The sequence below is a fragment of the Pithys albifrons genome, chromosome Z (genome assembly GCF_047495875.1).
Source record: "Pithys albifrons albifrons isolate INPA30051 chromosome Z, PitAlb_v1, whole genome shotgun sequence".
Taxonomy (NCBI): domain Eukaryota; kingdom Metazoa; phylum Chordata; class Aves; order Passeriformes; family Thamnophilidae; genus Pithys; species Pithys albifrons.
In genome coordinates this window covers 8,505,315-9,073,789 of record NC_092497.1, presented here as the reverse complement: position 1 = coordinate 9,073,789, position 568,475 = coordinate 8,505,315, and the positions used below count along the sequence as shown (strand labels likewise).

Here is a 568,475-nt window from a genome sequence, read left to right as displayed (position 1 = left end):
TGCAAGCTGTAAAGACTTGTTTTCTTTTGGCAATGTGCTATTGTCCCAAGGGGGATTTGCTGCTTGAGAGAGTTAGAAATTAGTGGAAAAGATGGTAAGGGAGAGAAGATGGGATAAATACAGGTGCCTCCCTGTAAAATTAGTGACTTCTCCTTGGAGATACTGTTTCCAAGCTGCCAATGGAAAGAGGAGTGATTTGAGAGGGGAGGAGAAGAGCAGTGACACCTATTGACCAAAGATTTCAAACAGCCAGCCAGATTTTACTGCACTTGTGAACATTTGAGCACCTCAGAATGGGTCAGTCTGTTGTGCCATGGACAGGGCAGCATAAGGAAGGCAGAAATTCCACAAGATTATTTAAACAGCTTTTCACTGTACAACGGTGGAGGTGTAATTAGAGACATTCCAGCAGGATACACTGCAAAACTTCCAGGTTTTCAGGTATGCTGTTGGCTTCCTCTGGTCTCTGCAGGAGAATAAGCTGACTGCATTTCCCCCTTTTTAGCAGTCCTGCTGTTCTCATCAAATATGTTTTCCTTCATTCAGGCAAACCACACTCCCTCTCTTAGTCTTCCACCTCCTCTTCCTTCCCCAGGCCCTCTGTTATTCTGTGTTACTCCTATGGATTTCTGACTTCCAGCCTCTCATACAAGGTTGCCTTCACCATTTGGTTCTCCTGGGACATGGCCAGATCAGCTTTAGGGATGAAAGTCACTGGATCTATAACACACCCAGTCTCCCTCAGCAAATAAAATGAGAACAAGGTTGGGGTGATGCTGCACACTTCCTGTGAAGCACAGACAGAGCCCACAACACCATTCAAACCCTTGGGCACAGCTGGATGCTACAGTGCACTCAGGATAACCTAAACTCGGATTTGTGTCATAAAATTTTTCATGTTAAGTGAGCAAAACCACCAAGACAAGAAGCTCCTGCTGGGACAGCTGCAGACAAAAGCAGCTGCCACTGCTACCTGACTTTATTTCAAGGACAGTGGGAAGTAAAAATAGTGGGAAGGGAAAATAATGGCAATCTGGATGTGAGGGAAAGACTTAAATACAGGCAGAGATATTATAACAGTTTTTGTCTGTTGCAGTAAAATGGAAATTCTTTGTTATTAAGGAAAAAGGCATTTCTCAAGAAAAGGATGTAGTGATCTTTTTTTCATCAAATAAATATCACCACAAAGGGCTCTTCTGCTAGATCCCCTGAGAGTGCTTTGTTCACTGATGATATAATAGCAACTGTCAGTGAATATATATGGAGCAGGGACTGGAAAACTGGAGAGCAAAAATGGCACTCAGTACTTCTGATACCTGTATGAGCAAGCTGCAGTTGCCAGATCTCAGGTTCAGCTCCAGACATCTTTGCTTCCTGACTTCCTGCCTACCTCCTTCAGGAGCAGAAGGACTGTCCTAGTGCCATGAGAAGGGCTGTTGAATATTGCAAGAATATCCCATTTTCTCCAGTCCCTTGGTGCAGCAGGCTGGAAATTCTGCATCAGTTTTAAAATCAATTTGTTTTAATTTACGTTTCAATGAACTCAGTAAGAAAACACAACTAATTGTGAACTCATATGTTTGCTCTGTTATTTGATATATTTTACTCCCTCTGAGCCTGCCCATCGTCAGTGCCTGCCAGGCCTTTGCATTCCTAAAACTCCTAATGGCTTGCTGCAATTTTCTGAGCAGAAGCAGAAAAGCACTTCAAGAAGTTTGATAGCAGTTGGAGCATAGATCTTTAGATTTATATTTCTCAGACTCTCAGTGAAGCATCACTGTGCATCATGGCATGTTGTTAAAGACCATTCGGGAGAAAACCTGAGTTATCACGTTGAATGAGGAGATTTTGTTCACTCTTCTGGTTCCTACCTGCTGAACAAAGACTCTTATTCCACTTCTTTGGTTTGGTTAATCTTATTTTAAATATGAACCAAAGCATTTGTGCTTTTCTTTTTTATGAAAGGACTGTTGTAAACTAGATACCATTGTATTAATGTATATTCCTTATTCTAGAAGCTCTGAAGCCTGTATCCCATTTCACAAACTCCTCTCTCAGGCAATTAAAGGTGCAAAGTCATCCTTGACCTTTGTAACACTTCTGATGGAATGAAATTCATTACAAAATAATGGAATTTGAAAAGTGCTGGTCTGACTCGTGTCTGACACTGGACCCACCAGCTCATATTTCTAGTATTACTAAACATGGGACTTGAGACCTCAGAAGCGTTGTGTTGCTGTGGGCCTGGAGAGGGACTCAGGCAGAAAGACCACATCACATCCCTGATTTCCAGGAGCAGAATAGTAGGATCACTGACCTAGGGAGACACTTATTGCCAGTGTCAGGTACTCATTGCCAGGGAAAAAAAGCGACACAGAAAGGAACACTCTGGTAAAACAAGCAGTGCTACGCAAACAGGTTCACCAGAATGAAGTGCAGTGTCTCAGTGGGGTTTTTTATTTCAGGGAGAAGCATGTTCCCAATGCACATGCAGAGTTTATCCCTGTGAAACTACTCCAAGCTACCCAGAGATACAACTTGCTCCCTCTGACTTGCATACATCTGAACATCTTCACCAGTAAGGGAGGGCTTGCAGGGAACTAAGACATGGAAAGCCAGCTATCATGTAGCTTTATCCCTGGCAATGTTTGCCACTGAGCTTTACTGTGTGGTTAATGGACAACATGTAATTAATTCTTCCAGGCTCGTTGTCCCCAACAAGGGCTACTCGTCGCTAGACCAGAGTCCGGATGAGAAGCCGCTGGTAGCCCTGGATACGGACAGGTATGCAAAGGGTTAACAAGGGGTTTACATGAGGGTGTATCGAGTCTTCATGCCAGAGAGCAGCACTGGAGCCAACTCCTGCTGAAACTGCTCTTGCTCACACTCTTCCTTCCACTGTTGCCTTTGACCTGTGTGTGTGAACAAGTCAGAAGAGCTGTGAGTACAAGAGCACTGTGATGGAAAGATCTGAGGGTCATAGGTGACCTCTAAAGGCTTCCTTGATGTAACTCCTCTGTGCCTCAAGAACAGTTTCATAGCACAAGAAAGACAGGGCTAAGTGGGGAGTACAGGACTCAGCTAACCATTTTCTTCTTTGCTGTATCTTGTTCTTCCCTGCAGTGATGATGACTTCGATATGTCCAGATATTCCTCCTCGGGATATTCATCAGCTGAGGTGAGTTATACTCTCTCGGGCCATCCTTGCCATGAATGCAAATGGAAGCAGCCAGAAATGGCTTGTAATGGCCTTGCACTGTCAGAAATGGCTACACAACAGATTTACTGGTGGTATGGAGTCTGTGAGCCTGGAGGGGGCCATGGCAAAAACTGTGTCATGTTGCTTTCTTCCCCATTGATCCAGCTGGCTCCATACACACACTGCCATGGCACAGGGATCTGCTTATCAGCTGTTTTCACAGCGAGCTTTGGCTTCACTCAAGCTTTTCCCAGTTCTGCCTGGTTCTCAAGCTTTGGCCCATGTGGTACAAAAGCATCACCTTGTCTGTCATGGCAGCTCAGTAGCTGTGTGCTTGCCAAGGACACAAATAAAGGACCTGAAGGTGTGCTGTGATTTCCACTTACTAAAGTGGTCAAGGTCACCCAGTGTGTGTTTACTTGAAGTAGGCAGAAATTCCAGGGAGGCCTTGCAGATATGAACTCTCGCCCTTTCAAAGAGAAAAGGCAGGAAGCCCAAGTTTGTTAATGCTTTGCATTGTTTCTGATTATATTCCCAAATTCTCTTATGAGTTAGTCACTCAGCCTCTGGCTACTGCTTGTGCAGGGTCTGATTTTGTATCCAAGGTGCTGAGCAGCCATTCTGCACACAAGCTGCTGGGAACTTTTTCCCCTTGTATTGTTTCCTTGGGCAAAATATTTCCAAAAAACAGGGAAACAGGCAAGAGCAGGGACCAAATCAGGTGATCTGACCCATCTCTGTGTCCTGACAAAGTGTTGTTCATCCAGCACTTGGCTCTGAGATCACAGAGAGCCAAACTTTACCATCTTTTAACTGTCCCCAGACTGAGAGGGGAAACTGCCCAGCTGCCAGTAAATATTATTTTTACATTACATTAAATGAGGGCTTGTCATAAGGGAAAAAATATTCCAGAATAAAATAGCATATCTTACTCTAAATATTCCTATTCTGGAAGAAGATAGGACAGAAGGAGACCCTTCCCTCACCTGTGGCCAAAAGCTAGGACTATTTCATTAGTGGAGCAGCTGCTAATGAAGGGGAAATATATTCAGAATAGGAGACCTCCTCGACCTTCTGACCACCACGAGTAAAAAGTCTCAAGTGTTTGACTGTTTGTCTCTTTGTCTGTAGCAGATCAACCAAGACTTGAACATCCAGCTGCTAAAGGATGGGTACCGGTTAGATGAGATCCCTGATGACGAGGACCTCGACCTAATCCCCCCTAAGTCGGTGAACCCCACCTGCATGTGTTGCCAAGCCACCTCCTCCACCGCCTGTCACATCCAGTAGTGAGGCCGGCAGGCTGTGATCAGTGCTTTCCACTATAACTGTAAAACTTAACAGCCATTGCTTCCTCCTATGGTAGGACGTGCACCTCTTTGTGTTCATGGAGCCAGGAGAAACCAAAAAATTCATTTTATGATTGGTTGATAAGTTATTTTAAACTATGGTTAAACAAAAGAGAAGTTGCTTGAAGTGCCGGGCAGTGCCTGGCAGAACTGACTGGTCTGGAGAGCGAATGCAGAGGGGTCCAGAGATACCTCCTAGGTTTGATTAGGCACTGGGGATATTTTGTAAAGTGTCTTTTCCAGAGTGGGAATGGTCAGATGGGACTTCAGGTAATCCTGCCCACTGAAACCAATCCATCTGCAAGATTAGTGTAAGTTGGAGGTATCAAAATGTTTTACCAATGAGAGGAAGTCAGTTCTTATTTCATTCACTAAACCTGTTTCATTTACATAACCAAAATGACACTATAACTGGGGCAGAGGAGTGGGAACGGACCAGGGCATCCTTTCTTATGGCAAGGCTAGCCAGGACTAGCATGACACAATTCATTCACTTGCAAAAGGGACAAACACGTGACATCTCACTGTGAGCCAGTGCTAGCTAGAGCTGTTGTGTCACAAAGCCAGTGCAATCTACCCTTAGCACCGCAGTAAATTACTCCCAAACACATCAGATTTGACCTGCAATCCATCTGTGCACTTCAGGGATTCACTCCTTGCCCAGGAATAACAATCATACTTGTGAGCTCAGTCCAGTCACGTATTCTGACTTCAGCCTATACTTATTTCCTGTGTGACCCATCTCTTTCCAAAAGTCTTAAACTTTATTCAACTAAGAAATGAGTTTTGCACAAGACAGGACTAGAACTGTACAGTCTGAACATGGGTGCTGGAAAAACTAGTTGAAGAAAGCATTTTAACAGTCCTTGACTCTTGATATTCTCTTGACACTGTGTCTCTTGGTGCCTGTGGGAGAGATTCATTAATGCTGAAGTCATCTGTGTGGTGCTGTTGGACTTCAGGGGAGTTGTCAGCAACAGCAGGGTTATGAACAGCTTCAACTGAAAAATACCCATGAGAGGAAACTACTATTTATCCCATCTCTGCCCACCTCTGAACCAGACATGGTCTGTGTTAGGGCTGTCCCATGTCAGAGCAGATGTGTTTATTTGGTGCTGGAGTAGTCAGGAAGCCTGGTGCTAGGTTAGGTTCCTGGCCTGAGCTGCCAGTTCACCACCAGACTGTTCTGAATGCAAAGTCACTTTGTAATTAGGAAACATGTCCTCTCCCTGGCCAGTGTTACACTGATGGCTTCAGCATCTGTGAACGATGGGCTGGTGTTTTTCCCAGTGTTGAACTCTTTTGCCATAGGCATGACTGTGTGTTTTCCTGCTCTGACAGGAGGAAGGACCACCTGCCTTGGGTCATCACTTGCTCTGCAGCCTGGGGAAGGGAAAAGTTGGGGCAGTTCTGAGCTTCCCATCACAATTCCTAAATCACAAGGCAGAGTCTGGGCTCCACCACAAGAGACAGATCCCACCTCTGAAATCTGAATGAAATGAGCTGAATCTTTAAGTCTATTCATGACAGATTTATTTAACATCCTGGGGACTCACTCTGTGCAATGAGCTTGATACCACCCACAGCATGAGTGAAAGAGCAGGTACACAGGATTCCTGGGCTTTACTATTCACTAGCAGGTATGGGCAACTTTTAAAGCTGTGCTTATCTCCCCTCCTTAAAACAGCAACAGCACGCTGCCACCCTGGCTCCAGGCCACAGAAAGACAACTTGAGTGGTGCTGTTTACTGAGCATCCCTGCCTCTTCAGGCAGAAGTTCTGGTTGACTTGCCAGCTCCTGTGAGGATAGCGTTCCAGAAGTGGATTCCGCCTTTTCTCACCACCTGGTAGTGCTGAGTGGGAATATTTCCAAAATACAGCTCAGGCTGAGATTAGCAAGGTGTCTGGAGGTGGGGGATGCACTCTACCAATGCTGTGTAGAGAGAAGGATAAAGGGGAAAAATATTCCTTAAGGAGTCTTTTTTTTTAATGAGGAATGTAGTCAAAACCTAATAGAAACACCATAGTCAAACCAAATCCTATAGGACATGACCAAGGCTCTTCAAACCTTCAGTCTTCTAAAGGGGAACTTTGCAGTTCAACATTGGTGCCATGGAATGTCTTCATCACATTTATCTTTCAGTTTAGCTTTCATACCATGGAATGTCTTCACCACATTTACCTTCCTGGGTCAGTCTCTGTGCCTTCCAGCCAGGCTGCACACCCTCAGCCTTTCCCATAGCCCTTGCTCAGGAGCTGGGAGCATTTTGGTGTGCCTGCTAGAGGAACAGGACACCTGTTCACCTGGGTCAGCCATGGGGGACTGCAGGTCCCACAGGTCTCCACCATGCTGCTGTCATAGAATCATGCAGCCATCTGGGTTGCAAAAAACCTTTAAAATCATTGAGTCCAGCCATACCCTAGCACTTGTCCTGTTCAGTCTAGGACAGAATGAGGCTTGCTAACACTGTTACTCCCGGTGTTAATGCCTCTCCTCTGAGGGACAGACCTTCATTTGGTGGTGGACTTGCCTGGTTAACAGTTGGACACGACGATCTTAAGGTCTTTTCCAGCCTTAATGATTCTGTGATAACCACTGTCCCATGGCACCACAACCAAGTTCTTTTATTGTCCCTGGTGCTGTTTCTTTGCCTGCCATGTGCCCCAAGGCATTCCTCAACCCCACATCTACCCTCAGCCCTTTGCATTGTGTGATGTGCATCTGCTTCCAGCACAACCCTTTAGGGAGGGAGGGAGATGAACTGAAATGCTACACCCAGTGCTTCCTCCACATACAGACCGAAGCACAAGCCACGTGGTTTTGCCTGTGCACAGGAGTTGGTTGCACAAATCGCTGGTTTGGCATCGCAGTACAGGACCATAAAATGGCGATTTTTTGGCTTCTCCTCTCTATGCTTTGTGTTCATATATTTTATTAGGGGAATAAAGTAGAAAGGGTGGGGAAAAGTAGTTACCTGTGTAGGGTCATTATCAGAAAGGCTGAGTGGATTAAGGCAATGCACATCTGGCTATCACAGAAAATTTAACACTAACTCTTCTGAACTGCAGCCCCTCAAGCAGGTTATGACCATGCAGTGTGTTTGTTGGCTCCTTATGGAATATGGTGGACTGCCCATTGGTATGTATTAACTACAGTTTAGGCTGGTTCCCCCTGCCTGGTCTCATGTGCAGACATTTGATTTACCCAGCAGGTTTTCCCTCTGCCTTTAGAATCCAAGAGTCACAGAATCAGTAAGGTTGGAAGGCACCACAGTGGGGTCATCTGGTCCCACCTCTCTACTCAAGCAACCCTTGCTGGAGGTTATCCCATGGTGACTTCTTGGTAAGGTGTATGTCATGGCTATTCGGGCACTGCTCTCCTTAGACCAGTCTCTGTCACCATGGCCAGGAGAAGGCAGAAGGAAAGAGCATGGATCCTGACTCTCTGTTCCAGCATTTTAAAACCCTAAAAGCAGAGCTGCTTGGCATTCTCCTAAATGCAGATTGCAGGCAAGAAAGAAAATTGTTCCTTGTTCCAGTCTGCACCAAATGAGATGGTCTTCTCAGACCCTGTTTTGGTCCAAAGTAGTTCAGAAAACCAAGAGGAGGAACACCATGGAGTATGAAATGCTTCATTGCTGTCCATTTAAATTACCATGCAAATAGGATTTAAGGATATTGATGCTGATATTACCTGAGTTTAAGCAAATCCTTTCCTTTTATCAGATGTTAATCTGATAAAATATCAGATAATATCCTTTAATGTGAGCTGGATTTGAACTCCAGGGTCTCAACACAGTCTGCACATTTCCAGATGTCTTTGTGAGGAGGAACATCCTCCCAGTCTTCAGAAAGGTCTTTAGGTAGCGTGGTCACATCTGCTTTTCTGGTGTTTATAAATAAGCTTTAGCTGAAAGGAGGCTGATGTCCAGGCAACCATCCTGAAGGCTCATTTGATGTCTTATCAGACACATCTTGAAGTCAACCCTCGGAAGAGTCACTGGATCATACCTGACATTGCTGCATGTCTGCCCCTCACATGTGGCTTGGCCACTGGGTCTGCTGTGCTCTCCGGGCTGTCCTGCCTGCAGATGCGCTGGGACTGCCAAAGCAAGTTGGCCCAGCCTGCTGCATGGGCTTTGGAAGGGACATCAGACAGCTCCCCCATGGGCAGGAGCTCCTGGTTTGTCCCAAAAGGAGGCACCCATTGTGTTCAGTTGTGTGCTGGCTGGTGCACAGGTTGCATCCTGAGCAGGATCCTTCCCTTTCCAGGCACAGTCTGTGCTTGGGCTGGCCAAGCATGCAGGAGGCTTGAAAAGGGCAGTGCTCTCTGTGTGACTCAACAGAAACATGAAGATGCTTTTGAAGAAAGGAAGGGCCCAGCTGGGCAACAGTTAGAACAGCAGGAAAAGGAAAACAAGTAACTACAAAAATTGCCAGGTGCTGTCTTGGCCTGGGGCAGATCCTGGTTGTCTGAGTTAATCTGTGTCAGTGCAGTGTTGACGCCAGCAGGGAGCAAAGCTCATTTTCAGATGTAAACACAGAAACACCATGTCCCTGAGCTGGCACCACAGCCAAATACAACCCTGGAGGGTCTGCTGGGCTGTTAGAGCACAGAAATGAGCTGTGGGGTCCCTTGCTGCTGTTGGCACTCAATGTTTCCTCTAATCTCAGGCGAGTCACATCCCCTCTTGGTGTCCATTTCGTTCCACAGCACAGGGGACAAACCTGCCTTCCCAGGATGGTCCCACCACCCTGCATGGACACTGCTGAGTGTGTGACGGGCACCAGTGACAGGATAGCTCTGCAAGCAGGATCTAAATACCACACTGAAGAAATTTAATTCCTGTTTTCAAAGTAGTACTATGCTTTCCCTGTTTACCAGTTGTGATGTCGCTCACATGTGCCAGAAGGCAGCGGGGTGGAGGTTAGTGAAGGGAGTAAACATCTGTGAAGGAAGATGTTTGGCAAGGATATACTCTGCAGTTTTTTGGCAGCTGACTCTTGCACAACTAGCTTCTGTTGCCTGCTCTGCCAGAGGGAACATGTAAGAAGATTTGTTGGCCCAACAGCACCATCCACTGATAGCAGAATTAAGGAATTTAGGAGTGAAACTTGGGATGGCAAGTACCGATGAGGAGGAACAGAGCATTGAAAGGCTCATTTTTGGAATATTCTGATGGCAGTTTCATGCACTTGCTTTTAGCAACCAAGTGATAATCTCAGCAATTAAACTGGCAGTTTTGCCTGGGCTCCTCCTTTACTTTTCCATTCTCACTTCAGACCCACGTGGGATTTGGCCACTCTCATCTACAATGCAGTAGGCTTTGTGACCTGGCAGCTGCTCAGCTCAGCAACTTTAGGCTACATGTTCAAAAGAAACATCGGCATAGAGGGGCAGTGCCACATGGCGAGCTGGGATAGCTGGAAAGGCATGGGAAGGTCTTCATATGAAGGTGATTTTCACCTCTAGGCATACTTGTCACTTTCTTTCAAGACTCAGCTGTGAGGGGGATTGCTCCAAACCTCGAATGGCATATCATACAAACCCACCTCTGCTATAGAACCACACAAGCCCTGAAGCAGAAGGGCCAGCAATGTAGCATAGAGGGAGACGTTGTGACCTGGAATTACCTACAGAAGATGGACAGAGGTTTCTCACAGGGGCTGTATTTTAATTCCCTGTATTATGCTGCTGAGCTGCTCTGTCCCCACCCAAAAAATTACAGCTACATCCCTTCCTTTGCCCCACTTGACACTGCTGGCAGTCCCAGGATGAGAGCAGCTAAATGCTGCTTGACTGAGCACTGCCTTGACAGCTTGCTGGGGAAGCAAAGGCTGGGACCAACTGGAATTTCATGGAGCAGAGCACCATGGCTCACACAGCCATGCAGCAAGACATGTCACAGAGCAGCATGGACACTGCCAGGACAGCCTGCAGCTTTCCCTGGTGCCTGGGGAGAGCAGCTTCTCCCATTGCTTCCCAGACCCATTTCCCACTTGTGATGACTTCTAGCCTTTTGCTTTCTCTAAAAAGCTGCTCCAGCAAAAGATGGATTTGCTCCCAGAAGGTGTCCACCTCACTGATGGTGCCTGGTCTGTTGAGCCATTTCCATAGTAATATGTGATACAGGCACTGGGATTGGATCAGGGAATGAAAAGTACAAAATAAACCTCATTAAAGTGTGACTGTTTCAGACATGTCACTGAAAAGCAGCACAGTAGGCACCAGGAAAAGGAAAGGCCACCAAAAGCCCATGCTGAGATAAGTCCTGTTACCTGCTGAGATTTTTATCTTCCCAGAGCAGCATTTGTCTCCTAGTTGCCCATCCAGCTATCCCAGGTGAGCTCACTGGGAAGCACTGCTCTTCACCTAGGCAATGCTTCTTGCTTCTGCACCCCAAATAAGCTGCAGCTCCATTTGTTACCCACCTTCCTGAAGCCTCTGTGACTTGGGAGACACAGTTTGTTGAGAGATGTAATACAGACACATGATAGAGCTGAAAAAGTTGGGCAAGCACTCTTCATGATAGATTTTCTGTTTTTTATCACCTTCCTATCCATCCCCAGTTCACAGATTTCTTTCCTCAGTTTCTTTGCATGGAAAAGCTCTCCTAGCAGCTGTGTTTGGCTTGTGGCTGTCTCTGTCCTGTGACAAACCCCAAGCAAATGTCAGACCAGCAGGAAATCCAGTGAACACAGTGGGGTGTGAGCCAGACAGCAGGCTGGGATTTCTCTTCATCCACCTGAAGGCTTGTGAGGGTGAGGGTTCACCAGGCAAGTGGTGAGATCCAACCAGCCAAGCTGGCCTCACGCTCCTGCTCACAGTGCTGTGGGAGGTGTGGAGCCCAAGCATCAGGGCCCAGACCTGCCAGCCCAGGGGCTCCTGATGCAGGCTGGAGACCTGCTTGGCTCTGCTCTTGCTGCACTGGGACAGGGGCTGTAAGACATGCTGGTGGGGCTGTAGTTCTGCTGGGAGAAAGAGTCATGTGGAGGATGAAGTCTTTGCGAGGGAGACAGTTCAGAATTTCCTGCCCACCCGGAGCTTTTTGCACTTTTTAAACCATTTGCACTCGTTCCACAGAGGTCATTGAACCTTCAGTTTAATAAAGGAAATGAGCTGCTATTCAATAGCTTTCTGAAGGGTCTGAAAGCAGGTGTTACCTGGCGTGCAGAGCTGGTCTGTGCCTGACATGATTTACAGACCCATATCAGAATCCCCCTGCAGCTGGGTGAGGATTGGTATGGGGGAGTCAGCACAGGACATCACACCAAACAGCCTCCCCAACTGAAGCAGAATCAGACCACGAAGGGGGGGAAGGAGCAGTAGCAGTAGAAGGATAGCTAGTTGTCACAGGTAATCTTCGGTATCCGTGTCCAGTGGTTAGTGCTAGAATTGCAAGCCTTGTTATATTGCACACACGTCCTCCTTCCGCTCCCTTTGCTCAAAGCAGCTGTCACCTTTCCTCCATCCCTGTGCACCACTGATGAGCATCAGAGGCAGTCGCACCACAGTGATCCTCAGCCCAGTTCTGCATCCCCCTTTCCCACCCAAACTCAAGGCAGCCTGGACAGTTGTTGACCTTCACAAGTCTAGTGATTCCAGTTGGGTTTCTTTCTTTGTGTACCATGGCTTCCTTCCCACACACTCTAGCAGGGCAGTACAGGAGGCTCTGACCGAGTCCCAGGAAGCTTCTTTGCCCCCAGCAGCACCTTGCAGACATGCACCTTACTGGGAATGTACTGGGTCAATGCTGGTGACATCTGGCACTGCCGATCTTGCATGGGTGGCAACTGATGGGGATCCACCCGGGGAAGTTGGCAGAAAGTGGCTACTGTCCCTTTTCATTTCTGAGGGAGAAGGGGATATTTTGGCATTATTATTGTCCACCTTCCAGTGGCCAAGTTCTGGGCTGCATTAATAATTGGGATTCATTGGCTGTCCAGGCAGATGTGGAGCTTTGCACCAACCTTAACAGCAAATGGTGTGCCTGTATCCAGAGCCTGGATGCAGGATGGGTTTGTCCCATGCTGGCAGAGTACATTCAGCAGGCTCCAGATGGACATTTCTGGCAGACAGAATAACAGCACTCCTCCAAGTCCAGATCAAATCTGCACTTCCATTTTGTGTCCTCAGCATGACAATTTTAACACTCAACCTAAGGAAATGCTTTCCAGGTCTCCATTCCCCCCATGTGGTGCCTGGCACCCCGGGGGAGGGGATGGCCAGAAGCATTTCAGGGTCACCAAAATCAAGATCCTTTTTGGATTTATGTAATGGAAATACATTTCAGGAGGAGAGACCTCCCAACCTTTGTGTTAATCTCAAGAGCAGATGAATTTCTGGCTGTCCTTGCATATAGTGAAACATAGCTGAAACAGCCAAATGCAAATAGAGTTAAATGTAGGGTTTGACCTGAATAACCTTTTAATTAGGAAAATGAATTTGTTGTAGCTTGACCTTAGTCCTTGTTAGGAACCTGCTAATCATTTGACATGCAGAGTGTATTAATGCTGCACTTAACTTGGCCATTGGTTTTATTATCTGGTTTGGGGAGTTTTTTCACTCCTGAAGCATCAATCTGCATCTTGTATGGGTTTTCCTTTCTTTTTTTTTCCTGTTCAGATCATGTAGCACACTGTTGTACTTTTGTTCCCGTCTGTGTAGAGTATTGCCTTAAACAGATCAGTTGTGTTGTGGTTTGTTTTGGGTTTTCTCTTTTCTACCATCAGATTTATGCATTAATTTATTTTAAGATGTGGGGGTTTTTTTCAAAAACACGAAATGTGTATAATATTTTTTTTAACATTTCCATTGCAGTATTTATCATTGTTACTGGTTGTGTGTAGTGTAACAGAATTAATGATATTAAAAAGCATACATATGAAAACCAGCCTGCCAGCCTTTGTTCACGGGAGAGAACTGAGGTGAGAGGGTGTGAGCTGCACCACCTCCTCTGAGCCTCCAGCAGCCACAGACACTGAAATCAGGGGTACAGCCTCCATCCCATGGCTGGTACCATCCTGTCTGGGCCAGAAACAGCAGCTGGTGGGGAGCTGGCTGTGTGGCAGAAGTAAATACTCAGGCACTGACCAACATTTGTTTCCAAGGCAATGGGAAAGCACACGAGGCTGGAAGCAGCCCCTGCATCTGGTCTGTGACAAGCAGAGAGAAATTCTGCATCTGTACGACACTGATGGGTGAAATAACCATTTCTCCAGCACTGCAGCTGTTCTGCCCCTTCAAGCTGTTGGCACGGGAGCCAAGCGCTGGTTTTAAAGTCCAGCACCAGCAGCTGAAAACCTCATGGACCACCATGGGCAGGGAACAGCCACAGGGGGCCAGTGGCTTATGCTGGCATCGAGTCTGGTGTGGGATTAGTACCCCCACAACCGAGAGGCTTGGACTCCGGATGTGTGCCCTGGGGTGGTTTACCCTTCCCTCACAGCCTTCCTCTGAGTCCCAGAAGGGGATGGGGCTGATGAAGAGCCTAAACCTGCCCCAACAAGAGGCCAGTGGGATGTGAAAATCAAGGGCCACTTGTTTTCTTCATCTCTAACAGCACAATAATCATGTTTGCCTGGAACCACTCGAGTGCTGTGGGCTGTGCGACTCCACCATCGCCAGCAGCAAACCAGGCAGGGCTCTGCAGCCCCTCAAGGGCACAGGTTGGCATCCACCCTGCCAAGACAGGCTTGGGTCTGCACCAGTAATCTCCAAAAAGGTGGCAGCAGAGGGGCCAGAACCGGGAGCAGAGCAGGGCTCTGAGTCAGCACTGCGTGACAAGCCAGGCCAGAGCAGGACTTGGCTTGTCCCTATCCCTGCAAGGGCAGGGATTTCTGCTCAACGACCCAGCTCTGGGAAAAGCAAACCCAGTTCATGCAAATCCCTCCCTGGCATGACCAGCTGCCTCTCTGCACTGAGACAGATGAGGATCTCTGACTGCAGAGTCCATTACTCAGCATGAAAGAGCAAACAAGCCACATAGAATCACCTAAATCCAGTTTTTAATTAAAAAGGGGAGACAGAGCAGGCAATAATTCTGTGGCTAATACAGAGGCTGGGGCAGCTGTGCGTGGTGCTGTGCCAATGGCATTGGCTGCTCTGGTGTGATGCTCTTTGCCTGCAGCTGGACTGCTGCAGGATTTCCAAGGAAATACAGTAGAAAGGGGTTGGAAAATCCATAATCACTGCTCCTACACTTCCTAAATAAAACTGAAACTGTTTCCTATCATTCTTAAGGCAGTTGCTTGCAGGAGGGGAGGAAGCTGGGAGAGGACCAGGAGGGAAGCAGGCAGAAATTCCTGTGCCCTGGGCTAGAACTGGAGCATTGCTATGGGACTGACAGAAAGCCACCAATCCCACTGCTCCAATTCTGTGACATCTCTGATCACATAAGCATCACCCTGGGCTGGCAGAGCAGTGGCACTTCCCCCCTTCCCCTTCCTGTGTGGGCTGAAGGTCCCCAGGCCACCCCTGTCCCAGCACACTGAAGCAACACGTTCCTCCTCTCCAAAAAGCAGAAGACCAGCAGTTACATCAGCTCCTACTGCCTGCTGTGCTCTGTCAGAAGGACCATCCAAGAGCAGACTCCACAGCAGCCCTGGAAAGAGAGCAAGTTTGTAGCACAGGTAAATGCTGCCGGAGGAGAAAACTTCAGGGTTTCACGTCTCAGCACAGGCACTCACAGGGCACCTTGCTGCATGTTTGTGTTGGGAAAGGGAGGGTGTTGTGCTCCCTGGTTAGGAAAGTGTCTGACAGCCCATGGCCTGTGCTCACTGACCCCTTTTCCCTTGGAACTGCACCCTGCGGGGGCTGTGGGCTCTCCGGGCTGGCAGTCACCAGCACAAGCTCTCACACGTCAGCCCTGTCCATCAGTGGGTTTCAGAGTGTGCAGGAGGCAGGATCTGCCGAGGAAAGGGAAACTGAGGCAGTGACAGGGCTCAGACCAGGGCTGCTGTGTGACATGGTGATGATGGAGGGGACAGAGAGGGGGGCTCTGAGAGCTGCTCACACACAACTCTCGGGCTCAGATCAGTTCTGATAAACAGCCCTCCATGACAAGGGGGCCGCGTGAAGGGCTTGGGAGGGATCTGAGCACCCTCTCAGCCCTGGTCCTGGAGGAGAAGGTCTCACTGTGTGTCTGCAGGACACAGCTGTCCCCACAGGGGCTGAGAAGGTCACAGGTGCTGAGGAAAAGTTCACTGCAAAACCAGCTCATCTCCCGCAGCCTCGTTAACATGCACATTATAATGAGGGAGTGAGCAGAGGGTAGAGACAGGGATGTCACTGCTGTGCAGGAACAGAAAGGGAGCACACTACCAACCAGGGCACCCCTCTGCCCCACAAGCCCCAATCCTCACTGGCCTTGCTGGCTGTAGGACATTGATTCAGTCCTGTAACTCCCCACCCTCTGCTGGCTCCATTCCCAGTGCACGCCCCCCAGCTCCCACTAAGGCAAGGTGCCTGGATGCCCATGGGCACCCTGGCTGCAGGGGAGAGGAGCCAGTGATGCCCAGCCCTCTGTCATCCCCTGCTTTTGGGCAAGTTGGGAGCTTGGGGAGAGGATCAGGGTGCTCTGTGACCCCCATGCCGACCCACTGTGAAGGGAGGCTTTGTGCTGGGATCTCCAGCTGCACTTCCAGCATGAGATCCTGCCTGGTAATTGGCTTCACCGTGTGTCCCGACGGCCGGGAAGACAGATGCTGCCACATGGCATGGGTGCCCCTTCTCATTCTCTGCTGTCTGTAGGGATTAGCAATGTCCCCATTACAAAATCCATTGAGCCAAGGTCAGACCAAGCAGCTCATAGAAATGGCAATGCAGGGATGCTACAGCATCACTCCACTGCCTACTGGCCTGAGAAAGACTGGTTGGCCAGGTCCAAAGGTACTGCTGAGATACCAGCTGTCCCCCTATGTCACACAGGGCACATCTCCATGGGGGCAGGAGGCTGGACATGCTGGCAGTGGCTCTGTTCATCCTCTCTTTGCCTCTGTATCCCCTGCTGAGCAGCAAAGGGATGCTCCCTAAGTATCTTTGCTTGTGGCTGTGCCATGGCCACCCATCTGCTTCCCTGGACTGAGACTGTCCCTGTGCCAGGGATGTCTGTTGTTCCCACCGTTTTGTCCCCTGGTATCCCATAAATACCTCCTGGCAGTAGGTGCTGCCTGGAGACCCATAATCCCCAGGGACCAATGCTGCACAGGCAGAGACAAGTGGCCAATAAGCTGCAAGTGTTGGTTGTCACCTCCATGACAAATCCTTAACAAGGACCTCGGGATCAGCACCCCTGACATGCCACCCTGTGGCATTGTGTTTCGGGGAATGGGGAAACAGTTGGGACTCCCTGGACATCTCCACATCCACAGCACCACAGGATACCCATGCCTGTCACTTTTGGATTGCACAGTACAATGTAATTTTGTCAAGAACGGCAAATACATCACCTGGAGAACAAGTCCCTCCAAAAGCATAGCCTAGAATAAGCACTTCCCTTACCTCCCCCTCATACCCAAGGTGGGGTCCAGCCCCACTAGACCCCCCACACTGGAGCTGCCTCAGGTGCTTCCAGCACCTCAAGCTCTGCAGCAAAATGCTGGCAGAAGACAAGGATGGAGACCTTTCTGCACAGCACACCCAAGTTCTATCCCCCAAAACTCACCTGCCTAGAATCAGTCAGACTGCAGACCCTGAGGGGTAGCAGGTCCCATCACAGGGCTGGTGCAGGCAGCAATGTACCCACCAACCTCTATCTCACAGCCTGTGTGACCCTGACCAGGGAAGGACACCACTGCAGTGCTGGGCTGTGGAGAATGTTGCTGCCACCCATGAAGAACCAGTTGCCAGATTTAATCCCAGGTGTTTGATCTCATCCAGCCATCTTTGGGACTGCACAACACCTGAAATCCTGCTGACATCCCTGAGCCTGGCTGCATGTAGCTTAGCATCCTCCCAGATTTTGTGTCCACATCAGTGTTTCTTTTGCTGCTCTTGTATTTTCCGTTGTCATTATGTGCTTCCCTTAGCAAGAACCTGGGCATGCTGTTCATTATGCAGTAATCATCCCTGTCCTTCACCCACTGCAGGTGCTGCAGCACCTTTTAATCCGTACATGTTTACCTTTAGGATGTGTCCGTTGCTGAGGCAGCTTTTTCAGTCCTGGGGGCAGAAGGGAGGCTGTTCAGACAGCACAGTCATCACTCTGATACTATGTTAACCTCCCATGGGCCAAAATTAGGTGTCAGACTTTGCAGAAAACATGTGACTGGCTTTAAATTCCACAGATTTGAGACTAAAACCAAACAACGAGAATAAACAGGGAGCACTGGGTTCTCTATAGATTTCCCTATGCCTGAGCCTCACTGAGAAGTTTCTCAAGATCTTCTTCACCAAGAAACAGGAATATTTTCTGGGTTGGCATGGTTCTGGAAATGAAGATTTTAGGAAAAAAAAAACATACAAAAGAGAGTGGATGTTTGCAGGGAGAGATACTTGCTGGAAATGGTCTCCTGGAAATGCCAGGGAGCATTATTTGTTTCAGAGGGTTACTCTGCTCTGTAGCACTGCTGAAGGGCAAATATGGACTTTCATTATAACTGGTTTGGGGAACTGTTCCCCTCAGATTTTTTCCCACAGGCTGGGGAAGTTCCTGGTGGGGGGAAAGAAACTTCATCAGCCTCTGGCTTGGTGGGCACTTAAAGAACCCTTAGGGTCTGGTACCTTCCCACCACTCACAAGCTGGAGACCAAGAAAGCACACAAGGGAAAGCTCTCAGAGCATAGTAACACAGCCAAAAATAGAAGCAGTCATTGACACCCATGCCTGTCGACGTCGTGCTGGGCTGCTGAGGACGTGCTTGCTTTTGGCAAGTTATCCAGGAAGAGCTGCCATCCATCTGGGATACTGAGCATAGACACAGGCTAAATAAGGAGGGGGACTTGAGAGTAGCATATAATTAATGAAGGCATGAAATGCCCTTCTCTGACTATGATCTGAGTGTGCAGTGCCAGGGAGCAGCATCACCTGGGCCCCTCCATGTGTGCTGCTGGTTACAGACCCACGGCACTGCAGCCCTCACGGCTGGGGGGATGCTCCAGCACAGACTCATCTGGGAACTCAATTTCCAGTGGGGCAGCGTGGCTGCCATGCAGTGCCAACACCAAGCAGCACCCCAGTCTGTCTGGGGGCAGGGAAAACCCCATGAAAACCTCATCCTGCCCTAAAATCATCCCATGAAAACACGACCTCGCCCGAAAGCATCCCATGAAAATGCTGTCCCAGCCCAAAAACATTCCATGAAAACCCCGTCCCAGCCCCAAAGTATTACATGAAGAGCTCGGCAAAACTCCGTTAAAACTCCGTCTCAGCCCCAAGGCATCCCATGAAAGCCCTGTCCTGGCCCCAAACGTTTCGTGAAAACCCCATCCCGACCCAAAAGCACCCGGTACAGCCCCGCCAGCGCCAAACCCCGACTTCCCCCATCGCAGCCCCAGGAGTTTCCGCATCCCCACACGCCCCGGGCATCCCCAGCCACTCCACGCCCCCGTGCCCCCGGAGCAGCCTCGCCGCGGCCGAACTACATCTCCCATCCGGGAGCGCCGGGGCGGGGGCCGTGCGGGGCGGGCGGCGGGGCGGGGCGGCAGCGCCCAACCCCGGAACCGCGCTCAGCCCCGCGCCCGGAGCCCCCGGCCCAGCAGCCCCGGCCATGGCCCCGTATGCCCAGTGAGTCCGCGGGTACTGGGGCTGCCCCTGGGGCAGGTGTGGGAGGAGCATCCCCGGCACGGGGAGCACGGGGTGGAGGCGGGCAACGGGTCCCTGTTCCGCAGCCCCCAGGCTGCCCCTGGCAGCGGGGATGGCTCGGGAGGGCCCCCCGGGAGAGGGTGCAGAGCTTCGTCCTGACCTTGGGGTGCGAGCCGTTGGCATGCGCCGTGCAGGGACCGCGCGAGTTCTGTGATGGGTGGGAGTCCGGCAGGACATGAACGGAGCCGGGAGACACGTCCCCGGCTCCAGTCGCAAGGTGCAGCCTCAACTTTTGCCGCTGGGTAGATGCTTGTTAGTGAAAACTTTGCGGATGGGTATACGCAGCACACTATGCCATGTGCTGGGTTGCGTTTGGAGCGACTTTGGGGACAGCTCCGCCATCAGGGGCCGTGGCAAGGAGCAGCCAAAGCTGTGTTAGAAGAAAAGCACAAATGCTTCTCCCTCGTCCCCGCCTCCCTTCCCGCCTTGGGATACTCATGATGCACAGCATGCCACAGCCCACTGGAGAATGAGGTCTGGGAGGTTGTGTCTGCATGGCTGCACCTGCACATGGAGCGTGCAAGGGAGCACTTAAAGGGATTGGTGACTGCGTTTGGCCCAAGGTTGTCCAGTCTCACTTACTGTTGGATACTGATGGGGATTCAGAGACCTGAGTTGCCAGCCCAGCTCCATTAGCCATCCGCATTTCTCTGGAGCTGCCAGTGCCTGGAGTGTCGTGGTGACTCAATGGCTGGAAAATCGCCGAGGCCGTGCCAGAGGGATGTGCTTATGTTTCCATTTCTCTCCCATATCGAGTTATAGCGCTTGGGAATTGGGGTGGGCTCAGGTTTCAGCCTCCATCAGCATCCGAAATGCCGAGCACTCCCCAAGCGCTGAATCATCTCTTTTCAGAAAGAATCTGGGGGTCAGAACAGGGCACTGGGTCCTGCTGTGGGGTGGTTTGTCTTGGAGGATGGACATGAGTATGGAATAAGATTAACACATGCTTTGGGGAGAGGCTGTTGGAGTGTTATGGTGGTAGATGACACATGCTTTGTGCCACCTGGAATTGGGCCGAGGGAGCAACAGACAGTGGCAAAGACACCAAAATCTTGATGGCTGTGTATCTGATACAGCACACACAGCAAATGAAATAAGCTAATAGCAAACTGATGCCTCATGTGGGGGCTTCAATGCCTACCTGCTGGGCCAGTACCCCTGGGCACCTTGCCTGGTGCTGGCTCCTTTGGTGGGAGCCGTGAAATTATTGCAGTTACCGCTCTCGTTTATTTTTGGGGAGTGATGTGTATCATCCTGCTGACAGGTGGAACTCCTTGTGTTTGGTGTTTTGCTTTTACTGCTGTTGTGCATGAGCACTGATGGCCCATAGGTGCCGAGGAACTGGCTGCCTTGTTACCCCACAGACCATGATTTTTGAGGCCAGGCTGCCTCCAGCTCCCCCAGGGGCTGTAGGACTTCTCCAAGGTGTACAGAGACATCCTCAAAGGAGGATGTCATAAGGGAGCTTTCTCTCCCTTATGTCCAATGCACTTTGATACAAGTGGACCAGAAGAACTCAGTTTTAAAGCCTCCACAGATCACTGAGGCTCAGATAAATTCAGGCACCTCCAGGCAGAGAAAAGCAAGAGCCTCCCTAGTCATGGTTTAGTCATGAGACGTCAGCACAGGTGTTCAGGGTTAAAGTGAAAAGCAAGCTTATTAGACTTCATCTGGCTAATTAGCACAGAGTGAAGAACAAAGGAAGACAATGTTTTAAAGGGAGAATTGTCAGGGGTGTTAAATATTAAGTCATCTGCTGCCAGAATTGGTTGCAGTGGCTATTTTGTATTCATGGTCAGGCACTGGATGAGATGTCTAAATGGGTTTGGAGCATCACTTGACACTGGAAGCCTTAAAGGGCAAAACTGGGTTGTAAAGTCACGATTCCTACAGTATAGATGAAAGTATTTAAGGCTGAGCAGAGCTAATGCCACAGCTTCAAATCTCCTGCCTGCTCTTGCAGACCGAGCGAGGTCCTGGCAGTCTGTCTGCACTTTGCAGATGAGCTCTGTATTCACGTGTCCCCCTTGGATTTGGGGTTTATCCTCTGGGTGCCTAGTGCTGTTTAATCCTGGCTTACAAACCAGCCAGCAGCAGTGGGGCTGTTTGTTTTCTTTTCGCTCAAGGCAGCCCCATCACTCTGCAGGATCACGGCTTCGCTTAAAATCACAAGATTTGGGGGTGAAAAGAAAAACCAACCCAAACGTTGTGTTGTGGGGGGTTTTTTATTTTGCCTTCTGGTTCTGGAGCTCCTGTGAGCGCAGGAGGGGATGAGCTGTGCCCGGCCCTTCCCGCTCACCTGGCAGGGAGGCGGGATGCTATCCCGGATCCCGTGTGGTGCCGCAGGCACCTTGGCCGGGCTCCGCCGCCTTGGCACTCCCCGGACTGAGGGTTGGCTGCTCCCGCATCCGTCACAGTGCCTGAGAACACACGCCGGTGACGTGCCGGTCCCCTCCTCCTGCCCGCGGACACAGAGCAGCCAGCTCGGAGCACCGAAACGCGATGGAGAGGGCGAAGCTGTCGGGGGCGCGGGGATGTGTCAGCGCTCGGGGTTTATGTGCTTAGAAAGGCATCTGTGTTGGAGCTGGGCGGCAGGCGGGGATGCCCGGGAAGCAGTGGGCAGGTAAGTAGCCGGGGCAAGGTGCCCCCCGCGGGATGGGCTGCCTCCTGACTGGGCCTGTCCGTATCCAGCAGCACCAACAGCGAGGGTCTGTCACTTTGCAGGAGGGGCAGAGAGCCCCCCACTGCCCGCAGGCTCTCCCTGCCCCTTAGACCAAGCAGCCTGTCGATCGATCCCTGCTGTGGCCACAGCACGGACGGGGAAGGTGAGGGTCCCCCTCTCTGTCCCTGCTAAGGCAGAGTTGCTGCCCTGCCTCAGGGGCCAGGGGTCTGTGCCACCCATGTTCACCCCAAGGTGGCTTAAACATTACAGGGATAAACAGGCTGTGTTCAGTTCTGGGCCACTCAGTTCAGGAAAGAGATTGAGGGGCTGGAGCGGGTCCAGAGAAGAGCAACGAGGCTGGTGAAAGGACTGGAGTACAAGTGCTGTGGGGAGAGGCTGAAGGAGCTGGGGGTGTTTAGCCTGGAGAAGAGGAGGCTCAGAGGTGACCTCAGCACTGTCTGGAACTACCTGAAGGGAAGTTCTGGCCAAGTGGGGGTTGGTCTCTTCTCCCAGGCACTCAGCAATAGGACAAGGGGGCACGGGCTCAAGCTCTGCCAGGGAAAATTTAAGTTGGATATCAGAAAACAATTCTTTCCTGAGAGAGTAATCAGGGATTGGAATGGCCTGCCCAGAGAGCTGGTGGATTCCCTATCCCTTGAGGATTTTAAACACAGATTGGGCGTGGCACTGAGTGCCATGATCTGGTAAAGGAACTGGAGTTGGACCAAGGGTTGGACTTGATGATCTTGGAGGTCTTTTCCAACCCTATCGATTCTATGATTCTAAACCCAAAGCCCTGGAGGATCTAGTGTGGGATCAGGGATGATGCACAGGAGTCAGGAGGGAATCAGTGCCTCTGATCCATGTGGAGTCAGGGTGTGTGGGGAGCAGTTCTGTGCTCTGTGGCAATGTTTTTGCCAGGTGCAGCACCAAGCAGGTAGAACAGTAATTTCACCCTTTATTACCCCAAAAAGCCTTCCAAAGAACTCCAGTGCTCTGCTGCAGACCCTTCTAAGGGAACGTAAACTCTCAGGAAGAGTTTGCTTGCCCCCCATCTCAGGTGTGCAAAGTCCCTTGGTCAGGGCTGGTTTCCCGCAGGGGATTCCAGGCTGGGCACGAGCAGGTCCTTTTGCCCCATGGAGTTTTTTTGCACAGAAGAAATTTCTCTCTTAATTTGCTCTCCTGATTCCCTACTTGTGTGTAGGGTTGGAGGTGCATCCTGGTAAAATCTGCAGTGTGTCTGTGCTGTTTCCTTAGCTTGACTCCTGCCAACATGTTTGGGGAGGAGGCGGCAGCACCTTGCTGCGGAGGCGAGGGTTTCCTGGCATCCTGGCATGGGAAGTGGGTGTGTGTCCCCAGCATGGCTCAGACCTGACTCTGCCAGGGCAATAGAGACCAGTTACATGTTATTGACCCTCTTTAAACGAATGCCCTACTTGCAGAGTGGCTGGGGTTAGTGGTGCTGTGGGTCTCGCAGCCCGTGGTTAGCAGCGGTGTTGGTAAAAATAGAAGCGGTCAAAAAATGGATTTTTATTTTTACTCCATTAAGTGTGTCCTGCTCAGATGTTTTGCTTTCATCTTGAGTTGAGGCAGGACTTGCTGCTTCCACAGAACACAAAAAAAAAGCTTTGTTTTGGGTCAGCTGGGTAGCTCCAGCACAGCAAGCAGCAAACATGCTGTTTTACACTCTGCCTTCCCGTTTTCTTTTTTTTCTTTTTTTTTTTTTTTTGAGGAGTTAAAGGTCACCACAATGTCATCTTGGAGCAAAATAACTAGTTAGCATTCAAGGAAAAAAAGTGTTGAAATAGGCTGTGCATGATCAGGCACCTCTGCAGGCTGCAGCTTGCGAGTGAGTGAGAAGAGTCTGGGAAACTTAGCTCTCACCTGGGATGGAGCCAAATCTCCCACTGGAGAACATGCATTTTGTTAACAAGGCAAAAAGAAAAATAGAGGGGCCACATGGGCATAGAGCAGGATTGGTTTTGGAGACCTCCCTGGCCCATCAGTGCTCTTGGTGATGCCTGCAAACGTCCTTCCCAGCATCTTTGTTGGAGCAGTATCCAAGCAGGCAATGTCCATCAGCCCAGGGCAGCCACAGGGTTTGATCCTGACCCAGCCACAGCAACCAGAGCAGCATTAAATCCACCAGCTCACTCACCCAGCTGTCACATCCCTCTGAGGCAGATCAGTGTCCAAGGGACATAAAAGACAGCAAAACCTTTCTTAAGATAACACATTTATTTCCCTGCTGAGAGCAGCAGTAATGGCTCCCTCATGTATGCCATGAGCTCCAGCCCATGGGGGGTAAAGAAGGAAATAGCCTAAAAATAGAGCAGCTTCGAAGGAGTTCATAAATAATAAACCAGCCTCCTGAAAGGGAGATAAAAATCCAGAAACTCCCCAAAGCCCTGGGTGCTGCTGTCAGTTTTACATGGAATGAGGAGGTGGCTGTCACCACAGTAGCAGAATCAGACATTTGTTGGGCTTAAAACCCTAAATGAGAGATGGAAAGAGCACCATTTTCACCTCCTTTTTCACAGAAAATGTGAAAACCTAAAAAAATTCTTTTCCCAAATAATTTGCAAGTGCTGCTTGGTGTAGGCTGCATTTCATTTTTTCCCCTCTTGAGCTTTGCAGTTCCCAGATAAGGCAGGACTGAGACACAGGCGTGACAGATATTTGCATCTCTCTTTCCCTGGCATCCCACAAATTTCCAGAGGGAGCTTGTTTGGGCTCAGCATACAGGTCTGTATTTCCAGAAGCATCCTGCCACTTAGAGTTTTGCTCTGCTGTGCTGGTTTTGGCCAAGATGCTTCTGCAAGCCTTCCTCCCCACCATCACCAGTGTATAGCCCTGTGCTGCTTCTGTTTCCCCCTAAAGCCAAGGAAGAGTTGAGAGAGGGGATGAAGGTTTATCCCAAACACAGCCTCTTCCCACCACTGCCTTTATTGCCCAATTTTTGTTGGGCTCAGCTGTTCTGGCATCACGTGTCCCGGTGGGTGAGGGTTCCATTGCCCTCCTGGGGGAAGGATCCGGTGCTGAGTGACACAGTTGGAGTGGTTGGACCAGTCCCCATCCCGTGCCGAGGGAGGGCTCCGTGGGAGTTGGCCGTGGGACAAGTCGTTTAACTAAACCTATCGCCTGTTCAGGCTAATCGCTTCCTAATGCCTCGGTAATCCCATTTAAAGCAACTGGCAGCCTAGAAAGTTACTGGCTCTCAGGGGAAGGTTAAAATGACCCGTCTGACTACACAAAAGGTTCCCCCAACTGCAGGGTCGGGTCCAATACGCGCTTCCAGATAAATGTAAAACACGGTATGTTTTGTTGAGCCTGTGCACAGATGCTTCAGGGGGTTTACACATGGGCATGCCTGTAGCAGAGCAACAGGGTGTAGGTGATGTTCAGGACCCCTTTCTGCTTTGCCTTTTCTCAGCAGAAAGATCTGCTTAAAGGACAGAGGACTATGTGTTCTGGCTTGTCATGCCTGTGACAGGAAGAAGGTTCTGTATTCCATTTTGGATCTTATTCTTCCTTTTTGTTAAAAAGGAAAACAACCCCTTTAGAGGGAGCCTCTGCAACCAGTTTGATTTGTGCCCCAGGACAGGGTTTTTTCCCGTTAATTTGCCTGCAGCTGGTAGATCTACAGCCCAAAGCTTGGGGAGGAGGCAGCGTGCCGTGTGTGCTGGCACCAGGCAGGTACCGGCCAGCTGGTCTGCAGCTCTGCAGCTCCTCTCCTTCCCCTGCTCCCCCTGCAGCTGTGTTTGTTTCTCACTCTTCTGTGTCCTTATTTTGCTTTTTCCCTCTGGATCCCTGGCGTTATGCTTGGCAGAGCCCAACCAGACCATGGCCAAGGAAAAGCCATTAGGCTCTTGGCAGCGTCCTCTTCCCTGGGGCCACACAAGGGGGGAGCAGATAGGGGCTGAAACACAGCCTGGAGCCTTTCTGTATGGAGGGAGAGCTTGCTGGAGGTCCTGTACTGCTCACTCCCAACAGAGTTTGCTTTTCTCCCACCCAGAGCAGTTGCAAAGGTCTGGGCACCTGCCTGAGCCAGCTGCTCTCCTCTGGCTGGGGGCTGCTGGTGTGGTACCTCCCACAGCCCTGCTTTGCCACTTTCTGCACCCTCTACATGCCCCCTCAAAACCAGCCATGAGCCACCGGTACCCTGCCCTGTTTGGCTATCCAGGAGCTGTGGAAAACCAGGGATCTACCCACCCTCACTGCAGCTGGAGCATCTGGGACATTCTGGGCACAAGAGGGGATGGTGCTGCAGATGTGTTCAGTCAAATCTGCCAGTGAGGCAGTTTGATTAAAATTAGGAGTGGCTGCCTGGAATTCATTACGTGGTGTCTTTTATGGCTCTCAGTTATCTCTGTCCCTTTTATCTCTGTCCCTTAAAGACACTGTGAGTAGGCTGATCTGGCTCCCCTTCAAATTCCTTCTACTCCCTCCCAGTCTCCAATCCTGCCTCACTAAAACTCTCCCAACAGCACAAAACATTAATTATGGCAACAGTTTGGTCCTTGTTGCCCTGGGGTTGTTCTCGGCGTGAGGCCCAGGCTGTTTTCTGCATGTGTTCTCTTGCCTGGGGTAATTGGAGACGGTGTGTCTGGTACTCGGCGTACAGCACCCGGCACATCACAGTTGGGCAACGGGGGGCTGGGGAGAGCAGACTGAGGCAGCAAATGGATGACATGCTGTCCCTTGATTCAGAGGTTCTTCTGAGACTATTTATATCCTCTTTTTTTCCAGAGACAAGTGGTCTGTGAGTTGGTGGAGGTGGGAACTCTCCTAACAGTCCCATTTTCTTCTCCTGAGAGCCCCAGACTTGTTTCCTTCCCACTCCTCTGCAAAAAGCTCTAGAGAAAACAGAGCACCATGTACACCTTCCTGCCCGAGAACTTCACACCGGTGAAGCAGAAGCCGTCCAAGGAGCTGCGGCCCATGCTGGGGGCCATCCTGCTGGGCCTCATCCTGTTCATCGCCGCGGTGGTGGCCTGGTGCTACTACACGGTGTCCCTGCGCAAGGCGGAGCGGCTCAAGACGGAGCTGATGGACCTGCGTGCGGACGGCTTTGTCATCAGGAACCAGCACGGGGAGGTGGTGTTCCGGCTGGCCTTCCGCTCAGGCAGCCTGGACCTGGAGTCGTGCTCCAAGGAGGGTGAGATCCTGAGCTGTACGCGCTCCAGCCGGGGGCCACTCAACTTCTTCATCCAGACGGTGAAGCCCAAGGACACGGTGATGTGCTACCGCGTGCGCTGGGAGGAGCTGGCGGCTGGCCCGGCGGTGCAGCACACCATGTTCTGGGAGGACGCCCACTGGTACGGGGGCTCGGAGATGAGCACCCAGCACTGGCCCATCCGCCTGGCCGGCTACCAGGAGCCCGTGCCCTATGTCACCAGCGACGTCTACTCCTTCCGTGACAGCTTTGGCGGCATCCTGGAGCGCTACTGGCTCTCCTCCAAGGCGGCGGCCATCAAGATCAACGACTCCGTGCCCTTCCACCTGGGCTTCAACGCCACCGAGCGCGCCCTCTTCTTCCAGGCCCGCTACAAGGACTCTCCCTACAAGCCCCCGCCGGGGCAGCCGCCCTTCCCCGAGCTCAGCTACCGCGTCTGCGTGGGCTCCGACGTCACCTCCATCCACAAGTACATGGTGCGCAGGTACTTCAACAAGCCCTCCAAGATCCCTGCCGAGAACGCCTTCCGCTACCCCATCTGGTCCACGTGGGCCCTCTACAAGAATGACATTGACCAGGATAAGCTCTTGAGATTTGCTGAAAAGATCAAGAAGTACCGTTTTAACTGCAGCCACATTGAGATTGATGACATGTACACCCAGGCCTATGGGGACTTTGATTTTGACCCTGTCAAGTTCCCCAACGTGACAGAGATGTTTGCAAAACTCAGGGAAGATGGCTTTAAGGTCACCCTGTGGACTCACCCGTTCATAAACTATAATTCCTCCAATTTTGGTGTGGGGATTGAGCGTCAGCTGTTCATCAAGGAGCCTTCGGGGCGGCTGCCGGCCATGGTGGAGTGGTGGAACGGCATCGGCGCCATCCTGGACTTCACCAATCCGGCAGCCCGGGACTGGTTCCAGAGCCACCTGCGCCAGCTCAGACACAAATACGGCATCTCGTCCTTCAAGTTTGATGCGGGCGAGACCAGCTACCTGCCCAAGCAGTTCAGCACCTTCCGCCCGCTCTCGGACCCCAGCATCTGGTCCCGGCGCTACACGGAGATGGCCATCCCCTTCTACGAGCTGGCCGAGGTGCGCGTGGGCTACCAGTCCCAGAACATCTCCTGCTTCTTCCGCATCATCGACCGCGACTCCGTCTGGGGATACGAGCTCGGCCTCAAGTCCCTCATCCCCACCGTGCTCACCATCAGCATGCTGGGGTACCCCTTCATATCTGCTGACATGATTGGAGGGAATTTTTTCCCCAACAAGACGAATGGGGCAGTGGAGATCCCTGACCGGGAGCTGTACGTGCGGTGGCTGGAGCTGTCGGCCTTCATGCCCTCCATGCAGTTCTCCATCCCGCCCTGGCTCTACGACAAGGAGGTGGTGGAGATTGCCCAGAAGTTCACGGAGCTGCACGAGTCGCTGGTGGCGCCGCTGCTGCTGGAGCTGGCTGGGGAGGTCACTGACACGGGCGACCCCATCATCCGCCCCATCTGGTGGATCTCGCCCCGTGACGAGGCCACGCACAGGATCGACTCCCAGTTCCTCATTGGGGACACACTCATGGTGGCACCTGTGCTGGAGATGGGCAAGCAGGAGCGGGACGTCTACTTGCCAGCGGGCAAGTGGCGCAGCTACAAGGGGGAGCTGTTTGAGAAGACCCCAGTGCTGCTCACGGACTATCCCGTTGACCTGGACGAAGTTGCCTATTTCCTCTGGGTGTCCTAACAGGTTTCTTCCTCAGCTTTGGAATTACCATGCCTTACCTAGGACTTTCTAACTAATAATAATTCTAATTGCACATTTCATTTGAGCCTGGGGTGGAGGAAGGGAATTAAATAGACTTCACTGTTCTTGGGGATAATTTTTTTTATTTGGGGATTGATCTTGGGTTTTTTTAATTTGGGTAAGGTGGGAGACTCCAGTTGAACTAAGGTAGGCAGCAATTTCTGTGAATAGGTCGGTAAGGAGTTGTCAGTCTGCCTGCAGACACTTACTAAACCCAATACATTTTCTGTTCCTGAGTATTTCAAGATGTGGAGGTTGGTGTGTGCCAGTGGGAGTGTTCCTAGTTCTGCCCAGTACTGGGCATGGAAGTGTGTGATGTGGGAGGGTTGCTACAGCACAGCCTGCCGTAAGTTTTATAATATGGCAAATATATTCAAAAGGATATTTTTAAATGCAGAAAGCAAAATAGAGACACATATATATATAAACATATATATATACACACACATATTTTTTTTACCCCTTTTTTCTAGCATGGCACTGGACTAACAATGCCCTGTGCTGCTGCTTCCCTGGGTGCCAGGCGGGCCAGGTTACTCAAGTGATGTCCATCTGTTTTAATTTTATGGGCTGCTTGTTGCCGGCTGGGACAGCCACATTCCACCTCCTCATCTCCTCACCCATTTGCCACCCTGCACCAGGCTCTTGCCTGTGTATTTGGCCTTGGGCATCAACATTGCCTTCCCTAGAGCAGCGCCCCTACCAGCACGTCTCATTAGTCTTTTTTAAACATTGATGGCCCCACTTTGCTACATGATTATCCTGCTGATACCATCCTTTTTGGTTTTGAGGACAGATGAGGTTTGTTGACGACAGAAGGACTTTGCCTGGAGCAAAGCAGTTTCTCCTACACTAAGTGTGGCGCTTTCCCGGGAACAGCGGGTTCCCAGCAGCGGCACGTGTTGGGATTGGCGGTGAGGTTTGCTGCTTGCCAGCTTTTCTGTGGGTGGAAAACACCGGCTGCTGGACTGATGGGTCTGTGCCAGCGGGAGTTCTCACTGCACCCACGGAAACATTCTCGTCTGAGGTGAAATTAAGCTAATACCCATCTCAGGTCATGGTTGGAGGTGGTGATTTTGGTGAGGGTTTTTCTGAGTCAGCCCTTCTCTCTCCTTGAGAGAGTCCTGTCAGGCAGCTGGAGGTGGGATTGCTGGCAGAGGCTTCTGGAGGGGACACAGGGTGATGTGATGCTGCACCTCAAGTCCCCCACAGCTGCAGAGATGCCTCTTTCGCAGATTTTCCGTTTAGTTTTGTACAGAAAGATGCATTTACAGAAAAACAAGACAGAGCAAGCAGGATTGAAGTCTGGCAGTCTTCCTAAGGCAGGACATTCCTGGCTGTGCCCTGGTTTGGGAACACGTGTCAGGCCTGAATTTTTAATGAGCTTCTGCAGAACTGAACTGCAGTGGTTGGGAAGGGGTGGGACATAGGCCAAGGACAGCTCAGCATCCTTGGGGTTTCTCCTGGAATTCTCTCTGGGCTCGGTGTGGGGCTGGCAAGAGTCTGCCACCCAGGGAGGTGGTTTGTGTTTTGGTTAAGCCACTGGTCTTTGCAGGAGGCAGAAAAGGAGATGCACTAAACTTGGGGATTGTGATGGGGTCCAGGAGAAAAGATTTAGGTGTTAGGGGCAAAATCTGAAGTACTTTTATAGGTAGGAAGGAAGTCTGGTTTGAGGGGCTCTTTGGAACATCCCTTAAGATCTGAATCTGCCCTGTGTAATTTCATGTTTCAGTCTCAAGATAAGGTGTAAGAGCAGCCTTATAGGTCCTTTCTCACCTGGAGTATGTTTCAAAGCTCATTTCTCAGGCTTTTAATTCTGAACGACTCAAGTTTGTTTCTGGCCAGTGCAAATAGTGATTATGTTACCGGTTACAAATTCCCTCTGTCCAGGAGTTAATACTGGAATCTTGGTATCAGTCATCAGGGCACTGGCAGGATTTACCCTCGCTTGGAGGGTGGAGTTTAAGGTGGGGATGAGTCTGGCCAAAGCCTGCAAAGAGGACAAGGTGTGGAGAGGGCTTCTTCAGCCCAGAAATGCATAAAAGCTGTGCTTCGAGAGGCTTCAGCTCTTCCCTTTCGACTTTTGCTGATGGAATACTTGTCATCTTTTGGCATGGGAGTCATTAGGTGGAGGAGATGTTGGTACATGGCTCAGCAGCCAGTGCAGGAGTGGGATCCTCACCACTGGACTTCAAGAGAAGGATCCCAGCATGATCAGGAGATATTTTGTGTCTTCTCTTCCCGTTTCTGTGCCACTCACCACATTCCTCACTAGAAAGGGATGAGGCTGTGTAAGAGAAACACAGCATTCCTCTTAGTATCCCTCCACTATTAAAATGATGGGAGCAGCCAGATGAGTGCCTTCAAAGTCCTCCCAGTGGTGTCAGGAAGGTCATGGAGGAAATCTCCATTAGACACACTGTCTTTTTTCCCCTCCCCTCAAAACAAAGGAGTTTATTAACAAAGTTTTAATATTCCTTTTATTTAACTATATCATAAATGGATGATGTTACAGAGTACCCTTATTTTTCTATATGCTGTATGGCTATTCAGGACTCGATCAAGGAGAAGGGTAAAGCTGCTGAGAGGACATGTTGGGGGACAGGCTCAGCAGTGCTGCCTTAAAGTGTCTCACAGGCTTCTAGGTGCCCTTTCCATCCAGCTTTTTACCAAAAACACTATTTCTAACACTATTTCTAACACTAAGCTGTAGCACTGCAGGACTTGAGGATCCTTTGGACCTCACAGACCTCAAGCTCTGCCACAGACACCTTGGGAATTGCTGCTAGGGGCATTTCTCTGATTTACACCATGAGTCACTGGCCAAAGCAGGGTTTAGCTTGTCTCAGCCAAGGAAAAGCCCCAAAACAAGTTTGGGAGTTGGATTCAGCCTTTTCCCACGCACTGCTCATGTGATGGAATTTTGAAGCTTGCACTGTTGTGTATCAGGTTTTCTGGGTGCTTGTGTTTGCACATGCTGTCCTACGTCAGACTGTAATGCTGGGGGGGGTCTGTTTTTAACCACTTTTCTAATTCCTAGTTGGTTTGAACTGTAACATGAATCGCCTTGATTGACATAAAATTTTGGAAAACGAAAATAAGTTTAAGTATTTTCTTCCATACCAAGTTGATTCGGTTGTGGTTCAGGGGATTTTTTACCCTGGTCCTCACAGAAGTCAGGGCTGAGATTGTTGTTTTCTTTAGAGCTTGCAGCCTGCAGCTTTGGTGTGTGTTTTAAAAGGAGGAGCTGGCAGTCACCCCACTGTTGTGTTTGCAGTGGTGGCAGACAATCCCACTGGATGGAGGGTTGCCCTCCCTTGGGTCCTGACAGCAAAGGGAATAGCTGTGCCTTAGGCTGGCCTGGAGAAGACTGTCCAGGCAAACCCTGATGTTGTGTCAACCCCCAGGGGTGGGACCCAGACTGTCATGTGCCTGTTTTTACTGACATCCACCCAGAAAGAGCTCATCAGCACTGACTCTGGGGGAGTTTGCTAGTGCACATCGGTCTCAGAGGACACACACTTTGGGACTGGTTGCAGGAAATGAGGAAGAGGAGCCTACTCTCAGCTCCCCATGGACACTCCAGAAGGTCCCATTGCCTCCAGGATCCCCTTTTCCAGATGGCACTAACAGCATGGACAAGGATGGAGTAGGTATTTGTGACTAGGAGTGCCAGGAATGGAGCATGTGAAGCTCATTTAGGAGCCTGCCTTGTCCCATAGCACCCACTTTGCCCCACATGTGTTTCCTTCCCTTTCCATTCTTGCTGCACAAACCACAGCTGCCTTGTGCCATCAGGCATCACCAGCCTTGGCCAACACGTTCAGCATGGCTTGAGGAACAAGAGGGACTTCAGTTCACTCCTTTTGCAATAAAAGACATTTACCCAATGCTGTTCCGTTGACTTCTTCCTTGGGTGCAAGTGCATTCCACACACTTGGCTGATGATGCACGGTGGGTGAGGGTGGTGCTGCTGAAGACCTGGGGACAGGTTGGCAACTTGCAGCACTCACAGCCTTGCAGCAGATCCTTAAAAATGCACAGATCCTCCTTGGAATCAGTGCTGTAGGTTTGGCTTTGGTGTACATCCTCCCAGACGTTGTAGAGAGGGTGTGTGAGGTTTGTCGGGGACATGGGGACAGCAAGTGGGGACAGCTGTGTGCAGGATCCCAGCCAAGTGGCAGTACTTCAGAAAGCATCCACAGCTGTGTGTTGCAACAACGAAGTCCCAGCCCCACTGGGGCTACAGCAAAACCCCACTTCGTAACTGGATCTCAGGGAGGTTTCTGAGGGTGACGGCAGAGCAGCGGGTGCTGACCCATGAGATCCCAGCTGTGATAATGTCCATGCTGCTCACATAATAAAAGAACAGCTTTTATTAAAAGTAAGAAGAAAAGCAACAGGCAGGCAGACCTGAAGGCTGAGGAGGATCATGGGGAAAGGACAAACTGACAGCAGCAGAGCCCCTTTGGGCACATGGCCAGGCTGGCACAGCCTCAGGACAAAAACAACCTCCTCAATCTCAGCTTCTCCGGGGCCCAGCAGGAGCTGCCAGCCTGCAGATCCCTCGTGCCAGGAGAGCTATAAAAGGTGGTCTGGCCTGATGCAAAATCCCAGAGGATAAGTAGACAAAAACCAAGATTTTTATTTATGTTATTATTTTCCCGGAAGCACGGGGTGTTTTTTAGCTCAATGATCATCAAATATTAAGAACAATGAACTCTCCCTGCCAAAAATAGGCAGCCTGGGGCAAGCAATGTGCTGGGGCAGAGTCCCATGTCACCCACCTCCGGCAAAGAACTCTTGCTCAGCATTGGGAGTGCAAAATATCAACCTGGCCTGAAGCTTAGCAAGGCAAACAAGGTGTCCCTTTGTCAACACAGAGCCCTGGTGCTGCAGGAGGGTGGGGAGAGGTGGCTGTGGTGCCACCTGCTCACAGGATGCCTCCAGCACCCAACCTCCATGGCTCCCTGTGGTGTGGCTGGGCAGCAGGAAAAGGCACTGGGGTCAGATTGGAAAGGGGTAGGGGAGGCATTTTTGCAAGCATGGGACCAGGCATCTCATGTCATCCCCAGGGCCGGCAGGAAGTCTGGGTGATGCCTGTTTTTTCCCACCCAGTGTGTGCTGCAGGTGGGTGGCAGAGCTGTGTGTGCACACAGAACACACTGGTTACACAGACAGAGCTGCCATGTGAGGTGGCTGAAGTCTGGCTCTCACACCTCTCCTCAGCACCGAGGGCATCAGCATTGCAGAAAGCTTTATTTTGTGCAGCAGCAACAGCCAGAGGAATTTTGCTGTGCCACTCTAGGACTCTGATTACCCCAAGCTCATATGTCAGGGACCTCTTGGGGCTTCAAAGCAGCAACTGAAAAAACGTTCATGAGCACCTCGGGGGAGATGCACCCTTGAAAACTACTATCCTAGAGCAGAAGAAAGCCCACGGTAAGGATTCAGGGATATCCTGCTAACCCTAAATACCATTGCCAGTCTGAGCATTGCCTTCCCTTTCACACCCCTGAATGAAAGCAGGGTTTTCCCTCACCATAGCCACACCAACAACAGCATTACTGCAGCTCAACCTGCCTCCAGGGGCATCTAGAAGATGTTCTGGCTCATCCAGCTCGGCACTGCTCTTGTGCCACTGTGCCCATGCAGAGCTCTATTGATACAATGGACCCACTCACAGTGACAGGAGTCTTGAGGTGGTTTTGGGGGTGCTTCACCTGGCATCAAACCAGCTCTGGAGTGAGAGCAGTGCTCTCCAGCCCCAGTTTACTTGTTTATGGATCAGCTCTGGGGCAAACCCCTAAAGAAAGGAGCTTTCCCCTGCCTTGGGGCCACACACAGCTTTGCTGCCCAGTTACTGTCAAGCAGCGTGCTGAGGTCAGCAAGTGGGATTTGTCTCTCACTTTGGCAAAGCTCATTGCAGCCCAGAGACCCCTGGACTCGCTTAAACTCCTCAGACATGTCACCTTTAAACTTCTGTTTGCTTAAAAAGAGCAGAGAAGGTTGGACCAAGAGTGGAGAGCATTTCACTGCCAGCCTGCCCACCACCAGCCTTCAGGAGCTGCTGAGACACCTTCACTCAGGAGAAGTCACCTCTGTGGGCGGGATACCAGCTCATGGATAGGGATCTCCATTAACACTGGATGGGACAACATTTTCCATGGCGAAATTGAGGCAGCAGGGCACTCGGGCTGGTGTGTCCACTGTCTAAACTCTTTGAGGAGGCCAAGTTCTCTCCTGAGACCTGGCACGTCACAACCTTTGGCTCTAAACGTAGTCTCAAAATACACGTGGGTCTAAACCCATATATGACTTGGTACTGTGCTTTCATCTGGACTACTGTGAGATTTCACCACAATCCACACACTTACCTGAAGCCATACCAAGCACGTGGTTCTCAGTAATTTATAAAAGGGGGAAAACAGTTGCCACAGCATTAGCAAGTGCTGTAGCTTTCTTCTGCTTGCTCAGATAGCTCAGGCCACGGGATGTATAAACGCCTCTTCACTCCTGCATCACCTCCTATCTGCTCTGCAGGCTGCAGATTTGAGTGTCTTCCTCTTCAGGATCACCACGGACTGACTTTTTAAAAAAACCACGTACTTTGCTGCAGCTGCCTCCTTCACAAGCACATGAAATTTTAAATACCTCAGGGGATCAGCTGTGGAACAGGCTAACAAAGAAGCCCATGTAATTTCCTTTATAAACAAGAAGAGTGCATGGCATTTCTTTGTGGGAAACGATTATGAGCAGAGACTGTGTTTCTATACATTGCAGTTGTCACACTGCAATAACAAAAACACCCATCCAACACATTTTAATAAGTTACTGTACACCACTTGCCAAAACACAAAACAGACGTCTCACTGTTTTCATCAAATTTCATGACAAAGTATTTCTAGTTTAAAAAACTGTAAAAATTAAAGGTCATTAAAGCTGTTGGTTAATTAATCACTGAGTCTTCTATTGCAGCACTGATGAGGACCATGTTAAGACACCCAGAGGAAATAGGCAACTTCATCCAGGTCAACAGGATAGTCCGTGAGCAGCACTGGGGTCTTCTCAAACAGCTCCCCCTTGTAGCTGCGCCACTTGCCCGCTGGCAAGTAGACGTCCCGCTCCTGCTTGCCCATCTCCAGCACAGGTGCCACCATGAGTGTGTCGCCAATGAGGAACTGGGAGTCGATCCTGTGCGTGGCCTCATCGCGGGGTGAGATCCACCAGATGGGGCGGATGATGGGGTCGCCCGTGTCAGTGACCTCCCCAGCCAGCTCCAGCAGCAGCGGCGCCACCAGCGACTCGTGCAGCTCCGTGAACTTCTGGGCAATCTCCACCACCTCCTTGTCGTAGAGCCAGGGCGGGATGGAGAACTGCATGGAGGGCATGAAGGCCGACAGCTCCAGCCACCGCACGTACAGCTCCCGGTCGGGGATCTCCACTGCCCCACTTGTCTTGTTGGGGAGAAAGTTTCCTCCAATCATATCTGGCAGCACAAATGGGTACCCCAACATGCTGATGGTGAGCACAGTGGGGATGAGGGACTTGAGGCCGAGCTCGTATCCCCAGACGGAGTCGCGGTCGATGATGCGGAAGAAGCAGGAGATGTTCTGGGACTGGTAGCCCACGCGCACCTCGGCCAGCTCGTAGAAGGGGATGGCCATCTCCGTGTAGCGCCGGGACCAGATGCTGGGGTCCGAGAGCGGGCGGAAGGTGCTGAACTGCTTGGGCAGGTAGCTGGTCTCGCCCGCATCAAACTTGAAGGACGAGATGCCGTATTTGTGTCTGAGCTGGCGCAGGTGGCTCTGGAACCAGTCCCGGGCTGCCGGATTGGTGAAGTCCAGGATGGCGCCGATGCCGTTCCACCACTCCACCATGGCCGGCAGCCGCCCCGAAGGCTCCTTGATGAACAGCTGACGCTCAACCCCTACACCAAAATTGAAGGAATCTCTGTGTACAAATGGATGGATCCATAGGGTGACCTTAAAGCCATCTTCCCTGAGTTTTGCAAACATCTCTGTCACGTTGGGGAACTTGACAGGGTCAAAATCAAAGTCCCCATAGGCCTGGGTGTACATGTCATCAATCTCAATGTGGCTGCAGTTAAAACGGTACTTCTTGATGTTTCTTGCAAAATGCAGGACTTTGTCCTGGTTTATCTCTTTCTTGTAGAGGGCCCACGTGGACCAGATGGGGTAGCGGAAGGCGTTTTCAGCAGGGATCTTGGAGGGCTTGTTGAAGTACCTGCGCACCATGTACTTGTGGATGGAGGTGACGTTGGAGCCCACGCAGACGCGGTAGCTGAGCTCGGGGAAGGGCGGCTGCCCCGGCGGGGGCTTGTAGGGAGAGTCCTTGTAGCGGGCCTGGAAGAAGAGGGCGCGCTCGGTGGCGTTGAAGCCCAGGTAGAAGGGCACGGAGTCGTTGATCTTGATGGCCGCCGCCTTGGAGGAGAGCCAGTAGCGCTCCAGGATGCCGCCAAAGCTGTCACGGAAGGAGTAGACGTCGCTGGTGACATAGGGCACGGGCTCCTGGTAGCCGGCCAGGCGGATGGGCCAGTGCTGGGTGCTCATCTCCGAGCCCCCGTACCAGTGGGCGTCCTCCCAGAACATGGTGTGCTGCACCGCCGGGCCAGCCGCCAGCTCCTCCCAGCGCACGCGGTAGCACATCACCGTGTCCTTGGGCTTCACCGTCTGGATGAAGAAGTTGAGCGGCCCCCGGCTGGAGCGCGTGCAGCTCAGGATCTCACCCTCCTTGGAGCACGACTCCAGGTCCAGGCTGCCCGAGCGGAAGGCCAGCCGGAACACCACCTCCCCGTGCTGGTTCCTGATGACAAAGCCGTCCGCACGCAGGTCCATCAGCTCCGTCTTGAGCCGCTCCGCCTTGCGCAGGGACACCGTGTAGTAGCACCAGGCCACCACCGCGGCGATGAGCAGGATGAGGCCCAGCAGGATGGCCCCCAGCATGGGCCGCAGCTCCTTGGACGGCTTCTGCTTCACCTGTTTCACATTTTCAGGCCATTGCCTTTCTTTGGCATCCCCTTTTGGAGCACTTCCATGTTTTCCCTGGCGGTGGGTAATCCGACTGTCCATGATTGCTTTGCAGAAACTTTGCTTCTGAATTTTTTCACTCAAACTGGTGGACAGAAAATCTCGGTTGCTGAAGGCAGGTGTTCACAGTCTACTTTCCAAAGCTTGGCCGCTCACATCTGCAGTGTTATTTCATTAAACAGAGGGTTATTAACACCAAAAAAGCCAATTAAATCTTGCCACAGGCTGCAGCTTCTCTGTTCGGTCTGCAGCCCAACCTCCCTCTCCTGTAGCTCTGGCTCACTTTCCTCTCCAGTGGCAGCCTGTTTGCTGGCAGCTGGACTGAGCTTTTTTTGGAGCGGGTCTGTGCCAGGATTCCCATGACCTTCTCTTGGCTGCTGCATCCCACAGAGCCAGGATGAAGGGATGACAGTCAGAGCAGAGCCTGGAGGAGAATGGGCCCAGGGGAAGAGGCTGGTACCTGGACTTCACAAGCTGATCTGGTTTTACATTAATTATAAGCCCATCTGGATTTCCCTTCCTGTCCACAATTTCTCTGCATCAAACAGAGGCAGAGAATTGCTGTGCTGAGCTCTCCAGCCCCCACCTGCTCTTCCCCACCTCCACCCAGGGATGCAGCTGGTGAGTGATGTTTTATCTCCCTGCACTTTGCTCCTTCCCTGAGCTGCACAGAAACATGGGGACATGAGGATGTGTTTCTCTGGGGCAGCTGGGCAGAGCCCTTCTGCTGCCTGCCCTGCTGTCTGTCCTAGTGCCATCACCCCAGGACTGCCCCTCTTGCCCTGGCAGTGGCAAAAGGGAATGTTTCCCTGCATCTGTGTCTCTGTTTTTTATTGTAATTCAGTTGTCCTAATTTATTATAATTCTGTAGCTCCTGGGCTTATGCCAGGCAAGACACTACAGTGCAGTGAGGATGGAAGATATTTTGGTACAGAGCTTGAGGATAGGTTAAATTGATGTTGTTACAAGACCAATTAAAACCGTGTTTTGCTGAGAATTGCACAGAAGGTGACACATGTTCCAACTGTATCAAGCACCAGCAAGCCAGCCAGTGCTGCACAGCTGAGCATCCCCTCCCAACAAAAGCACAGGCAGGGGAAACTGAGGCCAGTGTCTCGTGGAAAGACCCTCTGTGCAACTGGGCTCACAGCTCCCCTGGCCCCATCCTGGGGTCGGTGTGTTCCGACTGGATGCAAATTTGCAGGATCAGCCTGTATGGAAAGGGGGGAAAAGAGAGCCAGCTTGCTTATCTAAGCTGTGCCCAGCAATGTGTGCTGGGTATATTTACCCAAGCCACCATGACATCAGTATCTAAGTATACATGGATGATAAGCCACCCAGGGAGCCATGAAAAATGCCAGAGGTCACCGCATTTGGGATCAATCACAGCAGATCTCCAGCCACCCAGATTAACTGCCTGGGTAGTTTTTGTAATGCCTTCTTGGGGTGAGTGAGGAAAAGTGAGGAATAAAAGTGTTATCAGGCAAGCCCTGGCTGGGGGAGAGAGTGAGAGAAGGAAGGTTACTACAGTCCCAAAGAGATGGTGGTCCAGGACAGGGATGGGTTTGGGAACAGGCTGGGTTACATTTGGGTGGGGCACTCTGACAGTCAAAGGACTCAGACCTGGCAGCTCCCCTGTGCTGGCCTGGCTCCTGACATGGCTTTGAATCCAGCTCAGGTGGTCTCCAGTGAAACCCTCATGTTTTGGCAGAACAACCGTTTCACTTTGAAGATGTTTTTATGTGCTGGGTCAGTCTTCCCTTGCCGACCTTGGAGCTTTCCTCCTCTTCTTCCTCCTCCTTTCTCCCTCCCAACCAGCCAGGAGACAGGAGTCTCCTCTATAATGAGCTCCATTATGTTCCAAAGGTAAAAAAAAAAGGAATGGAAAGATAACTTATCCCCTTTTCCCCCCCTTTTTATTTTTTGTATATTAAACAACACATAAACTCCCCCAAAGAACAGGGACATCATAACTCAAAAATCCTTACAAGATTAAAGGATGTCAGGAAAGTATCTAAGCTTTCTGTGTAGTGATTTCATGCCCCAACAGTTCCTTTAATTCTCTTGGTTTCCCCAGGAGCAGATCAGTGGCAGAAAAATGGTACACGAGGGACCCAGTACTCCTGAGCCAAGCTGTCCTGTCCCTGGGATCTCTTGGGTTTTCCTCGCTCCTATAATGTGGTGGGACACCAAACTGATATCCCAGCCACTCTCAGAGAAGAAGTGAGATGTTGGGAATGCAGGCACTGGCACATCTGGAGGCAGCATGGGATGAAACTGGGATTCCCACAATAGATTCCAACACTCTAAAGGGATTTCTGAAGCTGCACTTCCATCCTTCAGGACTTAAGTCGCATGAAGGCATTAAACATCTGCTGGCCTAGCTGACAGCCTGATTGCTGCCCAGGGAGGGTGAGAAGGACTCCTGACAGGGGGGTGCACAGAGGTGACCCAGAGCCCAGACCCAGCCCTATCCTTGCTCCATCCATGGGGTTATGGCATCACAGCCTCCCTTAGTTGTGAATATTTAACTGGTCCTTGCAGAGCCTCTCTGTTGCAGTGAGTGCTTTATTAACCCACAGAAAGCACAAGTGCTTCCAAGCAAGCATGGCGCAAATGCTCCCACAGTGCCCTCAAACCCAGATGTCCCAGGGATACAGGCACTGCTGTATCTGGGCTGTTTTATCAAAAGCTAATCTGGCTAATCTGAAAGAAGATGAGATTCCTCACCCCAAGAACCTGAACATGCACAGATTAAACATTGACACATCCAGTACCTTGACAAGCACAAACCAAGCCAGGACTTTAGACCCTCTTATAGTTAAACAGGAGCTCCGAGGGTTTCAAGAGATGAAACGCAGGTCAGCCAGCTCGAAGGGCAGCTACACACCTAAATCCCTCAGTGCACCTTCCCTCAGAGTCTTCTTGCCCAGGTCCAGATCTATCCCCAGCAACCCCCAGATCTCCTGGCATATATAGCACAAGTTTATCAGGCCTCAGTTCAGGTTCCAGCAATGTGGTTCTTGAATCCTCAGATTTTCACCTACTCAAGGTGTTTACCTGCCTGCTGATCCAGGGAGAGCATCACTCATCAAAGAGCCTATCAGCAGACAATTCTTTCCTTAAATAAAGGGATGGTTTTCTATATTGAAATTCTCTTTATTACAGGTTATCAAACACTTAGTAGTCACTATGAAGTGCTCATAGGGAGTGCATACAACATGTCCTAGCAGAAAGCACCATAGAGAGCTAAACATAATAAGTCATAAACAAACTATAACCTTGTCAAACTCTGCAAGGACTGATTAATCATTTACCAAGCCCTTTAACAGTGTTTAAAATGAACCTTTTTAACAGAAAATACACACAAAACAGTTCCCCTCCACTCTCATTTCTCACACCAGCCTGGCAAACATAGATGTCATATGGGGGATTTATTGCTGAAAGCGGCACTGGGGAGGTTTGCTCACCATTTTTTCTGTGCAAAGAGATGACGTGAGAAAAGAAGTATCTACTGTTGCTGCAGCCAAGGAGGGAAAGCCAAGGTTATCTCATGAGCTGCCACAGATTAGCTACAAAGCCAACAAGGCTTAACACGAGGTGGAAATGGCTGGGGGATGGATGCAAAGGGTGAGGTGACACTACCAAGGACACTCTGCAGTCCATGTGGTGCAGGTAAAGGTACCAGCATCCCTGCCAGCAGCATCCAGCACTTATGGAGCAACATGAGGAGGTGGAAGGGCTGGACACAGTCAGAGTCCCTCTCTTGGAGTAGTGCAGGACCCTTCTCCACCTGGAAACACAGCTCACTTGTGTCCTCAAGGGACAATATCAGCCACAGTGCTGAGTGCACCTCTCATGCGGCTCTGAGCGTTTAAGCAATTCCTGACAGCTCCAGCGAGGACAAGGGTGATTTCTGACCTCACTGCCTCCTGCCCATGGGGATCTCATCCAGATTCTTGGGTTGAAACAGCAGTTTGAGTCATATTAACCCTGAATCATCAGCAGAGTCTGACCTGCTGAGGGTCTTGTGGTTGTATCCTGTAGGGATGCACCAGTGACATGGAGAGACCTGCACCAGCTCACACCCACCAGACCACTGTGAGCAGGATGATTTCTGGGAGCCATCCTAACCTGGGCAACTCTGCCCTATTCCCCATGGCTCGTGATGCCTGGAGGGGTTTTAGCTCATCTCAGCATGAAGGTGGCTGCACAGACTCTGCTGGCTTCTGCCTGTGCAGAGTGCTGCTGTAAAGCTGATTACCCTGTGCAAGCCTGACAGTGCCATAAGCCCACTGGAGCCTTGCAAATCCAGCTCAGGTCTAAAGCAGAAATATTACCTGGGGGTTTTCCGTATCCAGAGAATTCCAGTCTCTCAATACTAGGAAAAAAAGAGAGTTTACTTCATGGATGTTTCATTCCTAATTGCTATAGGAGCAGGCAGTGGAAGACCCACTCCTGTCCTCTTGTACAAACAAATTCCTCTTTCCAAAGACAGCAGAAAAAACATTGCAAAATCAACTTTTCCCCTGTTTCAGAACTCACTCTCTCTCCTGAGCCTGCACACAGTGTCCCTGTGCTGCTCTAAGCTGCTGGTGGCCACAGCATCCTGCTGCAGGCTGAGTGCTGCTCTGCCCACATCCTTGGGAAGGAGCTCCATCTGCTGAGCCAGTGGCTCAGGCTGAGCCCCAGGGACCACTGCCAGATTTGCCCCGGGGCTGTGGTGACTGGTCATCGAGCATCCCCTGGGTAGCACTGAGCTCATCAGACCCTGGTTTATCAGGATCAGTGCTCGTGAGGAGCCCCAGGGAGTTTTTGATGTAGCTTCCCCTGATGAACAAACAGCAGAGACCAAAAAGTGCAGGTGAGGGGAGAAAAGGTCCCTGTGTGCAATCGTGTGAGCAGGCTGGGGCACAGTGGAAATACAGGAAAATGGGGAATAAAAGGGTGCTGTCATCTTAGTCTGCTTTAAGTCAGTGAGCTGAGCTCCTGTCAGGTGAAGGTAAAAGCCAGGAAGTGTATGGGTCTCAGTTGGGCTTTCTCCACTTAGACCCAGGCTCAGCTGGAGTCTCTGCTTGGAGAGGGAGCCCCTGGGAGCTGCCTGCCACTGGACTGCTGCCTCTGGGTCCTCTTGTGGCACTGGTGCACCCAAAGTGGGAGGTGAGGCTCTCAGGAAGACTGAGCACATCTGCTCTGGTCTACCTGTGCTCTCAGCCTGCTGCTCACACAGGACCAGGATCACGTCTGCAAGGACAAGTCTAACCTTGGCATCTCTGGAGCTGTTGCTTTATCCCAGACCAGCTTCACAGCCAGATTCTGCACCAGATTCCCAGCCATGGGAGAATCTTGGGATGTAAAAACATCTTTTTCCTTCTGCATCCCTTTTTGGAGGTACAGAATCTTTACTGTGGTTATTTTCCTGAACATGTGATCCCAAGTTTCCATCAGAGAGCTGAAAAGAAACCTAATGAGCATTTGCACCTTGCCTGAAGGACCTTACCCGGGGAGAGAGGAAGATTTCCCTCCTAAAATGCCAACCAAACAGGGAGGCCCTCAGAACCCCAGTTCCTTCTCATGCTGCAGACTTGATGAGAGTTCTGCCACTCTGTTCTGGGATGACACTAAGGGTGCAGGATTGAGCTCAGATTTTAACTGCTTGCTGCTGTCCCCAGTGTCATAAAGCACCTTGCTGGCTTCCAAGGCTGGGACAAAAGCCTAACAGAGACTGTGCTGTTCCTGAGTAGCTCACAGGTTTTAGGCTGGCAAAATGTTTGTCTCTGCTTTCTCCCCAGGCTGCTGTGTGCCGAAGAGCAGTGCCTGTCTCACATCAGACAGGGCTGCATTTGGGTGTCCGGTGAGTGGCCCCTGTGTTTGAAGATGTGGTGGTTAGTACCAGCCCTCCACCATAGGAGATGAAGTTTCACATGGTCATCACTTTACCCTGATTAAATTCACCACAAGCTGTGAAATTATGAGAAAAAGCAATGCACCCATCAAACTGATGATGGAGACAAGAACAAAGCTGTTCCAGGGGACTTGGGTTGGCAAGGACTAACTGACACAGAGATTAGGTGACCGAGAGCCAGCAATTACAGGACTATCTTGCTCCACGTGGGAGAGACCACAGCTGGGAAATAGTTTGCTCTCTCCTAGGGACAGCCCAGGAAAGGCTGTGGAAACCATTTGAAGAAACATCCCTACACATAAGGCTGTGCTGTGCCACAACTGAGGCAATGCACTGGGGGAGAATGGGCTCTAAGGGTACAGAGTGACTGTGTATGCAAAAACTTTCTTGCATATACAAGAAATAAAGTCAAAGTGGTGTTCTGAAACCCTAAAAATCTCAGTGACTGATGTTCAACTGATTCCTCTTGGTCTGTTCTGACTGGTTGCTTTTAGAGTGACCCCTTTTCTCCAGGGCTTAAATATGGCATTGTTTGCTGGTTTGGGCTCCCCTCAACCTGGTGCCAGCAGGGTATTCAGTGGCAGCCTGAACATCTTGTAGGTCTCATTAAGGAATTGCCAAAGCCCTTAAAAAGGGTCTGCCATTGGATCCCTCAGGGTTCCATGGTGGGACCAGTGGTATTTAATACCTTCATTAACAACACAGAAGAGAAGTTGGGAACTTTTCCTTTCATTCCTTCCTTCCCTTGGGGTAAGGAAGTGAGTATGTCTCACCAGCAGGTGGGAGAGGTTATGTGAATCAAGAGGATACCCTTCAAAAAGCTCCAATCACACTCTGGAGAAGAAAGCACCTGGATTTCCTAAAGGCTTTGCACAGAGCTTAGAAGACCCCAGAAGATCTGGTTTGAAGTCAGATCCCAGTTCTGACACTGGGAAAGCTGGGAGCCACCATCCCAGGGCTGAGCAAAGAGAGAGTTGCACCATTGCAAGCCTCTGGCCCAAGTCCATGCCCTTGCATGGATGCCAGTACTGTGCTGTTTTAATTTGACATATTGACCACTGAAAGAAACAGTTCCCAACCCTCCAAGTGACTCCAGGCCTCATGGGCAGAGCTGGGAGACTAGACATTGGTGCCATCTAGGACTGAACACCAAAGAAAAAGTGAAACAACAATTTTTAAGTGGTTTTATGCAAAAGACTTCATGGTATATCCAGGATGACCCCAAAGAACATATGCACAGACAAGTGCAGAAAGGAAAGGATGTGGCTGAATGGGAATATCTCATGAGCAAAATGACCACTCTTGCTTACTTCACTGCTGTTTCACCTGTCAGCCTTTGCTGCTTTTCCTCTGGGAGGGATGTGTGGTTTCCCCACTGTGCAGAGCCCAAACTGATGCATGAAAAGCCAAACTCGACCTGAGTAACCCTCAGAGTGACCACCACAGCAGGACTCTGCTCCCCATCCAGGAGCTCAACTCTCTCTTCCATCACCCTCTGGCTCCAGGACACCCATGGTTGGTATGTGAAGTTTTACCTCTGCCATGAACTATAACAGTCCCTAAAATCACCTCGGCAGGGATAATTCTCTCTGAAGAGAAACCGACCCCCTGGCAGCATGGCCATGTGCAGGGTTTCAGCAGACACATCCCATGCCCCTCCAGGCATTCCTGCCGAACTTTCTTTGCTCTTGCCAGGCCAGCCCTGCATCCTCCTCTGCTCCCAGCCCTGCAAAGGCAGCCTGCCAGCCTGCTTAGCATGCTTCTGTCATTGCTGGGAGCAACTGCTGCTGCTGAGGAGCCGAGCTCAGTGGCCACGAGCATCTCTGTCCACTGTCCCCCCCATCCTGGCTTGTCATATGATTGCTCCTAAGGGATAACTGCTGAGCGGGACCGTGTCTCCGAGCTGATCCTTGGCTGATAAGCCAGCTGCCAAGCCTCCAGTGCTGAGACAAAGCTCTTCTCTGCCCAGCAGGTTTTTCTGCTGTGAATGACAGAGAAAGGGGGAAAAGTGAGCTGCCTGGCACTGCTCGTGGGCAAGAGGCTTTGGGGGCTCCTTCTCCCCCACTGTGCTGGCAGACCATGGAGCTTTTCAGGCTGAGCCTGGGCTGTATTTGCCTTCTTCCTTGGCTGGAGGGTAAGTTTCTCCTCATTTGGGGTAGCTGTACAGTAGGAAGAGAACTGCCTCCCAGGTTTTAACCTGTTTTTCTCCTGAAATGTTACTTGGGCTGCAAAGATCTGAACCCACCAGTTGTAAAACAAGTGCCTACAGGCACATTTCAGGGCAGCATTTAAAGTGGGATTAAACAGAGGGGTACAGAAGAGTGAAGGATAGGCTGGCAGGATGGTGGGATGGCTGGGCCAGGGACACTGTGGCATCATGCCGTGCACTTTTGTAAAGTGATTTTAAACTGCTGAGAGTAGTGGATGAATAAACCTGCCCTGGGAGGGAAGCAGGCACTGAGTAACTTCCTAAGCACTGCGGTGCTCTCTGTCCCAGCTGCTGCTTCCCAGCAGAACTGAGTGGGTTCAGAACATGTTGGCAGCACTGGAAAGGTTGGTGGGAAGGGCAGCAGGACCTCAGTGTAATTGTCCTGTTCCTGTGGTGGTCGTCTGGGAGCGGGATGTACTGGGAAGCTGCAGGGTCTGCAGCTCTCAGAATGGAACAGATTTGGGCGCGGCTCATGGTGATATTGGATGCTTTCTGAAGCTGCCTGAACACCGTATCCTGCCCATACCAAGGAGTGCTCTGCAGCCTTGTTTTTACATGGTCAGTGAGGAAAGCAGAAGTCCTATCGAGCTGCAGAGCCAGACTGGTGCTACCCAGGAACAGCTACCCAGGAGCGGTCCCACCTATGGTCTCACCAATCCCTTGGGCAGAAACCATTTTCTTTAAAAATGGGCAAATCCCTGAGCTAATAACCACTTCCCTTTTTATTTATTTTGCTGTTATGCCTGAGATGTCAGGTTGAAAGGGATTCATTGAAATAAATCCCTGAAGTGCTTCAAGACTCATACAGCACCTGAATCTGCAAGGAGAACAGCCCTGCAGTTTTACAGGTTACTGCTCAGAGCTGTTCAAAATCCATTGACCAGACAACTACAACTATTTGGGCTGTAAAAATTGGGATGTTTATTCCTTAAAGACAAAGCTCAGACTGCCAGCTCAGGCCAGCTACTTTCCATTCCCTGCTCCACAGTCTCTAAGTGTGTGTTCCCTGGGATGCTTTGAGCAGCCAGACCTCAGTTTGCTCTGCAGCGAGGGCAAAGGACAGGTTTGTGCTCAAATTTTGATTTCTGCTGGTTTGATTTGACTTCTGGTGGTTTTTGCACACCAAAACTTGCCAATTACAGTAAATCCAGTGAACTGAATCTTTCATTTTGTAAAGCCCTAGCCTGAGGACATGTCACTGCACTATTAAGGGGTGATAATACATGTACATCTTTTAAATGTTAGAGGAGATCTGGTTGGGACCTGAAGATAACACTACAGTGGGATAACAGGAGAGCAGAATAGCCCTCAGGGTCTTGCTCTTTCTCTCCTTGTAATGCAGATCTTGTTCAGTCTTAGAAGAAAGTGAGTTTTTACTGTTGCAACACAACAGGAGCCTCATGGCTGTGTTTTATTAGTAACGTATGAAGGGCTCACAGGACATCTCTTTTCCTTTCCAGTGAAACACGTGATCAACTGCTGTGTTTCAGCCAGACCACTAATAAAACCACAACTGTTTTGCCAGAAAGGAATTTATCTTCCCAACGCCTGGCAGTGCCCAGAACAGCTCAAAGAGAAGAGCACAAACATGTTCTTGCTTAGGGCTTATCTCTCGCTGCAGCAACCTCTCCCCATGCTCTCCCACCTGGGGCTGCTCAGTTTAAGGCTGCTGGCAGGATGGAGGTGCTTGTTGCTCTCAACAAACCTTTGAGAGTTTGGTTTCCTGCTGGAAACTGGAAATCCTGGAATTGCTTAAGCGAGTCCTAACAGTTGTTTCTTTGGAAAGTACCTGCAAGTAGAGAGGGAGCTCTGGAGTTTTCTTATAGAGTCAAACCTAATGGTGACCCTGTGAGGTACAATGGGCAGAGGGCAGTAGGGCACCAGCAGGGTCTGTGCCTACACAGCCAGAACGAACACTGCTGGAGTAAAACTGAATTTAGTAGTGACTCTGGATCCTCATGCAGAGTGTGAGGCTGGTGGTGGCTCTGCTTGGCACTTTGGCTTGATCCCGTATTTTAGGATCCACTCTCCTCTCCCTCAAGCCCATGCAAGCGCTGGCTGTTTCCTAATCCCTCGTGTCCCAGCCTTCAAAGACAGCCCTAAGCAATTCTGCAGTGAAGAGCTAGAAAAGTCCAGCTTACATGATACCTCTCCTCCCCGCTTTACTTTTCCAGTCTCCAGCTATTTTCAGCTTGGGGGATTTCCTGACTCTGTTGTATTTAACTGTTCAGTAGCTATCAGATCTTCTCCTTGGCTTGTGCAGGCTCTCCCTGGAAAAATCCTGGGTGCAGAACCACCTCCTGCACTCAGTGAGCCTCCCCTGAGCACACCTTATCCTATCTGGGACCAGTCCCTGACCAGTCAGCCCCCGTCTATCCTTGCCAGACCTCTCTGGATTTTGTAGACAACCACCATATCCTCCCAGGGACTGGTTTACCCCACTTGCACCAGCCTTGAGGTGACTTCTCCAACCTATCCAGCTCCCATCATTTGTAGATTTTTTTTTCCAAAACCTCTGTTATTTTCCTATGGCTGCTGTGCTCCCCTGGAGGCCTTTCCTGAGATACTTGGTCAAAAGTGGATCTTGCAGTATTGTAGGAAGAGATGAAGCCTTGTTGGTCAACCAAAAGCAAAATATTCTTAAGAAAGCAGCCATGGCTGGGAAAAATTACAGCCCTGCAGGGTTGCCAGAAGTAAGAGTTGGGAACTACACTTGGAGACAGATGTTACTGGAAAATAATCTGAGTGCAAACCCAGAAGTCTTTCTCTGACAAATGCTGGCTAATTACTGGTAGTTACTTGTCAACTTTGTTGACTTCTCCATAGAAATAACATAGTTTGATAAGAGCTGATCTGCTGCCCAGAGTGGCGGAAATTGTGCTCCCTTAAACCCAGAGCTCCCAGTTGTCAGGCATCAGGCCCAGCGCCAGTTCTGCGTGTTCTGCTGGGCCTGATGGGCAGAAGCCTATTTGCTCTCTAGCAAAGACTCACCAGGCTCCATCGAGCACCATCCTCTCCACAGGGAGACTGGCCACATCCACTGAACAGCCACGGGCATTTGTGTCTCTAAACTTTACATCCAAGCAAGCACAGCTGGAGGCTGAGGGAGCACCAGGGCAAGATAAAGTAAATTTCAGTTCCAGTCAACAGCCAGTTTTGCAAAAAATATCTAATCTCACCTCCTGCCATGCTGCTCTTGATTATAAAATTAGAAATCAGAATGCCAATTTTGCCACTTCCTTGTGCACATCTGGATTTTCTGTCTTTGACCAAACACATTCACCACATTTCTCTTAGGACAGCAAGTTTGTACCAGCTGTTTATAGTTCTTCATCTCATAGCTCTGGCTGGAGTCCTGCACAGGCAGCAGACAGGGGTTTGCTCCCTTGGATGGAAGGAGATGTTTCCCTGTGAAGGATTTCCTGATGGGCTGCAATCAGCTCTGCGCTGCTGACTGGCCCTGTTTGCCCACACCTGGCAGCAGCTCAAGCTGCTTAACTTTTGATTCAATGTAATGTTCCTGCAAGTGATCAAACACAGCAATGCCTGCACTGAACAACATCTGCACAGGGAACCTGCCTGCCTTTCCTGGGAGCTTCCCTCTCCTCCTACTGCATCATCTCACTTGTATCTTTGACTGAAGGGAGTAATACCAGTAGTACCATAATTACTACCAGTGTAGGCAGTGGTGTTGTCCCCACTCCCCACTGTGCAGCTAAAGGTGGCTTTCCCCACATTCTCTGGTTAACCTTTTGTTCTTCTGTGCTGGAGCTGTTTCTGGTAGGAGCTGGAGTCCCTCGCAGCTGTTTTTAGAGCTACAGCAGGGACCAGCACTGCTGTCAGGGCAGCTTGGGAGGATGTGAGTCTTCCAAAGCCTCTTCCCATCTGATGCTCTTTGAACTGCCGCAATAGTGCAAGAAGGCAAGGGGACACTAAATCCTGGGGGAGCTGATGTTCAGGGGAGTCATGCAAGGAGACAAACACATGTGGTGTGTACGAGAACTGTGTGGGTCAGTCTCCACTGGTGTGTGTTCTGTAGAGAAGGAACAACCTGCTGCAGTGGGAAGAGTGGAGGCAGATTAACACGAGCAGGAAACATTCTGGCTTATCTTGCCAGTAAGTCAGGCTGTGGTCCTGCTGGATCCAAGGGTTCTCAGCCATGGTGTTGGTGCCCCTAGGGCTGTGCTCATTTTGGGTGGAGACTTTTCTCCCAGCCAGCCACTGTAGCCACTGCCTGGGTGACTCGGGATGAGCTGCTGTCATATGGTGGTACTCAAGAAGAGACAAGTCACAGAATCACAGACTATTCTGAGTTGGAAGGGACCCACAAGGATCATCAAGTCCAACTCTTAAATCAGTGGTCCACACAGGGAATTGAACCCATAACATCATAGCTAAAAAGCTTGTTTAAGTTGTTCAAGTGATGCTTGTACCCTATTCTAGCCAAATTAAGTGAGTTTCAGTCATATCCTGAAAACTTTTTCATGCTCTTATGTCTCTTGGATTTCTTTCAGCAAAATGATCTTTTAGAAACCCATACTATGGCTCACAATATGTGAAGATGCCATTGTTATTTAACATGCTAACGTAAGCATGTACAATTTGGCAGTGAAAATGCTTTTATACACGGAGGCAAGAGACTCCTGTGCGGTCACTCCGTGAGGTGGAGAGGACTGACTGTGGTCAAGGCAAGCTATGGCAGGATGGCTTGTCCTCGATGGGGCCTGAAATATATTCAGAGAATGCAAGCACTCTGTGAAGAGCAATTAGTCGTGCCAAGATGTTGTTTGGTGTTGCAAAAAGGTGTCATCATGTATTCCTAAAAGCCCTAAGCCTGGACATTAAAGAATGTACCTTTTTATCTTATCCCACATTAACCTGGCTCGGAGTCCTGTTTTTGGGGGCACTCACAGCATCAGTTTGGATTCTTGAGAGGCATATCCTTCAGGTCTGGTGGTGACTTCTTTGGTTGTCTGCAAATAATCAGGTGACAACTATTGATTGCTTTTTGCACCAGTATGACACTGGTCTTGGTTCTCAGCACCCCAGAGCTAAGCTGAGACAGACATGTTATGAGTTGGAGCAGCTTAGAGCAAACTCAGAACACAGAGACTACCACAGAAAGTCTTTGCTTTGCCATTCTGCCTCAGTGTGTCAGATGTTGAGCCTTCTCTAAAACTGAAAATAAGAAAATTGCAAACACAGACAGAATCTATACCTTAGTGAATTACACTTAAGTTAGTGTTTTAACATTCATGGAATGAACTGCCTCTGTTCAGGCAGCTTGTAACATAGCAATTGTTTGACCCTTCTTGCCTACCCCTCTGCTTACTGATCTTCGTGGCAGAGGTAAGGGGCAAAAGCCAGAAATGCCCTCAGAGGGGGTGGAGGAACTCACCCCCCTTTTTGCAGTTAGTAATTTTGCACATCCAGGCAAGGCAGTCAAGATGACTAGATTGCCTGCCTGATCATGGTGTCCTGCATATCAGGATTAGATGTCCACATCCCGTGCTTGCCAGGCAAGGGAGGTGTGGACTATTAGCAACAGGGTTAGAGGGGAAAAGGTTGCCCATGATTCCCCCACTGTCGGTCAGGACACGGTCTCTGTTGCAGTTGCTGTTCCTGCTCTCAGCTGTACCAGGGTTTTCCCATCAAAGCCATGGTGGCTCTGAAGTGGACAGTCCCACCCCTGATGGCTCTCGGGGTGGCCTCTGTTGGTTTGGAAACTGTGGTGTCCAGAGCTGCTGCTGCTTCCAGCCCGGGCTCTGGCCCTGCCCTGCCGTGCTGTGCTGTTTGTTGGCTCCCGCTCTCACTCTGTCTGCCTGTCTGGCTGCCAGAGCAGCTCCAGGGGAGCTCTCGCCCCCTTTTTGGTAGTACTCTTGAAGACCTCTTGCTAGACTGGCCCATGCCACTGCTTTTTCTGCCTGCTACACAAGTCACCAGTCTCAGGGACCTGTCCAACCCCCTTTTTCTTCCTGCCTGTATTATGCAATTGTCGAGCAGTAGCTTTGCCCGCAGGGGAAGGGGGAACCAAGGCAACTGTGCTAGGGAAGTGGCTTGCCCCGTTGCTGGCTCCATCGGCTTTCCCGGCAAACTCTGCCGCACCTGGCTCTCTTCTGCCGGCTCTGCTCACTGCTCCAAGGGGAGCAGCGCTGACAGGAATTAATTCTGCGGTCCTGAGAGGACCTGCCCCTGGATGTCCTTGCACGACCGCCATGCCAAGCCTGGCCGCTCTAGGAGGGACTCCTGGTGCTACACATGCACTTGTCCCAAGTGCCCTGAAGGAACCTAAAGCTGTCACTGGGCACTTTGCCACCCCTACGAGGGTGGACCTGCCCGGGATCGGGGAGGCGGGGGGGGGAGGTCTGGGACAGTGTTCTAGTTCTCGCCAAAAGCTGGTCACCCCAGTCACCCAGGAACCTCTTTTGTCCTTCCTGTTGGAGTTCCTAACACTTTGAAAAGTCCTTTAATCAGTTCTAATTCTTCTTGCCCATTGGCTGTTTTCTGTAGAGAGAAGATAAGTGCTGACTCACAGTCAGGAATTTACCTTCCTCTGCCTCTCCCTGTCCTCAAAGACAGGTATCCATCTGCATCAGCCACGACACAGGGATTGCTTTGTGGGAACATCTCACAGCCCAGAATTGCTCCCAGACTCTGGTATTAGCTCAGTTGGTTAAAACTTGGTTGTAATAATGCCAAGGTCCTGGGTGACAGGTTTTGGGAACCTGTGCTTGCTCAGCTCTGACTTACTTCCCTCTGCAGAGCCTTTGGAGGGGACAACCCACCCCAAACAATTTGCAAACACAGAAACTGCAGAAAAGCCCAGCAGAAACTTTCCCATCCATACTGGGATTACTGGCAACCAAGGCTTTCCTGGTGGCATTACCTTAATTAGGAACATTGCATGGCTTTTGCTCCTAATCCTGCACAGAACAGCTTGTCCCAGGGGTGGCCATGCTGCAGGGAAGCAGGGGGTTATATTTGCTTGCTTTTCTGCCCTGTAACCAGACAGAGCAGCAGTATCACAGCACAAATGAGCTGGCATCTAGAGCCTTGCTGGATATTGTTTATTTTGTACCTAAAAATACGAAAAGGCCAAAGTATTCAAGTATGAGCAGCTCAAAGCAGGCATCTACTTGGGCTCTGTGGGTGAGGTTGGCATTTTCCAGAGACACCGAGTCCCATCCTCAGGGAGTACATTGGATGCTCTGGTTGCTCCAGGTTAACATTCCTAAAATGTTAGGGCTGATGGCCTTATTTGCTGGACCACTGGACAGTGGGACTTGGCAATTTTGGGACAAAGAATGCCTTTTTTTTTTCCTGAGCAAAGATTCTTAGAGCCTGAGGTGTATCTCAAAGTAAACATACTACAGCTTTAATTGTGGGTCTACTCCTTGTGGCTTTGTGGGGCAAATGAGCAATTCTTTAGAGGGGAACATGAAACATCAGGGACAGAACACAGAGAGCAAAACATATATCTGCTGGTTCTGACACTGTGTTAAACAGCAACACTCTTTAAATTATAATGAAAACAGACAAAATTTTCAAATGGACAGTCGCTGCCAAGCAAGGAAAAGAAGAAGCAGCAAAGATTTTGGCACGTTTAATAATAAAACCTGTAATAAAACACATGAGAAAAAGACTTAGATGAGCAACCTAGAGAGAGCACACACAAAAAGTGCCAAGAGAAATTTTCTGAAGCATAACTGAAGTAGGAACTTGGTGGGGGGAAGGATGTTAATAAATAGCTGACATAAGAAGAGCAACTGAAAGTAGGACAGTGTAGAAAGGCTGAATGGATTATTGGCTTTAGTGCTCTCTTCAGAAATGGTCAGGCAGTCACTCTCTGGACTTTGAAGAGTGTTATCAAACAAAATTGGCAACAGAGGAAGTTTTAGGTAGAAAAAAATAAAATCATAGTTAATTCTGTGGCAAATGATCAGCCCAGATGGCATTCACACTGAGTTACAGGAAACTAAAGATGACATTTTTTTAACTTCTAAGGAGTATGTGAATTTTTATTTAAAGCAATAAATATGAGCAAATCAATGCAGCTTTTGTAATGGGGGTGTCTCATACCCATGGGCATCAATGAGTGCTGACCAAGACTTCGTGCTTGTGTTTGCAAAAAGCTTTTTGATAAGATTCTGCCACCAAGGCCCTTAAGAAACTCCATTCTCATGGAGTAAGGGAGGCTTAGCCCACAGGCTGAAACAAAGAGGTGGAATAAGTTGACAGTGGTGACAGCAGAGTGAAGGTTATCAGCAAGTACTGACAAAGACAAAAAGGAGTGAACAATGAAGTAATTAGGTTTGCTGATACCACAAAATTACTGAGAATAATAAAAACTGAGGTGGACTGTGTGGAGCTGCAGGAGGAGCTCATAATACTGATTGAGTAACAAAATGCTGGGGTTTTTTAACTTCTGAGTTGAAATGCAATGCAGTGTTCATGGTAAAAAGCATTTTAAGCATAAATACCCAGCAATGCTCTCTGAATTAGTTCATACAGACCACTGGAACAGGCTGTCCAGGGAGGTCATGGAATCTCCCCCTCTGGAGACATTCAAACCCCATCTAGACAGGTTTCTGTGCCCACTACTCTAGGTTGCCCTGCCCTGTCAGGGGTTGGACTGGATGATCTCCAGAGGTCCCTTCCAACCCTGACAATTCTGTGATTTTTGGAAGGAGGCACTGGCATCCTTGGTGTCTTGAGTGAGATCTTCACTTATCTGATTCCTACTCTCTTCCTCTATTAGCAGATGCCAGTGCTGGATACAGGATCCTGAGCTCAATAGGTGTTTCATTTGATCCAGAACAGCTGTCATATTCCCCTCTTAACATTTTTATGCAGCTCTCAAATCACTGTTTTGGAAATGGGTTTCTCACATTTAAGCTGAAGCTAAGGGGTGAGAATGCTGTATTCCAGATCCTAGAGGGGAAAGGCAGGAATAGGGTAGTGGTGGGATTGTATTCATCCATTTCAATTTTCTAAAGATTATGTAAGATTGTACATGAGATATTTCTGCTGCCTTTCGAAACAGGCAGAAACTCAAGTCCAAAGTGTGTTGTTTTACCTCTCCCCAGCCCTCAGCAGGGTTAAAGAGGACAGAGTTCATGAGCTGTACATGGAGAGCCCAGAAATTTAATTTCCATTTAGGTACTTGGGCTCAACAGGCGTTGTCTGATTGGTGACTATCAGAGTTCCATGAAGCTCAGCATCCCAGTGCAGACACGTCCATCCTCACTCAGAGCTGGTGCAGCAGGACTTGGTTTCTGGCTGCCTCTCCCCAAGCATTTAGGGTGAGCAGAAAGCCCTGATCTGTTTCTGATTTAACAGCCCCCAGGCACTACTAATCTAGCAGAGCCCCAGAACTTCCTGAGAGAAAAACATGAGGTCTTTTAAGCGGTTGTTTATACCCTTGGTATTGTGTACCGGCTTCTGTTGATACAGGCGCTTATTTTTTCAGGTACTGAGCCAAATTCTTGCTATCAGGGAAAAGTATTGTTCTTTGCTTTGGGAGGGGAAACTCTGTAGAAACAGTTTAGATAAACATCAGGTTCTTGTTTAACATCTCTTTTCAGTGCCCTCATACTCTTTATGGTCAGTACTGTTTGCTGATGGGGCTTTTGTAACTCTGACTGCTGGGGAAAACAGGGGAGAAAAGTCACTGCAAAAGCCGGGAGTCACCACGTGTTAATTGTAATGGAAAGGTTTCCAGAATGTTCAGAAAACTCGAAACATCTATTTCTATCCCTCTGTCCCAGGCATAAAATGCACAGCAGAAGGTACACCCACACCAGTCAGGAATGGTTTAGCTTTTAACATTTTGCGCAGGATGTTCACAGGCCCCACCTAATGATTTTATACTGAAAACGGGCAATGGTCCAGCTGAGGTGATGGTATCCATCCTAAGTCATATGAGATGTCGGGACCTGTTGCTCTTAAAAGCAACAAGCAATTGCAGAAATTGCTTCACATCATGTGTTTGTTGTGGGATGATTGTAATGTCTCTTACAACAGCATTGTTAAAAGTGGTACCTTCATGCCTGGAGTGCAGGGACCAAAGTCAGGTGTTCTAAATACAAGGTAATTTCAATACTTATCTGAGCTGAGTCAGCCAAGTACTTACACATCTTTGATGGGATACAGTTTTATCCCAGCACTGCTTTTATATCACCAGAAGCCACTTAATGGAAAGTGTAGCCCAAGGTGGTGTAGCTGGCCCGAGATGAACAGCATGGGGGAATTTCAGTTACTTTTTTATAAGAAAGATTTGACCCAGATAGAGGCAAAAGACCCCCAAACCATCTAATTATTTTTGAGGAAGAGTAGGATGAGTACCTAATTAAAGCAATTGAAATACTGAATTAAATATATGTAGGCAGGTATTTATTGGAATCCCAGAATTGTTCAGGTTGGAAGGACAGTAAGTTTTTCCCCACTATCGTTACACAGGCTGTTATTTTTCTCTAGCATTGCTCAGAGCTACTTGCACGCTCTGTATTTTCAAGAAATGTGATTCCAGGGAATAGGAAGCTATGGGAACTGTTTACCTGGGCATGTCCCCTCAGGAAAGGACTGGTGGGTTACATCTCCCCTTCCTCAGGGCACTTAGACTGGTGCTCAGAGGAGGCGTTTGCCTCGGACATGCAGAGTTCTAAGCCGTGCTCTGGTTGTGCAGCAGCAGCAGAGGGACGAGGCTTCCTCATACGGAACACCCGCCTGGAAAAGTGCATTCGTGTCTCCCACCGCCACAGCAACAGCGTCAGCCTGACCAGCTGCCAGGCACACTCCCAGCAGCAGCAGTGGGGCTGGGACCCTGGCACCGGAAGCGTTGTCAGCCTCCACACGCAGCAGTGCCTGTCGGCCCACGGGATGCGGGAGAACGCTCCGGTCCGGATGGAGCCCTGCGGGGACTGGGAGCGCCAGGCATGGTCCTGCAGTAAGAAGGGACACTTGACTCTGCACGGCTTGGGCCTCTACCTCAGCACCCAGGAAGGAAGCCACAAGGTCTTTGTCTCCAGGGAGAAGGACAAACTCAGCAGGTGGAAGACTTTAGCGGACGAGACGATCTGCACTGCCGCCCGGAGAGCAGCTTGGGGGCAGAGCAAGGAGGCACAGCAGGCTGCAGACACACCTGTGTGGATCCATGAAAGTAAGATGAGGTAGATTTAGCATCAGATAACATCTAACTTACATGTCACCCAAGCCACCTAACACTGGGCTTGCATCCATCATCCTAACTCATGTTCACCTTGGCCCCACATGGACAGATTCCAAATGGCTCCGGCTCAGCCCCACCTGGGACCATTTTCTTCCCTAGAGCTGCTGTTCAGTGTTTTCCAGAAGGCACACAACACCTTTCTGCATCAGGTCTCTAAACCCCAGCTGCATTTCTCATGACAGGCAAATATTTCAAAATGCTCATATATTTCAGGTGCCCACAGCTAGTACAGTTGAAATTGCTTGAGCCTCCCAAGCCCAAAACAACCAAGGCAGTCCCACAAAGTCAGGTGCTTTAGACTTTCAAAGGGCTTTTGGTACTTTGGCATATCACTTTTGGTAACAAGGCAACAAAAGGCAGCTGAAAACCTCTTTTAAACTCCTATGAATTATGAGAAGCAGCTATTTGAAATCGGAAATTGTTTCTCCAGTTTCTGAAGGTACAGTTATGTCCTACGAACAATGCATCTTTCACTAATGAAGCCACAGTTCATAGAATCATAGAATCAGTTGGGTTGGAAGAGACCTCTGAGATCATCAAGTCCAACCCTTAATCTAACCCCACTTTGATTACCAGATCATGGCACTCAGTGCCACGTCAAGTCTCACCTTAAAAACGTCCAGGGTCAGAGAATCCACCACCTCCCTGGGCAGGGCATTCCAATGCCTGACCACTCTCTCTGTAAAGAACTTCTTCCTGATATCCAACCTAAACCTCCCCTGGCAGAGCTTAACCTTAGTTCTAACCTTCATTCCATGTTCTCATCATCCTAGGAGGAAATCCTTGCTCCTGGTGCCTGATGTAACCATAAAGAGACCAGTGAACACAGCAAGTAGTGAGAGGTAGTGTGCTGCTCTCCCTTTGCATTAAGAAATCCTAGAAGATGGCATCAAAAATTATAAAAAATCTGGTTTATATTATCAGTTTCATGGCTTTGATCTTTGCTAAGAAAATCTAATCTCTCCCTTCATGAGTGTTCAGTAGCCTCTGCCTAGACTGGACATAAAAAGGGCAGAAACCCTGGTCCTGTCATGTTTTCAGGTGTTGGACATGAGGCTAAAAGACACCAGGCATGGTCATTTCACTGCGATGTGACTGTCATCACTTGTCACATGCCCAGGGAAGCCCACTGCTGACCACAGATAATCCATGGTCTAGTCTGTTTCCCCCTTTCATTCACTCTCTTCTGCAAAGAAAGGTGGTTTTCTTGTAAAGTTGTGTGCAGAACTGAGACCTGAAATCACACTCAGTTCCTCCCCTCATCTTCTCCTCTCCCTTCTCCCACTCCAGATACCAGAAAAGAGCTGTTGTTTGTAGTGGCTTTTCTGTTTGTCCTCTCTCTAGGTGACGAGATTCCCAACCTTCCTGAGGGGAAATTATTTCCCTTTCAGGACGCTATTCCTTACCTTAAGGCTGATGGCCCCAAAGAGATTTTGAGCTTTGCACAAATGAGCAAAGGGTAAAAGTGATGAATCTGGTTGGCACAAGCAGATGGGATTACGAGTATAACCTTTTGACACAAACTGTAATTCGAATAAAAAGAGATACATTAGCTGTTTAGGCTGTCCTGTGCAGATAAGGGAGCCTTTTCCTGCCACCCACCCTCAACCCCCAAGGTTTTTAATTAGCCAGCTAGAAGGTTAGCACTTAATTATCACAGTAGTCACAAGCAGTGTTTGTTTAACGTGAAGTTAAATATGGACCATACAAATTAGAGACCATAATAGGCTAGCTAAATATAGGCTAGGAAATGCGTGGAACATTTAAGATATGGGAAAAAGGCATGTGAAAAGGGAGTTTGCATTCCCCAAGGCACTGTTCCTGCCAGCCCAGGGCTGTCTCTGAGCCAGGATCCCCAAATAAGGCTGTGAGGGTAAACACAGAGCAGGCTTTGAAGCAGGTTATGCAAGTTAGTGTGTCTCGTGCAAAGTAGTAATTATCCTATCAGCCTCATGGTTCAGTCTATTGGAGGTAACCTCTGACCACCCAGTAACAGCATCAAAGCCCTGTGTGTTTGTTTAGGCATTTCTGATCCAAGTTTCGGCTGATCATCGACAGAGAACTTCTGCTTGGGTGGGTAATTTGCTTCATAAATCACACCTGTGTAACTGTGGATGTGAGGGCCACAGGGTGGGATGGGGTCAGAGAGGCAGCAGAGAGCCCTGAAGACACGGTTTTCTTGATCAGGAGAGGGAATTGCTGCCCCAGGAATTCACACAGCCCCCCTCTAGCAGCAGTTGCTTCCCCCATACGTATATCTGCAGTAGAGACTGGAAGGCAAAGGAAGTCACTGAGCTTTGCAAAGGGGGATGGACTACTCAGCACCCTGTTGATCCCATTTTTTCACCTGCAGTGTTGGTAATAGTTGCGATTCTTCCACTTACCTCTTCCTCACACATCATGCTTTAACAGCTGGTGTTGCACTCATGTTTTTTAGACAATGATCACATTTTACCATCAGAAAACAAGCTCTGCTTTGGTTGTTCACTCAGTCTCTAGATGTTCATTTCACCTTTAAAATCTGTGAGAACTGAAGGCCTCTGGTGCACAGGAGGAGGTGATTGCCACTGCACCACGTCCTATTTGCCCTTTCCTTGCTGGGCACTGAGTATATCCAAGTTCCTGTATAAAAAACATAAATGAGAATCACACAGGTCTTTGCTTTATTTTCTTCCAAGCTAAAACCATCGATCCATCAAAGACTGATGTCATGGACAGAGAGTCTTCTGTGAGCCTGACTGACCCACATCTGTCTAACAAACTGAACAGCACAGCGTCTCCGGTGAGGACCAAACAGGCACAGCTCCCGGCAAAGGAGGGTGAGCACAGTTCTGAGTGTGACAACAGCAGGAAGGAAAGTGAGGACACTCACTTTCAGAGGGTTTTTAGACTGTTTTCAGTGGTGCTGAGTACCTGGGGACTTCTGAAGAACTTCCCCGTGTACCACTGAGTGCTTTCCTGCCACACGCTGAGGTGTTCCCCTTGGAAGCATTTCAGTGATACGGCCACAGCCTTAACCCGGAGGCACAGCCGTCAGATGTTTTAGGAGCAACAAATACCTATGGCTGGGGAACAATGAGGAAGTTTCCTTTTCCCTCTGGGTTCATACAAAGAGGATTTGTGGTTACAGTGCAGCCCTAGGAGGAATCTGGAGTTTGCTCTGGTCCAACTGGAAGATGCTAATCTGAGTTTCTCTGCTTTTTCTCCTAGATACATCCCACAATCATTCTAAGAAGCACGGAAATCGAGGGAAAAATAGTGGGGCCAGGCTTGCAGGTAGGTCTGGGGATTGGCTAGAGGAGGAAGGGACCAGGTAGATGAAGGTTCATCAGTGTCCCTTTCCTTCCCATCACAACAGAGCGACATTCCCCTGGGTACTGCTGAGGATGCTCATTAGGGAAGGAGGGCAGCAAATTATCTGTCAGAAAGACTCTTCTTAAAGATTAAACTAATCTCCACAGGCCTGAAGTAAAAAAAAAAACCGAAAACCACCGATGTGTAAAACCATGCAAATGCTTTGTTCCAGCTCATCAGGAGAATCAGATGCCTACTAGCACTGCTGCCTTCCCCCAGCCCTTCCTATTTTGTATCAGAAAGCTACAGAGAGGAGAAACATGAATAGTTATTGTCTTTGCAATAAAAAATAAAACATTTTGTGCACATTTCCAGTAGAGAGATGCTGGGCACTGTAAAGCAGCTGTAAGAGGTTGGTCTAATAGACAAAGTACTTCTCCTGATATCTACTAGTCTTCAAGGACATTACAGGTGATTTTTTGTGTCAATTGTGGCTATTGCATAGTAAGAACAGGGATAGGTACATCAAACTCATGATGCTTTCTGTGATATCCTTTCAGGCACCAATTGGAAGACAGCCATGCTGGTACTCAGCCCCTTGGCATTCATACTGGGATTAATAATACTGACACTCAATGTTCACTACAACAAGTAAGTGAAATTCAGCTCCATTCAGTCCATCATGAATAGCATTTTAAAACAAAACTCCAGCATTTCAAAACAAAAAGTCTTGCTTTTGGCACTGCCCTTCTCCATCTCACACTTGAAGTCTGTTGCTCTCAGCAGGTGGGTCTCCTCACCAGTGATGTCACCCTTGGTGATATCTCTTCTCTGCCACCCCGTTTATCCATCCCACACCCTAACCCATCCAAATGCAGCTGCAAATGTTGCTCCTCCTCTCCTACACAGCTCACACCACCCTGAAGGATGTGGCATCACAGCTCCTGCAGTAGTGAAGCCACCAAGGGACAGGCAGGTGCAGTTCATAGAATCATAGAATGGATTGGGTTGGAAAAGCCCTCAGATATCATCAAGTCCAACCCTTGGTCCAACTCCAGTCCCTTTACCACATCATGGCACTCAGTGCCACAGCCAATCTCAGTTTAAAAACCTCCAGGGGATGGGGAATCCACCCCCTCTCTGGGCAGCCCATTCCAATGCCTGATTACTCTCTCAGGAAAGAATTGTTTTCTGATCTCCAACTTAAATTTCCCCTGGCAGAGCTTGAGCCCATGACCCCTTGTCCTATTGCTGAGTGCCTGGGAGAAGAGACCAACCCCCACCTGGCCAGAACTTCCCTGCAGGTAGTTCTAGACAGTGCTGAGGTCACCTCTGAGCCTCCTCTTCTCCAGGCTAAACACCCCCAGCTCCCTCAGCCTCTCCCCACAGCACTTGTGCTCCAGTCCCTTCTCCAGCCTTGTTGCTCTTCTCTGGACCCACTCCAGCCCCTCAATCTCTTTCCTGAACTGAGGAAACACAACACTCAAGGTGTGGCCTCACCAACGCAGAGTACAGGGGAAGGGTCACTGCCCTGGGCCTGCTGGCCATGCTATTTTTGATCCAGGCCAGGATCCCATTGGCCTTCTTGGCCACCTGGGCACTCTGTTGGCTCATGTTGTCTCTCCTCTCTCCTGCCAGGAAGAAGAAGATCCTCTCTGCCCTGAAGAGCTCCCCAGCCACCAGCAGCAGGGCTGAGCTCCAGGATGCTCCCCTACGAAGGGCTCCGCAGCCACACCTGCCTCCCTCCCGGCCCCCGTCCCTGCGGCGTGGGGAGATCCTCATCGAGTGGAAGGACGGGACTGTCACTCCCCTCTTTGACAGTGTCAGTTACCAAATGGACTAACTTAGAGCAGCAGAGCTGTTTTCCATCCCGTGTCACTCTTCCCACTGGGAAGAATGCCACCCCAGCCGACTCTTCCCTGCCCTTGCTGTTTTGACAGTAAGCACCGTTTGGGGTTTTCTTTGAACACTTGAGTACAATCTCCTTGCACAGCACAAGGGTGAAGCAAGCAGAGTAGATTGTTTGGTTTGTACAGGCACATGCTGCTTAGCAATTCCAGGGAGGCCTTAACTGATAACAAACCCCATGTTTACCTAAGTGAAGCTGAGACTCACCAGCTGCAAACTGCCCAACGAACCAAAATTCAAGATTACTGAGCATATGAGAGGGAAATCTTTGAAGACAAGGTGTGTAAAGTAAAAAACAGAAGTCCTGATGATACTTAAATTCTTTTAAAGATAAAACTAGCTGCCAGCAGGCACAGGAGAATGTCAGTTAGGTTGTCAGTGTGAGAACATGTCTTATTTTGAGGAAAAACCAAAATGTTTACCAAAGACCAGAGGGAAGGATTCCTCCTCAATAATCATGTCACTCCTTATTAAATTTAAGAAAAAGGAACTTTAATTGTAAAATGGATATAAGAAGGACAACTGTTCTTAACTACTATATATATACATATATATGTAGATACAGATATAACTGTAAACAGACCAGAGCAAACTACTCCCCCAGCACCAAAGGTAAAACAAAAGAGAACCCCCAAACGGCAGGTTCCTCCTGGAGCAGTTCTATTTATGGACAGTGTCACACCTTGGCTGGCTGCGAGGAGAATTCTCAGCCTTTTCCCAGTGAGGCAGAAACAAGGAGTGGACACTCACATGGATTCCCTCTCTCTCTCTCCTTGTCCTTTGTCCCAAACGAAGAAGGAAAAGCTGAGAGTGGGGGAATGGTGATAATTCTGAGGAATCTCCCTGCAGTCTAAGTCAGTCCCCAGGAAGAAAAAAAAGTCTGCAGCATGTCCCGAAGCAGCCGTGACTCTTCTCTCTCTCTCTCTGAAGCTCAGGGTGCCTGGAGATGGAGGGGGAAAAGCAAAGAGCAGAGCCAGAAAAAGAGCTCTCACCAGCAAGCACTGGCTCTTTTTCTGCAGCAGCCCAAAGAAATATCTGAAAGTCCAGCCAGCACACAGGGAAAAAACCTTCTCCCCACTCCCAGGTGCTGGGGTTCTGTTTTCATATCTCCATCCCACCATTCAGTTGGAATCTGAAGTCATCAGCCATCTTCTGTCCTCAGTCCTGGCACTCGAAGCCCAAATCTTTGTGTTTGTAAGGTGAGAAAAATTCTCTGAGGGACTCCTCCCAATACCACCTTCCTGTGATTGAACCTTTAACAGAATATAAAGAGTACTACCTTCAGGACTCAAAAAATTATAGTCTCTTCCAGATACCTGCCAAAATACTCACCCCCAGTAAGTTGGCAATTAAATAACAGCAAGCCATTTTTCTAACTTGAAAGGCAGCACTCCACTGTCCTCTCTGCATCTCTACAAGAGCCCTGCAGAGAGAGCATGTGCCTCTCCAAATATTTCCATATTTAGGATGTACTAAACCTTATTAAAACACACACATCCTGTTTTATTGTATAGACTGGCAAGTAACACTGGTTATGCTTGTTGGGGATACTGCATATAGAGCCACTTTATACCAGCTTCAGTCTCTGATTTCCTATAATCACATGGAAGACTCAGAAGAACAGATATTTGCTTCCACCAGAGCAGGAATATAGTTCTTTTTCTAGACAGGAGTAAGACACTGTTTTCAGCCTTTACACTTCTTGTTTGAGCTTAATTACCTGTGACTGTCACACTCAGTTCTGGTCTTCTGTCAGGGAAACTTGCAATGTCTCAGTGCTTTCCTAATACTCACAAATTTATGCTCTTCTCTCTGATTTTTGAACAGATGTAATCATGGCTCTAAGTCAGGAGTTATTTGGATAAAGAAATACTAACACCAGGAAATTATGAGTTGTGTCAGTGTATTTGTTGGGTAGAGCAAAGGAAACCACATCCTCCTGTCTCTTACTAGAATAATGCTTTTCACTTTATCTAAATTAGGTTGTTCCCCTATTTCAGTATAGCTCAGACTTCTCCAGAGTTTGATTTTATTTAACCTATGGCAGAAATAAGGTTCCTCTAGGGAATTTAGCCTGGGTTTGGGTGGGGTTAATTTTTCTTCTTAAACAGCCTGGTAGAAAATTTAGTGCTGTGAGATACTATAACCAAAAACTTAACTGGTCTCAAGAAAGAAAACACATATATTGATTCAGGGCATAAAATCAGAGGTCAGAAATAAATGTCTTCCCAAGGTATATGATTCTGTAATTTACTGGAGGGTTTCTCAGACACTCCTTGGGAAAATATTTTACTACTAGACATGGGCAGAGGAAGAACTCTTTCTTCACAGGGAGCAGTGAACACAAGCAAGAATCAGAGTTAAATTCTGACTTGCCAATGTTTCCACTTAAAAAAAAAACAAACAAAAACTCTGGGGCCAAGGTTCTGAATGTGCAAGCATCATTTTACTCACAAAATCCGTGGGGATGCATTTTGTACATAAGTATCTCAAAATGAACACAAAGTGCCTCATCAGTTATCACTGTTATATCCCTTGTACTTTCTTCTGACACAGTTAAGATGCTGCCTTTGAACTTTTGTCCAAGGAGCACATCACTTTGGGGTGCAAACCACTGGCCATCCTCCAAAACCTTGACACACTTTGGGAACAGTCAGAGCAGCGCCATTAAAAGGGAAATACTGACCTGGAGTTCAGCTCATGTTGTGCTTTCCAAAGCAAAAAGCGCACATGTTCATTACAGCTGAATGGGCAGAACCGATGACTTGTTAATGACTCTCTGTAACTCCTACTTAATATGCCAATCTTGTCCATAAACATGAAGGCAGAAACTGTTTACACAGCACTGATTAAATCGTAGCTCAAACAATAATGAAAAAACAAGACTGAAGCAGCACAGGCTTTTAACTTTTTTCTCTCACCCTGTGTTTTACTGGTTGTTTTTATTTATTTCTCACTGGTTTGCCTACATTACATGCTAGAGACCAAATGTTGCAAGATATGGACAGAGGAACTGAAGGTGTGAGTCTTCATCAGGAGAGGTCGTATAAAGCCTGTTAACCAAACATACATCAGGGAAGACTCCAAAATAGCTGATTCTGCTTTGGGGCTGGACCTGGTGGCAGTGGGAGACACCTTCCACCCTCTGTTGTTCTGAAGTTAGGAGAGAAACACTCAGAGCAATTGCACAACCTGTGTCCTTCCTCTCTGCCACCACCTGAATGTATTGCTTCTAAACAGTGTTCATAATCAAAATAAAACTTGACTGTAAAGCAGAGGAGCACTGAAGTTGTTTATGTGTGTGTGTATATATATATATATGTGTGTGTGTCTATGTGTGAGTGTGTGTGTGTGTGTGTGTGTGTGTGTAACAGCATCCTTTTTTGTATGTGTGTGCTTGTATATATATATATATATATATAAATAAAAATGTACTATAAAAATTTTAAATCACTCCACAGAAAGATAACATAGTGATGAGCAAGACACTCCTGCCTCACACTGGCAGGAACATTATTAATGGATACTGCACCAAAAGATGAGTGGCTGGAGCCACAGATACAGGGATATTATTAAACAGATAAAAGACTGCACATAAGCTTAAATATCCTGTGCTGAAAATGCATTAACCACACAGATTTCCCTTTATCAACCCCCTGAAAAATGCATGGCTGAGATGTCTTTTAAAGATCAAAAAACGGAAAGAAAGAGGCCAAAGAACATCAGGTTTAAATACTGTACCTCAGCTGTTTACTAGGACTCTTTGGATGGAAAATGCTCTCATAACAGTACATTGGGGATGTACATAAAGTCACAATACAAACAAACAAGACCTGAAATGATTTGACAAGTGATCACAGAGTATCAGTGGAGGAGCTGGGAACAGAACTACTGCTTCCTCATTTGAAATGCAAGTTGAGGCTTCTGCAGTAAGATTTTGGTATTAAAAATCTCCATATGCTCATTTTCTCAGCTCTGTAGCAATACATCAGCAAGTCAAGAGATATCAAGTGTTTGATTTTTCAAGAAGACCTGTGGTTGTTCATCACTTCAAGGGAGGGGAAAAATAAAAGGAAAAAAGGGAAGAAAATGAGACAGGGACAGAGAAAGTCTTTGTCAGCTCTGGGTTTCAATTCAGATATCTCTGACTCATGTTTCAATCAGTTCACACCTTTGTGTGTTAGCTAGGGGAGACAAAAGCAAGGGCTCTTTAAAAGCTCCATCTACCTTCACTGAATTTCAACAGATTTTAAAAAGAAATCTACAGCCATGTAATTCTTCCTCTAATTGAAAAAAAAATAAACAAAAACTCCAAAAGAAACCCAGGCCATTTTTCTTCAAAACTTCCCCCTATCCCTCACAAAAGCACTCATTCTTTGGAGCAGAGGAACTGATGCACTTCTTTCAGCGTTGCCTGCATGTCCTCATACTCTGCAAACTTGCAAGCATCCTCCAGCTTCAGCCACTGGAAGGCTTGGTGTTCCTCTGACAGCTTGATTTCTGTGTCACAGTCCTTCACTTCTGCCAGCCAGTAAACGACAGTCTTGGGTTTGCCTCGCACAGGGTAGTGCAGCTCCTTCCTGTATCCCTCCACGAGGGTGAGCTGGCTGGCCTGCAGACCTGCCTCCTCCTGTGTCTCCCGGAATGCCGTCTGCAGGTCATCCTCCCCAGGGTCCACGTGGCCTGCAAAGAGTGTGAAAGAGTCATTCCCTGAGAAGGAAACTCAGATTTCGCTCAGTTAGTGTCCTGGTTCAGCAACCAAGACCACTGTGTGGGTGTGACCAAAGTTCTGTATTCTAAACCCCTCTGTGTCATTTCTCACTAACTGTTAACAATGGACCATTTGCAGCAGCTGCCCAGGGCACACCTGACCCCTCAGGCTGGGAGCTGGGTGTGAAAGACACCTGAGAGATAAGAGCTGTGATAACTCCCCTCCAGGGAGTCATTGGCACCTCCACACCCAGCCTGAGGTGTCATGTCTGCTAATGGGCCAGCAATGATTTCAAACACCCCACGACTCTCAGAGTCAGATCACCCATCGTGTGACTCACCGCCCTGGGGGGAGGGACTGGGTGCTCCCACCTGGACATGGGGGTACATATCTGGGGTAAGAAGACCTCAGGGGTCACTCGTCAGATGGAGAGGAGGACCAAAACCTTGATAGGAGACCACCACCCTCCACCAGTCTGCAACTGTCAGCTGCACCAGCAGGTTTTCCACTTTGGACTTTTACTTTGGACTTGGGGGAACCACATAGGGTTCAGCACAGGGGCTAACAAACCCCTTTGTGCTTGTGCCCCAGGGTGCTGGGTTATATTTCTGGGGTTTTGTGGGTTAAAACCAATTTTTTCTCTTTGTGCCATTGCATTCATTGTAATATTGTTATTAAATTGTAACTCTAACTTATAATCTCTTTTGTGTTGTGTTCATTTCTCCTGCCGGTTCACCTTTTAACCAGCACAAACTCAGAGTCAGATCACCCATTGTGGAATTCCCCGTCCTGGGGGAGGTATGGGGTGCTCCCACCTGAACCTGAGCATATGTAATCTTGGGGGGTTTGGAGACTTCTGGTGCCACTCATCAAACCCAGAGGAGCACCAGAACCCGGACAGGAGGAGACCACCACTCTTGACCAGACTCTGACATCCTCTGCGCCAACAGATTATTCACTTCCTTTTACTCTGGACTCGGAGGAACCACATGGGGCTCAGCACAGGGGCCAATGAACACCATTCTGTTTGTGCCCCAGGGTGCTGGGTTATACTTCTGGGTTTTGTGGGTTAAAACCAATTCCTCTGTGCCATTGCATTTATTGTAATATTGCCATTAAATTGTAACTCTGACTTAAAATCTCTTTTGTGTTGGGTTTGTTTGTCCTGCTGGTTTACCTTTAATCCAGCACAATTGGCAACTGGGAAACGCTGGGAGACAGAGGTGGGAGAACACTGTGGCTGATGTGGGGTGAAAGGAAAACTGGAGAATAGATACTGATTTTCCAGCCCTTATGCCTTGATTTGTCTTTGCCTTGTGGCTTTTAGGATCATCACTTATCCCACATCTTCTAAACTCCCAGTGGCCTGTCAGCACCAGTCATCCTTTCCTCCCAGTCCTCCTCTCCTCTTCTGGAGCACTTTACACCCATGATGTTCCACCTTACATTATACCAAGGACTGAGTCCCTTGGGAATATTTTTCCTTCTACAGAGAGGAGACTGCTCATGTGCAAGAGTCCCAAACCTCTCTCAACCCTTCCTTCCCACATAAGGCTCAATTCTGCAAAACTCTTGCTTATGCCAACAGCCCAGAAATAACAGGAGCAGGAACCAACCAATGCCATTTAAAAGCTGAGTTTCATTTAGGCACTCGGGGTTTATTTCTCTCATATTCCCCCACAGTAAACGCAGCAATCCTCAGATCCAGTCCCTTCCCAAGCTGTGTAGTTCTCCTAAGACACATCATTTATTTTATGTTGCTCAGATCGAGAGGTGCCACTAAAAACAAGAGATAAATATAACACATCCCCAACCGTTTGTACTTTCGTTGAGAAATGTCAGATTTGGTTTTCTCATGAAAGCTCCAGACCAGAACATAAATAGAACAAGACAAGCAAGACCTCAAAACAGCAACATAGCAGGAGCGGGGAGGTTTCAAGAGGAGAAAAAATTTGTCTTATTTGGTCCTGGTGTCACTCTATTTTTCTGTAGCTGGCAGCAAATAGCCATAATTTAATTACAGAAATGAATCTTTCCTCAGGTCCCAAGTACCCACAGCCACCCTTTAGTACAATGGGGGTACGTGGGAAGTTTTGTTTTGCTTTTGCAACATGTCTCACTCACTCTTTGTCTCTGTACCAGAAGTTTAAACACCTCTTACAACGAAACATCATCTCAGATGTAAAATAAGCTTCTCTTTCAAGCAGTAAGTGTGCAGCAAACAGCATCTGATGTTGGTATCTGTTGATAACCTCAAGTCTAAGCTCCAAGCTTCCAAGCTGAACAGTGCAGTTTACCTGCTGGGCAGAAAAAGGGCTGCTGGCAGCATCTCACACCACAGCTCTCAGATCCTCTCAGCTGTTTCCACTAATGCAGTTCCAATATATTGAGGAAAACAAACCCCACATCCCTTTTCCCTCCCACCAACCTTGGCTAGAGAAGTCACAGTTCTGGGAGCAGAGATGAGGTTGATGAGGTTTAAGTGGATCCAGGCAAGTCCAGTTTAATCCCACAGGGTTGCAACTTAACAGCTCTTCTTCATTTATTGCCCCCCAAACCACAGCAAGCTACTGTTACAGGCTGCCATTGGATTGTGGCTTTTGTGTGTAGCTTGGGATCTCCAAAACCTTGAGCAGTGTGTTGAGGGAGGGGATTCTGCCCCTCTGCTCTGGTGAGACCCCATCTGGAGTGCTGCATCCAGCTCTGGGATCCTCAGCACGGGAAGAGCACTGACCTGTTGGAGCAAGTACAGAGGAGGCCAAGATTGTTGGGGGCTGGAGCACCTCTGCTTTGGAGACAGGCTGAGAGAGCCAGGGCTGTTCAGCCTGGAGAAGAGAAGACTCTGGGCAGACCTAATGCCCTTTCCAGTGTCTAAAGGCTGCAGGTTTATAAGAAAGATGAGTACAGACTTTTGAACAGTGCCTGGAGTGACAGGACAAGTGCTCCTGCTTTTCAACTAAACGAGAGCAGATTCAGACTACAGACAAGAACTTCATTAACCATCAGAGCTGTGAAACTATGGCACAGGCTGCCCAGAGAGGTGGTGGAAGCCCCAGTCGTGACAACATTCAAGGCTAGGCTGGATGGGCCCTGAGCAACCTGCTTTAGTTGAAGATGTTTCTGCTCATTGCATGGTGGTTGGACCAGGTGACTTTCAAACACCCCTCCCAGCCCAAACCATTCAATGGTTCTGTGACTCTGAGTGTGTGGGATGGATGCCTACCAGACAATTAATTCCCTACCAAAATGCCTACAAGTAATTTCAATTGCTTGTCCAGAGTTTCTGTGTTCCCAGGGAGTCTTTCCATGTGGGTCTCTTCTCACAACAATCAATCACGTCCCAGCAGATGTTTTTTAGCTTTCCAGTAGGCTGCAAACTCAACTCCCTTAGGCTTTTGGTGAAGTGGACAAAGGGGGAGGTTTGGAAAGTTTTGTTCTTTCCCTTAATAGGAGAGCATAACTGATGCTGATACAAGATGTTTTTTTCCCAGCTTACAAAGTCCTGGTTACAAACTGCTGCACAAGGCTTTAAAAGCATTGCATTTTACAAAGTGAGAAGTAAAAACTACCAGGAATAAATCTCAGAGGGTAAAAAACAGCACATAAGAAGATCTGCAGGGAACCTGAAGTACTTCTGTGGTGCACTTTTCCTGGTACCAGGGCTGTGAGAATGTACTAGCAAATACTGATTCTGCCATGTGTCTTTACAGAGGAGGTGCTGCTCTTGTCTTTTGCTTTGGGGCCTCACCAAGGAGCACTGATGGCTTAGGTGAAGGTGGCTGACAGGAGATTTAACCTTATCTGTGCCTCTCTATTGCATTAGGCATGTGATTTTTATCAGTCTTATCCTGGACTTAAAGAAATTCCTGCATCTTAAGGTGCTGGAGTGGGTCCAGAGAAGAGCAACGAGGTTGGTGAAAGGACTTGAGCACAAGTGCTGTGGGGAGAGGCTGAGGGAGCTGGGGGTGTTTAGCCTGGAGAAGAGGAGGCTCAGAGGTGACCTCAGCACTGTCTAGAACTACCTGAAAAGATGTAGCCAGATGGGCATTGGTTTCTTCTCTCAGGCAACCAACAGCAGAAGAAGAGGGCAGGGGCTTAAGCTTTGCTAGGGGAGATTTAGGTTGGATATCAGGAAGAAGTTCTTTCCAGAGAGAGTAATCAGGCATTGGAATGGCCTGTCCAGGGAGGTGGTGGATTCTCCGACCCTGGAGGTTTTTAAGGTGAGACTTGACGTGGCACTGAGTGCCATGATCTAGTAATGAAAGTGGGGTTGGATTAAGGGTTGGACTTGATGATCTCAGAGGTCTCTTCCAACCCAACTGATTCTATGATTCTATGATCTTCTAAAGAAAGGTGTTTTAAAGTGCATCACTGCAGATTTTAGTTTGCCTTCTTGTAAACTGTGACCCTTCTGTTTATACAAGGGTCAAACAACCTGGTCAGTGGTACCTGACAGAGCAAGAGACATGAGCAAGAAGGTAAAAAAAAATTCACTTGGTGCCTCAGTCATGTGCCAGACACATCAGATACCTGAGGAGCACAGCTGCGTGTCACCCCCAGCCCCAACCCAACCCAGCCCTGCCCAACACTTGATACAGACACAACAAAGGCTCAAAACTCCCACGTTGGCTGCAGGGGCAGCACCATCAGACAAAGATCACAGTCAGCAGCTGCTCTGAATGGTAACTGTCCCCTTGAGCTGATCAAATCCTGCCCGCAGTGTCACACCCAGCGTGTCCCCAGAAGGAACGTCACCTTTGGGCGGGGTCCAGTGGTGGGTCCCGTAGGAAGTCTGCAGGAGCAGGTACTCGATGCTGTCAGAGGCCCTGGAGGATGGCGCTGGCTGCAGCCTCCTGTAGATGATCAAGCCACAGGCTCTCACCGCCATTCCCCTCTGCCAGCTGCACCGGGAGCTGTGGGACAGCACAGAACATGGAGCTCAGACAGACCGGGTGTGTTCAGCCAGATAAAGTATCTCAGCAGAGCAAAAAGTTCTCCATCCCTTTCTATTTACAATTAAACTGCATCTTAACTATCTTAATTATAAAAAGCAGAGTCACAGAGTGATACCATTGGTTGGGTTGGAAAAGCCCTCGGAGATCATCAAGTCCAACCCTTGGTCCAACTCCAGTCCCTTTACCAGATCATGGCACTCAGTGCCACGGCCAATCTCAGTTTAAAAACCTCCAGGGATGGGGAATCCACCCCCTCTCTGGGCAGCCCATTCCAATGCCTGAGCACTCCCTCTGGAAAGAATTTTTTTCTGATCTCCAACTTAAATTTCTCCTGGCAGAGCTTGAGCCCATCGTGCCCCCTTGTCCTATTGCTGAGTGCCTGGGAGTCCTCTCCTTTAAAACAAGGAAAGAGGAACCTACACAAAAGCGTCAATGGAAAGGTTATTAAGCAGCACAAAATATGACATTTCTCTGCTGCTGATATATTATGGTATATTACAAACCATATCATGGGGAGGAAAAAACACCATAAAGGAAAAGGAAAGCCCTTTCCACTGCCAAAATCTGAAGGCCCTGGGCAGAGGTAACACCTCCCAGCTACTGACACACATAAATAAATAACTGCCCTCGCAGCTGAGCAGTCCCCAGGACGTCAGTGAGAAAATGAATGCCAAAGGACAGGCTCTCTGCTGTCTGGGCTAGAGACAAGGCTATTACACATAAAATTTGAAGTCAGCAGCAAAGGAACACATCTCTCAAGTGATAAATACTGTCATCAAAAAGCTACCGCAGCCGGGATGTCTGGCCCTGTGCAGAAAAAGGGGGAAAGCTCAGGAGATGAGTAATCCACGTTAAGCACCTGGGCGACTCCCAGTTCCAGGCAAAGATGTGCATGTTGGCAGAGACACACAGTTCAGTAAGTGGTAACTTCACACAACGCTGTTTCCCGCTGGAACGCCAAGGGCGGCCTCGCGACACCTCCAGATTCCAATGCGGAAAACCAGAGCATGGAGCCCTCCACCACCAACCCCGCCACTGGACGGCGCTCAGCTCCCTCGGTCCACACCTTTAACCGACTCCCTTCGTTTCTAATCAGCCACGACAAGGACAAACCCTCCCTACGGCCCCCACAGCCCCGGGGCCAGCGCGGGGGACCAGCACCACCTCCCGTGCGCGCCTGGAAGGACAAGGGCAAACCTCCCCAAGCCCTCCCGCCGCTGCCCGGGGCCGCGCCCCCATTCCCGCCCGCAGAGGGTGAGCTCCCGTGCCCGGGGAGCGGGACACGGTGCGGTGGGACAGGGGGAACAGGGACACGTGTGACCCACTCAGGCCGCCATGGCCCTCCCCTCACCTGCGCTTCCGGGTCCGCACGGGATGGGCGGGACCAGCGCATGACTGACGGCAGCTTCAGCCAATCACAGCGCCGAAGGCGCAGGCGGGAGACACGCCCCTCTCGCTCCGCGCTCCCCGTCTCTGTCGTCGTTAGGCCACGCCCCCTCCTGGCAGCGAAAGTCTCGGATTGGTCTCTCTCCGCCGGGACACGCCCCTCCCTCCGCTCTCCGCTCTCTCTATTGGCTGGCTGGGAGCGCGAGGCTGCGCGCGGGCGTTTGAAGCGGGAAAAGCGTTGTTGCCATGGAGACCCGGCCCAATGGCGGCCCCCCGCGCCGCGGCCCGCGAGGGACTGAGGGGGATCCTGCCCTGAGGGGGTTCCTGCCCTGAGGGGTCCTGAGGCCGCGGCGGGGCCGCCACCGGGGAGGGCCCCGACCCCCGCCCCGCCCGGCCGTGGCGGCTCCGCACGGGGCGAACCGCGGTGGGACAGCGCGGGGAAGGATGAGAGCGGCGTTCCCCCTCAGGCAGCCACGCGGTGCAGCTCCGGACGCGCGGAGGTTTGTTTCGGTGCATTTTTATAGTATCAAACTTTAAAAATAGTATTTTCTAAATTTAGCGTTTTATATTCTTTATGTGTTCTATATTTTATATGTGGTATATAAAGTGTTTCAATATGCTTTTAAAATAGATATATGCAATGCGTAAAATATTTAAATACTTAAAAATGTATTTTAATGTATTTTTATGTAATGTATAAAATTTTTTAAACATATTTTTGTGCTACAAAAATTTAAAATGATGCAATAAAGACTGGGGAGCTCTTTGGTGAGTCCTGCTGGCAGGAGCAGCTTGGGTGAGGTTTTCAAATAATCAGCTTCCCGATATAGCCCCTGGGTTATTTTCTCAGCACGTGGCTGGAAATTGGACGCTTCCAATATCCAATATTCCGATATTGGACGCTTCCCCCTCCATGCAGCTGTTCTTGACAGCTGTTGGGACCAGCTGCAGGATGGAGCCTCTCCTGCTGAGATCACAGGCTATACTTAGTGTGGAGGGAGGATTAAAATAGCCCAAAATACTCGCTCAGGGAACAAAAAAATCCCACAATATTTAGTTAGTTTTAAGCCTGATTGAAAAAAATGACAAGAGTTGCAATTTTAGTAGCCTGCTCTGTGTTAGGTGTGACAGTGGGAATGGGAATGGGAATGTTGCTGGCCCTGTGTCAGGGTCCAGCTGTAGAATAGTTGTCATTTAGCATTAAAAGCACTCCCTGCTCTCCAATTACTTGTGCTGACTGAAGCTGTGAGTGGTTTCTGTCGCCAGAGTTCCCTTCACAGCAGGCTGCCCAACACTTGCTCCAAGGAGGAGCAGGACCTTTAATGCCAATGTGTTTACGTGCTCAGAGCAGAGTAATCCCATGATCTTCCAAAGGGATCTGCTGCAACGTCAAACGCGGCCTCACAGAGCCCTGCCCGCTGCACCGAACTGAAATGGTGGGCTTGTCTCACAACACGGATTATCTCTTGTTGTGGAGCTGGTCTGTGTAAAAGTGCAGCTCGCCCTGACCCCGTTCCTCACAGGAATGCCCTAATTCCCAAGCAGTAGGGTCAGAGTGATTAAAGGTAAAGCATTCCGTGTGGTGCTGTGGAAAAGGAAATTAGCCATTCACTTCTGGAGAGCTAAATCAGATTTGGCTTTGGATCCCAGTTAAAGAAAGAGCTTAATGCTCAGATGAGTAAGAAACAAGGATGGATGAGTGTTGATGTGCATCGAGGTGTTTCCCTTTTCCTTCTTGTGTGATTGCCAGATCGGCTTCATTCTGGTCTTTGCTCCTGTGTTTCAAAACCCAGCAAACACCTGACATGGACAGAGCCTGTGCTGAAGTCTTCGAGAATCACAGAATCATAGAATGGATTGGGTTGGAAAAGACCTCCGAGATCATCAAGTCCAACCCTTGGTCCAACTCCAGTCCCTTTACCAGATCATGGCACTCAGTGCCACAACCAATCTCAGTTTAAAAACCTCCAGGGATGGGGAATCCACCCCTTCTCTGGGCAGCCCATTCCAATGCCTGAGCTCTCTCTCTGGAAGTAAGTTTTTTCTGCTCTCCAACTTAAATTTCCCCTGGCAGAGCCTGAGCCCGTGCTCCCTTGTCTTCTTTGGGATAACACGGTTACAAGCAGTGATGCCATCAGGAGGGGAACACCCACCTGCTGCACACATTGTACAAACTTTGCAAATTCTTGACCTTTATCTGTGTGAGGGGCTTGTAAAGCAAAACAGTCTCCATGGAGAACAAGGTGGTGTTGATGTTTTGTTTGCTGATCAACAATTTCTGCATTTATCCAATACCCTTGAAAATTATGCCTAATGAAGCCATTTAATGATCAGGCCAGAGCTTATGATTCAGAATGATTACTGTGGGTTGTTTGAAGGATTAAATCTATGGTAATACTAGTCTGCATTTGCAGGAGTGTCACATAAGATTTCCTCACTTTTCCAAGACCTAATTTCCCTGGTTTAAAGTGTGAATGTGGTGACACTCAAGACTCTGAACAGAAACAATCCATAATTCCCAGCTCAGTGTGAGTGAACTACAGTGGGATAACAGGGCACGTGAGTGTAATTCAGGTGAACAGTGCACTGGCATCATTAATATATCAGAAGTTAATAAGAATTAAAATACGGTGGTCCGGGGCTGATTTATTCTTTAAATAGTCCATGTGAGGATTTTGTGTGATGCATTTTACATGCAGATTTTACACATAGATTGAGAGAGAGTGCTCAGGCATTGGAATGGGCTGCCCAGAGAGGGGGTGGATTCCCCATCCCTGGAGGTTTTTAAGGTGAGATTGGCCGTGGCACTGAGTGCCATGGTCTGGTAAAGGGACTGGAGTTGGACCAAGGTTCGGACTTGATGATCTCAGAGGCCTTTTCCAACCCAATCCATTCTGTGGTTCTCTGAGTACCTTTAAAGACCAGCCTTTTGTCCTCTTTGAAAAGTGCATTGAGAAGGAGAAGATTAGCTCTGTGAAAGTGCTTATTAATAATTGAAAGCCTTTTCAAACTGAGAACTAGCTCATAGAACATAATTTTGTGGTAAGGTAATTTCCCTTGGAACAGAAAAATGCAGCCACTCCTTTCGACTGTTTACACCTGACTTTTCCTTTTTACCCCCAGCTTCATGACCTTTAAAAACCCACTAATACTGAAATAGAGGATGAGCTTTCTGATGACAAGCTGTGATCGATTCCATGGTTAGAGCTGGTCCTTTTATATATAATTCTAATGTTTTCTTCCAAATACTTATTGATTACCAGCATCTGACAACCTTTTAAGACCTTTGCAAAACTTCTTGGCCCAATAAATACTTTGCAGAGCACTCGGGTTTGCCACATGGGCACGGCAGGCTGGGTGTGCATGGAGAATTGCACCTCCACAGAGACTCTTCTCTTTCTCAAGGTGTTTTATACCCAACTGTTTTAAGAAGTCTCAGGCTTTCCTCAGCCCTGTTTTCAGTGAAGCCACTCATAGCATTGCAGGGAACAAGACCTGGGTTTGGATATGAAACTGCCACACTGAAGAATGTTATATTTTTCTGCCCCAGGACACATTTTTCTCCCAGGGGATCAAACAAAAGTGTATCCTGACAATAACTGAGGGAATGCTGGCTGTTATTTATTAAGAGTAGAAGCCTTTCCTTTTTTTTTTTTTTTCCCAGAAGATGGCATTAACAATTTAGGGTTCTTGAAAACTCCTCTTAGTTTCCCCAAAGCCAATTTATTCTAAATAATCTGTTTGGAAAACTGTCTTCAGACACACAGCTCTCTGCAGGATTGGATGAATTAAAGTATTCTTTCAGTGAGAGAAAGGAGCTCTTTTTTTTTAGATCTTCACTAATTAAAGGACAGAAAGATTTCACTGCAGTTTTCCCTGAATTCTCTCATGTATGAACAAGACTAAATCTTGTAGAAATTGTCTCCTCAGGTTTTAAAGCAATCAGAAATGCTGGAACCCAAGTCATAATGACTGATTAATTTTTTCCCCACAGTTAATTAATTTATTACTCCTTTATTGGTGAATGTTCGGTTTTCCTGGGTTGTGAAATTCCTTTTCGTGGATGGGAAGTCACTGGAGTTATTCTCTGAAACCTCTCAGATCCAGTAAGATTTATTCTCTCTAGGAAGGCAGATCTCAGCTCTCATTAAGAGGCCATTTGGTTTCACATGGCACAGAGCTGAGCCCATTAGCTGTGCAGAGCTGCTTCCCTGGGCCAGGACTCCCCTTCTCGGGTGTTCTGCAGCACCTGCGTCACTTGGATTCTCCTCATTTTGAGGGGTCTTGTCAGTGGTTACTCTGAATAATGAAAACCTGTTGTTTCTAGCTATTTGAATCTATTTTGTTTAATTTCTTGTTAGAACCTCAGCCATCAAATTCAAGTTCTCTTGTCTACTGCTCCGTTTTAGGGAGTGTCTCTGTTTTTTCTCTTTCTATCCTTTCTACTCTCTGCTGTGTTCAGTACTGTAGTTCAAACTGAGTCTGACACTGAGTTAGTTCTTGCACTGGGCTTTGGCCACTCCGTATTTAACAAAAGGCTGTATAAAATGTGGGTGTAATTTGGGATACAGAGCAGACAAAGGGAATGTGTTGGAATGTTTTTGTCTCTAACGGATTCTCAGTACTTTTGAGACTGGTGTCTTGGCTTTCAGTTCTGGCTGCTCCCCTCATCCAGCAGGGGTTTCCCATGGCAGTGCACACAGGGAATTGCACAGGACCTGTAGTGGTTTCACATTTTAAGCTGTCTTCTGTAAGAGAGGGAATTTTTCCAAAACATAAGTCTTCTTTAAATGAAGTCTGAAGTTCCTGTGGAATTTAATCTGTTGGAGAAGATGGTGAGTTCCAAATGCCTGTGAAACCTTCCCTGTGCTGTGTTCAGCCTCCCTGGTCTCTGGGCCTGCTGCACTCTCTGTCAGTTTTGATATTCCCCTCAAGGATCTCACAACCTCAGTGTGACTCTGACTTTACCTCCAGATTCAGAATCACATCACATTAAATAAATCCACTTACACACCAGTGTTTTTTGTCTTGAACTCTCACAATTTTATCTACAGTGTAGACTAAGTCTTTTGATATGACCTTTAGATCTTTTAGTGTCTTATACAATCAGGACTTTATATGAATCTTCATGATTTTGTTGTTACTTTTACTTCCACATAATGCATAATTAATGGTAGGGACAACTCAGATTTGAGGGTGATATTTGGTGGCCTTATTTTCTTACATAATGTGTTGTAAAGAGGCTTGAAAATCCTCACAAAGAATCTACTCTGAGTTACAAGGAGGAAAACCTAAGTCTCAAATCACTTGGTTTTGTTGAATCTTATTGTAACTTCCAAAAATTCCTAAGCTCTGTGGTTGCTGAAGTCCTAGACTGAACAAATATATAAGAAGACAGTGGGCAACAGATACTTGAAGTGCTATCATTTTTCCATGTTATGGACCAAGTAAAAATATCTGCAGATACGAATCCATCTGGGTGCAGGCAGCTGCACAATGCACTGCCAGTGGGACATGAGTGAAGGAGCTGAGGGTTTTTTGGCATACCTTTCAGTGATCCAAGTTGCTTTTTTGGGTTTCCCAAGAACACAAGTGTGGTGTTCCAGTGGCACATATAGATTTGGAGAAATCCTGTGATTCAGGTCTCGGGGAATGTTTGGGTTATTCTGCCAAGGAAACGCAGAAATGCTTCTAAGATAAAAGAGAAACTTAAATAACAAAACCAGAGGTTTGCAATAGTTCATCTATAAGATAAATGGTCCTAATGAGGCAGCTTGAGGTGGGGAGCAATGCAATATTTTTCCTCCCTTGGTTAGTTAGGCAGGAGTAGCTGGACCACATTAGAACACATGCCTCAATATTAAATTGAGTGTCTAAAATTAGGCATTTTACATTCTGCAGCCTGAGGACAGGGTTTCAGTAGCTGTGGCATTCATCAAGTAGACACCAGACATGTAGGAGCTCTGCAGCAGTGAGTAACTTGTGCATTTCTCACACCTTGGGTATTGTAAATGATTTTAAAATACAGTTTGATAGATAAAATACTTTTGTTTCATGTTTTAGTTCGTTGTTTTGCTGTATTCTGTGATGTTTGGAAGTCTAGTGTATCATGAACTTGGAGTTTAACAAGCCTCTAGCCTAAGTGCACCTGGAAATGTGCAGTCTCTTCATCAGTAACATTGTCAGATGTGATGTTTCTTATGATTCTAATACTTACTTTGTTTGGTTTCTTTTAGACTTTATCTTGAAGATGGCATCATGCCTTTATGAATGCCTTTGTGAGGCAGACCTTGAGAAATACTATCCTCATTTTGCTGCCTTGGGTCTGCAGAAGATTGACGAGCTTGCCCAAATTTCTATGGAAGATTATACCAAGCTGGGGGTCCATGACGTGACTGACCGCAAGCGACTCTTCCAGCTCATTAGAATAATCAAAATTATGCGAGAGGAAGGCCTGGCAGACTCAGGCAAGCAGGACTGTCCACCACGTGGCCTTTTCCCCCAGCCCCAGGTGACCAGGCCAGGTCCCCGCAGGCAGCTGCGGTTTGAGTCTGTCTGTGAAGAAAATGATGGAGCCATCAAGGACCTGGAATCTGAGTTATATCGTTCATCTGATTTCAGTGCCAATGAAGAGAAGGACAGCACAGGCGAAATGGTGGGACACATCCAACCACTGGATTCAGAGCCAATCAGATTAACTAGAAGAGACCTGAATACCCCTGGAATGTGCATGAAAAAGGACTTGAGCTGTCCATCTGTGCCTGATGATATTGCCCCTCTCCTGGGGGATTCTGAAACTCCCATTGTACAAAGAGTAACTCATATTTCAGGGTATAATTATGGACTTCCTCATTCCTGTATAAGGTAATAATCAATCCCTTTTATTTTGCTACTATTAGTCTGAATTGATTCTTTCTTAATTGTGGAGAAGGATCTGGCTTTGTCATGCCCAAATAAGCAATCCTGGCATTACGGAGCAATGCAAAGTCTTGTAGACAAGGGAGAGATTAACAAGCACTTTCAACTCTCTGAGTCTTGTAGAAGGAATCATCTGAATTTGACCAGCTGCTGCTCACCAAGGCTGTCTAAGAATAGTATTTATTGTCTTTAAGGATACAAGGCTTTGTTTTCTTGGTGTTCTGGCCAGTCTCTGTCTTTCCATGGCATTATCTTTTAAAACATTACTTTTTCCAAAAGATGACATTTTCTGTTGACAGCTTTGCCAAGCTTTTCCCTTAGAAAGGATACAAGCTGTGGTGGCTGTACTTGTTCATAAAGAAGTCTCTGAACTGGAGCTTTAAAAGGAATCAGGATGAGAATTCCAGGGTGGGTTAGAGACACAGTGGTGAGAAGGATGCGTTGCAGCTGCTCCCCAAGCACATGATCTGTAAGTTCCATACTTTTCCAAGGGTTTGGGAGCAGAGGGGCTGTGATTATCATGAACCACTGGTAAACCTGCCCTGGCTACATTTTTAAAGCCCCAAATACTTTTTCCTGATCCAGCAGCAGAGCACCTGTGCACACACAGTACCAGTGTCTTGCTTGTGGCAGCTTTGTTTTAAAATGCAGTGAGGAGAGACAGCTGTGTGAGGTTGGAGCTGGTCTGTGTTGGCTGTGGGGAAACACTTGGTATGTGGGAGGATCCACACAGCTGAGACATCAACTGCAAACCCCACTGTGTGTAGCCTGGAGGGGGAGATGCTGCTGCCACAGTGCAAAAGTGCTAAGGTGACACAGTGATTAGAGCAAATTAACCTGCAAACTGCAAGACAAATGTTTGTAACTACCCTTTGCTGGAAAAAAAACCATTCCCACTTTCTGGAGAAGTGCACTAACCTCCTGTATATACTGACATCTCGATGCATCCTCTGTCTCTGCTGGAAGTTGAGCCAAGCCCAACTAAAATGACAGGATTTATAGTGCTGGCAAGTAAAGAATGGTAAAATATAAACCCTAATGGCTCAGCTAGAGGAGGTCAAGATTTTTAATCCTGCAACAGAGTCTTCATTGTTCTCACTTGCTTTCCTTGAGTTCTCTTTTTTCCTAAGCACATTTTTCTGTGCCTGGCATTATGGTTCATCCTGTGGGCTTTCTGCATGCTCCTTCCTACGTGCCTCAGTTTCCTTGTCTCCTGTTTGGAGAGTTGTGCATTTCAGGCTTGGGCCAGTCTGCCGGCACTTGGGTTTGTGATTCCTGTTTTGGAAGTGCCAGCTGCTTCCCTGAATCCATCCATTCCCATCTCACCTGGATCTGGCTGCTGTGAAGGCTGTCCAACCTCATTTGTGAGAAATATGGAAAATGTGGAAGACACTGACCTGATTTCAGATGGCAGAACGATAAAGGGCTCTTGTAATACATTTAAATTATTTTGCACCTGCCCACAGCAAATGGTTTGATTTTGACAGGTCATAGTGATTCTTCTGACCTATTACCAAGTCAGGTTTCTAATGATCTGTGTCAAGACTTCTGTTCAGGTGTTTTTTCTAGTAATACAAATCACATTGTATTATTAAATACAATTTCTATTTTAAAAAGGTTAGTAGGAAACGCAAACCTCAGGTTTGGCATATGTAATTAACATACATTCTGGTCCCATACAAAATAATTAAATGTGGGTCTGTACCAGACAGAATTTATGCCTTCTTTCTCATTGCCAGAGCCTCCAAGTCTTCAGTTTTTCCTTTCTCCAAATATTGCAATCAATCCTTCCTCTTTCAAGCTTTTAGAACACAATGGGCTCTTTTTGCAGGTCATCAAATCCAGCCTCTGACACAGGAATTAAACTTGAGAGCCTCTGGTTGTTGGTGGGACAACATTTGGTGCCAAGTGATACCCAGCTTGTGAAGCCTTTTATTTCAAGTATCATTGCATTTCTTTTCCAGGGAAGGAATTTTCCATCTAAATGCAGGCCTGACCCTGGTCTGCATGGGAAATCTGTACTAAAATTAAAGGGACTCCAGTTACAACTAAATATTACTGGTGTGTGGCTTTAAGGGCCATGTGTTGAGGTTTATGTGTGCCATGTGCTCTGGGGAATCGAGCAGCACAACAGCAATGATACCACAGGCTGGTGGGTTAATGAGATGTTGAGTAACGTCTGGGTTTGATTTCAATGTATTGGACAAGCAGTAGTGTTAGTTTTCAGTTGCTACATGAAGAGATTTTGGCACTTAACGTGGCAGAAACACAACTTTGGGCAAGTTGGGGCTTGATTAGTTGAAATTCAGATCCAGGCTGAAAGTTGTTATTCATTTGGCTGAGAGCAGCTTGGAAAAAAGGAATGGTGTAATGAATAAGTTTTTGTTAAATCCAAGCTTTTTCTTTATGCTGCATCACAAAAGATTAGCTCAGTTGGTTAAAACCTGGTTCTAATAAAGCCAAGGTCGTGGGTTCAATCCCCTGTGTGGGCCACTGACTTAAGAGTTGGACTCGATGATCCTTGTGGGTCCCTTCCAGCTCAGAATAGTCTGTGAGTCTGTGAAAACACTTTACACAGCAGGTTAATCCATGAAACATGGAATGACCTCTTTCTTCTGAGGTGTCTGGAAGGGAGCTGAAGCAGACTTGCCAAAATGAGGGCACAACTTTGTCAGTGGTCTGAAACCACATAACTTTTCATGAGAAAAGGCCAAAGGGGAGACAATGGTGAGATTAGTATTTCAATTGGTTTTGTGCTGAAAAGGAGCATGATGATGTTCTTATTTCTCAGTTTGGATCATTTACTTGTAACCCATTTGACGGTCTGTAATGGGAAGAATGAAAAGTCCAGCACAGGAGGAAAAGGAACTAAATATTATACTCTCTCCTTTTCAAGGTCTGTTTATACTTTGATCTGTACATTATGAAGTGACTAATTGTGAGTGCAAATAATTTAAGCAGGATTAAGTTTCGTTTCGTTAACTTACCTATTGTGCCATCTTTGATCACATCTTTGTGTGCAACTGAAAATATGAGAGTCCAGGAACAAGTTCAGGAATGTGGCTGTACAAACTCAACCGTTCTTTTAACAGGAATGCACAAAAAACATCAGTCTACTTAAGGAAAAACATCAGAAAATTCGCTGTGTAAGAGTGAGGCATATTACGGAGTTTTTTGTTAAGCATTAAAGACAGAAACATTACCTGATAAAGCTGAGAAATTCAGGCATAGCCTGGATTCTGTTGTAACCTGATTTTAAAATGTAAATCTACCCTGTTGTTGTAGATCCAGTACTTCTGAGAAAGAGACTCCATGGACAGAGAGTGAAAAAATCAGAGTGTGTGTCCGAAAACGTCCTCTAGGCCAGAGGGAGGAGCGACGTGGGGAGGTTAATATCATCACAGTGAAAGATAAAGAAACCCTGCTGCTTCATGAGAAGAAGGAGGCAGTTGATCTCACACAATATATTTTACAGGTAACATGTTCCACTGGAATGTTGTGTTTGTGGGCTGGTCACACGTGTGGAGGGTAAAGCATCTTGTGATTGGAGTTTCCATGGGGGAAACCTGAAAAGTGTTATCAGCATTTCTTACACTGACATAGGTGGTGAGCTTTTCCTCTGATTTATGCCAGCCTGAAAACTTGAGCCCAGAATTTTAAGCTCTGGAAGTGTCTCTCGCAGCTTTCTTTGTGGTAAAATCAACCCTTTGCTCCGTGCCATTGCTGCAGGAGAGCTGCCAGCTGCAGAGCCCCCTGATGGGTCCCCAGGGTACTTCAGTGAGACGTTCTTTTTCCACTCTTTCAGCACTGTAGGTCTGTTTCAATGAATCACATACACCCTTGACCCCTCCATTCCATTGTTCTCAAGTGCTTTTGAAAATTAAGTTCCCTTTTGGTCTTTGTTCCTTAATCCCAAATGCTTTGTGCTGTCATAGTTCAGATTCTCACTTCTGACTGACAGCACCAGGAACAGAACTGATTTCTAGACAGCAGCAAGCCATTCTCGCTCTGCTGGGTGTTATTTTGGCAGTCTGGGTCCTGGGAACAGCTGTTTGGGGTGGCCAGTGACAATCCAGTTTGCAGCTCTCTCAGGCCCCATTCAAGTGCCACATTTCATGGTGTGACACGTGCAGCAACTCCACCCCAGGCCCTCTGTCTGAGAGCCTTAAATTTGGCATGTGTGCAGTGCTTACCTCCTTCATACCTCAGTGCTGAAATAACTGTTCACTAATTTTGTTATGTCAGTACAGACAAATGAAATCTTGCTATCAGTCAGTCCAAACAGAAGAATGCCATGGCAAAGGCTGTCTCTAATCTTTCTGAACCAGAGAAATTCTCTGCTTCCCAGCCTGGCTACTCACCCTGGTTCCTACAGAAAGGACAGCAAAGGGTACAGAGCAGGTGGGAGGTGTTCCAGCTCCACGCCCAGGGCACCCAAACGTCAGGCCCATCCCAGAGCACACGTGCCCTGTGAGCTGGGATGCCTTGGTTTAATCTGCCTGTGCACTAGTGAGGCTTCTTTGTGCATCCTTGAAATGATGCTCAGTCCTAGGGATCTACCACCTTCGTTTGCCCTGCAGTGAATTAATTGGAGTGCAGGGTTGCACACCAGCTCACAGCACTCTTTGGGAAAGGTGGTGTGTGTGACCCTCCCTACAAACACTATTCTTGACCTGGAAGGAGCTCATGATGAACCTCTGCTACATCATTCCCCCAGACCCTGCTTCTCTGAGTCAGAGCTGGAGTGTGGGAGCTTTGGGGTTTTCTTTCCCCCTTCTGAGTTAGTACAATCTAGCTTTGCCTGAGAACAGCTTCTCTACCTGAAGGGAAGTTCTAGCCAGGTGGGAGATGGTCTCTTCTCCCAGGCACTCAGCAATAGGACAAGGGGGCACGGGCTCAAGCTCTTCCAGGGGAAATTTAAGTGGAGATCAGAAAACAATTCTTTCCAGAGAGAGTGCTCAGGCATTGGAATGGGCTGCCCAGAGAGGGGGCGGATTCCCCATCCCTGGAGGTTTTTAACCTGAGATTGGGCGTGGCACTGAGTGCCATGATCTGGTAAATGGACTGCAGTTGGACCAAGGGTTGGACTTGATGATCTCAGAGGTCTTTTCCAACCAAATCCATTCTATGATTCCATGATTCTCTCTTTGACACAAAACGTTTTTAAGAACAGAGACAATTAATCACAATTCAGTCACAACTGAGAACAAATTTTGAGAGAGTCAAGAGTTGACTCAGTTCTTTTTACTATTGAGGTCGCTCTGTGCATCTGTAGGGTGATTAATTTCAAAAATAGGCTTTCTTCAATTGAGATTTTGTTGTTAAAAGGCTGGGGCATGTTCTGGGAAATCAGTGCATTTTTATTTCCCTTTATGTTTTTTTCCTACCCTCAGTCTCTTGGTTGGTGTGTCCCTGCCTATGTCATGCTGCATGTTGCACGTGCCAGGTCACTTTGTACCTGATCCAAACCCATATGAAGCCACAGGAAAGACTTTGTTATTTAATTTTACCTCTGAGTGGGATTGAAGGGGAAGCAAAATGTATTCCTTTGCATGTAAAGATCATCTTTATTTTTCAGCATGTTTTTTATTTTGATGAAGTCTTTGGGGAGTCATGTACCAATCAGGATGTGTATATGAAGACAGCTCATCCTCTCATTCAGCACATTTTTAACGGGTAGGGCAGCACTGCTTACATTTGTTATTGTTTGCCTTGTTGTTTTCCAGTTTCATTTACTGCTTTAATTTTCATTTATGCTTTTCATTTTTTGAAAAATACATTCATTTCACCTGTGCTACATAACCTTCCACTTTCAGAATATATTTGATTGCAATTTTGACAAAATAAATTAGGGAAGAGTTTCTTCATTCTTGGTGACAAATCTGAATTACTGAGGAAGGTAAAATTGGACCTGAGGTGCAACCAAGAGACACCATGGCCTGCCTAAAACACAAAAATGTGTCCCAGGATTTCTGGAGTTCAATCTTCACTCTAACAATGGCTTTTCTGTGGTATAGCACAGTCACCCATAGAGGAACAATGTTACCTCTTTCCTGCAACTGCCAAGAGTTATTTTTACATATATTTGTACAGTTCACAGGGCAATAGAAATTATTAGTAACCTTGATTTATTTTTATTTTAATGATTGATATTTGCTCAGAGGCTTAATCATAATTACATACTTCCTGATTAATGGGAAATTGATGGTGGCTTTACATGAGAGATCTTATTTTCATGTAAAACAATGAGCTTGAATATAATTATGTTTTTGAGACTTAGAAGGAAAGGATTGCACATTGATGCTGACAATTAACAAAATGGAGTATTCAGTTACTGAAAACCTCTAAGTGTCATCAGCAGAGAGAGTATCACCCTCCTGAGAAAATGAAAGTGGAAAAAAGGAGGATGAGTCTTGTACCTTGCTGTGTAATAATCACTAAAGCCAGAACTCACATTATAGCTGATGCAGTAATGCCACCAGAAGAGATGACACTGTTTTTATTTCAGTTTCCCCTAATTTTTCTGTCCCTCCTGCTGCATCCCCTTCACTGGCACTGGTCTAATCTCACACCATGGTAAGCTAATTCTGCAGTCTGAGCTGTCAAAAAATTGTTCACTGTGCTTACTGCAGCTCTACATTTTTACCCACTATCTGCCAGGATGTTTCCCCAGGTCAAAAGCCTTTTTTAGGGGGGGCAGGGAAAGGAAAAGAAGGAGGAGAGCAAGCACTCTGTGACACATCAGATCTCCACAGGATGTGCTTGGGAGTGGCTGTCCAGTGTTGTGCAGTTTCCCAGGGAGGACAGCAAACCACACCTCACTGCTAAGTGGCCACTGCAGATGGATATCAGCACTGCAGAGTCTTATTTAGTGGTTCTGACTGAACCAGATGTGACCCTAAACCTGTGAGTTGTCTCCACAGGGGCAATGCCACCTGCTTTGCCTACGGGCAGACTGGCGCTGGCAAGACCTACACCATGATAGGAACTCACCGGAACCCGGGGCTCTACGCCCTGGCTGCCAAGGACATCTTCAGGCACCTGGAGGCATCACCATCAGGGAAAGAGCTTTTTGTTGTCATCAGTTTTTATGAGATTTACTGTGGACAGCTTTATGACCTGCTAAATGGAAGGAAGAGGTATTTAAATAAAAACATGCTTTATTACAAACCAATGCTTATGAATCAAATCAGTTGGTTACTGTTCAGAAGTTACTGGTTCTTGCAATTTCATTTAATGTATTAACATTTATAATAAGTGTTATGTCTTTAATTAGGGCTGTTCTGGGAGCTACTTAGGCAGGAAGGCAGGATCTGACATTGAATACTGTGACATTGATAGAGGCCCCTGGTTTTATTGTTTGGGGAAGAAATAAGGAAGAATAAGGACCTATGTCTGAGATATGAGCTCAGGGTGTTTTACTTGTACTGTAGAAATATAATAGCTGAACATCCAGGGGTAGAGAAACAAGCTTACTATGGCCAGAAGTTCCTGTCATAGAATTACAGACTGGTTTGGGTTGGATAGGACCTTAAAGATCATCTTGTTCCATGCCTCCTGTCAGGGGCAAGGACACCCTGCACTGGATCCAATTGGTGAGAGCCCCCTCCAACCTGGACTTGAACACTTCCAGAGATGGCACATCCACAGCTCCTATGGGCAACCTCTCTTGTGCCAACCATTGTGGAGTCCATGTCCTTCCCTGGTCAAACATAACCTCTGGCTGTGGGGGTTTGGCTCTTGCCCCTCCAGTCTCTGGAGATCCTGTTGATCTGCGCTTGTCATGCCTGACCCTGCAGAGCCTGCCCGCCTTCTCCTGGCCACCCTTACCTGAGCCCAGCGCCTCAGCCAGAGAACCCTCTGCAGGTGGGGCCACCTCAGAGCAGCACCTCAGCCCCAGGCTCAGCTGGATGGTCTTGTATTCCTACAGGAGCTCCATTTCGAATGGAAATCACGACACCTCAGCACATACTTGGTGTGAAAAAACCCCACTGTGGTCTAATTTCTAAATAAAATAAGTTGGTTAAGATATCAACAGCAAAATCTTTTCAAAGTGACCTTGCAGTAACATTACCTGTCAGCTGGGATGCTTCAGCAGCCTTGAAGCACTACCCTTCAAAACCACTGGAGGGCTCCAGGAGGAGGCTTTCTGCCTGAGAAGTGACCGTATGTTCACAAAGGAAGACCTATTCCTGTGCGTTTGTGATCCCTTTCTCCCAGTCTGTAAGGACCTGGTAATGTAAGGTGCTGTGTAAGGAGGAGATTAACTAAGGAAGAAGGAATGTGCTTACATTCTCTGCATTAGCTAACTTACATGTCACTGAAGGAGAAAATCAAACTTCCTGCCTTGAGAAACATGTCTGGATGTGGCACTTAGTGCCATGATCTGGTAAAGGGACTGGAGTTGGACCAAGGGTTGGACTTGATGATCTCGGAGGTCTTTTCCAACCCAATCGATTCTATGATTCTATGTCTGTGTTTTGCCTCTATACTGTAATGCTTACATGTGATTTATAGCAGAGGTTCACAGGAGTTGCTTCAACAGCCTGTGCAAAATTTTTGAGAACGTGAACAGAGCAAAATAGTCTGAACTTCCTAAGGGAACCTGAGATCCAGTTTAAAGAGAGACAGGAACTCTAAAATGTAGACATGATAATTTACTTCCCTGCTTTATTATATTCCCGAGCTAGAAGAAATGAATTGCTAATGTCTCTTTAGCAGTGAAATGTCAGTGGTATTGTTATAAATTAAATACCTCTTCAGCTCCAAAAATAAATCAGTGACAACAAGGCCTCTCCCCAGTCAGTAGCTTTGATTGCTTTTTCTCAGTGTCACAGCACTGATGTGTGTTTTCACTGGTGCTGCCTGAGATCTCAGAAATCTCCTTTGTGCTTTGCTTTGTTTTCAGACTGTTTGCCAGAGAAGACAGCAAGCACGTGGTTCAGATAGTTGGACTGCGGGAGGTTCAGGTGGAGTCTGTAGATCAGCTGTTGGAGGTACCCTCTGTGTTTGTGATTCATTCTGTGTCTTCCACAGCCTGGTTTGTGTCATTTACAGAGAATGTTACTTGGTGTGTAGCACAGTTGTGTGTTGTGTGTTTGCAGTTCCAGCAGAGCTCCAAGGGGCACAGTTGGAAGTGCCTTTATTCATGAAGCCTCTTAGGTCGCTGTGACTTGTGTTTGCCACATGCAAGCAGCTGAGTCACAGATGTCTCTTCTGCTGCTATTCCTTAGGGAAGATCCTTGCCAGGATACAGACTGCTGTCACTGTTTCAGGAATTAAGGAGTGTCCCAGCAAGGGACCTTGAAAGCTGGATACGTATTTTCTTGTAGTGTGATATTCTTGTAGTGTGATATTAGATTTTTGTATATAAAAGACATGAGGGACAAAAAATATAAATTTGAAATTAGAACCAGTAATTAGAAAATTCTTACGACTGAGATATTGTTGGAATTAGGATTAAAAATGGTGTGTGATAACTGCCAAGTAAAATCGAGGTCTTTAAACAGCAACTGGCATTCACTGCAAGCAAGGCTGCAGTTTTCCTACGTTACCTGTCTGAGCCTGAAAAGAACACTGGCAAATTTTCTGCATTGTCCTGCAAGAAGCAAGCTCATTAAATCTGCTTTCTATTTAGCCCGACTTGGATAGTTTAATTCCCTTCTTGATGAGGAAATAAAAATTACAAGTGCCTGATATTGTAATTGGCTCTTTAAAATTGTCATGGTGTTGTCCACTTACATTGCACTTAATTTTGTTCTTCATTGGCCCATTAACTCCAGACTTCAGGACAAGCTGGTGATGCTTCTGCAAATCAGAGTGCAAATTTGCTATATGGTTGATTTACAATTCTTCTGTGTTACCACATTGCACACACAGGAGAGCTGTTAAATTACTTCATTCTTACAGACATCTTGAGGGGAAAAAATGATATTGTTCACAGGCCCATTTGAACTCAGAAGAGTCACTGGCTTGACTCTGAGCTTCTGAGTATTCTGCAACAGATAAATGGAAAGAGCCCTGAATACATCCCTGGTTATTCACAATTCCCTGGTGTTGGCTTTGACTCACAAATCACCTGCACTGGGCACTAATCCAAAGCTTGGCACGAATAGTTCACGTCTGTCAACTGAGAGCATACTGGTTTTTCTAGGTAATATTTTAATTTGTTCTTACAACCAGAAGCAAAATTAATGACTATTTTATGAACACCCTGCTGCAGTCAATGCTAGACTTTCTGCAACAGTCCTTCAAAGTTTTCAAAAAAGTAATTCTCCAAATCTTTATCTTGAAGGAGTCCTTGTCCTTCTGCCTTGCTTCTCTTCCTTGTTTTCTTATTTTATTGTTGTATTGGGTGTAATTGCTCTTTTAACTTTGTTGCTTAATTTGTCATAATTACTTTTTGTTAGGGAACTTTAGAAAGGTTTTGGCACTTTATATGTTTTGTGTAACTTCCAGGATAATTGTACCCACCTTCTATCTGAGAATGTGAAATTTTAAAAGAGCACAAATAGTCTCAAGAGTCTCTTAGGTTGCATGTACAGTCTTACAAAAATATGCCAGCAATGAAAGACAGAATTTGATTTTATAGTTTGGGTATATTGCAGATCAGGGTGAGTGTGTGATGCAACACCTTCTTATTCAGTGTGCTCTCTAAGCCTTGTAGTGTCACTGCAAGCAAGTCCATGTACAAAGATCTGAAAGAAACATTGGGAGGGGCCCAGTCTAACTTCTGACTTGTACCAAATTTAGAGGCTGGAATGAACCATTCCTCCTTTTGGAAGGATAAGGTCTCTTCCTGAGAGACTGCATTTTTATTTACAATTTGCTTGGATTTTGTCCCCCTTGTTTTGCAGGTGATTTTGAAGGGGGGAAAAGAACGTAGCACAGGAGCTACTGGAGTCAACTCGGATTCCTCTCGATCTCATGCCATCATCCAAATTCAAATTAAAGACATGGCCAACAGGACATTTGGAAGGTAAGACAAGAAGTGCAAGTGCTCAGTGCTGATGTCAAGCCCAAGGATGTGGAAGAGACAAACAAAGAGGAGGTGTTGGTGGGCAAATGTGAGTTCTGAGGGACTTTGGGAAGTTTCACAGTCCTTTCTCTATTCCCAGGGAGAATGTTTTAGGCACATATGTGTGAGTTTTGTCAAAACTGTTTGCACAGGTTTCCAGAGAAGGAGTTTGGCAATCAGCTCCATCCTCTCATCTTCAGAGTTTAACCTGGCTAAAGGCAGATGTCTGCAATGGGCATATCCACATCAGAGCTCGACCTTTGACGTCAGCAGAAAGAAATAGTCATTTCTGGAAAGCAGTTCATGTCATTCTGCAGAGCCACCTAAATTAGGTCAGATGCATTTGCTCCTCAAAGCATTTCTGTCCTGTAATTGACTACAAAGGGAGTCTGGGGTGACTAACCCTGGTGGAGATGATTCCCTTACAGGTATTTGCCTTTAGCCAGAAGAATCATACCATGTACCTCATCTAAACCTCCCTGATAATTTGAGAGTGTGACTCTGATGCCATCTCAGCAGACAGAAAGAGCAGTTTGCTTCTTCTTGTAGCCTCCACTTTATGTATTCGAAAACTAATTGTGCCTCTTCTCAGTCATCTTTTCTCCAGACTAAGCAACCCTGAGAAACAGGTCTGAGGTGTCTGTATTACTGCCCAGTGTCACAAAACTGTGCTGGCACACCCTTCCAGAGCTACTACAGAGCCTTTCTTACCAGGATCCAGTTCTGAATACAAGGCGAAATGGTAGAGCCACAAGCAGTGGAGAGATGAAAAGACAGAACAGGCAGGCTTAGAAATAACAGTACAGGAGTTTTGTAGGTGTGGTATCAAGGCTATTTTTTGTGTGTCTCTAGAAGTGAGGTAGAGCTGGAGAGAGGAAAGAGTGCAAAGATATGCCTATAACTGAAGTCAGAGCTGTTAGAGAAAAACAGGAAGGGCAAAGACAAAGATGCAGTGCAACAGTCAGTTCAGCAGCTGGCACCCAGAGCTAGGGAATGTGACATGGAGTAATGGAGGTCTGTGGAAGAAAGGGACAAGGATCGCTGAAAGCTCAGTGTATTTACTATCCTGGAAATTTCTGTCCATGTTGTTCTGAGCTCCCATTTAACATGGCAGTCCTCTGTTATACCTGGAAGGAGAAATCCAGAAACTTACAATTTCTTTTAACTGTGATCTTAGGAAACTACAATCACTGATTATCTGGAGAGATGAGTGCGTTGCACTTTAAACAACTTGTCCATTAAACTGTGGAGCACTGTCATCACACGTAACTACACTTTGTGCTATGGCTGTGTTTGTGTTAAGATGCTCTGACAACGTTCCTCCTGCTGTGCTTTTTTTGGTGCCTCGGATATTTCCAGTGGATGTTTCTCATTGTTCAACAGTAATAATTTCTAATCATTCTCCTGGTGCCATGTGTTGCATTCCTCTGGTTTAATAAAGAAAAAAAAAAGAAAAAGGAAAAAGAGGGAGGAAAAAGCCTGTGAGATAAATGCAACTTTGTTTTTTTTCTAGGATATCATTCATTGACTTGGCTGGCAGTGAAAGGGCAGCTGATGCCAGAGACTCGGATCGACAAACAAAAATGGAAGGAGCAGAAATAAACCAAAGTCTTTTAGCAGTAAGCTCCTGTCATTCTGGGAAAGGCTTTTTATTTAATTACTAACATGTGTTTTAGGATAAAAATGAACCACAGAATAATATATATGGACGTATGTCATGGAGGGGGAAAAATACCCTGGTGTGTCCAGTTTAATTTGTCTCGTGGCTGAAAGACAATTTAGGAAGGAAGAGATTTTGTGATGAAAATAAGGTCTTTTTTATCCATTCTTACAGCCACCCAGGTAAACACAGCATGGAAAATGCTAGAGATAGCATAATAAGTGTCACATATTTTATATAGAATGTTTTGTCCTTTCTGCTTTCAAAGAATACTGGCTCAGAATTGCCATATTTGTTTCATAAAATCACATCTGTTCCTGCCAGTTATTTTCACCACTTGCACTGAGGCTTCTCTTTCAAATCAGGAATAAAGGACTGAAATGCTTAAGAGCACAGAAACTGTCAATTCATGTGTGGGGAGGAAGGAACAGGAAGAAATGCACACTTAATGCAAACTGTCTTTTATGAAGTGCCCACAGTTAGGGACAAAGGAGCAGAAAAATGCCATCCAAGAGAAAGCAGAGGTGGCTGTAAGTATGAACTGTGGAGAAAGCTTTGCACCTCCTTTCGTGCAAACAAGCAAAGCTCAGTGATGACTGTGGACTCCTCTAGGCAGGCTGAAGGTGATGCACAGCAATGCAGAAGTCAGTGCACAGAACTGACCTCTTAGTGTGCTGTAAATAGGCGGTTTGCTCTGTTTGGAGAAGGTAAATGTTCTTTTGCACAGAAGCCTTTCCTGTGGGGTAATACCAGCACTTGTACTGGGAGGCAGCCTGTGAGGTGAGTGGGTTCTGTACTTCAGCTTTCCTGAGTACTTGCTGGTGAATAACTGAGTGGCACAGGGACCTGCGACCTGAGTAGAAACAAGTCTGACGCTAAAGGTCTTCTCCAACCTAAACAACTCTGATTCCTGAGAAATGAGGCTTAGTGTAAGCTCATGAAACTCCTTTAAAAGAAACTTTAAAATCAGAGTGTGTACATTTTTGGTATTGTGTGAAACTGAGAAAATACCCAAGCTGTCTACAAGTAGTGACTGAATTAACCATAAAAAGGCCTACATGACCTGCAGCCTGTAAAACCTACTCTGCCCTCAATAATAACATTCTCTTCAGGCATTTAAGAACCTGAGGTTTGAAGTTTGCTGCTGGTCTGAATATTCACGTGAATTGCAAGTGGAAGACTTTCAGACACTGCAACTATGAGAGGCAGAATTAAAAAAAATTGTTTGATTGCCTACATGTTACAGGTGCAGTTTTTAATAAAATGCTGTAAAAGTGAGAATAAGTAATTCTAAGTGGGAGTCTGTAGAATGTAGTTAGGCTGTAAATCATTCATGCTAGCATCACCATGACAGTACTGTAATCTGCTTATTTTTCCTTCCCTATTTGCTCTAAAGCCCATGTCTCGTGGTTATACAGTCCATTTCTGCCAGTTTTGGAGAGCATCCAGGCTTGGTAGTGTGATGCTCTTGTGCCTATTCCAGGGAAGTACACATCTTTCAGTTTGAACATGACATCTTCTTACAAAGCTGATAATATATCACAGAACTGCAGAACTGTCAGGGTTGGAAGGGACCTCTGCAGATCATCCAGTCCCACCCCCTGCCAAGGCAGGGTCAACCAGAGCAGCTGACACAGAAGCACGCCCTGGTGGGCTTTGGATGTCTTCAGAGGAGCTCCCTCAGCAGTCTGTTCCTGTGCTCAGTCAAGGGATATTTCATCAAGACCATAGTCTACTTCTGTTGGTGGTTATTAAAAATAATAAGAGCTAATGAGCTCTGTGACAGGCATGAGTGTAGCTAGCTGCTCATTGCTGGCTATAGTGAGTGCGTGGTAGCTGTATCTCACCACCCCTGGAGATTTTAAACTGAGATTGGACATGGCACTGAGTGCCATGATCTGGTAAAGGGACTGGAGTTGCACCAAGGGTTGGACTTGATGATCTCGGAGGTCTTTTCCAACCCAAACAATTCTATGATTCTGTGATTCTATATCTGCAGAAGAAAGAATGTGTCAGAGATGTAGCTGGGAGAGCTTGGCTCTGGGCCCCCCAGCCTGGCTCAGACTGCCCAGTCACAGTGCAGGCCGTGTGGGGCTCTGTGTGTGCTCCCAGTTGCTGTGTGGGGCTCTGTGTTTGCTCCCAGTTACAGTTTGGGGCTCTGTGTGTGCTCCTAGTCACAGTGCAGGCAATGAGTGCGGGGCTCTGTCTGTGCTCCCAGTCACAGTGCAGGCCATGTGGGGCTCTGTGTGTGCTCCCAGTTACAGTTTGGGGCTCTGCGTGTGCTCCCAGTCACAGTTTGGGGCTCTGTGTGTGCTCCCAGTCACAGTTTGGGGCTCTGTGTGTGCTCCCTGTCATAGTGCAGGCCGTGTGGGGCTCTGTGTGTGCTCCCAGTTACTGTGTGGCGCTCTGTGTGTGCTCCCAGTTACTGTGTGGCGCTCTGTGTGTGCTCCCAGTTACAGCGTGGGGCTCTGTGTGTGCTCCCAGTTACTGTGTGGCGGTCTGTGTGTGCTCCCAGTTACAGCGTGGGGCTCTGTGTGTGCTCCCAGTTACTGTGTGGCGCTCTGTGTGTGCTCCCAGTTACAGTGTGGGGCTCTGTGTGTGCTCCCTGTCACAGTGCAGGCCGTGTGGGGCTCTGTGTGTGCTCCCAGTTACTGTGTGGGGCTCTGTGTGTGCTCCCAGTTACAGTGTGGGGCTCTGTGTGTGCTCCCTGTCACAGTGCAGGCCGTGTGGGGCTCTGTGTGTGCTCCCAGTTACTGTGTGGGGCTCTGTGTGTGCTCCCAGTTACAGTGTGGGGCTCTGTGTGTGCTCCCAGTCACAGTGCAGGCCGTGTGGGGCTCTGTGTGTGCTCCCAGTTACTGTGTGGCGCTCTGTGTGTGCTCCCAGTTACTGTGTGGCGCTCTGTGTGTGCTCCCAGTTACTGTGTGGCGCTCTGTGTGTGCTCCCAGTTACTGTGTGGCGCTCTGTGTGTGCTCCCAGTTACTGTGTGGCGCTCTGTGTGTGCTCCCAGTTACTGTGTGGCGCTCTGTGTGTGCTCCCAGTTGCAGTGTGGGGCTCTGTGTGTGCTCCCAGTTACTGTGTGGCGCTCTGTGTGTGCTACACGTGTGTATTTACCCACGTTGTTGGGTCTGGTGCAGCCCCCGGACCCCCAGGCAGGGCTGGCTGTGCCTGTTCCTGCTGCAAAATGACCTTGCGTGGGGCACAGGTATCAAAGGTGACACAGGGCATTGGTAGGTCATGTTTGATGCAGTTCAGTTCGTGACTGATTCATCTTTCCCTTCTGATCTGGTTTGTGTTTTGGCAGCTGAAGGAATGCATTCGGGCGCTGGATCAGGAACACGCACACACTCCCTTCCGGCAGAGCAAACTGACTCAGGTAAAACCAGCAGAAAGGCAAGAGGAGAGGCAAATAAATAAATAAGTGCTGCAATTCATTTACTGCTGTTAAACTCTTGAGGAAAAGAGGAAAAGCACAACTTTTGCAGACTTTAGTTTTAAAGGTAATCACAGAATTAAGGCCAACTGCCAGTTTCTGCCTGCCAGTGTTGGGGACTGGCATGTTTAAAATACATGTTTAAAGAAACAAACCAAAAAGCTAAAACCAAACAACCCAGACACTACTTTCCAGGCTAATTCAGAGTTACCATCCATTTCTACCCAGTCTGCCACCAATTCTGCATCCTCTGTGCAGTAGCAGTCCTGGGAGCTAGCACCAACATTTGTCCACTCTGGTTGCACCACCTGCTGTATTTCTCAAAACATACAGGCACCCTTGTGGCACCTGGTGCAAGGCCTTGTTCAGGGCCCTGCTTAACGCTCTGAATCATTTTAAACTGGAAACAAACAATGCCAAATGGATACAAAAGGACTACATTTAACAAAAAAGAAAAAAAAGAGATAGTAACTAATGTTAATTTTTTTCTGCACACATTGGTAATTTACAGGATGTACAAGGAACATGATCTGCTAAGAATCCATTTTTTTCCCTTCAAATCCTAGGTGCTAAAGGATTCCTTCATTGGCAATTCCAAGACATGTATGATAGCCAATGTGTCACCGAGCCATTTAGCTACAGAGCATACCCTGAACACGCTACGATACGCTGACAGGTAGGTGGTGAGAGTCAGGCTTGCCAGGTGAAAAACACCAAGGAAAAAATAATGTATGGTGTTTGTGGTTATATTTTACTTTGGTTGTACTGAAAATAGTGATTTAGGCAAGAAGTGCAATTTTCACAATGCAAATAAAATCCTTACCTATCCCAACCCCTGTATGGGATCTTAGAATTTTCTGTGTCTTGTAAGTCCTTTCTGATGGCTGCTTTCAGTGATGAAAATACCACTGTGTGCCCCTATGATCAGGATTACTGACCTCAGTAATCAAAATTTTGGTCTAGCTTTGCAGTGTAATTCTACTTAGACCGTGTGCAAGCCCCTCCCCTCCCCTCCTGCACAGGAGGAGATAAATGACAGGCTGTGCCAGACGGGTTTTAGAAGGACAAGAGAGGGCTGAAGGCCAAGAGGAGCAAAGGGAGCTGCAGAAGGGCAGGCTGACAGGGAGGAGGGTGATACCAGGGGATGAACTCCTCACAGCTTCGCTGGTGAGTCTGGTCCAGGAGCAGTGTAGCCCTGTGCACATCATCAGACCTGAGCCCCACTGCAACTACTCCAAAAGACCTACTCAGTGCCTTGTAGAACTCTGATCTGCTGTGGAGAGTACCAGCTCCTGCTGCTGCACAGTAACACATGGAAATGCCACCCCTTGCACTGAAACTGAGGCCATTTCCACTCACTTGACGTGTTCACTGTTCAAGGAAGCACTTAACAAAGCTGCTATTGACCTTTCCAGCAGTTCTGGCATTTTGGCAGAGGGGTTTTGAGATCACTATCCCAAAACAAACCATGATGTAGAATTCAGTATTTAGCTTTAGCATTAGTTTGTTCTGAAGACACTGTTACTTATCTGCACACGACATCTTCTAAATCCATCCTCTTTTACAGGGTCAAAGAGCTGAAGAAAGGGATTAAATGTTCTACCCCTGTTACAAACAGACGTCGCAGAGCTGGAAATGTATCTCCAAAACGTGTCCAGACCACTCTCTCTTTGCCACCTGGGGAAAAGAGCTCTCCAAAGAAAGTGAAGCTAGGCCTACAGCATCCCTCAAGTGCTACAAAAACAAAGGTATATCCTGCAGCACTGCAGTCACCTGGTGTCCCTCTTACCTCTACGCCCAGGGGAATCAGCAAGGGACTTGCCTACAAAGGAATCAGCAGCACTCTGTGCTTCCAGCACACCAGCCCAATTAAGGGAGTCCTACAGACAGCACCTTCCCTGAAGAAGAATGCTGATGATCTATACCCTGACTCTGAAAAGAGCCCCCCTGTGAAGGATTTCATCCTCAAAAGTGCTGCCATGGCAGAAACAAGAGAGAGTGACCAGAGAGACAAGTGTAAACAGGACCAATCACCTGTCCAGTGCCTGAAAGTCCAGACAGTGCAACCAGTTCAGAAACAGCTTGTTTCTAGAGATGATATTTCCTTTGGAGATGGAAATCTGCCCTCTGGCAGCAGACAGGAATGGGGAAATACTTTTGCTAAGCAATGTGTTGAGCCCTGGACATATCTGCCTCCATTTCAGAAGGAAAGGGAGGAGCATTTACGTCTTTATCACCAGCAGTTTCAGCAGCCACCTATTCTACAACAAAAATTGACCTATCAACCCCTGGAGAGGTTTTTAATGCAGTACAAGCCTGAGGAGATTCAAGTGAAGCGGGAGCTGAGCCTCACTCCCACAGAAATGCAGAGCAAAGAGGGGGTGCAGGGGGAGGATCTGGATGACAGTGATTTCAGTGAAGATTCTTTCTCACCTGTCTGTAGCCAAAAGAGCGTGAAAAGAGGAAACACCAACAAATGCAGTCAACATTCATTTTTCCTTCATGAAAGAGAACAAGGAACTGAAGAAGAGCAAAAAAGCCAAAAGCGACAGGATTTATTTTTTAAATACGTGATACCCATGCAAGAGCATGATCTGGATGACAGCTGGGATTGTACTGAGGGCAGCCCAAAGGCAGGGGAATCCATTAAAAATGCAGGCTGCAGCAAAACCCCAGCAGAATGGAACTATGACTTAGCTATTGAGTCTTCCTCAAGCAATACTGCAGAAAAACCGTACTGCCTGCAGGAAGATGCTGCTTGTAGCTGCAAACCTGTCAAGGATTTTGCAACTGATCACAAAGAGTACAAATCCCAACACGTTTACGGTCTCGTTTACTCCAGTGAAGCCACCTTGACTCCAGAGAAGGATACTTCAAACCAGTATGTATCCCCTGTACTGAAACCAGGAACTCCAGAGTGCAAAGAGATTGACCTGCAGCATGAGGAGAAAGAAGAGCCCACTCTGGACAAACAGGCTGCCCTTGCGGGAGGTGTAAAAGGGAAAGCTCGAAAAGATGGAGTTAACCAGTGTGTATCTTCCAGCTGTTCCTCAGAGTTCCCTTCCAAGTTAATGGCCCCTGGCCTGGCGTTCCCTCCTGACTGTGAGGACACGGCTGACACAGAGGAGGTGCCTGGCAACCCTGAGCAGCCCCTCTGTGCGCAGCAGGCGCGGGGCAGTGCCCAGGAGGAGGGCTGGCAGTGCACGAGGAGCAGAGCCCTGACGGACAGCATGCTGGAGCTGGGGGAGCAGCTCCGCCGCGAGGGGACGCATCGCGCCCTGCCGCACTCCCCGCGCTGCCGCTGCCGCCTGGGCTCGGGCTCAGCCGCGCAGGGAGTCAGACACGGCTCGTTTGCTGGGCCTGACCCCACAGAGACACCCACAGCTGCTCCCCTGGGCCCCAGCACAGACGGCGAGGGCAGCGTGTCCCGCAGTGACTCCGTGTACAGGGAACACGCCGGTAGCAGACAGTGTGGTGCTGACACTAGAGATGGTGCTGGTAATTCAGGAAAGTCTAACTCAAGTCAAGGACCCAGTGTTGAGCCAGTGGCTGAGGAAATAAATGCTGAAACGCCCAAAAAGAGCTGTTTTTTGGATGCAATGCGCTGTCTCAGCGTGGGACACACGGACTGTGCAGCCCAGCCCCCCTTTCAGGAGAGCAGCCTGCTGCTGCAGCCCCAGTCAGGACCGAGGAGTGAGGGCCTCACCCATTCTGAAGACCCTGCCAAGGCATCGTTCAGCAGTGAGGAGACAGCATTGCTAAAAACCAGCTTAATGCAGAAAATTTTTACACAAGAGACTTTTGTCGCAGATGCAGGACTTGCAACCAAAGATAACAAGCCAATAGCAAATGCAAACAGCCCCTCTGGCATGTCCAGCAGCAGCAGCTCTGAGAGTGCTACATCAGTGATGGAGAAGTGGCAGAGGGAAGTCCTAGAAAAGGCACAGTAAGTCTTGCTCATCACCGGAGTTTGTAATGAAGCTTACAAATGTGACACATTGCCTTTATTTGCATGCCGTGCTCATGTGTACTTTAAAAACCAAAGGGTAATCTTCTATTAAATAATTATTTAATAATATTAACAATTATTTTTAGTCCATATCTTCTAAATATATGATTGCTTGTTACTTAGTGATATTTTAAAGTCTCACAGGAAGCCAATTACTCTATTAGAGCTTCTAGGGTAGTGCTAGAGGAATAAATATTGTAATACAAACTCAGTTCTCAGTAATTACTTGGCTTCCTATAAGCTGTAAAGTACCTAAAATATATCAAAGCCTCCCATCGAGAATCAGGTCCTAGCTGTTCCATCCCTATGGAAAGAAAAGCAGCTAGAGCAGCTGGGCAGGCACTGAGGATGGAAATGTAAAGCTTCCAAGTACTCTGAGCTGCCCCTGTCAGCTCCCAGGGACTGACTGCATTCGTGTGACTGAACATACATTGTTTATCAGTGAAACTTGCTCAGAAGAACCAACAGCAGCACTGCCTTCCTGCTCTGCCAGTTTTTCACCAAAATTACTTACAGCCTCATGGTTGTAAACCATTTCACCAATTAATTAGTCAGTTGTTTTTCTTCTTGATTTCACTATGGTAAAAAGCAGTATGTGCCCCTGTGCTAATGAGGGGCTGTGGTCACTGCTCTGTGAGCAACCCTCAGTCACCCAGGTCACCCTTAACCCCAAGTTAAGTGCATCCCTTTGCACCTCAAGGAGCGCTGGTGCTTCCTGAGTGCCAGGGACACAGGATAGCCAGGCTTCCTCTGGGGTACTTCTCCTTCTTGAAGGTTTATTGAGGCCAGCAGTAATTACAAGAAGTGCAGCAGGCTGTGTAACCCGAGGTGTATGTTTTGTTAATCAGACAGGCTGTAATTCATGCCCATCAGGAGCAGCTGGATGAAATGGCATGCCTGTGCTTCAAGGAGGAGTGCTTGATAAATCAGATGTCAACAATGGTAAGTGTTTCAGATGCTGATTTGGGTCCCTGTTGAACCTGCATAAATTAATCTTAGAGACTGTTAATTTGGGTCAGTGTTGTGATGTTCCTCATCTGTTCTCCCTCTCGTTCCCCAATGCCTGTCTGTGTCCTTAGAGAGGCCTCTCCTGTTCAGTGCCTGTTGTGTCCATGCCAGAGTCCCTGACGGAGCAGGAGGCTCATGGGCCAGCCTGAACCCTTTGTCACTTACCAGAGAGCCTTCCTGTGTCACGGGTACCAGATTGTGTCAGACAGGGTGTCTGTCCCTGGGATGTTTTCCTCCCTGCAGGCTGGAGCAAGGACGTCAATGCCACAGAGCACAGCACACCCCCAAAGCGTGACACTGGTGGCATGTAGGTCTTCCTGCTGGGAGCCCCTTTGCCCACCACCCTGCAGATGCACCAATGACCCCAGCCCCACTCACTGCAGAGCTCTGAGCATTGTGGCCTGTGCCCTCACAGGCTCTTGGCTCTTGTCACTCGTGTGTTTCTTGGCTTGTCCTTGTCTCAGATGACACTGGTGTGTGCTGGCCCTAGAGACTGGCACTGTGTGGCCTCGCTGCAGTCCCAGTTCTGTGTTTCTCCTGATCCCCACAGATCCCTGGTACAGCTGTGGGACAAGTCTCAGATATCTCTCACTCAGACTGATCAGTTCCCAGTGAGAACTCCTGCCTCACCTTATCAGTAAATCCAGGCTCCATTGCTGCATTACACGACCACACCATTTCAATCCCTATCACAGGTCAGATCTGCAGTGCACAGACTCTTCCCTCAGGGATTTTGGAGTGGAGCCACCATGTGGCTTTTCACTGTGATTTCCAGCTGCATGTGCTGTGTTACAGATAACAGGCAGAAGTTCACAAAGCAGCACAGGAGCCATAAACTCTGTTAGTTTTGTGGCAGACAATGGAGTGATACAAAGCAATCTTTTACTTTTTTTTGTTTTTTAATCTTTTGAGATTGTTCTTCCTAAATCAGTTGGTCACTGGACACAGGTTCTCTGGCCCTTGCAGCAAGCAGTTATTTTCTGGCTAGCAGGATTATGACAAGCTTACCAAGTCTTCCATCAGTGTAGTGTTATTTCACAGCATGACCTTTTTATTTGGGTAATGAAATCAGCTTGGGCTTCCTGTATCAGCTTCTCTCATTCCATTTTCAGATGGTTTCAACTTCCCCAGCCATGAAACTTTGGAGAGACTCAGGCCAAGACCAGTCACACACTGAACAAAGCAGTATTTAAAGTGCTTAAAAAAATACTCCTCAGCATCTGGGCTGGTCTTCATGACTGTTCTGATGTCCCTGTGAGACAGAGATACAGTACAGGAAATAGCTGGAGTGCTGCCAGATCAGCTTTTAAGTGATTGATTTCCATGCACAGCAGCTGCATTTCCCAGCCCTGGGGATGCTGACACCTCCCAGCTTCTCAGGCACTGACCTGTGACCAGAGGGACCAAACCCTCACAGCTGGAGAGCAGAGCAAATCCGAGTGCTCCCTTATTCATACAAGCCCTACTTAAAAATAGCTGTCTCTGTTCCAGTGTTAATCACAGTTTCATGTTGCCTTTTATCCACGTGGCAGGTGAAGTTCCCCTTGGCCAGGACTGTGCTCAGTGCTGGTATTGCTCATGTCAGACATGCAGCCCTGCAGGAGCTGGACTGGCCCTGTGACCTGATGTGAAATAAACCCCTCACATCTCCCAGGACTGGGCTGTTACACCTGAGCCCATGAGTGGCCCAACTCACCACTTGTTTTCCTGATTGCCAAATCCAACATGAGAGGTGTCAGGAACAGTGTTCAGTGGATTGTAACACTGGGTGACCAGTCCCTGTACCAAACCTTTGAAAAGCCAACCAGTGAAGAGTGACAAGGTGTTTCATATGTTTTTATTTTTAAGCCGTTGAATGTATTAGCTGTAATTTCACCAACAGATAAAACCACCAGAGTCAGTGAACCTCAGCACTTAGAAACAATGACCTTTGTCTGTGAGGGCTGGGACTTTAATAAGGAAACGTTGATTTAATCTCCTAGACTGCATATTGGAAAACATACAAAATAACCAAACTGCTGCAGTGCAAAAAACATGCTGATTTTCTCCAGCCTGCTGCGGCTGTTCCCTAAACTGTCCTTTTGCCTCCTCACCAGGATTTTCAGAATTTCATGACCATGCTGGATGAAATCTTGGTACTAAAGTCAAAGTGCATCCAAACAATGCGAGACCAGCTCCAGCTCTGTTTGGCCCCTCCTGGCACTGACACGTCACCACAACCACCCCCACCAGTTTAGACCTTCTTTGCTTCCACATGCACTGGAGCTGCTTCAGGAAACACCAGCCAGCACTTTGCTGCACTTGGTGCTGCAGAGTGTGGGTGGTAGGGGATAGCTTTTGGTTTGATGTGTGTGATAAGTGTGTACTTCATATAAGGACAGAGAGAATTCTGAGTAAATGAGAGATGACTAATTGGCACCACAAGCTTTGTATTTCATTAATACCTGTGAGCCACGTTCTTAACAATTCAGCAGTCTTTAAATATCTCACCAAGCAGCAGGCAGTCCTGTTCATGTATCTCAGCAGCTTCTCATGTGTTAAAGGCACTTCAGCATTGCTGAGAAGAGGGGGGGTGGAAGGGAAAACAACCTGGACAGAAATGCTCAAAAGCTTCCCAGGAAAGTGTTTGCAAACAGGAGCCAGGGATTGTTATACCAACACTGCCAGACCTGCTTAGTAATCTGGAAGTCAAGGCAGGGCAAGAAGTGCTCAGTGTCTGAAGAAGGAAGCCTGTTGTTGCTCCTTGAAGATGTGGTTTAGGCCATGGGTAACGGGTGGTTTAGCAGGGACTTTGCACCAGAGATTCATCTGGTCTGTTAATAAGCGTGTGGGTCTCGTGCTGCTGCCCAGAGTGAGAGGCCAACAGCTCTACCTGCTGCACACACCTGGCCCCTGCACACCCTGCACTGCCCCTCGGGCACACAGGGCTGTTTGTCACAGGAACAGCAGGGCTGGCTCTGGGCCCCCACCAGCTGCTGATCACTGTGTTGTGAAATTGGTACTTGAGTCAGGAACTGCTGGGGCTGGGCAGCAGCTCTGGTGCTACACATGCAGCAGCACATCTGAACCACAGATCAAGTCCCTTGCTGAGGGCACAGGTGACCTTGAAACACTTGCTGACAACACTGTGTGACAACACTGGAGCCCAACTCCAGAGTTAGGGCTGTCACAACACATTCATCCATCTGTGTCTCCTCATAATGCCTGTGGTAGCTCATCCCAGGCCTGCTAAGCAGCCAGAAATGCCAGGGGTAACAGCACTGCTGCCTGACCAGCTGTGCACTGTCCTGGCTGCCTCCACAGCTTCCCCAGGAGCCCAGCCAGGCTGAGCAGCAGTGCAGGAATCACAGTGACACTCTGGGATCCACGTTCGGTGCAGGCACTCCCAGGAATGTCACACACTGTAGGCCTGGGGAGCAGAAGTGAATCCCACATCACTGTCCTGACTGTTGGGGTGTTCTTAGCACTGATTAGTCTCCATCTGGCAACTGTGACTGGATTTCTTTGTGGAGCAAAGAACAGTTTCTCAGGGATCTGAATTTCCGGCTCTCAAGGTGGTTCCTGTGTCCAGGGTACACACCACCAGCAGGTCACACTTGAGGCCAGGTCTCAGCCCACTGTTCAGAGGCCTTCCTTGCCCAGAGAAATGTGCAAGACTCCTGGTGCTTGTGCAGAGCAGAGAGCATTGGTGCCTGACCACCACCTAGAGCACCCAGCACCCTGCTGAGGCCATTCTGGAACAGCTCCCTCCACCTCCTGGGCCTGGCTGGGCTTTCCCAGGAGCAGGGTGAGGGGAACAGAGGCAGCTGGGTAGCCCTTGTCCTTGCTGAAAGCAAACAAGGGTGTGAACACTTGGTTTCCCCAGCACTTTCTCAGTGAGCTCATGGACAGCAAACAGGGCTGTCAGGGACCAGCTGAGGAGTTTTGCAAGTTTGTTTGGAACCAAGGAAAAGGTCAGGCTCTAGAATGTGTGCACAGGTCATGGGAAAAGCTGATGCTCAGCCAGAAACAGTGAGAGGGAGGAAAACTTTCCCTACACGTGCTCTGACATTTGGGAGGTATTGGTTAAATACATGTCCAGGTTTTAATGAGCCCCTCAGCAAAGTACATTCACAGGCACTTTCAGTGTCTTACAGATGAACATTTCTAAAGCAGGACATAAGAAGAGCCATTTGCACAACCAACAGTGCCATGTCCTGACCTCAGTGTTTCAGAGACAGTTGTGACAAGACAGAGGAGTGACCAAAAACTTCCATGGGCAGAGATATGAGTTAAGTCAGCTGCCAGATTTGAGTGACCTGTGAATTCCACCTGGTCTGCTGTGAGAAAGGCAAGTCTGTCTGGCACATGTGAGCCCCAGATCCAGTTCCCAGAGCAGGAACTATCTGGTCCCTGGAGGAATGGCCAGGGACCCTGAGAAACAACAAAAATCAGAACAGCAAACACAGTTTCCCAAGGTCTAATACAACCTTTTTTTAAAGTGGAGTCATACAGCCAATCCACAAGACTGTACCTTCCTAAACATAACCTTTTATCATCAGCCTATTCTCCAAATTTTATTTTCCCTACTGAATGCGAGACTTGACTAAAATAAAAAAAAAGCAGCCCTGGCTGTGGAGATCTGCCCATCCTTGGCCATAACATGGATGTGGCTGAAGTGCTGCACACCATGAGACACCAACACGAGACTCCTCATATGCAACAGAAACTACCAAAGCTGGTGTCAGAAATGGTAACGCTTTTCACTTTTAGGGTTATTACCAACTTGCTGCTTTACGTCTTGTATGAAAATCTGCTAAATGAGCATTTTAAGTGTCATGCCCTTCTTCCTGTTTGATATTCCACTGACAGGGAAGGTTTTCATTTCGGCTTGAGGAAATGCATGTGAAAGTGTCATTGCAGCTGTCTAAGACATGAAGAGAGCTTGGCCATGTACAGTCAAATAAATACAACTAAAATGGGTTCAGTTTGGGATTCAGGTGCAACAAAGACTATTGATGCTCATGGAAGAGGCCTGATATTTTATTTCAACAGCTGACATAATTTAAAATAAAATTCCATTTATACTACAGGACTCAGGTAAAAATCACTCTAAATGTGATCAAAATGCCCATTTGATTGCAAAAAGATTAACTGGGGCTGGCAGTTGGCCAGAGATCATCTCCCCTTCTTGGCCAGCCAGTGCAGGAAAGCTGCTGACACAGGCTCTGACTGCCCAGGGCTGCTCCAGCAGCTGTGCCAGGGGGAATCTGCTGCTCCCATGGCCCAGCTACAGGATCCCAGGAAGAAGTCACCCTCACACACAGCAGTGACCACGAGCAGCACCTCTGCTCCCACAGCTCCAGCCACTGATTTTGGCTCTGCCTCTACAGCCCTCCCTCCAAGGCACCCAGCCCTCAGTGCCAGGCAGAGCCTCTGGCAAAGGCACAGCAGTGCCAAGTGGCAGTACATAAATCCATCTGACCTGAGAACGCAAGGAAAAGGCCCAGGGTGCAGCCAGTCCCCTAAGCAGCCGGGAGCACGGGAGACCCTGCCACAGCCCCCACAAGCAGGGGGTACTCCAGGGGGGTTAAGAACCAGACCCCGCAGGGCAACTGAAAAAACAGCACACATTAAGAGAACCAGAGAAATTATTTTATTCAGAGGTTTGGTCTAAATAGTTGTTTTTCCACTGGCAAGGTTTCTTGCCCCCTCAGGACTATCTGGTACCAGATGGAGACCTGTTTGGGCATCAGTTCTGAGAAAACTGAAACAAGCACTACAACTGCTCTCAGCAGTGATGGTAAAGCAGGTTGAGTTTTGGTTTTCAGGTTTTCTCATAAATCATGAACCCCATTTTCTTGCTTCAAACTGTCACATTTCTCACCTGTGAAAAAAAGCCAGGCATTACCTGCACCCATAGAAGCAGCAGCTGCTGTCCCACCAGCTGCATGTCCTTCTTAGACAAGTTTTAATTTCAGCCTCACATGAAGTTCAACACCACAGGATATGTGCAGGGCAACCTGCCACAGTCCTCATCGTCCCTCTCCACATCTCCCAGACACTTGCCAGCTACATCCCTGCAATCCCCACATAATTTTAAGCAAAGGTATGTAATTAACATACTTGGGCACCTCACAGAGAATTCCAGAAGTTCACACTGGGCCCAGATTAGATGTTTTGGTCATAGAAAGTTAACAAAATGGAGATAAATGCCACCCCCTCACAGTCCTGATAAGCTAAAACCTCCTACCAAAAACCCTACACTGCAGCAAAGGGCTGAGCTGTTCTCCCTGTGTCAGCCCAACGCTCTGGCTCCGCCGTGAGTGTGGGTGCCCAGGCTTAGTTTTTGCCACAGGACAGAAAGAAGCCCCAGAGAAGCACAGCACACTCCACCACTGCACCACGGCCCAGACAGGTCTGGTTGTTCTGCCCAAGTCCACAGGAGCTGGCAGGACCCAGCGAGTTCTTCGTCTGCTGAAGCCAAAGAGTGTGAGAGATGGGAACCATGACACTGGGAGCTATATTGGAGGGTTTTATTAGTTGTTCTTCTGCAGAATCAAAATATGTTGCAAATTAGAGAATCCTCAAGACTGCTGGTATTTTATGTATTTAGAACTTGAACAATGTACAACATAATACTTTGATCTATCAAAAACAACCCCAAACCTGATTTGTAGTACTAGATGTTATCAGGTAATTCTATAGCAGTGTGAAAAATGGAACTAACGCAGTGAGTATATTTGTTTTAAAGAAAGTGCTTGAAAGAAACCTCCTGCATCACACTGAGTATTATTTAAAACAAAAAGATAACTGATCTCCTAGCAGGGCATTGTCTTAAAATATCCTACAAGCCTGGGGGACTAAGAATACTGAGCCCTAGCTCTCTGCCTTCAGGTTCAAGAACCAGCACAAGCTGCAGGTCCAGAGTTCACAGCTTACCTGCTCCAAGGGAACCTACACACCACTGAGCATTGGTCACTGAACTTATGTCTGGCAGAAGTGTTGGATGCATGGCTAAAAAACCAAAACCAAGAGGACTAAACAAGGCTCTCTCTTTATGCATAGTGACAGTTTCTGAACCAGTGTTTTACTAAGTTACAGACTAACTTTCAACCAAAAAAATAAAACTCCATTGCACTAAAGGTCAACTTCAACCAGTTAATCTGGGACTCTGACACAGTCAAGTAATTCAGTACAAGCAGACAAGACACCATGAAAGCAGCTTCAAAGAACCTAGTTTCAGAACCAACTTAATATTCTTCTCCAACTCCAGTGCAACAGTGAGGGGGAACCACTCCATCTCTACCTATATACAATTCCAGTAGAGGCTGGGCAGTCTGAACTGTCTGTGGCCGAGCTGGAAAAAGGAAACTTAGGAAAGGACACTTCAAAAATTTAATTTCAGAAAGAAAGTTGGCCCTCAGTGGAAAGAGAAACACTGGAGTGATGCACACGGGTGGGCTTGCTCAGTCACTCTCCCTTGTATGGAAAAAGCTGGACTCCTTTCCGCTGAGAGCAAGTCACTCTGGATGTGAAGGTGGCAGGGCTGGTCCTGCTCCACTGCACACCAAGAACCCAGGAATGTGTCTTCAGCTGGCTCCTGCACGGGCCATTAGATCTTCCAAAGCGTTGTGTCGGTCGTTGTTATGTAATAATAAGACCTCCTTAATGTCATTCAGTTCAAAGCCCATTTCTTTAAACTGACTCATTAGCTGGAGAAGTTCTGTGATCTGAAAGACACACAGCCCATTATTCACAAGGGACAAGTGGATCAGTGCCCGGTGGAGGTTGAGCACAGAGCCTGTCTGGGTTGCCACGGTTGTGGGTTCCTCCTGCCCAGGCACAGCCTGTTCTGGCTCTGTTTGGGGAAACTGCTCACACCAGAGCTGGCACAGCTCGGTGCAGCAGCCCAGAGGGCCTCACCTTCAGTACCCTCTGTCTGCTGTCCTGTATTTCCAAAATTCTCTTCAACAAGGGCACAAAAGCTCAGTCTGTGGGGGTATCTCCCTTCCAGAAGGAAATTGATCAGCCTGGCCCCATCTGAGCTCCCAAAAGTGCTGATTAATGGCCCCCACCTCCTCCTGCTGCATATGAATTCTTTTTTTCAAAGTTACTTTGACATTTGGAACAGCACAGCAGCCCTTGCTAATCAACTGGCTTCTCAGATCTAAGGCAAACGTGGGGGATTAGCACCAACCCCACTGTGCACATACAATACTACCAACACCAACTGCAAATCCTCCCTGAGCTTTCACAAAACAAAGTGGCAAGAAGCGAGTCAGCTGATCATTTTTGTGAACCCTCTGCCATTTATGATGCCTCTGCTCTACTGCAGGGGAAAGAAAAATCCCAAACACACAAGCAGGGTGAAATGGGGATTCAGGAGATAACCATTTCCAATTTTTGGGTTGAGCCAGTAGGAAATGCGTTTCCTCAACTCACTCCCTTCCTGTCCTCACACTGCTGTTCCTCTCTTTGCAAGCTGATCAACAGTTTGGGCAAGGCAGGAAGGCAAATGTATGTCTGGGGTGAGGGTTGGGCTGCACTTCCAAACACTTCATGTAATAACCTGGCACACAACAGGCCTAAAAAAAGATCCTGTAGCTGAAACCTATATTAGATAGCTTACTAATATAGAAATAATGCCTTTGTACCAGGGATGGCACCTCAGAGGCGTGTCAGAGGGGTGGAGAGGGCAGTGCTGTGGCAGGGATGGCACCTCGGTGGGGTGTCAGCATGGAGAGGGCAGTGCTGTGGCAGGGATGGCACCTCTGAGGGGTGTCAGAGGGGTGGAGAGGGCAGTGCTGTGGCAGGGATGGCTCCTCTGAGGGGTGTCAGAGGGGTGGAGAGGGCAGTGCTGTGGCAGGGATGGCTCCTCTGAGGGGTGTCAGAGGGGTGGAGAGGGCAGTGCTGTGGCAGGGATGGCTCCTCTGAGGGGTGTCAGAGGGGTGGAGAGGGCAGTGCTGTGGCAGGGATGGCTCCTCTGAGGGGTGTCAGAGGGGTGGAGAGGGCAGTGCTGTGGCAGGGATGGCTCCTCTGAGGGGTGCCAGCATGGAGAGGGCAGTGCTGTGGCAGGGATGGCACCTTGGTGGGGTGTCAGCATGGAGAGGGCAGTGCTATGGCAGGGATGGCTCCTCTGAGGGGTGCCAGCATGAAGAGGGCAGTGCTGTGGCAGGGATGGCACCTCGGTGGGGTGTCAGCATGGAGAGGGCAGTGCTATGGCAGGGATGGCACCTCTGAGGGGTGTCAGAGGGGTGGAGAGGGCAGTGCTGTGGCAGGGATGGCTCCTCTGAGGGGTGTCAGAGGGGTGGAGAGGGCAGTGCTGTGGCAGGGATGGCACCTCGGTGGGGTGTCAGCATGGAGAGGGCAGTGCTATGGCAGGGATGGCTCCTCTGAGGGGTGCCAGCATGAAGAGGGCAGTGCTGTGGCAGGGATGGCACCTCGGTGGGGTGTCAGCATGGAGAGGGCAGTGCTGTGGCAGGGATGGCACCTCGGTGGGGTGTCAGCATGGAGAGGGCAGTGCTATGGCAGGGATGGCACCTCTGAGGGGTGTCAGAGGGGTGGAGAGGGCAGTGCTGTGGCAGGGATGGCTCCTCTGAGGGGTGCCAGCATGGAGAGGGCAGTGCTGTGGCAGGGATGGCTCCTCTGAGGGGTGCCAGCATGGAGAGGGCAGTGCTATGGCAGGGATGGCACCTCTTTAACTTGGTGCACACTCTGAACGTGATTCCTACACACTCAGCATGCTGTAAATAAAGAATGCCTTGCTTTCTAATATTCAAAAAGGAGTGTTAGAGGGTTCTTTCTGGCCTTTGAAGGCATCAGCCCTGCTGCCCTGGCTACCTGCTCCTGCTGCACCTTTGGTGCTGATAAGGCAGCCAGACAGTGGAACAGACCCCAAAACACATTTTCTATCTTCTTCCAGAGCGAGCCCTAAACCAATTTGCTGAGCAGTCAGGCAGACACATTTGTACAAGGGAGAAAATTCATGGCCAGGGCAGGCTGGCAGGGTTTGAAAGACATTGCTGGTGCTGAAGTTACCTGTCCCTGTACCAAGCACCTTGCCCACAAGGGAACTCTGGGCATTCAAAACATTATGACCACAGTAAGCAGGGTTTTAAAAAAGTCCTGCCCCCATAAAAGTGCATGCAAATGAGTAGCAGAACAATGCAGAGAAATTCTAATGCTTTAACAAATCTTAGCTTTATCAACACAGAGATGCCCTTTGGCAGTCAGTTTTGGAAACAAGGCAGCATTGCCATGAAAGGCAGAGTTACATCAGCCAGAGGAACTGCTGCTGGAATTCCCTGTCATGGCACATTCCCTCTGTTCCTGCACACACTGCACCCTCACCTTCTCCTCTGAACACTGGTGCATTTCCAAAGCTGCTTCAACAAGAAGTGGGTCAAAGCCCTTCTCACAAAGCTGTCCATGTGCAAACAGGTAATCCAGCACCTGTGGGGAACGAAGAAACAAAAGTCAGTTTGTTGTGTGGCGTTTGCAGTGCTTGCACAGCACCTCTGTACGTGCAGAGGGTTGGGCACAGCCCCACCCTGCACTTCAGGGATGGAGATAAAAGCCCTTCTTGGTACAGCTGAGACACTCTTGGCACAAGAGCTTGTGCAGAGAAAGCAGACGAGCCCTTCTGTCCTCCTGTGCTCTGAACATCGTCTTGAAAGCACCTCCCGAGTGTATCTTTAGCCCTCTGTGCCTGACACCAGAGCAGAAGGCAGAAGTTTAAGTGTGCTTTTTATACTACAAGTTTTAAAAATGGAACTGTAGGTCCAGCAGCCAAGACATGCCAGCTTTCAGCTTCCTCTCAGACATGCACAAGAGCTGATGCAATCTGAAAGCAGCCAGCCTTGGAAGATCCACTCAGCACACTGGTGAGTGAGCTTCAAATCCCAGCTCACACACAGAAATGCTGCCAGATTTGCTACCTGTCCTCAGCTCTGAGCAGTATGGGGAAGGGCCAGGTGGGTAATGTGAGGTGTGTGAAAGAACACAGCCTGCAAGTACAGCAGGGTTTAAAACTACCCTCCCAGGGACATTGTTTCCCATGTGACAACACACTTCACTCCAGTGCAGATCTGAAGCTGCTCTCAATGTGCAGGGAGTGGGCCCCAGGAGCCCCTGTGACCGCCCTCCCCAGGCACAGCCCTGCACAGCACCCACAGCCTGCCGAGGGACCCCCCCTGCCCAGGCACACACAGCCTGCCCTGTGACCCTCCTGCCCAGGCACAGCCCTGTGCAGCACACACAGCCCCTGTGACCCTCCTGCCCAGGCACAGCCCCTGCGCAGCACACACAGCCCCCTGCCCAGCACACACAGCTTGCCCTGTGACCCTCCTGCCCAGGCACAGCCCTGTCCAGCACACACAGCTTGCCCTGTGACCCTCCTGCCCAGGCACAGCCCTGTGCAGCACACACAGCCCCTGTGACCCTCCTGCCCAGGCACAGCCCCTGTGCAGCACACACAGCCCCTGTGACCCTCCTGCCCAGCACACACAGCCTGCTCAGGGCCCCTCCTGCCCAGGCACAGCCCAGTGCAGCACCCAGAACCCGCCTAGGGCCAGCACACACAGTCTGGCCGTGCTCTCCCCGTTTAAAAGTGTTTGAAGTGGATCCAGGACCCAGAGCCACACTCCACCCCGCAGCGCTTTCAGCTCAGTGACCTGGTTTTAGCGGGCATTTGAGGCAACACATGAGGCAGGAGCATCAGGGTGCACACAGAAGTCGGTCAGTGGGGCCCTGCAGGAGCCTTTCAGGGCTGTCCCAGGCCTGCAGGGGCCAATCCCTCTACAAGGAGAGATTGTCAGCATTGGAAGCCCTTGTGCTCAGAACAGGGGAAGTTGGCTGTATTTCTGCCATATGGCACCAAGTGTGGTGCAGAGCCACGCTAAGCTTCCTTTGGATGGGTTTGCAGTTCCTGGGAAGATGCAGTTCCTCTCCAGCCTCACGCACAGCTGGGAGCCATCCCAAGCCCGGCATGGCTCCAACCCAGCACTCCCACATGTGGCCAACCTGAACAGTCTCTCATCAGGAACAAACACAAGCACTCTTCTCTTTGGTTTTGGGAGCCCTCACTGACAGGTGATAACTCCTCCAGCACTGCCATTGTATTTACTTACAGTCTGCAACCCCCTGTGAGGAGCACAGTGTTCCCCCATCCATTCTGCAAACCAGGATTGCTTCTCAGCAGAATCAGCATCCAACAAAGCCTCTCTCTGTACTGGACAGGCTCTTACCTGGTCTATGTTCTGTCCCTTCTTCTTCATGGCTCTGAGGACGCTCTCTGGCGAGTAGCCCATGTTGACCACGGTCTCCACGCAGTGCCTCTCGCTCGGGGACAGGCCCTGCTGCAGCTCAGGGCCAATGCTGCTGCTGCTGGGCACTTTAGTCACTGGGAAGTTTTGGTGTGTTACCTGAGGGGAAAGCAGAGGCTGAAGGGATGGTCACATCTGCTCCATCCCCACAGCCTGTTTGTGGCTAATGCAGACCCAGGATACCCCTTTTGTAACTAATTCAAAAGGCTTTCTATGCTACCTCTGGGAAGTTACACACTGTGAGGATGAAACAGAGCAGTGCACAAAGGCTGAGTAGAATCACAGACTATTCTGAGTTGGAAGGGACCCACAAGGATCATCGAGTCCAATTCAAGTCAATGGCCCACACAGGGGATTGAACCCACGACCTTGGCATTATTACAACCAAGTTTTAACCCACTGAGCTGATCTCAGGGTCAATCCTACCACACTCTTTTTAATTCTCAAAACAACCATCAACAACTCAGATTCTTCACAATAAAACCCCACTACTGGTGAGACAAAAATCTTTGAACACCCAAACACTGCAACAGTGAAGGTCATGATACAGCCAAACCCCACACCTCAGAGGAGAACAGAGACTGATTCCCTCACCACAGGTTTACTCGCCGGCCATGATTTTCTGTACTCACAGCAACACTACAGCTAGAGATTATCACAAACATGATCCTGTGCAAAGAATTTGGAAAACTTACCACAGGGATTTCTGTTTCCTTGTAGTCTGGGTGTACCTGCTGGACAACACACAAATAAAACAATTATAAACATTATACACCAGGGAGTAGAATTTGCCACTGCTGGGGGAGGAGGGTTTTATAGAACACTGCACTGCTCAATGCAGACTCAAGGTCTGATCAGGCTTCTGTGTGAGACATGGACATCACGTATCTCACATGCAGAAGGAGCTAAAGAACAGCCACCCATAGTGTGTAGCTCCAGAACAGCCATCATGAGGATTTCTTCTCTCAGCACTCTACAAATGGATTATACTCCAAGAAGGATGTGTGTAGTCTCATAATCATTGTAAGCTTGTTTGGTCTGTCACTGCAGTAGCTGAGTTCACACAGCTCAGGGTAACATGTTGGCTCCACTTCAGCTCCTGACCCAGTTCTACACAGCCTCAGTAATGGGGTAAGTTTGAAGTGTTGCCTGGAGACAACTTTTTGACCATGAGAAGGGGTAAGAGAAAAATACACCCCTTTTCTACTCCCAAAGCACTGAGTTCCATAAACCACACAGGCCCAACATGGTTCACTGGCCAAAGAGAGCCCATGACTTTTCTACCCAGCACACCAATGAGGGTGGGTCACGTTCCCCCTGCCCTGTGTCCCCAAAACCAGGTGTCAGAGGGTGCACCCAACCCACTGCTTTGTAGGACTTGGCCCAAGGTAAGAGCAGTGCAAAGTCAGGCCTTGGCCCCACCATATCTGACGTTTCACTTCATACATTTGGAACTCCTGCATTTTACACACAGTTGGAATAGATCACAAACAATCACTGTGGACCAAAAACTGCAGGTTTTTCAATTTCTTAATGCTTATTGTGCCAACATAAATGGCTTGAAATCTTGCCCACATCCTTCAGAAAGACCTTCCTCAGGTGCAAACTGAACAGGAAAAGACCCTTCACAGAAAACCAGTTCTGACAAAATCTATTAGGATTTTGAAAAATTCCATTTATTTGCAAAAAGATCCCAAACCACCATCTCCATGTCTGACCATTTTAACCTCCAGAGTAAGAATTTTTCTTCTAGAAGACAAAGCCAAAGACATGATATTCACTCTGATGGACTGGGGTACCTGAGAAGCTCCCCTCATGGTGGCAGGTGGTTCAGAGCTCTTCACACACACTTCCCTCTTCCATGCACTTTTTCCAGGGCAAAAAGCACTAGAGAGTACGGGATACACTGAGATGGGGGTCTGGAGTAGCCCTGAAATCAGTTGGTGATCAGACTGAAGGATGATGCTTTGTTATTGGTGCTGCAGGCAGGAAAACCAAAACTGCTTCTGGCACCAGAGACTGAAGAGTCTGGGAAAACCAACTGCTCCTCTACAATCTACTTGAGTTTAATTTCCCCCTGTTGTCTTCACTAGTTTTTTCTCTTTCTCCCAAACCTTTGAAAAATCAAATCACTGAGCTTCAAAAAAAGCAAAAACAAGCCAAAAAAGTGAGAAGAGGGGACCAGGACAGAACCTGTGTAGCCTCGGAGAAACAGAGAAACCACAGATTTATTTCCATCCAAAAATTCCTTGATCCTATTCACTGATAAAGCAAAACCTCTAGTGGTAACTGCTAATTCAAAGTTACAATTTATAGTCTAGGAAAAAAAATACAGAATCAGTGTGGGATACACTGGGACATACAATTGTCCTGAGGCAGAGAATGGACTGAGAGCAGCCCTGAGGGGAAGGACTTGGGGCTCTTGGTGGGTTGGTTGATGAAAACCTCACCATGACACAGAAGGTCAGTGTGACCCATTGATGTGCCCTCACAGCCCAGAAAGCCAAGCACATGCTGGGCTGTGCCCACAGCAGGGCCTGGGAAGGGATTCTGCACCCCCACCTGCAGTGGTGCCTCAGCACAAGAAAGATGTGGAGCTGTCTGAGTCCAGAGAAGGCCACAAAGATGCTCACAGGGCTGGAGCACCTCTGCTATGGAGACAGGCTGGGAGAGCTGGGGGTGTTCAGCCTGGAGGAAAGGAGGCTCTGGGGAAACCTTACAGCACCTTCAAGTACCTAAAGGGGCTCCAAGAGAGCTGGAGCGGGACCTTGGACAAGAGCAGTGACAGGACAAAGGGAATGGCTTTACACTGACTTAAGGCAGAGTTAGATTGGATATTAGGAAGAAATTCTTCCCTGTGAGGGTGGTAGGCACTGAACAGGGTGCCCAGGGAAGTTGTGGATGCCCCACCCCTGGGAGTGCTCAAGGCCAGGCTGGACAGGGCTTGGAGAAAAATGTTCCAGGGAAAGGTGTCCCTGCCCATGGCAGAGGACTGGAACAAGATGATCTTTAAGGTCCCTTCCAACCAAAACCACTAGAATGACTTTGTGAAAAAGGACAGGCTTATTCTACATTTGACTCTGACTGCTTTCTGTTATATTTATACTCAGGATTTTTGTTACATTTACTTAAATTCTTTTGTTCCATTTACTTCAATTTCTTGCATCTCAGCTGTCATTTTCCAGTCACTGGGACTACACTGTGGAAACACGAAACAAGTACAACCTGAAGTCTTGGAATTTAACCAGAAAGAACTAGTTCTGTCAGCATAGCTCTTTCCTGGTTTGCTGCTTCCAAAGGAGAAATAGTTTCAAATTAAGAACTTTATTACTTCTCTTAGTAAGTCTCCTTTTTCTTTTTTTTTGTCGCTTTGCATCTTCCCTGACAGCATTCTCAACATGCTCCCTCTTGGTCTTTAATAAATTTTGATCCAGCAGGGAGATTTTGAATAGTTAAGAGGGGAAATCTGGTCATCTTAATGCCCATCTGTCTAGTTGTAAGTGATCTTTCATCTTAGTCCCCAGAGCTGCTTCATGTTTTGTAACTGAGGTTGCACCTCTGAGCTACAACCCCACCATCACCTCTCACACCACTGACCTGTGGCAGGAGCTCAGCACTCTGCTGCTCCTGCCAAAACTTACAGTACTAAACTAGTTCTAGTCATCATTAACCAGCTCTTCTCCTGACAAATACACTATTTCCCAGAATACTGCATTTCACAATTATTAGTGCATTTATCTAAGCCTGAAAACAGGTGAGAGAACAACGACAGAGAAGGAGCATCACTTGTTTCAGAGCACACAGTCACACAGAGACCTACAGTAAAACCACGGCACCACTGAAACACTGCTGATATCGGACAGGAAAACACCCCAGATTTCAGAAACATCTCAAGGGTTTGACTACACAGCTTTCGCTCGCCTTCATGAGTATTGGTGACCAGAGCTGAGGTTCTTTATAAAAAAAGGCCACAACTTACTCTAATCTCTGCTCCTGTTCACAAAGAGACAAAAGCAACAGCTGGTGTGAAGTTGGTGTCCTCAAAGTAATTTTAGAACTTGCAACAAGAGTGAGGACATGCAGAGTCTGTCTCCCATCTCAGAGCTGAACAGCGACCAACTGTGACATTAAAAACACAAGATAATCTCTAAGACTGGTTTTGGTCTCCACCAAGCAATCCCTCCACCCTCCTTCACAATGAAGAGGATGGATACCAGATTTCAAACCACCAGAATTTTCTTCCTTTCAAATACAGCATTTTAAAAGAGCTCAGGAAGTGAATTAAAAATAAAAAACCCACTTATTTCACTGCAGGTCAGCCCCGCAAGCCCTTTTTGCTTCCCTAAATGACACGGCACATCTGTATTTTTCAATCTATTATTATTTCTATTCCTTGAGAAGTCAGCATGCCCATTTATCCAGCAAATAAATAAACAAACTGAGGAAGAAACTCAGATGAGATCTGAGTCAAAGCCTAACAGCACTTCAGAATCTGAAGTGGATAGCACAAAATGCAGGACTGTACACAGAAGATGACTTATATACTTAGTTCAACTTAGTGCAACTATCAACAACAAATAAGAGCTGAAAAGCTGAAAGAAAAATTACTAGAATTAGTCTAAAACCATCAAATTTGGGGAAAAACTACAGAATAATAATCTGAGATTCAGAACTGCCAGCATGAAGACCTGTTGGATTGATAAATTTGCCACGTAAAACAAGAGGATCTGCACATCATTCCTACTAAATGAAACTATAACCAAAGACACAGGAGGATTTAGAGGCAGGATCTGCCTCTTCAGCTCCACCTCTCCCCAGCAGCCCCAGCTCTGCTCCACTGCACCTTTTCCGGGGTCGATGTGCTTTGAGATGACTCCTCGTCTGTACAAACAGTCGGCGCAGCCAGGGAACAGAGTTTGGATGAGAAAGAGGATGCCGGTGTCTCCCTGGCACTGTCCTCACTTAGAGCAGAAAGACCAGCCAAGTGGTGTCCATTCAGTTCACTGGCTTTGCTCTGAGCACAGGCCTGCAGGGAGCTGAGCAAAGTGCCATTGCGGAGACAGGTAGTGCTGTGGAAAGTGCTGGCGAGCTTTGATGCCTTTTGATCGCTCTCATCGGAGTCAAGCTTAGGGAAGGACAGGGATTTGATATTGCTCACTGAAGTGATTGGGGAAAGGGACACTTTGGAAGACAAGGACATCTTTTCACAGTTTCCCAGCTGTGGTAAAGTGATAAAGCCATTGGGTTTGTGAAGGGGTTTGAAGTCCAACGTGGCCCTTTCTATGGATGCCAGAACTTCTTCCTCTTGCAACACAGACTCAGACCCTCCTTTCGGCAAAGTATTATCTAACAGCTGGGCAACAATTGGCCCAGTAGTACCAACATGAATTTCAAGGATATTTTTTAATTCCTCCTTATCATCGATAGTTTTTAATTCCAGTTTGTCAAACGGGTCTTCTTCACGTTCAAAATCAGCAGGGTTAAAATCTGCTTTGGGACGAGGTGGGCTGAGGACCTTTTGCTTGACAGAGCTGCTGTTGGCAGGCGTGGGAGTGAGAATGCTGTTGTGCTGCAGGCTGGCGAGGATGGGGTTGATGGGAGGAGGCATGGCTTCAGGGCAAGGTCCCTCTGAGAACCCCACCCTGCTGCTGTCCTCTGGAGCTGCTCTGGAGTTCCCTAGTGCTTCCTCTGCCTTGCGTTCAGCTTCTCTCTGGGCAGCCTGGATTCTTTTGATGTCTTCAGCCCACTCGATTGTTTTCTTTTCCAGTGCGAAGTCATACTGGGTGGAGGTGGAGGGGAAAGGAGAGAAGGGGAAAAAGTAATTTATAAGGATCATAGTTGGTACTTGTAACAGCAACATAAGTTAACACAGAGGTTAAGAGCTACATGAGTTACCACAGACAGTTATCACCTTTTCCCAGCCTGCAGATTAACAAAGCTGGCAACACCAGAAGTAGGTAATTTTGCCTGTGCAGGCAAACCCTGGCTGCAGTCTGGATTAGAACATCCTATTTTGTCTCCTTCCTACATTTAGTTTTGCCTTAGAAGTCCTGATCATCCCAAGTTAGCTCAGTTGGTTGGAGCATGGTGCTAACACTGAAGTCATGGGTTCGATCCCTGCATGGGTCATTCATCTAAGAGCTGGACCCGATGATCCTTGTGGGTCCCTTCCAACTCAGAAAACTCCCTGAAATCCCTGAAAGATCAGCGTCATAACCCTCTCACATGTTCTTCCCCCAGGACACAGATGTAGCAAGGGGAATGTCACTGGATACCCCCATGTGGCACCACTGGACTGCCTCCTGTCCACAGGGCACTCCAGATTACAGTAATTTTACATCCAAAGGCCAACACAGTATTACTCAGTTTCCCCTCAAAGATTCCTAAGGCACTCCATACTGCAGTTTTACACCCACTGGTTTAAGAGGTCTTTGTGCTCTCACTCCAGTGCCTCACCAGCCACAGGACACACTGGCTACAACATGGGCAACACGTTCCTGCAGCAGCAGGTTGTGCTGCAGCCCCTGACAGGATCTAACAAGGTGTTCCCATTTAACATCAAGTCATTCAGGGCCAGGTTAGCACAGAGGCATCTCTAAGTTATTACTACCAGTGTGCTGACCACATCATGGCTTGGGTGAAGGACAAAATTCTGAACAGCCCAAATACATCTTTAAATAGCCACCAAATGTTCAGAGAACACAGCCCATGAGCTAAACCCACAGGTAGGTTAGACCTGGGACTCACAAAAAGTGTTAAGACAGCCTTGCTAGACAATGGCACACACCTGAGCAGGAGCACTTTGCCATGGGGCTGCCAAGTCATACAAATTCCTAGTTCTAAAGGGGAGCCAGCAAGGATTCAGAGAATTCTCACGGTGTGATGTGCCACTTCCCGTCCTGTAGCAGCTCCAGCTTCTTCTCCCTGAGCCCTAAAGCTCCAAGAGGTGTGATATGCAACTGACCAACACAGAAAACACCACGGGCAGAAGCACTGACACCATCCCTCATCACACACTCCCTGGTGTGGAGCAGAGCTACCCCAGCTTTGTGTGTGTCTGCATCTGTATGCTCATAAACTGAAAACTGAACAAAGCCTTGTATTTTTTTACACTAAAAACAATAGAACAGGGTGAGAAGCTGTATGGCTGCATTATTTTTATTTTTCCTGAAATGGCTCTCAGTACAGCTGTAAGAAGAGTCAAACTGCACTGTGAGAAGAGCTGTCCTCACTGTGCAGGGTGTTGCAGTCTGAATGGGCACATTACACTGGCAGTAAAATGGAGACACTGCACAATGAAACCAGAAACTGGACATCAGAGTCTCCTTTGGCTTTCCCAAGCCAGCTTAACTGAGTGGAAATACATCTACCAGGGCAATCAGGTGATCACTTAATGCTTAGAAGGAAAAAGCCTATACCAATCAGCCACAGAAAGTGAAAGCAACAATCAGCTGGGACTGGTCAAGGAAAGTCATGGATCCAAATGAGAAAGCACAGCTCAGTGAGATTCCCTGTATCAAAACCTGCATTTGAAGATTAGATTTTCAACAGTTACACTCAAGCAATTGATTCTATGCTACTAACAGCTTATTTTAACAGAAATATGCTCCTCAAGACAGGAAACCCATCCATACCATACCTGTTTGCCCCACGGACTGAAAAGAATTTCCTCTCAGAACTACACAGAAAACAAGAACTGGAAATTATGCCATTGCACAGGGGTATCAGTTCTTAGCATTTTTGCTCTTAAAAACTATATTCAAATTTAGGCAGGGTAACATTTAAAACTGTAACTATTACATAAAACCACTGAGCTTCTTGGAAGCAGATACACTAAAATAAGTGCTGCAAAATAAAAGCCTCATGGTTTTTTAAGGCAGTAACAAGTAGATGGCTTTTGCACGACCCATCATACCTTTATCTTTCTATAGTGTCTAACAGATCTCCTGTAAATACTTGCCTGGCATGAAATGACACCACAGGACCGACATGACTCGTGTGCAAACTGTGACAAACTGCAATTCACAGCACCACATGCTGGGGCCAGGGGCGAGGGGAGAGAGATCAGAGAGGAAAACACACCACTCACCTGGGCTTCTCTGACAAGCTGAGAGGAATCAGGCAGGCAGAAACCAATGGGTAATCCAACCTTTGCAGGGGTTCTGAACTTGTCTCCTATCTTAAACGGGACATCATCAAGGTAACTGAAAGGCCCTAAAAGCAGAAGCAGAAATTGAAACGAGAACATCCCCACAACTCACAAGTTTAATGCTTTCAATCAAGGCTCATATTGCTGTATTTGGGAGCGCCAGGTGACAATACACGACATTTGAAGCTGTTTGGACTTTAATGCCTCAGTAGTTTTGTTTGTGGAGTTTGTTCAGTTTTTTTCTAAGTGTTCTAGTTCAGAGCTGTTAAAAAAACACGACAACTCTCACAACATAACAACCCATCAGACCCTGAAGTCTGCGCCCACTATGTCTTTCCTTTGAGACAAGACTATCCCTGCACAACTCGATCCTGAAGCTTCCCTGTATTCTATCTCTATAAAAAGATCCTTCACTTTTTGTCATATTTAAAACAGGTTTGGAAATGACCCAGTTTCAGAGCAGCTAAGGCAAACTAAAATCCAGGCTTTGACTTGCAAGTAGGAGGTAACACTTGGATAGAAGTGGTCACAAGGTCAAAGTGATGACTCAAAGCCCTTCCACTTTAACCAAAACACAGTGAAATATCAAGAGTATTTAGCACAGCAATTCTGATTTTTGAAACAAGGCAATCTGACTTTACCAGTGCTACCTTTTTCCTTTGTATCACACCTGATATTTAAAAAATGTTTTAGCATGACAGTTTTCAGGCATCCCACAGACTGGCAAGGTAAAACCACTTAAGCTCAACCACTTCCAACCAACCAGACTCTTGGTGTGTTTTCCTGGGGCTGCTGTGAAGGAGTCTGAGAAAACCCACAATATAAATTCAACTCAGTTTTTTGATTAAGTGAAAGTGATCTCTTGGATCACTGGTCTAAGCTTTGGGAATTACAGGCCAAGTTTCTGGCGTGTGTAACAATCTGAAAAGTGCCTCTAGGCCTCACTTGTAACTTCTCTTTGAGTGATGCAGATAAGAAAAGACATTAATGGCAACATCTACGAGTGTGTTCTGTGCCCAACCCCTCGCTCAGTGAACTGTGACTTGCCATTTTTATCTGACCCATTTTCATACTCGGATGGCAGTTTAAGTACTGTTTGTGTTCCCTCGCTGTTGACTCATCTGCAGGGCAGCCACAGAGGCAGAGCAGCTTTCAAAAACAGGAACATCCTGTCAGTGTGGAGTCACAGGTCCACGTGCTGTCACCACTGGAGCTCTCATTCCATGCACCGCTCCGGCTGGTCAGAGTTTTGTCAGGACACAGGTGGTGTTTCCTCCACTTGGAAACCACCAGGATCAACAACCTACATCCCACCTGGACCTCCAGGACAAAAAACCACTCCAGGTGGAAGGTAACAGCATTTTCACTGATCCTTACAGGGAATAACATGTTGAACATGCAACTGGGCATCTGAATTGTATCTGAGCTGGCAATTTGGGAACTCAACATGCCAAAGCATTTGCTTACACAGAAACAGCAACTGTGGCAGCCTCTGCACTGAAAGTGGCAAATCATGGCCAGGTCAGGGACAACCAGACCTGCTGACTGTTGATGCTGCATGTTCTGCACAGTCCCACTGGCCCAGGCCCTGCTCTAAGCCACATGATCCAGCAGCAGGACTGCCCCTCCACATGGATCCCACAGCCCACACTGCTCAGTGTGCAAATACCTGTTACGTCAGACCCGCTGACATGGTAAGTGTTGGGCACCTCCCGTGGCACAGCTGCACCTGAAACAGACACCAGCCACAGGGGGCACAAGCCCAGACCGTGGTATTTATACAGCAACTCTCACTTTGCTCAGCCAATTAAAAAAAACTAAACACACCTAGATGGGCTGCACTTAACAAATGCCAGCTTAACCTCAAAAGCTCGACTAAGGAGCAAAAGCCTTCTAGTTTCTCCCCAGTCTACTGATCTTCTAATAACAAGCACTGCTATGACCTCATCTTGAGTACAGCTCTGCTGCAAAACCCACAAACACATAGTAAGTGTTTGAGGACATTTGATGGTAAGAAGTCTCTGTGAGGCAAAACCCTGATGCACACTGTATTCAATTTGTTCCAGTCCAATCAGAGCAGTACTGGTTTGGGGGAAGCTGATTCAGAAAGCCAAGAACTCTTTTCTTTCTGCAAGTGCTTGAATCTCCTGCCTGAACACACTGAGTAGTGAGGGTGCAAATTGCTTCAAATGGCAGATTCTAAAGCAATAAGCTACCTCAAGAAAGTATTAAGGAAGACATTTTTTCAACAGCCACACGTTCAAGTGAAACAATTTAAGTTTTTTTCAAACTGTCATTTAATATGGCTTTTGGCCACTTCATTCTTTTATCAGTTTAATGGATACTGAGGAATTCCTGGGACTAACCCTGGCAAACATGTACCTGTCAGCCTGATCTCTGATGCTGTGCTTTATGTTACATCCCTGCCCTAACAAGCCACTACGAGAGTTAAGATTCCTCTCCACTTTATTGTCATGCAGAAGTCACTGGTTGACTCATAGAAGTGTCCTCCAGTTTGGCAGCAAAAAACCCAGTCATCAGTTATGAATGGGGAACAACTTTGCAGCCATGGGGAACTGAGTTTTTGTGGTCATATGAACCACACTTATCCAATTGTTGGAAATCAGAGTTAAAAGCTTTCAAACTGTACAGTGACAGTGACAACACAGCAATATAAACGTGCTGCACTTGGCATAACCCACACTTTGTTTGCAACAGATGAGAGCTGCATGTCTACATGCCACTTCCAAATAATGCCAAGGTCGTGGGTTCAATCCCCTATGTGGGCCCTTAAGAGTTGGACTCGATGATCCTTGTGGGTCCCTCCCAATTCAGAATAGTCTGTGAATACATAACTAGAACTTAAGTTTGCATTTCCAATCATTCAAATGACTGGAGAGCATCTCAAGTTACATGGTCAGGAATAGTTACAAGTGTATGCTAAGAACACTCAAACACAGGAGAAGGGCTCCCTTCACTCATACTTTGTGTTCCCATTTTCACTGAACATGGTCCTGAGCAACCTGCTCTGGATGACTCTGCTCAAGCAGGTGTTTGTACATCACGATCTATGGATGTCCCTGCCAGCCTCAGCCACTCTGGATTTAACACCAACCCTCTAACCTCTAATGAGCAGCTCAAGAAGAATCACAAGAGATACATCAGCTACACTGACCAATTCCATCCGCCTGCCAGAGACACTGAACTGCAGGCAGCTGTTGGAGTAGATGCTTTTCTGTAAGCCAAAACTCTGTGGGATTATTCTTAACAACCCTGGAGAAGACTGAAACAACAGTCCTGCTCAATCCTTGGGACAATTAAGCCGAGGAAGTTGCTCCACCACTCCCCAGAAACAGTTCTGTGCCAATGCCACTGGTCAGCAAGAACAGAGGATGCACAGGAGAGCAGACAAGGTAACCAGCCAGCTCACAGCACCGTTTGTTTGGAGCTTGTTATTTTGAAGCCAGGAGCATTTTCCACCACACCATTCTGTTTTGGGAAATATTTAATACATGCTGAACTCTAGCTGTGGGCAGTGCCTTTGAAAGCAGGAGAGAAATGAAAACAGATGTGGCAGACAATCATTTCAGTGTTTACAGAGACTTCACAGACACAGGAGCGGCTGCTGAAGAGCAGGCAGCGACCTAATGAGGAAATCAGTTCTCTTGCACCAGGGTCACTGGGCCTCAGCAAAGGAGACCATCTAAAAATTAAGTTTTGATAGGCTATTTTTATTAATCTGTAACCATGTATTTAAGTGAGGCGTTTCTTATTTTGTACTTTAACTTTACACTTGCAGGACTAAATAAAAAGCTGAAGGGCAAACAGATTCCCCAGGACATTCTTGTCTGGAAAAATAACCAGAAAGATGAAGGCTGAATTTCTGCAAGCAGAAGTTTTCACAGCATGAAGACATGATTACTGATTTAAAGAAGCCACATTATGTACAACAAACTGAACTTTAATGTTCCACAGAAATACTATTTAAACTCAAGTTACACCCCATTTTCTTAAAAATAAGTAGATATACAAATACCTTTCATTATACCAATCATCTGCTTGACTTTACATGTCTCCTATGTAGAAAATAAAAGAATACAGTCTCTTCTTCACCTGCTTTCTGAGCCAGATTAGTCCATTTTAAGAAAGATATTCATAGCTGAGCAAAAATGAAGCACAGCACAATGTTATATTCAAAATTTCACTTTCATTTCAGCTTCTCACACAACTTCCATAGGAAGATGCCACAGCTCTCACATCCACTCCAGCAATGTCAGAGCAGTCACACAACTGCAGTCCACCTTTGGTTTTGAAGGGGTAAGTGGGATAAGGGGCAGGTGTAATTCTGCCATGAAGGAGCAGGGAATAGTCCAGGGAGAATCTCAGTTCCATCAGAGCAGGCACACACAGCATCAGCAGGCAACTATGCAAGGAGGAAGCCAAGGCACTTCATTCCTAACAAAGACCTACTCAGTGCCTGAACAGATTAGTCTCTATGGACTGCCCAGGCTGGGACATCAGTCAGCAGCAGAGTAGGATTCACCCTGCTGAAAAGGCAAGGATGCCAAATTTCACTTACCATGAGAGTCGGATCCCAACTTCTTAGAAGCCATTTAGAACCTGAAAAAGATGTTAAAACAGCTTTAACAAACTGACAAATGTAGCACAGACCAAGTCTGTGCAGCTCCACAGTCTTATCTGTAGGTTATGAACACTTGCAAACAGCTGATGTGCCTGTTCCCAGGACAGACAAGCAACCTTATTTTATAGCCTTGAGAACCAATTAAGCAGACAAATAACTTAGCCCTGGGTCTGCCAATCTAAATGGCAAAAACCAAAACCAAACCCAACCAAAACCAAACCCACAAACCCTCAAACAAAACAGCAACCAACCAAGACACAACCTGGTTGGTCAGCAACACAGAGTTCCAGGTCACAGCACTCAGAAGCTGCTCTGTCTCAGCCCCATGGGGCACATTCTGCTTCCCTGGGCATTAAGAATAGCTTTTCCTACTGGAAATACCACATTGATCCTCTTCAGTTTAATCCCTGCTGCTCTAAAAAGGGATACTACCATCCTGGGCACACAGTCAGTGAGCCAGCATAGCACTTGTCCAGACACACTGGGGAATGTACAATACAGGTATACAACAAACGGTACCATTAGGAAGATGTTCTTGGATACACACGGAAAACAACGATAACAAGAGGCCTCATCCACTGCCCACAGAATTTACTAAAAAACTTACAATATTTGGACACAAATCCAAATGGCCAAGATGTTAAACATGAAGTGCCTAGACAGCTTTTAATACAGAGCAGGCCTGTCCCAGGAAAAGAGTTGTTCAAGATAGAATTATCTGTCTAATTAGCTGTCAGCTAAGCCCCTGCTCCAGGATGCTTATGGGATATCCAACAATGTACCTGGTTCTTTTGCTAGAATAGAAGGAAATCACAAGATCTACCTCAAGACACCACAGCATAATTCTTTGAATAACAATTTGTAAGTGATCTTTGTGACATTATGCATGGCAAAGAATCAGAGTTGCCCTTTGCTCCTGAAGCCCCCTGGCTCATGGACTGAAAGGCCCAAAGGCTGGTCTGCACAGACATGGGGCTCTCTGGTGCATCCCACAGGCAGCAGAGCACATGGGGCACACCTCATGTTCACATACATCACTCCCCAGCCAAGGACTCTTGGGCTCACTGTTTCATAGAATCATAGAATTGATTGGGTTGGAAAAGACCTCCGAGATCATCAAGTCCAACCCTTGGTCCAACTCCAGTCCCTTTACCAGATCATGGCACTCAGTGCCACGGCCAATCTCAGTTTACAAACCTCCACGGATGGGGAATCCACCCCCTCTCTGGGCAGCCCATTCCAATGCCTGATTACTCTCTCTGGAAAGAAATGTTTTCTGACATCCAACTTAAATTTCCCCTGGCAGAGCTTGAGCCCGTGCCCCCCTGTCCTATTGCTGAGTGCCTGGGAGAAGAGACCAACCCCCACCTGGCTAGAACTTCTATCCAGGTAGTTCTAGACAGTGCTGAGGTCACCTCTGAGCCTCCTCTTCTCCAGGCTAAACACCCCCAGCTCCCTCAGCTTCTCCCCACAGGACTTGTGCTCCAGCCCCTTCCCCTGCCTTGTTGCTCTTCTCTGAACCATCTGCAGACCCATCTGCAAACATTACCTTAAAGGAAGGGTATCAGCGTAAGGACCACACAGACAGCTCAGTTATTCCTCCTTGCTGCTGCCGACAGGATGGGGACAAGAAGGGCCATTTTCAAGCACTTGAGCACAGTCCCTTTTGCTGTGTAAAGGTCCCTTTCAAGGTTATGCTGAAACCAACAGGTGACCCAGACCTACTGGCTCAAGGGAATTCAGCACATGGCTGAAGACAAACCCGCACCAAGATCACCTGGGTGCAACCAGACTCCAGGAAACAGACTCTGGGCCATGGGGAAGTGAGTCATGCTGGGCAACTCCAGGTGCACCTTGCACATTCAAGCTGTGTGTCATCCTGCTCAGTGTTTACCAGGCTCTTCCCAGAACAACTCACCACCTCAGCATTGGTATTAAGTCCAAAACTGCTCCACTAAGCCAGAGAGCTGGTTTTGGCACCTCCTGGCAACTGCTTCTCAAAAGAAAACAAAGCATTAAAGATTCAAAAATGGAAGGAAAAGGGGATGAAACAGTGCCAAGCCTGTCATCTCAGGAAGGTTGTCAGGGGCAAAACCCCCAGACCACCCCGCAGAGTTGCATGTCAACCACTGGATCTGAACGAGCTGGGCTGTTCCCAGAGCCACAGAGGAGACTGCACTGCACCAACAGCACATGAAATAGCTGCATTTTCAGGCCCAGGGCACGCTGCCAGACAGGCTGCTGTGCCCCTAGTTCCTCTGTGTGAGACCAGCAATTAGGACATCAGCTGGGTTTGTTGTTACCCAAAAAGCCAGGTGAAATCATACTGTGTTCATGAACCTCACCAGACCTCTGTTTGTCACTGGAGATGTGGCACTGCCTTCAATCCACACCATGGCTGCCCACTGCCCACTGCACTGGGACAAAGCCACACACACTTCTTTTAATTTCTGCAAGTTCTTTCTTCACGTTACTATGTCAGACTGAAAGCAAGTGGTCGTTTTCCCATAAAATTAAAAAACTTCTGATGAGAGGAAATAACCTCCTCACTTTGCCAACTTAACTGACAAGGGAGTTTTCCCAAACAGCACCATTGTCCACAGGTTGCTGCCCCCCAGACATTGGTGGCAACCTGTACATATCTCACTGAGCCAAAACTGCACACCCAATTTCCAGGGAGTTCTGCAGCAGCGTATCAGTCTGGAACTGCAAAAAGTCTCAGTGTCAAAACACCCCACATAAGAACACACATCTTGCTTTTGTTGTCAATCCTGTAGTAAAACGCTGGTGCAGATGTGGTGCCTGCATTAACTTCAGGGTGCAGTGGGAGAAATGATTCCTCTGATTGGAGGACTTACGCTTATTTCACTTATGCTTATTTTGTTTATGCTTATTTTCTTATTTTACTTATGCTTATTAATTAATGTTATTAACTGATATACCTATCATAGAATTTTCTTAGTAGTATAAAATTCACTGTATAACATACAGCAAAACTCACAAGGTGTCCCTGAAGATGCCGAGGCCCCAGAGCCTCTCGGACCAATTAAAACAGCCAGGATACCCCATGAAACCAAGATAAATCAGAAAATATGTCAAAAGAACAAGGTAAGTCCAATTAGACCAGCTACAGATGCCAACAAGTCCGGTCTGAAGCAGTTTTGAGCAAAAGGTAAAAGGTTCACAAGAGGAAGATGTCTGACTTCATCCCCAGAGACCACAAGGGACCCAGAGACCCAAATTCTCAGGAGGAAAAGCACAGGCACAAAGACGGAGCGCCACAGGGTGGAGAAAATGGAAAGCAGTTCTTGAAACTCATGATAATAATCCTGCCTTCTCTAAGAAAACAATGTTTATGCATGAAGAAATAATAAATATGTATAACTTACTTGCATATAAACCAGCTGTTGATCAGGTGTGCATGTTTTGGAGGAGCTCTCCCCATGCACAAGGGCCCAGAATAAACGCACCTCTCTATAACCTTCTTGGACACAGGGGTTTCTTTCTGCAAACACCTCTGCCACACGCAACACCTTCCTTAACTACAGAACTAGTTAAGGCACATCAACACCCAGCTAGTCATGGAATGGGCCATTTCCAGAGGCAGAGTCACACTTCAGACTCAGGCAGCACTTGAGCTGATGTTGCACCAGCTCTTGCTGATGCACTGTGAGTGTGCACTTCCTGAGACACCATCACTGCAGAAGGCACTTGTCAGCAAACAGAACTGCCAAGCACCACACACAGCAACACAAAAAAATGCTGCCAGACACATTTCATCACCCCCTTTCCAAAGAATGTTTAATTAAAACAGCATCTTGCAACTAATCAGATTTGATAGGCTATTCAGGGACCACTGTCAAAAGCATCTTGCTGTTGCTCTGTCCTCCTGGCCAGGAAAAAAGGACTTGCAGCCAGTAAGAAGATTACTGGTGTTGTTACTACAATTCTGGGCATTGTCTAAACATCCATTACACTGTGCAGTAAAGATCTGCTTATTTTTGTTACCACTCATTTAGAAGTTTAAAGGACCTGCTTCCAAAGCCTTATTCCAAACCAGAGGACAGACAATTGCTGCCCTATCAGTGTTCCCTTGGATGTCCAATCTCCAGAACAAGATGCTCAAGATGCACCTGTGGTAACAGCACATGATGGCACAAATTTTGGCCGGATGTTTTACTGCACATTGTAAATTGATAAAGAACCTACTTTAGTGCATGTAAACTTTTTCAACAACTCTACTGGTCTAGGGAATACTGTAGAGTGTTCTCGCAGCCCACTCCAAGCTCTCTTCTGTAAATGCAGACCTCCTGAGCCTCAGTCTCTCATTCTTGGTTCTGACCAACCCCCCAAATAGAAGGTCAGGGTCATGTGCCTAAAAGTTGTACGCAATTGAAGCAACCTGACCGGGGGTTGTTTAGCCCGGAGAAGAGAAGGCTCAGAGGAGACCTTATCACTCTCTACATCTACCTGAAAGGATGTTGTAGCCAGGTGAGAATTGGTCTCTTCTCTCAGGCAACCAACAGGAGGACAAGAGGGCAGGGGCAAATTCTGCCAGGGGAGGTTTAGGTTGGATATGAGGAAGAAGTTCTTTCCAGAGAGAGTGGTCAGGCATTGGAATGGCCTGCCCAAGGAGGGGGTGGATTCTCCGACCCTGGAGGTTTTTAAGGTGAGACTGAACGTGGCACTGAGTGCCATGATCTGGTAATCAAAGTGGGGTTGGATTAAGGGTTGGACTTGATGATCTCAGAGGTCTCTTCCAACCCAACTGATTCTATGATTTTCCATTTGTGTCATTTTTCACTCAGTATAACACCAAGGCAACAAGTCCATGTTCTTACACCACCCAGTCCGAGTCACACAGTGTAGCAGAGCCAGGATGAGGACGGAGGACTCAGTGACCATGGCAGAGGCAGAGGGGGGAGAGGGAGACAACAACCAGAATAAAATGAAGAAGCAGAGACAAAGAAGTGACAGGACAAAACTGATGACAGTAATACCATAAAGACAGGTGACAAGCTGGAAAGGCTTGAAGGGACAGCACAGAGATGACCAGGGTAACTCACCAGACACATCATCACTTAAACCTGAATGGTATCTTGCTGTGCTGCCAGCAAGGAGAACAAAGAGAAGCAGGACTTGGTGCAGGGAAGCGGTGCCAAAGCCAGAGTCTCACCAACAGACCACAGCAAAGAAATTATTACAAAGAGTGACTCATGGGGAGCTGCTGGGAAGTTGGTGTCATTTTTAATTCTTATTTCAATGCTGCTTCTGCTGGTGTTTTCCCTGAAGTTTATATCCACGCTGCATTTCTTTGAAAGAGCTCTGACTGGACAAGCTGGAAACATCCTACCACTAATGATACCTGTAACTGCTTCATCTGTGATAACTCAAACCAGTTTCAGTACTTATCAAGAAGAACTGCACTCCTCTTGCTAGATTCCCAATTCTGGGGAGCAAATATGTCTGTATTTCAGACCATGTGAATTCCCTGAAGTAAATCCCACCTAGGACTAAGATAAAAGAAAAATACACTCCTTATGATTCAAAGGAAACCAAAATGCCTCAAGTTATCAACCATAATCTGTGATCTTCAGGGAAGAGAGACTTATCTTGAAATTTCCATTTTACCCACTAATACACACTGTATAGTCTATATACTACTACGGATGCACCATTCACTCTAAAAACAAAGTCTGAACAAGTAAAAAAGAAAAGACTTTTTTCTGCCTACATTACATTCATGAGCTACTACTAACTAAAGTGAAAGAAGTTTGATTCAAGTGATGGATTTCTAACGGTCACAGGTGTTCAGAATTCAGACAGTGGTCTCAGTTTTCCCCATATTACTTGTTTCAGTCAAGTGAGAGACCACAACCAACACCAGGATTCTGTGTATAGCCCCAAACAGCGAAAACAGAAGTCGACAGTGCCTGTTGCTAAGACAAAATACAAGTTAAGATTCTCATACCAAAGGTTCCCACCCACATAAATGTTCAGCCACTGCTGCACAACTGGGATCTCTCGTGCAGACTGACTGTAAAATGCTGCTCAGTTTAATTCAGTACAAACCAGATTCCATGTTAATTTACTGCAGTACCCCCAGAGACGACATCACCCCAAAATCTGCAGCAACTGCTTCTGCTTTGTGCCTGTAACACTGAGCACATGCAGGTACTGCCCTCACCTAGAGCACCATCGTGTTCACCCTTTGATAGAAGGAAAAAGGTTTTATAAGTATCTTTAAAGATATTGCACTTGTTAAATGCACACAGTGTTTGGGCTGGTTATGGATTGTTCCTGTTTTTAGTTAACTGGTAACAGACAGGTCTATTCCTCCTTAAGATCCCGACTGTGTATTTGGGACATAATGTAATTTGCCACACACTTCACTCAGAAATTGGGGATAGCCCTACAAAGGCTGTGGAAATGCAGTAAATGCACCAATTATTTTAGTCACTCAGTGCCTTCCCAGCCGTACAGGCCTCCAGCGCAGTTGAAGTTCATACCCCACACAAACCCACAGAAATACGAGTTTCACAAGCAGGAGCATAAGGGAACAGACAATCCCTTACAGGCAGCCCTGTGGCCACAGCAGGATGTTCCTCTGGCCAGACAGACACCACACCAAAGTACGGAAGATGCACTGACTTCAAACTTGCACTTAACTGTTGCAGCAAATGGGTGACCCTTTAATGAGGACTCTTACCAGAAAACTCAGTCCTGTCACAAGAGAAAACCGTCTACAACTGACATCTAAGGCTGGCCTGACTTACAAACTTGGCAAACACAGGGACAGCACAGGACCTGTCAACTCCAAGGGCAGACTTGGATTTAAGAATGTAATTATTAAAAGATCATCTAAATAGAAAACCTGAGGGGAAAAGTAGATGTCTTTACATCTTTTTTTGCTTCTTGAGTTCAGCTTCACAAATCTACAAGCTAAAACATAAAAAAAAAAGAATGACAAACTGAAAATAAAGGGACTGTTTTCCCTCCTTGAGACACAAAAGAAGCAAGACAGAAATGTGAGTGACAAACCACAGCATAAAATATAAATGTGCCACGCAATTCCTACATTCTCAGAAAAAAGTGAGCGAAGATGATCCAGCACTCCCACCACCAAAGAGTGCTGCAATAACCTCGCAATGCAGGAAGGAAACAAGTCCCAAACTTGATGAGCACAGCAACCACTTTGAACCATTTTCCTGTATCTAAAGTTTGGATGGCAAATACCCACCAATCCCAAGAGTTCAAAATAGTTCAGATGGGAAGCATCTATTAACAAATTTAGCTACTTCAGCTTAATTAGCATAAGATTTCATACCACCAGTGAAGAGCCAAATCTTAAATAGCAATCCTAAAGCAAGCCAGAGCCAATTAACTTCCATAGTTAGTCCCAGCACTTTAAAAGAAAACCAGTATTTCAACACAACCTTTCTCAAATGAGAGGGACTGCTAATTGCTCCCTTCAACAACAAAATACCCACTTATTCTGTACTTCTGGTAATGATGAGTGAAAAAACAGTGGAAAATCCTGCACACTTAAAATACATGTCTGGAACCCACACTAAAATGCTGCTCTGTTTGTTACAGTGATACTTCAATAAGTAACAAGATGCTTCTGAAGTACTTGGATATTGTTAATCCTTCAGACTTGCCCCAGTTGTGAATGAGGACAGACAGACAGTCCCAAAATGCTGCCAACACAACAGAGTAAAACAGCTTTTGCCATTAACCAGAACAAACCCTTCTTAATCCAAAAATAACAGCATCTGTGCAGATTCAAGCTGCTGCTTCTTATGCTCTTTAACCAAGGGGGTAACAGGTGGCTGATCTGATATTACTTGAACTCTTTTCACATCAGGACCTATTCCCAAAACTGACACAAGAAATCAAATTATTGTACTGCAGAAAGCAATTTGTATTAATTCATATTCTTCTCATATATATTTATTAACCAGAACTTAGTGCATTTAAAAGTCATTACAGCAACTAAATGACTAAAACAAAAGTCCATTCCAAAGAAAGCCATGACTGTCACTTTTCCCTGTTAAAGCTCAGAAGAGAAAGTACGTAATTTGTTGATAATTATGGTTTTGGTTAGAAATTTTATGAAATAGTAACACTTGTAGAATTACTTGTAACAAAGCAGATGGAAAGGAGCAGGAAATAAGTTGGACAAAAGTTTTAAAACGGAAAAATAAAATCTGCCAGCAGATCAAACATCACTTGCTGCTTCAATTACTTGATCTCAGCCAAAATATGTGCCTATTGCACTGTACAAGAATAATGGGATCAGTGTTGGACTACTATAGATGCATCAACTTCTCCTTTTATACTTGGGTCACATGCACTACCCACTCTCACCACACATTTAATATTTTCCCAGCAAGACTCAGTGTGGTACAGTGTGTTATAATTAACTATTCCACCTCCAAACCATCATGCTGCCCTGCAGCAAGGCTAAAATATTCATACTCAGCATGGGAGCCACTGCCTCGTGTGCTGATTCACCCTCAGTCCCAGCAGCAGGAACACAGAGTAGGCCAACAACACCTTCTCCCAGTTACAGGATCTCCTCCATGGTGTGGCTGAAACAGCTGAACTACCACAGCCACCTGAACTCCCTGTTTCCCACTAATACACCTCATTTCTCTCAGTTAAGAGAGACACATTCTGAGAATACAAGTTACTTGGAGATTCACTTCATTTAGAAGCCACCAATCATGGAACATTTGGGGTTGGAAGGCACCTTCAGAGATCACCTAAGCCCACCCACTCCATCACAGCAGTAGCATCTCAAGAGGATTGCTCAAAGCCCCATCCACCTTGGCCTTCAGCACTGCCAGGGATGGGGCAGCACAGCTTCCATGGACCACCTTTTCTAGTGCCTCACCACCCTCACGTCTCCCTGATGCCCAAACTCAATCTCCCTCCTTTTCAGTTTGTGGTAGTTTTGGCTTTAGTTTCAGTTTAGGCCTTATTTAGGCCTCAGTTTTAACAGGTCTCAAAGGATATGACACAGATTAGAGGGGACAAACATCACCTGACTTAAGCAACCAAAGAGGTATTTCATATCATCTGACATCATCAAGAAGTGTCAAGGGGTATACAAAGAGAGAGGGGAGGAGTTTCTGTCTCTTTGGGTCTCTGTCCCAGCCCCAGGAAGATGCACTGCTTTGACTCCTGAGATTAAGCCCTACTGCCGTCCACGCTGTTGTTTATCCAGGGAGGTGAACATTTTCTTCTTAAATTCTCTTTTCTCTTGCTGGGAGGTTTCTTGAGAAGAGTTTCTGGGAGGTTTTCTGGGGTTTGGGTGGTTGGAATCTGTGTTATTAACTCGGGTGACTCAGTGGAGGTGTTATTATTTCTTTCCACATTTATATATATATGTGTTTTATCATAATCTGTTTTCAATTTTCTTCTGTGCAAATATAAAACCTTACCATTTCAAAGCTCCATTTCTAAGGTTTTTTTCCCTCACTCCCTTTCCTTGGGAGGGGACTCCTTGACTCTGTTTTGGGCAGTTGGCATTTTGCCAGCTCAAACCACAACAAGTTTCATCTCTCAGTGTTGCCATTTTCCAGGAAACACCGAATAGAAGCAGAGGTCCCAAACACATCCTCCTTCTGCAGCAGCCAAGAGCTGATCACAGCAAACCTGGAAAAATGTGCTCTCCAAAACACCCTCAGTGACATGACAACATCAGCTCACACCATCTCAAACCTCCCTGATTTCCAAAACATACCTCATGAGCTTGGTTTGCCTTCGCCTTGACAGTACTAATGTGAGAGATGTGAATTACATCCCAGGTGCTACAGATGGGACATTCTTCACACACTTACTTGACCTTTTCTCACTTGACTTTTTTATGCATTTTCTACCACACATCAACATGTCACTGGCACAGTCACTCGTTTTGTCCTCATGTGTCACTCCTATAAAGCCAACAAGCTTTGTCTTCAGCCAACCCATCCTACCAAGACTGACAAAAGAAAAAAAAAGAACAGACAGAAGTACACATCTGAAAAAACAACCAAGTTTTGCTGCACTGAATGGTAAAACTAACAGACCACAAAAACAAAAAGTCCTCCCCACTGGGGAAGGTAAACACTCACTCCAGGTACTGTCAGGTGTTCACTGAGCTGAGACCTCAGCAGGGACACACTCCTTCCCAGAGTAACTCAATAGAACACAGCAATCAAACTGAAATATAAAAAAAGTGCATCAAGCAAATTAAAAGATGGTCCCACTGCAGTAATGCCCACATAAGAACCAACCTTGTTTCATCTCCAGGCACAGTTACCAGTCAAGTCTGCATCCATGTTTTTCCACTCAGTCCAAACAGGACTGAATAACTGGATTAAAAAGATGACACAAATGGGAAATACTACTGGTAGACAACACCAAATTAAATTCCATTACCAGAAGTCCTATTTTAAATGAGTAGCTTTCACTTGTTTTAATTAAACATGGAACTGGTGCCCAATGGAGCATTACGAGCAGGAAACTATTTTAAAGAGAATAGTAACTTCTTAATTATTTCTTGAAAAGTCTTGTTAACTTCAAAGAAGGTCAAGTTGGTAGTAAAGCTTGTGTTTGGCTCTTGGAAAACACACAGGAATAGAACAATGGAAAACACACAGGAATAGAACAATCATAGAATTGATTGGGTTGGAAAAGACCTCCTAGATCACCAAGTCCAACCCCTGGTCCAACTCCAGTCCCTTTACCAGATCATGGCACTCAGTGCCACGGCCAATCTCAGTTTAAAAACGTCCAGGGATGGGGAATCCACCCCCTCTCTGGGCAGCCCATTCCAATGCCTGAGCACTTTCTCTGCAAAGAATTTTTTCCTGATCTCCAACTTAAATTTCCCCTGGCAGAGCTTAAGCCCGTGCCCCCTTGTCCTATTGCTGAGTGCCTGGGAGAAGAGACCAGCCCCCACCTGGCCAGAACTTCCCTTCAGGTAGTTCTAGACAGTGCTGAGGTCACCTCTGAGCCTCCTCTTCTCCAGGCTAAACACCCCCAGCTCCCTCAGTCTCTCCCCACAGCACTTGTGCTCCAGTCCCTTCCCCAGCCTTGTTGCTCTTCTCTGGACCCGCTCCAGCCCCTCAATCTCTTTCCTGAACTGAGGGGCCCAGAACTGAACACAACACTCAAGGTGTGGCCTCACCAACGCAGAGTACAGGGGAGGGGTCACTGCCCTGGGCCTGCTGGCCACTCTATATTTGATCCAGGCCAGGATCCCATTGGCCTTCTTGGCCACCTGGGCACACTGTTGGCTCCTGTTGAGCTTCCTGTCACTCAGTCCCCCCAGGTCCCTTTCTGCCTGGTTGCTCTCCAGCCACTCATTACCAGCTATCACAAAATATATGCTCTGACTTATGAAACAGCAGCAGACCCTTGAACAGGCTCAGCAAAGTGGTGGTCCCCACACCAAGTGCACTTCTAGAACTGAATTCATTGGGAACACAGGAATGTATGTGGTCTGGAACAAGCATGCCTAGTGTAGAAAAGTAAAAATTTACCTTTGAGCAGCAAACTGAGGCTGCTCCCAGCTGTTGGGTATACTGCAAGAATATGGGAGGTGAATGACCTGCTTGCCATGAAAACCTGTGTCCTACACTACCTGAAGGCACCACAGTCAGTCCTGAGGACAAACATCTTCCTTGCAATCTCTTGCTTGTGGAGTTCTCAAACAGCAAAGATCCCTGTACTAAGGAGTGCTTAACTGGGAATATAGTTCAGCCTATAATCCAGTGGTAAGACTAAAAAGTTCAGGATGGAAGCCACAAGCAGGAGGGAAAAAACCAGAGTGTCAGTACATCTGTTAAACCAGGTTTGCTCTGTGTGTGCAGCTGCTGGAGCTGAGGTACCAGCAGGGAAGAGACACAAACATCCAGACAATCCTCACCCTCTGAGAAGGAAAGCAGAGCAACTACCCGATCCCTGGGATGTACCTTTCAAGGATGCTCCAGCTGCTTCACTCACCTGTACATACTGCTGCAGAAAACCTTTCCACACCTCAGGCATCCTATCTCCCCCTCACCCTGCCACATTCAGACAAGATACCCAGGAGATCCCTAAACGTTACAAAATAACCCCCTCACCCACCTACCCTAATGCCAACTGTTTCCATATAAAATGGGCTTTAAGATCTCACTTTCCTCATCAAAAAACCCAACCACAAACCCACAACTGAAGAGGTTTGCTTTCTGTGTAAGACAACAACTCAGTTTGCCAGGCCAGCACTCAATCCTACACTCCCAGTTAATGTTTGAGCAGGTAAGTTTAAGGACTGGTTTACACTACACATCTGCACTTCACTACAAACAGAATAAACTTTCTATCATATGCACAGAGCAAAATCCAGAGACTTGCAAGGAGCAACAGACACGCACACAATTACAACCCTCCCAACAATAACTGCACATGGAGACTGAACCCTCAGTGCTCAAGTGGAACAGAAAAGAGAAAAAACCCCTAAGGCACAGAAAGATTCTGCTTTCAGATGAAATCTAGAAAGCTATAGGGTATTTATAATGCCAGGAATTACACACACACACGCTTTTCATTCATTACCTTTCCCTTGAGTAGAAAGGTCTTTTGTCAAAATTCCCTTACACCCTCAGCTCTTCCTCGGTTCTTATATTCTTATTTTTTTCAAAATGCCTGTCCAGGCACTCAACCAGCAGTAAAACCATCCCTCTTTGGCAGGTATGAGGAATGAAGCACCAAGTTGAAGGAGTTCACCCACACTCATCCTGCTCAGCCAGCCAAGTCAGAACAAAACCCCATGTTTCCCAAATTCCAAACCCACATCTACCCCAGGAATCTCAGTACATTCTCTCCTTTGGACCAGTTATCTCTGTCACCCAAATCTTCTCTGTCAAATCACTCCTATTCAGTGTTTTTCATCTTACTATAAGTCTTAAGCATGGTCTTCTGGATCTGAACATGAAATCTGGTGCAGTCCAAATGTTATTTCTAAGTTACTACTTCAAGTTAAAGTTTATAATTTTGTTATTTATTATACATCCAGTCTCACTTTGTGGCATAAACTTTTCCCCTGCACATCAGAAATTTCTTCAGCAGATACAGTAATGAATGCAACCCCCAGAACACTTAAAGCAATGAATAACTAAATAGAAATGGCTCATTTCATGTGCAAAAGAAACCCTCAGAGACGCATTTCCTCAGGACATTTTGACAGATCTGACTCAGCTTCAGCAATCCAGTCCTACTTGTACTAAAGGAGAGGAGGCTGATGGGTGAGACTGCCCCATGACCACTCCGGAGTCACACCCACAGCTCCTCCTCTCTGATGCCTATGGAGGTTTTCATTTTTTAATTTTTAAAGATTTTAGAAGTACTTGTAACTGTAGTAAAAAAGTAAATGTAGTGTGTTAATATTTCTGGCAGCTCAAGTTCATTGTTTATGTACCCTAACCCCTAGCATGTATCAGTGGCTCAAATTCTTTTAGTGTTTAGACATCTTTTCAAGGTAGAAAGCTGAAAAACATCAAAGGCCTGCAGAACAAGACATAAAGCAACAACCTTTGGAAAGGAGCACTGGAAAACCTCCAAGAGCCCTCTGTGTGCTAAAAAAGACAAAAATAAGAACAGAGAGTCCCATTGACCCCAGACTCAAGTCCTAAGGAGGTGTAACCAGGGGCAGGATGGGGCTGGACTGAGAGATGTGTGAACGGGGGATTGGGTGGACATTACTATAAAAACCATGGAAATCAGTGTTCAGGGAGATGTCATCATGTATTCCTAAAAGCCCTAAGCCTGGACATTAAAGACTCTACCTTTTTATCTTATCCCACATTAACCTGGCTCAGAGTCCTGTTTCTGGGGTCTCTCACGGCAGCAGCAGCATCTCCAAACCTTTAACAGGCTGCCAACACCATGGGGCTGCTGCCAGCACAGAGATCTTTCCAGAGGACCATCATAACTGTGACAAGGCAGCAAGGTGATTTTTTTGATTTAAGAAGGAAAGTGGAAAGACCACGGGCTGATTATTCCTGAGCTGAGAACCCAGATTTTCTCCTGTAACCTGAGAATCAGCCCCAGCCTGTCTCTCTCATAACCTGCATGTTTGATTCAATGCAGCTTACTTTAATTAAGTAATCCAATACTGCCTAACAACAGAACACGAGCATCACATTCCTGCAGGGACACTGAATTACATGACAAATATGCCTTGAAGGAAGCTCATCATAAAACGGATACTCTTTTCCCCAAGTTGAAGGGAAAGCGAGAAGATGTTTACATTACTTGGTACTACAATCAAGCCAAATCCTTTCACCAACATGGTTATATTTCAAGGATTTAAGCACTATAGTAACACACACAGACCACCCCCACAGACAGGCAGCCCTTCAGAGCTGGGTACTGCTTGTGTATGCAACACAGGACACTTCAAGGATGGCATTTCCATGCCACAAAACCAGCCATGACAGCTGTTCTGCCAACCAAATGTCTGTTTCTGGAGTCCACCTCTGGCTCCAAAAGCAGCTTAGAGCAGCCTGGCCAGTCACATCACACTCAGCTTCTCCTTTGTCTGAAAGATTTTAGCTCAGTGGGTTAAAACTCTGTGCTCATAACACCAAGGTCATGGGTTCAATCCCCTGTATGGCCCATTTACTTAAAAGTTGGACTTGATGATCCTTGTGGGTCCCTTCCAACTCAGAACAGTCTGTGATTCTGTGATTCCTTCATCTAAGTTTTATCTTACAACATGACTGTGGATTCTGGGAGCTGCATTTATTCACTGCTTTGCCAGCTGAAGACCTTCACACAGGTGAGATTACAGACCAGAACAGTATTACTTCTATGTTCACACCTGAATTTGCCAGCTCTCCCTTTGCACACAAATTAAGAAATATTCAACAGTGTTACTTAAAAGCAATAACCTTTTTACCACCTTTCCCTGCACTTTCTTTGCAAAGGAGACACCACGTTACTAAGCACAGGCATTCAGTGATCTCGGAAGGCACATGATGTCCAATTAAGCAAACAGAAAACATGGATTAAACTCCCTCCTACAAACAAGAATGAACCCTGTAACTGCATGTGTGTTTTTAACTCATTCTCCTTTTCCCAATAAAGACTATAAAGGTATTTTCTAAAAAACCCTTTTTATATGCTACAAACACTGCAAGCAAAATGAAACTCAATAATCTCTCACCTATTTTCTACCAAGAAGCCAAACAGACTGGCAGCAAACTGGTTGGTGGTGACATAATACTTAATTAAAAGATTAAGAGCACATTCTTTTCTCAGAGGCCACACAGCATAAAGCTTTTCTGTCTTCTTCCACCAAACACAATTTTATTCCAGATGATTGAAACTGATTTTATTCATATAAAGTTCTTTCCCTGGTACATGAGCCTCCTATACTTCTACATCAGATCATTACACACTACTATGCAAGGACACCACATGATGGTATTAGTCATTAGGGTGGATCCCAGTGTGGCTTTGCTGTATCACAAAAGGAAATACTTAATGTTTTAACAATTACTTGACAGTGTTCATATAATAGGAATCTAGTTTTATTTTAGAGTTCAAAACTGATGAGGCAAGTTAAACAGAACACATAAGCACCTCTCTGTGTCCAGATGAAGCACAGGGCTGAACTGTGACACAGCACAGCTGGTCACAGGGACTGTCAGGAATCCACTCTCCCAAAGCCAGGGGATGAATCTCACCAGTCATTTCAGGCAAGGCTTCCTCTGCTGAAACACTGGAGATGTCAAATGGTGCAAGCACAAACATTCACAGTAAGAGGGGGCTTAAATAAACTCTTTCAGATCATCTAACAGATTAAATAAAGTCTTTCACATAATGTAGCAGATAGTTACCAAAAATGCCAGTCTCCAGCAATACAGACCAGACAGGAGCTCACCACACTTTATTACTGGTTTCCATTATACCATCAACCAATAGTTACATTCATTCACATTCAGACCATCTTCCAAAGGAAGAACTGACAATTCCCTGGACAGGACCCACGTTCTTCCACTTTACAATGTTACTCCTGTGTAAGAGTTTCTGACCCAAAACACAGCTTTAAAAATAAAACCTCCGTTAGCTAGAAACTGTACTATTACTAATGCAACGTGGGATTTTGAACCAATCTGCTTTCCTTCTAGAAATAAACACTTAAGCCTAAGTCAGAGCAATGATATTGTGTTCCCCTTTTGACATAATTCTGTGTCTCACATATATTAAAAGATTCTGCAAAGACCTTGTAGCTTTAAAAAAACCCAAACCAACAAACCAAAAGAACACACAACCAATTCTGGACACACAAGCTGTCCTCTAAAAGTTTCCCAAACACAGGAAAGACTTTCTTAGAATTTGAGAAAATGCCTTCCCAGCACAAGAAAGGATTTGGAATAAACAGAATGACAGTATCATAGAATGGATTGGGTTGGAAAAGACCTCCAAGATCATCGAGTCCAACCCTTGGTCCAACTCCAGTCCCTTTACCAGATCATGGCACTCAGTGCCACGGCCAATCTCAGTTTAAAAACCTCCAGGGATGGGGAATCCACCCCCTCTCTGGGCAGCCCATTCCAATGCCTGAGCACTCCCTCTGCAAAGAATTGTTTTCTGATCTCCAACTTAAATTTCCCCTGTCAGAGCTTGAGCCCGTGCCCCCTTGTCCTATTGCTGAGTGCCTGGGAGAAGAGACAAGCCCCCACCTGGCCAGAACTTCCCCTCAGGTAGTTACTCAGAAAGGGAAGGCCCCTGTGCTCAGTTTCTGGTGGAGACCTCAGCACTCAAGACTACACTGACTGCAGAAGGTCATTAGGGACACAGAACATGAGCTTATTCACAGCAAGTCAGAGGGTCAAAGCATTAAGCAATGCACTTGCATAGCAGAGAGGATTACCCACCTAAGCAGTTAACACACAACTGTGAGTTCAGGCTTGCATCGATCAACTGCAGCAATCCCAAGGATCGATTGCAGTGTGGTAAGTGCTGCACCAACAACAGCGTTGCCTTTCCAGCTATCAGTGCAAACATACACAGCGCAGGGAAGAGAAACCACCCTTTGATGCATCCTGCCAGACCTACTTTTTCAAACAAGAAAACTATTTATAATTTGTAAACAACCCCTCTTCTCCTTTTCTTCAAACAACTCTTTTTAAAAACATCTTCAGAGCTTTCCAATTACAGCTCCACTAGACCTTTACACTGACATTGATCTGCATTGCACTGATCAGTTTGACACAGTCACGTCTGTAGGTAGACATCCTTGCAAAATGACAGCTGAAGGTCTGGAATTCATGACTGAAAAGAGGAGCAGTGATTATGCTGAACCGAAGTTCTCACTAAGAAAACCAAATTTCTAATAGGCCAATTTTTTATCTAAAATATTCAATCCTGCACCTACTGTAAAATACAGGAGCAGGGAGTAGTAAAATCGTCTTATACAGAGAATGGACCTGGGCACCAATATTGCATGTCTGAATTATCAGTCGTAGATAACCACAATCTTTTACAATTGAAAAGGAGTAAGGTGATACCTTCTGTGTCACTGGAGCACTTCTGCCACCAGCACAGTCCAAAACCAGCTCCAGCTGCGGGTGTGACTGCTGGCTGAGGCTGGATTGGTCCAGAAACCTGACTCCCGTTCTGTGAGCTACAGGTTTTTGTCTCTAGGATTACAAGTACTGGGCACTGCAAAACATCGTGTGAGTAATGGAGATGGAGTTTTTCCATGTGTTTCTGATGATTTTTCACCATTATGATTTTTCTATCCATCCACACAGACTATACAGTAAGTCTCCCAGCTGATTATACTCTTTCAATATTCTGAAAATTTAAGTTCTACACATTAAAGAGAAACTAACACTTAGTGATTCACACATCTTCTACCTGCTATTTCCCAAGTTTTCCTTTTGAAGTTTCGGATCCCCTTGTTTCAGCTCACACCTGACTCATGCAGTGTCTGATCTCAACAGCAGCAGCTTCTCCCCTGACTCTTTTGTTCCACAGTGCACTCACAGGAGAACAAAAATAAAACCCAACAGGAGGTATCAAACAGTGCAGGCCAGACACGGTGAGGCAAGGAAAGGACAATCACTGTTTTGTTTCTAAACCCGCAAACTTGCAAAATCAGTTTAAAAATTACAAGCTTTCTGTCGCCCTGCCCTTGGAGTTCAGGTTGTTGCCTAAAGGTTTGAGTCACCCAGTTGCAGCTGTGCCCTAAAGCACTACTGCCCCTTCTGAATCGCAGCTCTGTGTGCACAGGAAACCGAGGTCATCAGGCAGCAGCTCCACGCAGAGCTGCAACCCAACACCACCCTCCACAGCCCTGAATCACAGAATCGATTGGGTGGGAAAAGAACTCTGAGATCATCAGGTCCAACCCTTGATCCAACTCCAGTCCCTTTACCACATCATGGCACTCAGTGCCACGGCCAAGCTCAGGTTAAAACCCTCCAGGGATGGGGAATCCACCCCCTCTCTGGGCAGCCCATTCCAATGCCTGAGCACTCTCCCTGTAAAGACAGTCCAGCTCGGCTGTGCCGCTGCCACGCGGGGACAGCTCAGCCCATCCCACTGCCCGGGGCTGCCAGAGCTCCACACACGTCGCTGTTCCCTACCGAGAAAAGGGCAGGAGGAGCCCAAACCAATTCACTCTCCCTCTAAAAATGCCAGGAAACCAGAAGCTGCAGGAGTGCCTGAGCAGGGGCAGAAATACTCCCTCCACGGCTGGTGAGGGGAGGCAGGTGAGGAAGAGGTCTGGCCAAAGCGAAGTTCTGGCCAGGTGGGGGTTGGTCTCTTCTCCCAGGCACTCAGCAATAGGACAAGGGGGCACGGGCTCAAGCTCTGACAGGGGAAATTTAAGTTGGAGATCAGAAAAAAAATTCTTTCCAATCAGGCATTGGAATGGGCTGCCCAGAGAGAGGGTGGATTCCCCATCCCTGGAGGTTTTTCAACTGAGATTGGCCGTGGCACTGAGTGCCATGATCTGGTAAAGGGACTGGAGTTGGACCAAGGGTTGGACTTGATGATCTCAGAGGTCTTTTCCAACCCAATCCATTCTACGATTCTACGACTTAAATGCAGCACTTCCTCCTTAACACCCTGGATCCCAGCTGGAGTAAGATTCTCCTCACCAATCTACCAGAATAGTCCCAGAACCCCCCCAAAGGCTGTGGGATGCAGCTCCATTCCCATCAGGAGCACAGCCACTGCAGGGAGTTTTTGCCAGTCACAACCCAGTTGCTCCTTAGTGGGGTAACACTCACTTGCCCTTTAGGAATATCCACTCCAAGCGCTCAAATCCAACACAAAACAATTTACTGAGTCCAGGATGGCAGCAATATGAGTTCCACAGCCAAGTGCCAGAGTTCACCTGGTTATCTCTATTCAGAGTCGACGTCATTAGACCTCTGTTTTTTCCCCTTGTTTGGAAATTTTAATGACGTGGGGAGTAAAAACAGTTGATAAGGTGATTACTTCTTTCCATCTACTGTCATTTCTTTAACTAACTAAAAAAACAGAACAGAAGCAAACCCAACTTTCCCTCTAAAAATTATAAACTTTGAGCTACAAAACACAGGAAGACAGCTCTGGAATTATACTGAAGAGTGTTTAACATCTTACTTCTACTAAGCACTGAGCGAAACAGAACATAAGGCACTATCAGAAAGTCAGAAATTATGAAACTGAAGTATTCTTACACCAGTGCACATAACCATGGATGTCTGCAGAGAGACACGTTCTAAAACAGAACAGCCAACTGGAAAAGACCCAGAAACAGGTGATGAGCATAAACAGGGAAGTGTGGGGCTACAATCCACGCAATAAAGACAGCTGGTTGCTCATCCTACAAGGAGACACAACCTGATTTAGCAGAGTTTTAGCGTAAGTCTGAAGTCACAAGGGGCACAGGGAGGACGAGCACTGTGGGTTTCCACAGCACGGGGGACAGACATTCACAAGTTACCTGGAGGCAGAATGGACACACACCGCACCCCCCAGAAATATCAGACGTTGCGGTTCCTCACGCGGTCAGTTACAGCGAGGAGGCAGCTCCGAACATCACGGGCTCTCCGCGCTCTCTGCGATCCGAGCAGCAATCCCGGGCACACTCCGCAAGGGCGAGCTCATCAGCGCCTGGGAAGCAGAAGGCATTCCCGTGACTCCGGCGGCGCCGGGAACTGCCGGGAAGTGGGAGCGTCCCCCCCGAGCCGGGCCTGCCGCTGCCCCGAGCGCCGGCCCCTCCCGGCGGGCCCTGAGCACGGCGCGGGGGGAGCAGGGGCGCGGTCCGGCCGCGGCCCCGCGCTCAGACCCCGCTGCGAGGGGACCGACACCGCCTGCCCCTCCCCGCTGCGCCGCAGCTGCCCCCGCCCCGTACCTGCGGTCCCGCTCGTACCGCCCCCGCCCCGTACCTGCGGCCCCGCTGTGCCACTCCCGCCCCGTACCTGCAGCCCCGCTTGTGCCGCCGCTGCCCCCGCCCCGTACCTGCAGTCCCGCGGCCCCGCTTGTGCCGCCGCTGCCCGCGGGCCCGGCCCGTCCCGTCCCTACGGACCCCGCTCGGCGCCGCCGGGCCCGGGCGACGCCATCTTGTCTGGCCCCCACCGCAGCGATGGCGTCACGCAGGGACGTCACCCGCCCCGCCGGGCCAATCGGGAGCGCCCGGCTGTGACGTCACCCCGGCGGGCGGGCGGGGCGAATTGAGAGACACGCCCCTTTCCGCGGGGGGCGGGGCCGGGGGGCTTTGTCTCTATCCCGTTCCCTGCCCCATGTCCCATTCCCTGTCCCTGCCTCTGTCCTTGTACCTGTCCCTGTCCCTGACTCATTTCCTGTCCCATTCCCTGTTCCTGTAGCTGCCCTGTCTCTATCTCATTCCCTGTCCCATTCCCTGTCCCATTCCCTGTCCCATTCCCTGTCCCGTTCTTTGCTCCATTCCCCGTCCTTGTCCCATTCCCTGACCCATTCCCTGTCCCTGCCCCATTCCTGTCTCAGTCCCTGTCCAATTCCCTGTCCTTGTCTCATTCCATGTCCTTGTCCCTGTCCCTGTACTGGTGTGTCCCCTGCTCCTGCCCTGCCCAGGGGCCCTTCCAGTGCCTCCTGCCCCTCTCCCAGCCGGGCTCCAGGAGGTCCTCCCAAAGCTCTGGATGAAGGTGTCAAGTGGGGCCCGGAGGGGCCATTCCAACCCTTCCCTCAGCATCCACCCCTACCTGCCCCAGGCCTTCCCATGGCCCTGAGGGGACATTCCCGATGGGTTTTCAGCCTTTTGCGTGGTCTTTGTTCTGAAATGGGAGGGATTTGTCCCAAATGTTGGTGACAGTTGGGCATGTGAGGGAGGATATGGAGAATGGAGTTAATTGTGGTAAGTCAAGACTGAAAATAGCCAAACTAGAATTATCCTTTTTATCCTCAGGGGGAGCCAGGAAGCCTGAGAGTTCATTTGGCTTCTCACAGCACCCTTGTCTTTGAGGTTGGTTAGATGAAAACACACAAAAAAGTAATAAAAACAATATTGTATCAGGAAAACCTTTACCAGTTCCATATGACTTGAGGCACCTTTAGGTTTTAGGTGGTCAGGAACTGGAATGTTGTTCAAGCCTGCCTGGATATAATATGTTTTTATCTTTCCTCCTCATCCAGTTTCTCTCCTCGGCAATGCCACTGGCACGTGGCAGTCGCTGCGTTTGGACCACCTGTAGTTTTCCCTCTGTAATCATAGAAGAAGTTGTGTATGAGCTGTGTGAACACCAGAAATGCCACTCATCCCCGCCATGGGCTTCAGTGGGTGTATGAAATACAAACATGCCATATCCCTTTTGCTTCATGGAAAAAAGGGATTTTCCATGCAGAATGGTGTGGGAGAATGACTGGAGGTAAAACCAGAGACAACTGGAAAGTTGTGTTCACATTGTAGTAGGAGTTAGTTACAACTGCATGGATATCACAGGGTGAAATGAGATGTGTATCAGGAATTAAAAGTGTTGACATTTTGGTCTGTGTTTTCGCTAATGCCACCTGTGAAAAAAGATTTGTTTTTTCCTGCCAAGTTCTAGGGAACAAAAGCTGATGGAGTGAAGGCTTTGTCCTTGAAGACAGGGTTTGCATAAACTAGAGCTGTTTGGGTCTCTCCTATTGGGTGACAGCTGAGGGAGAGAAAGCAATGAGGAAGAAAGAGGGCAGTGCCTGAGATCTCTACCTGGGCAGTGCTGGCCACACCTCCCATCACCAGCAGGCTCAGTAAAGGTGAGAGGACTCATGCTCTGGTGGTTGTTGGTTTTTCCCCAAAAACGACAGCAGGGACACTTGCTGTCTGCCACGGCCTCGAGGATGTAGCCCCTGCCTTTGGGGGAGTGTCCTGAGTTGGTAACACAACCCTACCTGAGTAACCCTTTGGTGACTGGGGTGCTTACAGGTTTGGGCTTAGTCTCCTTCCTTCTCCCTCTCCCTTCTCCTTGGGTTCCATCACTCCTGTTAATAAAGATACTGTTTTCTGAACTCTCAACAGTGCTCAGCTGCACTTTTCCAACTGTAGAACCCACCCTGCTACGAGCTGCTACTCCCTGGATGGAATGTGGTCAGCATGCCCAGCTTCCCACACACAATCCTCAGGGAGACTAAAGGGAGAAGGGAGCAGAGTGGAGACACTGGATGGGACTCCGTGGATGATAAGCCACACAGCTGCTGTCAACAAAGAGGAAAAAAGATGACTTGCTGTTGAAGCAGCGACTGTGGCCGGGTCACAGGTGTGACATCAATGCCCACCTTCATCCCAAAGGTTACCAGGGATGTAATTCTGAGACCACACACCTCCAAGGTGGCCAGCCCACACCAAACATGATGTATGACCACAGTCACTCAACTCCACCTAAGTGCAAAAATAGTATAAAAGTTAGTTAAAAATGGGGAGAAGTTAGGAAAGGCTCCATCCTAATTTCCGGGAGCAGCTGACAGGCTGAACCTATATTGTCCCCTGTAGGGCCTGTGGTGTGAGAAACAGACTTTGTGTGATGATTCATTTTCTCAAGCCAGCCTTTGTTGATGAACAGAGCTTATCTGTGGAGCACTCTTGTTTTTGCAGCCAAATACCATCACTGACGATCTTTGAACCTTAACCTGTCACTATTTTCTATCATATGAATAAGGAGTGTTATTCCATGAGCTGTTGGTGTAAGTCCTTCAAGGGTACTTTTGTGTCCGTGTGGCCCTGCACCCTCCCTGTGTGCCGACAGACCAGTTAAGGTGTGCAGAGCTGTTGGATTAATGATTTATGCATTCTAGGAGGCTTTTGCAGGCTTTTGACTTTTGCATTATACCTCTGATGGGCAGTTGGGGTCCATTCCTCCCCCTGGTGCTGAAAGTGTCAAGCCCTGAAGAGGCAAGAAGAGCCATGCTCCTGCCCTCCACATGAACCCTGTGACCATCATGAAAGGTGGGAGTTCATGGCCCGGCTGGTGACACTGCTTCATGGAGAAGAACCCCCTGCCTCGGGGGAGGCACAAAAGGCAGGCTGAGGGTACATATATGTGGGGGTTTGGGCTCTGTTCTTTGTCCCCACTGCCTGCAGATCAAGATGCAGCGCTGGATCTAGTCAGTGGTGATTATATAAGTTCTTTTTCATTCTCATCTTTTCTTTTTCCTTACTCTGCCTTACTCTTTCTCTCCCCTATGCATTTACTCCTCCCCCCCAAAAGATATTGTCAAAATAAACCCTACCTATATACATTCTCAAACACCAATTATTCAGTGTAGTTTCACTCTAATCCAACCCCAAGGGAATTATTGATAAGAACCTGGGTTACCCCCCTCCCCTTTTCCTGGGGGAAGTCGTAACAAGAGCCTCGAGGGAGTCTTTGAGTTTGCAGTGACTCTAAACAAGTCACTCAACCCTCCCTCCGCCCCAGTGGACTGTTCAGTGGAGGGATTGGACAGGAGGAGGAATTCCTTCACAGAAGGGCTGATTAGACAGTGGGATGGGCTGGCAGGGCACTGATGAAGTCATTATACCTGTGGATGTTTAAGGAAAGACTGGATGTGGCACTTGGTGCTCTGGTCTGGTTGAAAAGGTGGGATTGGCCACAGAATCATAGAATGGACTGGGTTGGAAAAGACCTCCGAGATCATCAAGTCCAACCCTTGGTCCAACTCCAGTCCCTTTACCACATCATGGTACTCAGTGCCACGGCCAATCTCAGTTTAAAAACCTCCAGGGATGGGGAATCCACCCCCTCTCTGGGCAGCCCATTCCAATGCCTGAGCACTTTCTCTGCAAAGAATTTTTTCCTGATCTCCAACTTAAATTTCCCCTGGCAGAGCTTGAGCCCGTGCCCCCTTATCCTATTGCTGAGTGCCTGGGAGAAGAGACCAACCCCCACCTGGCCAGAACTTCCCTTCAGGGAGTTCTAGACAGTGCTGAGGTCACCTCTGAGCCTCCTCTTCTCCAGGCTAAACACCCCCAGCTCCCTCAGTCTCTCCCCACAGCACTTGTGCTCCAGTCCCTTCACCAGCCTTGCTGCTGGTGGACTCAGGCTGCACTCGGTGACCTGAGAGGTCTTTTCCACCCTAAATAACGCTGTCTCCAGGCGGGAGGCTGACAGACTGGTCGGGCACGAGGGTCTCTGCTTCCCCGGGTCGCTGGCAGACCAATCAAACACAGAGTTTCGTGTTTTTTGGGAAAACCCTCCCAGCTCTGGAGGGAATTCCGAACCTCCGCCGCGCCGCCAGGGGGCGCCACCCTCCGCAAGCGCTGCCATGGCAACGCGAGGGGGCGTGGCCAGCGCCGCCGCCGAGTTGCCAGGCAACGGTGCTGCGGGCGTGGCGGGGCCGGCGCCGCAAAGCAGCGGCGCGGCTGTCGTAAAAAGGAGAGTTGAAAAAAGCGGCGTTGCCGTGCAGTGCCGTGAGGCGCGGCCGGCGGGGCTGAGGGACTGAGCCCGCTCCCTCCATATGCCCCGCACCGCCCCGAGCCGCTCCATGTGGGGCCGCCCCTCGCCCGCCGCCGCCACCCGACGCTATGTCCCGGAAAACAGTTAGCAGGAAGCGCAAAGCGGCGGCAGGCGCCGCCGCGGGACCCGGGGGGCTCCAGGAGGAGCAGGTGAGGGCGGGCGGGGACGGGGAGTTTGGGTGGGAGAAGCGCTTGTTCCCAGTGTTGGGAACGGGGAAAGCTTCGGTTCCCGGGGCGAGCGGTGCTCCGAGAGAGGAAGGGAAGGAGGGAGGGGTGACCCTGACGGGGAGTTGCGGTGTCCGGGGACGAACGGGGGGTTCCCGCTGTCGTCCGGGAAACGTGTTGCGGGGGGCCCGGCGGCACCGGGAAGGGGAAGCCTCGTTCCCGGGTAGCCCGGGAGGGTGTCCGGGAGGCTGGAAGTCCTGGAGAGGGATAGTCTCGGCCCCGGTGTGAGCCGGGAGGGTGTCAGGGGGTTCCCGGTGTGAGCCGGGAGGGTGTCAGGGGGTTCCCGGTGTGAGCCGGGAGGGTGTCAGGGGGTCCCAGCGGGCAGGGACAGCCCCGGTCCCGGTGTAACCCGGGAGGGTGTCAGGGGTGTTCCGGTGTAACCCGGGAGGGTGTCAGGGGGTCCCAGCGGGCAGGGGCAGCCCCGGTCCCGGTGTAACCCGGGAGGGTGTCAGGGGTGTTCCGGTGTAACCCGGGAGGGTGTCAGGGGGTCCCAGCGGGCAGGGGCAGCCCCGGTCCCGGTGTGAGCCGGGAGGGTGTCAGGGGGGCCCCGGTGTAACCCGGGAGGGTGTCAGGGGGTCCCAGCGGGCAGGGGCAGCCCCGGTCCCGGTGTGAGCCGGGAGGGTGTCAGGGGGGCCCCGGTGTGAGCCGGGAGGGTGTCAGGGGGTCCCAGCGGACAGGGGCAGCCCCGGTCCCGGTGTGAGCCGGGAGGGTGTCAGGGGGTCCCAGCGGGCAGGGGCAGCCCCGGGCCCGGTGTACACCTGTCTCCGGCGCTCGCGGTGCCCCGTTGGGCTCGGCCGTTCGCGGGGCCCGGGCCCGTCCCGGCGCAGCGATGGTGCCCGGGCAGCGCTGGCCCCGCCCGAGGAGGCGACTGAGCCCCGCGGTCGGTGTCGGGCGGCCCCCCGGGGTGTCCCCCCCAAACCTGCCCCGGTCCCGCTCCGCGCCCCGCCCGTTTCCACGAGCACCCGGCGCCGTTGGGGCGCCGAACGGCCGCGGGCTCGTCGTTAATGCCATGGCAGCGTTACTGCCCTCTTAGCCAATATTATGTTTAATTCCACGCAGCTAAAGGCTCTCCCTGCACTCCTGGGTTCATCTCCGAGCGCGGTGTTCCGTGGGTGGTTTGGAAGGCTTCAGGTTTTCGCCGGGAATGCCGCGGAATTTTGGAGGGTTGTACCTAAAGTTTGTTCTAGTTGCTTTATCTGACTTGCATCTTTATTTTCCGCAGTATGGGTGGGATCACTCGGTTTACAAAAGGAAAAGGCTGCCCCCGGTGAAAAGGTCGCTGGTGTACTACCTGAAGGGGAGGGAGGTCCGGATGCAGAATGAGTCCAGCTACCACCGCCTGTTGCACGGATACGCAGCCCAGAAGCTCCCCAGCCTCTTGAAGGAGAGAGAATTCCACCTCGGAACCCTAAATAAAGTGTTCGCCTCCCAGTGGCTGAACCACCGGCAAGTGGTGTGCGGGACAAAGTGCAACACCGTGAGTGCCACCTCTTGCGGTTTCCCTTCTCTCTGTTCATTACTCCGCCCCCCAATGGTGCTTTCCCCTATCGAAGTGTGTATACTGTCAAGGAAAACTTTAGGAATTAGTTCGGAGTGGAATCAGAATCGGGCATAATTAACTCTGAATGAAGGCAGTGCTCAAGGAGGAGCTGTTCTCATCTGAAATTGTGGTACTGAGCCCAAACTCGAGGCGTCTCACACAGCATCTGTCTCACCTCCAGAGACCAATTTACATCAGTTTGTAGGATGGAGAGCAGCAGTGAGGTCGGATCTTTCCTCTTGTCCTGCAGGCGGGAAGTTAATGGGGGTCATCAGTGTTTCTAAGTGGTGGCTGGCACTGCCAGGCAGAACTGGCTGCCAAGATTCCTTTATTCATTTTTGCTCAGTCTTACCTGGTTTGGTTTTACACACAGTTCTGTGCTCATGACTTTTAAAAGTTGTTTAAAATATAAAACTGTGCTTAAACTCCAGATATTTCTAAGAGTTGCCAGAAAAGCTCCAAACATAAAAAAACCCACTTTCAGATCTTCAGAATTATCCTTTGCTTGTTGACTCAGTGATTCTTCACTCTAAAACTGTTTCCAGTCTTCAAATAGCTTCTCTTGTTTATCTGTCCTTATGTACTTCTGCAGAAACTAAAAATTCCTCAGCGATGGTTTGAAACATTTTAGGGGAATGTTGGAGTGGTGTCCTGTGGGATTAGTATGGAGAGGAAATCAAACTTCTTAGGTAATACTCTCTCCACTGCAGTTGGTAGCCCCAGCAAATTCACATGTGAAGTTCCAGTTGAATTAGTGCAAAATCCCAAGTTTGTCCTTTGCATGTTGGTTAGTGCCACAAAAATGAACCAGCCTTTACAAGGAATGTGTAGATAAAGCAGCTCTTAAACGCCAAAGCTGCTGCAATTTCTTCTTTGCTTTGAGATCCCTTTTTTGTGCTGGAGCCACACTCGGTGCTCGGACCAGCAAGGGGCAGTGGGCTGTTTGTTCCCAGTTCAGATGGGCATAGTTATGCAGGGGGAGGCTCTCGTGCAGTATCTGTTAAGAAGTAAGCCCTAACTGTATAGCCAAACCAACCTTTTATCATCAATAAGCCTGAAACAGACTCTCTCTGCCTACTTTCTCCACGTGTGTTCATCTCCTCAGCCAGTCAGCAGCCGGTGCTGGTTGTGGAGCAGCTGAAACACAAGCTCCCAAAAATCTGGCTTACTGTAGCAAGATGACTGCCTGTTGTATAGAGCTGCAGTGATTTCACTGTGTTCTGTAACTTTTGTGGGGGCAGCAAAGATAAAAGGACAAGTGGGTTGTTAATGCAACCTTGCAGAAAACTGCTTGGGGCCAAACAATCGTGGAGCTGGAGAGGGATTCAGCAGGATTGTTGCTCCCTCTGCACATGCTGCAACCAAGGGTGGGTGCCACAGCCAGACCTAACACTGCAGTGGGACCTCCCCTGTCACTGAGCAAAGTGATTTCCAGAGAAGCTTTGTGGAAGGTTGTGTGTGAATTATGAGCACTGCAATGGCTGTAACTTGTTGGCTTTGTGCTCATATTTCATAGAATCATAGAATTGATTGGGTTGGAAAAGACCTCCGAGATCCTCAAGTCCAACCCTGGTCCAACTCCGGTCCCTTTACCAGATCATGGCACTCAGGGCCACGGCCAATCTCAGGTTAAAAACCTCCAGGGATGGGGAATCCACCCCCTCTCTGGGCAGCCCATTCCAATGCCTGAGCACTCTCTCTGGAAAGAAAAGTTGCCATTTGAGCAAGTAGAGCGTTAAACCCTAATTATGACACTCTTCTCTCTCCTCTCCTGAGTGATCAACCTAATAAAGAAAAATTCCTTTTCTGATTCTCACATGCTGACGTTGTGGTATTTAAAATCCAAAACACCTTGGTTGAGTTTAATACGCTTTGCTACATTGGAGTTGCACTTAATTAAAAGCAAAAGAAAAATATAAACCATAGCTGTTATTTTAATCAAGACTTGACTGTGGCACTGAGCTCTTTTACCATGTAATTTATAAATTACCCTTGGCTGTGCAGTGCCAGAAGGGGATTCACTACCTTAATAACAAAACAAAAATACACTCCCGTCCTAGAGGAGGAGGATTGGGTTAGTCATTTGGCAGCATTAATCACTATAAACACTAAAGAGAATATGCAGCTTTCTCTCAATTGCACACTTTTAATGAAGATTATAATTTGTTTAATGATGTGAAGTAACTTTTTATCCTTAAAGTCATCCTAGGGTATGATTGTGCATATGAAATAACTTTATTCTTCTCCACTGGATCCTGCTGCTCACAGCTGAGCAGCTGTCAATCAAATACTTGGTATTCTTAAAAGTGCATTAATTTTCTGATAGATTTAGAGTTACGGGACTATACAAGCACTGAAGTGCCTAAAATTTCCAGTACAATCATTTAGGCTTTGCTGAGGTAGGATTGCTGTTTGCCAGAATCTCCTGGACCTTGCATGTGTGGGCTTCTTGTTTTCCAGAGTCAAATGAGTGAGCAGGTGAACGTATGAGAGGTGCAGACTTTCAGGCTGTGTCCTGATCGGAGTCTGAATTAGCCAAGACTGGTACCGTGAAGTCTCAGAAAAAGACAGTCTGTAATATGCATGTTCTGCTCAAGCTTCTTAGAGAAATTCTGAGACTTTGGTGCAAGACAAGATTAGGGCAAGTGGAAACTGACCACAACATGTGGTTCTTTTTTCCTCTCTAGGACTTCACCGAATTACAAATGTTATAATTAAGGATTTCCGGAAGCTAAAAGAATTGTAACATAGTAGTTACGGGGTAATTAGTTGCTAACTGCTTTTCCTACCTTAGGAGTGATGGGGGGTCTTGGGCGGGCAGGCGAACCGTCCAGACTGTGAGTCCCCAGTTCCCAGCCAATAGGAAGAGGGGGCAGGGACTTTTCGGCCGGGGAAAAGGGTATAAAAGGTTCTGTTTCTGTTTGTTTTGGGACTGTCTGTTGGGCCAGAGAGAGACTCACACTGTTCAGCAGAATCTGTTAAGTAAAAGTTTAGTTTTACTTTGACCTCTTTGTCCTTTCTAAATTCTCTTGGAAAATGTGAGCATTTCTCACACAAAGAAGATAAACTCTTAAAAGAAGGTTCAATAATAATTTTGCACCTTCTTTTGTTCTATTAGTTATGTATATGTGTTCAGGATAGAATTCTTTTCCTAATCGTGAAGTTAAGGATGAAAAATTATAAAAGTTGTAAATTGTCCCCTGAATACCAGAAGCTTATTATTGCTTGGATTTTTTTTTTCCTTTTTCCAGGCAGGACTGGTAGGTGTGGTTGTGTTAACTTACTGAATGCCCAGGTGGCATTTCCAAGGCATAAATTGTTTGATTTCTGAATGCTGGCTGATACCTTTTTTCTCTTCAGTAGTTACCTGTATTGTCTTTGGTGCCCTGCTGTAAATCACCAGCTCTTTTTTCTTCGTAGAGACTTTCAGTTTGTTCAGGAGATTCTGTGTCTGTTCTGTGCATTTCATACAATTATGGCCCAGTCTCGTAGTCCTGGGGTTGTGGTGGGGAGAACAGCACAGTTACTTCTCCATCTGCGAGTGTGAGCTGGCCATGGGGACAGTGACTTTCCTGTGCTTTCCAAGTTCCTGTGTCTTCTGGCTTTGCATCAAGACGGCAGCTCACTCATGATCACAGGGAGGGAATGAGAAGTCCTGCTTCTGCAGTTTGTAGCTCCACCCCAAGTGCAATAAACAGTGACCAAAACTTGGTGTAAACAAACCTCTGGTGCCTGTGGGGGTCACCTTCATTCACCTTTCTTTCAGAGGTTTGTGAGTAAATGCTGGGTGTTGTTTCTTCCCTCAAAAGTATGTGGGTTTCTGTCAACTGCATGTGGTACTCCTGTCTGTCTTCAGAGGGTGGTGGTTTCTGTGCCAGGAATGGTGTGATGCCCTTTAGCAGACACAGTCTCTCACTTCTGCTTCCTCTGCCGCCTACCAGCCTGTGTTAACTGTGTGTCAGCCTTCCAAAATTACAAATGAAAACTGACAAATGTGAGTGTGGCCCTGCACAAACTCAGTAATACCAAAGTCCATGCTCATCAGCTGGTAGTGCTTGAGCGCTTCACAGCAAGGCCAAGGGCCTTATGGCATGGTCTTGTCTCTGGAAACGTGAGTTCAAAGTCAGCCAACTTGCTGGGTGCTTTTACCTCTCCTCACTTCTCAGGTGGTTTCTTTAGATTGTGGATTGTTTCACTTTGGACCCTTTCGAGGAGGATGTGCAGGACCATTACCCCCTTGAGTTGCCTCTGCTGCACCACCTGTGAGTAAGTTTTGTGCTAAGATTGGTGCGTGTTAATATGCTGATGTGGTTGTCAGGCCACTCTCTGATACTTGAAAAGTCATGGCAGTCAGGTGAAGTCCCTGGTGACTGAAAAAAGGGAGATACTGTACCTGCATTGAAAAAGGTATAAAAGAGGACTAGAGAAACTCCTGGCCTGGCAGCCTTGCCTCTGTGCCTGGTAAGATCAGGGAACAGCTCCACACAGAAGCTCTACTAAGGCACGTGGAGGACAGGGAAGTGATTTGAAACAACCAGCACAGCTTCAGTAGGGGGAGGGCCTGCCTGACCAGTGGGGCTGGCTGTGATGGGGTCACTGCATCAGTGGACAAGGGAAGGGCTACAGATGTCCTTTATCTGGACTTCTGTAAAGCCTTTGACGTGGGCCTCACAACATCCTTCCCTCCGAGTTGGGGAGTGAGGGATTCAACACATGGCTTAGGAATTGGCTGGAAGGTCGCACTCAGAGAGGGGCCATCAATTGTTCAACATCCCAGAGGACACGAGTGACAAGTGGTATCCCTCAGGGGTCTGTACTGGGACCAATGTTATTTAATGTCTTCATTAATGACATAAATGAAGGGATGGAGTGCACTCTCAGCAGGTTTGCAGGTGGCACCAAGCTGAGGGGTGTAGGGGGCACACTTGACGAATGGGATGCCATCCAGAGGGACCTGGACAAGCTCAGGAAGTGGGCCTGTGGGAATCTCATGAGGTTTAACCAGACCAAGTGCAGGGTGCTGCACCTGGGTCAGGGCAACCCTCAGTATCAATGCAGGACTGGAGCATGAGCAGACCGAGAGCAGCCCTGCTGAGAAGGACTTTGGGGTGCTGGTGGGCGAGAGGCTGGACGTGACCTGGCCATGGGCACTCACAGCCCAGAAGCCAAACATGTCCTGGGCTGCATCCAAAGCAGGGTGGGCAGCAGGTGAGAGAGGGGATTCTGCTTTGGTGAGACCCACCTGGAGAGCTCTGTCCAGTTGTGGGGTCAGTCAGTGCCACTCAGGTGTGACCAACCATGGCATCAATGCAATGACACAATAAACCTTGTCTTGCTTTTGTTGTTTTGTAAGCAGAAAATGTGTTTGAAGGAGAACAAGCACTGATTTTCCATCTTGGCTGAGGGTGAGATCTCTTTGTGACCAGCTTCACCTGGTCTGGAGTTGTGCTGTTGCAGCACTGGATGTTCCCACCTGCTTGTTCTGGCTGGCACTGATGTGCACGTGGTGGGGGAGCCAGCTGGGTCAGCTCACTGCTTTGTGAGCAGGTGGGATTTCTTGTAGGGTTGGTTTCACCGAGACAGAGATACCATCCAGCTGACCCTGCAGCCACCTGAGCACTAGTTGTAGTCACAAGAGTGATCAGACTGTTTGGATGGGTGAGGAGAAGGAGAAGGAGGAGGCACATGGATTCTCCAAGATTGGCTTAAGCCAGTTGTGAAACTTGACCATGACTGATTCTCTTAGTGACTGTTTTTTTATCTTGGTTTTTTCAAATGTGTGAATGACATTAGTGTGAATGACAAGAATGTGCCTGTGACTTCTGAAGGCAGTGTGTGGAGAGCACATCTTGGATGAAGGATGAGCAAGTCTCTTTCATGAATGTTCTCTGTGCCTCCATTCATCCTCCTTGTGTTCAACAAGGGAAAGTCCTGGATTCTGCATCTGAGAGAGGGCAGTCCTGGGTGTTTGTGCAGACTGGGGAAGGAGAGGTTGGAAAGCAGTGACATGAAAAGGGGTCTGGGGGTTCTTGCCAATGTAAAGTTGGACATGAGTCAGCAGTGCCCTGTCAACCAGCAGGGCCAGCCCTGCCCTGGGGGGCACCAGGCACAGCATCACCAGTTGGGCAAGGGAGGGGATTGTCCCACCCTGCTCTGCACTGGGGCAGCCTCACCTTGGGCACTGTGTGCAGTTTGGGATACTACAGTGTGGGAAATACATTAAACCATTAGAGACTGTTGAAAGGAGGGCAGCAAAGATGGTGAAGGGTGTTGATGGGAAGCCATTTGAGGAGTGGGTGAGGGCATCTTGGTCTGTTAAGCTGGAGGAGACTGAGGGGAGACTCTCTGAAGTTACAACTTCCTCATGAGGAGAAGAGAAGTGGCACAGACACTGATCTCTTCTCTGGGGTGTGACCAGTGACAGGACCTGGGGGAATGGCCTGAAGCTGTGTTGGGGGAGATGCTGGGAAAAGGTTCTTGACCCAGAGGGTGCTTGGGCAGTGGAACAGGCTCCCCAGGGAAGTGGTCACAGCCAAGCCTGGCAAGAGTTGGAGAAACGTTTGAGTGATAGTCTGGGGCACCTGGTGTGATTGTTGGGGTGTCCTGCACAGGGACAGGGGTTGGACTTCTCTAATCCTTGTGTGTCCCTTCCAATTCAGCATATTCTGTGTAATAAAAACAGGTTGGCACCCTTTATTTTTGTTCTGATTGGTTTGTGCTAATCAGAGAGATTCAAACTAAAAGACAGGATAGGGCTGCCTGTTGATCTGCTGCTCTTTGTGCAGGGGCAGCAGTAGAAGTGATGAGAGTCCATGTGCTGACTTGAAATGGCATCTCCCAGGCCTCTTTTTTGATCTTGTCATTTAAAGTCAGGGCTTGCAGCTGAAGATACAGGGGAAGGGAATTTATTTTTATTGAATTGTTAGCTTTCTGTGTGCTTTCCCCCCCCCTAAATTATTGTCCCCAAAAGGCAGATCAGAAAGGGGAAGTGTGGAAAAACCTGTTGGACCATTCTGCTCTCAGTATTGCTTGTGAGAGAAGGGTGAATTTTGCAGTTCAGAATCTGGTCCTGGGATACTCAGTTCCCTGCCACAGTCTTCACCTTTGGCAAGCTGATTAATGAAGTTCCTTGGTCTATGAAGTGGGGCAGTTTCTTGATTTAGTTGTTAATAAGCAGGTTGGGAAGAGGACAGCCATGTAGTAATTGTAGGGGAGCCATTTGCCAGAATGACTTCTTGCCACTTCTGCAAGCCAAAAGAAAAATAAGCATAGAGCTATTAATCTCAAAGGGTGTGCAAAGCTGGGCCAGATTGTGAAGATTCATGGCTCTGACAACTGTAGTACCTGGCCAGCCTGTCTGCCTTGATCCTCGAGTGACAGATAGCACTACTGCAAGCTGTAAGTCTAAACTGCTTTGAAAACTAGAGAGGGATTTCTCTCTGCTCCATCATCCATCCTGTTTTCTTTTTAGAACAAGGTTGTCCCACACAGAACACAATAACTCAGCGGACTGTGTTTCTCACAGGTGAAGAGTGTGGTCCTTGAACTTCTGGCAGACAGCAATCCAGATCTGGGGAAATCCTGAATATTCTTTGCCAAGCTAATGGAGACATGCGTCTGTTTTACTAGTGGGAAGAGATGAATTTTGTGCAAAGCTTAAAATTAAGAGACAAATATACACAGTCCAGTGTTTGGAGGTTGATGGGGGTTTATTACATCTAGAAAAGACTTTGGGAGCCGGTTTTTTGTTTCTGTATAATGAGTAGCTGGGGAAAAAGCTCTTATTCCTGCTTGAGAATGCAGAAAATCACTGCATTCAGTTATTGGACTTTGTCAACACTTAGTGTCCTATCTGTGTCAAGTTGTTTGCAGGTGTGCTTCTTTGAAGGGTAGCAAATATTTTATTTAGTTGCAATGGTATTCAAATGTTTTGCATTCTTAGCTGAGTGCCTCTCTTAGCATTTCTCCCTTCATGGCTTTAGAAGTGTCTTAACAACTGTTTGGCTTCTCTTGGTTTTTGTGTTCTGGCTTTACAGGGAAGATTCCTAGGCAGGCAGTGCTGTAGCTTTCAAGTGTGAGCTCCTGGCTGCCTGTGCTGCCCCAGGTGATGCAAGAGTCTCAGTGCTTGCTCCTTTTACTCCCGGGAGTTGGTGGTTGTTTTTAAATTACTTGCAGTGTGACAAGTTCCTTACCAAGCAGAGAAGAAGTTGCTGCTCGGATGTTTTACCAGCTGTCTCAGGCTGTGGACTGCATTGCAAGGTGTGGGAGAAGTGAGGAGTGCCTCCCTCTATCTAACTCAGCTGCTGCCCTACCCCACACTCAGGTGCAGGGTAGAGAAGTGAACATGAAGACACAGCAGGAGCAGCTGTCTGTCTGTCTGTCTGTCTGTGCAGGACTGCTGCTGACAGCGGAAGATGGCTGAGGGTTGAAGGGAATGCACAATTCTAGATACAGCACAGAAATAGCAGTGGACAGATTTCAGCCTTCCCAGTGGAACGTGTTTAACATACCATATCATAGAATCATAGAATTGATTGGGTTGGAAAAGACCTCCGAGATCATCAAGTCCAACCCTGGGTCCAACTGCAGTCCCTTTACCAGATCATGGCACTCAGTGCCACGGCCAATCTCAGTTTAAAAACCTCCAGGGATGGGGAATCCAGCCCCTCTCTGGGCAGCCCATTCCAATGCCTGATTACTCTCTCTGGAAAGAATTTTTTTCTGATATCCAACTTAAATTTCCCCTGGCAGAGCTTGAGCCCTTGCCCCCTTGTCCTATTGCTGACTGCTTATTGCTGACTGCCTTTATTAGATTTTGATTTGACACTAATATTCTGTTAGTTCAGTACATCAAGTAATAGATACGCTACTAAATTATCTTGGTGATTTTTCATGTTTCTGTTAAAGAACAGATTTTTAGTCTGTAGGAGTTCACCAAAAGCAGCTTGTTTGTATAACTTCTCTGAGAACCCCTAGATTTCCCTCTGTCCTTCTAGAAATATCTGACAATGGATTTCAGAACAATTTCCTGGAGATGTGTATCTTTTAAAGTGCATTGTGGGGGTTTTTTTGTTATTGATGTTATCTTCAGTTCACTTCCAGAGGCTTTGAGACAATGTTCTTTGGTTATAGAAGGAACAGACGCAAGGTGATGTGGAATTTAATTACAGTCCTGGGCTGTGATTCTACATCACTTTCCTTAGTGCCAGGTCAGATCCTCCATTTTGTTGCTTCACTTGTGGTCCCTCACAGGGCTTTTGTCCCCTGCTAGGCCTGTTCGACTGTCAGTGCAGCTGCCTCTGAACACCATCTGTGAAGTGGCCCAGCCCAGGAGCCTCCCAAATAAAAGTGCACTTTGGCAGGCAATGTGAACCTTTGTTCTGGCTTAAACTGTAACCCCGTGGCTGCAGATATTTGAACTGACATAACTCTGGGTATAATGTCTGTCTGAGGAGTTGTAAGGCTTTATAACTGAGTTTTCTGACAAGAGGCCTGTGACATACTACTCCAATTTGTAGTAGTTTTCCAGGGTGAGGTATGTACTAGATACCTTTTTCTAGATGGCAGTACCATGTTTAGTTACCATTCATGTGTATCACCAGAAAATAAATTCCAGTTATATAGATTTGCAAAGTGTTGGTCCGCCAAAGCCAAACCTTTGTGTTGTGTCTTCTCTGGAAGGCAAGAGACTTCTGCTGAGCTTTGTGGGGCTTACTGGCTCTTTTGAGGTGGGTCTCTTTCTCAGAACCTGAGAAACAGTATTTTGTCATACTGAACAGGGAGAAGAGTTTACGTTCAAGGCTTTTGTTAAATGGGAAGCCTCCCATGACATTTCTCTGCTCTCCCTTTCATTGCTGTGAAAACCAAATGGGTTGATTGAAAGAAAACCTGCTGTCACTGTTATTTTACTGGTTTTACCAAGGAATATATGCATTTTCCAGACATAATTGAAGTATTTGTTTATTTCAACTTGAAAATATTTAAGTTCAAAATAGGCAGGATATTTGACCATCTTGTTTTTCTTATCTGTTCATCTATGACTTACTTGTCTTTGTTTTCTGCCCAGCTATTTGTAGTAGATGTCCAGACTGGTCAGATTACCAAGATTCCCATTCTGAAGGACCGTGAGCCCGGCATGGTGAACCAGCAGGTCTGTGGCATCCACTCCATTGAGCTCAACCCCTCGAGGACCCTGCTGGCCACAGGTGGAGACAACCCCAACAGCCTCGCCATCTATCGCCTGCCTACGCTCGATCCTGTCTGCGTGGGAGATGTAAGTGGGAGTGCCTGGGGAAGTCTGTTCTGCCTCTTACAGAGTTACACTTGGAAGTGTGTAAGGTCAGAGCCAGGTTTGGATCTGGGAGTCTTGTGATGGAGTTGCTAAAAGCCTGAAACATTCCCAGCTGAGTTGTCGTTTTTGACATGGTATCTGAAATGTGAGTACATAAACATGGGAGTGGATTTTCAGGGTTCTGAGTCAGGTTTCTTCCTCACCCTCATTCAAATCTACTTCAGATTACTTTTAAGCACTGCAAAACAAAATCCTAAATGTTAAAGTCTAATTGTGGTGATGATCTTTGAAGCCAGTTAACAGTGAAAAAGCTCTTTGATAAATTTAAAAGGTGGTGCAAGTCATTCAAATGTTCCCCTTACCCAGTGCAGCTTATGCATTATTCCAGAGGTGGAACTTGGCTTTGAAGGTTAGTTTTAACCTAGTGGCTTATGGCAGTTTGATAGATGTCACACTGGTTTATTTCTGAAACATCCTGATGCCTTTTTTAAAAGTCTTTTTAAAAAAGCTGAGATGAGTCTGGTGGTGTCCTGTGAGTGCTCCTGTCCCATTTCTCCTTTGGAGTCAGGACTTGGTGCAGGCGTTCCCTGCAGCAGCAGAGGTGGGGTCAGAGTTCCTGCAGCAGCAGATAACAGCTGGAGCAGGGCCTGGCTCTGAAGATTGGCATGACTTGCTCTTCATTTGCCTGACTTTATCTTTTCAAACTATTAAAGCCTTTTGCTCTTCTTTCTCCCACATGCAGGTATTTCACCTGCTAAAGAAAAGATTCTTGAAATAATAGTCTCAAAATTATCTGTAGGTCATGTATCATAAACAAAGGACTTTGGTTACTCTTTATTTTAGGATGTGCATCTGAGGAAAGAAGAAGTATGTAGATACATTAGAGAAGTAAAGAATACTGGTTTCAAAATGGAAAATGCGAGTCCTTAGGACTGGGATCAATTTGGTCACAGAGGCCTGTTTTTCCAACACCCAGTCACTCTCTATTAATGATACACTTCAAAACCAAAAAAGTTAAAGTTGCTGCCAGGTACTGAAACTGCTCCAGCTTGATATTGCAGTCTTATCTTCATGTTTTTAATGTAGGTCTGTCCTTCTGGGTTTGTACTAACAATCCAAGTGAAGAACACTTGTCTGCTTTGAGATTGCTCTGGAGTGTAAGGGCATAGAAAAATCTGTTTTTCTTCTTTTAGGATGGACATAAGGACTGGATATTTTCAATTGCGTGGATCAGTGATACCATGGCTGTTTCTGGTAAAGTCAAATTTTCTCTCCTTTTTGTTTGGTTAGTGGGTTTTTTCACTTTTTTTTTTTTTTAACTTTCTTCCTCTCCAGAGTTTTGTACTGATGTACAACATGTTACAAATCTTCGGAAGGCCCCTCTGTCAGGGCTTTTGAAACCACTTAGGACTACCTACACTTCATCTAAATTTGATTTTTCCAGTAGCAGAGGGAATCTTACTGCATTTCTAGTAGGTGTTGCCATGAGGGGATCTTTAAATACGAGTTTAAGGAAAGCATTCTATGTAAGAGGAGTAATTTCAAGGGGGGTTTTGGTTATCAGTTAATAACTTTGAGATGGCTGCAGAGCAATATCAGTTTCCTGAAGGACTGTGAAAGACTAATTAAACCCAGTTTGTTTTGTCAAGCTGTCAGTAGTTGTGTGTGTGTCTATATGTGTATGTACATAGAATATGGCAATTATTGCAGAAGGCTGTAAGAGAAAAACTCAGTTAAAGACTTTTTAGTAACGAATGAGATAATCAGTGTAACTTCATAAAGTATTACTTGGGTAAAGGCAGCAACACCAACAGGCTGTTGCATTAATTTAATAGTTTACTGCCATTCTGTGCTGGCAGGGTGCAGTGCTCTGCACAGAGCTGCAAACTGCAGGGGAAAGGAAAACATAACAGTCTGATAGGAAGTACTTGAATTGTTAATATAGTTAAGTAGGATTCTTTTCCCCTCAAAACAAAAAAATTAATCCTAGAATTTGATTTTTGAATTTATAATAAAAGTTGATCCTTGCAAGTCTCTATCTACACAAATCCCCCCACACTGTCAGCTAGTGATCTTGAAGAGAACAGCAGAGGTAATTACAGATACCCAAGGGAAAGGAGGGCCCAGTGGAATGTGTAGCACCTGAGACTGAACTGTGTTGCTCCCAGTTTTCCAGACATCAGGGGTGGATGTGTGAGAGTTCTCTGCTGTGTGGTCCTTGTAGCAGGCAGGATGTGGGTTCCAGTCTCCACAGCTGAGACACCAGGGAAAACCTGTTGAAAGCAATTAGGGCTGGTTGGTAAACTGAGCTCTCCAGAGCTCACAGACAGTCTTAATTAAGAGATAAAAAGACAAGAAGGGATGACATGGTTTTAATCTTACAGGTTTCAATTACATATGTATCTGAAAGTGTGGGGCAGAAATACTTGAACTGCAGACATAGAGGATATAGTGAATACTTTCATCTGATTTTAAAAAAGCTAAATGCAAATTTTGTGTTACTTTTTTAAGGCAAGTTGAATGCCATGGGAATTAGAAAAGGTCATTTGGTCCCATGGCAGATCACACTGAGCTGGTTGGGAGGCTGAGCAACACTTTTCTTCACAAAGCTATTGAAAGAGGACTGTGGGCTTGTAATCCTTGTGCTTGTTTTCACTTCAACAAGAAGAAGGCAGGACTCTGTTTGCGAAACTTCAACAATCTGTTTCAGTTGTCCCAAAGTCAAGCTCCTGACTGAGCAGGCGTATCTGAGGAAGAATGTATCCGTCCACTCAGCTGTTCTGGCTGGACAAAAAGATTTCCATAGCAAAAGCTCTGGATGAGATGAATAACTCGCAGGATGGCATCAGCTTAGGGTAGCAAGTGATACTCTCTTTGGCTTCAGGGCTAACCAGTTGAACAAGATACCTGGAGTTTTTCCCCTGCCAGGGCTATTACAGGGGCAGCTTCCTCCTGCAGTACAGCAAGACCTTTAGAAATTCTGCTGCTGAGTATTCAGCCTCCACAACAAACAGGGTTAGGTGCCATTCAGACCAGTGGCTATAATGGGGTGGCAGGATGTTGTGTCACACCTGCCTGCTGCTGTGAAAGTGCCATTAGGATGCTCCTTTTGTGTTTGTCTGCAGTAGGTGATAGTGGGAAATGCCTGAATCCATCCATGTGAAGGCAAAGCCACTTCTCCTGTGCTGGATAATCTATATTGCAACAAGGTGTTTTAATGAAATGTCTTTGCAGCTTTTTCCCTATGTTGTATCAAAAATGATAAATTTAATAGTCTGATGTAGATTCTTAGTCTTTTCTGGCATCTTCACTATGAATTCCCTTTGACAGAAGGAGGCATATACTTTCCACATTATTAGAGGAGAGATTGAGGTACTTGTCAGATCTGTCAGGGCTGACTTAGATGGGAGTGAGTTGCCTCAGCACCAGAAGGGATGGGTTGATCTGTGAACCGAAGACATTCAGCATTCTTCATCCAGTATTGCTACTGTTAGTCACATTTTGGATAAATGTTTCTCAAATTCAGTAAAAAAATAAAATTGAATTCTTGCTTGTTTAACCTCAGTTCCTATGTTACATTTTTAAGACAAGAAGTGGCCCATGTTAGCAAAACAATTTTTAAAATAGATTTCATTCAAAGTGGTACAAATTGTGGTTTGAAATCGCTGGTTCTCTTCAGTTCACAAATGAGTGTGTGCTTATCCATAAGCACACTAATGGCCATCAAGTGTCCCCAAACAGGCAGAAACCCAACTGAGTTTCTTTGGAGGTTTGTGTACTGGTTTAACAGACTGTCAATCTCAGCCATGGTGAGGCAGACTCAGGCTGAACCCACGGGCTATCCAGTCACTTCTGAGCCAAATTATCCTGTGTGTGAATCTCTAATGGTGGTTGTTGTACAGGGTTGTGGGTTTTGATGCATCCGAACCAGTCTGAAAACATGAGGTGATCCTGCTGCTTGGAAACCCTGTCAAACAAACAGCTGGCAATGAGATTGAACATTATGAACTTGAGATCAGCAAAATCACATTGTTATTAATAATAATTAATATATAGACACCAACAGTGTGTTCAGTTAATTAAACAATAGGATATGTCCTTTCATTCAGACCCCACTGTTTCTTCCTTTTTAAAAAGGGGAGTTCTGTGTATGCAAAATAGACTGTTAATTTATGGACTATTTGATCAGGTTCCCGGGATGGTTCGATGGGTCTCTGGGAAGTCACAGAGGATGTGTTGTCCAAAAGTGATGCCAGGCATAACCTCTCTCAAGTTCCTGTCTATGCCCACATAACACACAGTGTTCTGAAGGATATTCCCAAGGAGAACACCAATCCTCACAACTGCAAAGTCCGAGCATTGGCTTTCAACAACAAAAACAAGGTCAGTAAGATAAGTAAGACAGTTGACAAGTACTAAAACTGTCCCTGAGTGTTAGAAAAACAAAAATGTTATCTAAATTAAATATACTGGAGAAGCAAGCTAATATTTTTTCTCTAATTCTTTTGCATCCTTGTCATGTGGGGCAGGACTCTTCACCTGCTGTATTTGCCTCCAGATGAATGGAGGAGTCCAGGAGGAAAAAAAACCCCTTTGTTTTGAGAATGCAGGGTTTTCTGTGGGTTTGATTTTAGACTTGCTACCTAAGCAGGGGAGACAAGGAGTATTTTCAAGAAGCAAATAAAGCACCAAAACATCTCTTGCAGATTGAATCCCATTCTTGAGTGCTCTTGTTGCTTTCCTTCCCCCTTTGCAAAGACAAGCTGACATTCAGCAGTTCCTGTTTTGATGGTTGAATCATTTCCGGGTTGCTCACCAAGTGAGGGGACTGACTCACAGGGCAGGCACCAGTGCTTGCTTTGGTGTTATTTTGTGGGTATTTGGCAAACAATAAAAGTTAACCTTGTCCATGCTGATCTCCTGTTATTACTAGTGGGAGTAGGTATTCATACTCCACCACTTTTGTTTTTCCTGCCCTCAGAACAGGGAAGGTCTGAAGCAAAGGTGGGTGTGCTCTCTGAAGCACTGTGCTTCTGTAGGCTGTTCTTCACAGGAGCTGTTACTGACTGCTCTGTGATGCAGATTTCCTGTAGCCTTTTCAGTTGAGTAGCTCCTGAATTTTGCTTCAGGATCAGAATCAGTGTGGGATCTGCTGAAGAGAATTGTCAACTCTAACTTGTACTGTCTAATAATTCATTATTTACTCTCTAACAAGTTATGGTTTAAAAAGTTATTTATTATTTATTCTGTTATTGATTGTTACTCTGCCTGGCATCTTTGTATTGTATTGCATTCTATAAAGAACTATAGAAAATTTATCTTGATAAAGTGTGCTGGTTTAAAGATAAACTGGCAGGAGAAACGGACCCACCACAAGAGAGATTATAAGTCAGCATCACAATTTAATGAAAGATGTTACCATAAATACACTGACACAAAGAGAAAAATTGCTTTCAACTCACAAAACCCAGCAGTATAACCCAGTGTCCTGGGGCCCAAAACCAAAGGGGTTTGTTAGCCTTTGTGCTGAGACCCGCGTGGTTGCCCCCAAGTCCAACGCAAAAAGAAGTGAGAAACCTGTTCGTGCAGATGATGGCTGTAGTCTGGTTGAGAGCGGTGGTCTCCTCCTGTCAAGGTCCTGCTGCTCCTCTGGATCCACCAACCCTTCCTGAGGTCTTACCCACCACTTATGTACCCTCAGGAAGCACCCAGTCCCTCCCCCTGAGTGGGGACTCACACAATGGGTGATTAATTCTGGGAGCCATGGGATATTGTTGAACCGTTGATGGCCCATTAGCAGCCACTCCCCCTCAGGCTGGGTGTGAAGGTGCTAATGGCTCTCTGGGCAGCTGCTGCTAATGGTCCATTGTCCTTGGGGAATGACTAGAGGGGGTAGAATACACAGCTTTGATCACCCCCACACAGTGACAGCTGGTCCCACCTGCTGAACTAGGACATTATCCACCCCTTATTCTACACCATCTAGTCATTCCCAAATTAATCCCCTTTTTAACTATATATGCATATATACATATATACAATGAAACATTACAAACTCTTCTCACCCCAAATTAGGTCCCCTTGTGGTACACAACGTGTTTCTCCATCTTTTTGCATTACCCACCATGTGCAACCAGGTCCTTGAGCAAAAACAATCCCTCGGTTGGGTTTGCCTTTGTTTGAGGTGGGACTCACCCAAACAGTCTTTCCTAACATACCTCTCATATGGACCACAGGGACTTTATCTCCATCTACAGTATTCAAGAGTTCTGATTGGGCAGGGCCAGCTCATTTGATGGAGCCTCGGGTGTTGACCAACCAGGTGGCCTTTGCCAAATGCAGCTCCCAGTGTTTGAAAGTTCCCTCACTCAATGCCTTCAAGGTTGTTTTCAGCAGTCAACTTTCCTGGCAGCTGGAGCATGGTAGGGGATATGATACACCCACTCAATGCCGTGCTCTCTGGCCCAGGTGTCTATGAGGCTGTTCTTGAAGTGGGTGCCATTGTCAGACTCTATTCTCTCTGGGGTGCCGTGTCTCCACAGGACTTGTTTCTCAAGGCCCAGGATGGTATTCCGGGCAGTGGCATGAGATACAGGGTATGTCTCCAGCCATCCAGTGGTTGCCTCTACCGTGGTCAGCACGTAGCGCTTGCCTTGGCATGTTTGGGGAAGTGTGATGTAGTCAGCTTGCCAGGCTTCCCCGTACCTGTATTTTGACCACCGTCCACCATACCATAGAGGCTTCACCCGCTTGGCCTGCTTGATGGCAGCACATGTGTCACAGTCATGGATAACCTGTGAGACACTGTCCATGGTTAGATCCACCCCTCAGTCACAAGCCCATCTGTATGTCGCATCTCTGCCCTGATGACCAGAGGCATCATGGGCCCATCGAGCTAGAAATAATTCTCCTTTATGCTGCCAATCCAGATCTACCTGAGAGACTTCAATCCTGGCAGCTCGATCCACCTGCTCGTTGTTACGATGCTCCTCATTAGCCCGGCTCTTGGGTACATGAGCATCTACGTGACGGACCTTCACACTCAGCTTCTCTACCCGGGCAGCGATGTCCTGCCACATCTCAGCCGCCCAGATGGGTTTCCCTTTGCGCTGCCAGCCGGCCTTTCTCCAACGCTCCAGCCATCCCCACAGAGCATTGGCCACCATCCACGAGTCAGTGTAAAGGTAGAGTCTTGGCCACTTCTCTCGTTCAGCGATATCCAAAGCCAACTGAACAGCTTTCAGCTCTACAACCTGACTTGATCCACCTTGTCCTTCAGTCGCTTCTGCAACTCGACGTGTAGGACTCCATACAGCTGCTTTCCATTTCCGGCTTGTCCCTACAATGCGGCAGGAGCCATCTGTGAAGCGAGCATATCGCTTCTCCTCTTCTGGTAGCTGGTTATATGGTGGGGCCTCCTCAGCTCGTGTCACCTGCTCCTCTTCTTCTTCAGAGGACAATCCGAAACTCTCACCTTCCGGCCAGTTGGTGATGATTTCCAAAATCCCAGGGCGATTAGGATTCCCTATCCTGGTTCGCTGCATGATCAGAGCGATCCACTTACTCCATGTGGCATCAGTGGCATGATGGGTAGAAGGAGCTTTTCCTTTGAACATCCATCCCAACACTGGTAGTCGGGGTGCCAGGATGAGCTGTGCCTCAGTGCCAATCACTTCTGAGGCAGCTCGAACTCCTTCATAAGCTGCCAGGATCTCTTTCTCAGTTGGGGTGTAGCTGGCTTCAGATCCTTTGTATCCCCAACTCCAGAATCCCAGCCGTCGTCCTCGAGTCTCCCCAGGTACTTTCTGCCAGAGGCTCCAGGATGGGCCATTCTCCCCAGCTGCAGTGTAGAGCATGTTTTTCACATCCTGTCCTGTCCTGACTGGCCCAAGGGCTACTGCATGGGTAATCTCCTGTTTAATCTGCTCAAAGGCTTGTTGTTGTTCAGGCCCCCACTGGAAATCATTTTTCTTCCATGTCACAAGGTAGAGAGGGCTTACAATCTGACTGTACTCAGGGATATGCATCCTCCAAAAGCCCACGGCACCTAGGAAAGCCTGAGTTTCCTTCTTGCTGGTCGGTGGGGACATAGCTGCTATTTTGTTGATCACCTCTGTTGGAATCTGACGACGCCCGTCTTGCCACTTCACTCCTAGGAACTGAATTTCCTGAGCAGGTCCCTTGACCTTACTTCGTTTAATGGCAAACCCAGCTCTTAGGAGAATCTGGATTATCTTCTTTCTCAAAAACCTCCCCTGCTGTGTTCCCCCATACAATGATGTCATCGATGTACTGCAGGTGTTCTGGAGCCTCACCCTCTTCCAGTGCAGTCTGGATCAGTCCATGGCAAATGGTGGGACTGTGTTTCCACCCCTGGGGCAGTCGATTCCAGGTGTACTGCACCCCCTTCCAGGTGAAAGCGAACTGCGGCCTGCACTCTGCTGCCAACGGAATGGAGAAAAAGGCATTGGCAATGTCGATGGTGGCATACCACTTGGCTGCCTTGGACTCCAGATCATACTGAAGCTCTGGCATGTCCGGCACAGCGGCACTCAGGGGGCGTGTGACCTCAGTGAGGCCACAGGAATCTACCATCAGCCTCCACTCTCCACTGGACTTCTGCACTGGCCTTATGGGGCTATTAAAGGGTGAGCGAGTCTTCCTGACCACCCCTTGACTCTCCAGCTCACGAATCATCTTGTGGATGGGGGTCACAGAGTCTCGGTCAGTGCGGTATTGCCGACGGTGCACTGTGGCTGTGGCCAGCGGTACCAATTGTTCTTCAACTTTCAGCAGTCCCACAGCAGAAGGGTCCTCCGAGAGGCCAGGGAAGGTGCTCAGCTGTCTGATTTCCTCTGTCTCCACAGCAGCTATGCCAAAGGCCCACCGCAGTCCCTTTGGGTCTTTGAAATATCCATTCCTCAGGTAGTCTATGCCAAGGATACATGGGGCTTCTGGACCAGTCACAATGGGGTGTCTATGCCATTCCTTCCCCATCAAGCTGACTTCAGCTTCCAGTACAGTCAGCTGTTGGGATCCTCCTGTCACCCCAGAAGTAGAGATGGATTCTGCCCTGACGTATCCTGATGGCATCAACATTCATTGCGCACCAGTGTCCACTAAAGCTTTGTATTTCTGTGGGTCTGATGTGCCAGACCACCGAATCCACACAGTCCAATAAACCCGATTGTCCCTCTCCTCTACCTGGCTAGAGGCAGGGCCCCCCTAGTCCTGGTCATGGTACTCACTGCGCTCTCCTTGTGAATATGACCGGGAGGTTCCTTCAGGAGGATTGGGCATAACATCATCATTCCTATACTGCCTGGAGCCTTGCCCACGAGAGACCAGAGCAGCCTTCAACCTTGAAGAATTCCCTGTGTTAGTTGTGCCTCTTTGCAACTCACGTACCCGAGCTGCTAAGGAAGAGGTGGGTTTCCCATCCCACTTCCTCATATCTTCTCCACGCTCATGGAGGTAAACCCACAGATTGCCGCATGGAGTGTACCCTTTCTCCTTAGCCAGAAGACGCCTGCTTCTGATGGCAGAGACTCTCGTTTGCTCTGGAAAGATATGGAAGAGTCCTTCCTTAATCTTCTCTTCCAGTTCAGCCAGTTTTGTTTCCACAGCTGAGACGTGGGCTCGTAATGGAGCAGTGACAGTGTCTTCATAAATCCTGAGTTTACTGACCAGTGCACCCACCTTGTCTTCTCCCTCTCTCCATTGCAATGTTGCAAGGTAGTGAGAATACATTTCTGGCCCAAGTCGTGCAAATTTTAACCACATCTGGGATGTGCACTGGACACCATCCGGACTTTTAGGGAATCTCTCATCCTCTGAAAAGATTATCTCTAGTATGGCTAATTCCCTTGAGCACTGGATACCTTGTTCCATCGTGTTCCACTGTCCTTGCTGTACGTGGAGGTCCTCCTTACAAAGATATCTCTCCCTCACGCTTGACAACAGTCGCTGCCAGAGGCTGAGGCTTTCCTGTCTCTTTCCAATGCCCTGATCAATGACAACATCTCGAGAAAGGGATCCCAGCTGCCTTGCCTCACTCCCATCTAGAATTGTATCATTGGCTGCAGCATCCCAGATTCAAAGTAGCCAGGTCAAGATGGACTCATTTGCCTGTCGTGTGAACTCTCTCCAGAGCTCACGCAGCTCTCCCAGGGATAGGGACCGGGTGATTATTTCTGGCTCCATTTCTTCTACTTGAGGTGAAGATCCTGCCTCTTCCTCGTCATTCACTATACGAACTGATTTGGTCTTTAATTTTCTTTTATGGACAGGGGCAACTGATAACTGGTTTCTGTCGTCCTTCTGGCTGCTCCACGGTTTGGGTGGACATGGTGCTCGTTGATTTATTTCCCTTTCTGTCTGGCTCAGATGTGGTTTGGAAGGACATGGTGCTGGCTGACGTATCTTTTCTTCCCTCTGGCTCAGCCACGGTCTGGGTGGACATGGTGCTGGTTGATTGATTTCTTTTCCTCTCTGGCTCAGCCACGGTCTGGGTGGACATGGTGCTGGTTGATTGATTTCTTTTCCTGTCTGGCTCAGCCACGGTCTGGGTGGACATGGTGCTGGTTGATGGATTTCTTTTCCTCTCTGGCTCAGCCACGGTCTGGGTGGACATGGTGCTGGTTGATGGATTTCTTTTCCTCTCTGGCTCAGCCACGGTCTGGGTGGACATGGTGCTGGTTGATGGATTTCTTTTCCTCTCTGGCTCAGCCACGGTCTGGGTGGACATGGTGCTGGTTGATGGATTTCTTTTCCTCTCTGGCTCAGCCACGGTCTGGGTGGACATGGTGCTGGTTGATGTATCTCTTTTCCTCTCCAGTACAGCCATGGTTTGGGTGGACATGGTGCCTGTGGATTTGCTCCTTTTCTCCTCCTCCTGATGATGCTGTACCACACCAAGCAGTGTCCGGTAGGCAGTGGCCAGGGCCCAGCAGGTTGCTGTGAGCTGCACATCTCTGGGACTGCCAAAGCATTTTCCTTTCACATAGCTTATTATTTTGTCAGGGTCCTGCAGCTGTTCGGAGGTGAACCTCCAGATTACTTGAGGAGAGAAACTCTCCAAATACTGGCCCATGTTCTCCCACTTTCCGTGCCACTCAGCATTATCAACTCCCAGAGCAGGCTTCCAGCAAACCTCCCTAGAAGGCCCTGTTCTGACCTCAAGCATGGTGTGTACAGTACAGAGGAGACAAAGCAATACTAATAACAACAATACACTGTCCTTAACTTCGAAAGGAAATTCAATATTCTCAAAGACTGTTGTAACAAGTCTGAAGGGTGAGGGAAAGGTGAAAGGGTCAGAATAACCCTTCCCTCCTGTTCCCCACACAGGCTGGGTGCGATTGGTATTGAGGCTCAAGAGGTAGCCAGGACAGGCAAACAAGACTGAATATACATTCATAATGAAACTCACTGCCTCTGATGTTATGATAACATAAACATAATATATAAATAAGAAAATTTTGATCCCTCCTCCTGGTCTTAACAGGAGCATCAAAATAGGCAAATAGTTCCTCATATGTGGGAATATGAACAGGCTCAGATACATCATCCGTGTGCACACATCAAGCTACATGGTGATCAGGAAGTTTCTATATCCAAATGCACAAAATGGAATTGTAATTCTGACTTCTCTCTCGTGCCCCACGTTGGGCGCCAAAAAATGTGCTGGTTTAAAGATAAACCAGCTGGAGAAATGGACCCACCACAAGAGAGATTATAAGTCAGCATCACAATTTAATGAAAAATGTTACCATAAATACACTGACACAAAGAGAAATTGCTTTCAACTCACAAAACCCAGCAGTATAATCCAGTGTCCTGGGGCCCAAACCCAAAGGGGTGTGTTAGCCCTTGTGCTGAGACCCGCGTGGTTCCCCCAAGTCCAACGCAAAAAGAAGTGAGAAACCTGTTGGGGCAGGTAATGGCTGTAGTCTGGTTGAGAGTGGTGGTTGTAGTCTAGTCAAGAGCGGTGGTCTCCTCCTGTCAAGGTCCTGCTGCTCCTCTGGATCCAACCAACCCTTCCTGAGGTCTTACCCACCACTTATGTATCCTCAGGGAGCACCCAGTCCCTCCCCCTGAGTGGGGACTCACACAATGGGTGATTAACTCTGGGAGCCATGGGGTATCCCTGAACTGTTGATGGCCCATTAGCAGCCACTCCCCCTCAGGCTGGGTGTGAAGGTGCTAATGGCTCCCTGGGCAGCTGCTGCAAATGGTCCATTGTCCTTGGGGAATGACTAGAGGGGGTAGAATACACAGCTTTGATCACCCCCACACAGTGATAGATGGTCCCACCTGCTGAACTAGGACATAAAGCCTGTGCAGATTTATGGATGAGTTCAATCCAGAGAGTGCAGCTTGGCTGGTTGAGAGTGTGAGTTTTTGAGGACATCTCTAATACTGAAACTTACTCTCTCCATTTTTTTTCCCTTTTAATAGGAGCTGGGAGCTGTGTCCCTGGATGGGTATTTCCATCTTTGGAAAGCAGAGCTGACACTGCTAAAGGTGCTTTTCTCTTAAACTTCAAAAACTGATGGGCAGTTCAGGTTGTTCACTATTCTTTATCTCCTTCAAATGCTTCAAGAAAGAGCAACAGTGTTTTTAAAACACTTTAATGTTATTTGTAAAATGAAATGTCCTAAAAATTGGAACTTGAGGAGAGAAACTCTCCATTCTCCTTAATTTAGAGGGTGGGAAGCAGTCCTGACTCTCTGCTGAGCTGGAGTGAACTGTTGCATGGTGGATACCTGATGGGTAGAGGTCATGAAGGACGTTGCACTTCCTATGTGCAATGGCACATCACACCCAGGCATGTCTGTGCTAGTGAACATGGTGAGCTTTTTCAGCTGAGAGCTGCTGTCTGTGTATGCTGCTAAAGAAATACAGCAGCTTAGAAGGACCTTAAACAATTTACCAGAATGTCCATTGCTTTGGCTTCAGCCTTTGAACAAAACTGAGATGATAAGGCCCCCCATTGCTTTCAGGCACTGTCCTGTGTGTCAGGTGGTATTTTTGTGGTGACCTTACTTTTCAGCTGCCTTTTGTTTTTTTCACTGCAGCTTCCCCAAACATAAGCTTACAGAATTGTTCAATTAACATCCTACTCTTTTCTTGTAATGGGTTGATTTTTATTTTTTCTGTTTCCAGTTACTTTCCACAAAGTTGCCCTACTGCAGGGAGAACGTGTGTTTGGCTTATGGCCAGGAGTGGTCTGTGTATGCAGTAGGATCACAGGCACACGTCTCCTTCCTGGATCCGAGGAAGCCTTCCCACAGTGTTAAATCCGTCTGTTCCAAAGAGCGAGGCAGTGGTAAGAAACCTGTCACAAGGTGCTTCAAACACTTTCCTTGCAGGAGTATTTGTTAAGTATTTGTTCAGTCTGTGGTAATTCAAGCTTTTAATAAACAGGAAGGGTCTTTCCTGTGATAGACTAACTACCTGAAGGGAAGTTCTAGCCAGGTGGGGGTTGGTCTCTTCTCCCAGGCACTCAGCAATAGGACAAGGGGGCACGGGCTCAAGCTCTGACAGGGGAAATTTAACTTGGAGATCAGAAAAAAATTATTTACAGAGAGAGTAATCAGGCTCTGTGGCAGCCCCGGGCAGTGGGATGGACTGAGCTGTCCCCACGTGGCAGCGGCACAGCCAAGACGGACTCCCCTTCCAGAGAGAGTGCTCAGGCATTGGAATGGGCTGCCCAGAGAGAGGGTGGATTCCCCATCCCTGGAGGTTTTAAACTGAGATTGGCTGTGGCACTGAGTGCCATGATCTGGTAAAGGGACTGGAGTTGGACCAAGGGTTGGTCTTGATGATCTCGGAGGTCTTTTCCAACCCAATCCATTCTATGATTAATAGTGTATATATAGAGTTTGCTTTTATGACAGTATTCCTTGAGCAACCAACACCAAATGTAACAGCAGCTCTGAAATGTAATGAAAGGCAACGTCAATGCCTTTATGATCGACTAAATTGTAACCCATCCAAATGTTACTGAACTTCTAAAAATGTGCATTTTACTTCAGCTTATGTTTTGCTGTCTTACTCTATTTTAATTCATCTCAAAGCAAATCGAGTCTCTTTACCGCTATTTAAACTGTACTTGCTTTTTTCCTCTGGGAATTATTTAAAAAGACATGTTGTCTGCTCTCTGCTATCGTGTTGGGAGTCTGTGTGAGGGAATGCTTGCTTTGTAATTGTAAAGCCACAAGTGGGACTCCTGATTTTCAGTGTGATTTGTGTGCTGTTTCCTTTTCTGATATGTGTGTTCAATTGAACCTTTCACCTGGGCCAGGCCTGAGGACTTGCAGGGCCCATGGTTCCATAAACTGCTTCCCACACCCTTCATTGTCAGGCATGAGAAGGCAATGTGCCATAATAATCCCAGACTAATAAATTGCAGTCCTTATTTAGCTTGGTGTTGGGTATCCATCCCTTCATAGAAGAGGATGTATATAGGCAATGATTAGGGAAATTTTGCCTCTGTGCTTACTGAACAGAGTTGTCTGGATCAGTGTCAGGGTCTGCTTCTTTCACATATGGGAGAAGTGTCTGTAGTGTCAGGAGGGGTCACCTGAACATCTTACTAGCAACACTTCTTGTCCTAACCTGCTGCCAGTGAGAACTCTGTGGAGGTCCTGGCACTGTCACCTTCCAGTGTCATAGGGAAGAAATACACAGACACTGCAGTGTGGTGCCCAGTGGTGGCTGAAAGCTTTTGCCTCGAGTCCATGACCGTCCCTGCTGGGGGGATAACCTGTGTTATCCCTGTCTGTAGGAAGTATCTCTGGCATCTCTAGCTCAAGGCTTTGTTTGGTGCTGCTTTCTGCTGTGCATGGTGGCTGGATCTTTTTCTTCGGCTTGGTGGCAGGGTCACATAAATAACAGTAATTCCCAAGATACTGAGTGTTTCAACATTTGATCTCCCTGGGACTTGGAGTGGTGCAGCATCTCTAGAAAGCAGGCTCTTCATTGATTTATGGACTAAAATCTGTCTTCATGTGGTTTTAAGTGGTACCTGAATGTGCATTAAGACTCCAAGTGCACCTGCTGGACGTGCTAAGTCCACGTTACCTTCAGTTCACTAGTGTTGTACACAAAAGCTGGTCAGAGGAAGGTTGTGCTGAGCAAGAGTGGAGCTGGGGCTGTTTTTTCCCCAGTGTAACCCTACCTGGTCTACATGAGGAGACGGAATGCTTTTTAGTGCATCTTGTAAGTTGCTTTTCTTAGCAGCCACAGAGGGAAGTGCAGGCCCTGGACTCTACGTCTTGACCCACAAAAGCAACTGCTCTCTGCTCCAGTAGCAAAGCAGTGTTGTGTGCCCTTGCCTTCATGTCCTGGAGGCAGCAGTGCTGCTGCAGCTGACAGAGCTTGTGCAGCACAGACTCTGTGTCTGCTCCATGTGTAGGACACACCTCTGCATCTGCATTTCCTTCTGGGATCTGTGGATCCTCCCTGCCACTTAGGAGCAAAGGTCAATTTGCTGACCTAAGTAGTCCGGGTCCGCAGGTGGTAGGAATGTAGGAGAGCTTTCTGTGATTGGTTCTAGGCACAGGTTGTGCTTTTAGTTTGATAGGAATGATTAACTGAGGTACTTCAGCCCCTTGGGAGTCAATTTGATGTGCTCTTTTGAAAGCCTGTTCTAAATATCCTCTTAGTTTTGGGTGCATCATGGATTCCTTCAGTTAATCTTTTTTGCTAGAGAAATAGCCACAGGTATGCTGCATTTTACAGCATTTCATTAACAAATTCCACTGAAAAGTACATGCCATCTGCCTTCATACTCCATCACCTGTTTCTGCGAAGTAAGCGTTCTTCTGAGTTGCTTGTCAAGAGCACTTCTGGAGCATGAAAAAGAGGAGGTCCGCTCTTGTGCTTTGCTCCTCTTATCTAAGTGACTGCTCTTGCTGATTGCAGAGGGCTTGAAGTGTGTTTGCCAGAGCCAGGCCCATGTGTTGGGCGTGGGGGGAAGACATCTGCAGCTTGCTCAGGTGCATTTGTAGTTCTCTGAATCAAAGTGGAGATTGTTGTATGAATCTGGTAAATCTACTTCAGCAGGTGTGAGATTTGCACAGGGGTTTTCCACCTATTAATCCTGCAGCCAAGACTTCACCTCACATTTGGAACAGGACAGTTCCAACTGTGTGCCACAGATTCTGGTGGCTGAGGATGTAACATGAAGTTGTGGAGGTGGAAGGAGGAGGATGTGTTTGTAGTTAGGATTCTCTGCAGAGGGGAAGGAGGAATTCCCTGGCTCTATCTGCAGCTCTCAGTGTTGGCTGTTCCAGGCACTGCTTGGTGTATTCCAGAATGTTACAAGTTCAGCCCTACTTGGTACAGTGACAGCATTTGACTTGTGGATGTAACTGGCACAACTCACTCTTTTGTTTGAATCCTCTTTAGGCTGTAATTCACTGGTACTTAAAGAGGACTTAAAAAGCTCTCACGTTTATAAGGTGGCATCATGTTGTGCAGGAAGGAGAAGCACAAATGTGGCTGGAGTTTAGTCTGTGCAGAGCAGTTGTTTGGGATAGAGAGCTTGCACAGAACAAACCTTTTGCATGATAAACAGAGGTGGGATGACAGTGCACTTTGCAAATTCCTACGTACAGAACAAAGGTACTCTTGACCCTAAATGGCCTATCCAGCAGAGCTGGGGCCTGCTGAGGGTGAAGCTTCTCACTGCACCCCAACGATGTAGCCAGTGGCCTCGGAGGGATTGGTGCCAGTCAAAGCTGCTGTTTCAGTGGTGCCTGTGGGATTTGTCTGCACTGCTCTGCAGCAGTTGTGGAGAGCACTGGTAGGTAGTATTAAACATGGAACAACAGCCCTGCAGAGCCCAAGCATGGCTGTTCCTGACTACTGTCTGTCCCCTCTCTGTGTGACAGGGATCCGGTCAGTGAGCTTCTACGAGCACATCATCACCGTGGGAACAGGGCAAGGCTCCTTGCTGTTCTACGACATCAGAGCCCAGAGGTTCCTGGACGAAAAGTACCCCTGTGCCTGCTATGGGAAGAAGCAGAAATTAGGAGGAAGTGAAATTTTGAAGCTGACAGCTGGGAAAGGCTGGCTGGTGAGTAGGTGGTAGCTGGAGGAGACCCCTTACACAGCAATACCACAAGTTGGGACTGATTCTTTCTGTGTTACTGGGAGCTGTTGTGTGAAATGTGTCCCAGTCAAACAGTGATTGTGTATCCAGTAACTAACAATGAAAAGCAAGAAGTGCTGTCGAATTGCTTTCTACGAAATCTTTATGAAAGGGCATTGAAGGTTAGTTGCTTGAGTGTGAGACATACTGACTACTGTTCTTATGCACTGATTCATTAGTGAACTAGACTTTGTATTTTCACACTTTCAGATGTAATCTAACTTCTAGTTTTCAGAGCCTGAAACAGAAATAGTCTTCCTTTAAAGCCATGCTACTTTAATGTGGTACTCAGAGCAAGAGAGATTTAATATAATTGTGTGCAGTTTTAGCAACTGTGGCTTCCTGAGGTAATGCTGTGGAGGACACTTGAGTTAAGTTTGCTGGATGTTATCATAAAGCAGTTAATGGCCTTGTTTAACTAAGCTCCATTACCTTTAGTGTATCGTGAGATCTCTATCCTTCACCTGCCCCTTTCAATGTTTTGCCTCAATGTCCTCAGAAAAAGCTTCAGGACAACTATGCCATCTTCTAGTTGATCTACACAAACCTTCAGGAGTATTAAGAGGAAAAAAATTCCTTTTTAGGCTCTGGAAGGTACTTTCTGCTTTTGTGAAACAAGGGTTTGGGTTTGTTTGGCAACAATAACGATCTAAACTTTCCTTTAACAGAACCATGATGAAACCTGGAGGAATTATTTTTCTGACATAAATTACTTCCCAAATGCTGTTTACACCCACTGCTACGACTCGTCTGGAACAAAACTCTTCGTGGCAGGAGGCCCCCTTCCATCAGGACTTCATGGGAATTACGCTGGTCTCTGGAGCTAATGATAACTCTTCATAAATGCTGATCTTTACACAGATTTCCACTTTTCTTTTTTAACAACAAAATTGTGTGATGCCATTGATTCCTGATTTAAACACAAGTTATTTTTGGCAGAGTTTTCTGTTGGTCTCCAACAGTTTTGTACATCTTTTTGAACCAGTTTTTTGCTTTAACCTCCTCGATCCTTTTTATGGAGGGGTTTTGAAGTCCTTTTGTATTGTATTACTTCAAATGACTCTTTCCCCCACATTTAGGCTGTGTTGGCCCTGTGCCCCCTCCCCTCCTTTGCTGTGAGGTAGGATTCCTTTCTTACAGAGTGGTTGCTCCTGGGCTTTCTGTGAAAGTCTTGGGGCTGCGTGTGTGCAGGTACTTCGTGTCAGTTGCATTACCTGGAGTAAGGACTACTTGTAATTAAAAAAATATTAAAATATTTATAAGAGATAAGCTACTACTTTATCTGCAGAGCCTAGCCCTGGCCTGGTTGGATCTTATTTTTTGAAAGTACAAGTCTAGTGACACTGTTTATACATAGAGGGATATGGTCATTATAAGCTGTACTCCCTGGAGCCCAGGGATGGATTCCCCAGGGGTATTGCCTATCATGTCCAAAGTGCAGAAGTTCTGAAAAGTGCATTTGTGTGAGTGACAGGTTTCAGCAGTGCCAGGAGCAAAAACTGATGTCTTTCTTCACTGCCCGTCCCAGGGGCACAGCTGGAGTTTGCAAAGGCTGTTGTGCAGTGTGGCTGTGGCAGGGTGACATTACACTGAGGGCTGCAGAGGTGCTGAGAGGAAGTGGGGGCTGGTTATCCAGAACGAACAAAATCTGTCTCTTCCAAACGAGCCATGGTTTCTGCATGTGCTGTTGGGGTAGCTCATGAGCTCTTGGTAAACTGGCTAAAACCCAGGACCTTTTTTTATCCTAGGTTCTGGAAATTTTTCTCATTTTTTGCTGTTCTGGTTTGCCACCTGCTCTAAGAAGCCAGTGGAATAAATAAATAATTTTTTTCTACAAGATTAGAGAGTGCATCTTGGACTTAACTAATGCAAGTGTGAAGTTTTCTATGTAGGAGGATAGCTTGGTGTTAGCTCATGTTGCTCCAGCATATGCTGTAGGAGAGGCTCAGGCTTTCCCTGAATCCTGGGCTGCCTTCTGCTTCCAGACTCCCTCAAACTTCCCCTGGGACTGGGAGGGGAGAACAGGGCCAGTGCCCTTCAGGTGCAGCTGTGAAGCATGTGCATCCCAGGGTGATTGTCTTACCCAATACCCAGCTAAAATACCCCAGGGTGCTCCTCCTTTTGGCAGGCACTAGACTCTCAGCTTGTTATGGATGCCTCTCTCCACTGCTGGGATGAATGCCTTTCCCTGACACTGGTGGAGCAAAGTGTGCCTGTCTCTCACTGCTTTGGTGACAAACTGAGTCACCAAAGCACTGACACAGCAAACTCAGTTGAAACTGAGGAGAGAGACAAGGCTGGGACATGCTCTGCTGTCCTGTCCCTGCTGGAGATCCCAGCTACCACTGCAGTTCCTGCTGACAGCCCAGAGCCAGTCTGCACGAGTCTTGGTGGTCCCTCTTGTCTTCATACTCAGTATCTTCATCACTAATTCCAAGCAGTGAGCCTCAGGCTTAATTTCCAGTTGTCAAGGAGACCTGGATGGAAATCCTGCAAAGAATACACTTCCCTCCCATCCGGGTGAAAATCCTGGCAAGAGAAGAGCTTTCTCCCAGATGTGCACCTGTCCCAGAAGTACAATTTGCACTGAGCACTGACACAGGTGCTTCACAAGCACATCATCCTCCAGTGTTTCATAATTGTACTCCTGGTGGGCTGGTTGCTCAGACTGCAGCAGTTTGTAGTGCTCTGTGTATGGATAGCCAGGCTTTGCTCTGACAAGGGCAAATACATACCAGGGGATAGCAAAGTGTTGGGGTTATACATTTTATTTAGAGTTGTTCATTGTTTAAAGATGTCATAATGGTGCCTGTGTTGTTCTTTGATGGCAGCATATTGCGTTGGTTGTTTTTGGTTTAGAAAAGTGAAGGATAGAAATCAAAACAAATCTTGGTCAAGTATAGCAGGATTTGTATTTCTTGTGCTATTCCTCATAGAATCATAGAATCATAGAATCATAGAATCGATTGGGTTGGAAAAGACCTCCAAGATCATCGAGTCCAACCCTTGGTCCAACTCTAGTTCATTTACTAGATCATGGCACCCAGCGCCACGTCCAATCTGCATTTAAAGATCTCTAGGGATGGTGAATCCACCACCTCTCTGGGCAGCCCATTCCAATGCCTGATTACTCTCTCTGTAAAAAATTTTTTTCTGATATCCAACTTAAATTTCCCCTGGCAGAGCTTAAGCCCGTGCCCCCTTGTTCTATTGCTGAGTGCCTGGGAGAAGAGACCAGCCCCCACCTGGCTATAACTTCCCTTCAGGTAGTTATAGACAGTGATGAGGTCACCTCTGAGCCTCCTCTTCTCCAGGCTAAACAACCCCAGCTCCCTCAGCCTCTCCTCATAGGACTTGTGCTCCAGTCCCTTCACCAGCCTTGTTGCTCTTCTCTGGACTTGCTCCAGCATCTCAATATCCTTTCTGAACTGAGGGGCCCAGAACTGAACACAGTACTCAAAGTGTGGCCTCACCAATGCAGAGTACAGGGGAAGGATCACTTCCCTGGTCCTGCTGGTCACGCTATTTTTGATACAGGACAGGATCCCATTGGCCTTCTTGGCCACCTGGGCACACTGTTGACTCATGTTGAGCTTCCTGTCAATTAGTACTCCAAGGTCCCTTTCTGCCTGGCTGCTCTCCAGCCACTCTGTGCCCAGCCTGTAGTGCTGCAGGGGGTTGTTGTGGCCAAAGTGCAGGACCCGGCACTTGGCCTTGTTGAACTTCATCCCGTTGGAATCAGCCCATCTCTCAAGTCTATCCAGATCCCTCTGCAGAGCCCTCCTGCCTTCCAGCAGGTCGACACTCCCTCCCAACTTGGTGTCATCAGCAAATTTGCTGATGATGGACTCAATCCCCACATCTAAATCATCAATAAAAATGTTAAACAGGACTGGACCCAATACAGACCCCTGGGGAACACCACTGGTGACCGGCCACCAGCTGGATGCAGCTCCGTTCACCAGCACTGTCTGGGCCCGACCCTCCAGCCAGCTCCTAATCCAGGAGAGGGTACACTTGTCCAAGCCATGGGCTACCAGCTTTTTCAGGAGTATATTATGGGAGACAGTATCAAAGGCCTTGCTGAAGTCCAGATAGACCACATCCACAGCCTTCCCCTCATCCACCAGGTGGGTCACCTGATCGTAAAAAGAGATCAGGTTGGTCAGACAGGACCTCCCCCTCCTAAACCCATGCTGGCTGGGTCTAATCCCTTGTCCATCCTGAAGATGCTGTGTGATTGCACTCAGGATGAACTGCTCCATAACCCTGCCAGGCACGGAGGTCAGGCTGACAGGCCTGTAGTTGCCAGGGTCCTGCTTGCAGCCCTTTTTGTGGATTGGGGTGACATTGGCCAACCTCCAATCATCTGGGACCTCCCCAGAGAGCCAGGACTGTTGGAAGATGATGGAGAGCGGTTTGGCAAGCTCTTCTGCCAGCTCCTTCATCACCCTGGGATGGATCCCATCTGGTCCCATAGACTTGTTAGGATCCAGCTGGCTCAGTAAGTCGGTCACTATTTCCTCCTGGAATACAGGAGGGGTATTCAGCTCCCTCTCCCTGTCTACCAGCTCCAGAGGCCAGTTGTCTTGAGGGCCACCTGTCTTACTGGTGAAAACTGAGGCAAAGTAGGTGTTAAGTACCTCAGCCTTCTCCTCATCTTCCTTAACTATATTTCCCTTCAAGTCCAACAGAGAATGGAGGTTTTCCTTGCCCCTCCTTTTGTTATTAATGTATTTATAAAAGGACTTTTTGTTATCCCTAACTGAAATAGCCAAATTTACTTCAAATTCCACTTTTCTTTCCCTAATTTTTTCCTGCATGACCTAGCTCTATCTGTAAATTCTTCATAAGTAGCCAGCCCTTTTTTCCATAGTCTGTAAACTTTCTTTTTATCCCTGATTTCTTGCAGAATCTCCCTATTTAACCAAGCTGGCTGTCTTCCCCTCCGGCTGGCCTTTCGGCACACTGGGACAGCCTGTTGCTGTGCATTCAAAATCTCCCTCTTAAAACATGTCCATCCCTCCTGGACCCCCTTACCTTTAAGGGTTGTTTCCCAGGGTATGCTCTGAATCAGTTCTTTGAATAGGCCAAAATCTGCTCTCCGAAAGTCCAAGGTAGAGGTTTTAATGGTGACTCTCCTTACATCCCTGAGGACTGAAAATTCTATTATTTCATGGTCACTATGCCCCAGGCGGCCTCCAACCACTACATCATCTACCAGCTCCTCTCTGTTTGTAAATAGTAGGTCTAGCAGGGCCTTCCCCCTGGTAGGCTCATTTACCAGTTGATGGAGGAAATTGTCCTCTATACACTCCAGGAACCTCCTTGACTGCCTCTTCTCTGCAGTATGAAGCTCCCAGCAGATATCTGGCAGGTTAAAGTCACCCACAAGAACAAGGGCTGGAGATTTTGAGACATCTGCCAGCTGCTTGTAGAATAATTCATCCCCTTCATCATCCTGGTTGGGTGGTCTGTAACAGACACCCACAAGGGTGTCAGCCTTGTTGGCCTTGCCCCTGATTCTGGCCCACAGGCACTCAACCTTGTCACTGCTGACCTCAACTTCAACAGAGTCAAGAGACTCTCTAACATATAAAGCCACCCCTCCACCTCTCCTTCCCTGCCTGTCTTTTCTGAAGAGCTTGTAGCCCCCCATAGCAGCACTCCAGTCATGTGATTCGTCCCACCACGTTTCTGTGACAGCAACTATGTCATAGTTTTCCTGCTGCACTATGGCTTCCAGCTCCTCTTGTTTGTTTCCCATACTGCGTGCACTGGTGTACATGCACTTCAGCTGGGCCATTGATTTCATTCTCAACTCGGGCTCTATGGCCTTAGGCCTATCTCTGGAGAACCCAGTTGCCGTCCCTTCCCCCTTCAAACCTAGTTTAAAGCCCTCCTAACTAACCCTGCCAACTTATGGGCTACAGTTCTTTTGCCCTTCCTAGATTAATGAAGCCCATCTGCTTTGATGAGACTGGGCAACACAGAGTTTGCGCCATGATCAAAAAACCCAAAATTTTGACGATAGCACCATCCCCTAAGCCACCTGTTGGTAAGCTGGGCTTTCCTAAACCTCTCCTCATTCATCCCAGCTAGCACAGGAACTGAGGCAATTACTACCTGTGCTCCTGTCCCCTGAAGAGATCGGGTCAGTGCCTTGAAATCTTTTTTAATTACTCTGGTACTCCTTTTATTAATGTCATCACTTCCAACCTGGACAACCAACAGTGGGTAATAGTCTGAGGGTTGGATAAGTTTAGGAAGTTTTTTGGTAATATCCCTCACCTTGGCCCCAGGAAGGCAGCAAACTTCCCTGTGGGATGGGTCTGGCCGACATATAGGGCCCTCAGTTCCTCTCAGAAGGGAGTCACCGATTACAACAACCCTTCTCTTTTTTCTCTTACCTGTAGTCGTAACCCGTCCGGTAGGCTGGGGGTAACCAGAAGATCTTGTAGATAGATCCTCCTCCTGACTGTCCTCCAACAGACTGCCCGAGTCCAGGGCCATATACCTGTTTTTTAAGGGCACCCTGGCAGGTGAAAGGGGTCGAGAGGGGGTGTTTTTGCCTCTACGACCAGGCACCTGTTTCCATTCATCCCCAACCCTATGGTTTGTTCCGTCTGCCTGATGGCAGGAGGGGCTGGGCTTCACCACCTCCTGCTGGGCTTCCTTAGGAGTGGAAAGGGTGTGACTCCACCAGTCAATTTCCCTTTCACTCTCCCTTATGTTTCTGAGCCTATCGACCTCTTCCTTTAGCTCTGCCACCAGACCCAGCAAATCGTTCACCTGCTCACATCGTATGCAGGCGCTTCTCATACTGTCCTCTGGTAGTAGGTCCAGGCTCAGACAGTCTATGCAGCCGGAGGCCTGAGTGGCTGCATCCTTTTTAGAGGGTTCTGTCTGTATTGACACCCCTCTACTGGTGACATTAGCAACAGCTTTCATTTTTCTGGGAGGCATGACTGCCTTAAGCTGTGGGGAAAGGTAGAAAGAGACAAAGAAACAAATGAACAGAGGAGAGAAAAAAAAAAAAAAAAGCTGCAGAAATACCTAGGCTTCTGCCCTGCCTGCTCGCCCTGCCTGTGCGAACTGCCGTGCAAACTGCCGTGCCACGCCCCTGTTTGCCCACTCCTGTTCGCCGCGCTCCGGGTCGCTTGCGCTCCCTAGAGATGTTTTTAAAGCCTTCTCACTCTCCTGCTAACGAGCAAGCCCCACCTCCAACTCCCCTCTGAGTCACCTGCTGATAGCTGAAGGAGCAGCAAACAAAGCCTGCCAGGGCTCCAGCTACTGTGTAAGGTTTCTCTGTCACAGGGAACATGTTGTACTTCTTTTATTCAGGCTTGGTTTGTGGTGTGGTGGGTTTTTTTCTAAAGAAGTTAGACAGTGGAGTCTAATTGAGTGTCCTCCAGTTCTGCAGAAACAGCAATAGATAACCACGAGACACTTGGTGTCAGCAGTGCCACAGGAAACTGGTCCGGAAAGTCTAGCCCTGATGCTGGTCAACTGATGGACGCATATTTCCGGGTCATGAGGAGAAGGCAAAAAGCATATTTGTATGGACAAAACTTCAGCCCTCAAACACAGAGGCTGGTTTTTCTGCAGTCTCTAAATTACTAAGAGGCACCACTGGGAATTGTTTCTTCTTGCTGACTCTGATATCCACAAGTACCTTGATATGTGGTCCTAAAACCTGGTACTGTGAGTGCCCTTTTCCTCCTTTTTGTTTTTTCCTGCATAAGAAGCTCTGGACAACTTTCAGACAAAACTGGACAATGATGTAAAATTCCTCCAGTCTGACATCATTCTGTATGTTCTGCCTTCACAGAGCTTTCCTGGAAGGGTAACTTCCCTTGGGAAGAGAGCCATCTTTGTTGCGGATACCCTCCGAAAAGGGAAACAAACTAGGCAGTGCTGCAAGCATGTGAACCAAGTGGGCACAAGAAAACAATTTCTGGCTTGTCTCAGAGGTTTAAAATGCTTGTAGCAATACAGATGTTGAGTTTCAGAATATTTTGTGGTTGGTCACGTATTTTGTTTGAAATCAGGGTTAGCAATTGAGGCAGAGAAAGGTGATGATATGTGCCCAAAGACAAGTGATAGGAGAAACAGAATTCAGTTTTTGACTTGATTTGATGTTGTTGCCCTGTTGGGTTAGATACCAACTGAAATCCAGGATCGTGGTTAGGAATGCAGGGTTTCCCATGGAAGTGCAGGCACGGCTGCACAGCAAGGAATCTCCAGGCTCCGCAGAGAGGTGAGTTGGGTGCACCCCTGTGATGGGTGGAGTTCAATCTGGTGACTGCACTTCAGCAGCTTCTTGAGCAGCTTGCTGTGTTCTGCTGAGGCCCAGCAACATGCATGTTTTTCAGTCCATTTTAGCTTTTCCAGTGTTTCTAGAAGATCTCTCTCCCTTCGTCCTTCCTGCCTGCCAGAGTGGTTTGTTTGGGGTTGCCTCCTCCAGCCCAAATATTAGCAGTCTTTGGTGCAGCAATATTGTCCTTGCAGAGGTGACCTCTGCAGAGCAGGAGCAGGATTGCTGGTGTTTTGTTCAAGCTTGTCTCCAAACCTTTGCTTGAACTGGGTAGAAGTTGGAGGCTGGTTCAGACTGTGTCCTTGTACCTCTTTGACTGACAGGATTACAGAGTTAGCAGTCTGTTCCTTGGAGGGAGGAGATTCTGCTTTATCACACTTAAAGGAAAAAAAATTATAACATGCCATCAGACTTGCTGCTGTTGACTTCTCAGTTGTGGGGGATCTTCTGTGCTGCTGATGAAAGGAGGAGGCAGTTGATTTTACTGCTCAGCTCTTTTCAGTAGACTGCCATGTTAATTTGGCCATCTTTGGGTATTGTATTTTCAGTATTCATAATAGCAGGTAAACAAACCAGTGACTAAATTATGGGTTTGGTAATACCTAGCTTGTGAGCACTGGGTAGCAACTCCTCAGTAACAGCTGGGTATTACATGATGGGACATTCCTGAGGAGTCAGAAGCTGCTTTGCAGTCTTGGCTTGAGCACAGCAGTGTGAGGGTGGTGCACACAAACACCTTATTTCTGTAATTCCTCCAGCTTTCTCCCTTGCTCAGTCAAGTCTGGTAGGGAGAATTGTTGGTGCTCTGCTCTGGCTCTTTCTGGGATTGCAGTAAAGAAGTGAGTCCATTTGTTTTGTTCCCTCATCAATGCTGCTGGTGTTAGTTCAAGGTGAGTTAATTACCAAAGAATAGTTCATAGGTGATTGTTCCTAGTCTGAGTTGTTCCTTTTCCTCATAGATCCATTTTTAAGATCATTGCAAGAGAGCCCAGTGATCCTCCTACTGGACTTAGTTTGGTTTCATCACATTGTGGGTGACTTGTGACTCTTTTCATGAGGGGAGCTCCTCAACTGCATTATGGAGTTTATATTTGCTGTCTCGATTTCAGGTCTTTGGCAGTTTTTTATATCTTGGGGATTAAAATACTTAGGGATCATTTTCCTCCAGAATTCCATCCTGTTCCTTCACCTGAGCACTTGCTTTGTATACAGTTGCAGAGTTAACAGATTAAAGTTGTGATCCAGCTGTGTTGTGGTGCTTTGGTGTCTTGATTTCTGCCCTTCAGGTGTGAGACATTCACAGACCTTGTGAACTGCTGTCCCTTGCCTGGTGCAGGTGTGAAACAAAGCAGGCTTGCATAGACCTTCAGGGAGGTCACCTGCTTGCCTTGTTTGCAAGAAACCAAGAACAGCCAGGCTGTCCATTCCTGCACCTTGGAAAAGCAACAGCATCGTGCAGCAGCCAGGTGGGAGCTCTGAGGTCTGTCTATGGTGGTCTGATACCTTAATTTTCCTTAAACCCGCTTTTCCAAGGTGTCTGATATGTTCTTGATTCTTTTTCAATTGCTGCTATAACTGAATTCCTGAACTGGGGTACAGCTTGTTTCTGAGGAACACTTTGCAGAGCTGTGTGTGATGCTGGTGGAGCCGATCCTCTGGCCAGCCTGTGCTGAGCCCAGCACCTCCTGTCCTGGCCAGGCACACACTTTTCTACCTTAAAGCTAAGTGAAAATCCCTGTGTGCCCCACTGGCCACCTGCAGTCTGAGCCCATGGTGTGACCTCACACCTTTCTGACTGTTACAATGCCCTCAGTAAGTTATTTGAGAGTCTCTGAGGCACAGGCACCCAGGACAAGGCAGAGTGGAAGGAAGAACACAGCCACTTGTGTGAAGGAATCTCTGCCTGCACGTACTCTCCTTTGCCCCTGCAAGTGAGCACTTTGTGTGGTGAGGATGGCAAGGAGCACCAGAGAAACAGTGAAAGGCAAACTGGTGTGGCTCCTGGGACTCCAGAGGAATTGAAAAACATAGAGGGGATACGTGAAAGGGCTAAATCAGAAACCTCTTCAGAGACATCAGATATATATCCCTATCATTCTTGTTTCAATGGTGAAATTAGGATATACCTTTTTGCTTGTGATGCTGGGTTTCTTTAGGAAAACCATATGGTACTTGGTTAACTAAAAGAATTCTCTTGCAGAAAGTAATCTACCCATTTCCTGACAGCCTTTCCCTCCAGTATCCTGCTGGTATGGTCTAAGCAAAGTGCACGCAGGTTTAAAACAGGGTGCCAGGGCTGGCAGAGTTGGGGATACACGGGCTGCCTAGCTGTTCCTGTGCCCGAGAAAACCACCAACACTTGATTGTATGCAAACTGTGGTTGCTGGACTGAGACAGTGCAATGTCTCTAGTCCCAGGTGTTGAGTCTTTTGCCTTCAGGACAAACGTCTGGGAGTCAATACGTTTTCTTAGAAACTGCTTTTCTAGATTCCCTTACTAAAAGGGATAATTCAGGTGCTGAATCTTAGAATCCCATGAAACTTGTACTTTTTATTTCCCCATTCACCTGGTTTCTTTTCATTTCTAAAGCTTCCCACAGTCTCAGGGTAAATAAATCACTATGACTCATCCAAATAGTACCGAAATGGACCAACCAGAGGTTAATGTGCCTTCCTCTTCTGGTACCTTGATCTTTGTAAAGTTATCTCACAAACCTGTCCTTGTCTTAGGGCTGGGTACATCATTGTCTTTTTCTAAGATGTATGTGTTGAAATTGCAACAGGTTTGTACTGTTACTTGTGACTTGTTCCATTTGTGTTAGGTTGTGGTGTAGACACAAACCAATGCACTGGTTGGCCTCGTATCAGTCTTACCAGTGACATCTGTCAGTGCTTGCTGGTGCATTCATGTGTACACAAATGCTGGATCTTCCCCAATGCGTGTGGTGCATGTGATACACAAGGTGTTTTAAAACATGCAGTGATCACAACTTGTTGCCTGAGGGTAGGATTTCCTACAGTGAACTGTTTTTAATGTTGTTTTTTCCCCTAAATATATTTAATAAGATCCAAGCCTTGAGGGGGAAAAATAATTGGGACTTGCTGATACTTGCTGATTTTCGTTCTGAATCCAAGGTCTGATGTTTGTTAACAACTCCAGCAAACCACCCATCCAATAGAGCCTTTCTCAGCTTGTTTCTGTCATGTGCTGTGTCAGAAGCAGCTCTGGATCCTGAACTATCACAGAAGCTGTCAAGTCAAGTAGTAACAGCTCTCTTAAAACATTACAGTGCACATTTTTAACTGTAAGATTAAACTGTTAGAAGTTATTGATGCAGCTTGTGAATGGAATGTGAGAAATTGCAGACAGCATGTGGAACCAACCTGTCTGCATGTGGGGCCTGGTGTTCTGTTACCTTGCAAATTGTTTCTTCTCTCTGAAAATTGACTTTTTTTCAGTAGAAAGACATAACCAATTTGGCTTAAGTTTCATAAGGGTATCTTTGTTTAAAACCCTCAAGTCAACATCTGGAATTTGTGCTGAGTTTCCCTCTCTTATGCAGATGGTGCGATTGATACGTGATGTCTCATAAAGCATGGAAACAGGAACACATCCTCACTGCTGTGGCCTCCCACGGGCAGGCTTATCCATAATTAACTGAATTACAGAACTGCACTCTGCTGATACATGAGGCTCCCTTTGTATTTAGCACCAGCATGATTAGTCACTGGCCATGGACCTCCAAGGTGTATGTATTTCCTGTTCTAACTGCATCTGTTCTTTCTGTAACCCAGTGCAGCTTACTCTGGAGTTCTTTTTACTTCTTACTAACTCAGAGTTTCTTTAAATTCTGGTTTTATGACAGTTACTTTTCAGAGCAGAACATATGGATTTAACTTTGTTTTCCATCTTTCACATCTTCCTCTTCTCCCATTGTTCCTAGTTCACCTGTAACAATCAGTTCAAAGCTGTCACCTGCTCTGAGCATGAAGTCCCTAACAGAAGGAAAACCTGCATGTCAGTGTGGCAGGGTCAGTCTGTGCCTTTACCATAAACTTTGGTGGCTGGCTGCCTGCCCTGCCAGTGGAGACTCCGCCTCTGCACAGGCTGTAGGAGTTGAAATTCTGTTGCCTCCATGTAGGGTGGTAGATTTCAGATCAGGAGGTGGAGGTGCCCTGTATTGGCCCCCACTGTGTCTGTCACACATGGTGGTTTAGCCAGAGAAGTGGTGTGTCACACTGGTGCTCACAGAACTAAAGGTGTCACTGAGGGCAAAGCCAAGAGGGTGAATTGCTGACTTGATCCTGTTGCCGACCATGCTCTAGTGAGACTGCACACACCAATGTGATGTTCAAGCAAATCCCAAGTTTATTCAAAAACACAGGTATATATGACCTCAAGTGACCCCGCCCCAGGTGCAGTGGTCTGACTCCAATTGGTTGAGGCTGGAAACATGTCCTTTTAAGGTGAAAACGAAACTTGTGAGGTGGTCCTCCAGACCCACCTGAACCAGGGCTGCAACATGATCCCATTTAAAGGCTTTTTCCACAGCTTTATTTTTCTTTTTGTCTTTTGCATAGTTGGTGGGTTATCAAAGAATGGGGATATGAGCTAAACAATAACCCTGTGCTAAAAGTTACTCTAGTGTACTTTGGCCAGCAGTAATGCCAAACACTCAGAGGTGAGCTGGCAATGGGCTGTTTGAGGGGAGACCTTGTGAGTTTGCTCCATCATGCCTTAGGTCACTGCAGATGAGCTGCTTCCAGAGCTCTCGAAAGTGGAGCCATCCCTCTTCATGGAAGGTGGCATGGGGAAGAGCCTGTTTCCCCAGTTGTCACTCAGTCCTCCCCTCAGCACTGGAGGTGTCCAGTGTACTTGTCTGTTTTCATGACTGACCATGACTGGTGCGCTTCACAGCTGCCACCAGCCACATCCAGGTGCCTTGTGCTGGGATGATGGAGTGCAAGGGCCTTGGCTGTACCATCTTCCACCTGGCTGGTTGTTGACAGGCCAGCTGGGATTTACACCCTCACCGTGTGACAGTGACAGTCCTTGTGAAAAGGACTGGATGAGGAACTTCTAGTGGGCTCTGTCACTCTTGTTCAAAATGCTGTCTCCACTCAGCCTCTCATCCCAGCTTTGCTCACATCTTGCCACACTCTGCTGCTTGGGACCTGAGGAAGTTCCCTGTCCTCTCGTGGTTTACTAGTTCAGGTACCAATTCTGCAAAGCCTGTTAGAGCCCTGCTACACTTTGAATTTCTGCACTTGCTTAGCAGTGGCTCACTGAACTGGGACCTTGCTCACAGTCTCCCTGTTCAGTTTACTGAGCCCTAGAGATCTTCCTGGACTCCGTTCCCCTTTCAGTCTGAAAGGGTTTGCTCCAAAGTAATTTCTGCTCCATGAAGGAGCTGATTCCTGTACTGCTGCTTATTGCAATTGGGTGGCTTTCATTTTTCTCATTTTTATTCTGGGGTTCTGCACAAAACCATACTAACCTTCTCAACCCCTGAACATAGTACAGGGGCCCACCCTGTGAGGCATCAGAATTATTTGTCTACTCCCAAGGTGCACAGAAACAAGGATCTCAGGCAAGTTTTAAGGAGAAAAACCAGCTACATGCACGTAAGTGGAAAGGTATCTCTGGGTAGAATAGGTGAGGGAACAGTTTAAGAATTTTAAGAACAGTAATTGAGTTGTTTTTTAGTTTGTTTGGTAAAAAATCCTTTAACAGGTGGTTAGGTGGTGTTTTAATCCACAGAAAGTTGCCATGTAAACTGGGGTTTTTCATTGATCAGTGCAAAATGTGCCTCTCAACTATAATGCAAAGTCAGTCTCTGTTGCTCTCTGCTATGACCGAAGTTTAACTGAAGGCTGATTTAATGTGTTTCTTGCTCTTACATGTAATCATCCATTCAACAGTCCTTGCTGGTCTTTCCCAAGCATTACTCAGCATTATTCCTATTTGGAAGCAAAACAGCCATTGTGTTGAGTAGTGTAACCTGAAGAACTTCCTTGTTTTGAGAGACTGGAGGTAAGAGTCCAGGTTCCATATGTTTAATACAACATTAAACCAATGCAGCTATTCTCTCAGACCAGCACCACTTCCTACCTTTTCCTCCACTTAGATGTGAATTCAAAAGTAAGCTGAGCAATACAGGATACAGTTGATGTGCTTGCAGGTGGAATATGGGATTTTTTTATTTTGAAGACTGAGATTTCTCTTGTAGAAGAACTTGTCATGGGTGCAGGAGCTTGGATCTCAGATTACAGCTCTTCTACCAGCTTGTTACATGCAATTAAGTATTCCAGACTCTTCTGAAGAAGCCTATGGAAGAGCTGTGAAGGTGTAGACTGGAACTGATAATTTGGAGTCATATGTGTGTTGCTTGACTACATGGACAATATAACAATGATTTCTTTCATGTATCAGTCACAATTAGTTCTTAATTTGCTGTTTGGAGGAAAACTGTTGATACGTTTCCAGTTCAAATTATGAGCCTAATTTTCCCTCTTGCATAACCGGGTTACTGTGTTCACATGCCAGAAAGATGTTGCTCTTTGAAAAAGCATGTTAGTGTATGTGGCAATGCCCCATGCACTTTCAGAATACCTAGAGCTGTACATTCTCATCTGGATGTTGTTAATCATGCTGTAGTCTAATAAAGGGATCTTTTACTACTGCCTTGTTATATAGATAATTGTAATTAACTGCAGTTGGTTTTTTCCACTACTTGAAGTTGCGTGACCTGAAAATTGGTGAACAAAAAGTATTTGTGCATCCTACTATGGATATCTCTAAATAAAATGTATTTGTATAGTGTGTTGGCTGGGCTGATGGTTTCCTTTATTTGGTCATCATCCCATGGCAAGTAAATCCAGGGCCGTCTGAGAGCAAATGGGCTTGGGTTTCTGACTGCAACATTCCAGCCTCTGTGTGGACATGACCGATTCAAGGGAAACACAAGTGAACTTTTGTTTTTCCTTCACCAGAGAGTGGATTGATATCTTGAGTACAGATTGTCAGCGTATTCTTCATTTTTTATGACTCAAACATCCGTCCTTGTTCTCTGTACAGCTGCAGTACCCCTCCTTACCTCATAGGAAATCTGTCTAGTAGCAGAATTGGACTGTTACATTTCAAAGTATCTTCTTCCTGTTCTCTTCATCTCCTACCGCATTTGTTCTGAGGCAAGTTTCCTTGGACAGTACAGATACTGTAGCCAGACAGTCAGCTATAGGACTAAGTGTTTCAGGAAACTTTGCATCCCAAACTGTAGCACTTCCACATTATTTTCACTGCACAGGACAGTGAGGCCTCTGTACAACTGTCCTATTTCACTGCCTATAATTGGAAAAGTTATTTTTTGAGAGAAGGAATGTCCTTAAGAGATCTAAGTTTTATGCTGGAGGTTAAAATCATGTGCCTGTTGTCAGCTTTTGCATCCCCACCTTCCCCCTTGGCCTCATCCTGAGGGGCTCGTTCCCGTGGTCATGGACAAACTGCAGTTTTAAAAGCGAGCTGTGGGAGACCACCTTTCCAACTGCACCATCTCTGCTCCCCGTACCAGGCATTGCTGGTGTGTGTGGATGCTGGAAGAGGAGAGTCTAAAAAGGTGTAAGAACACCATACTGTAGTTCCACTGAGCCTTATAACAGAACTGTTTGAAAGCTGAAAGGTACAAAATAAAAAAAAAAAAGCCCCTGGCCCTGGAGATTTGCAGAGGACAAGGGGTTAGAGAGGGCTCTGGCAACCAGGGTTACCAACTCCCCACCTCCTCAGATGTTCACTGAGTACAGCAGTCACATGGGGTGGGCCTGTCAGCTGACTTACAGGACCAAAAAAGACCTCATGAAATACCGAGGCAGTTGACACTCATTGAGCTCCTCTTACATGTGTGTCCAGCTTCAATCTCAGCAATAAGTAGTCCAAATACTCCCCTGGGATCTAATTATAGCACTCATCTGTTTTGTCCCCTCACCTGTCTTGCAGTCCCCTTGCTTTCCCATTCACATTGCAGAATAAGCACTTTGTTCCCTTCTGTGAGGCAGCACACACCCTTTCTTTTTGGAAGGGATTTTTAGCTATTTCATGGCCATGCTCTTCACTCCTTGCACCAAGCAGTCCAGGTTCCCTCAGTGCTTTCTCACGGGCCATGCCTGGCATGTGCATGTGTGCCATCGTCATTCCTGCCTGTGGATCCAAGATGGGATCCATTGCAGTCCTTGGCCTGGAGCCTGCAGCAGGACCACACTGTCACTGACTTTCACTGTACGCCACAAACACGTGGCAGTGGACATTATCCCTTTCAACACTCAATCTGCTGCCTGCCTCCACCTCCCAGCCCAGCTGCTGCAGGTTTGCTTGGCTGTCATCACTTCCCCTCTTGGGTGTATTTTGGGTTTGATCTCTGTGACTTGGAGCCTCAGCTCTTGCCAGGTGGTGGCACCACTGCTGCAGAACAAGGAAGCCAAACCAGGGAAGAGTCCCACACTCTTCTGTTAGTCCTTCCTAGCCATAGCTGTACTCACTGTTTCTGAATGGAGGATTGGGATAGTCTTTCCCAGTGCCAAATGCTTTCATGGTCCAGTAAATTAATTAATTAATTAAGAGATACCAGGGACACAGTGCTTGACTTGTTTCTTGGGCAAGGGTGGCCCAATCTTTCAGGAATTGAAAGTGAGAAGGTTCACAGTGTTTAAGAAAAGAAGAATCTCTGTGATTGTCTGCCAACTTCCTCAGTCCCCCTTAAGCCTCCTCATCTGAAAGAACAAATGGCAGGAGGGTTTCAGCCCCCCGTGAGGCTCAGGGGACCATGTGGCCATCATGGCATGTGGGATCTGCAGGTCAGCTGCTCCGAAGTGCTGCCCACGTGGAGTGTCTCACTGTTCCTTCTTTGTTAAGGTGTAGCATGAGCTGGGAGATGTGAGAGAGAAGCCACAGGCCTCAAGTGCAGAGCTGAGGTCAAAAGGTCAGCTGGACATTTGCTCAAACTGTTTGTGCCAAAGACATAAACAGAGCGAGGGTCATGCTCCAGGGATGCTGAAGCGTCAGCAGAAGGATTTGTAGCAGCCCCTGTAATCTGTGCCTGTGGGTTTTGTTCACTTGTGTTGTCAAAGGTTTTGCTGTTCCAGTGGTTTCTTCTTTCTACAGACCCAGTGCAGTGTCTAGTGCCCATTTAAAGTGAAGAACACAGACTCAACTACAGCAGAAATTTCACAGATTTTAGACAACTGAAAAAAATGTGACGAAATGGAAATAAATTCTAGGAGTCATGATGATTTGCCATGTTTATTTTTAGGAGTATCTCTTCCCTGTTAATCACAGAAAGCCAACTTCAGCTTTTTACCAGTACAAATAAGCTTTGTCTCCAAAAAAAACCATTGTCCCTATTCTCTTGTAGGCTGCTGCTGTTGCACTTTGAGTGCATTTTGTTTTAGAGAAAACATTTAGCCCTGTTCTCTGGGCTGCTCAACTTGTTGCTTAAGGGGAAGAGAAACATCTGGAGCTTGAATGTTCTGCATTGAGCAATAGAAAGTGACTACATGGAAGAGTCTGGGTTGTATGTCATGGATTTCCTTGTCACCTCTCTTTCTCAGCTCAGTAACACATTCTTGGAACCATAAATGATCAGAGGGATCAAGTCATACCCTGAACACCAGGCGCCTGCACTCTCTGAATGGTAGAACAAATGAGGCTAAAAGGGATCTTTGGAGATCAGGCTGTCCAAACCACTCCAGGCAGCCTGTGCCCAAGTTTGACCATGCTCACAGTAAAAAGTTCCATGTATAATTGCAATTTCCTGTTTTACAATTTGTGGCTCATCACTGGGCGGCACTGAGAAGTCTGGCTTCATCTGCTTTAGTTACTCCCTTAAGGTGAAGAACTGATAAAATCCCTGAGCCTCTCTTCTCTAACTTAAACAATCACAGCTCTCTCTGCCTGATCTGTATGTCAAATACTCCAGACCCTTAATCATCTCTGTGATCCTTCACTGGACTCCCTCCAGTATGTCTATGTCTTTCTTGCATTGTGGAGCCCAAAGGGGACACAGCCCACCAGATGTGTCTCATCAGTGCTGAAGTGGTGGAAGGAAGGGAAGGATTGCCTCCCTCAAGTTGCCAGCAGCACTCTCCAGGATGCTTGCCTTTGATTGAAGGGCACAGGGCTGGCTCATGTTCCACTGTACACCAGACCTTCCATGTCTTTCTCTGCCAAGCTGCTTTACAGATGGTTGGCCCTAAACTGGCATATGTAGTAATCCCTTCCCAGGTGCACAACTTCACAGTTCCCTTTGTTGAACTTCATGTTGGCCTCAGCCTGTTGAGGTCCCTCTGAACGGCACCACAACCATCTGGTCTGTCAGCCACTCCTGGTTTTGTGTCCTCTGTGAGCTTGCTGCACTCTGTCCCACTGTTACTAATGTCATTAATGAAGATATTCAACAGTATTGCCCCAGGACCACAATCACACCACCAGCTGGACTTTGTGCCAGTGACCACAACCCTTGCACTCAGCAGCTCTGCCCCTTCTCTCCCCTCATCTACCAAGGCAGTCATTTCATCAGAGAAGGTGACCAGGTCAGACAGACACGACCTCCCCAGTGTAAATCCACAGTGACTGCTGCCCTAAGTTTGAGGCTTTCAGTACTATTTGCTCTACCACCACTGCAGGGCTGAGGGGAGGCTGACCAGCCTGCACTTCTCTGGTGTCTCCCAAACTCACTGGTTTTTTCCTGCCATTACCAGTTGCTGCATCTACAAACAGCCCTTTTAAAATTGAAAACAGATGACTGACATTTAACCAGAGTTGGCAAATATCTTTGGACATGCTATTCAAAACATTCTCCTAAAACATATCACAGAATAAAAATGCTTGTAGTTTATCTCAAGATAAAGTTTGGGGAAAAACAGAAAATAGTACAAATCCAACTATCACTTTACAATACTCTTAGTTTATTAACATTAATTACAGTAATATTTATATACCTGGAGTAAGGGAGGTTGAGATTCCATCAGGCCTGTTAAAATCCAGCCGATAAAGCGCTGGGAGAGTCCCTGTGCAACACAGTGCAAGGATGTTTAAAGGACCTTCAGGGATCATCTACTCCAACTCTGATGCCCCAAGCTCTTTAAGAGCTGGCCAGGCAAACGTCTGCCTTCATGGAGATGATTTCAATCTTTGGAATTTTTAAGGGGCTGGAAGCATGGCACTGTTAGAGAAGGACACTAAGTGACCACATACCTCTGGACTTCTTTCTTTGATGTTGCTGACAAAATAATGGAAAACTGGTAAGGGACTGAACAGATAATTCACAGCTAGATATACATCTAATGCCAAACAAGAGTTGTGTGGAACCTAACTCTGTTTAACAGAAGCCTGTTTAATTCTTAAAATTGTTTGGCTGGTAGAGGCACAGTGGGCATGTCACAGAATGAGATCAGGGAGCATGACAGAACAAACCCCGCACTCACCATTAGCAGAGCACACAGATTAACCAGTGCCAGCATCCTCTCCAAACAGATGTTTAAGCAAGGCTCTGCTGGATCAGTATCGGGTTCAGACATGTTGAACCATCTCAGCAATCTGGAAATAAGTACAAAGTCACTGCAGATAAACTGTTTGCTGGAAAAGCTTGGAGAAATGGAAAATAACAGTTGGGTTAAGGTGGTTCTGCAGAGCGATTTCAGATTCTGGTCACATGAAAATGCATCACCTTTTTCATACAGCCAAGTTATAGGGTGAGAAAACTTGGATCAAGGGCTGAAGGCACCACCTACTGAAAAGGGTCTGTCTCCAGGCACACACTGATCCCTAGGAATGATCAAGCAGCCCAACACAAATTCCCAGGATGATGCTGAGACATGACAGACTAACACAGCCCGTGGATGTCAGGAATTTTAATGGCCTGGGCTTTATGAAGGCTGAACACAATGATGTCATTATCCTTCATGCCTTGGACACCATGAATGACATCTCTAGCAGAAGGGCTTGCCTCCACAATGGAAATGGCAACCCTTCCAAGCACAACTGATGCTGAAGCCCTGCCTGTGTGGGCATATCAACATAGTTTAGCACACTGGATCCCTTTTCTAGGCAACATCTTCATGAGTTTCACCTCATGCCTGCATGCAGCACAACTCTCTGCCATGCCCAAGGATAACATCTCTTGTTACCAAATCCTTGTGACAGTCCTCTTGAGAGAACTCCACTGATGCATCCGAGATTTTCAATTGTTTCACTGTAACTAGAGAGAATTCCAAATTGTAGAGTCCCACCCTTCAGGGGAAGGGAGCACCCAAGATTTGTTGATGCTTGTGGTTGAAAGGAATGACAAAAGCCAGAGGGCTCACAAAGTCTTACAAAGTTCTATCAGTAAATAACAGCATGGAAATTGCTGTTAGTCCCCGACCTCCCTAAGCACATGGCAGTGGGTTTTGGATAGAGGGGTAGGATGAAAGGGAGTAGGATGAAAGGGAGGGGCGAGAGAGAGAGCGAGAGCGAGAGCGAGAGCGAGAGCGAGAAGAGAGAGAGAGAGAGAGAGAGAGAGAGAGAGAGAGAGAGAGAGAGAGAGAGAGAGAGATGAATTAAAGAGAGAAAGGAAGGGAAGGAAGGAAGGGAGGGAGGAAGAAAGGAGGGAAGGGAGGGAAGTAGAAAGGGACCGGGGGTTTTGGATTGACAGGAGGCTGGAAAGGAGCCAACAGTGTGTCCAGGTGGCCAAGAAGGCCAATGGGATCCTGTCCTGTATCAAAAATAGCGTGGCCAGCAGGCCCAGGGCAGTGACCCTTCCCCTGTACTCTGTGTTGGTGAGGTCACACCTTGAGTGCTGTGTTCAGTTCTGGGTCCCTCAGTTCAGGAAAGAGATTGAGGGGCTGGAGCGGGTCCAGAGAAGAGCAACAAGGCTGGGGAAGGGACTGGAGCACAAGTGCTGTGGGGAGAGGCTGAGGGAGCTGGGGGTGTTTAGCCTGGAGAAGAGGAGGCTCAGAGGTGACCTCAGCACTGTCTGGAACTCCCTGAAGGGAAGTTCTGGCCAGGTGGGGGTTGGTCTCTTCTCCCAGCCTCTCAGCAATAGAACAAGGGGGCACGGGCTCAAGCTCTGCCAGGGGAAATTGAAGTTGGAGATCAGAAAAAAATTCTTTCCAGAGAGAGTAATCAGGCATTGGAATGGGTTGCCCAGAGAGGGGGTGGATTCCCCATCCCTGGAGGTTTTTAACCTGAGATTGGCTGTGGCACTGAGTGCCATGATCTGGTAAAGGGACTGGAGTTGGACCAAGGGTTGGACTTGATGATCTCGGAGGTCTTTTCCAACCCAATTGATTCTATGATTCTATGAGGGAGGAGGGAGGGAGGAAGGAAGCAAAGTTTTCTCTGCCCGGGAGGTAAGTTTCTCACTTTCTATGCAAATTTATGCTCATGTGCAGTGTCTTCTTCCAGACCTTTCAGGCAATGGGTCAGAGGCCTTCAGGGTCTTCAGTAGTCTCAATATCGCCCTATAGTCCTTTCCTGCTTCTTGATCTGCCCTTGTTCTGTTCTGTGTTGGGTTCTCCAGGAGCCACAAGGACATCCTGCTTGTTCTCACAGTGTGTTATTACCAACAATCCTTGGTTGGCTCCACACCCAGCACAAGCTGTTGCTGTTTCAGACAGACAGATCAGCCCCCTGATTGTCTGAGCTTCTACACAGATTGCCTGCAAACTCAAATCTGAAAGTAAAGCTTGGTTGGTTTCTCCATGCAGATCCTCTGCCTTACAGAGCCTGTGTGTAACTGGCTGGACTATGTTTTGGAGAAAGGCAGTGCTGTTGATGCAGGTGCCCTCAGGGTTAGGGCTGTGAGAACAGTTCGTAGAGACCAGCAGTATTTTATCAGACCAAGTAATGTAACAGGTGGGAAAACAAGCACAAAGCACATAAAAACTTTGGAATAAGTAGCAAAAAACTACTCTGACCTTCAGCTTAGTCAGACTAATTGTCCGGTGAGCCTGAGGAAGAAGAGTTGGTAGTGTGGAAACTGGACAACAGCATCAGCAAGAAGGAATACACTCTGCAGCCTGAGGTGGTTTTCATTTCTGACTAACATAGAAGTAGAGCAGACTCTTGAACCAGGAACAGGGTGATATTCTTCAAACAAGAGGTTTCCTCCACTCCCAGCTGTGACTGCAGTAGGGGACTGAGAAAAGCAATCTCGCACTAGGCTTAAACAGGGATTTGCAGCTGCACTGGGCTGTTTGTTAGTGGCTGGAAAACCAAAGAGTTTGCAAATCCTTGTAACAGCACTAGGTAGAATTTGCTTGCCAGGCCTGGTCAAACCTTTGCTGTGTTTCGTGCATGGTCTCCTCTCCAAGCTTGACATACTGAATCACAGAATCATTTAGTTTGGAAAAGATCTCCAAGATGGAGTCAAGCCAGTGACCAACCACCACCTTGTGAAGTAGAAAGAAGGCACTCAGAACCATGTCCAGTCATTCCCCGGACACTTCAGGGGCACTGACTTGACCAGCTTCCTGGGCAGCCCCTTCCAATGCCTCACCACCCTTCCAGTGAAGAAGTTCCTCAGGACAAATACTTGGAGTGAAGGTCTGTATTCCCAAGCCTCCATCAGTTTATTCCTTTAGCTGTTCTCTGGAAGATTTGGCAATGCAGTATGCCATTTTCTCATTTATATTTACTCCATGACCCGAAGGGAGAGTCTACAATGCTTTGATTCTGATATCCCTGTTTAATTTTCTCCTATTCCGAATGCTCTGGGGCTGGAATCTGTGATTCTGATTTTTGGAGACACATTCCAGCTGGCATCACACCATCTGATTACAGCATCCCAAGAGCTCTCAGCCTTTGCTGTTTTGTGCTGCACATCAAACAACCATCTCGATTATCAAAGGATTGCCAAGTCATGATGAAAGAAAGCTAATAATACTGATTAAATCCACACAGATTATGGAGTTGCAGACATGTTTGTCACAAAGCTTGTGAAACTTTGTTTACAGCTGTAATTAAAGCTGTAATTGTCTCCCCCCAATAGTAATAAAACAAAATACCAACAGCTGCATCAACAATACCTGTGCACAGTTTGGTCTGAATTTCCATTTAGCCCAAAGAACCCTCTATCTTACTAAGATGGAAATAGGGAGATCTTGCAGCTTCTCAGCAGAAGGGTCTGTTACAGCTCCTGCCCATCTATCCAAGGATGCAGGGTGGTTCAATGTACCTACTTTAAGCGGAGAGGGCAGAAGCATAAATCACACCGATTAATTTTCAAGTATCATTTAGGATAAAATCAGATTTCATGCCTTCTCTACTTATATGGAGAGTATGGGGTCAAGGGATGGAGGCTGAGCAAACAGTGGTAAAAGAAATCAGATCACAGCAAAGGCCAAGGACCATGGACATCATCACTGGAGGCACCAGGGGCTGGACAAGAACATCACCTTCACCAGCCCAGCACCAAGCAGGGACCACATCCCACACGGGATAAGCGAGCCTGGCTTTGCCTCAAAAAGAAGGGATGCCCAAAGGGTATGACTGCTGGGTTTTAGGCCACCAGAGGTGCTGGCCACAGTGGCAAAAATACACAGCAGAAAAAGCCTAAAGGGATAAAGCTTTTTTGTTTTTTTTTTCTCCTAACTCAGAACCTGAAACTCTTCATCTTGGGGAGCCAAGCTTTATTGACCATCATTTCTTGTCATTGATCCGACTACCCCCTAAATGCTTTTCACTAATCCCCACTGAGGCGGTCCCGTGGTGTAATGGAGAGCACTCTGGACTCTGAATCCCAAGGTCCCGAGTTGGAGTCTCAGTGGGGACTGTCCTCTGGCAGTTAAAGCCTCCCTGCCATCCCATCCTGTCACATCTCGGATGCTCAGCAGGGTCAGCCCTGGTTAGTACCGGGTGCTGTGACAGTCCCGAGGACTTCCCTGTCACTGTCCAAGCTTGCTCGGCCATGGCAAATGGACCTCAGGACTGAAACGGTGGGGCCAGTTCTGTGCATGCTGTGCCTCACCTAAAAAATCCACTGCACAGGCTGGAAGGGCACACCCATGTGGGGAGAGACCTTCCCAAATCTGTGTTCACAAAGTCTGGTCATACAATCGCCACCACACTCTCCTTGCCCTTCTCCTCCTGTGGGGCAGCTCTCCTTTGTCCTGGATATCTCCGTGCCAGTGGGTACCTCCCTGTGCCCAGCCTGGGTATCTCCGTGCCAGTGGGTACCTCCCTGTGCCCAGCCTGGCAGCAGGGCCGGGCTCACGCTGCCCCACATCACCTCAGCACTGAGATGCTGCTGCAGAGCGGCCCTTCCCCACACACAGCGGGGCCTCAGGGGGCCCACACGGGATGGGTCCCTCGGGGGGTGCCTGGGGGGAGTTCCTCGGGGGGCCTCTCACAAAGGGGTCCCTCGTGAGGTCCCTGAGGGGTTTGCACGGGGGTTCGCTCCGAGGACCCCTCACACCTCCCTCCCTCGTGGGGTCCCTCATGAGGTCCCTCAGGGGTTTTCACAGGGGTCCCCCTGGGGTTCCCTCAGACCAGCCCCGCACACAAAGGTGTCCTTCACGATGTCCCTGAGGGTTTTTCAGGGGTGTGCCTGGCGGGGTGTCCCTGGCTGGGTGTCCCTGAGGGGTTCTTGCGGGGTGTCCTGGCGGGGTGTCCCTGAGGGGTTCTCGCGGGGTATCCCTGGCTGGGTGTCCCTGAGGGGTTCTCGCGGGGTGTCCCTGGCGGGGTGTCCCTGGCTGGGTGTCCCTGAGGGGTTCTCGCCGGGTGTCCCTGGCGGGGTGTCCCTGAGGGGTTCTCGCGGGGTGTCCCTGGCGGGGTGTCCCTGGCTGGGTGTCCCTGAGGGGTTCTCGCCGGGTGTCCCTGGCGGGGTGTCCCTGAGGGGTTCTCGCGGGGTGTCCCTGGCGGGGTGTCCCTGGCTGGGTGTCCCTGGCTGGGTGTCCCTGAGGGGTTCTCGCGGGGTGTCCCTGGCGGGGTGTCCCTGGCGGGGTGTCCCTGAGGGGTTCTCGCCGGGTGTCCCTGGCGGGGTGTCCCTGAGGGGTTCTCGCGGGGTGTCCCTGGCGGGGTGTCCCTGGCTGGGTGTCCGTGAGGGGTTCTCGCGGGGTGTCCCTGGCGGGGTGTCCCTGAGGGGTTCTCGCCGGGTGTCGCTGGTGGGGTGTCCCTCACACTCCCGCCCCTCCTCTTTCCCGCGCCGCGCTCGGGCCGGGCGGGGGGGCGGAGCTCCGATCACGTGGACGGTGAAAGGAAGGGGCGGGGTTTGCCCCCGGCCCCCGCGCGGGCTGCGCTCACGTGGTCGGCGGGAGGGCGCGAGCCCGGAGCGGGGGCCCGGGGGGCACTGGACGGGCGCGCGCTGCCGGTGTGTGACATGGGACGGGACGGGACGGGACGGGACGGGACAGGGGGACAGAACGGGACGGGGGGACGGAATGGAACGGGACGCGCCACGTCACGTCACGTCACGTCGCGTCACGTGGGAGGGGAGGTGGGAGCGACCCCGCGCGCGCGTGGAGGAGGAGGAGGAAGCAGAAGAAGGGGGAGGTCACGTGACGGTCGCGGGCGCCGCCGCCGCCGCTTTGTGAGCGCACCGGGGCAGGTACCGCGCTCGGGGGACCCGCGAGAGCCGCCCCGCCCGCACACACACCGACCCTTCCGCAACAACCGGCCCCGCGCGCGGCACCTCCCGCCCCACACCCACCCCGGCCCCGCTTTGTCCGCCCGGCGCTGCCCCGGCCCGGCCCGCCCCGCCGGGCTGCGGCGGGACGCGGCTCTGCCCTACTTTCCGGGCAAGCATCGCCTTGGCCCAGATCGCCGCCCCCCGAGGCCGCTCGGCACGGCCGCGGCAGCGCCCACCGTGCCGGGCAGGGCAGCCGCGGAGGTGGGTCCGGTCCGACCCCCGGAGAGGGGCCCGGCCCCGCTCCTCGCTCCCCGGTGTCCTCCAGGCCAGTCCGAGCCTGTGGCTCTTCGGGGCAGCCGGGGGGAGCAGCCGGACCCCCCGGGCAGAGGGGTCAGGGGTAGGGCAGGGGGAGGCTGGGAAGGGAACAGCAGGGCCAGCAGGTACCGGCCTGTGCCCTGCGCGGGGCTGCAACTCCATGCCGGTGCCCATCCCTGTCCGGGGGCTGCCCCTCCATCCCTGTCCGGGTGCCCATCCCTGACCGGGGGCTGCCCCTCCATCCCTGTCCAGGTGCCCATCCCTGCCCGGGTGCTGCCCCTCCATGCCGGTGCCCATCCCTGGCCGGATGCCCATCCCTGGCCGCGGGCTGCACCTCCATCCATGCCGGTGCCCATCCCTGTCCGGGTGCCCCCTCGCTGCTGGGGGGGCTCGCAGCTACAGACAATGACATCTCGGCACCTACAGTGGGTTACTTGAGGACATGTCAATGAATGAGCCATTCCCTCTCATAACCTTCTCCACCTGGCCGGTCCTCTCTGTAGGCTGTGTCTGATTGCTCGCAATTGGGCTTTGCTATTGGTCTGGCTTATGTTGCCTTTAAAAACAGCAACAAAAAACCACCTGTGTTTCCTCTTGCTGCTGAAGAGAATTGTAGCAGGTCAGTGAGCTGGTAGATACTCCTCTGCAGGGAGGAGGGTGTAGGAAGGACCTGGTGCCTCTTTGATGTCGGGGATCGGAACTCTGTGATGTGGAATAGGTTTAAGAGCATGTGCTGGAATGTCTGCAGTGCTGTTGGTGCCACCTGGGAGCTGCTCGTGGGGGGGACTGGTTTGGAGCTTCTCTCTTGTAGGTGTGTTAACATCAGGAGTGTGGATGTGCAGAGCCCTCCTGGGTGTGTTCAGGATGTCACGAGGAGCAGAAACTTGGGGTTTGCTGTGGAGCTGTGTGAGGGGGAGCTGTGGAAAGGGAACGGAGGGGCCGTCCTGGCCTGAGAGCAGCTGTTTTTTTCCAAGTAGAGAAATTGGAGCTGGAAGGGAAGGGAGGGGGAGCAGTGCTTGCCATTGAAACAGAGGCCTTCACAAAAATCAGCAGCGACTCAGCCTCCTGGCTTTTGGTTTTTTAATATTTACAGGGCCCTTTTAGCAGTTCCCTTGACTGTACCACATTCTCTAATGGAATCTGGGTTTGGATTCCTACCTGGCTGACTCAGTATTTATACCTGGGCCCAATCTCTCTGTGGTGGTTTGACCTAACTTGTTTAAAGAATTTATTTTTAACTTTATGCTAGGTAACTTGAAAGCAATCAAGGCTAAATCACTTTGCAGGATTAATGATGTTTCAGGACTCCTGGAGGGTTACATGGTCAAACTGGATTAACTGGTGTAAACCAATTTTGATGTAGTTTGGAAAATGAGCTGGCTTCTGTGTTTATAACCTCAACAATCTTGGTAACTTGAAGGAGGTAGGGAAGAGTGGGAATTGTTGGGAAACCTCTGTTCTGCTTTGTTGTAGTTATGATTTTATCAGTATGTTGATTTTGGAAGCTGTTTGTAGTAAAAAATGGCATGAAAATTCTGAAAATTCTGTTACATTTATCCTGAAATTTAGGCTGTTACATTTATCTTGGCCAGTCCTCCACAAAGCTCCTTGTGCTGTGACTTCAGAAGGGTTTGGTCATTCAAGGGCCCTTGGGAGCTACAAACTCACCACTAGAATCTAAGGAAGCTTAAGGAAAACCCAAATAAAGAATCTCGTCTGTTACCAGAAGCTGTTATTTTTAATTTTTTTGTTTAGTTCTAACAGTTCTTTAAACTACTGTGTTAGAGCCCAGAGTAGATTGTTGGTGTTCTGTGTTTCTTCCGTGGACTTTTATTTTTAGGTGATGCTTTTTTCACAGAATGCCATTTTTTGGTATGTTTTATATTTGTTGTTGCTGTCCCCCTAGTGCTACTGCTCATAGCAGAGTAGGATGCTGATTGACTGTCCCTGAGAGATGTGTGTCCAGTACTGTTAATGCTCTTCTAATAATTAGCATTGTAGTACTACTGTTAGTAGTAATGTTTACGTGCAGTTTGAGTCATGTTGTGTACCAGCGCTTAGAACAGGTGCTTCATGACAGACAGGAGTAAGACTTTGGATCTTTTATGAATCTTTTTATTTATCTTTGTCTCTTACGTAGTTGAAGCACATGAGCAGGACTCTTGTTCAGTGCTTGACTTTGCAACAGCCTTTTGTGACTTTGCTAAAAGAGAAGCCAAGTGACTTGTCCCCTCTGTACCATGACAGGTGAAAGAAGCTCTCATGTTGTATTTGTAGACTTCAAAAGTGTTGAATGGAAAGTGCTAGAGGAAATACAAGAGATACTCACTGCAGTGTTGTTACTCTGCTGGAAATTTTGGTGAATTTTGTTTTATTTTCTCATCACTGTCTAGAACTACCTGAAAGGAAGTTCTGGCCAGGTGGGGTTTGGTCTCTTCTCCCAGGCACTCAGCAATAGGACAAGGGGGCACGGGCTCAAGCTCTGCCAGGGGAAATTGAAGTTGGATGTCAGAAAAAAATTCTTTGCAGAGAGAGTAATCAGGCATTGGAATGGTCTGCTCAGAGAGGTGGTGGATTCACTGTCCCTGGAGGTTTTTGAAGTGAGATTGGCCGTGGCACTGAGTGCCATGATCTGGTAAAGGGACTGGAGTTGGACCAAGGGTTGGACTTGATGATCTCAGAGACCTTTTCCAACCCAGTCGATTCTGTGAGATTCTGATACAGTCTGTTTACTTGTAGCCCACTGGGTCCTTTGTGCTTTTCAGAGAAGACCTAGTTGGGACTTGTACTGTTTTTCATGTAACTTCCCTAAACAGGTTACATTCATTAAAGTGAGAACTGGGATGAAAGGTTGTGAGGTACCTCCTTTGCAATTACTTCAGGTTTACATTGTACAAAATGTTACAAAGGGTTTGTCTGTTTTGCTCTGACATGAAAGTCCATTCTCTTTGATTTTGGCCACCTGAACTGTGAGTCTGTTGGAACTCCCCCTCGGCCTGGGGCTCCTGCAGGCTTGTTCCTTCCACAGGCGGTACCCCCAGCCCTCTCTCCCCATTTCTTCTCAAGGCTGCAAAGAGTAAACAAGGACAAAAGGCACCCAGTTCAGAGCTGGTACAATCTGATGCCTGAGATCTCATGGCTTGCTCAGCTTGCTTTTAAAACATCATAAATATATTGCTGAGCTTGTTTTACTTAAGTTCTCCTTAGATTGTACAAGTAAAACTTGTAAAATAGGTTATGTGAACAACTTTACGCAGCTCCCTTGAATGGAGCTGTTTCTAGTCTCAGTTCTCTTGAAATTCTCTTTTATTCTTTTTGTCCAGCTGTCTTTGTGAAACCTGCATGATATTGTGGCTTCTTTTTGAAGATAAACCCATAAAGCTTTTTCCTTCCCAGCTTCTTACATCAATCTTCCAACAGATAAGCCTGGAGGAGTCCTTAACCTGGCTGAGTGTGGCATTTTGTGTTAAAAACAATGACATGTTTTCCCACGTTGACAGAGCTTTGATCTCTCTTGAGACTTAAGGTTTGCCCAAAGTAGTACTCCATGGTGAACCTTATGGTTTTGTTTTTGTGGTTGTCATACAGGAAATACATTTTATTCCTGCAGAAGATGCACATTCAATGGAATTTATGTTACAGAGTCATTCAGTATTTTAATCCAAAGTTAAATAAAGGAAACTCAAACACTTTCTTAGCCTGCAGATTTGAATCATCAGGTTACACATTTTAAAACTTGGTTTAATGGAGGGGAAAGAATGTCTGTCTCAGTCTGTTAGGCAGTTCTGGGGTTGAAGGTATAAAATTTGAATTCACTAGCCATGATCATGTTCCTAAATATTTTTAATGGTTAGCTGTAGAGAGAGGAAGTCTTCCTGCAGTTTTATTGCGTCTGGTGTAGATTCCATCTAGAAAATCTCATTTGTATTTCTTATGACTGAAGTGCTGTTCCTGGAAGTAGGATGATGCTTCAGAAACCATATTGAGCTTGCTTTTGAGCAACGAAATCACAGTGTATTTTTTTTCTACTCTATTTGTTTTGTTAGGTGATTTGAGGATAGTGGGTATAGAGTAATGCAGAGTGAAGTATATGGGTTCTGTAAGCTCTCTGCTTCCTCTTCCTGTTTGATTCTCAGTGTAGCTGAATCATGGCTGTTTTATGCTAAACATTTGACTGATATCTCGTATATTACATTGCCTATGTCTACTGAAGTTGAAAGCTACTGCTGATTTATTTTTTCTCTCTGCATTCTTCCTCAAATTTTAGAATTGTGCACTGTCTTACACACAGTTTCAGCAACATGAATCTGAAAGGAACCCTGGTGCCAAACCCTGCTCTGTAGTTGGGCTGTACGTGGTATATTACATTGAAGAAATTCTGGTCCATGCTGTTGGTGAGTTGTACTCCAAGGGACAGATTGCTGTGCTTTTATTTGAGCTTTCAGTCACACATTCTTGAGATCACTGACTTGTGATCCGTTTTGGAGACTGACATAAGAGAGACCGAAGTTACTGATGTTACCTTTGGGTGACTAAGTGTGATGAGGGAGAGCAGTCCTGCACTTGCTGGTCTTGTGCTTCACTTTCTTTTATTAGCCACTGAATGAATTTCTGAATGTTTGGAACATGGGGTAAGTGCCAAGGGATAACTGTATGAAATTCAGTTTGGAGAAAGATTGAAGTAGTGTTACAAGCTCTGTGAAGGCAAGTTAATGAGTATGCAAAAATGGAGTTTCTTGTCAGTGTTTGACAAAACCTTGTGGCTTTCTGATACATGTCCTCAACCTGCTGGGTTTCTTTGCTGCTTCCTGATGTCCAGATTAGCAGTGATGCTGAAAGGGTTTTTGTTCTGATTTTTACATTTTGTAGATTTTAGGAACACAGTAGTTGTAGATTTTTAGAGGGTTAATATTTCTAACAGTTTAAGTTTAATGCCTTTCTATCACTACCCCTGTCCCAGAACAGGGAGCTCAAATTCCTTTAGTTAATTAATCTTGTTTAGACTCCTTTCCAAGGTAAAGAGCTGAAGGATATCAGAAGGCCTGCAGAATGAAACATAAACATAGGTCAGAGTGACCCAAAAGCCAGAATTGGATGAACTCCAAGAGACCTTTGTGTGCCTGAGGAAGAAGAGCTGATGAAGACAGAGGGTCCTGACGACCTCAGACCCAATTCCAGGGGGTTGGACCAGGGGTGGGACTAGGGCTGGACTGAGAAATGTGTAAAGCAATGATTGGAGGGATCTTATTATAAAAGCCATGGAAACAAGAACTGGGACACATGCATGTCATCCTGTATTCCTGTGGGCTGTAGGCCCTGTGATATTAAAGGACCTTTACTTTTTATCTTACCCTACACTAACGTGGCTCGAAGTCCTGTTTTTGGGGGGAAGGGTCATTCACAGCATCAGCAGCAATGCCCTGGAACTCTTCTTTACATCTTAGGAAAAGGCGCTTATTACATTTCTTGAATAATTCTCTGTTACGATTGCAACCATGAAACTCCTTTCAGTTTTACACCTGTACTCCAGTTTTCATTGTTTGCCATTTTGTCTGTTGATGCTGTACTGTATGTTACTGGATTTTACATCCTAATGACTTTTATCCTACCTGATTTAATTGAAGATTCCCTCGATTTTCTGTTATTACTGTCAGAGCAGAATTGCTAGAGCTTGAGTTGTCCTTAATGAAGTGTGGGAGGCATTTTTGGTAACAGCTTTTCTGTTGTTCCTTCCCTTTTTACTTCACTTAATCACAGTCTGACAGGGACTTCTGGAGGAGGTCTTGTCTCTCCTTGCTCAAGCAGGGCCACCTTCAGCAGGTTACCCAGGACTGTGTCTGGACATCTTTTAATACCTCTAAGGGTGAAGGCTCCACCCCTACACTGGGCAGGCTGTGCTGTGCTAGTGCTTGGTCACCCTCAGAGTACAAAAGCATTCCCTGATGTTCCCAGGGAGCCTCCTGTGTACTCTGGTCCTGTCACTGGGCATGGTTGCAAAGAGCTTGGGTCTCTGTACACCTTTCCTGCAGGTACTGGGCCCTTCAGTTCAGGAAAGATATTGAGGGGCTGGAGCAGGTTCAGAGAAGAGCAACAAGGCTGGGGAAGGGACTGGAGCACAAGTGCTGTGGGGAGAGGCTGAGGGAGCTGGGGGTGTTTAGCCTGGAGAAGAGGAGGCTCAGAGGTGACCTCAGCACTGTCTGGAACTACCTGAAGGAAAGTTCTAGCCAGGTGGGGGTTGGTCTCTTCTCCCAGGCACTCAGCAATAGGACAAGGGGGCACAGGCTTAAGCTCTGCCAGGGAAAATTGAAGTTGGAGATCAGAAAAAGCTTCTTTGCAGAGAGAGTGCTCAGGCATTGGAATGGGCTGCCCAGAGAGGGGGTGGATTCCCCATCCCTGGAGGTTTTTAAAGTGAGATTGGCCGTGGCACTGAGTGCCATGATCTGGTAAAGGGACTGGAGTTGGACCAAGGGTTGGACTTGATGATCTTGGAGGTCTTTTCCAACCCAGTCGATTCTATAATTCTACTTACATACATTGATGAGGGACCACATTCCCCCCAAGCTTTCCTCTCTGGGTTAAACTACTTGACATAGTCAAATCTGTAGTTCTTCAGGTAAACTCAACCTATAAGTCCTTACAGGCCCTTGAGAAGGATGTGGATTAGGCACTGAATTTAGTATGGTGGTGATAACAGTGGTTCTTGACTCTTGATCAGTGAAGGAATGGATGGGTCTGGCATATGGGTGGGTTTAGAGAAACTGCTGTGTAATTGCAGCAAGATACACATTTCAAATCTAAATAATGTCTTTGCTTTCAAAGAAGGTGTAATTGGCTGTCCTGACTGTATCTGAAGACTACAATCCAGCAGTTCTGTGAGGGAGCAAACAGGTCAAACATGTGATTGTCTGGCAGTGATAAGATTGCCCCAGTCCTGGATATGTTCTGTCTGGGAATTGCTTGGATTGTGTATGATGGCCTGGTGTACATACATCATTTAGGAGAGGTTAGGCTGAGTTCCTGCTGATCAATCTGCATATTGATCAGTTCAATTTATGGGTCTCTGTGCATCAAAATTATTTTAAAAGTACTTTTTAATGAGACTAAACCCCAGACTTTTCAGAATTAGACAAGTCCTGATAGATTAGAAAGAGAACTGGACCAAATTCTTGCAAATCTAGACACCTTCCCCAAGAACCCCTAGACCCCTACTGCTGTAGAGGAAGGTTAGATGGTTAAATTTACTTTCATAGTTAGGGTTGTTGGGTCTGAGAAGTGCTGGGACTATTCTTTTAGAACAGTCATCTGAAGTGAAACATCACTGAGATGGAGCTTCTGCTGGGAAACCTCCCTCAGATATTTGGATGACTTCCCTCCCCTGCTGTTCTGTTGATTGCTGGGGAGTGATTTTGAGAACTTCAGTCATGGGAGACAGTGAAGCAAGAGTAACTTTTACATCTATTCTCAGTAGACAAATCCATTAAAATAAATGATCAGCAGAAGACATGATAAGTGTTTCAGTACTTAAGAAATGACCCACCCATTATAAAATACAATAAAACGTAGTGATATAAGCTGCAGAACCATCACTTTTCAGTTAATTTTAGTATCTAAGGAGAAACTGAGCACAAAAACATACTGAGTGAGACATCTTACCTCGCAGGCCAGAACAAGCAGGTTTTGAACATTTGATTCAGACTGTGATAACTAAAACCTTTTCCATCCAGCAAAAAAAGCAAATAGCTGTTTGGGGCTGAAACTGAATGTAGGGAAGAATAAAGTGAAAGAGTTTAGCAGTTGGACTTGGCATTGTTTTCCTTCCTGGGACTTCCTTTAGGAGAGGTGGATGCCCAGGAACTGGTTTTATGGTTGTAGGTTTCCTTTATTGCCAGGCACTGATTGAAAAACTGGTGTGTAACTCTTCTTCCCTTTCCAGTTCTCCACAATATTGGAGAACAATTAGGATCAGTTGTTAACATGTACTTTTGATGGTACTTTCCTTGACTCCACAAACATGTTCTGGTGCAGTATGTAGAGCAAGAGGGTTGTGGAAGAGCAGGGGGAGGATGTGACTTGGGTGTAGTTACAAGACAGGTTTGGGATGAGGGAAAGGGGGAAAGAATTTGGTATTCTTTAGCTTGGGTTGTTACTTTGATTTGTTTGTTCAAGTTATCCAGAGTCTGGTTCGTAACAGTGGGATCATATCAGTAACACTGGGAACCTTAGGTGTGTCTTAACAAACCAAATTCCTGCTTTGATGAACTGCACTGAAAGTGAGTAATGAAACAGAGCTGGGAACAATCAGCTCTGGTGAAGTATGTGGGAAGGAGGGAGAGGTTCTCTGTTCTCAGCATCCCTCTTCGCCTCTAAATCTGCCTGGTGAATTATTTGACACCGAGTGCATTTCAGTCCTTTGAAATGATGTTGCTCTGTTGGGGTGGAGCAGCTGGGTCTTTGCTAATGCCAGCTGGAAAGTTGTGGGGTTGTTTTGCATCTTCTGGTATTCCTACAAATGTGTTTTTGTTCAGTGTTCATGGGCATGTACAGAGCAGCACTGACAACCTGCCATGTTCCCCAGGAGTTATGTATGAACAGATATGCTGGGAGGACTGTGAGGTTTTTTTAAAGATAATTCTTTTTCCTTTTTGAAAGAGAAATGTTGAAGGGGATAAGCTATCTCTTCTGGCACTCAGTACTTCTGGGGACAGTGAGCTCTTCTGGTAGGTTCACTTAGTCCTTCCTTTGAATACAAAGAGAACCTTTGCACCTCTTGTGTTTCCTGAAAAATCCCAATTTCAGGTTGCTCAAATTCTGTGCCAGGTGACGTGACCTCACACAAGCACAGCTCAAACACTGTGCTGAACTTTGCTAAAATGTATATCTGAATTCCAGTGATTTTGTTATAGTTAAAGCCTGAAAACATTCATCTGAAGACAGCATGGAAATGCCTGAAAATAGAAGTTCACCCTAGTGCATGTTTGGGTATTATGATTATTGTATTTATGGCTACAGGGGTGTGGGGCTCTGCTTTCTTGAAATCTTAGAGATAACCTGGAGGAGTGGTCTGCTTAGCTCTTCCCGGACTTGGTGTGCATTAACCTTCCAACTAGTTCAGCTTCAGGGATGTACCAAAGCTTTGGAGATACTGACCTACAGTGTCTGTTCTCCATCTCTCTTTTTCAGAAGCTACGTGTATTTTTAAAATTACCCAAGTTTCCAATTAAAAAAGAAAGGAAAGTTAGCCCTCAATTTAATTTAATTTAGTAAAAGTCTGTAAAAGATTAAGATCTTTGTAATGCTTCATATCTGTTAAAAAAAAGCATCTCCATCTTAACAAAGGTGATGTGAATATTTTCCAGTTGTACTAAATCCAAAACATCACAGCTGCAACCAAAACACTGTCCTGTGTTTCTGGAACTTGGACTTTCAAGTCTTTTGCAGCAGTTGGATATCTGACTAAAGCTCTAGAAGAGTTCAGCCAAAGAAATACTTGTTTATAGTGTGAAAATTTTAGTTTGACATCAATGTACTTCTAATTGTTAAACAATAACTTGCATTTCAGTCAGGGTAAAACTGCTGATAAACATTTGTTTAATTTTAGTTGCCTCTGAAGTAAAATTACAGCCTTTGCTGTATTCACATTTTTTTTCTTGACTCTCCAGGTTTCATCCTAGTTTTTCTTCTCACTTAATGTCATTGCATTCCTTCAACTCTTTGTTTTATTCCTCGTTTAAATTTGGTAGGAACTGATAATTTTGTCAAACAAAGGTTTTTGTTCTCAAGTGTGCTTGTAGATTAGAATATACATGAAAGTCTAACATAATCTCTGATATGGAAGGCCTTACTCTTGGTGCTTTGTGTTCTGGGAAATTCTGAGATTTATGCATTGTGTATATAACATTTAAGAATTCAGAATGGTTTTAAAGGGAAGTTATGTCTCTGGCTTTTGGAATGATATAATCTATTCAAACATGCATTTTCCTTCCCTTTCTTGTTTCCCTGGCAAAATAAAATCTGAGAAGAGCAGAAAATGTTTTTCTTGGATGTATTTGTGACTCTTGAAATGGACTTTCATGAATAAATGGAAGTAAAAGTTCTAGTTCCTATAGTTGCTGTTCTTGGCAGTTGTCTGTATACTCAGCAGTGTTTAAATGCAGGTATTGAGAGCTGTTTTATGCCATTCTATGAGCCCTTTGCATCTGATCCTGCAGAGAAGTTCCTGTGATGTAGCTGTGAGCTCACAGGATCTTCCAGCAAAGCTCAAAAACTCAGACTTCGTGGCAGGGTTATCAAAATAAGGTCATGCCAACACCTTCCTCTGTAGAGCACAACAACAAGGTTGGTAAGCACTGGTTTGCTAATTTTAGACATCAGGAAAGGGAGGATCCAGAAGGACAGTACCACTGGGGTGAGGCTTCATGCTTCCAAAAAACACCTCAATCCCTGTAGAACCACAAATTCCAGTGTGTGCTAAAGGTGAGACAATGAGCAGTTTCTTGGGTTTCCTTTCTGCTGATTGTAGCTTGGGGTGATTGCTGTGTCCTGAACTCTCTGCTCAGAGGAGGCATTTTGCATTCTTCCTTCTCCCATTTTTATTTTCACTTTAATCTGGTGAATCAGGTTCTTACTAGTTTTAAAAAGCTTTGTTTTGGGCAGTGTACTCCTTGAACTTGAAAAACAGTCCTGTGTTAAATTGGGAACACATTTGAGGCATCACTCTGTTCTGCATTTTAAGCTTGCCTACCACTGGTTTCTGAATTTATTTACAGTGTCATCTTGCCTTTTGCAGCAGCAGTGCCCTGCTCTGCTAGAATTTTTAAATAACACTCTACAAATGACTGAGAATTATTACAGTGTTTAAAAAGCTGTTGCTTAAGTTTGTAGTGCAGTTTCTAGAACTTGTAGTATTTCATCTTGGTTATCCACTGCTCATCCTTTGGTTGTTTCTGTGTAAGTGCAACTTTCTGATATTTTTGGAGAAAATTGATCTTTACAATCCATCTTGTGCTGAAATGGTTTTCAGGATTGTCGCTGCCAAACCATTTGTTTCGTAAAGTTTTTATAGGTGCAGAGTGATCTCTGGAGCTGATACCTGTAATATTTTAATGCTGTTGCTACAGAGGAAACCTGCAAAGTGTGTATTACAGGGGCACCCTCAAAATTCACTCGTGTAATGATGGGGAGGTGCACAGGTAGTATAAATAAGCTGTTTGAGAGACTAAGATGTGAAGAATAAAAGTCCATTTTCTTTCCAAAGAGAGTAATCTTCATCTTGAAACAGAGTGCTTGGTCTTTTAGACTGGTGATTAAGTAGTTGACTACTGTCTTCTTGGGATGCTCTAAAAACCAGATTTTCTGCTTAGGCATTTTAATATTGCCTTGCACAGTATATAAACCTGTGGAATATGTATATATATATGTATATGTGTGTGTGTATATATATATATATATGTATATATATAATCCTGTGTGGAATCAGGGACTACGATTTCTTATTTTGCTGTACTAAAGTAATTCATCAGAGTACAAAAATATGTCAAAGAGTAGCCTTAACATTATGAAAAAAAGGGAAATTCTGTGAAAAGGAATTTCTTAGTGGCCTATTAATAGGAAAGAAGTTCTGAAGAAAAACTTTATATGCTTATTCGGATTTTGCAGATTTTTTTTTAATTACTTTTTCACATTTTGTCAATTTTATTATGTGCTTGTCTGTCATGGAAAGGAATGATGGAGAAGAGTGACAACTTCCTGCCAGAGACAGAAAATGCATGGAAGTGAAACAACATTCAAGTCAGTCCAGATTTGCAGGAAAAGGTAAAGACAGGGCTGGAACAGCAGCTGTGGGTCTAAGGAGAAGCCTGTGAGAGGTTCCCTGCCCTGCTTATGTTGGAAAAAAAATGAATACTAAATTAAATGCAACAAAACTTTGGGCAATTTGACATCTTATGTGAGCTGCTTGTCTCTTTGCTGTCTCCTTGAGAAACATTAGGAAACTAAGAAGTGAATGATGAATTTAATTTTGATGTAGCATTAAAAGAGAACAGCCTAGATGACTTTATTTCTGCTTTTAGATTTGAATTCTGTGCTAAGGGATCTTTATTTACCTGCTTCTTTCTAGCATGTTGTACATTTGAGGTTGTAGAGAGAGTTATTCCTTCATCTCTTTGGATAGTTTGGTGTCGTTTTGCTGCAGAGGAGGAGCTAGGCCTGACCTCATGTAAATTTGGGAATGATGGAACAAGTGCAAGTGAATTTACATGTGATCAAGTTGAGAAGTTGTGATGGTGAGGAAAATAATGCTCATAATCAAGTGGGAAAGCTTGGGGTAAAACCAGGTTTTTTGACAAGCAAGTCAATGTGAGGACTGGTAACAGAGGAAACTCATCAAACATGCCTTGTGTAAAGGTGGATGAAATTGTAGTAATGGTCCTGACCACAGAAGGAGAAATCCAGAGGTGGCAGAGAAGTGAAAGTGATCTTTGATGTCTTTCAGTTCTTGGTGCTTTCTCTGAGCACCTGGCAGTGTGTTGGCAAAAGGGTTTCACTTCTCACAGTGTTTCACTTTGGAAAACCTAAACTGGACCGACCAAATGGCTGATATTTTTCATTAAGATGTTATGTACAGTTAGGATGGTAAAGAAAGGAAAGGGTTAATACTGCCCTAGATACTCCTCTTCCACCTTCTGGAACTTCATGTCCAGAATTGTGTATGTCACTGCAAAAAAGTTGGTTTTTTGCTTTGGTGGACAGTCCTCCTGCTTAAGATGAACCTTGAAAAGTACCATCATCTGGGGGATAAATATAGAAAGATGTTCCAGAATATCTTGGTTTATTTAAAAGATTGGGGTTTTTTTCAGTAAGACTCCTGGTTTTTGGTCTTCTGAATGTGAGCACATCACAAGGAGGGATCTGTACTGAAGGTCTTCTCTTGGTGTGTGTTCAAGGAGTTGGGCTCTGTGGGAATGATACTGAACTCTTTGGTGTTGCTCCCAAAACTCTGACATTAAAATAAAATATATCATAATGCCTTCAGCACATTCTGTAGATGCAGCTTTTCTGATTACACAGTGTATTTCCTTTTATATCACTTGTGGCTTGTAATTTCATCGTCGTGTTTGGTTGTGAGTGTTGTAATGTGATCTGATGAGTGGCACAAGTCCTCCCCTCTAAAACGTTTCTGTGATGGTACTGTCTACTTTGTCCCTCATTGTCAGTTCTAGTGGGAATTAAAAAAAAAAAAAGTCGGTGCCTTTTTTTTATTATTATTTTTTTAATTCAGTCGCCTGTGTTTCCGCAAGTGTGAGAATGTAACTCTCTGCTCTTGCTGGGCTATTTTTAGTCCTCTTGCTGTATCTGGTTCTATTCAAAGAATTCCTTTGGAAGCTGTTCCAGGAGAGCATGGTTTGGTGACGCCAGAGGGGAGGGGCTGCTCAGACAGGGAGTGTGTTCATCTCTGGCAGGAGGTGTTGGGTGTGCAGTGCTGCTTCCTGTGCCACCTTGTTTCCGAGCACCCACTCACTGAGAATTCCCCCTGCTGGGTATTGTCCTGTCTGGCGTCACCTGTTTCTTGATATCATTTGGAGTACCTGGGTTTCAGCTTGAATCTTCTTAGAGTTTGTTCTTTCTGTGTCAACAGCAGTTCATTTTAGGGGCTGTTGTATCAGAGGAAGTAGCTGAAATATGCTTTTCTACAGTTTAATAACCAAAGCCAACAGTTCCCATTACTTGATTTTCCCTGCTCTTTTTTGTTGGTTTGTTTTTTCTTTTGTTCTGACACTAGTGTAATCTGGATTAGCTTTCCTAATAAGCTTTTTTAAAAGTTTCATTTGTTATTTAGCAGCCTTCTTTATTTTTTAGTCTGTGGCATGCATTACTCATCTTGTGGGTAAGCCAGCTGTTGATTGTGCTGGTGGTGATTAATGGGGAGCGATCCACTGAACTTCTTTTGGTTTTAACTGTTGTCTTACAGTTGGTGCAATTGGCCTGCTGGAAGCCTGAAGTGTCCCTGATGGGTGGTGGCAGCTTGTGCTGTGTGTTCTGACACAGCCCAAGCTTTGGCTGTTCTTCAAGTGTCCTGGTGACATTGTCACTGAGAAGTGGGGAGTCGTGCTTTTGAGCAAAGGCACAGTTAGTGCAGGAAGGTCATCAGTCCTGTGCAGCTTTAGTGGGGTACTACAGTCTTATCTGAGATGCTTTGGCCACTTAAATATTTTTTGTTCCTTGTAGAATTGATAGCTTAACCAGAGTGTGACCTGGTATCATAGTCCTTCCATGTATTCTTTGAAGAGAACATCTCTAACTTGTTTAGTTCGTAGTCTGCAGCTGTTTCCTCACCTACTTACATGTGTGTGTGCCCTGAGCTCACCCAGGCTTCCTGCTGACCCCTGGGTTCTCCTTGGAATGGGTTGGAATGCTGTGCAAATTACAGTCTGCACAGGCTTTGCTTGCTGATTCTTTTGGTGGAGGGAGCCACATGAAGGCCTTCCAAGTCATCCAGCCCAGTCTTCCTGAATGAGTTTGTCTGGATTTCCTCCTTTCCCCCTCAGAGGGGCTGCTGTGAATTTCAACGAGCTGGCAGTGTGAGCAAGGCTTGCCAAGGTGGGGAAAGGGTGGACATTTAATTGAGCTATTCCTGTAAAAGGGAAATTCATAGATGACTGGAAAAACATTGAATATTTAGTCATGTGTACAAAATAATGAAGGATTGTTTTGGCTGCCTAAGTTGCTTTGGGGTAGTTTGAGTCTCTATTTTGATGCCTGTAGCTGAATGTCGACATACATTTCTGTGGCTGGGGGAAAAGACTGTATTCTAGGTGAACATAAACTGTGTCAGTGAGACTGTCCTGGTGTTGCTTATACCCTCCTCTTCTTTGGATAGAAACATTTCCACATATGAAGCATCTTATTCAGTGCGAGTTCCTGGATGCTCACAGGTATCAAAGAGGCTGAGCAAGGAGTGCTCCCTCTCCTGTGGGGAGAGGCTGAGGGAGCTGGGGTTGTTTCATCTGGAGAAGAGGAGGCTCAGAGGTGACCTCAGCACTGTCTAGAACTACCTGAAGGGAAGTTCTGGCCAGGTGGGGGTTGGTCTCTTCTCCCAGGCACTCAGCAATAGGACAAGGGGGCATGGGCTTAATCTCTGCCAGGGGAAATTGAAGATCAGAAAAAAATTCTTTCCAGAGAGAGTGCTCAGGCATTGGAATGGCCTACCCAGAGAGGGGGTGGATTCACCATATTCCTGGAGGTTTTTAAAGTGAGATTGGCCGTGGCACTGAGTGCCATGATCTGGTAAAGGAACTGGAGTTGGACCAAGGGCTGGACTTGATGATCTCGGAGGTCTTTTCCAACCCAATCGATTCTATGATTCTTCATTGCAAGTTTCTGGATGCTAACAGGTATCAAAGAGGCTGAGCATGGAGTGAAACATTTGAGGTTACTGTGCTGCCAGAGCTCCTTTCTGGGAGTTGTTTTTGGGTTTTAAAATGCCTACAAGGAATTATTTTTAATTGTTTTGCTTGTGTGCTGTGAGCTTGATCAGGAAGAAGTCGTGCTATTCTGGATCCCAGGAAAACAAATTACAAACCCCTCATTTCGCCTGTGCACCGTTACAGGTGCATGGCTGCTGGAGAGCAAGTTCCCGCTTTCCTTGTGAACTTGATCCCTGTCCGTCATGCTGGATTCAGCAGTTGTATAGCCACATAGTTTTCCACTGGATAAGCTTGTTCAACTGACTCACTGTTTTGTTTTAGAGGCTTTCGTTTGCTCCTGCGTGAACCTACTGACCTGACTTCCCTCTGCGGCTGCAGGATCGTTAGTCCAATTGAAAGGAAGTAGCAATACTTTTTGTGGTTAAGGAGCAGGGGAGCAGGAGTTCCATTTTGGGTGCTGCCCACAGCTCTCTGGTGTTAGATGTGAGCTGGTCCTTGCTTTTAATGGAGTAAACTGTTTGCATTCTGCCCAAACTATGGATTGAATTTCAAATGAATATATAACCAGATTCCAAATGGGAACTGAAACTCTGGTCAGGGTTTTTTTGCCCTAAATTGTGCTCAGCTATTGTCCACTTGTGTGTGAGACTTCAGGAGGGCTGTGCTGGTTCTGGCTGCAGAGGATAATGATTTTCAACCCTGAAAAGTCTGCTAGTTCAGTTTTCCTCAGCTGCAATAAACCTTTCCTTTTCTAAGTACTAGTTAATGTTCTTTTCAAGCCTCTTAGTTAATGCAGTGTATAATTCAGTCACCGTGTCTGTTGTAGGGGAGGACTAGGCTGTGTTTCTGCCAGCTGCTGTGGTTTTGGGAGTTGTAGAGCCTCTAAGTGCCCTTCCACTGGATGCTACTCAGGAAACCTTAGGAGGAAAAACACCAAGGGCTTTACCTTTTCTACTTGTTTTGTTGGTTGTTCCAAACCCAGAGCAGTAGGTATGAAGAGCAGGTTTGCAATACTGATGGTTCTTTCCACTGAATGTAGCAGTGGTGGAATAAACAGTGAGTACATTGAGTATTGTCTTTTTTCTCCTTGTGCTCCTTTAGAATCATAGAATCAGTTGGGTTGGAAGAGACCTCCGAGATCATCAAGTCCAACCCTTGGTCCAACTCCAGTCCCTTTACCAGATCATGGCATTCAGTGCCATGGCCAATCTCAGTTTAAAAACCTCCAGGGATGGGGAATCCCCCCCCCCACTCTGGGCAGCCCATTCCAATGCCTGAGCACTCCCTCTGGAAAGAAGTTTTTCTGATCTTCAACTTCAATTTCCCCTGGCAGAGCTTGAGCCCGTGCCCCCTTGTCCTATTGCTGAGTGCCTGGGAGAAGAGACCAACCCCCACCTGGCTGGAACTTCCCTTCAGGTAGTTCTAGACAGTGCTGAGGTCACCTCTGAGCCTCCTCTTCTCCAGGCTAAACATCCCCAGCTCCCTCAGCCTCTCCCCATAGGCCTTGTGCTCCAGTCCCTTCTCCAACCTTGTTGCTCTTCTCTGGAAGAAGAGCACAGGGTCCATGAACTGAGGTTGGGTGCTGTTCCTTGGGGCTTTACAGACCCTGAGGCATCAGCGCTGCTCCTGAGGAACATCTGACTCCTGCACACTTCCCATTGCACATAGCAATAAAGATGATGGGATGCTTTGGGCAACAGCACTTGAGGGAAATCCATCACACTGATGCTTTGCAGGCATAGGTTTTTTCCTTGTGCCCATGTGGTGCTCCACCAGTAAAATCTGGGCTCACTGTGCCTGTGAGTAGTTGTGCCCTCACCAGGCAATGTCCAGCAGCCTTTTCCCAGCACTTCCATTGTGAGAAATCCTCGACTGGTAGCTTTATGTTTTGAATATAAAAAAGCAATCACACTTTTAAGGTGTTCATGTAGATTTCTGCAGTGTTCTTTATCACAGCTCCTTGTCCAAGGAGTCAAGAAAGCAGCGTATTTGAGATTGCCCCAGGAAAGGAATTGAAACTGCAAGTGTTTTGTTCACTTGATGGAAATGAATAATTTAACTTCTAGAGGAATCTTGAAAGTCAGATGGTATTGCCATGCCTGGTGTGTTCCTGGAAGTTCAGGAATAGGTTTTCTGTGTCTTCAGGGACTCGCAACCCTGTCAAGTCAATTAGTATTGGATGTATTTGTAGCATTTGTGACTTTATTGAGTCTAAAAGGACAAGTTCTTGCTGAAGGAAGGTTGAACCAAAGATCACAGAAAACATGTTATCTTTAAAGATCTGATTTTTGTTTTGATGTGCGTTCAATTGCTCTTTGATTCTTTGCCTTCCTCTTTTCTTTCTAAAATCCAAAGCAGAAACCCAACTAAATGTGTTGGAAAAGGCAATGTATGAAGACCGTGGGAGAGCGTGGGATTTGGTAGTTTTAGGAGGGTTGGGTGTTGAGATTTCAATATTTTGTTACTGCTTTTGTAAACTGGAGTAACTGTTGCCGTTCCATGTCACAGAGTCCTGGGTCTGCAGTTGTGGTGTAGGTCCTTGTACTAAAACTTGCTGTACAGACAGAAAACTAAACAAAAATATTGAGGTTTGGGATGATTTTCCTCTTAAATGCCACTTTTAAGTCTAGATATTTGCTTTATGAAGAAGTGCTGGAATCAGAATTCCTTAGAGTTTGAGAAGGTAAACACACTTGAAATGAACAATTTTTTTAACTACTGATAAAGGAGTTTTCAAATTTTAGTTTTGTTTGGGTTTTGTGGGTTTGTTTGTTTTTAAAGTAGTAAGGAGGACTTTAGTCTGGAGATATGGGGTTAGGTCAGTAAAAAAAAAAGTTTACAGAACTGTCTTGGTTTGAGGGGAAAAACCAAAATGTTTACCCACAAGCGGGGGAGGGGGCCTTCTCCACAATAATCACGCCACTCTTTATCAAATTTAAGAAAAGGAATTTTAATGCAAGATGGATAACTTTCCCTAACTGCTAGAAATATATATATATATATATATATATTTTTATATATATATATATATATATATTTATATATATGGGTATAGGTATAACTATAAACAGACCAGAGTAAACCAATTCCCCAACACCACAGAGAAAAAACAAACAAAACAACAACCCCTCACAACAAGAAGTTTCCTTCGGGAGAAGAGTTATATTTACGGCAGTATCAGTGTCACAGCCCAGCTAGCAGCAGGATGAGTTCCCAGATGAACTCTGTCTCTTGTCCCAAATGAAGAAAAGGAAGCTGAAAGTGGGGAACCGCCGCGTGTCCTGGAAAGCAGCTGCAGACCTCTCTCTCCCAGGTCACTGCCCCAGCCGGGGCGGGCAGGCTGTGACGGTGCAGGCGGTGGTGAGGCTGGAGCAGAGGCCGGGACCCCAGATGCAGGAACCAGGAGAAACAGCTGTGGCGAGGAGAAAAAAAAAGCAGTGGCTCAGCAAGAAGCCCCAGCAGTAGCCAGCAGCAGGAGAAAAAAAACCAAACCAACTTCCCTCCTCGGCAGCACACACACTGCTCCTGAGTTCTGCCGAGCTAAGAAAGGAAAAAATGTCCCCTAAAACGAAAGAGACAACCTGCCCCCACCTAAGCGATCAGCAGTTAACTACTTTTTGTTAACTGCTGGCATGGGCAGTTAGTGGCAGGGGAGAGAACTTACATAATAATTCCAAACTACTACAAGAACTCCTGTGCTTTTTTAATTGTCATGCAAGAAAGTGCAGCCACCTTCCTTACACTGTTTGGGAAGCCCTGTCTCTTCAGGGCGTTCTCTTTTTTTACTAGTCTTCTGTACTAGTGTACAGAAAGTGATGAAAGTATTACTAGTTTCATTTAATGTGTATCTTTTCCTTCAAAGTACAGCAGTTTGGCTGCTGGAGTTTCTGTGTCTGCAAGGTCAGGTATTAAGTGCTGATAAGGGACTTTTGCACTGCACCAGGCCCTGACATGGAAACCGAAGCATCTGCTTGTCTGAGTGTATTTTTTTTTGTCTTTATCAAACATATTTTAATTAAGAGTTTTCTTCCTCCCAGTCCCAAATCTTCTTTCCCCTTTTGATGTGCAGTTAAAATGAAGTTCTTCAGTTTGTGGCATCCTGCTCCCTGCTATGACAGCAGCCTGCCAAACACACTTGGGAAATATGAGGGGTTGGAGAGAATAAGAAGCTTCTTTGCAAGCCAGGAAATGTTCAGCCCCGTCTAATTAATCAATAATATCCCACTTACGGCTCAAAGCTGCAGTCCCTGTGGCACTCTGGATGCAGTGTCTCCCTGCCTCCCCTGTGCTGTCCCTTCCTCCCTCGGCAGGAGGTGTGGGTGGGTGTGAAGCCTCAGCCCTGCGCGGTGGTGTCTGAAATGAAATAACAGTATCTTGAAAGCTCTGTTTGAATCAGGCTGCCAGCTGTGGCTTTGAAAAGACTGGATTGTGTCTCCTGGGTTATAACACATCCTTCTGGCCTGATGGAGACTGTCAGACTGAGTGTGGGTTTTCATGCTGGTCTGAAGCAGGTACAAGCCCTGCTGCCTGTACCTTTGCTGCTTTTTGGTTTGAACCTGGTTTTGCTGCTCATGGGCTGCACAGTCAGGAGGATGGGAATGTCCTTTAAAGACCCTTTTAGGCTGTTCAGGTTGTTTGAGTGCTGTTCCCACAGCAGCCTGGTCCTGATGTGCCTCTTCATCTCCTGGGAGTGTCTCAGACATTTGTTTGCCTTTTTTCTTGAGATGTCCTTTCATCCTGAAGAACAAATGTGACTTAAGCAGTGGTGGCACAGAGGGACATTGAAAAATACATGCTAGGAAAGGGTGAAGAGACACAATCCACTTCAGGAACCACAGGCTGCCTGTAGGCTGGAGTTCAGCATGTGCTTTACAAACACCCAGAAAACTCCTTAATGTATGTCCTGCTGTCCTTTCTAAAATGTGGATTGCAATATTTTGAATAGCTTTGGTGAAATTGGAGAAAATACCATTGAAATGTGTCAGAATTCCTGGGTACCACAATCTGTGTAATTATGATGTTACTCAGAAATGATGAGCAAATTGAGACCCAATGGAGCTATAATTTCTCAGCAGATCTGAAGTCACAGTGTGGTGATTCCAGAAAATCATATTTGAAACTATTAGCTTTTCTTTCAGGGAAGTTAGTGCCCTCTTTTGTGTGCTCTGTTCAGGGTCTTCTTTTCATTGCTCCTTTTGCTAGGTTCAGATTGGGATGAGCAGACTAATACTTGGGAAAGAAGCCCAAACACACAAAAAAAATCCAACCAAACAAAAAGCCAACTCAAAGATGATTATTAGTCTATATAAATTTAAGTTTTTTGATGCTGGCAGTCCAGTCAGTGAGGTTTATAAAACAGATTTTAACACAAAGAGCTCAAGAAGTTCTATTGCAAACTCAACCAGAAATGTCCGTATGTATTTAAAGTATCAGTGAACAACCATGAGCAGATAGTCAGTGATGAGTGTTGAACTTGCTGCTCAGAATGTCTCCACATCTTAGTCCTTTGCTTTCCATAGAACATGATGTCAGGATCCTGTATAACTTCTGTTTTGGCTGTGTCTGGCCTTGAGGGCGTCTGACAGTGTTGTGAAGGTCTGTGTGTTCTGGACTTAGAAGGCAACAAAGTTGGACTGACTGAGGAGGCTGGGAGGCAGATTGGCTTTGGTGAGTGTATTCATAAAGTAGCAGGAACACTGTATTCCAGTTCAGCTCATACTGCAGTCAGTTCCTGGTAAAGGCAGGCCTTTTCTTGTGGAAATATACTGCATTCTCAGGCATTAAAGCATTATTGAATGCTTTAAATGAGACATAAAGAAATTCCATGTCAGGGTTCAATTTTGACCCAAAAGAATGTATTTCTGAAGATTTAGATGATAATGAGTTTAATTGACCTTTTGGTTGTAGATGAGGCCTCTGAGCATCGTGAACTGATGTTTAAACTGAAACATCCCATTGCAGCTTTGATTGTTGAGCATCCTTGTGACTGCCAGTGAGCAGCTGGGTATGGAACACATCCCTGTGAGCATTGTATCAAACACTTCCCTGGGAGCATTATGGTGCCCTGAGCTTGGTGCTGGCAGCTTTTGCACAAAGCTGCTGCCCTGGCATGTTATGTCTGAGCCTTGCTCATTCATTGGGGCTGCAGTGAAAGCACTTTGCTGCCTGTTTGCACATCTCCCTCTGCCCAGGTACAGCACTTGCACCAATTCAGTTGCCTTCAGTTCCAAAAACTTGCCATTTTAATTCCCAGTGTTCTAGGCACAGGAAACAGGCAATTGAACCATGACCATTGGGAGAAACGTCTGTGCCCAATTATAGCTGCTAAAACCCATGCTCATCAATTAGTCCTGTTAAATGCTTTACAAACTGAGAATAACAATATCTTGTTTTCAAAGTAATCTTAATGCTAGAGGATGAACGAGATTGAAAGCTGAGAGCCACAAACAGGATAACAATGATGTGTGTGGGATTTGGGGTTTCTTTCGGGTTTTGTTGTTGCCGTACAACTAACATATGTTTAAATCAAGGTGATAGATAGTTTTATAAATTGTTTCTGTAAAAAGGAGGGAGAAAAAACTAAAAATACTGTCCACAGAGGCTGGATTTAAAAATAAGCATAATCATTTCTCCTAAAAATGAGAGATGAGAAGTAGAGTTGGCATTGGCTGTGACCTCTGTGTGTGTGTGTAGGAAGAGCAGTTTGATGGTAAGGAAAAGAGGAACTGCCAAGTTTGTAAATGTGATTTTTGTGTAGTGTTCTGACTGGTTCAATTCCAGGCATCAAAACAAGACATCAGGTATTAAGGAGTGATAGAGCTGGAGCTGAGATTTCAGCAGAGTAGCAGATAGAAAAGTCTGTATGTTAAATAACTGGGAAAAGCTGTGAGACTTAGATGTCATCTGGAAGTACAGATCTAGACAGATCCCAGTCCACTGTCAAAAATGCTTTCCATCCACTGCATTTCCCCCTTTCCTGTAATGACTGTGATAAACCCAGTAACAGTGTATTAAAGCTGCTTTCTGTGTAGAATTAGTGGTAAATGCAGGCAGAGTTCAAACTACTACATTTATGTATCGTCCGGGCATTGAATCAGTACCAGCCTTAACTTATGTTCTTTTTTTTTCCTTTCAGATTTTCTATTTTGTACATACATTGTTTTGTATATACTGTAAATGATGACTTCGGTGGGCAGTGAACGTACCCGGGGCACTCGGGACAAGATACAGATTTCAACCTCTCAGCCAACACAACCACAGAAACAAGTAGTACAGGTACGTGCCACTGTATCAACTTCTTTGACGTGAAAGTGAATGTGTGGGAATAGCATTTCTTCCCTGAGTCAGTAAAAACTGAAAAAAGATGGGAGGAAAAGTCATGCTCTGTTTTGGAATGGTATGTTTGATTACTTGCTTTAATTACTCACTAATGCAGGACAGAATTTGGTTGTTCACGTTTTGTCTCTAGAGGAACTTTGTGTTCTTCAGAAACATTCCCCATCAGTGAGGAATTCTGTGCCTGTATCAGGATTTCTGTCCTGTGACCTGGCTGTCCTTGGATCTCAGCTCTCCCATCTGCCAGCCTCCTGATGCTACAGGATTTCTGGTTAACAGAGGAGTTTGGGTGGGTGGGAAAAGCTTCATTAGATTCATGCTGTGTTCTACAGCATGATTCAGCAAGTCACAAAATCCTCAACTTCTTGTGCAGTGACCCCACAAAGTGAAATGGAGGTCAACTAGCAGACTAAAGCTGCGTATCTGTTGGATGGGAATTAAGCTCTCACCACACTGTCTGGATTCTCAGCTACAGAGGAGTTGTGTGCTTGTCTGGGGCACAGAGATGCACAAGGTCTCTGCTCCTCGCAACTAATTATCCTCTTGTCAGACACATCTCAGCATTTGATTCAAAAGTTGTCTCAGTTCTCTGCTGGCAGAGTGTGGATCACTCTACGGGTGCTCCCCATGGAAATACTGTTGTTGTGTTCTGGTCTTACCTTTAACATGGTGGGGCTCTTGTTCTGTTTTGTATGTGGTTTTTTTAGTTTTGTCTCCTCCAACCCTTACCTCCCTGTGTGGCAGCACGTTGTATGGTGGGGATTCATGCCAATGTGTGGATTTAGGAGGTGACTTCCAACAGATGAATTTGTTTATATTTTAAAACAAGCAAGGAGTATAGTGAGCAGGCTGGCAGAAGTGGTGGTTTCCCCTTTTTGGATGTGTTCCAAGGGGGATGCTCTTCCCAGTTTTGGGTTTCCTGGCACAAGACAGACCTTGGCAGCTGGGAATAAGTCTAATGGAAAGCTGCAAAGATGGTTATGAGGCTGAAGCACAGGATGAGTGAGTGGTGGCCGAGGGAACCTTTTGTTGAGCCCTAGGAAGGCAAGGCAGGGTTGTGTCAGCTGTTCAGGTACCTCATGCAAGGGTGTAGGAAAGGTGGAAACCAGCTCTCCTCAGAGAGACAGTGGCACCAGCTGAAACGGTGGACACTCCAGCTGTTAAAAGGAAAAAATTGTTTGCTGTGAGGAGTCATGGATTAGGGACATTGTGGGATCTCTGGCTGGCCCTAAGCAGCTCCCCTGATGGGCTGTGCTCTCCCAGTCTGTGGCATTCATTGATTTTAAGCATTAAGTCTTACAGATCTTCTTCTGCACTTTGTCTGTTTATTCTGCTTCTTGCACAAGAGATACTGGTTTGGTCATTTCATTGGGAAGTGTCGTTATTTAATACACAGAAGTTACATTTTAATGCACCATGTTTTTTATTGTTTAGATATCAGATAGACCTTTCAGCTTAGTGAGTCTTTACAGATAACAGAAATTTGTGGATTTTAACGCTTAATAACCACAGATTAATTTTTATAGAATAATGTTGCTTTCCCAAATGGAGATTTCATTGCCATAGTACCACATTGATCGATCAACATTTAATTAAGAAATTACATCAAGGATCTTTTGCATTGCTTTTGGATAATAAATATGTAATTTTATTACAAGATGTGGCCTATTACTCTCATGCAATTTTGTGTTTTGTGCGCTTCTGTTTTCTGGTAATTTGAGCTCTTTAGTTTAAAATTTCCTCTACTTGTTCCACTGAAAAGATAATATATCTTGTAACATTGAATAAAGTTTAATTGTTTTTAAGATGCTACTACTTTCTTACTCACAATTGAAACTTAATTATACTGTCTTATAGGACACTACAATGTTACTTTCAACAACAGTGCTTTAAAAATAAAGAACCATCACTTGCTAGGGAAAAAGCCAGAACTTTTTGTAACACTGATTTGGTGTTTGTGTAGTAAACGCATCTCATGGGCTTTTGTTTCTGCTTTTTTTTTTTCTTCTGAATCTTCAATTCCATCTGTCTCTAATCCACTGGTGTAAATATTAGGGGTATTGCACCTACTTGTTTCTAAGCTTTCTGCTTACACAGGAAAACTGAAGATAGTGTCTCATATTTGTCACTGTTATAAAATTGGTATGTTTTTGTCTTTTCATAGAATCACAGAATCGATTGGGTTGGAAAAGACCTCCAAGATCACCAAGTCCAACCCTTGGTCCAACTCCAGTCCCTTTACCAGATCATGGCACTCAGTGCCACGTCCAATCTCAGTTTAAAAAGCTCCAGGGATGGGGAATCCACCCCCTCTCTGGGCAGCCCATTCCAATGCCTGATTACTCTCTCTGGAAAGAAGTTTTTTTCTGATCTCCAACTTGACTTTCCCCTGGCAGAGCTTGAGCCCGTACCCCCTTGTCCTGTTGCTGAGTGCTGTTGTGCACATGGGAAAAAAGTTCGTTTACAGAAGAAATTATTCTTGATGGCTTCCTGTTTTTTGGTCAAATATGCCATTATGTCTCTACAGAAATTACATTGTCTGAATATTTTTACTCTGGGTATCTTAAGATCTCTTCACTAGCTTAAAAACTGCAGTTTGCCTGAGGAGGCTGTAGGCAGAACTGGGGAGTTCCAGAGCAGGATCTCCCCTTGCTACCCAGAGGAGTGACACATAAGACTGTCAGCATGGCAGTTTGAGAGTGTGAAGTAACATGGAGTGAGAAGCTGTGTTACCAACACCAGTTCTCTTGGAACCTTCTCTCTGAGCACAGTGAATGTCCCTTCCCTCAAAGAACCGGGACAGCTGCAGTAATTTCTCAGCAAATAAGCAGCTGGTGGTGTATGCTGGAGTAGTTTTTAGGCTCTTTTCAGCTTTTATACTTGATCTCCTCTAGAGCTTGCATTTGTGGTAAACTCCACAAGCCAAGCAGTGTGTGGCCGATCAGAGTTTCATGTGTGTCTCTGCAAAGCAGGATGGCAAAAGATGGGATTCAGCCACCTGCCCACAGTGAATCCTTTCAGGCAGGAGTTTCAGTGGATGAGCTGGGCCCTCTTTCAATGAAAAAGCACATCTACAGCTCATCAGCTCGCATTTTGGGTCCTGACTTTCTTCAGTTTCAGCCTTCTCTACATGAGAAACCTCTTCTGTTTAAGCAGGAATCAAGTGAGGTCCTGGATCTTGTAGCACACACCTGTCTTTGGTATTTTCTCAGGAGTGCAGTTCAAGTCGACTGTAGATGCCACACTGTGAAGAGTGGCCTGAGTGATGTGAAATCTCTCTTAGAGTTGCCTTTTCTCAGGGTCAGCCACACTGAATTTATGGCACTTGGCTGCATCTATCCATTTTAGTCTTCCAGCTTTTGGAGAAGTTGCCAGTATGGATTTGTGGTCCAGAAATGTTACAAAAGCACCAGATACTTCATCAATAGCAAGTTCCTGAAGCAGTTTTCAGAAACCAGTGCTCACTTACAAAAACAAAAAAGTGCAGCTGTTCATAGGCAGAGTCTTGAGGCATGACTCAGTCTCTGAGTGCTCATAAAACTGGAGCTGGGTTATTGGGAGAGTGGTGGAAGGTGATGTGAGCAGGAATCCTCAGAGATGTGGTTAATTGAGAAATACCATTGCTATTTGGTTACGATAAAACTCTTTGCTCTGCAGTGGTAGATCCTATATAAAATTAAAAGCATTAATACTAAAACCTAGTCTTCTGTGATAAATTCTATAGTATGATGTAGTTGTCTGGTTAATGTGGTGTTGTTCAACAGTGTTTCAAACAGATTAGAAAGTGTTGAAGTTGCTTCTCTCCCAAATACCATTTAAAACTATGAAGTGGTCATGGAGAAGATGTTAATCCCTTCCCCACAGCATCCCTGTGTTTGTTGTGTATGTTGTATCTGGAGCTAAAACTCCAGATATACAGTTACCTTTTGTGTGATGTATTGGATGCCTTTTGTGTGATGTATTGGATGTTATCTTTTTCCAGGCAACAGCAGAACAGATTCGCCTCGCTCAGATGATCTACGATAAGAACGATGCAGATTTTGAAGATAAAGTAAAACAAGTATGTTTCTTATGGTACAGAGTTTTTTTGCCCTGCAATGAAGTGTTCTAAAGCTGGCTTACATTTTGGAGCTAGAGCATCTGCTTCTGGTTTAGATGAAACCTTTTTCAAAAGGATGTAAGTTTAACTAGGAAAAGGTGCTCTTATTGCCCTGTCAAATCTGTTTACAAGAAATTATGTGGTACTATAACTCTGACTGTATAGTTACATTGGTGTATTTTACTTTGTAGACAAACCTTTAAGCCAAAGTTCCTTTGGGCTGTTGTGTTTTCCACAGTGTATCTCTCTAGTATTGTTCTGATTCTTAATGATTGTCCAAATAAAAAGCACATTCAGCATGTCCACATGTACATGCACATGATAAAATTGTCACCTGTATAAGCTCAGTTTGCTGATATCATGGAAGTTTTTCAGGAAAAGTAAAAATCTAATCATAACTTCAAGGTGAATCAGGGTATTATTTTAAAAAATAAATGATCTGAGCTTGTGGATCTGTGTATGCATTAAAACGACAAAATTACACTGTGTAAATGAAAGCTCACACCATTTCCTCTGCCTGGTGAGTGGTGGGTGTTAGATGATCAACCTTATTATAGCTGAAATTATTAATTCAAGCAGTTCTGACAGTCTGGATCCCTGTTCTGCCGTGGGTATTGGTGATTTTGTCCTAATGAACACATCATAAGTCATGGACAACCCAGGAGTAGGTTGTCACCCATAAGGAGAGAAGAATTACCTTGAATGCATTAATGCAGCAGAGGAGTGGATTTCCTGATTTCTTTTCCTTTATAAAACTTCTTCTGAAGCATTATTAAGTGCTTTTTATTGTTCTTGTTATAAACTAGTTCTGTCGCTGTGCCAGGAGTGAAATCTTGTACTTCTTGAAGCCAAAGGACCCTCAGTAGCATTTGTAGCTGTGATGGTGGGAAGGAGAAAAATTAAGTTCTGCATAGGAAATCTCCAGTATTTTACATTCTACATACGTATTTCTAGCTCCTGTAGGTTTTTTTCATTGGATGAAGTTGCTGGATGCCCAGTGATGGACTGATAATTTCTGTCCCACACTCCTCAGGATGTGTGCCACACATCCATAACTCAGAACTAGTCTCCTTAACCAGCCATCACTTAAGGCTCTTGTGTGGCCTTGTGCTGAAATGGATCGAGGGAGCCAATCTGTCTGAAAATAACCTATTTCTTAGTCTGGGTGTTTTTCCAGATGGATCTGTTCTCTGCCATGTCTTACCTTATGTGTGTTCTCACAGTGGGATGTGGGATAAAGAGGGACATGATTGGTGGGGAGAGAGAGAACTGGAACTGTGCTGGTCCATTATATCTTTGCCCTCATATACTGCTCTATCTGAGTTGACAGCATTTGTTGCAAGCTTACAGTAATTAAAAAAAAAGATGTGAAAGAGTGTTTCCTTGATGATCAATTCATTTGTACTTCCTCCTGTTTCTTGTCTGAGTCCCCAGCAGGTCTTAAAATGTGGATTCCTTTACTCAGGGTTTTAGTTTACTCTGACATGGTCGTTGTGCACCTTGTAATCTGTGGTGGTACTAGCTCTTATGTTCTTAGGATGATAATGTTGATATTTTAACATGTCTGACTTTTACTGCCAGCTTATGGAAGTGACGGGGAAGAACCAGGATGAGTGCATAGTGGCACTGCATGATTGTAATGGGGATGTGAACAGAGCAATCAACATACTGCTGGAAGGAAGTTCAGACACGGTAAGGTTTTACTTCCATGTTAAACTGCTCCTTCTGTTTGCTGCATACCAAGCAGTGTGTATATAACAACAAATAATGTTGCTTAGAGCAATTTTTTTATCCCAAGAGATACTAAGCAAATGTGTTTTACTGCAGCTGAAGTTTTTGCTGGAGGGACTTCTTACAGTTTGTCCAAGGCAGTAAATTAGATTTCATCTCATTGGGAAAGGAACATGGACTTCCTTTACTGATGATGAACATGGAGTATTTCCTGTAATTTGTCAGGGTGTGTACTCTGGCTTATGTTAATGAGGAAACTTACCCCTCACACCCTAAATCTGGGACACTCATGGTTCTGACCAAGGGGACTTGCTTTTCTATCCCCTTTTCATTTTTTTATCAGAGTTGAGGTCTTCTAAAATACAGAAGTATATAATTGTGAGCTAGCTGGCAAGTTGGGACTAGAAGAGAGCATTTCACCTTGATAAAACCTGCCTGGGTAATGTGCCACTTTTGTGTTCTCTTGTACTTCTCATATTGGCCATTTTTTAGTTGAAAGTAGTTTTCTGGTTGACTGTTAAATGCTTTCTTACTTTAGCAAATTGTTTGACGTGATCACAACATGAAAAAAAACTTTCTGAACTGATTTATGAACTAGAATTAATGTCAATATATTCTGCTCTTTTGACAAGTCCCTCTGAACCCACTTATCTCTGTAGAGAAAATGCAACTCAGTAAGAAATACAGAGAACTTAAAGGGCTCAAGGAGGAAAGAGTATTAATTGAAGGGTGTGAAGAATTTATTCTTTATGGACTTTTCTGGACCTTCAACTGGAAGGGTTTGTTTTAAGGCCATTATACTCGAAAGCAGTTTAAACATGAATTTGATGTAAATTAAAACCAAGGTACCACTGGTTCTGAATGCAGATTCCCAAATCTCTTTTTCTAGTTTCATTCTTCTCTGATACACTTGAAGTTATTTTCAAACCCAATTTGAAAGATGTGTCTATGCAGTTGGAGGAACTGGAACAGTAAGCAGTGATAGCTAGAATGTCTATTTATAGTTTATTTGGTACTCAGCCAGTTTTGTCTGTCTTTTATTTCTTTGGGGTTTAATGCTGTGATCTTCAAGGCTTTATGCTGTGTTGCCTTGGTTTTCATGAAGACTTTTCATTTGCAGCAATTGTGACAGTGGCTTTGGGTAGATAGAGGCTTGTGAGTGAGGGTAGAGAAGGACGTATCTCTTTGCCCAAGACTTGCATTCATTTAACTTCTTACAGACCTAAGATGTATTTTATGTCTAACCATGTTTTACTTACTAAACCTTTGAAGACAGAACAAAGGAGACCTTTCATATTATTATTCTTTCCATATAAGAAGAGGCCCAGAAGAAGACTTCTGTTATATATTTTCTAAGGTCAGGCCCACAAGTGTCATTTGGGCTGCCTCAGGCATTGTCTGCTGAAATTGTAATCACTTACCTCCCTTAGAAACAGAGACAGCTTTGGTAGTCTGTGATGGGTCCCCATGCCCAGAGGTAGCACCATCCTCTGTCTTAAAGGACATGCCCAACTTCTCAGGGCCTTCCTCAAAATTGTATTGTGGGAAAGCATGGATCTGATGCTTTCATAGTCATCCTTTTACTCATCATTCCTGAGTCATATCAAAGCCTACACAGGAGAGGCTGCTTCCTCTTCAGCTTTGCAGCCTTATCCGGTTTTGGATAGAAGATGTTTTGGCACAGTGAAATAGTGCCCATCAGTGCCCATCAGTGAAATAGTGGTGTGTTTTGACCTGTCTGGACTGGGCTCTTCAGTTGTCAGTGCAGGTGTTCCCTGTGTGAAGCTCTAGGAGTGTTCATTGCAGTTACACAGGCTGCGTCAGATGCAGCCATGTCATACAGTTACTGAGGGAAGCAGCTTTCTGCCTCACTGAAAAGGTGATGTTGCTCAAACATGTTGGTTGGTGCTGTTGGTCAGTGCTGTGCTCACCCCAGTGGGTTTATGGCACTGGGCAAATTGGAAGAGGATTTCAGCCTGAGAGAGTAACCATTCACTCTGTTCTTATCCTCCCCAAGGGGCCCCTGCAACACTGAGTTTCCACTTGTAAGCTGCCTTTCTGCCTGCTCTCCCTACGGCATTGGCCTAGAATCATAGAATCGTAGAATCAGTTGCTTTGGAAGAGACCTCCAAGATCATCAAGTCCAACCCTTAATCCAACCCCACTTTGATTGCCAGATCATGGCACTCAGTGCCACGTCCAGTCTCACCTTAAAAACCTCCAGGGTTGGAGAATCTGCCACGTCCCTGGGCAGCCCATTCAAACGCCTGACCACTCTCTCTGTAAAGAACTTCTTCCTGATATCCAACCTAAACCTCCCCTGGCAGAGCTTAAGCCCATATCTTCTTCCCTGGTTGCCTGGGAGAAGAGACCAGCCCCCACCTGGCTAGAACTTCCCTTCAGGTAGTTCCAGACAGTGCTGAGGTCACCTCTGAGCCTCCTCTTCTCCAGGCTAAACACCCCCAGCTCCCTCAGCCTCTCCCTATAGGACTTGTGCTCAAGTCCCTTCTCCAGCCTTGTTGCTCTTCTCTGGACCTGCTCCAGCCCCTCAATCTCTTTCCTGAACTGAGGGGCCCAGAACTGAACACAGTACTCAAGGTGTGGCCTCCCCAACGCAGAGTACAGGGGAAGGATCACTGCCCTGGGCCTGCTGACCACTCTATATTTGATCCAGACCAGGATCCCATTGGCCTTCTTGGCCACCTGGGCACACTGTTGGCTCATGTTGAGCTTCCTGTCCCTCAGTCCCCCCAGGTCCCTTTCTGCCTGGCTGCTCTCCAGCCACTCTGTGCCCAGCCTGTAGTGCTGCAGGGGGTTGTTGTGGCCAAAGGGCAGGACCTGCACTTGGCCTTATTGAACTTCATCCCATTGGAATCAGCCCATCTCTCAAGTCTATCCAGATCCCTCTGCAGAGCCCTCCTGCCTTCCAGTACGTCAACACTCCCTCCCAACTTGGTGTCATCAGCAAATTTGCTAATAATGGACTCAATTCCCTCATCTAAATCATCAATAAAGATGTTAAACAAGGCGGGCCCAACTCTGACCCCTGGGGACACCACTGGTGACTGGCATCCCCAGTTCTAGGCAGCTGGGACTACGCTGGTCATGGCCCTGCTGGGGGCTGCTGAGCTGCTGTCAGTGGAACTGAAATGAGATGAGACAGGGCCTAAAATTACTGATAGACAACCTTTTTTTGTTCAGTACAGGTGCTTGTCGGAGGTCATGGCTTTAGTGCTTCACAACAATTTGCATATGGAAATACTCTGCTTAAATGTCTTACCTGGGCTGTAAGCTCCTAGAGATGGGGACATGTGTGCAAACCTATCTGTCATCTTAATGTTTTAATGGTTGGTAAATAATACCTTTCTTCTTCCTTGCTTTGCAGCTATGGCTCAGTAGACTAACCATGCAATTGCATAATATAGGAGTTGCAGTGCTATTCTTGGCAAGTGTTTTAGTCCTTTTATTTACAACTCCTACAGATACTCCTATGGATTCAACACCATGCTTGAATTTATTTTAAAGATGGAGTTTAATATTAAAACAAAAGCCTTTTGTTTGGACCTTCATCTTTTGTCTTGTTTAGACATAGTTTTTCCTCTATTTTACCCTGTGTGATGATCTATAGCTGTTAAGAGAGGATGGTCTGGCTTCTCATGCCCCCATTTTCCCAAGCTGTTTTTCCGTCATTCTTTCTTCTGGAGCTAAAATTCTAGTCTATCTGGATAATAGTTGTTCTGTTTTCTTTTTTAGTTGTTTTTTTTCCTTTCTTAGGCCATATGCATATTCTCAGCAATCTTTTGCTCAATGATACTTAGAAAGTTTCTTTTCATTTCCTTGATTGAAAAAAGATAGCTCTGTTCACGCTCCCTTGCTAAATTTGTGAATGTAGTTGGGTGGGAAACTGCTGCTTGCTTCCTAGATGTCCTGTGCTGTGGTCGAATTCAGGCTTCCTTGAGCCTGCTATAGCCAGAAATACTTGGGATCCTCACATGCCCTGAGACAATCTAACTTCTAAAACATGTCTCCTTCTCATCTCTTCAATAAAGTACAGCCTGTGTTACCATTTATATCAGTGAAGATTTCAAGGTTTTACATATGGGATATGCAAATACCTGTTTGTTTTTCCCCATGAGCTGGAGGGGTGTGAGGTGGAATGTGCATTGAGAGCTGTGTCTTCTGTTTTGACTTTTTGTATCTAATTCTATTCTACCCAAATAGACCTCTTGGGAGACTGTAGGGGGAAAGAAGAAAAGCCTTGGAAAGGAAGGTTCAGAAAACAAAGAGAACAGAGAGAAACGAGGGGACAGAGAAGTGAGTCGCGGACGGGGAAGTTCCAACAGACGGGGAAGAGGAGGCAGCCGTGGCCGAGAGTGTATGTATAGGGGTTCATTTTTAAAGATTTAGACACTTTTCTTGCAGCTGGAGCTCAGTGAGTTAAGAGCAAGTGCTTACTGGAGCAAAGTCCATCTGGCTGTAGCTCAGCATTGAAGGGATCGTTGTTTGTGCCACAGGTATGCTTGATTTGTCTGTGTGACTTTGTCTTGGAATGGTCTGTACTTGTTCAGAGACAGTTTAAGTCTCTGTTCTTGTTTGGTGAATTGATCTTATAAAAATCGTTGTTCTTCATGTAAGTTCTAGAATTGACTTTGTAAGACTGCTTGAGAGCAAGTATGTCACTGCATAGCTGATACACTTTGTGTTTCTTTTAATGAAAAAACTATGCAGCTTTGACTCCATCTCCTTTTATGAGTGGGATGATTTTTAATGTCTAGCATATATTTCTCGCATAAACCAACCAAATGTGAGTTTCTACAACAGACAAAATTCATTGTTAGTTCAAACATTTAAATCTTTGTTGCAGTTGAAGTATTACATTGTACAAGAGCAAATTGATGTTTCCAAGTTAGATAGACTCACATAAGATTGTGTTGGATATACCATTGGATTGCTTTTCATCTAAGTTTTATCAGCATTATCGAAGTTCTATAAGGGCTGTACACCACTCTGAGAAATGGGAAAAGAAATCAGAATTGTGTTTTGTTTTCCACTACAAAGCAAAGGAGGAAAAATATTTACAATATTAACCAACTCATCTAATTGGAATATATTCAAATATTGCGCCAGTGTAGACATTGTGAGTCTTTGTAGGACAGAATAATGTCAAGATGAAAAAATATCAATAAAATCAGCAGCTATGCTTAGAAAAGTTGAAATCAGATCCATCAAAATGGAAGCAAGGGACAAAGTTTTTACCTGAGACAATTGCTGCTTGTCTCTTTCTGTAAACTGCAATTAAAGATATTTCAGATGGTTACCAAATCTAGATATTTTCTTCCCAGCTTTATGTCCAAGCGTTGTTGGTTTTATTTTTGCCCTTGGAATTTGCACAGTACAAAATTTCATCAGTGTTTTAAGAGGCCAGTCTTTTTTTCCTTCCTCACCCCTCTTCAGGGGCCAGCAGTTTTTCAGAGTACCTTGTCAGGAATTTTCCACAAAACTGTTGAGTTGCTGTGCTTTTTTAATTTCTTGCTATCACCCAGTTGTCATTCCTCGGCTTTAAATACAGAGGAGAAGTCTTTTGAGTTTCTCTGTTTCTGCAGGGATGTGGCATTGGCAGTGCAAGAGCTGGCTATCCCTTATTCTTTCGCTGCTGTCAGCCAGTGCATTATCAAGGAATCATAGGATTAGGCCCCTGTATTTCCTACCTCATTGAAGAGATGAGACTGTAATTAGTTAAATAATGTAGCCTGCAAAACATGGTACTTGTAGATGTGTGCCTGTTGAGGGACACTTCCTTTCTATTAGATATTTTGCTTTTTATTTGTCCAGCACGAAGTAAACACAACTGCTTCTAGCTATACCCCCAAAGGAAGAGGTGGCTGAGGTCCAGTTTAAAATCTTGCCTTTTCTTTTGGGGTTCAGGTTAAGCAGGTGGCTGTACTGTCTCATGCGTGAGGCTCTAAAGCTTCTCTTAAGCTGTCCTCTCTCCACAGTTAGAGATGAAGAGAATGGAGTGGACAACAACCAAGGAGAGAGGCCTTCAGACCGTGGGAAACGCGGCCGTGGGAGAGGTGAGATGGAGGAGCTGGTGTGGGACTGGCACTGATTTCATATCCTGAAATGGAACTTTCCTGTTCATTTATTTAAACACTTTTCCATGAGCATTTTTTGGTTATGCTTTGATTCTATAAGCACTTCAGCCACCTTGAATTTGGGTACATCCCTATTCCTTATCCCTTACCATTCAGTGGTCTCAGAACCACTTAGAAAAATTGACCCAGATCACATGCATGGTAGTTTCTTGTGTAGCAAGCTGCTGTGCCCTGACTGTGGAGATGGGCTCATGCCAGGGTTCTGTGAGTGGGAGTGCACTGGGCTCCTGGGGATGTACCTTGGCAGCAGGGAGAGCACAGGATTCCATCTGTGAGGCTCTCAGGGAAGGGTTTGATGTGTACTTGTGCTGTTTCTCTGGGGTGGATCTGGTTGTCAGGCTTGCCTTCTGTTTTGGGTAGCTAATCAGAGAAAGTACAAGCCACCTTAGAAACTTCTTGCTAAGAGAAGGAATTTGGCATGGAAGTGTTGATGAGGAGATCTGTGGAAGAGAAATACTGTGGAGTCTTAGTTACAACTCTGATCCTATCCTGTAGAAATGATGGGATAATGGATTGGATGTGGAATCAAGCAATCATGGAATCATAGAATCGATTGGGTTGGAAAAGACCTCCAAGATCATCAAGTCCAACCTTTGGCCCAACTCCAGTCCCTTTACCAGATCATGGCACTCAGTGCCACGCCCAATCTCAGTTTAAAAACCTCCAGGGATGGAGAATTCACCCCCTCTCTGGGCAGCCCATTCCAATGCCTGAGCACTCTCTCTGGAAAGAATTGTTTTCTGATCTCCACTTAAATGTCCCCTGGCAGAGCTTGAGCCCGTGCCCCCTTGTCCTATTGCTGAGTGCCTGGGAGAAGAGACCAGCCCCCACCTGGCTAGAACTTCCCTTCAGGTAGTTCTAGACATTGCTGAGGTCACCTCTGAGCCTCCTCTTCTCCAGGCTAAACACCCCCAGCTCCCTCAGCCTCTCCCCACAGCACTTGTGCTCCAGTCCCTTCTCCAGCCTTGTTGCTCTTCTCTGGACCCGCTCCAGCCCCTCAATCTCTTTCCTGAACTGAGGGGCCCAGAACTGAAAACAACACTCAAGGTGTGGCCTCACCAACGCAGAGTACAGGGGAAGGGTCACTGCCCTGGGCCTGCTGGCCACTCTATATTTGATCCAGGCCAGGATCCCATTGGCCTTCTTGGCCACCTGGGCACACTGTTGGCTCATGTTGAGCTTCCTGTCCCTCAGTCCCCCCAGGTCCCTTTCTGCCTGGCTGCTCTCCAGCCACTCTGTGCCCAGCCTGTAGTGCTGCAGGGGGTTGTTGTGGCCAAAGGGCAGGACCCGGCACTTGGCCTTATTGAACTTCATCCCATTGGAATCAGCCCATCTGGCAATGTGTAGTTGGCTTGGATTTTCACAGGTTGGGGTGGAAAGAGGCTTGTTTTGCCTTAGAGTAGGAGAAAGAAAAATGAGTGACCCTGGTATGGTGTAGATTGTGCGTGGAAGTGGGTGTTAAATGAGTTAAATTGACAAAACGTGTAGCAGAGCTAATGCACTTAATAAGTACTATCTGACTCAAATTCTGCCTTTGAAGGACTTGTTTCTCTTGGGAAAATCCTGTAACAAGTCATTCATGGATAGGCACATCCCACTTCATTGTGTCCAGATCTGCATCCTGAAGGAGTGGAAGGATTCAAAGAAGTAGCTTCCAGAGGGTTGTGAGAATGTCTTGGTTGTGCCTGTGCATCAGCAAATGCCAGCTGGTGTGTGCAGAGGTAGCTTTGCAGAGGAGGGTGTGGTATAGTTCACAGCTACAGTATTTGGTGTGTTAACTCTTTTAATCAATAGAATGTAAGTCTTTCAGTTATTTGTTTTCGAAAATGATCCTTTATATTCAAATTATAAAGGTAGGATTTTTTTAATTGTTTGGTGAAACTCAAGGGGTTAATTGCAAATGCAGTCTGGTTTTGCTGTGTAACTTTATGAATTGGACACTACTTTTGTTGTCAAAACTGTAGCATCCTAGATGAATGTCATATATCTCAAACTTTGTTGTTAGATCACACTGACCTATCTGACTGAAGAAACAGAAACAACTTCAAACAATTTGTGTCCACTGGCTTATTATACATAGTATTATTGTATCTCTCTACCAGATATTTTAGACTGTACATTCCTGTGAGCAAAGTATCTTAATGAAGTGTCTATGATAAACCTGTTGAACAACTACAGGATCATTATATTACAAGTGTGTGTATTCTGTGGTAGGAAATACCTAATTAATTTTATAATGCAAGCCCTTGAAATCTACAGGGAGTTGGATAAAGCTGTTTAATTCAGTTCCCATCATTTCAGGGATGCATGAACGTCTTTATTTGGGTATTAGTAGAAATAATAATAAAAAGCTTCCTGCCATTTCATTCAGTGGTCTTTCTTTTCTGTTATACTGAGTAGTCAAATGTGGGATAACATACTTCAGCTGAAAGTAAATAGATTGATGGCAATGATCACAGAACCCTTTTTTAGAAGTGTTTCATGCAGAGTGTCTGTGTCCGTGCGCACATGTGTCTGTGTGTGTCTGTGCGTGTCTGTCCGTGCGTGTCCGTGTGTCTGTGTCTGTGTGTCCATGTGTCTGTGTGTGTGTCCATGTGTCTGTGTATGTGTGTGTCTGTGTGTGAGTCCAGGCATTGGATACTAAATAAGGGGTCAGCTAATTATCTGAGCAACACAGTGTCTCTATTTTAAGCTGCTTTCCCAGTCTGGCGTTGCGTTACTAGCTGCTCTCTGGGGAAAGATTTGCTGGGTCATCATATTACTGCTTCAGTGTAGAACAACCTGATTTTAAGAAATGAGAAGCACTGCAAATACTAGAAATGGGATTGACACAGAGATGATAATGTGCTGTTTACGAAAAGCCCTGATGCTGTGGCAGTGGCTTCATTGTGCAGTAGATCCCCCATTAATTAATGACTGTGTCACCTTCTTTGAAACCTGATGAGGTAGTAGGTACAGAGACCAAATACCACTGACAGCTGGTATGCAGGACATCAGGATTTGAAGTAGATACAAATTGTGGAGCGCTGAACAGAGAGCAAAAATGTATCACAGGATGTGTTACAGGACGCATCTCACCTGTAATTGTAGCCCTTGTTAAACCAAGGGTGTAAACTTTGTATGGAAAAGGCTTAAGGCAATGTCTTGTTTTAAGATGCCTTTCTCCTCTGTGTTTCTTTTCAAAACTAACTTTCTTGAATGACCTTCATTTGGATGTAAGAAATACTGTAATGGTGATGAAAGTAACTGCATGAAAGTGATTATATTTGTTGGTATTCCAAGGATTTGCAACCGTCTAGAAGGAATCTCTTGGAGAAATTGTGGTTATGTCTTTAGGATTGTCAGCTCTAGAAACATCCCTTCATTTGTGTTTCAATCAGCTGCCGTCTTACATACGAGATGAGAAACTTTACAAGCACAGGTCCTTTTTATGTGGCTCTTTTTCCATGTTCTTGCATCTTCAGTTCTAAGGTCAGGTCTGGTTCTCCCACTTCCTCCACCCCACATTGAAGAGGATGCAGTAGGGCTAGAAAAGGCTTGTGAAGGTACTGGAACTGGAAAGGTTGCACTTATGGGCTGTGAGGGACAATCAGACTTTTCTGCCTGCAAGAGAGAGGACTGAGTTAGGTGTATGGTAGAGGTCTGTAAAATTTTGTGGGGAAATCAGTTGGTCACTCCAAGCAAGTATGCAAAAGAGAGAACATTAAATGGAATCAGCAAGTACAACTTCAAGATGAACTTGCAGAGGTGGTTTTTCATATATATAGTTAATGTGAGGAACTCCTTTCAGTAAGATGATGCGAGTGCAGAAAAGATACACCAAGAGAGACTTGACAGTTTCCTCCTAAAAATGAACTGTGGAAAGAAAAAAAAAACACCAAAGGTTTTGTTGTGTATGTAAATTACATTTGACTAAGAAAGTCAGAGCCATAAATAGTTGAAGATCGGGAAAGTGTCCAGAGAAACTGCACTGTGGTTTCAGTTTGAGAATTCTTCCCTAGACATCTAATAAACTATAACTTATAATGGAAGAGCAGGTGGGTGACCCTTTGGACTTGATTCAGCATAGAAATTATTACAGATTTGTTTAGTAATTCTGGTGTGCCAAGGGAAAATAGCTTTGTCACTCCCATTTCTGTTCCCCTTTGTTCTTCCTCTTCATTATTCCAGAGTAACATGAGCATGCCATAAATGTGGATGCTATAGGGAATTTCTTTCCTAAAATCACAAATAAAAACAAAGGGGAAAAGACTGTATTTTAATTCTGGACACAAACAGCATGGCAAGGAGCCTTCCAACTCTTGTTTTGTCTGCTGGCTCTTAAAAGGAAGCAAAGCAGCTTATCCTTTTCACAGATATCTGATTATAGTCCAGTTTGTATTTTTCATCTCCTTTTTTGTTAAACATTTTTAGATAAGAAGTATCCTATCTATGCTATCCTTGAATGAGTTGAGTTTCTATAAACAGAATTGCATGTGTAAACATTTGCTAGGTTTCAAAGCTTAGCCCAGTTGGCACAGGATATATTTTGAATTTTCTTTGCCAGAAGGATGTTCTTTTTTTGTAAAACATAAATGTGGCGCAGACCTTCTGGAGGTCACAATCAGAAGTCTGTGTAGTTTTGCTGTGGTTAAGAAACTGTGTCATGCACTTTTTTATTTTTTGAGGTTAACCATAACTTAGATTTAACAAGTTGTCTGCTTTGTTTTAAATATAATTTTAGAGTTAAAACTTTGCTGCACATGCATCTAAAAATGCTTTCTAGAATACATGCAGTATATAAAACTGATGAGTTGCTCCTGACCTTATGATGACTAATAAAGACAAAAATAATTTATTAAATGCAGCTTTGGTGTTTGTTTTGATAGTATGGAATACCTAGAATGCAAAGTTTCTATACTTAGCCTCCCTATATCTTAGGGCTTAAGCCTCTGTCAGCGTGGTGTGTGCTGGGAGGATGGCTGGCTCTGCCTTTCCAAAGCAGAGACCAGGGCTCTTCAGTTACTATGTAGGCAGAGATAAGCACAAATCTTGGGTGTTGCCTGCCTGTTCACTCTGTATTTCCTTTTCCTTTCAGCTGTTCTTTAGGACTCTCTCTTGGAATAACTTCTTGTGAACCCATTAGGATGAAAATCTGAGCCTTGAATTAAAGCAGCTGTGAGAGTTGGGGCTCTTCTGCCTGGAGAAAAAAAGGTTCCAGGGAGATCTAGCACCTTCCAATACCCAAAGGGCACTTATAACAAGATGGAGAGAGGCTTTTTATTTGGGCAGATAGAGATAGCACAAGGAGGGGATAGGTCTAAACTCAAAGAGGAAAGGTTTAGATTAGGTGTTAGGAAAAAATTCTTTGCTGGGAGGACAGTGAGACCTTGGCACAGGTTACCCAGAGAAGCTGTGGCTGCCCCATCCCTGGAAGTGTCCAAGGCCAGCTTGGATGGGACTCTGAGCAACCTGGTGCAGACTAGTGCAAAGTGTCCCATGGCAGGCAGGTTGGAACAAGATGATGTTTAAGGTCCCTTCCAGCACCATTCTGTGGTGATTTGTGGTCTTACCAGGCTGGTGAAGAGGGCTTTAAGCTAAAGTTGCTGGTGAAGGGGAACCTCAGTTGATTCCAGTCCTACCAGTTTGATGCCAGGACCAGCAAGAGATGCTCAGAGCCTGGAAAAGGATCTCAGCACATCAGGACAGCACCTGAGGGGCAGCACAAAGGAATTGCAGCCATTCCAGCCAGTAAGTTGTCTTCACTGGGGGCCCAACTCAGTTGGCTCTCTGCAAACACAGAGCATGGGGAATCAGTGAGAGGAATTAGAGATGTGTGCCTGCCTTCAAGGCCATGGTCTTGTTGGCACCACGAAGGTGGAATGGCTCCTGTGAGCATCTTCAGGAAGGGCAGACATGGGAGAAGAGTGGCTGTTACACTGTCAGTGTCAGGTGCAGGACATGGAGCTCTGCCTGGGGATGGGTGAGGATCCAAATGAAAGCTTATGGGTCAGGATTACAGGGAGAGCAGGGACAGGTGATGTTACGGTGGGGGTCTGCTACAGGCCTCCTGAGCAGGAGGACCAAGCAGATAAGACCCTCTATAGACAGGTAGGTGTGGGACAGTTCACAATCCCTGGTACTCCTGAGGGACTTCAACCACCACAGATGTGTTGGAAGGACAACATTCCTGGGCACAGGCAATCCAGGCGGTTCCTGGAACACTTTGCTGATAAATTCCCTCCCCAGGTGATAGATTGACAAGTGTGGAGATGTGCTGTGCTGGACCTTCCTCTCTCCAACAAGGAGGGGCTGGTGAGGAATGTGGAGATCCAGGGCTGGCTGAGCTGCAGTGACCATGAGTGGTGCAGGTTGAGGTCCTTGGGGCAGTGAGGAGCACACACAACAAACTCACTGCCTTGGCCTTCAGAAGAGCAGACTTCAGACCTCTTCACTCAGCTTGGTAGAGTACCATGGGATGGAGCCCTGGAGGGAAGAGAGGCTCAGGAAAACCTGGTTAATATTTAAGGATCCCTTCCTCCAAGCTCAGGAGTGATGCATCCCTGCTGAGAGAGAGTTTGCAATAACACCTGACTGTATGGATGGACAGGGAGCTCCTGGACAACCTCCAACATGAAAGGGAAGCCCACAGAGGGTGGGAGCAAAGGCAGGGAGGCTGAGAGGAATAGAGAGATTGTCCAAGCAGCCAGGGGTCTGGTTAAGAATGCTAAAGTTGTAATGTTGGGGATTAAAGGATGACTAGGGAAAATGTAGGCCCTCTCTGAAAGAAAACAGGACACCTGGGTAACTGGTGACATGCAGAAGGCTGAGGTACTTAATGACTTTTTTTGTCTTGGTCTTTGTTGGCGAGATCTTCAGCTATCTGAGGGAAAGACAGGGACTGGGAGAATGAAGAACTGCCCAGTGTAGCAGAGTATCAGGTTTGAGACTGTTTAAGAAATCTGAAGGTACATGAGATCTGATGAGACACATCCACAGGTCCTGAGGAAACTGGCAAAGAACCACTTTCCATCGTGTTTGACTGAAGTTTCCATCACCTGGAAGAGAAAGCGTAACCTTCATTTTAAAAAGGGAAATTAGGGAGACCTGGGGAACTACAGGCCAGGCAATCTCACTTTTGTGCCTGGCAAGATGATGGAGCAGATCATTCTGGAAGCTGTGCTAAGGCACATGGAAAATAAGAGGTGATAGGTGACAGCAAAACCGAGACAAGGAAAAAAAGAGGCAAGCAGCACGGTAGCTGGGGACAGCAGGGTTTTCTGTTGGCCTACCCTGGTGTAAGGGTGACTGGTTTTCTGACATTTAACAAGCAGAGAAGGTGTGGAGAGTTGATCTAAAAGTGAACAGATACTGTTTCCTGGTAGTTGTTTGGTGCTCACTCACTGTTAAGTGCCAAACTGTCTGTCAGTGCAGGGAAGAGCAGAGGTTGTGATCACTGGTGAGGAAGACCACAGCTGTAGTGGTTCTGGTTATATGGGTTAAAGTTACCATGGGATTGCAGGCTCAGAATTTGGATCCCTGCTCTGAATTCTGGTGTGAAGCTTCATTTACTTCCTGATCTTCTAGCCACTATTAAAAAGCATAAAACGTTTGCAGATATCCTGTGGGCATTCACAGTTGTGTCATGACTAACCTCTGTGTTGGAAGACTGTGCCTTCTGGTTATTTTAAGGCCATATTTTAATTTAGACAACTGAGAGAACTAACTTTCTTAGCATGAAAAATTAAGAATGTATTAGTGGTCTAGTTGTGTCAAAGGGATATCAGGCTTGATGTGTGAGATCCCGTGTCTGAGTTAGGGGGGTATTTCAGTGGTCAGTACTCCCTGTCCCATATTTTGAATTAATTCTTTGTAAGTGTCTCGTCTGGCTTTGAATTTGGTGTTAACGCCACTGGTTTGGTACTTCCCTTTTGTCTTTATTAGAATGCTTTTTGTTGCATGTTGATTAAACTTAATTTCAGTTTTGACAGAAAGCACAGACACAGCTTCATGAAATTAAGGGAATCCCCTTGAAATTCAAGGTCAGGATTAATTTCAAAGTGATCTGCTATAAAAAAATGCCTTCTGGCTAGTAGTCTAAGACTGTGTGTGGAACTTCAGGGACAAATTTTCTTACAGCAATTTATGAATTTGTAAGAGGTTTTTACTGGTGTTTTTAGCCAGAATTTTACTGTGTCTGTGATGGTATGGGATCTGACATATGCCTTTCTTCCTAAAATGCAACCTTCTGTTTAGTGTGCTAAGATTATCCTTTCAGGCTTTTGCACTTTGGGAGGCTGAGGGGACTTACCTCCTTTTCTAAAATTTGTTTTTTCTTTCATCACAGCTGTTCCAGCTACCTCTCTGTACCTAATGTCTGTCTTCTTGCTTCTCTCAGAAATATTTCTGCTTGACTGTTCCTGTGTTTCGCAGGTCCCAACTGGACTTGCACCCAAGGCTGTCAGAGAACTGATGATTTGCTTCTGTGCAGTCTCAGTAAATGGTGTTTAAAGCTGTATTAATAGCACTAGGAAGAAATTTTATGATGTGATGGCCCCCACCATGTCCCCAGGTAACCTTGTGCAGCTGGTTCTGCTCTTCAGAAAACTTATTGGACAAAATCCAGACTGCTCTGACTTCTCTGCATGTGGGAGCTGTGACCCCTTAATGCCACAGAGCAGCTTTCCAGCCTGGGGACTTTAGGTGGGTGAAGGAACAGAGCTGTGGAGTAGATGGGCTGAGCAAGGAGGTTCAGAGGCCAAGTTGGAGGCTCTTTTGTACTGGGTCATGGTATTTATGGCAAAGAGCATGTGGAGTTGGTGAAGGGTGGCAAATTCCAAGCTGCAGCAGTTGTTGCCCCTTTCCTAACTTGTCTTTGCCTTCTCTGCAGCCAGTTGTGAAAAGAGAGCAAAGAGGGAATACAATGTGGAGATAGCAGAGCTGGCCAGGGTCAGACTTGAGCTATTCTGTGTTCTTGTCCCCTCAAAATGCTGTGTGTTGCTCCATGGGAATCCTTCCTCTGCTTGTTTCATCCTGCTCTTTTGATGCTTCAAAGAAGTCCTTGAAAAAGTAGATTTGGAAGTGTCTTTTTAACATTTGAACAGTGATTTGGGGCAAGGGGATGAACTGGTACTGAGGGCAGGACATGGAAAGTCATTAAAACAGGAACTTCCTAAATTGATTTTTCCATGTCCTGGAGCTACTGCTCTGACTCAGTTCAGGTGGTCCCCTGAACATAAGAGGTAATTCTGATCCAACTTCCAACAGCCTGTTATGGGTAATTCTGATGTTTGGACACCAGTGTATTGGTGATTTAGGATTATAATTTTTGTGCTCTGGTAAACTTACAGTTACTTGGTAACTTATAATTACCACATAATTTTATCATTAAAATAAACATTGTTTTGTTCTCTGTAGTTCTTGACTTCTTTCTGTTCTTGTAATACAAAATAGTATTCATGATCTTCCTCCAAAAAAACCCAATGAACTGGAAAAGCCTCAGATAAAACCCGTAAAAAGGGGCAGGGAGAGAAATCTACATTTAAGTAGTGGTTGCTAACAGTTTTTGTAGACTTTTGCTTTACAGATTGTTAAGTAACACACAAATTTTCATGCCTTGTTGACACCGCAATGTGCAATACTCAAGCCATTCTTTGTATAAAGAAGCTCAAACTGGGACTATTAATCAAAACTGGAGGCAACAAATACATGTTTTTGTTAAAATAGAAATGAATATTTTTGTGAATGATAATAGGGAGATTGAGTTGGGCAATTTCTATGTCAGTGACAGTGATTAAGGCGGAAGCAGAAGGAGTGTGTAGTCACAGGTTGGCAAAAGCACAGGAGGGTAGGGATGGACAGGTGGTCTGAGTTAGGGAAGGAAACAAAGGGAGTAGTTCAACATTGTCCTCACTGATAAGGAGGGATAGGGAATTTCTGGAGAGGTCAGGGTGCTGGAGGCTGGGATTCTGGAGCATCTTAGGTGAGAGTGAGACAGTAGAGACAAAATTTTGAACAGTGTCTGATGATTTTGGCAACAGCAGTGTTTGGGATGAGTCTCTGGGTAAGTTCTTTCATTGGCATTTGGAGCCACTTCACAAGATGTGGAGAAGATGGTAAAGAATTGCTGCAGGTGCTGCTGAAATTGGTGGTCTCAGATGAACTGTGGCTTATTTGCCTGTGTTAGGGAAACAAATTCTGTGTGGGAAGATGGGAAGTAAATGGTATTTCACTTCAGTTGTGGTAGTTTTCCTGTTCAACCATGGCATTCTCTAATGTGACAGGGAGTGACTGGCGGCTCCTCTGCTGTTGCTGTTAAATGGTGTTTTCTCTCCTAGGGTTTGGACGTGGCAGAGGGAGAGGAGCGGGGAGGTTTTCAACCCAAGGCATGGGGTAAGAAAAGAAACATGCAGAGCACAGATTTTGGCAAGGATCAATGTCAGTGGCAATATTAAATGTTGCCACTGTATGTATGAAAATTGCTGTATGTCTGATAAACCAATATGGATTCAAGAATTGACAAATATCTTACATGATGAAAGGAACATTTTTGTCTTGAACCAATATTTCTAGCTAGGCATACCTTTACAGACTTAATGTGTGTTTACCCAATGTTAATGTCTGAAACTTGGAGAACTGTACCTGCTATCAGTACCAGCCACATAGTGCCTTGGAGGCTGAAAGTTGTGTTGGGCAAATAGTCTTATTCAAACAGATTAATTTCAGTGTAAAGTAGAATGTGCAAGTTCTGTAAAACTAGAAAGTAGCAATTCTGAACTTCCTCCTGTTTTTGAGGTTTCATGCATTATCCGTTGGACATACATGGACCTTAAAACAGATGGATCAGAAGAAGTTACTCAGTAGCTTAAAAATTTCATCTCAATTTTATTGGAATAAGTTGCTTTGTAGAAGTGAAGCCTCCACTGCTTTCACTCAGTGCTTGCTTTTAATGACACTTCGTGTAGCATCAGTGATGTCATGATGAACAGAAGGCTTTTTCTGCTTCACTGATAATCCTTCTTGTTCACACTCGTAGGTGAAGAAACTGAAAAGAGGTTTTTCTTCAATAATCCTTTTTTCACCTTTTAGTTGCATCTAAATATTTGGCATTGGTGTCAGAAGAGCACTTTGAAATAATCTTACTGATGTTCTGACTCCTGTCCTGGGCAGGTCTGGTGCTCTGAAAGGACATGGCACTGGTTACTTGTCAGTCAGCCACCTGCTTCAGAACTTACCAGCAGAGAGGGTCTTACCATAGTCTGTGTAAATTAATGCTTTGTGGGAGGGGTAGGTGTGCTGTTAACTGCTTTTTCAGGAATTTCTTCAGTTTATCTACAGGAATTTTGTTTTCCAGTCTCCTCACTTTTTTTCTCCTTTTCTCTTTTCTCCCTTTTTTATCTCTGTCTGCTCATAGAAGAAAAATTTTTTGAAATGAAAGCTGTCAGGATAAATTATGTGGAAATTGAGATGTTAAATCTAGTACAACTTCAGCTAAAACAATGACCCTTGTGCTCATTGAATGACCCATGTGTTCTCTTCCATTTCTTAACTTTTAAAACTCTAGGACATTTAACCCGGCAGACTATACGGAGTCTTCTGCCACTGATGGCTTTGGGACAAAATCAGAGATTTGGGAGACTGGTCAGAATGATGCAGATGATGGAACTGGTAAGATGCTTCAAGAAGTGGAAGGATTGAAATGAAGACCTGTAGCAAATTGCAACTAAAATAACCATTCTACTAGTGTTCCGTTAACTTCTGAAAACATGAATTCGTCTCTTGTGACACAGATATTGGTTCATTTTTATAGTTTAACTTCTGCTGATGTGCAGAGTGCATCCTGTAGGCTGAGTGTCTCTCTTGTAAGAATGAAGGGAAGACATTTCTCAGTTGTTTTTTTTTACAGTGCTCACAAACCCTTGAGAGACAAAGGCATTTGAAGTGTCATTGAAGAACCTTGTATGTGAAGAACTGTTTAGGTATCTTAATACTGCTTAAGATCTCACCTTATGTAGTTAAGGAGTGTTAAGTGCTAATAGAACTGATTGGTCCACAGGCCTTAGGTAATAGGGTATGAATATCTAAGAAGAAAAAGAAAAGAAAAACAGTTTGTAGATTAATTCACTCAGTGACACTGGGATGGCTTTGAAAACCCCACTGGTACAATGCAGAAGTGTAAGGATGTGAGTCTCTGGGATGGAGGAGAGTTCCAGGCCTGCCATTTGTGCAGAGAATTATTAACTAAATAAAAGGCACTTGAATGGAAGCCAAAAACCCATTGGTGTGCCTGAAGTCAGAGGGAGCTATATGAAGTTTCAAGTGAGAAGTACACACTCCCAGCTAAAGGCAAGAGACAGACATTGTTTGGAAAGGAACCACTGAGCAGTGGTCTTGTGGTGATTCAGAAGTGAGGTGGATGGCCTGCTTATCTGTGATTGAGAAAATAGGATACCTTGCTGCTTCCTATGTTCTGTGACAGGAGATGAAGACAAAAGAAATCCTGTGTCAGATGAAGAAATTTATGTGTGTTTTTGTCTGTACTTGAGAACCAGTGAGTGAGAGAATTTTTTTTTAACTGCAGCAGTGGGTAATTCTTCTGATCTGTTCATTGCTGAAGCCCACTCAGGTGATTTTACATCAACACCTGTGCCAAGCATGGAAGGAGATCCTGGAGACCAGTGCACTCTTGAGCTCTGCTGTGAACTGCTTGAGGTGCAGCTTTCTGAACTTCAAATAAACCATTTTCCACTTAACCAAAGAAGATAATGACAGGCTCAGAGTTCAGGAGGGCTTATTTAGAGCTGTCTTGTCACTCTGAGTGCCTTCTGATCCAATGTGGGAGAGTGGCCTTGAGCATATTAATGGTTATTAATGGGAACACTTGCCAAATATGGCATCTTTCCAAGGAATTACTTTGGAAATTACTTGGTCCTGTAGCGCAAATAGAAACACACCTTTTATTTTAACTGGTGTTAGTTTTTCAAGTAAGGAGGACACCTAATGTCTTGAGAATTCCTCTTGGAATTGTTATGTCATTGTTTGCTATCTGGTAGTGAGGAGCAGGGTATGTTGTCACAAGCATTGCAGAAGCAGAAAGGTTAACTAGCTAAAGAACGAAGAGCTACAGGAAAGGCATGAGGAGACTGGAACAAAGGGATAGTATGACTGGTTTGTTACTAATGATAGCAGCTGTATGGTTGGGGCTTACACACAACTTCCAAAGTAAGCTCAAATGTTTTATGACCCTCCCTACTAACTCAGAGAAGTCTTCATGTACCTCTCTCATGGCAAGCTCTGTTCCTTGTAGGTGCCTCCTCAGTCTTCAGTAGTGGAAGAACTCTGCTAGGAATAAGAGTAGCTTGGTTGGGTAAACAGATCCCTGTAAGAGTGTGAGTGTGTCTGCCTGAGGGGTGTGCTGCTAAGCAAAGTCATTGGTGGCAGTTCAGAGTTCTAGCTGATATGTGGAAGTTCTGCTGGGATGCTGAGAATGTTTTTGCTGTCAGTGTGTGTGCTGGTTTAAAGGTAAACTGGCAGGACAAACAAACCCAACACAAAAGAGATCATAAGTCAGAGTTACAATTTAATAAAACAATATTACAATGAATGCAATGGCACAAAGAGAAAATGGTTTTAACCCACAAAATGAGAAGTATAGCCCAGCCCCCTTGGGGCACAAACACAGTGGTGTTCAGTGGCTCCTGTGCTGAGCTTCATGTGGTTCCCCCAAGTCCAAAGTAAAAGGAAGTGAAAAACCTGTTAGTGCAGAGGATGGTCACAGTTTGGTGAAGAGTGGTGTTCTCTTCCTGTTGAGATTCTGGTCCTCCTCTGGATCTGATGAGTGGTCCCAGAAGTCCCCAAACTCCCAGATTATATATGCTCAGGTTCAGGTGGGACCGCCCAGTACCTCCCCCAGGGCAGGGAGTTCCACAATGAATGATCTGACTCTGTGAGTTGTGAGGTATTTGAAATCATTGCTGGCCCATTAGCAGACATGACACCTCAGGCTGGGTGTGGAGGTGCCAACGACTCCCTGGAGGAGAGTTATCACAGCTCTTATCTCACAGGTGTCTTTCACACCCAGCTCCCAGCCTGAGGGGTCGTGTGTGCCCTGGGCAGCTGCTGCAAATGGTCCATTGTTAACAGTTCATGGGAAATGACTTAGAGAGTGTAGAACACACAGCTTTGGTCACACCCACACAGTGATAAACTGGTCCACGCTTGCTGAACTAGGACAGTGTGTCACTGGGAACCAAACTGAACTTCAGTAAGACACCTTAAGGCACACACAGAAATCTGGGGGGGCTTGGTATGGAGAAGAAGGTGTGAGAAGGCATTTGGGAATTTTCCCTGGCCTTGTCAGATTCATGATTCTTGGGGATATGAATGAGTGAATGTCAGTGTGGGAAGTTCCCACAAAATTACTTGGTTGGTGGAAATGTAAAGTAAACTAGTAACTAGTAAACTAGTTAAGTGTGACTGTTCTTTTTGTTGCTAGTCTTAATTTACTTACTTAATTTACTTTCAATGCAGATGAAAAAGGCACCATAACTAACAAAACAAAATTGTCTCTCTGAAGAGTATTTTATTTTACAGTGTTGTGTCTTTACACAAAGTCTGAAAATGTCTAAAAGAAGTCCCTGGGCCAAAAGGAATCTCATGAAAAAAAGAGGCTTTAAAATTGAGTAATTTAGTTTTGTCCTAGTGGGAAGCACTTGTGATGGAAGGCATCTTGAGGGCTTTTAGGGGAGGCTGTAGCTGGGGTAGTAATTTTAAAGCAGAAGAGAGTCTGGGAAGGAAGATGGAAGCAGTGGTGAGGGGGAAGGAATGGGAAACAAATTATGGGGCTGGAAGTAGGTTGCACAAAATTTGACTTGTCTTGTCAATCCCAAATATTAGTTTTCAATTTCCGCCCCCCCCGAATTTACAGTGGATTTATGTGAGCTACAAATCAACAGACCTAATTAAGTTCCCAGTGTAGAGGTACTAAAGATTTGAATGTGGGAGTTTTGAATGTGTGGAAATCCATAAAGCTTTAAGTGGTTTTAATGGGTGCCAGGTAAGAGTTTAGGCAGAGGAAGAGCAGAGTGGAAAATACCTCTCTTTATTCCTCATTACCCAGTCCCAGATCTTATTTCATCAAAAAAGAAACAGTATCAGTTCATACTAACCAGTTACTTAGGAAAGTATTGTCTTTCATCTGCAGTTACATTAAAGAGGATGTAGTGGGACAGCTGCTGGGCAACTACCCGGAGAAAAAACCCCAATTTGCTTATCAAAATGTTTTCTGAAGACACTGTGTAAATATAAATGTAGATTCTGAGTTATTTGCTAAGGCAAGCAAATAACTAATTTAGCTAATGCTGGGAAGTGATCAATATCCACACTTTTATTAAATACAAAGTTTATGTTCCCATCATATGTGCTCTATAAGTGTGCTAGAACCTCATGCCCTGAGTTGTTGCCAGAAGAATTGCAGTAGCTTGAGTAAAAGGGTGTTTTAAGTGCATCATTGTGTAATCCAGTAGAAAAGCTAGCAGGTTTTGTGGGGGTGAGACTTAGTGGTTTTGGTTGAAATACAGAGTAAAGGGCAAATCTTTAATAGTTCATAATGTTTAAGCCTAATTGTATTCCAAATAATACAGCTTCTGTTTTCCTGCATCCTTATTTTTATAGAAATAATGTACAGATGAAAGGTGAAGAGATGGGAGAGGTGAGCAGAAAGAAAATGGCCAGCCCTCATCCAGAAAGGATTAAGCCTTAACAGACTGATTCATCTCTTACCTTTTTTGTAATGTACAGGGAGATCCTGAGTGCAAATCACAGCAGTTTTTATAAATAAGTTATGTTGGAGATCCTCCTTCTCAAAGTGGGTTGTAAAATGGCATTGTGTTCTGGTAATTTACTGATGCCTCTGCTGTGACAGTTTCATGAGTTTCACGAGAAAACTTCCTTTGTTACCTTATTCATGAGCAGCCTTAAATGTCTCCAAAACGGAAAAATGACAAGAAATAAAAAATAAATTATAGTGTAACTGTCAAGAGGGAGGAATGGAATTGTGTTGCTTGGGAATTACGAGGAAGTTGGTGTTTGGGTTTTTGGTGTTGTGGGGATTTTTAATTGGGTTTTTTGGGAGTTTTTTGGTAGATCTGTGAAAGTCAGAAGGAACCTTCATGTCTTCCTAGAATGCAAATGTAATCCAGAAGGAAAGAATTAGTACACAAGGTTGGCATTGACCAAGATAAGTTTATTTTTAGGCTAAAATCAATATCTGATTATTCAAAGAAAGGAAAAAAAAGTAGTGCGACAGAAAGAGAGGAATTGGAGGCAAATAACTGGAGTCTTACAAAAAAAATGTATACTTTTTTTGGGGTTTATAACTTTTAAAACTGAACTTGTTACAGTGAGAAACAACAAAGTCACAGAGAGCCATCTAGACTGAAGTTGGTGTGACGAGGATCCTTGAAAACTGGTGCAAAATGGAGAACCCTTGAATTGTGATGCTCTCCAAGGCTTGGGGGAAAGGCTGGGAAGAGGATATGGAGTATCAAAAATGGCAATGTGGATTTTGCACTAAAAGGAAATTGATGTGCCTGTGGCAAAATCTGACTTAGAAATCCCCTCAATAGGAGAAAAACATTAACAAACTGGATTTAATGCAGAGAAGAGCAGTGAAATAACTGAGGAAGGATTGAGTTGGGATGGAAGAGTGTTAATAAATGTCAGTAATAAACTTGTCAGCTTGGGTAAACTAATAAAAAGGTGAAGGGTTGTACTCAGAATTTAAAAAGAGTAAATGCTCAGAAGTGTGTTTGTAAGTAGGAGCAACAGATAAATGTTTAAATTGAACATCAGGAGAACATGTCAAGTATTAATCCAAACAGGTTTGTCATTCCAAAGGTGCTGGGCAATCCTCAAGACTTGACCTTGGTTTGTCTGAGCTCTTTTTCTGTTTATTTTATCAGACCCCAAGCTCTGTTGTTAGTTCTGATACCAGCACAAAGTTTTGTCTTGACTTACTGGTGAGAGATAAATACAAGCAGGGCACAGAGCAGGACTATTTCTTAAAAGAAGAAATGTCAAGCGAAGGGATTCTGTGCTGGTCTGTGGAAGGGAAAGAAAATCATCTGTTTCTCCAAAAACTGCTGCTTTTCCTCCTTTTGAAAATTTCTGTAGAAATATGTGGACTAGTCTGGAAATCTGAGACATTGTAGTAGTTTTGTGGTTATTATTTGCAGCGTGTAACAACATCCTGGCTAGGGTTGCTAAAATGTGAGCAGAGGATGTTTCAGGTGACTCTGTATTGCTCCACACAGCCAACACAGAGCAGATGTTACCTTGCTCAGGACCTGCCAAATAATGTTGGATTCCAAGGTATAAACCCACTCTTCTCCCCACCACGTGTCACTTCATTGCAGGCCTGCTCTCCTCACTGGGTTAGGGACATTCGACCTTCTGCCAAACCCACTTGTGTTTTGTGGTGTACAGAAGGAAGCACTGATGCAGTGCTGGCATTAGTACAAGGTGGATTTGATGCTGGTTTTGGGGTGGGCTTGTTTCTGGATTAATGTGTCTCAGAGGGTTCCCGGTTAAGTGACAGGAGGTGATTGAAGCAGCAGTTCCTTTGCTTTTGTGCTTGATCCAGGGTGATAATGGTGGTAGTAACTTTGGTGCTGGTGTTTTCATTGCTCGTGGTTGTGTAGTTCAAACAAGGGCTCCGGTTGTTGCTGGGATAACGCTGCCTGTGCCTTCACTGGTGGCAAGGCCTTCAGTCCCTGTATTGCTCTTGCATGCCTGTGCCTGCTGTTTCCTGTGGAAGGGATCAGGATTTTTCATCCATAGATAGGATCATTCCTTCTCCGTTCTCATTTCTGCATGCCGTGGACTGCATGCTGTCCTCCAGTGTTTTCCAAATAAACCCTGCCATAAGTTACAGGAAGAAGCGTTTGTAGCTACAGTGGAAACCTGCAGACTTTCTGCTGCCATTGTAAGAATTATGTATGTTTTAAAATAACATTGCTCTCTCAGGGTGAGAGATTGGGGTTCTGCTCTGAGGAGTGAGTTAAAAGGTTGGAAAGGAGTCTCCAGAGGCATAGCTTGGGTCTTGAAATCGAATGTGTTACAAGTAGTGTTGTGGATGTTGGAGCCAGTGGTTTTGTTCAGGCTCTGTTTGAGTTTGTGCCTAAACTGGGAGATGCTGTGGGATGGCTGAGTAACCTCTCACTGCTGCTGGGCACACAGGAGGAAGTTGTTCCAGTGTTAGGGATTAATCAAAGACTTAGGTCTGGTACCACAGTGGCTAAGAAATTCCTGAAATCAGAAATTAAAGAATGGGGTATGAGGAAGTGGGGATGTTTCCCTCCCAAAATGGGTCTCCAGACCAGTTTTCTGGAGGTTTTGACTCTGTTCCAAATGTTTCCAACCACTGTCTCCTTTTTTAGTGTTCCACTGATATTGAAAACAGGATTGCTTATAAAGCAGAAGGGTTAAACACAGTGCTGTGCTTTTAACTTGTACCTGTTTTCTTTCCTTCCCCAATTACCATAGGAGCATGGAAAAACTCAATAGAAGAATGGACAGCAGAAGACTGGAATGAAGATGTAAGTACACCTTGTAGGATACACCACTTATGATCTACTCTCTTCAGAGTTTCTGTGTTGTTTCCAAAAACTAAACTATACTTTTCTGTAGGCATGCAGTGGTATTCCTTACTATGTTTCTTGCTGTAATTTGTCTAAAATACAAAAATTCAGATAAGCTTATTTATTAAATAAAATTGTATCAAGAAATATACATGGATTTTGCTGGGTGGATGGTACATAGATTACAAAAATTCAGGTTTTATTCTGAATTAATTATTTGTGAGTTGCAGTTCTCCACTGCCCACTGCTGATAGATGGTGACTGTATATTTCTCCCTACTTGTACTTCTCCCTACTTGTACTGAGATGTAAAGTCATATTATCACAAGCCTTTTATGTAACTGAATGCTGAAACTTACTGTCCACTTAAAATTTCTCATGTGATGCTTTTTGTTTAAAATCTCTGTAATTGTTTCACTTAGTCCACTTGCTGTTCATAATACTAAAAAAAAGGAGCTAGTAGTATGCTGAAGTTAATACTTGATTGCTTAATTCCTGTTGTTTCATCATGATGTATTGTCTAAAGTATTACCACAGTTTTGGTTATTGTTCTTTGTCAGGTGAGATGTGCTTTGGCATTTGTGATTGTCACGTGGAAAGTGCATTTGTGATTTTAAGTTTTCAGTTGTTGTATTAAAGCTTAAGCAGTTCAGAAAACAAAGGAGTGTCAAGGAATATGGGAAGGAGAAGCTCTTAAAGTTTTCTGTCTTTTATAGGAACACCCATTATTTCAAATTTGCTTTCAGAAGAGTGAGAGATTGTCTCAGAAATCATCCCTTTTGCCTTCTCCATAGGGTACCATGTTAGTGTTATCCATAGAAATCTGGGAAGGTTTCATGAAACAGATACTACAAATCCATCCTTACCCAATGAGAGGGGTGTGTCTTTTGAAAAAATATTGGCAGAAACTCTAAAATTCCTAGATTTTCTGTATTCAGTTGATGCTGTGAGAGACCCCAACAAAGCAGGACTTTGAGCCAAGTTAGTGTGGGCTAAGATAAAAAGTGAAAGTCTTTTAATATCAGGCCTGGAGCCCACAGGAGTACGTATCGACACGCACCTGTCCAAGCACTAATTTCCATGGCTTTTATAGTGTGATCCATCTAATCATTACTTTACACATCTCCAGTTCAGCCTTTTTTCCCGCCCCGGTCCCACCCCTTTTCCACGCTCTCAGGATTTGAGTCAGGGATTGGTGCAACTTTCTCTTCATCAGTCTTCATAGGGCTCTTGGAGCTTTTCCAGTGTTCTTAAACCCAAGGTTGTTGGCTCATGTTTATGTCTCATTCTGCAGGTCTTTCTGATATTCTTGTTTTCTACCTTGAAGCTACTGATATGTGGCAGAGGTTGACATGTATAAACATTGACATGAAGTTGTTAGAAATATTAGCACACTAAATCTATTTTACTTGTTACAAGTACTTCTAAAATCTATAAAAATGAAAAAATCAAAAAATCAAAAACCCCTTTAGGCATCAGGTTAATGCCATCAAAAACTGATGTATTTTTAAACTTATCCTCCATTTCTGCAATATGTGCTGGGGGTAAACCCAGGGCTCAGGATGGTTGAAACTGATGGCCTGTTCTCACCCCTGTTTGGTGCTGGTACAACCCAAGATGTGTGGTATGGGAGGGGTGTTGAGCAATCCTGACTTGGTAGGGATAGATGTTTTTTTTAAACTAGTAATTATAGCTGAATAATTCACACCTGAATATTGAACTCTCTAGCCCATGGTTAATTTTTGTTAGTCCTGGGAAGATCCCTGTAACCCAGGAGGGAGTGGTTCATGTGCTGATACTCAGGAAGAGTGAATGAATTGTCAAGCTGTAGATACAGTAGCTCAAAATATGCAAAAAGGAAAAAATAGATCAATTTGATTTTAAAAAAAAGTGTAAGAATTCAGCTTGTGCCTTTAAGTGTAGTTTTATGGGAATAGTTTGCCTTCAAATCAGCCTGATCTTGGTCTTTAAGTAAACTGAGTTAACTGTAAAGGGAATGTGTCCTTGTAAGGCGTTTGGTCTGTGTCTTGTATTCTAAGAATAATTCCCTTTATCATAAAATGCATTAGGTGGATTGAAATCTGCCTTGCAGATTTTGGCAAAAGAATGTTTTGCAGGGGGACCCTTATTGAATGTGGGCTTTTCTAGGGGTGGGCTGTTAAAAAATTCCAGCCCTGGGCCAAATGCCACTACTACCTCTGGCAATGGAAGTAAAAATAAAGCCATTGCTGTGTGGAAAATCCAGGAATTGTTGGAATAGCATTTAAAAGTCAGCCAGGTGTGCAGAGAAATTTGGACCTCTGCAAGGTTTGACCTGTTCAAATGAAAAATACTTTAATATAACATAGTGCCCATTTGTTTTATAGCAGTAAAGACACACCTTCAGAGCAAGGGGCTGGAAAGCAGCAACTGAAAAGTTTTCAGGATTCTGGGGGATAATGAAAACAGCTGAGTGTGATTTCTTAAAGGGCTGATGCTGTGTCAAAAAGCCCCCGTGTAGTCTTTTTGCCTGTAGGCACTCTCCCCTGTCTCTTGATCATTCTTGATTTTTATTACACCTGAATTTGATTCTGATGTACTGCATCCGATTTTTCACTGCTTTCACAGAATAAAATTTGTTTATAATACCTGAAAACCACCTAGTGGCAGAAGAGGTCCTTGAGAGGGATATTTTTATTTTACTGAATATGAAAAGTTTACTTTAGGAACATATAATGGGCTCTGGCTTTATTCTACCAAAAGCACAGTATTGAACCTGTGGCTGGAAAATGTATCCACACATTTAAGTGCATAAACAACTGTAACAAGCAATTGTAACAAACAATTCAGCAGCATGACTAGTAATTAAATGAACCAAGGAATCTGAGACCTTTGCTGTGTGCAGGGAAAGACCAGGTGTTTTTCTGAAGAATATTTCTGTTTAAATGTGGTGTTCTCTAGTCACATACAAGTTGTGAGCAGGTGAGTGAAATTTAACATTGCTTGGCCTGAGAAGAACTAGATCTTTGTGATCTGATAGTCCTGTCTGGTGTTTATCTTCAGTAGTATTGAGCAAGTATAATAAATTTTCAGCGCGCTACTAAATAGAGTGGAAACTGCTTGCAGTGAAAGTAGGAGTTGTATTTTGTTAAAGGAATATTCAGGGCATGGACAGTGAAGGACCAAACAAATGCTGAGATACTGTAAATGTCTCTGGGTTTTCCTCTTAAAATTGTGATGATATTTTCCTGGCTGTAGAAAGTTTAACTATGGAAGTTATCCAAAGAAGAGAAATAGAATACAGAGCAGTTGCTGGAAAGTGGATGAAGGTGAACATTTTCTGTACAGTATTAGTAATCTTGGTTTTTATTTGAAACAACAGCAAAACTTTAAACAAAACAGAAAAGAAAAAAGAGGAAGAGTGTATTTTGATGGGAGTGTTTATCAGGAAGCAGCATGTGAACTTGTTTTAACTTTTGTAACTTCAGTATATCATATCAAAACAGTAGTAAGGTTTTGTTATTTCTAATTTGGTTGAATTTCTATGAGGATGCTGGAGCATATTTTCCTATTCTCCTCACCATTTCCTGCTCTTCTACCACAGGAGCTGGTAGCTAGTTGTTAAATATATTGTCTGGTGATTGGACAGTGATTTTATCACAGGGACAGGAGCTGGAAAGCACAGACATTTCACTGCAGATGGAGGAGATACTCTTGTGAGGCCAACACTGGCCAATGGTTCACGACTGTTCATTCAATTCTGGGCATATTCCAGAACCTCACTGAAAGATTTGTGAGTGTAGTGTACAGTGAGCATAATGGCTTGGTCTGGAGCTGAGAAATGCTAAATACATTGGTAATAAAACTTTTCAGAGGCTGCTGCACAAAGTATGTGTTGTGACAAATGCTGTAATACCAGCAGAGTTAGGAATTAAGTGTTTAATTGGAGCTTGTGGCAGTGAGTTTGCTGCAGAGTGTGCTGTGAGTCTCAGTGCAGCTGAGCTGGCAGCTGGACAGGTGTGTTTGCAGCTGGTTCTCTTGTAGGGAACGTTTCCTCTCTCACATCCAGCATGCTTTTGTGTTGTCACAAACATCCTCAGACTCCTTAATTTGCTTCTTTTTTGTGACTCATCAATGTTTTATCCACAGTTGGTCTTATCCCTGGTTGTGTGAGTGTAAGAAACCATTGACATGATGAGGAATTTAATATTGACCCAAGGAATTGCAGAGCAATGGCTGTTGCTCATGCCATTAGCTGACCTCCTAGAGCCATATAATGCAGGAGTCTCATAACGCCACAGAAGGCAGAGTTCTGAAGTAACACATATGATGGGGAAAGGGCTGAACAATAGAGGAACAGCCTTTTTAACTGGAAGTATGCTTAAGCTGGATCTACTTTGTTTTGGTCAGTACATGATGTTGTGGGCTGGCAGTATACTCAAGACAGAGTTGTGTTCCAGAAATGGAGAATTAAAGTGTGTTGCATTGGCAGCAAGGGAGGGGAAAGAAATGTAGGTGGCGACTGTAGTGGTACTAATTTCTTTGTGACCTTGTGTGTTCAGTGTTAGTGGGTCAGTGAAACATTTGTTCTTGGCCTCTGAGTGGTGATTGCTCTCAGCCCTTTGTAAATGAACAGGGACAATCCCTGTCAGATGTCCATGTTCAGGGATACACATGCTTTACACAGAGCTGCCTGTGGGGTTGCAGATGAAATTGGCTCATGCCCATGATGTCCCTTAAACTGGGCTGCCAGTGGTGTGTGCAATTAAAAATGCATCATTTCCTGGAAGAGCTGAAGTCAAACTGCACAGTCTAAAGGTGGCCTTGTGTGTGTCAGAGTAAGTCAGGTATTCTTCATTCTAAAGACAAGACTACACCAAAGAAATTAAGGCTGGGTTTGTGCAAATTAAATGTAAAACATAAACATTATATATACATACATACCTCTGTCATGCTAAACCTAACTTGTACTCGCTTAAGATGTATTCTGGTTTACAAATACTCCTGCCAATAGAAACAAATTACCCCTAGGAAGTTGTAGCTGCTTACTGCTTTTGAAGCAACAAAAGGTATTAAAGAACCCAGCCACACAGCAAAAAACCCTAACTCTTACAAATCAAACCCACTCCTTTTTCCTCCCCAAAACCCCAACCAGCCATCTTCACTCCCTCAGTAACTGGGCAAGTATTTATTGTAGCAGCATGGTGAAAACTTGAGTTTTCTGTGGGTGGTCTGACTTGTTATGTCAGTGTAAGCAATTACATGGTCCTTGTTCCGTTGTTTTCAAACTTGCACTCTCAGGGCAGTCAGTTAAAGATGTTATTGCCAAGGAGGAACCACAAGTGCTGGTTCACTGAGTGCACCAGGACCTACCTCTGGTGGTGTTGGAGCTGAAGTGGGGGACACTAGAATGCATGGAAGGAGTGGGAGCAGTGCAGTGCATTGGCCTCCTGTGGCAGAGTTTATCAGAGCTGCTCTACAGAGTCCTAAGTTATGCCTGTGCACTGATGATAGACCATCTGTCATGTTAATTACTTTGTCATGTGTGTTTTTCAGCTAAGCTGTTTCCCAAACTGATGTAGTTACACAGGTGTGCTGTTGTCAGCCTGTGTTTTCAGTAGGTCAAATTTCCTATAACTTTAATTAAACTGGTGCTTGATTCTGTGGAGAAGACTTTGCAAGTTTAACTACCTGTATTTGCCGTTTTAAGCAGAGCTGCAGTGTAGCTGTTTGTAATGGTAATTTGGCTTTATTTTTATCTTGAAAGTGCATGACCAAGATGGAATTTCTGCAGATGTTTCAGCAGGGAAGTGTAAATACGTGTACGATTAAAATACCTGCCCCTTTTACTGACCCCCTCTCTTTTTCAGCTTTCTGAAACAAAAGTCTTCACTGCTTCCTCTGTTCCAGCTGAGAATCATGTGACTCCTGGGCAAAGGTAAGCTCTGCTTTCACATTTTCCCTGTACTTTAAAAACCTTCCACTTGATTAGACAGTGTTAGCTTGCACACATAAAATATTGACTTAAACCTTGGTCACAGATGGGTCAAATTCATCTCAAAATTGCAAAAGCCTTGCTTGCAAATTGTTGATTGGGTTCCTGAGTTACTGTTCTTGATTATGGAAGTGGAGACAAAATTAACAAATCGGTGAGTGTAATACACCTTCTGCATGAGGGCTGCTTCCTGGCAGGAACAAGTGTAGCTGGAGGAAAAGTCTTCTGCTGTTGAAAAGGAAGCTCTGGCTTTGGTGTCCAGAATATGGAAAGTCTCCCCTTGTAGGTGCAGGAAGTGTTCAGAACATAGTGCTGAACAAATGTGTTCACGTGAAAGCTCACATTGGTAAGAAGGTGAATTTCCTGGTAAACATCACAATTATAGGTCTTTACTGATGATAAAGAGTTAGGATCAAGAACCAGAAATATATCAATTACTGCCTTCCTTTGCTTGCTTTTGTCTCCAGATGCCTGGCTGGTGACAGTGTGGAATCAGTTGCCTGCAGCAGCCTCTGGTTCCTGCAGAGCAGGTTAAAGTTGTGTGATGAAGGCTTTGGTAGTTGGTTAGTGTGAGATCTGACAACTAAATAGGCTGATGGTCCCCAACATCCTGAAACTGCTGTGCTGCAGCAAAATTTTCCACGTAATAGGGATGTGATTTGCACAAGACATGGTGTCTGCATTTTATATTTCTGTACTTTTTGAAGGTAATATGCTCATATGCTTGTTTTTCTATTCTTCCAGTGGATATCCCTCTAATGATGTTAGAAAATATTTTGGTTTTTTGACTCAGGTAGGGGTGGGGTTTTTGTCTTTGTTTCTTGCTGTCAAAAAACTCTCTTCTGTCTCTTTTGTATGGCAGACAAGCAGCATCTGATAAGAATATGAATAATTCTGGTTTTGGTGTGGCAGCTTTAGTATTGTTAATGCTTTCTTCAGTGTCACTGCAGTTTAATGATCATGTTTATGGCCAAATTTTGCTTTGTTTTACAGCATTGATCTGGTAGCACTGCTTCAGAAACCAGTGACATCTACCCAAGAGACAGAAGGCAACGCTTTTGAGGCTCCCCAGCCTCAGACCTTTGGCCAAGCCTTGGTATTCACAAATTCTCAGCACAGAACCCAGATGGCATCAGGAACTGGCAGCTCCAGTGCTGTAAACTCTTACTCTCCTCAAAGTCTGGTAAAATTATCTTACGCTTTCTAAATATTGTTCATAAGTAAATGTTTCAGGTTAAACAACTTTTCCAGTGCTGGTCATTTATTGAGGTGTTCAAGTATTTGTAAAATTCAGGTTGCAAATGAAGAATTCTTTTCCTTCCATGTAATGCCCCCTGAAAAAAAAAGATTACTTTTTTCATTTTGCTAATTAGTTGTTGTATTAGTTTTTGATTAGAGAGCAGATGTGTTTACTGCTTGGTGATGCAGCATAAAATAATTTGTTTATGGTGAGGAGTTGTAGGCCAGAAAGCCAATGTGTTGTTTCCAAGCACAGATTTGACTGCTTTTTGTGGTGGCATGCCTATTGCTGAGTCAGTTGTGAGGGGGTGAAATTGGGCATCTATTCTCTGAAAATCACTTGGGCTATTAGTAAATATATGCTAATTTAAGGTGCATGGGTCCAAGTAAATCAGTAGTATTGCAGTTGCACTGGTGGCAGTTTTTATGGGTCATTTGTTACTAATCTAAGTCTGAGGAGATTTTAGTTGCTGCCAAATTGCAGCTGCTGTAGTCACTGACCCTGTAATAATGTTTCAACTAGTAATTAAAAAATTAACTCCACTCCTTCCCCTCTTCTGTTTTTGTCTTTGGTAGTCTGCAGTTCTTTGTTCTGGCTTTGGAGAGCTCAGATCCTCTAAACTGGCAAACTCTACCAGTTCCCAAATCTTGGACCAGTTGAAATCTCCAGGCTTGGGTCAGTTCACCTCTCAAAACAATAGCTCTGCCACCACTAGCACAGCTGCTGCATCATCCTGGGATCTAAAACCACCTATTAGTCAGTCCTCAGTCCTCAGTCAGTTTGGTAAGTGCTTTGACAAAGCTTTTTCTCTCTTTCTCTAGTAGCACATAAGTTGTCTTAATGCCAATTGGAATTTAAAATGGCTTTAATGGAAGACTTTTTCTCAAAAATGTAATCTAGTAATACAATTACTCACAACACTCTAAGAATTACAGTTACTTGCTGGTAACAGACATCACAAGTATATCACACTCTAGGTTTTGATAGGCTTAAACCTGTCCATAAATGTCATTACATCTTTGAAGTTATTGAGCCTTCTATGTGATGACATCTTTGATTTAGTGTGCTTGAATATTTTAAGTGGAACTTTGTTGTGACTTTTTTTCAACAAATGCTGGGACAGACTTATTTTCATTGTACACATGCTGCTTCTAGCTGAGGGTGAAGTTGTATCGTGTTTTGGGGTTTTTCCCCACAGAATTTTCTCTTCTAACCATTATACATGAATTCTGAATGATACTGTGTAATTTCTTCATAATGCACATTGTGTCTCAGTGTTTTTTCCTTAGTGTGCTGAGAATGATTCAGGTTACTTGTTTTGTCTGTTCATAATTGTATGAATTTTTCATGTAATTTAGTAAAATTGTAAGAAACAATGAAAATGACAGAGCTTGGTTTCTGCAGTGTTGTTCCTGGCAGTATTGTCACTGTGAGGAGAGTAGCTCTTCTATCTCTCATGTGTATGTGTATATGTTTATGTATAGATAATCAACCAACTTGGTAGCAATTACTATCTTTGACATGCAGAAATTCTGAAAAAAAAATGTTTCTGTACATTTTAAGTTGCTTTCTGATGGACTTTGCCAACTGAATAAAAAAAAGCTGCACACTGCAAATGCTGCAGGTCTCTTATGGTTATTGACCAGTACTCTGGGCCACTTCATGGCTCTCAGCATTGGAAAAATATGAAAGGGGAAGGCTTGGGAAAAACCTTTCGAAGTCCAGCATCTCTTGGACTTTCAGCCATCATGAGATGGTAGATGACTTTCTATTTGTTTTGAAAATCTTCTCCTTTGTAGGAGCAGGGAATCCTATTTCACAGTACCTCAGAAATGCCACTTTTTACCCCTTGGAAGTAATTGTATTTTATCAGCACAGTTAATTACAGTAAAACTTACAGTGTTTGATTAAAGCAATCCATGACAGTTTTTGATGACTGTTGGGACTGTGTAGATAGATTTGTTTTTATTTAAAAAAAATGAAGTAGTGCTTGCCCACAGCTGTTTGTTTAAAGGAGAGGGCATCAAGCATTGTCCTTGTTGTTACAGTGGTAATTTTCTATATGAAACTCAAGTGATGTCTGAAGGAGACTTGCACATACTATAAAATCTTAATTGTCGAGTGTGTCAGGTCACTCAGATTCTTCCATAAAGAGCAGAATAGTGAAGAGCAGAGTTCAATGCTTTAATTTTGATATTTCTTTTTCCCAACACTGACCAGACTTTAAATCCCAACCTGAGCCATCCCCAGTTCTGAGCCAGCTAACCCAGCGACAGCAACAGCAAATGCAGGTGGTTCCTGTTCCTCCTCCTGGGCTGGAGTCGTCCTCCTCCCAGGTTAAACTGCGAGAGCCATCACCAGTAGACACCTCTACAGCTGTCAGCAAAATGCTGCAGCTTCCCGCTATATCCATGGATAACCAGGCAGTGACTGTCCACCAAACGCAGCAGAAACAGATAAAACCACCAAAACGGAGGATAACTCCAGCATCCAAGGTGGGTATGGAGTGGTGACTTGTCCTCAGCAAATGTGAAAACCTAAAAACTCGTGTCAGCAGTACAGGTGTGGCCAGTGGGACCAGGACAGTGACTGTCCACCTCTACTGGGCACTGGGGAGGCCACACTTCAAATCCTGTGTCCTGCTCTGGACTGCTCATGACAAGAAAAGACATTGAGGTGCTAGAGTGTGTCCAGAGAAGGGCAAGAGAGCTGGAGAAGGGTCAGCAGCACAAGTCCTACAAGGAGCAGCAGAGGGAACTAGGGGTGTTTTATCCTGGAGAAAAAGAGGCTGGGAGGGACCTTATCACTCTCTACAACCACCTGAAAGGAGGCTGTAGCCAGGTGGGGGTCAGTCTCTTCTCCCAGGTAACAAGTGGTAGGACAAGAAGAAATGTCCTCAAGTTGCACTGAGGGAGACTGAGATTGGATATTAGGAAAAATGTTACCTCTGAGAGGATTGTCAAGCACCTGGAGCAGGCTCCCTAGGGAAGTGGTGGAGTCACCATCCCTAGAACTGTTTGAAAGATGTGAAGATATGTTGCTTACGGTCACAGTGTAGGACTTGGCAGTGCTGGGTTTATTAGTAGGACTCAATTTCCATGATTGTCTTTTCCAGCCTAAATGGTTCAGTGATTCTCTTCTGTATGTATTGTATATGAATTGCAAAGACCTTGGTATACTTCATGTTTATAAAGCAGGAAATCCTGAGCTGAGTAGTCATTAGGTCCAAAATACAGTGGTGATGTCTTTTCTAAGCACACATCTGGTTGCTCTCTGTGGAAAATGACTGTTGCTGAGTGATTTCTGAAGTGACTTGGTAGCCACAATGTGAACATTGGCTGAGGGGAGGGGCATACACAGATGACACTTAGATACTGTAGAATAGTATGGTTTGCTCTTTCAGCTCCAGATCAGGGCAGAATCAGTTAATTAATTCCAGGTTAGAGGGATGTTGTTAATTTGTGTGATATAAACTGTTGTCACAGTTCTAATTAGCAGCACAGGCTGGGGCAGTAACTGGAGAGGATTATACCTAAAGAGAGGAGAGAGTGTCAGTTACTGGTGTATTTAATACAGATAGTGCATGCATAGAAATTATGGCTGTTTTTCTTTCTTTAAGATTCCAGCCTCTGCAGTGGAGATGCCTGGATCAGCAGATGTGACAGGGTTAAATGTTCAGTTTGGAGCTCTTGAGTTTGGATCAGAGCCAACACTCCCAGAGTTTGGATCAACTTCAAGCAGTGAGAATACCAGCCAGGCGACCAACAATAGCTTATACTCAAAATCTGTGAAGTATGTGTGAGTTCCCCTCCTGCATTTGTCTTCTTGAGGGGGCCAAGTTTGTGCCAAAAACATCAAGACACAGTTACAGTGTAATGGAAGGGGAAGATATGATGAATTGTAAGGCTAAGTGTTTTCTGTGGATTGCATTTTAAAATGAGAAATTTATTCTCTAATGATAATCAAAATCTCCCTTATAGGTGGATGCAAAGCTGGAGATGACATGAATATAACCTTATAATAAGCTACCCTTTATAAAAGTGCTTTCTCATGTTTAATTGCTCTGATTTTCAGGTTTGTTTGAGGGTTTGTGCCTCACAAACCATTTTTTAATCTGTTTGGTTCAGGAGAGTTGACTTTTGTACTATATATGTGTGTTACTAGTTTGGCACCACATTACAGGTCTGGTGGCCCTGTGGGATGAGAACAGAAGCCAGTCTGTCAGAATGCCAGAGCTCTTACTGAAATGTTAAAATAGCCACTGATAAGTGCCAATGTACCAGTAACCCATATTTCACCCTTATTCATCCCAAGATTGGCATCAGTTAAAAGCCTCTTGAAGTTAATTCAGAAATATTAACAAAATAAACTTTCATATTAAGTTCTAGTTTTATACTTGATTTAAACCATTTGGAAAGTAAAACATTCCTGCATGTTTTTAAGTATTTTCATTCTCTTTTATGCAGTTCATTCTGCAACATTAGAATTCTAATGTAAAGAGACTGTGTGTTTCTCATTATATACCAGACTTCATCAATTGGCTTGTTTAAAAAAGAGAGATTATTAATTTATCCTTTGAGAAGATGGAAATAATGTAACCAAAAAGTGCTCCTCTGTAAACCTTTGTTTTGGTTGGGCTGGAATGAGGAAGGTGAATGGTGCTTAGTGTAGCTGATTATTTGAAGCAGTGATTAGTGGGGACCAAAGCAATGTTTGTTTTTTTTTTCATTATTACATTGTCTGGTACAAATAACGTAGATTTGTGTGCATGTTTAAGGTAGTTCTGGATAACTGTATAGGACCTGATACCTTCACTAATTTGAGATACTTACCAAGATGATAAATAATTTTTACTTTTTCCAGTGATCCTTTGAATACCTCTTTGCCAATATCCAATACAGTACAGGAGTCCACCTACACAACCTCTGCCATCAGCTCTTCCAGCCTGACCTGCTCATCCCAGAGCAGTAGCCCAGTAACAACCTCCTGCTATGAGCAGACTCCTGTGCACAGCAGGATACCGTACCAAAGCTCCATGGCTCCCTCGGAGCCAACCGCGGCTGCAGTCACGGTGAGTCCCTTCACAAACAGCATCTTGGCAAAGGGGAGGTGCTCTTACCTGTGCTGGGCTTGCACTACCCAAGTGTGTTAAAGTTTTAACCAAGCCAGGTGGTATTTTTGATTCCCAAGCCCAGCCACTTACTTGTTTTTGCTTCTCCTAGTGTGTAGTTGTTTTTGGCAGTACTGTATTTGGGATATAAGAACCTCTGATTTTATGGGTTTTGTCATCTTAAATTGTCTTTTGACCTTTCTTGTTGTTTTTTTTAATAACATGTAAGATTCTACCTGAGTTTCCTTCCCTGAAGCTTAGCTTTAAAAATGGAACTACCTCTGTGTAAATATTAGTCATGGTATTTTGCCATGACTTGACAGTTTCTGTCCAAAGGCATATTATTTATTAACTGTATATGGTATGTAGCAATTGGATCCCCAACTTTTTTTTGCCTCTCCAACATTACTTTTCTGTTGTATTTAAACACCAGTGGGATTTAATTTCATGTGTTAATTTAATAAACATAAGGAGAGGTCTTATACAGGACAGAGAGAATCTCTCTTGGGAGATTCAAAAACACCTTCTCTCCCTGTGTATGGAATGTAGGTTTGCTTTAAAAGAACTGAATTTGTTAAATGTTTAAGGAACTTGTGGGAGTTTGTAAGTTTATTTACTTCTGGCCTTTGTTATGTGTTGGCTCAGTCACACTTGTCTTCTGCACTAGCTCGTATGTACTGGTGAGGATCAAGCATAGAGTATCCACTTCTGTCCTCCAGCGTTATCCAAAAAACAACTGGTGCTTCTCAAGTCTTATCTTTCAATGGAAAAAAATTGGCGTCTCTGTGTAACTTGGATAGTTAAAATTGTGAGTTGCATTAGATCAAAAGCACAACCATTTCCTATGTGTTGATGCAATTCTTTCTTTCATATCGGTGTGAACCTGAAGTTTATGTCATATGCAGTACATGGGAAGATCTGCTGCTGATGGGTGTATTATGGGCAGTGTATGGGGTTCTGTATGTCAGGACACCTTGCACTTGAGACAACTTTATTCTGTGGTTTTGTTAAAGGCAATAAAAATTTAATTTTCTGCCTTGTCGTCCAGTTTAGAATTGGATATAGAATTTTGCATGAAGCATGTTCGATGTGTGATTCAGTCTGAAAATTCAATGTAGCTTTAAGATGATTTATTCATTTCTCCTTCGTTTACAGAATGGGCACAGCGGTGTTAGAACACAGGCAACTCTTGACAGTAAGTTTACAAAGCTTGGTTGTGCACAGGACTTTCTGATCTTTTCTTACTACTTGCTGGGCACACAAGAATAACAGTGACATTGGGTTTAAGGTTTTACATTGTTTTCCATGACTGATTTATGGCTGACCTATTTGAGTTTACCTTGTGCTTGCATAGAATATACTGCTTCCTTCGTGACGAAAATTGAAGTATGAAAGCAGCTGTATTAAATCTACAAACCTAAACAGCCTCAGAACTAGAGAAGCTGCTTTGCTGCTGCTTTTCCTTTTTGAATTTTCTTTCCAGAAATTATTTAATATAAAATAAAAACATGAAATTAAACATTAATATAGAATTTCTTAGGTGTTCTGCCAGCTCTCAGTTGGAAAGCTGTGAATAGGATTTAGCTGTAATGAGACCAAGTCACTTTCTTTGAGTGCCCCTCTCTCTGGGTGTAGTGCTGCCTGTGCCCTCTTAGAAGCCCGTGGGGAATAAGGGTGGCAAACACATTCCCTCTGCTGGGTGCCTGGATGCCTTGGAACAAAACCTCAGTACTGACTCTGGTACAGGTGTTACTGTTTCTCCATCTTGGCCTGTTTCTAGTGTAGTATTGACCTGTGACACCCCTACCCCTAACTCTCTTCTGGAGTTAAAATAATTTTAAGTATGGCATTCACTCTTCTGACCTGTATGGGCTGCTCTGTGAAGTTTTTAAGGACACCAGTGTGAATTCACATCTTTTGGAATTCCAACACCTCAATTTTAGGTCTAAGCTCCTCTTGAACATCTCTTCAGCTAGGTCATCAATGGGAGTGTGTTTTATTAGTGCCAAATTCAGTTTAAATGAGCAGGAGGAGAGTATGCCCAAAGAGTTAATGAATATGTAAAGTTAAAGTGGAAAAGATTGGCATAGCTAAAGGTAACTTTTCAAGTGGAAAACTTTCTTACGTTGATGTACAGAATTAATAAACTGCAATTCACTGCAGGACTTGTCTTTTTGGTACAGAAAACAAAGATCTGAGAATTCCTAATATTCTAAATTACTCTCTAATTGCTTTATCAGTCTCTTGTCCTATGCTAATTCTCTTTAGAGTATGTATCTGCATTTTTTGGATATTGCAAGCACATCAACTGGAATCAGTCTTCTTCTACTGAGTCTGTTTCTTGCATCCAAGTGTTCTGGAATTTCTCTCCTAACTTTGAAAATACTGGCCTTGTCCCTTCTGTATGTGCTGTAAGGTTCTTCCTTGGTCTTCTCTCATCTTTACTGTTGCTCTTTGTAAATATTCAGGTCTCATGCTTCCTAAACCCTCAGTTCAGAATGTGACTGATGTGTTATGACTCTGACCATCCCACTTGTGTCCTGGTTTTCTCTGTCTTGCACATTGTGTTCAGGCATCTTGTAAGGGTCTTTAGATGGTGATTCCATCCCTTGTATTGAGGGCATCTAATTTTACTTCAAGAAGGGAACCCTGCTCTAGTACTGAGAATTTCAAGTGTTATTTACTGCTTTTTTTGTGTAAGTATTGCAAAGAGGTATCAGGTGACATAGTTGATGCTTTAATAACTGTGTTTGTTTATCCCTTGGATTTCCTTCTCTGTCACATGTATTGCCAAGGCCAAGGGCTCTCTGTTCCTGTTTGTGTTGCAACCCAACAGCCTGCCTTCGGTCATTCAGCTAGAAAATCAAATCAATAAATTAAATAAACTGATGTGTAACTTCCAAGTGTGTATTTGACTTTTGTTTGGTGGACAGTCTGTAAATGTCTTCACATGCCTGGCAAGTTAGTGATGACCCACTGAGGAGTGGTCTGTGGTGTGGGAGCATGGCCCAGCCAAAGGCAGGGCTCAGCTCTTTTCTGAGTTCTACTGGTGACTGAGTGCCTCTAATTCTTTATATTATTCTTGCAGGAGAAGAGATAAGTGAATCAGCTGAGAATCATGTTGGGCAATAGAATTATTCAGCACCTTATTACAATATACTGGTCCTTTGGAAAGGCACATCTGTGTTAAAAAAGTTTTGCTCTGTGTAGCCTAAAAAGTATATATTAAACCTAACACTTGTTATTACCTAGCTTAGATAAAGTGAGTCAATATTTGACAACCCCAGAACCATTAAAAATGATTAATGCTGTGCTTTCTTTGAAACTTCTTTTATTGCACCAAGTACACTTCAGGTTGAGTACACCAAACTGATAAGTTGTGGGTACCCTTATACTTCATCCATCTCAGTCTCAGTCACCAAAGGTGCTGTGTAGGTTGGAATGGAGACAGAGCTGTAGCTAAAACCAGATTGTAAAGTGCCTTGAAAAGGGACAAATGACTTGTGTTTACCAAACCAAAACCAAGGAATTTTAAAACTACTTGTGAGCAAAAACTAAGAATTCAGATAGTGGCAGGTGAGGTGCACAAGACTGTAGTTTACTACATGTGTAGCAGTGAAAATTGTAAATCTATTAGTAAAGAGCTTAAAGGGAAAAATAGCCAAATTACTTGACAAGGTTACCAGTTCTTAATGGTCAGGATTTTGTAAACCAAGGGAGGATGCTGTTGTGTTACAGAAGCTAGTCTGGAATGTCAGGTGGGCTGGAGTTTGTCTTTGAATGCTTCTTTTTAACTTGTTGCAGCTACTTCATCAGTTCCAGCACCTAAGACAGAGCCTTCTCCCTCACTACCCTCAGCTGGTTCCCTGCCCAGCGTGGTGTCCACCACAGCCTCGCTCCTGCCTTCAGCATCTCAGCACGGGGCAGCACTGCCCAGCTTGCCTCAGGCCAGTGATCTGGCCAGCAGCTCACTCTCCCAGTTAAGCAGGTACTGTAGGAGTTGTGATAAACAGGGGCTCAGTTCTGGAGAATGAGCAAGTGTGATTCTTTATGGGGCTGTCAGGCACCAGGGTCCCCTTCTCTGATGTGAACTGGAGTTGGGAGAGTCGTGCAGAGGAGAATCAGATGGTTCTCCTTGCAGAGTGTGAGCTCTGGGCTGCCTCCTGATGACACAGCAGCTGCTGCCCAAGTTTTCAGGGTGTATATATATATGTATATATATATATGTGTGTACACTTTCCATTTCAAGGAGCTTGCTTCAATAATCTAAATTATTTCCCCCAGTTTATTTTGCCTGATTTGTGCCTGCTGTTTGTTTAGTGTCATAAGTTTGAAATCATTCCTTAAGTTTATTTCATGGCTAATTTTGAAATAATGTAGTTTCATTTATATTTGTATTTCTTAAAAGAAATAATTTTGCAGAGAAAATATGTATTTCCTTTTTCTAAGACATTTCTTGCAGATAATTTGAAATACCAGATTGATATTCCTGGAAATGCATGTAGATCATTTGCACTGTCTGTCTGATGTTCTCAGTGCCTGTTACTTGAACTTCGTCCTCAATCAGGTGACATCCTGAAGCTGTATTGGTTGAGTTATATTTTTCATACTCATCTTTGTACTGTATCTGTTAATAGAATAAACTGATTTGATGGAATATATTTTTTTTCTTTTTCAAAGGAAGTAGTTTATTCTCTTTTAATACACTGGTGTTTTTTGTTGAATAAAGTAGTAAATATGTCAAACAAGAATTACTCCATTCACATTAGAAACATCTTCTCCCCACATTTATTTGTTGAAAAGCTGTGTACATTGATAGAAATTTCAGCTGGGTGTTGATGCTGCTGGACAGATACCAGGTTTCAGCTGTTGTCATGATGCCTGAATCCCAGGCATGTCTGACTTGGTTGTGATGGTGGCTCTTGTCTGTGTCTCTGCCATAGGTCAGATGGTGAATTAAGGCTTGTTAGAAGAGCCTGGGGAGAGTGGGGTGAGAGTGGTTTAAAACTCTGTATTGGACTGAACTACTTCTTTCCCTGCTGCCTGAAGTGGTGGTGTCATAATTCCTGCCGACGAGGAACAGTTCTAAAGGATCAAAGTTAATCTATAAAACTGCCAAGATTTATTCTGGCCTTGAACTTTGAAGAGCTGCCAGAAGGGTTTGCCCTTAAATTGGGGGATTTAATTTAGCCTCAGCTTTGGTATGAAAACTACTGTGTTTTATTGTGGCTATTTCCTTACAAAGCACTAAAATAATTTTATGGTTGGGATCTCTTCTGCTTCTGATTTCACATGAGGAGCGGCTTTTTCGAGCATTAAACCCTGTATGTGTTTTTTATCTTTATTTTGTTTGCCTTTGTTCAGTCTTCATTTGGTTGATTGCATAGTGTAGAGAGTGTTGCATACAGTAAGTTACATTCTTGACCTGGAATGTAAGGTATAACTTTTGTCAGTGCAGGTGTTTAAGAACCAGTTTCAGTCACCTTTCAGGGAGACATTTAAAGGCCTCTGGATGAGTTATGGGGCAAACACCCTTCAGTTGTAATTGGTCAAGTTAATATTCTGCAGCTTAAAATGTGAGAATTACTGCAGTGAGTCAAACCAAAGCACTGTCTCAGTTTAAACCTGTCCCTATGTCAGGCAACAGCGGTTGCTCAGGGGAAGAATGAGAAACAGGACTTGTGTTTACATGTAGCTACTTTTGATTTTGGATTTTCTTGTGTCTTGGAGTCATTGCTATGTTATTCCTGAAGCAACTGTTACTTAGTTTCTAAAGTTGCAGTAAATTGAAAAATAAAAGTGAAGGGAGTTTTAGGTGTTTCTTGTTAGTAATAGTGACTCTTTACTTGAACCTTTTCACTAAAAGGTAATAGGTTATTGTAGGAGTGTATGTATATATACACACATATACATGCCTGCGTGTGTATGTTCGTACACACCCTTACAGATAATTTTTTTCTTTAACTGTGTGTTTATACACCCTCCCTCAGAATTTTTTTCTTTAACTAATGTCCTACTGCCAATCTGTGTTTGTGTATATATGTGTGTATGTACCCATGCATATATACATATTAAAAGAAAACTAATTTTATTAATTCTTTGCAATTTCTTTCTAGCTCCCTTTCTAACCATCAGAGCAGCCTCTCCCCTGCCTCAGTGTTGTCTTCAAGCACATCACATGTGGTAAGTCCTGTTTGTATTTCAACAGATGTTTGGCATACAGTAAGTTTATCTGATAACTGAGAGCCTCTCTTCAAGTTTGGTGTGTCCCAGTACCCCAAGAACTGAAACAAAAGCCTTCCCTCAGGAAGGCACTGCCAGCCCTCTAGTGGGGAAAAAAAGTCTTCACCAGTTGTGGTTTGTACTAGATCAGGAGTAGCTATCACAGAGATTTGCCAGTCACACACAGCTGCAGGGGAAATTGTCATGCCAGCAAGGGCAGGAATGAAATTAAAACAAGAATGTCTTGTAACAAATTTATTATAAAAATTTAAACACGGGAGTGGCGATCTGAAGCATCTCCAAAATGTGAACTGTTAGCAGTTCGCAATGGAGAGGTTAACTGGCAAAATGCAGGTGATGGAATGATACATGTTACATTTGAGTTACTGTGGTATAACTTTGTGGTGATACAGCAGTTGAATGTGGCTCTCATACAATAATTTTCTTTTGAATCACAAAAAAAAAGTCATAAGCATGCAACTTAGTTGCTTGCTTGGAATACAGATAATGTGTATCTTTTGCATGTGCTGCTATTATTTTAAAGTTTGTTGGTTTTTTTGTTTTTCATATTTTCCCCCAGCCTCTTCCACTGTGGTTTTCTTGCTCTGTGATCCCCCTTCTTTTTGTCTCCTTTCTAGCACACTAGTATTGAGAACACAACTTCGCTCCAGCCCTCAACAACCTTTTCAGCTGCTTCAACCTCAGCCACTTGCACCACATCCTCGGTTGTCAGCATGGCAAGCAGTTTGAACACTACAAACAGCCTTGGCCTGAGCGTTACCAGTGTGTCCATACCAGCTGCCACCACACGGGCAACTCCCTTAGTGTCTTCAGGTTGGCAATACTGACAGATCTCCTGGATAGACAGAGGATTTCAGTCAGCAGGGCTGTCACTTGAGCACCTCACCAGCCATAACTGCGCTAAGAAGTCTTCACTCTCCACTGGCATTTCCAGCATGCTGTATTTGCTGGCTTATGAAATAAAATTGCCTGGCTTTGTCTATTCAAAATATTTGTTAGGGTGTTATGTGACATTTGTATAGCACATTCTGCCCCCAAAGAGCTTTATAAAAATAGGCAGCAGAGCAGTTTTGATTTGGGAAGTTTGGGGCAAGAAAATTCACTCAGTTTGTACTCCAAGTTGAGATCACCTCTTGGTTGTGAGTTCACATTAGCTTTAATTTCAGTCTTCTCTGTGACTTGAATTCATTTGGCAGTATCAGAATATTCTGCAGTGTCCTCATTATCACATGTCACATCCCTGCTTCCGCTTATAGAGAAAGGAGGAAAGTGTCTAGTGCTGGGTCATTCCACAGCAAGTAGCACTTCAGAAAGCGGGTCCATGGAGAGGGAAAGCTGCGAGGCTCCTTGCACTGTTGTGGAAGTGATGCTGAATTCTCTTTCTTGCCTAATAAACCTGAACTGCTAAAAGGAAATCCTATGAAGCGAAATGAATGATAAAATACTAAGATCAAGGTTACTTGCAGAGGGATTTCTCATTTCCATAGCTTGTAAGTGAAGTGTCTGATAACTAGCTGAAGTGCATTGTTCTCGTACTGTTCTGCTTCCTAGCACTGCCTCATAGAGGCAGCTGAAACCATTTCAGTCCTCTTCTCTTTGCTATTCCCAGCTGCAGTAAGTCACCCACAGAAAGTATGCTGGCAACGTTCAGTGCTTTCCAGTCTGTTGCTGGTGATAAGGGGAATGTGTTGACAGAGCAGAGCATGAAAGGAGAGGATTTGCTTCCTCAGATTGCGATTGATGGCTAAATTTGCCTTCAGGAGAGGACTGAGGAAAGGAGAAGTTTCTGTAATTCTTGTGATTCTGCTGGACACAGTAAATTACAAAATCAGTCTGTTCTCTAATGGGACTGTTTTCAGTCTTAAGTAGCCTGTGCTTTCCCTTTGTTAACACATGGTTAAGCTCTTCAGGCTCTTTTGAGCATTTTCATCCACCAGCACAAAATTATTCTGCATAGTTCTGTTCCTTTCAAGCTAAGACAGTGCAGCCACCAGAACTTGTGAGCTATGTTGTCTCAGTGCTGAAGCCTTTTCTTTTCTAAAGGCTTGTTAAAATGTCTGTATTTTGATTCTACAGGCAAAGCTCCCCCAAACCTGCCCCAAGGTGTACCACCCTTGTTGCATAACCAGTATATTGTGGGACCTGGAGGACTTCTCCCGGCCTACCCAGTAAGCAGTTTCATTGTTTCTGTCCTTGATTGCTTAACCCTTGGTGCAAATGGGCCCTCCAGACCTGCTACTGTCTATGCCAAGGCATTTCTGGTGGCACATGTCGCACCTGGAATTCTTGTTCCAAGTGCTTAAGAATATATGAAGTAGATCCAGTAGGGGTTTACTGTTGGTAGTAAACTGCAGAGCTGTTGTTACAGTCTTCATCTGGCTGCTGTTGAAGCTAAACATGCACATGGTGTTGGTTTTCAGTGTTACCAGATTTTAGGCCCTTTGAATAGAATTATGCTCATTTAGGTTTGTGTTACTAGAATAGATTTGCCATAGTAATGTTTGAAATCTGCCATGTGTGCTGTCTGTCAAGTTGAAAAATTGCACATAACTTTTTGGTGTCTGAACTGGATCAACGTATTTTTGGTTATATTCTTTTGTATATATTTGTCTATATCGAATTGTGAATGTGAGGCAATACCATAGGTTGCTTTGTGGTCTAGTCATCAAATCTTAAATCTTGCTGCTCTCTGAAGTAATGATTACAGCAAAGAGGGCTGTTGTTCTTACTCCCAAACCTGAGTGCCCTGTAGATTTTTCATAGGCTGAGGAATGATGCATCTGTGAAAACCATACTGAAGATGGGCAAACTTCCCTCAGAGGACTACTGTCATTAGGAAACAACATCAGAGTGACAAGCCATTTTAACCTTAGTTCTGCTAGCCTTAAAATGCTGCCATGCCCCATTAGCACAATGTGACATAGAGCTGTACAGCTTTACTGCAGAATGGGCCTAAGTCAAACTCTGTTCAAAGCCCCAAACTGATCAGCATCAGAGAAAAGTGTTATAATTATCTTGTGTTTTTATCTGTTTTTAAGCAGATTTACGGTTATGATGATCTCCAGATGCTTCAGTCCAGGCTGCCAATGGTGAGTGAATAACTTGGTTTATTTAATTTTAAACAAGTTGTTTTCAGTATTGATCATTTGTGCCACATAAATTGTTTTGTTTAATGGTGATTAAGAACTTTTTCTCATGTTCTGTATTCTGGGTTTTTAAAAATACCTTGTTTTCTAAATTTACACTAAGGTAGTGTAAATTGATATGGAGCAACTGACTTGTCCCATCTGCAAAATCTGTAAATAGAAGTGAATGTGCTCTGTGCTCTGAGTGGAGAAATCTCCAGTTGTTGTGGCAACATTAGGACATTTTGTCAAATGTAAATGACGTGTGAGCATGAATGTTCTTTTAGTAAGAGGTAAAGTTGAACAGCAGGTACACAAATGGGGAGCCCATATGTGTGTCTAGCAGGTTTTGAAGGCCGTCATAGGTGGAGATCTTTGTGTGGCAAAAAATGAGATGAGCTGCAGGAGGGAGAGAGCAAAGTTTTCTTCGTTACCTGGATCCAGAATGTAAGTGGCATGTGAGACAGGCTGAGCTTGGAGACAGATTCAAAAAGTGCCTCAGCCTAGATTGCAAAAAAGTGAAGAATTTTCTTTTCAGGAAGTTAGGATATGTATCTTTGAGAGAAAATTTGATACTGTTGTGCTGGTTTAAAGGTGAACCAGCAGGGCAAATGAACTCACCACGAGAGAGATTATAAGTCAGACCTAAAATTTAATAATAATATTACAATAACAACACTGACACACAAGGGAAATTGCTTTCAACTCACAAAACCCCAGCAGTATAACCCAGTGTCCTGGGGCACAAACCCAAGGGGGTTTGTTTGCCCTTGGGCTGAGACCCCTGTAGTTCCCCCAAGTCCAGAGCAAAAGGAAAAGAAAAACCTGTTGGTGCAGGCGAGGGCTGTGGTCTGGGCGAGAGCGGTGATCTCCTCCTGTCAAGGTCCTGCTGCTGCTCTGGATCCGACGAGAGGTTCCCGAGGTCTTCTTACCCACCACTTATGTACCCTCAGGGAGCACTCAGTCCCTCCCCCTGGGCGGGGACTCACACAATGGGTGATTAACTCTGGGAGCCAGGGGGTATTGAGCTGTTGATGGCCCATTAGCAGCTCCGCCCCCCTCAGGCTGGGTGTGAAGGTGATAATGGCTCCCTGGGCAGCTGCTGCTAATGACCCATTGACCTTGGGGAATGAATAGAGGGGGTGGAATACACCGGTTTGATCACCACCACACAGGGTTAGCTGGTCCCTCCTGCTGAACTAGGACAACTGTGTAACTGAGAACATGGTTAAGTGATACAGTGTATCTGGAGAGGCAGGAATGGAGCAATGATCTGGGAAAGAAGTATCACTTGGTAAGTGACATAATTTAAGGTCCAAATCAGTATACTAGATCTTCCCTGCTTGGGGCAGCCAAACAGTTAAAAGTGATTACAAGAATCATTTAGACACAGCCCTGACTACCTGCAGATCCTATATAAAAAACCCCAAAACACAAAGTTGAGCACTTTAATATAAATTTTGAAAGAGGTCTTTGTGAAAAGATGCCTTCTTGTGACCTGAGAAAGTCATGGTACTTGGAAGAACTGCAAACTGAAATGAATGGAACTACATTCAGGGCAGAAAAATGACAGAATATTTGAAGTTGCAGAGCCAGGAGAGACACGGTGTAGTGTGTTAGCACTGTCTGGATGCCTGGTGCCCACCAGGCTGCTCTATCACTCCTCTCTTCAGATGGTCAAGAGAAAAAAGCACATCATGAAAGGCTTGTGGGGTGAGATGAAGATGGGGACATCACTCGCTGGTTACTGTCAGGGACAAAGCAGGCCTGACTTGGGAAAATTAGTTTAATTCAGCAATCAAATCAGAGTAGAATAATGAGTAGATCATAAAGCTAAATGCAAAAGAGACCTTTCCCACACCCCACACCTTTTCCTGGACTCTGTTTCCCTCATGATTTTCTCTACCATCCTTCCCCTGGGTGGCAGAGGGGGACAGGGAATGGGGCAGTGCTCAGCCCATCACGTGTCTATGTTGTGCCTCCCTCTTCACACTCGCCCTGTCATGATGCCTGAATTCTCACAGACACAATTACAATGTGCCTTTTAGACTGAGGCTACAACTTCTAGTTGTTACATGAAACACTTGACTGCATCTAATTTTGTGGTCTTCATAATAGGTTACAGCTACTTGAAGAATCGTGAAAGAACGACCAACTGTGTTTACATTAACACTTTTTATCCATTCCTGCTCAGGAATCTTACAAACTACAGGAGGGGTTATATGTAGACCTATTTTTTCACACAGTTAAACACAATTCTAAAACCTACACACATCATGCAAGCTAACAACACATGGCTATAGCTAAATATTAAGTAATATATATATCATAAAACTGCTGTATCCAAGCAGTCTTTATATTCTTTCTTTTAACTTTGAAAAAGAGTTCTTTAGTGTGTTACTCTGCAAGGCTTCTGCAGGCTTCATTTCCAGCTCCTGTGTGGGCCCAAGGTTTTCAAACAGATTCCATTCTTATCTCAGAAGCTGGCACCTGCAAATTGATCCTTGGATCAGTAGCCTGAAAAGGCATAATGTTCCCCAACAGTCCCCTGCTTCCATGTGTGGTCCCTACCAAAGGAGACTGCCCTACACAACTTCCCTGACACAAGGGATAAAATGGATTATATAGGAAGGGTCCATAGAAGTGATGTAGCTCCAAGCCTCTGGTCGTTGGAAGGGACACCTGCCCCTAGACCAGGTTGCTTAAACCCTCATCCGAATTGTGTCTGTGCACTTCCAGGGATGAGATATCCTTGAGTTCTCTGGGTAACCTGTGCCAATGGCTCACCACCTTAACAGTAAAGATTTTCTTCCTAATGCCACGTCTAAACCTACTCTCTCACACTTTGAACACATTCCCCTTTGTCCTGTCACTACATGCTCCTGTAAAATGTCCTTCCAAAGATTTCTTTCTCTGGCACTCAAGTTGCAGTTCAAAATTCTGTTTGGATTGTTCTTGTCAGCAGCCTTGAAAGGTTAAAATTCTTCAGTAAGGTCTGCCTGGACCCTTCTCTTCTACAAGCCCAAGAAACCCAACGTCCTGAGCTTCTCTCTATAAGAGCAGTGATGTGTTGATTAACCATGCTTTTGGCTATTTGTCCTCTGGATGTGCTCCGCAAGTTCCAGCTCTTCCTTGACCTGAGGCCTCAAGTTCAAATCACCAGTTGTTGGAGATGGAAACTGAAGAGATGATAAGGGTGTGAGAGATAACTGTGGAACTGATGGCAAACCCCTGGCACTTTTTCCGAAGAGGTCACTGCAAGACTGCTTCTGGAGGCGGCAGACAGAAGAGTGGGCAGGGGATGTGCAGAGCCCCGTTTGGGTCAGTGACTGGCGTAGGTGCTGAGTGGAGGAGGCTTCCCCCAGTGCCGAAGGGTCGTTGGTGTGCTGGTGAGACGAGAGACACTCTCAAGGGTTTTATTAAAGGTCTTTATTTGTTGTGTGATAAATAAGAGAATAAATAGTTAAATAAATGGGTGAAGGGCATTGTGGAAAGAAGTGTTTGTGGTTGTATAAATAGAGGGTGAGTGTTTGGAGGGTGCGGGTGCGTGGTGTGAGGGCTGTGTGTGGTTGTGGGTGTGGGTAGCCAAGAGGTGGGTGTGCGTGGTGGGTGCCGGAGGGTCATTGTGGGCGTGGGTGTGTGCGTGTGGGTGTCGGGGCTATGGGCGCAGGGTGCGTGTGAGGTTGTGGAGGTGTTGGAGAGAGGCTTGAGCTTCGAGGCGTACGTGGTCCCAGGCGCAGGCACTGTGGTTGTGGGCGTGGAGGAAGAGGTGGATGTGGCTGAAGTACTTGTTGATGGTGAGCAGCGGGTTGCGTGGGCCTTTGAAGAGGCTGTCGCTGTCGGGGCGGCAGAGCTGCAGGTGGTGGATGTAGTGCTGCAGTTGGTTGAGGAGGCGGTGGCGTGGCTGGGCGTGCCAGTGCTGGGCGGTGGCGTTGGTGGCGAGGGTGTGGAAGAGGTGTTGGAGGATGCGTAGGGCGGTGGCGGCGGCTTGTTGCGGGTTGAGGTGGGTGTGGAGGAGGGTGTCGGGGAAGAAGGGCGCGTTGTGGAGTTGGCAGGGCTGCGTGGAGTTGGGAGCCACGTGGTGGAGGAGGCGGAGTGCGTCCCAGGGGAAGGTGTGCTGGTGGGTGCCGAGGTGTTGGCAGGCGAGGGCGGCAGTGAGAGCCGTGAGCAGGAGCAGCAGTGCCGGGGCGCCGTGGCTGCGTCGGGGCTGTGGGCTTGTGAGCGCAGGCATGGTGGGGCTGTGGGTGCTGTTGGGTGGTGCTGGGCAGCAGGCTGGTGATGCTGGGTGGTGGTGGTGGTGGTTGCTGTGCTGGGGCTGGTGCCGGGTGTGCGGCTTTATGTGTGGCATTGTGTTTCCTTTCCCCGCTTTCTGATTGCAGCGAGTTTCCGCCGTGGTTTCCAGTGTGGGCTGGGGTGTGTGGTGGTGTCGGGGCAGTGAGTTGTTGGGGTGTCCGTGGTCGGGGAGGGCCGTGTGGGTGTTGTGCTGGGCAAGGTTGGTTGAGCGGGTGAGCGTGGACTGCGAAAGAGCTGGTGCAGAGGCGTGGGGGGTGAGGTGTGTCAGGGACGGGTGTTGGGGGTTCCCTGTCATCTGCAGGGCAGCTGCATGGCCTGTGCTGTGCAGGGGAAGTATCTGTGTGCCCAGGCGTCTTTTGCATGTGCAGTGTCCTTGTGGCGGCGATGGTGGGTTTTCCTTTCACTTTGTGGCTTGCCTTTATTTTCATGTTAGCCACAGTTTTTCTTTCACGTTACGTAAGGATGTGCAATGATGTCAGTGTTGGGAACCTGGATATCCCCTCTTGCATCAATGTGTGAAGGGCTGCAGGAATTTGATACGTGTCCATACTTATAGGTCATGGAGCACTGGAGTGTTCCTGGATGGGGGTGCCCCCATTGACGTGTCTGGAGTTGTTAAGATGGGGAAAGTAAGGCAGAAGAAAGTCTTTATAAAGAAGGGAAGAGATTTGCTTCTGCTTTTCCTGCATTATTTTTGTCTTTTCTGTGGTCTAAAGTTGTGTGTCCTTGGAGGAAATACCTGTTTGTGCGTTCTCTGTGTCTGTTCATGAATTGGTTGGAGATCGAAGGAGGAATGCCGGCAGTCAATCAAAGTACTGTGCAGAGCCCTCCCCTGCAGCACTGTCCATCACCAGAGCCCTCCCCTGCAGCAGTGTCCATCACCAGAGGGCTGCTCTGGAACACTCTCTCGGGTTCCAGGCTACATGTTACCCAAGAGATGTGGAGCTCCTGGAGGTGGTGCTGTGTAGGACTAAGAAGCTGCTGAGGGGAACAGGAGCACCTGCGTTGGGGGAAAGGCTGAATCAGGAGCTGGTGCTGTTGAAGCTGGAGCAGAGAAGGCTTGGCTGGAGGCTCTGATGCCTTTCCACAAAGTCCAGTGGGGTATGGGGAACAAAGGAGAGGGAGTGGAGGCGTGCGCAGGGCTGGGTGGTGTGATATCCTGGGCATGAGGGAGCCATGGTGGGCTGGCTCCTGTGTCTGGAGCATTGGAATGGAAGGTTTTCCCCTTTTTCAGAAAGACATGCTATGGGGACAAGGAGCAGGAGCGGGAGTCCATGTTAGCATCCATGTGGAGAGCGTGGAAGTGTGTGTGGGGAAGGAGGAGGAGGCATTTGGGAGCTTGTGAGTCATCAAGATTGAAGGGAAGGGAGGGAAAAGGCATGTGTGAGTGGGGGTCAGGTACAGTCCACCTTACGATCAGGATGGAGTGGATGAAGCCGTCTCTTGGCAGCTGGAACCAGCTTCACGCTCCCAAGGCCATGGGGGATTTGAATCCCCCATTATCTGTTGGAGGGAGAAGAGTGCAGGGCACAGGAAATCCCAGAGGTTCCTAGAGAGTGTCAGTGGCAAGTTCTTTCCAGCAGTGATTGAGGAGCCAAGGAGGAGAGGTGCCATGGTGGATGTTGTGCTGGTGAAGAGGGAGGAGGTTTTGTGGCATGTGGTGTAGCAAGGCAGCCTTGTCTGCAGTGAGCACGGGATGATGGAGTTGAGATCATTGGGATAGTGATGAGGATACATGGAAAGGTCAGTGTGTGGACTTGAGGGGAGCGGATTTGGGTCTGTTGAAGGATCTGCTTGGTAGAATCACAGAATGACAGACTATTCTGAGTTGGAAGAGACCCACAATGATTATTGCGTCCAACTCTTAATTCAGTGGCCCACATAGAAGACTGAACAGAATGACATGGGATAGAGGCTGGGAGGGCAGCATGACCGAAAAATAATATCTGAATTTCCTGCTGAACACATGCCAAGAAGGAGGAAATGGCTGTGATGCCTCCATGGATGGCTGAGGACCTACTGAGTAAACTCCAAAGGAAGAAAAGGAGCTTTCAGGAAGCGGAAAATAGAAGGGGTCTTTGGTGGAATAGATGGAAAATGTAGTGGAAGGTGGGGACAAGGGTAGGGAATCCAAGGCCCAGTTAGAATTGAGTTTGTGCAGGGCTGTGAAGGCTGACAGAAAGCCTTGTGTAGATACATTGTCATCAAAAGAAGGAGGAGGTCTAAAGGGCCCAGTGTGGAAGGAAGGGGGAGATGTGGCTCTCGTGAAGAAAGAGAAGGCTGAGGTTGTCAGAGACTTCGGTGCCTCAGTGTTCAAGGGCAAGTGCTCCAGCCACGCTGCCCAAGTGGAGAGAGGGAAATGCAGGGAGTGGGAGAATGAAGAGCCCAAGGTCACTTGAGGAGTGGATCAAGTTGGGGAAGGTGTAAGGAATCTGAATTTGCACAGGTCCCTGGGAGACACTGAGAATGAGGCTTGGGTGATGAGGGAGCTGTCAGGGACGTAGCTAAGCCACACTTCATTGTTTTAGGAAATTTTTAAAGTGATGTGAAGTCCCCGTTGACTGGGAAAGGTGAAACAGAAGACACAGTTTTTCAAAAGGAGAAAGCAGAAGGGGAGAGAAAGTGGAGAGCAGTCAGTGTGACCTGTGTGGCAGGGAAGATGCTGGAGCTGAGGGTTGTGCAGGGGAAGTCTCTGTGTGCCCAGGCGCTTTTCCGTGTGCAGTGGCCTTGTGGTGGCTGTGGTTTATTTTCCTTTCCCTTTTTGGCTTACGTTTGTTTTCATGTCAGCCACTGTTTTCCTTTCACTTTGTGGCTTACGTCTGTTTTCATGTCAGCCAGAGTTTTCCTTTTGATTTGAGCAGGGCTGTGCAGTGATGTCAGTGTTGGGGGCCTGGGTATCCCTCTGCTGCAGGGAGGGTGTGAGGGCAGTAGTTGGTTGGGAGAATGTTGTGGGAAAGTGGATGTGTTGGTGGGTGGAGCTTTGGCAGCTGCAGTGGATCCGTTGATGAGAAGAGGGAAAGCAGGCAGGGGGGAAGTGTTGAGGAAGCAGGTGTAGAAAAGAGGTGGGAGCTTTGGTGTTGCAGCCGAGTTTGGGGTGTGTGTGATCCCTTGCACGTGGTGCTGGAGCGAGGGTGTGTTTGTGTGTTGTGTGTGTCTGTGCATGAGGTGTGTGGAGAGCGAGAGAAGAATGTGCCCAGGGAAGCAGAGTGTGCTGGCCTGGCCTGGCTGCTCCTGTGTGGTGCTGTGGGGAGGCCCAGGGAGTGAGGGGTCTTGTGGAACGGCTGCAATGGGAAGAGGAGGCGAAGTGACCACAATGCAAGTGGTTTGTGCTGTGGCCCTTCTTCCTCACTTGCTGGAATGGTTTGAGTTGTGAGGGAGCTTTGAAGGTGATGTTATTCGAACACGCAGCCTTGAGCAGGGGCATCTTGAGGTAGAGCTGGTTGGTGAGAGTCTATTGCCAGTATTCCAAGGAACGCTTGCAGTGCTGGGGCATCCAGCAGCCCTGTGAGCTCCCTGTGTCAGTGTGTCGTCCCCAAGGTGTGACATCATTTTGGGCTCTTGGTTTTAAAAAGCAGGAGCCCTTTTGCATTGGCTTCAGGCCCTTTTCCAAGTTGTGTTTGCATCTTTGTTGTGAGCTGCCTGGAAGTGTTGAAAGAGTTGAGTAAGGTGTGTGTTGAGGTTTCTGTTGTCTGGGTTGCAGAAGGGCAGCTGTGTCAGGCCGTCATTGAAGGAGAGGTGCCCCATTGGTGTGATGGTGCTTGTGCCTCCTTTGGAGCTGCTGCAACAGCAGGTGCCTGTTGTCTTTGGCGTAATGTCGTGAGATCCACTTTGGATTTGTCGTGAAAGGGAATAGAAGTTGAAGGTGTTGAGGAGGCAAGGGCCAAAGTGCTGGTTGTGCTGATGGTGGGACGAAAGGAAGAGTTTGCCTTGGTTGGGGAAGATTCTGTTGGGGAGGATTCTGAAGAGGTGGAGGGGCGGGGAGGAGTGGGTGTTGTGTCCGTTGCTTTGTGGTGGAGGCACTTGACACTGTCTGCCAAGAGGGTCCCAAGTGAGATATGGAAGTGCTGAGCGGGCGAGTGTCTGTCAGGGTGGAGTGAGAAGTGTCTCCATGGCAGTGCCAGAGGACAGTGATGAGTGGCCCAGAGTGTAGTGGGGAGCTGTCAGTAGTGGTGTCCCTGCAGGGTCGGTGCTGAGTCCAGGAGTGTTTAGGTCCCTTGTGAGTGTTTGTTGGGAAGGGGCAGATTCCTTTGGCTCAGGTTTGTGCTAGCACAAAGTTGGAGGAGTGGCCAATGGCAGGGAATGCTGTGGAGGCCTTGAGAAGGACATGGATGGGGTGAAGGAAGGGCAGAGAGGAAGGCTGTGAAACTGAGGCAAGGCAAGTGCAGGTCCTGGATATGGGGAGGGATAAGATCTGCAGAGGGTGGTGTGCGAGGTGCTGGGAGGCAGCTGAGTGGAGAAGGAGGTGTGGGTGCCAGTGGATAAGAATCTGTCCCTGATAAATACTCTCTGTGAGTGTGTGTGTCTCTGTGTGTGTCTCTCTGTGTGTGTCTGTGTGTGTGTGTATCTCTCTGTGTGTCTCTGTCTGTGTCTGTGCCCCCGGGAGTCCAGGATGGCAATGGTGTCCTGTGGTGCATTAGGAAGAGAATTTCCAGCAGGTGACAGGAGATGAACTCCCTGATGGGAGAGTAGCAGCTGAGTTGGGAGGAAAGATTGGAGAGGACTGGGTGAGTTCAGCTTGTATAAGAGAGGAGTGGAAGAGGAATCTTCTCCCTATATGTCCGCCTTAGAGGGGTGAGGGTCTAGATGCTGGAGCCAGGCTGTGCTGGGTGGTACCAGAAAAGTAAACAAGGGGTGTTTGGCAGATGGAAGTTGTGCTTGAGAATGTGGAAGGATTTCTTTAATGAGAGTGTCGCTGCGCCCTGGGAGAGGCAACTTTTTCTTGCTGTGGGATCTCATGAGCAAAGGAATTATTCCAGAGCTATCTGATCATGATCCTGAGCAAGAGACTATAGAGAACAATCCTGGAGCAGGAAGGCAGGAGGAGGTCAGCTCCAAGGATACCCCCCATTCTTTTCTCATTCTCAGATTTTATGACTCTGTGATGTTGGCAATGCTGTAGGATTGTTTGTGCAAAGAGGTTGATGCTGGGGTGGAGGTGTCAGAGGGGAGAGTGGGCAGGGGATGTGCAGAGCCCCGTATGAGTCAGTGCCTGGTGTAGGTGCTGAGTGGAGGAGGCTTCCCCCAGTGCCGAAGGGTCGTTGGTGTGCTGGTGAGACGAGAGACACTCTCAAGGGTTTTATAAAAGGTCTTTATTTGTTGTGTGATAAATAAGAGAATAAATAGATAAATAAATAGGTGAAGGGCATTGTGGAAAGAAGTGTTTGAAGTTGTATAAATAGAGGGTGAGTGTTTGGAGGGTGCGGGTGCGTGGTGTGAGGGCTGTGTGTGGTTGTGGGTGAGGGGAGGCGAAAGGTGGGTGTGTATGGTGGGTGCCGGAGGAGCATTGTGGGCGTGGGTGTGTGTGTGTGTGTGCGTGTGGGTGTTGGGGCTATGGGCGCAGGGTGCGTGTGAGGTTGTGGAGGTGTTGGAGAGAGGCTTGAGCTTCGAGGCGTACGTGGTCCCAGGCGCAGGCACTGTGGTTGTGGGCGTGGAGGAAGAGGTGGATGTGGCTGAAGTACTTGTTGATGGTGAGCAGCGGGTTGCGTAGGCCTTTGAAGGGGCTGTCGCTGTCGGGGCGGCAGAGCTGCAGGTGGTGGATGTAGTGCTGCAGTTGGTTGAGGAGGCGGTGGCGTGGCTGGGCGTGCCAGTGCTGGGCGGTGGCGTTGGTGGCGAGGGTGTGGAAGAGGTGTTGGAGGATGCGTAGGGCGGTGGCGGCGGCTTGTTGCGGGTTGAGGTGGGTGTGGAGGAGGGTGTCGGGGAAGAAGGGCGCGTTGTGGAGTTGGCAGGGCTGCGTGGAGTTGGGAGCCACGTGGTGGAGGAGCCGGAGTGCGTCCCAGGGGAAGGTGTGCTGGTGGGTGCCGAGGTGTTGGCAGGCGAGGGCGGCAGTGAGAGCCGTGAGCAGGAGCAGCAGTGCCGGGGCGCCGTGGCTGCGTCGGGGCTGTGTGCTTGTGAGCGCAGGCATGGTGGGGCTGTGGGTGCCGTTGGGTGGTGCTGGGCAGCAGACTGGTGATGCTGGGTGGTGGTGGTGGCTGCTGTGCTGGGGCCGGTACCGGGTGTGCGGCTTTATGTGTGGCATTGTGTTTCCTTTCCCCGCTTTCTGATTGCAGCGAGTTTCCGCCGTGCTTTCCAGTTGTGGATGGTGGTTATGGTGGTGTCGGGGCAGTGGGTTATTGGGCAGGGTGGTGATGGTGGTTTGCTTTATGTGTGGAGACGTTTTTGTTGGTATGAAACTCTCTAGGTAATGAGATGTGGTTGTGTTGCCACAATGTGGTTTTTCTGTGATTTCTCCTTTGTCTCCTGGGACAGCCCTTATTCCTCTTGTGTTTCGCAGAATTTCCTGTCTTGCTTGTAGCAGGACTCTGCTCATCTTTTTGTAAATCAGCTTAGACTTTTTCCTTCTTTCTAGAGTTCTTTTTGATTGAGGATAGGGAAGTCACCTCTTGGGTTTTTTCCTAAGAATGCTGAAAGCATCTTTATTGAACAGTTGTAAGTTAACCATTTTGTGGGGTTTTAAAATAGTTTTTCCTGTTCTGAGAATTGCTCTGATGGAGATGTGGAAACAAAGTTCCTGAGAGAGAAACCAGGCCCTGATAAGTTATCTAAAGGTGCTGAGCTTTTTGAACTGTCCAAGGAAGAAAAGCCTTACAGTCAAGAGTTGACACTGTAAAATCCCAGTGCCACATTTGGACTGCAGGGATTTCCAGCACACCCCTCCTAGTGTAATGTGCTTGGAGATTCCTCACTTGAGTGATGATGCTTTGCTCCAAGTTGTTCCTTGAGGCTGAGCAAAAGGATTGGCCCATGGTTATTGGAGGAGTTACATCATTCTCTAGTTACTATTAAGCTGGTTTTGAAGGGATTGACTTAACAAATAGTGCACCCTACCAATAGTTACAACTACCTGGAATGGGTAATAAATAATTCTGCTTTAGGTTTTTTTAGTCCAATCATTATTATAATGAATTTTAATACTATATGTTTCCTTCAAAAATGCATTTCCAATATGAACATGTCCCTAATCCTTCAGGACATATTTCATAATTGCTCAATTCTACCTGTGTAGTTCTTCAGACTTAAACCATTGAGCACACCTTGGCTAGGATTGGATCAATGTGCACCCAGACTGTTCTCTTCTGAGAAGGAGTTTAGAAAGCAAGGGGGTCCTTTCTGGAGTGTGTCACTCAGTGGGAGGGCTTCTTGTTAAATGGAATCCAAAGCTCCCAGGACACTGCCCAAGTCTTTTTGTAACTCTCCATTAATTGTTATTTGGGTTTTGTACTCCCAGTGAAGCATGCTTGTCATCTTTGTAGTCCTATAAATACGTGGGTGTTTTTACATTTTGGGGGGGGGTGTCTGTAAAATGGTTTATTTTTCAGGAGACTGTTTAAGTCAAAATGATTTTTGAGGAGGTGGATGCACCTGAGGACTGAATGTTCATTGATGAAGCTTCTGCAGTGTCTTTGCTTCCCTTTCACAGTTTGACCCTCACTGTGTTGGGGGATAAGAAGTGCTGTCTAAAGTGTTGGTTTTGAAGGATGAAAGAGGGAGAGTCAAAAATACTTTTGTATTGGGGTGTATTTTTTGTGGCAGTGTAGGAATTCTTCATGACCACTGTCTCACTGTGCTCTGCAGAGGGAAAGGTCCTTTACAAACAATTTCATTTTTCCAATTTCGTGTGTGTACCTGGTGGAAATATGTGAGTCTTATGCCATTACTACTGGAAATTCTCCTTTTCTCTCATATGGTTTTATTTTTAGTCAGTGGTTGTGCATAATTTCATTTCTAGTTTTTTAAAGATATCCCAAGTGCCCTGTGATGCTGAGAGGAGGTGGTATCAGAGAAGTTTTCTGATGGCCTTATCCAGTGATACTCTTGGATGCATCTCTAGGAATGGACATCACTTAACCTTCCTGATGCTTTTTCTTGTGTCTTACCAGCTTCATGTTAAAAAACAATAGTAATGCATTGATTCTTTCATGTTTGAATTTCCTGTATTTTGCCTTGTCCCATTACCACTGTTCCTGGGTTTTTTGTCTGAAGGGGCTTTAATTTCTTCAGAGACAAAAGAGGCAATGAGGTCCCCATGGTTGGTGTCACAGGGTATTTCTGGTTGGGAGGAATATCAGGAGGACAGTAGTAGAACGTGCAAGTTTAGTCTCGAGGGGTCCTGCACTGTGTCTGGATATATGAGAGAGCTGGTGTAAGAGCTCACCCAGCCCCTCCCCATCGTTTACCAGCAGTCCTGGCTGATCAGGGAGGTTCCAGATGACCGAATGTTGGCCAGTGTAATGCTCATCTGCAAAAAGAGTTGGAAGTAGGATCTGGGGAACTCCAGGTCTGTCAGTGTGACCTGAGTGCTGGGGCAGGTCATGGGGCAGGTCATCCTGAGTGCCATCACACGGCATGTACAGGAGAGCCAAGGGATCAGGCCCAGCCAGTGGGGGTTTAGGAAGGTCAGGGACGGCTTGAGCAACCCGATCTCTTTCTATGACAAGGTGACCTGCTTAGTGGATCAGGGAAAGGCTGTGGATGTTGCCTTCCTGGACTTTTACACTGTTTGCCATAGAATTGTCCTGGAGAAAGTGGCTGCTCATGACTTGGATGAGTGCTCTGTTGCCTGGGTAAAAAGTGGCTGATGGTCAGGCCCAGAGAGCGCTGGTGAATGGAATTACATGCAGCTGGGGCTGGTCCCTAGTGGTGTTCCCCAGGGACAAGTAGTGCAGCTATCTCTGTTTCAAGCCTTTATGGATGGTGTCAATGAGGGCTCAAGAGCAGCCTTGGTGAGTTTGAGAACAACACGAAGCTGGGTGAGAGTGTTGGTCTGCTAGAGGGTAGGAAGGCTCTGCAGAGGGATCTGGACAGTCTGGATCAGTGAGCCGAGGCCAGTTGTGTGAGGTTCAAGAAGGCCAAGTGCTGAGTCCATCCCTTGGGTCACAGCAATCCCCTGCAGCGCTCCAGGCTGAGGAAAGAGGGAGTGGAAAGGTGCCTGGTGGGAAAGGACTGGGGGGTGCTGGTCGACAGTCGACAGTGGCTGAACCTGAGGCAGAGTGTGCCCGGGTGGGCAAGAAGGCCAGTTTCATCCTGGCTTGTGTCATCAACGGTGTGTGCAGCAGGAACAGGGCAGTGACTGTCCCACTGTATTGGTCACTGGTGAGGCTGACCTTGAGACTTGTGTTCAGTTTTGGCCTCTTACAACAAGAAAGACATTGATGTGTTGGAGCGTGTCCAGAGAAGGCCAGCAGAGCTGGGGAAGGTTGTGTAGGGTGAGTGATATGAGGAGCGTCTGAGTCAGTTGTGAGTGTTTAGTTTGGAAAAAAGGAGGCTCAGGGGAGATGTTATGACTTCTGTACAGTTACCTGAAAGAATGTTGTAGCCAGATGGTGATTGGCCTTTTCTGCCAGGCAACCAGGGTTAGGAAATGCAAGTGGTCTGAACTTGTGCCAGTGGAGATTCAGGTTGGATATTTGGAAAAACTCTTCACTGAAGAAGTGGTCAGGCATTGGAACAGGCTCCCCAGGGAAGTGTTGGAGTTGCCTTCCCTGGAAGACTTCAAAAAGTAGATCGATGAGGCACTTTGTAATATGGTTTAGTGAGTGTTAGTTTAGTTGGTATTTGGTGAAAGGTTGAATTTGATGGTCTTGTAGGTCTTTTCCCAACTTGGTGATTCTATGCTTGGTCCCTTATGTTTTCAGACTCTCCAGCACCATGGGCAGTGATGATTTGTGTTTGCATGGAACAGTGTCCCTGTAGTGATGTGGTGTGGAGTTGGTTTGAGCACAGAGAACAACGTTTTTGTCCTGTGCAGGGGTCCAGAGCTGCTGACCTTGCTCGGGGTTCCCTGAGGAGCACAAAGCACCTGGGACAGATATTTTTGAGTTGCTGGATTGGAGGATGAAGAAGCAGCAGGTGGTGGAGGTGTGTTGTGGGAATAGAAGACCTGTTGTTGGAGCTTAATGCGTTTATTTTCTGTACGGGTTTTAGTTGTGAGAGATTTTGTATCCCCTTCCCCCCTGTACGCGATTTCCAGACCCCCGGTGTTCTTCCCTCCCACGGATGTCCCCCCATTGTTTCTCCTCACGTGCCTCTGCACCGGGAGGTGCCAGTGCCATCTCTCCTGGGCTGGATTGGTCCTGCCTGGTTGTGGCCCCTGTTGTGGGCCACCCAGGTGCCTCCACTGTCATGGCTGACCCTCTCTGCCACCGCTGGGTAACGCCGCAGTGCCTGTGTAGGGGGCGCAGATACCCACAGGTGTTGCGTGTGGTGTCACGGTCTGTACGGTGGGACTGCATCGTCCAGAGCCCGCTGGCAGATCCAAGCCACGGCTTCCCTTCCCAAAGCCCCGTCTCCATTCCAAGCGCGTGGAAGGGCACCTGTCTCTGTTGTCCGTACAGTCCCGATCCCTGAGCCTCTATTAGTTATTTAAGTTGCCTGTCATTCCGTTTGCTCTGCCCCGGAGCCCATCGCGACTGAGTTCTTGAACCCTCCCTCTGATGCCTTCTCATGGAATGTTAACAGTTACTGACAGATCCTAATGCTCCCTAAGTTTGCACCCCTTGCAAGCCCTTCCCCAAACCAACCCCTTAAAGGTCTGTCCGTTACTGAATAAAGGCTTTTTGGGTTACCCGCACCTTGTGTGTGGTGTATTCTCTGAGGAGCCATTCCCTCCGGTCAGTTTCCCTTAGTGTGTGGGCAATTTCCTTCATGGGGAATGCTGTGCTGGATGTGCTGGTTGGGTAGGACTGTGTTGGGTGATGGTGTCTGGGGGTGTGTGTCTTGCTGTTTGGTGAGGATTCATTGGGGTGAAGAAGGACAAGGACAATGCACTGTGTAGTGTGGCAGGTCCCCATGGCCACGGGTGTATAAGCACAAGTAGGAGCATATCCTGAACCAGTTGTGGTGGCTCTAGGAGAGCAATGAGAGTCCTGGGCATATCCCGTTGGATTTTGGTGTGATTTTGGTGTTTCTTGGGTGGAGCTGGTAGCATCAGGCTGTTGTTCCTTGCCCAAATCTCTGCAGACCTTGTTGGGTCCCTTCCTTGAGTCTTTGATGTGCACCTTGTCTGTAGCTCCCTGTTTGTTCCAAAGCAGTGCTGTGGCATTTCTGAATGGTTCTTTGTGGTGGGATGGTGGTTTGGAGATGGTTTTCATGTCTTAGAGTTGTGACAGGGTCTGAAAGGGAGAGCGTGGTGGTGGGAGAGGAGAAACCCTGCAGGAGAGGCATCGTGTCATGTGGTGAAATGGGTGCTGCAAGGGTCTGGCATCAGTGGGAGATAGCTGTGGGGTTTTAGGGCACAGTGGGACCCTGAGAGTGTTCATACCTGGTCAGGAGGGATCGTCCTGAGTGAGAGGGCTGTAGGATGGAGACTCCTCCATGCCCACCTGAAAGACCAAATCTTTCCTTGTCAGATGTAAACTTGACCACAACTTTAGTTCTTCCATCTGTTTTGGTTCTAGAAAAAGTCTTTATTTGTAGCAGGTGAATGAATAATAAATTAGCAGTAGGCCAAATAAATAAATAAATAAACAAATAAATAAATTAAACAAATAAATAAAATAAGTCAACAGAGTTCTGAGATAAATAGTGATTGACCTGAGAGTACCCCGGTATCCCCTGCAGCGTCCATGGTACTGTACCTCTTGGATCAGTTGAGGTTGCAGTCTGGACAGAGTTGATAATCCCCTGGGTAATCAGAACCACCCCTATCCCCATCCCCAGTGTCTCCCAGCTGTCCATGTCTGTGCAGAACAGAAACTTCCTCCTTCTTCCGTTCCAGTGGCCGTGGTTTGGGTGTGTGGGCTACGACACACGCCAGTCCCAGTTTCTCCACGGCCATAGCCATTTCCCCATCAGCTCAGTGTTCTGGCTGGAATGATGTGAGCGTTTCTGAGAGATCCCAGCCCAGGTTGCTGCTTCTGCCGCCGTTCTTTCTCTGTCTGCCAGCGCTGCCGGAGGCTGGGAGGTCACGGTGCGTAGATATAGTGGGGTCCTGAGCAGCTCGATGCTTCATCTGCCGTGTGAGTCTGTCCACGTACAGGAAGCAGTCGTGAGCTTCGAGGCGTACATGGTCCCAGGCGCAGGCACTGTGGTTGTGAGCGTGGAGGAAGAGGTGGATGTGGCTGAAGTACTTGTTGATGGTGAGCAGCGGGTTGCGTGGGCCTTTGAAGGGGCTGTCGCTGTCGGGGCGGCAGAGCTGCAGGTGGTGGATGTAGTGCTGCAGTTGGTTGAGGAGGCGGTGGCGTGGCTGGGCGTGCCAGTGCTGGGCGGTGGCGTTGGTGGCGAGGGTGCGGAAGAGGTGTTGGAGGATGCGTAGGGCGGTGGCGGCGGCTTGTTGCGGGTTGAGGTGGGTGTGGAGGAGGGTGTCGGGGAAGAAGGGCGCGTTGTGGAGTTGGCAGAGCTGCGTGGAGTTGGGAGCCATGTGGTGGAGGAGGCGGAGTGCGTCCCAGGGGAAGGTTTGCTGGTGGGTGCCGAGGTGTTGGCAGGCGAGGGCGGCAGTGAGAGCCGTGAGCAGGAGCAGCAGTGCCGGGGCGCCGGGGCTGCGTCGGGACTGTCGGCTTGTGAGCGCAGGCATGGTGGGGCTGTGGGTGCCGTTGGGTGTTGCTGGGCAGCAGGCTGGTGATGCTGGGTGGTGGTGGTGGTTGCTGTGCTGGGGCTGGTGCCGGGTGTGCGGCTTTATGTGTGGCATTGTGTTTCCTTTCCCCGCTTTCTGATTGCAGTGAGTTTCCGCCGTGGTTTCCAGTGTGGGCTGGGGTGTGTGGTGGTGTCGGGGCAGTGGGTTGTTTGGGTGTCCGTGGTCGGGGAGGGCCGTGTGGGTGTTGTGCTGGGCAAGGTTGGTTGAGCGGGTGAGCGTGGACTGCGAAAGAGCTGGGGCAGAGGTGTGGGGGGTGAGGTGTGTCAGGGAGGGGTATTGGGGGTTCCCTGTCATCTGCAGGGCAGCTGCATGGGCTGTGCTGTGCAGGGGAAGTATCTGTGTGCCCAGGCATCTTTTGCATATGCAATTGCCTTGTGGCGGCGATGGTGGGTTTTCCTTTCACTTTGTGGCTTGCCTTTGTTTTCATGTTAGCCACAGTTTTTCTTTCACGTTACGTAAGGATGTGCAATGATGTCAGTTTTGGGTGCCTGGAGATCCCCTCTTGCATCGAGGTGTGAAGGGCTGCAGGAATTTGATACGTGTCCATGCTTATAGGTCATGGAACACTGGAGTGTTCCTGGATGGAGGTGCCCCAGTTGACATGTCTGGAGTTGTTAAGACGGGGAAAGGAAGGCAGGAGAAAGGCTTGAGAAAGAAGGGAAGAGATTTGCTTCTGCTTTTCCTGCATTATTTTTGTCTTGTCTGTGGTCTAAAGTTGTGTGTCCTTGGAGGAAATGCCTGTTTGTGCTTTCTCTGTGTCTGTTCATGAATTGGTTGGAGATCGAAGGAGGAATGCCCGCAGTTAATCAAAGTACTGTGCAGAGCCCTCCCCTGCAGCACTGTCCATCACCAGAGCCCTCACCTGCAGCAGTGTCCATCACCAGAGGGCTGATCTGGAACACTCTCTCCGGTTCCAGGCTACGTGTTACCCAAGAGATGTGGAGCTCCTGGAGGTGGTGCTGTGTAGGACTAAGAAGCTGCTGAGGGGAACAGGAGCACCTGCGTTGGGGGAAAGGCTGAATCAGGAGCTGGTGCTGTTGAAGCTGGAGCAGAGAAGACTTGGCTGGAGGCTCTGATGCCTTTCCACAAAGTCCAGTGGGGTATGGGGAACAAAGGAGAGGGAGTGGAGGCGTGCGCAGGGCTGGGTGGTGTGATATCCTGGGCATGAGGGAGCCATGGTGGGCTGGCTCCTGTGTCTGGAGCATTGGAATGGAAGGTTTTCCCCTTTTTCAGAAAGACATGCTATGGGGACAAGGAGCAGGAGCGGGAGTCCATGTTAGCATCCATGTGGAGAGCGTGGAAGTGTGTGTGGGGAAGGAGGAGGAGGCATTTGGGAGCTTGTGAGTCATCAAGATTGAAGGGAAGGGAGGGAAAAGGCATGTGTGAGTGGGGGTCAGGTACAGTCCACCTTACGATCAGGATGGAGTGGATGAAGCCGTCTCTTGGCAGCTGGAACCAGCTTCACGCTCCCAAGGCCATGGGGGATTTGAATCCCCCATTATCTGTTGGAGGGAGAAGAGTGCAGGGCACAGGTAATCCCAGAGGTTCCTAGAGAGTGTCAGTGGCAAGTTCCTTCCAGCAGTGATTGAGGAGCCAAGGAGGAGAGGTGCCATGGTGGATGTTGTGCTGGTGAAGAGGGAGGAGGTTTTGTGGCATGTGATGTAGCAAGGCAGCCTTGTCTGCAGTGAGCATGGGATGATGGAGTTGGAGATCATTGGGACAGTGAGGAGGACACATGGAAAGATCAGTGTGTGGACTTGAGGGGAGCGGATTTGGGTCTGTTGAAGGATCTGCTTGGTAGAATCACAGAATGACAGACTATTCTGACTTGGAAGAGACCCACAATGATTATTGAGTCCAACTCTTAATTCAGTGGCCCACATAGAAGACTGAACAGAATGACATGGGATAGAGGCTGGGAGGGCAGCATGACCGAAAAATGATACCTGAATTTCCTGCTGAACACGTGCCAAGAAGGAGGAAATTGCTGTGATGCCTCCATGGCTGGCTGAGGAGCTGCTGAGTAAACTCCAAAGGAAGAAAAGAAGCTTTCAGGAAGCGGAAAATAGAAGGGGTCTTTGGTGGAATAGATGGAAAATGTAGTGGAAGGTGGGGACCAGGATAGGGAATCCAAGGCCCAGATAGAATAGAGTTTGTGCAGGGCTGTGAAGGCTGACAGAAAGCCTTGTGTAGATACATTGTCATCAAAAGAAGGAGGAGGTCTAAAGGGCCCAGTGTGGAAGGAAGGGGGAGATGTGGCTCTCGTGAAGAAAGAGAAGGCTGAGGTTGTCAGAGACTTCGGTGCCTCAGTGTTCAAGGGCAAGTGCTCCAGCCACGCTGCCCAAGTGGAGAGAGGGAAATGCAGGGAGTGGGAGAATGAAGAGCCCAAGGTCACTTGAGGAGTGGATCAAGTTGGGGAAGCTGTAAGGAATCTGAATGTGCACAGGTCCCTGGGAGACACTGAGAATGAGGCTTGGGTAATGAGGGACCTCCAGGGATGTAGCTGAGCCACTTTTCTTTTTATTTTTTTTTTAATTTTTAAAGTGAGGGGGAGGCCCTGATGACTGGGATAGGGAAAACAGAAGCCCCATTTTTCAAACGGAGAAAACAGAATGGGAGGGGAAGTGGAGAGCAGTCAGTGTGACCTGTGTGGCAGGGAAGATGCTGGAGCTGAGGGTTGTGCAGGGGAAGTCTCTGTGTGCCCAGGCGCTTTTCCGTGTGCAGTGGCCTTGTGGTGGCTGTGGTTTATTTTCCTTTCCCTTTTTGGCTTACGTTTGTTTTCATGTCAGCCACTGTTTTCCTTTCACTTTGTGGCTTACGTCTGTTTTCATGTCAGCCAGAGTTTTCCTTTTGATTTGAGCAGGGCTGTGCAGTGATGTCAGTGTTGGGGGCCTGGGTATCCCTCTGCTGCAGGGAGGGTTTGAGGGCAGTAGTTGGTTGGGAGAATGTTGTGGGAAAGTGGATGTGTTGGTGGGTGGAGCTTTGGCAGCTGCAGTGGATCCCTTGATGAGAAGAGGGAAAGCAGGCAGGGGGAAAGTGTTGAGGAAGCAGGTGTAGAAAAGAGGTGGGAGCTTTGGTGTTGCAGCCGAGTTTGGGGTGTGTGTGATCCCTTGCACGTGGTGCTGGAGCGAGGGTGTGTTTGTGTGTTGTGTGTGTCTGTGCATGAGGTGTGTGGAGAGCGAGAGAAGAATGTGCCCAGGGAAGCAGAGTGTGCTGGCCTGGCCTGGCTGCTCCTGTGTGGTGCTGTGGGGAGGCCCAGGGAGTGAGGGGTCTTGTGGAACGGCTGCAATGGGAAGAGGAGGCGAAGTGACCACAATGCAAGTGGTTTGTGCTGTGGCCCTTCTTCCTCACTTGCTGGAATGGTTTGAGTTGTGAGGGAACTTTGAAGGTGATGTCATTCGAACACGCAGCCTTGAGCAGGGGCATCTTGAGGTAGAGCTGGTTGGTGAGAGGCTCTTGCCAGTATTCCAAGGAACGCTTGCAGTGCTGGGGCATCCAGCAGCCCTGTGAGCTCCCTGTGTCAGTGTGTCGTCCCCAAGGTGTGACATCATTTTGGGCTCTTGGTTTTAAAAAGCAGGAGCCCTTTTGCATTGGCTTCAGGCCCTTTTCCAAGTTGTGTTTGCATCTTTGTTGTGAGCTGCCTGGAAGTGTTGAAAGAGTTGAGTAAGGTGTGTGTTGAGGTTTCTGTTGTCTGGGTTGCAGAAGGGCAGCTGTGTCAGGCCGTCATTGAAGGAGAGGTGCCCCATTGGTGTGATGCTGCTTGTGCCTCCTTTGGAGCTGCTGCAACAGCAGGTGCCTGTTGTCTTTGGCGTAATGTCGTGAGATCCACTTTGGATTTGTCGTGAAAGGGAATAGAAGTTGAAGGTGTTGAGGAGGCAAGGGCCAAAGTGCTGGTTGTGCTGATGGTGGGACGAAAGGAAGAGTTTGCCTTGGTTGGGGAAGATTCTGTTGGGGAGGATTCTGAAGAGGTGGAGGGGCGGGGAGGAGTGGGTGTTGTGTCTGTGGCTTTGTGGTGGAGGCACTTGACACTGTCTGCCAAGAGGGTCCAAAGTGAGATATGGAAGTGCTGAGCGGGCGAGTGTCTGTCAGGGTGGAGTGAGAAGTGTCTCCATGGCAGTGCCAGAGGACAGTGATGAGTGGCCCAGAGTGTAGTGGGGAGCTGTCAGTAGTGGTGTCCCTGCAGGGTCGGTGCTGAGTCCAGGAGTGTTTAGGTCCCTCGTGAGTGGTTGTTGGGCAGGGGCAGATTCCTTTGGCTCAGGTTTGTGCTAGCACAAAGTTGGAGTAGTGGCCAATGTGAGGGAATGCTGTGGAGGCCTTGAGAAGGACATGGATAGGGGTGAAGGAAGGGCAGAGAGGAAGGCTGTGAAACTGAGGCAAGGCAAGTGCAGGTCCTGGATATGGGGAGGGATAAGATCTGCAGAGGGTGGTGTGCGAGGTGCTGGGGAGCAGCTGAGTGAAGAAGGAGGTGTGGGTGCCAATGGATAAGAATCTGTCCCTGATAAATACTCTCTGTGAGTGTGTGTGTCTCTGTGTGTGTCTCTCTGTGTGTGTCTGTGTGTGTGTGTATTTCTCTATGTGTCTCTGTCTGTGTCTGTGCCCCCGGGAGTCCAGGATGGCAATGGTGTCCTGTGGTGCATTAGGAAGAGAATTTCCAGCAGGTGACAGGAGATGAACTCCCTGATGGGAGAGGAGCAGCTGAGTTGGGAGGAAAGATTGGAGAGGACTGGGTGAGTTCAGCTTGTATAAGAGAGGAGTGGAAGAGGAATCTTCTCCCTGTATGTCCGCCTTAGAGGGGTGAGGGTCTAGATGCTGGAGCCAGGCTGTGCTGGGTGGTACCAGAAAAGTAAACAAGGGGTGTTTGGCAGATGGAAGTTGTGCTTGAGAATGTGGAAGGATTTCTTTAATGAGAGTGTCGCTGCGCCCTGGGAGAGGCAACTTTTTCTTGCTGTGGGATCTCATGAGCAAAGGAATTATTCCAGAGCTATCTGGTCATGATCCTGAGCAAGAGATTATAGAGAACAATCCTGGAGCAGGAAGGCAGGAGGAGGTCAGCTCCAAGGATACCCCCCATTCTTTTCTCATTCTCAGATTTTATGACTCTGTGATGTTGGCAATGCTGTAGGATTGTTTGTGCAAAGAGGTTGATGCTGGGGTGGAGGTGTCAGAGGGGAGAGTGGGCAGGGGATGTGCAGAGCCCCGTATGAGTCAGTGCCTGGTGTAGGTGCTGAGTGGAGGAGGCTTCCCCCAGTGCCGAAGGGTCGTTGGTGTGCTGGTGAGACGAGAGACACTCTCAAGGGTTTTATAAAAGGTCTTTATTTGTTGTGTGATAAATAAGAGAATAAATAGATAAATAAATAGGTGAAGGGCATTGTGGAAAGAAGTGTTTGAAGTTGTATAAATAGAGGGTGAGTGTTTGGAGGGTGCGGGTGCGTGGTGTGAGGGCTGTGTGTGGTTGTGGGTGAGGGGAGGCGAAAGGTGGGTGTGTATGGTGGGTGCCGGAGGAGCATTGTGGGCGTGGGTGTGTGTGTGTGTGTGCGTGTGGGTGTTGGGGCTATGGGCGCAGGGTGCGTGTGAGGTTGTGGAGGTGTTGGAGAGAGGCTTGAGCTTCGAGGCGTACGTGGTCCCAGGCGCAGGCACTGTGGTTGTGGGCGTGGAGGAAGAGGTGGATGTGGCTGAAGTACTTGTTGATGGTGAGCAGCGGGTTGCGTAGGCCTTTGAAGGGGCTGTCGCTGTCGGGGCGGCAGAGCTGCAGGTGGTGGATGTAGTGCTGCAGTTGGTTGAGGAGGCGGTGGCGTGGCTGGGCGTGCCAGTGCTGGGCGGTGGCGTTGGTGGCGAGGGTGTGGAAGAGGTGTTGGAGGATGCGTAGGGCGGTGGCGGCGGCTTGTTGCGGGTTGAGGTGGGTGTGGAGGAGGGTGTCGGGGAAGAAGGGCGCGTTGTGGAGTTGGCAGAGCTGCGTGGAGTTGGGAGCCACGTGGTGGAGGAGCCGGAGTGCGTCCCAGGGGAAGGTGTGCTGGTGGGTGCCGAGGTGTTGGCAGGCGAGGGCGGCAGTGAGAGCCGTGAGCAGGAGCAGCAGTGCCGGGGCGCCGGGGCTGCGTCGGGGCTGTGTGGTTGTGAGCGCAGGCATGGTGGGGCTGTGGGTGCCGTTGGGTGGTGCTGGGCAGCAGGCTGGTGATGCTGGGTGGTGGTGGTGGCTGCTGTGCTGGGGCCGGTACCGGGTGTGCGGCTTTATGTGTGGCATTGTGTTTCCTTTCCCCGCTTTCTGATTGCAGTGAGTTTCCGCTATGGTTTCCAGTTGTGGATGGTGGTTATGGTGGTGTCGGGGCAGTGGGTTATTGGGCACGGTGGTGATGGTGGTTTTCTTTACGTATTGGAGGCGTTTTTGGTTGTATGAAACTCTCTAGGTAATGAGATGTGGTTGTGTTGCCCACATTGTGGTTTTTCTGTGGTTTCCCCTTTGTCTCCTGGGACAGCCCTTATTCCTCTTGTGTTTCGCAGAATTTCCTGTCTTGCTTGTAGCAGGACTCTGCTCATCTTTTTGTAAATCAGCTTAGACTTTTTCCTTCTTTCTAGAGTTCTTTTTGATTGAGGATAGGGAAGTCACCTCTTGGTTTTTTTCCTAAGAATGCTGAAAGCATCTTTATTGAACAGTTGTAAAGTTAACCATTTTGTGGGGTTTTAAAATAGTTTTTCCTGTTCTGAGAATTGCTCTGATGGAGATGTGGAAACCAAGTTCCTGAGAGAGAAACCAGGCCCTGATAAGTTATCTAAAGGTGCTGAGCTTTTTGAACTGTCCAAGGAAGAAAAGCCTTACAGTCAAGAGTTGACACTGTAAAATCCCAGTGCCACATTTGGACTGCAGGGATTTCCAGCACACCCCTCCTAGTGTAATGTGCTTGGAGATTCCTCACTTGAGTGATGATGCTTCGCTCCAAGTTGTTCCTTGAGGCTGAGCAAAAGGATTGGCCCATGGTTATTGGAGGAGTTACATCATTCTCTAGTTACTATTAAGCTGGTTTTGAAGGGATTGACTTAACAAATAGTGCACCCTACCAATAGTTACAACTACCTGGAATGGGTAATAAATAATTCTGCTTTAGGTTTTTTTTAGTCCAATCATTATTATAATGAATTTTAATACTATATATTTCCTTCAAAAATGCATTTCCAATATGAACATGTCCCTAATCCTTCAGGACATATTTCATAATTGCTCAATTCTACCTGTGTAGTTCTTCAGACTTAAACCATTGAGCACACCTTGGCTAGGATTGGATCAATGTGCACCCAGACTGTTCTCTTCTGAGAAGGAGTTTAGAAAGCAAGGGGGTCCTTTCTGGAGTGTGTCACTCAGTGGGAGGGCTTCTTGTTAAATGGAATCCAAAGCTCCCAGGACACTGCCCAAGTCTTTTTGTAACTCTCCATTAATTGTTATTTGGGTTTTGTACTCCCAGTGAAGCATGCTTGTCATCTTTGTAGTCCTATAAATACGTGGGTGTTTTTACATTTTGGGGGGGGGTGTCTGTAAAATGGTTTATTTTTCAGGAGACTGTTTAAGTCAAAATGATTTTTGAGGAGGTGGATGCACCTGAGGACTGAATGTTCATTGATGAAGCTTCTGCAGTGTCTTTGCTTCCCTTTCACAGTTTGACCCTCACTGTGCTGGGGGATAAGAAGTGCTGTCTAAAGTGTTGGTTTTGAAGGATGAAAGAGGGAGAGTCAAAAATACTTTTGTATTGGGGTGTATTTTTTGTGGCAGTGTAGGAATTCTTCATGACCACTGTCTCACTGTGCTCTGCAGAGGGAAAGGTCCTTTACAAACAATTTCATTTTTCCAATTTCGTGTGTGTACCTGGTGGAAATATGTGAGTCTTATGCCATTACTACTGGAAATTCTCCTTTTCTCTCATATGGTTTTATTTTTAGTCAGTGGTTGTGCATAATTTCATTTCTAGTTTTTTAAAGATATCCCAAGTGCCCTGTGATACTGAGAGGAGGTGGTATCAGAGAAGTTTTCTGATGGCCTTATCCAGTGATACTTTTAGATGTATCTCTAGGAATGGACGTCACTTAACCTTCCTGATGCTTCTTCTTGTGTCTTACCAGCTTCATGTTAAAAAACAATAGTAATGCATTGATTCTTTCATGTTTGAATTTCCTGTATTTTGCCTTGTGCCATTACCACTGTTCCTGGGTTTTTTGTCTGACGGGGCTTTAATTTCTTCAGAGAAGAGAGAGGCAATGAGGTCCCCATGGCTGGTGTCACAGGGTATTTCTGGTTGGGAGGACATCAGGAGGACAGTAGTAGAACTTGCAAGTTTAGTCTCGAGGGGTCCTGCACTGTGTCTGGATATATGAGAGAGCTGGTGTAAGAGCTCACCCAGCCCCTCCCCATCGTTTACCAGCAGTTCTGGCTGATCAGGGAGGTTCCAGATGACCGAATGTTGGCCAGTGTAATGCTCATCTGCAAAAGGAGATGGAAGTAGGATCTGGGGAACTCCAGGTCTGTCAGTGTGACCTGAGTGCTGGGGCAGGTCATGGGGCAGGTCATCCTGAGTGCCATCACACGGCATGTACAGGAGAGCCAAGGGATCAGGCCCAGCCAGTGGGGGTTTAGGAAGGTCAGGGACGGCTTGAGCAACCCGATCTCTTTCTATGACAAGGTGACCTGCTTAGTGGATCAGGGAAAGGCTGTGCATGTTGCCTTTCTGGACTTTTACATTAAAGCCTTTTACACTGTTTGCCATAGAATTGTCCTGGAGAAAGTGGCTGCTCATGGCTTGGATGAGTGCTCTGTTGCCTGGGTAAAAAGTGGCTGATGGTCAGGCCCAAAGCGCGCTGGTGAATGGAATTACATGCAGCTGGGGCTGGTCCCTAGTGGTGTTCCCCAGGGACAAGTAGTGCAGCTATCTCTGTTTCAAGCCTTTATGGATGGTGTCAATGAGGGCTCAAGAGCAGCCTTGGTGAGTTTGAGAACAACACGAAGCTAGGTGAGAGTGTTGGTCTGGTGGAGGGTAGGAAGGCTCTGCAGAGGGATCTGGACAGTCTGGATCAGTGAGCCGAGGCCAGTTGTGTGAGGTTCAACAAGGCCAAGTGCTGAGTCCTACCCATGGGTCACTGCAATCTCCTGCAGTGCTCCAGGCTGAGGAAAGAGGGAGTGGAAAGGTGCCTGGTGGGAAAGGACCGGGGGGTGCTGGTCGACAGTCGACAGTGGCTGAACCTGAGGCAGAGTGTGCCCGGGTGGGCAAGAAGGCCAGTTTCATCCTGGCTTGTGTCATCAACGGTGTGTGCAGCAGGAACAGGGCAGTGACTGTCCCACTGTATTGGTCACTGGTGAGGCTGACCTTGAGACTTGTGTTCAGTTTTGGCCTCTTACAACAAGAAAGACATTGATGTGTTGGAGCGTGTCCAGAGAAGGCCAGCAGAGCTGGGGAAGGTTGTGTAGGGTGAGTGATATGAGGAGCGTCTGAGTCAGTTGTGAGTGTTTAGTTTGGAAAAAAGGAGGCTCAGGGGAGATGTTATGACTTCTGTACAGTTACCTGAAAGGAGGTTGTAGCCAGATGGTGATTGGCCTTTTCTGCCAGGCAACCAGGGTTAGGAAATGCAAATGGCCTGACCTTGTGCCAGTGAAGATTCAGGTTGGCTATTTGGAAAAACTCTTCACTGAAGAAGTGGTCAGGCATTGGAACAGGCTCCCCAGGGAAGTGTTGGAGTTGCCTTCCCTGGAAGACTTCAAAAAGTAGGTCGATGAGGCACTTTGTAATATGGTTTAGTGAGTGTTAGTTTAGTTGGTATTTGGTGAAAGGTTGGATTTGATGGTCTTGTAGGTCTTTTCCCACCTTAGTGATTCTATGCTTGGTCCCTTATGTTTTCAGACTCTCCAGCACCATGGGCAGTGATGATTTGTGTTTGCATGGAACAGTGTCCCTGTAGTGGTGTGGTGTGGAGGTGGTTTGAGCACAGGGAACAACGTTTTTGTCCTGTGCAGGGGTCCAGAGCTGCTGACCTTGCTCGGGGTTCCCTGGGGAGCGCAAAGCACCTGGGACAGATATTTTTTAAGGTGCTGGATTGGAGGATGAAGAAGCAGCAGGTGGTGGAGGTGTGTTGTGGGAATAGAAGACCTGTTGTTGGAGCTTATTGCGTTTATTTTCTGTACGGGTTTTAGTTGTGAGAGGATTTGTATCCCCTTCCCCCCTGTACGTGATTTCCAGACCCCCGGTGTTCTTCCCTCCCACGGATGTCCCCCCATTGTTTCTCCTCACGTGCCTCTGCACCGGGAGGCGCCAGTGCCATCTCTCCTGGGCTGGATTGGTCCTGCCTGGTTGTGGCCCCTGTTGTGGGCCACCCAGGTGCCTCCACTGTCATGGCTGACCCTCTCTGCCACCGCTGGGTAACGCCGCAGTGCCTGTGTATGGGACGCAGATACCCACAGGTGTTGTGTGTGGTGTTACGGTCTGTACGGTGGGACTGCATCGTCCAGAGCCTGCTGGCAGATCCAAGCCACGGCTTCCCTTCCCAAAGCCCCGTCTCCATTCCAAGCGCGTGGAAGGGCACCTGTCTCTGTTGTCCGTACAGTCCCGATCCCTGAGCCTCTATTAGTTATTTAAGTTGCCTGTCATTCCGTTTGCTCTGCCCCAGAGCCCATCGCGACTGAGTTCTTGAGCCCTCCCTCTGATGCCTTCTCATGGAATGTTAACAGTTACTGACAGATCCTAATGCTCCCTAAGTTTGCACCCCTTGCAAGCCCTTCCCCAAACCAACCCCTTAAAGGTCTGTCCTTTGCTGAATAAAGGCTTTTTGGGTTACCCGCACCTTGTGTGTGGTGTATTCTCTGAGGAGCCATTCCCCCCGGTCAGTTTCCCTTAGTGTGCGGGCAGTTTCCTGCATGGGGAATGCTGTGCTGGATGTGCTGGTTGGGTAGGACCGTGTTGGGTGATGGTGTCTGGGGGTGTGTGTCTTGCTGTTTGGTGAGGATTCATTGGGGTGAAGAAGGACAAGGACAATGCACTGTGTAGTGTGGCAGGTCCCCATGGCCACGGGTGTATAAGCACAAGTAGGAGCATCCTGAATCAGTTGTGGTGGCTCTAGGAGAGCAATGAGAGTCCTGGGCATATCCCGTTGGATTTTAGTGTGATTTTGGTGTTTCTTGGGTGGAGCTGGTAGCATCAGGCTGTTGTTCCTTGCCCAAATCTCTGCAGACCTTGTTGGGTCCCTTCCTTGAGTCTTTGAGGTGCACCTTGTCTGTAGCTCCCTGCTTGTTCCAAAGCAGTGCTGTGGCATTTCTGAATGGTTCTTTGTGGTGGGATGGTGGTGTGGAGATGGTTTTCATGTCTTAGAGTTGTGACAGGGTCTGAAAGGGAGAGCGTGGTTGTGGGCGTGGAGAAACCCTGCAGGAGAGGCATCGTGTCATGTGGTGAAATGGGTGCTGCAAGGGTCTGGCATCAGTGGGAGATAGCTGTGGGGTTTTAGGGCACAGTGGGACCCTGAGAGTGTTCATACCTGGTCAGGAGGGATCGTCCTGAGTGAGAGGGCTGTAGGATGGAGACTCCTCCATGCCCACCTGAAAGACCAAATCTTTCCTTGTCAGATGTAAACTTGACCACAACTTTAGTTCTTCCATCTGTTTTGGTTTTAGAAAAAGTCTTTATTTGTAGCAGGTGAATGAATAATAAATTAGCAGTAGGCCAAATAAATAAATAAATAAACAAATAAATAAATTAAACAAATAAATAAAATAAGTCAACAGAGTTCTGAGATAAATAGTGATTGACCTGAGAGTACCCCAGTATCCCCTGCAGTGTCCATGGTACTGTACCTCTTGGATCAGTTGAGGTTGCAGTCAGGACGGAGTTGATAATGCCCTGGGTAATCAGAACCACCCCTATCCCCATCCCCAGTGTCTCCCAGCTGTCCATGTCTGTGCAGAACAGAAACTTCCTCCTCCTTCTGTTCTAGTGGCCGTGGTTTGGGTGTGTCGGCTACGACACACGGCAGTCCCAGTTTCTCCACGGCCATAGCCATTTCCCCATCAGCTCAGTGTTCTGGCTGGAACGACCTGAGCGTTTCTGAGAGATCCCCGCCCAGGTTGCTGCTTCTGCCGCCGTTCTTTCTCTGGCTGCCAGCGCTGCCGGAGGCTGGGAGGTCACGGTGCGTAGATATAGTGGGGTCCTGAGCAGCTCGATGCTTCATCTGCCGTGTGAGTCTGTCCACGTACAGGAAGCAGTCGCGAGCTTCGAGGCGTACATGGTCCCAGGCGCAGGCACTGTGGTTGTGGGCGTGGAGGAAGAGGTGGATGTGGCTGAAGTACTTGTTGATGGTGAGCAGCGGGTTGCGTGGGCCTTTGAAGAGGCTGTCGCTGTCGGGGCGGCAGAGCTGCAGGTGGTGGATGTAGTGCTGCAGTTGGTTGAGGAGGCGGTGGCGTGGCTGGGCGTGCCAGTGCTGGGCGGTGGCGTTGGTGGCGAGGGTGTGGAAGAGGTGTTGGAGGATGCGTAGGGCGGTGGCGGCGGCTTGTTGCGGGTTGAGGTGGGTGTGGAGGAGGGTGTCGGGGAAGAAGGGCGCGTTGTGGAGTTGGCAGGGCTGCGTGGAGTTGGGAGCCACGTGGTGGAGGAGGCGGAGTGCGTCCCAGGGGAAGGTTTGCTGGTGGGTGCCGAGGTGTTGGCAGGCGAGGGCGGCAGTGAGAGCCGTGAGCAGGAGCAGCAGTGCCGGGGCGCCGGGGCTGCGTCGGGGCTGTGTGCTTGTGAGCGCAGGCATGGTGGGGCTGTGGGTGCTGTTGGGTGGTGCTGGGCAGCAGGCTGGTGATGCTGGGTGGTGGTGGTGGTGGTTGCTGTGCTGGGGCTGGTGCCGGGTGTGCGGCTTTATGTGTGGCATTGTGTTTCCTTTCCCCGCTTTCTGATTGCAGTGAGTTTCCGCCGTGGTTTCCAGTGTGGGCTGGGGTTTGTGGTGGTGTCGGGGCAGTGGGTTGTTGGCGAGTCCGTGGTCGGGGAGGGCCGTGTGGGTGTTGTGCTGGGCAAGGTTGGTTGAGCGGGTGAGCGTGGACTGCGAAAGAGCTGGGGCAGAGGTGTGGGGGGTGAGGTGTGTCAGGGAGGGGTATTGGGGGTTCCCTGTCATCTGCAGGGCAGCTGCATGGGCTGTGCTGTGCAGGGGAAGTATCTGTGTGCCCAGGCATCTTTTGCATATGCAATTGCCTTGTGGTGGCGATGTTGGGTTTTCCTTTCACTTCGTGGCTTGCCTTTGTTTTCATGTTAGCCACAGTTTTTCTTTCACGTTACGTAAGGATGTGCAATGATGTCAGTGTTGGGAACCTGGATATCCCCTCTTGCATCAATGTGTGAAGGCCTGCAGGAATTTGATACGTGTCCATACTTATAGGTCATGGAGTACTGGAGTGTTCCCGGATGGAGGTGCCCCAGTTGACGTGTCTGGAGTTGTTGAGATGGGGAAAGGAAGGCAGGAGAAAGGCTTGAGAAAGAAGGGAAGAGATTTGCTTCTGCTTTTCCTGCATTATTTTTGTCTTGTCTGTGGTCTAAAGTTGTGTGTCCTTGGAGGAAATGCCTGTTTGTGCTCTCTCTGTGTCTGTTCATGAATTGGTTGGAGATCGAAGGAGGAATGCCCGCAGTTAATCAAAGTACTGTGTAGAGCCCTCCCCTGCAGCACTGTCCATCACCAGAGCCCTCCCCTGCAGCACTGTCCATCACCAGAGCCCTCACCTGCAGCAGTGTCCATCACCAGAGGGCTGCTCTGGAACACTCTCTCGGGTTCCAGGCTACGTGTTACCCAAGAGATGTGGAGCTCCTGGAGGTGGTGCTGTGTAGGACTAAGAAGCTGCTGAGGGGAACAGGAGCACCTGCGTTGGGGGAAAGGCTGAATCAGGAGCTGGTGCTGTTGAAGCTGGAGCAGAGAAGACTTGGCTGGAGGCTCTGATGCCTTTCCACAAAGTCCAGTGGGGTATGGCGAACAAAGGAGAGGGAGTGAAGTCGTGCGCAGGGCTGCGTGGGTGTTATATCCTGGGCATGAGGGAGCCATGGTGGGCTGGCTCCTGTGTCTGGAGCATTGGAATGGAAGGTTTTCCCCTTTTTCAGATGGACCTGCTATGGGGAAAAGGAGCAGGAGCGGGAGTCCATGTTAGCATCCATGTGGAGAGCGTGGAAGTGTGTGTGGGGAAGGAGGAGGAGGCATTTGGGAGCTTGTGAGTCATCAAGATTGAAGGGAAGGGAGGGAAAAGGCATGTGTGAGTGGGGGTCAGGTACAGTCCACCTTACGATCAGGATGGAGTGGATGAAGCCGTCTCTTGGCAGCTGGAACCAGCTTCACGCTCCCAAGGCCATGGGGGATTTGAATCCCCCATTATCTGTTGGAGGGAGAAGAGTGCAGGGCACAGGAAATCCCAGAGGTTCCTAGAGAGTGTCAGTGGCAAGTTCCTTCCAGCAGTGATTGAGGAGCCAAGGAGGAGAGGTGCCATGGTGGATGTTGTGCTGGTGAAGAGGGAGGAGGTTTTGTGGCATGTGATGTAGCAAGGCAGCCTTGTCTGCAGTGAGCATGGGATGATGGAGTTGGAGATCATTGGGACAGTGAGGAGGACACATGGAAAGGTCAGTGTGTGGACTTGAGGGGAGCGGATTTGGGTCTGTTGAAGGATCTGCTTGGTAGAATCACAGAATGACAGACTATTCTGACTTGGAAGAGACCCACAATGATTATTGAGTCCAACTTGTAATTCAGTGGCCCAGATAGGAGATTGAACAGAATGACATGGGATAGAGGCTGGGAGGGCAGCATGACCGAAAAATGATACCTGAATTTCCTGCTGAACACGTGCCAAGAAGGAGGAAATGGCTGTGATGCCTCCATGGCTGGCTGAGGAGCTGCTGAGTAAACTCCAAAGGAAGAAAAGAAGCTTTCAGGAAGCGGAAAATAGAAGGGGCCTTTGGTGGAATAGATGGAAAATGTAGTGGAAGGTGGTGACAAGGGTAGGGAATCCAAGGCCCAGATAGAATAGAGTTTGTGCAGGGCTGTGAAGGCTGACAGAAAGCCTTGTGTAGATACATTGTCATCAAAAGAAGGAGTAGGTCTAAAGGGCCCAGTGTGGAAGGAAGGGGGAGATGTGGCTCTCGTGAAGAAAGAGAAGGCTGAGGTTGTCAGAGACTTCGGTGCCTCAGTGTTCAAGGGCAAGTGCTCCAGCCACTCTGCAGAAAGTGGAGAGAGGGAAATGCAGGGAGTGGGAGAATGAAGAGCCCAAGGTCACTTGAGGAGTGGATCAAGTTGGGGAAGGTGTAAGGAATCTGAATGTGCACAGGTCCCTGGGAGACACTGAGAATGAGGCTTGGGTAATGAGGGACCTCCAGGGATGTAGCTGAGCCACTTTTCTTTTTATTTTTTTTTTTTAATTTTTAAAGTGAGGGGGAGGCCCTGATGACTGGGATAGGGAAAACAGAAGCCCCATTTTTCAAACGGAGAAAACAGAATGGGAGGGGACGTGGAGGGCAGTCAGTGTGACCTGTGTGGCAGGGAAGATGCTGGAGCTGAGGGTTGTGCAGGGGAAGTCTCTGTGTGCCCAGGCGCTTTTCCGTGTGCAGTGGCCTTGTGGTGGCTGTGGTTTATTTTCCTTTCCCTTTTTGGCTTACGTTTGTTTTCATGTCAGCCACTGTTTTCCTTTCACTTTGTGGCTTACGTCTGTTTTCATGTCAGCCAGAGTTTTCCTTTTGATTTGAGCAGGGCTGTGCAGTGATGTCAGTGTTGGGGGCCTGGGTATCCCTCTGCTGCAGGGAGGGTTTGAGGGCAGTAGTTGGTTGGGAGAATGTTGTGGGAAAGTGGATGTGTTGGTGGGTGGAGCTTTGGCAGCTGCAGTGGATCCGTTGATGAGAAGAGGGAAAGCAGGCAGGGGGGAAGTGTTGAGGAAGCAGGTGTAGAAAAGAGGTGGGAGCTTTGGTGTTGCAGCCGAGTTTGGGGTGTGTGTGATCCCTTGCACGTGGTGCTGGAGCGAGGGTGTGTTTGTGTGTTGTGTGTGTCTGTGCATGAGGTGTGTGGAGAGCGAGAGAAGAATGTGCCCAGGGAAGCAGAGTGTGCTGGCCTGGCCTGGCTGCTCCTGTGTGGTGCTGTGGGGAGGCCCAGGGAGTGAGGGGTCTTGTGGAACGGCTGCAATGGGAAGAGGAGGCGAAGTGACCACAATGCAAGTGGTTTGTGCTGTGGCCCTTCTTCCTCACTTGCTGGAATGGTTTGAGTTGTGAGGGAGCTTTGAAGGTGATGTCATTCGAACACCCAGCCTTGAGCAGGGGCATCTTGAGGTAGAGCTGGTTGGTGAGAGGCTCTTGCCAGTATTCCAAGGAACGCTTGCAGTGCTGGGGCATCCAGCAGCCCTGTGAGCCCCCTGTGTCAGTGTGTCGTCCCCAAGGTGTGACATCATTTTGGGCTCTTGGTTTTAAAAAGCAGGAGCCCTTTTGCATTGGCTTCAGGCCCTTTTCCAAGTTGTGTTTGCATCTTTGTTGTGAGCTGCCTGGAAGTGTTGAAAGAGTTGAGTAAGGTGTGTGTTGAGGTTTCTGTTGTCTGGGCTGCAGAATGGCAGCTGTGTCAGGCTGTCAGTGAAGGAGAGGTGCCCCATTGGTGTGATGCTGCTTGTGCCTCCTTTGGAGCCGCTGCAACAGCAGGTGCCTGCTGTCTTTGGCGTAAGGTCGTGAGATCCACTTGGTATTTGTCATGAAAGGGAATAGAAGTTGAAGGTATTGAGGAGGCAAGGGCCAAGGTGCTGGTTGTGCTGATGGTGGGAAGAAAGGAAGAGTTTGCCTTGGTTGGGGAAGATTCTGTTGGGAGGATTCTGTTGGGAGAATTCTGAAGAGGTGGAGGGGCGGGGAGGAGCGGGTGTTGTGTCCGTTGCTTTGTGGTGGAGGCACTTGGCACTGTCTGCCAAGAGGGTCCCAAGTGAGATATGGAAGTGCTGAGCGGGCGAGTGTCTGTCAGGGTGGAGTGAGAAGTGTCTCCATGGCAGTGCCAGAGGGTATTGATGAGTGGCCCAGAGTGTAGTGGGGAGCTGTCAGTAGTGGTGTCCCTGCAGGGTCGGTGCTGGGTCCAGGAGTGTTTAGGTCCCTTGTGAGTGTTTGTTGGGAAGGGGCAGATTCCTTTGGCTCAGGTTTGTGTTAGCACAAAGTTGGAGTAGTGGCCAATGTGAGGGAATGCTGTGGAGGCCTTGAGAAGGACATGGATAGGGGTGAAGGAAGGGTAGAGAGGAAGGCTGTGAAATTGAGACAAGGCAAGTGCAGGTTCTGGATATGGGGAGGGATAACATCTGCAGAGGGTGGTGTGCGAGGTGCTGGGAGGCAGCTGAGTGGAGAAGGAGGTGGGGGTGCCAATGGATAAGAATCTGTCTCTGAGAAAGACTCTGTGTGTGTGTGTGTGTGTGTGTGTGTGTGTGTCTTTGTGTCTGTGTGTGTGTGTGCCCCCAGGAGTCCAGGATGGCAATGGTGTCCTGTGGTGCATTAGAAAGAGCATTTCCAGCAGGTTGCAGGAGGTGAATCCTCTGAGGGGATAGGAGCAGCTGAGTTAGGAGGAAAGATTGGAGAGGACTGGGTGAGTTCAGCCTGTATGAGAGAGGAGTGGAAGTGGAAAATTCTCCCTGTATGTCCGTGTTAGAGGGGTGGGGGTCTAGATGCTTTAGCCAGGCTGTGCTGGGTGGTACCAGAAAAGTGAACAAGGGTTGTTTGGGAGATGGAAGTTGTGCCTGAGAATGTGGAAGGATTTCTTTAATGTGTGTGTGGCTGAGCCCTGGGAGAGGCAACTCTTTCTTGTTGTTGGATGTCAATAGCAAAGGAGATATTCCAGAGCTATCTGGTCATGATCCTTAGAAAAAGACTATAGAGGACAGTCCTGGAGCAGGAAGGCAGGAGGAGGTCAGCTCCAAGGATAACCCCCCATTCTTTTCTCATTCTCGGATTTTATGACTCTGTGATGTTGGCAATGCTGTAGGATTGTTTGTGCAAAGAGGTTGATGCTGGGGTGGAGGTGTCAGAGGGAAGAGTGGGCAGGGGATGTGCAGAGCCCCGTTTGGGTCAGTTCCTGGCGTAGGTGCTGAGTGGAGGAGGCTTCCCCCAGTGCCGATGGGTCGTTGGTGTGCTGGTGAGACGAGAGACACTCTCAAGGGTTTTATAAAAGGTCTTTATTTGTTGTGTGATAAATAAGAGAATAAATAGATAAATAAATGGGTGAAGGGCATTGTGCAAGTAAGTGTTTGAGGTTGTATAAATAGAGGGTGAGTGTTTGGAGGGTGCGGGTGCGTGGTGTGAGGGCTGTGTGTGGTTGTGGGTGAGGGGAGTCAAGAGGTGGGTGTGCGTGGTGGGTGCCGGAGGGTCATTGTGGGCGTGGGTGTGTGCGTGTGGGTGTCGGGGCTATGGGTGCAGGGCGCGTGTGAGGTTGTGGAGGTGTTGGAGAGAGACTTGAGCTTCGAGGCGTACGTGGTCCCAGGCGCAGGCACTGTGGTTGTGAGCGTGGAGGAAGAGGTGGATGTGGCTGAAGTACTTGTTGATGGTGAGCAGCGGGTTGCGTGGGCCTTTGAAGAGGCTGTCGCTGTCGGGGCGGCAGAGCTGCAGGTGGTGGATGTAGTGCTGCAGTTGGTTGAGGAGGCGGTGGCGTGGCTGGGCGTGCCAGTGCTGGGCAGTGGCGTTGGTGGCGAGGGTGTGGAAGAGGTGTTGGAGGATGCGTAGGGCGGTGGCGGCGGCTTGTTGCGGGTTGAGGTGGGTGTGGAGGAGGGTGTCGGGGAAGAAGGGCGCGTTGTGGAGTTGGCAGGGCTGCGTGGAGTTGGGAGCCACGTGGTGGAGGAGCCGGAGTGCGTCCCAGGGGAAGGTTTGCTGGTGGGTGCCGAGGTGTTGGCAGGCGAGGGCGGCAGTGAGAGCCGTGAGCAGGAGCAGCAGTGCCGGGGCGCCGGGGCTGCGTCGGGGCTGTGTGCTTGTGAGCGCAGGCATGGTGGGGCTGTGGGTGCTGTTGGGTGGTGCTGGGCAGAAGGCTGGTGATGCTGGGTGGTGGTGGTGGTGGTTGCTGTGCTGGGGCTGGTGCCGGGTGTGCGGCTTTATGTGTGGCATTGTGTTTCCTTTCCCCGCTTTCTGATTGCAGTGAGTTTCCGCCGTGGTTTCCAGTGTGGGCTGGGGTTTGTGGTGTTGTCGGGGCAGTGGGTTGTTGGGGTGTCCGTGGTCGGGGAGGGCCGTGTGGGTGTTGTGCTGGGCAAGGTTGGTTGAGCGGGTGAGCGTGGACTGCGAAAGAGCTGGTGCAGAGGCGTTGGGGGTGAGGTGTGTCAGGGAGGGGTATTGGGGGTTCCCTGTCATCTGCAGGGCAGCTGCATGGCCTGTGCTGTGCAGGGGAAGTATCTGTGTGCCCAGGCGTCTTTTGCATGTGCAGTGTCCTTGTGGTGGCGATGTTGGGTTTTCCTTTTACTTCGTGGCTTGCCTTTATTTTCATGTTAGCCACAGTTTTTCTTTCACGTTACGTAAGGATGTGCATTGATGTCAGTGTTGGGGACCTGGATATCCCCTCTTGCATCGATGTGTGAAGGGCTGCAGGAATTTGATACGTGTCCATACGTATAGGTCATGGAGCACTGGAGTGTTCCCGCATGGAGCTGCCCCAGTTGACGTGACTGGAGTTGTTGAGATGGGGAAAGGAAGGCAGGAGAAAGGCTTGAGAAAGAAGGGAAGAGATTTGCTTCTGCTTTTCCTGCATTATTTTTGTCTTGTCTGTGGTCTAAAGTTGTGTGTCCTTGGAGGAAATGCCTGTTTGTGCTTTCTCTGTGTCTGTTCATGAATTGGTTGGAGATCGAATGAGGAATGCTCGCAGTTAATCAAAGTACTGTGCAGAGCCCTCCCCTGCAGCACTGTCCATCACCAGAGCCCTCCCCTGCAGCACTGTCCATCACCAGAGCCCTCACCTACAGCAGTGTCCATCACCAGAGGGCTGATCTGGAACACTCTCTCCGGTTCCAGGCTACGTGTTACCCAAGAGATGTGGAGCTCCTGGAGGTGGTGCTGTGTAGGACTAAGAAGCTGCTGAGGGGAACAGGAGCACCTGCGTTGGGGGAAAGGCTGAATCAGGAGCTGGTGCTGTTGAAGCTGGAGCAGAGAAGACTTGGCTGGAGGCTCTGATGCCTTTCCACAAAGTCCAGTGGGGTATGGGGAACAAAGGAGAGGGAGTGGAGTCGTGCGCAGGGCTGCGTGGGTGTGATATCCTGAGCATGAGGGAGCCATGGTGGGCTGGCTCCTGTGTCTGGAGCATTGGAATGGAAGGTTTTCCCCTTTTTCAGAAAGACATGCTATGGGGACAAGGAGCAGGAGCGGGAGTCCATGTTAGCATCCATGTGGAGAGCATGGAAGTGTGTGTGGGGAAGGAGGAGGAGGCATTTGGGAGCTTGTGAGTCAAGATTGAAGTGAAGGGAGGGAAAAGGCATGTGTGAGTGGGGGTCAGGTACAGTCCACCTTACAATCAGGATGGAGTGGATGAAGCCGTCTCTTGGCAGCTGGAACCAGCTTCACGCTCCCAAGGCCATGGGGGATTTGAATCCCCCATTATCTGTTGGAGGGAGAAGAGTGCAGGGCACAGGTAATCCCAGAGGTTCCTAGAGAGTGTCAGTGGCAAGTTCCTTCCAGCAGTGATTGAGGAGCCAAGGAGGAGAGGTGCCATGGTGGATGTTGTGCTGGTGAAGAGGGAGGAGGTTTTGTGGCATGTGATGTAGCAAGGCAGCCTTGTCTGCAGTGAGCATGGGATGATGGAGTTGGAGTTGGACAGTGAGGAGGACACATGGTAAGGTCAGTGTGTGGACTTGAGGGGAGCGGATTTGGGTCTGTTGAAGGATCTGCTTGGTAGAATCACAGAATGACAGACTATTCTGACTTGGAAGAGACCCACAATGATTATTGAGTCCAACTTGTAATTCAGTGGCCCAGATAGGAGATTGAACAGAATGACATGGGATAGAGACTGGGAGGGCAGCATGACCGAAAAATGATACCTGAATTTCCTGCTGAACACGTGCCAAGAAGGAGGAAATGGCTGTGATGCCTCCATGGCTGGCTGAGGACCTACTGAGTAAACTCCAAAGGAAGAAAAGAAGCTTTCAGGAAGCGGAAAATAGAAGGGGCCTTTGGTGGAATAGATGGAAAATGTAGTGGAAGGTGGTGACAAGGGTAGGGAATCCAAGGCCCAGATAGAATAGAGTTTGTGCAGGGCTGTGAAGGCTGACAGAAAGCCTTGTGTAGATACATTGTCATCAAAAGAAGGAGGAGGTCTAAAGGGCCCAGTGTGGAAGGAAGGGGGAGATGTGGCTCTCGTGGAGAAAGAGAAGGCTGAGGTTGTCAGAGACTTCGGTGCCTCAGTATTCAAGGGCAAGTGCTCCAGCCACGCTGCCCAAGTGGAGAGAGGGAAATGCAGGGAGTGGGAGAATGAAGAGCCCAAGGTCACTTGAGGAGTGGATGAAGCTGCGGAAGCTGTAAGGAATCTGAATTTGCAGAGGTCCCTGGGAGACACTGAGAATGAGGCTTGGGTAATGAGGGACCTCCAGGGATGTAGCGGAGCCACTTTTCTTTTTATTTTTTTTTTTTTAATTTTTAAAGTGAGGGGGAGGCCCTGATGACTGGGATAGGGAAAACAGAAGCCCCATTTTTCAAACGGAGAAAACAGAAGGGGGGGGAAGTGGAGAGCAGTCAGTGTGACCTGTGTGGCAGGGAAGATGCTGGAGCTGAGGGTTGTGCAGGGGAAGTCTCTGTGTGCCCAGGCGCTTTTCCGTGTGCAGTGGCCTTGTGGTGGCTGTGGTTTATTTTCCTTTCCCTTTTTGGCTTACGTTTGTTTTCATGTCAGCCACTGTTTTCCTTTCACTTTGTGGCTTACGTCTGTTTTCATGTCAGCCAGAGTTTTCCTTTTGGTTTGAGCAGGGCTGTGCAGTGATGTCAGTGTTGGGGGCCTGGGTATCCCTCTGCTGCAGGGAGGGTTTGAGGGCAGTAGTTGGTTGGGAGAATGTTGTGGGAAAGTGGATGTGTTGGTGGGTGGAGCTTTGGCAGCTGCAGTGGATCTGTTGATGAGAAGAGGGAAAGCAGGCAGGGGGGAAGTGTTGAGGAAGCAGGTGTAGAAAAGAGGTGGGAGCTTTGGTGTTGCAGCCGAGTTTGGGGTGTGTGTGATCCCTTGCACGTGGTGCTGGAGCGAGGGTGTGTTTGTGTGTTGTGTGTGTCTGTACATGAGGTGTGTGGAGAGCGAGAGAAGAATGTGCCCAGGGAAGCAGAGTGTGCTGGCCTGGCCTGGCTGCTCCTGTGTGGTGCTGTGGGGAGGCCCAGGGAGTGAGGGGTCTTGTGGAACGGCTGCAATGGGAAGAGGAGGCGAAGTGACCACAATGCAAGTGGTTTGTGCTGTAGCCCTTCTTCCTCACTTGCTGGAATGGTTTGAGTTGTGAGGGAGCTTTGAAGGTGATGTCATTCGAACACCCAGCCTTGAGCAGGGGCATCTTGAGGTAGAACTGGTTGGTGGGAGTCTGTTGCCAATATTCCAAGGAACGCTTGCAGTGCTGGGGCATCCAGCAGCCCTGTGAGCCCCCTGTGTCAGTGTGTCGTCCCCAAGGTGTGACATCATTTTGGGCTCTTGGTTTTAAAAAGCAGGAGCCCTTTTGCATTGGCTTCAGGCCCTTTTCCAAGTTGTGTTTGCATCTTTGTTGTGAGCTGCCTGGAAGTGTTGAAAGAGTTGAGTAAGGTGTGCGTTGAGGTTTCTGTTGTGTGGGCTGCAGAATGGCAGCTGTGTCAGGCTGTCCATGAAGGAGTGTTGCCCCATTGGTGTGATGGTGCTTTTGCCTCCTTTGGAGCTGCTGCAACAGCAGGTGCCTGTTGTTCTTGGAGTATGGTCGTGAGATGCACGTGGGATTTGTCGTGAAAGGGAATAGAAGTTGAAGGTGTTGAGGAGACAAGGGCCAAAGTGCTGGTTGTGCTGATGGTGGGACGAAGGGAAGAGTTTGCCTTGGTTGGGGAAGATTCTGTTGGGAGGATTCTGTTGGGAGGATTCTGAAGCGGTGGAGGTGTGGGGAGGAGCGGGTGTTGTGTCCGTTGCTTTGTGGTGGAGGCACTTGGCACTGTCTGCCAAGAGGGTCCAAAGTGAGATATGGAAGTGCTGAGCGGGCGAGTGTCTGTCAGGGTGGAGTGAGAAGTGTCTCCATGGCAGTGCCAGAGGACAGTGATGAGTGGCCCAGAGTGTAGTGTGGGGCTGTCAGTAGTGGTGTCCCTGCAGGGTCGGTGCTGAGTCCAGGAGTGTTTAGGTCCCTTGTGAGTGTTTGTTGGGAAGGGGCAGATTCCTTTGGCTCAGGTTTGTGCTAGCACAAAGTTGGAGGAGTGGCCAATGGCAGGGAGTGCTGTGGAGGCCTTGAGAAGGACATGAATAGGGGTGAAGGAAGGGCAGAGAGGAAGGCTGTGAAACTGAGGCAAGGCAAGTGCAGGTCCTGGATATGGGGAGGGATAAGATCTGCAGAGGGTGGTGTGCGAGTTGCTGGGGGGCAGCTGAGTGGAGAAGGAGGTGTGGGTGCCAGTGGATAAGAATCTGTCCCTGAGAAATACTCTCTGTGAGTGTGTGTGTCTCTGTGTGTGTCTCTGTGTGTGTCTCTGTGTGTGTGTTTGTCTGTGTCTGTGCCCCCGGGAGTCCAGGATGGCAATGGCGTCCTGTGGTGCATTAGAAAGAGCACTTCCAGCAGGTTGCAGGTGATGAAGCCTCTGAGGGGAGAGGAGCAGCTGAGTTAGGAGGAAAGATTGGAGAGGACTGGGTGAGTTCAGCCTGTATGAGAGAGGAGTGGAAGTGGAAAATTCTCCCTGTATGTCCGTGTTAGAGGGGTGGGGGTCTAGATGCTTTAGCCAGGCTGTGCTGGGTGGTACCAGAAAAGTGAACAAGGGGTGTTTGGGAGATGGAAGTTGTGCCTGAGAATGTGGAAGGATTTCTTTAATGTGTGTGTGGCTGAGCCCTGGGAGAGGCAACTCTTTCTTGTTGTTGGATGTCAATAGCAAAGGAGATATTCCAGAGCTATCTGGTCATGATCCTTAGAAAAAGACTATAGAGGACAGTCCTGGAGCAGGAAGGCAGGAGGAGGTCAGCTCCAAGGATAACCCCCCATTCTTTTCTCATTCTCGGATTTTATGACTCTGTGATGTTGGCAATGCTGTAGGATTGTTTGTGCAAAGAGGTTGATGCTGGGGTGGAGGTGTCAGAGGGAAGAGTGGGCAGGGGATGTGCAGAGCCCCGTTTGGGTCAGTTCCTGGCGTAGGTGCTGAGTGGAGGAGGCTTCCCCCAGTGCCGAAGGGTCGTTGGTGTGCTGGTGAGACGAGAGACACTCTCAAGGGTTTCATAAAAGGTCTTTATTTGTTGTGTGATAAATAAGAGAATAAATAGATAAATAAATGGGTGAAGGGCATTGTGCAAGTAAGTGTTTGAGGTTGTATAAATAGAGGGTGAGTGTTTGGAGGGTGCGGGTGCGTGGTGTGAGGGCTGTGTGTGGTTGTGGGTGAGGGGAGGCGAAAGGTGGGTGTGTATGGTGGGTGCCGGAGGAGCATTGTGGGCGTGGGTGTGTGTGTGTGTGTGCGTGTGATGTTGGGGCTATGGGCGCAGGGTGCTTGTGAGGTTGTGGAGGTGTTGGAGAGAGGCTTGAGCTTCGAGGCGTACGTGGTCCCAGGCGCAGGCACTGTGGTTGTGGGCGTGGAGGAAGAGGTGGATGCTGCTGAAGTACTTGTTGATGGTGAGCAGCGGGTTGCGTGGGCCTTTGAAGAGGCTGTCGCTGTCGGGGCGGCAGAGCTGCAGGTGGTGGATGTAGTGCTGCAGTTGGTTGAGGAGGCGGTGGCGTGGCTGGGCGTGCCAGTGCTGGGCGGTGGCGTTGGTGGCGAGGGTGTGGAAGAGGTGTTGGAGGATGCGTAGGGCGGTGGCGGCGGCTTGTTGCGGGTTGAGGTGGGTGTGGAGGAGGGTGTCGGGGAAGAAGGGCGCGTTGTGGAGTTGGCAGGGCTGCGTGGAGTTGGGAGCCACGTGGTGGAGGAGGCGGAGTGCGTCCCAGGGGAAGGTGTGCTGGTGGGTGCCGAGGTGTTGGCAGGCGAGGGCGGCAGTGAGAGCCGTGAGCAGGAGCAGCAGTGCCGGGGCGCCGGGGCTGCGTCGGGGCTGTGTGCTTGTGAGCGCAGGCATGGTGGGGCTGTGGGTGCTGTTGGGTGGTGCTGGGCAGCAGACTGGTGAGGCTGGGTGGTGGTGTTGGCTGTTGTGCTGGGGCCGGTGCCGGTGTGTGCGGCTTTATGTGTGGCATTGTGTTTCCTTTCCCCGCTTTCTGATTGCAGCGAGTTTCCGCCGTGCTTTCCAGTTGTGGATGGTGGTTATGGTGGTGTCGGGGCAGTGGGTTATTGGGCAGGGTGGTGATGGTGGTTTGCTTTATGTGTGGAGGAGTTTTTGGTGGTATGAAACTCTAAAGTTAATGAGATGTGGTTGTGTTGCCACAATGTGGTTTTTCTGTGGTTTCCCCTTTGTCTCCTGGGACAGCCCTTATTCCTCTTGTGTTTCGCAGAATTTCCTGTCTTGCTTGTAGCAGGACTCTGCTTATCTTTTTGTAAATCAGCTTAGACTTTTTCCTTCTTTCTAGAGTTCTTTTTGATTGAGGATAGGGAAGTCACCCATTGGAGTTTTTCCTAAGAATGCTGAAAGCATCTTTATTGAACAGTTGTAAAGTTAACCATTTTGTGGGGTTTTAAAATAGTTTTTCCTGTTCTGAGAATTGCTCTGATGGAGATGTGGAAACAAAGTTCCTGAGAGAGAAACCAGGCCCTGATAAGTTATCTAAAGATGCTGAGCTTTTTGAACTGTCCAAGGAAGAAAAGCCTTACAGTCAAGAGTTGACACTGTAAAATCCCAGTGCCACATTTGGACTGCAGGGATTTCCAGCACACCCCTCCTAGTGTAATGTGCTTGGAGATTCCTCACTTGAGTGATGATGCTTCGCTCCAAGTTGTTCCTTGAGGCTGAGCAAAAGGATTGGCCCATGGTTATTGGAGGAGTTACATCATTCTCTAGTTACTATTAAGCTGGTTTTGAAGGGATTGACTTAACAAATAGTGCACTCTACCAATAGTTACAACTACCTGGAATGGGTAATAAATAATTCTGCTTTAGGTTTTTTTTAGTCCAATCATTATTATAATGAATTTTAATACTATATGTTTCCTTCAAAAATGCATTTCCAATATGAACATGTCCCTAATCCTTCAGGACATTTTTCGTAATTGCTCAATTCTACCTGTGTAGTTCTTCAGACTTAAACCATTGAGCACGCCTTGGCTAGGATTGGATCAATGTGCACCCAGACTGTTCTCTTCTGAGAAGGAGTTTAGAAAGCAAGGGGGTCCTTTCTGGAGTGTGTCACTCAGTGGGAGGGCTTCTTGTTAAATGGAATCCAAAGCTCCCAGGACACTGCCCAAGTCTTTTTGTAACTCTCCATTAATTGTTATTTGGGTTTTGTACTCCCAGTGAAGCATGCTTGTCATCTTTGTAGTCCTATAAATACGTGGGTGTTTTTACAATTTGGGGGGGGGGTGTCTGTAAAATGGTTTATTTTTCAGGAGACTGTTTAAGTCAAAATGATTTTTGAGGAGGTGGATGCACCTGAGGACTGAATGTTCATTGATGAAGCTTCTGCAGTGTCTTTGCTTCCCTTTCACAGTTTGACCCTCACTGTGTTGGGGGATAAGAAGTGCTGTCTAAAGTGTTGGTTTTGAAGGATGAAGGAGGGAGAGTCAAAAATACTTTTGTGTTGGGGTGTTTTTTTTGTGGCAGTGTAGGAATTCTTCATGACCACAGTCTCACTGTGCTCTGCAGAGGGAAAGGTCCTTTACAAACAATTTCATTTTTCCAATTTCGTGTGTGTACCTGGTGGAAATATGTGAGTCTTATGCCATTACTACTGGAAATTCTCCTTTTCTCTCATATGGTTTTATTTTTAGTCAGTGGTTGTGCATAATTTCATTTCTAGTTTTTTAAAGATATCTCAAGTGACCTGTGATGCTGAGAGGAGTTTGCTGATGAGTTATCCAGTGATACTTTTAGATGTATCTCTAGGAATGGACGTCACTTAACCTTCCTGATGCTTCTTCTTGTGTGTTACCAGCTTCATGTTAAAAAACAATAGTAATGCATTGATTCTTTCATGTTTGAATTTCCTGTATTTTGCCTTGTGCCATTACCACTGTTCCTGGGTTTTTTGTCTGAAGGGGCTTTAATTTCTTCAGAGAAGAGAGAGGCAATGAGGTCCCCATGGCTGGTGTCACAGGGTATTTCTGGTTGGGAGGACATCAGGAGGACAGTAGTAGAACTTGCAAGTTTAGTCTCGAGGGGTCCTGCACTGTGTCTGGATATATGAGAGAGCTGGTGTAAGAGCTCACCCAGCCCCTCCCCATCGTTTACCAGCAGTCCTGGCTGATCAGGGAGGTTCCAGATGACCGAATGTTGGCCAGTGTAATGCTCATCTGCAAAAAGAGTTGGAAGTAGGATCTGGGGAACTCCAGGTCTGTCAGTGTGACCTGAGTGCTGGGGCAGGTCATGGGGCAGGTCATCCTGAGTGCCATCACACGGCATGTACAGGAGAGCCAAGGGATCAGGCCCAGCCAGTGGGGGTTTAGGAAGGTCAGGGATGGCTTGAGCAACCCGATCTCTTTCTATGACAAGGTGACCTGCTTAGTGGATCAGGGAAAGGCTGTGGATGTTGCCTTCCTGGACTTTTACACTGTTTGCCATAGAATTGTCCTGGAGAAAGTGGCTGCTCATGACTTGGATGAGTGCTCTGTTGCCTGGGTAAAAAGTGGCTGATGGTCAGGCCCAGAGAGCGCTGGTGAATGGAATTACATGCAGCTGGGGCTGGTCCCTAGTGGTGTTCCCCAGGGACAAGTACTGCAACTATCTGTTTCAAGCCTTTATGGATGGTGTCAATGAGGGTTTAAGAGCAGCCTTGGTCAGTTTGCGGACAACACCAAGCTGGGTGAGAGTGTTGGTCTGGTAGAGGGTAGGAAGGCTCTGCAGAGGGATCTGGACAGTCTGGATCAGTGAGCCGAGGCCAGTTGTGTGAGGTTCAAGAAGGCCAAGTGCTGAGTCCATCCCTTGGGTCACAGCAATCTCCTGCAGTGCTCCAGGCTGAGGAAAACGGAATGGAAAGGTGCCTGGTGGGAAAGGACCGGGGGGTGCTGGTCGACAGTGGCTGAACCTGAGGCAGAGTGTGCCCGGGTGGGCAAGAAGGCCAGTTTCATCCTGGCTTGTGTCATCAACGGTGTGTGCAGGAGTAACAGGGCAGGGACTGTCCCACTATACTGGGCACTGGTGAGTGTGACCTTGAGTCTTGTGTTCAGTTTTGGCGTCTCACAACAAGAAAGACATTGATGTGCTGGAGCTTGTTCAGAGAAGACCAGCAGAGCTGGGGAAGGTTGTATAGGGTGAGTGATATGAGGAGCATCTGAGGGAGTTTCAGTGTTTAATTTGGAAAAAAGGAGGCTCAGGGGAGATGTTATGACTTCTGTACAGTTACCTGAAAGGAGGTTGTAGCCAGATGGTGATTGGCCTTTTCTGCCAGGCAACCAGGGTTAGGAAATGCAAATGGCCTCAACTTTTGCCAGTGGAGATTCAGGTTGGATATTTGGAAAAATTCTTCACTGAAGAAGTGGTCAGGCATTGGAACAGGCTCCCCAGGGAAGTGTTGGAGTTGCCTTCCCTGGAAGACTTCAAAAAGTAGGTCGATGAGGCACTTTGTAATATGGTTTAGTGAGTGTTAGTTTAGTTGGTATTTGGTGAAAGGTTGGATTTGATGGTCTTGTAGGTCTTTTCCCACCTTAGTGATTCTATGCTTGGTCCCTTATGTTTTCAGACTCTCCAGCACCATGGGCAGTGATGATTTGTGTTTGCATGGAACAGTGTCCCTGTAGTGGTGTGGTGTGGAGGTGGTTTGAGCACAGGGAACAACGTTTTTGTCCTGTGCAGGCATCCAGAGCTGCTGACCTTGCTCGGGGTTCCCTGGGGAGCGCAAAGCACCTGGGACAGATATTTTTTAAGGTGCTGGATTGGAGGATGAAGAAGCAGCAGGTGGTGGAGGTGTGTTGTGGGAATAGAAGACCTGTTGTTGGAGCTTATTGCGTTTATTTTCTGTACGGGTTTTAGTTGTGAGAGTATTTGTATCCCCTTCCCCCCTGTACGCGATTTCCAGACCCCCGGTGTTCTTCCCTCCCACGGATGTCCCCCCATTGTTTCTCCTCACGTGCCTCTGCACCGGGAGGCGCCAGTGCCATCTCTCCTGGGCTGGATTGGTCCTGCCTGGTTGTGGCCCCTGTTGTGGGCCACCCAGGTGCCTCCACTGTCATGGCTGACCCTCTCTGCCACCGCTGGGTAACGCCGCAGTGCCTGTGTAGGGGACGCAGATACCCACAGGTGGTGGGTGTGGTGTCACGGTCTGTACGGTGGGACTGCATCGTCCAGAGCCTGCTGGCAGATCCAAGCCACGGCTTCCCTTCCCAAAGCCCCGTCTCCATGCCAAGCGCGTGGAAGGGCACCTGTCTCTGTTGTCCGTACAGTCCCGATCCCTGAGCCTCTATTAGTTATTTAAGTTGCCTGTCATTCCGTTTGCTCTGCCCCGGAGCCCATCGCGACTGAGTTCTTGAGCCCTCCCTCTGATGCCTTCTCATGGAATGTTAACAGTTACTGACAGATCCTAATGCTCCCTAAGTTTGCACCCCTTGCAAGCCCTTCCCCAAACCAACCCCTTAAAGGTCTGTCCGTTACTGAATAAAGGCTTTTTGGGTTACCCGCACCTTGTGTGTGGTGTATTCTCTGAGGAGCCATTCCCCCCGGTCAGTTTCCCTTAGTGTGCGGGCAGTTTCCTGCATGGGGAATGCTGTGCTGGATGTGCTGGTTGGGTAGGACCGTTGGGGGTGTGTGTCTTGCTGTTTGGTGAGGATTCATTGGGGTGAAGAAGGACAAGGACAATGCACTGTGTAGTGTGGCAGGTCCCCATGGCCACGGGTGTATAAGCACAAGTAGGAGCATCCTGAATCAGTTGTGGTGGCTCTAGGAGAGCAATGAGAGTCCTGGGCATATCCCGTTGGATTTTGGTGTGATTTTGGTGTTTCTTGGGTGGAGCTGGTAGCATCAGGCTGTTATTCCTTGCCCAAATCTCTGCAGACCTTGTTGGGTCCCTTCCTTGAGTCTTTGAGGTGCACCTTGTCTGTAGCTCCCTGTTTGTTCCAAAGCAGTGCTGTGGCATTTCTGAATGGTTCTTTGTGGTGGGATGGTGGTGTGGAGATGGTTTTCATGTCTTAGAGTTGTGACAGGGTCTGAAAGGGAGAGCGTGGTGGTGGGAGTGGAGAAACCCTGCAGGAGAGGCATCGTGTCATGTGGTGAAATGGGTGCTGCAAGGGTCTGGCATCAGTGGGAGATAGCTGTGGGGTTTTAGGGCACAGTGGGACCCTGAGAGTGTTCATACCTGGTCAGGAGGGATCGTCCTGAGTGAGAGGGCTGTAGGATGGAGACTCCTCCATGCCCACCTAAAAGACCAAATCTTTCCTTGTCAGATGTAAACTTGACCACAACTTTAGTTCTTCCATCTGTTTTGGTTTTAGAAAAAGTCTTTATTTGTAGCAGGTGAATGAATAATAAATTAGCAGTAGGCCAAATAAATAAATAAATAAACAAATAAATAAATTAAACAAATAAATAAAATAAGTCAACAGAGTTCTGAGATAAATAGTGATTGACCTGAGAGTACCCCAGTATCCCCTGCAGTGTCCATGGTACTGTACCTCTTGGATCAGTTGAGGTTGCAGTCAGGACGGAGTTGATAATGCCCTGGGTAATCAGAACCACCCCTATCCCCATCCCCAGTGTCTCCCAGCTGTCCATGTCTGTGCAGAACAGAAACTTCCTCCTCCTTCTGTTCCAGTGGCCGTGGTTTGGGTGTGTCGGCTACGACACACGCCAGTCCCAGTTTCTCCACGGCCATAGCCATTTCCCCATCAGCTCAGTGTTCTGGCTGGAACGACCTGAGCGTTTCTGAGAGATCCCCGCCCAGGTTGCTGCTTCTGCCGCCGTTCTTTCTCTGGCTGTCAGCGCTGCCGGAGGCTGGAAGGTCACGGTGTGTAGATATAGTGGGGTCCTGAGCAGCTCGATGCTTCATCTGCCGTGTGAGTCTGTCCACGTACAGGAAGCAGTCGCGAGCTTCGAGGCGTACGTGGTCCCAGGCGCAGGCACTGTGGTTGTGGGCGTGGAGGAAGAGGTGGATGTGGCTGAAGTACTTGTTGATGGTGAGCAGCGGGTTGCGTGGGCCTTTGAAGGGGCTGTCGCTGTCGGGGCGGCAGAGCTGCAGGTGGTGGATGTAGTGCTGCAGTTGGTTGAGGAGGCGGTGGCGTGGCTGGGCGTGCCAGTGCTGGGCGGTGGCGTTGGTGGCGAGGGTGTGGAAGAGGTGTTGGAGGATGCGTAGGGCGGTGGCGGCGGCTTGTTGCGGGTTGAGGTGGGTGTTGAGGAGGGTGTCGGGGAAGAAGGGCGCGTTGTGGAGTTGGCAGGGCTGCGTGGAGTTGGGAGCCACGTGGTGGAGGAGGCGGAGTGCGTCCCAGGGGAAGGTTTGCTGGTGGGTGCTGAGGTGTTGGCAGCCGAGGGCGGCAGTGAGAGCCGTGAGCAGGAGCAGCAGTGCCGGGGCGCCGTGGCTGCGTCGGGGCTGTGTGCTTGTGAGCGCAGGCATGGTGGGGCTGTGGGTGCTGTTGGGTGATGCTGGGCAGCAGGCTGGTGATGCTGGGTGGTGGTGGTGGTGGTTGCTGTGCTGGGGCTGGTGCCGGGTGTGCGGCTTTATGTGTGGCATTGTGTTTCCTTTCCCCGCTTTCTGATTGCAGTGAGTTTCCGCCGTGGTTTCCAGTGTGGGCTGGGGTGTGTGGTGGTGTCGGGGCAGTGGGTTGTTGGCGAGTCCGTGGTCGGGGAGGGCCGTGTGGGTGTTGTGCTGGGCAAGGTTGGTTGAGCGGGTGAGCGTGGACTGCGAAAGAGCTGCGGCAGAGGTGTGGGGGGTGAGGTGTGTCAGGGAGGGGTATTGGGGGTTCCCTGTCATCTGCAGGGCAGCTGCATGGGCTGTGCTGTGCAGGGGAAGTATCTGTGTGCCCAGGCATCTTTTGCATGTGCAATTGCCTTGTGGTGGCGATGTTGGGTTTTCCTTTTACTTCGTGGCTTGCCTTTGTTTTCATGTTAGCCACAGTTTTTCTTTCACGTTACGTAAGGATGTGCAATGATGTCAGTGTTGGGGACCTGGATATCCCCTCTTGCATCGAGGTGTGAAGGGCTGCAGGAATTTGATACGTGTCCATACGTATAGGTCATGGAGTACTGGAGTGTTCCCGGATGGAGCTGCCCCAGTTGACGTGACTGGAGTTGTTGAGATGGGGAAAGGAAGGCAGGAGAAAGGCTTGAGAAAGAAGGGAAGAGATTTGCTTCTGCTTTTCCTGCATTATTTTTGTCTTGTCTGTGGTCTAAAGTTGTGTGTCCTTGGAGGAAATGCCTGTTTGTGCTTTCTCTGTGTCTGTTCATGAATTGGTTGGAGATCGAAGGAGGAATGCCCGCAGTTAATCAAAGTACTGTGCAGAGCCCTCCCCTGCAGCACTGTCCATCACCAGAGCCCTCCCCTGCAGCACTGTCCATCACCAGAGCCCTCACCTGCAGCAGTGTCCATCACCAGAGGGCTGCTCTGGAACACTCTCTCGGGTTCCAGGCTACGTGTTACCCAAGAGATGTGGAGCTCCTGGAGGTGGTGCTGTGTAGGACTAAGAAGCTGCTGAGGGGAACAGGAGCACCTGCGTTGGGGGAAAGGCTGAATCAGGAGCTGGTGCTGTTGAAGCTGGAGCAGAGAAGACTTGGCTGGAGGCTCTGATGCCTTTCCACAAAGTCCAGTGGGGTATGGGGAACAAAGGAGAGGGAGTGGAGGCGTGCGCAGGGCTGCGTGGGTGTGATATCCTGAGCATGAGGGAGCCATGGTGGGCTGGCTCCTGTGTCTGGAGCATTGGAATGGAAGGTTTTCCCCTTTTTCAGAAAGACATGCTATGGGGACAAGGAGCAGGAGCGGGAGTCCATGTTAGCATCCATGTGGAGAGCATGGAAGTGTGTGTGGGGAAGGAGGAGGAGGCATTTGGGAGCTTGTGAGTCAAGATTGAAGTGAAGGGAGGGAAAAGGCATGTGTGAGTGGGGGTCAGGTACAGTCCACCTTACAATCAGGATGGAGTGGATGAAGCCGTCTCTTGGCAGCTGGAACCAGCTTCACGCTCCCAAGGCCATGGGGGATTTGAATCCCCCATTATCTGTTGGAGGGAGAAGAGTGCAGGGCACAGGTAATCCCAGAGGTTCCTAGAGAGTGTCAGTGGCAAGTTCCTTCCAGCAGTGATTGAGGAGCCAAGGAGGAGAGGTGCCATGGTGGATGTTGTGCTGGTGAAGAGGGAGGAGGTTTTGTGGCATGTGATGTAGCAAGGCAGCCTTGTCTGCAGTGAGCATGGGATGATGGAGTTGGAGATCATTGGGACAGTGAGGAGGACACATGGAAAGGTCAGTGTGTGGACTTGAGGGGAGCGGATTTGGGTCTGTTGAAGGATCTGCTTGGTAGAATCACAGAATGACAGACTATTCTGACTTGGAAGAGACCCACAATGATTATTGAGTCCAACTTGTAATTCAGTGGCCCAGATAGGAGATTGAACAGAATGACATGGGATAGAGGCTGGGAGGGCAGCATGACCGAAAAATGATACCTGAATTTCCTGCTGAACACGTGCCAAGAAGGAGGAAATGGCTGTGATGCCTCCATGGCTGGCTGAGGAGCTGCTGAGTAAACTCCAAAGGAAGAAAAGAAGCTTTCAGGAAGCGGAAAATAGAAGGGGCCTTTGGTGGAATAGATGGAAAATGTAGTGGAAGGTGGTGACAAGGGTAGGGAATCCAAGGCCCAGATAGAATAGAGTTTGTGCAGGGCTGTGAAGGCTGACAGAAAGCCTTGTGTAGATACATTGTCATCAAAAGAAGGAGGAGGTCTAAAGGGCCCAGTGTGGAAGGAAGGGGGAGATGTGGCTCTCGTGAAGAAAGAGAAGGCTGAGGTTGTCAGAGACTTCGGTGCCTCAGTGTTCAAGGGCAAGTGCTCCAGCCACGCTGCCCAAGTGGAGAGAGGGAAATGCAGGGAGTGGGAGAATGAAGAGCCCAAGGTCACTTGAGGATTGGATCAAGCTGCGGAAGCTGTAAGGAATCTGAATTTGCACAGGTCCCTGGGAGACACTGAGAATGAGGCTTGGGTGATGAGGGACCTCCAGGGATGTAGCGGAGCCACTTTTCTTTTTATTTTTTTTTTTAATTTTTAAAGTGAGGGGGAGGCCCTGATGACTGGGATAGGGAAAACAGAAGCCCCATTTTTCAAACGGAGAAAACAGAATGGGAGGGGACGTGGAGGGCAGTCAGTGTGACCTGTGTGGCAGGGAAGATGCTGGAGCTGAGGGTTGTGCAGGGGAAGTCTCTGTGTGCCCAGGCGCTTTTCCGTGTGCAGTGGCCTTGTGGTGGCTGTGGTTTATTTTCCTTTCCCTTTTTGGCTTACGTTTGTTTTCATGTCAGCCACTGTTTTCCTTTCACTTTGTGGCTTACGTCTGTTTTCATGTCAGCCAGAGTTTTCCTTTTGATTTGAGCAGGGCTGTGCAGTGATGTCAGTGTTGGGGGCCTGGGTATCCCTCTGCTGCAGGGAGGGTGTGAGGGCAGTAGTTGGTTGGGAGAATGTTGTGGGAAAGTGGATGTGTTGGTGGGTGGAGCTTTGGCAGCTGCAGTGGATCCGTTGATGAGAAGAGGGAAAGCAGGCAGGGGGGAAGTGTTGAGGAAGCAGGTGTAGAAAAGAGGTGGGAGCTTTGGTGTTGCAGCCGAGTTTGGGGTGTGTGTGATCCCTTGCACGTGGTGCTGGAGCGAGGGTGTGTTTGTGTGTTGTGTGTGTCTGTACATGAGGTGTGTGGAGAGCGAGAGAAGAATGTGCCCAGGGAAGCAGAGTGTGCTGGCCTGGCCTGGCTGCTCCTGTGTGGTGCTGTGGGGAGGCCCAGGGAGTGAGGGGTCTTGTGGAACGGCTGCAATGGGAAGAGGAGGCGAAGTGACCACAATGCAAGTGGTTTGTGCTGTAGCCCTTCTTCCTCACTTGCTGGAATGGTTTGAGTTGTGAGGGAGCTTTGAAGGTGATGTCATTCGAACACCCAGCCTTGAGCAGGGGCATCTTGAGGTAGAACTGGTTGGTGGGAGTCTGTTGCCAATATTCCAAGGAACGCTTGCAGTGCTGGGGCATCCAGCAGCCCTGTGAGCCCCCTGTGTCAGTGTGTCGTCCCCAAGGTGTGACATCATTTTGGGCTCTTGGTTTTAAAAAGCAGGAGCCCTTTTGCATTGGCTTCAGGCCCTTTTCCAAGTTGTGTTTGCATCTTTGTTGTGAGCTGCCTGGAAGTGTTGAAAGAGTTGAGTAAGGTGTGCGTTGAGGTTTCTGTTGTGTGGACTGCAGAATGGCAGCTGTGTCAGGCTGTCCATGAAGGAGTGTTGCCCCATTGGTGTGATGGTGCTTGTGCCTCCTTTGGAGCTGCTGCAACAGCAGGTGCCTGTTGTTCTTGGAGTATGGTCGTGAGATGCACGTGGGATTTGTCGTGAAAGGGAATAGAAGTTGAAGGTGTTGAGGAGGCAAGGGCCAAAGTGCTGGTTGTGCTGATGGTGGGACGAAGGGAAGAGTTTGCCTTGGTTGGGGAAGATTCTGTTGGGAGGATTCTGTTGGGAGGATTCTGAAGCGGTGGAGGTGTGGGGAGGAGTGGGTGTTGTATCCGTTGCTTTGTGGTGGAGGCACTTGGCACTGTCTGCCAAGAGGGTCCAAAGTGAGATATGGAAGTGCTGAGCGGGCGAGTGTCTGTCAGGGTGGAGTGAGAAGTGTCTCCATGGCAGTGCCAGAGGACAGTGATGAGTGGCCCAGAGTGTAGTGTGGGGCTGTCAGTAGTGGTGTCCCTGCAGGGTCGGTGCTGAGTCCAGGAGTGTTTAGGTCCCTTGTGAGTGTTTGTTGGGAAGGGGCAGATTCCTTTGGCTCAGGCTTGTGCTAGCACAAAGTTGGAGGAGTGGCCAATGGCAGGGAATGCTGTGGAGGCCTTGAGAACGACATGAATAGGGGTGAAGGAAGGGCAGAGAGGAAGGCTGTGAAACTGAGGCAAGGCAAGTGCAGGTCCTGGATATGGGGAGGGATAAGATCTGCAGAGGGTGGTGTGCGAGTTGCTGGGGGGCAGCTGAGTGGAGAAGGAGGTGTGGGTGCCAGTGGATAAGAATCTGTCCCTGAGAAATACTCTCTGTGAGTGTGTGTGTCTCTGTGTGTGTCTCTGTGTGTGTCTCTGTGTGTGTGTTTGTCTGTGTCTGTGCCCCCGGGAGTCCAGGATGGCAATGGCGTCCTGTGGTGCATTAGAAAGAGCACTTCCAGCAGGTTGCAGGTGATGAAGCCTCTGAGGGGAGAGGAGCAGCTGAGTTAGGAGGAAAGATTGGAGAGGACTGGGTGAGTTCAGCCTGTATGAGAGAGGAGTGGAAGTGGAAAATTCTCCCTGTATGTCCGTGTTAGAGGGGTGGGGGTCTAGATGCTTTAGCCAGGCTGTGCTGGGTGGTACCAGAAAAGTGAACAAGGGGTGTTTGGGAGATGGAAGTTGTGCCTGAGAATGTGGAAGGATTTCTTTAATGTGTGTGTGGCTGAGCCCTGGGAGAGGCAACTCTTTCTTGTTGTTGGATGTCAATAGCAAAGGAGATATTCCAGAGCTATCTGGTCATGATCCTTAGAAAAAGACTATAGAGGACAGTCCTGGAGCAGGAAGGCAGGAGGAGGTCAGCTCCAAGGATAACCCCCCATTCTTTTCTCATTCTCGGATTTTATGACTCTGTGATGTTGGCAATGCTGTAGGATTGTTTGTGCAAAGAGGTTGATGCTGGGGTGGAGGTGTCAGAGGGAAGAGTGGGCAGGGGATGTGCAGAGCCCCGTTTGGGTCAGTGCCTGGCGTAGGTGCTGAGTGGAGGAGGCTTCCCCCAGTGCCGAAGGGTCGTTGGTGTGCTGGTGAGACGAGAGACACTCTCAAGGGTTTTATAAAAGGTCTTTATTTGTTGTGTGATAAATAAGAGAATAAATAGATGAATAAATGGGTGAAGGGCATTGTGCAAGTAAGTGTTTGAGGTTGTATAAATAGAGTGTGAGTGTTTGGAGGGTGCGGGTGCGTGGTGTGAGGGCTGTGTGTGGTTGTGGGTGAGGGGAGGCGAAAGGTGGGTGTGTATGGTGGGTGCCGGAGGAGCATTGTGGGCGTGGGTGTGTGTGTGTGTGTGCGTGTGGTGTCGGGGCTATGGGCGCAGGGTGCGTGTGAGGTTGTGGAGGTGTTGGAGAGAGGCTTGAGCTTCGAGGCGTACGTGGTCCCAGGCGCAGGCACTGTGGTTGTGGGCGTGGAGGAAGAGGTGGATGTGGCTGAAGTACTTGTTGATGGTGAGCAGCGGGTTGCGTGGGCCTTTGAAGAGGCTGTCGCTGTCGGGGCGGCAGAGCTGCAGGTGGTGGATGTAGTGCTGCAGTTGGTTGAGGAGGCGGTGGCGTGGCTGGGCGTGCCAGTGCTGGGCGGTGGCGTTGGTGGCGAGGGTGTGGAAGAGGTGTTGGAGGATGCGTAGGGCGGTGGCGGCGGCTTGTTGCGGGTTGAGGTGGGTGTGGAGGAGGGTGTCGGGGAAGAAGGGCGCGTTGTGGAGTTGGCAGGGCTGCGTGGAGTTGGGAGCCACGTGGTGGAGGAGCCGGAGTGCGTCCCAGGGGAAGGTGTGCTGGTGGGTGCCGAGGTGTTGGCAGGCGAGGGCGGCAGTGAGAGCCGTGAGCAGGAGCAGCAGTGCCGGGGCGCCGGGGCTGCGTCGGGGCTGTGTGCTTGTGAGCGCAGGCATGGTGGGGCTGTGGGTGCTGTTGGGTGGTGCTGGGCAGCAGACTGGTGAGGCTGGGTGGTGGTGTTGGCTGTTGTGCTGGGGCCGGTGCCGGTGTGTGCGGCTTTATGTGTGGCATTGTGTTTTCTTTCCCCGCTTTCTGATTGCAGCGAGTTTCCGCGGTGCTTTCCAGTTGTGGATGGTGGTTATGGTGGTGTCGGGGCAGTGGGTTATTGGGCAGGGTGGTGATGGTGGTTTGCTTTATGTGTGGAGGCAGTTTTGGTGGTATGAAACTCTAAAGTTAATGAGATGTGGTTGTGTTGCCACAATGTGGTTTTTCTGTGGTTTCCCCTTTGTCTCCTGGGACAGCCCTTATTCCTCTTGTGTTTCGCAGAATTTCCTGTCTTGCTTGTAGCAGGACTCTGCTTATCTTTTTGTAAATCAGCTTAGACTTTTTCCTTCTTTCTAGAGTTCTTTTTGATTGAGGATAGGGAAGTCACCTATTGGAGTTTTTCCTAAGAATGCTGAAAGCATCTTTATTGAACAGTTGTAAAGTTAACCATTTTGTGGGGTTTTAAAATAGTTTTTCCTGTTCTGAGAATAGCACTGATGGAGATGTGGAAACCACGTTCCTGAGGGAGAAACCAGGCCCTGATAAATTATCTAAAGGTGCTGAGCTTTTTGAACTGTCCAAGGAAGAAAAGCCTTACAGTCAGGATTTGACACTGTAAAATCCCAGTGCCACATTTGGACTGCAGGGATTTCCAGCACACCCCTCCTAGTGTAATGTGCTTGGAGATTCCTCACTTGAGTGATGATGCTTCGCTCCAAGTTGTTCCTTGAGGCTGAGCAAAAGGATTGGCCCATGGTTATTGGAGGAGTTACATCATTCTCTAGTTACTATTAAGCTGGTTTTGAAGGGATTGACTTAACAAATAGTGCACTCTACCAATAGTTACAATTACCTGGAATGGGTAATAAATAATTCTGCTTTAGGTTTTTTTTAGTCCAATCATTATTATAATGAATTTTAATACTATATGTTTCCTTCAAAAATGCATTTCCAATATGAACATGTCCCTAATCCTTCAGGACATATTTCATAATTGCTCAATTCTACCTGTGTAGTTCTTCAGACTTAAACCATTGAGCACACCTTGGCTAGGATTGGATCAATGTGCACCCAGACTGTTCTCTTCTGAGAAGGAGTTTAGAAAGCAAGGGGGTCCTTTCTGGAGTGTGTCACTCAGTGGGAGGGCTTCTTGTTAAATGGAATCCAAAGCTCCCAGGACACTGCCCAAGTCTTTTTGTAACTCTCCATTAATTGTTATTTGGGTTTTGTACTCCCAGTGAAGCATGCTTGTCATCTTTGTAGTCCTATAAATACGTGGGTGTTTTTACAATTGGGGGGGGGGGTGTCTGTAAAATGGTTTATTTTTCAGGAGACTGTTTAAGTCAAAATGATTTTTGAGGAGGTGGGTGCACCTGAGGACTGAATGTTCATTGATGAAGCTTCTGCAGTGTCTTTGCTTCCCTTTCACAGTTTGACCCTCACTGTGTTGGGGGATAAGAAGTGCTGTCTAAAGTGTTGGTTTTGAAGGATGAAGGAGGGAGAGTCAAAAATACTTTTGTGTTGGGGTGTTTTTTTTGTGGCAGTGTAGGAATTCTTCATGACCACAGTCTCACTGTGCTCTGCAGAGGGAAAGGTCCTTTACAAACAATTTCATTTTTCCAATTTCGTGTGTGTACCTGGTGGAAATATGTGAGTCTTATGCCATTACTACTGGAAATTCTCCTTTTCTCTCATATGGTTTTATTTTTAGTCAGTGGTTGTGCATAATTTCATTTCTAGTTTTTTAAAGATATCTCAAGTGACCTGTGATGCTGAGAGGAGTTTGCTGATGAGTTATCCAGTGATACTTTTAGATGTATCTCTAGGAATGGACGTCACTTAACCTTCCTGATGCTTCTTCTTGTGTGTTACCAGCTTCATGTTAAAAAACAATAGTAATGCATTGATTCTTTCATGTTTGAATTTCCTGTATTTTGCCTTGTGCCATTACCACTGTTCCTGGGTTTTTTGTCTGAAGGGGCTTTAATTTCTTCAGAGAAGAGAGAGGCAATGAGGTCCCCATGGCTGGTGTCACAGGGTATTTCTGGTTGGGAGGACATCAGGAGGACAGTAGTAGAACTTGCAAGTTTAGTCTCGAGGGGTCCTGCACTGTGTCTGGATATATGAGAGAGCTGGTGTAAGAGCTCACCCAGCCCCTCCCCATCGTTTACCAGCAGTCCTGGCTGATCAGGGAGGTTCCAGATGACCGAATGTTGGCCAGTGTAATGCTCATCTGCAAAAAGAGTTGGAAGTAGGATCTGGGGAACTCCAGGTCTGTCAGTGTGACCTGAGTGCTGGGGCAGGTCATGGGGCAGGTCATCCTGAGTGCCATCACACGGCATGTACAGGAGAGCCAAGGGATCAGGCCCAGCCAGTGGGGGTTTAGGAAGGTCAGGGATGGCTTGAGCAACCCGATCTCTTTCTATGACAAGGTGACCTGCTTAGTGGATCAGGGAAAGGCTGTGCATGTTGCCTTCCTGGACTTTTACACTGTTTGCCATAGAATTGTCCTGGAGAAAGTGGCTGCTCATGACTTGGATGAGTGCTCTGTTGCCTGGGTAAAAAGTGGCTGATGGTCAGGCCCAGAGAGCGCTGGTGAATGGAATTACATGCAGCTGGGGCTGGTCCCTAGTGGTGTTCCCCAGGGACAAGTACTGCAACTATCTGTTTCAAGCCTTTATGGATGGTGTCAATGAGGGTTTAAGAGCAGCCTTGGTCAGTTTGCGGACAACACCAAGCTGGGTGAGAGTGTTGGTCTGGTAGAGGGTAGGAAGGCTCTGCAAAGGGATCTGGACAGTCTGGATCAGTGAGCCGAGGCCAGTTGTGTGAGGTTCAAGAAGGCCAAGTGCTGAGTCCATCCCTTGGGTCACAGCAATCTCCTGCAGTGCTCCAGGCTGAGGAAAACGGAATGGAAAGGTGCCTGGTGGGAAAGGACCGGGGGGTGCTGGTCGACAGTGGCTGAACCTGAGGCAGAGTGTGCCCGGGTGGGCAAGAAGGCCAGTTTCATCCTGGCTTGTGTCATCAACGGTGTGTGCAGGAGTAACAGGGCAGGGACTGTCCCACTGTACTGGGCACTGGTGAGTGTGACCTTGAGTCTTGTGTTCAGGTTTGGCGTCTCACAACAAGAAAGACATTGAGGTGTTGGAGCTTGTTCAGAGAAGACCAGCAGAGCTGGGGAAGGTTGTATAGGGTGAGTGATATGAGGAGCATCTGAGGGAGTTTCAGTGTTTAATTTGGAAAAAAGGAGGCTCAGGGGAGATGTTATGACTTCTGTACAGTTACCTGAAAGGAGGTTGTAGCCAGATGGTGATTGGCCTTTTCTGCCAGGCAACCAGGGTTAGGAAATGCAAATGGCCTCAACTTTTGCCAGTGGAGATTCAGGTTGGATATTTGGAAAAATTCTTCACTGAAGAAGTGGTCAGACATTGGAACAGTCTCCCCAGGGAAGTGTTGGAGTTACCATCCCTGGAAGTGTTACAATAGGTAGATGAGGCACTTTGCAATATGCTTTAGTGGGTGTGTTGGTATTGGGTGAAAGGTTGGATTTGATGGTCTTGTAGGTCTTTCCCCACCTTAGATTCTATATTTGGTTCCTCTTGTTTTCTGTCTCTCCAGTGCCATGGGCAGTGATGATTTGTGTTTGCATGGAACAGTGTCCCTGTAGTGATGTGGTGTGGAGTTGGTTTGAGCACAGAGAACAACATTTTTGTCCTGTGCAGGGGTCCTGAGCTGCTGACCTTGCTCGGGGTTCCCTGGGGAGCGCAAAGCACCTGGGACAGATATTTTTGAGTTGCTGGATTGGAGGATGAAGAAGCAGCAGGTGGTGGAGGTGTGTTGTGGGAATAGAAGACCTGTTGTTGGAGCTTAATGCGATTGTTTTCTGTACGGGTTTTAGTTGTGAGAGGTTTTGTATCCCTTTCCCTCCTGCACGTGATTTCCAAATCCCCGGTGTTCTTCCCTCCCACGGGTGTCCCCCCATTGTTTCTCCTCACGTGCCTCTGCACCGGGAGGTGCCAGTGCCATCTCTCCTGGGCTGGATCGGTCTCACCTGGTTGTGCCCCCTGGTGTGGGTCCACCCAGGTGTCTCCACTGTCATGGCTGACCCTCTCTGCCACCGCTGGGTAACGCCGCAGTGCCTGTGTAGGGGACGCAGATACCCCCAGGTGGTGGGTGTGGTGTCACGGTCTGTACGGTGGGACTGCAGTGTCCAGAGTCCATTGGCAGATCCAAGCCACGGCAGCCTTTCCCAAAGCCCCGTCTCCATGTCACTCGTGCAGAAGGGTGCCCATCTCTTCCACCCATCCAGCCCCGATCCCTGAGCCTCTATTAGTTATTTAAGTTGCCTGTCATTCCGTTTACTCTGCCCCGGAGCCCATTGCGACTGAGTTCTTGAACCCTCCCTCTGATGCCTTCTCATGGAATGTTAACAGTTACTGACAGATCCTAAAGCTCCCTATGTTTGCATCCCTTGCAAGCCCTTTCCCAAACTGACCCCTTAAAGGTCTGTCCTTTTACTGAATAAAGGCTTTTTGGGTTACCCGCACCTTGTGTGTGGCGTATTCTCTGAGGAGCCATTCCCCCTGGTCGGTTTCCCTTAGTGTGTGGGCAGTTTCCTTCAGGGGAATGCTGTGCTGGATGTGCTGGTTGGGTAGGACTGTGTTGGGTGATGGTGTCTGGGGGTGTGTGTCTTACTGTTTGGTGAGGATTCATTGGGGTGAAGAAGGACAAGGACAACACGCTGTGTAGTGCGGCAGGACCCCATGGCCACGGGTGTAGAAGCACATCCTGAACCAGTTGTGGTGGATGTAGGAGAGCAAGAGAGTCCTGGGCATATCCCATGGGGTTTGTGTCTTTCGTGTTTCTTGAGTGGAGCTGGTAGCATCAAGCTGTTGTTCCTTGCCCAAATCTCTGCAGACCTTGATGGGTCCCCTCCTTGAGTCTTTGAGGTGCACCTTGTCTGTACCTCCCTGTTTGGTCCAAAGCAGTGCTGTGGCATTTCTGAATGGTTCTTTGTGGTGGGATGGTGGTTTGGAGATGGTTTTCATGTCTTGGAGTTGTGATAGGGTCTGAAAGGGAGAGCGTGGTGGTCGGAGAGGAGAAACCCTGCAGGAGAGGCATCGTGTCATGTGGTCAAATGTGTGCTGCAAGGGTCTGGCATCAGTGGGAGATGCCTGTGGGGTTTTAGGGCACAGTGGGTCCCTGAGAGTGTCCATAGCCTTCAACCTGGTCAGGAGGGATCATCCTGAGTGAAAGGTCTTTAGGATGGAGACTCCTCCATGTCCGCCTGAAAGACCACATCTTTGCCCATCAGGTGTAAACATGACCACAGCTTTACTTCTTCCTTCTGTTTTCTTTTTAGAAAAAGTCTTTATTTGTAACAGGTGAATGAATAATAAATTAGGAGTTGGCCAAATAAATAAATAAATAAACAAATAAAGAAACAAATAAATAAAATAAGTAAACAGAGTTCTGAGATAAATAGTGATTGACCTGAGAGTACCCCGGTATCCCCCGCAGTGTCCATGGTACTGGACCTCTTGTATCAGTTGAGGTTGCAGTCTGGACGGAGTTAATAATCCCCTGGGTAATCAGAACCACCCCTATCCCCATCCCCAGTGTCTCCCAGCTGTCCATGTGTGTGCAGAACAGAAACTTCCTCCTCCTTCCGTTCCAGTGGCCGTGGTTTGGGTGTGTGGGCTGCGCCACAGGCCAGTCCCAGTTTCTCCACGGCCATAGCCATTTCCCCATCAGCTCAGTGTTCTGGCTGGAACGACGTGAGCTTTTCTGAGAGATCCCAGCCCAGGTTGCTGCTTGTGCCACCACTCCTTCTGAGGGTACCAGTGCTGATTGATGCTGGGCGTTCATGGTGTGTAGTTAAAGCGGGGTCCAGAGCAGCTCGATGCTTCATCTGCCGTGTGAGTCTGTCCACGTATAGGAAGCAGTCGCGAGCTTCGAGGCGTACGTGGTCCCAGGCGCAGGCGCTGTGGTTGTGGGCATGGAGGAAGAGGTGGATGCTGCTGAAGTACTTGTTGATGGTGAGCAGCGGGTTGCGTGGGCCTTTGAAGGGGCTGTCGCTGTCGGGGCGGCAGAGCTGCAGGTGGTGGATGTAGTGCTGCAGTTGGTTGAGGAGGCGGTGGCGTGGCTGGGCGTGCCAGTGCTGGGCGGTGGCGTTGGTGGCGAGGGTGTGGAAGAGGTGTTGGAGGATGCGTAGGGCGGTGGCGGCGGCTTGTTGCGGGTTGAGGTGGGTGTGGAGGAGGGTGTCGGGGAAGAAGGGCGCGTTGTGGAGTTGGCAGAGCTGCGTGGAGTTGGGAGCCATGTCGTGGAGGAGCCGGAGAGCGTCCCAGGTGAAGGTGTCGTAGTGGATCCGGAGGTGCTGGCAGGGAAGTCCGGTGCCAAGAGCCGTGAGCAGGATCAGCAGTGCCATGGTGCCATTCCACAGGCAGGGCTTTTTGGATCCAGATACAGCCATGGTTGATCTGTAGTTTTTGTGCAGGAACCTCGTCTGGCTCGGTGGTGATGGTTGCTCTGCTGTGGGTACTGCCTGGGCTGAGCTTTTTGTAGTGCCCTGTCTTTCCTTTCATCATCACCATCATTTAGAGAGAATTTCCCTGACTTCGTTTTCATTTTTGCTTTCTATTTGCTTTCTCCTGAGGGCTTCTCTTGTGCTTGTTCAATTTGACCAGGAGGTGGCTCTGCCGTGGGAAGGGGAACTGGTTCTTTCCCAGGGCTCCGATCCTTGAGGAGCATTGCTTCTGTCCTGTTGTGGTGCAGTGCGAGAGGAAGGCATGGCAGAAGTTTTCCTAGATCTTGTGATTTCCTTTTTTCTTGTTTTGTGTGTTATCTTTTGGGGTTTATTTTAAAATTTCTGTGTCTATCCACAGCTTTTTTTCCTTATGTCATGCTCTGCTGTTATTTTTAGATAATAATTGTTTTGCATGGTGATGAATGTTTTACTATATTTTATTTTGACAAATATTGTTACTCTCTCAGTATTTTTAATCTTTTTATCTGTATGTATTTAAAAATATATGTATCTTTTAATATTTTTATTTTTTTCTGTGCCGTGTGCAGTTTTGCTGGTGGAGGAGCTTTACCTCTCTCCGCAAATATCTTGCATAATATTTTTGAGGCCACCTCTCATACCCCCTGCACCCCGAGTTATTTATCATTGGTAGGATGATAGGTAGAAATAAATGTACAGATGTCCCAAAGGGGTTTTCTTTAGCTCTTCATGGAATGGTGGTGTTTTCTACATTATAGGGTTTTTTTAACTGTTGCCATGAAAATGAGGTAATGCTGGATGTTGAGGGGCAGCAGCAGGCAGGAATGTTTGCATTTCAGGTGCCAGTCCACTTACATCTAGAAAGTGAAAGTGGGCAAAGTTCCAAGTTGTCACTTCCTGGGCAATTTCCAGCGGCAGGAGATCCCGGTGGCTGCTGACAGAGAGAGAATGGGAATTTCTTTTCAATTACGTAACGTGCGTGTCGATGCTGTAAATTCTCACAGTGAATTTTTTTTGTTGTTTTGGTTCTTTTGGTGTCTGTTACAGTGCGATATGTTGTTTTTTCTGCTCATCCGATGCAGAGATCTTACAGATGCCTCAGTGAGCTGGTTGGTGGAGCTTAAATCTATTACATCTCATCACTCACCCTTTTCCCCTCCTTTTCTGTTCACTTTTGCAGCCTATTCCTGATATTTCAGTTTTCATTTGAGGCAGTTTCTCCTGTGTGCTTTCTGTAGGTCAGGAGTATCTGTGGTGTGGAGAGCAGAGTGTCTTGTATTTTCTTTTGGGCAGGCAAACTTCAAAGATAACTGTCTTGCACTCCTAGTTCCTAGTGCCTATTTGGTTTGAATATGTGTCTGCACAGGTGTGTGGAATAGGGATATTCAGTGCTGATGTGGTTGTCCTCTGCCTGAGGTGCAGTGGCAGTAATTGCAATCTGTACACTCTGTTCTTGTGTGGATTTGAGTATGTTTTGTCCAGTTTATGTAGGCAAAAGTGCTACTGTGTCGGTTCCAGTTCATACCCACTGAATCAAGTTCACATCTCTCCTCTAAATCTTTTTGTGGCATTTTCATCAGAAGGTGATGGGATTGCTGCTTTTGAATAACCTGCTAAGACTTTTAGTGTGAATTTGGTTGTGTTCGGTCTAATGACTTCATGCTGGAATTGATAAAGGGAAATTCCTTGGGAAGAAAAGGATGATGTAATAATGACACTGTTTCAAGTTACAGAAAGCACCAATGCTAAAACTTTGCCAGAATATTTCATGTTCAGTGATAGGGGATTTGGTATGGAAGACAGGAGAGTGATACACAGAAATGCAGCAAGGTGGTGTCAACTCAGAAAGCATCTGAGGTGGTGTGGAATTTTCAGAGAGGGACATGACAAAGGAGGATGCTTTTGCAGTGTTTGAGAATGTGTGGAAATGGGTTTGTTACTGGTTAAAGCATTAACTCTTTATGGACTGGAGCTGGTGAGGAGTAAAACATGAAAATTAGGAAGAAAAACAGTAGAGTACTAAGCCCACAGCTGGATAGAGAAAAGGGCAAACTTCTTGCTTTTTATCCTAAGTGGAAGTCAAAATGCTGCTTTGGTTTTGCTGGCATGTCCTCTCATCTCAGAGTGCAAGCCTTCTAGTGTGAGGAACATTCACCTTCCTATAGAGGACTGTATTAGTCTGAGGGAAACCAAAAATGGTTACCAAAACCAGAGGAGAGGATTCCTCCTCAATAACCACTCACCCCTTATTAAATTAAAAAAAAAGAAAAAAAGAAATAAAAAAGAAACTTTAATTGGAAAATGGATATAAGAAGGATAACTACTATATATATTTATATATATATATATATTTATATGTGTGTGTGTGTGTGTGTGTGTGTGTATGTGTGTATATATATATATGTATATATGTATGTACATATAGATATATGTATGTAAAACTTCTACACTGGACTTCCAAAGTGCAGATTTCGGCCTATTCAGAATTCTGGTTCAGAGCATACCCTGGGAAACAACCCTTGAAAACAGGGGGTACAGGAGGGATGGGCAAACTTCAAGAAGGAAGTCTTGAGTGCACAGGATCAGACTGTTCCAGTGTGCTTAAAGGCAAGCCGGTGAGGAAGTCGACCAGCTTGGTTGAACAGGGAGATTCTGAAGGAAAGTAGGGAAAAAAGGAGAGCTTACGACTGTTGAAGAAAGGGCTTGTTACTCATGAGTTTAGGGACTTAGGTCTTATAGAAAGAAAATTAGGGAGACAAAGGTGCAGTTTGAAATCAATTTGGCTTCTTCTGTTAGGGACAACAAAAAGTGCTTCTATAAATACATAATAACAAATGGAGGGCCAAGGAAAACCTCCATTCTTCGCTGGACTCGAGGGGAACATAGTTAATCAGGCTAAGGAGAAGTCTGAGGTACTAACACCTACTTTGCCTTGGTTTTCACCATCAAGACAGGTGGCCCTCAGGACAACTGGCCTTTGGAGCTGATAGACAATGACAGGAAGCTGAATAACCCCCCTAAATTCCAGGCGGATACAGTTAATGATTTACTAAAACACTTGAATCCTCCAAGTCTATGGAACCAGACGGGATCCATCCCAGGGTGATGAAGGAGCTGGCAGAAGAGCTTGCCAAACCGCTCTCCATCATCTTCCAACAGTCCTGGCTCTCTGGGGAGGTCCCAGATGATTGGAGGTTGGCCAATGTCACCCCAATCCACAAAAAGGGCTGCAAGCAGGACCCTGGCAACTGCAGGCCTGTCAGCCTGACCTCGGTGCCTGGCAGGGTTATGGAGCAGTTCATCCTGAGTGCAATCACACAGCACCTTCAGGATGGACAAGGGATTAGACCCAGCCAGCATGGGTTTAGGAGGGGGAGGTCATGTTTGACCAACCTGATCTCTTTTATGATCAGGTGACCCACCTGGTGGATGAGGGGAAGGCTGTGGATGTGGTCTATCTGGACTTCAGCAAGGCCTTTGACACTGTCTCCCATAATATACTCCTGGAAAAGCTGGTAGCCCATGGCTTGGGCAAGTGTACCCTCTCCTGGATTAGGAGCTGGCTGGAGGGTCAGGCCCAGAGAGTGCTGGTGAACGGAGCTGCATCCAGCTGGTGGCCAGTCACCAGTGGTGTTCCCCAGGGGTCTGTGTTGGGTCCAGTCCTGTTTAACATCTTTAGTGATGATTTAGATGAGGGGATTGAGACCATCATCAGCCAATTTGCTGATGACACCAAGTTGGGAGGGAGTGTCGACCTGCTGGAAAGCAGGGGCTCTGCAGAGGGATCTGGATAGACTTGAGAGATGGGCTGATTCCAGTGGGATGAAGTTCAATAAGGCCAAGTGCAGGTCCTGCCCTTTGGCCACAACAACCCCCCGCAGCACTACAGGCTGGGCACAGAGTGGCTGGAGAGCAGCCAGGCAGAAAGGGACCTGGGGGGACTGAGACAGGAAGCTCAACAGGAGCCAACAGAGTGCCCAGGTGGCCAAGAAGGCCAATGGGATCCTGTCCTGTATCAAAAATAGCGTGGCCAGCAGGCCCAGGGCAGTGATCCTTCCCCTGTACTCTGTGTTGGTGAGGCCACACCTTGAGTGTTGTGTTCAGTTCTGGGCCCCTCAGTTCAGGAAGGATCTTGAGGTGCTGGAGCGGGTCCAGAGAACAGCAACAAGGCAGGTGAAGAGACTGGAGCACAAGTGCTGTGGGGAGAGGCTGAGGGAGCTGGGGGTGTTTAGCCTGGAGAAGAGGAGACTCAGGGGAGACCTTATCACTCTCTACAACTACCTGAAAGGATGGTTGGTCTCTTCTCTCAGGCAACCAACAGTAGAACAAGAGGGCAGGGGCTTAAGCTCTGCCAGGGAAGGTTTAGGTTGGGTATCAGGAAGTTCTTTCCAGAGAGAGAAATCAGGCATTGGAATGGGCTGCCCAGGGAGGTGGTGGATTCCCTGACGCTGGAGGTTTTTAAGGTGAGACTGGACGTGGCACTGAGTGCCATGATCTAGTAATGAAAGTGGGGTTGGATTAAGGGTTGGACTTGATGATTTTGGAGGTCTTTTCCAGCCCAACTGATTCTATGACTCTTTGATTCTATGATATATGTGTAAATACAGATATAACTATAAATAGACCAGAGCAAACTTCTCACCCAGCACAAAAAAAAGAACACCCCCATAAACTGTAGATTCCTCTTGGAGCAGTTATATTTATGGACAGTGTTAGTGTCACACCTTGACTGGCTGTGAAGTGAATTCTCAGTCTTTTCCCAGTGAGGCAGAGCCAAGAGAGTGTGTGACTCACGTGGTGCAGGATGGAGCCTTTTCAGTGGGAGGGAAGAGCAGATTCTCTCTCCCCTCGTTCTCTGTAGGTGTAGATAGATGATGGTTGCAGTCTGGTGAAGAGTGGTGTTCTCTTCCTGTCGAGATTCTGGTCCTCCTCTGGATCTGAGGAGTGGTCCCTCAAGTCCCAGAACCCTTAAGATTATATCCCCTCAGGTCCAGGTGGGACTGCCCAGTGCCTCCCCCAGGGCAGGGAATTACACAATGGGTGATCTGACTCTGTGAGTCATGGGGTATTTGGAATCATTGATGGGCCATTAGCAGACATGACACCTCAGGCTGGGTGTGGAGATGCTAAGAACTTCTTGGAGGGGAGTTATCACAGCTCTTATCTGACAGGCTTCTTTCACACCCAGCTCCCAGCCTGAGGGGTCGGGTGTGCCCTGGGCAGCTGCTGCAAATGGTCCATTGTTAACAGTTCATGGGAAATGAGTTAGAGCGTGTGGAATACACATCTTTGGTCACACCCACACAGTGATAAACTGGTCCCACCTGCTGAACTAGGACAAGGACCTAAAAGAGTGATCCATGGCAGAGGTCTCCACCTTTTTCATCATGCATCCCATCAGTAAAAAAATTGGGAGCACTCACCCTCACAATGTATTTTTATTTCTGAATTATATACATGTACTCCTTTACTAACAAGTACATTATGAAACATACACCAAAAAAATTAAAAAGGAGGAGAGAAAGGTTAAACAAATACTATTTTAAAATTCTGTAAGTTGTATTTATAAATGGTACCAAACCCATTTTCTTCATGCACTCCAATGGATTGTCATGCACACCTCACTTGGCAGACTACTGACCTGAGGTCTCCTATAACGTAGTTTAAATAAATTTTTCGGTCATTCAATAGTAACTATTTTTCTCCTCTTTTTTTCTTGGGTTTTTTTTTTTAATGTTTTTTGCTGTTTTACTGGCTAACATTTCCACTTCAGAAAACAGGCCATGGTACAAGGGCAAAACCTTTAGACTCCATCCATGTTGTGCCCTTGGCCCTGGTCCTGTTCCAGGCACAGTCTTAGTGGAAGATGACAGCTCGCAACTGGGAGTGAAAGGGAAATCAATTAGTTATTGCCTTAAGCTTAGTATTAAGAGGTGAAATATTTGTATATAATATTAAAAATGTCTATAAAGTAGGTTTCTTTTTAACTTGAGGATCCAGATGGGTTTTCATCTCTGCTGCAAGGTGTAACATCAAATTCTGCCAAATTTCTTTTGGTTCTTGCTTTTAAAATTTTGTTCTGCATATCCTGTGAGGTTCATAAGACCTGTTTATCTGTGTTACAGTTTCAACTATTTTATTTCAAAATTAATACTATTTATTAATAAATGGTGTTGTCTTTTTTCAAGGATTACTACGGAATTACATTCCCTGCTCCTGCAACCTTGACAGGCAGAGATGGGAGCCTTGCTAACAACCCGTACTCAGGTGAGTGCTGTTTAAAGATGAGGGTGCTAGGGTGGGATGTGCTGCTTCCTAAGTGCAGGTCATCCTGCTGTTGCTGAAAGTGGAATTGTTCTTTGCTTCTGTAAGCATGTGGATGACAAAGCTCTTCCTCATTCCTGCTCTTTCTCTTTAGTCATCACTGTGCAAAGATGACATTAATGCCATCCAGGATTTTCAGCAGTGGTTTTCATCCTCTGCAATCTGATTACAGCTTAAAACTGTAGCCATAGGCACTGTATTTCCTATAATGATGGTTTCAAGTGTTGTCATACTTCCTGGCAACCAGCAAAAAGAAACTCTGCTTGGCAGTGAGGTAGATGCAATTGATGTGTATTACCTCCTTAAAAATCGTGAGCCTATGGTGCTCTATAGGCTGCTGGAAAATGCAGGTGTTTGAGAGTTGTCTGCTTCATAATCCCTTCTCTTGGGAGGCTGCTTTTGGGTTAATAACCGAATTTCCCTTCCTACTTCTCCAATAAGGTGGCCCACGATGCAAGCCTTGCTTTCCTGGCCTTCAGCTACTGTCTTCAGAACTTTGGTGGTGTGAGGAACTGGACTTCTTAACTAGCTATACTTGACAAATAAACAGACACTGGCAAAAATACACCCATCACCGCCTGTAAATCCTAACTTGCTTTCAGCCCATGAAGCTCAGCTAATCAGTTTAACCTTCAGAAGAGTCACTCTTTAACCCAACAACCATTGGCTCTTCAGCTATTTACCATACCTCTGCTATTAGCATGTTTTATTGCAATGATCTGATACTAATGAATCTGCTCAGACTGTGTGAGATAGGTGAGTATTGGTGTCTCCAATTTTATCACTAGATTATTCATGGCACAGAGTTTTGTGTCATGAACAGGCAAAATCCCTGTGGCCGTCAGGAACAGAGACAGGAGAGGGCTCCCCATGAACAACTGCAGGCTTTCAGGAGTAGGGAGTGCTCTCCTCTGTAGTTGCCTACTTGTATTCATAGGATTTTAATCCATTGAATTCTCCACCTTCAGAGTAGCCTTGATAGCTTTTGTGATCAGTTTGTTCTTTCACAGGTGATGTAACAAAATTTGGCCGTGGGGATTCTGCCTCTCCGGCTCCGGCCACCACACTCGCCCAGCCGCAGCAGAACCAGACTCAGACTCACCACACGACTCAGCAGCCCTTCCTCAACCCGACCCTGCCCCCGGGGTACAGCTACACCGGGCTCCCTTACTACGCTGGTGTGCCCGGTGTTCCCAGTGCATTCCAGTATGGGCCAACCATGTTTGTAAGTGGGACAGCCTGAACTCGAAGTTCCCTGCATGCCTCTCTGGTTTGGGCTTTCTCCAGCCCAAGCATTCTGCCTCTTGGAATTGTAGAATGGTTTGGGTTGGGTCTTTTATGATCTTTCAAGATGATCATGAAAGACCATCTTGTTCCAACCTTCCTGTCATGGGCAGGGACACCTTCCACTAGACCAGGTTGTTCAAAGCTGCATCCAGTCTGGCCTGGAACCCTTCCAGGGGCTGGACATCCACAGCTTCTCTGAGCAACCACCTCATAGTGATGAACATTTTCCTTACATCTAATCTGAATCTACCAACTTTCAGTTTAAAACTGCTGCCTTTTGTCCTGTTACTACAGGGCCTGTGTCTTGGGTTGAGCTGGCAAAATGCCAACTGCCCAACACAGAATGTCACAGCATCCCTCCCCCTGCTGAGAAAAGGCAGGGAAAAACCTCCAAGACTTAAACTTGAACTTAACTACTTATATATTTACATAAAAAAAAGAAAATTAAAAGTAGACTACAATATAACACACACCTACACAAGTTAGGTATAACAGACAGTAACTCCCCATGGAACACAAATCCCACCATTCCAGTTACAAATCACTTAAGAGAACTCAGTCCACCAAGTGACAGACCCAAGCAGAGAGAAGACTAAGACTAAATATTTTACTCTCCTAAGACACCATAGCAGCAAGCAGCGGTAGCACCTGGTCCAGGAAAACAACATAATATGTCCTTCCCAGGCGAGACGCCATGAAGCAACAGACCTAAGCCCCTCCTACACTGCTTTTATATTTGAGATGATGCCAGAATATGGTGTGGAATACCATTGGCCAGCAGAAGTCAGGTGTCAGCTAGCCCAACCCAACTCAAGTCAGCTGATAATTTAAGGCCTATTCTGAAAACTAAAGCCTAAATTTAGGCCTGGCTAAACGCATAACAGCCTGGTAAAATGGTTTTTTCCATCTCTCCTGTAATTCTTAGTTAAGTATTCAAAGGTCAGAGTAAGGTCTCCCTGGGGCCAGCCTTCTCTCCTCCAGGCTGAACAACCCCAACTTTCAGCCTATCCTTATAGGAGAGGTGTTGATCCCTGTGATCATCTTCATCCTTCCTCTGGATGTGCTGTAGCAGGTCCATGGCTTTCTCCTACTGAGGAGTCCAGAGCTGGAGTTTTATGAAAATGGAATAGAGCCAACTTCCCCAGTCTACAAGCGATCTCCAAAAACAGGCAATGTGGGAAAAGAGGTGCAGTCCCATCCAGGAGAAAACAAGCAATTTAAAAGGACAGAAGTCATGGACTGCTGTGCAGTTTTCTGTAAATAGCTGGCAGCTGCAGCTCATGGACTTGGGTTTCCTGAAAGCCCTTACTGGTCTCTGGAGAGTCAAGGGGAGACCCAGAGCTGAGAGTGCCTGGAGATCCTTTCAAGGGTGGAGGAGACCCCATTGAGTCAGAGAGCAGGGCTGGAAGTTTCAGGAGGAAGGAGGTTATTTAGGAAGAAGTGCTGCTTCAGGCAGAAGGGTCTATCTAGGGCCCTGCAGGACAGTGGTTCATTAAACAGCCTCAGGCAGGAACTGATGTTTTGTTTGATTCTGTGATTGTTCTTCCCGGATTTGTGGTAGGACTTTGCCGTTTACATTCAGGCTATGAGAGAAATGCGGAGCCTGTTCTGAGGGAGGGCTGCACGGCAGTCACGGGGGTGACTGGAGCAGAAGTCCTGGGGCTTGCACAATTCCACCACAGCAGCTACTGCTGGAAGTGTGAGTGCCATGTCCCATGCCGTGCCGGTCCTCCCATCTCCAGGCTGAATTTCCCACGTGAAGCAGAGGTCTCTTCCCCACTAGATGGCAGAGGGAGCTTGCATTCCCAGATCCACAGCGCCTTTTGTTCCCTTCCTTTGTCCAGGTCCCTCCAGCGTCTGCTAAACAGCACGGAGTCAACCTGAACACGGCGTCGACTCCGTTCCAGCAGGCGAGTGGCTACGGACAGCACGGCTACAGCGCAGGTAAGGGCTGCCCGCGCGCCGCTCGCGCTCGCAGCGCCGCCCCACCTGTAACACCCTGTCTTGTACACACCCGCAGGATACGATGACTTAACACAGGGAACGGCAGCTGGAGATTACAGCAAAGGAGGCTACAGTGGGTCATCTCAAGCACAAAACAAATCTGCTGGCACTGGACCTGGGAAAGGTAACACACAAGGCTGGGTGTTGCTCCGGAGTGGGCACAGTGGCCAGCTCTGGACAGGGGCGCAGTCCGAGCTGTTTCTCCATCTTCTCTGTGCAAAATGCTTTTTTAATGGCCAAAGGTGTTCCTTCTAAACCTCATGGCTCAACTTGGTGTAGGGATTTGTGTGGCTGATGTGCAGCTGTGTCCACAGTTATACCTGGGAGAGACTGAGCTATTTCCTCTGCCAGGGTTCTCTTTGCTGAAGAGCATTCGTGATCCTTCAGCAGTGCTGTGTTTGTTTATGAAACCTGAGCAGCTGGATGCAGCTGCTGAAATGGTCCTCTGCCAAATGATGCCTAGATTTTAAGTTTCTTGGTGGGCCCCTGAGAGAGCCATGTGTTAGGGCCAAGCAGGGCACTTCACACATCTCTGGGCTGTCTCGCTGCTGTCTGTACACCCTGTAACTTGCATTGTGCTGTGCCTGGAAGTGTTTCATCTGTCACCATAAAAGCTGAAGAATTTACACAGCTCATACAAAGCTTTATTCCACACATACTGGTAGACCATACTGAACTGCTTAGCACTAACTAGTTCATCCTTGGGCTTAAGCAAATTCTGAGCTTTGCTGTGCATTTGAAACACCAGGTGATCTTGCTCTCCTTGGTGGAGAAGCAATCCTAAAAGGAGCATTGTTTTGCAAAGGATTACAGGCTTAAAATAAACTGTGTTACTAAAGAATGCACACCCTGAGTCCAGTCCTCTGAGTCACCAGCCAGAGGAACCACTGGTTTTATTCTGATCCAAGTAAAATGATCACAGCCAGTCTTTATGTAAGTGTCTGGTTTGAGAGCCACTCTGCTGGTGAGTGTTTTGGAGCCTGTTGTGGCACCAGTGGTCCAGGTGGAAGCCAGTCTGAGTCAGTGATGCCCCTGGTGTCAGGGCAGGGCAGCATCACAGCACTCACTCTTCTGCAGGATGTGAAAGGACTAGGGCTCAGATGTGTTGGAGATGCTGAGGCTCATCACTCAGGGCACTACTGGAAAGCTCTTGAATGCTGCAGAAGAGCCAAATGCACTCCTGATCCTAGGGGAAGTCTGGGTTTTTTTAATCTTAAATGTGTGTTCAGTGCAGCCAGCTGCTAGCCAGTGATGTGCATTGAAATCTAAGTGTAACCATTGAATTGTGGACCTGGGTGATTTATCCCAGGGGGCTGGCTTCCTTCTTTGCAATGGGAAGGAGGAGCTGTGCCCCTTCCTCTGTCCCCATGTGGGGTTGCCATGGCTCAGATCCTGGAGAGCCCTGTAGGGCTGGCTGGTGGCAGCAGCAGGGCAGTGCATCCACTGAGGCTGCCAGAGCTGCCAGGAGCAGAGCATAGGGTCGTGGTGGGGGGTGAGTGGTGGGTGATGTTCTCATTGTTTGTGGCATTTTTGGTTTTCAGGTGTTTCTGTGACCTCAAGTAACACGGGTGTGCCTGATATCAGCGGCTCAGTCTATAACAAGACTCAGGTGAGCAGTGTTGGACTCTCCTCCCTCATGGCCTGAGGCCAGGCCAGTGACTCCCCCTCTGCTCCCAGGCTGGCCAGTCTCAGGATCCGCAGGCTGTGGCCTCTCTAATGCTGGCCCTGTTTGCTGTTGGAGTGAAGCCTCGTCCTTTGTCCCACTGTTTGCTGTCTCAGCTCCTGACAGCAGCTGCTGGCAGAGGCTGAGTGCTCCCTGTGCCTCACGCTGCCCAAGCTGCCCCATGCCAGCAGTGTCATAGGTGACAGTATTTTTAGTCACAGTAGATCCCTGGGCAGGAGAGTTGAGAGGCCACTTGCTCTTCAGCTTCCCAGGCAAAGCAGAAGGTGCTTTGACTGGCTGGGCAGTGGGCTCATGTCCAGCTCTTTCTTTGCTCCTCCCTGCACCCTCTGCCAGGGCAATTGGTGTCTGGCTATGGTCTGGCTACCTACAGGTAACAAACCAGCTGTCAGCTACATGCTTAGAGTTTGGGGTCAGTCTTTGGCCAGTGAGAGGAAAATATTACTGCAAGTTTTTGCATTTTTGTTGGGCTGCCCTGGGTAGGTCAAGTAAGTTCCAGACTGAGCCCACTCAGTGTGAGAAGGACTGACCAGGCAGCTGCTGCCATCCTGTGTCCCTCTCACTGAAAAGAGGTCAAGGAAAAAAGGAAAACAATAGCTGTGAAAATAAAGATGTCAGAACCATTCATGCAGAAAGATGGGTGAGAACAGGAGCTGAAAGTCACGCTCTGAAGTGCTTGCAGGTGTTCAGTGTGACTTGGCTTGCTCATGGGGTAAGGGAAGGTGTGTTTGGGGCACCCTGGCTCTCTTCTGGGACTGCTCACAGCAGTCTCTGACACTGTGCCTGTTTCCTCTCGTGCAGACGTTTGACAAGCAGGGATTCCATGCTGGCACTCCACCTCCCTTCAGCCTGCCCTCTGCTCTTGGATCGACTGGGCCCCTGAACCCTGGTGCTGCCCCGGGTTATGCTCCAGCCCCGTTTCTCCATATCCTCCCTGCGCATCAGCAGCCTCATTCCCAGATGCTGCATCACCACCTGCAGCAGGATGGGCAGGTGAGTCAGCCCCTTCTGCCTCTGCACCTACCTGGGGGATTGCTCTCTTCATCCCAGCAGGGTCTTGGGGGTTTGGTTTTTTTCTGCTGTCTGCTTTGCTCAGTGGGAAAGAGCCTTGGCAGCAGTTGCAGACTGACAGACTTGATGCTGTTGGCCAGCTTGGGGAGGGGACCTCATAAAGTTCAGCAAGGGGAAATGCCAAGTCCTTCCCCTGGGGAGAAACAGCCCCATACACCATCATACCTTAGGGACCACCCAGCTGGAAAGCAGCTCAGCAGAAAAGACCCTGGGGCTCCTGATGGGCACTGAGTTGACCATGAGCCATCAAAGTGCCCTTGCAGCAAAAAAGGACAATGTATCCTGAGCTGCATTAGGCACAGCATTGTTAGCAGGTTGAGGGAACCGAGCCTTGCCCTCAGCTCAGCACTGGTAAGGCCACAGCTGCAGCATTGTGTCCATTTCTTAGCTTTCCACTATGGGAGAGACCAGTGAAGGATTGATAAAGGGACTGGATCATGTCTTCTGTGAGGAAAGGCTGAGAGAGCTGGGACAGTTCAGCCTGGAAAGCACTGAGAGGGGATCTCATCAAGGTACAGAAATACCTAAAGGGAGGGTGTAAAGAGGAACAGAGCCAGGCTCTTTCCAGTGGTGCTGAGTGGCAGAAGCACTGGGCACAAGCTGGGATACCAGAGGTTCCCTCTGAACATCAGGGAACATGTTTTTACTGGAATGGCGACCAAGTACTGGCACAGGTTGCCCAGGAAGGTGATGGAGTCTCCATCCTTGGAGCTGTCAGGGCAGGGTGCTGGGCAGCTGGCTCTAGGTGATCCTGAGAGAACAGGAGTTGGACGAGATACCTCCAGAGGTCCCTGCCAGCCTCAGTCAGGCTGTGATTGTGTGAAGAGCCCATCCTGATGTGGAGGGCAGAGAAACGGGCTGAGGGGTTGTCCCCTGTCTGCACAGGAGAGCAGGACTGAGCACTCAGACTGATTCTGGGGGAAATCAAACATCCCCTTGTAGGTTACAAGTCAGCTCTGATTTTATTTCACCTACACATATGTTTTCTTTCCTCACTCTGAATATTCCCTGGAAGAACAGTGTTCAGCATTGGAGTCCAGAAATGGGTCATGCATTTGCTTTCCCAATGTGTGACATCTTTGTCTGGTGCACCTTGGGAGAGCTCCTTTGCTGTCCCCAGTCCTGCTCCTCAGTTTCCTTGTGCTTCCTTGTGTGGGAGGCAGCGGGATGGTCCCTCCCCAAGCTCCTGCTTGGTTTCCCTGTGGGGGCTTGCCCTGGCCTGGATGATGTGGAGATGCTGCAGGGGGGAGCTTCATTGGTGGGTGCTGGGGCTGTCCCTGGTGATGTCTGGGTGGGCCTATTGTTCCTGGGAGCAGTGATGCTCTGGCAGCTGATGCCCATGTCCCCTTTACTTCCCACTTGTAGGGTGGATCTGGCCAACGCAACCAACCCAGCACCATGCAGCAAAAGTCTCAGGCTACCAAAACCGCCTATGGCACTTCTCCATACTGGACAAACTAAATCCGAAATGGGGGAGGGGAGAGAGAATGAAAGGAGAGGAGGAAAATGAAAAAAACAAACAAACAAAAAGAAAACAAAAGAGAAAAAGGAAAATAAAAGCCGAAGCCCATTCCTGGAATTATTAGGAGAAGTAACTGCTCAGCCAAATGTCTGTGCGGGGAGAACTGCAGCCAGCCAGCCATCCTCTGTGTGACTTGCCTGCTTCCTCTTTGAGTTGCTGTTGTATGTAATATATTTATGTATGTATTTGTAAATGTAATAGAGCCTAAATGTGGTTTTCTGCATCTTGAAGCCTGTTTCATTTTCTTTGTAGGAAAACTAATTACTCATTTGCCATCTGCACCAGGGCATCCTTCCTTCCTTGTTTGTTCGTTTTTTAAGCTCTGTGGGTTTTCTAACTCTGTCAGACAAAAGATGAACTGCGCCTTCTTTTTTTGGAGCTGGAGCCCATTTATTTAAAGCAGTTCTAAATTCAAACGAATGAGACCTGCCCTCCAAAAAAACAAATCAAGATGAGCCCTGTTGGTTTGTTTTCTATCCCCAGCCCCCAGTATAGCTGTTATTAAAAGAACGAAAAAAATTGTTTTGTGGGCCTTCCCCTTTCTTTCGCCTCCTCCCTCCCTCCTGCTGTGGAAGACAAATTCTCATGGGCAATTCTGTCACTGTGGCCTTGAGCTGCAGCCTCACCTCGTAATTTTTTTTAAGTTTTTGATAAGAATAATAATAAAAAAGGACAAGGTTTTCTTTCTTGTGGGTTTTTTTCTTGTTTTTTTTTTGTCTTTGGGTATTTTTTTTGTTGTTTTTCTCTAGCAAGAGACCTTGGATGGCTCAGTGTGTCCTGGAATCTCCTTTGCATCATTAGAGGCAAAAACTATGTAGCAGTTTCTTAAATAAAAGTATAAGCTGTGTCCTGTACCTCTTTTTGCTCTGAGCCACCCTCCCAGGAAAGCCAGAGCTACTGGATGGAAACTTCATCTGTCCCTCCCCACTTTTTTCAAAACAAAGGCTGTGGAGGCAACTCCTGGTCCTTTTTGTCCTGCACCAGTGCAGTGAATGTTCTAGGAGTTTCATTTCTTTATAGCCCTTCCTCCAACTAATAAAGAACTGAGCATACCACTGGTGTTTGTCTGCATTTTCCAAGGCTTCAGGAGCAGTTTTATGGCCTGTCCCTTTGCAATTGCTCCTGCAAGAGCAGCTGAGCTGGGAGGGTGAGAGCAGCAGGTGGGTGTGACAAAGGTGAGTTCAGCTGTGGCCAAGAGCTGTGAGGTGGCTGCAGCAGGGATGGGGTTGGGGCAGCACCCTGAGCATCGTGTCTCTGCCGTTGGTGTCTGCTGGAGTGGTGCTGAGTCCCTGCAGGGCAGCTGGGAGGGGTGAGGAGGGAGCACAGCTGCAGCTCGGCCATGCCTTGCTCTGCCCACATGTCCATGGGCTTTGCTATGGTGAGCGCTCTGGAGGGGAAGTCTCCTGCTTATCTTCCTGAGCAGCAGAGGAAGAGGGTAAATACAAAGCACACAACAGACAAGGGCATTTTTTTCCCTCAAGCTCCACAAGAAATGCTTTCTATATTGAGAACCACTTTTGCTTCTCTGTTACCAGCTCTCAAGCCCTCTGGCACCCAGTTGTCACCCAGTCCTCCCCCAGCTTCTGAGCAGCACAAGAACTGCCCTGGCTCAGGTTTTGACACTGATTGAACTCCAGCAGCTGCTGCAAGCCCTTGGCAGCTGCTGTCCCACTACCACCGGCTTTGGGGCTTGAATGTCAAGGAGGGCAAAAATGTTTCTGCAGGCTGGGACCTGTCAGTTTGTACACGGCTATACGAGCAGCTGTGCCCTTATAGCAGCAGCACCTCATTTACCCAGAGAGTTGTTCTTTAAATCCCCCCCCCCCAGAGCTGCCTTCACACACTTGAGATCTTGCTTATACGTCTGGTGCTGCCCTGCCCTGATAGACATCTGGTCCTGCCACCTGTGTCAGGGTCCAGAACCAGCTGGAACTGGAAAAAGGCAACTGGTGAGAGTTGGTGCCAGCCCCCAGCAGCCCTTGAGCCTCAGGTGTGCAGCAGAGCTGCTGCAAAGCCAGTGCTTCTCCACTGTCCCCAGCCATGAAACTTCACCCTCAGCCTGGCTGTGAGCACAGAAGGGCACACCCAAACTGTTCACCCAGCACAGGAGGGGCTGGAGCCTTTTCCCAGCCTTTGGTACCACCCCTGCTGCTGGAGGGAGCAGCTCCTGGCCATTCTGAGCAGCTCAGTGCTGGAGGGCTAGGCAGGAGGTACAGGCAGTCCAGGCCCCAGACAGCACCATCCCTCCTGGCCCCATTCCCCAGTTTGGTAACTCCTTTGGGAAGGCAGCTCCAAAATGCCACTGTCATTCCTCCAGCACGGCTGTGCAGCAGAGGCACGTTTGACTCAGCAGTTGCTGTGCTGCCATTGATGCCCAGTGGAGCCTGTGCACTTCCCTGATGCTGGTCCCGCTGATTTTAGCTCAACTACAGCAGTGAGGCCCTGCAAACACACTGCCCCCGTCCTGGGCCTGCAGGGAACAGCCTGGGCTGGGCAGGGCCAGCAGCCAGGACCTCAGTTTCTCTGCCAGGCTTCTGTCGGAGGCCAAAGCCATTCCCTGCTGCTGTGCCTGATCCTTTCAGGAGTGCCCTCCTCCTGCCCTGGACAAGGCACTGACCACCAGCAGCAGCACAGCCCCAAGGCAGCAGCTCTGACCGAGGTCCTGCATCCCTGCTCCAGTGACATGAACCCATGAACCAACTTCTCGCTGGTTTCTCCCTTCCTGACTTTGGAAAATGTAACAGCCAAGCCCACGGTCTTTTGCCAAAGTCCTCTAAATCAGTTTGTTTTTTTAGGCACAGGCAGCTGTCAAACAGCAGCTTCATTTTCCAGTAACCTTACGGATCTTTGCACTGAAACCACAGCAGCACTGAACTTTTTCAAAACTTTGAATAACGCATGCAACACAACCAGAGAAGTAACAGTACAAAGGTAATTTCATTTCACATTTTTATTAGTAGACAGATGTGCAGAAAAGACAAAATATAACTACTGAAGAGGAAGACAACACAAAAATGCATCAGTTAATTCTTTCTGGTAAATTATACTGAAGAAAAAAAGGAAAACATCTGGGAGTTCAGCTAATAAAACTACTAAGAAATCTAGTGTACCCTGCTGGTTTCAGAATGGTTGAAAACTGCATTTGAAGGGACGTGTAGTTGCAAATGTAAACGCTAATATTGGCTGAAACAGGAGAAAAACGGTTAAGAAAAACCATAATACACAGAGTAGGTAAACATTTTTCTGCAATCATCTCTTAAATAGTTTCAAAAAAATCCCCTCATACTTCAGTTGTATCTCAAAAAAAGGAAACCAGCAAGTGAACAAGCAATGACACTGCACAGGACAGTGGGGAAGAGAAATTAGTCTGGTTATTGTTGGAGCGCTCAAAGGAGGTTTTGCTTTCTTGTCTTTAAAAAAGGGTAAAACAAGAGTCATAATAATGCATCTTACAACACCAAGCTTGAAAATACAAGTCACTGGAGAGTATACAGTGAAGACGGTCAAAAGTACAAGGGAAATCCTGAAAGATGCAGTATCCTCATTTCCAACCAAGTCAGCATAGCCAGCACTGCCACGCTCTGCTCCTCACCCGCCCCAGCCACCTCACAGCTGAAGGTGGGTGCCCCTGGTGCTGCCCTCGCAAGGCTGCTGTGAAGCTGGGCCTGCCCCACACTCACTGGAGGCAGGGATACTCCACTGCCAGCTCTAAAAAGCACCTAGAGCTGAGTCAGTCCTTGCGGGAAGGTCGAGCTGAAGAAGCAGACACCTTGGGAGGGGTGCAGCTCCCTTCCCAGGGCACATGCAAGCAGGAGGGCAGGTGGCTGCGGGGAGCACCGGGGACAAGGCATCACCACTCGGGCTGCCTTCAGTCCCTGGGGGCTGAGGGATGCGTATCCCCGGGCAGGGACTGTCCCTGCTGCAGCAAACCCCAGCCAAGCAACACTTTGAAAACAGATCTGCCTTGCTCGTTTCATTCGGAAGCCCGCAGGCTTCCCTCCCCATTTGCAGCTTGCTCAGTCTCGCCGCGGGGCACAGCCACGGAGCTGATGCAGAACGAAGTCTGTTCCTAAAGCACCCCGAAGGGCCGCAGCTGGTGCCGTACCATGGAAAACCCTGAGATACACGGAGGGCAGGTGCAGGCCCTGGTCAGGGTGACGCCTCTCTGCCTGTGGGCACCGAGGGTCTCGCCCAAGCAGGGCCAGCACCTCTGAGCTGCTCCCGGAGCTGCCAGGGCTGGCTGCCCATCGAGGATCATGCAACAGGTGAGCTCAGGGCACTGCACCGCAGCCAAACATGAAGAGCACACTGCAACAGGGTCAGGGTGCTGAGGGACTGAGGAAGAGGGTTCTGAGACAGGAACATGCAGGATTCCCCTGCCCACGACAGAGGGCCCTAAGCTCTGCCAGGAGTGCCCAAAAACATGCGGGAGGCCGAGCTCAGGGTGCCAGCTGAAACATGATTGCTGAAAAGTCTGTCAAACCCTGCTGCTGGCCTTCCCTTCTGGCCTGAAAGCTCTGCTACCCCTCTCCTGGGGGCTGCACAGGCCCCCCTGTGCCCCTGCCTGGCCCAGCACCAGCTCCCTCTGCCCTGGCAGAGCCTGCACAGCCCAGGCAGGCACCTCAGGGCTGCAGCAGAGCTGTACCTTCCCCTAGGGGGCTTACACAAGCAACAGAAAGCAGCTCAGGCTGCAGAGGGTTTGGGCTGCAGGAAGCAAGGGCTGCCAGCAAGCACTGGGGCAGGAGGCCACTGGTCTCTTCTCCTGCCAAAAGCAAGTTCAGGATGAATGGTGGCCCAGTGGGCAGCAGGATGCACATCTGTTCTCCTCCCTCCAGAGGGGGGCAGCTGACACCAAAGGTCAGCAGAACAGCTAAACTGAACTTTTTCAACCCTATCCTAGTCTGAAAAAAAAATGAAAAAAATAAATAGCAACCCAGGGCTCAGTTGTACAGATGTGAAGTGTTAAGTGTTTATTTTAGGGTTCATACCACAAGTCTTTTTCAGAGACAAAGCTGATTGTGCCCTCTGGGGCTCCAGGGGCCAGCTGTTTTCTAACTTAGCAGGCTGAAAAGGAATACTGTACCTTTCAGTGACATCCCATCAAGCTCAACACACAGTAGCTTTACACTCTCCGCCCCACACCTTATAAAGGAAAAGCCACCACCACAAGGCTAAACGAATGTACACACGCTATTATTGTAAATGGAGCAGCTAAACCTTGGCAATTTGCTTCGTGGGGATTTTTTTTCTTCCCAGTAAATGCAGCACTTGAGCTCCTGAAAACCCAGCTTCCAATGGGTTTGTTCCAGCTTTGAATACATTAAAACATCTCAGTGCATGACTGCATTTAATTCATGAACCTAAACGCGAGCAAACCTGTTTTGCTGTGAGCGTTTTGTAGAGAAGTGAAAAGGGGAGGTTCTTTTTTCAAAAAGAAATTGTAATACAGTGATGAAAGGGTTAAGAATGCAAGAATTCAGACATTCTGTGGAGGGTCTCTAAAAGGTCCATAAAAAAGGAGCAAACAGATCCATACAACAGGAGACAGCAGGAGACAAAGTTTTGTGTTGGGTATTTTTTTGTTTCTTTTTTTTTTCTTTTTTTTTGACACCCCCCCCACTTTTTTTGCTGGACTGCTGCTAGGTTACCGCTGCTCCCTTCTGGCCTGAGTTGGCAGGGCAGTACAGGGGCATAGAGGGAGCAGGTCACGACTCCTCGTTGCCAGAATCATCATCGTCGTAACAGTCGGCATCCTCCTCCTCCTCATCCTCGTCGTCAATGTCGTCATCGTACAAGTCGTCGTAAAGCAAATCTGAACTGTTGTCATTGGAAGGCACTTTAGTTTTGATGCAGTACTCTGCCAGTGTAGTGGGGACCTTCACGCCATCCTTCTCTGCCTCAGCTTTGGTAGCCAAAACCTGTTTCCTGCAGGGAGGACACAGCGGGAAATGTGAGTAGGGCCATGTGCCAGTGGCAGCTCAGTGCGACTCCCAGCCAGCCCAGCCCAGCCCAGCCCTGCTGGCAGCTCAGAGCCAGGAGAACTGGGGTTTGGATGAAACACCATAAACAGCAGTGGAAGCAGATTTAGTTCCTGCATCCCTGGGCTTGAGAACACGCCCAGGGTGTTTGCAGCCGCATATGAAACCCGTTATTCCACAGGACTCCACATACGAGACCTGCCAGAGCTCAGAGCAAATTCCCATTGCTACAGGAGGGATGGTCAAGGATCTCCTGTGATGACTGATTGACTCTGCCACTAACAACTCTACCCCAGTGTGCTCAGAACTGCTGTTCCCATATAAGCCTTTGTCAGCTCTGAGCTCCCTCTGGAGGGTAAGAGCTGTCTGGGCCCGAGGCACAGCCGTAACCCCAGCACCGCCTGGGGCTGGCACAAGCCAAGTGCTTCCCATCCCCCCAGGACAGGCTCTGGCTCCTGCCTCCCAGCAGGGAGGAGCAGATGGCAGCCTTGTCCCCTCACCCACCCTCCTGCTCCTCAGTCTGCCATTCCATGTGCATGGAGCACATCCAGCTCCGCTGATGCAGAGGGAGCTGGAGGACAGAACTCCCAATGGCTCTGCTCTGACTGCTCTGCCAGCTCCAACAGAGCACAGTCAGGGCAGGTGTGGCCTCACGACAGAGGTCCTGGCCCACACCCACACCATCTCCTGCACTCCTGATGAACCAGGAACTTTCCAAAGTCAGCAGTGAGCAGTGCTTCCAGCTAATCAGACCCAGCTTTGCAAGTCCTTGCCAAATCCCACTGATACTCCTTCAAACTAGAGGGACACAGTTATGATTCATATGTGCATTAAGCACAGGAATTAGTAGGATGCAGTCAGTTACCATCACATCCCAAGCAATGCAGGGCTCAAGGGCCAGCAGGGACTTCAACTGGGATTTACCAGTAGCCAATAGGTTTTGCAGAGCATCATGACATATTAGTCTGAAAAAAGAACAATTTAAAGATGTATTAGCCCAGTCCTCCTGCTTCAGAAGTTTGCACTGCTTCTGTGTGCTGAAAATTCCAGGGGGACCAGACACACGGACTTGGAATAAGACTACAAAATCCATTTCCAAAGAAACAACTACTGATAGAAACCAGTTTCACCAAATCCTGGAAGCAGCTTGTTTCATAGGACTCAAAGCAGGAGCTAGTAGCACAGCACTGCATATGGAAAAGCTTACCTTATGATTTCTGCATACTCCTTGTCTTTTCCTTTACTGTCCCTCCATTTCCTGAACATGACTGATGCATCCACGTTGGCTGGGGAAAATGTGTTGGGCTCATTAAGCAAAGAGATTACACTCAGTAAGATAGTCCTGAAAGAGGTAACCACAACAGCAGAGTCAGAGCTAACGCATTCATGGATTCTGGATGCCGACGACTTCTTTGGATGATGTATCATAAACTTGTCTGAAGTCAGGTCTTAAGCTGAGGATAATATTTTCAGTGAGAGCAGGTATTTATGAATCTCACACCCTGGTGTAGGGAAGGTGACACACAACAAACCTCACGTGACTGCAGACCACTGTGTCTGTGCTCATGCTTGTGACAGGGCAGCAGGCAAACCTACAACCAGACCAGAGTTCAGCTTGTCTACACCACCCACAGGTAGTGCAGGGCTGGAAACCTGCTGAGTAAGCCTGTCCCTGGTGGCATGCAGCCTCCCAGCAGGAAGCCAGGCTGTTTGCCTGCACAGGAAAAAGGACCATTAGGATCCAAGGCCATCAGAAAAGGCTGCACTGATTGTTCCCTGCCCCACTGGGTGCTAAGAGGTTGAGGCCATGGTTGAGGCTCGTGCACCACTAAAACTGCTGCAGCAGCGCTCGAGCACAGCAAGGGGAACACAGTGCAGATGTTTCTCAACACCCAGGCCAGCTGCCAAGGCCCAGCAGGATTCAGCTCATGGTGCTCAGCAAAGCCAGCATGGGCCAGTCACGTAACCCCTGGCAGACAGACAGACAGACAGTCTTCCTGGATTTCTAGCAGCAGCCCAGACCTAGCCAGCTGCCCTGCTCTGCTGGCATTTACCGGGGGCAAACACCAAACTCTGTGCCCAGACCCTACTCCTGTCATTCCTAAAACCCTCTGCACTTCAGCCCTTGTGCCACAACCCACACAAACACCAAAAGTGAGCCCTGTCAGGCAGCTCCACACACCCGGCACACCCATCCCAGTGGTCCTGCCAGCAACAGCTCCCCATCCAAGGGCAGGGAAGAACAAGAGGCAAGGAGTAAGTCGTGAAGGACAGCAGCACATAACAGCCCCTTTGCAGAACTTGGTTAAAGGAGACGGAGCTGCAGCTGTGTTTGCACTGATTCGGGGGCATGGTCAGAGAAACACGTGCTGAGCACATCTACCAGATCATACATCTGGGATGCAATTCCAGGAAATGCTTGGTCATTTGGATGCTGATTTTCTTGAAAGGTTTTGAAACTAAACATTTGTGTCTGGCCAGACTGTTCAGCACAGCTGTCGTGAGAAGCTTATACATTTTTTTAATCCAAATTACGTAATTCTGTAGGAAAAGAGAACAGCAGCTCTGGAAAAAAAACTTCAAGTCAGACTGGAATGATGGACAGAGGAGATCATCTTCCACTTCATCTCAAGAGTTCGTTTAGAAGCCTTTGATTCTCAGTGAACAGGCTGCAAAGCCAGTGTGTCAGCTTCAGCACCATGCAGCAGCTTTACTGTAGAGCAAACAAAGTCTAGGGAAGGCCAGGGACAGGAATTCGTGTCTGAATTTAGCGTCTGCTCTACCACACTTCCAACAACAGTGAGGAAATGCCAATGTTTCCACTGCAGTGCCCAGACTAAAGTCACTGCAAAGCTACTTAAATATACCAAGGCAACTGTATTAGAGGTGAAGCTCTGTGAGCTCTACATTCCCAACCAGCACATTGGATCAGCTCCATTACTGCTGATATCCTTAAGAGCTGGACAAGTCTTGTCCAACTCAAACCTGGCTGCTGTGGGTGAGCAAGGAGAACAAGGTATACAGTAACAACAAAGCATCCCAGCACAGAGTCTGACAGGAGAAAACTACTAAAAAAGTTCAACCATGTGGGACCAAAAACCTCAGAATCAGACCATCTGCAAGGACTGGTTACACACTGAGGCTCTGGGATATTGTCAGGGATCACGTTCTAGCATGTTGTTTCATGCAAGCTGATGGCATGAAGAGTGGGAATTTTAGCCTGGTTCTGCTTCCTTACATCCCCCATCCCCATTCTAGGGAACAGTGAACTATTTTAAAGAGTTTACAGTGCTGTTGTCTTCAGACTGATTCTCTATCCATCCCTTTACCATTAGGGAAGACCAGCCAGCAGAGGCTCAAGGAAACAGACCTGTTATGGGCTGTTTTCTGTCCACATATCAAACAAAGGCACACAAACAGATGTATTTCACCCCAAACAGACATGATGTACATTGGCTGGTGCTCTCAACCAGCACATTCTATTATACTCCTTGTTGAAAAAAAGATTTTTTTCTTTGTTCCAGCTGCTATTCACACTGTAGCCTCTCAGAGCCACCTTTAGAGGTAGGCATAAATGTGTCCTAGCACATTTTTGCTCTCCAGCACAAAGTTAAAAGTTTTGGCTTAGGTTGTACTGACAGTTATGTTAGTGCATCGAGCCATTTGCAGACCCTGCCCCAATCTTAGGCAGGCAAAAAAGCCAGGAAAAATGGGAATCCTTGGGAAACAAAGCAATAGCGAGACAGGACATCACTTGACTGCAAGAGATCCAGATGTACCACCATCTTGAATTCTATGCTGAGTTCTGGGTGTGCAGCTTAAGGACAGGGAGAAGGACAACTGAAATAATCAAAGAGCCTCAACACCAAGTCCTGACACCACTCCCTCAGCTCCATGGAACACAGGAAGGATTCTCTGCCACACAGACAACAGCTGAACTCCTTAACATCCTGCTGGGCATTTGCTGTATTTATATTTACTTATGCCTGCCTCACCTAGCTCCTAGTGATGGGAAAATCCATATTCACTGTGTTTAAAAAAAAATTAATGTGTCTGTTTGGCACCCATAGAGCTGGAAGCAGAGGTGCTCTCCAAGTTGAAGAATGACATTGCTCCCTTCAGACAGTTCAACCCTGGTCACTTCTGGCAAACAGCACTTGGAAGGATTTACAAAATTCAGCCATGGAGGAGCGGCCCCAAGTTACACAGGCAGCTCATGACAGACGTGCTCCCTCCCACACCTTCAGCCCCACTGCCTGCCTCTGACACTCTGGAGCCTTCCAATGCCAGATGGGACTCCAGCAGGAGGTGTTTCTGTTGGCACTCAGCCCAGTGGCTGATCTGGTAGCAGGCCATCAGCAAAGGATGGGGTTTATTTCCATTTGCTGATACAGCTGAGGAATGTTTTGCCTGCAAATGTCACTCTTATGCCCAAGATGTTCCAAGAGAGTGAGCACCAAAAAATGCAACTGTGGTGAGGGAGAGCAGAAAGCAGAGAATGAGCACTATGAGAAGTTCCATGTCAGTTATTAGGCTTGAATATAATGAAACACACAAAATGGATGTGTGATAGATGTAATTAATGCCCAAAGCTGTTTCCTTCCTGTGAGCTGAGGCTTGTCACATAATCAGTCCTTTATGGACAGTGTCTTGTAATAAGAGTGAAGTTCAGCTGCTGTTACAAAAACATGGACAGGTTAGGCCTTGAATGCCTCTGGTACTCAGTGATCCTTTGGGTTTTTTGGCAGGAAGAAAACCACCCAGATAATTGCTCAAGATACCATGAAGCAGGACAGGAGACAGACAAACCATGGAAGCCAAACATAAGGCAGGATTATGAAAAGTTGCTTCTACGAGGCCTGAATCCTCAAAAATGTACTTTTTCACTCGTGGTATCCCAAAGAAGATAGCAATGACTGGGAAAGGCAAGAACATTTGAGATAATCTGCCTTAAAAGTATGAAACTTTGTGAAGAGGACAGAAGGCTCTGCACTGTCAGCCCAGTATCAGAACACGCAGCATCCCTGGTACCCTCAGACAGCTTGGTAAGTCTGGTTCTCACTTGATCCAAGCCTTTAAATCCCCAAAACCTCAAATTCCATTTCAAACCTCTCCCAGCCTTAGTCTTGTAGAGACAACAGGCCTTTGAGGTCACTGTTGCTCATTGTGTTCAGTTACCTGACATTTTGGGTAGGGTTCCACCTCTCAGATGGCAGCTCTCCACTTTGTGGGTCATCTACAGGTGGGTGAAGAATTGAAATACATACATCTCCATTCTGCAAGACAGGAAAAAGTGTTGAGAATAGTCTGGCTTGAGGCTGAAGTCTGATGATTCAACTCCACCACTCTGGCTATCACCTGAGCAGTTTAACCTTGCTGATATGAACACCTAAAGGAAAAACACTGACAAGAACTAGAAATGTTCTCAATTCATCCTGAATCTACTTCATGTATATGCAAGTTTGTCTGCAAATTGGCCAAAAAACCAATCTAAAGTCAGAGAAAGTTTAAAGAATATATCACAGCAAGCAAAACTAGTAATAAGATAGCATAAAATTAAACTCCAGATAACAAGTACTGTCACAGTGACAGAAATAAGCTTTGGTCACAGGAGACCCAAGGTAGGGTTAAAAACTCTGGTGTTCCCAGTGGTAGATGAGTTAGCTACAGGGATTTTTGAATTGAAGGGTTTATCACTCTCTACTAGCTCAGGTATGAAAACATTTGTTCTCCCAGGACACAAGGATGTTGAACAGATGGTGTGGGGCAGGCTTACATTGCTCTCCTAGGACACAGCTGTTCGAAATATCAGGTGGAAAAGCAGCAGACGCTCTCTGAAGGTTTCACTGAAAATCCCTTCCAGCACATGAGATACTCTGGCAGCACATGGAAGCCATACAGCCACATAATCCTCAGTATGTGTCCTACTCACCACTGTTATGGCCTGAATATAGATTTAAAGCTCCATAAAGCCAACATTTATAAACATTTTAAGAAGCCTGTAAACCCAGTTCGCCATCAGCACAGCAGTGTGACACCATTACTTTGTCGAGGGCTGCAGCAGTATCCACCACAGCCGATATCCCCCAGGGACTCGTGGGGTCCTGAAGCTTTACTACAGGATGGGGTGAAGGTGCAGATGAGTCCTGAGGGCAGCCTGCAGGTGTTGGCCTCCCCACGGGCTGGCTCTCCCTTGCAGACACCTGCTGGGGTGATGCACAAGCTCCCAGAGGCAGCCCCACACCCTCAGGGGCACAGCCTCAGCTGAGGGGCAGCACCCACACTGCCCCCGCTCACACCAACACAGGGCAGAGGCTGATGGCAGGATGGGTCCTGTTGGAGATTCCAGGCTGGCAGCTCTCCACACACCTGGGCTCAGTGTTTCCAGCACTGCTGGAGTGCAGAGCAGGACTGCCGACAGCAACAGCACCTGTGAGCCCAAGCCAGTGCTCACAGCCACAGATTGCAGCAGCTCACACGAAGGGCCTAACAAACATTCCAATTCACCCTGAGTGACAACAGTATTTGTTTTATAGCCATGCAAGACCCTTCCTCAGTGCTGGAGGGCTGTGATTGGAATCCAGGTTTCAGTGGGACCAACCCTGGCAGGTTTGCTAATCTAGTGAGCCCTTGTCACTTTGAAGCAGGTTTGAGTCAAGCACAGCAATGCAGCACCTGGAGCTGCTGAATGCCAAAGCACACACTGCTGTTGCTGGAATAGTTTGCCATAAGAAGGCCGTTTCCTTTTTAGGGATCCAACAGGACTGTGCAACCTTGAATTTTTTAACCTTAGTAAGTTAACCTTACTAACATTAAATTATGTTCACAGACTATTCTGTTTTTATTAATAATTTAGTTTTTCCTTTAACCATTTCCTGGGAGAATGCAGTGCTGCTGACTCAGAGAAAGCATCACAGCACTTGGAAGAAGTTCCTGAAGTGATCTGGTGGGCAGCATGTGGACAAGCAGATACCTGGCAACATGAAGAAACAGAGGGAGGCAGGGATGTAGCAAGTTTCCCTCTTGCAACAATCAGTGTTACATGTTTGGGAATTGCACTGCAGTAGAGTCTGGGAGGGTGAAGGTGTAATGGGTCCTGGTGAGACCACACATGGTTTTAGGGATCAGGGTAGTTAAAGGGTGAGCCTTTCCCTACACACATTTTTGAAAGATACGAACAAGGAGGATGGAATATTCATCTGCCAATGGGAAATAGCCACAATTCTATCTAGGACTGAGAACAGTTATGTCATAAAGAACAAGCAAATGCAGGTTTCCCAGAATTCAATTAGGTGACCCAAGTAAACTGGAGATGGGCAAAATACACATTACTCAGAACTGGAGCATCAGCCCCAGCCTCTCCATCTGTCCCACCAGCAGATTCTGCAAACTGCTACTTTTTTTCATCTTCCTTGCACTAAAAGGGTTTTTCACCCCCACTCCTCCTGACAAACCCTCAGGCCTCAAGCACTTTGTGAGTTAGTCTCAGTTTCATTTGGAGTTACCCCAGTGCCTCATCTTCATTACTTAAATGTTGTTTCCAAAACAGCCTGCAAGCTGCTTCAGATCCCCTCAGCTACAGGAAATACTGCCATGAGCACAGAGTACAAAGCTGAGAGCTGGAGTATTTCAAGGGTAAAACCAAAATACACCCATCAAGCTTTGGGTTAGTTTCTCCTCCTACCTTCAGTTGTTTCTAGAGTCAATTTTTCATCTTTCCCACCAGGACTGGGAGAGGTCTTTCCAAGACTCATTTTGTATGTATCATTTTGGTAACCATTTCCCACTACTCACCTCCCGCAGGAGGATTTCTGGATTCAGAATCAACATCCACAGTATGGGTCTGCAATAATCTGCAGATCTCAAAGTTGTCTTTATTTATAGATCAAACTTGCATGTAACTGAAACAGAGCCTTAAAGAAAAACACCATCCTTGGCTACATGCAAGATTCCAAGTACAAAGCCCAAGTCAGAAAACTCATTTGAGGATGTCCCTGGGCAACCCCCAAGAGCAGTCAAAGCTGATTACTATCCCGTTCTGCTCTGAAGTTTGGCAAGGCTTGTTATTACTAAGCCATCAGTGCTGTTCTCACCATGATACTCGAAGCACACGCATTCCAAGCTGGGCATTTAGAAGCAAAATCTTGCCAGAAAAGGGCTTTCCATGCCCAAGGCATCAACTGAAACCATTTGTTCACAGCAAGAGAAGTGACATTTCTGTTTTCAAGTGGGTCCAAAGGAAGCCTGCAGAACCTCTCACAGGAAGACCTGTGATAAGGTGACAGACCTGCACTAATAGGAACATTTTGGAAAGGCCTTTAGGTCCTCAAACTACTCAACCACTTTTCCTAGTGGGCTGACATCTGTCTAGGATACCCAAAAGTTCAGCAAGGATTTGATTGACATCCACCAGAAGTCGAGTTTTGAACCAAAACAGGCCTTCAGTTTTCAAATGCAGCTCTGCCAAAGTAGGTAATATTGAACCAACTGCCCCTATTAAGAACCATTCCCCTCTCTGGACTTGCTATGACGTTCTACGGTGACCCAGTTATTGACAGTTCACAGCCTTGACTGCCCTCTGGACATGGCACATACAGGTACTCAGTTTAAGATTAATGAAGCAGAAAGCCTTCTCACATGCCTGAGCAAGAGTCATTTAAAAAACACCTTACCTCATAAATGTTGGGGTGCCACATTTTGGTCAGGAATCTAAAGGTAGGTGGTGAATATGGATAGTCGATAGGGAATTTAATGTGAGCCTGAAAAAAATAAAAATACTTTAATTATGAAACAGAATGAAGAAGACCAACAAACAACAATTACAGTGAAAAGATTAGGAAAAACCCATTTCATTAAGGCTACTAAATTGCTCATTTTATAAACCAGTGTCCACGTGGCCCCACAGTATAACACTACACCATTTCTTATGAGCAAAATGCTAACTAAACAAGAAAAATCTAAACTTTGCCTGTACAAATATTGAAAATTATACTTTCCAGGAGGAAAAAAATTTGTTACATAACTTGCTCTTCTGGGATCCAAAGGTTTTTTCCGCCCTTCTTGTGCAAAAATTAAGTTGGTCCATCTACCTGTATTCCTAATACATTTTGCCACCACAGGCATTTTTGAAGTCTCAATACCATCAGTGTCTGTTTAACAAATTAGTGCAGCTTGATGAACTGAATACTGATGGGGCTGTGGGGCACAACCCTGAGCAGAGTCACTTGTGGGAAGGCTGCAAAGATCTCAGCACTGGGAATTAACTTTGCTGTGCTGTCCTGCCATTCACAGCAGTCTGAATCTGGACTCATCAAGTGCTCAAAATACTCCTCTCTAGAAGGACTTGCTGTGCTGTGGAGCACAAACCTTCCCCTTGGAGCTGCTCAATCTGCCAACAAAGTCCCACCACCAGCCCGGTGTGGGATCTCCAGAGCTTCTCCTGGCCCCTACACCACAGCCAGGCTCACGTGTGACCGTGAACAAAAGAAGAGATCCCAAAGCCAAGATTGTGAGAGCAGAATTCCAGGCCACCCACTTCTATTTAAGTACCTAACCATGCCACTTGGACACAGAGTGCTGACCTTGTTCAACAGGACAAACTATGGCAAGTTTTGTTCCCAGAAATAAACAACCAAAAATGGATTACTGAGCTTTGAAGCACCTGGCTACAGTTTTACTTATCAGCATACACCTTTGCCTTGCAACCCAAAGAATGTGGGGTCAGGGTGCCAGGCAGCCAAAAAAATAAGGTTTTCTGTTCATCTTTATGTAAGAAACTCATCAGCTGACGTGGCCTTATGGCCTGTACATGCCTGCTCACGACACTGACTGTATGTGAGTATGTTACAGCACCACTGAGTCCTCACCACGCAGTCATTTGCCACAGCACACTCACAACCAAGGGATTTATGATCCACTTAAAGCTCAGCCCACAGTTTAAGGTCAGTTGCAGGAATGGCATTGCTCCAAGAGCAGTGAGGGAGCGTCCCTTGTCACCACACCACAGCAGAAGAGAGCAATGCTGCAGCAAGGACATGCCTGGCTCTGCAACAAGCCACCCTGCACTGGGAGCAGGGCAGAGACTCAGCCAGGGCAGAACACACTCACTCCAACTCAGGTTATTGCATCATGTAGCTGCAGACTCATCCACACCACTGGGGCTTTCCCAAGAAAGCCCATTCCTGTGCCGACATGCAGTTTTGTGAGATCTAAGACATAAAACAGCCCACGGACTGAGGTTAAAATGCAAGAGACAACAAAACTCAGGACTGAGCTGCCTACAAGATTTTTCAGCAAAATCTGTCTCCTACACAAGTAGAGTTTCTAAGTGACCAAAGCAAACAGCATTGTGCCAGCAGAGTGCCACAACTGCCATGCTTATATGCCACAGGGATGGACAGGGAGTGCAGGTCTCATTCCTCTGCCCTCAAATTGGCTAACCCTGAGGGTTTCTTCTCAAGAAGATCCCTCCTAAAGCTGAGCCTGGAGGACCATCATGGTCCCTGTATGTGATGCAGACTCATGCAGAAGATCCTGGAAGACTGTTCCAAACCTCTAAATCCTGTTTTACAGACAAGTCTTTAGTAGAAGAGGACCATCTGCCTGCAATAATTAAGGAATAGGGCATTGTGTCACATGAAGGATGCTCTTGAGCTCTAGGGACAGAAAATGCAACTGAAGAAATGATGGAAATCTTTTATTCCCAGATGGAGGCAGCTAAGATATTAATTCATCACATATTTAGAGAAAGCAGTCACATTGATTGCTATTGTTGATAAGCTATTTCTAACTAGTCTGTAATTGTTTAGCACATTGAGGTGCTGTACTGGAGCATTAAGCAACTGAAGCTTCTCTACAAACCCAACCGCAGAGCCAAAAGACAGCAAAACAGGAAACCTCCCATTACAGGCAGGGATTTTTTTCCAAACAAAAAGAGCACCACTTCAGTCCCTGTGGTGAGATCATACAGGATTTGAAAGTGAAACCAGATGCTTTTCCAGGCCATTACAAACAGATCGAGAGAATTACTCCACATCTCTTCTGTAAGAGGAACCATGGGAAGTTATGTAAGCTCACTCAGCTCTTGCTGAATGCTATTTGAGTTTCTGTGTGGGTTAAGCAAGCCAAAAATTTCCAAGGCAAGCTGCAAGACTGCTTGCAAAGATGCAGCAACAGCCACGATTACAGGTCATCTTTTTTTCCCACTGAAAGCCAGATTCTAAACATGTTAAAAAATGAAAAGACCAAATTAAGCAATAAACTTATTTTCTAAATAGAGCTCCCAGAATGGTTTCCTCCCTACAATTTCACTGATGAAAGGCAAATCAGCTCTTTTCTGTTAAACTCAGGCAGGGTGTTATGGACTAGAGAGTGACAGTGTTTTCAGGCAGCTTGTTGTTTGCTCTGTTACAGCCAGACAAACTAATTTAGGAGGACTAAAGGTGCAGCTCAGTCCCCTCCTGCAAGTACTCAACATGCTGTTACTGCACTCACCATGTGCTTGACTCCTCTAGCTGAGCTTGAACTGGGGAGAAACAACCCTATTTTGGTCTTCTGATTTTAGTCAACTGCTTGCCATAGCTCTTTGACTTCACTGAACATAGTCAATAGCCAGAAAGGTGGAGACCAGCCATCAACACATTCCCCCTTTCTCCAGTTTATAATTAGTCACACTTTTAGTCACTAGAAAAATAAGCTCCTCTGGATGGCCCAGCCTGGCAGAAGATCCAGGCTCTTACAGCTACTGCACAAGAATGTCAACCTTCAAGTCCCACCATGGCACATATTTTAAGAATATTGCCACCAGCATGGTCACTTTGTTTCCTGTTTTACTGCCTTGCTCCCCTGCACCCTCAATAATGACTGCACTTCAGGTTTGTAACCTTTCCTTCATTTCAGTAAGGCAAAGCTGTAGATTTTGCTATGCATGTCAGACAGAGTATCACCAGATCCTGTGTTACCTGACTGAGAATAAAAAACTAGTATGTCTGCCAACCACCGAATTATTTGTGAGTCACCATCAATAACTACTACAGCAACTTTGTTTCTTTGAGCTCTTGCTACAAAGGACTCCATGCTTAACCTGGGTCACAACTACTCCATGCATTCATCGCTTCAGGCTCTGTGCAGAGTGGCTGGGAACTTCCTGCCTAAAAGGACGTAGGGGTGCTGGTCAGCATCATCTGCACATGAGCCAGAGTGTGCCCAGGTGCCCAAGAGCATCCTGGCCTGGAGCAGCAAAGTGTGGCCAGCAGGACTAACATAGGCTGGACTCCCTTCCAGCTTCAGCTGTCCAGAAATTGAGTACTTGTAGCTATAAATGACACTTTAGTAGTGTGACATGGATTTCTTACATTCCTCCCAAGCTGGTTCTGAGGCAGCAGGGGTAGGAATGGTGAATTCATCCCACCTGCCCACAGCAGAAAGGTCACAGGGGAAGTGCACATGATTCCTGGAAAGCCACCAGCATCACAACTGATCTGATTAGAGGGTAATGAGGAGCATGAAAATCTTTACAGTGGCCTGCACAGACAGCAGCTGCTCACTGTTTCTGGAAGTGCCACTAACAGATGAAAAGATGAAAAATATTTCAGCACATCACAAGTTTAATGCCACTCCTATGAAAATACAGCATCAGTGAAGCCAAGCACGTTTTCCAAAGTTATTTAAGATCAGACACAAAGGAAGAAATGCTTTGACGTTTAAAATTACTTTGCAGTTATTTGTAATTATCTGCTACAGCCAGCCCATAGACAAGCTCCTGCTGATTTTGTGTGCAGGTACCACCAAGGTCTCTCACAGATCACGTGCTCTGCCCTGGTAGACCTGCCGACAGCACAAGGTATCCCTGTTTTCCTCTGTAACACGCACAGCCAGGTTGCTCACTGTGCCATCATCCCTTCCCATAGCACTTCCCACCTGGGAACAGCTCCAGCCCACGTGGTGCAGACTGTTCCACACACTGAACAGGCAGGAAAGGCAGGAACAGGAACTACAGGCCTGTTGGGTGAAATATTAAGTTCTAATCCCACAAAATGCTTGACTACTTCTGGTGCATCAAGCATCTGCACACCTCACCTGACGGATTTTCCTCTTCCACATTAAGCCTGGACTAGCACATGTAGTATTAAATACTGTGCTGGAAAACACATTCAGTACAGGCCAGCAGTCAGCACCAGCAGCCTGTTCATCACATCATAGAATAGAATAGAATCATGGAAATGACTGGGGGTTGGAAAAGACCTCCAAGATCATCAAGTCTAACCCTTGGTCCACACCAGTCCCTTTACCAGATCATGGCACTCAGTGCCACGGTCAATCTCATTTAAAAACCTCCAGGGATGGGGAATCCAGCCCTCTCTGGGCAGGCCACTCCAATGCCTGAGCACTCTCTCTGCAAAGAATTTTTTTCTGATCTCCAAGTTAAATTTCCCCTGGCAGAGCTTGAGCCCGTGCCCCCTTGTCCTATTGCTGAGTGCCTGGGAGAAGAGACCAACCCCCACCTGGCTAGAACTTCCCTTCAGGTAGTTCTAGACAGTGCTGAGGTCACCTCTGAGCCTCCTCTTCTCCAGGCTAAACACCCCCAGCTCTCTCAGCCTCTCCCCATAGGACATGTGCTCCAGTCCCTTCACCAGCCTTGTTGCTCTTCTCTGGACCCGCTCCAGCCCCTCAAGATCCTTCCTGAACTGAGGGGCCCAGAACTGAACACAGTACTCAAGGTGTGGCCTCACCAACACAGAGTACAAGGGAAGGGTCACTGCCCTGGGCCTGCTGGCCACGCTATTTTTGATCCAGACCAGGATCCCATTGGCCTTCTTGGCCACCTGGGCACACTGTTGGCTCATGTTGAGCTTCCTGTCACTCAGTCCCCCCAGGTCCCTTTCTGCCTGGCTGCACTCTGTGCCCAGCCTGTGGCGCTGCAGGGGGTTGTTGTGGCCAAAGGGCAGGACCCGGCACTTGGCCTTATTGAACTTCATCCCATTGGAATCAGCCCATCCTTCAAGTCTATCCAGATCCCTCTGCAGAGCCCTCCTGCCTTCCAGCAGGTTGACACTCCCTCCCAACTTGACATCAATGAGGTTTAATTCAGCTCAGTATCATCCAGCTCAGAACCTGTAAAGCAGCACCATATCTAGGCCTGTTGCACTGTCAACTATTTGACAAGGCAAAAATGAATATAGGACCAACATTGCTATTTCAGCTCCAGTTATTATGATTTAAGACATAAGTAATATCTTGTGGCAGAGCTGGGCACTGGGCTGATATTTTAAGCCAGTTTTTGCTCCATTTTCCACCAGCACTGTATCAATGTTTATTGACATCTGTTGTGCTTTCAGAGAACCAGAAGCACATCTCTGATCCAAGATGAGTGACCAGATCAGTTACGTCTTGTGAGTCCTGAAAACTCTCTTGGTGCTGCAGTGGTTGGATGAACATTAAGAACAGCAAACCTTTTATATCCTGCATTACCTGCACTGCTTCATAAGGAATTGAAAACACAAAGACCTGAATGTGAAACATGAACTAGATCTCATGAAAAGGACATGGAGCTTTAAACCAGAAAGAAAACAGAGCCACAAGGCAGCAGGGTAATGATGAGCCCAGACATGGGGCTAGCTTACACAATCAAAGACTGGCTTGACAGGCACGAGCCCATTCTTGTCTTACACTAAATCATGTCTTGTATACACTTCCTAATTTAGTTATCTGGGCATTACTAAAGCCACTGTTTCCAGTGGAAGCCTCCCTCTGGTACAAACTAGGTTTCTTTTTAAAAAATTCCTTTTAACAGTAAAATTTTCTTAAATACGCCCAAATATGTATTCTGATATTCATCATGTCCATATTCATAAAACTGACATTGTTGTCAAGTCAAAGAAAGCAGACTGAAGTAGAAAGCCTGCAATACAATTATACCTTTAGAGAAAGGGTTTTCACCCATATATTAGTCTTTAGCTCCTTACACGTGAAATCAGGAGTAATAATAGACATGAAACCATAACTGAGTCAAATTACATGAAGGGCATTCCCTACACCCTGTTTAGCTGGTTTGCATCCAAGCTGCTGCAATCTTGTACATTCACACTCCTGCTCCCTGGGTTATCTCTCAAGGGACCTGAGTAAATAAAACTGCTCTGAACAATGAAGTTAGAAGGAGTGCCTAGAAACAAAACAACTTTCTTCTAAGATTACTCAAAAGAAGCAACAAGATTGTTTTAGTTAGTATTGCCTCCCTTTGATAATGTAGAATTTCAGTCTAGAAGTGCTAGTCTTCATGATAATAACCACTCCTGGCAGTGCTACTCACCTAGAGACCGAGTCAGCCAGTGTGCTCAGTGCCTCAGGCAGTTCAGCAGTTAAGACAAGATACTTCTTTCTTGCAATGGGTTTCATTGCAGGGAGAGTCCATGGCATTGCACACCTAATTGTGCTGTTCAGCCTGAACCACACCCCCACTGTTCTGGTTCTGGCTAGAAATAGTGTCCCTGCTCTTGAGCCAAGGAGCATCCAGCTTCAGAGCAGGCAGCTGTTCTATGGACACCTTGCTAGGGACAGGCTGGAAGCTGAATAAGGAGCTCCCCATGTGCAGAGGCCACCTGCACACCCCTGGAGCTGTTCCCTCCCCAGTCACAAAGCCAAGCACGGCCCCAGCTGCTCATCTCCAGCCACACACACACCAGTCCTGCCAGGCCCACAGTTTGGCAGAGAGGTTCTTCCTGCCTCAGCTCTATGTCCCAGGCTGACAATGGCAAAGCCAGAGTGTTTCCAGACAGGGATAGACTTCTGAACTCCTTAGCATAAGCTCTCTGACAACACAGTTGTGCTAATTTGACAATTTTTACCCCAAAACTGCAGGTCACTGCCCTCAGAGCTCAGGTGAAGGAGCTGATTACAGAAGCACCTACACTCAGCTAACAACTGCCAAGTTCACTTCCAGTACTCGACTGAGTGTTGGACTTTTTGTATGTATGTATGGCTGAACTTTGTGAATGCAGATTTGAGAAGGGCTCTCCCCACGTGGGTGTGCCCTTCCAGCCTGTGCAGTGGATTTTTTAGGTCAGGCACAGCGTGTGCAGAACTGGCCCCGCCATTTAAGTCCTGAGGTCCATTTGCCATGACCGAGCGAGCTTGGACAGTGAAAGGGAAGTCCATGGGACTGTCACAGCACCCGGTACTAACCAGGGGCTGACCCTGCTGAGCATCTGAGATCTGACGGGATGGGATGGCAGGGAGGCTTTAACTGCCAGGGATGGTCCCCACTGAGACTCGAACTCAGGTCCTTGGGATTCAGAGTCCAGAGTGCTCTCCATTACACCACGGGACCGCCCTGGACTTTTTGTGATGCTACAGAAAACACCATCATTTCAGGTGTCCAGGAGATGCAGCATCCAGCAAGAGATACTGAGTTGGAAGCAATGGCATCCTGAAACATCAAAGTATTTATTCCATGACCTGCCCATTTTCACTCAATTTTTGCTCTTGTATGCCATCTCATCCCTGAAGAGGCAATTACCAGCAGCTACACAGACAACACCAAAAAGAACTATTTGGTCTTCTTCCACAGGGCAAGCTGCTGGCCCAACAGCTCCACTAAACTTGGGCCACAGGAGCCAAGCACTAAAGCAATTTCAGATTCCCATTAGAGAAAGCTGACATCATACTGAGGTTTATGTATTTTCCCAGGAATTCCCACGGTGAAACATTACTAGATTTCACCCTTAATTTAACCCTCACTCCAGGATCAGACCTGATCTGAAGAGGAAAAAAAATGAAGATGGAATATATCAAGAGATTGTGATAGGCCAGATGTTAGGAGACTTGTGCCTCATGTAGAGATTGTGCTCTTGCGTCTGATGCCTTCAGGTTGCCCAGAGACTGTGCACTGCATGGCTTGAGATCTGGCTCACTGGGTGTGTTATGCAGAGAGGCTACTCTGTTTTCCAGGCAGGAACAGATGACTCAGCTCTTATTTATATCTGCACAAACACAGAGACTTCCCCATTTGGACAAAATAGGAAAAATAACTCCAAATGTGTGAACTTCAAGTTTCCCTATAGCATTTGATACTTGCTGAAGGAGCCAAAGATAATTAGGGATACCACATCTAAAGTTTACTCCAAATCATGCATCTTCTCTTCTGCTCTGAAGCAGAGACTTAAGCTGGCACTTGAAGTTCTACTGCAGGTATAACTGAGGATGCTGGTACCTGAACTGGTAAAGCTCTCATGTGTGTGTAGCTGTTCTAGAAATAGTTTGTGTCCACTTCTGAACAAAGCAGTCTTCCATCTCATTCCATTTGTAAAACCAATACTTTTGCTGGAGCAATGGTGGAAATATTTGAGACTGATTATCAAAGTGTCATCCTACATTACTGGCATCTCTGGCACTGTGTGTGCATGGAGTTGTCACTCTGGGCACCCACCTCCACTTGGAGGCTTCAGGGTCCAGAATATTGTCTGTTTCACTAGACATTAGCCTACAACATCTCCAGCATCCTGCTCAATCTCATGTTGAACATTTTGGACTTTCACTTTACTGGGTAAGTAGTTCATACTTTCCTGAAGCAGATTTACATCGTAGAATGGTTGAGACAGTGTGATACACTTCAGGTCCACCCAAGTAATCTCTATAGTTTAATTTAATCAAATTCAAGTAATCAGTGAGACTGATTGACAGTGGGGTTGAGGACACCCTCAGCAAGATCAGCAACAACACTGAGGCACGTGGTGCAGTCACCACATGGGAGGGCAGGGATGGTCCATCCATCCAGAGGGCCCCTGACAATGGTCAAGAGGTGAGACTGTGCAAACTCCACGAAGTTCAACAAAACCAAGTGCAAGGTGACAATCCGAGGCACACCTAGAGGTGAGGTGGAGAAGGCATTGAGAGCAGCCCTAAGGAGAAGGACCTGGGGTGATGGTTGATGAAAAGGCCCCCGTGAGCTGTCTGTGTGCGCTCACAGCCCAGAAAGCCAAATGTGTGCTGGGCTGCATCGAAAGGAGCATGGCCAGCAGCGCAAAGGAGGGGATTCTGCCCCTCTGCTCTGCTCTTGTGACATCACAGCTGGACTACTGTGTCCAGTTCCAGTGTCCCCAGACTAAGAAGGACAATGAACTGTTTGAGCAAGTCCAAAGGAGGGCACAAAGTTGGTAAAGGAGTGGGACATGTCCCCAGGGAAGCCAGGCTGAGAAAGTTGGGGCTGTTCAACCTGGAGAAGAGAGGGTTGTGTGGAGACCCCATTTAGTATCTGAAGGGAGTTCACAGGGAAGCCAGAGAGGGCATCTATCAGAAACTGCAGTGTTAGGACAAGAATTAACAGGTACAAATGAAAAGGGAAAACTTAGGTTAGACATTGGGAAGAAACTCTTTACTGTAGAGGGATTTCTTATAGAAAATGGCCAGGAGAGTGATCCAGACTGTATGGACTCTGTGAGATTGAAGCAGCTCCCAGCAAAGAATAAACAAAGGCACAGCTGATGCTGAGTGGTAAAGAAGAAATCACTCCCCAGGAGTTCACACAGTAACTCCCCAGCCTTTCACACAAGAACTCTGAAAGGTTTCTCACAGAACTCTTGAGATTCACCTGGGAACCATTAGGATGTTTTATCAAAAACTGGACTTGTGAGATATGGAATATAACCAATAAAAAATGTTCCTTTATGGTGTGACAATTACTGCAGCCAATTAGCACGTAGCTTTGATCCATATAAACCACAAGCAGTGTATCAATAGAGGGCATTCTACCTGAAACCACATTGGTTTGTCGTGTGATGTCCTTCGATCCTCCACATTATTATCTGCATTACACTTTACTGTGAGGGTTGTGAGACACTGGCACAGGTTGTCCAGGGAGGCTGTGCATGTCCCAGCCCTGGCAGTGTTCAAAGCCAGGTTGGATAAGGCCTTGAGGAACCTGCTCTAGTGGAAGGAGTCTCTGCCCAAGGAAGGGGGTTGGGACTAGATGATCTTGAAGGTCCCTTGCAACTCCTTTACATTCTATGATTCTGCGATAAATCACAACCAAAGCACATCCCAGTTTTGCAGCATTTTGCATCAGCCTTGACAGACTTTCTGTGATTTCACCTATTCATTCCTCCATTTGCATCCTTACCAAAACACAACAGATTGCTTTACTCTCCAGTGAAGCCAGCCATAACATTTGTATCTGCTGAGTGAAGAGAGGTCCAAGCCAGCTCAACAAGACAACATCCTTTCCTTCAGCCTGTTTTAACTATTTTTAGCCAATTCTTTAAACAAGTACCATTCATGAGTCAGTGAATGACTAATTGACTCATATGCTGGATGCAAGAGGAAAGCTCTCCTCAAGGGACAGCCAGTCACATGTTCTGCTAAAAACACAGGGCAGGTCTTGATGTAGTCACCTCTTTCATAAGCAGCAAGGGGAAAGGCATATTTATAGCATTGTAAGTGTAAACCATAGCACTGTGCTGCAGTGTTACACAACTTGCCTCTCCCAGCACAGCAGGCAGCAGCTCTCTGACCAGACTTCTCAAGCTGGCACACCAGCCTTTCCTCAAACCAGGGACAGGTTCCTGGAAGCTGAATGGCAGCACTCAGGAACTGCACTTGGAATCTTATCTACGCTGGCTCCCATGCAGAAGCCAATTAAGCCATTATGCAGCCCTGTTACTTATCTTTCAGCCACTGCATTGCTGATCATAAGCCCTCCTATTCGGAGCTGGATACAGTCAGTAAATCTGGGCAGGCTCAGCAACAGCAAGTCTGTTGGACTGTACCACTTCCAACCAAATAGCTAAATCAGCAGCACCATCTCCAAGTGTGGAGATCTGATCAGCAATGTATTAGTCTAGATTTATAACCCCACGCTGATGCAACTGTGTTACCAATAATCCCAGTGTACACCCCATCTGCAAAGGGTCAATGATCCTGCACAAGCCAGCGAGGTCTGATACACAAATGAAAGTTGCCTCGCTGCCCAGCATCCTCCAGTTCTCTGCAGGACTGGCACTATGTCAGCAGGTGTTTGCTAGTGAGAAGCTTCTATTTGAGACACAAAAGCAAATTATGACATTACTGCATGATGCACCTGTCAGCCTCATTATCACAGGCTGCTTCCAACTGGCCAAGTTCAAAGTTTTAGCTTAGGCAAGTGCATTAGCTGATACATACCCATACTTGCTCCTCAGGCTATTTAGTACAGTAACAGCTTTTGGGTGGGTTTTTTTTGCTAGTGTGGTGCCAAATTAAAGAGGCATTCAGCATTTTGTCATTCTTAACCTTGGATATCAGAAAAAAATTCTTTATAGAGAGAGTGCTCAGGCATTGGAATGGGCTGCCCAGAGAGGGGGTGGATTCCCCATCCCTGGAGGTTTTTCAACTGAGATTGGCCGTGGCACTGAGTGCCATGATCTGGTAAAGGGACTGGAGTTGGACCAAGGGTTGGACTTGATGATCTCGGAGGTCTTTTCCAACCCAATCAATTCTATGATTCACCTCTGACTTGTGCTTAGATTTGGAGGTCACAGCATCACAATCAATTATGGCTTTACTCAAGAGCAACGATGACTGGGTTGCCAGTAAGTGGCACTACAACGGATGAGAACTAAAGAAAGATGAATGTTACCCAAGATACCAGACTTGGTTTTTAAAAAAAGACAACCCTTCCAAATTCCACAATATTACTGAAGTGCTAAAGTTTTAATTTAAGCTTTTGTCTACTGAGCAAAAGGAGCCCAGCTCAAATGATGTTTAATTCATTTAATGATTTCAAAATACAGCCACCCACTCTAAAACAAAAACCGGAGGTAGATCATGGAGGGCTGCAGAGTATTATTAGCTACTTATGACACTATAAAGTACTCCTGCCTGGGCTGAGGGGTAAAAGCAGCAGCATCTGACACACTATCCAGCTCTTACAATTGTATGTGCAACAGCTGCACTACAACAGGCAGACAAGTGGCTCTCATGCTAATGTTTGCTTTCAAAAAAAAAGAAAAGCAGATCAGACTGCTGTAGTCACAAGGAAAAGTTACTGAACTGCCTTCAGTGGCCTCAAAGCACTACTGTTCTTTGAAACTCATTCTGAGTTGTCTTTTGCCAGCTGCCACATAGACCTTATACCACAGAGACCTCACATGCCCCACATGGCCATAGGGAAACAGAACAAGTCCCTGGCCGTAAAGTCCTCAGCTCCTACAGATAACCAGGAAATCACCTCCCGCTCTTTCATGCTCCATTTAACAACCTGATTACACACAGCTAGGCAAGAACAACCTACAAAATTGTTCTTGCTCATCATTAATATGCAGATGCTTAAAAATACATCTTTCAGGCCAGATGGATATACAAGACAAAGTACAACACTGAAGTGAAAGATGGCATTGGTTTTTCCACCTGTGATCCAACTTGTTGCCATGTCAGTTACTAATATGACATCCAGATGAAGCCAGAATCCTCAATTTGCTGAAAAATCTTCTGAAAGAGCCAGCAAAAGGGTGTGAAGCAGTCTGAGTCATCTGCAGTGCAGCACAATTTAAGGTACCCTTTACATACTTCTGATAAAAGCAGAACCAGTGCAGTCAGGCAAAGCTTGGTACATGAATGCTGTGCATCCTTGAAAGTCAAGCTTGAATCTAATTAACTGAAACCATTAAGTTTGAAGGCATTCAGGGTAAGAGTCACAGTCAGGAAGAATCATTTCACTCTCCCACAGGTCAAGAGGATTAAGGTCAAGACAGAAATTTAATGAGACATAGGTAAAATGAGAATACAAGCAAGGAATCTTGTAATTGGGATGGAGAAAGATAGGTCGTGTAAGAAAGTTGTACAGTTGTGTGACTAAAAGCAACTCCTAAACAGCTGTAGCATTATGCAGGATCTCCTGCCAGGACCAAGAAAGGATGTGAGGCAAAATGATAACTCATTTAGTTTTATTTCCCATATTTAGGTGTGTAATAAATATTGCTCTTGAAGTGGGAAATCTGACTTAACTTCCAAATAAATTTCTGTGACAGGTAAGTCATCTCTCTGAAGTGGTGCAGCAGGGACAAGATCCGTGGTGGATCCACAGTCTGCTGTCACCAAGAACTGTGGCGTTGATGAAGAGAAGCCCTCACACAACAATGGGGAAAAGAAGCAGACCAGCCCAGGCTGAGCAACAAGATAAACTGACATATAACTGACAGCAAGAGCTTCTGCAAGGGGTGCTACATTTATGGTGACAGACTTGTAGGAACAGGTGACATCTCAGGGGGAAAAAAAAGGTAGAGAACTTCCAGACAGAACATGTTTTCTACTATGAGACATCACCTTCTACATAGACCCTGCTGGTATCTACCTTCTGGTGATTTTTGATAACTTGTTTTTCAACTCTGCTTCTTAAAGCTGCGACGTTTAAGAAGAGTAGCACAATGCTAGAGGAACACATAATAAAAAATTACCTTCTAAAGAGTTCTCATGTGTACACTAGTAACACACAGCACCTCTTTATCTTGAACTCTCTACAAAAATAAGCCATATTGTATTCCTACAAAGTCTCATCTAAAAGTTACTCCACTTTCTAAATAACAGCATCATCATATGTAATTTTCTGTGACTACACAGACCACTTAATCTACAAAAATTGTGTGTCCAGTAGCTCAAATACAGTGCTCCAGCACACTTGACACTCAAAAATTGTAGCATCCATACAGTCAGTTTGGAAACTGGATTATCATGTACTCAGTGTAGAGAAAAATGATACCCACACATCTGCAAAAACCTAATACCTGAGCACAGGACTTGACTGTAAGAGGAACAAGCTAACGCTGCCAAACTCAAGAATGGCAAAGAACAGGCAATTCATCCATATCTGTATGCTAGACACAAACTCATGGTGATATTCTTTCCTGTCTTATCAGATTAACTCTTGAAAACCTACAGGGCATTAGATCAGACACAGGGTACCTGATGCAAGATGCTTACACCTTACCAACTTACAGCACAGTAATAAGCAGTTTGAAGCAAAAGACAATGTTTTGAGAACATAAGGGTAAGTACAGATACCTGAGAAAGGCTGTGAACCATAAGATAATCTGTGTTGATAATTACAGCCTTATCTATGCTGGGATGAATACTTGATGTTAATGAAAATTATTTAGCCACACTCATCATCAAATATTTTCATGCCTGTTTTTTCGACCTAAGCAAACAACGTAAGAAGCTTCTAGTCAACATCACTTTAAGGTTCATCAGTAGTTAATGACCAGTAACTATTTCAAACAGATGATCTGGGTTCAGCCATGGTATCAAGAGAATGTCTGTATTTTGATTTTAAAAAGAATAATAATTCACTGCTTGTAAAGAGGTGTTGCACTGCCAGATTCGGACATCTGCATGGTAGTCAAAGCATAAGCTGCTTCCTGACACAGAAATGAATCCAAAACATGACTTGGAGGAGCCTCTAGTGGTGATAAAGTAAGTGATTATGAATTAGCAGATGCTCAAGGATAAGCCAATGCCCTTGCTGGCACTCAGGCAGTCCACAGACGGTGACCCGCAGTCAGGTTGGCAGTGATGGGACCTGAAAGCCACTCACACACACACACAGACAGACAGACAGAGACACACACACAGAGACACAGAGACAGACAGAGACACACACACAGAGACACAGAGACAGACAGAGACACACACACAGAGACACAGAGACAGAGACACACACACAGAGACACAGAGACAGAGACACACACACACAGACACACACACACACACACACAGACACACAGACACACACAGACACACACACACACAGACAGACACACACACAGACACACACACACACAGACAGACACACACACACAGACAGACACACACACACAGACAGACACACACACAGACAGACACACACACAGACACACACACACACAGACACACACACACACAGACACACACACAGACAGACACACACACAGACAGACACACACACACAGACACACACACACACAGACACACACACACACACAGACACACACACAGACAGACACACACACAGACAGACACACACACAGACAGACACACACACACAGACACACACACACACAGACACACACACACACAGACACACACACACACAGACACACACAGACACACACACACAGACACACACACACAGACAGACACACACAGACAGACACACACAGACAGACACACACAGACAGACACACACACACACAGACACACACACACACAGACAGACACACACACACAGACAGACACACACACACAGACAGACACACACACACACAGACAGACACACACACACAGACAGACACACACACACACAGACAGACACACACACACACAGACAGACACACACACACACAGACAGACACACACACACACAGACACACACACACACAGACAGACACACACACACAGACACACACACACAGACACACACACACACACACACAGACAGACACACACACACACAGACAGACACACACACACACAGACAGACACACACACACACAGACACACACACACACAGACAGACACACACACACACAGACAGACACACACACACACAGACACACACACACACAGACAGACACACACACACAGACACACACACACACACACACAGACAGACACACACAGACAGACACACACACAGACACACACACACACACAGACACACACACACACACAGACAGACACACACACACAGACAGACACACACACACAGACACACACACACAGACACACACACACAGACACACACAGACACACACACACAGACACACACACACAGACACACACACACAGACACACACAGACAGACACACACAGACAGACACACACACACAGACACACACACAGACACACACACACACACAGACACACACACACACAGACACACACACACACAGACACACACACACACAGACAGACACACACACACAGACAGACACACACACACAAACACACAGACAGACACACACACAGACACACACACACACAGACAGACACACACACACAAACACACAGACAGACACACACACAGACACACACACACACAGACAGACACACACACACAGACAGACACACACACAGACAGACACACACACAGACAGACACACACACAGACAGACACACACACACAGACACACACAGACACACACAGACAGACACACACACAGACAGACACACACACAGACAGACACACACACACAGACACACACACACAGACACACACACACAGACACACACACACAGACAGACACACACAGACAGACACACACAGACAGACACACACAGACACACACACAGACACACAGACACACACAGACAGACACACACACAGACAGACACACACACAGACACACACACACACAGACAGACACACACACACAGACAGACACACACAGACAGACACACACACAGACACACACACACAGACACACACACACAGACAGACACACACACAGACAGACACACACACAGACAGACAGACACACACACAGACAGACACACACAGACAGACACACACAGACAGACACACACAGACAGACACACACAGACACACACACACAGACAGACACACACAGACAGACACACACACACAGACACACACACACAGACACACACAGACAGACACACACAGACAGACACACACAGACAGACACAGACAGACACAGACAGACACACACAGACACACACACAGACACACACACACAGACACACACACACAGACACACACACACAGACACACACACAGACACACACACAGACACACACACAGACACACACACACGGACACACACACACACGGACACACACACACACGGACACACACGGACACACACGGACACACACGGACACACACGGACACACACGGACACACACGGACACGGACACACACGGACACGGACACACACGGACACGGACACACACGGACACGGACACACACGGACACGGACACACACGGACACACAGACGGACACGGACAAACAGACGGACACACAGACGGACACACAGACGGACACACAGACGGACACACACACAGACGGACACACACACAGACGGACACACACACAGACGGACACACACACAGACGGACACACACACAGACGGACACACACACAGACACGGACACACACACAGACACGGACACACACACAGACACGGACACACACACAGACACGGACGGACACAGACACGGACACACAGACGGACACACAGACGGACACACAGACGGACACACACACAGACGGACACACACACAGACGGACACACACACAGACGGACACACACACACACGGACACACACAGACACGGACACACACAGACACGGACACACACAGACACGGACACACACAGACACGGACACACACAGACACGGACACACACACGGACACGGACACACACACGGACACGGACACACACACGGACACGGACACACACACGGACACACACACGGACACACACACGGACACACACACGGACACACACACGGACACACACACGGACATACACACACACAGACTTGGGACCAAGCAGGATGATTTAAATATGGGTCTGCCTGCAAGTTCTGCCTTGTATTGATTCAATAAGGGAACACACCAGCTTGACTCTGATCCTCAACTTTAGACATATAATAACATTAAGTACATAAACTCAGTAAAGAATTCTGAAAGTTTCTGAGAGAAAGGAGCAGTGTCCTTACCCAATATCTGCATCAAGTTATATTGGCACAGGTAGATCACTGTTTTTAAATAAACTGTCTATGCACACAGAAGGTAAGGATGTTTAAGGATTTGCTGTGCAGACACACATCCTTTGAGCAATTCTACACTGATATCAGAGCACCATCTTCCATAGGTTACATGGCTGGAGAAGGTCTTGCTGCTGTAAAAGGGCTTTTCCAGAGTGTGAACTCTGGCACTATCAACTGGAAGCAGTTCTATTTGCATTCCATTTGGCAAGACCAGCAGGTATCATTAACTATGGAGTTCCTTCAATCTTGCAACTTGTTTCAGCCACTCTGACATGGCCCATTACCAGGAAGATGGTTTCTCTCTTTTGAAAAGCCCTGTAACATTACACTTCATGGTAAGCACTAATACAGATGTAACACTGCCTTTAAGAGAGCAAAAAATCACATTTAATGATTTGGCTGCATCAACTCAACATATTATTTAGGTTCTAGTAAGTGCCCTTAAAGAACTGGAGCATCTGGCATCAGGTCCTGGGTAAAACTGCCAGTTTTTGTTTGTAGTTACAAGGTTCAGACACTGAAAAAGTTAATGCTCTTTCAGCACTTTGCAACAACAATTGCAGGCTAGACACTGTCAAAGTACTTCAGAAGTTTGGGTTTTAGCAGCTGACAGATTTGTCTGACAACTGTATGTCTCTATCTTTCTTATATTCCATCTGATATGCAAAGTAAAATCTCCCCAAAATCAATTAATAGAACTGATGTTAATATTTTTCCCCTGAATACTTCCAAAAGTTATGCATCTGTTTGTATAGTAACTTAAAAGCCATCTACACATTACCAGTATGTTTACAGTAATTGCCAGTTGTCAGGGTTTGTTTTAGAAGACCTGGATATAATGAAATAAAAACTATAGCCCTTAAGAGATTCTCTGACTGGCAAATAATACATAAAAAGGTAAGCATCAGCATCTATTATTTAAATTATAAATTTAAGAAACCATGCTGCTGTGTTAGACCTTGGGATGAAAATTATACTGCAAATTGACTGGAAGCCAAAAATAATTTCTTTCCCCCTATGTAGCCTACAGAGCTACACTTCTACATTGTTAGTCATATTCCTGCATGGAACTCATTTCCTGAAAAAACCCTCAGAATTCAGCAGATGCTACCATGGAATAAGCATGGAATGATGTGCATTTAAAAGCTCCGTATATCTTGGCAGATTTTGGGGGAGATCACAGTATTGTCTGGGATGGAGTAACACTGCAAGGTGACCAGCCAAGAGGAGTTAACTGTTTTCCTGCAGCTGCTTTATTTACTCTGCACTGCTCTCAGCCGCCTTCCTCCACAGGAGCAGCTACAGGATGGAAACCTTAGACTAGGAAACCCCTTTATGCCACACATGTGTTTTCAGTTTTCATTGTCTCTAAGGAAAAGCATTTTCAGATGAGCAAAATGATCTCCACCAGGCACTACAACAGCAGTGACCTTCAGTGGCACAGAAAGCAGTCTGGGAAGTTGAGTATCAGATCCAAGAGTCTCCCCTGTTGTACCAAGAGGGTTATGCATGTCCAGATCAGAACAATTTGCCTCCACATCCTTCCACAATTCTGAGCCAGCCCCATAAAACAGAGATTACACAGAAACAGCACCACTGAGGCCTATAAAGTACACCAAAGTAGGATTTTGGGTAACCCGTGTAACATGGACCCACAAAAACACTGTCAAGACAGATCCACAGCCAGGGACCTTGCCGATGCCATCACCCATTTCCTGTGTGGGGCACACAAACAGCTCAGCCAAGCAGCACCACAAACCACCTCTGCACATCTGACCCTTAATGTTGCCCCTTCCTGCTCAGCATTATCCTGTTCTATATCCAATAGGGATGGTTCTGGTGCAACACAGAATATCAGACAATGCCCAAAACCACTTTGCCTTTAACTGTCCCACAGGAAGCAGAGGTTTATACCACGCTACTCAAAGCTTGAGGCAAACATGCTTGCTTTATAAACACCTAAAACTCAGCAACTCTGCCAGACTTTGAAGGACAAAGTGGTCCCATGAAGTGGCAGAACTTTTTTCCTATGCATCAAACCCATGGACAGGGAACATCACTAGTGCTCATTTTAGTCTTCACACAAACACTACCTTCTCAAACTTGTTAATTTTAAATAAAATCTTCACACTGCTCTTATAAATGGCCATATTCTTGGGAGTACAATAACAGGACTGTAATCCCCTGCTCTATTAACAGAACACCTCAGTGCTCCTGAGCACAGCCAGAAGCAATGCTTACATATCAGTTAGAACATCTCCTTGCTCGTAAGATGCTTTGCAGTAGCAGCAGAGTTCTCCTCCCCTGCACAGCAATACTAAGCAATCATACAGAGATAAGAGAATCCCTTTTAACTCCCACTTTGCCTCCCACTTGTTAGTACAGCCATGAATACCTACCATAACAGGACTTTCTTCAGAGCTTTTAGAACCCTAATTACCACCTTGGCACCAATTAGGTCAGCAGAAGCTGGTGTTTTCTGAAACCTGGTGGAGCAGGAGACAGCAAACTTACCACTGCCATGCCAGTTGAGGAGGGGAAATCAAAGCCATTACTATCCCAGGAAGTAGCAGGATTCACATATAGTATAAACGACGTCAACTATTTGTGTTTTTCTTTCAAGTCAAATGTAGAAACAGAGGAAGTGAAAAAAAACATTTCTCAGCCAGGATCTCCCTCTTCCAAACAGGGTACCTTTAGCTACAGATTGCTTGATGCTCAGTCTCCTCTTTTCCTGGCCACTCCCCTGTCGAAGGACTTTAAAGTGTATTAACTTTAGTCCAATCAAGGTCAAAACTTTAAATATCTGCATACAAACCAAACCAGGCTTTAGCAATAGGGCAAGGATCTGTCTCTCAAACTACAATTCAAGATACTCAATACAATTTCCAATTAACATGCTATGCTTTGAAGTTTGGAAAAGTTATCCTCTCCAACCCCAACAAATTACCACCACAAATGCCAAGAGATTTCCTACAAATTCCTGTTATGGAAAGCATGCAAGTTTTGTTCTGAAGGTTACTGCTCAGTATTCACTATGTGAAAAGAGAAACTCTAAAAAAGATCACTTTTAAGGGACTTTTTGATATTCCCAACATTTGAAGTGCTCAGGTCAGAGCTTGCTAACTTTGAGCATCAGTGTAAAAAGCAGAGATCATACAACTCATCTGGGTACAAAAAAAACAAGTATCAGAAGGCTTGACAAGTTATCCTCTGTGCCTCATTTTAAGATAGAAATTCACACTAATATGCAGCACTGTCAAGAATCCATAACCTTCCTAACAGGATACTTGAGAGCTACACAAGCAGATGACTTGCATCTACCACAGAAAGCAGGGGGAACAATAAAGAACTCTGCCTTTGACTTCAGCCTTCTGCTTCACGTGCTACAAAACAAATTACATCATATTGATTTTGCTAATCCATTCCAAATATGGTACACTTCAAACAAACCTGCAATGTAAGTTGATTAGACAACACTGACAAGCCAGTCAGTGAGTCCAAGAGCAAAACCGGAACAACATCTAATCTGCTCACAGTTTCTCCTCCGGTATCCCAGGAAACCAGCTGCAGCTGCTGGGTTCAAGTTGTGTACTATGGCAAAAATGTCTGCAATCCCACTCTAATAACCAGCATTTCCACAACTGCAAGGCAGTGTCTGTATGGCAGAGCAGCAGCTCCTCTACAGAATCTGGAGCATGAACTGCATGTGTAGCAGCCTGGGGAGCCCGGGCACTCCCACCTCAGAAATGCTTTGGCTTGGTCAGACTGCATGAGATTTGCAGAGATATCCATACAAACCCAGCTCACCTGCACTGGAATGAAGCACAGGAGCACTTGATGCCAGGGTATCACAAGATAAATGGTCAGTCACTTCCCTTCCTTGGAACGACCCTGCCATTCCTTGGTCACATAACTCAAGGAAACTTCAACTTCATTAACACATTATCCTGTCCCCAGGAGATAAGCAAAACCCATCAGATGGAAGGTTTTCTATCTGGCAATTTAGTTATTTTCTACCTGCTAAGCATTTTATAATTTTAATGTCTTAACAGCCCTGGTCTTCAGAACCTGACCCACTAGAACATTTGCTTCTAGAATAGTCTAAATCACCTATAATAATAGTCTCAAATCCTAATTTATTTTAGGTACTGTGTGTGCCATTTTAGTCTGACACTTCCCAGCCTTGAAGCACTTAGCAGTCTGTACAGCAAAGATGCAGAGAACACACCAAACTGACTGCCCACACTCCAGAAGTCAGCATTTAGACTCCTGGATTCTTCTCAGGAGATGCTTTCAGAGAGACATATTTAGCCCAATATTATTTTTCTACATGTTAAATATTTCAAATGGTGCTTATTAAACTGTTGAAATAAAAACTGTGGGGAAATTTAGATTTATAAGGTTAACTAAGCACTATCTTCCTGCTAATACAAAAGATCACAGGTACCAAACCATGCTCTGCTATTCTCAGTCAAAACACTGCAGAGAGTCCAGGTGTCCCTCTCAGGCAGAGAGGCTGACACTCTATGTTTTAGTTTCAGGATCTCATCTGCCTTTGCTACTGATTGTTTGCACAAATGCCTACATTAATTTACAGTGGATGACCAAACTATATTTAAAGCCTTTCTTTCGCTGTTCTTTTCCTCCCCATACCCTGCAAGTTCAGCTGCTTTAAGTACTTTACTAAAACCTACCAGACAGTATCAGAGACAAAACAGTGCACTGAGCAGACAGAAACAACTCTGATGTAGTGCACAAATTAGTATTGGGAAGGACAACAAATTAAAATATGACAGTTTGATTCAAATGTCAACTGTTTGGAAGTAACCTCATATTAATGCCAAAATCTGACCTGGAGATTCCTTCAAGCTGATTCTTTTCGCCTGGACACCTGAACTGGTCTTTGTCTCCCTTCTCTGAGGCCCCTTGGCAAGGAGAAGGCAGAGACTTCTCCCTTCCTTCCAACACTGTTCATGGAGGTTTTTAAGGTGAGACTGGACATGGCACTGAGTGTCACGATCTGGCAAAGTGGGACTGGATTAAGGGCTGGACTTGATGATCTCAGAGGTCTCTTCCAACCCAGCTGATTCTATGATTCGATTTCCCACGCAGTCAGTGTCATTGTGCTCCAGTGCTGTTGTCCCAAAACGGGCTCTCTGAAGAGCCAGATCCCCACACCGAGCTGAGGCACTTGATTTATTTACAGTTCTGCAGCAACGGGGGCTGGATGGGAAGTCCACAGAGCCAGCATGACTACTATCAAAACCTTTCACTATTTATACATTTTAGCAAACAAAGGCATTAATGTTCCTTGGCTACAAGTTACATAGTTCCCTCGTTAATAAGTATTCTCTCTTATTTTGATTAAACAATTCCCTAATTTCTCATGCTAAGTAGTCTGCATGCTGAGGTTTTCTCTTGAGTTAGTGGGGTTTTTGAGTTGGCAGCAGAGTTACCTTTTATCCAGTCGAAGCTGATTTCAACTCAGTTGACTTTGTTAGTTTCTCCCTTTTCTTGGGAGTTCTGCCAAATGTCCTTGTGACTGGTAGATTCTGTATTCTCTGTGCCCACTATCAGTGGTACATCGTGCTGCCCAAGCTTTGTTAACCTCCCCCCAGGTCTGCAATAACTGAATCATATCAAGGCCTAAAGTGTAATGAGGCCATTACACCAAGAAATAATTTATCTAACACCTGGACACCAGCATCAAGAGTCTCTCAACAGTGAGGAGGCTCTTTAGAAGAGCAAAAAAGGTTACAGTGAACTCATTAAAGAACTGAGGAAGCTCAAGGGGTACTCGATGGTGAGTACAGGTGAAAACTAGCTGTAACAGGAAATCAGTGATGCAGATTGGACTTCTTAGTTGAGCAGTTTTCAGGTAAAGACGAAGTAGCGTCCTTGTAAACTTTTTGTTACAGTTGTCTCAGATGATAGAAAGTATCCATGCTGCAATAGACAAAGTTCTCCGGAACTAACTTCAAAGCATCTCTGAAAACCTGAACTTGTATCTGTTTCTTCCTCACTAGTAAAGACGCCCTCCTTTCCCAGTTATCTTTGGATAACATCAGGTATTTCAGTACTCAGATTGCTCCCTGCTTCCACGCTTTCTCTCCACCACTAGACATTTGGAGCAGCAGCTCTGAGGATGCTCAGAGCACAGTTGTACTTGTGCACCACAGCAGCTGCTTAGGGAAAGAGAAGCTCTGGGAGCTCAGTGCCAAAATGCCCCCAAAGCTTGTTTAGATTTACAGTATTTAAAAAAAAAAGTGAAGTCTAATAGGTACTGTAAGAGCAGCTTACTAGTTATACACCGAGCAGGACAGCTCAGGGTCCCAAACAAGCACCACAGGGAATGTGTTGTCAGATCGGGACGCAGGCAGCAACTGGAATTACTGTGTCAAACACTCTGTTAAGAACATGGTGAACGATGACAGTGTGGGCAGCATCACCACAAGCTCTTGAACTCCACAAATGCTGAATTACATAAACTGTTGTTTCCTATTTCTTATACTCAACCATGCACCTGATAAATCCTCAGTATTAAACAAACAATTTAGCATCTGAATTAGCACTAAGCGAAGAATGAACCAGTCAAGTCACAAGAGGTTCCTTCTCCTGCCCCTCGTGGCACCTCTGTTTATGCAGCCAAGTTACGAACTAGCCAGAAGGTGCCTCGTTTTTAATTTAAATGGATTATTTTGAAAGAAGTCACTGCTTAGACCTTTATTTACGGAGTTAAGTGCCAAGAGTTCAGTCAGGACATCCTTAGATGAAGCAGCCACTTGAATCTTTCAGTAAGTGTGGGACTGCATGAACAGAAAATCCTCCACAAATGCCAGTGTTACCTTTCCTAGTAGCAACTCATGACGGGACAATTCTGTACACTGTCAGTTGTAGCTATAGGTGTTAATCTGTTGATAATCTGAATACTGCATACATATACTCTGTCAGTATTGTTCTACTCTGGGAAGACTAAACACAGCCAGGGTTTTCCTTCCTTTCCAACCTACTGCCCCAGCGTACCCAAACATAATTTGGCAGCTGCAGTTCAGGGGAATGGCAGCAGGGAAAAATGACCTAGACAAGTTAAATTAGTGACCTGCTTGCTTGTTTAGTGATAAAGACAGCCAAGCCAACAACTTCTGGCCAGACTTCATGATCACCTGATTTATAATGTAGATTTCAGAACTACAGCTTCAGCAGCACATGTACCTCTTCAGAGCATGTCATTACTGGAAGAGTGGAAGAAGGAAGCACTCACCACAATCCAGCTCTCACACAGCCTAGTTACAGTAGAAAAAAATCACCTGTCACCACCCTTCAGAGTATGCTGGGGTTTCAAGAGTGCTCTAATTTACTTTATATTTGCATACCACAAGCTATACAGCAACCATCATTTTTGCAGCTCATTAGTAACCACAAACCCCTTTTGCATCTGTGGGTTGGGTTAACCTAACAGGTTAGGGAGCAACCAGCAAGTCACAGCCTCATCATACTGGACATTACACAAGCATGTCACCCTTAAAATGCACCAACAACCCTCACTGCTTCTTGTAAGAAGAGACAAGTTTCAAAATATCCTTCTTTCCTCTCATTATAGAGAAGTCAGTACATTGTGAGTACATTGTTAGCTGTTCAAGTTACCCTGCAATATTTTCAGGCAGCCTCTTCCCAACCAGGCATCATTCATAGCATGTATCAATGTATAAAGCAGAAAAAGAACAATCAGACGCTGAAATGACCACCAGACCAGAGGCAGTTCCAGGTGCTTAAAAGAAAAAACAACAAGAAAACAAACAAACCAAAGCCAACACCAAAAAAATCCACCCCCCAAATACATGAAAAATAACCAACTAAACCCCTTTTGATTCAATTTAGGATCTGTGGGAAGAAGCACTTTCTCCTGCTGGCAAGATGGCCCTGGTGCTAGAAGCAGATAGACTGGCAGCTTCGCTGTAGATCCAGTATATTTTATGTCTTCAAAGTGTTTCAAAACAAGTATCTGGAAGACATCTACATAATTAACTATTGTTCAGTGTTGCTCAGTAAGATCCTGACATCCTTTGAAGACAGAAAGCCTGCAGAGACAAAGATGGAACACTGTGGATGTCTACAGCCTGCACTAACAGCAAGTTGGGCAACAATTCAGGCTCAAGAGTCCTGACCTTCCTCAGGGGGAAGATGGAGAAGTTGAATGCTGGGGAAGTTCTAGCCAGGTGGGGGTTGGTCTCTTCTGCCAGGCACTCAGCAACAGGACAAGGGGGCACGGGCTCAAGCTCTGCCAGGGAAAATTTAACTTGGAGATCAGAAAAAAATTCTTTCCAGAGAGAGTAATCAGGCATTGGAATGGGCTGCCCAGAGAGGGGGTGAATTCCCCATCCCTGGAGGTTTTTCAACTGAGATTGGCCGTGGCACTGAGTGCCATGATCTGGTAAAGGGACTGGAGTTGGACCAAGGGTTGGACTTGATGATCTCAGAGGTCTTTTCCACCCCAATTGATTCTGTGATTCTATGAAGTGGCCTCAGGAGTATACCAGCAGTGACCTGTGCAGCACAAGCTCCTTCATATTTGCTCCAATACTGCCCCATCTCTCAGTCTGTGGACACCAGATCTCATAAGGTCACATTGGGCCACAGCTACTGCAGCCATCAGGATTAAAATGCTGTTATTCTCCCACCAGCATGAAATAAAAATTCTCAGCAAATCCAGTGCAGAGTAACCCACAGTGTGCACTGCGCTGCAAGTGCTGCACAGCTCCCATTCCCCGTACAGTCACTGCTGCACTGTATCTCAGGGGGGTTTGTGCTTCTGCTCTAATGTCCAAAATAAACATCCAAGGCAGCGTATCTAATTATATCTAAGGTAACACATAGCTCATTTGCTGTCTCACTGTGAGCAGTTAGCTCTAAACACAGCCATTGCAGTATCAGACTAATGATCATGGAACTCTGCATCACTAGTTCATTGTCCTTACAGTCCAGTAGCTTAACACAAAAAGCCATAACAGCAAGGTTTCTAATTTGCAAATTAAACACTGACTGATCTGACATTCTTGTACATGTTATCATAGGACACTGAAGTTGCTTCCAGTGTGAAATGTCTTTAAAATCACAGCTTCATCCAAGAGACAACTGACCAACCACAACAAATGAATGAAAAAATACCACCAGAAAAAAATAAGAATATGTAAAACAAGCCAGACAAAGACAAAGTGTTTATAAGGATGGATTTTTAAGTCATCTACCTGTTACCCTGAAAGATTGTCTGCCGTAAGTACATTACGAGGACTGAGCACAGAACAGGAACTGGTTGAGGCTGCCTTTTCACCCCATATATACAGATGTGTTCTCCAAAAATAGAAGAGCAGAAGTTTAGAGAGGAAGAAGATCCTGCACTCTCCAGAAGAGATTAATCAGTAGCTACATGAAAGTACCTTATTCTTAGATTTTTCTGGACCCTGCTAGAAGAGGAGTGACATGATAAGCATTTCATGGGTGAGCATGACAAATCTGATGCTTGTGAAGTGCATTCCAGTAGCCAGTGCTGACTTGGAGCTCACCCTGGGAAACTCCAGGTCTAAACCCAGGATTCTCCTTATGTTCCTTCTCAGTGGTGCTTGGTGACCTGCCCAAGAGAAGAAACAAGAAACAAAATGCCCAGACACGTCCTGAACACTGAGCTCTTGGAAATTAACACTGAACTCAAGGTTACATACAGGTATGTGTGCAAGGCTGACTCAGAGCATGAATCCTGTGTGTGACCACTTGTACCACGCATTTCATTCAGATGATTGTCTTAATTTCAAAAAAAAAAAACCCAAAAAAACAAAAAAACAAACAACCAAACCTAAACCAGGACACCTTATTCAACCAGCTGGCACTGGGGCATTTGGCCCAAAGGCCCTTTAACTTGCACCTCTACCTTCTGGGTGGATGCCTTACCCTAAAGGGCATTAAGCACAGCTCTCTTCAGCTTTCCCCTTGGCATCAGGCCACTGTCCAGACAGGAAAGCAAAAGCCAAAGCCAGAAAACAAAAGCAGACTGACTGCCCAGAACACAGAGCTTGGAAAGAACTGTCAGGATCAGTAACTCTTCACACTGGCAGGTGAGCTGATGAACAGGAGCAATCCCTCATTCCAGCTGTGCACCTTAAGCTACAGAGGCAAGTTCCTGCACTGCTGGCTGGGTTTTGGCCCTTCCCAACTATGTAGACAAGAGCCCAAGAGGTAAAACTTTTAACCAGGGAAGGGAAGGATTCCTCAGTATAAACTCACAACCTGATAATCACTTTACCTCAAAAAAAACCCCAAAACCAAACTCAGAAGATAAGGGCTTAGTCCTTTTAAGATGAAGAAGGAACTGAACTTGAAGGAAGAAGGAACAGTACTTTTGGCTGAGAGCCACATATTAAATTTCTTGCAGAAGCCAAGACTCTGAGGAGGGCACAGTTGTCCCCAGGCAAGAGATGGCAGAACTCCTCCAAGTCCCACTACAAGGTTGGGCATGTAAAATAAGTAGGGTGGCTCTTAATGCCACCCTTCTGTGCTGGAGCTGCAGACACTTCAGGCACCTCTGGCCAATTTTAGTTCTTTACCCTACTTACCACAGATTGCTCTACAACTGTGGTAAGTTACAAGGCAAGAATGTATGAGATAAAAATATTTCTACAAAGACATAGCAGGGATTATTTAAGAAGACTGCATTATTCCTTAAATTTAAGTGAAACTTTGATCTTGGACAACCAAACTTGCCCAGAACAAACAATTAAGAAAGGAAGAACAATGAAGCAAAATCATGAAGTGAAGGCTTTTCCAGCACCCCAGCAAAGCTAAGCAACCTCCAGATGAGACATCCAAAGCATCTGAACACCAAGTACCATTCCTCCTTTATCACAGCCATGGTTAAACTGCAAAGAGCAGAATGGGATCCAGCAAAGCAGCTCACAAATTTCCACGAAAAGAGACACAGATGATTTGGTTTTTTTTGCCTAGGTGAAGCTTCCTACAAAATACTTCAAAGTTTGGGAAGGAGGCTATCAAGCACTCTTAAATGCCTGCCATGTCAAGTGGGAACACAAGAGCTTTGAAGACAAAATCTAGGAAAGATCCAAGCTCAGGGCTGGCAGTCAGGCTGATCTGAGCACTCATCTGGAGGAGTTCCCATTTACTGTTCAGCAGTGGAAGTATTACCAACATAAAAGCATAACAGGTCAGCACAAACAAAATTTCAAAGGTTTGATCCGGAGTTAAACACTACAGAAACCACCTGTGTTTTGCTAATTATTGCTAAGCAACATTAAGGCCAACAGTTTAGCAGAGTTCAAAAGGAATTAGGAATCATATGGGTAGTAAGAACATCCACAATTACATTAGCTAGGATAAAACAGTTTATAAAAGGATTAAAGGAATACCACACCTTGTGGCATAAGTCAGACATTATACCATAGATAAAGATTTCCTTCTGATTGTTTTGCTTAGCATAGAACAGTAGAAATCATGCCCACTGTTCCAGCAACTCTTACCTAAATTGCACTAAGAATCAGCTTCACAAAAACCAAAATCAAACTAGACTTCACTATCTCGGGTTTAGGCTTCTTTAGTGAGCTTGTTCAACTGCACATTACAACTATCCTGGAAGAAAAGCAACTCAACCCAAAATTAGCTGATTCATATTCACAAATGCTTGCAACACACTAAACTAGAATTGAGAGGTTTAAGTCACAGAAGTTGATGTGGCTCACCCTGAAAGCCAGATCATCACAACAAAACACACAGACCATCACAATGAAACACCTAAGTAAGGTGTTTTCTCTGCTGATTTCAGTAACCAGATACTACCTGAAGCTAAAAAAAAGTCCAAAGTTGTATAACAGGCTTGCCTTGTCCTGTCCTAGAAAGGATCAGAAAATTGAGACCTTCTCCATTCAGAAGAAGCTTTGCCCCAGCAGCAGGACTATTTATTTTAGAAGAGTGTAACAACTTTGATCTCATACCTTGGACTCCAAGACATTAGTCTAGTTCAAGTCTGATAGAATAATTAAAGATGTGCAGAAATCAAATGTTTTTAGCAGTCTGCTTTCCTTGCATCTACACAAAGCAGCTTCATTTGCCATCGGCCCCATGAACGGGCAGAGACATTCAGACAAAGGAGTTGAAATTACCGAGTAATCTCCTGCTGAAGCACCACGAACCACATGCTTTCCTCAGCAAACACAGACTACTTCATGCACTAACAGTGCCTAGTTTATAAAGCTCCCTGCATCAAGCTTGATTTTGACAAGAGGGTAGTTTTGATTGTACTAGGCCTTTTTGCAACTTTTAGCTGTTAAAACAGTGAAAACAGGTGGATAAAACAGAATAGCAGATCTAAACCACAAGTACAGAATTCAAAGGGTTTCTATAAGATGATGAGAGTTTCTTCCCATACTCCCTCACCTTTTTAATTAAATATTCTTTGCCAATGATAGGAAATATTTGGAGAATACACCACTCTACTTCCAGAAGTAAATTGTGAATCTCAACCTGTTGATCAGTGTCATACGAAGTTGCAGAAGACTTAAGAGGTCCTGCATCAGAGTAGCACTTTCAGTGTAAAAAGCTTTGAAGGTTCAGAGGGAGATGTGAGACAGGTTAAAAACTCCAAAGCCAGAGAGGGGGGAAATCCTAAACAGGTATTTATTCCACTGCTCCTTTAGCAAAAGCTCCTCACAAGTGACACAGCTACCATCAGTATCTGCATTACACCAGGGACCGCAGATTTTTACTTTAATGTTTCAGTATGGCAGAAGCTGATGTCACTTGCCAAGGAAAAGTTCTAATTTGGCAAAGCTTCAGAAGTCAAATCAACTCCTAACTGTAACACAGGCTTACACTGGCTACTAGAGAAAGGCAGAAGAGATTTTTCCCGTGTTGAAACATGTGGCTAAAGCAGAAATAGATGGTCAAATGACCAAATGAAACAACCAGAGCGCCAAACTGGATCTGTGTCATATCTGTATCGTGTCCCCTGCCTCGTATCCTGACCATTACCAGGTAACTTTTAAACATGTAGGTAAAAAACCAAAACCATCAACACAGTGACTGTTACTGTATCTGTAGGGTAGGATTTTTTCCAGAAAAAAAAGGAAAAAACGTGATGGGAAATCGATCCTTTCAGCAGTTTTCATCACTTGAGGCCCTTTGCAAGAAGTAACTTGTGAGTTTTTCACTCACATTTGAATGAAGCTTCTATGACTTTTCACAAGTTATTGCACAAAGAGAAGCTCAGAAAACAGCTACTGGATGAGAGGCAGAAGGAGCACACCTAATTTTCTGTAACTTCTCTGAGCACCTGGTGTTCTGCTTAAGATTCAGTGACTGTCGAAATACCTGTCATAGTTGGCAGCTACAAATATGCTTGTGGCAGCAGGAAACAACTGGCTCAAACTCTGCTTGTTTTATTCAGTTGGGCTTTCTCTGGCTTTTGGTTTTTGTGCCAAATTGAAAGAGAATTAATTGCTCCAGAAGGAAAGTATCAGATTAAAAAGTAACAGTTTTATCTACAGAGCCACATATCAGCACGTGCAGTCATGACAGCAAAACACACATGGTAAGATGGCTCAATTTCTCACCATGGAAAGCACTACAGGAGACCCAGAGCAATCCTGGACACAGTTGCACCTTCAGCAGTTTAGCTCTGACATGGAATACAATTCTCACACAAGTATCTGCTTGCTTGCAGGGTTTATTTTGCACTGGGATTTGCCGCAATATTTCTATGACTAGACTGAATAGTGGAGCTGCAAAATGAAGCACTCCAGCAGAACCTGAATTCACACCTCATGCATCAGTCACCTTTTGGGAGACAGATACACCCCGGTAGGTCTGTCCCCAAAATCTTGCCTCACGCAGCAAGAGGGCAGCCAGGCACACAGTCATTGCCAGAGAAGAACCATCACAGTTGCATCACTCAAGAATCCCAGCACTGAAACAGTGACTTGCTGTTACAGTCAAATCAACTCCCTGTATAAGCCTCAAGCTGCTCATTGCTCCTGGTTCTTCTGTCAATTCATTCCCATTTCTCAATCTTAACACTTGGTTGCTATTTTCCTGAAGATATTTAAGTGGCTGCTGTTGCCAGGACAACCACTTCATCAACACCAGCACCTCAGCTCATCTATCTTGGGCTTCCCTTCCGTTCACCATGACTTCTAGGAAATCAGCTGCCAGAAACAGTAACTTCGAAATCTGGCTTTTGTTTTTTTAACTTTTAGTAGTAGCCTTTCAGATCTCTGTTCTAAGAATCTCAAGTTCCTGTCATAGGAAGAGCTTTGTTTAAATTACACCCTGAGAAGTGAGGTTTCCTGCAAAGCTGGAAGAAGTTTGATAGCTCAAATTCCAAGGCACTGAGGCAACCACAGAGGTATACATCCAAATCAGGTTTATGCATGCCTATGCTCCTGCTTTAAGTAACTCCTTCAGTTTTGTTGTCTGTTACCAAGAGAAACAGGAAGTGACACAATATTTCTTACACTTATCAAACTCAGCTAGGCCCTGAAATGCATACCCATATGTGTGCCTTTTCTAAAAAGTATCACAGAACCTCCACAAAGCAATTAGTAAGTGGATAATCCCCATAATTATATGCTTAAGCTGCCAAACCCTCCTGCCGCAGCAGCCATGAAACCTGGTAGCAAATTCAGCTGAGCTCTGCAAGCAGACAAGTCCTAGGATAATAGAATACAATTTCTAGGAGTTTCTCAACAGTGAAAGTATGGAAATAAGATCCTGCATAGCACTTCCCTTTCCTCAACCCACCCATGTTAGATCCAGAGAAGACTTCAAAAGTTCAATCACAGCAAGGGTTTGGATCAGAATTTACACCTTATAAAATACGAGATAAGCCAACAGAAAAAATTAAGCCAGGTTTGGTTAAGTTCTACCACCACCCAGCATCTTTGTATGATCAGCATCTCAAGCCACATGAGAGCAACTTCCCAAGTTTGTGCCTACATGGCCCTTGTTGCTGTGCCTTAGAGATTCACAGCTGCAACTGTCCTGGCTTTGCATCCATTAGCACAGATACTGGTCAAGCCATGGCAACGTGGGATTAGGCACGGGCTGCAAACCAGCTTGTAAGCTGGGTCAGTTCACTACTGGTGTTAAATATCAGGCTGCTGCTACCAGACCCCACTGCCATGCTTGAGACAGGTCAAATGTGCCATTGCTGCATTGCAGACATTCTTGAACACTATAAAGTGATCTCAATGGTTTATTACTGTAGGCCTTGGTGGTTTGCCATGGTTGCCACAGTGTCATTGGAGAATGCCCCATGTATTCCTTTCGCTGTTCCTCTTCACACAAGGTTAACAAAATTAGAGAAGGTAAAGGCTTTATACTCTGCCTGAAACTCAAATTGTACATGACAATCAACTAAGCTGTGAATAAAGATTGTCTTAGCAAATAAATATCATACAACAGCATTTATCAATAAATATATATATCAATCATTAATAATAAAAGCAGTGAGAAACACGAGGTTCCCTTATAAAAGGAAGGTACCTGCAGGTCATTTATGCTGTAGTTTTCTATTTAAAGTGCTTGCTAAGTGTAGAATTTGGCTTCCAGCCCATGTGTTCTAAGCTCAGTGTTGTGGCACAGCCTGTGTAATTGCACTGTGGGTGACAAGCACAACAGAACTCAGAGGAATGTCAGCAACACACCTCAAACCTCATCCCAACAGGCTGGAACCAAATCCTGCCCTGTGAACGTGCCAGCTCCACGACGTGCCACAGGAGGCTGTTTCCCTGGCTGTGCTCTGGAGCTCTGAGCCATTTCACACTTCCACACTTGACATGAAATCCCACATGCTGGTTTCTCTGTGCTGAGAGGCTTTATTTTGAACCTCCTCTTCAAAGCATCTGAGAGAAGACCCGGGGTGGCTGCAGTGGAAGTGCACAAGAGGCTGGAGCAATTAATACAGTACAAAAAAGAAATCCCAGAGGTGGGAGGTAAAAAAGCTGGGTAGATTCAAAACCAGTGCAGATCCCTCTGACATTTCAAATGATGAGGCAGACAATGGATAACTTTGCCTCCTCCAACAAGAACTTCACCCAGATTCTCCACAATACAGTCTTTCTGAGATTTACTTGTGAAGCCTGCATAGCATACATCTCACAAGCCTACATACTCAGGCCTTGACTTGATGGCTTTCTCTTCAACACCAGGAATGTCCCCCTCCTCCCCCAGGTTAAGTTACACAACCCCAGCCTTATTTTTTGCTCTTAGAGAATTGCTGCAGCTGCCTCTTGGACAAAGTCTGTGCAGAGGAGTGTGACTTGTCAGTACATCAGGTTCTGTGCTGGGGCGCTTCAAGAAACTGCTCAGGCTTTTATTTTTAAAAACCAGGAATAAGCAGAAATTCTTACTGAAAAAAGTCTCTTTCCTTTTGTGCTTAAGGAGCCTGAAAGCTATTCACTTGACAATTTCTTCAGCTATTCCAAATTTAAATACTGTACTTGTAAACATACAAGCTGAATTTGTTTTGGAAGAAAGCTTTCCCATGTGTTATTTATAAAAAGCAAGACACTTTCTACCTACAGATTTAGTCAATTATGCTATTAAAAGATATACTCATTTTACATAAATATGTTAATTTATCCAGAATAATGAATATGAACCCATCATAGATAGAAAACCTATTCCCTATTCACTAAATTACTCTTGTCAAAGAACATTTTGACCCTACTTGATATTCAAACCCCTGTGTGTCTACACAGCTCCTCCGGTGTTGTCCCACTGTCCTTCATGTGAGACCTCTTACAGTCACTAGGGATGATGAACAAAGCACTGCACTGGCTCTCTCATCCTGTTTGTGTGGCATTCACAGACTGTTCTGGACAAGTGCTGTGCTTCGCTCCCACAAAGGGCCTAACAGATGACCAGTTCTGGATTGTGCATCCCTTTCAGCCAGTCTAACATCAGGTTGTAGCGATTCATGCTCTGAGCAAACATGACACAGCAATACCTAATGGTTTTAACAACTAAAGCTCAGCTAAACATGAACTTTAGAAGGTTTGTTGGCTGCTGCCTAGCAGAAAATGTTTTCATGGCCAATCAAACATCATCTAGTAACAGACAGAAACTTTTCTTGGAATAAGTTGATTTCCCACAGCCCTCTTACTTCAAGCTGACATCCAATAGTTACTAATCCACAAATTAGGATTTAAATTCAATGTGCCAACTGAACATTAAAACCAGGCTTTAGGCTCAGCCCAAATTCTGTCATCCTCAGTTTTCCTGTATTACTACAGTTGTAAAAATGACGTATCACACAAAAATAGTCTAAGAAAACTGAAGTCCCTTCTGAGAACAGGGAAACTCCAGTGCCATCATTATGTTCCTCTGCCATAAAACACCTCCTCCATAGTATTTTTTTTACTAGAAAGAGATCTAAAATAGTTTAGTTGACAACCATGCAAAAACCACTGCTTACACAGAGTTTGTTCCCCCTATACACAGCACTGGTGAGGCTGCACCTCCAGTAGCATGTCCAGCTGCAGGACCCTCAGTTCAGGAAGGGCACTGAGGTGCTGGAGCAGGTCCAGAGAAAGGTAACGAAGCTGGTGAAAAGTCTAGAGGGTAAGTCCTATGAGGAGCAGCTGAGGGAGCTGGGGGTGCTTAGCCCAGAGAAGAAGAGGCTCACAGGGGACCATATCAGTTCCTACAACCATCTGAAAGGAGGTTGCAGCCAGGTGAGGATCATGCTCTTCTCCCACATAGCCAGTGATAGGACACGAAGACAAACCTAAGCTGCACCAGGTGAGGTTTATGTTGGACATTAGGAAGAAGTTCTCTACAGAAAGGGTGACTAGACATGGCAATGGGCTGCTCAGGGAGGTGGTGGAGTCACCATTCCTGGAGATGTATAAGACTGGAAGTGGCACTCAGTGCCCTGGTCTAGTTGACATGGCGTGATCAGTCCCAGTTTGGATTCTGTGATCATAAAACATCTTTTCCAATCTAAGTGATTCTGTGAAACATACTGTATCTATTCTGCTTCCTATAGCACAGAAGTCACAGAATCATAGAATCAGTTGGGTCGGAAGAGACCTCCAAGATCATCAAATCCAACCCTTAATCCAGCTCCACTTTTATTACCAGATCATGGCACTCAGTGCCACATCCAGTCTCACCTTAAAATCTCACCTTAAAAACCTCCAGGGTTGGAGAATCCACCTCCTCTCTGGGCAGCCCATTCCAATGCCTGATTAATCTCTCTGGAAAGACCTTCTTCCTGATCTCCAACTTAAATTTCCCCTGGCAGAGCTTGAGCCTGTGCCCCCTTGTCCTATTGCTGAGTGCCTGGCAGAAGAGACCAACCCCCACCTGGCTACAACATCCTTTCAGGTAGTTCTACACAGTGATAAGGCCTCTGCTGAGCCTCCTCTTCTCCAGGCTAAACAACCCCAGCTCCCTCAGCCTCTCCCCACAGCACTTGTGCTCCAGTCCCTTCACCAGCCTTGTTGCTCTTCTCTGGACCCGCTCCAGCCCCTCAATCTCTTTCCTGAACTGAGGGGCCCAGAACTGAACACAACACTCAAGGTGTGGCCTCACCAACGCAGAGTACAGGGGAAGGGTCACTGCCCTGGGCCTGCTGGCCATGCTATTCCTGATCCAGGACAGGATCCCATTGTATAGAGTCTTTGCTCTGTACTTAGTAAGAAGAAAGAAAAAACCCAAAACTTTCTTATAATGTCAGCTATGAACTAATGCAAGCTGAACAAAAAGCAAATCCCAAATAAACTGATGCATGCAAAAGATCCAACAGAATTGATGCAGATGCCAACAAATGAAGAGTTAGCTTCTGTCTACTACCCTCCAGCCAGAGTTTTGCACTATAAGGCTGTCCTAACATCACTTTTGCTTTAAAAGCAGGCACTAGCTACCTTGGAAGCACAGCTTAGATGTAGGCAGGCCACAAATACTTCACTGTTCTCTTGAAAAAATGTGTGGCTGTGGCACTGGAGGACATGGTTTAGTGCTGAACATGGTGGTGGTGCTGAGTTGAAAGTTGGATTTGGTGACTTTAGAGGTCTTTTCCACTCTTAATGATTCTAAGTGGGTGAAAGTCATCCACACGCTCAGATCTGAGAGCTGCAGGGGAGAAGATGAAACAGAAAAAGGCTGAGACACAGGAGCTCTAACCAGGTCACACATGGTGACCTTGTGGTGTCAGCCTGCAGTTATGACTCAAAGTACAGTTATTCCATTTTAGAAAGAGACTTGAAGGAAGAGGAAGGTGCCTGAAATGGGCTTGGATTCCAAGACACTCCAAGACACATGAAGAGGCCTGGCAGCATGATGATGACGGGTCTCTTGTGGCCAGGCACAGCAGAACCTTCCTCCATGCCCTGCCATTGCACAGAGCTGATCCCAAAGCATGGGGTCCTGCCTGGATACAGGAGAGATCCCAGGTGTGGTGCACGTGCTGCAGACATGCTCATGTGACATTTCATTGCACCTCTACGAGGCATGGGAACACACAATGCCCTGCTTTGGGATGGTTACTCACGGCTTTTATCCCAACCTGACCTGATCCACCACTTAGCAACACATCTGCACCTGCCAGAAGGAAACACCCTGGCTGAGGCAGGTACCACACACCTACAGCAGCCATCTCACCATGGCTTCTCACAGCTTTTGTTGACTGCCAGCAGATTACTTGGCTGTGCCTTGCAGGCAAAGTATGGCCCCTGGTGGAAGGACCCAAGTATAAGCACATCACTTACACCAGGAGTCATGAACACAAGTGAACTGCTCAGTAGGTGTGGGATAAACTTGAAAACTGGATGAAAATTAAACAGTGATTTGTCCAAGCTGAACATTAAGCAGGCTGTTCTCAATCATGGAAATTGCAGCATCACCTCTAACAGCACTAGAACCCAGACTTATTCCATAACACACAGAGTAAAGTGGCCAAGACTAGCAGACTTCTTTCCCCATCACTCCTTAGTGGCACCCAGTACAACTCCTGTCTCTTTCCAAAGGTAGAAAGCCATGGATGATATGGGATCAACACCACACACTCAGCTATTATTACAATTTAAAATACATCTCCAGAGTGACATGTCACAATTACTCTGCTGAGTCTAGTTTTTAGCTCCTGATGAGTCCACCCATAAAACTCTGAGGGTCAAAATAATCTTCAGTATTAAAAAGCTTTCAAAAATAATTCATCTGGTTTCAAAACACAAAAGCCCAAATGTTCACAGGCTTCTACCCAGCTTCCCCCAGTAGTGCTGCTATTGCTGTATTCCAGGCCAAAGGCAGCCAAGCTCCTTCCACACAAATCAAAGACTGCAACCAGCAGGAAAAAAAAAGAGTTAAATTTCACAGAAAGCATATTAGTCAAATTTTGAAGCACATAAGCTTTCAGTTTTCTGGCAGAGACTGAGAAATGGAAATCATTCCATATGTTGGTCTCAAAACTTTCATTTTTATGTGCTCCAGTAGAGATCATACAGCAATATAAAATGTGTAGTTTCATTTAGAATTACTTTCAAAAAACAAACAAAAAAAACATAAAGAAAAACCCTCAACATTCTCCCCCCCAAAAAAGTGACACAATAGGTCCTCTATAGACAATTGTTTAAACATGACTATGGTTGTCTCAAGAAACAGCCACTTGGCACTCAGAGAATTATGTGAGAGAAGAAACGTTACCATCATCCACTGAACTTGAACACTAAGTTGTCAGTAAGAGTTGTGTCTCATTGTCTTTTTTGCTTAGCATTTTGAGTCATAAGGACACAGCAATAAAAAATGAGGTTAGGCAGAGCTCCCACTGAACTGGCAGTATCATTAAGAACAGACAAGGCCTTTTCTTCTCACCTTTACCAAAAAGTGCCATGCACCTTCATCTCAAGCATTTGAGTTGGGGCATTTTGTTACCACGTGAATGACAAATTAGAAGGGATTTAGGTAATAGCTACAAGACACTTAAAAGGTTCAGAAGAGAAGTCAGCCTCTCAAGTTATACTGTTTAATGCACCGCTGAAAGGCATTCAGCTGCTAAGTGTGGGTACAGTTACTGTTCTGCAGGGAAGTAACTGGGAACACAGAGATGAAATTCAGTTTTCTTCAATACATTATAAGAAGCCCATTCTTTTAATAAAGGTGAGTGCTTTTACAGATAGTTATTCCAGCCAAGATAAGCAAACACTTGCACACCAGTGTGGTTTACATCCATGAATAAGGGGCCTTTAGGAGCAGACTTTATGCAAGAACAAATGTGTATTCACAGAATGTATTGTAAGTCAAAACTACTCCACTGCAAAGGCTTTTGTTTTGACAAGGCCAAAGAGGGTGCTGCAAAAGAGAATATTATTTCAGCCTTTGCCTAGATCTGACAGCAAAAGGCTTCCAGCTGCAGAGGTGTCTACGGATTAATTTAACGCTAAAGAATTTTTGCACAATGGACAAGTGCCTATTGCTCAAACTTGACCCAAGTGGTACAACTTGTTAAACACTGTTTCTTGCACTGTTTCAATATTCTGGCAGAGAATTTTGCACCTTAACTCCTCCAAACATTCAGCTACAATGAACATTAAACCATATACTTGACTGGGACGTGTAAGTTAACTGGGGGAAGTGACACATTGCTAATGCAAACATGTCCTTACTGCTGTTGACTTACGTTTCTCACGCAAAAACTGTTTATCCAAACTTTTAAACTACCTGTATAATTTTAAGACAACAAAACAGACCCAAAGGAAAATATGTCATGCTTTTAGTACTAAAGCCTTAAGGAGTAAGGCACAGGTTGCCTGACAGGCAGTCTTCCCTTTGTTAATCACAAATACTATGAAACCTCAAAGTGTCACCCATTTAACATTCAGCCCCTTTATGTTATTGTTGTTCTCCAGGTAAAAGCCTCAATTTAAAACAACAAACATTCAGGAATCTTGAGGGCACATTTGTTCAAGTCAAGCAAGATTCCAAAATATCTTACACGTATCCTAATCCAGAAGCTGTCATTTACCTCCTTTTTGTAAGCCACTTAGGGCAAATATTTATGCATCCTAAATAGTTCAGAAAGTGTGGAGATAGGCAGGGAATCAATCAGTTTGGTCAATCTTGGCTACCAGTGCTTCAGGGGAGGGTACAGAATGCCAAGGTTATTACTGCCAAACTGGCCTGGTGAGATGAGACACTCTCAGCAAGTCACTACCACAAAAGCTTAGCAAGATCGACTGCAATTCCTCCAACTCATAATGCGGGACAAAAACACTAAGGCTTTAAAAATGAAGCAGCATTCTGTAAATAACTAGCTAATTCTGTGCACATGCAAGTGTGTGTGCGCACGTCTGATCACGTGCAGACCAAATTACAAGAGGGCCTGCTGTATTATGAGTCACATAACCCCCAGCTTATCCACGTCCACCTGTAACTGTGACACTTCCCACTGAAACTCGGTTACACTTAAGCCCAACACAAAACTTCCACCATTTAGCCCATACTATCCATCACCTTGAACACCTGATGAACATGCCACAAGCCACACAACCAAACTGCACATCAAAGATCAGAGCGAAGGTTCTGCAGGAGTTTATTTCTGGCATTCCTTACCCTCTAGATACAAAATGAACAACTAAAGGGCTATTAAAGAGAAGATTCCTATGTGAATATATCACCATGTAATCAGCAGGCAGTCTAAGAGTGACTTCAGCAACAGTGAGACAACAACTCATTTGAGTTTTTGAAAAGTTACAAATGGGTAAAACCCTCAGACACTGGCATAACATCACTGCAGTACTGGATCTAAAGGATTAACACAAAAAAACCAAACCAAACCCCCCTTTCCAACACTATAGATTCAAAAACTTCCACTGACTTTTATAATACAAACCACATCTAAAGCTACATGCTATTAGTTACTATTTCTTGAAGACAGGCAAGAATTTTCAAGAGGCACAGTTCCTTGCATTGTTTCTCAAGAAAAAAAAGTCAAGTTGTATTTTACCTTTTCCAAGGATCATTCTGTACAAAAATTAGGCAAACCAACAGTGCTCAAGCTATCCACATGGAAAGCTTTCCATTTTATTCTAATGGCAGAGTTGGGCTGTGCTGCAGCTCTCCTCTTGCCATACAACAGGACCTACCTGCACATGATCTCATCCACTCAGGCAGCATCAGAAGTGGAAACCACCACCTGCACTACTCAGCACACACAATAACCCTACCTGGATCAGAGGAGCCCCAGGGAAAGGGCTGGGAGTTTCCTACCAAAACGACCTTGCCCATTTCCTCCTGAGGATGCACTCATGTCCAGAACAAGTCACAGGACAGATGAGTAGTTGGTACAGCCCACAGGTGCAGCCATCCAAAAAACTACAAGCAACAGCAGAGTATCACGAGAGCCTGGGAGTCTGAGATTTTAACTGTGCTTATGATCCATGAACCAACATCTCCCTGCCTGCAGACAGCCCAGAGGCTCCTTGGCTTTGGAGACAGCCTGCTCTGAACTGGAGCTCTACAGACCTGCAGCAAGCAGGGCTCTCCCCACCCTCAATTCCATATCCCTCTGCTGCATCAAACCACCACTTATTACCATCAATGACACCTAAAGGCAACAAAAATAGGAGACCAAGGCCTAAGAGGGAAACTCTGTTGCACCTTGCAATGCAGAGGCCTGTAGGCAGCTTTTTAAGGCAGCTTTTGTGCCCAGAGTACCACACATTCCTTCTCTGGAATCAAGTAAATTTTTGTGGAGTTAAATATTCTACAAGTTATGTAAGTGCTTAGGAAGTTTCTATTGGCTTAATTTTAGGCTGAGAAGCAGACTACAATACTATACTTTTAAACATGGTGTTCATACTTGCCATTATTTATCCATGAATTCCCTATCTATATCCTGCTGTGAAATATTAACAAATATTGCAAATGACTTTGAAAACAAATCACCTGGAAGAAGCTGAGATCCAACAATACAGAACTCCATACAGCATAGGGTTAATGACTCACAAAAAGTGAGGATAACAATGCCTTTTCAGGCATTTAGCCCCCAAATTGCTTGGCACAACCAATCACAATGCTTGGTGGTTTTTTCCCCTTCCAACTTATGTGTCAAGGCTTGTTCCTTCAAGTAGGAAAAATACCTTATGAAAAGCACTGCCTTAAGAACTACCAAATAGTAACACTAACAATGTAGTTAATTTTTCTTGTTTCCTTTCATGCTAGGTGTATTAATTTTAATCTGCCCAGCCTGAATCACCTCTGAAGGAGCTTCTAATATTGACTTTTGCTCTACATTAAACACGCTTCTTGACACAGTGTGCTTGGTCAAACCGTGCTCCTGGGTAGTGCTATGCTCAATAATGAAGTTTCTATTTGTATAATTTCTCACTTGTACCTCCCCTAAATCACTGGCTCCCAGCAAAAGAATAACATTCAACTAAAAAAAAATGTAACTGTATTTCTTAAAGACAGATCAGAAGCTGTGGTGCTAAGGTGCAATTGTACCAAACATTCAGGACCTTGAGTGAGCCATCAGGAGACACCTTCCAACAGTCCTGGGTGTATCCTGAAAACACCATTGGATGAATGTGCTGGGCAGAGGTTCATCCACCTCCAGGCTCTGCAGGCTCAAGCATCAAAGAAAGACACTGGATTTCAAGACAGAAATATGAACAATCACCAGAGGTGGTGAAGGTTTCACCACGCACAGCCCTCAGCCACTGAGATCTATCCCAACTCGCACCCACCATCACCAGATTACAGCATGATAACCTTTGTTGTGGTGGTCCCCATTTAAGTATCAGCAAAATTAAGGGTGGAGAAAGTTCTCCTATAAGTAGCAAAGGACCCCCTCAGATGAACAGAAGATGACTATGGCATAAAAGTGGAATTAATGAACTGCTCACACCTAGTTCTGCAGATTACAGCACAATCTGGTTCTCTGATGCTCAGGCATTGCCTGCAAAACCAGAAAAACACATTTCCATCATTTCCAGAGCAATTCAGAACTACCACACAGCCCAGTGAAGTCTGATCCAAAGACCTGTCTTATCACACCATGTCCTTCCCAGCTGACCTAAGAAAGAAGCAAGTGTGACTTGGACACAATGCATTTTGTTCTGAGAAAAATCTTTTCTTTGTCACTTAAAAAAGTCAGTAACTGAATCAGATGTGAGCAATGTCTTAGACACACATTTCACCTTCCTGCACTTCACCCTTAAACTCTGTGAGTTAGTCTGGGACCAAAATTCAAGCTCACCTATTGTAGCCAAATGCCTCTAGCCCAAGACAACTGACACTGCCAGAACTTCAGTTAACGGGCAATTTCTTATTGACAGCAACTAAGGAACAGACATTTGTTCCTATCATAACTTCTTTGTAGGATTTAACATGACTGCCTCTAAGCTGGTTTTGCCTTGCCAGTGAGGAATGAGAAATAATCAATGTAGTGAAGAGCACAACTCCTTCCTTGAGGATGGTAACCTGGAACTTAAACAAAGGGTGGCCCAAACCATTAGAAAGCTATTCAGTAGGACTGGGAATACAGTCAGTAGGTAAGACAAAGGTTGATACAACCTCCACTGATGTCCTCCTTCAGTTCATCACACAGAGGAAGAGGGTGCTGCTGGATCATCCCTTGCTGCTCTTCACACAGATGTTGCTCCTGAAGGCTGCTGCCCTTTCCATCTAGCTGGCAGTCCTAAACTCTGAAGCACTGCAGTAGACCTGAGTGTGCTATATCAGCTGATAAGATAGGCTTAGATGTTGTGCTTGAATTTTTAAAAAGTCCCCGACTTTATTATAGCCAGCACATTGATACCCTACCATTTAAACAAACATTCAGGGAGACTTGTTTTCTGCTTCAATTTATCAAATGCTAGAATTACAGGATTTGCAACTGAAACCAGAATCTGTTGAAACGCTGAACCAGCTTTTGACAGCATTAGCTTCTGTCAAGGAAGGTGCAGAGAACACCTCCCTCCTTTCAGTTTATTCAGCTAGTTCAACAGCCCAGAGAGAAAGGTCATATTTCTCCAAGATGCCAAAAGCTGAGGCCACCACCTCCAAGAGCTCCACAGGCACAAATCAAGCATCTGCATTCCCTATGAACAAATATTAACACTTTCTTTATTAAGGCCACATTAAACACAGGTTTTCCTCCATTTCTACTTTAGCTTAACCAGAAGCCTTTGTTCTTCCTCTCCCGTTCCTACCCTTAAACCACACTTCAAGTGGAAGACAAGTTCCCAAACTCAAGATTGCCAGAAACCTGAAAAAAGCTACATCCTGTAATTGCATATTTCAAATCCTGCTTACCTAACCTTAGTAAACTAAAAAAACACCAAAACAAGATGAAGGTGGATATTTCATCAAGTCAAGAAATCCAAAAAATGGAACACATGCAAGGTTCTAGTTCAGAACAGCATATGCTATCAATACATCAAGAAGTCATGCATCAAATAAAGTTGGGTATTAATCTTATCTCTGGATGACTCCATGAGCCCAGTCTAATGCATCTGAAGGCTTGCCTGAAGGCCTAATACAAAGAGAGTGAAGAACATCACTTCTCCCCAGGGACAGAATGAGGGTCTAAGACCACTTCAGTGGTTTCAGAAGTCAAAACACGTAATCAAAGACCATAGGCTACAAAAACCCACCATGCAGAGCTGCTCCTGTAGGAAAGACAAGACAGAAAAAACACACAAGAAACTTCAGCCATGCTGCTTGAAGGGAATTCTGCCACTGTGGAGGGGTGGAGGCAGCATGAGATCTCAGCCTCCCATTCTTGAAACAAGAATCACAGGACTGGTGAAAAGAATTTAGAAGAAAGACACAACAATTCAAGGACATCAAATACACAAAAAGACAGCACAGTCACAATACTGAGATAAGTCAACAGTCAGCCATGCCTAAATCTAAACACTCGCTAACACACATCCCCAAACTATTTCACAGGTGGCTTCAGCTTCTTTCCAGGAACACCTGCAAACACACAGCCCAAAGAGTTCCCCAAACAAACAAAAATATTTTGATCTGTTATGATTTCCTTGAAAAAAATGAATGAGTAACTTAAGTGCAGGAAGAGGTCATCAGACCATTGGGATGTGAAAATGACACTGTTACCAACCAACGACTCGAGCAACTTCCTGAATAAGTAATAATGGAGGAGAGTCTAAGAATACACAGATCACACCTACATGAGTAAGCCAGCCAGCTCATTACAAAAGGCAAGCCTTGTGCCAAAGCCTTCCCTTCCTCCCAAACAATGAGGCCAAACTGAACGTGACTCAAATCTATTATTCCCCAAGCTACAGGTTATTTTGGTTTTGTGGAACAAAGCTCTCAAACCTTGACCTGGAGAGGCCAAGAGGCACCAAAGGTGCACGTTAGTCAAGCAAAGACACCATGCAAAATGTTTTTCAGTTTGACAGAAGCCAAAGGGCATGAAATGAGAGATGGAGGAACCACAACTAAAACAGTTAACTGCAGGTAGAAGAAAGCTGGTGGGAACAGTATTTTGCCAAAGATCAAGCAGACATCAAGTGTCAGAGAGTGTGCCTGATACAGTGTATCTTCTGAACAGCCAAAGTCTTCCAATGCCTTGTTTTAAGAAAAAAAGTGCAACTCCTCCTCCTCCTTCTCCAGTTGTTTTGATAACTTAAGTCTGCACCCTTCAGTTCTTTTCTGGGACAGTCGGACTTTTTACTTGCCGTATGTACAAGAGTGGAAACGGCAACCACGAAAGTTTTTTTGTATTAACAGGAAGGTTGAGAGAGGAATTGAAAGCATTTATCTACCTTCACCCATTACATGTTGCTGTAGCCCTTTGAAGGCTGCCTTCTGAAAGTTTGGAGACGAAGAAAACAGAAATAGAAAAAATAATCACATAAACCAGCCCCAAAGCCCAAGGAGCTCTGAGGAAAACACAGCCTGTACCCTGAATTAGCCATTGTTGACTGAACCTTTTGAGGGACGGCTGGGAAGTCCCTTACTTTGAAATAAGTATCATCATAGAACTGTAGAATAGTTTGGCTTGGAAGGGACCTCAGACCTCACAGTTCCAAATTCCCTGGCATGGGCAGGGACACCTTCCACTAGACCAGGTTGCTCAGAGCTCCATCCAACCTGGCCTTGAACACTTCCAGGGATGCGGCATCCACAGCAACCTGTGCTAGAGCCTCACCACCCTATCAGGAAAGAATTTCTTCCTAATACCTAATTTAAACCTACCCCCTTTCAGTTTGAAGCCATTCCCCCTTGTCCTACGACTACATGCTCTTCTAAATAGTCTTGCCTTATCTTTTCCGTAGTTCCCTCAGGTCCTGGGAGGATAGAAACACGGACTAGACGATCTCCAAAGGCCCCTTCCAACCGCCAGAACCCCGCGATTCTGTGACATACACACGGGGCAACGCCACGGGGGCAGCTCGGGGCGGGAGGGGCGAACTCTCGCCCTGCCCCGCGGTGTCGCAGGCGGCTCTTTGGGGCCGGAGGAGCAGATCGGCAGCGCAGCGGCGGCCGCGGTGCGGCTGCCCCCGGCCCAGGCCGAGCCCGAGCCCCCTCCCGCAGGCCGGGCCCGGCCCAGCCCCACAGCGCGGCCTGAGGGACGGCGGGAAGGCCCTACCTTGAAGTAGCCGCCCTCGTACAGCGTGTTGGGGGGCCCGAAGATCGCCACCTCCCAGTTGTAGAGGTCGGACTCGTCGACCAGGGTGATGCGGAAACCTTCCACCGGCTCCTCCTGCAGCGACTTCAGCTCCAGCATCAGCGCCTTCTGCGAGCTGCTCATCTGCTGCTGGGCCATGGCGCGGCGCGGCCCCCGCCGCGGCCGCCCCGCCGGTGCCTGTGCCGGTGCCTGTGCCGGTGCCGCTCCCGGTGCTCCCGGTGCTCCCGGTGCTCCCGGAGCCGCCCCCGCCCCTCCCCGCGCTGACGGACCCGCCGCCGCCACTTCCTTTTGTGACGGCGCCGCTCGCGCTGACCTCAGCGCGCCGCGCCGGACACGCCCCCACAGGCCACGCCCACGCCGCGCAGTGGCCACGCCCACCCAGGGACAGGACACGCCTCCGTGTGGTGTAGCCACGCCCCCTCGTCCTCCGAACCACGCCCTCTCCGCACGCGCCGCCGCACGCCACGCCCCTCCGCGCGCGCGCGCTTAAAGGGGCCGCGCTGCCGCCGGAGCGGAATGGGAATGGAATGGGAATGGAATGGGAAGCGCACACGTGGGGCGGTGGGAATGGAATGGAATGGAATGGAATGGAATGGAATGGGAAGCACCCACGTGGGGCAGTGGGAATGGAATGGAATGGAATGGAATGGAATGGAATGGAATGGAATGGAATGGAATGGAATGGAATGAGATGAGAAGAACCCACGTGGGGTGGTGGGAATGGAATGGAGTACGGAGCGGGGCAGGAGGAGAAGGAGGAGGAGAAGGAGGAGGAGGTGGTGGGAAGGTGTCACAGAACCACAGGGCAGATGAGATCTGGGTTGGGTTGGACGAGATTGTAACCTGAGATCAGTGAGTCCAACCTGTTAACTCGGCCAGGGCACTGAGTGCTGTGTCCAGGCTTTCCGTAAATGCCACCAGGGACCTGGTGGTGGAGCCTATTCAGTATTTAATCCCATTCCAGTGCCTAATCACCCCCTTCTGTGGAAAGATTCTTCATGATGTCCATCCTAAACCTCCCCTAGCAGAGCTGTATGGTATAAAAGAGACATTAAGCCATTAGAGTGTGTCCAAAGTGGGGCCACGAGGATGCTGAAGGGTCCAGAAGGGAAGCCTCGTGAGGAGTGACTGAGGACACTTGGTGTGTTCCGCTGGAGAAGAGACTGAGGGGAGACCACACTGAGGTCTTCAACATCCTCCCAAGGGGCAGTAGAGGGGCAGACACTGATCCCTTCACTCTCATGACCAGTGACAGAACCCAAGGAAATGGCATGAAGCTGAGTCGGGGGGGTTAGGTTGGATATAAGGAAATAGTTTTTCACCCAGAGGGGTGGCTGGGCACTGGAACAGGCTCCCCAGGGCAGTGGGCACTGCACCAAGGCTGACAGAGTTCAGGAAGCATTGAGACAACACTCTCAGGCACATGGTGTGATGGGATGTCCTGTGCACGGCCAGGAATTTGACACGATGATTCTGATGGTTCCTTTCCAACTCATCATATTCTGTGACTCTATGTCCTCTCATCCTGTCACTGGTTACCTGAGAGAAGAGCCTGATTCCCACCTGGCTACAACCTCCTTTCAGGTCATCGAGAGCAACAAGGTCCCCTTCAATCCTTCTCCTCTCCAGGCTACACACTCCCAGCTCCCACAGCTTCTCCTCATTAGACATGTGCTCCAGATCCTTCACCAACAGCTTTGTTGTCCTTCCCTGGACCTGCTCCAGCTCCGATGCCCTTCCTGAATTAGAGGCCCAGAACTGGACACAGCACTGCAAGGGGAAGAATGACTTCCCTGTTCCTGCTGGCCACACTATTGCTGACACAGGCCAGGTGCCATTGGCCTTCTTGGCCACCTGGGCACACTCTGGCTCAGGTTCACCCATTGCCAACCAGCACCCCCAGGTCCTTTCCCACTAGGCAGTTTTCCAGCCACTCTGCCCTAGCCTGGAGCACTGCAGGGGATTGTTGTGACCCAAGGGCAGGACTTGGCACTTGCCTTGTTGAATGTCATTCTGTTGGTCTCAGCCTCTCAATTCAGCCTGTCCAGAGCACGGACGAGTACAGCAGGGCATAGCTGGCCCACTGACAGGCACCCACAGTCACAAAACAGCCGTTTTTGTACAGGGGATGGTTTTTGAGGTGAACTTGCATGATCCAGGTTTTCCTAAGTATCCTGCTGCAGTCCCCCAGCAGCAACAGGACATGAAGAGGCAGCCATCACCCCCCACATCCCGAGTGTTGTTTTCACATTCTCCATGAACTTGCCAGAACATGCCGTTTTGAGCCTTGCTGCCATTCCCCAGCTTGGTTAAGGGTGAAAAACCTTTGCAAAGGGGTTGAAGTATATCAACCAGTGCACGTGAGCCAGTACCTGTTTCTTAGCAAGTCTTTAATGAATAACATAAATAATATCCACTATAAAAATAAATAAAGAAAAAATAACCGTGACTGTCCAGGAACAGGACAACCCATTTGCACTTTGCAATTCTTTCATCATTCTACGCATGGCAGAGCTTCAGCCACCTCACAGAGGCACCTGCTCCTTGAACAAACACATTGGATGATGCATCCCAACATCCTTACACCATTATAGCTTTAACCTTCTTCCTTGCCCCCATCACCCCTCATGCCTCTCACGACTTCTCATCCTGATTACAACCCTATGGGCATGAATGACCGCTGGATCGATCTCCTGTGTCTTTCAGAGCCATGGACTTTCCTGAAGGCACAGGACTGACAGTGAGGGGCCCCTGCATTGGTGGGAGATCACACAGCTATGACAGCCTGGAAGTGTCTACCTGGCACTTGGCAGCCATGGCTCTGGCTCCTTCTCCATACCTTGGCCTGGGGGGGAAAGCAGGAGGCAGATGTTTTTCTCCAAGTACCAGCTGTTACCTGGACAATTTTGCTGTTGCCCAATGGCAAGCATGGCATCCTCCCCCTTGCCCCTGTAACTGCTCTTCTTGCCCTTCTCCTGTCTCTTGAGCTTTCCACAGGGTGGTTCCCATTGGCTTCTCCAAAGGTGCTCCAGAACTGGCAGTGGTACCTGGTCCAGGGCTTGTGAACACCTCCAGGCTATAAAATACTCAAACACTTGCAAAATTTTGTCTCACCCTGGAAAATGGGGACTGGCATGACTTTTCTTGTGAGCTGAGATGAACTCTTCTTCAGTGCCATAGGGGTAATGTTGATGAACATCCCTTGTCTATCCTCAGCTTGCCTGGCTATGCTAAAAAGAAGTGTGTGTTTTACATGTGCCTCCCTGCAGGCCCAGGTCAGCCACTGTTGTTCACTCTTTGCCACCTTGAAGTGAGCTCAGATTTACAGAAAGCTGCATAATTGAGCTCTCCCATCCTCAGATGGGGGGTGGAGGGTTGATGCATGAAACACGGTTTGTCAGAGAAGCTCCTTGGTGGCTAGGAAGTTCCATGCTGGTTGTGTTTTCTGGTGGGAGTTCAGTTCCATGTTCTTTTTATTTTTGTCAACAGAATAGAACAGAAAAGAATTGACTGTTTCTGTTGAAAGGGACCTACAACTGCCTGACCAATTCAGTGCAGACCAAAAGTTCAAGCATGCTGTTATGGGCATTATCCAAATGTCCCTTGAGCACTGACAGGCTGGAGGTGTTGATTACCTCTCTAGGAAGCCTGTTGCAATGTCTGTCCACCCTCTCTGCAAAGAAATGCTTCCTGCTGTTAAGTCTAAACCTCCCCTGGCACAGCCTTGAACCACTCACATGTGTCATGTCACTGGATGCCAGGGAAAAGAGCTCAGCACTTCTCTCTCCACTTCCCCTCCTCAGGAGTCTGTAGAGAACAATTCCCTCAGCCCCTCCTTTCTCTGAACTAGACATGCTCAAAGTCCTCAGCTGCTCCTCACAGGACATTCCTTCCAGCCCTTTCACCACCTTTGTTACCCTTCTTGGGACACATTCAAGGTCTTCACATCCTTCTTAAATTGTCTCGAGCTGATGGACAGAACACATGCTGTGACCTTTTGTGTGGTGCCGGCCAGCAAAGACCTGCTCTGATAGCAGGGCATCCCAGCCTGCTGGTGAAACATGGATTTGCTCATGCTCAGAGGAAAATGAGCAGGAGCCAAGCTCTTTTGGGATTGCACTGCCCCTATTTCTATGGTAATCAAAACATCTTTCCTTGCAGCCAGCCTCCAGCACAGGCTTTGTCTGAACCAGCCTAATGCTGGGAGAGATGAGAGAAGCAAACTTTGGCATTATTCAGGATTTATCTTTGCCTGCTGCCTGTCTCGAATGTTAATGAAAGAGGTAATCATGCGAGGCAAAAAGTAAAGTGAGCCCTGGTGTATTCAGTAGGGCAGACTGAAAATTTTCCACTGGTTCTGCTTTTGGAGAGAATATTGGTCTTTTTTCCTCAGAGTTTTTTTCCCCCTCTCCTGCAAAACACTCAACACTCAAACAAAATAGAACCTGTTGAAGCATTTTGAAGCCTGGGCAGCCTGGCAACCTCCTCCAAGGCTTCCACCTACATTTCTGCCTGTACTTCCAGAGAGGCTCAGCTGCTCTGCCTGATGTCCCCTTCCCTGAGCCCAGGATACCCTGAGGCTGACACAACTATTTTGATTTATTACGTGGCATTTCTCTCCTCTAATCATCTCTGATATATCATAATGAAAAGATGAAACATTGTCCTCCTCCTTCTCCTCCTTTAGCTGTTCTCCTGTGGATGGTCACTGCCTGCCTGCAAGCAGGGCTCTCCATGTGGTGTGGTCTGCCACAAAATATGTTTTCCCTCTTCTGTTTTATTTTCACCTGAAGGACTCAGTTTGTTCCTTGGTCTCAGACAGCAAGAAATAATGTCTGGTGTAGAAACACATGGCTCCAAGAAGGGGAAGTCTCACTGTGAGAGGAGGAGTCTACATGTGCCATTAATCCAGCCCTCAGCATCAGAACTTGTTGCTGTAAACTGAACCTCAATGTGGCACTGGTGCAATAGGTAAATCTGAGATTAAAACTTCTTTCTAAATCCTTTATGCTTTGTTCTCATCATCTGTTTTTAATATATCTCTTCCTTGTTTCTTCCTTCCTTCCTGTGAGCCAAGATCATACAGGATGACAAACTGGGAGTTGACTCCTCTGCTTAGCAACAGCACAAGCTTTTGGAAATGCAAACCTGTCTTGGTGTCACACTAGAGGGTTACTGCTCCATGAGCTGTTCCAGAGGGGGGACAAAAAGTGTGAAGATGTGGGAGGTCCTCCCTGTGCAACTATGTTCCTGGGACAGAATCATCCCAAGTGATACTCCTTAACTGCTTTATGTAATTTCTTTCCTGAGTGGCTTAAAGGATGAGATACTTCCTCCTTCCCCAAGAGAACTGGACTTAACTGGGCTAAAAGACAACACCATCTCCTGCTGCCTCCTTCCTACTCCTTTGCTTTGGCAAACAGGGATCCTGAGGACTCTGGACCAGACTTTAACACCATCTCATCCCCCCCAGCACATCAGATAGTGAAGTAATGAAGAAGATCAGGCAGAGAGTAGTTCTCCTCAGCTTACACTTTCCCTCAGCAGTCCTTTGTAACCCCAAGCACCAACAGCTGTTCCCTGGGCTCCACTGCAGCAGAGCAGGACACTGGGAGTTCCACCTCAGCACCCTCCTGCCCCAAGACAGGATCAGCTTGTCCACAACAGCCCAACACATATTTGCCCCACCAGTTCTTTAATATTTGTCCTTCAGACTACACAAAGGGGAGATTTGCTTGCTCCTAGGCCAATGTGGCTCAGCTCTGGGCAAAGTTGCCCTTTCTGTTAAAGAACTGGTAGGTATTCCCCCTGTCCAAATCTTGCCTTGTTTCTTGTCAAGATCCCTATAGGGATATGGAATATAGAGAAAGGGATCAGGGTTTCTTCCACTGCCTTCCTGGAGTGCCATTGCCCTGGCTGGATGCAAATCTCCAGCCATGGCCATACCAGTGTTGGCAGCCCATCGTTCCCACAGCAGCAGCACACCCTGCCCATGGGCCAAGGAGAAATACCACCTGGGGCTTTGCAGGCTGGTTTCTCAGGCCTGGAAGAACTAGTGACAGGGGAACCTGGGGCTACTTCTTTTATTTACACTAGATACCTGAGTTCCAGAGCAGGGGACAGACAAGCACCATGGCAGTGGATCTCAGCCCAGATACTAGCACTCTGATGCCAAGGAAAGATTTTCCCATAAAACTCCGTGATCATTTAGTAAGGGAAACCAAAGTGTAGCTCTGTCCTCTGCTGCTCAAGTGAACAATGCAGCATTACTGCATGAGGTGATTCTCAGCTCCAGAAAAGTAAAAAACAGGCATACAGGAGTCCTCAGCTTCACAATGTCAGCTACATAAGCTCCTATATTTGGGGGAGAAGAGCACCCGTGTACTCAATGGAAGCAACTGTGAATCTTTAACAATAAGAGTCTGTCCCCTCCAATTCCCCTTCTGGCTCTCTTTCACCTAAAAATGGGGCAAGCTGATCCTGGGGTAGAACTCATCACATAGATGAAAAGATGCTTTTGAGCATCAATCAGCAGCATCTGGGTTAACAGGAGCCTCCTGCATCAAAGTAGCCACCAGCAGAGAAATGCAAAGTTTGGAAGATTCAGAGCAAAGCAGAATTAAAATGAAGAGAAGAAAAAATAGGTCTTTAGGGGAGAGGTTTTTTCTTTTTCCTTATTTTGATTTGTCCTTTTTTTTTGCTTGTTTTAATATGAATAAAGTTGGGTTTATTTTTTTTTCATATGACTTCAGTTTCCTCTTTTAAAATGGATGAAGTCCATCACAAGGGCTTCACAAAAGAGTGCCATCACAACGCCTGCTGCTGCTCTCATTCAGCTGATGAATAAATTATAAGTGCATTACAATGCTATTTCAGCTGTGATTCCAGGGCCTGAGGAGTGTGACGGCTGTGACCTTGTGCCTGCCAGACAGCAGTTTGTATTTCCAAAGAGTTCAGGTAACCAGCTGTTCAGGTTATCTTACACCTCCCATTCTGGGCTCAGTGTGCAGAAATATCTGAGCCTGTTCAACCTGCCAGCTATAGACAAGTTCTCCAGCTGCACACAGTGGTGGTGGTATGTGCTGTGATTCCCAGAGGATCATGATCTCATAGAACCATAGAATGTGCTGAGTTGGAAGGGACCCATCAGGATTCTGCTGAAGCCTGAAGTGACCATTGCCACCCTCCAAAGCAGCAATGTGGGGGACATAATGCTTTATTGATGGGGCTGTATCTGGGATATCCAGTTCAGTCCCAGCAATAGTTTCTGTACTGGGAACTCGCATTCTAGATTATTCTTGCTGCACAGGACATGACATCCCATCTCAAGCATTACAGCATGGCTGTCAGCATCGCTGGGATAAGGGAGCACAGGGTGCTGTGTGTGCTCTGGGAAAGGCATCAGCCTAAGCCAACATTCCCAGTGTTTCACCTTCACCTCTGCTGCAGGCTCAGCACCTCAGAACTGACAGTCCCTTGCGAGTGGGTGACCACCAGGCAGGGACTCCTGCTGTCCCCATTCCTGGGAATGAGCCATCTGGGTTAGGCAGGCACTGGCAGTGGAGTGAAGGAGCCCATGGAGCAGCTGTGTGATGCACTCCTGAGTGGGTTCACCAGACTCTGCTTTTATCTTCAGAGCACACAGTTCCTTGTATTTGGGCAGAAGCCATGGTGAGAAGGGACAGAATTTTGCAGAATGTGAGGAAAGAGGAGGAGGAGACTCTTCTGGGTATCACATCATTTCTAATTTGGGGAGCATCCACAGCATGATCGGTGCTGAATGGCACATTATCAGCCACTGCCAGCTGAACTTACAAGTGCTCTCACTTCCTACTATACCCTGGATGGTCTCAGCCCACTGGTCTCCAGCATCAATGCCATTAACTCCATTAAAATGCAGGACCAGCTAGGCTTAGATGGAGATGCACAGCTCAGATCCTGCCTCAGGCCTTGAAAACTGACCACAGAGAAGAGTTTCCATTAGAAAACAGGGAGGGCGAAGTAGTTGAGTTGCACTTTGCTTTGCTGAGTCTGAATTTGGCCTTTTTATGACCTTTCCACAAACAATATGAACAGGTCCTGAGGAAGGGAGCCAAACTGCAGCATAACCACCAAGCCCCAGGCACAGACAACAGGCTGGTGAGAATCCCTTGGGTAAGAAGGTCTAGAGAGAGGTTGGGTCAGGAGATGCCTCCTCAACGCATCTCCACCTTCAGATTCCTGAAAATGAGGTGTTTCTCTGAAGAACTGTGTGTAGACCTTGCACGGCAGAAGCAATGTCTCACTCACTTGCATGCCTGGGTAGGCTATGAGTTCTGGAAACCACACTGTAGTGAGTGTGAGGGAGAATTAGGAAGGAGAAGACCCTTGCACAAGCCCTACAGCCCTCATACGTGGAGAGGAGGAGGCTGAACTTTCCTGTAGGAGCCTGAATCACCATGAGGGTAATTAATGCAAATTTCTCAGACAGGTGAACAAGTCTGGAGAAGCCTTGCTCCCTGGCCCAAACATGCTGAGAGGTGCTGTCATCTCCACCCTAGGGCTTGCTGTCCTGTGGAAGTTTGGAAATAACTTCTGTGGGGTCTGGGGAAAAAAACACCAAACAGAAAACCACTGATCTGAGCTTACAAGGCCAAAACCCTCCAGCATTGCCCATGTGGGAGAGCAGCACTCACAGGCTTTCCTGGAGAAAGGAGACCTGTGGAGAGACATGAGCCTGCAAGGACTACTCAGGGGTTTCACCATCTGCCTCTTGGCCCCACCAGCTGCCCTGTGCCTGTGTCACCTCTGGCCACCCCTTGCTGTTTCCCCCTGCTTCATCAGTGCCCTGCTGCAGACCTTGGGGCAACCCCAGTTATATTCCTGTCCTGTTTTTGTGACTGGGGCTGGAGGGCTCAGCCCTGCAAGAGGGTCCCTGGGGCATCTGTCAACAAGGCAGAGCATGGCTGTGCCCAGCAGGTGCTGTGCCTCAGTGCTTTGCTGTGCCAACATCTCAGTCCCCATCTACAGCTGCCTGCAGGGCCAGGTAAATCTCCTCCAGACTTGTTTACGCACAGTGAGATTTCCATTAATTACCCTCATACTTCTCCATCCTGCAGGAAACCCGTTGGCCACACAAACTTGAAGCTCTCAATGTATGATAAGTTTGGCTCATCCCATTTCCTTGTCCCATCTAGCACATCTCAGCATTTTCTGTCTGGTCTGCAGGATCCCCTTTTCCAATCTTCAGCTGTCAATTTAAGTGCTTGCAGGGTGCAGAAGGAGCCAATAGCCACGTTTGCATTTGAATTCACATCAGAGCCAATCCCTTCTGCAGGAACATCCCCATTTTAAAGGTGGAGAAGGCTCTGATGGTGACCCAAACTATAAGCTGTGGATTATTTCTTAGATGGGTTTGTTTTTCCTACATGTGTACATCCCAAGGGTCTAGAAGAGGGAGGGACTTTAAGACCCAACTAAGCCTTTGCATCTGGACCCTCTTTTGCACAGTGCTTTAAATTAAAATGCTAATCTTGTCTTTGGTTGACACATTCACTGGTGTTGCAGGGGAGGTGTTCAGCTGGGTGAGCTGGCTACAGTCTGGTCCTGTGGAGCTGCACTACCCATATCTCCAAGATAATCAAGGGTACTTCCTTCACTCTTGCCCTGTGGAGATTAAAAACTCTCTGAATATACTTCCCAGCTGTCAAGAAGAACCAAAAAGGGCAAGTTTTAGCTTTGGTGTGAAAGAGGGGTGAGTAGGGCAAAGGATAAAGCCCCGTGGGATGGAGGCCTGGAAGCATCTCCCTCCACAGGAAAAATGTACAAGAGCAGAGACTGCAAAATGGGAACTGGAGGAAGCAGTGAGATCTTCACAAGGAGTGAAGCCTTCTCTTGGCAAAGAAGCAGCCAAAATACCATGAAGGCCACACAACTTGGATGAAAGCTTTTCTCCACCTCAAGCATGTTCTTCTCTCAGCATCCATTTTTAATATATTTATCTCTCTTTTTTTTATCCTTCTTTAAGTGCAGCACTGGTAAGCATTGCCATGACACTCAGATCCTTCCCTAGGCAGCAGAACAAGTGCTCAGATTCAGAAATGCAGAGGTTTTCCCTAGAGTGAGACATATTTTCATATACCTGAATGCTTAGGAGCAAAGGAAATTAGAAGGGAGGGTTTACAAAGAGCGTGTCTGGTTTATCCTCTAACAGTCTAAAGCTGTTTCTTCCAGAGCCATTTCCAAGCTTGTCTTGATCATAAGGCATTTTTCTGTGTGTTCTTTCATCATCATCATCACTGGGCTTAGTGAACAAAGATTTGGGAAGGGCACTACCCACGCTTGCTGCAAGCGTGCTGGTGGCTAAAAAGGCCAATACGGGACAGGCAGGTCCGGTCACAAAAGGCACAGCGGAATGTGTCCCTAGGTGACATTGGCAAGGAACGGTTCTTTCTGCATTGTCTTTTCTCCTCAAGACTGACTCACCGTGCATTCTCAAAGGAAGCAGCAGCGTCGTGAATGGTGTGTCTCCATGAATTCCGATTGGAGGCCAGAGTGGACCATTGGTGGCAGTCAATATGGCCAAGGCTGAGGTGTTGTTTCAGGGAGTCCTTGTATCTCTTTTTCGGGACTCCTCTCTTGCGGCAGCCAGTGGCGAGTTCACCATAGAGCACAATCTTCGGAAGGCGGTGATCCTCCATCCTGGAGACGTGCCCTGCCCAGCGCAGCTGCGTTCTCATCAGCATGGCCTCGATACTGCTGACCCCTGCCTGTTCAAGAACAGACACATTGGTCACGTAATCAGACCAGTGGATGTTTAGGATTGAACGGAGGCAGCGCTGATGGAAGCGTTCGAGAAGCCGCAGGTGGTGGCAATAGATGGCCCAGGATTCAGACCCATAGAAAAGAGTAGACAGTACAATGGCTCTGTATCACTGAACTTTGTACTTTTCTTCAGGTGTTTATTGGACCAGACTCTTTTATGGAGTTTTCCGAAGGCTTTGTATGCCTTTGCCAGCCTGTTGTCTATCTCTCTGTCAATCTTACCCATAGGTGAACTGCTGGACTGATTTAAGCTCTGAATTGCCTATGGTGATGTGGGAGTGATGGAAGACTTCCTGAGGTGCAGCTTGGTAGAAAACTTCTGTCTTCTTCAAGCTGACTTCCAGCCCCAAAAGCTCAGCAGCCTCTGCAAAGCAGGATGTTAAGCACTGCAGAGCTGCTTCTGTGTGAGCAACGAGGGCAGCATCATCAGCAAAAAACAGCTCACGGACAAGGTGATTCAGGGTCTTGGTGCGGGCCTTCAGTTGCCTTAGGTTGAATAGGCTTCCATCGGTACGATATCGGATGTAGATGCCGTTTTCTTCATCGAGTTCTGCCGTAACTCTTTGGAGCATCATGCTGAAGAAGATTGTGAATAGAGTTGGTGCAAGAACGCAACCTTGTTTCATACCATTGGTTATAGGAAAGGGCTCAGAGAGTGCATCGCCATATCTGACCTGTCCACGCTGATCCTCATGTAGCAGGATGATCATTTTGAGGAACTTGAGGGGACATCCTAAATGTTCCAAGATCTGCCACAGGCCTTTTCTGCTCACAGTGTCGAAAGCTTTGGTGAGGTCAACGAAGGTTACATAGAGTCCTTTGTTCTGCTCCTTACACTTCTCTTGCAGTTGTCTGAGAACAAATACCATGTCTGTGCTGCTCCTATTGGCTCTGAAACCACACTGGCTTTCAGGTAGAAGTTCTTCTGCAATAGTGGGTACTAATCTGTTCAGGAGTATTCTTGCAAGGATTTTACCAGCAATGGAGAGCAAAGTAATACCTTGGTAATTTGAGCAGTCTGATTTTTCTCCTTTCTTCTTGTACAGGGTGATGACTGCATCACGGAGATCTGGTGGTAGTTTCCCTTGTTCCCAGCAACGCACAACAAGCTCGTGGAATTTGGCATGGAGTGCTTGACCTCCATGCTTCCAGATTTCAGGTGGAATTGCATCAACTCCAGCTGCCTTGCCAGTTTTCACCTGTTGTATGGCCTTAAGTGTCTCTCCCATAGTAGGGGTTGCATCCAATTAATTTTTCACCCGTTGTTGTGTAATGAGCTGAATTGCTGAGCCTTGGACTACACAGTTGGCACTGAAGAGAGTCTGAAAGTGCTCAGACCATCAGTTCAGGTTGGAAGTTTATCTGTGAGAAGCATTTGACCATCTGCACTGAGTAGGGGGCTTTGAACCTGGTGTGTGGGTCCATACACTGCTTTCAGGGCCTCATAGAATCCTCTTTGGTCACCCAAATCTGCGCATAGTTGTGTCTTTTCTGCTAGGTTGAGCCAGCATTTGTTCTGGATATCTCAAAGTTTCTGTTGGAGCTTACTGCATGCAAGACCAAAGGCAGCTTTTCTTACATGGCAAGATGGCTGAGCAAGGTGTGCTTGGTGAGCAGTTCTCTTCTTCTTCAACAATTCCTGAATCTCTTGATTGTTTTCATCAAACCAGTCTTTGTTTTTCTTGGAGGAGAACCCTAGGGACTCTTCAGAGGACTGCAGGATGCAATTTTTAATATGTTGCCAAAGTGCTTCAGGAGAGGGATCTATGGGATTATCTTTAAGTCTAGTTTGAAGGTTTACCTGAAAACTGTCTCTCACTGTGGCTGTTTGAAGATTGCTGACTTGGAGCCTCCTCCTTGGAATGCCGCCTCTCTTAGGTTTGGGCTTGAAGTGGAGGTTAAGTTTGCAGTGCACGAGGCAGTGGTCTGTTTGATATTCTGCACTGGGCATCACTCGAGTATGACGAACATCACTGACATTTCTCTGTTGCACTAAGATATAGTCAATGAGGTGCCAGTGTTTGGATCGAGGATGCATCCAGGTTGTCTTCAGGCTGTCTTTCTGTTGAAAGATAGTGTTGGTGATGGTGAGCTGCCGTTCTGCACAAAACTCTAGCAGGAGGTGTCCATTGTCGTTGCAGTTTCCAACGCCGTGCTTGCCCAGGACTCCTTTCCAGGCTTCAGAATTCTTACCTACTCTGGCATTGAAATCACCAAGGATTATGATTTTATCGTCTGCAGGAACATTTTGGGTGAGGCGGTGCAGGTCTGTGTAGAATTTGTCTTTTTCTGCTGGGTCAGCTTGGAGAGTTGGGGCATATACGCTGAAAAGAACAACATGTTGCTTGTTGTGTAGTGGAAGGCGTAAGGACATAATGCGATCGGAATGACCTGTCGGCAGATTTTCAAGTTTGGAGGCAATGGAGTTTTTAATCATGAAGCCAACTCCTGAAAGGTGTCTTTCAGTTTTGGGTTTGCCTGACCAGTAGAGTGCGTAGCTGGCACCATGTTCTTTAAGGCTGCCTTCCTCATGAAGACTTCACTGAGAGCAGCAATGTCGATGTTGAGTCATGACTGTTCATGGGCAATTAGAGCAGAACAACACTCAGGACGTCCACTATCCCCAGTATCAAGCATGGTTCTGAAGTTCCAACATGCGAGTGTTAGTTTGAGCACACCTTTGGAGGCAGGTGTATGCCTTTGAAATCTCTTTGTTCTTGTTTGACCGCATGGAAGATGCCGGTTGGCCGCGGTTATCCAGCCGGGTGTGGAGATGAGCTTTGTTTAGGCCAGCTTTGCTAGGCCCCTCTCCGTGTGGAACATGCAGTGGTGTCCTTAGAAAAGGCTGCTTGGTCGTTCAGAATGCTGCCTCAAGAGACTGTCATCTTCAGGGTTAAGTCTCTAATGACCAATATCCTGAACCGCCTGCATGCAAGGGTTGGAGCTGCGGCTTCCAGCTGCTTCCTATCACCTGCCGTTTACGACCCTCACCTGTCACTACAGGGCTTTGCAATGTGGGTGAACCCTTCAAGCCTGAGCAATGGATTTTTTACGTGAAGCACAGTGTGCGCAGAACTGGCCGCACCCTTTACTCCTAAGGTTCATCTGCCACGGCCTAGTGAGCTTGGACGGTGACAGTGAATACCTCAGGACATAGGTTTGGTTAGAGTATCCTTCTCTTAGATGGATGGCCATAGAGAGCTAAGCGAGCTCCATCAGCCCGGGTTTGGGGTTGAAGTTGTCCTTCTCCAAGGATGGTTGCCAGACGGCTAGTGAGCCCATCCTGCCCGTGGACACACTTTGTCTGACCCTTCAGCTCAGACCTGTCGGGCATGGGAGACCCTACCAGTGGCACAAACCACCGCCAGCATAGCTCTCAACCTCATGAGGGCACGAAGCTTCTCCCCCGCGACAAGGGGTTGTCCCTGGAGAAGGTATTCTTTCAATATATGTGAAAAATACTGTCCCATTGACTCTACTGCCCTACCTTCCTTTTTTTTTAGTCACCCACATCACGCCTTTCACATTTATATGAAATATATGTACATAGATGCTTCTTTCACATCTGCTTGCTATTTAAAAATCTGCAAAACCTGTCAAAAGATCTGCTAACAGAGCACAATGAAAATAACCCACTGTTACTCTTCATATTGTGATGATTAATAAATAATAGAAGCCATTTGAGTAATATGTTATCTGAGGCTCTTGGAAAACAAGAGCCCATGAGGCTCCTGGCTGTTCTCATCCTTGGAGGTATTTCCAAAAGCTTGGCAAGACAGGATAAAAGTCTTCTCACTTACTGAGTCATGAAATCACAGAACCCTTTTGTGGGGTGATGGCCCCTCTGATAAGGCTTCTTAGGTTGAGGAAGATGCCTCAGCCCCTGGAGGGGTGCTCCAGCAGAGGACAAAAGCTTTCAAACTGATAAGATTAACATAGGGTGGAGTGTTGTTTAAGGAATGACATGGCCTCCCTTTGAGATATCTTCTATGACTGCTCTAGGAGCAACCTTGCCTCAGGCATCTGCATCACCATCACCCCCCCAATGGATTGACTTTTAGCCACACAAAAGCACATGAAAAAAAAGGTATAAAAAGTGTGTGGAGTTTAAACTCCAGCAGAGGGAAAAATGCCAGTGTCTCTGTGAGGGTAACTGCTGCAGCTTGTCCTGTCTCCTCCTCCTCCTGGAACAATGTCGGGGTGAGACCATGTGCTTTCTATTTTTTCTAACTTTACTTTCTTAACTTTACTTTCTTCCTTTATACATTCTATCTTACATCTTATGCTAACAGCTACTTTGATTCTTACTTATAAGCATTTCCTTTACTAAATGTGTTTTGGTGCCTTAATACTAATAACAGTAACTTGATTCCCACTTTGCTAATTTATATTGGTTATTGCTTTTTGCTATTCTTACTTTATAAGACCAGCTCTGTTTTGCAGCTACAGTAACTTGATTTACTTTCAATGTGCAGTTTCTTTTACAACATGTGTGTTGATGAAAAGCAGCTCTGTTCTTTCTTTTTGTTTTGTGTTACAAAGAGAGTGGTGTGCAAGATATTTTATTGTCCTATGTTATTGAGAGAGTGTCTACATAAGTGTTTTAGGTGGCTGTGCTTCTGGTTAGTGGTTCTTTGTTGCTAGTTTCTAACTGTTGTGAAAATGGGATACATTGCTGTATTGTAACTTGAGTTTGGTGTGTTTGTAGAATGTTTTTTGTGCTGTTTTCTTTTGGGGTCTTTTATTATCAATTAAATACAATCTTGCAGCTGAACGTTATCACTGGCAAAGCAGAACCCACAATAACTGTCACATATTTGTATTAATAAATGTTATTTTGGGAGCTATCGTGAGAAAAGTTCTTTTCTAGCTATTAAGTGTGGTCCTCATATCAGGGGTTAGAAAACCTTCCAGCTTGTGTTCTGTCCTAGTTCAGCAGGCAGTGCTGGGTTCATAAGGCTCTAATTTTCCTGGAGGTGCTTATTGCTAATATTTCTCTCTGGCTGAAGTGTGGCTTCATATCAGAGGATGGAACCCCTTCCAACCTGTGGGCTGTCAGTTAAAAGACAGACAATGTTGGGGTACATAAGGATCTGATTGTCTGGAAGCGCTTATAGCTAATAACTTTTAATTAATACAGGTAAGACTAGAAATCTTTGTATTTCTGTCTCCCTCCTCCCTTTCACGTGACACCTTTGGGTCAGGAGCGACCTTTAAGGGTCAGCAGGTCCAATCCCCTGCAATGATCAGGGCCATCCTCAACTAGAGCTGGTTGCTCAGAGCCCTGTTCAACCTGGCCTTGAATGTTTCCAGGGACTTCCAGGGAATCCACCACATCTCTGACAGGTTGCTGTGGTTTAACCCCAGCCAGCAACCAAGCCCCACACAGCTGCTGACTCACTCCCCCTCAGCGGGATTGGGAGAGAGGATTGGGAGCATAAAAATGAGAAAACTCGTGGGTTGAGATAAAGACAGTTTCATGGGGAAAGCAAAAGTCATGTAGACAAGCAAAGCAACACAAGGAATTAATTCACTGCTTCCCATGGGCAGACATGAGTTCACATATCTCCAGGAAAACAGGGCCCCATCACATGTAATGGTGACCTGGGAAGACAAATCTCCACACTCCAGATGTCCTCCCATGCCCCTCTTTCACCCACTTTATATACTGGGTGTCAGAGGAAACCTAGTGGATGAAGACTTTATTAAATGGCAAAAGTATTACAAGCGCTGGGTGGATGAAGACGCAGAAGTTCAAGAACCAGGAAAACCTCAAAAGAAGCTCGATAAGGACCATGGGGGCTTTAGGAGTTACTTGGACATTTCCCCAGTTTGATTGTTATATACCCTAAGATGGCTACCCTTGTCTTTTTTCCCTTAGTCATCCCTGTCCAGGTTTCTCCTTCCCACAGACCCTCAGGGCATTTTCGCACCAACCCTATTCTGACTGGTCTCTGGTTGGTGAAGTGCACCATTTCCCTTACATGGTTATGTTCTCCTATTGGTTCTCCCCTCGTTCCTCCCCCTAATTTGCATGCCCCCCAATGAGATGTATTGCTCCTCCCTATCTCCTCCCCTTACTCCGCCCATGTTCTGGAAAATCCCATGCTCCCCTATATAAGTCCGGGCACCCCAATAAACTTCGCTTCTCTTCGTGGACTCTCGACTCGTGTGGACCTCTTCCTTTGGGGAATCGTCGCCGGGTTGGGACCGGGAGGAGCCATCCCTGAGCTTCCAAGGAGCTGGTTCCTTGAGAGCACATGTTATTGCTCTTTGGGCTCTTCTCCTGGGAGCGCCACCCCTATTCACCGTATCAGTGGACAATCAATCATTCACCGATAATTGGCACCCAATGTGTGTGGTGACATTCCCCACGCCAGAGCGGTTACAGCCGTAGGGCGGGTGAAACCCTCGGCCATCGGTGAACCCTGGAGACAGCGACTGGACGGAGCACCTCGGCATTCCCTCAGCTCTGCTGATCATACCTTGTTGCTTCGACGTGGGACCGAAGGACCGATCCTCAACCTGCCCTGGAGGTAGGTAGCTCCCCGGGAAGTTCCTCTCCCCATTACACCTTTCTCATTTATTCAAAATGAGTGGGATTCTCTCCAAGAGAGAAAAAACTGATTATCGACGCTTGAAGTCCCTAATAACCGAAACTAATCATGAGGTGGACAAAGCAGCTATAAAATCGCTAACGAAGTGCATGTCCAAAGAAGGATATTCCCTGCCTCGCAACCTCACCGTTGATGAATGGGACTCTCTTGGACATAAATTATGGGCAGCGGCAAATAAAAAAGATAAAAATGCCACATGTGCCTTAGTGGCTTGGACCCTAATCCAGTCCATCCTAGAAGCAGACCAGGGATTGGGGATCCAGGGGTCCCAGGAACAGTTACACAGGAAGTTGCAGTCGAAGCGCGCAAATGGCGTCGGGACACCAGAATCCCCCCTCCACCATGACTGTTCCTTCGAACCTCGGGGCCATTACGAACACAGTGACCACCACCACATCTGCTTCCCCAACCGCATGTATTACATGACCACAAAATGGCGGCAGAGATTTAGACGCACAAAATGGCGTCCGGAGCAGACGGGAGGAGGTGCCTAGTGCATACCCTTTGCTGGTGACGTCAGGAGAGGAGGGGCCGTCTCCCTTCATGGGCAGTCCCTATGACCCTCCGCGTCTAGATCCGCCCTTTTACATCACGGGCGGCTCAGGCCCCTCCCATCTTCCGGCCCAAAATGGTGGCACCCTGGGAGTAGGCCCAAGCCATGGGCCTACCGGACTATCATCCACCAATCCATTCAGTCCCTCTCCCATGGCGCCATCCACCAATCCATTCAGCCCGCCTTTCACGGCGGCGCCCAATACGACAGATCTTTCGGTGGCTTGCCGGCAGTCGGCTCGTTTATCCCGAATGGAGCGAGCGGCATTACAGGCCAAAGATCTCAATGAACTACCAATTCCTCTAATAAAAGCAATGAGAGTTACTGGCGCACTTTTACAAACATTCACCTTTACACCAAATGACTTGAAAGACCTAGCAAGGACATTATTGAACAATATGGAGATCACGAAAGATGTGGCTAAAGAAGTCACCCAAGCACTAGCAGTGTCTCTCCAGCCTAGCCAGGCAAAATGTTTCAGCTGTGGAGAACGTGGACATTTTAAAACCAACTGTCTTAAAGAGCCAGCGGCTAAAACCCCAGTACCCCCCGATATTTATTCTAAATGTAAAAAGGGATGGCAAGATGGCTGCACCCATGGACCGGGAGTATCTGGATTACCGGAGTTATTGTTCTCCATTAAAACACTAAGAAAGCTATCACACAAGAGGGACAATGATCTTGCTCAAATCCTGTTTGAAATGCACAAGTCTTCGGTTGAGAATTTTGTTTTGTATATGTTCATATTGTAACTGTTTTTAATTATGTTTTACAGATCTCTGAACAACGTATAATCATTTGCATGGGCCAGAAATGGGTGTACTAGGAATGCATTTAGGTCAGTGAGTGTGACTGCTTGAATGTGGTGGCCACCAGTGTGAATGAGATAGTTAGTGTGAAGTATAAATGTATCCCTGCACTTATTCTACTTTAAGATTACACTGTACAACAGCATTGAATGCTACCTCACGTTATGCTGCTTTACATTTATCATCCCTGTGTGAATGTTATGGTTTTCCTAGAGGCGTTCTCTGATGGCCACATACATTTCACTGAATTTTACCCATCAAAATTCAATTAGTAATTCTACATTTCCTTTATTATCAACACTTCTTGAACATAATTTACCTTTGCCTAAATTAAGTATTTACATCTCGTTTTAATTGTGCTACAAACTGCTTTCTTCTCCATTAATTATAGAGAAAATAAACAGTAACTTCGTAAGAGGTAGAATACTCTAGAACATCATCTTTAAGCTACATTTACAAAGAACGCTAAAAAGAAATGGTAAGTTATACCAGTGCTCTTCGGCATTAATTAAGCAGAACGTTTTTCCGCTATAAGTAATGTTTTAGTAACCGCAGTGAAGTGGTAAAATAATGTCAGTCTTACACCACAGGAAATACTTATTCACTGTAAGCCTTCGCAAGGAAGGGAAAGAAGGAATTCCCTTTTATTCTAATTTCTCTTTTAGTTGATTATATTTTATGATGTCCTCCACTAAGTTACAACCAATCATTGGAAAGAACATTTACTTTACATGCATTTGACTTCTTTTTATAGATAGCCTTTTGGTTGGAGTAAAGATTTAATAAAATAAAATGTTGGCAAGTCAGAAGACAGTCTGTGAAAAGGTAGAAGAAAGTTTGCGTAGGGTGAGATAAGGATGGTGTCCTAGTTCAGCAGGAGGGACCAGCTAACCCTGTGTGGGGGGAATCAAAGCTGTGTATTCTACCCCCTCTATTCATTCCCCAAGGTCAATGGGCCATTAGCAGCAGCTGCCCAGGGAGTCATTATCACCTTCACACCCAGCCTGAGGGGGGCGGAGCTGCTAATGGGCCATCAACAGCTCAACACCCCCTGGCTCCCAGAGTTAATCACCCATTGTGTGACTCCCCGCCCAGGGGGAGGGACTGAGTGCTCCCTGAGGGTACATAAGTGGTGGGTAAGAAGACCTTGGGAACTTCTCGTCAGATCCAGAGCAGCAGCAGGACCTTGACAGGAGGAGATCACCGCTCTCGCCCAGACCACAGCCCTCGCCTGCACCAACAGGTTTTTCTTTTCCTTTTGCTCTGGACTTGGGGGAGCCACAGGGGTCTCAGCACAAGGGCAAACAAACCCTCCTTGGGTTTGTGCCCCAGGACACTGGGTTATACTGCTGGGGTTTTTGTGAGTTGAAAGCAATTTCCCTTGTGTGTCAGTGTGGTTATTGTAATATTATTATTAAATTTTAGCTCTGACTTATAATCTCTCTCGTGGTGAGTTCATTTCCCCTGCTGGTTCACCTTTAAACCAGCACAGATGGCCAATGCAAGTATAGGTTGGAGAGAGGAGCAGCAGAAAGAATCTGAGAGGTAGAAAGAGAAAGGAGAAAAATGAAAAAGAAGGGATACAGGTTTGAGGAAAAGAAGTTAATGATAAGAAGTGTTAAAAGGCTGTGAAGAGAAGAACATATCTGAAGAGTGATGGCTATCATTCCAGTTTCATTTACATTTATGGTCTTTTATCAGTAATCTAAGTCGGGACCTGCAGTGTTTCTTTACATATCATTAATTTTCTTAATGTATAAGTTAATGCCTCAAGTAATTTTATTTTAAACTTATTATTTTTTCATGTCTATAATGATTTTTAAACCCAGTTTCTGCACCAGTTTATTCCAGTTAAAAACGTTGCTTAAAAGTTACTGTAATTTTCCTTGTATGTTTAAGTCTTTTCAAAGTTTTAAAGCTTTGCAGGCTCCTCATGCCTACCCAGCATTAAAAGACAAAAAAGGAGGAGATGTCGGAGGAGATCTAGTGGATGAAGACTTTATTAAATGGCAAAAGTATTACAAGCGCTGGGTGGATGAAGACGCAGAAGTTCAAGAACCAGGAAAACCTCAAAAGAAGCTCGATAAGGACCATGGGGGCTTTAGGAGTTACTTGGATATTTCCCCAGTTTGATTGTTATATAACCTAAGATGGCTACCCTTGTCTTTTTTCCCTTTGTCATCCCTGTCCAAGTTTCTCCTTCCCACAGACCCTCAGGGCATTTTCCCACCAACCCTATCCTGATTGGTCTTTGGTTGGTGAAGTGCACCATTTCCCTTACATGGTTATGTTCTCCTATTGGTTCTCCCCTCGTTCCTCCCCCTAATTTGCATGCCCCCCAATGAGATGTGTCACTCCTCCCTATCTCCTCCCCTTACTCCGCCCATGTTCTGGAAAATCCCATGCTCCCCTATATAAGTCCGGGCACCCCAATAAACTTCGCTTCTCTTCGTGGACTCTCGACTCGTGTGGACCTCTTCCTTTGGGGAATCGTCGCCGGGTTGGGACCGGGAGGAGCCATCCCTGAGCTTCCAAGGAGCTGGTTCCTCGAGAGAACATGCTATTGCTCTTCGAGCCCTTCTCCTGGGAGCGCCAGCCCTATTCACCGTATCAGTGGACAATCAATCATTCACCGATAACTGGGCATGATGACATATGATATGAAATATCCTTTCAGTCAGCTGGGGGCAGCTGTGTCTCCTCACAACTTCCCATACACTCCCAGCCTCCTCAGCAGCGTGGCAATATAAAAAGCAGAAAAAGCCTTTGCTCTGTACAAGGGCTGCTCAGCAGTAAGAAAAACATCTCTGTATTATTGTCACTGTGTTCCATACAAACCCAAAGCACAGCCCCATGCCTGTGAAGGAAATTAACTCTACCCCAGCCAAAACTAGCACACAAATCCATGTCTTTTTTATGCCAGGGCCCCCAGAGCAGGATGCAGTGCTTCAGGTGGGGTTTCAGCAGAACTGAGGGGCAGAATTCCCTCCTTCACCTGCTGCCCACCCTGCTCTGGATGCAGCACAGGACACGTTTGCTTTCTGGGCTGTGACTGCACATGGCCAGGTCATGTCTAGCCTCTCACCCACCAGCATCCCCAAGTCCTTCTCAACAGGGCTGCTCTCGGTGTGTTCAACCCCCAGCCTGGATTTATACTGAGGGTTGCCCTGACCCAGGTGCAGCACCCTGCACTCGGCCTTGTTGAATGCCATGAAATTCCTGTGGGCCTACATCTTGAGCTCATCCTGGTTGCTCTGGACTTGATCTCATCCCTGATTGTGTTTCTGGGTCATCACTTTGATGATGTGACAGCATTTTATTGGCATTGGAGGGGGTTGCAGAATGAGACCCAAGACTTTGAGGCTCTCTGCCAACCCCGGCACTGGCTTCACATGAGATACTTCGCGCACAGAGGGAGGGATGACAGAGCTTTTCAGAGCCCTTGCTGTGAAGATGGTGTACAGCCACCAAACAAGCAACAATACTAGTATGGCAGCAACAGAGGGCTTGAAGATTTGGAGGCTGTTTGGGAGGCAGTGGACTTGCCTCTTCTACAGACACAGACATAAGAACACCCCAAAAGATTGAAAGGTGCTACCATCTGTTGGGATGACATTGAATTCTGTTCCTGCCTCTGCTTTCATCATATAGGTCTCAGGGTGTATTAATCATGAAGAGCATGAAGGTATTGGACATGCCTTCAGAGGCTGACCCTGAAGCTGGGGCTGGACAGCTGAGCTGGACTGTGCCTGCCTGGAGTATATATTAATTGTTTTGAATATTTTCCCTTTTGGCCTTGTTTTCCTGCGTCACTGGAATGAAAAAGGAGATTTGCAAATTCTCGCTGCCAGCATATGGCCTCCCTCTGCCCTTGCCTTATCTCAGGGCCTTCAGGCTCTGTTTCTTGGCTTCAGACCCAGCAGCTGCTGCTCTATCAAGTTGCTGCACTACGTGATTCCCCTGACATCGCCTTATCTCCAGGGTCCTGCCTGGACAGGTCCTGCTGGGCTCTATCTCCTTTCCCCACCTGCTGGCATGTCCCCCTCAGAGCTCCTTCCAGCTCCCTCCAGACATGGCTTTGCACAGCAGAGCAGTGAGATCTTAGGGCAGATTCACACAGGTAGATAACAAACTTATCATGACCAACACTGCATTTCAGTGCTGAGTGTCTCTATATCCACAGGAGCCCATCTATGCCAGCACTTCTCTTCATGGGAGTCCACCCTTGGAAGGCTATAAGGACAAGTGATACTTCCTCAGATTATTTCCCCAACCTCTGACATTTTTGTGTGACTCAGACTACCTGAGTCAGAAGTGTCCTTGTGTTTAATAGTCTTCAGCAAATTTTTCTCCCATTTATTTGTTTAGTTATTTTTGAAACTGGATTAATTTTAGCATTTGTAACATCCTGTGCAAAGCAGCTGCCCAAACTAATGACCTATTTGGGTGCAGAATCATTTCCTTTGGTTTGTTTTGATCTTGCCAACTGATAGTTTTTTTTGATGCCCTCAACCTCACAGTAGACAAGACGATGAGTGATCCTTCTCTATCCAAGCACTTTGCCCCTTTTAACTTTGCAGCCTCTACTACAACCTTTCCCATGATGTCTTTTGGGAACAGAAGATTCCCAGCCTACACATCTGCTCCTCCTATGGATACAGTGACATTAAAGTGTTATGACCACTTGAATATTGTTTCCCATTTTTCTCCATCCCTTCCACAAGAAGAACCCCAAGTCTTGGGTACACCTTCACAGGTTGTTTAAAGACAAATCAAAGACAAAGACAAATCACTCCTAAGTGAGAACTCCACCATCTCCCAGGTGATTTCAAATTGTCCCATGCCCCTAGTTGTTGCTGCTGTCCTCACCCAGATTGCAAGGCCTGATTCCTGGGGGATCTGCCTCTCTGTGTTTTCTCCCATGCCAGCCACTGGGAACCCCCAAATGACAGCAGGGACATCCATCTCCAGTATAAAATTTGGGTGCTGTAACCCTCCTGTTTCAGGACAAAGGCTCATTTTCCAGGGGGCAAGGAAGCCTTTTGCTCATGGCTTGGTAACGTATGGCAGGGCAGGATGGGGTATTCAAGTGAGAGTCTTCAGCTGTGAGACATGTCTGTCATCCCTGGGTCTGGGGTTTTGGGATGCACCTGAATGTTACATAGCACAAAGTTCTCTGTGCAGCCTTCAGCACCTTCAGGGGGCATCTGGCCTCACCTTGTGGTCCCCTGGCTCATCCTGGAGCACATTTCTCCTGATATCTAAGCACAAGATGATAACTCCTGCTCTTTGAAGTCAAACCAGGCTGAAGGGTAGCAAAGCAGATTTTCCCAGACTGCCCAAAGCCAATGCCCAGTGGATTTTTGGTGGAATGACCCTTGTATAGATCTCAAAGGGGTCTTCCCTGATCTGACCCCAGCAGATGACAGCTCTGGCTCACGGAGCAGCTGTGCAGGGGCTGTAGGGGTCAGGAAAGAGGGCTTCACCTGTCCCAAAGCCAGCGTACTTCTCTCTGTCCTTGCAGCCCCAAAGCACCCCATGAGGTGAGGCCAGGTGCTGGGAACCCTTCCCAGTGCAAAAAGAGGCCCAGAAGAACAGCTTCAACACCCACAGGGTAAGACTTTTGCACAGTGTTCCTGGAGCATCAGAGCTCTGAAGCTGGTTTCTTTTTCCTCTTGTGTGGAGTCTTGAGTGGCTACCAATGCAGTTCAGAGTGCTTCACTATCTTCCTCCCAGTGGAGGAAGTCTTTGGCCTTTCTCCTCCTCCCAGCTGAGCTGCCAAATTCCACAAAAGGTCTCTGAAACACTCACATCTGGAGGGGAAGCAGCCTCTGCGGGTTGAAAATCACAAACTAGGAGGGATGTGACAGAGAGAGAGACAACACCACTGCTATTTCCATTGGAAGCAAAAGCAAAACAGAGAACCATGGGGGAATTTTCTGAATGCACTCCAGCTATGACTCACCTTTACTGCACTCCAGCACACCCCTCCACTGCCTTGCCTCCATTTCCCCATCAGGTGAATGAGGATGTAACATACTTGTCTTGCAGAGTCACTGGAACTGGGGGCTGGACCAAAGAATAAAAAAGGCCAGACCTGTTAAATCTGAGTCAGGTGTGCTTGACGATTTCAATTAATTAAGTCATTGTCATCATCACCACCTCTGCTGATGTTTGCTCAGCACCATTCAGGTTGGGTTTGGATGAAAGGGATGGCGCTCACATTGCCAGGCGGTTTGGAACTCAGAGGTTTAAACCATAAATAAATAAGCCCCATATTTACATGTTCCTAACTCTCTCCACTCCCTCTTGTCTCAGGAGCTGCCCTGGAGACTGATTTTTTTTTTGTTTGTGACTGGGAAACAGAGCACTATTCTACTGCAGGGAGATTGCCAAGGGCTGCTTTGGTGAGACAGGCAGGGCAAACCACCCATCACTGATAAAACATGACATGACTGCAAGAGGAAAGGGGTAGGCAGAGCTTTTCCTCTCCGTCAGTGTCTCTGATGTGATTTTTGGAGACTGCAGGTTGTTTTTTACAATCAGAAAAAAAACTGGAAAGGGTTTCTCCTCCTTGTTGCTATGTGTAAAGCCAACGTGGCAACAGACTGGAAATCAGATAAATTTGCTCTCTTGCCTGTTGCAGAAAACAAACAAAAGTGACCGAGAATAAAAACAAGGTACACAAAACAATCTATGCAAAAAGCAATCGGTGATTTAAAAGGAGGTCAAGTACTGCTGGCATATCAATTTCCCGTTAGTTCTCTGTGTGTAATTCAGGTCATCACAGTTTTGAAATAAAGCTGTCAGAACCACTGACTCTGGACAGTCAAAATCAGTCTCTTCCTCTGTACCCCTGACCTATATATATGGATTGGTTTAGTCCCCTTTTCGTTGTGTTTCCTTTTCTTTTTGAGTGATGAGGAGTGTCTAACACACCCACTGAGGAGGGCTGTGGCTGTTGTACCACCCCGTGAACATCAGCTGAACCCTTGTTAAGCCCTGGAGCTGCTGCTGCTGGTGGGGGGATGCAAAGTGGCTGCTAAATCCCAGTGCAGAGGGGGAAGCTTAATGAACCAGGTGAGATTTAAACCATTGTCCATCCAAGAAACAAGTAATGACTGAGGCTGATTTTAATCAATGCATCTCTGTTTCGTCTGGGTGGTCCCTGAGCATCAGGAGGGCCCTGGGTACCTCTCTGATCCCATCCTATAGGCAACGAGTTCTCCTGGGATTCCATTTTTTCAGCAGCAGCCAGGAATGTGCTGGGTGCCTGCCTGAGTCCTGAGAGAAGCCCTTGAGATTTTTTTTTAAACTTCAGTGGCTACAAACATCTACTTTACCTTATTCTTTCGCCCTGCTAAGTCCCCTAGTTTTTGGCCATCATGAAGATTGCTCATTGTCTACATGTTTCTGTGATATGGCAATACTTGGGAGTCAGACATTACAGCAGTTTGTCACTAGCCTCTATACCAGGTTATTTTTGTCTGGGAGTTACAAATGACTCTGTCATGTGTTAATACTTGAGAATTTGAAACACTTGAAAATACTTCAGAAACCAAAGGGAGGAACTATGTAATCCTAACTATGTAATGGAGATTTGCTAGAGTGGGACAGAGCTCCCTCTCCCCAGGAGAATCAAGAAACCACATCAAATCTGGGTAAAGCTGCCAGGGAGCGAAAAGTGCCATGTCCCTGCAAGGGTTTCTGCCTCACTCCAGGTGTTATCACTCAGATCAGGTTTTGGGGGACTTGGGAAAAAAAAGGAGCTATGGCCATGGGGTGGTCAGAGGGAGTTACGGGATGGGTGCAAAAGTCTTGGAAGAGAGAGCCCCAGGCAGGAACTGGCTTTGCCTGCAGACATCTCTGGGTGATGCCAAGCCTCAAGGGCTGTCCCAAGGTTTTTGCTCCTGGTTTAGCTCTCCACAGCTAAACCGGAGCATTTCCACAGCAGTGGTGTTTGCAGGAAGACCCTGAGAGGTGACAAGGAGGTGTGGAGGGAGAGTGGACACTGCATGAGTCAGGACCACTGTTATGGCAAAACCTGCTAGGCAGTCCCTTCCTGCCAGCTGTGATGTCAGCAGCATTCCTGGGCTCCAACAGAGGGAGCAAGGATGTGTGAGTGCATGGTGTGCGTGCAGGCGTGCACTTCAGCACAGTGATCTGAGCCGTGTGGTTGAGGGTGTCACCACCATGGTGGGCTGAGGTCTGGGGGTGCTCAGGTGCTCCAGAGATGCTCCCAGGAAAGGCAACGCCAAGCATGTGCTTCCATATGGTCTCAATGGTCCCTTTGCCAGCTCAGTTGGGTTCATGGGCAGGAGGACCCAGGCTGGAATCAGGCTGGAATCTGGTGGGCCAAAGGGATTTGGGAACCGTGTCTGAAAATCACTGTGAGACCATTTTTTGCCAAGAATAAAGGGATGGTGGGCAGGAGCAACCCTTTTATTCTTTTGAAACTTCTGCTTTTGGTTCACCACTGATCCCTGCCAGTCGTTCAACACCACTCCTGGTCTTCCTTGCATTCCACAGTAAATGACAGCCCTGCTCTACCAGCACAGGTGAACTAAGTGGGGGACAGATGAAAACAGAAATAACTCAATATGGATGAGAAAAAATTCATTCCCAGTCTGCTGGTCCCACCAGTGCTGTTCCCTCTTGAGCTGTATTTCAGCTACTGACTGTCACACTGGCTTGTCCCAGTGTGGGTCAGCAGATTGTGTGCTCACACATGATTTCCATTTAGGCGGAGTGAAGGGATGGGATGTGGTTTTGCCCTGGGGTTGGTGGTCATGACCCTGCTGGGGCTTGGGGTTAAATGTGTAGAACATGGCATCAGATATTTGGGTGACTGGGCCATCCATGTGACAGCAGCCACGGACTGTGTAGTGGCTCCAGCAGTGAGATGTAGATGTTTGGAGGGAAGCATCCATGCTAGTTTGTGGATTTTTGCCATTCACAAGATGCTGTTGTTCATTTTTGATGGCAGTGTCTGGAAAGCTGGTGTTGGTGTGGGATTTTCCCAGAGGTGTATTGATGTCTGTCTGTGCTTCTTAGGAAAGCTCCAGAATGTCACACTGAGATGTTGGTACAGAGTTTGGGGATGCTCATCCCTGTTGAGAACCCATGCAGGAATGTCCCCAGATTCCGGGAGTCAGAGTCAGGAGAAGGATTCCTCTGGTTCCCCAGGGGTTTCTGGGCAGCAGGAAGCCAGAGCTCAGCAGTGGCTCTTTGGGCAAGGTGGGATTAGAAGGAGGTGCATGATGCCTGCAAGGGTGGGCACATGGTATGGAATGCAGTAAAATGTGATTTTAATTAATATAACTACTATAGCATTGTAGGATTGGACATAATTAATGACTCACTATGTGCTGAAACACTTTATTAAATAACTTGTTCTGGGAAAGGCATCACTGGCCCTGCTCCCTGCTGCAGTGTGTATGTTTACATATGCACGTGTGTCTCTGTGTGCTCATGTGCCCCAACCTGGAGGCTGCAGGATGAGGCCTTTCACCTGGAAGCAGGGGAATGTTGGGGAGTGGAGGGGGTGGCAGGAGGCTGGGGAGGCTCTGGCCATGGCCCTGTTATCCAGTCCCCCCCAGGACAGACCCTGAACTCGTACTTCCACCCCAGCTGGGCATTCCCAGGGATGACAGAGGGGAACAGGGAACACTGAGGGACTTGCACAGAGGACCTGCCCCGACTGAGTCCCTACACTCCTGCTGCTCTCAAGCAGCACTGGGATGTGACCTTGGGACCAAGGATGACTAAACTGGTTCGCTCAGCCTTCCAAAAAATCCTGTACAGGGCTGTAATTACCCTCACCTTTAAACAGAAGGGAGCCTGACACTGCAGGTATGGCCATGGTACCCTCAGGTGTCTGGCAGTGAATTGCAGAGGAGATGGAACATGAAGAACAAGGAATGGGGGAGAGGGGCAGAGCTGAGTGTGGCAGTCCTGGTCCTCTCAGGGAAGGAGGCTCCTCCAGCCAGGAAACTGTTTCTTTTGGGTACATGGAGTATAAATTCCTCCCAAGTTAGGAGTTGATGTTGTAGTTTGTGCCCAGCAGAGTCACTGAGACTGTGCACAAGAATTACTTGCAAAACCTGACAGGAGGTGGTCCCCAAATAAAACGACAGGTCAGCTTGGCTCTTGAGACACTTCCCTTGGAAAGCAGAAGCCAAACACCCACCCGCAGAAGTCCTGGTCCCCCAGCTGGCACAACACCAAGACTCCACCTCCAGCAGATTTTTACTTGTGGAAGTCATTAAATAGCAGGATGTGAGGTTTGAAGTGCTCTTGGCATCCATGCTGGTGATTGCCCCAGCCAGGCAGCAGGTCAAGTGACAGGAGGGCTGATGCCAGCCTTTTCTGGGGACAGAAACAATGCCTGGCTCGACACTGTGGCTTCCCAGGCAGAGATGCTGTGAAAAGCAGCGAGCAGAAATGTGCTCTGAGGGTGACAACTGGGCAGGACATGGCATTACTCTGCTTTCCCTGGCATGAGGAAGGGTGAGAATGTGCCCTGGTCTGTGGCAAGTCAGATGCAGCAAACACCTGCAGGTCGGAGAGAATTCAGTTGCTTCTGTAGAGGCGTGTGTATGTAACATACACAAAGGGGATATTCCTCCTGCTCCGCTGACCTGCACGCTCCCGGTGCCCCTTCCAGCTATCCACGAGGATGCTGCTGGTGCCCCTTCCAGCTATTTAGGAGGATTTCGCTGGCTCCCGGTGCCCATTCCAGCAATCCAGGAGGATTTCGCTGGCTGCCGGTGCCCGTTCCTGCCAGCCAGGCGGGCTCGGGCTGTCAGCAGGCCACGTCCAGGACGTCCACCGCGACCAATGTCCAAGTACCCCCAGACGGCTCCGCGCCCGCCCGGAGGCCGCGGGGGCCGCAGTCTTGAGGCAAGAAGGGGACATTCCGATGCTGATGGGCGCCGCCATGTGGGAGGAAGTGACGTAACACACAAGCCCCCTCGTGGGCGGGGCGTGGGCGGGGCGGCCAATGGGGTAGCGGAGCCCGGCGGGGCGCGCGCGCCGGCGCACGTGGTGTCGGGGCCCACGTGGGCGGCGGCCATGGCGGTGAGGGGCGGCGGGGCCGGGGGGTGCCGGGATGTGCTTTACCGGGATGTGACGGGATGTGTTCTCCCTGCAGGGCTCTCCGGAGGCGGCGGAGGAGGCGGCGGCGCAGGGCTCGGAGCGCTCGGCGCGGGGCGGGAAACGCGTTGCCCCCGCTCCCGCCGACCCGCAGCCGGCCAAGCTGAGCCGCGCCGAGCTCTACAAGCCGCCGACCAGCGAGGAGCTGAGCCAGCTGAAGGAGACGGAGGATCTGTTCCACTCCAGCCTGCTCCGCCTGCAGGTCAGTCCGCGCTCCGCCTCGCTGGGGGCTCCACTGGGACCCCGCGCTCGGAGCTTCCCAGGAACCCGCCGGGGAGGAGGCCCCGAAGCCCTCCTGGCCTGGTCGTTCCGCTCGGCGGCCGCTCCCCTGCAGCAGCTAGGCACGGGTTTTCCCACTGTGGTTCCTGTGAACATCCCGCGCCAGACTCTCTGCTTCTTTCACACGGTTAAAACGGAGCTCCTGCGGCACAGAGCTGCGGTGCGGTGAGGGGGTAACCTGGCCAGCTGTGCCCAGCTGCTGTCTTCAACCGGCTGCAGGATGGGCCAGGACGGTGTTTTTTATGTCCTGGGAAGGCAGGCTGTTTGTGTTTAGGGCAGATCAACTGTTGGCTAAATCACAGAATCCCAGAAGAGTTTGGGTTGAAGGAACTTTAAGGATCATCTTGTTCCAGCCCCATGCTGTGTACGGGGACACCTTCCACTAGATCAGGGTGCTCAGGGTCCCATTCAGCCTGGTCTTGAACACTTGCAGGGATGGGCCATTACCAGCTTCTCTGTTAGTGCCTCATCACTCTCACAGGGAAGAATTTTTTCCTAATTTTTAATCTAAACCTGCTTTATTTAAGTTTAAAACCATTGCCCCTTGTCCTGTCACTGTGTGCTGTCGTAAAAAGTCTTTTTCCAGCTCTCTTGTAGCCCTTTTAGGTAGTGAAAGGCTACTGTAACTCTGTCCAGAGCCTTCTGTTCTCCCTGCTGAACAATCCCAATTTTCTCAGCGTTTCCTCATAGGGGAAGCACTCCATCCCTCTGATCATCTTGGTAGCCTTCCCTGTACTCACTCCAACAGTCAATGTCCTTCCTGTGCTGGGGACCCCAGAGCAGGATGCAGAGCTCCAGCTGGAGTGTCAGCAGAGCAGAGGGACAGAATCCCCTCCCTCACCTGCTGCCTACCCTGCTTTGGATGCAGCCCAGGACACGTTTGGTTTCTGGGCAGTGAGTGCCCATGACCAGGTCATGTCCAGCCTCTCACTCGCCAGCACCCCCAAGTCCCTCTCAGCAGGGCTGCTCTTGGTCTGTTCATCCCCCAGCCAGTACTCAGCATTGCCCTGACCCAGAGCTGCACCCTGCACTTCATCATGTTAAACCTCATGGGGTTCCCATGGGCCCACTTCCTGAGCTTGTCCAGGACCCTCTGGATGGCACCCTGTCCTTCAGGTAATTGTAATCTGGGTGATTTTTATGAGGAACAATTTTCATCCCCTGGGTACTTGCTGGTGTGGGTGACAGGGTCTTTAGGGCCTGGTTTGTGGTGAGACCCTGCGTGGTTGTTTCCTGCAGCTGATTCTCTTGTCATACAAGGAGCCTTCCCTAGAGCTGTGCCTGTGGGAGTTACATCAGGTTTTTTTGCCTGGGCCTTGTTGAGGTAGTTGATTGCAATCCAGCGCTTCACAGAAGATGGCAGGAGTTGGTTGAACTGCCAGTTCCAGGCAGGAATTGTGGAGAGCTTTTGGTGTGTCCCCCAACTCACCTGCTGCCTTCTGCACCAGGGTTGTGGTTGGTGCTGCAGGACAAGGTAAAGGGCAGGAGCAGTTCCAGTGTTGTAGCTGACTTTGAGCGTCCCTTTCCCCCTACAGATTGAAGAGCTTCTGAAGGAGGTGACATTGAAGGAGACGAAGAAGAAGAAGATTGATGCCTTCCTCCATGAAATTAACAGCCTGCTTAGTACCATCCCAGAGACTCCAGAAACTGAGGTGTGTTCCAGAGAAATGGAGGAGGTGGCAAGACCCCCAGTCCTGTGTGGAGCAGGCTGTGCTGTTGCTGTGCAACAAAGGTCCACATTGACTGTCTCTCTTAGGGGCTGAAAAAGTAATGCTGGCACTGTTTTATCTTAGAGAGGAAAGGGAGACACTGTCTTTAAGCCCGGGGTGCAGTCTCCTGCTGCTGTGGGAGGTCCCTGCATATCCCCTCTTGGTTATGCTTAAGAATGTTCCATGTGTCCCATCTGTTCTCAGCTCACTAACCAGGCCTGGCTTTCCAAGGATGTGAAGGTCCCATTCCTGCAGGTGCCATTCAGTGTGAAGGGAAGGTTCCACTTTGTGCCCCCAGCTGAGCTGAAGGTGGTGGGCAGTTACCTGCTGGGCACCTGCATTAAGCCAGAGATCAACGTGGACGTGGCTGTGATGATGCCCCGGGTGAGTCTGTCTGTGCCAGCTCCTGAATGACCAGGAGCCTGGCTGGGCCCTGTCCCCTCCTGTCCTCTCTGAGCCCTGTTCTGCCCTCCCATTCTTCAGTGAGGTTACAGCATCTGGATGTGCAGTGTGGTGACTCCCACGAGGAGCTGAGGAGTGCAGCCGGACCACTTGCTTTGTCAGAGCTTGCAGCTGCTTTGATCTTAGTTCCTCATGAAGATCTTCCTTCTCTCTGCCTGCACTGAACATTGCCAGGGAGATAAATGCTGTCTGGTTTTGTACCCCATTGCACTTCTGCCCTGGCTCCCAAGACTGTTTTGGGGAGGGTGATGTTTGAAGGCTTGCTGCCCAGACTTGCTCTAATGGGGTTTGAGTCCAAGCATGCCCTGTTTAGCTGCTGGACTCTGCTCCGTCTCCAGTGATCCTGGAGCCTGGTGAGCCAGCAATGAGCTCCTTGGGGCTGTAGCCACATGGATGAGATAGGGCTGCCTGTTGGGCCAGGGAGAGCTATGAGTGGTGTAATGTCTCGAGCTGAACTGGGCTCTACAGGCAGATGAGGTGGGATTACTCCATTCCTCTATTCCCAGGAAATCTTCCAGGACAAAGATAACCTGAATCAACGTTACCACCGGAAGAGAGCTCTGTACCTGTCCCACATCGCCCAGCATTTCTCCAAGAAGAAGCTCTTTGGCAGTGTGAAGTTTGCCTACATGAACAGCAACCATCTGAAGCCCATCCTGCTCCTGAGACCTCAAGGTGGCACTTAAGCCTTGCCCTGGTGGGGGTTGTGAGTGGGTTCTGGTGTTGGGTGGAGGGCTGTGGTCTCATGCCACGTAACATGCCCTTTGGAGGGGGATCACTCTGGGTCATGATTGGTGATACATTTTGGATGCTTCCCAGTTGTTTTCTCCCTTCACCCAGAGCCTAGACCTCAGAGTCCTCTTCCCTTGCCAGTTCCCCTCTGCAGCTTGGCTGGGCTCCCCAGCTTTGGCTTTGCTGGCTGACACACCCTGTGGGGTACTTCGAGGAATTAAAAAAAATAGCCTCTACAAAACATTTCTGTGTTTAGCAGTGTCCTTCCTTTCCCATCCTCCTGCCTTCCCCAGGCACCCGTGTGCAGCCTGGCTCCTCCCTGCTGAGATGATGTGGGATGTGGGTGCTGCTTGTTTCCATAGCTCCTTGGAGACAGTGGGTTGAGGTCTGGGGCAGACGTAGCATGGTGAGGCCAGGGCAGGCAGGAGGGTGCTGGGGTACCAAGCTGGCCAGTGGGCAGGAAGATGGTACTTGGCCACAAGCAGCATGACCTCAGGGTTACTTTTGGCTCTGGGATGTGGTCACCCTCTGCTCTAAGATGATTTCCACTGCTGCAGAATATCGTTGGGAAAGAGCTTTTTCCTTTTGCTGAGCTGGGGGTGCTCCATGTTTTTTCAAGTTAATCTCTGACATCTCTTCCTCCTGCACACCTGCCTGGTGGTGCTTACAGGGAAGGATGAGAAGATGGTCACTGTCCGACTCCATGCTTGTCCTGACACGGGTCTCTTCAAACCCAGCCGCTTCCATCCTGGCAAGAACAACGTCCGGACTGCCTGGTTCATGGAGCAGGGCACTCCCAAAGAAGGTAGGGCGTGGGACTGGGGGAGAATGAGGCTGTTTGTCTCAGCCTGAGTCTGTACTCAGTGCCTGCAGATGGGCTCACTGCGGCCCTTTTCTGTGAGCAAGAGGTTTGTGATTGGGTCCAGCATGCTGTCACCTCTCCACGCAGGAGCCACCGAGCCCCCGACCCCCCACTACAACAACTCCATCCTCTGTGACACAGTGATGCTCTCCCACCTGCAGTTCTTGTCTAATGCAGCCACTGACTTCCCAGGCATGAAGGATGGCCTGGCCCTCCTCAAAGTTTGGTTGAACCAGCGGCAGCTCAGCAAGGTATGTCCTGTGCCAAGGTAGGCTCTGCTTACCAGGGTAACCTGCCTTTGGCCTGCTCAGCTTCCTAGGGTGGAAAGGTGGTGGTTTGGTCCTAGTGGGTGAGGTTGTGGCTGTGCTTTGAGCTGTGTTAGGTTTCACAGAGCTCCATCCTAACCGGTGGGTTGCAGTGAGTTCGTGGTACCAGATAATCATACTTCTTTGAGATCTCTGCAATAATGTGGATTTTTTTTTGCAATTCATCCCATTTCCCAAGAACTCTGGCGTGTTTCCTTCCTGTAAAGGGGTCCATATGTTCACTCTATGGTGCTTTGCCTCAGTGTCTTCCTGGCAGGGCTGGGGCTTGGGCTCTGACCTGCTCATGATGGCAGAGGCCAGAATCAGTCATGCAGTTGGTCTCTGAGGCTTGTGGTGCCCTGTTTAGCTCTTGTTAACTCAGCCCTCTGTTTTCACAGGGCTTGGGGTGCTTCAGTGGCTTCTTGGTCTCCATGCTGGTTGCCTACCTGCTGATGAAACGCAAGATTGTCAAGATGATGAGTGGGTACCAGGTGTTGAGGAGCACTCTGCAATTCCTAGGTGAGTTTCTAGAGGCCTATTTGGGGAGGGAAGGCCTGGTGTTAGCAGAGTTCCTGCATGAAGCCTGAATGCAGAGGGGAAAGACATAAAGAGGCAGTTGTGGCTTTTTTCTCTCTGATGCTGAGTGAGACCCTGTAAGTGCGGTGGACAGGAGGGAATGAGGCAGCAGGGCAGGGGTGGGGGATGCAGCTTTCAGAGGGGTGGGTACGGCCCATCAGAAGATGGAGGCTGGCACTGCACTGTGGCACTGTTAATGTTGTGACACCACAGAGAAACTGGCACGTAACTATGCCACTGCCACCAGTGGGGAGTGATGTGGGTGATGGTGTGATTTGTTCCTTCCTGTCTACCCACAGCCACCACTGACCTGAGCGTGACAGGGATCAGTCTAGTGAAGGATGTGGATCCCTCTCTGGTAAGCAGCCCTCTCTGGCGGACTCCTGCCTGTGCCTTGGCTGTGCTGCCAGCACTCCTTGGGCAGGCACATGCCTGTCACAGGGATGTCAGATAGCAGCAGTATTGGTGTGTCTTGGTGTTTGTGCTGTGCTGTAGTACTAAGGACTGAGTTTGCTCTTCCAGCCTCTCCTGGAGGACTTCCACCAGGCATTTGAAGTGGTCTTTGTGGATCCCTCTGGGCTGGTGAACCTCTGTGCTGATATGACTGCCAGCAAATACCACCAGGTACCGAGCAGGTTGTGGTGACACCCTGAGATGCTGACTTAGAAGTGAGCTGAAGCAGGCAGAGAGTGGTTAGGTGTCTTGGAGGAGGAGGTAGCATCTGAGGAGGGGATTCAGTGTTGCTTTTTAAGCTTTTAACATCTCTGGCTCTGAAGCTTGGAAGTGAATTTTAAGATGTGGGTGTAGTGCTGTCTTATGTGTTGTCCTTGAATGATGGAGGAAAGTTGTTTCCTCTTGTAGACACTTTTGGGTGAAGCCAAGCAGATGTTTAGCAGACGTAATTTTTTGTAGGAGAAAAAAACCACCGTGATGTCAGGGACATTAAGAAGGGACTTCGTGGCCCACAGTGAGAGTGTTGGTGACTTGGCTTCATGCTGAGGACAGAGTCTGTCTGGGATCGGGGTGTGCTGGTGACCCTGGAACTGGGATGGCCATGGTTGTTGGGGGAGGATCGGTGACCACTGTGGGAGGGATTTGCTTTGCATCTCCCTTCCCATTCATGCTCTTGCACTGTCCTGTCTCGTTGCTTAGGTGCAGTTTGAAGCCAAGCACTCTATGGAAATGTTGGATGACCGCATGGTGGATGGCTTTCAGGCGCTGCTCATGACCCCAAAGCCCATGCTCAGAACCTTCGACCACATCTTCCAGTGAGTCTCTCTGTGCTGAGGAAGCCTGTTCAGAGAGGAGTGGAGTGCTTTGGCTCTGGGCTGGGGTAGGTTTGAACCTACCTGGTGGGAGGTGGCCCTGCTGAGCTCTGAGGTAGACACTGATGCCTCTTGCTCTTGACTGTTCCTGCTTTTAATGTATAGAACAGCCTCTCAGGAAGAGGGGGACAGTCCTTTAGCCTTTGGGAATGTTGACTGTCCCAATGACCAGCATCTCCTGTGGTGCATCCTGAGATGCTAAAGGGCATTCTTGTGGCTGTGACCCTCAGCTCCCCATTTTGTTCATACTCAGACTTGTTACCTGTCTCTTGTATGGGATGTGGTGGCAGAGGTACATGAGCAGCTTCTCCTCTTCTCTGTAGCTTGAAGCATGTGTCCAAGCTGCAGGGTACCTGCAAGAAGATGCAGCTGCTGAATGAGCTGATGGATCGGGGTGGGAACTACGTGGCTGCAGCCCTGCCCTTCGTTGTCTCCCTGCTGGCACGTGGTCTGTCCAGCAGAGCACAGCTTGTGGCTCACTCCTTGCCCCAGATCCCCGAGGTAATGCAGCTTGGCAGTGACACTGTATCCTTTGCAACACATGGGAGGGGTTCCTTGCTCACTGGGGAAGGAGACAGGCTTGTATCCTTAGTAGGGAATACAGCCCCAGGGTATGGGCTGCAGCTGAGTGGCTTAATCTGGGCAAAATTCCTGGCCCAGTAATAGGACAGGGTGAAGACAACTTTTTTTTATATTGGGGAGACCTGTAATAGGCTTTCCCTGTCTGTGCTTGTCCAGGCACCTGGGAACATGTAGCTGGAGTTTCATCTAACAACACAAAGTCCCAGCAGCTGCTGGTCCAGCAACTTCATCTCTCCTTATGCTTCATGTTCCCTGTTTTCCCACAGTGGCCAATTGATGCCGAGCCCCCAAAACACAAGGATGTTGGGTCCCTGACATTTGGGCTCCTGTTTGTTCCTGAGTTTGCTGCCAGCACGCTGGAGAAGGGACCACAGGCCGATCACCCCAAGGTGAGGGGAGTCCAGCTCATGCCAAGTGGGGTGGAGCAGAGCTGGTGCTGTGCTGTGGTTGCAGGTGGCTGCAGGGCTGGGTGGTGATTATGGGGGTGTTTTGTCCAGCGCCAGAAGTGACCTGTGTCCCTCTCCTGGCTTGGTCAATGTCCTCCCACAGGCCCTGGAGTTCCGAACGTTCTGGGGAGAGAAGTCAGAGCTGCGGCGGTTCCAGGATGGCAGTATCTGCGAGGCTGTGGTGTGGGAGGCCAGCACTGCCTGCCAGAAACGCCTCATCCCCGAGCAGATCATCAGGCACCTACTGAAGCTGTAAGTTGCATTGAGCAGCAGCTGAGGCTGGGGGGCCTGTAGCTCTCTGGGGGTCCCTGCTGTTCTGCTGGCTTATGTCATGTCTCTGGTAACCCCATTATCAGCTTCGTGCTTTGGGGGATGTTGTGGGTAATTTTGACTTTGTGAATTCTGAAAGTCATTTCAGTTGTGCTGATGCTGTGAGCTGCTTCCTCAGAGCAGGTGGTGGGGTGGGCAAGCGCATGGTGATGTAGCTTCTGCTGGAGGTCATGCTGAAGGCCAGGAGACAGCATGGTCCGGCCCTCACAGGCAGATGGGTTGATGGACACTCATGGTCAGAGCTGGAAGAGAAGCTGTCTGGACCTTGCAGGATGTTTCATGAAATCCTCCGAGACCTTGTAGTGGTTTACAAGGATTGGTCTTCCTATGGCAGTGGAAATCCTCTCTGTAGTTTGTACCATTAGCCAAAAATGAGACACACTTGCAGAGAATGAAGGAGTTGCCTGTGCCTCTTTATCCTGACTTGAGGATGGGTCTTGTGAGGAAAGGCTACCCTTTGGTGACTTCAGCTTTGAATCTTGTGAAGCTGCTCAAGTTGGTGGGCTACTTGGGTGGATAACTTGGGCATGGCAGGAGTGCACAGATTGGGTTTCTCACCAGGACCTTCCTTTATGGAGGCATTTCTCATCCTTGAACTGACCCAAGCCTGTGCAGTGTACAGTGTCAGGATGAATAGGTTGGCATGTCATAGCTCTTAATGCTTTTCATGTCTTCTTCCACACAGCCATGCAGATATTCCCGAATCCTCCATCTGCTACACAGGAGCCCTGCTTGAATCTGTGATCAGGACTGGGCAAGAGGTACAATTGCTCCTCCAGTGGGGCTGTGGGTTTCTCCAGAAAGGACAGTAAGGGAAGGGCTGAGTAGTTCCCAAGAGAATGTAGCGAGGAAAAGGAAAATTAGTGCCTGTGGCCACTTTGGTCAGAACCATGGTGCTCTCCTTGAATCTGCCAAGTCTTTGGCAGCCAGGATACAGCTGCTGAAATCATTCTGCTTTGGCATCTCCCACACCTCATTTTGCCCTGCAGGTTTCCCACTGTCCTACTCCCTCTGCTTGTTTGCCCTCTGTCTACATGTCTGAGGATGTATCAGTGCCCCACAGTGCTCTTCTAGCTACACGTTTAAGGTCCTGTGTCCTTCAGGACATGGGCTAGACAATTCTGTGCCTTCATCCCTTTGGTCCAGCTGGGAAACCCAGGAAAAGAATCCTTCCTGTCATGGTGCAAAGTGGTAGATCATGCTGCAGATGAAATGTGCAGCTGAAACAAACTTTCAGACAGAAAAGATGCATTTTGGAGTCTGGGAAATGGTCCCCTTCCCAATTTCTGCTTTCCAGGTTGTGAAATTAAAGCCTGGAGATAAGCCATAAGCACTTTGACACAACTTAGTTGGTCTGTTATAAAACAAGCTCTTTACATGGTTGTTGGATGGAGAAGGAGATTGTTTCATTTCCCCCTTTCAAGAGGGGATCTAATTTGATGTAAAGATTCTGTGCCAGGGGACCAGTTGTGGTCTGTGCAGAGTTGCGTGTCAGATTTGGTATGAGGTGCTGGTTTTTACAGCCTGTTATGCCATGAAGCAGGAGGATAGGAGGATCCATGTGTGCCTTGTCGCAGGAAATGAAGGATGCAGCTGGCCCTAGGCAGGCAGAATGGGATTTGTTGTTCGGGGCACACCCTGCAGAGGGTGCTGCTGCTCTGCCGGAAAGCCCAGTCTGCATCTGAGCTGAGCACTTTGGTGTCACTGCTGTCTCCTCCGGGTGCAGGCTGCCCTGCTGTGCTTTAGAGAGATGGAAGCAGCAATTTTCCTTTCAGTGCTTCTCATCTGCCCTGCCAGGCTCTTGTGATGCCTTGGATATTTTCTGCCTTTGCTTTTGCCATACTTGAGAGCTTTGCCTTGGCTAAGGAGATAGTCAGTGCAGTTTTTCTGTTAAGTGCTGCCTCTGTTGGCATTGTGGTAGCTGGTGGGGAGGCAGTAGCAGAGGTCTCACCTTGCCAGTGTTTAACCTCTTTATTCCCAGATCATTCTTGGCTTTTCTTTTCCTAGAGTGGATGGTGGCAGTACAGCTCTTGGTGCTGCTCTAGTGTCTTGCAAAAGAAATAATTTTTGTTGCCACTGGAAATGCAGCCTCTGGGATGCCTGTGGCTGCTGGGGAGCCACAGACAGCCTTGTCCTTGTCTTCCCTCTCTCTCTTACCTCCCCATTTTGCTGAGTGCTCTTAACAGAAGCTGCCCCCTGGGATGGCAGTGCTGGCTCCTCAGAGCTTGGCTGCAGTGCCAGCCCATGAGGATGAGTGGGTGTGCAGGAGTGAGAGACGTAGATGGAAAGGCTCCCTGTGTGTCTGCAGGCATCAGGAATGGGCGAGGAGGCCATGGTCAGTGTGGTCTGCTCCTACGATGACCTGAGCCGCAAGCTCTGGAACCTGAAGGAGCTGCCGCTGACAGTGACGGCTGTGCAAGGTGTCCATCCAGCCCTCCGCTACACAGATGTGAGTGTCCCAGGTTGTGGCCATGCAAGGGGGTCTGCAGGGAGCTGGGGGTGTGCCCTGGGGTGGCAGAGGACCAAGAGACTTAGTCACTTGCTGGTTTTGTGGCCCTTGTAGCGACGTAGTGCATCTTCTTTGCAGTTCTGTCCTTTGGGTTAGCTGTGCAAAAACTGACTAAACCCTCTGTGCTGGAGGGCTTTGCTGGGGTGGGAGGTTTGGATGAGGGGATGTACATTGCCCTAAGGTGTCTGCTCCCCATTCTCATTTGCTGGGTGGCTGTTCTCTCTCAGGTATTTCCTCCCATTCCCATGAAGCCGATTTATTCCTTCCATAAGCTAATCAGAGCCAAGCATTTGCTGCTTCCTTTGGAGGAGAAGCCCTGCCCAGCCTACATAACCCCTTTGAAGAGTAAGTGGGGAGAGATGCGAGTGAGAGATGATATGGTGGAGGGAAGTGGAGTCAAGCTGGCTCTGTTGTTGCTGAGGTGGAGTGCTGCAGGCAGGAGCAAAGCCCTGGCTCCTGCTCTCCTGCTGTAGTCCCTATCCAGACACCTCTATCCAACACATGATTTCTGTGTAGGACTCACTGACCTCCTGTTATCCCTTTGCCCCCAGTCATCTGCCACATGGAAGGCAGTGGCCAGTGGCCACAGGACAAAGAAGCCATTAAGCGTATCAAGGCAGCTTTCCACCTCCAGCTGGCTGAGCTCCTCCGGCAGCAGCACCAGCTGGTTTGCAGACCTTCAGTCACCCACACTGATGTGTACAAGGTAGGAGGGCAACTGGGACCTTCCCCAGACCTGATGTTACTGAGGAAGCAAGTGGGGGGGGGGAGCTGTTGGAGTGGTCCCACTGGACAAAACCAGAATTTGCATGGTGGGCCTAGGAGAGAGTGTGGAGAGTCTGCGCTGTTGTCAGGACGCTGCTGTTGCATCCCTGAAGGGCAGTGTAACACAGAGCAGCCTGCTTATGTCCTCACCAAGCCTGACTTCTTGTGCTCCCATCTCAGGATGGCTATGTTTTCCGTCTCCAAGTGGCCTACCACCGGGAGCCCCTCATCTTGAAGGAAGTGGTCACCCCGGAAGGGATGCTGAAGTACCAGGACACAGAGGAATCTCGGCAGCTGGAACTGGAGACGTTGCATCTGCCCTATCTAACCAGCTCTCTTCATGGGTATGTGAGGCAGAAGGTGCCTGAGGGGTCAGGATGTGGGATGTGGCGCCATGGAGGTGCCATTGGATGTTGGAGGGTGATGGAGGGCAGAGGAACTTATGGTGGCAAGTGACCCTTCAGGCCATCTCGTGGGAGGCTCTTCAGAAGGATGAAGGGATGAATGTGGGTGTGGGTGGCACCAGTTTTCACCCTGAAGTCACTGGTGTGGGGAGACAAGTAACAAAGACGAGCATGGTTAGAGAGGAGCATGAGGCAGCATTTTCCCTGTGTTCCACTCAATACCGAGAGAAAGTACCCTGTGCTTGTCATGCTGTGTAAGTGTTCCTGGTGTATTTTTGCCCCTTTCTTCTTTGTTGCCAAATACCCAAGGGCAGTTTGGGTCCTGGGATGCGTGGTTTGAGCAGTGGTGTGTCTCCCTCCTCGCAGGCTGCAGCAGCAGCATCCTGTCTATGGCAGCACCTCCCGACTGGCCAAGCGCTGGGTCTGTGCACAGCTCCTGAGTGACAGCATCTCTGAGGAGTGTGTGGACCTTCTTGTGGCATTTCTCTTCCTCCACCCAGCCCCTTTCACACCACCCAGGTGAGTCTGAGGAGCCCAGGCTGGCCCAATGGGGATTTAGTGCCTTTTTCCTTACCTGGGATAGAAGAAGGATGGGATGCTACTGGGGCAGGAGGTGTTGAGAGGATTCACAGCAGGGAGCATGAAGCCCCTGTGCTGTCAAAACGCTGTTTCAAACCCTATTGGGACTGGTAGCCAGGGGAGATGGAGATGCTTGGCACTGCGAGGCTGTGCCTTTCCCTGCCCTGTGCACTGCAGAGAAAGGGGGAAGCAGATAAGGATGACAGTGGATGTTCTTGTATCCTCTTGGTGCTGGTGGCACAGCTGCAGAGTGTCTTGTGCCTTCTGGAGGACTGGTGAGGCCCCTTGTTCTGGGGGTGATGGCCAGGAGAAGCAAGGTGGGGGCTGAGTTGTGGCTACCTACATGCCAGGGCTCCCTGGTTCTCCAGGAAGGATGTAATGGCAGTGCTGGTGGCTCCAGCCTCCCTTCCTCCTGGAGAAGACTTCCAAGGGAAGGACGAGGGGTTAGCCACTGAAAGCTGAATGGAGCAGTGTGTTGGTAAATAACCCCACAGAGCCTGGCAGCCTTGCTGGCCCCTGGCAGATAGATGTTGGGGGGCCCAGAGGAAATGAGGTGAAGTTAAAGGAAATGTTTTTGTTCTGTACAGAGTCAAAAGGTTATTATGCCCTGTACTCAGGGTCCAGTTTCCTTTCCCAAAGTAGCAGGATTAACAGTCTGATGCCTAGAATGCTTTCCTGTCTCCCAAAATAGCAGGAGCCCTATCTTCCCAGCTGTCTGGCTTGTGCACATGTTGTATTGTAGGGGAAGGGCACAGTGAGAACTTGGCTGGTGTTCAGACCTGCACCAGAGGTGCAGCCCTTTCCAGGGGAGCAACCCTTTCTCCATCTCCTTCTTGCTCCAGACCCAGGAGTCTGGGTGGGGAGGGCATCAAGAGATGGGTCAACCAGGAGGCAGTGTTTTACTTCCTGCCTGTTTCTTTCTTTGGAGGGAGAGAGGAACAAGGGGGAAAGACTTTCCTTGGGGATTTGGAGAAGGGGAAGTGTCTCAAACTTGATCTGGACTTTGCTCTCCGACCACAGACATCCCTTCTTAGGCTGCATGTGGGCTTGGCATTCAATCAGTCACCCCCAAGTGCAGCCCTTCTTGCTGCCAGGAGAGCAAATGCCAGTGTTGAACTGTTTTGTCCTGCCTGCAGCTCTCCCCAGGTAGGGTTCCTGCGCTTCCTCAACTTGCTGGCAACCTTTGACTGGAAAAACAACCCTCTGATTGTCAACCTAAACACTGGCCTCACAGGTGAGCAGACTGCAGGTAGGAGAGCTGCAGCATGAGGGGCTTGAGCCCTTCTTGTTCAGTGCCTGGCTCCAGGGATCTTGGATACAGGGAGACATCACAGCTTTGCTGGGGACAAGGACATTTTCCACTCTTACTCCTGTCCTCTCATGCTTCACTTTGCTACAGCGTGAGTTTGGTTTTGGTGTGGGTTTTTTTTCCCCTGCCTGCGTTTGAACAGGTGGATCTCAGTGATGATGCTTTGTTGCTTCTGGTCTTGTTGAACTTTGTGGCAAACCTGGGTGGTATTGGATGTGGTGTCTTTGAAGCCCCCTGTTCCTGCCCTCTTGTGTTTTGTCTGTTGGTCATCTTTCAGATACATTCCATCTTTCCCCAGGAGCCAGAGGAGACCTTGGGATTGTCTTGGCTTTGCATAGTCATGGGGTGGGGGAGATGGCTACACCCAGCTTTTAAAGCTGATTTATAAAAAAGGGTAGAGCTGCTTGGGAGAGAATTGGGTTTTGGAAACTGATACTTTCCAAGGTGCTCTCCAGCTTTTTTAATGAACTAAAGAGCTGTTTTTTCCCTACTTGGGGTGAAATAAAAGACAAAAGATGGAACACTGAGTACAAACTGTCATTGGCTTAAAATGTGAGTTGCCAGCCTGTGTTGGTGCCAGTACCTGCTCTGTCTGGGCACACCAGAGTGGGTTTAGAACGAAGGTCCATCTAGCCCTGCCTCCTGGCTCCAGAACTTCCCACAGGCAGATGCCACAGGGAAGCATGAGTGTGGAGCAAGCCTGAGGTGAAGGAGCTCTGGTTGCAAAGGGACAGTGGGTTCAGAGGATGGGAGAGGATAAAGCCTGTTGCACTGCCCTTTCCTGGGCTGCAACAGATGGACAAGGAGTCCAGAGGGCTGTGGATGGGACAGAGCATCTCACCTGTCTGCCTGCCCTCTCCAGACACTGACTGCACAGAGATCAAGAACAAGTTTGTGGCTGCTCGGTCTCGCCTCCCTGTCATGTTCATCGCCACCCCCAAGGACCAGTGGAGCTCCATGTGGACGCAGGAGCGACCCTTGGCACAGGTGAGCCAGGCCCTTTGTCCAGCCCCATGGTAGCTGCTGGCCTGGGGCAGTTCCCTGCTCCCGGTGCTGGAGCCAGCTTTGGCAGCCCTATGAGTGAGCAGAGTCTCTGTGACTTCCAGGACTGCAGAGTTTCACCCTCTGGCTTTCTTCCCTCTCCAGATCCTGCACCGCCTTGTCGTGCTTGCCTCGGAGTCTCTCCATGCCCTGGAGGAGCAACTCATGGACCCACTTAACAGCCAGGATGTGAAGGTAACCCTGGGGCACCAGCACAAATGTGTGTAAGCTCTGGCAAAGTGTACTGGTCTTTGGTGGTGATCACTGGGATGTGTTAGGAGGATTCAGGCTGTGGCCACTTGGTTGCCCTTGGATGAAAAGCCACCAGGATGGGAAGATGGAGGCTGGTGCCCACCTGTGCCACCCTGCTTCTGTGGGACCCAGCTCTGCATAGGAACTTGGGGTGATGAGGACAAATATATTTTGTTTTTTTGGGCCGTGAGCAAACCCACGATGGTCCTGTGCCAAACCAGTCCTGTGTTCATGGCTGAATCAAATGGTTGCTCTGGGAGACTGTATTTTGGTGTAGCTGTGCAAGTCTGGCTTATGTGCTTGAGTCTACAAAGCTCAGGGTTTCAGAGGTTTTGGCAGGACACTGAGAGGCACTTTAGGATGAGATTTTGGTTTGAGTGGAGGAGTAAGGCCGTATGTAGTTTAACCCTCCTCAGTTTTTCAGTGATTTTATTTTCTAAGTAAGTTAAAACATCCATCACTGAAATGGACCTGAGAGATGTAGATGTATTTATTTGCCCTTTGAATGGAAATATACATGTGGTTTGAAGGGTTGCTTGTTGGTGTACCAAGTAGTGACCCAAGCAATTGAAAAGCTCTAAGGACTAAAAAAGCCAAATGGTGGTTAAATATGATAGATTCACATTAGGAAAAAACCAAAAGAAACAAATCAAAAACCAGCATATATAGTGGATTTTCTTGTGCCTATGCAGTATAAAATTTACTGATGTTGCTTTCAATTCTGCTGCATTTTTCACTGAGAGTATCATAGGCAGTAACACTACTTCAGGCAGTAGCAGTGTGTGTCACAGGGCTGTGAAGGAATGAGACGTGTCCAGTGTGCTGCAGCCACAGTGCTGACCCAAGACTGAAATTCAGGAGGTGCACTGTGAGCTGGGGATGGTGAGCTTCTGAAACGAGCTGTCACCTGTCCATAGCAGCCTCCCAGCACCTTGAGTTGGCCTCCTTGAGCCTCCTTCAGTCTTCCTTCCTCTTGGACATTACAGTCGAAACTTTTCCAATTTCCAGGCTATCCCTCTGTTCCATGCAGGCATCCTCCCAGGCCTGCAATGTTCCTTAGGGATAAACATGACATGTTGTTTCCAGGGCTGGGAATCTATTTGTAAGCAAAGGTTGGGGCAGGGAGGAGGGAAAAGCCTGTCCAGTTTTGGCATTGTTTCCTCTACCCATGTACTTTAGAGAGTGCTCCAAGCTGGCTTTTTGTCTTTGCATTTGGGTCACATGGGGATGTCCCCACTCTCATGCAGATACAGACATGGGTTTGCGAACTGTTCCTTTGCTCCCAGGGAACATACAGTAAACCATGGACTTCATCTTTTGAGTGGGAAAGAGGGTCTGTGTGGACTAGACCTGGGGCTCAGTGCTGGTCACTGCTGTTCTTCATGTGTGTTCTCCCCAGCCTGGCTTTAAACCAGCTCTGAGCAGTGGGTTCTCTTCCAGTGCCAAGTTGAGCAGTGTCCCGTGCCTCTGTTCATGTCTCTGCATCATTTGTTCCACGAAAATGTACACATAGTTTTAAGTTTTTTCCATTTTAATGCAGCTGTATCCACAGCTAGATCCTGTCTGTTCAAATATTTATGCATCTGGGATTGCTCCCCTTCATTAACAGGGCTTGCTCTCACCCTCTTGTCTGCTTGGTAGAAGATGCTGCTGCCCTCTGGGGCAAATCCTGTTGGACAGATGGGACCATCCCTTTATTACACAGCTCCTTGTGTCCTCTGGATGTTGTTTGACTCCCACGGGCTTCTTGACTCCCCTCAGGTTCTGGGACTCTGCCATGTGCCACACCTTGAGTATTGTGTTCAGTTCTGGGCCCCTCAGTTCAGGAAAGATCTTGAGGCGCTGGAGCGGGTCCAGAGAAGAGCAGCAAGGCTGGTGAAGGGACTGGAGCACAAGTGCTGTGGGGAGAGGCTGAGGGAGCTGGGGTTGTTTAGCCTGGAGAAGAGGAGGCTCAGAGGTGACCTCAGCACTGTCTAGAACTACCTGAAGGGAAGTTCTGGCCAGGTGGGGGTTGGTCTCTTCTCCCAGGCACTCAGCAATAGGACAAGGGGGCATGGGCTCAAGCGCTGCCAGGGGAAATTTAGGTTGGATATCAGAAAAAAATTCTTTTCAGAGAGACTAATCAGGCATTGGAGTGGCCTGCCCAGAGAGGGGGTGGATTCACCTTCCCTGGAGGTTTTTAAACTGAGACTGGATGTGGCACTGAGTGCCGTGATGTGGTAAATGGACTGGAGTTGGACCAAGGGTTGGACTTGATGATCTTGGAGGTCTTTTCCACCCCAATCGATTCTATGATTCTATGAATGCAGTTACCTGTTTCAGATCATGTGTCTATCCTTCTCTCAACTGCCCACCCCACTGCCATGCACTCAGGTGGGCTTCCTGGGGTCTGTGGCAAACTTCTAACATTAATCTCGCAAAGGTTTTGCCTTTGGTTTACTGCTTTCTAAGGAGAAGAAAATAAAATGTGGGCAAGGACTTGGGAAACCTCTCTCATCTCTTGTGCTCACCTGTGTCCTGTATTAAGTAGCACTGTTTCTCCCTGCAGATGGTCTTCCGCCCTCCTTTGGACTTCTACGATGTCCTAATCCACCTGAATCCAAACCAGATTCCTCGGCATCTGGAGAGTGTGGACCGGCCAGTGAAATCCTTCTCCCGTGGTGTGGTGAAGAACAGCAGTGCCATGAATATCCTCTTCCCTGTGGTGGATTATGACCCTGTCCAGTGCTACCTCCAGGAGCTGAGAGTAAGCAGGGCCAGCTGGGGAGGCACAGGTGGTTCTGCCTCAGGGGGAGGGGAGCTGCCTACTGGCATTCGGATTTCCTGCCACTGCAGGGTGTAGTTGGTGACATCTTTAGGTAGTTGGCATGGAGTGTTGATTGCTTCCTCACCCAAAGACCTGGGGGGTGCATCACCTTTTCCATGAAAATAAGAATGCTGCTGATGTGAGAGTGAGCTCAGATACAAACCACGTGGAGCTTTTGTCAAAGAATGTTGTATTTCAGCATAAAGATAGCTTTAAGCCATCTGTCTCTGGTCAGTTAATTGACTTTTTATGGCTTCTTGCACCAAGTGGTGTGCACAATGGACAGTAGCCACACATTTTCTGGGGAAATCGGCAGGTATCCATGACATGGTACCAGTAGCCTTCCTGCTGTTGGGCCAGTGGTTGTGTGAGCCACAGGGGCTCAGTGTTGGCCACAGGATGGTTTCTCTGTGTGTGACTACATGCATGGTGACAGAGGAAGTTGGTAGTGTGGGTATGTGGAGAACATCAGTAGGCAAAGTCATTGACTGTGTTCTTTTCCACCACGTGGCCAAGCCAAAGCCTCAGCAATTTAGGGAGACACTCAAGCTGCTTGATGACAGCAGTGTTGCATGCAGGATCTGGACAGCCAGTGCTTTACAGGTGTGCAGCATCTACCACTTTGGCCCTTCAGATGTGGTAGCTGAGTGAAATGTTAGTGTGCAGAGAGGTGTGGCTGGGATGACCTCTGATCAAAACCTGTCTTGACTTTCAAGTGCCATCATCCCTTACTCACGGAAGTGCTGTGAGCAGTGTCAGAACTGTCAGCGTAGGAATCATAGGCTGGCTTTGGCAGGAAAGCTGCTGTGGAGGTCTCTGGACCTGTTCCCCACTCAGGGTAAAGCCAGCTTTCACATTAGAGCAGGCTGCACTGAGCCCAGGCCAGCTGAATGCTGACCGTCTCCAGGGATGAAGATTTCCTACCTCACTGTCCCTGTGTTTGGCCACCACTGTGAAAATGGTGCCTCAACTGAAACTGCGTTTTAAGCTGAAAGGTTCTGGGCCCTTTCAGTTCAAGCTGTGCTTTCACCTTAACCAAGGTATCATAGGAAGTGGGCAAAGAAAACTTACCAGAGTATCTTTGAAGGTTTCCTCATCCTGGACACAGCCCTGTTACCTCCCAAATTCTGTGCCAGCTGCATTGCCCGTGGGAATCTGCTGTGTCTTCAGCAGAGCTGCCAGGTGCAAGCTCAGTTCTCCTGTCACGTACAGCAGGTTGGAACAGTCTTGGGTAGTGAGGAAATGAGAGACAGGGATGCATGGAAAACCTCTTGAAATTGAGAGAGATCTCAAAATTATCCCTCAACTTCCCTGCAAGTGACACTGCTTCTTTAGTTGGAAGTATGTGGAGAAGAGGAGATGCTCAGTGCTCTCCTGTCTTTGAGGAGGAAGATGGACCTGGAGGTCCTGCAGACATGTTGTAGAGAGCACTGGGGGATTTCTTGGGGTCCAGGATATGCAAGAAGGAGAAGCATCCTGCACAAGAGTTTTAAAAGGGAGCAGGAAGCAGATTTGGAACTGTTTGCTAGTTCACTTTCTTTCCTGGTGTCTGGATCTGAGGGGTCATATCAAGACCAGCTCCCCTCTTTTATTCCATAAATGATGAGGATTTGACCCACTGCCATGAAACCTCAGCCAAGAGGTGCAGATGTGGGTAGGAAATGGAGTTTCTTAAGCCTGAAATCCTTCTCCACACAGTGCTGGAAGCGGGTTCTAGAGCTGAACAGAGCCTTTCAGCAGTTGCCAAGGTGCTGGTGATGCCTGTGTACATGGGGCTGGAGCCTCTGTGTCTCTGAAGGGGTCAGGGCTTAGGCAGTCCTCATGGAAACTTGGCAGATGAATGACTGCTTGCTTGAAGGGGAGCTGGAGGCTGTTGGGACTGCAGGCTCTTCAGAAAGGGTGTTAACTGCTTGTCACAGGTCTGGCTGTGAGTTGAGGCAGTCAATCAGGACACTCACAGGGGTGTGTTGCAGTTTGTAGGACATTTTTATCCTTCTAGACAAGCTGATGTCAGTAAATGGTTCTAGAGCTGAAAGGCACAGAAGAGACTTCCCTGGAAAGCAGCTTTCATTATCCTTTAGGCAGTTTTGGCTTACTTGGTCCAGTCAGTAGTGGCATCCAAGCTGTCTGAAGTTTTACTGCCAGTTTTTTCTAATACAGGTAATAATAGGTTTGGAATAGAGTTTGATCAGATTGCAAATTACAGCTGGTCCTAAATCCACATCGCAGTGAAGAAACACAGATATGAGCAAAGGTCATGGTGCCTTATTAGAAGCAGTGTTTATTCACTTAGTGTCTCTTTTTCTGTGACCTGAGGGTGCTTAGGAGGGAACAGAGCAGGAACTGGTCACAGCGTTCTCTGAAGAGTGAGTTATGGGGTAGAGAGCCTGAAATCTCCCTCAGCATCCCTGTCTGAGGGGCTTTTCCTTGTCTTGAAGGCTCTTAGATACTGCTTTCTTCCCTTGTGGCCATGATATTGGAGGTATTTTGCAGTACCAGTTCACTTATCATTCACAGCATCCAGGCCAGTAGCAGACAGACCTGAAGGGGCTGATGAATATCTATTTTTCCAGACCAACAGGTGTTTCTTCTCCTGGAAGAATCAGAGGTGATGCTGCATGTGCTGTCAGATAACTTGGCTACATCCACTTGGGTTGAAAAGCCTAGAAAGTTGGTTTTGCACTGCAGGATCACCAGCAAGCCAGTGATGCCAAGCTGTCAGTAGAAGCTACTCCATCCATCAGAAATCATCTGGCTTTGTGTCTTAGTGTATTGTTGTTCCCGAAAGACAAGATCTTTTTGTCACCTTTGGCTTTGCTTGGTAGCCTCTGCATCCCTGGAGTATTTCTCTCCTTCCCTGGCTTTTGCTGCTCCTCCTTGTCCTGCAAGCTGGGAGCCCTGGAGGATGATCCAAATGCTGCAAGAAGTTGGAGCCAGAGAGGAGTGTGGTGACAGCAGTGAATCCTTGAGAGATTTTGGATGAGAAGGCAGTTGGATGCAGCACAGACTGGCTTTGATTCAGAGTCATTTGCTCTCTCTTAATAGCACAAACCACAGGATTGAGCAACAGAGCTGTAGCCGTGGCTGACAGTGCAGCCCTGGTGGGTTTATAGCAATGAAGGGAGACATCTGTCACACAGATGCTGTGAAATGTGCCCTTCTATGAGCAGAAAAAAAAATTGTCCTTTACTGAGCTTTCCACATGAGAAAGGGTTTAAATGCCTTAGCATATTGATTGAGTTGAGAGGGGCAGGGAATGGCTTCTTTTCCAGTGTCCTTAGACCAGCAACCAGGAGATCCACTCCTCTCCTGTCCAGCCTGTTTGCTCTGTTCTTCTCAAGGCAAAGGGGGTTAGCAAGGCAGGAGTGCTCTGGAGCTGCAGGACTGCTGCATGCCTTCTCCAGGGAGCCTGATCAGAGAAGAAAATAAAGGAGCATAGGTGTTGCATCCTGACTGCTTTAATTTTTCCTGCTCCAAAGAGATGTGCTGCAGGAACTGGCCTGAGTTGTTCTGGTGCCTGGTAGGCTTGGGGTGGAGATGAAAGTCTGGCTGTGGGATTCAGGGGGCAAATTCTTCAATTCCAGGGCAGATCTGATACAGATGGCCTGTTCTGTGAGTCTGTCCAGATAAGGAAGCTTTGCATACAGATGCTTTTAAGGGAAAGCTGGTGCCAGACATCCCACAGAGGGCTTCCCTGGAGCTTCAGCCCATCACCAACCTCCCTGCCACTTACAGTCCAGAGCACTTTGTTAGACAAACCCTGGGTTGGTTCTGGGTGGGGATTTCTCAGCAAGGCTAAATGAAGTGTCTCAAATGAGGCTGTCATTGAATCTCCATTGTGTCATGTTGTGTTGGCTGTTGAGCTACAGAACCCCCAGGTATGTGCTGGGGATGTTGTGTGGGAAGACTTGGTCAGTGCACCTGCTCCAGTGTGGCTTGACTGTCCTCTGGACTCACGAGACCCTCCAGAGGACACGGGATTTATGGACATCCTTGTCATGCCTGTGTGCAAAACCCAAAGGCTCTGGTCATCTCCCAGACTGTTCATTCATGGTGGGGAAAATTGGATGAAGCTGCCTGTGCCATGTCCATCTGCATGTGTATTATGGCTGTTAACAAACCTCCTATTTCTTACTGGATTTTTGGCCTCCCCAGGTCACTGATGTGATGTGCTGTTGTTTACTGAGATTTTGGTTTCTTGAGCTGCATGTGCCTGAGGAAGAGTCTGTGGCAGAGAAGCTGCCCATCTTGTATATGCAAGATCTTTCCGGTGTGAGAGAGCAGAAAAATGTTTCCTGCTTTATTGTAAACATTATTCCCTTTAAAGCATTTGTTTCACCTTCAGACAAAACCTATCAGGAAGAGTTAGAGCCCTTTCCTTTCTTCCTCCCATGGTGTAGGAATGTGTATCTTCCTGCTGCATGTTAGGAAGGAATTACTGCTAGTACAAATTGTGTCTCCTACAATATGTGAGCTGTGCTTATGTGATGTAGTTGGAACTGGGGAAATCTTTTCAGGTCACCCTCCTGTCCTGTTTTGACTGGCAGGGCTGACTCCTCATGGTGACTCCAGGCTGGCAGAGATGAACGGAAAAGACTCTGTGGGCTCCCACAGTATGGAGGAAACCTTCCTGTCTGCATCTGCATCCTTGGAGGGGCAGAGGTGGCAGGAAATCATCTGCTCTTAGAGCTGCAGGTAGCTGTGTGACCCTCAGCACAGTGCCCAGGGTTGGGGCTGAAAGCCCATGCTTAGGGAAACATCAGCTCCCTGTGCCTCTGGGATGAGCTGACAGGGTATTTGTGGCTGCATTTCTTCTGTGTTGGTAATTCCCCCCAGAGGTTTGGTAGGATTTGTCCCATAGGAAGTGTCAAAAGACTTTTGACTCAGATGGATTGGTGGACAAGGCACGTTTGCTAATGCAGCCAGGAGAACAGGGCTGGCTTTTTCCTTGCCATACTGCTGCCACCCCAAACTCCCAGGATGAGGACATGCTGTCATGAGGCACTCAGAGGGGGAAAAGTTTCGATAGTTTGCAGTACCTTTTATTAGCTGAATCTCAAACTCAACACTGTGGTTTCCTTTCTCTTTTAAAACCCCTCTAACACGGTGCTGACAGTGCTTCTTGCCCTCTTGGGGTGTAGGGGAAGTCTGTGTGTCACATAACTGAACATGGGGACAGGTCACTGTAGGATGACAAAGTGCTCAAAGTTTTAACCACAAATGTAGTTATTTGTTGGAAGAATTTTTAACAGGGGGTTATACCGATATTTTCCTTGCTAAGAGCACTTAAAGTACTCTGAGCACTGAGCAAATTTTGGCATTTGGCCTCTGAGCTGCTGTTGAATCAGGAAAAGCTGCTGTAGGACACATTTTGGGTACAGAGACCTCATTAAAAGGCTCTACCAGCACCTGTGATGCTGTGAGCCTGATCTGTTGGTAGTAGCAGTGAAAAAATGGGTGGATAAACAGTGAGATCAAAAAACAACAATGTAGGTACTTAACTAGTGATGAGCACTTAGCTCATTGCAAAATCCATGCTTCAGATGGAGCTGCTTAATCTGGTAATCCCATTTTAGAGCAGGGTGTTGTTCTACTCACTACTTTTCTCCATCCATTTCATTCCTACAACACTGATGGTTCCTTACAGAGTGTGATCTAATCTTCCAGGTGCTATACACCCCTTTCCTGGGCAATGAGGCTCCTCCAAACTGAAGCCTGAGCTTGCAAGTCCCTGATGTCTCTATGAGATGGGAAACAGCTGTAGTTCTTGATGATGGCAGGAGGGCTTTCCTGGGGCATTGAAAGCTGAATTGCAACCAAAGATACAGCATCTTGAGAAGGGAACAAGGATTCAAATGTACTCCCTGTCTTTTCTCTTCTTTTTTTTGAAACTTTTTCTTGAGGAAAGTGTTTGCAGGCTCAGATGAGCCCAGTGGCACTGGGCATGGAACATGGGATGTGGAAAGGAGGGTGAACTGTTTGGTTTTACTCCCCAAGCCTCTGTACAAACTGAAGTGCAGTGACTAATACACCAGACCCTTTTAATGTAATTTCCCAAGAGCTGAGTGTTTATAGCTCAGTGGGCCAGGTCGAAGCACTGGATGATGCTGGGATTTTGAATGGGATGCCATCCTTCTAACATCTGCCCTCTGGTCCCAGCTGTCTGGAAAAAATGGTGTTGGGTCTCAGGCCAAACAGTGGTTTTACTGGGAAATGATCTGAGCCTGGGAGGCTTTCCTGCAAATGCTTCTGGCTTCTTGCCCAGCAAGATGTGTCTGTAAAAAATAGCTTTCTCATAAGGAGCATCGTGTGGCATCTGAGGCCTCGTCCTGTGGAGTAGCTGGGCTTCTTCAGGTTCTCACATGCTCTGCTCCTCTTTGGTTCAGAAAGTTGCACATTGAGGGTCAGCTTTATTGCCCTTCCTTGAGTTTGCCCTCCCTCCTGCTGTTTGCCCTTTGGCTAAAGGAGGAGTCTTCCCTGTTGACTGGGCTCGGAGCATAACCTGTCCCTCTCAGCCTAGAAATGCCAAGGTGGATTGCCTCTTTCTCAATGTATTTTTAGACAGTGGTTTTCCTGGCTGGTTTGGTGAAATAATGCCTTGACCAGCCTTGCCCCTGTGAAGATCCTATGCAGTGGGATGAGCTGGCAGTTCTCAAGATCTTCCCATCTTGATGACCCAATTGTATTGCCCTCTGTTTCTGAGCTGTTTCTGTCTGAACTCAAATCTGTGTTGAAAGGTTGCAGACAACACCACCCCTCCTTGCTTGTCAGGTCTGTGTTCTCAAAATGCTGCCTCATGCTTTAGGATCACTGGTAACACCAACCCAGTCCACTTTTTTTCCCTACTGCAATCTGGTATCTCCATACAAGACCCCTTTCAAGCTTGCCTTTGATGTTGGGGTTTTTTTAAGCACATCCTCAAGAAAACCTCATGATACGGTTATGCCAGCAAGACCTCTCTTTGTAAAAGCCGGGAAACAAGGGAATAGAGGAGGAACAAGTGTTGGGGAGCAGTTGCTTGGCTGTCTTGGTCAGCTGCACTCAAGGTGCAGTTCTCTAGGTATCAGTATGTTGGGTGGTGAGCTGTAGGACCAGACTTTAGGGTTTGAAACGTTGGATTGTTTACTTCTACTGTGATGATCTTCCGTCTCCTTGCAGCCCTGGGAATCCCGCTAGCATGGGATTGGGGGAAGGCAGACTGGGCTTTAGTCATCTCTTTGTGCAAGATCTCTTTTTGATCTTTGCTGCCCAGTACCACCAAAGGAGATGCTCACTGATGCCGCTGGTGAAACACAGGGGCAAGGAGGACAGATTCCTGCAGTGCCTGTATGGAATTTTCCATCTCTTTGCACCTCACAGAGCTTTGTGTTACTTAAAAATCCTGCTGCTGTATTTCCTTTTTGGATGCTGTGTGCTGGCAGCTCATAGGCAGTTTATCCTGGGAGAATAAGGAGCTTTGGTACCTTGGTTGCACAGATTGCAGAGCTCAAGTTACTGGTCTCCAGTGAAAGGTCCTTGACTGGGGTTTGTCTTTGCTGCCATGTAGTGAAATATGTTCTGGCAGGATTCCTGCTGGCAGGGCCTCCCTCATTCTGTCTGATGCACTGTGAAATTTTGAACATGGTTTTTGTACACTGGGAAAGGACAGCTTGGTAGTGCCAGGTCCAGCTGATGGAAGACCGTGGTGAGGGCACCCAGTGGGTTTTCAGTAAGGGGGCTTGCTCTCCTAGGGGTGGATGCTGATTCCTGGGTGCTCTTGCAGGCCTGTGGGAAGTGGTGGATCATGTTTCTGTCCTTGGAGACAGCAAGGGTTAGTCTGTGGTGAGATCTGCATGCAAAATTTGCAGGCAGTGCACAGTATTCATCAAGAGTGGGGGAAAAGACACCTAGTGCTTGTCCATGGGCTGCCATTTTCTTTCTTTGTTGGGAATCCACTGAAGGAGTTGCAGTTTTGGTCCTGTCTGGTGTGGAACTACTGTGCGTTGCTGTGTAAGGAGACTGAATCAGGAATGGTCTTTGACTCCTGATGTCTTGTACAACCTGTGCTTGTTTTCTACCCAGGATGCCTTCAGTGATCTTGCCATGTTCTTCTATGACAAGCATGGTGGAGAAGTGATTGCAGTTTTGTGGAAACCTTTAAGCTTTCAGCCTCAGCCTTTTAAGGTGAGTTTTTTGCTCTGTTTTAAGCTTCATGTTACCTTTATGCCTCGAAAATTTGAAGGTTTTTTCTTTTCCGCCCACATTATAATTGCTTGTTGAACTCTCATCAGCCCCAAAGCCCTTTGAGGAATGTAGCTCATAGTTCTGTCCCTTAAAAAGAGTGAAACCAAGACAGGACTGAGTCCACAATGCCCTCAGTCATCAGCAAATCTGAGAAGGGAACATATGTCTCTGGACAAGCACCACGGTCATGGTCTGAACAGAGCTGTGTGTCCTGGGTGCTGTTCCCTGGTCCCATCTTGGGAGATGGGTGATGCATCATTTGCCAAAGAATTTCAGTGTATGCAGCAGGCTGTGCCATTCTCATGGCTTTGGGTATCTTACACAGAAATACCCGACCCACAAGAAGCTGGGCTGGAATGCAAGCCCTGGTCCGTACTGCCCAAAGCTTATCTGTGCAGAGCTGTTTTCCAGCTCCAGTGTGTGGGCTGGCAGACTCTAGAGGGTGGTTAAGCCAGGTGTGAGGTGTGCTGGAGTGATTCATGCTGCTTTCTATGAAGGAAAGACGCAAAGAAACCGGTTACTCATGGCTCAGACTTGGCAGCCCAGGCTCTTCTGCTGTCAGTCCCTGGGTGATTTATCTCCCCTCTCGTCACGGCCAGAGGGCATCGGCCATTCAGCCTGGCTGGTGTTATGAAACCTGGTTATTCACAGTGGTGAAACAGAAGAGATGCTTGCATCGGAGCTGAGTGTAGCTTGATTAAACCATGAGGGTTTTGTTTTTTCTGCTGATGGAGCTGAAGATCTCTTCCCGCTTGAGGTCTTGACACCCACCAAATTGCAGAGCAGAGCCCAAAGCTCTTACTCAGCCTTATGCTGTGGTCTCTTTTGCACACCCCTGTGCTCTGCTTATACAGGCTCTGGCCATACACCTGCACACCCTTCCCATGTCTGTCATGCCCCTGGCCATTACTTTGCTTCCTCACTTCCTTGCAGTCTTCGGGCTGTGGCTCCAGAGTAAACTGTAAAAAGGGCTGGAAAGGGTCAGTCTTGCACTCTGTTAGTTCTAATAATGAGCACTGGTGGTGTTGGGAAGTGAAAATTAGGGAATTGGGTGCAGTGGTGTAACAGGGTTTGCATGTGACAAAGCAAGAGAAAATATCTTATTTGGGGCTGGCAGAGGTTACAAAGCAACTTTGAGCAGGTCCTCCCATTTGTGCAACATTTGTGTGTCCCCCACAGGTCTCCAGCATGAAAGGAAGGAAGGTGGCAACTCTGAACAATGAGCTGGTCTGTGTTCCCAATGTGGAGGCAATTCTGGAGGACTTTGAGGTTCTGGGAGAAGGCCTGGTCAAAAGAGTGGAAGCTCGTACAGAGAAATGGACTATCTGAGACTGCTGAGAGGTTTCAGAATGACCTGTCCTGAAGCAGTTTGTTCACTCTGGGGATGTTCCTTTTTATAAATCAGTCCTGGAAAACGCTTTTATCTTTCTAAATCCCAGAACTGTTTTATGCTTATTTATCTTTATATGCCTTGTTCATGAAAAGCAATGGGACCTATTGTTGTTCTCAATAATGTAAATGCCTTTTTATTTTGAAGAAGATATAAAGATGAGATAAAGCTTTTGAAAGTGTCCCTGTTTCTTGGTCATTGCAGGAATCAAAGCAGTGTTCACAGGACAATGTTAAGGTCTGAAAATTATGGCTGGGGTGTGCACTGGGCAGGCAGTTTCCTAGTTTGGTAGGGAATGTATGGCAGATTCTGTCACTGCAGTGGTTAGCAAAACCAAAGACACACAGCTGTTCAATAATGCCCAAGTTATTCCCTTCTACTGAGCCACAGTGAGGCATACTTGGCATGCTGTGTTCAGTGCTGGCTTCCCCAGTAAGAGAGACGTGGACACACTGGAGCAGGTGCAGTGAGAACAACAAAAATGATAAAGGGATTGAAGCCTTTCTCATGAGAGGGAGAGGATGCAAAAGCTGGGCTTATGGCTTATTCAGCCTGGAGAAAAGAATGCTCTTAGTGTAGAGAAGATGGAACCAGTCTCTTCTCAGTGGTGCCCAACAGTAGAGAGAGGAGTAAGCTTAAATGTAGGAAATTCTAATGAAAATGAGTTTTCATTACCTTAACAGTGTTTAAACATTGGCACAGGCTAACTAGGGAGGTAGTGGAATCTCTGTACTGAGAGATAGTCAAAAACCAACTGGGCATAGTCCTGTGCAGCCTCCTGTAGGTGACCCGACTGAGCAGAGGTGTTGGGTTATTTCTCACATGTGAAATGATCACAAGGACTCCTGATGAGGGAAAAGAGAAATAAGAAGAAGGGAATGCACTTTTTCCATCCCCTCTTCTGATGGAGGCAGCACGTTCCAACAGCAAATCACAGCTGAATCAGATCTGGAGTAAAGAAAACAGACTTCATGACAGCAGATATTGCAGACACCAAAAACAGATCAAGCTTGGAAAGGCAGGTAAATATTCAGGCAGGCTGTTAACTAGGCAGCTGTTGCTTGGTAAGGAGGATTTCGGATGGGATGTTAAATGTATTGCTTCAAGACCTACTGGCCTCTTCAGCTGCTGCAGAGGACCCAGTGCAATGTGGAATTGACTCGCTTGTTTTCCGAATGTTTCCTCAGAAGTATTTGAAAGTGGGCTGTGGCAGATAGATGGCACTCATCTGGGACTGTCTACTTAGTGCCCTTTGATTGCTGTTGGGAGTTACACTGTGTCCCACCGGACAGACACATCTGTGCAGCATCCTTGGTTTTGCTATATTAAAATTACAAGGAACTTTTTTTCTCTTCCCTATGCCTGTGGGAGTCTGTAGGTGAAATCCACTGCCCATCCTTTGCTTCCAAGAGCTTTGTGAGCGCATCTAAACTGAAAACATCAAAAGCTCTTGCTGAGCAAAACACACCTCAAACCCAAAAGCAAAGCAGCACGTTCTGTTTCTGCTGTGACCCCTGCAGCCTAAGAACCTGCTGACAGGTCCACTGGCAAATGATGCAGGCAGTGATTTCGACAGGTTTCAGAAGCAGCTAATTAGGGATTAATTTTTAATCTTCTCTTTGTTGTACTTTATCACCCCCTGGATGTTGGAATCACCCAATCTGCCTTCAGCGACAGCTGTAATTTTCCTCAGTAGCTGGATCACTCCTGCTTCATGGGTCCACTTGCCTTCACTCTGAATGTCCAGTTTGACATTTGGGTCCTGTCAATTTGCCAACCCAGCTGTTGGATGACATTGGAGTTGCTGCAGTGGTTCGTTGTGCCAGAGCTCTGTCTGTTCCTTCCATGCCCTGTCCTGCCCTTGCTTTTCCCCCTGCTGTATGTTGTGGATGTAAATGGTTTTGGTCTGGAACATTCTCCTCACTGATATATCTGCTTTTCCCCAGGGCAGAGGTGTGTGCTGGAGCCTGTATTAGCTCATAGGAGAGCAGGGCTCCTTCAGCCTTCTGCTTCACCAGGCAGGCTGGAAGGTCCTTCTCCCCCTTCCCTGGGGCTGTTATGGGATGTGGCCCCTCACTGGCTTATTGGGAATATTTATGGAGAGACGGTCTGCTTTTGCAGCTGAACAGTGCTGTAATCCCCTCTGCCCTGTCCTCCACAGCCCAGCTCCCACAGAGGGAGCTTGTACTTTGTAGGGTTTAGCCCTGCATTTATCTCCTGCTTTTACGCTGTCAGATAATGTTACCCTTTTTCCTTTTTGCCTTTAAACAGGCATAAAACTTCTCCATCCTTGGGTAAAACATCTCCACTTGTGGCATGCAGCAAAAGGGCCAGGAAATGCCCAGATGAACCTTCTGCAAAAAAATCCATGACCAATCAGCTGGTGATAAACAAACTGACCAAACCTTCATGCAAGTACCAACCTGCTGGTGTTTCACAAGGGAATGCCCTGTGCCCAGCAGCCAGATGTGAGCCCAGTTTTGGTGACAAATACTGGTATTTTAGCAAAGACCTTCTAATGAATTCACCTAAGACTGGCAAAACTGACCACTGCTAGCCCAGCTTACATGACCTGGAGGGCATACACTGTGTCAGCAAAAGTTACCCAAGTAACACATTATGGAAGCTGTACTTTTCCAGGCTGATGTTGCCAAAGCCCTGGCGAATCCACAGTCTCCTGCCTCCTCTTTCAGGGGAAGAATTACTCCTCGTTGTCCTAAATCTCCCAGTATCCAAATATGTAAGGACACTTCTGAGGCATTCTGAAGGCCTTGTTTATATCATCAAGCACTGCAAATGTTAAAGGTCATGTTTTATCATCTGCTACACTTAGACCCTTGTGAGCAATTCATATGAACAAAGTCACCTTGAAATTTAGCTGGAAAGCCTGGGGATCATAGAGCCACAGAATCATAGAATGGCCTGGGCTGGAGGGGCCCTTAAAGATCATCTTGTTCCAATCCCCATGCTGTGGGCAGGGACACCTTCCACTAGACCAGATTGCTCAGAGCTCCGTCTAATCTGGCTTGAAACACTTCGAGGTGTGAGGCATCTACAACTTCTCTGGGCAGCCTGTGCCAGTGCCTCGCCATCCTCACAGCAAAGAATTTCTTTCAAATCTCTAATTTAAACCTACAATTTTTCAGTTTGAAGTCATTCCTTCTTCTCCTGTCACTACCTGCACTTGTAAAAATTCCCTCTCCCTCTTCTGTACAGGCTCCCTTCAGGTAGTGCAAGGCTGCGATGAAGTCATTCCGATGACTTATTTCCAGGCTGAACAAATGCAGTTCTCTTAGCCATTCCTTGTAGGAGAGGTGCTCCACCACTCTAATAACCTTGGTGGCTCTCCTCTGGACATCCTCTGGGTGCTCTTAGGGGCTGGATGTTGATGTGCTCTGACTTCTTGTGCGACAGTTTACCTAAAGAAAAGTGCAAAGCACGTGTCTTGGGAGCAGAGGGTCCCTGTGCTTCCAAGGCATCTGGAAAGAGGTTTCTCAGGTACACAAGGAAGGACAAGTGAGGTCTCCATTGCAACTTTATCTCCTGCTGCCTGATTTACTGCTCTTGTTGGTGTGCTGTGACTAATTTCAATTGTGAAAGCTGGGGTAGGGCCTGGGTTGTTCAGAGTGTGCTTGTTTGACAAGTGTGCTGGGCTTGCACTGCCAGAGCGATGAGTGGGCATTCACTTGGTTGCAGGTGTTTGCTTAGCTGTGGTCCCAGCCATAAACAAGAGCTGCACAAACACAGAGCTGCCCTGGGGAGCCCATGCCGTGTCATGTTGCAAGAGGTGGGATGAGGGGAAAGGGAGGGAAGCACCAGAGCTGAGGCAATAGCAATGGGCTTTGACGTGTTGCCACTGCTACTGTGTTGATTTTGCAAAACTACCTTTGAAACTTTGTATGGCAGGCCTTCTGTGCATGGGGGGTGAGCACAACAGGGAGGTGTTTACAAGCGCAAGACCGGGCCAGAGTGATACTGGTGCACTGAGTGTATGGGTGGCGTCAGTAAAGACAGTGCTCAGTGGTGTATGCTTTCTAGTAGAACTTTCCAAGTGTTCATGCCTTCTCTCGGACCTTTACCTGAGCCACTCTTTGGGCAGCTTTCTCCTAAAAGGATCAGCTCATGCTTTGCAAGGATGCTCTGAAAAAGCAGTTGTTGGAAGACAGCTGCTCAGGAGAAGGGGGGATGGATGGAGCCTTTCTTCTGCTGCCAGACTCCTGGTTTCCACGTGCCCTTGACAGCTTTGAGAGACCATCACATGATTTATGAAAGGAAGGTGGGGAAACAGGTGAATGAAACACAACTGGCATGATGGGATGACCAGAGCAGTTTGAGGGCTGTGAGGTTTTCCTGCACACTGTATTGTTCAGACTTTGGTGTTCAGCCTTTGGGGCTGCCAAGATCTTTTCAGAGGCTGTTTGGAGTCTCCATGGGGCTGTCTCACTTGAATCTGATCCTCTGAAGGCAAGAAGCACTTGTCTTCTGGAAATAAAGGTCCTCAAAGAAAGCATTTTGCTCAGGCTCCCACAATTACCAGTGATTTCTGAAAACCCTTAGGTTAAATTTCGCTGGCTGGCTAGGGAAGGAGTGATTGAGGGTTTGTTGTCACAGAAAAGGAATATCTTTCCCTGTTTCCTGTTCCCACTGTGTCCATTCTGCTAGGCTGAGGGATGGCTTGTTTCCTCTTTTTCTATTTTCAGGAAAATGCTCTGGACCTGAAATGACTTTTCCCAGCCAAGGCAGCTTTGGGCAAGCACCAACAGCAAAGTGGCTCTGGCAGGCAGCAGCTTTTGATGCTCCTGTTCTCCTTGGGAAAGGCAGAGTGGTGCTGCTCAAGAGGCAAGGGTGGCACTTGGCAACTGCAGAGTGCACCACAAGGAAGGGAAAATTAAAAGAAATTGATTGGGGGAAAACTGCAAAATGGGAGAAATCACAGAATCACAGAACCTCGTTGTCTGGAAAGAGGCTGGGGTTTGACACAAAAGGCAGTTTGGCAGTGGGGGCAATGCTGGTTGTTGGCACCCCAGGGCTGTGTCAGGGGAGCAGAATGAAACTGCAAGTTGCTCAAACCATGTGAGCTGGCACAAAGATGCAGCCTCTGGTGCTGTGAAGCCTTTGCACTAGACTGAAGGGCTAAAGACTGAGCAGCCAACAGGAATAAAATAAGCATTGGCCATAAGCATGGTGGGGAGATGTTGGGTAGCTGCTGGACCCTGACAGAGGAACAAACTGGGGATGCATCAAGAGTCTTCCCATTACTCCACTTTCCTGCTGTGCATCATGACCAGGTTCAGCAAACTTGCTGCCTCTTCCCACCAGAGAGTGAGAGAGGGGGAATCTGCTCCTCAAGACTTCTTTTACTGTTGCTGATGAAGGTGCTGAGGGCTTGTGTTGGCTGTGAGCCGGCACAGAAACACTTGTGCCTTGTGCTGGTAAATCCTGTGCTGCTGAAGGTGCCAGACAGACTGTTCCTGTTCGTGTTACTCTTGGATATGCGTGGGAAGTCTAAGGGAGGTGCCAGAAAAGGGCATGGCAGGAGCCTGGTACTGTATTGATTCATTAGCCTTCAGTCTCTCCCTTTTGGCTAAATCACATTGCTTCCATGCATATTAAAACACTGAGGATCACAGTGTCTGGGAGGTAAACTACAGTGACGGCTCCACTGGGCTGTGAGTTTGTTACTTGCTAGCTCTTCTGTGCCAAAACACATGGTAGCCAAGCTTGGTTTGGTGAAATGCTGACCTCCTTTGTGTCAATGCAGGCCAAGACCAGGGCTGTGGGCTGGAGATGCTGCCATGGAGTAACCATGTCCTTGTGTGTGATTGGAGACCCTGGCAGTGCTACAGGGCAAGGGATGAGGGGCAGCATGTTGCAGGTGGGCAGCCCTGTAGGGATACCAGGGATCAGCAGACCCTGTCCTGGAGCAACCCTTGAAAGGAAGCGCAGAGAGGACAGATGATGATGCCTTTCCTTGGAAGGAAGAGCAAAGGGGATGGGTGATGGTTGCCTTTCCTTGGAAGGAAGAGCAGAGCAGGTGGGGTAATGGTGGCTTTTCCTTGGAAGGAAGAGCAGAGGGGGTGGGTGATATGGCCTTCCTCCATCCAATGGGATAAGGGCTCACAAGGCAGGACTGCTACCAGGTAAGGCTGAGCCATCCCTCACTGTTAGGTCTTGTCAGTGGGGATTATCTTCAGTAAACACTCAGCCAGGTGGAGTAATTGGCAATCAAATCCCATGCTCCCTCCCAATCCAGCCTAGGGCTGCAGAAGGGTAACCCTACCCCTGTTGCCACAGCAGCAGGACCTCTTCCCTTCTTTTCAAGGCAGTCTCATACTAAGAGTGTTTCCTTTCCTCTGTGCCCTTCAAAACAGACCTCTGTGTCCTTCCCTTGCATGGTTATTAACATGTTGCTTTCCCTTATACCTGCCCTGTACCTTGTATTTATATAGATATGCCTGCACATTTTCTTTACTTTTTTGGGGGGTGTCTGGGTACTAGTTGGAGGATTGTGGGGTGTTGGAAAGCCACATGCCCTGGAACGTGCAGCTGGGGAACTGGTGGCCTGTGCGCTGTCACCCTTGACCTGCAGCAGAGGCAGAGGCCTCCCCAGCCTCTGTCCCTGCAGCTCCTGCCCCCGGCCCCTTTTGACACAGACAAATGCAATTCCATGAGTGAGTAATGCTCACACCCCCTGCTCCATGACAGTGATGTTTTTCATCAGGAGTTTCAATGTGTTTAGCACCAGCAATTTGCCACAGCCCACTGAGAAGAGGCAATGAGATACTTTCCCTGCCCTGGAGCACCAACGGTTGGAGGCAGGTAGGATGAGACATGGAGGGCGTGAGCAGCACCTGGGGAGGGAGTGTCAGGGGGAGCGTGGGGTCTGGGAATGGGAACAGGTGGTACATCACAGCCATGGGTCTTGGAATGACCCTGAAAAGAGGGAAAGTGCGTCCCTGTTGTCCAAGGCAGGATGATGGTTGGCATGCCAATATGTGGCAATAGGGGCTTGTAAGGCCCCTTCCCCCTGCTCTTTTTCTGGACATGGACCTCTTCTCAGCCCTCAACAAAAGCATTAAAATTGCATTTTGCATCCTCTGCTCTCCCTAGTGATGTGTTATCCATCCCAAGATGGAACTATGTCACTGATGCTGCCAACATGCTGAGGAAAAGTGTAGGTCTCTTCCAGACCTGTGCTCCCTGTTGTGCTCACACTGTTTTCACAGTGCAGCAGCTGTTTCCCCAGCTTCCTGGAGGCAGGGTGGGGTGCAAACCTGGCACTTTCCCTGTAAGGCTGCGATCCTTGCCACCTGCATGTGTAAAGTGGTATAAAAATGCCTCACAGTCACAGCCTGGCAGTGTGAGGACATGGCTGCCTTTATCTCAACTGGCCATTGTGTGGCTTGTTGAGAAAATGGAACCACAGCCATAGGACAAGTCACTGGCAGTGCTGGGAGCAGGGACATGACTCCAGCCACACTTCCTCCTCTTCCAGTAAGCTGACACTGCCTCGGGGCTTTGCAGGCTGGGAAAAGCAGTGCAGCATCTCATAGACAGCTTGTTCTTGAGCATGAAAATATTTCCACATGCCTGCTGCCGTGCCTGGAGAATAACGCTGAAAGCAGCCAAGAGGGTTTTCTTCCAAGTAATGTGGGATTGCTGGTGCTCAGGGGTGATGCAAGACAAACTATCACCCTGTAACACACTTCTGCACGGCCTCTCCTGCACCTCCGCTGTGTAGCTGTGAGGCAGCTCCATGGAAATAGGATGCTGCAAAGCTGCCATCCCTGCTGTGGTGAGGACAGAAGCACACTGTGAGTGGAGGGATTTCCCCTTAAAAGTTATTGCCCCTGGAAATATGGGGTGGCCTGCCTGCAGTTTTTCACTGGTGGTGGGAGATGGACAAAACAGCTTGCTCAGTGGTAAGCAGCTCTGAATCCACAAGCTGTGGACACAGGATGAGATGTAGAGAGGCTAGAGAATATTTCGGGCTTTCAGCGCCCAGTGGCAGTGCTCCTGGCAGGGATGGAGGTGGTCAGCTCCTTGAGGTCCAGTGAGCACTACAGCAAGTCAGGCTGGTGGTGGAGGGCTGTGTGGGCTGCCCACTCAGGTCCCAGCTGTGCTTTGTGGCTTGCAAGCCAGGTGCCACCCTGTGTGCCTCTGCTATGCCCCTGGTGTTAGCTGGAGAGGGCTAATCCGCCTCTCTGCCACCTTATGAGGAGTGAGATGAAAGCCAGGACCTGCAGGCTCCCAGAAAGCCCTGTTATTGCAGGTACAGGGCAGACCAACTCCCCTCTGCCTCCTGAGCCAGCCCATTGCTCCAGCCTTGAAGGGCTGGGGGTCTGGCCATCCTCCCAGCCATCAGCCCAATTTCCAAGTGGTGCATTTTCCATATTCTGCAGTGGTGGCTGGCTCCTGCAGCTGAGGGTGGCACTGAAACCCAGTGGCAAAACCTGGCTAGAGGACTCAGCTGTCTTGAGTTTCATCTGAAACCACAATGCTGTTGGTAGGTTTCTGTGGAAAGCTCAGCAACTTCCTGCTGGCTCATGCCAACACTTCCAGCAAACCTTTATTTGTTAGTATTAGCTTTTCTTCAGGGATTTTGGCTGGGCCAAGTGTACTGGCAGACCTTGCATGGGCTGAGATTTTTAGCTGGTACCAGCACCCCTGGGGGAAACGGGTCTCGCTGTGGATCAGGGCAGACCGTACTGTGCCAGCGCATGTTCCGCAGCCCTTGGGAAGGTGTTGATCTCCTAGAAAAAAGCTCAACACAGACTTCAATGGGAGTTTCTGGAGACAGAAAAGCTGAATTCACTACCACAGCAGCCATCTGGGGATCCTGAGAGGAGAAATCTGTTTTCCTTGTCCCTGAACTGCTGGGTTTTGAGCATCTCCAAAGAGGAGCTTGGCATGCACAGCAGGAGTGTTGCAACCTGCTGGTGCCAGATGAGCTGAGGACTCTTTTAGGGTCACCCACACCAAATTGTCAAGAAGACATGAATCCAGGCTATGTGCATTGCCAACAAAAATACTTCACCTGGGGGGCTGATGGACATGGATGTAGCGCGGAAAGAAGCATAGAGCTTGCACTGCCCTCTGCTTTGCCCAAGCTGCCTCCATGCTGTCTTCTACAGTGTATCCATCTCCAGTGAAACCCTTGGGGTTTGGGTTATCCTTGCACTGCCCACTAGGACAGCCTGAATCCATGTTACACCAAAAATGTCTGCAAAACACTCAGAGGAAAACACCTGCACAAGCTGTACCTGTTCAGTTTGTTACTTGAGATTGCATGTCTGCTTGGGTGGTAAACCAGCTGGGAAGGCTGAGGGGCAGCATCTGACTTCCCATCAGCCTTCCAAAGGGCTGGGTGACCACCGTCTGGTCCTGGGTTGGGAGCAGGGAGGCCTTAGCTGAACTCCTGAGCCCGGTGGGTCCCACAGGCACTGTCACCCTGAATGCTGCTTCTGTGTCAGGTTACATCTCCTGGGACACAGGGGGAAAGGCAGAGCAAGTGAAATCTCGTGGTACTTTCTCTGCGGCAGCATAAAGCAGATATGTGTTTAGTCTTTCTAGTGGGAGTGTGGCAGTACTGTGAGCAGTTCATCATGGGATTTAAGCAGTAAAATGTTCAAAGGGTGATCTCCAGTAGACAGACAGATGCTGCTTGTGCTCTCTATCCACAGGTTTGGTCCTGGCTCTGCAGGGGGATTTGCCTGGAGAGTTCCTCCATGAACTTCTCCAGCTTGAGTCCATCCCATGGACACCAATTCTCCATGAACTGCTCCATTGTGGGTCACTCTTCCATGGGATGCAGTCCTTCAGGCACCGGCTGCTCCAACGTGAGTCCCCCCTCGGGCCACAGATCCTACCAGGAAAATCTGCTCTTGTGTGGGCTCCTCTCTCCATGGGTCAGCAGGTCCCTGACAGGACCCTGCTCCAGCATGGGCCTCTCACAGGGTCACAGCCTCCTTTGGGCATCCACCTGCTCTGGCATGGGATCCTCCATGGGCTGCAGGTGGATCTCTGCTCTCCCATGGACCTCTATGGGCTGCAGGGGCACAGCTGCACCACCATGGGCTGCACCATGGGCACAGGGGAACCTTAGCTTTGGCACCTAGAGCACCTCCTGGTCCTCCTCTACTGACTTTGGTGTCTGCAGAATTATTCCTCTCACATTTTCTCATTACTCTCTTCTATGTCTGCAATTTTCATCTAGAAATACCTTTGTTCCCTTCTCTAAGGGAATTTTAATCTACAAATACCTTTTTCCCCTTCTTTATGTTATTAGAAAGATGTTACTATAATTCCTGATGGGCTCAGCGTTAGCCAGTGGTTGATCTGTCCTGGAGTTGGCTGACATTGGCTCTCCCAGACCTGGGGGAAGCTTCCAACAACTTCTCACAGAAGTTCCCCCGTACCCCACCTGCTACCAAAACCTGGCTATGCAAACCCAGTACAGGCTGTAGAGCTCTTTGGCTCAGGTGATGCTCATAGTCAGCTTTGGTGCATACAGTCTATCTGCCTTGCAGATCTCTAGGTGTCAGAGTTTGCTGTACAGAGGACAGCAGCAGAAATGCCAGGAATGAGATACAATGTTGTGTCCTGACCTGGATGAAAGAATCTGGCATGAGAGCAGGTTTTCCTGCTGGTGTCTTTTGCTGCCCACATTGTTGCTTCACCTACTGCTGTCTTGCCTCACTGCCTCCCCTTCAGTGATCCTAAGACATCTTTTCCTGCATCAGTGCCCTGTGCAGTGCAGTTGAGGTATGAGTCCTCCCCATCAGAGCACTTCAAGTGAGGGGATCCTCATGGCTTCCTGTGGTACAACTCCCCCAAGGTAAGGAAAAGAGTTGGTGAGACTAATTGTGTCACAGTGCCTTGAGAGCCCCAGTCTCCTTCGTGAGGCTTTTTTTCCACTGTTGTAGTTGTTGTTGCCAGACACTGAGCTCTTTTGTGTTGTGAATCCCAAGAGTTGCTCCCAAGATGATGTTTACGTCGGCTGTAGCATGAGATCCACAGGCTGGTCCTGCAGCTGGGCTTGCTCTGCTAGGCAGAGCTTGTCACAGGGATTCAGCTATTCCCTTCCATATGCAAGAATGTGGCAAGACAAAACTTTCTTCCCCCACTTTCATCCTGAAATGTCCCCTGACATGATGGGTTAATGAAGAAAACAGATCTGCTCTTGTTGGTGCTTTCATTCTCTCCAATTTGAGACTTGCCCTCAGCCCAGGAGGGATCTGAACTGTGCACGATGCAGCAGCAGATAGCAGTGCTCACACTCAGATACACAGGAGGTAGTTTTGGCCGAGGGAATCCATCAGTTATGAGTAAGCTCAGCCCTTGGTAGAGGATCTCTATCAGTTCCTGCTTGCACTTTACAAGACGCTTTCTGGATGACTCGGTAGTGTTTGCACTTGGCCTGATGAGCTGATCTTTCTCAGTTTACTGTATTTATTTATTCCCTGCTTTTATCATTGATCTCAGCATAAGACGGAGGCAAACTCCACAAGCAGAGAGAGGTGAGGACACAACAGCTGAGGTGCAAGGAGTGCCTGGGTGACCCAAGGACAGGAAGGTGAGTGCTCCCATGTTACCTCCATGGTCTGTACTGTGTCCATGCCTCCAAGATCTCAGTTTCTCTTGTCTTGGATCACTTCACTACCTTTGACCTAAGAGGCTGTAGAGAGAAAGATCAGGCAGTGCCTGGGCAGCAAGTGGTGTCCCAAATCTCTAACAGCAGATGAGCAACAGTTTTAAAAAGATAAAAGGTTGAAAAATTTGACAAGGACAAGACCCGCTTGCTGAGCTGCCTGAGAACCTACTTCCCCTTGCCTTGAGCACCATGATGGTGCTTCTCTCATGCCTTAGCAGGAAAGCAGCAAGGAATGTTGGTGCACGGAAAGCTTTCCCTTCCTCAAGCCATTGAGATACTCACACAGGCTGGATCACCAGGCTGGATCAGCAACACTCCTCACCTAAGTTCTGGGTGAACACTGCTGCTTCTGCTCTGGTCAAAACCAGACATGCAACCTTTTTTGCAAAGAGTGTCCACCGAGCAATGAATCCCCTATGAGACAGAGTTTCTGATCAGCAGGAGTGGCACTAAAATCAGAGGTCTATCAGCTGAGTTGGATGAGGCAGACAAGTTCTTGCTTGGTGCAAATCACTTGAGATTCCTCCTTTCACATGGTGTGGACAATTTCCATCACAATTTATGCTGTCTTTGACCTTGTGCATGTAGATCAGACCCTGAACAAGTCCTAAATTTTGTGGCAATGTATGTAGTCCTGGTCTGACCCCTCCTACCACTAGCTTCCTTTCCTTCTCTGGCTAACTTCCTTTTTTTACCTTTTTACCTCTCTATCCCATCCTGTGGTTGCAGGAGAGCCGGCTCTGGCTCCTTCCCCATCTACAGAGACCTGAACCCAAGTGTCTCATGTAAGATCAAGTAGAGCTGAGAGAGCACAGACGTGAAGGGCTCTCACCAGCAATCCTGCTGAAGGCCCTCTGCCATGACCTTTCTGATGGAGGTGACTTGCATGTTTTATTTCCGATTATTTTGTGCAAAGTGGGAAAGCTTTCCAAAGGAGAGATGTGGATATCTCACCTGTGAGACTCTGTGGTTGACAGCAAAAGTGCTGATCACTTCAGTTTTGTGTCTGATATTTTCAGGGAGAGAAGGGTTTTGAGTGTGGACTCCCATGACCCTCAGGTTAAGAGCACTATCTGAAGGAGGTCTGCGCTGACTCCCCCGCATTGTATCTGAGTCTTGACAAAGCCCTGGGAGATGGACTGCTGGGTCAGTGCCCTACCAGAAACCCTTCTTGTGCACCACTTATGTTGTACCAACACTGCTGTTGCTTGGTCAAGAATGAGCCATTAGTATTTTCTTTGGCTTCGCTTTGGTGAATGGATTGATGCCGAGAGTTCTTCTCAGAGCCTCGTTCTTTGGTGAAAAACATATTCATCCTTCTGTGTTCCCTGACCCAGGAATTTCCTGTGCTCATCTGCATTGATTCTTCATGGCCTGTGGAGAGTTCCTCTACGGCTGGAAGGTCTCACCTCCCCTTTCCATCTGAGGAATCTTGTGCTGCAACCCACAGTGGCAAAAATCCCTGTGAGCCATCAGCCTGTGTATTGTACATGATTCTGGATTGCCTGACTGTCACTAAGACTTGTCAGGACCCACTATGAGACCTTTTTTTCAAACTCTGTTGTCTTTTGCTTGGCTTTGATGGGAGGTTTGTGTTAGTATGAGTTTCAAAGCCTGATCTGACTAAGAATAATATGACCCTGTGATTATCTCCACTTGCACAGGGCAAAGTCTGTTTGTGCTGGGGGTTATTTGAGATCTTCTGAATATGGTGTTTTTGTGAGACAGAGGTGTGGGTGCCACATCAGTCTTTTTGGTGATGCCTAAGCGGTTTTTGATTTTTTGATTATTCTTTTTTAATAGATTTTAGAAGAACTTGTAACTGTAGTAAAATGTAGATTTAGTGTGCTAATATTTCTAGCAGCTTAAGTTCAATGTTTATACGTCCCAACCTCTGCCATATCAGTAGCTCAAATTTTGTTAGTCTTGTTTAGACTCTCTTCAAGGTAAAGAGCTGACGACTATCAGAAAGGCCTGCAGAATGAGACATAAACACAGGGCAGATTGACCGAGAAATCAGAACACTGGAAGAACTCCAGGAGTCTGAGGAAGAGGAGAGGAGATCTCACCGAACCCAGACTCAGATCCTGAGAGGGTGGAACAGGGGTGGGACCAGGGCTGGACCAAGAGATGTGTGAAATAATGATTGGATGGACATTATTATAAAAACCATAGAAACTGGTGTTCAGGAGCTGCACGTGCATGTCATCATGTATTCCTTTGGGCTGTTGGCCTGATATTAAAGGACTTTCCCTTTTTATCTTATCCTACACTAACTTGGCTCAGAGTCCTGCTTTGTTGGGGTCTCTCACGGCATCATTGGAGAAAGCCTGATGGAAGCACCTGTTCAATGCTATTTCTCACAAAGGCAGGATTTGGTGCAGGCATCTCTGAGGCCAGGATTCCCTGGTCATGCTGCACAACCAGTTTTCTGACCAGAAAAACAGGAGGTGAAACCAGCCTGAGTGTCCAGGTGTTGGCATCTCATGCCTGCCCAGGGAATTTTGCTTGGAGTACTAAAGCCCACAGGTTTTGTCCAGGCATGGGGCCAGCGACCATCAGGAGCCCAGTGCCTTGTGTAAGAGCCCTCTCTCTCCTGTGTTACAGCATTGTCTCCTTGGTAGTGGGGATTTTCTTTCCATCTAGTGATTCAGCCAAATAACTTTGGCACAGAAAAGCCTGTGTGTACTGAACAACCCCTAGATAACATCATTTTTGGAAGAAAAGGAGGTTGGGTAGAAGGAGTAGCTGGAAGAAACTCCCTCTCTTCTGCTTCCCAACCCACACCCATTGTTATTGCTGAGACCACTGGGTGCAGGCAGGCTCCAAGTGTATGAATTTCTCCTGATGCCACATTTAGGCTTCAGCACATCAATCTGTCCTCAGTGCCTTCACTCCTGAGGACCTGTTTGACCTGACCCATGGAAACCTTGGCTGCAAGAAGGGTTTTCTGAGTTCTCCTCCCCATTCCCATCACCTGAGGAGGAAAGCTGTCTTCCTGGTCTCCCTGTGCACACCTGCATGTCCTGTTGTGCCTGTGGTAACCTGTCCTTGCTCCCTTCATTTCTGCAGAAGACACAGTGGCAACTCCCTCTCCAGGCATGGAATAGTGTTGTGGCTCTCTGCTCACCAGTCACGGTTTCCCCTTTGATTTTATTGCACAGGACAAGGTTTCTGGTTTGGTGGTTTCCGCCTTCACTCCCCCTCCCCAAAATCTGCTGCCAGCTGTGTTGGGAAGTGCCAGAGAGGTGTAACAACCCAGCCGCAAAATAAACTCTCAGAGCAGGCTTTTCTCCTCTCCTTGCAACTTCCAGTCTCCCAGCTGATATGACAAACTTCTCTGTAGATCTGGCACATTGGACCAAGCAGTACCCAGCACTTCTTTGCCTCTGGGCCATTCCATGGTACTTCAAAGCACAGCTGGAACCTCACTGTTTATTTTCAGTGTATATCCCCTGTAGATTTATTGCTTTTCCTACACTATTATCACTGAAACCAGCGGTAGTAACAAATTAATTTCACTGACACTCCTGCTGATTCAATCTGACTCTCTTAGGCATGGTGGAAACTTTTGCAAATCTTTCCTGCCCTGAAGTGCATGCAAGCTCAAAATCCTGCCCCAGACCTGTTGAAGCTGATTGAAAGGGTTGTACTAAAACCACATGTAGCCTCCGGCATCTCTGAGAGCAAAGTTTTCCAAGAGAAGCAGCAGGTCCCACCTATCATCCCCCTGGTGGATTTATTGGAAATGTTGAGTCTAATTTAGTGGTATTTTTGGGCTTTAAAATCTGTGAAACCTAAATCCTTTTTCTGGAAAAATCTGAATATTAGGGTGCAGTGGGACTTTTTCTTCTGTTGCATATCTTGGGGATACCTCCAGCACCAGATTCAGCACAGAATTTCCACTTTGTTTTGGTTTCCATCTTCCAGTGTGAAACTTCCTCTATCACTGTCAGCATTCAAACATTCTCCTTGGCTTTTCCTGACGATTTCAAAGGAAGAAGTGTCAGAAAAGAAAACCAGGGCTTTCTGAGCAATGCATTAATGAGAATTTTCTCATTTCTCCCCTCCAAGTTGTGTTACAGTTGTGGATGGACACCCCCTGCCTTTAGGCAACCCCATTAGAGACAGACAAGGTTATTGGTGAGGTGCTAGTGATTATAGGTCTGTCTTATCCAGGATGCATCACTCTCCTCCATGTCCAGGTACCCTGCAGGTGGGCTTTGAGACAAAAGGTAGGGTTTGGCTGGAAGCTGCTCCTCTTGGGCTGGCTCGGGGATGGAGGTGCAATTAGTGGGCACGTGTGCCACGTGCATGCCACACGCCTCCCTAAGAGGGGGAGAGCATCCTCCTCTTTCTTCCCCTTCTTTGCTGCTCCTTGGATTAATTTTTCTTGATGTGAAGGAGCTGAGTGCTGGTTGATTAGGCCGTGACCTGATCTTTATATAATGCATTGTGCAATGCACTTTACATAATCAGAGGTTTCTTATGTAATTTATTTGCAGGGCACTCACCGCATCAAGGACCAGACTTGATTCCTGTTATATGGGGGAAAGCCAAGTGGAGGTGAAGGGATGGACCTGCTGTTTCTGGGAGGCTTAGTATTAGAAGGCCAGGAAAGAAAATCCATGCAACTGTGGTTTGATGGCTCTTGGTTCATGCCCATCTCCAAAGAGGTCTCTCCCACCTCCTTAAAAAGAAATAAGCCAGGGCTTAAGTTTGTCCTTCTTCAGGCCAGGTCTAAAGGGGGTTCAGCTGCCCCCACATTCCACCAGTTATAGAGGGACTCTCAGGCATGGCTTCCCCTTTGCTGCCTCTGGTGTGCTTGAATTCCCCCTCACCATTTCCTCTCCAAGAGGGCTGGATCATGGTGAAAGGTAGGTCAGGAATGTGAGGTGAGGATGTGATTCAGTCTGTGAGATGAGGATGTGACCCATGTGGCATGAGATTAAAATCCAATCCCTCCTGGCAGCTGCAGCCTGAGGTCACAAATCGTGCCTGCCATTCAGGTTGCCCATTGAGGTGGTTAATCCATCAATGGAGCCTCATCTGTGCCCCAGAAGTGGAAGCATCCACACCCAGGCTGTGACAGAGGAGCTAATGGGCTGGAAAAAGCCACTGCAGATGCCAAATGAAAGAAAAATATGTATGGGGCCCTCTTGCTCTGGCTCAGAAGCACTGCTGATGGCTCATTCTGTGCCCAGCATGTGAGTTGTCCCAAAGAGTGATCAAATGGGTTGATAAAGCATCCTGGAGTCTCACAGATACTCCCACTAGTCCTTTCCAGCCTTCCTCCCATCCTTTTAAGGGGGGAGTCATGTTCTTCTTGCTGAGAGTGCTGGGGATGTGCTACAAGCATGGCTGTAGCATGTCATGGTTTGCACAGCCTGGTACAGGGGACTACCCAGTCCATCTCACTGAGCCCCAGGTCCCTTGCAATGCTCTTTCATTCTACAGAAGCTGTGCATGTGGAAAAACTGAGGATTTTACATTCTTTTGTATACCTTTAAATGACAAGTATTTCACAATGGCAAGAGAACCTGATAGCTGGCTGTGTGGGAGTTGTGAGGTGAACGGACTGTCAGGTGTGTGAACAATGTCTTCCAAGATAAACTACGGCAGGGAAAGCTGTAGAGCTTTTGGGTGATAAAGCACTCACTCCTCTATCATAAAATTATGGAATGGTTTGTGTCAGGAGGGACCTTAGAGATTATTGTGTTCCAAACCCCTTGCCATGGGCAGGGACACCTTGCACTAGACCAGATTGCTCAAAAGTCCAAGCCTGGCCTTGGCCACTTCTAGAGATGGGGTAACCATGTCTCTGGGCAACCTTTGCTGGTGCTTCACTACCCTCACAGTACAGAATTTTTTCTATATGTCTACTCTAAACCTGCCACCTGTCAGTTTAACCCATTCCTCCTTGTCCTATCTCTCCTGCCTTCTCCTGTCTCTCCATGCCCTTCCAAAAAATCCCTCTCCAGCTCTCTTGAACCTCTTCTAAGCACTGGAAGGTGCTATAAGATCTATCTGGAGCCTTCTCTTGTTCAGGCTGAACAGCCCCAACTGTCTCAGCCTGTCAGCTGAGGTCTAATTAGTAAGGGAGATTCTAGTGATTTGGAGATCCTGATACAAAGCAAAGAAGATAAACTGAAAATCTGATGGACACTAGCTCTGTCTTAATCTGTGACCTGAACTAGCTGAGAACCTTGATGCCAGTTAAAATATTCCTCAGCATGAAGAGAAATAAAAGAGGGCAATTTAATGAGATGGGCATTAGCTTGTCCTTACCACCTGTGCAGGATGTGGAGTGTCCTGGTCTCACTGGGGAGCACGGTCTGTAGGGACCATGAAACACCCCAGAAAACTCTGGTCAGAGCATTTCATAGTAAAGATGTTCAGTCAAAACTCTCCAGATTTAATTATTTTTATAAAAAAGGGTGAAAATTGTAGAAAATTCATGTGTCTTCCCTTTCATCCATCCCCCTGTTCCTTGCTGCTAATTTTGCATTGAATTTCAGCTTTGGCTGAAGTGCATATGAAATGCCAGGATAACTCTGGTGGGTTTCCTGGTCACAGTTCTTGAGAGATGCCATCACTTGTCTTATCCACCTCACCTGTCAAGCAGCTGAGGCACAAAGCCCCACACAGATGTTAAAGCTCCACCTCACTGGGACCTCACAGGTTCCAGTGAAACATAATGCAAAACTGTGTCTTGCATTAAGATGAGGTTTTGCAACAAGGCAGGCTGTGCTGGGGACAGCTCTGGAGTTAAGAAAGCCACACTTTCTGCTTTTTCTTCTGGGAATCCCTGCCTGAACTTCCTGTTCCCCCACAATAGCTGGACCTGCATGGTGCTGGCATTGCGAACACACCCTTCCTTGTCCAGGTTGGTGTGATACATGCACTGTTTGGGCTGCATCTTGCAGACCATCCACAAGGAACCAGGGGATCCCTGGGAGAAGTTCCCACTTGGGAGCAGAAATTTAATAAAAAAACCCAAACAATGTAGCTGATCACTGGTCTCTCTGCAGAGGGCCGGACTAACCAAAGTTTTGAATAATTTAAATGTTGTCTTCTTACAGTTGGCATTATGGAGTTCCACTTCCCAGTGTTACAGACCACATATGTGCCCAGCCCTGTCAGCTCTTTGCCTCTGTTAGCTCTGACCAGAAAGAAGGAATATATTTCAGGGAGGATGGCACAGGTACAGAAATAGAGCTCTGTACCAACAGAGAAGAGCCAGACAAGGAGGCAGATTGCATCTGCACAGAAAGGGCTTTGCAGGTGTTGCAGTTATCAACTGCCCACAAGAAAAGTCGTGGTATTGCAAAAAAATAAAGAAAAATTTAAACATTCCTAGGATGTAGGAAACATGAAGTAGTTCAAACAACCTGTTAGTGTGCCTACATGGCAGTAATATGGCCAACTCTGGGCACTGCCCTTGAGGACAGCTATGTCCCAGTGGGAAAGAGTTCAGAGGAATACAACAGAAGTGACTGGAGGGTGAGGAACATGACCCATGTCAAAGAATGAGGGTTGTTTGGTCTAGATCAAGAGGTTTTTCAGACTGTGGTCTATTGTCTTCTGATCTATTTGTACTTATCTGGAAGACATGAGTAAGAAAATCAAGTTTCCATATGCTTTAAAGCTGCTTACAGATATAATATTTCTAGAAAGGTCTGCCCTTGTAGAAGAACTTACTTAGGGTCCAACACTGAAGTGAGAGATACTGAACCACTGCTGTTCCATAGAGAAGACTGAAAGGTGCCCGGTGCCAATTTTTAAATGCATAAAATAGAAGGAAAAGCCTGTTCTCTCAGCTGGGGGGACAGAATGTTAGGAGAGTGCATTGTAGCAGTGACAATGGAAGATGTGAAATCTCATAGGCAGTGAGATCTCTAGGTGCTGGAATGTGTGATCTGGGCAGGCTTGAAAACCTCAGCATGGGAATCTCAAAGAACAGGCTAGATAAACATCTGCCTGTAATCACAAGGATAGGGCTGACCCCTTCTTGGTTCTCCCAAGGTCATTTTGCATCCTGGTTCTCTATGATTGTGTAACTAACTAGTGTTGATTTATGGTTATTGTTATTTAATATATTCATAAACACAGTTGAGAAGGGAGTGAGCAATGAACTGGTTGTCACCTAACTGCTCACTTCCTTTTCTGGATTAGTAAAAGTATATTGAGCAATACTCATCCACTAATCCAGCCCCAGGTATCTACGAATTGCTAGGCAGACATCCTCAAGTCTATTTTATTATAATTCTGCATCACAAGACTGGCATGTTGATTCTGGGAGGCAAATACAGTGGCCTCAGATTTGAGCCCAACTTTTCACTGCTGACAAACAAACCCTCCCTAGCATCACCCACCTCTCCACTAATCTGCACTGTTCTGAATTTTACCTGGTAGCAGCAAGACAAAAGGTAATTCCAGGAAGCTTGGCTGTGATGCTACTGCTGTTGTTTGACAAGGATCTGATTCCTTTAAAAATACTTGTTGTGGCTTGAAGAAAATAAAAGATGCAGTTAATCACCACAATACCTCTATTTGCTAGAGAGGAGAGAAGTTTGAGAACTGGACAAAATCTTGCAGTATATGTTGCTTTTCTAGAGAGGCAGTGGTTCTTTCTTGCAGAGAGCCTCGCTAAAAGGCAGGAGAAAGAGTGGAAGAGCTGATGGAGTTGGAAAGTGGTTTGAGGACAGGTTTTTTAATGAGTATGATCCAGGCGAGGTGAGACACTCACACTCCACATGGGCATATTCAGGTTCTCTGTAATTGCAGTGCAGGAGCAGGGGCTTTGCTTTGATATTTTGGTTCTATTCCAGTTCCATTAACTGCAGTCCGTTTACAGTTCTAAAAACTTCTTGACTCTGAAACCGTGGACTGATGTGTCAAAAGACTTTGTTAAATCCAAGCACAGTTTAAAAGTGGGGCAGTCATTGTCTCTGGTATGCAGTAACTCCTTGACCCACTTTAGCTCCATAGCACTGATGAAAATGCATCTCACCTCACTGTGGGCACCACTTTGGGCACTGACATGTGCTGCCTTATCTTTCCTAACATACTGTCTATCACTTGTGGTTTGTGAAGAAGGGCTTTCCACTCCAGAGGTTTTCCTGGATGTCTTTGTCCAGGACTTGCAGGGCAATATAATCAAAGGCAAAGGTATTTTATAGGGTGTTAAAATAAACAGAGAATGAGGTATGTTTCATCCTAACTGCAATCCCTTTGCAGAAAGGCCTTGCAGGGATTACAGCTCTAAACAGGCTCACGCTTCTGCCCAAATTAGTAGAAGAGCTGCTGCAAGTATTAGCTGTAGCTAAGAGGCTTCACAGGCAGTCGTACCATTTCCTTGTAGGAAGGTCCTTATGGGCATGACAAGGATACACTCTTAGGCTGAATGGACAAACATGGGTGCTATGAATAAGTCCCATGAAATCAAAGAAGTCCTCTAAGCCTATTATTCAGAAGTCTTTTAAAGACTTGTCTTGAGATCTCAGTAACTAGCCAAAGCACGATCAAATCCTACTGGTTTTCTTTCCCATTGAAATTTTGTTTGTGTTTCATCTTCATGAAAATGTCCCAATCATGAGATTAGCAGGGATAAGCAGGGATATGCTGAATTAATGAGAATGTTTAAAAAATCCATTAACTTCTATGAAGGTGACAATGAGATTTGTGGGCAGTGGTTTAAATGCTTTGCCCCACCCAGAGAACAGAAGCCTCTGATATGTCATTTTGCTGGAACTTTGCTGAGTCTGCCAATTGTGCTAAGTGTTATACTCTTTTATTTCTGTTGTTTGTTTTGCTGATGTTGTTTACAGAGAGGGTGTGATGAGTGGTGAGGGATGAGGATAGAGGACATATTTATGTGTTGAATTCAGGTTTTTTTTTTATGATCACTTCTATTCAGAGACCCAAATAAGAATGAAAATGCAATTATTTTATACTTGTCTGGATTTGAAGCAGGCTGTTGTGTTGCTTCTCTGTCCTTGCAATGAGTCAGTCCCTATGAGGTTCACTTGTTGAAATTTTCAGCTTTGGCTTAGTGGAGTCTTCTGTTCTTAGAAAAAAACTACTTTTGTTCGTCTGTTTGCTGTAAATTGAGAAATAATCTGAATGAATTTCAGTGTGGTGAGGTGTCATTCTAGACTATTCAGGGTCTTGCAGGAGTCAAAATGTTGCCGTAGATAAACTTTGCTATGTGTGTAACAGTTCTCCCTCATGCAAGGGGTCGTTTCAATGACACTAATTCTTGAAAGTCTTGACTTAATTTCTTGTTTAAAATCTATCTTTTGAGCCTAATTTTCTTCAAGTCTTTCTGAATTTTCTACAGAACTTGTCCATGTGCTGCCAAACAAATATTTTCCAAATATTGTGAATACTCTGTACTACTACTCTGGGAGTTGTCATGCTGACAATATGGGAGTTTGCCATATGCAACATAAACCCTCTCAGATTTACATAGAAAGGCAAGGAAGAGATAATTACACAAAGGTTTGTACTAGGTGAAAAAAAAATCCACAGAACACTTCTTCAAAGAGTTTTCTCATCACGATCAGTTAAGGAATAACCAAGGCTAGTTAGAGTCTTGAATCAGAAAGATAACCAACATCCACAGAAACTTCTCCAGGCATCTCTAATCTTGAGGTATTTAGGAGATAGAAAGTAACTCTAGGAGAACAAAATTTTCATACAAAATCTGCAGTGGCTTTTGCCCATCCTTCAACTGCTGCTTTTCTCAAAGTGCATATTTCTCAGATCAGCATGTTTCTCAAGCAGAATGTAGGCTTGTGTTTTTCTGACACAGCTAATGTCTCAAATGGCTCTAATAACACCCTCCCACGTCTTTGCTCCCAGCCAACAAGCCATATAGCATTTCTTGCACAATAGTGTCTCATTGAATAACACAAATATATTACAAAGCTTGTTTCCCTCATGTAGATGTTGGGTCTACACTAAATATGATGTCTTGTATGTGTAGGAGTTGCTTTCCCATAAGAAGACATTAGTTGTTTCTTTGCCTTCTGGACTGAAGGGTCCCTGGTTTTACAACCAGCTCTGTAAAGCATGTTTATAAGTTGCATGTAAATTATGTTTTCTGGCTTGTGATCAAGTTCAGATGAATGTCTTGATCTGTTGCTTTGCATCTAAATTACTACATAGTCCAGTAGCATTTCAGACAGGAGGTGGAAAATAGCTGAGAGCTTCCTCTACCACACAGCAAACTGCCTCTGGTTGTCTGGGTTTCCTGGTCCACCCTGGTACAAAGTCATTTGAATTCCACATGGTTTCTAAAATTCCCCACCAATATAGAAGGAGTAGGGTTTTAACCCTCTCACAGCAGTGCCCCAGTTTTCCCAAAGCTGGGCACAGACTGGTCCCAAAAGGCTCAGCAAGGGCAGGGCTTAGCACCGGAGATGCAGGGAGTGCCAGGTACTGGTGGATCCAGTGCTGTGAAGGTCGGAGGTCTCGGGAACATCACTGAGCCACTCGCTACTGGATGGAGCTGGAGACAAAGTGACATGGCTGATTATGGCTTCCCTGGGAATTGTGAGTAGTAGGAGTGTGTCTGCAGGAGGAATTGAGATGGAGTGTGGGTGTGAGTGGGTGTGTGGGGTGTGTGTGTGTGCGCCATTAACAACTTGCTGGAGACTTTGGGACTTGCAGCACCAAGTCCTGCCCCTGTGTGGGATGTGGAGGAAGGTGCTAGGCTAAGCAAGGAGAACAGGACAAAAGTTGGAGTGGGCCTGATTAGCTCAACAGTTCACAGAAATTCTAACAGTCATGCTAGCTGGGTGGGTAGGGATGATTTTTCTCTTCCAGTTTAACAATGAAAACCATCAACTTTTAGCTACATGAGGAAGAAAGTTCCAAACTCAGGCACAGGGAGGTGTGGGGCTGATGTCCCACATGCTCTATCTGCAAGCTGGAGGAAGAAGCTGGAAGAATTGAGAAGAGGTACTAACTGCTTCCGTTTCATAGGCAGGTGGAGACCAAACCACATAAATTTTGTGCCAAGTGGCCTGTTGGGGCTGAGAGGGTTTTGTTGAAAGGTGGATCCATCCCCAAAATGAGGGGCATGGGGCAGCAACTTGGGTGCAGACTGTGTAAAACAAATGGAGAAGCGGTGGGTGGCTCACATGGCTCAAGTCGGGGACAGATGACATTAGGCTTGGCCCTGAATGTTGGTATGAATCTTGGCTGCATGCCCACCTTTTGGGCAGGTCTCCTTCCTGAACCCCTTCAAACTATTGTAGCAGTCCAACGTGACTGGTGAAGGTCACCAGTCTGGGAAAGCATCCTTTAGACCTAGAAGATGTGAATCCTTCATAATGGTCCTGGCTTATCCTACTCAATGCCAACTGCAGAGTCATCCCCTGGAGGAGAAAATGGCATAAAAAAAATTCCTTGTGAAAGTAAACTCCCAGCTAACTTCCCTTTCTCCCAGCTGATGAATAATGCTTTTGTGTTACCAGTTGACAGGATCCCTTAAGCATGGAGTGACTGAGGACAAGGTAAGGCTGTGATGGGCAGGGAATAAGTACATGGAAGCAGACTGGCCCTGGGTGTCTGCTGTTTCTTCCCAGCTGGGCTTGGCAGCAGAATCAGGAGTGGTAAGGGGACCAGGGACCTGGTGGGAGCTCAGACAGAGGGCTGCTGCTTCCATCCCTCCTCACTGAATCACCTGCATTGTGTCACTCAGGGCATTACTCAGCGAACTGGATTGACAGGGTTTAACTTTACCCTACTTATCTTGCTCCTGTGGGCTTTCCATCAGCCCCTGCCAGATGCCTGCTGTTGAACACGTGCATCTTCTGCCTCACACTCTTGGGTTTATTTTGACTCAGCATAGGGAGAAAGGCCCATGCTACAGATGGGTACTGACTGATGGAAACCATGAAGTCCAGGTCTCTGTGGAGAAAACCCACGCAAAGCCCTTGCACACACAATGCTGTTTTACCCTAACCACAGCAAAAACTTGCAAAGCCCTCAGGGAATGCAGTTATTATGGCATGAAACCGTGGAGTGGGCTTGTTAAAGGGTGTCAGTCATACCAGCTCATACTGGAGCTGGGAGAACACAAATACTGGCACCAACACCATGGTGATGCCTGCAAGACCCTCATTCTCTCTGGCTCACAGGGCTGCCTCAGCCCTGCTCAAGTGTTCCTGTGGTGTGCAATGCTTGTGGTCTACATGATTGTCTTCTAACAGGTGGGAGTTGTGCTCCGAGAAGTTGCAACTCACACCAAATTTCTTCCCTGGAAACCTCCGACCCTTCTTCTGCCCTGAATCCCTCTGGCTTAACTATACTGTTTCAGAAGTAACTAGACACTGAACTCCAGCTGCAGCTCCACCAGTGCTGGAAAGAGCAAAATAATTACTTCCCATGACCCACTTCTGGCTCTCCTGTCCTTACCACCCACACAGTAGCCAGCTTTTTTCCTCTGGGTACTGCAGCCTTTTAGTTCACTTTATTAAAGTCATTTATATTCTACCTGACCCTGCTCTCCAGGGCCCTCCCAGTCTCACTGTAAAGCTCCTTTTTTATTGCCTGGGAATCACTGTCTGGGATTCAGTGGGAATCAGTGCAGACCAAAAGGACACCCAGGGCTGGCTCCTCTGCGCATCCTTTTGAGACATTCCCATATTCGAGAGGAGGCTTTGCAGTAGAAAGTTTCTGATAACAGATCTTTTTTAACAAGAACTGCAGCTGTATTCTGTTGATTTTGTACTAGGATTTCATGGAGAAGATTGCCAAGGCTTGTATCTCATCTTCCAGTGCCTCCCAGACCACAAGGTAATCTGCCAGGAAATAGGTTTGATTTGTATTTTCTTCTCAACAAACCCAACCTAGATGCAATTATCACCTCATTACATTTCCAGCACTTTCAAACAGATCAGTTAATAGGGCAAGCAAGGGTCTTTCTGGTTACAGAAGGTGGTTTGACTGAGATGGGATTCCTGGTGTCTTCCTGGGACTGCTTTTTAAACAGAGATGTTGAGTTTACCCTGCACCAGTCCTATGGGAATGCCAAGAAATCTCAAAGATAATTACTAATATTTACTAATGGGTCTGAGGTATCTCTGACTGCTTAAGTATCCCTGGTTTATCAAACTCTGCCCACTGGGTTCAACACATGTTTTTTCTATTCTGGACTCTTCTCCCAGCCCTTATTAACACTTTCTGTTGTTGGTATCTTGTCCCAGTTTAACTTTTCCTACATCTGAAGCACGGTGTGGGATGTACCAGCTTTCACTCAGGGACACACTCATACCACAGAATCACAACAGAGTTGGAAGGGACCTTGAGAGATCATATACTCCAACCTTTCTTATAGAGCAGGGTCACCTAGGGCAGGTTGCACAGCGTTTCATATAGGTGGGTTTTGAATATCTCCAGAGAAGGAGACTCCACAATCTGTCTGGGAAGCCAGGACTTTCTGTTTTTCAGTTTGTGCCTTTTGCACCTTATCCTGTCACTGGGCACCACTGGAAAGGATTTGGGTCTGTCCACTTGGCACCTTTCCTTCAGATATTTGTGAACATTGAGACACAATCATCTCTTCTCCAGCTAAACAGGCCCAGGTCCTCACAGGAGAGAAACTCCAGTCCCCTCATCATCTTCATAGCCCTTTGCTGGATTACTCCAGGAGTTCTGTGTCTTTCTTGAACTTGGAAGACCAAAGCTGGACACAGCACTCAGACAGGGCCTCACCATGCCACAGGAGAGGAGGAGGAGGATCACTTCCCTCAACCTACTGGCCACACTCTTCCTCATGCACCCCAGGATCACTTGCTGGTATGTTCTTTTCCCCTGTAAAGAACAGCTCTGCATTTCTTCATCTTCCACTTGCTTCCAATGTAATTCAAGAACCTCTTCTACTGAGCCCCTTATACATCCCACTACTTTCTAACCCCTGCAGATTCTTCAGCCTGTCTGAGTTTATCCTTGCCTCCCTGGTCCTTACTGTCATGCCAATCATTGCTCCTAGGACAGCATTTCCATTTGTTATAAAATACCTTTCTGATTCCCAGGTCACTAGCTGGCATCTGACGCTGTCACTGTCATTTCTCACTGTGCTTCCTCTCTCCCCTGCTCGTCAGGACAGATTGCCTTTGTGTGGTTAATTAAGGGCATGTTCATGTGATTGCAAGACAATTAAGTCAACACATCACAAGAAATTATTACCTGTCAGATGAAACATAGTAACACACTCTCTCCTTCTGTTTGAGCCTGTCCTGCTTATGAAATTAAATGACTGAGTTTAAGCACCTTCATGGCTGGGTTAAGCAAACCCTTTTTATTGCGTTTGAAATGAATTAGCTTTTGCATATGGTCAATTATTACATTGGTTGACTTGCAGTAATGCTTTCCGACGAACTAATTGGTCTCTTGTGGTGAGTAAACACATCCATAACATCCTCTGGCAGCACCTTGTATCCCTTGCACTTGCAGGGCTGACTTAGATTTTCTTTTTTCTAGGGTCAGTTCTCTATGTTTGCTGATAATTCCTTTTGTTGAAACCCATGATCCATGTTTGAAATCTCCTCTTTGGAGCCCACTGTCTTTATTCCTCTACTGCCACACAGGATCCAATATTACCAGTGTGGTGGGAAGGCTGTTGGAGGACAGTTCTGTTTGAACAAGGTGGATGTTGACTTTTCTGCTGTGGCCTTCTCCAACCTGCACAAGGGAGAGTTCCTACCTGACATCCTGAGGGCAGCTGTTAGTCCTGTCCCTTCTGAACACAAAGGCATTTTCCAAAGTGAAGTCATTAGTCAGAACCAATAGAAATCTCACAGAGGAGGAAGTTGTGGGATCTGATAGATGGTGAAAGTTGAGGATTAAGTGGCCTCACCTTCAAAACGCCACTTGTATTTCCTTTCTCCTTTCCTCATTTTGGCATGTATTTACCTCACAACTTTCAGTGCAGCACAAGCCTAGATAGAGAAGGGATCTATGCATGAGTGGTTCAGATTTTCGCATGATCCCAATTTATTGAAGGGTCTAGGACAACTTGCAGATGCCTTTTAATAAAATAAGACTAGGTCTGGTCTGCCCTCACAAGCAGATCTGCTTTGCGAAACACAGGAACCCTGAAGGTAGGTCCTCTCCTAGGGTTGAATCTGTGCCCTGGCAAGACCTTGTTTTGTCATGCTTTGCCCTTGCAAGGGCAGTTAGGGGCCTTATCTTCTCTACAATGAGGAGAGATCAGTTGTTCCACAAACACAGGGACTAGGAAAGAGGTACAATGATGCAGAAAGTGTGAGAGAGTGTAAGAGTGGTGAGTGTGGGAGCCAGAACAAATAAGACAATAGCTGCAGATGGGGTTGAGTTGCTCAGATGGAAATCTACCCCCTCTTGTCCAAAGAAGGATAAACAGGAAGATGCTGTGACTCACCATTTTATGTATTTTGCCTCTTTTTGGACAGTAAGAGACTGACTGGATGTCTGCAACATAATTTTTGATTCTCTATTCATCAGGGAAATCAGACAAGTTCCCTCTTTAAGATACCTGCCATAACCTCAAGTTCCACATCTGGAGTAAGTATTGTTTATGAGCACTGGGATGTTCCTTCTTAGGACCTCTAGGCAGAAGAGGCAGAATAGAATTAAATTCCAGGCCTAGCATGGGACATGACACCTACATTTTAATCCATTTCTTTTGGTTTATCAGTTTAGTCCTATTTATACTGAAGTCATTAAATCTGTTGGCTTAGGTCTTACAATTGAACTAGAGTTAATGTGGGACAGGACCCTGACTTATTCATGGTTATGAAACAGATCTGGTAAGATGATGCAATAATAAATTCTACTTGTTAAGACTTAGATTTTTAGTCAAAGCTGATAAATGCACTCATCACAAAGATAGATTGCTGGTTTTTGTAAGAAGGCAAGCCAATAAATGTGGGTCACTGTTGTAGATCTGGGTCCATTCATGGTTTGCAAGGCTTTAAAAATTGGTTCTTTGAGATCTTTTGGAAATACGTGATTTCAGGGGCCTGAGGGATGAGAACAGAAAGGGTTATAAAATGATACCCCTGAAAAATGTGTGTATATTCAAATTGTTTGTTCCCTCTGAATGGCTGAGCTCATCCCAAATGCACAATGGGATCCTGACAGCACAAGAGACTCAGCAGAGCCTCAAGGGGATGATTGAAAGCAATAAGGAAGAATATTGCTCCTGAAAGCAGTGTTGCAATTCATTCAGTGTTGCAAAAAGCATTCCTGAGAGCACTACAGCCAGCAGCAGAACATGTGGTGGTGTTCAGGCTGCACAAACTGACTCCACCATAGCCAGGAGTCATTGGCATCAATCTGTGTAGAGGAGAATGGGCATTACAGACTCAAAAGGTATCTCTGCACTGGCTCATGTGTCAGACAAAGGCATTTGAGCTGCTGAGTCTCTGAATAGCTCTGGGCAAATACTCTGATTGCTCTGAACTTTTATGTGCAATATAAAAAGGAGACTTCCCCATCAGACTGGGGCCTTCCAGACTGATCATATCTCAGAGACATCCTGAAATATATTTTCTTTGGCTATACCTCTTTATCCCAGATGAGTATTGAATCAGGAGTTAGATCATGACACAAAGATTGGAGAGGAGCCGTAATTATGTCACTGTGTCTCAGAGAACAGCAGTGATTTTCTGATGGGAGCTGCTTGTTCGCTCTACATCTCTCCTGGATAGTTAGGCAGAAGTCACAAATCAGCAGCAAAAGTGATTGATGGTTGCTTGAATGCGGGTTCTCTACCACAGCTTATGTTGGATGAGATGCAGGACTGCTGCACTGAGAGCTGCATCACCATCTCCAGTTACCAAAACATGGGCTCTGGCTTTGCTCTGTAGTGTGTAGAGGACATTTCATCACTGCACATTTTAAATTAGACCTGTTCAGTTTTGGGCTCTGGATGGAAAAGCGGGAACAGCTTGAGGGCCCCATGGCCTTCCAGCTTGGGTCCTGCTGACACTTCTGCATGGGAACAGAGCTGCTGGCTACTACCATTGACGTGCACCCACTTCTGGTCTGCATCTGCTCCCATGGCACATCAGCTGCCCCATCTGTCACCTTACCAAGTAGCATCAACATGCATAAGACCCTTGGACTATTATGTCATTTGTATTAAATAAAGACCCCTGAAAGCAAGTTGACTTGAACTGATGGGTCCTGCTTTTATAGGTCATGACCATTCTTGTTCTCCTGAAGCCCTGTTTAGGGAAGTTTATCCAGGTTCCCTGTGTGTATTTTCCTGGGTGTATGAGCAGGATTGCTGCTCAGGTTACCAAAGTGCGTACCCCGAATCTGAACTGACCTGCAGAGAAAGTGACCAGGTCTCAGAGACATCTGGAGCTCTGCAAGTGGCCAAGTAAGAGCCAAATCTTTCAGGTTGCTCCTTCAAGCCCTCACAGGGAAGACACTTTTGAATGCCAATGTAAATGCTAGGCTGCAATTTAAAGTGTTTAAGGATACTAGAATGCCTAAGGGATTTGGTAGGTCCTTTGAGGTCAGATGGTTATTTGAAGATACCTGTAAATACCTGAAAACCTTTGTAATGTAAAGTTTATCATTCTTGGCATAGACTTCCCAAATCCAACCTTTGCTCTTTTTTGTGGACCCAGTCCACACTTTTACCAAAACTTCCATCTTCTTTCATGCTCTCTCCTCCTCCCTTCCCCAGTGCCCCTTGCAAAGCTCAGCTCCACTAGATTCAGCAGTGTGAGCCCCTCACCCCTACTCTGAGACCTCAGCAAGCTCAGTGCCCCTCGCCCCTCTTCAGAGTCTTTCCTAAATCTGCCTGCTGGAGTTTACCTGGAATTGTTACTTTTCCAATACAGTCAACCTCTTTTGCTCCATCAGCATACTCAGTCCTAAACATCTCTAAATCAGAGCATACCACCTATGGGTTCCTTTTTTGTGGAATACCCACTCTGCTCCAGTCCTTTGACCACCTGCTTATTCAAAGCTCAACATAAAACTCATTCTGTCTTTCTGAAGGAGTTTGGCACAGTATGACAAAATACTGAATTCAGTTTCCTCTCAATTTGTCTGCCAAGTGCTCCCATTCTGGGTGATATTCTCCCTGCCTCTTTCCCTTCTGCCCCTCAAGCAGGATTCGAGATCTTTGACAATGAGGTTTTTAAGCATGTTGTGAGTATAACCTACTCTTACAACAACTTTTTAATCATTCATGCTAATTCATTACAGCTTTGGCTCTTCTAATTTTCTGTGAGACATAGTCTGTCATGTACATGATTTTCAAACATGTGAGTCATTACTAGACATCCGTTTTCCCATCTGGATCTTTGACAAGGTGAGCTCTTGCTCATCCCTGTGGATTTTTGGTTTGCATGGCTTTGACATGAGTGTGGCTCAGTTTGGTTGTGTTCCTGCTGTGTCAGGTGCCTTTACACAGGCACATGCACACACATAGACTTACATGTGTGTCACTGTGCAGGATTAACTGGACTTTACACCTCTGTCTTGATCAGTCATCATCCTCCTTCTGAGTCATGGCTGAGGCAGATAAGCAGCAGGTTTTGCTATTGGCTTCATGATAATAAGTAAACAGTAATTAATATTTTGCAATTATGTATCTCCTTGAATTGAACCATCTGAAAGCACTTAATTAACATTAATTAGTCATCACTGCATAGCCCACATGAGGCAGATAGGGTTTCATTGTGCATAAGGGGAAACTGAGCGAAGGAAATATCAGGATCAGACAGGTTGAATGTCTGTCAGATGGGTTTGCAGTGCCTTGGTACTTCTCAAAACCTACAGCAGCCTCATCTTGAAGACAACAAAGGCAAAGCTGGGGCTAAAAACCAAAGGGCAAAATCCTGTTCCCCAGTGTTCAGGATGGAGTCCCACAGGACTAATCAAGACTTTGAATTCTCACAGGTTGTGTCTGTCCACTGTCTTGGCTCTTCCTCCTTTTGCTGTTGTTTGACACTTTGCTAATCACCAAGACTCCAGTGCAACAGGTGACATGGGCATCTAACAGACCCAAAACAGTGGGGTGGATCTAGACCTTGTCTGGACCTGGTCCAGTAACTTACAGATAATTTTTCGGTTGCCCAGACAACATTTGCCAAATCATCCAAATTACTTAGGATACAAAGTCTTGCAAAAGTGCTGTTGGCCAGCTGGAGGGCCAGACATAGATCAAAGTGTTTGGGTGAAGGGAGATGTGTCTAGACATCTAGATGTGTGGGGTTTACAAACTCGCACCAGGCTCTCACACTGAGGGCTTGATTCAGTTGTCTAAATGTAGATGTTGAGGCCCCTCTGAGATGACCTGGACATTCCCCTTCATCTCTGGTCATCTTTTGGAAGGGCAACGTTATCCTGAGAGTCTGAGTTTAGGAACCTCAGGGCACCTCATAGACACATAGTTTTGGATAACTGAATTATACCCCAAATGTCCAGCTGTATGGCCTGTGTTGGCAGTGCATGCCCAGCATGTGTTTCATGATGTCCAGATCTATAGAGATGTAGCCCTATCTCATGTGACCTGAGCACCCTCTGAAAAAATCATTAAAGTTCTCTGGATAAAGAGCCTAAGCACTCTGTTGCACCTAAGTTTTTATGTTTAGCTCCCACTTCCAGGTCCAAGTCCTTTAGGAACTTTGGAAAAATCTCTATCCACCTGCTGATGCTACACCTGTGCAGTAGGAATAGGGTCACTCCAGGACCTACTGTTTCTCTCAGCCTCCTCGTTAACATCCCTGGGACTCACTGCATATGGGGTCTCCCATCCATCAGCCTTCTCACTCCAGTGATAGCTCTGTTGAATTCAGTATCACCAGAAGGATTTAAAAAAGAATCAGACATTGGTCCCCCAAGATTGTCAGTATGGTCCTGCTTTCCTTTAATTCCAGCCTACTGGATTTCATTGCTTGTTTGTGTCTATGCCTTTCCCAGTTAGAGAAGGTCTGCATTGCAAAGATGTGAGATGATCAGGGACAGCAGAGTGACCCCACACTTGGAACTGAGTAGCTCTGCTCTCTTCTCCAGCATCTTGGTGATCTCAGCCAGGCAGAGGCATATGCCAAGGAACCTCCTTGCTAAGGCTCTGGCATCTTCCTCAGGTGTTAACTTCACTCATCAGTGATTTATGTGACTGACCTCCTCCAAGAGGGTTGAATTATCAGCTCTTTATGTTACTGGTCTCTGCTGTCAGTGGTCAATGCTGGATGATGAGGTGAGCTGGGCTTGAATGTACAGCACTGGGTTCTCTGATACCATGGACTTGGGAAGATCAGGTGGGGGTCCTAAAAGATTCTATTCTATGCTGAAGAGGGGGTAATGCCTTCCTCTCATGCTCCCATCCCAAGGAGTGAAGGGACCTGAATGAACTTGTCCAGGTAGAGGTCTGTGACAGACTTGGGAAGGTCAAGATCATGATCTTGTCCTTTGGAGTAGAATTGAGGTGTTTGAAGACAGATGAGGAGCAGCAAGAGGGAAACAGGAGCTGCAAGATCTGCTTAGCAGCTGAGCACTGTCTGTTGTACACCACAGAGGAGACAAACAAAGTGGGGATTATATCTTCATGTGTAAACTCAAGAGGTTTTTTTAATTTAAACCAAGCCTGCGTGGGTGAATTTCAGGCTGGCTTTTCTTAATGGAGGGTTACACTTCAAAGGCTTAGCTAAATTCCTTAAGCACACGCATCTGGAGCAGTTTTCTGTGGTTAAAAAAAGCCACTCAACTAATCAGAACCTGGACCTTACTCAGGACTTGTTACACCCCTCCGCTTCCACCAACCAGAACAGAGGGAGTCCAGGACCAGTTGGTGGAAGGTCCTGGTCTCTTTATGAAGTGTGGCTGAAACCCTTTTTCTAGAAGGTCTTATAGGAGTGTTTGATGAGAGCAGAGGACAGGATAAGACTCATGGATCTTTTGGGGCTCACAGCAGAACCTGTCATGGTTGATATATGCTTGTTTCCCTGGATTCATTCCCTTTTGGAGCTTCTCCTCCTGTTCACCCTAGTTATTTTTGCCCTCTTCAATGTCCTTCTGCCCAGCACAAGGATCACAGCCCCTCAAGCCCCAGTTTAGTGCCTTCATCTTTTTTTCCTTTCGGTGGGAACGTTTCCCCTCTCTCTTTCTTGACCTCAGACCCTCTGTATACTGGGTCCTAATTCACCATTTAGGACTTGGTTTAAAATACCTCTCTACACAGCTCACTGGCCCCAGACCCTCTGCTGCACTTCCTGAGTCTCTTATCAGCTGCATGCAAGCCCCCTCCCTGTTCTCTGTTGCAGGTGCTGTGTCCCTGATATCACGTCTCTCTGTGGCCCTCCCATTTACCTCCTGTCCCTTCCCATGTCCAACACAGGCTTGCAGTTCCTGTCACCTGGTCTAGCCACCTCATGGTTCTACTGCCTTTCTGTCTGTCTGGGTTTCTCTCTGGGGAACTATGAGATGGTCTACCAAGAAAGGTTTTCCTTGGCATCACACCCCAAAGCCTATCCCAAACCCTTTTCTTTCCATTTCCATGCCTTATCTCCCTCTCTAAATGCCAGAGTTTCTCTTCACAATCCCAGTCCTGTTGTGACTACTGTTCATTTAATGTTGTACTTGCCCCCTACATCCCGTTCTGGGTTTGCTACTTCTCATAAAAACCTCCTTCCTCACAGACACCATCTCAGAGAGAAGACCATGCTCAGGGCATGTTGTCAATCCCTGTTTTTCATTGCTGGTGCCCAATGCCCAACTCCTGCCATGGGGCCATCAGAAGCCATAAGTATGTGGTAACCCTGCTGGAGCAGGGAGGTTGGACCACATGACCCACTGTGGTCCCCTCCAGCCTTATCCATTCTGGGATTCTGGGATTCTGTGAGCATGAGGGAACAGATCCTTTTCCTCAGAGGGGATGGTGTGGTGAGTGATCTTGTTCTGCCTAGGAGCTGCAGAAATTTTCAGATAACAGCTGAATGACTTGCCAAATTTCAGACAAGTTTTGTCATCAAAAATTTACAAAGTCTTTGCTCAGACCACCTGAGCTGTACTTGGACCACACTGGGTGGGGTGAAATTTCACCTGTGAGCAAAAGCACTTTCCCACTTGCATCTCTGCCTCCCAAACACATCTTCAGTCCCTGATCCAAGGCAGGGCACCAGGGTTTTTACCGTTGTGATTTTTAAGATGTGTAAAAGCTACACATATATAGCTTGAGACAAATAACAAGAGACAAAACTTTCAACCCCCAACAGTGCCAGTTTGGCAGTGCTATGGGCAAGCTTGGGACTAGAGCAACAGGCTGTGCTGGCAGCCATGCTGATAAGGCACAGCAGAAGCATTTGTGCAGGCAGATGTTTGGGCCTCAGAGACAAAAATACCTCTGAGGCCCGGCTGTGCCTGCTCTGCTGCCCATGCCAGACAGGATAACCTCCACGGCACAGGAGAACCCAGCATATCCCACTCCCACCCTTGTGGTGCAGGCACAGCTGGCTTCCACCTCCCCAGGCAGCACACCCACTTGTCCCTGCCCTGCCCTGGGCTCTGCTCCTTCCCTACGCCTGCCCACTCAGAGTTGGGGGACTGGTAGCCCTGCAATGTGTGTGCCCAGGCAGTGGAGGAGGAGGGCAGTGCCTGGCATGATGTGTGTGTTGGGTGTGTCCGTGCTGGCGATGGGCACCGGCTGTGCCTGGGGGTGTGTGTGGGAGCCTGTTTATGTGGCTGCATCCTCCTGACGTGGGCAGTCTGGTTGTGTCCCATGACACATGTGTGGTGTGCAGGGGGAAGGGAGGATGAATGGAAGATGACTGTAGGAGTCTGCAACAGAGAGGATAAAGAGAAAAATCAGCGAGACCTGCTAGGTTGGTTGAAATTCTTGTTTTGGACTTGGACTAGGTGTTAAATCACATTTCACATCCCCTTGTGGGATTAGAGAAGTGTCTCCCAACTCAGCACCTGGCCCTGCAAGGGGCACTGGGAAGTGTCCATGCCCCATAATGCGGCAGTGACTGTCACTTGTCCCTGCTTTGTGCCATGCAGCTCTGCAATCCAACAAGAGATGACTCGCCCCTGGGCACTGCCATTATGTAAGGGACAGGGAGCAGGTTTCCCAGTCATAACGATCTTGCACAATTAATTACTCTGGCTTGGCTCCGGATCCCTGGAGCTCCAGGATGCCACACAACATGACTAGTGCACCAGGCTCAGCCCAGCTGAGCCTCAGGCTAATAAATCACTTCTGCTCACATCTCTCTCTTTTCACAGAAGTGTATGCTCTTTTGGAGGGGAATTTGATGTAGCATGCTTTGGAGCAGCTGCAGCTGAAGTTAGAGGGCAGTCAGAAAAATATTCCAGCTCTCTGCACTGGTGTCTTCCCGCTTCCCCAAAAGACACCCTTGTGCTGAGCCCACCAGCCCCTTTGCCCGAGGAGATCCAGCACTCTGCTGGGTAAGAGTGAATCCCCATGCCTGGGCTTTGCATTTGTATTTGTCTGGCTCAAGGCTAAAACTAATTTGTCTTGACATACCTTTCTCCCGGAAATTAAAGACTTTGTATTTTTCTTCCCACTTTGGTATTGTACTCTATAATCAAGGTGCCTCACCATCTTCTCTCTGAAAGGCTGAACATGCTCAACTCTCAGCTTCTCCTGAAGTGTTATTTGCTTTAGCCCCCAGGTGAATTTCCTGGTGCTGTCTTCACCACCTTTAACTTTTAAACATCTTTCAAGAGTGCAAGAACAACTGAAACTCCACAGCCCTGCACTCGTCTGGGCTGGGTGCAGATAATCCTGTCTTGTTGATATTTGTGAGGTTCCCTTCCCCTCTCCTCACTAGTGGATATCTACTACATAAGCAATGCCAGTGAGTTGGTCAGATGTTTCAGTGACAACTTTTTCATTGTCATGGTCTTTCAAAAAATGATTCATGTGGCCAGGCAAATGGCAGGGCTGCAGGGCTGTCCAGCTCTTGTGGTTAGACACTAATAGATTTAGTAGTCCTAGGGGGGCATGGGAATGCAGAGCCAGAACATCATTATTGCTGGAAACTCCAGCACTAAGAAACCCATCTTCACAGAATCATAGAATGGATTGGGTTGGAAAAGACCTCCGAGATCATCAAGTCCAACCCTTCGTCCAACTCCAGTCCATTTACCAGATCATGGCACTCAGTGCTACGTCCAATCTCAGTTTAAAAACCTCCAGGGACAGTGAATCCACCACCTCTCTGAGCAGACCATTCCAATGCCTGATTACTCTCTTGGGAAAGAATTTTTTTCTGATATCTTATGTTCACACAGACTCCTGAGCAGCAGTCTTTGAACTTCATTGCAGCTAAAGTTTGTAGCCAGCAAAACTCACCTGCTGTGCACAAATGTTGTCCCTGCTTTCCTCCATCTTCTTTGCTGTGAAAGGAGTCAGTAGCTCAAGTATAATCCCTGGCAGTGACCAGGGCTCTTATGCATGCTAGAGCAGCGCCCAGACATGTTGGAAGCCACATGTAGCGCTGCTCACAGACCAATGGTGCAGGGCACCCAGAGCAATCCAGTTTCAGGGTGCAAATTCTCCACTGCTGAAGGCTGAAGATACTCCAGTTTACATGCATAGAGGATTGAGCCTGGTGTTTATTGTTATATAAATTAGCAATAAGTTTAAGGTGTTAGTTCAGAGCCCATCCATTGAATGACACATTGTCCCAGAAACAGGACAGAAAGTTGCCGGTTTATGAAGCGGCAAAAACAACAGTGATGAAAGACAGAGCAGTGACCTGAGCTCAACAGCTCCAGCAGCTAAAGGTAATAATGACAGATGTGATCATTTACCATGGAAGTCCACAGGCTGGTTTAGAGTTTCATGGCCCAGAGTCACCCTAAGGGCACTGTACATTCCAGAAACCTCTCCAAAGCACCTTACTGTAAGTGGTAACAAACAGAAAACAATCAGTGCCGATGTCAAGTGAGCAGCATTCCTCCCCAGACTCTGACAGAACTCCATTTCAGTGAGCAAAAATTAATTCCTTTCTCAATATGGGGCCTTGGGAAGAGTTACTAGCAAATTGCCCTGGTTCCTGGGTTGCTCTTAGCAGGGCTTGCTATGGTCCAGCTTAAAGAAACCCACCAGGTTGTTAAGCCAAAGAGTATGCACCTTCCTCCTGGGACACTGCTGGTGTAAAGGGTTGGTGTAAAGGATAGGACATGGGTCTTTATCACTCACTTGAGATATTTCTGAAAGATAGACACGGTCTGAGGTGTACCTTGCCTCTCCAGCATGGGCAGCATGGGTTGCACGCAGGTACACCCTACTGCAGACCCCTTGTCCCTTGATTGAAATGAACAAGGAGCCTTGGCCTGTTTCTGAAGGAGCCAGGATTAGCTGCTATGGCCACTCCTGGGACAATTCAAGACAGTGCAGCAAAGAGCTGTAGTCCTAGAAGCAGTCTGCAGCACCACCAAGGCAATTCCCTCTGCTGCAGCTTTGCCCTCTGGCATGCTCTGGATCTGAATCCTTGTGGGCTGCTCAGGGCCCACAGCCCATGGCTAAAACCCCAGAAGTTATTGCTGGCTCTCCAAATAAGCTGGCTCTGGACAGCTGAGCTCAGCAACCACCCTTACACCTTGGTATTGTTTCCACAGGTCATCAAGAATTCCCCCTGAAAGGGATGCAGGGTGCTCTGCTTCATGCTGTGAAGCCACCTGTTCCAGTGGTGAGAAGGTGGGTGGCAATGTTCCTGCCTCTTGGGGACCTCAGAAGTGCTGGGATGTAAAACCCCACCTCAGGAGGACTGCTGCCACTCCTGCCCCTCACACACATCTTTGCTCTCTTAGATGAGAAACAAGGCAAGTTTCCTATCTAGGTTAATAACAGTCCTGAGTTCAGATTTCCTGTGGTTTCTTTGTCAGCCACTGGGACCGAGTCTTCTGACATATCCCTTATGGAAACCTCCCACAAATGACTGGTATGTCTTATTTCTTCTCAGTGGTCCACATTGGGGTATCCCACCAGATTTTCACTTTCCCCTTCACCCTTCCCTTGTCATTGCTTACTTGAAGTGCCAGGGGGAAGGATTAATGAGCAACATGATAGCCATGCCAAGCCCCACTCCTTCATTCTGCACAGCGTCATTTCTGCCAGCTGAGTGTATTCACTGTGGGAAGGGTGGGAGAACATGTGTGGAGCCAGGGCTGGTGCGTCTTCGTAAGGGTTTTGCAAGGCTGAGCGGATGCCCCAGCCGGTTGCCTGCAATAGATCCTTCCCAAGCCACAAGCAGCATGAGTGTAAGTGATCTTATCTTGCTTTTCAATGATAGTTATCCAATTTTCTGACTTCAGTTGCCCAACTCATGTCTGATTCAGGTCTCTTTGGGCTTCCTGCAGGATGTGGTGTGTGCAATGCCTCAGTGGCAGGCTCGGGAAACAGGGGTGGACATCAAAGACTGATCACCTGCACCTCCCATAATGGCCTGGAGGGCTTGCTCCCCCAACCTGGATCTGAAGAAAGGATACATGGGTGGGTATGTCAACAGGCAAAGCAAGAGGGGTGCTGCCTGTCACCAGAGGGTCCAGAGCTCTTGCCAGGTAAGCCCCATTCACATACAACAGACTTTCATTGACAGCTTTTGCTGGGAAATGATTTCCCAAGTGGGGTGTGTGGCAAGACACCTTGTTACAGCATGGGCATGTGCATTGCCCTTCTCCTACCACCTCACAAAACTTGATGCGACAAACTGCCTGTGGTGGGGAGGCTCAGGGCTGCTGCCAGCCTGGGGAGGAGTAATCTCCCTCCTGTGTTTTTTGAGCATCCTGGCTGACTGCTGCTCATGCCATCTTCCCATTACTCCTTCTCCAGTACTGAAGTGAACAAGAGATGTGGGGGGGGGATTAGACTTTACTACTGGGATTTGCTGGGAGGGCTGGATTTGGCTACAAGTACAATGACATCCAACACCTCTGCATCCCAGGAGAGAGAAGCACAACAGCTCGGTGTGCGTTGAGAGAAAGGACTCTCTTGCCTCCACATGGTGCTCCTTTCAGGTCTCATCCTGCTCTTACCAAGGTTGGGGCTTTCCTTGTGTGAGGGGAAAAAGAGGGTCTTCCCCCCAGGATTGTGACTGGGAGCTGCTTCTAGTGCTGGCTACAGACACACTGCTGGCTACACACTGCTGGCTACCAAGAAAGCACCTGTTTCTATCTGCTGGTTTCTCATCCCTGGTCCCTCATTCTGTGCCAGGGCAAGCAGATCCTATGGCTTTCTGTAACTTCTCCCCTCAGATGTAAGTGGTACAGGAAGACCAGGAAGGTCTTGGCCTACCTGTCTAGGGAGGGATTGCCCCTGCCATGTACTCCCCTCTGCTTCCACAAATCAATTTGATTTGACAGTGGGCTTCTCAAGATAAAATCATCCACCTTTGGGTCCTGAAGCAAACTGGGGCTGGGACTTCCTGTGTCCACACAGAGGAACTAAATTATATATTCCCAGGATAAACCCTGTTTCAGTGCTCCTAGTTTAGGAGTGAAATTCTGAATATCTCCTGAATCCTAATTTGGTTTTTGTATTTGCTGACTCTTAGGGCTTTCAGTGACCAAATCCCCACTTTGGTTCCTTCTGGAAAGGCAGAGAAAAAGAGGCCAGGACATTTTCACAAGGAAGTGTTGGCTCTTTAGGTATTCCAGGTCAGCCATAGTGTCTGTCAACTACTGTAACTTCATTTGAGGGGTGTGAGGGAAAGACAGTGGCTCTCACCACTACTTTCAAGTTCTCCACTTTTCTCCACCCATGAGATCAAGACTTCCTTGAAGACTCCAGAGTGAGTTTATAAGTTGTTGCCCCAAACCAGTTCATGTCCCATGTCTGTGAAGGTGCAGTCAGTTAAAGGACATTATCCCTTCCTTTGTGAGAGGGACTCCTCTGGTGAATCAAGAGGTGGGTGCTTGCTTATGTCTCTTCAAACTCTGAGTGTTGCATTCACTGCACAGCCCAGCCCTTCTGTTTACAGCTCTGTTATCTCCACAGCCGCAGGCACTCGTCTCAGGTGGCTTGTCCATGCCAAATCCTTGTTTCATTATGGAATCTCAGAAATGCCCATTACAATGCAGTTCCTTAATTCCTGTTTGCTAAAGGATGATGTTTATAGTTAAATTACCAAAAGGAAAAATAGGCCAGTATGGAAATTCCCCCAGGATTCAGGCTGATTTAAAATCAGTTGAGGGAATGAATGTCCCAAAGAGGACAGCAGACTCTGTTCTCACTTGAAGCAAGTGTAGACAAGCTCACTTTGCTTTTGCAGAGGTGGATTTAGGGAGCATCGAGGTGAACTGGTAGTCACAGGCCTTCAACAACGCTGAAGACGTAAGAATCAGGGAGTGTATTTGATCCAAAGCTGCTCTTACAGTTCAGGGGCCCCATTCTCTGAGGGTGCAGGTTAGTAGGAATTCCCCTGAGAAGACCATGTGAGAGACCCAAACAAGACTTGGGAGTATAGAATTAAGTCAGGGTAGAGAAATTAGGGAAGAAGAGTTAGCTACTTCAAGGAATGCCACATCTCCTTTCAGACTTAACCCTCTGATACATTCTGCCTTTGCATCTCCTGGGAAAGGAAAACATCTTACTTGAACTGGAAAATATCAGCAGAGTTTCCATGCTCTTATGGTTTCTACTTTTCAAACTAATATTATCAGCATCTGGTTCATCCCTAGTTGCACTTGTGCCAACACAAACAGTTCTTTTGCTTACTGATGTGCCTGTTGACAGCAGTTGTCAACTTGTCCTTGGGACCCCTGTTTAAGCACTTTGGGCCCACGATGGAATATTGGGACTCCAGTCACCTGTTTGTCCTTGTGACATGTCTTTGCACCTCTTCCACTTTCAGTTCACCATTCTTGAGAATGGGTGATCTGAAGTTCATGTGGTACTGCAGAGAGAGCCCGTGCTGTGAATCATGGAACAGTATTAAGGCTTCCTTGCTCCTACTGCAAACACCTCACCCCATCTATGGTACAAATGTCTTTGCATTTTGCAGGTCTGCACCCACTTAGAGACTGGGGGTGGGTTACACCAACTTTGTGTAGTTGTCTTCACCTGGGCTAGTTGTTCTACGTTTCCTTTATAGCCAACAGAGAGACACTTCTAAAGTGATCTCATGGAATATACATCTAAAATGACATTGAGGTGATTTTTTTTTGCTCTTAAAGCAATTGTTTCTTTGCTGCAGGACACCTGTGCTGGGACTAGTTGTGGTTAGGTTGGAAAACAGGCACACTCTCCATTCCGAGACATGTCCTCACCTGGTAGGGAAAGTTCTTGTCACTGCTCCTGACTCACACTTTGGGCTGGTGGAGTTTCACATAATTTCTGTGTCTTCTGCCTTCAGGGTCTTTGAACTCTCCTGCTGCGGTGCACAGCAGCAGCAGTGTCTCCAAGTCAGGACTGGCTCTGCAGCTCTCAGAAGAACAACTGTCTACACAGAGCACTTTATGGGAGAAGCTCCTGCCAAAATCCTGCTTCAGGAAAGCTGTTTGTAAGAGCTTCCCCTTCAGATGTGTTATTAAAAAGCTTTCTTCTGGAACAACTGATGCTTTTCCAATGTGCAGTAATTACTCTGGTGCGCAACTGCTTATACAGAAAATGGCTTCTCTAGAGGAATGTACAATGTTTATGCCTGTGAATTGGGACCAGCTTTGGGATGAGGAGGAAATTAGACATGACAAGGAACCTCCAGTGGGACGGGATGGGGGGGTAGGGGGGGCATGCTCCAATAGAGCTCTGCAGTATCCATCCCTGTGAGACACTTTTGAACAACATCAGGTTTAGACTCAGCTCAGAGTACTCTTTCCTTCACTCAATCCCAAGCAGTGGACTTTGTGAAGAGCTATTTTCAGGGATTTTAAATACTTTCTCATTGCTATATTGGAATTCAAGTCCAAACCCAGTGTACAGCTTCCAGGTCACTCTTAGGTGTCCAAGGAATTTAAATTACGATTGCAGATTCACCTTAGGCTTCCCCAAAAACAGATGCCATCAAGAACCCTCAGCTGTGTAGACTACCACTGTTCCCTGGAGGAATTTCTTCATTTTTGTACCTCAGGTTGGAGGGCTAAGCAGACCCAGACATGAAACGAACACCTGGCTCTGCAAATCTGGAGATTCAAGGCAAGATGTTGAAATCACTGCACTTAACCCTCCAGTTAGAAAGGTTTAGAAAGCTTATAAACTTCCTACCCACTCACTTCCTACCCTGCCTTGCTAAGCAAGCTATAATTTTTATTTTTAATGAAATCCAATGAACATTTCACCATATTGCTCTGTCAAGTAGATCATGGGAAGGAGGTGGTCAGAGGTGTCTTCCAAAGGGAGATTTCACAAGGATGAATCCCATCATGCTTTGACACAGTGACCTCTCTTGGCATAGCAGCTTCTGCACCAGGTGACCCCACCACCAGTGCAATGAGTGACTCATTTCAGATTTGAGTGATTCACACTTTTCTCCCTGTTGGATTGCACCATCCATCCTGGGATGAGTGAATAAATCTGGCTTGGACAAGCTGTGGAACCCATCAATCCAGGTTTATCCATTCACCCACTTAAGAAAAAATCTAGTTACCTTGTTAAAGTTGGATTTTAGTAGGAAAAATTATATGGATTGCTGAGGGCTCATTCAGTACCTTGCAGAAGCCAAGGAGTTTATTTATTTAGTGTCTCTAGCCAGTAGGAAAACAGCTGAATGGGAGCAGCCAAAAATTGGATCTTCCTTTATAATTTCACCTGTAGCTTTCCCCCAGCAAGGAATGATGAGGGACAGAGCCAGGCAGCAAGGCTGAAACACAAACAGCAGACTTGGAACCTGGCTGTTAGTTTTGGATCTTGTCTAGAAATAACAGCCTGAGCACACAGTGAGCTTCTTGTGGCACATTACACAGCTCTGCAACAGAGAAAGGAAAGGAATAAGAAAGTGACAAACATTACAGAGAAGTGCTCTGTTGGACCAGGGTCAGAGGGCATGGGTTCAAATCCTGTTTTATTCCTAGGTACTGCTGTATTTGCTGGTTCCAGAAGACACTGGAAGAAAAGATGGAGATTTATGGAAGGAGCACAGCATAACAATATTGTCTCTGATTACCCCGCTGAGTTGAGCTTCCTTTTCTCTTTGAGTTTCCTCTGAGCATCCAACAGGTTCCATAAACTGAAGTATTACATTGCCTTAAGTTTTTGACATTCTACAGGTTGGTAGAGGTAGTTCAGTCTAGGTAATTTAACACCGGTGTTTGAATTGCACCATGATTGACAAGAGAAATATCTTGCTTGCACTTCAGTATCTCTGGTACAACCACCAGAAAGTCAAGCATAAATTTTTGTGACAGAGTTTTGAAAATTTCCTTTCTTCAAATTTTTGTGCCATGAAAAAACTTCTTTGGAGGTCCATACAAGGCAACATCAAAGGTGTGTACATCTTTCTATGTCCACCCAACGCTAGGAGAACTCAGTAGCTCTGAGGTCTTCTTGTCCTTACTGCCACATCCTCCCTTGTTTGTGTCTACTGACCTGTGGATTTTTTCTAACTACCAGGATGGGTACAAGTACCTTGTGCACCATTTACAGCAGGAGATTGACTTGTTTGGAAACCTATTGCTGCTGATGCACATCTAATTTTTTTGAGCTTAGATCATGTGTCCCTGGAGTCCAACTGATTGGTGCAGCAAGGCAATTTCTGTATTGGCACAGAAAAGTTCCAGCACTGGTGCCTTTCAGCCCTCACCCACACTTTGATTAGTTATGGCTTCTGAAAAGAGATTCCACTTCTTCCAGCATTGCTTCACCATCCCTTCCCCAAGCTCCTTCCTAGATAATAACGTGGCTGCCTGTTGGGAAAGAAATTGCATAAGTCCTTATTGCTCACTTTAAGTCACTGGATCTTGGGCTGCAGTGATTCACCCTCAGAGCGCCCCAAGAAGGGAATCTGATGTCACTCTCCAATTTACTGATGGAGAAGCTGAGGTGTGGAAAGGTAAAGGATTTGCTTGGGGTCAGGTAGTGAGTCAGTCACAGAGCTGGTGTTGGAGCACCCACCCCACCCGAGCTCCTTGGGCTTGCCCCTGTCTAGACTTCTCCAAGCACCAGCTTTGATGCTGGTCTTATCACCACCTTTTACTGTGTGGTGGTTTAACCCCAGCCAGCAACTAGGTACCACTCACTGCCCCGAGCCCACCCTGGTGGGGAAGAGAGTGGTAAAAAAAGGTAAAATTTGTCTGTTGAGATAAGAATAGTTTAATAACTCAATGAAATAAAATATGCTACTACTATTACTTATAATGATAATGAAAAAGTGAAAGATCAAGAAATAACACCCAAGAAAGACGTGAAAAATAACACAACTGATGCTGACTGATCCCCAACCTGTTTCCCAGCAGCAGTCAGGCCCTTCTGGCCAACTCCTCTCAGTTTATGTGCCTGGGCATGATGGTGCATGGTATGGAATATCCTTTTGGCCAGTTTGGGTGAGCTGTCCTGGCCATGCTCCCTCCTGGGTTCTTGTGCCCCTGCTCACTGGCAGAGTATGGACACTGGAAAGTCCTTGATTTGGGGTGAGCACTGCTGGGAAACAACTAAGCATCAGTGTGTTATCAACACTATTCTCATACTAAATCCAGACCACTACCAAGAAGAAAATTAACTGTTCCAGCTGAAACCAAGACGTATCATCAACCTTGGAGGCTGCCCATCTCCTGTCCATTCGCCAGTCATGAGGAACTGCTGGTATCTTCAGTTCGTAGCCAGATGGTCTCAGATGCTGCAGACAGGAGAAATGCAGCTGTGTACTTGTAGAACATCACACCTCCCTATGCTTTTTGCCCCTCACCTGTCTCTCTCAGGTGGCCCTGTCCTCACCACCAAGGAAGGTATGGGAACAAGTCTAAATAAACCTCAATAAACCTGCACCACAGAACACAGCATCTACACACAGGTGGTTCAACAGACGGCAAATCATGCCACAGGTCTGAGCTTGGGAAGTGCCAAAAGGGAAAAAACCTAACACACTACTTCATTTCTGGCTGTGGTGACTTCAATACAACATCAGGGTGAAAGCACAAAGCACATTATAAAGGAGAGGGGAGTGCAGGAGGAAGGGAGGACCCTCCATGGCTCTGGTGATGCACTGCAAGATGGTGATAGCAGAGATATAGGGTTAAAAATGGGTGTCCTGAGCGTGGGTGCATGGGACTGATGGAGCACTTGCTGTCGTTCAGAGGACCCCATTGATGCTGGCAATCCCAGACTGGGTTTGAGCACAAAATACAAGGAAAGTTTCCTGTCCCTGTAATTGTGTTTGGACCTGAGTGTTTCCCTGTGTTTGATTCCTCACACATTATTGCTTTCTTAACCACATTCCTGACTGCTCCTTGGGTTGGCTGCCGTTTCTGTACAAAATAAAGGCCCATTCAGCACTGCATGAAAAAGATCTGGTTTTTCCACAGGAAAGTTGATGGTTAAATCAGGGGAAGAGGAAAACCTGAACAACTGTGTCTTTGCAGAGGAGGTGGAGGAACAAATCCAGGAAAAGGGTCCCTTTCAGTACTGCAAATTCAGCCCTGTTGCTTTGCATCAAGCCCTGGTGAGTCAAAGAGCCCAGGGAATTTTTACTGCTCACTTAACAAAAACCAGATGCTGTGAGTTGCACATGTCCTTTGAGCAGCCCTCATCTCAGATGGTATGGACTGGGACTGCTTTCATCCAGGCCATCCTGTGGAATTGTCCCAGGGTGATACAGGTCCTTTCTGAGGACAAAAAACCAGCAAGGCTTGGTTCCTGCATGGCTAAATGATTCTGTGGGCTCTTTGTCATGGTGACTGGGCTGCAAATGCTTTCCCAAAGCTCTGAGTGGGTGAGACAAACTTTAATGACAGGCAAGAGTTTGGAGCCAGATGCAGATTTTCATGGAGAGAGGTCTTGTCTTGCTTTACAATACCAGCTTCAGCTGGGTAAGTGGTGGAGTTGGGAGGTGCCTTGGCCTCAGTTGTGGGGGTTCAAACCCTTCTACCCCCTGATTTTGCTGCCAAAGCATCTGCAGCCTCCGCAGGTCATCAGCACACATCACTTCACCATCTCCCAGGAGCTTGTGAGGGAATGAAAGCCAACAGCAGAGTTCCATGATCACATAAATGGGTAAAGCACTGATCAGATTATGCATTTGGCTGAAGTTGGAGAAGGGCAGATAGAGCCTTTTGTTTTAGGTGGTGACGGGAACAGCAGCGGCTTGAGCAGGACATCTTTGGCAAGTTTAATTCCTCCTTCTGAAGTTCCTGAATCTTTTGCTCACCTGTAAAAGCAGTAAAGCAGATGAAGAAAACCACCCACGCTGTCACACTGAAAAGGAGGGAAAAAAATTGAGTTTGAAGAGCGTGCAGAAGGGGTGTGGCTACCAGGAGGTGTGTCAGACATTGATGAACTTCTTTATAAGCAAAGGCAGCTCTGCCGGGGAAGAAACTTTGCTGAGGCTTTGACAGCTGCTGCTTTTTGCCTGATAGCACTTGACCAGCACCTCTACTGTGATGGGGCGGCAAAAGGACATTCTTGCTACCATCGAGGAGCACCTGAGGATCAGAAACAAATTAGTGCGACAAGCACTGGCTGAGTGCCTGGGGACACTGATCCTCGTGGTGAGTGGGGACTGCGGTGTGGGGTGGTTTCTAAAAACTGGGTGAGGGGGAAATTGTCCAGATGGAGGGTCTGCATTGCTGCTAGGCTTTGCATTGGGCATGAGCCCAGCTCTGGTGCAACCTGCTGCAAAGGTACTAGAGGAGAGTCTCTATGCACAGGAAAATATTCATGAATGTTGCTTTAGGGTGAACTTTGGGGAATCTGGCAAAGGGTGGGTTCTGCAGAGCTTGCTGGATGTTTGGGAGCTTTATTTGTCTGCGAAGTGCAGGGGGCAAAACATATCTGTGTAAGAAGCAAATGTTTTGCTAGAGATCACGTAAAACTTCCTTTCTGTCAGCCTGGGAATATTATCTTGGCACTGAAATACTGCAAGTGCTATCACCCAAGGAAGTGAAAAGTTTTTTCCCTCAACTCACTTTGTTTTCCTCATGCATCCTATAATGAAGAATTAGCCAGAATATAAACTGTTGCAATGTCCTTTGGCTGTCAGTGGCTGAGTCCGCAGGCTTTTCAGCAGAGCTGTACAACACCAGGGCAGCTCCTGCTGACAGCTGATGAAGATCCTCTGCTTGGGGTATGTGTGACAGCACTGAGCTGTCAGCCCATGTGTTTTTAAGTGGTAAATGGTGACAAAACTTTTCTGCCAGTTTTAATGCTTAGCTTCCAAAGGGATGGGATATAAGGGATAAAGCAGGATAAACATGTGTAAGTGCCTTAGGTTGCAAGTGTTTTAAGCAGTCCCAACTTGCTTTGAAGTTATAGACAGATGTGAACAGCTAGGGCAGTTGTGCATGAACTGTGGGGGCTAAACACTGGTGTAGAGAAAGTGAGACAGGGATATCTGGCTTTGGACACCTGCATCCAAAGTGCAGAACTGCCCAACCGGCCCCAAGTCTGGTGCGTTGATACTGTGGCAGAAATGAGTTGGCGTTTGCTCAGTGAATATCTGCAGGTACAAGTTCCTCTGAGGCAGTGTGAATCCAGAGCAATCGTAGAGGTTTCAGTGAAGTGACTGTGGGTTTAGATCTCTTTGTAACTGATGGCCAGGCTGTTTGGAGAGAAATGTAGTGGTTGGAGGAGTTGAAAGTGTAGGGAGGTTTGATGAAGCTGCATGTGCTCCTGGGGAACAACATAAAAAGACCAACACAATTTTATGCTTTCATAAATAAAATTTTTTTTTGATGATGAAGACAAGGCCACTGAGACTTGTATGGGAGCTTAGGGGACTCTGCTAAGACCCTGTAAAATGCTATCACACTTAAAGGAAAGCAGCTTTGCACAGTGCAATGACTTTATTATCAGAGCGACCCAGCTTTTGTGGTTTGTAAACAAGTCCTGTTGATTTTTCAAGGCAGGGTTATTTGGAATTAAGGTGGGTAGAAGCTGATAGGAAAGTGATTAAGAGCTAGAAAGTTGCTGTCTATGAATCACTGATGTTGCTGCATTAGGATCGAAACAAGGGAAGTCTTGTAAGGTGGAATAATGTCTCCTGATAGACATGTTAGTACTACTGAGAAACAAGGCAAGCCTTTAGCCATGTTGATTTCAAAAGGGCTTATGATCCAAAAAATATTTTCTTCTTCTGACTATAACAGTTGGCACAACAGAGACTACTTTTTCTTACAGCCTTGCCTTACCAGACAGAGAGGAGTTGGGATCTGCTCAGAGCCTGAGGAAGGGTTTGGTCCCAAATCACAAGCAGCCTCCAAAATGAGGGTGGTAATGGGCACCCATTAGCCATGCTGGAGGCTGTGCTGGCAGAATTGGGTAACACATGCCTTGTCTTCAGAAACACCAAATCGGCAGTGTTTCAATGTGTATGTGTGTGTGTCTACGGGAACAAGGAGAGCCCTCACCGTGTTAAGGAGTTCCTGGAGCTGGAGTCTGGGGGCAAAGAATATGCTGGTTTTAGTGACACACTCAACTCTGCCCTGTAGCTCTTGTAAAAGTTGCTTAGGATCTCCTGCAGCAACTCTGCAGTATATGCAGGGCCATGGGCACTCTGTGTCTGTGTGGGAGAAGCTGGGGTGGGCTTGTGGGAGAAATGGGAAAGTCCTGACCTCAGTGAATGCTCTGCATGGTCAGCAGTCAAAAACAGGGTACAGAAGAGGAAAATGGGTTCCAGGACAATAAGCTTGCAATATCCAAGACAGTCCACCCTTTTCTGACTTAGTGCTGTCCCAGTCTGTTCTTAATAAAGGGATAGTCACGGTTTTTACTTTACTGAAAAAACATCTTATTTTGATCCCTACCACCCAGATTCCTTTGCATCATTTTATTGTATCACCTGCATGTAATAGAAAGGGCCTTGAAGGCAACTTTCTTACCCTTTTCAGATGGCCTGGACAATAGTTTGGGTTCAGTAGTCTCAGGAGAGAAATTGTCATTCTGTACCTTGCAAAATTCCCCGTTGCTCAACATGCTAGCCAGAAGAGCTCTGAGTGTGCGCATTGGGCCTCAGTAAATATCACGGGCTTCAGACAGTAAAATATCAAGGAAAGACCCGTGACCCATGAAAATTTTCTTCATAGAAGTTGGAGTTGACTGAACACAAATATGTCGAGAATGGAACATTATCAAGGATAGGTTTAAGGTTTGATATTGTTCACATTGAAATCAACTTCCTGAGCCCCAGGGGGAGGAGACTGTTTAAAGTTTGTAGCTTATTTTAAATTTCACTGTGTAATGTAAAACTTGTCCCACTGTGGATATTGGCACTGCTTCAGCTTCTTTCCTCCTCCCTTTCACTTGCATAATGATTTCAGCTCTCTCAAAGTCTTGAAGAGCTATTGCAGACCTCTGCCTAATTTTGTTTCCTCTAAGAATTAACCTAGTGCTTGATTTTATTTTTCATATTTTTACAGAGATTGTGAAGGTAGATCATAGAATGATTTGGGTTAGAGTGGAACTTAAAGATCATTTAGTTCCAGTCCCACTGCTATAAGCGTAGTTGTTTTGGGCGTTTCAGCATAGTTAGCATTATAGCAGAGTAGTGCCTCAGTTTTTTTTTAAGATAAGAAAAATCAACTAAGGCAGCCCTGAAGAGCATGAAAGCGAGTTGTCTACTTGTGGGCCACTTTTGCTGTGTACAGCACCTTGTACCATGTTCATTTAGTCTGTGGGTGGCGTCCCTACTGTTGCAAAAATAGTAATGCTGATTCTACATACATTTCCCTTGATACTTAAATTGGCATTCTCCCTCTTCAAAATGAACTTTCTGATGTGGCACTTCAGGCTTGAACTTTATACCTGTGTTGGAAGCACTGCTTGCTGGCAATAGTTAAGCAGAACGAACGCTGAAGGCATTTTCCCAGTTGCTTGCTGTTTGTGTTATTACTTTTGCAACTCAGTAATGCCAGATTTCCAGTGGCTGGTGTCCATGCCTCTCTTAAAGGCTTGGTCTGTTTGCCTTGCTCTGCTGGCTGTAAATGCCAAAGCTGGCTCTCTTTGGCTTTTACTTTTGCAGGAGAAGTAATGCACTGTTTAGGACTGACTTCCAAGTGGGACTCACTGTGATTCACTGTTGTAGAGGCACAAAGAAAGAACAAAGCAGTTCCTAATTGTTTTTCAATTGGTGCTGCCTTGACTTTGTGGCTAGGTGGGAGCTTTTTGGAGTGTGAGCATGCTACAGACCACAGAAACCAAAACAGCAAAGTGGTTGGGATGACCAGGGCAAAGAGAGCCTCCCTTAGGGGGATGACCAAGGGGTACCTCACTTAATTGCTGGCAGGGCAGAACTAAAGCTGCTGCTCATCCCACAGCCATTGAGGGCAGCACAGCAGTTCCCCCAATTGTCATTTGATTGGGGTGGTTTACTTGAACTCAGTTTCTCATATTTGGAAAATGTGATATTATTTTATATATATTTATTTTTTTTTTAAAATTTCCTTTTCTTTATTAATGCTTTACTAGGCTGTTAAATTAGGGGGAAATATTTCCTGTATGCATGTTGAGTGCTGCTGATTCTTCCCTGCAAGGTGTCTGTGGCACTGTGTGCTGAGAAGTGCGATATGACAATGCTGCTGCTCTCCTCTTCCACCAGAAGAAGTTGAAACTCTTAATTTACTGTCCACAATTGTCCCTTCTTGCTGTCTCTATGCAGGAACTGGAGGTCAGTTCAGGCATCAAGACTTGCCCTTGATGGGAAGGCAGCTTTCCCCCAGGAGTGCCCAACCTTGTAATGAAAACCTCACCAAAAATACTGGTCTTTCTAACATCTAAAGCCTCTTAATCTGAACAATACTACAGATAAGAGAATAAGGATTTTTACTTATGTGTGTGAACAAGCTAAAACAGTGAATTTCCTCTCTAATGCCCAACTCCTCTGCTGAAAGTTGCTCAGGTTTCTTGAGCTGAGATCTGCTTGTTTCTCCAGCTTTTTGTGGTGTGGTTGTAGCATGTGATGCGTGTGGGGCACAGTTTTTCTTAGACTCTCTTATCTTCTGAGTCCTGCAGCGCTGCCTTGGCTGTGGGAGAGCATGTGGTGTGTAAAGAACCATAACATAACAGACCATCTGCTGCTGTCCTTCCCTGCAGTACTGCTGCTGTCTGAGCTGTCTTCCCGCTGTGCTGGACAAAAAGCTGGACTGTGGGGTCTGAGTTTTCTCCTTGCTTTGAAATGGAAAATGGTGACCAGTCTGATTGTTTGAGAGATGTTTGCAGGAAAAGCAAAAAGGACAGTGCTCCTTGCACTGTCTTTTTGGTTGATATAGTTGAGGAAGATTTCTGCATGCTACTGTCCCACCCTCCCTGCCTTCTCCCTTGAAGGAACAGTAGGATAGTCCTAAATTTCACTCTGGTGTGAAGAGTGGTGCTCTTTGTGTGTCCAAAGCTTAAAATCATTCACCAATATCTCGGGGTCTCCTCCTTCAAAGCAGACTCATGATTTGACTGCCCTTCTGGCATCTTCCCCACTAACCAGCAAGGGCTGAACAGTCTTTCCCATCCACCCAGGTGATTAGGGTAGATTTACAGCAGGCTCTTTGCCTAATCCCTGGTTTATTTGCTGGCTGAGGAGAAAAGTTGTAATTCAGGTACTTGCACTCCTCCTGGTCTATGCCAACAAAACTTTCCCATCCTCATTTAGAGGTCACTCTGCCTAAAGTCCAAGAGCAAATACACCTGGGCCTTTTGTGTTGCATCTGAAGCTGTAAAATAAGCAGTGGAAAATAAAAGAGACAAGAAAGGGAAGAAACCTGTCTCTTGTGCAGGGAAATGCTGAGCACCACCTTGCTCCTGACTTCAGGTATGAAGCTATTTCTCACATGCTGTGCCTAAAACCCCAAGTGGGTGGTTCTTTGTTAGCTGTTGCAACTTTTCTTTTTGCCCTCCATGATCCTTTCCTACAAGCCCTTAATGATTTTGGGGCTTTCGTGTGTTCAGACATTGAGACAGGGTGGTTTTACCTTGAGTAACAAGACCAACTGCTCAGTCTCCAAACGGTGCCCTGGACATAGGAAGCTTAAGGCTTCCTGAGAATGAAGTTTTCCCCGGCAATATGTTACCTTTTCCTGGTTTTGCTACTGCTTCTGCCTGTTGCACCCTTGGTACAGGGGCATTCTCCTCCCTTACGGAGTTTGCCAGTCCCTCCACCTTTGGGCCAGTTCCTGAAATCCTTGGATTAGGTTATTTTTCACAGAGCAAGGTGTTGAATCAGACTGTGAGGAGTGAGAAGCCTCCCTGTTAGCAGGGAAAGCCATTACATTTGCTAGAGTCAGTAAAATGAAATTAGGGAGCAGGCTTCCATTAACCTGGTTAATGGGTGCATTGACCTCAATTCCTTAGAGAGTAGCTTTAATATATCAGAGCGATGTTTTTTTGCAATCTACACACATTTACAGTTTACTACCACATTAAAACTACTTTTGAACTTGGCTAGTGAATCATGGGCTATAACAGTTGGCTGCTACACCCACTGCCCTGTGAGGTGCTGATCTGGGTTTCTGTTGCCTGGATGTTCTTACAGTAGTGTTTTTTGTTTTAAAACAAAACAAAACAAAAAACAAAGCAAAAACAGAATCACCAAAACCCACATACGGCCAAATGGTGCTGGAGTCAGGTTATTAAATTTGAAAGAATGAGATATAATCTCCCCCTTTAGGTGTGCACCCCTGTCCCTGACCACAGTGGCACAGTATTGCCTAAGAACTCTTGCATCCATTGCATGGACTTAAAAGACCCTGGGAAAAAAATTTGAATTGCTTTTATTTGACCTTCCTTAGCTTTCAACTCAAGCTTAGACATTTCTTCATGAGCAGTGGACAAAAAAATCGATGTCGAGGGTCTCCTGTCTCACATGACCTGGGAAAGGGAATTGGAAGGAAAGCTGGAAAACAGCAGAAGTGGAAATGCTGTGATCAAAAATTGTAATAGCTACTACCACAACAAAACTGTGTAGTGTTAAGCTACTTGCCACAAAAGCATGTGTGAGCATGACTTGAACTGGTTCCTGAAAGTCAAATGTCATGGAGGGATGTCATGCATGACAACAAACTTTCATGTTTAGTGTACTCCTCTGGTGCAGGATGGAATTGAACACATGCATATCATAGTTCAAACCTGTCCCTCAATATCACTGTACTCTTTTTATCTGCTGAGGGTTAAATTTTCTGCTGTTACGCTGAATTAAGCCAAATAATGCTCAGAGCTCATCTGATAAACAATTGTAATACTCCTGTGGAGTGGCTCCAGGGTGTTTTTGCATGGCCCATAGACTTCTGAGGAAAAGATGGAGGAGAGGAGGATGGGGAATAACCTCTTGAGATAACCTCTTGAGAAAAGGCAGGCCTGGCATTCTCCCAGATTAGGGAAGACCTTTGTGGGTGTACAGGGAGGTGGGAAAACTTCATTCTGCGGTTTTTGCAACCAAAAGGTATGTGACTAACAAGTCAACCATCATGCACTTGCAGAACTGCCAGTTCTTAGAGTGAATAACACAAATGCCTTCATCACTAGGAATCACCTGGAGTCAACGCTGCCAAACTCTACTTTTTGTGGGCTTGTCCCCTCCCTGGTCAGACTGATGTGCTGTGCAGCCTTACAGAGGCAGACACCACAGCCAAGCATGCTCTCCAAACCTTTCCATAGCATGCTGGGGCTTATCTGGGGTAAAGAAAGGAACAGATGTCACCCTGGTCATCAGCCATTATTTATTTGCTCCATGGGAGTTCTACTTGCCTTGGTGGTGTGGGCATAGCTGGTTCTGTTTGCTGCCAAAACACAAGAGTCATTTCTGCTTTGTCTTGGAGTCTCCTCTGCCATGGTTTCCCAGCTTGGTGAAGACATTGTAGGGACTGGTCCCACTGCATCCAGTAGAGAGCAGTGCTGGCTATCCTTCCTTAATGAACAAGTTCAACAGGTTCCTTTGTTCTTTATACACAAGGTCCTTGTATTGGGCACCTTGCTGCTTGTCAAGAGGCACCTGTGTACAGAGTGTCCACCTCATGAGTCAGCCTGCAGCCTACTTGGATGCAGCTTTCATGGAAGGCTGAGTGCAGTGTTTGCTTTGTTAGAAATCCATCAGTTGTCAAGGAGATGGGAGGGGGTGAGTTGTATGTGTTTTGGTTTTGCCTCTGACTTGGATTGTGTGTTGCTCAATGGGCATGCCCAGTATTGGCTGGAGAGGTGAAGACAGCTAACCCTGCTACCTTGGTGCCTGTTGGTGGCTTATCCTCTAGGAGTGGAGGCTGCCTCTTTGGCAATTGAGTATTTCTGGGATGATGGAATTCATGGAAGCAGAAAGTCTTGGTGGGGGTGTAGTTATGGGTATGTGGTCAGAATAAATAAGTTAAGCCTTGATCCCTAGATTTGAGCATCACGAGCAAGCTCTGTCCTAGTTTAAGGATGCTCTCAGTACCCTCTGATGTGATAATCTCTGGTACACACCAATGGTCAGTTCAGGTGAAGACAGTGGAAGATAAAAGCATACAGATGGCCATGATTAGTGCTCTTTAAATTATATGGTGAATAGTGTAAAGACTTGACAAGACAAAAATCCTTCAGCTGGATGACTGCTGAACTGAATCATTGGGGTAAACTGGTTTGAATTGTTAAGGGTGAGAATAGGAATGATGGCTTTTGGATGCAACTGGGAAGAGAAGGATCATCTGCTTTAAGCATGAGCACCTCCCTTAACTATTAGGAAACACTTTTATCACCTAAGCTAAACAGCTTTTGTCCACCAGAGTGCTTGGTCCACCCCCAGTCTTGCACAGAAAGCCAAGACTCTGACTGTGCTGATGGCAAGCTCTCTGGACTATGGACTTTCCTTCATGGAGCCTGAAAGAAAATTCCATAAATGTCAGGCTGAATGTGGCCTTCTTCAGTCCTGACTGCCTTTCCAGTCATGAACAAAGTTGTTCCCCACCAATCTATGTCCTACTGACAGAAGACACCCAGATCCCTCATCAGAATGGTTGCACTGTGAATACCTCAGACCAGGATGCTATCTGGCTGATCCTTCTCAACTACCAGCTTAAAATCAGAAGTTTGAACAAAGAACTCCAGCCTCCTGTAGATCAGTCTTGCATTAGATATTTAGCCTTGGTTTTGGTTCCCCATGCTAGAAGGTAGGTTTGTCCATGCCCTTTCTCCTTCCCTCCTGTCCTTAGAGATGATGCCTGGATACTTTGACCAAAGCTTGAAGTTTTAAAGGCTGTGAGTCATGGGTACACTGTGACAGTGCAAGCAGGTGTAAGTGGAGCAATTGCAGAGGCTGGTCAGCAACTGGCCCTGGTGTGAAGCTGAGATGGTAATTTCAGTCTGTTCTTCTCCTTGTAGCTCTTTGGCTGTGGCTCTGTTGCCCAGATCGTACTCAGCAGAGGGTCTCATGGAAGCTTCCTGACTGTCAACCTGGCCTTTGGCTTTGCTGTGACACTTGGCATTTTGATTGCAGGACAGGTATCAGGTATGTGTAGCTCCATGTAGGCTGAATTTCACTTGTACTGCTTGTCTAGGCTAGATGGCTGTACTTTTCCTATGTGGCACTATCATGGAGACTAATGTCCCTTGGCACAACTCTGGGACCCAAACTCTGCCCCTAAAAGTACACTAACAACCAGTCTCTCTGTAGGTGGACACCTGAACCCAGCTGTCACTTTTGCCATGTGCTTCTTGGCCCGGGAGCCCTGGATCAAGCTACCAATTTATGCCCTTGCACAAACCCTGGGGGCTTTCCTTGGAGCTGGCATAGTCTTTGGGCTGTACTATGGTAAGTGTGGAAACCTTGGGTCCTTTTTGGGATAATACTACTGTTCTTTGTGACTCACTGCAGGGAGGGAGGCTCCCAAATTGGAGGGAAGAACTTTCTTGCGAAGCAGAAATACAACCAACCTCCCTCCTGTGTTTCTGGCATGGCTTTCCCATTCTCATGGTTATGGCTTCAAGCCTCCTCAAATCAATCTGAAAGCCAAACAGCATTGCTGATGTGCGACTCTTTTCCCTTGAATGATTGTCACTGGACCACTGGATGGCCCCTCTTGTATCTACTGTCTGGACTAAAACAGATCCTCCAGAAAAGTAAAGGAAACAGTACCAGTGATGGAGATTTAATATCTGTTCACTGTTCTGGAACCATATTATCATTCCTGGTGAAAAAAAAATATTAAAGACTTCTCTGTGGGTGTCTTCTGCATTGTCTTGTGTTAGCATCCAGGTAGGGACTTTTAGCAGATTTTGCTGTTTTTATCAGAATGATTCCATACCTTGGAAATCATCTTGGGAATCCAGTTCCTCTTGCATCAATTCCTCCTGAGTGCTGTTCCTCATCAAAGGGAAATACTCAGTGGGCAAGAGCTGAATCTTTGTGCTTGTGCTTGCTCTTCCCCTAATAACAAGGGTGACATTTTGACTCAGACTTCACCTCCCAATGTGTGTTCCTGGCAAGAGGAGCGAGGTTCCCTGTAGCTGAGCGGAACATCTGGGTCACTGCTACTTCCAATTGAGAGAAGAATACTACCATCCCTTCACTAGCAGCCACTGCTTTTCACTTGAGGAAGAAGCAGGGGGACCTACCTTAATCCCTGTAAACATTGGGGCTTCAGTTCAACACCAGTTGCCTTTCCAGCTGGTGGGCTGAAATCTCCCCTTCAGAAGAGAGTTAATCCCATTTTAGCTACCTAACCCATGTGAGACCTACATTCAGAGGTGTCTGCTTTTGTCTCCACTGACCATGAAGGGAACCTAGACCTAGACCTAACCTAGGTTCGTTATCCATCTTCTACATAGTGGCAGGCAAGAGGCTGACTGCTCTAAAGACAACCCTGAGAGATGAAACTAATTGTGTATTGGCTTAGAGAAAAGTGCAAGAACAGCTTAAATTCTTTATGGTGCAGATCAGACCCATATCTCATGTCTTCACACAAAGGCTGATACCACAGACATTTGGCTACCTTTGGAAGAGAATTGGAGTCACATTAGTGTTTATTTTTTGGGTCTTAACTCTTTCTTGATGCCCAGGAAATGATAAACATTATGAACAGAGACTCATGTCACTTGTCTCCAAGACTGACTGGTAAAATACAGTGGTGGATGATGCCTTAAGTTTTCCAAATGCATTTTTAGTCTACAGCAAATATGTTTGCGACACACATCAATGGGGTGCTCAGGGAGTTCTATCTCGATTTTCATGGCTTTGTGGAGCCTACATTTTAGTCATTTTCCAAGCAGGCTTCTCTCTCTGATGTATGTTGTAAAATGACTGACCTCTCTACCTTTCTTTTTTCTCCCCCCACACCCTCTCTCATCTCCCCCTCCCTCTAGATGCCATCTGGGCTTTTGGCAGTAACCAGCTGGATGTAATAGGAGACAATGGCACTGCTGGTATCTTTGCCACCTACCCATCTGAGCATCTGAACATTGTGAATGGATTCTTTGACCAGGTAAGAGTGTGCTGGGAGGATGGAAGTGCTTTTGAAGAGGTATCTTTTGGGGGTGGTTCTAGGCCTCATCTTTAGTTAGAAAATGAATTGCAATTTTTAGAGAGGATATCCAGAAAGGTTTTTGGAGCTGACACAGGTATTTTACTAGCCTGTAGGAGGACCAGGGCCATAAAGACATTACAGCAAGAAGGTGTTAAGGGGGGTAACCAGTGGTACAACACTGGTAGAGACACCAGTGAAAAATATAATCTCCTCTTAGTCCCTGCAAAGCAACAGCATGAGGAATGTTGGCTCTTCCTACTCTCACTATTCTACTGTAGCTTTTGCACAATCCAGACGTCAGATGGGTGTGGGGTGGTGACTGTTGAAGGTGACTGTCTCCGTGAAGTTGCCATCAACCACAAAAGGGACAGCTGCCACCCAGCCAAGGCACATTGGAAGCAGGTTTAAGAAGATGTTTTCAGATTTCCTGGCTGCCTAAACTGTTATTCATAACTATTCTCTGGGTAGAAAAAAAGGTGTGAGCTTGGTTGACATTATGGGCTGTCAGGAGAAGCGTGTTCCACTCTCCTGTTCCCATGGGTGCTCAGTCTACTGTGGTCTGATAATGTCATGGGATGACTCGGTTCAACTCTTCCAGTTAAGAGAATTATGCCCCAGACGAGTTAAATAATTTGGTTAAAAAACTAATCTGGATTAAATTATTATTTTTTCTTCCCCGCTCCTCTCCAGTTCATTGGCACTGCCTCCCTCATTGTCTGTGTCTTGGCTATTGTCGATCCCTACAACAACCCTGTGCCCACTGGGCTGGAGGCTTTTACAGTTGGCTTTGTTGTCCTCGTTATTGGAACTTCCATGGGCTTCAACTCTGGCTATGCTGTCAACCCTGCCAGGGACTTCGGGCCTCGCCTCTTCACAGCCATCGCTGGCTGGGGTTCCAAAGTGTTCTCGTAAGTGCATGCTAATGAAAACTTTGTGGATCTCTCAGGAGTTTAAATAGATGCACTCTGGTGCAATAAAAAGTCTTTGCACGCATGAGGTGCCTTTGAATTTTCTAAAAGTTTTTAAAAGGCACTATTTGCTCCACTTTGACTTCTTAAGTAATGATAGAAGCTGGGGAGGTTCCAGTGGTAAGAGCAAATGCCATAACTTTGTTATCAAAGAGGAAATCTGGGACCATGCATGAGAATTTCAGTTATACCTTGGAAATGAGCGTATCATGATTGTTTTAGTGGTATAAAAGGGGGATTGTCTTTTGTACTCTGATTTTGCTGTTACTGGAGAAAATGAGGAGAGCCATGTGAAATATGTTACATATTATCAAGGGCTGCTTTTCTGCAAGCAGTGGGAAGGAATTGAAGGGACTGTAAGTGCTTTTCCTCTTCCTTGGTGGAAAGAAAGTCTTGTAAGTCCTGAAAATTGGTGTTCTGATTTGCTCGTGACCTGGATTTGCAGGGCAGGCTGGGGGGCAATATCTGCCTTGGAAATGGTGCAGACACGTGGGTACTGTTTCCTTGTGCAAGTCATTGGCGGTGGTTGGGCGGGATCAGATCTTGCATTGCTTCAGATCCAAACACAAATATCCTAAAGCTTAGGCTGCAGTTCTCACCTTGTGCACTTTCTTTTCGTTTTCCAGGGCTTATAACCACTGGTGGTGGGTTCCAATTGTTGCTCCTTTCCTCGGGGCAATTGCAGGAGTGATTGTCTATCAGCTGATGATTGGATGCCATGATGAGCCTTCTCCACCTGCCTCTGAGCAAGAAACAGTCAAGCTGGCTAACGTGAAGCACAAGGAGAGAGTCTGAGGAAGCTGCCACCCTGATCTGGCAGGTATTCATTACTCAGGACTGCAGTTGGCAAAGAGGAGGAGAAGTTAAGAAGAGCTTCAAGAACAATAGAAAGAGTTTTTTTTTACCTGTCTTGAGATATTCTAGCCTTTTTTTTTTCCATATCCCTGATGCATCTGCTTTTGACATTTCCCTGTAAGCCTTCCTCCAAATGCAGTATCATGTAATCTTTTCTTAATAGAAGGGGATTGAGGACTGTAGGAGTCCGGAAAGAAGTGGGCATTGCTGTCCAATACGAGTCAGGTGTTCAGGAATCTGGAGCTCTTTTGGGGCTGTGTTCCTGACGTTGCCTGTGACCTTGGCAAACTGCTTCCCTTCAAACCTGTGTTCCAATCTGCAGAATGGGGATCATGCAAAACTTAAATTATTTTGCTAGAATGGATTGGAAACTCCTACATCCTGGAGAAGGTTTGCCTGTGATTCTACCGTGGATCAAATTCTGCTTGATGTTGCTCCAAAGTCAATAACTTGACACTAGGAATTAACTTGTCTAAAGGATTTTTACTGGCCAAACTTTTTATACCTCCCACGAATTTCTAGAACATTTTATCAATCAGCTGATCCATAATGCCAGTGCAGAGAGTAAGAATGCACTGGATTTTAATTTAATACAAAGAAAAAATGTTTACAAACAAGTGCACCCTAGTGTTCTAATCTCAAATTTTGATCTTGCCACCTCCTAGAGGATAACACCTAGGAAGTCCTTATTCTAGCCAGGGACTAACCTAGAATGAGAGCTTGGCTCCCTGAAGCAACATTTCTAATTAATCAGCTTTGTATATAAACTGCAAGCAGTTAATAGCCAAGATCCACTGGAAACAATGTTGCTAAAGTTGCGTGTGTTCATGTAAATTTTACAATACTGTTGTGTTTTGGAGTTTTTTAGGAGATTTATATATAAACATACTTCTTAAAGCTATTACTAAATACTAAGGTTGGGATGAGTTAATTTAGAGATGTGTGGGAATTGCCGATTCTCTGTCAGCTTTGAGATATTGTTGGATTTTCCTGGGCTGGTCTTGGATTAAGTCATTGTCTTGTTTGGAGGGCCTCCTTTTCTACCTTGCAGAATTACAGGTACTCCTGGATGAGGGACTGAGGTCAGGCACCTCCTGTACTAGAAGTACTGGCATCTCAGGGGATCTCTGGCTCTCCCAATGCCATATTATTACAGAGTATTTCAAACAAGCATTGTTGGTTGTGAAAGAATTTGTAAGTCTTCTGCATTAGAGAAACCCACTCAAAGCCTGTTTCTTTAATGTGTGAATTCAATGGAATACATAACTTTGTACACGTTTCCAGTCACCAAAAAGATGTATTCTTTTTTTTTTCTTTTTAAATAAATAAAATGTCAATACCCACACTGTAAAAGTCTAGTGTTGGTTGTATTTTTAAGGAGCTGTCAGCAAACCACCATGGAAAGGAAGTTATCTATAGCAACAGCTTCCTCAAGTCCTTTTCCTCCTCAGCAAAGGGGAATTAACCATTTCAGGCAGCATGTATACATTCTCCATTTGTGTTTTATTACTTTCCCTTTTGGGTGGGCTTTTGGGGCAACCAGGAGGAGAATGGGGTACTTGTACTCTGCACAATGGCCAAGGTATGGGCTGGGGAGTGGGAATGTCTTGCACTCAGCTGTCTCATTCTGAAGGCAAAAGAACCATTGAGCAAATATTTGTCCTTCACCCTTTGTATAATTTAAATTTTCCTGCTATTCTCTCACTAAACAGTTCTGAGTATGCAATCCCACTCTGTACTCCATGTACTGTCCAGCTCCTCTTAGCGTATTACAGGAGTCGCCTTTTTCTTTTTTTTTTTAGTTACACCATGCAAGGAAAAGTACTACAGATCTGAGCCCAGTGCTCAGAGAATTATACAAGTAACTTTCTTCCAACCTGTGCTCTCTGTAAATGAATTCTTGTTGCTCTTTGCCTGATTTGTGCACTGCTGTATTTTTCCTGTATTAATTATGCTGCCTTAAAATAACTCCTAACTTCCCATATGGTGCCAAACTGAACAATTCAGTGAGGTCTGGATGAATGTGGTTTCCTGCAATTCACCAACTAGAAATAAAATGGCTTTTGGCAGGAAAGTTCCCAGGTTTGTTTGGTTTGCTCTATGTGCAGACAGCATGCTGCTTTATTCCCTTTCTAACATGGAAGTTTATCCCTCAAAATCTGTGTAGCAGTCTTGTATATTAGTGTGATCAACTGTCATATCTGCAGAGGTCAATTCTCTTCAGCACTGTTAGGCTTTTTCTGTTCTTCTACCACTCTGTGTCTTCAACTGACTTGATCAGCGTATTAAAATTCTCATTGCAAATCTTAAGACTTTTGACTCAAGTTGCGATGTGGATTCTAGTTTGGGTTTTTTCCCTTAATTTTTTTTGCAGTCATTTTTGGGTGTGTTTCACTTGTTTTTAGGGCGCTTTGTTAATTTGGTTTAGTTTGGTTTAGGTTTTTTTTATGTGACCTACAACATACCTCCTGTTTCTGCCCAGCATGTAGTAATTGCCTTTTTCTATATCCTTGCTTTACCTGTGCCTCGATGGTGTGTATTAGTATATCTATTAAAACAGCAATAAAATGTCATACCAGTTTCAAGTTAAATTTTTTGTCTTAATCATATCCCCACTCTGTAAAGGTTTGGCTTTGCTGGGATCTGTTGGAGAAGCACCAAGCACTGCTGAGTAGATCCATTAAGATGAGGAAAGGGGCAGGCATCTGTGGATGGGAAGCTATGGAGAATGTAGCCTCCAGAAGGGTCTGGCCAATATGAGGCATGATTTGTCTTTGTTAGCCATGTAAGGAGGGTAGTGTGCAGACAATTTGATACACCATATTTCAAAAGTCTTATTAAAGTGTGGGGAGGAAAAGGTATTTTCCCTGGCAGCAGAAAGCCTTAAATTGCTGCAAGTTGTGGTTCTGCTTGTTTTCAATTTAGCAGCCTTGAGAGACCTTCTGGGCATTATTTGCCTGGCAGGCCCATGCAAATCCCAAGAATTTTCTTTTCTTTTTTCTTCAGACCTAAATTTCAAAGGCAGTTAATCACCCCATAGTTAATGCCTTTCTTTTGGTGTCACTGGAGAGGTAAGACTCATCTGGCCAAATATAGTCATCCAGGTTTTGGGTTTGATGAACTTCAGCTGTCAAGCTATTGAAATATGCTTTGTAGGAAGAAATAAATCTACAATTTAAACTATTCACACTTGACAGGGAGAGTAATTTGTTGTTGGAACAAAATGTTAAAAAGTGTTGTGGATTCCCCATTGTGTGAGGTTTTCAAATTAAGACTGGCTGTCTTGCAAGGTCTTCCAGTTAAACTGCAAGTCCCACTGGAGGAAATTCCCAGACCTCTCCATTACAGAAGGTCAAGCTGACAGGAATTGTCCCTTCTGACCCCAAACCTATGAGATTTAAAATGCAAGATGCAAGTGGCCAAGTATTCAATTCCTCTTGGTTCTCAGCTGTTTTAAGCTCCCCTCTGTAGGTACTTTGATGTGCATGCCTTGGGAGGCTCTTCCAGGTCTGTTTGCTTTGTCCATTTGTAAAATGGCACCAGCAGTACTGATCTCCAGACCCTGCTCTGTTTCACCTTGTAGAAGCAAGGTGGCATTATGAATCAAAGAGTGGTCAGTGCTTGGCACTGCAGTGTGAACAACATAACCTCCATTTGTGCAGCTTTTCCAACCCAAATTGAGTTTCACCTCCCCATCTGACACTGGTTAGCACTGGGGATGCAGGAGCTGGATGTGTTTGCTTGACCACTCCAGGAAGGTCTAGTGGGGCTGGACCAGGGCAGGTTTCCACATGTGCCCAAAGGAGACATCCTCTGCTTGCTGTCTTCCCTTCTCCCCATAACCTTCACCTTGATTAAGAAGAGAAAATAAATAAATGGAAGAAAGAAAACAAAGAGAAGAGGCTTTCTGGCTAAGGATTGCCAACTAGGATGCATCTGTGAAAATATAACAGGAAATGTGCTGCTTGAGATAGTGGTTTTATTGGTTGCAGGATCACCAACTACCTTAGCTCCTTTAATTTGCTTAATTAATTAATTAATTTAATTAATTCCTGTAATTTGCCCAGTTTCCTTCTACCAAATCTCTTGCTCTCTCTCCTCCCGGACATATCACTTGTATTCTACTGTGTTCTGCCACTGTCCTGGAAACAATTGAAACTTCTTGGGATCTCAGCAACCTTCTCTAAAATATACCTCACTCCTCTGCACTTCATCTCAAATGGAAGTGTCTTTGACTTCTTTTTCTTCTTTGCATAAAATCTTTTAATTAAGACACTAACACAGCTCATCTGCTTCTCAGTCTGAGTGTGGCTGAGACCAACTGGCTCACAGGATTTGACACACCCTTTGAGGGATACAGGTAAGCATCCTGACCAACGGGCCTGGAGTGTGGGGTGGGACCCTCCTCCTTCATCCTGGACAGCTAAGGATGCTTTACCTGCTGCCACTGCTTTCCCAGCAGTCAGTTCCCACAAGAGTTACTTGGGTATTGTGGTGTGAGTGGATCTCCCTCTTGCGTTACTCTGGTGGCAGATCAAAAGGTGCAATCTGGCTATAAGACATAAGACCCAAGTATAACTCATTACACAGAAGGACTGCCAGTGTGTTCCCATTTAGCCACCCCCAGGAGGGAAAACATGTTCCTGAGTCCTGTAACACTCACTGTATGTAATGTGAATATGATGTTCAAGAATTGGGTGGAGTAGAGAGGTAACTGCAGCCCTGGTCAGGTCTTGCCATCCTAGGAAACCCTTTTGCTCCAGCAAAAGTACTGTGCATAGAGCAGCTATGTACAAGTGGACAGGATTTACCTTCATCTAACTAGGGATATTCAGCATTTACTCACTTCTCAGTGTCTTGAACGCCACGAGCTCTGTAAATTTGTCATTCTGCCCCTGGTGGAAGCACAAGATAACAGAGTCTCCTCTATCTCTGAGCAACAGGAATACAGTGACGTCTTGCCAAATCTCTACCTGTGTTTGCTGACTCATAGTCCACACGCTCCTCCAGAAACTGCAGGTCAGCCTTGTGCCTACCAAGATGAGCAGCTGAGCTTGAAAAACACATCACGGAGATGAATGCTCCTGATACTAGGATGACCTTTGTCTATCCAGACACAAGACAAAGACAATGGTGTCTTCAGCCTCCAAACATGAATGGTGGAATGCTGAGGAGATTTTTGTACTGTCTTCAGGGTCCTGTGGGTGGAGGGATGACGGAATAAGAGTGTTGGAAAACCCATCAGAGGGGACAGGTTCAGAAGATATCTGAGCTCTGCAGCACATGTGACAAATGTAGTGTAAGGGGAGCAAATAGCAGCTGAGGGAAGTCTGGGAGACCATGACTCTGCTCAGACTGGCAAGTGGCAGCATGGACTTTCACTGATTCCCTCTGCAAAGTCCAGCTGATATTGACTGTGCTGACTGTGGGTTCAACTCATATGCCTAAATGCAGAGTTTTGGAATGATTCAAGGTGCCCTGGCTCATTCTGCCTGGTTTATCTGCAACTCCAGAGGGGCTAAGATCTCTTGTAGGTCCTGTGTCGCACTTCCAAACCCCATGTAAGAGAGTCCTATGTGTGCAAGTGGATCAAGCCCTGGAGATCACTGAACCAGAGTGGAATTCCCCGCAGGAAACTATGGCCTGGGCAGAGGCAGAAACTCAATATGTCTACATAGTTCCAGTTCCTTTGTTGTAGGATACCCATTTCCATAGAGGCACAAGAATGGCAGGGAGAACAGATGACAGGTCTGCTTGCCCCTGCACCCAGTCTTCAACAACAGCTGTTTACCTCTCCCTACCCTTATTAGGAATTCTGCAGCAGGGAGCAAGAAAAGCCACATGAATGAGGTGGCTTTTGAGCTCCCAGATACTCTTCTTGGTGTGGTTTGAGTTGTGACAGACTTCACTGAAACCATCACTCTTGAGGAGCTGCAGTAACACTGCATTTACATAGTGAGGTAGAAGTTTGTTGGTTTATACGGCGAGGGGTAGTCTCAGTCACTGTGCCAAGGAGAAATAGTGATGTTGTCTCATAATTAACACTTCTTTTTCTCTAATTTTCTTGCCAGGGGACAACTTTCCTGCCAAGCAGGCTTAGCTTGTCCCAGTAGATCCTCAGTTGGTTTAAGTTGTCCTTGATAGTACAGGAACACCTTTCTGAACAACCTTGCAGGGAACACCCCACATGCTAGGGTTTCTGGCCTCTACCCTTGGTAAATCATCCCAGGAGGATGTTTCATGCCAGACATAGCAGCTAAGGCTCCTAAAAGGGACATAGTTTGTGTCGAAGAGGTGTCCTATCTGAATAGAGCACACTCAGGTATCAGTCACACAAACACGTCATTTCACATGACAGGCTCTTATTAAGATTGTACCCTGTGCCTGGACAGGAACCTCAAACCCAGAGCATGGATAACATTCACATCTCAGGTATGAGTCATTGGGACAACTTGTAACAGCTGTATTTTGTGATTTGACTGGTGTCAGCTCAGTCCCTGAAACAATTATATTTTCACTTAAACATTCTGGGCTCTCTTGCAGCCTCTGAACTCCATCCAGCACATAAGGGCAGCGTTTCTGTCACCCTTTAACTTTGCTTTCCCTTACTTTAGGCAAAGCAAGGAAGACCCTGACACTGGAGGGGTAATGTCAGCAATACTTCTGCTTGATTTCAGTTCAGTGACTTTAAAGTCTTGAATTCCACTCTCAGTGAGAGTGGCCAGAATTAAACTATTTAAACCCAGCCTCTTGGGTCTATCCTGAACTGCAGAACCATGGAAAAAAAGGTGTTTTGTTTGTATAACCAAGGGGATAATAGCACAGGATGGAAAGTCTGAGGGACTGCCCTTGGTCTCAGGAGATGAGAGCTGTTTTTGGGAAGGGTGAATCTCTCTGTTTGTGCCATAGGGCACTCGTGTGTCTCCTGCAGCATGCATGCCAGGTGTCTGCAAGTGAGGAGTAGCGATGCAGAGCTTTCCCACGCCTGAGACCCTTTGCTGGTCTGGGCACGAGCCTTTGAGTGTCTTTAAAGTAGAGAGTGAGAGAGAGAGAAGCACCACCCTGCCCCTGGGCAGGTGAAGAGAATGTGTACACTGAAGGTAATGTCGTGCACTGATGGAGACAGCCCGTACACAACATTTGCTATTCAATCATTTTGGTTAAGTGGCTCAGTATTTTCCCTTCCCATGACCTCTTCTCCACTCAGCCCTTTTATGTGCCTCTTCTGCATTTCTTAATTTGTCTTCCAGTTTTTGTCCTGTTCCTCTCTTTCATTAAGGCACTCTTGCTCCTCTTCAGTGATTTTCCACCTCCTCTCCTTGGCCCTCGGTCCTAGCAGAGCCCCCCAGCCCCATATAGACTTGTGAGTGATGGGGCAGGGGGGGAAGCACCAGCCCTGAAAAAACAAGCTGTGAATTTTGGGGCACAGGGGATCTGGGAGCTCTTGCTCCAGGCTAGCAGCCAGCCACATTTCTCTGAAGAGCTTTCATAAAATATTCCCAACATTTTATCAAAGAGGTGATGCTGTCATGGGTTTGTTTACTATTTCCCTTCAGGGCTTGGTCTCTTCATGGCTTCTTCCTTTAATTTTTGAGGATGAAACATTTGCAGCTCTGTCAGCCCCTTGAGGAATATAAGACACAAAGGGAGCAGGGGTAATGACAGCCTTTTCCTGAGCCAAGTTAATGAGTTTTGTGGTCACCTATGCCCTAAACGTGTGAGAACCAAGCTCAGCCCTCGAGAATGCTAAGACAGGAGATGGTCACTGGAGGAAAGACCCATGGCAGGGGATCAGGGACACAGCCTGTGTGCTGTCACCCAGACCCTTCCAGCTCTGTTCCTCCACCTGCTTCCCTCTCTCCCTCCCTCTCCCTTCAAGGTCTCTGACTTTGACCAGGTTTCTCCTCCTACTGTGCCCAAACCTTCCTTTCTGAAAGGGTCCTTATTTTACTCCTCATTTCACAGCCAGTGCAGTCATTTCAGACGAGCTTTCAGAAAATCTGCCTAAATCCTTCTCTCCTCCATCCTCTTCCTCTCCCATTGAAGCAGAGGAGCATAAGGGACTGTTCTATACTGCAGACAGATGTAGGGACAGTGAGGCAAGTGAGTTCCCATACTCTGATACCTGCCAGTCCCAGCATTTTCTCTGTACATGTACCATGCCATGGCCTTGCTGGGGCACCACATGAGCCTGGGACTAGAGCTCCTTCAGATAATGCCCTGGTTTGTGCTTGTAGTGTACCTGCTTGCTGGCAGTATATTGGAAACTATAAAAGTTCTGGAATTAGGATCAACATTACTTAGCAACAAGCAAAACATCATTGTGTTATCAATGTGCTTCTTACACTAGAGAAAAAACGCAGCACTGTACCTGTTACTATGAAAATTACTAAGAATTTGAACTCTTAGCCACAATCTTATTAGGTGAAAGTCCACAGCTCACAGCCTAAGGCTTAAGCAAATCCAGCTACTCATGCTAAGCAAGTAAAGCTAAGCAAACAGCATACTAAATCACATAATGCTGTAACTTCATGACTCATTCTATTTGAAACTGGAGTATTTAAGCTAAACAATTAATGTCTCTCAATGTCTCCCTTGGGTATTTTAAGTGTTCCTGCTAATATGCTGGGCAAAGTTTGTGAAGTCTTTCGAATCGTGTGATCATTCTCCCTAATTTTGTGTATGAGGTGACTATCAGTAACAACGTGAGCTTTGGTGCAGTTAAAGCCCAGAGAAACATTGTCTTGGACTGTTGTGAGAGCTGTGCCAGTGCAAGAGCAGTTGAGTGGTGGTCTTTTTCCCCAGTTTTTCCCACTGAGGTTGTGTATCAGACACAAATCATTGGTTAGTCCCTAATGTTAACAGAGAGAACCCCACTGGATGTTCCAATTTCCTTAAGTCACTTGTTGTCCTCAGTTTCTTTACATTCTTTACAAGAATGTCAGTATTTATACTTTATATATACTTTATTTATTTATATATTGAAGACTCTCAATCCTGTCCCTATAACCATCTGCATCTCTTTTTGTTCATCTTGAGGGGGCAAAGATTTGCTCCTGTAACCATGCTAACCATCCCACACAGGTGTGGTGAACAGGTCAGTTTGATTGTGGAAACATTAATTTATCTCATCAGTTCTACCTGTTTCAGTGACCTGAGCAACCTGTTTCAGTGACCATGAGGGATTAAATACCTACATGATAAGAGCATATGGTTCAATTTCAGATATTTGTGGGATCAACTCCTCGCTTAATTAGCAGATGTGGGTGGAGGGATTGTTGTTGGTATTGGGCCAATTCTTTCACAAGATACAGGAGTTTATATTCTGTCAACTTAACCACTAACTTCCACAAAACACCTGAAATTAAGTGTTAAACAGCAACTAGTATGATTGGAACAATAAGATGGAAATTTTTTTTACCACCTCTGTCACAGTAGGATCATATGCTTTATTTCACAGAATATGCTGAGTTGGAAGGAACCCACAAGGATCATTGAGTCCAACCCTTATCCCTGCACAGGACCATCCCCATGAGTCACACCATGCACCTGACAGTATTATCCAAATGCTTTTTGAACTCTGGCAGGCTTGGTGTTGTAATCACTTTCATGGGGAGCCTGTTCAGTGTCCAACCACCCTCTGAGTGAACAAACTTTTTCTAATATCCAACCTAAACCTCTTCTGACACAACTTTGGGTCGTGTCCCTGGTCACCACAGAGAAGAGACCAATGGCTGCCCCTCCTCTTCCCCTCATGAAGAAGTTGCAGACTGGGGAGACATCTCCCCTTGGTCTCCTCTTCTTCAGGCTGAATAGACAAAGTGACCTCAACCAAATCCCTTCTTTAGATTCTTCAAGAATTTGGAACTTGGATGCTATATGTCTTTAGTAGATCTTTTCTTCTCAGATTTATCACCTTTCCACCACTTTGGGTCATCTATTCTCTTTTAATTTTATACTTAGCCATGCTGTAGTTGTCACCTATGTCAACAGCATCAGTAGTGGTGTAATATCTCATTTAATTCTTTGTTGATTTTCTGGAATCTGTCATCCATCAGCTTGTTTGGCTATGTACTACTTGTTTGTTGTGAAAATAGTGTATTCAATTTTCTTTTCCTAAAACCTTAAGAGAAAAAACAGAACACTATAAGGCAGCATATGGCCCCTCCTGTTTGGGCTCAATTTTGATTTTCAGAAAAATACTTTAATTAAGACTTTGTCTCCAGTCTGTTTATCTTATACCTATGTTTCAGGTGGTGTGGGTTGGAACCCCTGGCTTATTTCCTTTTACATTTAACCCTTTTTGCCTATGTATGTCTCACTGGTGTGGACTGCTGCAAAGGGAATCCAGTCCCAACCAGGAGGAAACCTGAACAAGGAAATGACTGAAAAAAGTGTGTGTGGGGGTCTTCCTTCATGATGAAGCTTGCCAGTAGCTTTGGTCTCCTGTTTTGGTCTCTTCTGGCATCAGCAATGCCCCATGCAGAGAGGTGTCTCTGGGGAAAGGTTTGTGTGGAGCATTAGCTCTTGGCTATACCCTGCAGTATTAGCTGTAGACCAGGCAGATAAGCAACCAGTTCTCAGGATTTTTTCCTATGAGCTTTTGTTTAGCTTCTTCAAAGGAAACCCAGCAAAAATCTAGAGTGATTTGTGTGCAAACAAGCTCTTGGCTGCAAAACAAGCTTTATTTCTGCCATAGATGCAGAGGTCACGTGGTACTCTTCATCTCTTGTTTTTAGCATGTGAGTGCACTGCAGGCAGGGCAATCTACCCACACAAGAAGTGTTCTCTCCTGCAGGGGATAATTTTACTCTTGGAGATGTACAACGAGATGATTATCCATGTCTGCCTGGTTCCCCAGGAGACCAGGAATATGTGATCTTGCAGTATTGGGGTGTGTGTGAGGGGTTGAGTGCACTGTCTCTTTGCTACTTTGCCGGCTTTGAACCACTCGGCCCATTGAAGGCCAACACCGAGGAGGGGTAAACAAAGCACAGACAAAGAATTCCTACAGGCAGAGACAGCATGAGCTCTTCTTCCTGCAATCTCAATTTGGGGCAACCCAGACAGGCCTGAGTCTCTCCAGGAGAGGTCAAACCTCAGCCCCCTGAGGATCCACTGGCCTGTGAGCCTTTGAGGAGAAGGGCCACACCCCCTCAGCCTCTCCAGGGACATGCTAGCAGGGACACTGCTGCCCCAAGGAGTTGATCCCTTTGCTGAACGCCAACCATGGCCTCCTGAGGGTGTGCCTGCACCAATGGTCTCCACAAAGGATATTGCTCAGAAAAAAGAGAAGAAGGAAATGTGAGAGTTGGAAGAGGAGGAGACTCCCCTTCTCCCCTGGACCGTGGCTCCCCAGCTCCAGGCAGACTCTGGGTATGCCAGGTATGGCTGGGGGTGCAGGAGCAGTGCTGACCCTCAGCACTGGGACATTCCTGACAATAAATGTTACTGAAGCCCTTCATAAAGAGGCACAGGGTTCCTACAAATCTTCCCCTCCCCCCTGCTGCCCCAAGATGCCCCTTTTAAAAGAGTTCAAGTGCAATAAGGTTCATGTTTTGTTTACATTGTTCTGTTATTTTCCTGGTCCATATAAGTGGGACACAAGGATTTGTGGGTTTTCATATGAGTTCAAAACCACCAGTAATTTAGACCCCGAGTGTAACAGCAGCATTTAAAGAGTATTGAGGTCAGCTGGAAATAAGATATTGGTCAATATTGTGTTGCCTACATCTTCCAATTAAGCTTTTCTTGTATTACTGTCTGCATTGTGCCAGGGTGCACCAAAGGCGTGGAGAGGCATCTGGGCTATCCAAGAAGATGCTTGTTGCAGCCTGGGCCACCTGGGAAGGGTCAGGAGCATCACTGGGATGTTGTGAGAGGCACATAGAGTGTCCTGGGGCACAGTCAAGGGTGGCATTCCCCCACCCAAATGCATCTAGGGACTGGCCAGGTCTGTGGAAATGGACATGGAGACAACCCCAAAAGCAGAGCACAGTGCGTGGGCTGGTCCAGGGCTGCAGGGGCCGTGTTGAGGCCCAACATGGGGTGCCCAGGCCATGGCAGCAGAGCCCAAGGTCCCTTCTGGAGGGGTGTGGAGGATGCTCAGGCTCACTCTCCATTGGGGAGGCAGAGGGTGGGCCATGGACAGAGGCTGTGCAGAAGTTGCAATTCATCCTGCAGCAGCAGGATTCCCAGATAGGAACTCCCCTGTCTTCTGAGGCTCTGTGTGCTCTTGCTCTTGTCTGGCAGCCTCTACCCCTCCATCCATTCTGACAGGAAGAAGGTGACATGGGATGAGCTTCCTGAGGATCTGGAACAGTGGGGCACGAACCTCTTGGGGGTTTTATAAATGTCTCTGGCTGGATATAGTAATGAGATGGTATTATTGACTCCATTTAGGAAGATATGGGTAATCTTGACATTTATTGGATAACAGACATTGTACATTTGTAGAAACCATTAGAAAAGACATCATTGCCCTGCATTTTCAGTCAGGGACAATGAAATTCCAAAAGTTATGTTGAATTCACAAGTTCAAGTCATCATATGAACTCGTATAAAACTCTGTTGAGGTTTCAGATGAGATATAGCTAAATTTCTTCTTTGTAGCTGGTAAAATCTTTGGATTCCATTTAGTACGAGAATAATGCTGAAAACACACAGATGTTTTAATCATTGCTTGGGAGGACTCTCTCTAAATCAAGACTTTTTAGTTTTTTATGCTCTGCCAGAGAACAGGTGCACAAGAAGTTGGGTTGGGAGCAGACCCAGGAGAGCTGACCTGAACTGGCCAAAGGGATATTCCATACCATAGATCATCATGCCCAGTACATAAAATGGGAGGAGTTGATTGGGAGGGGCTGATCACTGCTGGGGGTCAGGCTGGGAATTGGTCAGTATGTGGTGAGCAATCGTTTTGTTTATCACCTGTCTTTCTGGGGCTTTAGTCCTCTCACTTTGTTGTCTCCATTGTTGTTATTATTACTATTATTATTACTGATACATTTTATTTTCTTTAAATTATTAAACTCTCATGTAAAGCTATGGGTTTTACCTTTCTTTACAATTTTGCCCCCCCCTTCCTGCTGAGGAGGGGTGCAGTGTGAGCTGCTGACTGTGTGGCACTTAGTTACTGGCTGAGGTTAAACCAGAAATCTCCTAGGATGGTATTGGGAAGCAGTTTGTTGTGATAACATTATACTAGAGTTGAAATATATATATTCGTATATATATATATACACACAAAGTTGATATATTTATATTTATATATATATAGATGTATGTGTATATATATATGTAACAATTTATTTTTAACTTGTAAAACAATATTTATTTTGAAAACTTCTACAGTTTAAAAAGGAATTGGCATAAAGGTGAGTGTGCTTTTAAGAGCGAAAAGCCTATTTTGGCTAAGCAGGCTGTTCTGCATGGGACTCCCATCTGGTTAGACACAATCCTCTCCATATGCAGCTGGCGACTGCTGAAGCTCAGTTCTAGCTAGTTTTCCCATGTGTGAAAATATAATCATTACAAAAAAAAAAAAAAAGAAGAAAAGGAAAAAGGGGTATAGAGCCTTTGGGCTGTTTCAGGGTGTCATTGGGCAAATCAGGCCCAAACACTAACCCTGACTCATTGCTCTAAGTTTACTTGTAAAGTGTCTGTCATTCTGCTCTGTTACTCATTTCTGGGAAGGCAATTATGTTGTTCTCTCTGGTTTTGAAGGAAAATGTGTGCTGTTCCAGGGAGCAGAGTTGGCTCATGGAAGAAGGTGGTTTAAGAGTCCTGCACAACATCACATCCGCCTGCCCACCAGCTGCTGGATGCCTGAGACTGCATCCTTGGCACTTGGTCACCATGGAGAAGACTCATACTGTGATTGTCAGCTTTCTTTGTTATTTTCTCTCTCGTGAGAAAACAAAAATGAGCAACAATGACAAGGATCAAAGCTTTGAGGCCCCGGAGGAACTGTGGGTGAATCACATGGATGCTTTCCAGATATGAGGCAAACACAATCCACTCATCAGGGCGCTGCAGAGATGCCGGGAAGGGGCTTGTTCTCTGGGGAGGATAAAGTGCACACAAAGCCCCAGAGTGTGGAAGAAAGGTGGTTTCCTTGCCCTGCTGTGATGCTTTTCTGAGGGGCTTGGAGCTGTGGAGTTGATGGGTTGGTCTCCTTGGCTTGCTGTCCCAGAGGTGTGAGTGCAGCTGGGGTAATGCAAACCTTTAGTTGAGGCCATATTTACACTAATGCATGGTCAGTGTTAGAGCACTGAAGATGCCAAGGAGCATAAACCACATCAATTTCTCAGCTACATTTATAGTAGAAAAGTGCTTTTATTGTGGGATTGTTGTGGGGTTTTATTCCACTCTTTTTACTCTATTATTGGATGTAGCTCCAGTGTGTTCAGTCCTTATGCCCAAGACATGAAACCAGTGAGTTCCTGTTCCAGAGGTTTTGAAACACACTCAGATGTGTCCTCCAATCCACAGATTGAAGGGTTATTTGGTCAGAAGACCTTTTTAGGTCCCTAAAAAGACACATCCACAGTCTAGAGGGGGGAACACAATGATTGCTATAAGTTCCTGCCATCGCTCAGTGAGGATGGGAAGTTCTAGTTTTATTGCATTACTTTAAAATGCAATCATCAGGCATGGTTCACATGGATTCACAAAAAGAAAATCCAGTTTAACTTATTTAATATCCTTCTATGACAAGGTCACCCACCTGGTGAATGAAGGAATGGTGATGGATTTAGGTTTTGGATTTTAAGAAGGCTTTTGATACTGTCCCTCACAATTGTCCTTCTGCGGGATAACCAGGTTCATCGTGTGCTAGTGAAGAACTGTCTGAAAGGAAAGGCTCAAAGGCTTGTAATGAACGAGGCCACATCTGGCTGGAAATCTTTCACCAGTGGCAATCTTTCCTAAGGGGTCTAATAGTCTAATCTACTTTTCTGATGCAGGGTGACAACTACTGTTAAGGAAACTTTGCTGTCTGACCACACAGGACCCATTTTGGCTGTCACAGTTGCACCACCTGAGCTGGGACTGAGACTCCTTCCCAGCTACACACCCACACTCAGAGACAAGTTTTCTTACCAGGTCAAGCCTACATTTCCTATAGCAGAGTCTGAGATGCCTGGATCCTTATTAGATGCCTGGATCCTTAAAATACATTAATCATGGTGCACTAACAGAATAACAGGTCAAGCAGGTGCCTCCAACAAGAGATCCTGAACAAAGGAACCCTTGGGCACCTGTGCCTTTACAGTCTTAAGGGCGGAAAAGTCTGAAGTCATTGACTCCTGCTGTATGTCTGTGTGTCCAGTCACCTAGCCAGGCTAGAGGTCCCTGTGCTCTCTGTTGTGCGAAGGGTTAGCAGTTCACATTCTCTTGCCTTGGGCTTGGACTCAGGGTTCTGTCCCCAGAGCTCAATGTGCAGCTCACACACTGAGCAACCTGTGCTAAATTTTTTTTCAACACTATCTTCCCCTTCACTTTCCATTTTTTCCTTTTCTTTTTTTTTTTTTTTTCCTTAACTGATCTCTTCTTATTGTTTGCCTTTAAGGCTGAACAGTTTTCCAACAGAAGCAGGTCTGTCTCTGGGTCTCAAGTGTCTTTTGTCTATCAGTCACATTGTCTTGTAGAAAAAGAATGTGACATACAGACCCTGGACTAGAGCCAGCTATGAGGAGACTCATGTGGTCTCTTCAGCCTTGTCGTTGTCCAAGTCAGAACTTCTTTCTGCATAGCTTTGTAGGAAGATATAGGGGCTTGACCTGAAAGCTAGTAGGAGATTATGGTTTCCCTAAATGGACTGTCCCTGGAGACTGTCACTCAGCTCCCTCTGCACTAAACTCCAGAGATGTGTGAGCTGTTAAGCAGTTTTTGCCGTTTTCCATTTCCTAAGAAAGTCATATTTGACTGAATAAATATTTAAATAAAAACACTCGTTGACTGTATTGTTAGCTGTTGGCTTTACTTTCTCCAGATTCCATTTCCCTAGGTTATTGCTCTATGGTTTTATGTATTTCTTCCTCACCACCTCCTCTCTCTTGCCATAAAAGAGAATAAATGATGTAATTGAGGATATGGACTCCTGAGATCCACAGTGCTTTAGGACTTATGCTCATTTTATAGCTGATGTCAAGAACTCTAAACAAGAACTCTAGACAAGAATAGCTGGGTGAAGACCCATGGGGCAGAAGGCAGTGAGACCCTACAGATCAGCCTGAAAAATGGTGGTGTGAACACAGATGGGTGTCAGAAGTTGAGGGGCATAAGATAAAAGATAGAGGCCCATATTTGAAACCCACGCAATACAGGATACTAAGACTAAGCAGGCTGGGAATCAAACCCTTTGTGCCAGTAACTGATGTAATCCCACACAGAATTTGGCCAGCTGAAGGAAGTGTTCGCACATCCTGGTGGCACAGCTCCCCATCAACCCAGTAACTCTGTCAACCTGAAGTCTGATATATGCTTCCAGCTTTGTGCTGAGTCCTTGACTAGATCTTTGTCAAGTCTGGCTTATGCTTTTGATCTGGTAGCAGACTTGTGATATGATTATAATTCAGATTTTCTAATTCTCTTTTCCCCCTTTGTACATACACTCTGGACTATGGGCACACAAAACAGCAGCAACCAAGATATTATGACTGAGTGAATTGTAGTGAGCTGCAATGACTGGGTTCTCAGCCTGCCTCATCTGTAAAGACATTTGTCACCAGGTCTTTGGCCATGAACTCACAACACTTAAAAATGATTGTCTATTCCTGGGTTAGACAATGCTATTATTCAAAAGAAGGTAGAAAGAAGAGCAATTGGCTTAAAGGAAGGAAGAGCGTGAGATCAGAAACACACGTTTTGCACCTTGATGATCTTACAGAGGTAGCCAGAATGACTGCAGGTCATGGACACTGTAATAAAACCCACAGTACAGCCTTCATGGGAGAACTCAGAGGCTCTTCACACTGTCCTGCTACACCACAAAGGGGTTTCCTGGGAAAGCCTTCTTTTTCCCATGTCCTCTCCAACACCTACCCCCAGTGCAGTCCTTGCAGGTGAGTGATGTACACCTTATGACCCTTTGGTTTCCCAGAGTATTGCAATATCATGAGCAGAAGACAGCATTATCACACCCACTTGCAATTGATTTGTTCAGAACTGCAATGCCAGTCAAGAGAAACAAAAGCAAACAAAGAATTTGAATATGACAGCAAACCAAACACAAGAGCTTAAAGAAGAGCTGAAAGAAGAGATGAATAAGAGAAAACCACATTTTATACTAGGCATCCCAAGATGGGCCTGCCTACCACTCTCACTGTGCATCAGACAGCCAGGCCAGGACCCCTTTCTCTGTCCTGCTGTGTTTTCCATGAGCAAATTCTGCAGCCTTATGGGAGCAAATGCACATTTCAACATTTACCTTCCGCTTGTACAGAAACTCAGTGTGAAGTTCTATTCAGATTCAAATCTTGCCTCCTGTCCATGCAAATGAATCCTTTCATTGCAGAGTTCATTAGGAGGCAGTCTGTTCCCTGTGAAGTTACCTATGCTGAATTGTTATCATAAGGCAAGGCAGGAATCTTGTTCTCCTACACACACTCACACTTGTGGCTCATTACAAGGTCTGAGTTGAGACTGACAACCAGTAGGTCAAGGACTATTTGGCTGACAGTGTGTGGTCGCTGGCCTAGGTTTTGAGTCCTTTGTTCATATTCAACATGAACAAGAAACTGCTTCAGTTAGGGAGCTGCTGAGCTGCAATAATCCCAAAATATTAACTACTGTAAAATAGATGTTATCTTAGATTACTCGTGGTCCTTGCGTGCATTTTGTTGGTAGTGGTGCTAACTTGGACACTGTCTGCCACAGACTACTCATCACTGTTCCCACACTGGCATGGAAAGTTCTAGAATGTATCTGCCTGAAATATATAATAATTTTCTGGCTTATTTTTCCACTAAAGCAATTCACTGAATCTCTGTGTAACCACACAAAAAGCTGGCAAAGCTGATGTGGTGACTGTATTCTGGGGTCTTTGGTCTGAAGGCATCTTCAGATATCTGCACTTCGATCTCCTGCTCTGACTAGCTGGGTTATCTCCAAAACTTGACTAGGCTGGCAATGGCTTTGATTCCTGTGTCTTGGAAAGCTCTCAGGATGGAGACAACTCCAGTGATCAGATCCAGGGCTGTTTGTCCATCATAGCTGTTGTAAGTATGAAATAGAGAAGGAAATGCAAAGCTTAATATGTCATGGGTGCAGGCATGGAAACAGGATGGAGGTCTTGTGGTTTGTGTTACCGTGGCTCTGGAGGAGGGAACACAGAGCAAGGTGTAGGCTTTGTGGTCTTGTTCTTCTGACTGATACCCACAGATATTTTGTACAAACCAAGAATATTTCTCCTGCCAAGAAATATTTGGTACAATGTACCCTCAAAGAACAGAAGATTTGACTGCAGTCCCAGCCACAGCACTTTATACAATAATGGTTAATAAGGCAAAAAAAAGTACCCCAATTTTGCATTTAACTGGGGAATAAGAATACAATGCAAAATTGCAAGGAGATCTTGGTGGGCTTGTCCTCTTCACCCTCCCCAAAAGAGATGCGTTTTGGTAAGAGTTGCATCCACAGCTATGCTGGGTGTTGACCAGGGTATCAGTCTTGTGATTTCAGTCATATTTTTGGAGCTACATATAGCTACTCTGCAGTTACTGCATTATCACCGGCAATCCAAAACAACCTCCTGTGTTGCATTCAATAAATCATACTATTCATGAATCCAACAGGCTCTTTTGAATGTGTCTGGGCTATTTTTGAGTGTGACTTGACTGTTTTTGCATCTAGTGTCAGGCCTCTAGTTACATTTTTGCAACACCAACTTAAAAGCTTTTCCCTGTGTCCACTGTGGACCTCTTGATTTTCAGTTTGTTGCTCCTTCTTATGTCACCTGCCCCTGCTGAGAAGAGCTCCACTGCTGTACTTCAACCAATTGTTGGCTGCTATTAGATCTCCCCTTCATATTCCTCTTCACCAGACTAACCAATTACAGCTCCCCAGACTCTGTTTCAAAGACATATGCTCAGTCTCCTGATCCTGGTAGCCCTGCTGTGCTCATTCTCTAGTGTTGTGATAGCCATGACCAACTGTGGACCCAGCAGTGTAGACAGTAACTCCCTTGGTCTGCTTGCTACAATGATCTTAATGCAGCCCAGCATGTAATTTGCCCAGTTTGCTATGGCAGCACATCGCTGGCTCATAGTCAGTCTGGCATCAACAGTATTGTAAGATATCATAGTCAGGGCAGGGCAGGGCAAGAATATCGGTCACCAGTACCTGCACTGATGATGGACCCTTCCCCACAGACTCAGCAGCCTGGTAATGTTGGTGTTCAACTCACACACAAAATGTGGCTTATGCCCAAGGACTGTTTTTCACCCATCTCTGAACAAAAAAAGCTGTAATAGCAGACCTGTGCACAAAGGAAAACCGTATTGCTTTGTGAAGAGGGGTGTGATTTAACTCTTCTCTCTTATTCTGAAGACCAGTGTCCCAAAAACATAATAAGGAGCAGTGTGGGAAGAACCATCATTTTAAATAATGCCTGTATTGCTTGTGGTCTGTAAATATCAGATATTGCTGAGGATCTCTAGCTCTGATACCCTGGGAAAGTTCCAACACAGATAATTGCCTCCTGCCTAATTCAATTCACATTTAATAGAGTGGCAACACTCAAATGAATGCCCCAGGGTAGATGACTGGTGGGAATCAAGAGTGCAAAGAAAGAGCATTAAGAAACAGAGATGGAAATTCATTGAGAATCACATGTTTAGGGGAAAGCCCTCCTCCCCTGCCCCAGGAAGTCCTGAGCCAATCTCTCACTTTCAGTGAGCCTGCCTGAACATATGGAAAGGCATCTTGGGTTGTGTTTCTTCTAGAAGGGTGATGTCATGAAAGATTACATTATGGATGGACACCACAATTCTTTCTCCAAAATTCTTAATAAACCTCACATTCTCCCCAGACCTTGTTAGTAAGTGTTATATGGATCTTGGACTTTTGTTTCCATGTGCTCTGTCCCTCTTATGGAAAAAGGAAGGCATCCAATATGCCACCACTGGTGGGAGAGCAGCAACACCGTGAGCACATGACTCTTGTAAAGTGGCTATTGGCATATGCTGTGCATTCAGAACGGATACCATCTACATCCTGCCTACATCTGTGTCCAGTATTTAAATGTGTTATCTGCAGCAGAAAAGCAAAAATATTGCTAGGATAGCTGGAGAAAGGCACATCAGTGGGACAAGGAGATCTGTCTAATCTTAGACACAGCTAAGCTGATACTCGTTACTGTGTTGTGTATTCCTGTACAGTCTATCCTCCACACACATGAAGCCAACTGAAATGGGTTGGATTTGCTGAAGATCTCCCTTGAAGTGCAGAAGACAAGGTACTTGCCCCAGCAGAGACTTGCTTTCTCTGTTCTGCATTCTTTGAGATTATATCTGCTAAGTTTATTAGTTTCCTTAGTAAAACTCTGACAGCCTTGCTGGCTCCAGGTTTCTCTATGGCAGGTGCAGTGAAAGATGTGCCAGAGATTCTAAAGCCTCAGATAGCACAAGGCAGGACAAGTGGGCAGTAACAGCAGCTCCATTCTGGACAACCATGTTTTCTTTTCACTACTCTGGGTGCTGCTTGGAGGCACAGAGGGATGCAGTTTACCTGCACTTTACTTCGTTTTGAAAAATTGCACCACTACAATTCCTCTCCTGAATAAAAGTTTGGAGATAACTTTGTTGGTGTGCTGACATCCTCCTGTTTCATCCTCTGGGAGGCACCTGGCTCACAGTTGGTTGCCCCTTTCCCCAGCTGACAGGAATCTCCTCTCCTTTGCAGAAATCATGTTTAAGCTGTGTCCTGGGGCTAATCCCAATCTTACAGTTTACTGTCAAGTTATGAGTGTCTGAGTATCTTCCCACTGCAGAACAGCTCCTTAGATAAGGCCCCAAGGAGAAGAATCATAGAATTACAGAATGGTTCATATTAGAAGGGTCCTTAAAGATCATTTAGGTCCAATCCCCCTACCATGACCAGGGACACCTTTCACTAGACCACATTCCTTAGACTACCATCCAACTTGGCCTTAAACACTTCTAGGGATGGGACATCCACAACTTCTCTGTGAAACCTGTGCCAGTGCCCCACCACATGCACAGTAAAGAAATTTCTCTTAATATCTGGTCTAAACATGCTCTCTTTCAGTCTGAACCCATTTCCCCTTGTCTTGTCAATACATGATCTTGTAAATAGTCTGTCTTCCATAATAGAATCATGGAATTGTTCTGGTTGAAATAGACTTAAAGATTATCTAGTTCTAGCCCCTGATGTTTTTTCCATCTGTGCAGTCCTGGGATTCCCTCTCAAAACCCTCTGTGAGCAGTAAGAGAACAGCTGCTTATGAAACCCACGTGGTTTCTCTGAGCCAGGGAACCTCAGCAGAGGAGTTAGCCCAGAGCCTTCATCTCTGAACCCTGAGAACAGACCTGCTGCAGTCTGAGCAGGTACAGAAGGAGAAAACTAAGAGTAGGACCAACTAGATTTTTCCATTTCAGTCTGAACTTAAGCAGTTACTCATCCAACTGTGCTTTCCTTGTTATGCACTGAAGGGATATTCTCACATAACTGAATTCTGAGCCAGAGACTTCTTTAGAGGGTGTGTTATAATTCAAATAGCAAGCTGGGGCAGCTCTCCCTGGCAAGATGGAGTTATTGAAAGGATCTTGGCTTCAGTAGATGAAGATAATTGTGAAGATTGGACAAAGGAGAAAGAGGAGAGGGGAGAGAGCTCATTTCATCCAGTTATGCATACAGAATGTTAAGTAATCATATAACTTGCTAGTAATGATTCATCTTGGTGATGTCTTGTTAAAGTTCTGGGCTAGTTGTGTCTTGCATCCATGCTCTAGGCTGAAAGGGAACATAAAACATCTCTAGTTTTAGTGCTTGTTAAATATTGCATAAGAGACTCAGGCCCCTTTTCTAGTGGATGCAAAGGCAAACTCTGAAGAGCTCAGTGTGCTGGGATGAGGGCTTTTAAACTGGCAGGAGCAGCCCACAGGTGGTGGAAGATATTTCTGAAATGAGGAGAGGCATGTGCTTCTAGGCAGTGGAAAACATGAGGCTCTGCCAGCAGGCTGCTCTTGGCAAAGTCTGCTCTTGCCAACTGCCACCTTGGCAGAGACCACATACCAACCAGGCACATGCCTTCCTTCTGATGACTTTAATTAGCCATTTCCTTCAGAGACAAAGGCATTTTGAATCAGCAGGCATTGGCCTATTGTCCTGAACTACTGTGTTTTAAGCCTGGCTTTGATTTATGCAGATTTTATTCATCTTTCTCATGGAATTTCTGCCTGAAGACTGCAAGAGGAAGAAGTGGTTTTCTTTGGCCATATGAAGGGTCCATAGCACAGAGGAAAAGGGAATGTCAGCCCAGTCAGTGCAGCACAGGAAGAGATCTCGTTGTAGGGACATGGTGTTATTGGTGACAACCTTAAGTGCCATGTTCTTTGCTTTGAATGTATAGAAAGCCAAACTCTGGACAACCTGGGGCAAGAGAAGGTCTAGAAAATGGGAATTACCAGATTATACCTGGAATGGGAATGTCATAAAAGGCCTATGGCATATTTGAGTATCCAAGTATTGAGTGAGTTCAGTTTACCCCATATGATGAGGAATTAAAATTTTAACTTCCCTTGCAGGAGGTCTGTGTAGTTGCTCTGTGCATGCTGAAGGTGTGTCCACATCCCAAAAGATGATCCTGAGACCCTGTAAGAGGTCCCAGGAAAAAAAGCCAGTGGCTGCACGACAGATGTGTTTGGGGGTTGTGCTTCCATAACCCTCAGTACCAGGTCTGTCTGCTGCTGGGTCACACTACAATATGAATTTGAACTAAAACAAGTTTGAATCCTGAGTAAATTTAAACTCATTTGGCCAAGATGCATAACACAGAGTTTAGGCAAGCAAGTATATTTTGATACATGCCTGAACCAGCACATGCACTATTCTAAGACAGAGTAAGTGTGGGGTTCCCTGCCAGTGTCAGTAGAGCCAAACGGGGACTGCTGCCACCTTGTCCTGTCTGTTCCTTGCCAGCATGGCCATGTGGGCCAACCATGTCACCCACTTCTTTGCTAGGTGAGTGTTAAAGGAATCTGCTTCGTGAGCTGCCTTTCCGGGGAGCACAAATGCTCTGGAAGTACTGCAAGGGAGAAGAAGGAGGAGGAAATAGAAGGAGAAGGAGAAGGACACACAGAGCAGGCAATATGGGAGAAGGAAGTGGTTAACTGCCATGGTGAGATACTATATGGGCTTAGTGCAGTCAGATGACACCTGATTTGACCTAGAGACAGCACAGTACAGTCTGTGCTGGGTCTGATCCAGAACAAAGCCTGTCAGGTCAGAGTTAATCCTTGGAATACATATCTGTCAGCAGTGTCAACTTATGTTGCACTACAGTTTTGCTTCACATGGCTGAAGCTTCTTTTTCTGGCAGTAGCAGACCCTTGGATGCATACAGAGAGGACACAGGCTTTCTCCTTCCCAAGCTCCATCCTCAAGAACAATTCCACCCTGACAAGTCAGTATGGCAGAAGATATCTATTCCTTGGCACAGACAAAAGGCAGGTGAAGACCTGTATTCCCACAGCTATTTTTCCCCAGTTGAAGGTCTTGATGGGTGCAAATCTGTGTGAAACACAAAAGCTATTCCCTTAGCAACAAGTGGTATAACAAGAGATCTGAGTAGCTGGGGCAAACCTCACTGGGTGCTGCTTGTCTTGCCTCACCTGAACATTGCTTTCAGTGGGTGAGACTTTTCACTGTCTCTTACTCTGCTATATGGTGTTGCCACCACAATGGGGTTGTCATGGGGAATAAGTGATGTAAACACAAGCAGCAGAACCTTTCCAGGATCATTTTTGGCAGGGCACTTACACAGTCTGTGAGACTTGAGGAAGTTACTTAACTCACCTGGGTTCAGGTCATTTCACTAAAGCATTTAAGATGTGGTGTTGCCTCTTTCTATGCATACGTACAGTGCTGGCATAACTGGATCTGATGCAGTGATATTTCCCCAGGGATTGTGTAATGAACAGCACTCTCAGAACAGCTCATGAATCTGTAGGTTTTATAGCTTTGGATCACCTGATATGGGGAACATTGTAGGGGTAATGCAATGTGCAAGCTCCTTGTGTGGGATTTAGTTTGCAGGTCAAGACTGTAATTCAGGCAATCAAATGCATTTAGTCACTGCTTGAAGTGCTCCATAATCCTTGTGTCAGGCCTGGCACAGGAACTGCAAGGAATACCTGTGAGCAGCTTCATGTGACACCTTGATGGGAGTGTGCAGCAGGTTTGAGCCCAATCTCGGCAACTCTGCCTGGGGTCCTGTACCATCCTCAACACTGTTCTGCCTCCAAACAGAGCACTTCTCTTGATCTTCAGCCACAAAACTGTCAGGGTGAGAAATCCAGGTCCCAGTCCTTTTTTTTTCACTGTATTTGGTCTTGAGATTTGTGGTAAGAAGAGTGTGTCTTTCCAAAGTCCCATCTTCACCTTAACTTTCATCTTTATTTGCAATCTGTTTTGCCCTGCAATCCACAGTGAGGTGACCCTCACTTTAAGGTTTTCCACGCAACCAGTAAATGTAATGTCGGCATTCCTCATACTGAGATACAGATACTTCAAGACAATGCAGAAATGTGCACCCAGTACTCCTTAATCTTTCACTCTATATTCATGCAAAAGTTAAAAAAGTAAAGATGACAAAGAAATCCTTGAAAAACCTTATGTTAGGGATTTTGCTTTTATATGAAACTGTCCTAGTCTTTTAATAATCTTATAAACCCTGTTTTAAATACCTGCCTTTCTTCTTTCACATTTAATTTTCATCCTGTATCCACCAAATTAACATTTCCATACATTTCATATCATTGTCACTGGAATTTCCCATGTCTTATCTGTATGGCAATATTTTTTTTCTCATTATACTGCATGATTAACTTGTTATGTAAAACCCTTTTAATCTGATTCCATAAAACCTAATATCTCTGGGGCAGGCTCATTAAAATTTTGTGGTTTCCCAGATGATTCCTTGAGGCCTAAAAGACACAAAACCCCCATCCATTTGTCAGTATACCATTCCTATCAGGTATATGTGCAAAATCCCAGGTTTGAAAGAGCAGGTTATATTGATTACAGACCACATTTGGGGGGAATTTTGTTTTCATCTGTGTGACTGATAAGTTAAGAAACTTTTTATTGGGGGATATTCTTGCTGTAATACACTGATTTCATATAATCAAACAGTTTGCACAGAACCCCAAGATGTCTGTAGCCTTGTCTCCTGACTTGCTGAAATCAGAGGCTTTTGGCTGGTATAGCAGAATGAGGGCCTGTGTGAGTTAAAGTATTTACTATCATACTTTATCCTGGAGAGAACTCCTTGTCAGAATGGTTTTTACCTGTACAACCAGTGAGTGAAAGACCCCAGTGCATGTCCCTTTGGGTTGAGTAGGTAAGAGCATGACATACAATTATAGAATTGTTAAGGTTGTAAAAGACCTCCAGGATCATCAAATCCAAGTGTCAACCCACCACCATCACCACCACATTCACCACTAAGCCATGCCCTCAGGTGCCATATCCACATGTTTTTTGAACATCTCTCAGGATGGTGACTCCAACACTCCCATGGGCAGCCTGTTCCAACATTTTACAACCCTTTTAAGTGAAGAAATATTTCCTTATATTCAAACTAAACCTCTCCTGGCACCACTCGAGGTCATTTCCCCTCGTGCTATTGCTTGTTCTTTGGGAGAAGAGACCAACTCCCACCTGGGTACACTCTCCTTTCATGAAGTTGTAGAGTGTTATAAGGTTTTCCTGAGCCTCCTCTTCTCCAGGTGGAGCCCCCATTGCTCCCTCAGCCACTTCTCATCAGACTTGTGCTCCAGACCCTTCCCCAGCTCTGCTGCCTTTCTGTGGATGTGCTCCAACACCTAAATGTCTTTGTTGTAATGAGGGGTCCGAAACTGAACACAGGATTCAAGTTGCAAGTCGTGGAACATCCGTGGAACAGTTTGATTGTCCCTTGCAAGGTTGTTCAGGTGACTTGGTTCTTTGTACCTTGTTCTTCCCAGTCTGTCCATCTGAGGATAAAAGATGTCAAAGTCACTTGTCTGTTTGCACACACAGCTCTGGACACTGGCTACCAGCAACTGCCACTGGTGCAACCAGGTGGGAGGCAGCTGTGTGGATATCTCCACATGACACAGGGCAGTACTCTTTGCTCTGGATCCTGGGGTCACCCCCATACCCAACCTGCTCATGGGACCTGATCTGATGTCTCCACACAGTGCTGTACCAGCTTGTGCTGAGCTGCCACAGGTGTCTTGATGCTGAGAGCTGTGACGGTTTGCTTGGATCGGTCCTCCTGACATTCATTGTTTGCTGTTTCTGAATATTCATCTGATGTTTGCTGTGATATTTGAACAGAGAATTACAGAATGGGTTGGGTTGGAGGGGACCTCAAAGGTCACATAATTCCAACTGTCCTGCCATGGATACCTTTCACTAAAACCAGTTTTCTCAGAGCTCCATCGATCCAGCCTGGCCTTGAACCCTTCCAGGGATGGACCATTCACAACTTCTCTGTGCACCCTGTTCCAGTGCCTAACCACCCTCAGAGTAAAGAATTTTTCCTAATATCAAACTTAAATCTCCTCTCTTTCAGTTTAAAACATCCTATAGTATTATGACTTGTCAAACAGTTGTTTTGCCCTGGGGCCTGCCTTACCTTGGGCAATGGACGCATTTCCTCATGAATATGTAAGAAAATGAAAGAACAACCAGACAAACCCAACAACAGATTTCGGTCTCTGAAAATGACTGTTGATTAAAAAATTTGCCCAAACCAATGCAGGCTTTGAGCAGACATGCTTTTCTTAGTGCTTTATGTCACATTCATCTGGGAATACCTTTATCGTATGATACTTATCACACAGTGAATAATGTTGGATTGGAAAGTGATGGGAAAGATGAGCATCATTTGGAAAGCTGGGATCACGTCTCTTGGTGCTGCAGGGCATGGCTTTCCGGGTTCTTCCTTATGCAATGTGTCATGCTTCACAATAAAGGGCAGGAAAGATGAGGCAGAAACTGGCACAGGGAAGCACACAGCACCTGGGCTCATTAGAAATGACGTGTGCTCTGCACACACAGGAGAAATCCTGTAACAGAAATGAATGACTTGGATGGAGTGAGGTCACACATCTCAGCAACAGGATGCCAAAAATTGTAAGGAGGGTTCTATCAGGTCCAAATCACTTTGACTTAAGAAAAATTGGTAAATGGTGTTGTCTGAATGTTCAAAGTTCAAAAACCTCCAGTATAAACAGAACTGCTGCACCTTTGTGATGGTTCAAAGAAATGGGTGCATGGAAATACTTCCCACCATGGAGAAAGTTTGAAACCACAGCCTAAACATCTGTCAGAAGCCTATTGGTAATTTTTTTCTCCAGATTTGGCTGCATCTTTCCATTTCCAGGGCAGATCTTACTCAGCTCTAACTGCTACTATTCATGATAAAATCTTGTTTCCTCTTGGCAGGACTTGGTTAGTAATTGATTGAATGGGAAGAGAGGGTGAGAAAGTGATAAAGTGATATTTTTAAGAATAAATGCAAACAAGGGCAAAAATAAATGCCTTTACCTATTACACATCTCCTGTTACCAAGGTTGTAATCTGTTTCAGGGAAGCTTTCCATGGTAGAGGTGTGCAAAGGGCAGCAGTGAATAGCCAGAGGAAAGGAGTGGGTGAGTAAAGGACTGAATGAATCTTTGTTCTCTTAGCATCACCTGGCTGGCTTTGGATGACTCCTCTTTGTCCCAGCAAAATAAGGATTTTAAAAAGCTTTTAAAAGAAGTTTATAAAATCCCATCATGTTCATGAATACCTTCACAAATTCCAGTATCATGCAGAAGGCAACCACTTGTGCTTCCCAGGATATGTGACATTCATCATCAGCCTCAGGCTGCAGCTATATGGGAGGGGAGGCTTTTTTTACAGAAAGCAGGAAAAGATAAAGCCATTTAGAAGAGATAGAGGCTTTCAAACACATTAAATCAAGTTGCCAGAAACTTGAGGCCAGGCCACTTTTTCAAGGGACTAGAGCAAACAGAAATTTTTTGAAAGCCCACTTAGAAATTATTCCTGAAATACTGAGTTTCTATATGATTTTGAGGGTTCTAATCACTGCCCCAGACAAGAAATCTAATGTGTGGATATTACCATTGTATTAAAAGACTTCACCTTTTATATTAATTGTTTTTTGACACCAGACCATGGTGGCATTATGTTTGTCCTAATACACCAGCTAAAATCGGTGAACTGGTCTGCGTCAGCTCCCAACCTGGAATTATCTTAGTGAACGAGCTCTGCTCCTTGCAAAATCACATGTTGGAACAATTCATGGAAGAGCAGGTTGAAATATGAATGTCTAAAAAGGGCTGTGAATATCTAATAAGGATGTACTTTCTGCATCATCCGCCAGTGGATTATGTAGATGCTGTTTGTTGTCTTGAATGCTTGAAGATTAACATTGGTGATCATTCATGCTGGAACAGGAGGCTTGTTCAACATGTTAATGTGCATGCAAATCTGTCTTCTCTCAGGATGCTTGAAAGGCAGCTGGGTTCCCTGGCAGTTATTGCAATTGAAAAGGTAACTGCTGGCCAGGGTACCAAGAATTCATCAATGATAATGTCATAAACAGGACAGGATCAAAAGTAACATAAAATGTCCCTTGCACTCATTTGAATGTCTCGATCTCTTGAAGAATGATATTTCGTTATTTGATTATATCAGTAATTTGATTTTGTGTATTTTCTCTAGAATGTTGCTGCACAGGTGCAATAACATATAAACTCCCATTTTTAAAGCCACATTTAAAACCAGCAGTTTTATGTTATTTAATTCATATGATTTCTAGCTTTCAATTTCCTTCCCTAGTTCCCAAATTCATTGCCAACAGGAGCTCTGCCCTTAAGGAACAGACCTGTCTGGAAACCAAATGCTGAAGGGTGTTTTCAGGTAAGGCAGATCTGGCATTGGCTGGAGGCAGGAGGGAGCCCATGGCTGGGGACAGGAGGAAGGACAAGACTTAGGCAGCCACCTGGGAGCTGGCAGTGGCACCGTGCCATGGAGAGGTCACATGGGAAATTAATGTGTGAAAATTAGCACCCTGTTACAGGAATGCTGCTCTTCCAGGCACAGGGTAACTTCCTTGCTGACAAATCCTTGGTTCTGTGGCCTCCCAGGTAGGCATCAGTGAGGCTTTGCTACCTTGAACCATCTGGGTGCCACCAGCCCTCCCTCCCCAGCTCCCATTTCAAACACTGCTCCCAGATCAGCAATAGGTGGGGAGAGGGAATAAAACCCCTCCTCTCTGGCTTGGGGTTATTTGGTGAAGCACTGGGGGGAACACAGCTTAAAGGGGTGCCTTGGGAATCTCCTGATCAGGAGTGGCAATTAATTTATACTGACTCACCACCAGCTGGCTGGTTCATTAGTTTGTGCAATCACAGCTAAGAAAAATGACTGTCAAATTGACCAGGTAGAGTGGAAGGTAACCCTGCCCATGGTATGGGGTTGGAACTAGGTGATCTTTAAAGCCCCTTCCAACCCAAATCATTCTGTGATTTTATGAAAGGTTCTTCAGCTATAGCCAGCATGAAAACGGTGAGACTTCTCCTCCTCTCACCCTTTGGGACAGATGTCCTAATCCTTGCATGGGGTGGTTAGGGTTGCTGTCTTATGTTTCCTTTTAACCAGATTGGCAGGTTTTGCCAATCTCTGTTCTGGAGAACAAGGAATTAGCTCAGAAAATGGGTGGGTTTGATTCTTCTTCTACAGCTTTTTTTATGGGCTGTGGATGACTTCACTGTTGAATTGTCCCAACATGCTGTGGGTCTGTCCTCTTGCATCAGGGGTAAAAGGAGGTATGGGAGACACCTTTGTTCAATTGTTCTCACAGAAGATGTGCCTGAGCTTTTGGGACACTGCTAGACTTATTCTCTTACTTGTGGTGTTCAAGCTGTTTGGATGTACAAAGTCCTGCAGTCACAAGCAGCCCCATGTTAGCATAGCTCAAAGCCCTTAGTGAGGCTTATAAGTCAGGACTGTCCTCTAAACAGTAAAAGATAAAGAGGAACACTGGTTAAAAATTGCTACTAGGGGTGTGATGGCCCCTCCAGTCTTTTTCTTGACTGTGTTATGGTTATGTGGGGACAGGGGGAACACTGTACTGGGTGTCTCCTTGGACCCAGCTGAACTCACAAGTCTTGCAATGGCCTTGTATACAGGGGTTCACTCTGGTTGCCAATTTGTCTGCCTTTGCAGAAAGTGCTTTGCTGGCTTCCCAGCAGCCCTGGCCACAGTGCTGCCATCCCTTGGAGCTGCACTGACTGTGAGGGATGAGGGCTGGCAGCTGCACTGTACTTTCTCGGTTCCAGGGCTGTGTTGGATTCTCTCTTGACCCCAGCACACCCTGTCCTTTGGTTCCTTTTCAAGTGTTTCATCACAGGACAAGAGTGTTCATCTCAGCCTCAGCAGATCAGAGAGTTTTTCCTTAGCTCTGACCTCACTTCTTTCTTGAAGCCATCACTGTCACTCTGGCTTAGGAGCCTTCCATTTCAACGACCGTCCAGGGCTTCTCCCCACTATCTTCTGCACCAACCGTGCACTTTTAGTCCTTTCTACCTTTTACTGTCTTTGTCACAACTTTGCCAATTTTCCTACTTTTTCAGGGCTTTCTGTCCTATGATGTAAATACTATTATTTTCATGCTTTTACATCATTGTATTTGGGCTCTTAGGATGAGAGGAAACAGCTTTAAGTTGTGCCATGGGAGATTTAAACTGGATATTAAGAACATTCCTTCACAGAAAGGATTATCAGGTCCTAGAAGAGACCGCCCAGGGAATTTGTGGTGTCATCATCCTAGGAAGTATCTAGAAGACATGTAATTCTTCCACAGTTTAGGGGTGGGCTCAGCAGTGTTGTGTTAATGGCTGGACTCAATGATCTTAAGACTCTTTAACCTAAACAACTCTCTGATTTTATGAAACATACTGGAATTCTCTTCTACAAGCCTGCAGGACAAATTCACATATATTTTTTCACATGCTCTGGCTTACATGGGCATATTTCTCCTGTTGAATATAGAATAGTCTTCCTTTTGAACTTATCCCCTTCTTCCCTTCCTACCAATGCTATTTGGAGGGTTGGATTTCCAACTTTTCTTGTCTCACATATTTTTCTGACCTCCCCAGACTCTGCCTCATCTCCCTGTACCGTGACTGTTGTATAATCATCCTCCTCTGCTTCTGGAAACATAGACATTCGGCACAAGACAAGCACTTCCTGCACACCATGAAATTAAAATAGAAGAACCAATTTAGAAAGAATCTTGAGAAAGAGCATCTAATCCCTCTCTCAGCCCTGGAGCAGGATTCGATCAACTTAAATAATTCCCTAATAGGTATTTGTCTAGCCTGTTTTTCCAACCACCCAGGATGGAGAATCCACACCTTCCCAGGTTTCACTATTGTCACTGCTTGAAAATTTCCCCCCAATGCCTAATGTAATCTCCCTATGATAGTTTTTCTTATCCAACCCTTGTTTTTGTTGACATATATGATATTATTGGGTGTCCCTTAAGCACCTTAATTTTTCAGGTCTCTTATTTCTGCAGATCGTGTCTTCTCCTTGCTATGCTTGGTTTCATCTTTAAAAAAGCACATGAAAAGGCTGCAGCTTCACACCCTCTCTCCATGAGAGGTGGGAAACTGGTGAGTTCTATATAATTCAGTGAGACTAGTGTAGTCATGTTGTTCAAGGAAAATCCCCCAGGCACTTCAGTAATCATCTTAAATGAAAGGGCATGAAATTAAAATCACCAGAGACAGTCACAGTCTCCCATCTTCATATCTGTATCTGCAGTCCCACATGTAGTTAAACAGTAGGATCACCCCAAACTGAGTACCCCAGCCTGCCTGAGGACAGAGTTTTATTCAGTCTGAGGATTAAGATGAGGAGTGAATTTTAATCGTGAACAGGCCACAGTCAGAAGTTTGATTTCATTTCAACACGTCTACTATGACATGAGACCATTTCTGAGCTGAAAAATAGTTTCAAGGTGAAGATTTAATTTCCCCCTTTCCTTGTGATATCAGTTTTGTGGGCAATGGGTTACCAAGTGTCTTCTACAGTGTGGTTGCACTGATTTCCATTCTCATAGCACTCTGGGTGTAGCTAAGAAGAGGTTTCACTGGACTACTCAGTGTACTGGGAAATGTAACAGGACCACTGTCCTTGGAAGAGGTCAGTCTTGAATGGGAAAAGCATATAGTAAGGTGGGAGAGAGAGGCAGAAAAGAGCTCTGCTGCTGGCAAAAAATCAAAGCAAAAGAGTGAGTAGAAACATCAGTGAG

The 568,475-nt window shown here is 47.0% G+C and overlaps 23 protein-coding genes across 33 annotated transcripts in view; 8 read left to right on the top strand and 15 right to left on the bottom strand.

Annotated features, from left to right (window-relative positions):
• FAM219A (family with sequence similarity 219 member A) overlaps window positions 1–13,442 on the top strand; it is a 105,836-nt gene extending 92,394 nt beyond the window's left edge. For 2 of the 3 annotated variants that reach the window (XM_071580321.1, XM_071580319.1), the window contains exons 4-6: window positions 2,704–2,784; window positions 3,124–3,178; window positions 4,331–13,442. In XM_071580321.1, the coding sequence (XP_071436422.1) occupies window positions 2,704–2,784; window positions 3,124–3,178; window positions 4,331–4,489 (295 nt within the window). In that variant the 3' untranslated portion in view covers window positions 4,490–13,442. The remainder of the gene's footprint in view (window positions 1–2,703; window positions 2,785–3,123; window positions 3,179–4,330) is intronic. The other variant, XM_071580320.1, reaches the window with a different exon arrangement.
• A 5,745-nt stretch (window positions 13,443–19,187) lies between these two features.
• LOC139684791 (myogenesis-regulating glycosidase-like) lies at window positions 19,188–32,086 on the top strand. 2 transcript variants are annotated; one of them, XM_071581088.1, is made up of 2 exons: window positions 19,188–19,273; window positions 26,763–32,086. In XM_071581088.1, the coding sequence occupies exon 2, from the start codon at window positions 26,889–26,891 to the stop codon at window positions 28,923–28,925; it is 2,037 nt and encodes a 678-aa protein (XP_071437189.1). In that variant the 5' UTR covers window positions 19,188–19,273; window positions 26,763–26,888; the 3' UTR covers window positions 28,926–32,086. The 2 variants fall into 2 exon arrangements, with proteins under 2 accessions (XP_071437189.1, XP_071437188.1); XM_071581087.1 differs by lacking the exon at window positions 19,188–19,273 and adding an exon at window positions 21,738–21,974.
• A 3,894-nt stretch (window positions 32,087–35,980) lies between these two features.
• On the bottom strand, window positions 35,981–38,077 carry LOC139684652 (myogenesis-regulating glycosidase-like). Its single transcript, XM_071580797.1, has one exon. It carries the CDS (start codon window positions 38,075–38,077, stop codon window positions 35,981–35,983), a length of 2,097 nt encoding a protein of 698 aa, XP_071436898.1.
• An 18,722-nt stretch (window positions 38,078–56,799) lies between these two features.
• Window positions 56,800–65,844, top strand: LOC139684656 (uncharacterized). Its single transcript, XM_071580803.1, has 5 exons — window positions 56,800–57,307; window positions 60,055–60,195; window positions 60,587–60,652; window positions 61,231–61,321; window positions 62,309–65,844. The coding sequence occupies exons 1-5, from the start codon at window positions 56,800–56,802 to the stop codon at window positions 62,511–62,513; spliced, it is 1,011 nt and encodes a 336-aa protein (XP_071436904.1). The 3' UTR covers window positions 62,514–65,844.
• NUDT2 (nudix hydrolase 2) lies at window positions 63,096–73,630 on the bottom strand. Of its 3 annotated transcripts, XR_011699967.1 has the most exons (4): window positions 73,104–73,396; window positions 72,045–72,202; window positions 66,320–67,261; window positions 63,222–63,831 (listed from the first exon to the last, which is right to left on the bottom strand). XR_011699967.1 is itself a non-coding variant. In XM_071580986.1 (3 exons), exons 1-3 carry the CDS (start codon window positions 73,136–73,138, stop codon window positions 66,948–66,950), a joined length of 507 nt encoding a protein of 168 aa, XP_071437087.1. In that variant the 5' UTR covers window positions 73,139–73,396; the 3' UTR covers window positions 63,096–66,947. The 3 variants fall into 3 exon arrangements, 2 of the variants coding, with proteins under 2 accessions (XP_071437087.1, XP_071437088.1); XM_071580986.1 differs by having other exon boundaries at window positions 63,096–67,261; XM_071580987.1 differs by lacking the exon at window positions 73,104–73,396 and adding an exon at window positions 73,596–73,630 and having other exon boundaries at window positions 63,097–67,261.
• A 263-nt stretch (window positions 73,631–73,893) lies between these two features.
• On the top strand, window positions 73,894–104,117 carry KIF24 (kinesin family member 24). The gene is made up of 13 exons (XM_071581715.1): window positions 73,894–74,130; window positions 79,867–80,494; window positions 83,834–84,023; window positions 86,127–86,224; window positions 87,472–87,687; window positions 89,457–89,544; window positions 91,405–91,526; window positions 93,079–93,184; window positions 96,527–96,598; window positions 97,222–97,331; window positions 98,223–100,601; window positions 101,513–101,606; window positions 103,769–104,117. Exons 2-13 carry the CDS (start codon window positions 79,881–79,883, stop codon window positions 103,907–103,909), a joined length of 4,230 nt encoding a protein of 1,409 aa, XP_071437816.1. The 5' UTR covers window positions 73,894–74,130; window positions 79,867–79,880; the 3' UTR covers window positions 103,910–104,117.
• Window positions 104,118–108,173: 4,056 nt separating this feature from the next.
• UBAP1 (ubiquitin associated protein 1) lies at window positions 108,174–147,390 on the bottom strand. Of its 3 annotated transcripts, none has more exons than XM_071581716.1 (9): window positions 147,268–147,390; window positions 146,750–146,919; window positions 126,706–126,746; window positions 122,067–122,191; window positions 118,821–119,756; window positions 114,673–114,711; window positions 113,900–114,076; window positions 112,005–112,106; window positions 108,174–109,384 (listed from the first exon to the last, which is right to left on the bottom strand). In XM_071581716.1, exons 3-9 carry the CDS (start codon window positions 126,737–126,739, stop codon window positions 109,244–109,246), a joined length of 1,554 nt encoding a protein of 517 aa, XP_071437817.1. In that variant the 5' UTR covers window positions 126,740–126,746; window positions 146,750–146,919; window positions 147,268–147,390; the 3' UTR covers window positions 108,174–109,243. The 3 variants fall into 3 exon arrangements, with proteins under 3 accessions (XP_071437817.1, XP_071437819.1, XP_071437818.1); XM_071581718.1 differs by having other exon boundaries at window positions 114,673–114,708; XM_071581717.1 differs by lacking the exons at window positions 146,750–146,919; window positions 147,268–147,390 and adding an exon at window positions 130,158–130,253.
• A 4,283-nt stretch (window positions 147,391–151,673) lies between these two features.
• On the top strand, window positions 151,674–181,785 carry DCAF12 (DDB1 and CUL4 associated factor 12). Its single transcript, XM_071580182.1, has 9 exons — window positions 151,674–151,864; window positions 153,162–153,416; window positions 163,546–163,752; window positions 164,964–165,024; window positions 167,960–168,153; window positions 176,230–176,295; window positions 176,938–177,100; window positions 180,672–180,856; window positions 181,600–181,785. Exons 1-9 carry the CDS (start codon window positions 151,784–151,786, stop codon window positions 181,756–181,758), a joined length of 1,371 nt encoding a protein of 456 aa, XP_071436283.1. The 5' UTR covers window positions 151,674–151,783; the 3' UTR covers window positions 181,759–181,785.
• Window positions 181,786–206,724: 24,939 nt separating this feature from the next.
• On the top strand, window positions 206,725–357,728 carry UBAP2 (ubiquitin associated protein 2). 4 transcript variants are annotated; one of them, XM_071580539.1, is made up of 28 exons: window positions 206,725–206,823; window positions 229,717–229,856; window positions 233,899–233,976; window positions 235,597–235,707; window positions 239,968–240,121; window positions 241,743–241,820; window positions 252,218–252,272; window positions 253,444–253,547; window positions 260,424–260,476; window positions 266,367–266,434; window positions 267,485–267,674; window positions 268,307–268,514; window positions 269,952–270,226; window positions 271,351–271,523; window positions 272,595–272,802; window positions 273,997–274,036; window positions 276,646–276,829; window positions 278,958–279,024; window positions 279,702–279,897; window positions 281,161–281,252; window positions 282,126–282,173; window positions 349,994–350,072; window positions 351,140–351,354; window positions 353,261–353,360; window positions 353,437–353,544; window positions 354,962–355,029; window positions 355,903–356,094; window positions 357,538–357,728. In XM_071580539.1, exons 2-28 carry the CDS (start codon window positions 229,758–229,760, stop codon window positions 357,631–357,633), a joined length of 3,339 nt encoding a protein of 1,112 aa, XP_071436640.1. In that variant the 5' UTR covers window positions 206,725–206,823; window positions 229,717–229,757; the 3' UTR covers window positions 357,634–357,728. The 4 variants fall into 4 exon arrangements, with proteins under 4 accessions (XP_071436640.1, XP_071436639.1, XP_071436638.1 ...); XM_071580538.1 differs by having other exon boundaries at window positions 282,123–282,173; XM_071580537.1 differs by having other exon boundaries at window positions 271,351–271,529.
• LOC139684589 (interferon-like) lies at window positions 285,868–286,440 on the bottom strand. Its single transcript, XM_071580696.1, has one exon. The coding sequence runs from the start codon at window positions 286,438–286,440 to the stop codon at window positions 285,868–285,870; it is 573 nt and encodes a 190-aa protein (XP_071436797.1).
• Window positions 292,051–292,623, bottom strand: LOC139684587 (interferon-like). The gene has a single exon (XM_071580694.1). The coding sequence runs from the start codon at window positions 292,621–292,623 to the stop codon at window positions 292,051–292,053; it is 573 nt and encodes a 190-aa protein (XP_071436795.1).
• LOC139684585 (uncharacterized) lies at window positions 298,508–302,784 on the bottom strand. The gene is given in 4 exon segments (XM_071580690.1): window positions 298,508–298,623; window positions 298,626–299,522; window positions 300,152–300,269; window positions 302,641–302,784. Coding segments are annotated over 4 exon segments (1,275 nt in total).
• LOC139684584 (interferon-like) lies at window positions 304,841–305,413 on the bottom strand. The gene has a single exon (XM_071580689.1). The coding sequence runs from the start codon at window positions 305,411–305,413 to the stop codon at window positions 304,841–304,843; it is 573 nt and encodes a 190-aa protein (XP_071436790.1).
• LOC139684583 (interferon-like) lies at window positions 311,320–312,036 on the bottom strand. Its single transcript, XM_071580687.1, has one exon. The coding sequence runs from the start codon at window positions 312,034–312,036 to the stop codon at window positions 311,320–311,322; it is 717 nt and encodes a 238-aa protein (XP_071436788.1).
• Window positions 317,658–318,230, bottom strand: LOC139684578 (interferon-like). Its single transcript, XM_071580679.1, has one exon. The coding sequence runs from the start codon at window positions 318,228–318,230 to the stop codon at window positions 317,658–317,660; it is 573 nt and encodes a 190-aa protein (XP_071436780.1).
• Window positions 323,866–324,438, bottom strand: LOC139684577 (interferon-like). Its single transcript, XM_071580678.1, has one exon. It carries the CDS (start codon window positions 324,436–324,438, stop codon window positions 323,866–323,868), a length of 573 nt encoding a protein of 190 aa, XP_071436779.1.
• Window positions 330,287–331,003, bottom strand: LOC139684575 (interferon-like). Its single transcript, XM_071580675.1, has one exon. The coding sequence runs from the start codon at window positions 331,001–331,003 to the stop codon at window positions 330,287–330,289; it is 717 nt and encodes a 238-aa protein (XP_071436776.1).
• Window positions 336,643–337,215, bottom strand: LOC139684574 (interferon-like). The gene has a single exon (XM_071580674.1). The coding sequence runs from the start codon at window positions 337,213–337,215 to the stop codon at window positions 336,643–336,645; it is 573 nt and encodes a 190-aa protein (XP_071436775.1).
• LOC139685118 (interferon-like) lies at window positions 343,056–343,772 on the bottom strand. The gene has a single exon (XM_071581739.1). The coding sequence runs from the start codon at window positions 343,770–343,772 to the stop codon at window positions 343,056–343,058; it is 717 nt and encodes a 238-aa protein (XP_071437840.1).
• A 2,901-nt stretch (window positions 357,729–360,629) lies between the features above and the next one.
• UBE2R2 (ubiquitin conjugating enzyme E2 R2) lies at window positions 360,630–419,372 on the bottom strand. Its single transcript, XM_071580898.1, has 5 exons — window positions 419,037–419,372; window positions 372,345–372,431; window positions 368,851–368,948; window positions 364,880–365,014; window positions 360,630–363,619 (listed from the first exon to the last, which is right to left on the bottom strand). Exons 1-5 carry the CDS (start codon window positions 419,211–419,213, stop codon window positions 363,400–363,402), a joined length of 717 nt encoding a protein of 238 aa, XP_071436999.1. The 5' UTR covers window positions 419,214–419,372; the 3' UTR covers window positions 360,630–363,399.
• Window positions 388,684–390,095, bottom strand: LOC139684436 (uncharacterized; the record flags this gene model as incomplete). The annotated part of the gene is made up of 2 exons (XM_071580396.1): window positions 388,684–389,462; window positions 389,804–390,095. Coding segments are annotated over 2 exons (1,071 nt in total), but the record flags the coding sequence as incomplete, so codon positions are not given.
• A 29,502-nt stretch (window positions 419,373–448,874) lies between the features above and the next one.
• NOL6 (nucleolar protein 6) lies at window positions 448,875–476,079 on the top strand. Its single transcript, XM_071581307.1, has 26 exons — window positions 448,875–448,936; window positions 449,010–449,213; window positions 450,826–450,942; window positions 451,204–451,383; window positions 451,968–452,136; window positions 452,864–452,998; window positions 453,143–453,306; window positions 453,759–453,879; window positions 454,236–454,294; window positions 454,459–454,560; window positions 455,089–455,204; window positions 455,585–455,762; window positions 456,110–456,232; window positions 456,393–456,541; window positions 457,305–457,380; window positions 458,928–459,068; window positions 459,356–459,473; window positions 459,680–459,834; window positions 460,074–460,237; window positions 460,664–460,816; window positions 462,013–462,110; window positions 463,048–463,172; window positions 463,332–463,421; window positions 466,027–466,224; window positions 474,346–474,447; window positions 475,687–476,079. Exons 1-26 carry the CDS (start codon window positions 448,931–448,933, stop codon window positions 475,834–475,836), a joined length of 3,393 nt encoding a protein of 1,130 aa, XP_071437408.1. The 5' UTR covers window positions 448,875–448,930; the 3' UTR covers window positions 475,837–476,079.
• A 46,873-nt stretch (window positions 476,080–522,952) lies between these two features.
• LOC139684533 (aquaporin-3-like) lies at window positions 522,953–537,258 on the top strand. The gene is made up of 6 exons (XM_071580595.1): window positions 522,953–523,172; window positions 531,952–532,078; window positions 532,244–532,381; window positions 533,932–534,050; window positions 534,783–535,000; window positions 535,687–537,258. The coding sequence occupies exons 1-6, from the start codon at window positions 523,065–523,067 to the stop codon at window positions 535,853–535,855; spliced, it is 879 nt and encodes a 292-aa protein (XP_071436696.1). The 5' UTR covers window positions 522,953–523,064; the 3' UTR covers window positions 535,856–537,258.
• Window positions 537,259–568,475: the final 31,217 nt, after the last annotated feature.

Excerpts from the sequence above, each read along its gene's own strand:
- LOC139684583 (XM_071580687.1), bottom strand. The coding sequence starts at position 312,036 with ATGCCTGCGCTCACAAGCACACAGCCCCGACGCAGCCCCGGCGCCCCG.
- NOL6 (XM_071581307.1), top strand. Across the intron at positions 451,384-451,967 it reads TGGCTGTGATGATGCCCCGG|GAAATCTTCCAGGACAAAGA; the intron begins GTGAGTCTGTCT and ends CTCTATTCCCAG. Across the intron at positions 454,561-455,088 it reads CTGCCAGCAAATACCACCAG|GTGCAGTTTGAAGCCAAGCA; the intron begins GTACCGAGCAGG and ends CTCGTTGCTTAG.
- LOC139684575 (XM_071580675.1), bottom strand. The coding sequence starts at position 331,003 with ATGCCTGCGCTCACAAGCACACAGCCCCGACGCAGCCACGGCGCCCCG.
- LOC139684577 (XM_071580678.1), bottom strand. The coding sequence starts at position 324,438 with ATGCCTGCGCTCACAAGCACACAGCCCCGACGCAGCCCCGGCGCCCCG.
- UBE2R2 (XM_071580898.1), bottom strand. The coding sequence starts at position 419,213 with ATGGCCCAGCAGCAGATGAGCAGCTCGCAGAAGGCGCTGATGCTGGAG. Across the intron at positions 372,432-419,036 it reads ACGAGGGCGGCTACTTCAAG|GCTCACATTAAATTCCCTAT; the intron begins GTAGGGCCTTCC and ends TATTTTTTTCAG. Across the intron at positions 368,949-372,344 it reads GGCACCCCAACATTTATGAG|AATGGAGATGTATGTATTTC; the intron begins GTAAGGTGTTTT and ends CCTGTCTTGCAG.
- UBAP2 (XM_071580536.1), top strand. The coding sequence starts at position 229,758 with ATGATGACTTCGGTGGGCAGTGAACGTACCCGGGGCACTCGGGACAAG. Across the intron at positions 268,515-269,951 it reads CTCAGTCCTCAGTCAGTTTG|ACTTTAAATCCCAACCTGAG; the intron begins GTAAGTGCTTTG and ends AACACTGACCAG. Across the intron at positions 276,830-278,957 it reads TCACTCTCCCAGTTAAGCAG|CTCCCTTTCTAACCATCAGA; the intron begins GTACTGTAGGAG and ends ATTTCTTTCTAG.
- LOC139684578 (XM_071580679.1), bottom strand. The coding sequence starts at position 318,230 with ATGCCTGCGCTCACAAGCACACAGCCCCGACGCAGCCCCGGCGCCCCG.
- LOC139684533 (XM_071580595.1), top strand. The coding sequence starts at position 523,065 with ATGGGGCGGCAAAAGGACATTCTTGCTACCATCGAGGAGCACCTGAGG. Across the intron at positions 532,382-533,931 it reads AGTCTTTGGGCTGTACTATG|ATGCCATCTGGGCTTTTGGC; the intron begins GTAAGTGTGGAA and ends CCCTCCCTCTAG. Across the intron at positions 534,051-534,782 it reads TGAATGGATTCTTTGACCAG|TTCATTGGCACTGCCTCCCT; the intron begins GTAAGAGTGTGC and ends GCTCCTCTCCAG.
- LOC139684574 (XM_071580674.1), bottom strand. The coding sequence starts at position 337,215 with ATGCCTGCGCTCACAAGCACACAGCCCCGACGCAGCCCCGGCGCCCCG.
- UBAP1 (XM_071581716.1), bottom strand. The coding sequence starts at position 126,739 with ATGGCTTCTAAGAAGTTGGGATCCGACTCTCATG. Across the intron at positions 114,077-114,672 it reads AGGAAACAGAAATCCCTGTG|GTAACACACCAAAACTTCCC; the intron begins GTAAGTTTTCCA and ends CTTTCCCCTCAG. Across the intron at positions 109,385-112,004 it reads ACCAGTGTTCAGAGGAGAAG|ATCACAGAACTTCTCCAGCT; the intron begins GTGAGGGTGCAG and ends TGTGTCTTTCAG.
- LOC139684791 (XM_071581088.1), top strand. The coding sequence starts at position 26,889 with ATGTACACCTTCCTGCCCGAGAACTTCACACCGGTGAAGCAGAAGCCG.
- LOC139684589 (XM_071580696.1), bottom strand. The coding sequence starts at position 286,440 with ATGCCTGCGCTCACAAGCCCACAGCCCCGACGCAGCCACGGCGCCCCG.
- LOC139684584 (XM_071580689.1), bottom strand. The coding sequence starts at position 305,413 with ATGCCTGCGCTCACAACCACACAGCCCCGACGCAGCCCCGGCGCCCCG.
- NUDT2 (XM_071580986.1), bottom strand. The coding sequence starts at position 73,138 with ATGCACATCTTTGCCTGGAACTGGGAGTCGCCCAG. Across the intron at positions 72,203-73,103 it reads TGGAACTGGGAGTCGCCCAG|CTCCCGGTGCAGCTGGCAGA; the intron begins GTGCTTAACGTG and ends GCTGTCCCACAG. Across the intron at positions 67,262-72,044 it reads CCACTGGACCCCGCCCAAAG|GCCACGTGGACCCTGGGGAG; the intron begins GTGACGTTCCTT and ends CACTCTTTGCAG.
- LOC139685118 (XM_071581739.1), bottom strand. The coding sequence starts at position 343,772 with ATGGCTGTATCTGGATCCAAAAAGCCCTGCCTGTGGAATGGCACCATG.
- LOC139684587 (XM_071580694.1), bottom strand. The coding sequence starts at position 292,623 with ATGCCTGCGCTCACAAGCACACAGCCCCGACGCAGCCACGGCGCCCCG.
- KIF24 (XM_071581715.1), top strand. The coding sequence starts at position 79,881 with ATGGCATCATGCCTTTATGAATGCCTTTGTGAGGCAGACCTTGAGAAA. Across the intron at positions 86,225-87,471 it reads ATTCAGCACATTTTTAACGG|GGGCAATGCCACCTGCTTTG; the intron begins GTAGGGCAGCAC and ends TTGTCTCCACAG. Across the intron at positions 100,602-101,512 it reads GAAGTCCTAGAAAAGGCACA|ACAGGCTGTAATTCATGCCC; the intron begins GTAAGTCTTGCT and ends TTTGTTAATCAG.
- LOC139684652 (XM_071580797.1), bottom strand. The coding sequence starts at position 38,077 with ATGGACAGTCGGATTACCCACCGCCAGGGAAAACATGGAAGTGCTCCA.
- DCAF12 (XM_071580182.1), top strand. The coding sequence starts at position 151,784 with ATGTCCCGGAAAACAGTTAGCAGGAAGCGCAAAGCGGCGGCAGGCGCC. Across the intron at positions 176,296-176,937 it reads CAGAGCTGACACTGCTAAAG|TTACTTTCCACAAAGTTGCC; the intron begins GTGCTTTTCTCT and ends TTCTGTTTCCAG. Across the intron at positions 177,101-180,671 it reads TTCCAAAGAGCGAGGCAGTG|GGATCCGGTCAGTGAGCTTC; the intron begins GTAAGAAACCTG and ends TCTGTGTGACAG.
- LOC139684656 (XM_071580803.1), top strand. The coding sequence starts at position 56,800 with ATGCAGAGTTCTAAGCCGTGCTCTGGTTGTGCAGCAGCAGCAGAGGGA. Across the intron at positions 57,308-60,054 it reads ACCTGTGTGGATCCATGAAA|CTAAAACCATCGATCCATCA; the intron begins GTAAGATGAGGT and ends TTTTCTTCCAAG. Across the intron at positions 60,196-60,586 it reads ACAGCTCCCGGCAAAGGAGG|ATACATCCCACAATCATTCT; the intron begins GTGAGCACAGTT and ends TTTTTCTCCTAG.